General features: G+C 40.6%; 1 protein-coding gene and 2 long non-coding RNA genes across 18 annotated transcripts; 2 read left to right on the forward strand and 1 right to left on the reverse strand.

The window, feature by feature from the left end:
* Positions 1-8,351: 8,351 nt before the first annotated feature.
* On the reverse strand, positions 8,352-433,622 carry Klf12 (KLF transcription factor 12). Of its 14 annotated transcripts, none has more exons than XR_015638054.1 (9): positions 433,146-433,622; positions 366,128-366,263; positions 250,866-250,955; positions 167,918-168,464; positions 137,493-137,628; positions 88,235-88,297; positions 45,149-45,306; positions 17,318-17,665; positions 8,352-8,544 (listed from the first exon to the last, which is right to left on the reverse strand). XR_015638054.1 is itself a non-coding variant. In XM_087585851.1 (9 exons), the coding sequence occupies exons 3-9, from the start codon at positions 295,726-295,728 to the stop codon at positions 17,484-17,486; spliced, it is 1,209 nt and encodes a 402-aa protein (XP_087441977.1). In that variant the 5' UTR covers positions 295,729-295,759; positions 366,128-366,263; positions 433,146-433,622; the 3' UTR covers positions 8,770-17,483.
* LOC103693766 (uncharacterized) lies at positions 20,498-47,684 on the forward strand. Its single transcript, XR_015639017.1, has 7 exons — positions 20,498-20,532; positions 23,167-23,280; positions 28,897-28,982; positions 36,988-37,230; positions 40,881-40,997; positions 45,003-45,596; positions 47,273-47,684. It is a non-coding gene; the product is annotated as an uncharacterized LOC103693766 (long non-coding RNA).
* Positions 433,623-434,660: 1,038 nt separating the features above from the next.
* LOC134482159 (uncharacterized) lies at positions 434,661-470,586 on the forward strand. Of its 3 annotated transcripts, XR_015639020.1 has the most exons (4): positions 434,661-434,780; positions 439,461-439,604; positions 464,963-465,073; positions 470,009-470,586. It is a non-coding gene; the product is annotated as an uncharacterized LOC134482159 (long non-coding RNA). The 3 variants fall into 3 exon arrangements; XR_015639019.1 differs by lacking the exon at positions 464,963-465,073; XR_015639018.1 differs by lacking the exon at positions 464,963-465,073 and having other exon boundaries at positions 434,662-434,857.
* The last annotated feature ends 78,168 nt before the right edge of the window (positions 470,587-548,754 follow it).

Here is a 548,754-nt window from a genome sequence, read left to right on the forward strand (position 1 = left end):
CTTTAAGATTTATTTCATTTTCTATCTATGCATTGGTGTTTTGCCCCCACATGTGCATGGTGTTCCGGGAGGTAGGAAGTGGGCATCAGATCCCCCGGAACTGTAATTATTAATAGTAGGAAATTGCCATGTGGCTGCTGGGTATAGAACTTTGGCCCTCGGCAAGAACAAGTGCTTGGAACCGTGGAGCTATGTCTCTGTCCCTCCCATTTGGTCTTAAGGTGAGTGTTGACAGTTTATGCAGCAACCTTCTGCAACCAAGACTAGGACTATACAGCTACGGCCCCACCAGTATCCTTTATTATGTTTCTGTGTTGTTGTATATCTCAGGCACAGTGGTAATACCTTACCTGATGTATCTGGCCTCATGGAAAAGGATCTATTTCTAGGATGTGAGTTAATTTATCCTCTCTCAATATGAATTTAAAAAAATGTTACAATCACACTATCATCACCCAGATGACTGCATCCTGAATCTTCTTAACAGTGACCTTGAACATATCGTTTTGTGAACTGATACCAACTGGGCAGTGGTGTTTCCTTTACTCCAAGGCAGAGGGAGCTTGCAAACAGTAACACATTCTATGGAATGGGGATATGATGGCAGAGCCGCCGACTGAGTTGATAAGGAAGCTAAAAGGCAAAGCACAGTGTATGTATGCAGCTTTATGGAGCAGTTAACCTTGAGACTCACCTGTGTGTACAGATAAATCGGCAGCTTCAGGCCAGCTTGTTTATAGAGCTTTCCGAATCCTTGGGCTTCTCCATTTGTGCTTTTATCTCTTTCTGAACTTTATGCCCGGTTTCTGTCTGCTGATATCTTTACGCGCACAGACTGCCACAAGATTAAACAGGGAGAAGTCTAAAGGTTTCCTCTGTCATCTTTGATGTCTGAGAACCTTTAATAAAAAGTGCACAGCTCCCACCAGTTAGAGAGCTGCAGAGAATGCCGTGATTTGCACCGCATGAGTGACAAGCATTTGACAAATCACAGCCTCTAGATAAGAGACAAGAAACCATCAAAGGTTAGGGTGGAAAAATAACCAGCTCACAGTGAGACGTTCACTGCAAACTCAGAAGAAAATCTTGATACATCATAGGATGCAGTCAGCAAACTGGTGGATATATCGGTGTAGTTACACGTCATAAAACACCATTGTTACCGTTTTAGACAGAAATGAAGAAGAAAAAACAGGAAATGCAAACCTATTTTAGTCTCCATCTGGGATGAGGGATTTTAATACCACAGAACGCTTCACAAAAGGCAGGAAATGACGAGGCTATGTAAAATATATTCATCCTGAAAGAAGAAAGCAAACAGCTCACTGGTGTAAGTGATGGCTTGCTCCCACTTGCCCTAGCTGCTAGGACTCACCTTGGGAACTCAGGTATTCATGGTCCTGGGTGCTTAGTGGCACAGGAGCAAGCCACTGTGAATCCTCTGGGTCTAGAGAAGGCATTTCTGATGGAAACATTTACAGACTTAGCTATTCAGGAGGAGCTGTGTTCATAGATTTTATTTTTACTTGAAGAAGACTGTTTTCTGACTGCAGTAAATTCTGAATACCAGCTGTGATCCTAGCTAGCTCTGAAGGATTTTTCATCCAATAATCAGGTGATTATGTAAGATGTACATGATGTCGAGGTAGAAATTCTCAAATATGAGTTGCCATAAAGATACTTCTCCAGAAAGATGTCAAGGTGTTAAAAATTAAAAACAAAATGGAAAGAAGTATAGTTTCTTAATGAGCACAGTGATGTGTTGAACTAGCAATGGGAGAGTGACCTGATGCCCATTAGTGGTGGCCATTTGGAGAGGGAGCAAACTTTCAGGAAAAATGGCACCTTTGATTTTTTGGGGGTTTGGAAACTTCACATAGAGTACTTAGATATCTTGATAAAAAGCTTAGTTTCTAGTTCTCGATAAGGGAATTTTGAACTTTATCATAAATTATATAGGTAGAGAAATTCCAGGGGACGATTATTGGATGCATTTCAAACACTGGTAGTAATTTACTATTAGTATTGATATTAGTACTGAGAATCCAACCCATGTGCTAAATTCATGCTGTGACCACTGAGCTACATCCCCAGCACTGAATAAATTTATAAAGATCAATTATTTGACATACTCCTTCTTTAAGAAAATAATCTACTGGAAAGTGTGGAAATCTAAAATTTAAAAATCTAATCTGAACCTTTAAATTACTCGATCATTCTTTTTTAGCAATAACATCTTATTACTCTCTTCGTTACCTAGATAACAAAGTCCAGATTCTGACTTCTAGTCTTTTGGATGTCTATGATCTGTTTCAGAAGTATGCTTTTGACTTTTCTTTTTTCTCTCCATATTAAAACCGTATCTCTAAATTGGATCATTTGCATAGCGATGTGTTTTTATAGGAAATGAGTCCTCTCTGCACATCACGCCGGGCTCTCTGGAATGAGAAATGAAGGAGAGGCTCTTAGATCTCCAACAGCTCACAATCTAGCAAAGGAAAAGATACCGCAATGGCTCCTTAGAATCTTGCAGGTATAATACTTGCTGTGTGCTTACAGCCTAAGAGCAACCACCACTCGCCTCCTTGCAGGATGGGTAAACAGTTCTGGGAAGAACCCTGATAGGAGAAAACGAACAAGCTAGAATTCACCAAGCCAAACACACAGCAGGCAAGGGAGCAGTGAGTTTTGGACACGACAACTTGAAACAGAACTGTGGGCGTACCAGTGGGGTTCTCTAGAGGACCAGAACTGACATAATAAATACATACCGAAGTGGGATGCATTAGACTGGCTCACACGATGCATGCTGGGCAGTCCAAACATGGTTGTCTGCATTCTGGGAAAGATGAGCCCATGAGGCTGGATGTCTCAGAAGACCTAATCTGCTGCTGAAGGCTTGGAGGATTCCTCGACTGCCATTAGCCTCAAGTTCACATTGGAAGGCTGAGAGACTGGGTTCTTATGTCAGTGAAGAGCAGTTGCAGCAGCAGAATTAGATGCATTCACCACCAAAGAACAAAGATGGGCAGGCAAAAAACCAATAGCTTTTCCCTTGAAACTCTTTATATCTGGGCTACCCATGGCTGGTGGGGGTGTGTGTGTGTGTCACCTACACTGGGAGAGTATCTTATCCCCTGATTTAATCCTTCAAGGAAATACCCTTTAAAACCCACCAAGAGGCTTTTATCTTACTTAATTCTATTTCCAGTAAAGTTGGCAACAATGATTAAGCATCAGAGAGAGTCTGAGTCTGGTCATAGTTGGAAAAAGCATACTGCATCTGTCATTCTCTAAATATTCACCTATTGCTTCCTTTGATTATGATTTACTAGACATTTCTGCATCTCTAAGTACTGGATAGTGCTTGACTGTTGAAGAGGCTCAAATATTTTTAATATGACCTAGGCCTGGGTTCCTCATCCTTGACATTGTTGATAGAAGAGCTATTTAGGTTGGGGACTTTCTACAGCACTGAAGAAAGTTTAATTCCATTAGAGAGCTCTAGCTACTAGACTCTCCTAAGGAACATCCTACTGCCAGTTATGAGAAACAGGAATTTCTTCAGTCATTCCAAGCTATCTCATAGGAAAGGAAAGGAACTCAAACTAAAAACCAGTGTGATAGATATGTATGAACACCACCACTTATTGATAAGGACTATGCCTCTACTAGGCAGGGAGGATATTAAAGAAAAATTCCACCATATTCAAAAGTCTACAGGAACAGGAGGATATAATTTCGTATATTAACCAAATGCATGGAAATCCAATTAAAGAGAAGTACATTATCTGTATGTTGCTGTATAGACTTCCCCAAGGAGGTGGGGACATTAGGTCAACAAACAATAGCGACAAGAACTATAGAAACAACACCCCCAAATCCAAAGCCAACAGAACATGTAACTCAGGAATACAGATCATTGTGGCTGATTTCCTATTCTTTGTTCTAAAATGGGGCTTCTTGTTTCCAACTTTTTGAGTTTCCCATCTGTTTTGTGAATGGGATATTAGTGTCTCACATGAGAACTCCCATCTTCTACAACCTAAACCATCTGCGAAGGTAAGCTGCAATCTGGATGAGATTTCATAATTAGTTCCTTTGGATCCTACAACCATTTATAATTGAGTATAGGAGTACTTAAGAATCAAAACTGTAGGATGAATATTTGAACATAAGAAATTAGCACATATTTGGTGCTTTACTAACTTGGAATAACTTAAAGAAATTGGCCTTCAAGATGTCAATCTTGACTTAGATATGTAATTTTAGCAATTATGTAAAGTTCTAAAACTTTGAGATTATGGTTTACATAAAAGTCCACAGCCCTTGGGAGAATTTACAAATGCAGAAATTGATTTTGTTTTTAAGAGAAAGGAGCCCCCAGAGTTCCCAGGGACTAAGCCACCAACCAAAGAGTACACAGGTATGGGTCCATGACAACATATGTAGCAGAGAATTGCTTTATCTGACATCAATGGGAGGGGAGGCCCTTGGTACTATGGTGGCTTGATGCCCCAGCATAAGGGGGATGCTAGAGGGGCGAGGCTGGAGTGGGTAGGTGCATGGGGGAGATGGTGATCTTAGGGGTAAAAGGGAGGGGGGAATAGGATGGGGGCTTTACAGGAGGGAGACCAGGAACGGGGACAACATTTGAAATGTAAAGAAATAACAAAACCAATTAATAAAAAAAAGATAAGAAGGAAAAAAAAAGAAGCTGTTCATGGGAAGCCTTTTTGTGTGGAAGCACATACCACAAACAAGTCACCTAGTCCAAACCTCTGACTGAAGCCACCTATTATAGTCCTGATCACATCCCTCAGGAAGCTGCCCTTGGCACCTCTTTATTAAACTGCAGCTGGGACCAGAATTTTCTTGAGGATGGGAGATGTCTGTGTTAAGAAAACACATCTTTATTGGTCACACAAAAAAGGGTGAAAAAGATGGGCAGGAGCTTGAGGAAGGTAACATATGGATACTATTAGGGGTTTCCAGAAGAACAGAAACAACTAATATGTGTCCAGTTCAATACAGACATTGATTTTGAAAGAATTGGTTTATGGAGGGAAGGAGATAGTGTAGGTAATCACATACTGCTTTGTAAGCATGAGGACCCAACTCCAGTCCCTAGAACTTTGGTGTCGGGGTGCATGCGTGTAATCCCATGCTAAAGAGACAGAGACGAGGGGATTTCTGGGACTCACTGGCTGGTAACCTCATTGGCTAGTAAGACTGTCCCTAAGCAGGTAGTTTTTCTAAGGCTGAGATAGAGGTTGTTCTCTGGTGCCATGTATTTACTTGTGACTCCAATAGATTGTAGCCTATCTCAGGAGCTTAAGGATACTGTGTTTGTTGCACTATTACAAAACTCCAAATCAGTCATCAAATGTGGAGTCAGATCTGTGGACTCTAATTCAGCAATAGATGGTCCAGGCCAAATGAATATGAGATATCAGAGTTATGAGAATGATCCATAATGGTTAACCCTCTACGCCATCCACTGCATGGCCTGGTCTATGTCCATACTTAAGGACACAGCAGACTAAGAAAATAGCGAGGTTGCTATTGGGGTGTTATGCTGACCTGTAACTTAGCAACAAACTGGAGGATCTGAAACATGGGTACCACAGCAGCCCATGGCACAGACATTTAATATTTTGCCATTCTTTACAGGACAACGGACGGCAGTTTTATATATAAACCATAGCAACAGCAAGACAAAGGAGTAGTCGTATGCTTGTATCTATTTAAAGTTCTGTACCTTTCTTGAGTCAATCTGCTGTTATAATACTGGCCTGATGTTGTTGATGTCATCATGGCCTTGTATCTCTCTCTCTCTCTCTCTCTCTCTCTCTCTCTCTCTCTCTCTCTCTCACACACACACACACACACACATACACACACACACACACACACACACACACACACACACACACACACACACACACACACAGTATAGTGAAACCACAATCAGGAAAAGCCCAAGTAAAAGTTGTTCCTGAAAAAGAGAATGTGATTTATTTCAGAAATGCATAATCCCTCCTGTATGTTGTGTAGTTCACTGGTGGATTTAGACTAAACAGGAAGTAATGTAGATTATGTTTATTACACTGTTGGGAGACAAATATATTAAATCCAGACAGCATGGGGACAAGCACAAGCAATCCATTGTGTTGAAGGAAACTATGCAACTCTGGTGGGAAGACAAGAAACTATGTACTAGAAGCCTAGTGGCCACTGGGGACTGAAATAAGTTGTCAAGGATCTACTTCTTTCCAGCACCGAATACCTGAATATCTGAACACACACACACACACACACACACACACACACACACACACATACACACACACACACATATTTGTGTATATATTTTTGTATGTATGTATGTATGTATGTATGTATGTATGTATGTATGTATGTATGCATGTACATATTAAAGCCCAAGGCAATCTAACTGTAAGCACATTTTTAACTATTCCGTGAACTGTTTCCTAATCATCCAATTGGAACCCATAATGAACAACGAGACCATCAATATCGCAGTTAAAAACCACACTTATGTCCAGACACCCTGCATCGAGCTGAGGCCTGAAGAAGTTATTGAATTTTCCAGCTACCATGTAATTTTACGCATTGACATGTTCAGGAATCACCTGCCTGAAGTAATACCACATAAATCAGAACATTTCCTGATGTGTTCTGGGAGACTTGTTTCAGGAGCCTACTAGAAGTGAGGGTTACTGAAGTACAACAAATTAAAACAACAAAAGAAACAAACAAAAACCAAGCCAAAGATTTGGTTTGGTTGCTTGTATGGCCTAAAGAGCACTTTTTACTGGCTTAAATTTAAGCCAGTGATTGTATAAATCTAACGCTCAACTTCCTGTTTATTAAAGGCCACAGTCAACATAAAGTAAGGGATGGATTCAGCTCAGTCTTGCAAATGCCTCTACCCCAGACAACGAGTCTAGAAGACAAGGTTTGCTCATTACTGCTCTCTGCCTTAGAGAAGCATTTCTAAAAATGTTACCACTAAAAAAGTATTGCATTTTAAAAGCAAAATTGGACTGTTTGGAGGGCTGGAAAGACAATTCAGTGGTTAAGAGAACTGGACACTCTTGCAGAAGACCCATGCTTGTCTTTCCACATCCATATGGTGGCTCACAGCTACCTGTAACTACAGTTCCAGGGTATCTGATGCTTTCCTGTGAACTGCATGGGTACCAGGCATGCAGGTGGTGCACATACATCAATGTAGACAACACACACACACACACACACACACACACACACACACACACAATAAATAAATAAATAAATAAATAAATAAATAAATAAATAAATACATACATACATACATAATACTTTTTAAAATGTATTGGAACTGATTAAAACCATAGAGAAGGCTCAGCAGGCAAAGGTGTTTGAAGCGTATGCCTGGCAATATAAGTTCAATCACCAGAATTCACATGAAGGTAAATGGAGAGAACTGATGCCATAAGGCTGTCCTCTGTCCTCCATGTGTGTGCATGCATGCATGCTTGCACACACACACACACACACACACACACACACACACACCAATTTATAAAAATTGACTGCTTTGCTGCTATCAGATTTTAAGAACCACATACTCTTCATGAGTTGTTAAACTATTGTGTAGTTCTCAGGACACCACATAGAAGGCTTTTAGTGGTAGAGAAAGAGACTTTTCCGAGACCCCTCAGTGCTGTTTCAACAGAGTGGACTTGAGAAAGTAATGTTGACCCAACTTGTGCAAAGGTGAAAGGACTGGGCTTTGATGCTGGAGGGCTATGAGGTACAGCTTGCAGGCTCTGGCCAGTTCCTTGGTATGTAGTAGAACAATGTCGCAGAACTCACTATTCTTTTGAAACAGAATTTGAGGCAGTGGTGGAGTGATCTGACATCTCGTTGGCGCTCTGGTTTTTCTTTGCAGAGCATGAAGGACATGTTGATGGGCTTGTGTTTTTTGTAGGTGGATAATCAAAGGTATCTTTGTTGCCTGTTCACCATTATCCCTGATCATCTCATCTCCCACTCCCTACCTCCCATCTTTTTACCCCCCTGATGGCTAAGGGAACTGATCCTACAACCAAACTGACTGGACGTGTTGCCTAAATGGATTGCTTCACTTTCCATTGCCACTTCATATTCAATAGAATATGGCTGGATTATCACCTGAGCTTTTTGGAATGAACAAAAAACACAGAAGATGCTGTCAAGAATAATTTACAGCCATTTCTTTTATAGAAGATGTTCTAGATCTTTGAATAAAGCCTACTAGGTAGTAAGAAACATTCTTTTCATGCAGTTATTTTTAACGATAGTATATTTATTAATGCTCTTATTTTTCAGTCTGCAGTAATCTAGTTTTCTTAGAAACACAGCGAGAGCAGCCAGCCTTGCCATGCTCCATGGATTGTTCTGCGACACACAAAGTCTGACGAATTTGCAACTCATTGATTCAATTTTGAGCTGTGAGAGATGCATCTTCTGGATCATGCAGTATTTCTGGACCACCTTTGAATATGTAAAGCATTAAAACAACAGGAATCTCTTTTTAGATGATGGTTGTTGCAAAATAAAAACCTCCTTCTTTTTAAAACATGGATTCCATCTTCTCCTGGGTTTCAATATACTATATGCAAGCAGTAAACCATCCCCAACAAAGGTTTAATTAGAATTGTTAATAACTATGATTTCCAAAGCGACTGAGTCAGCTTTGGTAATAATTAGGGAGTCTTGTTCCATACAAAATGCTTTATTTAACCTTCATGCCTTCATTCAGATAATTATACAAATGCATACAGATAAAGGTTTAAACTCTATTTTAGTTCACAGCTCAATTCATAGGAAAGTTGAATACAGAAAAGCGATGCACCAACAGAATATGTCTGAGACACCATTGAAAACGATAACACTTGTTCATTTAAATCTCTGAGAATAGACTGGAATAACTGAGAGAATCTCATTAGGAGAGTCTCCCTGTTCATTATCATAGGGCAAAAAAAATCACCATTTTACAGTAAAAAGGAAAAGCTCTGAGTATATTTACAATACATACACTATACATAAATACAAGAACAACACTTACATAATATTAATAAACTTATAACAGGAGCTGCCTAAACACTACAGAGTATATAAATGTGGAGGAAACTATTAGGAAATTAGATCTTTAAGCTGAAGAAATAAATTCATTTGCAATTAAAACTCTGAACAGAAAAACCGAATAGAGATTTAAGAACTCAACACATTTGCTTGCCAGCATCCTTGGGGGACTTTATCTTTATGTGTAGGCTTTCCTCTGGGCACTCTAACTCTCTGGGTCATATGCCCAAGAGTCTTTCTGTAAGATTACATCCATAAATATGAACCAGAAGCAGCTCATCTATTTCCTTTGCTGTGCAGAGGTTTCCAGCCTAGAATAAGTAAACGACATTTTCATATTTTCACACAGAAGATCTTGTGATCCAATCACAATGTGTAATGAGCTTACTGTTGAGGAAAAGCAAAGAGATGACTGCTTGATTTGGCCAAAGATGATGTTTTTCTTTATTCTCATGTGTTTTTTTTTCAGATATGACTGGGAGATTTATTCAAAAGAATATGACGTCTGCACTGACCCCCACACACCAAGAGCAACGTCTAGACTACTACTAATTATAACTAAGTCATTTTAAGTGGCAGGTGGGTATATTAAAGGTGGTCTGTTCTCATAGTTTCACAACACAGACAATTCCTAGTACACCCTTCTATGGACAAACATGAATTTGCTGGTTTCTCTTTGTAAAAGGTGATCATGATACACATAATTGCATTATGAGGCAGGATGATGTAATACGTAAGACAATGTTTTCAAGCTGGTTTTGTTAGTCTTGATCTCACATCCATTTACAGTTGCTTTGCCATGTGATGCAATGTGTCCCACATAGACATGGACAAAACAATACAACTGCCATCCCTTGGCGGGAGACAGTGGGTTTCAAAGATGAACCTTCAAACACAACAAGTTGTACACACACAAGTTGATAGGAAAGAGCCTTGCATGCAGGCACCAGTGCCTGGTTCAATGATATCTACTGAATGTAATAATTTGAGGAACAAAATATATTCTATGATCTGGATACAATCACAAAATTCTGCCACAGGAAAGCTAGAAACATGGGTAGGGGAAAACACATCTGTAATGTTTTATTGTTGTATTTTTAGAGAACAAAATGAGTATAAAAGGAAGATGTCAAAATATTCCTAAAATAATATCTTAGTTTTTGATTGACTGGACACTTTTACTAGTAGAAATTGGAGAGGAATTCTCTCTTATAAACCCTCATTTCTCAACAAAGATTAATCTCTGTCAAGGACTTGGCTACACCTGCTTTTGAAAAAAGAATAATTCATAACAAGAGTCACTGAAACACTTCACATTTCTAGAGAAGAAATTCAGGGGGGGGGGGAACGGTTATTGATGTGACTCTTCCCCTTGTCAACTCACTTAGAGTGGTGGCATTGTCATCTGAGAAATAATTGTTGTCGAAACTCAATTAAGTGACAGGAGTCCCCGTCTCTAGGAGGCTGTGGACATAGACCCTTGCTTTCAGCATAGAAGAGAAGTTGTTTATATAGCTTTTATCTCTTCCCCCAGCCAACTAACAGGGAGAAGGATCATAATTCAGGAGATTCATTTTCACAAACTGAAACACTCCGGAGAAATGGCATTCTTAATGTTTTCAAAGTCCATTAGTGCTTCCATGAATCAATACTGTCAGAGACCTTCTGTGCAGACAGGGAGGGATTTCATTCCTCTGATGTCAGACAGCTCCTCACATAAAACTCAAACTAACAATACTATAAGCAAATTATTTATGAGACTATTTAAAAGATTCCAAGGCAGTGCTGTTAAGTGAGAGCCCTGGAAAGGCCCCGTGCACTGATCTAGATGCTGGCGTCACTACTCGTGAACACCTTTAAGTGTGGCCTCCGCAATAAGGAAGTAGCTCTTCTGAGGTGAGGGTTTCAGATGCCCTTTCCCAGATTAGAGCAGGACTGTGAGGGAGGGAAATGGAAATATGTAAACCGAGGAAAACTAACGGGGCTAAATTGTCGTAGGAAGTAAGAAAGGTTTTGAAGACCTTGGAGGCTCTGTGCAAACCTATGAAAGAAAGTGCCAAGTTTAGGGAGATCTCTGGTTTGATGTTTGTCTAGAACGACCATGGTTCTGAGTTAAAGTCCTCTCTACTATAGTCACATCATGTGCTAGGTGATGTCCTTCTATTTTACCCCTACAGGGTTCGCAGAACAAAACTGAACAAGAGACCGGGAACGTGGCAGCCAGGAATAAGGAAGAGAAATATGCCTACGAGAGAAAGAACGCAGGCTGCAGAGCCTTATCCCGTGCCCATGGACATCTCAGCCATTCTTGTTGTGCCTCAGTTTCTCATCTGTGAACTGGAGAATGGTTGTACAGATGGGAGGTAATTCTTAGTGTCGCCGTCGGCATGTGGCATTAATTAGGAGTTCCCGCTTTCCCCATGCACTGAGCTTTGAACCTGAAGGGATACTTTAGCACTTTCAGACCACATGGGGAAATAAGGAAGTCAGAGGTTTGGCTTCAGTGATGCGGTAGCTGTGCTTTGACATGGCAGCTGTTTGGTTTTCCTATCTACCTCCTGATACATTTGCTTTCTCCCTTCATCTTTGAAACAGAGTAGGGTAAGTAATGGATGGTTTTCTCGACCTAGCTATAAAATAATTTTAAAAAGGAGCGTGTGAACTTCTGATGGTACGTTGTGAGGTAACTGTCTGAAGGCCTTCACAAGTGTCCGGGGACTTTCTCGGGGAGGGGAGGGATAATTTGTCAATGTGCATCTCTAAATGTTCCTTGGCGATACAAGGATATAAGTCAGCTGAAAAGAGACCAAATACACAAAGACGGACTTGGGCACTGAGCTAAGTGGGTAAAATAAAGCAGGCAAGAATCTCTCACAGTTCTGCTCTGAGTACTTGGTGTTCTTAACTGAGCAAGCTGGTGGGAGCTATGGTCATGCTAGGTCATGAGTTTGAGGTCCATCACAGTCAAAATTTTTATCTAACTATTATAATTTTCGCATACAATAAAGATAACTTTAATCTCCATATATATATCACCTGCTTGTATTCAAGTAAAGAAAATGGAATAAAGAGAGAGTAAATTGCAAATAAGATTTGTTATGCTTCAAAGCGATGAAAGCCCTCTTCTGTGGGTTTTTGTGAATAGATTTAATTTACTATGTGCATTTCTTTCCTGTGTGTGGAGAGAGAGAGAGAGAGAGAGAGAGAGAGAGAGAGAGAGAGAGAGAGAGAGAGAGAGAGAGAGCTCCCTAACTGTGAAGGAAAAACCATGTAAGCATGTATAATAAGATAAATAATTATTGCTGTGTGAAAGTATAGGATCATCTCACTGGTCATATTCATTGACAGGCACTTTCAGCATTTAATTCATTTCCGAAAAATGGACATTACTTTTTTCCCATTGCCACTGTGGACTCTTTTAATACATGGTCATATCCATACACTTAACCTCATTGACCTACATCTACACCAGAAAGCAATCCCTCTGGAACTCCAACGAGAATAAACACCTGCATTTCATTTTACTTTCTAAATTGGGAACCATCTTGTTGAAGAAGAAGATAAAATGAGAGGGGAGAATGATTGCCAGATGATTCTTTCTAGAACAAGTAAGTTGTCATTTTTTCTGCTCCCAGAAAAGCCATGACAAGGGTGAAAATGTGACGTCATTGGAGTTTCAAATCATTCTGGCTAAACCATGACAAGTGGCCACTCAGCTCTAACCAAGCACCAAGAACATCAACAAGTGGGACCAGTTCCCATGACAACATTGCTAATTGCGTGTATCATCCATACACAAGGCATAGCTGAACAAGTGGTTTTTTTTTTTATTGTGATGAAAACTAGAAGCTTTTCCCCAACATACGTCATCAAACTATTTACAACCTCTGTAAAATTTGCATGTTTGAAAATACTTTTCCACTATCACATATGTTACGAATACAGTAAAATAGCGTTACTCTATTTTTAAAGATGCAGTATCCTTCTGATTTATTTTCTTATGAAAATCTGAATTTCTATTGCAATTGTTCAACATTTAGCATATTTAAAATACCAATGGGCATGGGTCGCTAAACAGACATTACTCTATAATGAAATTGTGAAAATAGAGCATTTTAATTTTTTTATATACATTTCTTAACTATAAAACGCAGGCAAAGTTACATAGTATTATAAGCTGATCCTCTAGTCAGGGAATAACTTACATCTCTACATAGGATGGATTATTACAAATTCTTTCTTTAAAAAAGTTCCTTGTTGATATTTACTTGCCTGCCGGCTGCTGCATATACACATGTGTGCACACAGGTGCATGTGTTGGGGTGTCTGTCCAGATAAGTGAAAGGCAGTGTGGGAATAAGTAGACACGGAATATGGAAGACATAACGGGCCAAACCTCTTTCCTCAACTGAGCCAAGTCAGTTTGAGAACACTTCTGTGGGATACACAACCTCAGGAAAAGGAAAGAGAGAGATCTGGCCGGTGGCCTACGTTTATGTGATAAACTTACAGGCAATGGAAAAGGACAAACTCTGAGAGTGGATCTTGAACTATGGGTATTAAGGCTTCCTGGGCCTGTGTGGTTCATCAGCATTAGCTCAGATTACATCCTTTGTATGAGAAGGTGCTGGTATTAACACTGCTTAAGTTCCACCTCGCTCTACAAGCGATCGGACAGCCTTGTAATAATGTCTCAGCTACGTTTCGAGGCAGTCATTAATTACATCAAGACAAAGGCATACGGATACAACTGAAGGCCTCACCTCACCAGATTTATTCAATTGCAGCTTTGGTACATATAATAAACAAAACACAGACTAAGGAATACTGCATCTTTATCCATATACATGTTATCATTCTAATGAGCTCATCTCAAAGTGCAGACTTCTCCATGTCCCTGTGAGCCTCGAATGGCAATCCGACATCAAACAAATTGTTTGAAAACAAACACAGTCTTCGCACGAGCTGTTCCAAGTTCCAACCATGATGAACATGGCTTTTCTAATCACTTACAACTTTTGTTTTGTGAACCCTGTAGCATGTTGAAAGCCCCTCCCCCAACTCATCACTTCCCTTTTCCATCTTTCAAGTGAGATTTAAAAGTGCTCATTTTACTCATGTAACCATAAGATTGGAATATGAGGGACTCTCTGAAAACCCCCTAACAGGCCAAGTCCCCTGTCACCAGTCTTTATATTGCAAGGAGACAATTGGTTCTCCCTGCTGTGCGCGCGTGGTGTTCCCGAACACGCACACTCTCCCTAAGCTGCAAGCTGAACCATTTCACGTCGGAAAGCAAAGCGTGCTCTGCTTAGGAAACCATTGAGAAGCGCTTTAGGATTCTCTTTTTTGATAGCTTCCCATACACTGTGCTTTTCAAGAAGCTAGACACACATGAAATGGGTGGAGGATTTTCTGTGCCTAAGGATGTCCCGTTTCCTTTAGTCTCCAACCACTTTCTGTTATACGGGAAACACACCCAGGAAACTTACTGAGGAGGATTGGTTACACCCCCCACCCCCTCATGGCAAGTTCCAAATAAGTTTCAGGTCTTGGGCCAGATCAAGATCTTGGGATGTGTTCCTTTGTGCTTGCATCTCTTTTAAAAATATCGCTATGTCAAAAAGAGGGAAACGCTGTAATGGTGGTGGGTTTTCTCCACTACCTTACCATCTCCATATGCTTTCCATTTATACAGGGAGTGAGGGGGAAGCGCTCACTTCCCCACGGCTTTCCCTATGCTGTTAGAGAGGTGCGACTCATTTAGCCCTGTGCTAAATTTAAATCAAGATGTCAGTCAGGAAGCTTCCCTTGCCTGTCAGTGCAGTGAATTTTTCCCTGTAAAACTTGCAAGATGCTTCTCAGTGGAAAAAGGACTGACTCTTAGGAGAGCAGACAGAGCTAAGCCAAGTCTATACTTCACTCCCTTACTACCTGCCAACTAGGCTCTGGGGCCAGCGCTTCGGGGATTATGCTCGCTCGCTACTGTCTGTGTGTTTTGCCCCGGCCAGTTAGTTACTAATGCTGGCATGCATCAGGAAACCTGGTTGTATTCTGGATGATTACAGGCAATGAGAAGTAGGAAGTGCATACAGTACAGATTAAAAAAATGTTCCAGTTGGTAGGTATATATATAAAAGAAGAAAACAAAGAAAAGCAAAAAAAACAAAAAACAAAAAAACCCTGCTGGCTGGTGGGCACCGACCTGTGCAGCTGAAGCAGTTTATCAATAGAACTGCAGCCCTTGTAGGAGGGAAATTGCCTGATGATGTTTTTTAGACCTGGCAGGAAATATAGAGCACATATTTCTGAAGCTGGGACTTGACCTGTACACCATGATACTTTTGCCTGAACATTTATTAAAATTCTTTTAAAAGCTACCCAACGCAAATGGTTCTCCTTGTAACCATGATAGTTCTTGCTTTGTCAGACTACAATTCTCCAAATTAGAAGCTGATACGAGAAAGGATAGCTGTCACCAGAAACCATTTTAGAAGGTGCAGACATTTAAAAACGAGCTAGGAACCTTACGAGGTTGATTTGTGCAATTCCCCAAATCGAGCGTGTCATTGAAATATATTGCAAAGGCCTTCACGGGAGACCTTTTATATTTAAGCTATAAAACGTCTTCACAAGGAAAATCTCACCAAACCCGATGGCCACATAAAGCTAGAAAAACAGCAGCTTTTAGTGGGGGACAAACTATTTTGGAAAGAGTGCTTGTTGGGCATGTATTGCTTTTCCTGTACATTTTGCTGGATACAAAAAGCTCTCCACTTTGAGAGGGAGGACGGGACCTAACTCTGCTCTCACCCTTCCCCTACGATAAGCAGGTTGTCTGTCCCTGCAGATGTTGATGTGGGAGCATGGGGATTCTGGGACAGTTTAAAAAGTGAAATGCGTAGAGTCAGACTCTTGGCTCTCCAAGTTGGAGAAGTAGCACCAGGGCAGGCTTTCCACGGGCACCCTCTTTCCACAGACTCATGCCCGAGCCGAGCAGAGCCGCTGGCTGAACAGTTAATCCGCAGCTCTGCGTCCCTTGCCTCTCTAATCACCCAATAACTGTTTCCAACCAAGCAAAGGGGAGCATAGTCTTTAATTGTGGTACTTAAGCAAGTAGGACAGCAAACAGAGGAAAGATTACCTCCGTGCTGTGGATGTAACTAAGACATCTGCAATGCTGGGGTGTTTTTTACAATCCCTTTCGTAAGTATGAAAATCGGTAACGTGAGTCCTCAGTGGAGTTATTGTAGGAAAGCCCTTCTAGTCAGTATTGCTTTTCTCCTCAAGAGGAGCATTATTTCCATCGCTGCTTTTGTCTCGTTTTCATGTTCACTGACTTTGCCTGAGCAGCTCCACCTCTTACCTTGGTGCCAGTGTGTCTAAGAAAGCCCCCCTCCCCTCCATTCCTTGTAATCAAACACTGAGGGCAGGAGGATATGGTGCCTAGGTGACAGAACACTGCAATTTGAAGTGGGGCAGTAGTTATTATTATTATTATTATTATCATTATCATCATTATTATTTTTAGACAGGCTCTTCCTATTCAACTACAGACACCTCTGCCAGTCCATGCCGGGGAAGAGCAGGACTAGCCTTTAAGAAACTGCTCTGCCCCTCTGCTGGAACAGATGCACAAAACAGAATAGGAACAGAACAAAAACAAGCAACAACAAACAAATGAAAAGACTCAATGTTGGTTCTTTTCAGGGATGGCATGAGGACAAGGTATGAGCGCTATCTAGGTCCGCCATCGCTAGCACAGAGGGCTACTTCTGTGTGCCTTTCTTTTTGGGTAACGGAGCGTCTCCAATAGCCCCTTCCTTTCTAGTTCATGCTGCTTGCTGGTAACAGACTGGATGTGTGTTCTAGCTTACTGAGATAGGAACCGAAACTGTTGTCAAAAGGGTTTGGGGTTGGGGTGAGAGTGGGGGTGCCATGGAAGAATCACCAAACTGAGAAGGTCTCCTCTAACCATCAATTTGCGGTAGATGACCTTTAAGGGACTGATAGCAGAGTGTCTGTCAGCTCGGAAAATGTACAAGCTACAAACATCTTTTCAATGGCATAGGACACGGCATGGAAAATAATGCCTGTCTCTTTAGGACCTGAGGCGCTGAACTCCCAGGCCAGCGTGAACACAGACGGCTCTCTCACGCGTGTGGTCATGATGGGGGGTTACCTTCAGGCCGAAGGGAGAAGGGTTCCTTCTTGTTCCTGCTCTGGTTTCAGGCACCGTGGGAATGGCGGTGCTCTTGACGTTAACACTGTAGAGGGAGCTCAGCCCTGCTGAGTTAGTTGCTCCTGAAGAGACCCAGCTCTTGCACATAGCTGGACCGGAGCCTTCCTCACACCAGCATGTGCCTCCTACGGTGCAGTGCCAGGTGGTCTGACCTGGAGAAGCTGCGGTCACAGTCCGCGCACTTGAATGGCTTCACTCCCGTGTGTTTGCGGTAATGCCTGGTCAGTTCATCTGAACGGGCAAACTTCCAGGTGCAGCCTTCCCACGTGCATTTGTAGGGCTTCTCTCCTGGAAGAAACAAAGACACACAAGCTTTGGGGCTCTATCCTCTTTTTTTTTTTTTTTTTTTTTTCCTGTAACAACCCAGCCAGCGCTGAATGCTGGGAAAGTGTTGTTGTCAATGGGTGTTCCATTGGGCAGGTCCCTGTGAGGAAACCTTAGCATCCCACCAGGGGCTTTGGGGACAGGGAGGTGGGTTTCAATTTCGGCTTTCCTGCTGTGACATCAGAGAAGTCGGTTAACATTCACCTGCGTAGCCAAGGAGTGATGCTATGGGGTTTGCTTGTCCTACGGGTGGGCTACAGAGGAAGAGTATTAACACTTCAAGTCTGATTTAGCTCTAGGGCTGAAAGTCACAGAGAACAGGAAAGGGTACTTACATTTTAATAGGTCCCCCTTCCCTGCAGGATATCCATCGCTCAGTGTTACAGGGCTTTAGAGGACATAATGTCTACTTTTCTATCTTTAAGATATCTGCATCACTTCATTATTACATAAAACAATCCAGATATTAGACATAAGTTATTCACAAACGTCTACATTTTCTTTGTCCCTTGGGGAGGAATCTTAGATAGCTTAGCTGTGCCAAAGCAAGTACGTTTTTCAAGACCCGAGAACCAAATGGAGCCTGAGGAATCCCTAAGTTGGACTGAATGCTGAAAGTCCCTGCAAAAAGGGAAGAAGGATGTAACCTGACCGGGCTCTCCTGTCTACTTGTAAGGACAGTAAAATATCCAGGGCCTGTGCTGGAAAAGATAGCCTATCCATTGTCTAATGAGCTCCCGGGGGAGCAGGACAATAGCTGACCCGGGTGTACTGTTTTCCTAGTCCTCTTCCAAATGGAAGCCCTGTCCCCAGGCAACCCCACAAAACTGATCTCTCCTGCCCCATCTGGCCAACGGACTACAATGAAGGGGCCTAGGATGACGACAGGGTAGGCGGCTGATGCTAATCCTGTGTGTGGAGCTGCGAAGCATCCCCTACCTCACAGGTCCGAAAACTGATACTCAGTGCGCTAGGTAAATTACCCAAGGCCTGGGGGAAGATGTGCCTGGCTCTGAATCCAGCACCTTTCACTCCGCTACAGAGGGGCAGATAATCCTGATTCTTACTAAACTATTGCATACATGCACAGGAAACCTCCAGTCCCTGTAAGTGAAATGTTTAGGTAAAGCCAACATGGTAAAATTCGAGCTAGTCTAGAATGAACATTTTTTTTTTCTCTAATTCAACTGTTAAGACAGTCCTGGGTCTTAGGATCAAGCGGCCCTTTGAGAAGAGAGTGAATAAGTGGTTCAGAGGCAGGGAATCTAGAACTGCTGACGCACTAATTGCGGCCACAGAAAGCACCACGATACTCTGAAAGGATCCATTCAAGTAAGGGCATCCTGATTGCACTGGCCAAAAACCTCAACTTCTAATTCATACCAGTTGTTCCGAGGAGACAAAATATGTATTTTTATTGCAACACAAACCAGGCAAGTGTCTAACTTAGGCTGAAGATCTAGAAGAGAATGTATTTCTGACAATGAGGAGTGTGTATTTACATGTTGAACGTTGCTGATGGTTTTTATTGTCTGTATGAGTTCTGGCACCTAGAATGTTTATATGTATAAACATTTCCAATGTTCTTCTTCCTTTGTGTGTCTGTGTCAATAGTTGTCACCAAGAGACATCTCCTAGCAGAGGCTTGTGTTATGGGATCACCCAGAAAGAAAGTGTCAAAACTAGGAAGGAAGGAGAAAGGATCATCTTTTACCACCCTTTTATTGAAAGCTGCTTCCTTTCTAACATAACATATCCCGATGACAGTCTCTTCTCCCTCTACTCTTCCCAATTCCTCCTCATCTCCCCTCTCATCCGGATACACTTCCTTTCTGTCTCTCATAAGAAAATAAACAGGCTTCTACAGGATTAACAATGCAATAAGGTAAAACAAAAACTAACACATTGGAATAGGACAAAACAAATGCACAGTGGGAAAAGAGCCAGAGAAAAGACACAAGAAACAGATATAATGCTGAGATTCTGTACAGATTACACACACCCAGGAATCCCATATAAACACTAAGGTGGAAGCCAGTTTATATATAGAGCACCTGTATGGTAAGATAAAAAAAATATAAATAAAATGAAATATATGTAAAAATTTAAAAAAAGAAAGGAAAAGAAAAAGAGGGAAGAAAGGAAGAAAGGAAGGGAGGAAGAAATGGAGAGAGGAAGAAAGGGAGGGAGGGAGAAAGGGAGGGAGAAAGGAAGAAGGAAGGGAGAAAAGGAGGAAGGGAGGAAGGAAGGAAGAAGAAAGGGAGAAAAGGAGGAAGGAAGGGAGGGAGGAAAAAAGGAAGGGAGGGAGGAAGGAAGGGTGGGAGGAAGAAAGGAAAAAAAGAGGAAGGGAGGAAAGGAGGAAGGGAAGAAGGAAGGAAGAAGGGAGGAGAGGAAGGAAGAAGAAAGGGAGGAAGGAAGTGAGGAAGGGAAGAGGGAGGGAGGAAGGAAAAGAGGAAGGGAGAAAGGAAGGCAGGAAGAGAGGGAGGGAGGGAGGAAGGAAGGGAGGAAGGAAAAACCCTGACACACCATTGTGTCATAAGGAGCTTCCAAAGATGATGCTGAGTTGATTTCCTCTTGGCCATCTGCTGGGCATTCAAGTTTGTTTCCCCAGTGAGACTCCCTTGGAGAAAACTACATTTTTATTGCACATGGTTACCACTTGGAGATAGCTTCTGCAGCAGGGGCCGTCTGCCCACATCTCCTTTCCCTTCTAAGACCCCCATCTGCTGCAGACCCTGCAGGCCCTGTGTTTGTTACCTCAGTCTCTCTCTGTGAGTTCACAGGCATGTAGGTTCTACTGTGTTAGAAGACTCTGTCTCCCCTGTTATCAGGTAACTTAGATGGCTTGCATATATGTAAAGATTTTATGTAACTTCTATTGTATTAGTTTTCACACTGGCCCTTAATTTTAGTTGCCACTCCCTCTTTCCCCTTCCCTTCCATGACCCACCAAATTTTACTGTTCTAGTCCCTCCCCGTACATTTCACTTCTCTTTCCTAGCTAAATCTAAGAGACCCATTAGGCCTGTGCTCTCCACCTAACCTCTGTGGTTCTGCAGATTGTAGCTTAGTTATCACTGTCCTCCCAGCTAATATTCATAAATTAGCAAGTATATATCATATTTGACTTTCTGGGTCTATTCCCTCGCTCAGTGATTTTTTTCTAGTTTTACTCCCTTCCTTGACAATGTCATAGTTACATATTTTAAGTGGATGAGTAATATTCTGCTGTGTAAATGTCCCACATTCTGTTTATCTATTCGTTTGTTGAGACTGTTTCCAATTTCTGGCTATTATGAATAGAGCAGCAATAAATGTATGAGAACAATCATCTCTCTGGCAGGATAAAGCATCCTTTGGGTATGTGCCCAATTGTGTATAGCTGGATCTTGAGGTAGATTGATTCTCATCTTTCTGAGGAACGGCCACACTGATTTCCATAGTGGCTACTTACACACCTAGGAGCAATGTCTGAAGCTTTCTTCTTACTCCCACCCTCATCACCATGGGCTGTCACGCGTTTGTTTACTGTAGCCATCCTAACGGATATAAGATGAAATCTCAAGTAGCTTTGATTGACATTGCCCTGATGTCTAAGGATACTGACCATTTCTCAGCCATTTGAGTTTCTGCTTTTGAGGCTTCTCTGTTCAGGTCTGTACCCCTATTTTAAAACTAGGTTGTTTTATTGTTATCTATTTTTTTTTTTAGTTCTTTATATACTTTTGGATATTAGGCCTCTATTGGGTGGATCACTGATAAAAATCTTTTCCTATTCTGTAGGCTGTCACTTTGTCCAAATGACAGTGTTCTTTGCTGTGTGGGAGCTTCTCACTTTTGGGAGGTCCATTTCTTGTTGATTTTTATCACCTATGCTCTCATTGTTGTATTCAGACAGCCTGAGAAAGGCTCTTTTTGCGGGTGAAAAGCATTGCTCAGTTGTGTGGTAGGACGTCGCGTATTTCTGTCTCAGTGAGGAAGTAGCACGTGAGATTAAAACGGGGTCAATGGACCCATTCCTACTGCAGGTGAAAGAGAGGATGCATAATGGTGAAGCTGATGGTATGAGGGTACGTGGGGGTAAGAAGATCGAGGTTCACCTCATGGGGCAAGAGGGAAAATGATGTGGCCCAGGGCACGGATGGGCTCTATGCCATCTGTGGACTAACTGGATTTGCTTGTCTAATTTAAGCACATATAGTCTTCAGGTTCCTTCTCATGGTTATTTTGTCAATTTAATAATGGTAATTATGGGGGCTGGAGAGATGGCTCAGCGGTTAAGAGCACTGACTGCTCTTCCAGAGGTCCTGAGTTCAATTCCCAGCAACCATATGGTGGCTCACAACCATCTGTAATCTGATCTGATGTCCTCTTCTGGTGTGTCTGAAGACAGCGACAGTGTACTTATAATAAATAAGTAAGTACGTAAATAAATAAATCTTTAAAAAAAATAATGGTACTTATGCCTTTTTTTTTACTTGAAAAACATATAGAAGGATTGATCCCCATTTTTAAAGGTTGAAGGAAAGACAGGAAGCAGGATAGTTTGTAATTGTGAACAGTGCATGAAAGTTAAACATTAGTGTCTGTAAATATGTTTTTGTTGGCACATGTCTACATTAACTTGTTTATACATTGTTTTGGTTGTTTACCTGTGAAGTCAACATGGATCACTTACAACATAAAACACATGGCCTTCTGTGTACTAAAGTGTGGAGCATCTGGCCTTCTATAGAGAGCCCACTAAATCAAGATCTAAAAGGACACTTCTGTTTATGGTTGAGATCTTGAATATATGCTAATTTATTCAACTATAGTACTATTACACATTGCTGGCTTGGTGTGGAGATGTTAGTAAATAATTTGGTTATGGTAGCCAAATTCTCAAAGTAAGAGCCTCAATTCAAATGTTAAAAGACCTCTCAGTCACATACATATATTTCTGGGTTTTTTTTTTACATCATTCTCCAACATAATTATTTATTTGAATATGTTCTTTTTGAACCATCAAGCCCCCTGGTTGTGTTATAATAAATTATTTTAGTAATCATATTTTAAATATAAATTTTATAATTACCATTACTGGGTATATATGATATGGACACATGTGTTCATGTGTCATGGTGCCAATACATGTGTGGGAGTCATAACAACTTTATGGAGTCAGTTCTCTCCCTCCATGCTTATGTGGATATTGGAGATTGAAGTCAGGCCACCAAACTTGGATGGCAAGGTACTTTATCCACTGAGCCATTCCACCTGAAAGATACTTAATATTTTGTGAATCTATCTATCTATCTATCTATCTATCTATCTATCTATCTATCTATCTATCTGCCTACCTACCTATCTATCTATGTATTTATTATCAGTGACTCGGAATGTGCTTGGAGGGTGCAGATGTGCAATTGCACACATGTGGATCTGAAAGGATAACTTGACATATTTGTTCTCTTCTTCCACAGTGGGGGATCCATGGATAAACCTCAGGTTGCCAGGCCCGGTGGCAAGCTCCTTCAATCAATGAGCTATCACACTTTCAGGCTCTTATGGAGCTAGCCACGTATTAGCGAGACCAGGTAGGCATTGTCTTTTAATGTCCGGATGCATGTTATGTCCTAACAGATAATTTAAATTGAGAGTTCTGAACAAGAGGAAATGAATGCCTCCTTATCAGATTCACACAACTCACAAGACTCTAAGAAGTATCTTCTGACACAGGAAAGTATAAAAGGTGAGGGTCAGATGTCATGTGGGTGGGGAACACCTCTCTGATGTTCACTAGTGTCCAGAGATGATAGCCCTGACTCACAGCCCTGTTCCACCTCCAGCTTCTTTACACACTCGGGAAAGGTGGCAACTATGAACAATGGTGAGTGGCTACTCTACTGGGTCTAGGAAGGGGTGCCAACATTGGGGAGATCTCTGTGTGTGTGTGTGTGTGTGTGTGTGCGTGTTTGTGTTTGTGTGCGTGTGTGTAACAATAGTAATTAAAGTCATTTGTGCTGTAAAAGTAAGTAAAATAGTAATTTTATAGTAATTAAAAGGTGATGAACTTGAGGGGAGCAAGGGAAGAGTTGGACAGGGTAGAAAACGATGCGGAAATGAAATAAAAGCAGTACTCATGTATAAAATTCTCAAAAATAAAGTAGAATTAAAAACAAAGAGTCAGTCTATTCTAATAAATGGTTGTTCATTGTTTTATTACTTGAGGAAGTTATGTTGCGTGGCATCGTGCTGTAAACTCCAACAGGTAACATGAAGTGGACTAAGGTCACGTCTTGTTTTCTGTTTCTGATAATGATGAATTTTCAAAACAAAAAATTCAATTCCTAGACACTCTCTTAGTACATTAGAACCACAAAAAAATCACTGGTACTATAAGTCACCACTTTGAGTTTCAGGGTTTGGTTTTTTTTTAAATCTACTTTGATTGTTTAAAGAGAGTATTAAGAAAGTCAACAGTACATGGACTGACCCTGGACTCTGACCTCATAGGTAGCAATGAATATCCTAGTAAGAGCACCAGTGGAAGGGGAAGCCCTGGGTCCTGCTAAGACTGAACCCCCAGTGAACTAGATTGTTGTGGGGAGGGCGGTAATGGGGGGAGGATGGGGAGGGGAACACCCATATAGAAGGGGAGGGGGAGGGGTTAGGGGCATGTTGGCCCGGAAACCGGGAAAGGGAACAACATTCGAAATGTAAATAAGAAATACTCAGGTTAATAGAAAAAGAAAAAAAAAGAAATATTCATGGTAGAGTGCTAAGGTTAAAAACTAAACTACTAAAACTATATAATGTCCAAAAATGCAAGGAAATTCATGTATTTGTATAAATTTCTGATTGATTATTCTAAATAATGGGATTACCATTACTGTTGGGGGGAGGGGGACAATGGGGGGAGGATGGGGAGGGGAACACCCATAAAGAAGGGGAGGGGAGGGATTAGGGGGATGTTTGCCCGGAAACTGGGGAAAGGGAATAACACTTGAAATGTAAATAAGAAATACTCAAGTTAATAAAAAAAAGATAAAATAAATGGTACATTTATTTGCCAGCAATTATGGTTCATATAATTGTAACTTTCAATGAAAAGAAGCAAGTTTCTCAGTGTGTTCAAATTCCTGGCAAGTTACTCTTTGAGATGCGGGGACAATAAATTAATATTCTCGGGAAAAAAAAGAAAGTCAACAGTAAATGGAAGAGATGTAAAGATCTTTTAAAAGTTGAGATGTTAAAAATATACATCCCAGTCAACAGACCCGTGTCATTGGCATATAATTTATAATGCACGAATCAAAATACTGGATCATGTGATATGTACTATGTCCTAGAATATTTTAAAAAGCCTATAAAACTATTCACATTGAATTATGTTACTATCAGCCATGTTTGCAACTGGGAGAGCTTCTAACGATTTTCTTGCAGCCCGTTTGTGAATATAAGACAGGAACAGAATGTGAAGTAAATTTTATACAGAATTGTTTCTGTGGAAGAGTTGCCTAAGATTTGGACCTAGTGACTCAAACCTGAAATATTGTCACTTGGGAGGCTGTAGCAAGATTTGCCCTAAATTTGATGTTGTTATGGGATATAAAGAGAGTTCCCTGATAGTTCTGCAACAGAATAAAACTATATTTAAAAAATAAAACACTGGAACTGGAAAATATCATCCTGAGTGAGCTAACCAAATCACAGAAAGACATACATGGTATGCACTCACTGATAAGTGGCTTTTAGCCCAAATGCTTGAATTACCCTAGATGCCTAGAACAAATGAAACTCAAGACAGATGATCAAAATGTGAATGCTTCACTCCTTCTCTAAAAGGGGAACAAGAATACCCTTGGCAGGGAAGAGAGAGGCAAAGATTAAAACAGAGACTGAAGGAACACCCATTCAGAGCCTGCCCCACATGTGGCCCATACATATACAGCCACCCAATTAGACAAGATGGATGAAGCAAAGAAGTGCAGACCGACAGGAGCCGGATGGAGATCGCTCCTGAGAGACACAGCCAGAATACAGCAAATACAGAGGCGAATGCCAGCAGCAAACCACTGAACTGAGAATAGGACCCCCATTGAAGGAATCAGAGAAAGAACTGGAAGAGCTTGAAGGGGCTCGAGACCCCAAAAGTACAACAATGCCAAGCAACCAGAGCTTCCAGGGACTAAGCCACTACCTAAAGACTATACATGGACTGACCCTGGACTCTGACCCCATAGGTAGCAATGAATATCCTAGTAAGAGCACCAGTGGAAGGGGAAGCCCTGGGTCCTGCTAAGACTGAACCCCCAGTGAACTAGACTGTTGGGGGGAGGGCGGCAATGGGGGGAGGGTTGGGAGGGGAACACCCATAAGGAAGGGGAGGGGGGAGGGGGATGTTTGCCCGGAAACCGGGAAAGGGAATAACACTCGAAATGTATATAAGAAATATTCAAGTTAATAAAAAAAAAAACACAACAGAAGAGGACAAAGACATAGGCTTGAACAATGTAAACAGAGCAATACCAAGGGTTGTCTGCTTCTCTCCTCACAGCTCTGTTCTTCACCAAGATAGACTGAGAACATATGACAGTGAGAACATTTCTGTTACTTTCTTCAGGAATAGCAAGTTTTCCTTGAAATTTCGTTTATTGGTAGCAGACTCATACACATATTTTATCCCAAACTGTTTTCCAAAGAAATATGCTGAAAAGAAATATATGCCTACCTCTTTCTTAATAAATTATTAACGTGGAGGGATTTTGTTTTTTACCATGTGTATTTCTGTATACCACTGGTATGTCTGGTACCCACAGAGGCCAAAGCATTGGATTCTCTGTGACTGTTGCTTCACATGGTTGTGAACCACAACGTGAGTGCTGGGAATCGAACCTGGGACCTCTGGAAGAGCAGCCAGGACTCTTAACCACTGAGCCATGTTTCCAGCCCCCATTGTACCTTGTAAATTCCATCTAGAAAAGAGAGTTAGGCAACAAACATAACCCTTCGAAGGCAAAATCTTTTAAAAACCTATTTAGAATATGTACAAGATTCCTGGTGATTGTGACTTTACTATCCATCCTTATTTCTTAGGTCAATTCTATGAAAGAGAATGGAATTATTGGCAACAGTTTGGTATAGTACTGTAGCAGTAAGTCTTGCTACATAACTTTGGTTTTGCAGCATAAAGTTAAAATGTAAAGTAAAACAAAGAATACAGAGGCAAAGATGGCTGGCTAGTTGGGTGACACTTTGTCACTCCTTTGGGGTACAGTTTGGCTTCCCGTTAAGCCATTTCTTTCATTGTTACATATCCTATTTTAATAAAGCACTTTCAGCATAATCTTAAGAAAGCAAATATACCAGGCAGGAGTGAGGGCACCTGGGAGCTGCTGAGATGGCTCAGTGGTTAGAGGAGATTACCAGACAACTGGTGACGTCACTGGAATGTAGGCAACAGTGGAAAGAACACATGAACTCCACAAGGGTGTCTTCTAACCTCCCCATGTGCACTGTGGCCAAGCCCCTCCCAAGACCACCTCCTCATCATCAATAACTTTTAAAAACTATCATTTTGTTGTTGTTCTAAAAGTTTTTGAAGGGCACACTTGGAGTTGATGTTGGACACAACTTTCTATGCACATACAGGCAGCATTTGTCCCTGTGCTAACCCGTGTTATTAATGAAGTGTCTGGCTAACAATAAGAAACCCAGATCAGATTTTTGTTTTTCTGTCTCAAAACAGTCAACACAAACTGATTTATTATGAGCTCCTTGTCTTTTCCATTCTGGTTAAAGAGAAGGATTAAGACTAGCTCGGCCTTTACCCAGGAGTAGGTACAATAAAGTCTAAAGAAAACATCAGGTATTGAATGGATTCCCAAAACCCACCAAACAAAAAAATCACGTTTTCAGGGCCTCCCATTTCACTACCTGAAATGCTAAAAGGTAAACGTGGGGTGAGACAAAGAGCAGGTGCCTTTCATCCGAAGGTGACGTGCAAGCCACATACATAGAGGAATGCACGATTTCAAAAGGCCCATGTTAAACAAAACCCCCGTGCTCTCCGTGGCTCCTCTGCTATTTTCTCAAGCAACTGAAAAGGAGCCCCTTTAGCAACAGGAAGTGCAGGCCATTTTTCTAAGTTCAGAAGTGCATTTTTGAAATATGTTTAACTTTTACAAAGTTACAGGGCCCAGACACTGACAAATGAGTTTCATTTCATTCAGGGCTCAACATATTTGCTGTGACAACCTATTTCACTTGAGGGATGGTATTTGCATATCAGGGAAGAGAAGGCGAGGGGGGAGTCAAGATTCCTATCTTGTCTTCTGGTTTCTGTTACATCAGTTCATGAAAGTTCACAGATATCTAGATCTGGAAGGAAATTAGGGACTTTCAAGACACAGAACTAGAAACCTGGAGATCAGGAAAGAACTGGTATTACAAGCCTCTACATTGCCCAAGGATGGGCTAGGCCACAGTCCCTCTTGGAGTAAACACAGTCCATGCTACTTGGGGCTTTAAAATCAGGCAAAATGGCCGAACATGGGCTTAGTTACCAACCTGGATCTGGGTTCTAGGCTGTAGAACTCAACTTGTGGACGCAGCACCCATCTCTAACACGTTGGCTTGTCATCTATTCCTACAAGCTGTGAAACTCCCAACTGCACACTACAGGACGTTTAATTTTATGCTCCTGAAACTAAAGGTAATCCAGTTTACTGTGAAAAAAATACAAATAAAATACATTTTTTCTGTTGTGTGGGATTTAAAGGTGTGAGCGTGCGTGCGTGTGTGAGTGCGTGTGTGTGTATTATGATTTTTTAAAAATGTATTTAGGTGTGCTCACCCACACAAGCCTATGTAGACCTCAGAGGCTGACACAGAATGTCTTCATTAAGTGCTTGTCAAGTCAATTTTGCTTTTTTTTTTTTTTTGGTTCTTTTTTTTCGGAGCTGGGGACCGAACCCAGGGCCTTGCGCTTCCTAAGCAAGCGCTTTACCACTGAGCTAAATCCCCAACCCCCCCATTTTGCTTTTTAATGTGTATTTTCTCCCTGAACCTACAACTTCCTGACTGAGATAGACTGGCTGGCCATTGAATTCCAAGGATCTTCCTGTCTTCCTCCCTGTTCCAGTGTTGTAATCATGTGCCTTTAAACATAGTATTATTTCTTTCTAATTTTCTCTCTCTTTTTTACCTAGGTCCTAAAGAATCAACACCCAGGTCCTCTCCACCATCTCTCCAAGCTCCTGTTTCCTGTTTTTAAGGAACAAATTAAATTGTTCAGGTAACTGGTTGTCCATGCCAACTTGTGCTTTTGAAAACATCTTAGGTACAGAACTGTCTGAGTCAAGTAGACCAATCTGCTGTATAATATGTCTGATCGATTTATTTGGTCTTGGAAATGTAATCAAATAATCGACTCTTCATTCCCCTGGACTGTCTGGACTAACTTCTTCATTGCATGTAACCATCACTAAGTGAGCCCCTGTGTCATTCTATAAAGGCAAACCTTGATAACAATAGTATTTTCTACTTTCCACACACCGTGCCTTTTTCTAAGTGACTTCGTGATTTTTAACATTTGACCTTGAGAGCTTGTTAATCTAGCAGTCGCAGTAGCTAACCCCACTTCAATCAGGCATCTAGTCTGTATGAGTCTTAACCACTTTTTATACTGCCACTCCAGACTTCTGCTTTAGTAGAAGATATCTGGTCAGAACTGGACTGGCAAACACAGCCCAAGTTATGACTTACTGGATAGACAGTATTGTTAACACAAAGTCTAGCTTTCTCACCCCGAAAGCAAACACTAATGAATGAAAATATTCTATAATAAAATCTCCTTTACAGAAAGCAAAAAGTTCAAGGTCAAAGGACATTGTTTTCTTTGGCTGTTCCAAGTCTGTGTTTCTAGGAGGTGTCAACACTCATTTGCCTACGTGTCTGGTTACCTTATGTTTCTTTTGCAGAGTCTTCTTTAACCTGCCACATAGATGTATGCTAAGACTTTAAGATTTTCTTCTCACTTACATAGTTCCCTTGTTCCCACAGTTCCTGCTGTAGCCTACCAGGGAAATCCCAAGTGTTAACTTCCCATCTCACTTTTAAGTACAGGAGACATTATAAGACAATCAGCTGTGGCCTTGAAAGTCATCTCAGGTGACCAAACTATATTCAGCACCTACCACCACAGCAACATTCTCCTTGTTCTGCCTTGTGGTAGAAAAGGGGTAACCTTAGCAACACTGGTTCCAAGTCTCAAGTCTCTTTGAGGGGAGATTTATTTGCAATGATTCTATAGAGAGGTAGGGCATGTAGTCTCAATCTGTCCCATCATGATTATCACAGCTCTGGCTTCTAACTGCCATCCAGCAAGTTCACAACATTCAGCCCCACAGGAGTGGTCTATTTTTCTTTACGTTTTGTTGCCTTTCACCGGGTGCAGTTTCAATAGTTGCATTACTGTGAACTGTGTCTGCCCTGTATTGAACCATTATGCATAGAACTTTCCAGCAACATGAAAGTTAGCCAGTAGCAATAAGGTAGGTATCAGCTTGATGTCTCCATGTTGTATGACTTAAGTATGGGGAGTCTTCGACAATAGGGTCTTATTATCAAGTTTTGGAAGGTTTTAAGAACAATAGCCATAGCCTGTAATGTTTGAGAGGGAGTCCTACAAGAACCCATGGAACAACAGCTCCAAAAGAAAGGTAGCCATACTTGGCACTGAATTTTTACTCTACAGTCTAAGGTGTCTAGAAGATGTATTGTGTCCCAATTCAAACTTCTATGGTATACGCATAGGAATATATTTCAGGAAGCTTCTACAGTAGGTTTCCATATGGCTTCAGTATAGCAGTTCTTCCTCAAGTTACCTCCTCTACCATATTCCCTTAGCCCTCACAGTATGTAACCCTTCCTGTTTCATTATTTTCTTTTATTCCTTTCTACTCCCTGCACTCCACATACACTCTCTTGAAATCTCCCACAAGGTCCCTTACTATTTTCCTGCCTTTGATGGGTAATCAAACTTAAACGCATGACTTTAAAGATTCAAAGCTGGCATATGAGAGAAAATATGGGGCATTTGATTTATGGGTCTGGATTACCTCACTCAGTATACTGCGCTCCAGCTCTATCCAGTTACTTGAGAACTCATTTGTATTTACAGCTAAATACATGTACCATAGTTTCATTTACATACTAACCCTCTGTCATATGTATAGTTAGTAACGATTTTTTTTTCTCATTCCACAAAGTGACCTGCTCCTCAAACGATGGTATGCTCTGCTATATAGAAGCTTTATAGTTTCATGAAACCCTACTCTTTGTTTATTTTAATGTCTATATTACCAGGTCCTGTTAAGAAAATCCTTTCTTTTGCCTATAATTTGAATTGCCTCCTCTGTAAGTTCAAGGTGCCAGGTCTTATGTGGATGCCTCAGATTGTATTTAGTACATATCAGAATCCCAGAAACATTGGCTCTGATGCCAGTGAAGGAATGGACTTGCTAGCGAGAGCAAGCAGGCAAAGAACAAAAGCTTCCCTTCTTCCCGTGTTCCAGATTAAATGGAGGTCTTTCCACCTCAAAATATCTGAATTAATTAGTGGTGTATTTTCTAACCTCAAAAGATTTGGTTTAAAAGTGGGTCTTCACACTCCAAATAATTTAATTAAGAAAAACATTCCTTACAGGTGAACCCAGCCAATGGATTTTTAGTTAATTTCAGGTGTAGTAAAGACGACAACCAAGAACAGCCATCACGAGTTCACTCTTTATCACCTTGACATACAATCAACCGTAGCTCCTTTTGTTGTTTAATTTCCAAATTGAAAAAAAAAAAGTCAGGCTGTAAGTATATCTACCACGATAGAACTATTTTACACATAATCACAAATGCATTGTATATAAGATCACAATTTTTCCTAACATTCTATAACTATCCTTTATACAACTGCAAACACATAAATTTTAGAATAGGAGGCAATGTCCCTTAAGGGATAGCCTTTTGGTATTTTAAAACTTAAATAAGATAACTACTGATATTCTTATGATAGATGTTACTTTATATGATAAAGAAATTGAGGAAAGAACTTGTTCTGAACACAATATGACTGAAAAACTCATGTTAACTATAATCTTTAATCCTACAACTGGTCATGGCCTCAGTTGGTATTAATAACTACTTTCCTCTACTCACCATTCTGCACTTTTTCACCCTTTACAAGCACCTCAGCAAGTCTTAGTTCTTTTCCTGGAGGAGTGAGCAACACTTTCTCCCCTGAAGGGTCTGTGTCTTTTGTCATCTTGCATGGATTAGGTTGTCGTAGCTTCCAATTGACTTAATCACAGGACATGGTAGTACCAAGAAAGTCTCAGTTGGATCTCTTGCACTTCAGACATGATCTTTTACAGGTTTTTGGAGAAGCAACCCAATTTTCCCTTCGTAATCTAGATCAAGCACCCTTCCTAACACTCTGATTCCTTTCTTAGCCTGTTGGTTTAAGGGCACCAGAAAGCCAAAGTGGTCAGGGGGAAGAAATTCTGAGCTTCTAGTTCAGTGGGATGCTTTGTGTGTCTCCTGGTAAAAGCACCCATGTCTCTGGAAACAAAATTTCTAGAACAGCAGAACTTCAGATCACAGAAACAGGAAACAGAAACTTTCCTAGTAGATCATAAGGAATGATAGCAAGGGAATTATTGCCTTTCTACCGCTTGATGCTGGACCCCTGGATCCTGGACATGGGAGAAACCATACTATATATTGAATGCTGATTGAAAATACACACTTCTGAAGAACCCTGCCCCAGTCCTCTAGGCGCTGGCATCTAATTAGCTCTGTAACGGTATCTCGAAAAGGCCAGTCCATCTTTCTATGAAGCGAGCTGCCTCAGGATTGTGAGGAACAAAGACCAATGGATTTCATAATCACGGACCCACTGTTGCACTTCTCTGGCTGTGAATGAGTCCCTTTGCTAAAAGAAATAAAATGTAGAGTACCATAACAGCAAATAAGGTGTTCTCTGAATACACCAATGGGAGTTTCGACAGAACCATTATGTGTAGGAAAGGCAAATCCATATCCAGAATAAGTATCTACTGTAGGACAGTCAATGTAGTTAACCTGACACCAGGTCACTGGATGATCCACCGTGGGGAATGGGGTCATATATGGAGCTTAGTATTAGTCTCCACTGCTGGAAGATCTGGCACTTAGTAGCAGTGATAGCCAGGTCAGACTATCACTACTGGTGAATGACAGTCCCTGTTGTCGTGTTTATGTGTCCATTGGGCAATGATAGGTATATCTGAAGGAAGAAGCTGTCTGTCCATAGCCTGAGTCATGCTATCTATTTGATTACTGAACTCCTCCTCAGGTGAGTCACCTTTTGATGAGCATGTACATGGGACACGAGTGCCTTCCAATTCCTTGCCCACTTGGAGAGATCTACCTGCATACTTCTTCTCCAGATGTCTTTCTCACCTATTTTCCAAGTCCCTGACCATCTAGGCTACTGCCCATGAGTCAGTGAAAAATTGCACATCTGGCAATTTCTCATTCTAAACAAAATGTATGTGCATGTATACTGCCAGATGTTTTGCCCACTGTGAAGATTTCCCTCCACTGTTTTATTTCAGGGTTGTCACAGAAAGCAGACGTAATGTTATAGCTATGCACTCTAGGTTGGTGCCCAAATAGCATGCAGAGTCACCAGTAAGCTGTGCCCCAGTCTTCTCTTCCTTAGTCAAATAATCATAGGGTACACCCCATGAGGCTATAGGTACATATGTGCCTGCAGATGGCATTGTAATAGGAGTAGAAACCATAGGCCTTTGGACAACATCTTTATGTAACTTGCTTGTGTTTTCAGGACCTGATTGGCTCAATCATGTATATACTGCACCTACTTGATAATAGATTGCTATTGTATACATCTTACTTTATGGCTTGGTGGGTTAAATAATACCTAGAGCTCATGGTGGACAGCTTAGATTGGCCCATTGTCAAACATGCAGTTTCCACCAAGGCCTGATAGCAGGCCAATAACTGTCTCTCAAAGGGAGAATAGTTGTTTGCAGATGATGGTAGAGCTCTGGTCCAAAATCACAATGTCTCTTCTGTGATTCACCTATAGGGGCCAACCAAAGGCTCTAAAAAGCATTCCTATCTGCCAATGCTACCGAGTACCATTGGGACCATCGAGTATCATATGGTCCAAGTAGTAGAGCCGCCTGGACCTGTTGAAGAACACTCAAAGCTAGCAGCTATCTGAGTCACTTAGAATATGGTCCAGAGTAACACAGTCGAGTGAGAAAGCGCTGTCTCCATAAGCCAAACAGTCCCACTAAACATTGTCCTTTCTTGTTGGTGGGAGAGGTCAGTTGCAATAACTCATTCTTTACCCCATACCACTGGACTCCTAAGAATTTTCACTGAGGAAGGAGGCCCTTGAATTTTGGCTGGATTTATTTCCTATCCTCATGTGCATGTGTACCAACAAGTCCAAGGTGTCCAAAGGTGGTACCCAGCGCCCGCTCACTAGTTCCAATTAGCATAATATCATCAACATGGTAGGCCACTGTTATATTTTGTGGAAAAGACAATCAATAAGTTATCACACAGGGCTGGAAAGTAAATATATTTTTAAGGCAAAACTATAAAAGCCTACTGCTGGCCTTCCTAACTGAAAGGACATATGCAGCTATACTTGTACCTATAGTCCCATGGGCCATGTCCTATAATTAGTTGACTAAGGAAGAGATGTGCTAATTTGCTTAAGTAAGGGCCACACATCTGGTACAGCAGCTGCAACTGGGGTCTTACCTGATTGACTTTTCGATAGTAAAGGTACTAGGTTTTATACTGAGGTCCTTTATCCACTGATGTCAGTTTCTTGCAGGTAAGAGATAAGGATCTAGAGTTATTCTTCTACATACACCTGTCCAATTTGGCCAGCACCATTTGTTGAAGAGGCTGTCTCTTCTTCAAGCTATATTTTTGGTCTCTGTCAAACATCGAGTGGCTATAGGAACATGGACTTATATCTGGTTCCTCAGCTTCATTTTATTGATTAATGTGTCTGTTTATATGCCAGTATCATACTGTTTTATTACAACGTTCTGCAGAATAACTTGAACTCGGGGTGTATTTGTTATTTAGAACTGCTTTGGCTCTCCTGGGTCTTTTGTATTTCCACATGCATGTGATGCATTTGGAGATTCTTTTTCTTTTCATTCTTTCATATTCTCTCCCTCTCCCTCTCACTTTCCCTCTCTTACTCTCTTGAGATATGGTCTTACCAGGCTGACTTTGACCTTGCATTCCCCTTACATTATAAGCAAGCACCACAATGCTCTTTTCTGTGAATGTTAGATTGTGTGAATGAAGTCTTTCTGGAAGACCATCACATCTTTGCCCACCTTGATTACGTCTCCTGTAGTTTCTTTTGTGGAAGTCTCGTCATTTACCTGCCCCATCAATACTTCCCAGGATTTTGATGTTTCCACTTTCTCATCTGCACCAATCTTCCCAGAACAATGTCTACATTAACACTATCTTAACTCTATGTTGTGATGGGAAGTTGTCCCATCTCTCCATTAGACTGAACTCTGTGATACTGAACATGGTTCTGGTGTCATCCCTTGGGCTTAATGCAGAGTGATCTGTTTTGGTGTGTGAATACATTGCTTGACGTTTTCTTCATTGTTCTCCACTTTACTTTTAAGAATATATTTATTATATTTAAATGTATCTGTGTGTGCCCATGTGCCACATGAATATAGGAGTGTACAGACACAAGAGGAGATCATCAGATCCCCTGAGACTGCAGTCAGAGGCAGTTGTGAGCTGCTTTGTGGGTGCTGAGAATTGAACCCAGATTCTCTGCAAGTGTAGCAAGCGCTCTGAACTGCCGGGCCACCTCTCCAGCCTCATTCTCACCTTAGTTTTGGAGACAGAGTCTCTCATTGAACTTGGAGCTCACACACTCAACTATACCAGCTGACCAGGGAACCACATGAATCCTCCAGTTTCTGCCTGTCCAGTGCTGGATAACGGGCCTGCTGCTGCACTTGGCTTTTACATGGGTTCTAAGGAGAGAACGTGGGACCTCATGCTTGTACACTGAGCACTTTCTAACTCAGCTATGTCCTTGGTTACTTAGCCTTGTGTGTTCTTACTCAGATACTCAAAATACTCAAAATACTCAAAATAATGAGTATTATTTTAATCATTATGGTAATAAGCTTATTCTTAGTTATGAGGAGCTAATAGGAACAAGTATCATAAAAAACCCTTTCTAAATTCTTTAATGATAAATATATATCTTCTATCAAAACACAGTTCTATATTACATTTGTAATAAGTACTGTGTTCAATAATTCTCTTTCTTTTCTTTTTCTTTCTTTTTTTTTTTCAGAGCTGGGACCGAACCCAGGGCCTTATCCCCAACCCTTCAATAATTCTCTTAAACACTGCAAAATCTATTTTAGTAACAAGTACTCCTACCATTCAGGACAAGGTGATGTTCGATTCTCAGATAGAACATGACCAAGCACAGAGGATGGGAATCACAGTTCCCAACACTCTTTTCTTCACAGCCCTCCGAGAAATGTAAAGATAACATGGAGCTCAAAATGAATGGATGTCCATAAATATCTCACAGCAATTTTAGTTTGATCATATAGGTGCTCACATAAATAAAATTCAGAAAGCAAAATTCACTTTGCAATGTATTGTTAAACAGAGATACTCATTAGCAGGTGGTTTTTACAGGCTTTTTTAAGTGTATGTCAAAGATCAACTTTTAAAACAGCAATTCAGTAAGATAAAGCTTTTAGGATAAAATTAAATCAAATATATACAGTACACTGAGAACACTATAGATCTTTTAAAAGACATTAACTCTCTGATAGGTCGAGAGAACTCTCTTCCCTTTAGTGAAGACAGTATAACATTTGCAACATTTTCTAAGCATATCAACAGAAATCTAGACTGAAAAGGTTTCCTCCTTTTAGGTAGGCAGGGGAAATGCTGGCTTGCAAAGGAAAATGGCCACAAGGATGGTTAAAGATGGTTGCTCTGTGCCACCAGGGCAACATACACAGACAAGCATCTTCTCCTCTTGCTATGATGCTCCCCATCGAAGGTATTTGCCAATATGGCAGTCTTGCCCACAGAATTTAGAACCACTTGTCCTCATTTTTATGTCTCATTCATTAGCATGCAAAGAGTTGTATGTTGAGTGTGGCCGAGCACTTACGTGTTGCCTGTCTTGTTTTATTTAGGGACAAGTGCTCCTGGTCTCTGTCTTCTCACCTAAAATTTTTCTGGACTGCAGAGAAAGCTTCCAAGACACAGAGCCAGTTACCTCTTGTGCCATCCACCTTGTTGCACTAACACTAAATGATTGTGTGCTGCGGTACAGGCAAGCGCGGGGTGGTGGCTCTCCTGAAGAGATCAGCCTGGAAGGCATGTGAACTTGTCAAAGACTGGGTGGAGTGACAAGAACACAGACCCTGAGCAGCCAGGTCCTTAATTTAAAATGTGCCTTTTCCTCCATACGTGACCCCTTGTGGCTCCTTTCCTGGGATTTACATAGTTGATGAAAATATATAGCATACTTCCAAAGTTATGCGTGATTTGGGGGTCAGAGAGATGTTTGTACTCTCCATGTGAGAGCTTCATGTGTACAAGTACTTTAAGCACCATCACAAGCACATGCATTGGATATTCTTAGCTTAGCCGTCCCCTCCTTCATCCTCACATGTGCTCAGCAGCCATGGATACTGTTCTACTTGCCTCCATTTTCCCCACATGACTTTCCTTCCCACCGTCACATCTTAATAGTATCAGGCAACACATACTGGAGGGCTCTGGAGGGTGAGGTGCCTACTTGGTGGCACAAGGTGTGTGTGTGTGTGTGTGTGTGTGTGTGTGTGTGTGTGTGTGTGTGTGGTGGGGGATGTCAAAGAACTTAATAGGCCAGGTGACACTGAGACATTTTGGAAAATGAATAGAAGTCATAAACTGATGATGTAGGAAGGTTAGAGTCAAGTAGGCAGGGCGTTTGAGGTTGGAGGAAAAGATCAGAATGAGCTGCACAGATCCTGGCTCCTCTGGAGAACTTAGCACTGTTCCAGCCAAGGATCCGGATGCCTGCATCCCTGCATGCTTTCTCTTCCATGGCTACCTTACGAATTATCTACTCTGCTATGGGCAAGCTCACCAAGGATGGTCCACGGTTTTTTTCCTGCCCTTCTGAAAGTCGATCTATAGGAATGCAGAAAATGGACAACTAATACTTGCTGAGTTCAATCCATGTTCAAACGGAAAACTGAAATATTTTAGTAAGGATGTAAATAACTGTTTATTTACAACAGTGACACACTATACTTACTAAATGGTAGTTAGCGTCACTCCCCAAACAACTACCGCTCATACATATGAGATCCATTAGAGTCCCAAGTAAAGTAATTTAATTATAGCCACGTGCTTACAGTGACATGTATCTATAGCTGGATCCACTTCAGCAAAGCACTGCTGAATGCCTATGGTGTGTTCCCACTGTATCTACTTGGGTTATACAACTAAGGCCCTGAGTCGTGCATTTGTAACGAGACTTACAACACCCAGGGATAAAGCTAACAGTGAAAAACCATGTGATTCCCACACCTTTGGTAGCTGCTCCAAGCTTACCAGTTATGGGATAAAAGGATGCAAACTTCAGCTTCATCACTTCAAATTTCATATTTCATTTTTAAATTTCTCAGCACAGTTCACTGTAGTTTGTGTGTGGTTTATACCCAGACTCACCCCATAAACCACCACCAAAAAAGGCAAAAAAAAACAAAAACAAAAAAACCCCAACAACAAACAAACAAAAACAAAAACAAAAAAAACCCCCAAAACCAAAAAACCAACCACCATCACTACTAACACCAACAACCAAAAACCCAAAACAAAAATCAAACAAACAAAAAAGCCCCAAATTCATGTTAAAATTTAATCCCTACCATGAGGTATAAAGGAGTAGGAATAAGTCTCTCAAACATTCCTGTCTGCTGTCCTGTAACAGCCACCTTGGGACTCCAATATCAAAGCCACTGTCTAACGTAGTCCTTCAATGTTGGCCCAAACCCAGAAATCATGATCAACCTCATTTCTTTAAATCTTGCCTAGTCTTTGATACAGTACTGTCAGCCCCAGAAACAGACTACGACAACCACACAGGTCAGATAACAGAAACTCTGGTCAGGACTTACAAGCTACTTACCTCAAGACGATTCTACCCTGAAAAGAATGAGTTCTTAGATGACACCTCAGTCCTATCTCTAGATCGTGTGCTTTTTCTTATAGTTGATAGAGGTGGGAGGGGGTCCTAAAGAGGGGAGGTCAGTGTACCATGAGCCATGGTTCATTAATGACACAAATATCGGAACAGTGGCACTGTACATATCTGAAGGTGAACCCAAAGGTCCCCAGGATGTACAGCTGTCAGAGAATCTCCCCAAGCCACTTTAGAATCTCATTCAGGAAAAAAAAAATAGAGACGTCAATTTAGAAGAAAGAAATACATGAATAGCAGTAAGAACTGATGAGTCAAGGGAAAAGTGAGCTGGTGGAATCTGCACCACTTAGGATCGCCGTGTGGGAGGGAGTGTAGGTGTAAGTGGGGCTTAAGCACATCACACATGGAATTTATAAATAACAATGATCCAGTTACAGCACATGCTCCTTTCATTAAAGGAGGCGTTATTAATTAGTGTACAGTTTCCTTTATTTTCAAAGGTAAATAAGAACAGATTTCAGAGACTGTTTAATCATCCCTGGCTCCTATTTTCAAGCCTCCACAAGTAACCTTTGGACGTCCAAAATTCTGATATGAGTTATTTTTACAAAGTCAGATACATGAGAAACGTATCTACCTCGAGTTCAGCTTTCATATACACGTCAATGAATGTTAAGCACAACTGCCCTATTAAGCCTCCCCCAGATTTGTGGCAGAGGCATGCGATCAATTTATAATATGAAATATTTCAAATGATTGTTGAAAAAGAAAAGAAAGAACGTGTTGGGATTATTTTTAGAGCCTGGATTTGAAATTCATCTCTGTCTTTCATTCATCACTAAGTTGAAATGTTCCGCGGAACATTTCACTCTGATTGCCGTGTGTGTTTCATTTCAGTATGTCCCACACAACAGGAGGACCGTCAAATTCCCCACCTACACTAGCTGCAACAGCTGAGTCTCGTGCTCCATCTAGTGGCTGTAGGAATTACCAACACCTGCGTGTTGAAACCCATTGAAACTGCTATGGGGCTTTGTGGTTCTCAACCTTCTTCCTAAGGCAGCGAGCGACCCTTTAATACACTTCCTCATGCTGCGGTGACACTCAACCATAAAATTATCTTTGCTGCTACTTCATAACTGTACTTTTTCTAATGTTATGAGTCATATTGTAAATATCTGTGCTTTTGAATGATCTCAGTTGACACCCGTAAAAGGGTACTTCGAGCCCCGGGTACTTCAAGCCCCCAAGGGGTTGTGACCCATAGGTTGAGAAGCATTGCTTTAGATAATAGCATTCTAAATGATATCATATTTTCTTTTAAAATGCACGCTTAGATAAATCTAATATACCCATACTATCTTTAAATGAAGAAAATCATCAGTAGTTATTCATTGTATGAATAAGACTCCATTGACTTAAATCTTCTATATTTTCACTTAAATAATCTGACACCTTACTGTGTGGAAGAAATATACAATGTAGACTAGAGAGAAGGAACAGTAGGCCTGCCAGCAAAATTGCCTTGACTCCTGAGCTACCTGTTTCTCCTCTGAAATGTTCCTGTAACAATGTAGCCTCCACGGGTGTTGTGATAATGACATTTCAAAATCCTCACTCACACATTCCCGCTACTACCTGAGCTCCACAGTAACAAAATGGAGTTGATTATTTTTAAATTTAACTTATTTAAATGTGCACTCACCAAGCTCTTCTTGAACTGTGCATCCATTGCTAATATCTAGAAAAGATCCCTTTCCTGGATCCCTAAAAATGTTTACAATGTTGCGTCCTAAGGAAACACCCAAGCGGTCAGACACTACTGAAGTGCAGAAAGTTAAAGCATTAATAGGATCTTTACAGTGTCTTTCTTATCCTTTCTTATTGCAGCCCGCTCCCCTCCCATAGCGTGCATGGATTTCGTAAGTCATCTGTTATAATCCCAAGCTCCACATTAAGTATTATTGGTCACACATAAGGATCTTACTCAACATGCCTGAAGCGAAGGTAAGGCTAAGAAATTGTTTATTAAAAGCATGCAAGCCAGCCTGAATTTCTATAGAACCAGTGTTGATTACATTTTACTCACTACGTTATGAAATCTTGTGTATAATTACAAATTATAAGCTAGCGCAGGATCATCTGACACCAGTTACAACAAGTTAACCAAATTTTATTCTTTTTATTTTTCTATTTGACAATAATGCCACTTGACTGTCGTTTTAAGAGGCTGTGCCTGCACAGCCTAGAGTGGTCTCTTGGGATCAGAGAACTGGTTTTTGCTCCATCCCCATTCTCTGTAGAGAAAAGAAAAATCCCACAGATACTCGAGGTATAAGATAGAAACCAGTGAAATATTTGCATTTAACCTCCACACATCTTTTTGTACAGCCCAGATAAGATCTGTCCGCTTACGATATCTGATACAATGACAATGCTTCCCACAACCGCTGAGGGATGCTGACAAAAAAAGGTCCACAGATGTTAAGTAAAACCCAAGGCTAGTGGAATGCACAGAGCAGGCCCTGTAGATACAGAGGGTTGGCTGTAAGTAATCCACTGCTAAAGGGATGAATGGATTTGTTACATTTGGAGTTTGGAGCCGGAGTTTAGCAAGTTGTTATTACTGCAGACTAGAGGTAGCATGTTTGAAAGGAGAGCCTGCCATATGGAGGTCCCTAGGATTACAACTCAGGACAATTTCTTTGCATTTGTCATGTTCAACTGGCAATCAACTGACTGACTGCTGTGCGCACAAGGACTATTCAGATCCTTTTTACTTACTGATTCCAACACAATATAATAAGTCATTATAGTGGTCTTATAATACTGGTTTTCTGGATCGGAAAAAGTACATATAAATCCCCAGGCTGCCAACATTACAAGATTTTCCTGGGTCCCCAGGTGTTACCTCAACCCTCCTCCCAAGGGAAGTCATCATTTTGGGGATAACTTGCACATTACAAGTCTAGGTCTAAAATACATCAGTCTCTATCTACTACAATGGATAAACTAGATCTACTTGGCTGCATTCCTTGATTTAGATGCCCCAACAGAGTTAACTCCAGAAGACTTAAATATATTTTGTACACATTGAAAGAATTCCATAAATATCTCTTTCCTTACTATATATTGAACACAAATTTTAAAAAGACAGCATAACAAGATAAACTTGAAACATGCCTAGAAAGGCTTGGCTGACAAAATTGGGAGTGTCTAATCTGGAGGTCAGGAGGTGCTTGACCATTGGACCCAATGACTGACAGTCAGTGACAGAAAAAGTATTATCATTTGAGGGATCCCCATTTATCTGGAAGCCCCAAACTGCACCATAATACTCGTCCGACTATCGCACGCTGTAAGAGGACAGGACTCTGTCCTCAACTTCTACCCAGTGTCTTGCTGAAAAGCAAGCTGCTGGCAGATGTTTCTAAGGAGAGGTAGAAAGTCTAGGGTTGGGGCAGCAGTGCTTGTGTGAAAAAGATCCAGGGCACTGAGCAGAGAGAACAACACAGAGGATGTGCAAGTGTGTGGAAAACAGCGGAGTAATGACTGCTTCTATGAGAGGTGGACAGGCAAGAGCTCTCTTTCATTAGGAAACATACTCTGTGTGGTGACGTATGGGGTCACTCTGACCTTCAAAATCTGTGGGGCCCTCTTGCTCATAACTCAAGCTTGTTAATTTAGCTTCAGCAGTCAAGGTTTATGTTGCTTTGAATCATGGAGAATAACTGACGTCTCTTCTACTTGCTTAGTACATGTTAAAACCTGAAAGATGAAATCCAATACTCCTGGGGAAAATACGTTCTTTAATCACACCTGATTTGAAACCCTCCTCTCTGATGTATCACTTGGATAAATAGAATAGGGGTGTGTCTGTGTGAAAATGAGGCTAATATGTATTCCAGAGAGCTCAAGGAGAATAGGAATAGCTCAACATATAATGATTCATGGAAGAAAATTCCTCCATGTGTATGGATAGAAAAATCGCCCGTTTATTAACAATTAGGGCATGGACTCACCACACTTCCTGCTTGTGGGCTTTCATGTCTTTACGCTCACTTATTTGTCTTAATGACTAAGAATGTGATTGAAAAACAGTCTAGGGGGCGGAGAGTGGACCTCGATGGTCTATCTGTTGGTAGCATGTGCATTGCTGTGAGTTTGATTCTCAGAACCATAGTAAATCAATATACCACAAAATTAACAGCAGTGCCCAAGAAAGATGAGGACTTCTCATGAGGAAGTGCACAATCAAAGGAGAAGGAAGAACACAGAATTAGGTAGAAAGCAGGGAAAAGCACAGAAGAAGAAACTAGAAACAGTAGAGCAGTGAACAACATCTTCTGTTCCAGGCTGGGGATATTGGTCAGGAGGGGCCAACAGAGCCCTAAATCAGTACAGGCTACTAACATTTCTTCTGGTTGTTTCATTAGAGTTGCTTCTCTCAGGACATGCTACTTCTCCCAAAAGTCATAGGCTGCCAAATATAAACTCCAGAGATGGGTATGGGACATTTCTCCCTAACTTATTGATTAGGGGTATCCCAGAGACACCCCCAAACAATAAAAGCTATTGTTCTTGGTTACTGAGTAATACTTGCCTGTAAGCCTCATTGCTCAAATCATCATATACTTTGGCCATAGGGGATGCAGAAAACAACTGGGTACTGACCAGAGAACTTACTTCTTGTTGACTAGCTCTCCCAGTACTAGAAGGTGTTGTTCAGGCTGCTGGGGTGGGGTGGAGTCACCAACAGTCTTACTCAGTTGTGAACCCTGTGAGCTATAATAGTGACCAGCATGACAAAATATGCTCATGGGTGAAACTGTGGAACAAATTAAATTCGTGAATTTATAGCATGTTGCACCCGTTTGCAGCCCCTGTAGATAGCGTGCATGATTAATGCTTCTGGCCCATGATTTTGCAAACAGAAGTAGTAACATGGGCTAAAGAAATGGCCAAGAAGGCCAGTTGAAATGATTTTACAATTTAATCTGGGAAGTGGTTTGCCTTGAGTGGTTATTTTGATATGATGGAGAACACATTTTACACAGTCACACAGGAATCTATTATGTTTGAAGTTTCTCATGAGAGAACCATGCTGGAGTCTGGTCTCTGTCAATGACAGGCACTTGACAGGACTTGTTGGTTTGTGGCCTGTTTCAGCAGAGAGGCTATGACTGTCTCCCTGTTTCATCTGCTTCTTCGAGTGTCACTGAATTTAGTCACCAGCCACTTAGTAGGAAAGGCAGTGCTGGTGGGTCTTCTCTTGTTTTTTGTCCCTTGCTAGTGGCTCCCACTGAGTCTACTCAGAGAAAGCCCAGGGTTGCCAGCTTAGGGTCACACAGCACAAGAAACACATTGTGGCCAATGGTTTCAATCAATGCTTTCTAGATGGGTGGGACATAGGTATACGGAAGGATGAATAGTTGAATCGTGGCAAAATTGTGAATTATTTAGGGATCAATTTCTTTTCTCTGTAAGTATTGAAAATCCCTTCCCTATGTGACAACAACTACCAAGGAAAATTACACAGGATTTCCTGGGTAATTTTGGATGTAACTGGTTTTAAAAATACCTTCAGAGCTGCTTTGCACATATACATTTTGAGTTTTAAGTTAATTTCTCTGCTATTTAAGAAAAAGAGTGTTGCCATGCAGTGGTGGTGCATGCCTTTAGTCCCAGCACTTGCAAGGCAGGGGCAGGTAGATCTCTGAGTTTGAGGCCAGCCTGGTCTACAGAGTGAATTCCAGGACAACCAGGGCTGTACAGAAAAGCCCCATCTTAAAAAACTAAAACTGAAATAAAATTAAGTGGAAGAATATTGAAAACAGAACACGTGTGGCCCAAGGATGGTGGTGAATTAGATGTAAGCTTGAAGGAAGGGAAGAATGTTGTTTGGCTTGCTGTTTGAAGTATCCTGCGGATATTTTAAAACCTAATAAATTACATAATTATTAAGTGGCTAAGCTGATCACCAGAAAGATGATTAGCTCATTCTGTCCACAGCGTTTTAAAAAATGCACACAAGACAGAAGGAATGAACCAAACTCAAAATGTTGAGAATGTCCGTCACACACTAATGAGCCCAGGGTGAGCTGTTGTCATTTCCCACATTCCCCACCCCCCTGGTAAGAAGCCCACGGGAGCCGTACCTGTATGTGTTCTCCGGTGTGCCTTCAGGTGAGAACTTTTTGTGTATACTTTGTTGCACCCCTCGAAGTCACATCTATGGATGCGCCTCTTCCTGGAATCTGGAGATTCTGATCGTCTCTGGCGTCTTGTGCTCTCAATGCTAAATGGTGAGATTGAACTGAAAAAAGAAGGAGTTGCATTACACGATGAGAAGCCCAGCCCTTGATCTAGGGCCTTAAGCAGGCTAACAAAATGGCGGTGGACTCGGTAGCCCCCATGGGCTCCATGATCATACCCACTGCTCTCATCTCCTGGATGTTTCTCAATAGCTAAAGAAAGAAGTGTGGCTGTTTTGGTTTAAAGAGTTCTGGAGAAAGAGAAACAATGTTTACAACAGCAAGCTAGGCGTGTAATCGCAGCATGTGAGCGGCTGAGGCAGGAGAAGCCAGAGCTGGACGCTAGTCTGGGGTACGTAATTAAACCTGTTTCTAAACACCCAAACCCAAGCCAGTCTGATGCAACCAATTCCAAAAGCAAGTGGCAGCAGAGGCAGGCGAGAAGATAGCCCTTGTCAGTGTTGAGGTAGAAGCTCATTTCCGCATGTCTGAATAGTCTTTCCAAAGAATGCCCTGGGAAGCCCCACTCTAGACAACGTCAATACGAACTTATTTAACGAGAGGGGTGACTGAACTGCACAGCGCACAGTTCAAAACAATCCAGGTCAGGGTAAAAGAATTGCTCTCGGTCCATCAACACGGTAACTCACGGCAAGCAATTTCTGTGCAGAGAAATTGATATTTAACTTTCCTTCTTGGTGGTTTTTTTTTTTTTCCTGGTGATGAATAAAGTCTTTAAAGATTAGCTGTACTACTATTACGAGAAGAAAAAAAAAAGACTTTAACTATGAAGTTTGGCCTGGACTTGCGTGTTGTTTCATTTTTAATGCCCAGTAGAAAAACAGGATTAGTTTGTAATGTCAGGTAATTCATTTACATGTACCTTTTCAAACCTTAATCTCTTCTGATTGAGACAGAAAGTGCATGACTCATCCTTTTATTAGTTACCCATGAAGTTCTCTGAAATTACAATGGAATATGACAAAGACACAGGCACCCCTGTTTCTACAAGACACATTTACCATGACCAACGTTTTGTCGTGTTTTTCGTTTGTTTTCCCTCCCGATTCAGGTTTTAACCTGTTTTGATGTTTTTGTTTTGAGGAGTCTTTATGTGTTTGCTATTAGCTAGTCTACATGTTTTTAAACATGAAAATTCATATTATTTGTGTGGGGGACGGCAAATGAGACAGTGCCTGCTACTGAATCTGCCAATCTGAGCTGGGAGCATACAGTCCACATGGCGGAAGGGGAGAACCCACTCATGCATGTTTCCCTCTAGCTTCCATGATCCTGCCATGGCACAGGCATGTACGCTCATACACCGACATCACTCCTACCCCCTGTACACAATAAAGGCAAACCAAAAAAGCCTTTTGAATGGTAACTCATCTCTTTTAAGGACTACACACAAAGATGTCCTTTCCCCTTGTCCTTTGCCATTGTTTCAGCCTTTCTCCTCCCCCCCAGGGAAAGCAGCTGCGGATTTCTTTAGATGTTTCTAATGAAAACTGTTTTGCTACTATGTATCCGTGACACTGTGGTTCCATAGGTTACATAGGTCTCCTTACACACAGGTATCTGCTGTGTGATGAGCCCATCTCCCTTATATCTGCCTCCTCTCATGCCTCACTCTCCTACACACCTACGTTCATGCCATGTATGCTTAAATATGTTACTGTATGTATAATCTGAAATCACAGGAATTTATAATATGACAGTGTGGTTTGAAACACTCTTAGTAATGCTATGCCAAGGTCATAGCGTTGCAAAGTCTTCTGTCTTCACCCCAAACCCACCACCTTCTAAGCATTAAGCATCTGAGTTCAATCTGCTATGTAATTGCTCAAGTATGGATTATGGAAGTGGTTCATCCTGCATGTTAAAATGCCATCACTTAAGTGACAAACAGGGGCTGTTTCTGATGCCACACTATTCTCTTACTTCAGCCAACTGTTTACAACATCTCCTTCTGGCCTATCCCTGTTTGTTTGTTTGTTTGTTTATTTATTTATTTATTTTTTGTAGTATATTTTCTTATCTACAAATAGCAGAACAAGCAGTCAAAGCTTCAGAGAAGGTAAGATCAAACGTAAATGCCATTCATCAAGCCCCTAGCAGTTTGATGTGAGATCTGCGTTGGAGTGAAAGAACGTAGGCCATGCTGCTGGCTGAGTCACGTTTTAAAGCCTTCGTTATCAATCATCATGGATCTGTGGTTTTCCATGTCACTGACTCAGTTGCTGGGACAGGAGTCTATTGTGAAAAGAGTCAAAACAACACGAAAGAACAGCTCGAGTTAGTCCTCAGAGTGATTCCAGCCCTGAGTGGGATTCCTGTGAACAACGAGACAGTGTGTGCCCGGACGCGGTGAGAGCGATTCATTTCTTGAGTGTGTGACCATGTAAATAAATATAGATTTTGGCCCAAGGAGCCTTATAAAAGCAAGTCCTTTATTGTGCTGTATGATGTTTGGCATCTTTCACAAATCAAGACAATGATGGTATTTGTTTCCATTAAGTTGAAATGTAAGGTCTATAACAAGAACACCATTTTGTACACTATTTTCTACACATTAACAGATGAATAGTAATGGCAACCCGTATAAACCCAGCCACAGCTTTTGCTTGTGGTTGACTTTAACCAGTTACCTCGCTAAGAATTTCTGAAACCGAACCAGCTTTCAGTGGTCTTGAAGGTTCCTGTGATAAAAATCCATCGACCAGTTAACTGACAAGCAGACGCTGTGGCAAGGGAAGAACCTGCTTTCCTGAGTACTGAATTGAGGCAAAACAAAGAAGTGTTATGTGGAAGTCCTTTACGTTCAGCCCTTAGTCTCTGTTCTTCCTCATTCTAAAGGATAATACTTTTGGATGTTACACAGAACAGCCATGTAAAAGAATCTGTACAACAAAAATGAATTGTAAAATGCCTCTAAACGGAATGTACCCGAGGACTGGAATGTAGTAAAGCTGGTTCTGAGGAGAGGCTTTCTTTTTTCCTCACTTCCCTGTTTTCAAGAGCACAGGCTCTGTCAGCAGCTACAGGGGCAGCACCGTTTAAGCTGACCCTTTTGGCGCTACTGACTGGGCGCTGTTTGTCTCTGTAGAAAGGAAGAGGGGGCTATGGCCAAGGAGGACCAAGCATGCAGGAAACTTTACAGAGTGCAGAAAGAAGCTAGGCCAACCTAGTGCTGTGCAGGATGGCTGCTGTCTGGAAGCCACTGTGTGCCATCATCTGCATTTAGCAGGCACTGTTGGTGGACTAAGGCAGGGAAAGGGTTTGTCTGAAGCAATTCCATGACCAAGTTCAGTACCGTTTGGTCGGTCAAGGTACTGGTACCAAGTTTCCATCTCACAGTCTGGGATGTTGTGAGCATTTACGACGTGTAACACAAGGGAGGCATTTCTGGTTCACTGCACATATAATTTTGAGTTGACTAAATAATCCTCATCGGATCGTTCCATTGTTGAGCCCTCAGATAACAGACACTCAGTCCTCACTCCTCTGCCTCCTTCCCCAGGCTTCATGTTTTAAATGGGACTAGATATTTGGGGTTCGGGGTTAAGTATCAAGCAATACATGCCTTTAAAGGTCACAGTCCTTGCAGCAGCTCAGGAGCATGGCTTTCTAAACACCACGTGACTGCTGTAATACCTGTATAGGAGGCTGGGATCTCTTGCAGGTACCGGGTAAGTAAGCAGGGGAACACCAGATCCCTGCCCCAACAGGGTCCCCACTCTGGGGCTTCTGTTGAGCATGAGTCTGTAACAGAAAGGCCAGCATCGTCCTCCCTATGTTTCTACTTTATCCTTAGTGTCCAATGCTTACACAGCAGCGTGCTCTCTGGCTAGACAACATTGAGGATCCAAGCTGACTTGGTACCTCAGAAGTTGGGCTTGTTCTAAAGAATGCCAATGTGCAATTGATGACTGTATTCCAGGTTCAGGATTACTTCAGTTGCATTTAGTAATGATCTTTGTGTTTTCAAAATGGCCTTGATAAGGCCGTTAATACTGTGTTCACAAAGTTGATACTAAATAGATCCTTGTAGTTCAAAAGACCAGTGAATGCTGTTGGCCAGATGCCTAATGGGTAAAGACAGTTTCTGTGCAATTTGACAGGCCTGAGTTCAATCCCTGAAACACCCTGAACGTCTGAAGGAAAGAACCAACTCTACAGTTGCCCTCTGACCTCCTTGTGTGTGCTGAGGCATATGAAAGAGCGCTCTCTCTCTCTATCTATCTATCTATCTATCTATCTATCTATCTATATATATATATATATATGTACATACATGCATGCACACACATACACATACACACACCAGCACCACGAACAACAAAAATAAATGAACAAATATTTTTAAAAGAAGTAACTTCATGCCCTCTCTATCTCCCAGAAGGCCAGCCTTCTCAGAGCAATTGATACATGCCCGAGGGGCTTCGAAAGCCCATGTGGTGATTTTAGATCCTGGGAGAACAAAAGAACAAACCATGACTTCAGCAGCAGCACAATCTGGCTTGGAGTGGCAAGTTAAATTAGAATTAAATCCAGAGAGTCTGGGAAAGTCACATGCAGAAATAGCTCCATTTACAAAACCCAAGGCACCGAATGGCTACCACGAAAGAGGAAATCAGGGTTAGCTGTAATCAGCAGGTAATAAAAGGCCGTTTGTCACGGGTGACCTCGGTGTGAAGAGATGCTCTCTGCTGAAACTGGAGTTCCTAAAAGAGTGAAGAGGGAAGGAGGGAGGAGGGAGGGAGGGAAGGAGGGAGGGAGGAAGGGAGGGAGAAAGGAAGAAAAAAAGGAATAAAAGGGTAGGACCTCCACTCAAGTTTAAGAAGACACACACACACACAATCAAAACATAAAAACTAGAAGCAGAAAATACAACAATTGACAGTATTTCAGCACACACACACACACACACACACACACACACACACACACACGGTTGTATTGTGGAGCATATTGCTGACTATGTACATTCATAGAACGTTTACAGTGCATCAGGCTCTTCTCTGTTATGTCTCAGAGTCATCCTAAGTTTAACACCGGTGGCATCCAGTCTTGCACAGGAAGAAGCCCAGGCACCTGGAGTCAAGAGTCCAAGTCAGGATGTGGAGCCAAGAGGCTGACCCTGAGCTCAAAGCTATTGCTTTCTACTTTGGGAGAAGATATAGAAGGCATCACACATGAATGTATGAGAAAATATAAAAAAGCAATGAAATAGCATGTGTCACTTAATGTTCTGCTCAAATCCAATTACGCAAAGCAACAACACATGGGCACACTCATGAGTGTTGCTTATCCCAAAGGCACATTGTTCAGCTGAGAATTATAAGGCAGATACTATCAGAGAGGCACGGGGTTGTTACCATTATTCTACAATTAAATATTTTCTTTAATTTTTTTACATTGATTTATTGCTTGATTGTGTATAGGGGTACATCCTCTGGTGTACTTGAGAAGGCCAGAGGACAGTTTGAGGAAGCTGGTTCTTTCCTTCAAATATGTGGGTCCCGAATATTGATCTCAGGTCATTGAACACAGCAGTGAGAGCCTTCACCAGCAGAGCCATCTCACTGGCCCCAGAATGTGCTTTCTTAACATTTCTGTGAAGTGTACATTTATTCCCAGGTACAGTTTTCTAAAGGGAGAGGCCCACGGAGGCATGAGTCAATGTGGACCGACGAGCCAAGTCCCTCCCTTTACTGTGGTTCACTTACAGTGCTACCAGAAGGAATTCAAAGTTGGACTGAACCAAGCAGTAACTACCTTAAGAAACTGGAGATATGTTTTAAAGAGTACATTTTCTACTACCTCTGAAGTTCAAAATTCTAAGGTTAGCAGTTGCACTGTTTCTAGAAGCTATGATTCAGACATCATCCCACTTCATGTTAGAATCGGAATTCAATATGCTCCCAGAATATACATACTGGGAATAATACCTAGTCTAAACAGAAAGCTCAGTCTTACAAATTTGAACTAAACCTGACACTTTTTCACGTGAACAGAATATGCCCCAAATGTATTTCTAATTATCATTTTATTCTAGTAAACAGACTCTTGTACAAACTTGACAGGAAGATAATGGCTTTAGAAGTGAGTCCCTTGAGAGGCTGAGGGACTGGGAGTAGAGTCACAGTGTTTCATGACTGACCTCATTGAAGCAGCTGATATGAAATGCTTCCCTGCACTGCTTACCAGACCATTAATAGATTAAAAACTTCCACAGGCTCAGCTTTCTGTTTTAGCCCCTTCATGTTTTAGCAAGCAAGACGAAGCCATGTTAAGGGAAATGGTATAAAGGTAATAAAAAACAATTCTAAAGAGCTGAATCAATTAAAGTACGAGATATGATTATTATATTCGTTTCTTCATCCAAGTTTTATGATGCGATTAGACTAGCAGTTGAAAGAATTGTTTCTGAACAAAGAAAGATCTCTTGTAGACAGATGACATCTCTTCAGCCAGCAACTTCTGTGAAAACGCTTTATGCACTGCAAACACTCTATGCCCCAAATCAATTCATAATACCAGGTGAACATCTCTGGACTTATGAACTTCTGAAGTGTGCAGGACACACCCACAGCATGAGAGACACATAAGCTGCTTAAATATTTAGGAGAACTTTTCTACAGAGACTCTTCAGAACATTGAAGTTTTCTGCCAGGAGTTGTAGCTAGGTAGATCATGAGAACTTGAAAAGAAACAAAACAAACCATTTAGGTCAAAGCAGGATTACAGGTAATTATTTTAATCCGAATGCCTTTAAGGCAAGCCCTACCCTCTTCGCTGAGGCCTATGTCCCACTGCCTTCTGCTGCCTTACTTATTCATGCTTATTTCTTTGTTGTGGTACTAGGGATTCCATCCAGGGCCTCCTGATTTGTAGACAGTTTATCACTGAGAAAGAGCCCAATAGAAAAGCAGGCCTTTATGTCTTTCTTATCTACATGGTTCTTGAACATATCTACTTTGAGATCTTCTAGAATCATGCTGATTTAGAAAATAACTTCTCTTGGGTTTGTGGAGATGGTTCAGTGTTTAAGAATGTATACTGCTCTCCATGAGAACTTGAGTTTGGTTTTTAGCTCCCACATTGGGCAGCTCAGAACCATCTATTAACTCTAGTCATCCGAGGGCTTCTTCTGGTCTCTGTTGGGCACACGTACTTACCTGATGCCCCCATCATTAAAAATTATATCTTTAAAAAAGAAATACTCTTTATTTAACTAAAGACAACAGCTTACTTAGTTTTAAACTGCTCAAACATGGATACATGATCTCAAACACATCTCTCTATTATGAACAGAAGTTTGAAAGGCTGAACAGAAAAAGGCAGGAAGGAGTTTGGGTATCATTCTTTCTGGCAACAGAGGATCAGAAAGAACACTGTTTATGCTCAGACATAACTGTATAGTGAACAGCTCATTTCCCCACACTGGAAAGATATTAGAAGGCAGATTCACTACTAAGGCAGTTCCGTGTATATATGCCAGGCAAGAACAGCATAGGATAGGACTCAACATTTTAAATACTAAGACAGAAATAGGATCATTCAAATAGGCAGTTCCAATGAGGTATTTTAACACAAGCATCAAATAAAACTTTTGACATGACCATCAAAACAAGTTTCCATCTATTTTATGCTGGTCATTAAGCAGGTCTATGTCACACCAGGGATTTGTTTTATTAAAGAGCACTGAAATTTTGTCAGCTAACTACCTTGTACTTAGGGTTGCATAAATTATCGAAAAGCTTTTATTGCTCACGTGGGGCTACATAAATAACAAGACCAAGTAGGACGCCTTGGTGGTTTCCCAAGTAAGTATTTTTTTGTCACCGACATCACTGTAGCGTGTTACAAATTCCTATCTTTCCTACCTCAAAACGGCTATATATTTGAATTTTGGAGAATATCAAAACTTTTCAAATCAGACAGAGAAGGATGTTTTCCTTGCTTTCTCCTCCCCAACAACACACTTCATAAAATCTTTGACCTTCCAATAATATGTCAAATTAATGGTGCTACAGTCAGATGATATATTATTAGGATCCGATTTCATACTTGGTAGACATTTAGAAAATAAAGAAACAGACTTTTCAAGATTAATCATTATTCCAAGGGCATATAGCTAACTGGTGGCTGACTCAAAGTCAGAGGCCTGTCTTCTTGACCATGTTCATAATGAAGACCTTACTTAGAAGCAAGAAAAATCTGTCTGGTAACACTAACATTCTTTATTCTCATAAGCTAGAACTTGGAATCTCACAATGTACGCTGTTATCACTTTGACTCCACGAAAACTCAGGCTAAACAGACGAGGGATTTTGATTGCTTATTTTCCATTCTGATTACACAATTTAGGAAAAAAAACTACAGGTTTTAATTTCATGTAGCATATTTTATTAAGGATTTATTTTTCTTGCATACACACTGTGTGTGTGTGTGTGCGTGCGTGCACATACACACATGAACTTATTCGAGCGTCTGTGTTTACATGCATAGGGATGCCCACAGAGGCCAGAAGAAGGTCTAAGATCCACTGGAGCCACAGTTCCAGGGTATTGTGAGTCTACAGATATAGGTGGTAGCAACGGAACTCAGTTTATCTGCAAACCTGCTTCAGCCTTTTATGTAGCAAATTTTAAACGCGTACTTCATGAAACCCTACTCTACCCAGCTGATCTATTAATACACAGGAAAACAAAAGCAAACCAAACAAACCAAACGTACTGCTTAAAATGGAGGGGATCAATCTCTGCCTGTTAGGCTCATCCACAAGCAGGCTTGCCTGCTGAGCCGGCCCCACCCCCACCCCCACCCGCCACTCAAACACCAATTTAAACAGCGCCTTGTGGTTTCTAATGTTCAACTTAAAACACTTCATTTATTAAATTTCTTGCTAGGTGTTTTCTTGTATTCCATGCTATTGTAGATGGAACTGTTTTCTTAATTTCATTTTCAGATAGCCCACGTTAGTGTACAGAGATACAATTGATTTTGGTGCACTGACCTTGTGTTCTGCTACTGTGCTGAACTTATCTGTCAGTTCCAGAAGTTTTCTGGAAATACCTTGAGGATTTTCTGTGAAGAAGATCTCACATCAACTGTGAATGGAGGTAATCTGAGTTTATTATTTATTTTTAATTGCCCTTGGCTAAACTATTGCGTGAAAGCTGTAAATACAGACATCTGTGTCTTGATCTTTTCAGTCTTTCATCTATGTGATCTTTCATCCTGTCTGCTAGATGTGAGTCTTTCATACCTGGTCCTCATGAGGATGGAGACATCCCCTTGGATTCCAACTGTGATGAGTGTTTTCATCATGAAAGGATGTTAGATATTACCAAATGCCCTTTCTGCATACAACCCTAGAGACAATCATGGGTTTTTGTCATTCTTTCTTCTAATATAATGCGTCCTGCAGGTTTTCATGTTATGAAAGCCTCACTTGTACATTAATCTCACTCATTATGGTATATAGTTGCTTATGTACTGTCAGATCTGTTTACTAGAATTCTGTTGCAGGCCTTTAAGTCTGTAGCCATAACATATACTGGTGTCTTTTATTATGATGTCTTTGGTTGTGATATTGAGGCAATGTTGTCCTCATAGGATGAGCTGAGAAGTGTTCTGGTCTCCTTTAAGTATGCGTTCCACATTTTGTTTGCATTTAGAACCATTACATACTAGGTTCATTGTCCTCCTTTATGAATATTTATCCCTTGTTTTCGAATACATTCCTCAATTAGACCCTTCTACAGAGGTGTTGTTTCTGATATGTCTTTGTTCACCTAGAACACTTCTTTTATTCAAGTCTTGGGGTCATGCTGCCTGCCAAATGCAGACCTGGCCCATCCTCTCCTCAGCCAGGAAGAAGGGACACATAAGCATTTTGTGAATTTCAAATGATGTCTGTATTATTCATTTTCTAAATTTCCTTCTCCTCTATTATTGGCACAAGACTGTCCATGGTCGTCAGCCCCGGAGTATTGTTGGATATTGTTTAACCCTCAGTATGTACTGAGCTGCTAACAGTGTATGCAGTGTACACTGTGAATTCACTTGGGCAATGAAACAATGGCTTATATACACACACACTGAGGAGTCTATCATGAAAATTATGTCAAGATTAGCAGTGCACATAATTCTTGTCAGCAATCTCAATAGGTAAGAAGGAGGTTCTTGGAATGGCTAAATGCTTGCCCAATGACATAACAGCTTGAGCCCATGTTGCTCTCCTACCTCATATCTTCCCTGTGGAAAAGATGTAAAATCTTTTCAATAGTAAAATGAAAACAGTAAGTACTGTATTTACTGGTGACTAAATGTTTTATACCCTGTTAATTTTTTTAACTTGACCTTTTCCTGCTAAGATAAACAGTAAGACTAGAGTAAAGTACTAGTTATTTATAAGTACTTTTCAATTTAACACGACTGACTCAACAAAATAGTTATTTCCTGTGAGTCCACCACAGAAAAGCAGGTGTCCATACGAAGCTTTGTCAGAGAGTTTATAATCCAATGACGTGTGGCATTTGGTTATTTATCTATCTTAAATATGTGAGATATGACTCAAACCTCTGCTAATACATGGCAGTTAGGCAGTGTGTACTTTTATGAAGTTTATATTCTCAGAGATATCTCTGTTTGCAGCATTAATTCTGATGTTAAAAGCATCATCTTCTTCAACTGGCATTTCACAGACAACCACTCAGCAGCCCCAAGAGTGTTTAAAGGCTACACTCCCCATGCCCAGCGGCTGAGAGTGTCTTGGAACTGCCTCCTCTTTGCCCTGGGGCTCCCTCTATTTATAAAATAATTTTGGCTCCTCTGTGCATCTGATGGTCCAGCTCAGCCTGTGGCTCCCTTCATTTTCTTGGGTGCTTTCCTTTTCATCACCTCTCTGGTTTCTCCCTCATCCCATGCCAAGTATATGTGAGAGGAAAACAACAAACTCCTTCCCTTGGCACAGACATCAGCTTTTGCTACCCATAGTCCTGGGAGAAAGGTTTCATCCAACGGCTGCAAAGCTTGTGCTGCCATCCAGGTCCAGATCTATCTAAGGGCACCATTTCCACATCAAGAGTTTTTCTGTGGAGGAATTTGGGGCCAGCTGTGAAGATAATAAAAATTTCTCCAATTTATTATGTATGTAAATCATAATTATATACATCATAAAAATGATATGTGATAAAAAAAGAGGCTCTATCACGTGTAATGGGCATCAAGAGAGGGAGGGTCTAGTTCTGAATGGGAAGAACAGGGCAAGCTTAATGGAGGACACCAAAGGATGGGTCTTGACTCACAGGGAGATGTGTCTGTGGTAAGTAGTCAGCAGAGGAGAGGAGAGCTGATAATTATGAAGGAAACTAACTTACATATTTAACCTTGAGACCAAATTGTCTCACATGCAGAAATCATATAGCATGAATGGGTAGGTGAGGGCCTAGCGTCTCTAAGATGGCCAAGCACAGGTCAAATAGACTCTGGATGCTTCCTTAAGAAGATCTAATTTTCCAAGGTCCAACAAAGTGTCATGATTTTGCTTTTAACTTTACTTGATGAGGTTCAGGAGGGAACTTTTGGTTTCTCAAAGCAGGATCTTCTGGCCAAGGGATGATTTAAGTCAAAGCTCTTATCAATTAGAGAGCTGCGTACTCTTACCATGGAAGGAAATGACTGAAGCAAAGTCATGTCCTGAAATCTGAACCAGAGGGGCCAGTTTCCCAGGTACCTCATAAGCTGGCTGTCGGTTGTTGGTGATTGACTGGATAATAGGGAATGAAACGTGACTCAGGTAGGTTAGCTCTGGTGACCAAGATAAAAGTAATGTGATTAACCTGAGCCACAGGGATAAGACACCATGCGAGACGCTAATGAGAAAAATTACCCTGTATGTAAACAGTAGATTTATGTCTCCAAGACAATAGGGCAGCACTTTCTTTTCATCTGCCTGACAAGTAATAATTTAAGAGAGTCATATAAACTAGGTAATAAAAAAGTATTTTCAGGGATAGCTTGAATGGGTTTTATCAAAGAAAGCTCATAAAATAAACTTAATGGTAATGGAATTTCATTAAACACCATCGAATGTATAATTCTAAAGGCCAGGTACTTTGTAAAGAAAATTAGAGAAAAAAAAACTGCATAGTTTTTGTTTATTCAGTCAATTAACGTTCATTAAATTCTTTCTGGGATGTTGCTGAGTTTATGGTTGGCAGTTTACATACTTGATGAACTAGGTGATTGCTTTTCTGATTGGTTTTAATTATAGGAGTTTGTTTTTCAGCACCTCAGAGAGATGCACTTCTGTGTAGTAAAGGACCAGCGGATGAAGGAAACTGGTTCCGAGAGTTTACCATGGCCTGAGGCAGAGGGCTGAGTGTTGTTTTCTGTGCCACTCCAGCCTGAGGTAGAGGATAGTCAGGATGGCAGAAGCTGAGAGCTACAGAACCAGGAATCTGGCTGACATGGTCTCAGGCATGTCTCAGAAAGCTGTTAGCTCCTCTATGCTTTGGTTGCTTTTCCTGTAAGACAACAACGCGTATGCCTTGCAGGGTCTTAGAAAGAATTAGGCTTCTGACAATCAAATCATTTAGGTCAGTACTGGGAAATGACTGATGTTCCTGTGTCATTTTGTGCCAATTATGAGCCTCACTTGAACAAGGTGAGCATTGGAATGAATCAAGCAATATGCCCAGGAGCACAGACGAGAGGAGGTCTTTTCAGTGTTCCTTTGCCCCGGCACTTAGGCCAGTGGCTTGTAGCTATCTGCTGAATTTTTAGGAGATGCACTTCATATGGATGTCACAGCCTGTTTCCTGACCTCTGTAGGTTGGCTGGTCCCCCAGCTCAGACCCAGTACCACTTTTCTTCTGTGCTTTATCCCCTTTCCCAAGTGAACTTGATTATCATTCCCATGTGCTGTACGGTAGGCTTCATAGTTCATCTTTTCAAAGCCACACTAGTGCATCTCATGACCTTTCTCTCCCAAATAAAAGATGCAGCATTTGACCTGCCATTCTTGTGTCAATTGTGAGATTCTCATATGCAATACATAGGGCCAGATGTAGTGGCATATATAGAGTCCCAGCACATGGTAGACAGAAGCAGGTGAATTTCAACTTTGAGGCCAGCCCGTGTTAACTATCAAGATATGTTTAAAACAAAAATCCAATTCTATTTCTTTTGGTTTCTACACCTCAGGAAATAACAGTTATTTTCCCAACACTTTGGAACCAAGAGTCATTTGTGGTTATTATTCTTTTCTACCACTTCCAATCTGTCCACAGTTCCTATTTGTTTAACTTTCAAAATGTATCTCAAGTGTGAGTACTTCTGATATAATCATTGTGTATCTAGATCCCTTCCACATACATCAACTGCAACCAAGTTTCAACCCCCAACTCCTGAGACGCTGAGCCTTTTTTGATGTGTTACTCTAAGATGTACATAGCATAAAATTGAGTTTGTAACTACTCTTAAGGGTGCAGTCCAGGGGGTACTTAGGATATTCATGTTGATGTTCAAGCATCACCCTTGTGTCTAAGACATTCTTCCCTCCCCAACAGACACTCCCATTGTACACTAGCTACTCCTCTTTTTCCTTACTATCTGGGATTTTCTCCTACCCTCCCCATATACCTCTCCGTCCTCTACCACATTTCACCTTCCTTTCCTCTCTTCCTCAGTCTTTCTCTCAATCTTGTCTCTCTTTTTCATAGTTTCCCTATGTAGCCCAGGCTGGACCTCATTCTCTTGGGTGCTAGCCACTAGTGCTACCACTCTACTGTGTTTTCTATCTTTATAACTTTACCTATCCCAGGTTTTTACTCATATAGATTTGTGGAACAGTTGTCCTTTCATTTGCCTATACACATTGGAGTACAGGTCAGAATTTCATTTCTTTTCCAGGTCAAATAATACCACCATTGCATTCAGGTTTTATTCACATGCCAAATTTTTATCCACCCGTTCATTCACTGATTGCCATGTGGACTGTATCTGCCATTTAGCTACTGGAAAAAAAAAACTCTGCCAGTATCACTGAGTCCCTGTTTGTAAATCTGTTGGGTAACTAACCAATTTGTTGGATTAAATGTCAACTATTTCAGTTTGGGAGGAACCACCAGACTTTCCCACAGAAATTACACAGTTTTATCTTCCTATAAACAAAACACAAGGGGTCTAATGCTTCAATACTCTGTTTAATATGTTTCATGTCATTTAAAAATGAGGCCATTCTAATAGTTGTGATATTGTCCTCCATCCTTAAAAAGTCCTATAGTCCTTAAGGAAACATGTCATATCTATCAAAACAGTACTTTTCAATCCCACTTAGAACCTGGCTTTACTATTGTTTATGAGTCCCGAAGGAATGCAAAACACCATTGTGAGTCCTACATATTCCTCGACTTAGAGCCTCCTCTCTTGATATTCTGCTTAGACTTCACACCATCAAATGGTTTCAATGTCACTTTACTCTGTTTCTGATCAAATATCAGTTCTTCAATGGGAACTTCCTCAGGACCCAACCTGAAGTTCTCTTGACATCTTACCGTCGATTGCTCTAGTTTTTCTCCTATCCCACATCACTCCTAAGGTAAAACTGGCATTATTTGTTGATCATTAGTCTCCCTCAGTAGCATGTCAATCCCATGTGGAGTAGGAACTTATATGCACTCACCATGGTGCATACTGTAAATACTACTGTTAAGAGAACACGGCTCAGTGCTGGAGAGATGGCGCAAAAGTTAAGAGCACTGCTTGCTTTTCAAGAGGTCCTGAGTACAATTATCATCAACCACATGGTGGCTCATAACCATCTACAATGAAATATGTTGTCTTTTCCTTGTGTACAGGCATATATGCATGCAGAGCACTGTATACTAAATAAATAAATAAATCTTTAAGAGAGAGAGGGAGTCAACATTGTATAGGGTTACATATGCTTAATAATATGGATTTATATCAAAAGAACTTCATTAATTTTGTAATTTTTCATAATAGATGTCCAAAGATTCATTGATGGCCAAATATAAAATAACTTGTGATCTTTCTTTGGGAAAAGGTAGTTTGCTATCGCTATTGACTGGTCCAACAAAGACCTCCTGCTGATATGCTGAATCATAACAATCATATCATGAAGTCTTCACCTGAACCTCAAAATGTGTTAGAAACTTAAAGCTAATCATGTCTAATTTTCACAAAATTCTATTGGGTATTTGGTCCCTTTTTCTTCTTCTCCTTCTTTTTCCTCCCCTCCTCCTCTTCTTCCTCTTCTTCATTTGCATTTTTAAGAGAGAAAAATAAAATCCAAGAATCCAGAACAAACTGGCCAAGATCACAAAGCAAGCAAGCAAGCAAGCAGTGAGGGGGGCCATTTTTGTGATGAATTGTCTGCACCCAAAGTTTATTGTTTATCTACATATGCCACAAAGATGTCATACTATTTATTCCATAGAGAAGTCAAACTGAGTAATTTAGAGGTCACAGACAGCCACTATCTCTTAACTTTGACCTTAAGAAATGTATTCTTTAGTTAGTATTATGGCTAGGCACGTTTCTGTGTGTCATTAAAAAGACATCAATGAACACAAGGTACCAAAAGAGTTAGTGTTACCATAGTTACTCAAGGCTATTAGACAAATGCAGAAGGATGAGCCACTTTTAGAAGTCTGAGAGGGTCAGAAAATAACATGCAGGAGGTTGAGACTTGAACAAGTCCTGACTACAGAAGAGAAGCTACATAAAGAAGGCATGGGAGAGAGAGGTGTCATCCCCAACTGTCTGAGCCACCCAAGCGATGGTCTTAGATGAAGGGGGCTGAAAGGCATTTGATCACTAGGGTAGAACAGTGCATTTAAAATTGAGAGTGTCCCTGGAGAAACTAATGAGGAGGATCATTTGCTGGTTTAGTGACCACTTAGCAAGTGATGTCAAGCCCTGGGCTCTCTGCCTTATCAAGACTGTTTTTTTTTTTTTTAGTTTTCAGAACAACTCTCTGTAATCAATACTGTTCTTCTCTACTGTTTATTTCTGTAGAAAATGAACCTTCTGCAGGGTAGGCAAGGGCTCCACCAGGCCCATCTTACTTTTTATTTGGAGACAGATTCTCACTAAATCGCCCAGGCTGACATTGAACTCTCTCTGTTGCTCAAGCAGCCCTTGAGCTTGACATCTTCCTGCCTGAGCTGTTCAAGTATCTGGGACTGTGGACCTGTTCTAACAAGTCCAGCTAAAGGCCAAGGGAGATGGAGAGATGTACAGTGACAGGTGTTTCAGCAAACTGGGTAAAGACTTTGAATGCTGTAACAAATGCTCGACTTTGTTCTGAACATGCTCCTGTCTTTTCTAACCAGAGTTGAAGTTATCACTGTAATTTTTTTTTGTCATTGCTGTTAGAGACGAGAACTCTCTATGTAGGCCTGGCTTAGATCTTACTATGTAGTCCACGCTGGCCTCACACACACAAGATCGACCTGCCTTTGCTTCCTTAGTGTTGTGTTACTGTACCTGAATGAGCTTTAGTGTCATCAGCTTAAGAAGGGACCAACATCACATCTTTAATCTCGTGCACATCACAATGAGTCTACAGCCATCAAACACTACTACTCATAAGGTGGCCACTGTTACCATAAGGCTGATGACGTAAATGCCTGTGGTAGACCGCCTCACTCTTCCATCGAAGGGCTTACCTTCCAGCCCTTAACACTCCACTGTAATCAAAGAGAAAACGATGGTGGCTGAGAGCTGTTCTACAGACCAGCGACACTAATTAAGGGGCCTAGAGCGTCTATAAATTACCTTCTATTCTCTAAACTCAGAGCTAATTGTCAACGTAATAAATTCTTGATTCTTACAGACGCAACTACAGCGCTTAAGAGGATCAGACTCTGAGACAACCTGTGCTCTAAGAATCTCCACATTTTAAAACACTCCAGTATACATTGGGAACTTTCAAGCTTTTGCTGTTTTATCCTTTTTTTTATTTAGAGCCAGAAAGGAAACATTTCCTTATTTGATTTGCAGTTCTTTTTATCACATAATAACTGAAAATATATCAACGGGCTAATTAAAAAGAAAGGTCCCAGCACCTGGGAAGCAGAGACAGGCAGATCTCTGTGTGTTCAAGGATAGAGTTCCAGGACAGCCAGGGCTACACAGAGTCCTGTCTCAAAAAACAAAACAAAACAATAACGTCAAAAAAACAAAAACAAAAACAAAACCAAAAACAAACAGACAAAAAGGAAGGAAGGAAGAAGAAAGGATTTAAGGATTTGTGATAATCCTTTCCCTATTTTCTGACCAACACAGGTTTTTGTTTTTGTTTTTGTTTTTGTCTTCTCTCCAGGGTACCTGAAGGGAGCTTCTGTGGTGCTTCAAGAGCTGTGTGCTCATAAAAGTAGCAAGACACCCGAGTGCTCAATGGAGCCCATGTATCATTGACAATGTGGAGAATCCTATTAAGTTTATATCTTCCCATTTCTCCAGCTATCACTGTAGCTGTCCTTTGAATCACAGACTGAAGAGGTTTCATCCACAGCCATATTTATTTATTCTCCAAACTGACTTTACGAGCTACTGTGACAGCCTGTTTATAACTTTCTCCCAGAGTCCTTCCCCAGGAGTGTCAACAAGGAGGGGAGCTATTTTTATTCAACCTTGGACAAAGCATTTAGGGTCTCATGATTAGAGTTTTTTCATATGTAAAAAAAAGAGAGTGAAGCAAACTCATCTTTCTTGCCCTTTAAACCCTATGAGTCTGTAATCCTACAATGCTTTAACTAACGCCAAATAACAATGTGACTGAGACATGGATAAAGTTCATACTAATTCCCAGCTTGCTTTTCCTTGTTTATAGGGCAATCAAAACACATTTTAATGTAGAGAAGCAAAGGGTTGATGCTTTCAAATTCAGTGTAAGAATACTATTTGTATATATAACGATATGTAAACACCTTATTTAGCTGGATCTCAAATTGTTACTAGGTGTTTTTTTCTTCTTTTTCAGCTAGAATATTGTAAATGTCAAGGAAAGATTGTTTCTTCTGTCTTTGCCACACAGATGCTGGAGTTCTGATGTAGCCACATGTGATCACACATGGCTGTCACATCTTTCCTTTTCTGCTTTACTGTTACATGAAACTCTCTGGACTAAACTCAGAGACTATTAGTAACTTCTGAATCATTTTGGCATTCACCAGGAGCTGAGGATAAATAGAAAAGTAGCTTTGCCAACGTCAAAACATTTATAAATTTATCTTACATTAGCACATTCTTGGATAATTTTGTTTTTTTCCCACAAATTGTCTTGTTTCCAACTCTAAGTTATAATTTTAGTAGACACATGTTATGCTCTAAGGTGCATCATTTAAAAACTGCAGATGTGTACAAGGACAGAGTCAACTGTCCCTCTGGAGCTGACTTGGTAGGGTCCACCAACACAGCAAATGGTGCAGTACTGAGTTTGGTGGATCCTGACCAAGGGTTTGAGACTTACTCTTATAGTTTTAAATGGCAACAAGGCCTTTTCAGTTACTAGACTGCCATGAGAATTACAGGCTTCTATGGGGTGATGTCTGTGTACTCCAAATTCATAAGTAGGCCTACCGGTGCTCAGGGTGAAAGGCTCAGTTAGTGTGATGTTTGTAGGTGATTAAGTCACTGGGTCATGTGAGTGACACCTGAGCCTGTGTACTAAGTCTCCAAAGAGCTTCTCTGTCCATCTACTGTGTAAAGACAACACAAGAGAGTGGTTCCAGAATTCCATAGCCAATCTTCCCCAGCACTGAACCTCCATGCATTTTGATCTTGGACTTTCCATCCCAAAGAACAAAAGATAAGCTACAGGTCTAGGCAACTTACAACAGCTTGAACAGACCAAGTCACTGCTTAAACATTATCACAGAGGGCGATTTAGGCTATACTTTAGTTTTAGTAAATGTGTTCAGAGTTTGATTTGTGATTTCAAAGCTACTATTTGAATTTCCTCTGCCAAATGCCCCTTCGAGTTGAGATTCAGGAATAGGGAAAGCATTGTAGAAATACCCTCTGAAAATCCTGAGGAATGCAGCCGTCAGCTTACAAATGCACCTGCATATTGGAGGCTCCTACACACAGAGGACTCTCAAGGAAAATGACAGGATAGCCTGAATTATGGAATGGAACACACATGTATACAATTCCTACCCAGTGACGAAAAGAGGAAAACGGGGCTTAAGAGTACACAGTATAAGGCATATGGGCATTATCTCTAAGTATCAAGGATGTCTGAACATACTCTTGTGTTGAATTTATACTAATTTCTATTTCTATTATAGAATCCCTCTGAGAAAGAAAGTACATGTTCTCCACAGATTTTTAAAAATTTGTTTTGAGTGTTAATTCACACCGTCAGTATTTCTAACAACAAAGGCAAGGTGTTTATTGTATGAAAGAAAACCTAAGGCCCAGGAGAGTGGGCAGGGACTCACACAAGCTTGGCTGTGGTACCACACAATATACTCCAATGTAAAGGCTGCCTGCGTGTCAAGGTTGCTTCATGATCCAGAATACTTTCAGACCCACAAAAGCTGCTTTGATCAAGTACAACTGTGGCTTCAAAGTCTTACAGGGTCATTTGCAGGCCAGAAACCTTGCTTTCAGATTCAGAAAGAAGAATGGCAAAGACTTCTGCAGTTCACTAAATTTAGCCTTTTTATGGCCTTTAGGGCAATACGGTCTTGTTTATGTCCATACCAACAGAGTTTATGTGCTGTCATGGAATCCCCAGAACATCAAGGCCACACTTTTGGATTACTTTCAAGTATGTAAGACTAACATACAAAGACTTGGCTGTCGTCTGTGAGCTCCCATTTTACGTGTGTGTTGAGCAGCAGCTCCACTGTGGAGGTCCAAGGTTGATGATGTAAATTATCTTTGACTGCTGGTCCACTGTACTCAATAAGGTTAAGTCTTTCAAATGGAGAGCTGCTGTATACAGCTAGTCCTGTTACCCAGCCTGCTTTGGGGAACTTGTCTCCAACCTCTATGGCTGGAGTAATGGGTAGACTACGATGGCCAATTGGCATTTATTTGCATGGATTCTGAGGATTGTAATCCTGCTTTTGACCTTTGCTCAACAAGTGCTTAACCACTGGGGCATGACCCTAGATGCCTCCTATCCCCCAGTGAAGGACATTTAAAAATATCCTTATAAACCAAAGGGAAGCTGCTGCTTACACTTCAGATTCTTGCATTAGAATTGGGGAAATGCTCTGGATACTTAAAGTGCTGTCTGAAACGTATGATTTCTTCCTTCCTTCCTTCCTTCCTTCCTTCCTTCCTTCCTTCCTTCCTTCTCTCTCTCTCTCTCTCTCTCTCTCTCTCTGGCGCTCTCTCTCTCTCTCTCTGGCTCTCTCTCTCTCTCTCTCTGGCGCTCTCTCTCTCTCTCTCTCTCTCTCTCTCTCTCTCTCTCTCTCTCTCTCTCTCTGTGTCTCTCTCTTTCTTTCTTTCTGGAAAAGCAGAAAATGCTAAGACCAGAACGAAGTCTGCAATTACTTACCAGATTTCCTTCTGTCAAACCTGAATGAAAGATAAACGTAAATGTATTTCAATCTCAATTGAGAGCACTGTAAATGGTTGTGTTCCTTTCATTGGAATGTTTTCATATTCAAAACCCATGAGCTAACAAGGGTTAACAGTTACATACCAATTTAACATTTGCTAGCTATGTTAAATATTTCACATGTATCATTTTATTATTCTCCCAATACTAAGAAGCTGACATTATTATCTCTGTGTTACAGATGAGAGAAATAAAGCTTGGGCAGATTAAGTACCTTAAAGAGAACGAGGCCAGGCAGCAGATATTAGTAGCATCAACCCTTACTGTGGGGGTGAATAGGAAATGAGAGAGCAGCTATTTTCAAATGAGATATAATTTTAAGAAAACACCACAGTGAGGGCCTGGATATAAGTCAGTGGAAGAGATTTGTCTTGTATGCTCACAGCTCTTGAATTAAGCCTAGTTCCAAGGAGAGAAAAAAGAAACATATTACAGCCAGAAGACATATTAATAAACTGCCCATGAAGGACTTGAAGCAGGCTACCCACAGGCCCTTAGCTAGTCATAACACTGCTTCCTAAGTTGGGAAAAACCACAGCTTCTTGTTCTGAGTAAAAAAGGGAAAAGTTAGTCTATCACCTCATTCCTCTGGTCCCTTTAAGAAAATCCTGGATGTTTCCAACTGTTTCTCAACACTAGGAAAACATTTCCAGAAGGGAGGGATCAGCCTCAGCCTGAGGATATGATTTCTTCACATAGAATTGCTCAGCTCTGGACAGCACTGTATTTCCACAAATCAAGACAAAATGGGAGTGAAGACTGTGGCCGACTCCTTTGTGAAGACTAAGAGCTATGTGTTATCCACCCAAATTACTGACAGAATATTGCTTCAAAATTGACTTTTCTGTTTTTTATTTTATTTAGCTGGTTCATATGTATGTGCACTCATGTAAAAAGTGTGTATGTTATATGTAAATGTGTAGTGTGGGTGAATGTGGAGGTCACAGGTTGACATTGTGATGTCTTTTCCAATTGCTTTTCAACCTTGTTTTTTGACACAGAGCCTTTCACTGAACCTTGAGATGACTGCTTCCACTAGCTCAATGAACAGCAAGTCATAGGGATCCACCTGTCTCCACTCTGTAGCAACACTCTGGGCAACAGACTTCTGTCAGTGGGCCTGGTGTTTTTGTGTTTGTTGGTAATTGGAACTCAGGCCTTATTCTTGAATAAGCATTTGACCATTGAACAACCTTAAGTTAAATAGAGCCTTTAATTCTGCTTCTGGGCCAGTGTCATCTTATATAAAACAGACTAAAATTTAAGATCCTGATATCACAGTAGTCTATACAAATTGGATGTATCTAGAAATCAGATGTAGAACACTAGAAAGAGCATTCTCTTCTTCAATTAGAATTACATGGAAACTTCTTTCCCAGTGGTTTCTACAAAAGCTGTTTATATTGTACTATACTCATAGCTCACAAGCTATGATATTATGTATATTTGGTAAAAGCTAATACAAAAACCAGATTTTAAAATTCTGTTTTAGTACCAGCATGATTCAGGCCCACCCATAACTACATAACAATCATTTTGTTTTTGATAAGTCTTGCTATGCTAATGAGGAAAAGGACCAGGCTTAAAGAAAGCTTTGACTTTCAATGAAAGGATGAAGTTGTAAGAGTAGAAGTACATTGAGAAGCTTTATAACTCACTAGTTCCCTGAAGCACGGTTGTATGCTAAGCATTCCATGTAAAAGACATTAATTTACAGCTCTAGGACAGGGTTGAAGTGACCTTTCAAGAAGCTTAGTAACTTTTCACATTAATCTAGAAATTTCTTTATGCATGTCAAGCCCTCTCTCTCTATTTTTCCATACTTCAATGAAACCCAAATGCTGACCTGTGACATTATTAAATAGAAATACAACAGCTGGCATATGATTTTAAATTTCCCAGGTACAGATAAGAATTGCACTGTGATTTTGGCAGCCTGGGTGGGGTTAGGAGAGCCAGTAATGCACTTGACAGTGATGTACTTGGATGGCTGTCCACTGCCTTTGCGATAGACCATTACTCTAGTTTGGATCCTCCCATTAATCACTGGCAACATATAGGTCAACGATACCTAATAAGAATGCTCCCAATATTAGTAGTGAATATCTCATGAGAAAATGTTAGACTTCAGGCCTAGGGGTGAGGTACAAAAACATTCTAAAGCTTGGTCAGCTGTGTGTGTCTAGTGTGGTATTGGGAAGACAGTGGTCAGAGACAGGTGGAAGGACAGAGAGAACAGCCTGAAGTCTCAGGGTGATGGAAGAGCATAGGAAGAAACTAACATTCACAAGCTAAGGACATCAGCACATGGTGCCTCATTTTTACAAGGATGAGGACCAGCAGCTCATCAATCTCAAAATGTAGGCTAGGAGAGAGATGAAAGGGTGGTAAATGAGTTTGTGTCTCTGTGAGAAGAGTTCATTCATTTCTAAGGCCTCCTCCTGGCTGCTTGTAAAAGGCAGTCTCGTTTTGGCACGCTGAGATCAAGATGTGGAACTACTGGTTACTCTAGCACCATGTCAGCCTGCAGGCTGCCATGCCTCCCACCATGTTGATAATGGACAGAGATAATGGACTATAACCCAGCCCCAAATAAATTTTTACCTTTGTAAGAGTTGCCTTGGTTATGGTGTCTCTTCACAACAATAAAATCCTAAGACAGAAGTTGATACCAGGAGTGAGGTATTGCTGATTTAGCCTTGAATATGCTTTTGCTTGGAGGAATGTAGATTTTGGGACTTTGGAAAGCAGTGTAATGCTTTAAGTGGGATTAATGAACTATACCAGTAGAAAGAAACATGAAAGACAGTAGAGCTCAGGGTGGTTTGAACTTTAGGAACATGATGTAAGAACTTTCAGAGGAGAAGAATTTTATGTGGCCTAGAGATTGTTCATATGGTATTTTGGTGAAGAATGTGGCTGCTTTTGGCCCTTGTCCTAAGAGTTTGCCTGAGGCTAAGGTGAAGAAATTTAGATTAATCAATTTGAAATGGAAATCTCAAAATAACTAGGGTTTAGACTTTGTCCTATGGTTCACTCTTATTAGGAGCATTTTGATCACACATAGCAAACTTACAAAGGAAAAAAACAAAATGTATGATTCAAAGGTTACAGGAGCACCAGAAAGTGGAATGGAGCTAAGTCCTGTGTTCAAGGATATTATATAGACTTAAGGGAATGGTGACTTCAGGGTAAGCTCCCACCCAGCTAAGCTTATTGTTTATGTGTTTGTAGTTGAATGAGGGATAATTATACCATGTTAGGTATTTTGACCTGGTTATTGTTTTTATTTGGACATAAAGGGATATGATTCTGTGTCAAATTGACAAGGGATAGATTGTGATGGCTATTCTCAGTTGTCAACTTGACTATATCTAGAATGAACTACAATCCAGAACTTATAAAGATCTTGTGAAAAGGTAAAGACACACTTAGGTCCAGGTATGATGATACACACCTTTAATCCCAGTACTCAGGATACAGGCATGCAGATCTGAGTTCAGTGTGCAATGCAAGTTCCAAGACAGCCAAGTTTAGGCCATAAAGGAAATCATTGAAAACAGAAAGGTGGTGAGGATGTAACAGTACAAGAGAGCCATGTTCCAGCCCCAGCAAGCAGCAAAACTTGGCAGTTTCAGCCATATGGCTCTGGCTTTAGAGTCAAGAGTAGAAGACAATTGCTGGCAGAAATAATGCTAGTTAGCTAGGTAAAAGATTGGTGGTGATTAAGAAGAAACCAATATTACTGAGTTGAAATCTTCTGGGAAGTGTTTTCTGAGAGCACAAAGAAGGTGTGTTCCAGAGGTAACCAAGGTTGTACCTCATGTTGCAGCTGGACTTGGTAATTGTGTAAGAGTCACCCAGATGGTACTGGTTTTGAAGACATAAAGGGGTCATGAAGAGGACCTGAGGCTTGGTACCATGAGAGGTCAGGAATGGCCATTAGTGAAGGTGCAGCCTCAGTTGTAGTTAATGGCCCAGGCATACAGTGATCAAGCAAAGAGTTGAGTCTTGGCACCAGGAAGAGAGCCAATGAGGGGTACTGGTGAAAGTGAAGCCTATTGGAGATGCCAGTACCATGGGATGATCACCGAGAACAACAGCTTCAGTGGAGTGGAGTTAGTGAAAGCCTAGAGTGCTAAGGAATGCAGAGCTGAAGAAGTGACCCAGACCCTTTGGAGGAGCCTAGAAGAACAACTGTGGATCCCAGACACTGGAACAAGAAGCTGAGAAGTTGAAGTTTCCTTGGAGACCTCAAGATATTAGAGATGCCAGAGCCATGGGATACCCGTCTAGGAAAGCTGCTAACAGGGAGTAGAACTATCCCAAGAGAAAGACTTGTATTTCAGTCAACAAAGCTAAAATGAGTTGGACATCAGACATGGAGATGCAGAGTTTAGAGTTTGCCCAGCTGGTTTTCTGTCTTGCTTCAGTCCAGTATTTCCTCATATTGATGTTATGGAATGGTAATGTATATCCTGTGATATTGGAAGTATGTGACCTGCTTTTTGATTTTGATTTTATAGGTGATTCCATACAATTAAGAGACTGCATGACTTTCAGAAGTGAGTTTGAACTTGGGACTTTTAAACATTGTTGAGACTGTGATAAACTATGAGGACTTTTACACATGATCTTAGCCAAAAGGCTGAGAAATGATATATGAGGACTTTTGAAGTTGGACTAAATGTATTTTGTATTATGCTGTGTATAGGTATGGTCCACATATACTCACGTGTTTGAACAAGACTATGGGGGCCAGGGAGTTGAATGTGATATTTTACTATGCTTGGCACATAGGAAATGGCACTATTAGAAGGTGTAGTCTTGTTGGAATAGGTAATGCCTTGTTGAAGGAAATGCATTGAGGTTTCCTAGTACTCAAGTTCCACCTAGTGCAAGACAGCCTCTTCCTGGATGCTTGTAGAAGACAATCTCATTCTGCCTGCCTTTGGAGCAAGGCGGTTCCTTTGCTCTTCCAGTACCAAGTCTGCCAGCTTGATGCCATGCTTCCTACCATGATGATAATGAAATGAACCTCTGAAACTGTAAGCCAGCTCCAACTAAGTGTTTACCTATGTATGAGTTGTCTTGGTCATGGTGTCTCATCACAGCAATAAAACCTTAACTAAGACTGTGTTCATGAGCTCCCATGCATCTCTTAGGGACATAAAAAAGGAATGTCACAAATTGATCTTCAACAGAATTATGTATCTTATGTAGAAAAGAGGTAACATTACTTTTTCCCAGACCTGACTGAAACCATTAAGGAACTCATGATAAAAGGGCAAGCAGTGTCTGCTGCCCTGATGCCAGCTCTGGTTTCATTGTATATAAAAATCACATAACATCAAAGCAACTGGGCTAAAGGACATGCTTTAACACATAAAATTATAATTATATATTTATAAATAGATGTCAGTATTATCCCTAACATGTATCTAACAGAAATTATGCTCTACCCAAATTGTGACATTGACAGGATTCATTTTCTGTGAGAGTGTCACATATACACCCTACTGTATTTTGCCTGTTAGGCCAATGTACTCAATGTTAAAAGTATAAAGGAAATGATTATCTACACTGAGATACTCTTTAGAGTCATAGGCCTTTCAGTCTAAGAAGGAGCAAAATCAGGGTTCCAGAGGACCTCCAGGCTCAGAGGGGCACTCTGTCTCCAACCAATACCCATCAGAACAATGAAGCTGATTTCACTTAAAACCGTCTTCTCTTGCTGAGTTCTCTGAGTCTTTGCTCTTCGTCTTCATTCATCCTAAGTCTGTTTGAAAGCTGGAAAGTCAAGGTTATGTACCTTGGGGACTGAATCAACAGTTGTGGAAAACATCAGTTAGTAGATGCATGATAAATCTTGTATGTTGTTTACATTTCAAGGATCCCAATGGCCTGTTGCCTGCTTACAGCACAAGCTGCAAGTGAATGTCTGATGCTTTCAATAGAGATCTCTCGATCTATACAGAAAGCTGCTTTCAAAGGACACTTCATAACTGACTGAAGCTGGTGTAGCATTGGACTGGTAAGAGACTTACAGATGAAACTAACAGATAGAGATACAACATGATCACAGCTGATAGTGTGTACCCTAGGGCAAGGGGTCATGGAACCATTAGCTCCACTCTTATCCTGTCATCATGCATGTGTAAGCTGTACTAGGATGAGAAGAATGAAGACGCACAGACAACTGTCACAGACACAGTTTCCTAAAAAGTAAATGAAAATTTAAAAATTTAAGTAACTTTGACCCTAACTTTATTTTAAATTGAACAAGGCTAGCTCTTATAGTCACATGGGACAAAGTATTTGAACACAGCAAGTATGAGTGGAACATAGAAAGTTCCACCTGAGATGATGTGGGACATTTTCCCTCTGACACAGATGAGTCAGCTGACTTCCTCCTCAGAGTTAGAACTCTTCATCCCAACCAAACACAGAAATGCCTTGAGGATGACCAGCATTAGCACAAAACCTGCATACAGAGTGTGCTCAAAATATGCAAACTCTCTAAATATCTAATTGTTTCAGCTGGGTAAACTTGAAAAGTCTTAAAACATTCTGTTTCCTTTAAGATTACCATTTTAAAAGTAAAGAGTGATTTAGATACATAATTTAGTAATGGACTTGCAAATTGGTTAGATAATTCTGGTTTCAAAAAATGCATTATTTGTTCTGTCTCCTTCAAGTATTTATGACCCACTGTGTGCCAGGTCTTATGCTAAGTACTAGAAACTTGACAGTCCAAGGGGAGCCTGCACCCACTCCGCTCATGCACAGCACACACTTACAAGATGTGGTGTGGACTCAGAGAAACAAATGACTCTAGATTTTCTTCAGCAGTGGGCTGTATACTTTACTTATGGAGAAGGGTTTTATCAGGGGAGACTATGTAAATGAGATAGAACTCGGGAGATCATGAATATTTAAATGGAAGAAGAGTTAATGAGAAAGAGGTTCAAAGAAATGTCAAGGCAGCTTAGTTATATGGGGACTGCATTAACTATGTCTTGGTTATGCACTGTACTAAATAGTTGTGTATCTTTTTATAATAATCATCAAAATTTACTGACCATACTAAACATGGTTCTAGGACATTTAGTGCTCATAAGAACCATGAGACAGATATTATTAGGAAGCCCCATTTTATAGATTAGGAAGCTGAGGAACAGATATATTAAATAACTTGCCTAAGACTATAGCTAAGCTATAAAAACTGAACTACAGAAATCAGTAGACTGACCCCCTAATCCTCATTCTGCCTCTTCTCATTTTAAAGAGTAAGGTAATACCATCTTTCAAGGCATCTCAGAGAATGGCTATCAGCAATAATGAAGGTATTTATGCAAGAAAAACTATGAAACATTAAAAAATTGAAATATTACTGAAAAGCTGTTCTAATAATACACACTGTTTGTTGCTGGCAAAATTGGACGTCATTGCTCTCTTTTGGTGTGATATGATAGAAATGAGGGGTGAGGACTGTGGGACCTTGCTTCTCCCTCCCTCTAGGGGATGAATTATTAACCAGCAATATAACCAGGCACACCTGGGAGTGAATTATTGATTCTAGGACCCGCATCCAATCCTGCAGTAGATTCTTCTGTCACAGAGAATGCAAAATCAGGCAAAAGCGATATTTTAATAATTGGGTTTTCAGTAAACTGATAATTAAGAATTGACATTTTATTAATAAGTAGAATAACAAGCGTGCACGGTCCTGGTCGCTTCACATCTTTAACGGAATTAAAATTGTTATAGGCTAAAATGCACAGAGAGAAGTCCTCTCCTTCCATGTGACGGTATTTGAAGATGGGACCTTCAGGAGACAATTAGAAGAGGTGTGGACTCATGCTTGGATCAGTGTCCTTGCAAGTAAAGGAAGAAAGACAGAAGTTCCCTTTTCCTCTCTTCACTATCAGTAGAACGTTGGCCCGCTACCAGCTAGGAAGGAACCCAAGCACTTATTGCCTTGATGTTGGACTCCCAGCCTCCTGACCTGGGAGAAGTAAATTCCTGTGGTTTAAGGTGTTCAGTCTATAAAATTTGGCTATGGCTGGTTGAATTTTAATCTGCTCAACTCCAGCAAAAAAAGATGTTCTTGTTATATTTCCCTGCAGTGGAAACGGTCGTAAAGAGAGTGCAGCTTTGTCTCAGATCAACAGCTGATGGGATTTGAACTGGCTTCCCTTGATTCCAAAGCCTGGTCTCTGACCACTGTGTCCCTCAGTTGTTCTTTGTAGACACTTAAAACCAGGCCAGTTTTCAAGGCATTAAAATAATTACTCTATGAATCTACGTTTAGTGCCTTCAGAGGCCACATCTCCCTCTGTGGCCAATTAAAACACTAGACTTTCTTGGGCAGCCACTTCCTGTAAACTGTCTTCCATGTCTTGGCATTGTAAAGACCTTTTCAGTGCTCCAGGGTCATGGGGACTCAGCTTGCTGTGATCTTGCATTCTAGCCTTTTAGTTCTTGGAGATATAAATGGTTTAACTCCTCACACCAACATAGACTGACATACCTCTCGGTGCTGTTTAAAATCCAGCACTTGTTGATAAGCCAATAGACTAAGGAGCAAAGCTCTAGTCTTTGTTCAAACTAAAATGGCACTCATTCATCCTGTGAAACCCTGGACCCAGCATTGAAGTTATAGTCCAAATCCTACACTCAAGAGTTGCAATGTCTGAGGGTATCAGTGCTTTGGAAGCCATAACAGTAACAGCTACCAGGTCAATTTTCAAATCCATTAATGTAAACCACAAACAAACCCAGTAGATTAATAGACTCAAAGGACACAGATTTTGCTTTGTTTTCTAAAGCTACACAACACTCATTCAGTAGGAGAACCTTCTTTGTCAGACTAATTACAATTAGGAGATAGAAAAGGCAAGCTTTTATTACTCAAGCCTGTTTCACTCTCCAAGAGGAACTGGTGGGCAGAGCAAAAGAAAAGAGACAGAGCTCTTGCCCATGCCCACTGCGGAAACCCAGGATCAAGTGGAGAAGGACGGTCTGCAAAGGCAAGTGGAGGCCAAGAGTGAGGTCAGAATCCCTTGAAATAGCATGTGGCTTGTGGAAACAAGGAACAAAGAGAAATGGGGCAAAGTTTTTCATTGTTAATTAAATTGTAATCAAAGAAGGTTATGCTTAAGAGAAACAATGAAAGAGACAAACAATACCACAGAGGTATGTTTTACAACCTGCCTTGTGTAGCTTATAAAGTCCTTTTCTACAAAGTCCCCTTCATTCACATAATATAAATAGGCAAGAGCAGAAAGAAGGACTCAATGTTGTCCCCACATCATAATTAGGGACAACAGAGCAGGTGTCACACATGAGCTTCAGAACTACACATCTGTTTCCCAACACACACACACACACACACACACACACACACACACACACACACACACACACACACACACACACTCTTCAAACATTTCGTCAAGCACAGTAGTTACAAACAGGCAAGGGATGGAAATTATGCACTTGATGTTTGGAGGTTGCTAACAGGCGGCAACCCCTTACTGCTTCCCGGATTTGAGCTCTTCTGCTCTTCCTGAAGTATGTTTTAAGAGAGAGGAAACGGTTGCACAAAAGTGAAAAGAAAAACTCCCCAAAGTTAGCAGACAGATGTGCTGAACCTAATTTTGATTTGTCTTGCACACTTGGACAGATCTTTTCAAACTTCGTGAGCTTCAACGTTCCACCAACAAAACTTAAGTACTAAAAGGGATGTTGTGGCTTCAGTGATCAATGTGGCCGGAGCCTGCTGTGGCGTGAGAGTTAGGGTCCAGGAAGATGAGAAAAGTCACGGGAAGAAACATGGGCAAGGACACGGAGTTGTGTGATGCCCCGGGCCTCAAACATCTGCGAAAGGACTCATGTGTTATGTTAAGGGCTCTGCAGTTTCAAATCATTGCATAGCACAAGTAAGGTAGACATCCAGGAATAATTCCTCCAGCCTTTGATGGTGATCACTAGGCATGGTGAAAGCAATTCCAGGGAGGAAGAAGGACTCTTCATTGAGAGATGCCAGTGAGGAGCTTGAGGAGTGCATTCAGTTGGGGATGGTGAGGGCATGCGGAAGGAGAGAGAGAGAGCCAACAAACATGTAGCAGGATTGCTAGCTCTGGGGTCAAATCCAGGCAAATTCTGGTAGAACAGGCACTGGAGGTTTCTAGTGTGGGAGATTTTGTAGATGGTGAGCAGAAGGCTTGAGGGACAAAAAGAACCAGTTCAACAGCTCTTTCAGGACTAAAGTCTTCTCAGAGAAGAAAAGGGGCAGGAGACCTGCACAGAGGCTCTCATGCATTAAGATTCATTTTTAGATGACATTGGGCTTCTGACCAAAGGTGCCTGGGCTGGCCACATACTGCAGGCAGAGAGGGGAGTGCATTGGTTGTGGAGAGTTTGTGGAGGGGCAAAGACACAGGAAGAAAGGCGTGAGTCTCAGTATCCTGAGAACATTTGCAGGCTGCCTCATGTGTACTAGAACAACCTCGGTGAGATTTACCTGCTGGTATTTGTGTCTTTGTCTCTGTACATTTTTAGATCCACCAGCTGATTTAAAAAAAAAAAAGTCTCCATTCCTTATCCTCAAGTGCAGGTACATAGGCACACAAAGCCCGGAAAATGCCATTTTGGTGTAAGGCTACCCATAGACTTTCTTCCTCTCCTCTAAGCTCTCAACCACCATATCAAGTTATTCCCATGAAGCGATAGCCGGGTGTGACCCTTGATTCTTCTCTTTCTGTCCTTCTCGGCAGCAGCGATTGCTGGCACTGCCTCCCGCACAAATCCCGACTTCACCCACCGTTCTCTCCACTGAAGACTCACCAGGAACAGCAACTCCACTCAGCCAGCCACAGCCAAAGCCTCTTGCTCACCCCCCTGCTTCCTACATATACATACTCTCTCCGAGAAACGCTACGCATCAACATGGCAATCCAATCACCTCGTGTTCAGGACCTGCCCATAGTCCCCACTGCCACTTGCCTCTCTGCCTGTTTTCACTACTTGAAACTTCTGAGTGCGTTCCCGTCCTGCTGCCCCTGTGCAAGCTGTCTCTCGCACCCAAAGTAACTTTCCCAGCTCCATGCACAGTCTCCTTTTTCTACCCCAGTTACCATGCACACCCACACTACATCCTTCAAGAACCCTGTTCCATGCCCCTCGTCACATTTTGTCACATTTTGATCGGGTTGCTTATTCCCACCAGGCGTGCCCAACTTACTCCTCCATGAGTGCAGGAGTCTACTTTTTTCCCCCTGGCTAACCACCTTGCACCTTTCACCCCAGTACAGACAAGCAGATGGCTCAGGCACATAACTTCTGAATGAGGGAGAAACGAGTAAGTCATTCGGAATGTATTGAGTCAAACACGAGCACAACAAAGAGAAATCAGAGCTTTTAAAAAGGATTTCAAAGTGATCAGGTTTTCTGGGTGACTTAGAATCAGAGAGCCCTTAGGTTATAGGTTAGAATTCAACACAGGTAGGTCAGAGTAAAGGAGACCATCAAGTTAAAGCCCCAGAGAGCCGCTCGGCAGGGAAGATACTCAGTGAAGACACTCTACACAAGAGAAGGGTCTAACAGAAAGAACAACAGGGTTGCTGTCCTTGCTTGCTAAAGGATACTGGGGGTGCCTTCTGGTCCTTTGGTAGGGCTCTACCCTGAAAACCATGAACCATGTTCAGTCAAGCCTCTTGTTAAGGGATGGAGAGACAAGATGTATGAACTCCTGCATATTTTCCTGTCAGCCCCGCTCCCCTCACTTTCTCATGCCAATGTTTCTCTTGTAGGGTTCACTCAGGCCCCTCCCTATAAACACAGCAGGAACTGTGTTCCTGAGGGTGTGCAACGTGCCAGTCTCATAAAGAAGGGGGCAGCATGCACAGTGGGACAGGACAAAGGTCCTGCCAGCCTCGGTGTCTTCATTTGGGAACATTTCCCATTAAAAAAAAAAAGTCCTAAAATCTCAATATCTCTTTCTCTCTCTCTCTCTCTCTCTCTCTCTCTCTCTCTCTCTCTCTCTCTCTCTCTCTCTCTCCCCCCTCCCCTCTCAAGTTGGAACTAAAATGGCAACGGCTCAATGGTCCAAACGTGTAGTTTTAGAGGGTGGTCCTGCATTTGGTTGTAGGGTTTTTCATTTATAGGGTTTGTTGTTGTGGTTTGTTTGTTTATTTATTTTTGGTGTTTGTTTTGTTTTTTTTTACTTTATATTTCTTTTTTTTTTTTTTTTTTAGATTTTTGAGACAGAGCCTCATGTCCTCAAATTCCTTCAGAATGCTAGGATCACAGGCATGTACCAGCCTATGCAACAACTTCATAGGTTTTCACACGACCCAGGTGAGGCTCACGGTCCTCTCCTCTTGCTCCTTTTCCCAGGACTCTTGCCTCCAACCGCACAGCTTGCCCCTGCCTCCTGCCCTGTTTTAGGAAAAAATAAAATTGCACGAGCCACACAATTTGATAAGAAGTGCGGCATCCCTAGTGGAAATTTTAGGGTAATATTTGAAAAAGATAGCCCATTGTGTGGAAAAGGCCTTGTCCACTAGCTTTCAAACAGCTCACGATGAGCAGTGGATGATGAAGACTTTCAGCGAGTTAGAGCTGCAGAACCAAAAAGAAACAAGGCTGCCAAGAACAAAAATGGAAAATACAGAAACAAAAACCCAGAGTCACTACAATCATATGGGGCATCCAGGCCCAGTTTTAATGGAGGCTAGAAGGGCAAATGAGTCCAGTCCTGCTTAGAGGTGGAGGCTCAGTTCCTAGATTGTATTTTTTCCCCCCGTTTTTCTGGTCTTCCCCCCCCCATCTTTATTAAATTGGGTATTTCTTATTTACATTTCAAATGTTATCCCCTTTCCCAGTTTCCATGCCAACATCCCCCAACCCCTGCCCCTCCCATTCTTTATGAGTGTTCCCCTCCCCATCCTCCCCCCATTACCGCCCTCCCCACAAGAATCCCGTTCACTGGGGGTCCAGCTGGTTTTAGGGATTGTATGACATCAATCTTTACAGCACTCTCAGCGATTCCCACTTTCACCTCTAGGTGGCAGCAACTCTCTTCCATTCTTAAAGTGGCTGTCTGCAGCCTTTGTTTCTGTTCTCCAAGGTAATTCCATACTTCCTGTCTTTCACAAATAAATACTATGCAGTTTGGGGAAGATTACTGTAAATCACTTCCACTGAAGGACATCAGTCCATTCTTTAGTTAAGCTACAGGGCTCTGCAAACTACACAAAGTAATTCAGCTCTAAAGTGAAAAATAACAGTAGTGTGTTTTCTTGTCTCTCTCCTACCAACAAAAAGTAGCATTTTTCTTTGGAGATGTTTAAGGAAATGATTAGAGGAACAGAAACCAAAGAGATTTCTGTAGAAATATCACTCTGTGGGTGATTAAAGTCGTTGCTCTTTTAGCGGCTGTAAGCTGATGTGCTGGTTTATAAATGTTCTCCATATTTTATAGCTCAGGAGAGCAGTTTCGCTGGTCACACAATGACGAGGACACAGAGGGCCGCTCTTCCCGGCAAACTGAAGCAAATACAGCATTTCTCCGTACAAGTTCCCTTCTGTTTAGCTGTGTGGCGCATGCCCTTTCTAGAACGCATATTTACTGATTGTATAGAACGATACCTGTTCTTAAATATACCTATAGGCCCAGGATTCTAAAGTGTTTGAATTAAGAATGGCCTGAGAGAACAGAAGTAAACTGTAGCCTCGTCAGAGTCTGGGATAAATACCCGGCATGCCATTGAATGACCAGGGCGGTAGGAAAGAGACTGCTTTTATACGGAGCCAAAATGTGACAGTGGCTAAGACCTAGGTTTATGAGGCATTTTCTTTGCGGATGCTCCAGTGAGGAGTTTGATCTCCTGAGCACCTTGCTAAGACTGCCATAGTTTGGGCCTGACATTCATCGACTGACATGATAGAAGTAGTGAGACGCAGGAGCTCAGAGGCAAAGGTTCCCCAGAACACAAGCCTCATGCATTTCCCAGGAGGCTCTGCTGTCCTCAGCCCAGTTTTAGCAACAACACATGTGTTTTCCATTTAGAGGGGCATCTTCGATTACGTGACTCAATGTCTGATGCTAGAGAAAGGTGATGAGAATGTAACAGTGCGCGCTCTGTGGGAAAGGCTCTTTGTGGATTCCGCCCGAGCATCCTTAAGTTCTGGCTACTCAATAACAGGGTATCTTAGCTACTGATGACAGAATATCTTGGTATCATTGGAAAGATGAGAGATGGCGGGCTCCCAGGAAGATCATTCCAGTTCCCAGTTCCTAACTCAGATAGCTTCTTTCCTTCCCGAGCAAAAGGGAGAACTAAAGGCAGCTGGCCTACGGCGAGTCTTCTCCATGGCTTGTCCCTAAAACCTCCTGTCCTGCATCCAAAACAACTCTTTTCACTTCCCTCTCCTCCTGAAATAGCCTTAGTCCTGTCGACACCCAGGCTTGTGCTTCCTTGGCCAAGGGCTGGATACAACCCAGTCTGAAATCCATCGTAATGATCTGTCTTCCATCATGCTGAGCTCGAGGGGCAATGGGGAGGAGTTGGGAGGGGTCCTCTGCCTCAGAGCTGCCCTACTAGATCCTTGGGCTGGACCTGGCCTGCTGCTCTGAGTCAGGGGCTCCTCTCTGCTTTCTTTCACTCTATCCTTTTGAGTGTCCCCAAATTCTCCTTGGTTTACGGCAGTCAGATTCACGAAGTTGCCTTTACTCCTAAGTGGAGACTCCCATTTGATAAAGGACGCTGAAGCGAATGGAGACTTAGAAAGAGATAAGGGCTACCTCAGAGTGCGCAGTGGGTTCCAGCAGAAGGGGCAGCCAATTAGCTGTGAGTTTATATAGCTAGGACCAAAGATACTGAGCTGTTGCAAACACATTTTGATAAACACATCTATTGCCCTTTTAAGATATTAAAAGATACCTGTTATCAGTATGGTGGCTATTATTAGTATAGTTTTAGTTAGTCATCAAGAAACTTTATAAAAACCAGTGGCCAGAAAACAGTCATAATATAGAAGTACGTCATATTGCAACGATTGATTACTTGGCTGTCTTGTGTCCACAGAGAACCTAGTGTGTATGAGAAAAGCGGAGCGCAGATCCGGGCAAACTTACACAGTCCATGGGACACCCCTACGTTAGGCCTTTTGGAGTTATTACTGTAAGGACCATTCCCGGTATCTTCATAGACACAGTGAGAGTTTTGATTGGCTTCCTATTTTAGCTGTTTTTCTATCAAATATTTATATGGAATGTAGCTCTCTCTCTCTCTCTCTCTCTCTCTCTCTCTCTCTCTTTCATTTGCAATAGGAAAAATCACTGTTGAATATTAGGATAAAAGAATAAGTCTCTCAGTCATCTGTACTGAGTCATGGGGCACACCTGTAATCCCAGGACCTGAGGGAGAAAGATATAGATTTCAATGTAGCCTTAACGACATGAGTTATAGGCTAGCCTGGGCTACACAAGACCCCTCCTCATACCCCTACGAAAAGAGCAGCCATTGGTACTATCATATGGAACAAATACGTATTTTCATATTGGAATACTCTTTTCTCCACTGCTCCAGATTGTTTTTCCACTTGTTCAGATTTCATTACAATATCGTTTATTGCAAACTTTACTATCTGAGCAAGTTTCCAAGGGAAAAGGGTCTGACAGGGGATAGCCACGTGATGTAATTCCAAATCCGGTAAGCGACAGCACTTTGGGTAGCTTTTCCAGAGCAAGTCGTGAGTGTGGGGAGTTTGAACACTAAGTGGTGTATAAAATGCACCCCACAAGGAACAATTATATGAAGAGTCACGGAGCACTAGAACTAAGCAAACCACCATCGAGCATAAGCTAATGTTCTTATAGTGTGAGAATGATGTATTATCCTGATAGTCTGAAACCTGCTGGTCATATACCTTGCTAGTCCTATACCTGTGCAAGCTACAGCGGGAAACAGAAGATACGAACCAACAGGGACTGTTGTTGTACATCTCCATGCAGCAGGTCTGCAGTGTAACATGGACATGTGGTTCTGAGCTGAAGGCTAAGGAGAGCAAAACATTCATACACTTGAAACAGAAGAAATAACATCTCCGACTGGGTGACCCTCGTGGTGCAGCATGATCTTACAGCCCCAATTCTCACACAGTTAAGAAAATAACTACAGAAAATAACCTAGCTTAATTTCTTCCCCACATCTCTTTATTGTGGCAAAAGAGATATTAGAGAATCAGCCGACGTCAGCAGGAACCAGAACCAACTTGCTATTTTCATCATGAAGGTCTCTTGCTGAAATTCTAGGTAATAAGAGAATTTAAGAAAATTAGGCTGAAATTGTTTTTTTTTTTTAAATAAAATCAATTTTGAAGATGAAACACGGAATGTTAGCACATGTAATTGTCACCAAGCTAAAAGGAGGTGGCTGAAGTTACGGAAGAATTAAGTCAGTCAGATGTGGTGCACATGCCCATAACTCTAGCACTAGGACAGCTGATGCGGAAGGATTAAGGATGGGAGGCCAGAGAGCTTGAAGTCAGCTTGTGCTCAGAGTGATTAAGTAAACATAAATAAATAAACAGAGATATATGAGCAGGTATTGAAATATTTATTTTAAATAGCTGTGGATTCAGAGGGATTTGAGACTTAGTTTCCCCTAGAGACATTTGTTTTATTGGAAATCAGGGTGAAAGTGCAAACAGGTTTGCTAATCACATCAACTGTGGCCCATTTATAGGAGAAAGCTTTCTTCCAAACCAAACCTGAAGGCTTATGGAGACGTATTTACCAACTCATGTGGGCTGAAAGAAAAAAAATAATCACAAATGGCCAGGTATTTATGCAACTGGAATTGTCACAGAATGAGCTCTACACAATCTCTGAAGCTTTCGTTCTCTAAGTCAAGGAATAATTAAAAGGCCACAATCACTATTGCCCATAAGTGTGGAATATGTAGGAATATCCAAGATGGTGGGTCAAAACGTTGGCAGGAGTACTTGGTACTTGCCTGTTGTGAGCAGCGATGGCTTCATCTTCCCTATTTTTCCTGTTAGCTTGACATTAGTGGGAATTTCCTAGGCAACGCCTTCTGCTTAGTTTGCAGTGAATGGATGGCACACAATGTTGAGGGGTTTTTCCCGTCTCCAAAGTGGCAGACAACTGCCACATGGTGGAAAGACTATTAGACAGGTGAGTAGGGACTTGGATTTCTGCCCAGGTTTGAAACATTCCTTCTCCATGATGTGGTCTCTTATTTCTATATGTGCAATGTGACAGGGTTGTCCTGAATTGGTGATGATTACAGCTCAGAAACTGGCAATTTGAAAATAGTCTGTCTCTCTTTAAACAGCTGAATCTACATGAAATTTCTGAGCGGTTTCTCACAGCAACAGCCCCAGCGTCTCCCTTTATTATGGGAAAAGGTGTAGACAAGAAAGAGTCATCCTACTTTTAAGGCAGAAAAGGAATGCAGTCTCGTCCCTCTTCGAGAGTCCATGAAGCCAGTGGTAACATTTGCAGTTGTACAGATATAAATATTTAAGTTTAATGTAGCACGTCTCCTACAGTAAAACATGTGCGAATAGGAACTTCCTGCCCTCTACAAAAACTTGTGACACACACATTCAGATGTTAAATGTGATTCAATCCAGAATGCATAATTTCGCTGGAACTGATTCAAATTAGGACTTTGCTGTGTCTATACAATCTCAGACATACTGGTAAGAGAGAAATCATAACTGAGACGGTGGTAGAAATATCCAATAGAGAAAATTACTTCTGCTTTCCTGAGGACGATTTCTTATTAATGAGAAGAAATGCTTCATTTTCTGTGTCAGCATAAAAATAACCACAGGGTCTCGATTGCGTGGCAGTAAGTACCAGTGCATGGAATGACTCTTGGCACATGTTCTATAGACTTTGTTCAATCACAACCACTACCGAACAATGACCAATACTGGGTCCTGGAAACTTTTAGGAAAAGGGAAAAGTGAAGGGGGAAAAGGAGACGAACTCATGAAAAGGTAAGCATGAACATATACAAAGATAATCATGTCCTTAAACACTCACATGTCTTACCAATATCTGCAGCCACAACCCAACGTCGGTGTCTGTTTGACAAAAGTCCCCACAGATCCCCTCCTACTACTATTCTACAATACACATCCACACAAACACACAGATCCCCAATTTGTATTGTCGCTTTGACAGCGTAATGGAGGCTATCAGAGTGGAAATGGCCACTTGTGTGGATTTGGTAGGAGAACAGCTTTTCTACAATGAGCAAAAATCTAACTTTACATTAAGTATTTTAATAGGGAGCTATCCCTGCTTGCCCGAAAGATGACAAACATGTTTTTCCTGCATGACTATGTCCAAGAAAGAAGAGAAAATGTCCTAAAAGAAGATTCATATACTGAAAAGTAGCAGAACAAGATGCCCTAATGTAGCAGTTTGGCCTAAGAATCCACGCTGCACAAGGCAAACGAAAAGAAGCAACGATAGGCTGGAGAGATGGCATTTACTGGTCTTCCTGAGGATCAGAGTTCGGATCCCAGCACCCATGTTGGGTGGCTCACAAGAGCCTGTAACTCCAAATCCAAGGATCAAATGATGTCATCTGTTCTCTGTGGGCATCTTCACAACCACCTGCTCCCCACACCGAGGAAAGCAAATCTTAAAAAGAAGCAGATATGAGAAAACCTCTCTTCCCAAAAGGATAGGATCATTCTTACCAGGAAAGACAACTTTATCAATCTAGGGATGACACTGGGGGACCTCACCTAAGCAGCTGTCCCCTCTCATTAGAGTCCCCCACGTATCTCCCATTCCATCACTTGCCATCCCTGGAAGCTCAAAGTTTGTCTCATCACCTCTTAAAACAAAACAAAACAAGCCCCTCTGGTAAGATGCTATCGATGGTACAGAAGCTTAGGTTCCAACTGTCACTCATTCTGAGCCACTCATTGGATTGATTTCCCCATCAATGAGCAGTGAATGCATTCATAATTCTGTCTTCGCTTTTCTTATGATAGCTTCTCTCTCATTAGTCAAATCGACAGTGTCTCAGCTGCAAGGACAATATCTTCCCCTCTTCTCTCTAATAGTTAATGGACTCCTCCTCAGAGGAGCCATAGTGAAAGACAGAGGAGAAGTTTGATGCATGACTCAGAGACGGACATTAACATGCCCAAAGCCCAAAGGGTCAACAATCAACTACTACTCTGCAGTGTAAGGAAGTGAGGGGGTGGGGCTTGTACCTGGACTGGCCCATTTTCTTCAGTTGGCTCTTTATTAAATGAATCATATAATAACCCAGGCTTCTTTAGTGCTGTGATGCTATCCCTTGTAGGAAGGTCTTCTTTTCAGTCCTTAATCCCTGGAATAGCTCAAACCAGGCTGCACCTTAATATCTGTCACCAGACCCCATAAGCTCTGGTGCCCTGATTCCATCACTGAACAATGTTAACATATTTCCTTTTGGTTTTGGCAGATGTTGTTTGCTTTGAAAAGAAATCTGTGCTCACATCCTTCTTTACCTCCAGAGTGCTGTTACCATGAAAGTGGCTAGTGGATGCTTCCCGGCATCAGCATATGCACAGGAAAATGCTGCTTACAAAATTTTAAACTCACTTTACTCAATAATAAATAATGGTTTAGGAACCACCAGGCATAGCCATTGCCTTCCAGAACGCACGGAGTGGACATCTAACCCCACAGTGGAAGTTCAAGCATTTCCATTATTTATGGATTTTTTAATTGCCCATTTGATGAATGGCTTGACCTGATTGGAGCACTGGCTAACCACCATGCACAGGGACACTACTCTTCGCTCTCATGCATACATACCCTTTAGAGTTCTAACGACAGCAAAACCAATCTAGTGATGAAGCTGACATCTAATTCTACAAATTATCCCCAACTTCTACTTCGAGGCAAACAAATGTCTCTCGCCTGTCCTCACTACTGCTGGATGAGTAGTTAAAGTTTCGGAATTTTTCACAGTCAATATTTCACAACCAAGTATCAACCATTTATCACTTCGCTAGGAGTAGATGCTGGATGATTCATGGGTTTCTTCCTTGCCGGGTGATTTATCCATACACCAGAGTCACAGTATTTACCTAAGGAAGATTCAAGGTAGTATAGATCATAGACATTTTACCTAGTGCCTGACCAAACAAGTTTATTTATTAAATCTATCTGTGCTCCTGTTAGAATCAATTTAGAAGTGTCTCCATCTTCTTCCGGGTCTGATTTCCTCTCTAACGCAGAGGAAACAATAATACCTCATCTCTCTGTTTTCCCTATTAACAATAGATTAGTACTGTTCTTCTCTGGGTTGGATTTTCCTTTCCTTTTCTTTTTTCCAGCACTGAGAATCAAATCTAGAACTTCTGAGTGTGCCAAGAAAGAACTCTAGCACTATGCTGTAGTCTCAGTTTTTGCAATTGGCTTCTCGGTCTCTTTCTTCCTACATATTTTCCCTTCAGTACTTCTACTCTCCAACTGGTCTTAAATAAAGGTGTTAATTGATCCCTCTGAATACTGCGCTACAAATGCCTGTCCACAGAGTATCATCCTTAGTGCATTAGAGAACCTAAGCTTATCAGACATGTAGGCGAGCATGCATGCGGTACCAGCGTGAATGCTCCAGGAGTATCAGGACTTAAGAGCATTCACAGGACTCTGTGTGTCACACAAACACCCCCCCCCCCAAGCCTTCTGAAGATAGAAACCATGTTTTATTTATCTTTCTAATCCAGTGCTTGTAACAGTGCCTAGGAGATAGATAAATAAATGTTGTTAAGTAAACATGAGGTGAACTTTCTCAGGGCTAGTGGTAAGATTCCTTTTGGTTATTTTCATGGGTCACTTACTTAGAGGTAAAACCTTTTAACCTTACCAGGCGACACGCTACAATTTTGTAGGAACAAATTATCTTTACCTCTTGTGTAGAGAGACAAAGGGGGAGAAAGAAAATATATTATCTACACAGTGTTTCCCATTCAGCTCTTCAGAGCAAAGAGGCAGAAACTTGATCTTGAGGTTGACAGTGTTCCCTGGAATCCTCAGCTCCTGCTGCTTGCCTGAGTATCTCAGGCTCTTTCTTCATGGAATAGTTTCTCTGTTATAATGAGCCCTCAACTTGACTGAATGCAGTCTATGCAGTCCGAACTGCACCTGGCCTCTTGCTTGCTTTCTCTCTGAATCTCCTGGTTTTCTTAGTTTCTCATCTTTTCAGGTCTGACACTGACAGGGGACAGTGTGCTTTAATGACCTAGAGTGACCACTGAGGATGCCCAGCCTCTGCACAGGCAAACAGAAAGCTTCATTGCCCGTGTTCTGCTTCGGTATAATATTTCATGAGAGCACTAGGCTATTATGAGGGCTAATTAGATTTAGTGGAGAAAAGCAAACTGATCAGGTAATATTTACAGTGCCATTTTTATTTCTAAAAGAAATAATAATACTGGTTTAGGAATATAATTAATGTGGAAGGGGAATCTTTTGACTTGTCTCCTAATATTAAACGAAAATCATGGTTTCTAATCAAAATCCTGTTCTAAGAATAATCAAAAAAGCAAGAGAGAGATCTATGAATTTCCACCCATTTTTTTGAAGTAACATAGTACACGGCTCAATTCTTTCATTTTCTTTCTTTAACCTTCTTTTTCATGACATGTTATAAATTGAAAGGCTAATTTTGTGCAGTAATATAAAGGAACAGATTTTCGAACCAATATTAATCTATTTTCTTGGTTTCACATAAAACATTTTTGAAATCCTTTTGTTGGCTCTTCAAAGAATCCTTTATCAAATGGCCAGTGGTTGAAACGACTTCATGCCATTTCTGCGAAGTTCCACTTAGACTTTTATTCAAGAAATTATTAATTAAAAATCTTTGCATTGCCTCCCCAAAAGTCACTAGATATTCATTCAATAGATATTCAATAGATATTCAAGGTCAAGGCCAAAGGGGATGGAGGTTGTCTGAAGAGTAATTGTGAAAATTAAGAAACAGATTAATTAACTAAACATTTTCATGAGAAGCTAAAGGTGAGACCTACTCAAATCCTGGGTTAACTAAGTCACCTTTTAAAAAGGAACCACTGTTTTCAATGGTGAAATGGGTGACCCCGAGAAGTCAGATTATTTCTGTTAGGAGAAAAATGTGGCCTGGCGTGACGATGGCGACGAAGTTTTTAACTGCAGAAGAACTCCATCAATGTTTGTTTGTTGGTTCCAGGCAAGTCTGGGATTCATAAGACACTGCCTCAATACATAAAACGAAACCGCCATGGCAATAAAAGAGTACAAATATTTATAAATTAACTCGCATACTCACCAAGCAAACTTCTGGTTATTCATTCGATTTCCTCGGACCCTGGATACTGGAGATGGATGGACCCTGTCAACAGACAAGAGTAAGTCAGTGATTGAGAAAGCATAATTCTCACTGCCAATGGAAAAGCACACAGCATTTGCTTTGTCAGTGAACTCTTTCTTAGCTTCACTTCCTTTGTTCTCCCTGTGAACTTGACCATCTCTTAATAAACAGGTGCAATTAATTAAACTCCTGTGCCTGAGAACCCGAAGGCTTTGTTCTTTATCTCTCCTGAGGTTACAAGGTGCCACACGGTAACTGGGAACCAAGAATTCATTGAACCGATGTAGTCCTCAGCAAAAGAAACAGTTCCTGAAGATGTAATTTTTGCATGGGGTAAGAGTGCATAAAATATATGTAGGGCGTGGTACCTGCCCTCAGGGAGCCCTCTTCTGTCCGTTCCCATGGAAACTGCACAAAGAGACAACAACCTGGCCATTCTTTAGGTCAGTTTCTAAATGTGGAAGTTATCAGAACATCAGGACTTCATCCAGGTGTCCAGGAACAGTGTATGTGTGAACAGGACAGGCCGGAAGGGTGGACAGTTATTTCCAGAAGACAGGCTTTCTGGAATTTATGTTTCTGTATTTGAGTTCAGGAAGATGCAGTGAATTCAAAGTGCTAGCCAGGGAAGAGAAGTCAATATAAAGCTTCCTGATCTTTGGGGGTTGGAGTCACGCAGGGCTTGAGTTCAAAGCATCCCAGAACTGCTGGTATTCCCCAATTAGAAGCCAGTGGCCTAACCTTCACTTCTTAGTTACCAGCTGGCAAAACACCGTGCCCTACCTCAGCGGCCAGCGGTCTGCGTGCTTGCCTAGGATGCTTGCCTAGGATGCTTGCCTAGGATGCTTGCCTAGGATGCTTGCCTAGGATTCCTGAGATCTAGCCATTCTTTCAGCTTGAGGAGGCCTCTTCACAAGCCTTCACACCCACACGTTACTTTTATTTACATGGAGGAAGGAAAATATGAGGGGAGGAAGTCAAGGAAGGGTGAAGGATAAAGACCAAAATTATCTTAATAAAACTCCATGAACACCAAAGCCTGGGGTCTATCTGAACCCCAGCCCCTCACTGCTGCTGGGTGAAAATCACATCAAAACGGACATGCCAGGCCGGCCTTTTCTGTGGGGCCAACCAGCACCTTTCCCAAACCTGGAGCTGTAATGCACTTCATATTTGTTTCCTCCAACATCCCTTATTAACATGCCTTTTCTTCTAGGTTTCCTGACGGTGGCTGCAGCTGAGCGGCTCAGCACAGATTTTCTGCTCCGCATGGGGGAAGGGGGTGATAATTATGCAGAAAGATGGAGGGAGGCCAGACAGCCCCCTCTGCTGAACTGCCTTATTCCAGCCCAGCCCACTTCCTGCTGCTCTGCAGCTACAAGGATCACCTGTTGGTCTTGGCAACGGTCCAAACTGGGGCCCGGGCGGAAATGACAGAGTCAGCTAGAAATGAAAGCCAGTTTATATTCCAGAGCCTCAAGATACGCACATGCTTATCTTTCTCACATACGGATACATGTGAGGAAGACATAAGGGTTCCGAAGAAGGTGGCGAAACTCATCCTGTCCTGCCTCCTTGAAATAGCATCCTCATAATGCACTTCCTCTAGACGCTCGCTGAGAGGTCTTGATCCCAAGGGTTAAGTACATTTTCAGAGGTCATTTGCTCCAAGGATTCAGCTCTCCACTACACGCTAAGTCCTTTAAACCTTTAACCCCTTTACTGCAACTCAGAAGCCTCAAAGTACACAGAAATCATGCCTTCCTCAGGGTCAACTCTAGCAGCTGAGGTTGAGTGGTCACAGTATCTGGTATCATGGCTGCCCACTTTACAGCTCATGTGAACATGAGGGAGGGAGACCTGGGTTCAGTACTTCCTAAGTACAAAGCATTCTAGACATTGGTAGCTTTGAGAAAAAAAAAAAAAAGAATCAGTGATCCCAGAACAAATACTATTCCTATCATGGTTTAGCAATTGTAAGGGGAAAAAACAAACCCAGAAAAAAAATGATTCTGATTCTCTGTGTGACCAAATAATTCTAACATTTCTTAAACTCAGATGAGGAATGGGGAAATATCTCCTTCCTCTGAGGGTGCCTACTTCATCCAAAAAGGCAGACCACAACTTTTGCATGCCGGCTATCACTTAAAATTTTATTCCTTCATAAGGACATGCGGAGTTGGGGTGAGTTCCCTTTTAAATTGCAGCCCCTTTGCTATCTGCTTTCCACATACAGCAGCCAGGCAGGTAGCAGAGTCAAAAACCCAGCAGCCCAAACTACCGTCTAATCTGCATGTCATGCATTATTCATGAGCCCCTGATTTCTGCACCTGCATCCAGGCAGGAAGCTTGCTGGGCGCCCTCTTTATTCTTCTTGGAGCCTCATAACGGCTCCATTACTCCTGAGCCCACTTTGTTCTGTAGCTAAGGGTTTCAGGCCTTAGTACTAACCGCTGGATATGAAAAGATAAGGACACTCCAGGCAGAAGCAAAGGATGATCTCGGTGTTGTGTAACACAGCGGATCTGACGACAGACTACAGATGCTGATTTCGACGTGGGCTATTACTGCGCACACGGGGTGATTTACATCACACAGGAGAGGCAGATGAACCACTAGGCCCTGTGCACCAGTTGTTCTATTTATATAGACTGACTCATCTGGGGCCCCAGGCATGTTTATGATTTCACTCGATTCTGAGCTTTTACTCCTTTTTATCTTTCTTGCTATGCTTGAACCTCTTTGATACTTAATGTAGAAATAATTCTCCGGTTGTTGGGTGCAAGAACTGAACTTGCTTCCTAGATCCTGTGTCATAATGACGGTTGGAGTTAAGAGACTCTGATGGCTCTGCCTTTCAATGTCTCCAGGAGGTGACACCAGTGATTGGTGGAGTCTGGGTCCTAGCCACAAGTTATGAATCACTGATGCAGTTCTGGGGTGGGACACTATTTCACCCATGTACCAGGCACTGAAAGAAAGCTGTGGCCACTTAGGACATCAAGTAGAACTAAGACAAAGCATCGTGGGGTGCGAACTATATAGCTGGCTCTCCTGGGATTAACCCGGTGTGGCCAGTTAGTGACATTCTACAACAAGTCACAATGTCTACCTAGGTCTCAATTTCCTCGTCTGTCCATGTGACATTGTACAGTTATAGGAAACAAACAGAGAACCACAGTCTTGAGAGTTTGTAAGAGGACTGAAATAATCCCATTGTCTAGTCACCTCACAGACACCATAGTGTCACACGTCCTAGGACGCTGGTGTAAGCAAAGCTACTGTGCTGCCAGTGGCGTCAATGTTTCTCACCACACACAATGCTTAACATAACATCTGATAGCAATGCTCAGTGTACAGCAAACGACATCAGATTGCCATTCCTGCTGACCACGTCACTGCTCTGTGCATTAATTATACTGCTAAAGTCACTTTAGAGTATACGACTACTACTCATCCTTAAAACGAACAGAAAATTAGAATGTTATCATCCATACGGGGATTGAATTCAGGATCTTACAGGAGCTACATGCGTTCTCTATTACTAAGATGGATACACAGTTCCACTCCAGTACATATCGCTGTGCAATGAAAGTCTCCTTTCCTCAGCCCCCTGGACGCAGACATCCATTATCATCCCTGTTTTCCAATCTGGTGTTAATTTCTTACCTCACACCCGCACTACCATATTTGTTGCTCTTCCCTTGGTAGCTCTCTGGTCTCAATGGTGAGGACCATCTTCTAAGCTTTTATGTTTCTCCTTTCCTCAGTCTTTCAGCCCCAAGTGTGTTTGGGGTCACTTTCCTATGCCATTTTCTCTCCCCTGTTGACACTGACTCTGTTCTTAGCTGAAAACATTTCGGACATGGCTACACTCACATAATAATAATCTTACTACCCATATAATAATAAGAGCATCTAGGCCTTGCCGGTTTTCCTTCTACCTATTTGCCATCTTTTGACTACACCATTTCACCCAATTGCATTTCCAAAGAGCTGTTCAAAGTGGCATGGACCCTAAGCATGAAGTAAGTTATTACCCTGGAGTTTCTCAACTTAACTTTCTGATGTCTCCCCTAGCCTAGAAGTCTTAGATGGAATCAGTGTGCCACATCTTTTTCTTGCCAGCTTATCTTTGACTGTATGAGTGCTGACCAGTCCACAATTCCTACTGACGTATAAAAAAGGGATTACCTACTTCCAACCCTCAGCATCCTCCTTTCAGGCCTCAATCAGACCAGGGTTTCTCAGACCTACTCTATCCCTTCCAGGGACAGGAAGGAAGGAGTCATCTCAAGAAATAGCACTAAGACACACAAGGCTGCCCCATGTAAGATAGACTGCTTTCTATTGACAAAGCAGGATGAACTTCACACAACAAGGTTATCTGAAAAACAGACAAGCCAACAGCAACAATAAAAACAAACCCACTGCCTCTCTACCTCTCATGTCCTGTGCCAGGGGTATTGCTCCTATTGAAAGAGTCAGAATAAACGACCTCACAGAACAAGGAAAGTTTCTGATAGGACATCACTCTTCTAGTGTCATTAGGATTTGATAACTCTTTTTTTTTTTTTCCGGAGTTGGGGACCGAACCCAGGGCCTTGCGCTTGCTAGGCAAGCGCTCTACCACCGAGCTAAATCCCCAACCCCGGATTTGATAACTCTTAAATTAGCACACATAAACACTTGGTATTCCATTGACTGATTCTTCTATTAGGTATAAGCCAACATTTCTATCTACTATGCAAATGGCCCCAGAGTCCTTTTTAGAATTCACTTTACTGCATTTGTCAAGGACTTAGAAATAAACCCACAGTTATTATTAAGTATCAGCATGTTCTTATGCAAAACATATGAAAGGTAATTTAGAAATAATCATTGGCTTTGCTTTTTTTCTTAGACTCAAAGCGTTGGGAACAAGTTCTCATGAGTATTCCGGCTAGTCCAGATGTTATGTTAATAGATACATGCTACACCTGGACAAATAAAGAGGATGCAAGCATTAAATGAAGTGGGCCCTTTTTATTCTTAGATTTTTAAATTATATCTGTGATTCATGAGCATTACAAATACCGTATATCAAAGTATATGAGTCATATTATAGGTAGGTGTTTCATGAGTTGGTGTGAGTCCCTGGTTTACACTAACAAACCTCTGAGCAAAAGCAAAAATTTTACACACACACACACACACACACACACACACACACACACACACACACACACCACTACCACCACCACCACCATCACCACCACCACCGCCGCCACCACATACTTTCTGTAGTTAGTATAAAGAACAGTTGATTTTGTTTTGACACTATTATCCATACATATATTGTCATTGTATCAACATATATTTTTTAATGTTTCTTTTAGGACCTTTTATGACACCCTCTCCTATGCAAAGGCATCAATATTTTAGAGGCATGGGGTGAAATTAAACAGCGTAATTTCATGGATATCATGTTGTGAACATTGTCTTCTACATTTATTGTACCACTTATCCAGATGCTGCAGATGCTTAAAAAATACAGTAAACTGTGTTAAAAAGAATAGCCTGGGATAGAGAGATAGAACACTCAACCTAGGACCTGCTGTAAAAGCATGGGGGCCTGAGTTCAGGTCTTTAGAACCCAGGAAAAACCTGGCTGAGGAAGCATGCTCAGAGAGAGAACCTCTGAGAGGGCACAGACAAGTGGATGCCAGCCTCAGCTAAGTCTACAGCTTCAGAGTCAGCGAGAGAGTTGGTCTCAAAATCAAGATGCGGCATGATAAAAGCACACGTTGGATATCGAATTCCAACCTCTACACACACACTCAAATACATGGATATGTATCATACAACATACAACATGCTACATATACATGAAACAACACAAAGGAAAATATCTTATGGAAAGGGATAATGGCATTCCATTCAGCTGCACATTTACAGAGGTTGCACTCTCCCAACATTTGCATTTGGTGCATTGTTTCAAGACATCAGTCCATCCTTGCCCCTTCCCTCACTACCCTCTTTTGTCCTCTCTAAGGCAGGGACACTGGCTATTCCTTTCCATACCTCCTTTGTTGCACGTAGTTGATGTTTGTTTCTCAGAGGCTACCCATGGCGTGTTTCTTGTAGTCATGCCTCGGGGTGCCCTGAAGATGCTGAATGAAGGGTTCATACTGGAGCACGTCTAATTCATATCAACTGTCTCTCCAACTCCACACTAATGTTTCTTCAAGAGGACATGTCTCTCTTTGTTTACAATCATATCTCCACTCCCTGTCACCAAAGAGAGACTCAACATAAAACAGTTGCATGGCAAGCCCTGTTTTCCTACTGAACTCTAGCCTCTTGAATGAAACACGAAGGCCATATTTGTACAAGTCGCCATTGCACCTTGGGACTTGGCAAATGCACTGTCCAAGTATGCATTAAGAGAGAAGACACCAAGCTTTACATTTTAAGTGTGATCTATTTCCAGACTGACCAAACATCTATCTTCCTACCTAAAACTTTAGTACACAAGTAATGAGTGCAGTCCAGTAGACAGTGCTCAATGGCTGCCATGAGGAGATGTGGCCATGGCGGAGCAGCGGTTGACAGTCTAGCTGAGACGAACAGGTATAGGAATTAGAAGGAGTTACAAACCCCTAAGTGCCAAACGAGGTTAGAATTAATTCAAAGTATAGAGTACCAAGGGTCCACAGAGGAAAGGACACAATGAATGGTAAGGACAATTTCCAGAGACAGCATGGGACAATGATAGGAGGACACTAAATGAACCACCTCAAGAAGAACGTGAATGGAAGCTGGGAGGCGAAGAATTTGGTTTTGTCAAAGGGTGAGGTTCTTAGAAACTTATGAGGGGAAAAACACTAGAATGTGAAGATGACATTGGAATGTAGATGCTCCGTAGATGCTAAGGAGACAGGAGAAGGGCAGGGAGCTTTGGGACAATATCAATGTTTCCTGTATTGTTTGTATCCCTTATCTCTTCTATTTAGCCAACATGAACAGGATGCCACTTAGTTATAGTTCAGTGTAAACTATGACTTGAACATTTCCCTGTACCAGGCACTGCCTTAGGTGTCAGAATGTACTGTCGATTCTTATATGCCATGGCAGTGTACTGGATGTAGGAGGTGCTCTTGATTTTGACAAAACTCCTTACTTTAGGCTGCCCATTGTACAAAGTAAGAAGAGAGACAAGGGCCCCGCAATGCCCTATGATGAGCAGTGACAGGTACAGTTCAACCACCATGGGTACATATGAATAAAGCTATGAAATAGACACAGAAATTTATAGATGAGGGAAGTTTAAAGGATACATTTTGCAGTTAATAAAAAGGAAAAAAGGAATTCTAGAGCCATAGAAATGCACTGGAGGGTAGAAATTGATAAACAAAACTATCTGTAAACTGGTGGAGTAAGGGGGCTGACAGGCCTAGAGGAGCAGGGGATTAAGGGTCTTATGCAGTATGCTAAATATTTGACTTAAAGGAATTAAAGGACAACTACCAAAGGATTTTGTGATTAGACATGGTACAATCACATTTATAAACTAGAAACTATCATCTTGGCTGTTGTGCAGAGGATGACCTGAGGGGAATGTGTGACTCATGGAGAGCATTTGGAAGCTGCAGTAATAATGTCCTAGGTGGCCCAGGGCAATGGTGGTGGGCAGAAGGAAATGAGAGGAGGATGGATTGATAATAAATTAGTATTAACACCAGGTGTGCTGGTTCACGCCTGTAACCACACAGTTCATGGCAGTGGAGGCAGGAGGATTGTATGCTTGACCCTGGGTGGATTACATAGTAAGTTTAAGAATAACCTGAACTATGGAGGGAGATATGGCTTAAAACTGCAAAACATGCAGATATGTTTAGCCAGCATATGCAAGACTCTGAGTTAGACCATCAATACACTATAAACAAGTAAATAAAATATACAAGAACACACACATTTGCATACCCACAGTCACCAAAACCAATGAAGAAGAAAGAGAAAGAAACCATGCTAAGTAACTGTATTTTCATTATAACTTGTTGTGTGGAAGGGTGGAATAGGATAGTGTGATGTAGTTTATCAGAATATGGGGCCAATGATTGTGAGCTTGTGGTGTTTGTAAAACTCTGAGGGCAGAGGCCCAGTGCAATGTTAGTACACAGTACTGAGATCCACGTGGCCACTCTGCTAACTCTGTTATAAACACCACCAAGCAGTGTGTATGTGTGGCTTAGTCAGGGTGTGCAAGGCATCAAAATGAGGACTGAACTGCTCGGGGCCTGTGTGGACTGGCTCTAAGTAGCCCCTGCATGATTTCATGAGTATGACAAAATATAAAAGAAGATCCTGTCTTCCTCCCCCAGTTGTGAATAGGAAGGGCAAAGTCAGAGATGCCTGCTGTGTCTGAACATTCTCTACAGCATCACATCACCAACTGGGCAGCTACAACTAGATTGAGATGCTGCTCCATAAAGGCTTTCCATAAAACCTGTGTAAACACTCCCCCCGCCCCCCAGAGCATTCTGTAGGATTTGATACAAGTTCAAATGAGTTCTGGTACAGTAAGAATATTAAGGTAAGAATAGCAGGAAAGACCTAAGAATCTGAGGTAAGGGATGAAAGAAGCTGATGCATACCAGAAAGAGTTCCAGACTTAACAGAATGGGCCTAGGGGTGGGGCAGGGTGCTGGTTGTGCAAGCATGAAGAGCTGAATCAGAATCCCCATTGCCTAGTCAAGATTACATGTTTCTGTAGTTCTGGTACTCCAACAGAGAGATGGGAAGCGGGGACAGGAGAATTCCTGGAAGTTCGTTGGCAGCTAGCATGGTCCATGCAGCAACCATCAAGTAAAAGAAACCCTGCCACAAAGAAGGTGGGAGGTAAGGACTGGAACTCAAGACACCTTGGAACGCAGGAGACTCTAGAAAGGTTGATGCTTCCGTACTCAACTCTGTTGTCCCACAGGACTTCAGGTCCAACAGCAAGAACATTAGGAGATGATATCCATATTGCCCTTATTAGACCCCATCCAAGCCAACCCAAGAAAGAACGCACTCTTGAGCATAAATTGAACCTACATCGGTTCTGTCAATGAATATAGAAAACCCGGAGAGATTTCCAGGGGAAGGGAACACCCGAAGGTTCCTGTATCCTTGTGAAACCTTTGTTCTCCTAACCCTCATTTTCATAGTTAACTCACGGTTTTAAGAAGCACTCCCTCCAAACCTCCTTGTCAACTCTATGAGCAGAATGATTTTAAAAACAGTTATATATTTTTTTGTATTTTGATATTATAATTATATCATTTCAGCCTTCCTTTTCCTCCCTTAAAATCCCCTCATATATATACATCCTCGCTCCCTTTTAAACTCATGGTCTCTTTATAAATTAATTGCTGTTCTACACATATACAACAGACATATATATTCCTAAATATATAAATACAATCTGCTCAGTCAGTGGATTGTGATGCATACGCATATGTTTTGGCGCTGACCATTTTGTGTAGAATAGGCAACTGGTGTGCTCTTGCCTGGGGAAGACTCCATCTCCTGCTCTCAGCCTTCCTAGTTCCTGTGTATGGTTGAGGTCTTGTGTGCTCTCCTCTTTGCCCATTGACTTGTCTCCTGGTCCAGCTCATGTCTAGGCAGTCGTGCTCTAAAGGCATTATAGGTGCATCCTCTGATATCACCAGAAGACACCGTCTCATAGCATCCTCTTTTCTATTTCTCTGGCTCTTAGGATCTTCCTGCCCTCTCTTTCACAGTGATTCCTTAGCCTTAGGTATAGGAATTATATTTTAGATCTATCAGTTGGGAACAGGACCTACAACTTTGCATTTTGATTGGCTGTGGTTTTCTACAAAGGTTTCTGTTGCAAAGAGAAGTTTCGTTGATGAGGGGTGAGGAGTGTACTTGCTTGTCTGTGGGACTTTCTTCTTCTTCTTCTTCTTCTTCTTCTTCTTTTTTTTCAATTAGTGACTTCTAGTCCTCTTGAAGCACACCCAAGTATCAACCTTGCCTAAATGTCTGTTCAGGCCCATCTCCATCTCTCCAGCTTTCTCTTCTGTAATATGCCCCCACCTTTTCTGATCCAGTCGCCCTGGCCATTCTTTTGCTTATCCTCACTGCAGTGCCTCAGCTCCTTGCTTTACCGTCTTTATTTGTCCCTCGCTTTCTGAGTCCATCAGTGCTGTTGACCACTCAGCTCTTCTGACCAACTATCCTTGTGTTTCACTAACTCTTCCCAGCAGATGTTATGGAAACATCACAGATCCCCACCAGCCTCATCCCTCCTGACATCCGTGCATGTGATCATCTGTAGGTGCAATTATTTGATGAGAAGAGGGGACGACTTTTCCTTTGCTCATTCTACTCTCTGTAGCACCGTGCCCAGTTCTAGCACAGAGTAGACTGATGCTAAGTATTGATCACCAAATGAAAATAAACATGATGACTTTTCCATTTTTCTATTTCTTGCAATAATCTTTAAAAAATAAGCCAACGTGTATGTGTATATGTATGTATATGTATGTGTACATATACATGTATATATGCGCGTATGTATATAAACATATGTAAATATATGGATATGTACATGGTATATAATAAACAGGCTGGCAGAGAAGAGGAATGAAAGTGATGCGACCCAAAGAAAAGGCTCAGACTCATGGGAAACGGTTTACTTAAACCTGACTTAGCTCATACCTGCACCTATGTCTGGGAGCTGCATCAATCCTGAAAGCCGGTGCAGACACATACATAGTTCCTCAGATGAGGAGACACCTGTAGGTATTGTGGAGATGCTAGTCAAACGCAGATGACGTCTGTAGTTAGTAAAATGCTGAAGCAGTAATTTCCTGTGTTAAATAACTAGGGTTATGCAGCATATTAAGTTTAAGGAAACTGAGTGACAGGAATATGCTGTTATATGTTTTGCTACTTTTCAGTTCTAAAGTTATCTTACCATAACACATTGGAAAGATCTTAAATAATATAAATCTTCTAGGAATGATTTCTTACCTGTTGATCTCAGTGATCTATTTTTTGCTTTTTCAATAGTTTGGTATTACAGCCAACATCCATTCTATGGATGCTGATAAATACATGGGATATATCCGAGAATATAACATTACATATATTCTTTAAGCAGAAACTAATCATCATGTTATTACATTCATGGCTTTATGCATAGTACAGAATCACTAACAAAAGGCATGCCACAGAGTGGTAGGTAAAATAGAGTACGTAAAAAGAGATGAAGCCATTTTTAAAGGTTAATGAAAGAAATGCTAAGGGTTGAGAGGAGTTTTAGATTATGTCCATAAAGTAACTCATCCTGCATTATGGAAGTGACCTTTATCCAGGTTTCACAGTTCCCAAATTCCTGCCCGGCCCTGTCACACTGATAAGTCCTTCAATTTTCTGCTTGGCTTTGCACGTATGTAATGTCTGACATTAACTTTGCAGTGTTCTGTATATGGTGCATTAAAATTTTTGGTTTTTATTCTGTGAGCTGAAATACTTTGATTTAGCCATTAGCGTAGATTGAGCTGAGACCGTTCATGAATTGGCAGAACCCTTGACTGGTACTTATTCTATTACCCATTGGCACCACCTTTTTTTTTGAGGGTTCTGTGGGTTAAAAAGATTAGCCAGTGGGAAACTATGCCAGGTGCATTTGCTGTCTGGCTGCATTAATTCTGAGAGGCCTCATTTAGGCTTAAAGAACAGCAAATCAAAAAGATAACCCAGGTATTTGGTTAGTCCAAATTGCAACCTATTCAAATTCAGCATTCTTTCAACAAGGTGTTGAAGTAATATTTTCTTTCCTCTGAGTAGGACATAATTTTATATTATTCAGCTCACAGATATAATAGAAATGCTATAAGCTGGATTTTAAAGATAAATCATCACCAATGGGGTAAAAACACAGTTTACATTTTGCTTGCAATAAAATCTCAACTGCTAGAAAGCCCCAATATGGCAATTAAATGTAATCATTATCTTTATGTGCTTACAAAAAGGGGTCTGCCTGTGTGTATGCCTGTGTGTATGCTGTGTGTGTTTAAGCATAGAGAAATCCTTACTTGTGGCTTGTTTTGAAGTGAATTCTAAGCAAACTAATAGGCAAAGTGTTGAGTTGACTTCAGTACTGAGTCATAGAGAGCTCTGAGACATAGGAGGTTCTGTGGTAGCCCTGCCCCTGTCGATCATGGCAGCCAGGATTTCTGGAGAACTTTCAGGTAAAGTACCTTACAAATACACTGAACCACAGAGACACCTTCGCTTCCAAGCTTTGCATCTGAGTTATGAGTGGCCAAACACCTCAGTCATGCCCCATAGGGCCCAAGGAACATGTGGAAACTGGTTGGGAATATACGTGGAACGACAGGTTATCCACCAACAGGACTGAATAAACCAGTGAACTCCATAAGTGTTTTCAAAATGGGACAGGACATTAGCCACCAGCATCATGAAGCAAATCACAGAGGAATTTGCTTCGCTGGCCTTCCCAGTCATTAGTACCCTCCCTACTGTACATGGTGCAGCATAAGCAAAAGAAGATCCAGCATTTATCTCTCAGAACAGCCTGGACTTTATTCTACTAACCAAGTTACTAATTCAGAGTATTTAACAATTAATACTTCTCACGGGTCACTACATCCTTGTTTTGGTTGACAATGAAGGACACTAACACTGATATAACTCAAAGAAAGATAAACAGGGAAAGAACTGATTAAAATGTATGCTATTTCTTTGTCAATATACTCATCAATCAAATTAGGTCATAGTAATCTAGGATATGAGTCTTGACGTTAGAAAGGACAATAATGCAGGTATGTGAATACATGATAACAGATAACAGGTTGAGAAAGGTTAGACAAAATGAAGTTCAGAACGTGTGGTCTTTTCAATAAAGACCTGTTTCCATGTAGTAAATAAGCCAACTGTCAAGAAATAGTGGAAGGATGGCTGGAAATAAGAGGATTAATAACTAGAGTGGTTTCCTAAAGGGTAGGTTGTGACCCCAAAGGGATTCAAGTAACAGAAGGAGAGGGATCGCAAAACACAGTAAACCGTGAAAGTCAACCCTGATTAACTTAGCAGGGTCAGGAGAGACAAGTGTCCCATCAAGTGGATGCTGTGAGCTTGGGTCTGGATGTCATAGCATAGAGTTCTGATTGCACATAGACAGCTAGGTGTTCTAGCGAAGAATGAGCCAAGGGGAGAAAAGATGGAGGAGGGAGGAGAAACACGTGACTACCATAGAAAGTCACTGTGAGAGTTGTAGCCCAGCAGTGGGGGTGCATCCCAGCAGTGGGGGTGCATCCCAGCAGTGGGGGTGCATCCCAGCAGTGGGCGTGCAGCCCAGCAGTGGAGTTATAGACCAGTTATGTGCCCAGCAATGGTGGTACAGCCCAATAGTAGGGGTCCAGTGGTGGGGAAGCAGCCCAGCAGTGGTAAAGACTCTGATGACAACAGAAGAGGGTTTGGGGTCTTCTCTCCAGAGCACACAGGGGAATAGGAGATTCTGTCCTATAAGGCAAGGATTTAGTTGCAAATGTCATGCAGATGATGGGGCAAATAAGATACGAGGCCAAGCATAATGCCACATAGGCTATCTAACAATGCAGGGGGCAAGAAAACTTTGGTCCTGGTGAAAAATTTCTGAATGTACTATGGCCAAAAAGTAGTTCAACCTCAAACATGTAATGAACACAATGCGTCTCTGGCAGCTTCCATCAGTGCTGCATCATGGGATCTCTCTGCAGCTCTGATTCTGGACCCACACAACATGCACCTTACATCTGCATATCACCATGCCCCATGACACCAATGAGAAGTGCCCAGGCTCAGAGATCACATAGACTACAGTTTGCTAGGAACTGCAGTGTTTGCACCACATCCAAAGCATTATAGTGTTACAGAAACAATGATTGGATTATGGGAAATAAAGGTTCTAAAAAAGATTTCATTCCTTGGATGTAAATATCAACTTTGTACTTTTTGATTGTACTGTGCTATAATTCTTCATTTTAAAAATTGCTGCGTGAGTCACTGGTTTGAGTCTCACATACTGTTGAGCAAATTTTGGTTTGGGATTAAGACAGAATTTTTAGCATTTCTGAAAAGGCCCCAAATATCCTTCTGACATTTTGTGTTCCATATTTATGTGAAGTAGTGTTCTCAGAATTGATGATAATAAAATCAAAACATGGATCAACTCTGAAAAATCTTAAAGATGCTCGACATCCTGCAGTATCAAATATTTGGCCAAGATTTAATTCTTTATGTAAAAATAAACATGCAAATCTCTCTTACTTAGCTTCAGCTGTCAAAGCTATACAGCCCAGAGTTATCAGAGGGAGTCTCCTTTTGGGGCTTGCCTGAGTCAGACTGGCCTGTAGTCTTGTCTATGGGGCATTTATTTGATTGCTGAGTGATGGGGGAGGACAAACCCACTATGGGCAAGGCAATCCCTGGGCAGGTGGTCTTGACTTTTATGAAAAAGCGGAACACTATCCTGAGGAGGGACAGTGGCAGCATTCCTTCATAGTTTCTGTGTCAACTCCTGCTCTGTGGATGGTAACCTAAAAAGATGAAATACACCCTCACCAAGTGGCTTTTTGTCATGGTGTTTACCTCCGTGACAGAGAGCAGACAGGACATTTATCACATTAGTATGAGAGTTTAAGAAACACTAAGTGGAATGCATATCAAGCAATTACTCAAAAGCATTTCCCTCTAATTTATTAGTAATTTTTATTTTATGTCTATTTTAAATATTCAAATTTTCCTTCCTGCAAGATGGCTGTGTAAAAAGTTTAAGGAATTGTTCTGGGGCTGAAGGGATGGTTTAATGGTTAAGAGTGCTTGCTGCTCTTATAGAGAATGAGAGTGTCATTCTCTACATCCACAGTGGGCTGCTTGCAGTCCCTTGTACACCTAGCTTCAGAGACTATGATGTCATCTTTAGCTTATACAGTGTCCACATACCCACCCCACCCCCACCCACTGCCACACACAGAAGTAAAAGTAATATGAATCTTCTATTTAAAGAGAGAAGCCCTGCTAGTTCTTGGCCTCATCATCAGTGCCAGGTGTGTATTCCATCTACTGAAGTAGGCCTTAAATGTAGTATGAAGTGGTTGTTGACTTTGATAACACTTATGCCACTACAGCACCAATATACTTTGCAGGGAATTCACTGTTAGAGTTAGCAGGGACTGGGGCTAGATGAGATTTCTGTTTACATGTATCCTCTGGTAGCACAAAGAGTAACTTCCAGGGTCAGGAATTGTAGTCCACGGGGGTAAAGTTTCTAGTTGAGCGCTAGCTTGACTTCTCCACACTCAATGTCGTAAGTGAGTGATGCCTTCAGCAATAGGGTCTTAGTGTCATGTTGTAGGGTGCATCCCATAGTGTTGCAATAACCTATACTTTTTATATATTTGGGAGTGGTTTATAATATCCTTTTGGCCAATGATGTGTAACCCATTTCCAGTATTGGAGATTTTATTCCCCAATTATCATAATTCCATTTAAATTTCTTTAACTTGCTAAGGAATTTTCTAGAGCAGTAGGATTCCATTCAGTTTCTCAAAAGGCCTTCTCATGTTCCCCCATCCCCCATCCCCCTGAACTAATCCTATTCTCCCAACCTATTCATTTCTTTATAATAGTGTAATTTTATTTCCTTTTTCTTGAGGCAATGCCTTTCCCCCATGGTCCTTATGATTTACCTAACCTTTGTAGATATCCTGAGCGAAGCACACATTATTATTATTTTTTTGGATGTAATAAGCAAAGGCGAGGTTTATTACAGAGATCTATTACGGGGATCTCCGGGCCGACACGTATCCCGCGCAGGAGACAGAGGTGTCGACCCCAAAACTCAAAAGTCAGGGGTTTATATAGGGAAAGCTAGGGGGTTTGGCGCAGTTACACACAATTGGCTAATTTCTGGCGCAACGAAGCACACATTTTTTTGTTTTTGTTTTTTATAGTGAAACCAAATGCAGTTTTTATGTCAAAAGCATCTATATTTCTTTTTTTTATTTTTTTTTACATTTTATTTTTTTTTATTAACTTGAGTATTTCTTATATACATTTCGAGTGTTATTCCCTTTCCCGGTATCCTGGCAAACATCCTCCTCCCCCCTCCCCTTTTAAAGAAGGAGTGATGCATTCACATTTTGATCATCCGTCTTGAGTTTCATTTGTTCTAGGCATCTAGGGTAATTCAAGCATTTGGGCTAATAGCCACTTATCAATGAGTGCATACCATGTATGCCTTTCTGTGATTGGGTTAGCTCACTCAGGATGATGTTTTCCAGTTCCAACCATTTGCCTACGAATTTCATAAAGTCATTGTTTTTGATAGCTGAGTAATATTCCATTGTGTAGATGTACCACATTCTCTGTATCCATTACTCTGTTGAAGGGCATCTGGGTTCTTTCCAGCTTCTGGCTATTATAAATAAGGCTGCAATGAACATAGTGGAGCACGTGTCTTTTTTATATGTTGGGGCATCTTTTGGGTATATGCCCAAGAGAGGTATAGCTGGATCCTCAGGCAGTTCAATGTCCAATTTTCTGAGGATCCTCCAGACTGATTTCCAGAATGGTTGTACCAGTTTGCAATCCCACCAACAATGGAGGAGTGTTCCTCTTTCTCCACATCCTCGCCAGCATCTGTTGTCCCCTGAGTTTTTGATCTTAGCCATTCTCACTGGTGCGAAGCACACATTTTTAAAGTTTAAACACTAACACCCACCTGTAGGAAAAAACATACAATATTTTTCTTTCTAGTCTGGGTTAACACACTCAGAATGATTGTTCCTAGCTCCATTCGTGTACTTGTAAATTTCATTTTTCTTAAAGGCTACATAATATTTCACTGTGTAAATTCTCATTATTGATTCATCTAGGTACTTTCCAATTTCTGGCTATGATAAATGGAACAGTAATGAACCTCAGTGAGCAAGTCTTTCTGTAGAAAGATGGAGAGACTTTTGGCCATGTGCCCAAAAGCAATACAGCTAGATTTTTATGTTTGATCTATTTTCATCTTTTTGAGGAATTGAAATGACTACTAATGATATATTTCTGTATGCACAAATGAATGCCTCACTTCAATCCTCATCAGAGAAGCTTTTTTTCTTGAAGTAGTTGTTAATTGACATAGAGACCCAGAACTCCACAATATGCAGACAGTAAGAGTCTCGGGGGTACACCAGATGCCTTCATCAAACTCTTCTCAAGACTTGGGGATCAATGTAGAAGACGAGGCAGGAAGGTTGTAAAGAGTCAAAGTTTAGGGACAATTCCACAGAAATAGCACTTTGCAGGCACAACAGGTGTGAGCACACATGAACTTACAGAGACTATAGTGTAAAAAGATAATGATAATAAACAAAGAGGCTCTGATCTATATGATGTCTCCCCTCCGCCTTCCCATCCTCCCCTTGGCCTCTTATCTTTAACCCTGCCCCCCACAACAAATGAAATGGAACCAGAAGCACTGAGGGTCTTTGTTTTATTTTACTTTCTCTTTGCTTGTTTTCTTTGGTAGGTGGCGATGGTCAGTGGAAACAGAGGATGCTCACAAGTGAGATTCTGAGTTCGGGAAGACAAAGGGGAACATGAGCTCTACGAGACTCTCAGCCGTTCCGGGCAGGTAGACAGTTGGTGAAAGAGGGATCTAGCTGTGATGGTTGCACTGTGTTGAGTTTGACCTGACAGTCTCAGGGGTTCCCTCAGCAGCCTGTAGTGTGGGTACCATCATCCTCACTCTTCACATGAGAAGAACACGCCATGAGAGGTCGCAGACGCAGCAGGTCACAGGGCTGACATTGAAGTGAAGACTCATATGGTTTCTGCCACACTCTTAAATGACAACTTTGTTGATTTTATAAGCAACAATTCCACTTTGCTATAATGGAGTGTGGAGATAAGATTCAATATATATTATATAGCAAAATTATGTGACGTAGTTTTATTCTTACAAAAAAATGATGTCACTTGCCAGTGGGAATAATGTCAGCACCATTAGGAACTCTTTAAATGATGGGTTGGTAGGTCATATCAAAACATTGCTCATAATATAGCTCATGTCTATAGTACAATAGAATATATATTTCTTCTTCGTCTGGGATTGAGGTTCTCTTACGACCCTTACAGTTTTCTAAGAGTTTAGAGTGAGTCTCTTCACTACTATCATATTTCATACTAGAAAACTGACCCATGGGAGGGCCCAAAAGTGGGTTTAGAAATAGGTGTTGGTCACCAGAAAGGCTTAACATTTTCAGTCATAAGATCAAAGTTGTGAGAAAGGGTAGGGAGTAGAGAGTCAATTCCAATAGCAGCGGCCAATACTTTAATGGAGTGAGAATATACAAGGAAATTCTAGTTATCTTATACTGCATCCCACAGAAAAGGTGTGCAGAGCTGAGGGGTGGTTGAACACACCTGGAGTAACCTTGGCAACCCAGGATCATCCTCTACTCTCTCTACTTTTGCTCCCCAGGTGCTTCCTGACTTTCATGCTTTAAAATAAACCTGTTACCAGACATGAACACTTCTTCAGCAACTCTGACTGTATCAGGCCACTGATAGAGTTCAGGGAGGATTAAGCACCCTCTCTGCACCCGTGCACACACCACCACACACATATCATAGTTGGATAGGTAGAAGTTTAGGCCAGATGATGGCCCAGCTGTGTCTAACATCTGCTTCCGTGAGGATTAAACACACACACACACACACACACACACAGATATACACAGATACACAGAGACACACAGACACACCCACACTCACACACACACACACACACACACACACACACACACAGAGAGAGAGAGAGAGAGAGAGAGAGAGAGAGAGAGAAAGGCACACAGCACACAGACACACAGACACACAGAGACATATTGACACACACACAGACAGACAGCATGCAGACACAGACATACACACACACACAGACACAGACACACAGGGGGGTGGTAGGGACGGAGGGAGGGAGGGGGGAGAGAGAGAGACAGAGACAGAGACAGAGAGACAGAGAGAGAGAGAGAGAGAGGCACACAGACACACAGACATATAGAGACACACAGACACATATAGCATGCAGACAGACATACACAGACACTCACACAGACAGACAGGCAGACACACACACATCATAGTTGGCAGAAATTCAGGTCAGTTGATTATGCAGCTGTCACAGCTACGTCTTTGAACACTGAGCCCTTGGCCTAGGCAAATCTGTGTGAAAACACTAGAAATGAGTCAATTTCTTGGATGCTCCCCTTGTCTCAGCACATTGGCAAATGATCACATGAGCTATTATTTAAGCTCCCATGTGCTAGATTTTCATGGGTTTCTTATGTCCTGTATGCAAACATGAGAATTATTGATAGGAAACCACTGCCAACACTAGAGATTTTAATTTTAAAGCACAGAAAATATAACTACATATTAAATTTCTACATTGTTTTAGTTGATACTATTTTCTCTCAAACACTGCTATTAGAAAATGTAGATAGATGGATAGTCATAAAGTACAATTAAGCAATATTAAATCTACCAGTCTTGATAGTTTCTTTTAAGTAATGAGAAAAAATAAATCCACGAAATATGATTAGTTTGTCTAAATGTGTAGTCTTTGATTAAATATAGATGGCTTGTAAAATAGACTAGTACTGGAAATTACCCATTAATGAATTCTTGTTTAGCTCTTTTTGCTTTAGATAAAAGAAACAAAATCTCTCATAGAGTCACGGAAATAGATAAAAATGTAAAAATAAGAACAATTTAGAATTGAACTGATTCAAGACTCTATGTATCTATCTATGTATCTATATATGTATGTATGTATGTATGTATGTATCTATCTATCTATCTATCTATCTATCTATCTAAAACACTTTAGATAACATGAATAAAATTGCACATTGGTAAACACTAAACAGATATAATTAAAAAGGAATGCTAAGAAACAGTTTCTCTCTTGCGTTTCTATCCTGGAAAATTAAGAGACTAAACAGTAAGTCTCAGCTAATGACAAAAGTGACAGAATTATAACTCGGTGCTCACAAATAAAACTATCTATTTGCTTTCCAGGCCCATAACTAGCATTTGGATAATATCATAGATGTCTAAGATATTATCCTTGCTTGAAGAAACTTCAAGGTAGAGAGTTTAAAGGTCAGGGCATTTCAGGGAAGAGCTATAGGGCATTTTAGTTGGAGCAGATACTTAGACAGACACTACAAGCTGGCAGAGGCAGGAGGCTAAAAAGCTAGCCTGGATTATACTTTGAGTTCTAGGCCGTCCAGTCATATAGAAGGACTGCGTCTCAAAAAAAAAAAAATCAAACAAATGAACTAACAAATAACAACAACAACAACCACAAAACACAAAGAAGACCAGGCAGCCTCAGTTCTACTTCCAGATTTCATGGGCTCTGAAATCTCCTTAGCTGTATCTCAGCTTTCCTTTTTTATAATGGATGAATTACTCCGTCATTTATAACAAGTCTTAGTTTGACACTTTTTTTGTTATTGGATATTTTATTTATTTACATTTCAAGTGTTATCCCATTTCCTGATTTCCTCCCTGGAAACCCCCTATCCCATCCTCCCTCCCCCTGCTTCTGTGAAGTGCTCCTCAACCCACCCACCAACTCCCACCTCCCTGCCCTGGCATTTCCCTACACCAGGGCATTGAGCCTTCCCAGGACCAAGGGCCTCTCTTCACATTCATGTCCAAAAAGGCCATCCTTGGCTACATATGCAGCTGGAACCATGGGTCCCTCCATGTATACTGTTTGGTTGGTAGTTTAATCCCTGGGAGCTCTGGTTGGTTGATATTGTTGTTCTTCCAATGGGTTGCAAACCTCTTCACTCCTTCAGTCCTTTCTCTAACTCCTCCTCTGGGATCCTCGTGCTCAGACCAATGGTTGGCTTCGAGCATCCACATATTGGTCAGACTTTCGCAAAGCCTCACAGGAGACAGCTATTTCAGTCTTCTATCAGCAAGCATTTCTTGGCATCAGCAATAGTGTCTGGGTTTGGTGTCTGTATATGGGCTGGATTCCCAGGTGGGGCAGTCTCTGGATACTCTTTCCTTCAGTCTCTGCTCCAAACTTTGTCTCTTCATTTCTTCCCTTGAGTATTTTGTTCTGGCTTCTAAGGACTGAAGCATCCATACTTTGGTCATCCTTCTTCTTGAGCTTCATGTGGTCTGTGGATTGTATCTTGGATATTTCAAGCTTTTGGGATAATATGCACTTACTATGCATACCATGTGTGTGTGTGTGTGTGTGTGTGTGTGTGTGTGTGTGTGTGTGTGTGTGTGTTGTGACTGGGTTACCTCACTCAGGATGATATTTTCTAGTTCCATCTATTTGCCTAAGAATTTCATGAAGTCACTGTTTTTAATAGCTGAGTAATATTCCATTGTGTAAATGTACCACATTTTCTGTATCCATTCCTCCATTGAAGAACATCTGGGTTCTTTCCAGCTTCTGGCTATTATAAGTAAGGCAGCTATTAACACAGTAGAGCATGTGTCCATGTTATATGTTGGAACATCTTTTGGGTATACGCCCAGGAGTAGTATAGCTGGGTCCTCAGGTAGTACTATGTCCAATTTTCTGAGGAACCTCCAGCAGAATTCCAGAGTGACTGTACCAGCTTGCAATCCCACCAACAGTGGAGGAGTGTTCCTCTTTCTCTACATCCTAGCCAGCATCTGCTGTCCTGAGTTTTTGTTCTTAGCCATTCTGACTGGTGTGAGGTGGAATTTCAGGGTTGTTTTGATTTGTGTTTTCGTCATGACTAAGGATGTTGAACATTTCTTTAGGTGTTTCTCTGACATTTGATACTAATCAGTTGAGAATTCATTGTTTAGCTCTGTACCCTGTTTTTAACAGGGTTATTTGACTCTCTGGAGTCTAACTTTTTTTTTTCTTCTTTTTTTTCGGAGGTGGGGACCGAACCCAGGGCCTTGTGCTTGCTAGGCAAGTGCTCTACCACTGAGCTAAATCCCCAACCCCCGAGTCTAACTTTTTGAGTTCTTTGTATATATTGGGTTTTAGCCCTCTATCAGATGTAAGATTGGTAAAGATCTTTCCCAATCTGTTGTTTGCCATTTTGTCCTAATGACAGTGTCCTTTGCCTTACAGAAGCTTTGCAATTTTATGAGGTCCCATTTGTCAATTCTTGATCTTAGAGCATAAGCCATTGGTGTTCTACTCAGGAAAATTTTCTCTATTCCCTTACTTTCTCTTCTATTACCTTCCGTGTATCTGGTTTTATGTGGAGGTCCCTTGATCCACTTGGACTTAACCTGTGTACAAGGGGATAAGAATGTTTCGATTTTTCTGCATGGTAACCTCCAGTCGATCCAGTACCGTTTTGTCTTGCCTATTAGAGTTTCCATGTTGTCATGGTGTCTTCTGCCCATTCTTACCCCATGAATCTGTACCTAGCTAGGACCAGTAACAGGTTTGACATCCTCTTCATCTAGGTATAAATATTGGTTAAACACTTCAGAGCCAACAGTGAAGACTGTTTCAACACAGCCCGTTCCCCAAATGTATATAACAGGGAAATTCATGAGGAAATGTTTTCATGCTTTGTTTTAGAAAAACTAACCAAGTGGTGCAACACTTTGTTAAGTCGCTAGACAAACGGAAATCTCTGTAGCAATTCCTTTTACCATTCTGCAGAAATACTGGACTCCATATACTTAACTGTCTGCTGATTGGGGGAACGACCTTGAGGCTGCACAGTGACTTTAGTCTTAAGTCTGTGTACATTTTCCCATTTGGTGTTGATTATGTATCAAATGAGTAACTGGCAGGAGGTCAGGAACATTTATTAACTTTCTGTCAGAAGCTTTAATTTGCTATCTTCTAATCAGAGCTTGTGTTGACAAATGCATCATCAGATTGTCCGGGGAAAAACAAGAGGGTCAGCTGGCCTGATTTACTGTATTCTGAATGCTGAGCAGTGCTGACGAGCAGAGACCTTGAAACTCCCCGCTGCTCACACATGAATCATTATGTTGAACCCCGGCCTCCTCCCTTGTTTGAAAATTCACACCAAGCCAAGCATATCATGGACATGTTACAGTCTAGATTCTTTAAGTAACAGCAACACTTCCAGGGTTGCTTGACACAGTCCTTCTCTTTTCCTAATATGAATTATTTTAGAGTAGCAGCTTTGTTTTATGAAACTCTGCGAGACTATTCCTTGCAATCTAGAACTGTAGCCGTACAGTATTATATTTAAGTGGTAGCAACATTTTAATGTCTTTATGAACTTGAGCATGCTGCATTGTTAGCTGGATACAGGTCCAGCGTAGATATATCCTATCATGTTAACCCTCAGTGGGTATATTTCTGCTAATTCTAATCCATCCCCAACATAACAGGCCTGCACCATACGGCCAACCATCTTGAATGTGTCACGATCAGTCTTTTTAGATGGCATCAACATTTTTATTTCTGATATTGTGTCTGATTTAACTAATTCTCTTGCTAAGTTTCTTTTCTTAGTCTTCAGAAACAGGAAGCAGAAGATCTCCTTGTCACAATAATGACAATGGCAATGACCTATGTTGTTTGCACCACTGACCTGCAGTGAATGGTTCATATGACTCCAGTTTTTCTCTGTTCTTATTTGTTTCTGTTTCCCTTTATTGCTATTTCAGTTACCCTTTCTCCCCACCCCCTTTTAAATCTCGTGATGTAAGTTCTATTTCACTACTGATTTTAACTTAATATAAGAATACCTCAATAAACTAGTTTTCTTTATTTGCCACTCAATAGACACCAGAGCTGAAACCAACTACTTGGCCTCCATGTCTCTGTTGTCCCACTCTTTCGCCCGCTGTCTAGCATCTAAGACACTTCCCATCTCTCTTTTTAGCTCCTGTATTTTCTCAGTTTACTCTCCACAGGCATTTCTTTGAGGTACATCATGCTGGTCTCCCCCAAAATTTTTCCTTTGGCTCAAACCTTGCACAAATTCTGATTTTTCTCTTCCAGCCTTTTACCCAGTTGGATATCTCACTCTTTGCTCAAACTTAGCATATCTAAGATCCAAATTGTCCTACGTCTACTTCCAGTCACATATCCATATTTCTATTCATAAGTTATCTGTTGAATAACTAGATTTCAGAGCCATACAACAACTATTGACTTCTCCTATCCATTTCAATCAGTAGCACCTGGTGAATCACTCCAGAACATCTTCATCTTCCAACAATTCCCTACTGTTCTCACAATCTTGCTTGCTGAAGGGGTTACTATATCACAGAGATTACCATCTACTGGGTGCCATGTGTCCACCTCCTTCTAGACAGTCCATCAGACTAACAAAAGGGGAGCCATCAGCAGACATTGACAGCAGCTCATTCAGTATCTGTCTCATGCCCACTCTGTTGTTTTCTGCTCCAAAAACCATGAGGCAAAACTTTTCCTTTCCTAGAGAGTATTGCAACTCCTGTTATACCCACATGTGAATGAGCTGCCATTAAGCTAACCCATGAGAAGTGTATGGCACATGAGATAGATCATGTGCAAAGAAGGGCTTCTAGCAAGAGCGATAGCAGAGACTATCTCTCTTGGGGCAGCTGGGAAAAGTTAAGGGTATCTACTTCTGTCTAGAATTTCAAATGCTGGATGGGGAATGGAGAAAGCATTTTGCCAGGCTTCTCTGGCTGGCATGACAATATTTCATAATTTATTTATATTATAAATTTTAAGAGAAGTTTCCATTATCAATCAAGTATGAACCCTAAAACATTTTGTTAAACTACTTCCTTAATTTAATTTCTCCTATTCTGTTCCTGACCCATGAGTGCAATTGCACACCACTTTTCTGTAAGAATCTTTCTTTACAGTCATGTGTTTTCCTCTATAGGGTTTTAGTTTGCCTCACTTTGCCAAGGGAAACACTATTCTGGCTGGTTGTCTGACAACAGCACAGGAGTAGCTCCAGGTCTGCCATAAACACATCCTTTTCTACCTCAGGAAGTAGTTGCTTTTTTCTCACCCATCTCTCCTAAACAGACAGTGTAGAGTACACTACCAGAGAAAGTATTTTCACTTACAGCTTTATGTTCTGGATCATTTATTCACTCATTCACAGACACACACACTAACACACATACAAATATACACACATTCACACATACAAACATGCACCAAATCTCTGGAATTTTCATTTTTGAAGACTCTCAACTTTAATATTCACCTGTACCAAGAAGTATATGTTAACTTACTGAGCATCTAATATTTAATCTAGAAACTACCAGGTACTGTTCCTAACTCAGAACAAACACATGGTTGGACTAAAAACAACCAAATACATAGATCTCCAAGGTCATGTGGCTGAGAAGAGAAGCAAGATTCATTCTCAGATCAAAGGGGGATACTTGTCCTAGGGTTATCATAGCTGAGAGGAGACAACATGACAGGAGCAACTTAGTGATGAAATGATTTATTTGGCTTATGTATCCATATCATTGTTCATCACTGAAGGAAATCCAGACAGGAACTCAAGCAGGGCAGGTATTTGGAAGCAGGAAGCTGATAGAGAGGCCATGGAAGGGTGCAGATAACTAGCTTACTCTGTATAGTTTGCACAGCCTGCTTTCTTAAAGAGCACAGGACCATCAGCCTCATCAACCCTCCATTTTGGGTTGGTTCCTCCCACAATCCACTGGGCCTTCCCATATCAAACACTAATTAGAAACTTTTCTGCAGGCTTGCCAATATCCTGATCTTATGGAGGCGTTTTCTGAACTGAGGCTTCCTTCTCTCAGTTATGTCATGTTTAATTGCCAAGGACAACACTTGGCATGGAAAAGGGGAGTCTGGGGATGGCAAAACAAACAACTTGAGATCAAATAGTGAGTTACAAGCTGATGGACTATGTTGTGCTTGAGACAGCTTTCCAGATTGCATAGTTTCTCTGTGTTCTGCAGGAGAGAGTTTTCTCTTGCTATTCTAAAAGTTCTCTGGACAGCTCATCTCTTGCAGATCAAAAGCTCAATTTTTATTTACATATCAATTCAGTCACTACCCGGGTTTCCTTTTGATTATCTCAAGAATCTGCATCCCATGACCTCAGCCCTTTGATTCTTAGAAAGAGACAGCAAGCACAAGCACAGACAGTAAGCTATCTGGGCGGGATGCCACCTAAAATTACCTTTCCTATCACACTGGGCCTGGACTCAAAGTCCCTTGTCCCAGGACTTTGAACTTTGAACTCAGGAATTTATCTGCCTTTGTAAGCATAAACAAACAAACAAACAAACAAAAACCTTAGCTGGATGGGAACTTGTTCTGCGATCACCACTCCTTAAATCATTTACCTCCTCCGGTGGTATCTGATAAAAAGGTTCACAGTGTTGCTGCCTCTGTTCCTTTAGATCTGTGAAGCTCCTTATACAATTCATCTTGCATCCTTATAGTTTGCATAGCTGAGAAATTACACATTTTTCAACTCATGTGTTCAGCATTATTTCCCGTAGCCTTAAGGGCTGTCCTGAAGGTCACAGAGGGCTACCGTTTTTTTGCTGAGACTTTATACAAACCCTCACTTCCTAGATCTCTCCTAGACTCTGATTCTTATGGAATCATTAACCTTGGCAGGGAGGACATTCCTCAAAGGAGAACATAAGAATACTTACGGTACTGTACAAACAAGCCTTCTTCTCACACCTTCTGACTCTGTCCCAGAGGCAGAAACCGTGCCACACTGTCCCTTATATGGCCAGACCCCTCATCATTCACAAACGCTAGCCAGTATACTATTGAGCCATATTATTACTAGGGTAAATTATAGTCCCTTTACAAAATCAGTGATAGACATACATACATACAGACAGACACTTTCTGCAACTACTGATTAAGTACTCAGCATATTAATAATTCAATTGCTCCTTTCTGGAGTACTTATTAGCTACCATGTTCTCTCCTAAATATTTTATGGTTACTGCTTTACTTAATCTACTCAAGCACTGCTGATTTAAATTCTTCTCGCTTTAAAGATGGAAAGCAAGGAAAGAGATATCAGCATAGGAAAACGGTGTAACTTGTCATGATCAGAGTTAGGAGGTACTTCAGGACAGTTGGAAATTTATTTGTGTGTGTGTGTGTGTGTGTGTGTGTGTGTGTGTGTGTGTGTGTGTGTGTGTAATTCATGTACGGATGAATTTTTAAAGATAGAATCTCACGCTTTCAGTCTTGGTTAGCATTGAACTCAACTATGTAGCTCAGCATGGTTTTGAACACACAGCAGTCTTCTTGCCTCAAGCTGTGCATAGCTGGGATGTCAAACACAAGCCACCATGCCCAGAGGTTAAACTCATGCACACAGCTCTTGTGCTTGTATACTGGGCCCCTGTGTTCTCAAATATACAATATTTTGGTTAGGAAACCAGACAATGAAACTGGTTAGTAGAAGTTTACTCTTTTTAATTATTTTATTCTTAGGGAAAAGGGAGAGGAAAGAGAGGTGATTTTAAAAAAATTAACCATCACATAACATTTCCTTATGGGACCCATCAAGATATGGCTACAATGACCAGTTAAGAATTCCTAGCTCTCTGGAGATAGAAATATTCAGTATCTTAAATCTAGAAGGAAATCAGAGGACAGATAGAGACAGGTGAGCAGAAGAACCTTGAAACCATCTTACTGAGAAGGAGACCTCGCCTGGCATCTCAGCCCTCTCTATACCAGCCCGCATGCATTTGATTTAACGAACTAGCTGGCTAACTCCCTTATTTAGCAAAATAGCTGGTTCAATCGCTCAGCACTTTCTTAGACCTCCTTCTATAAATCACTCTTGTCTAGTTATTTCCCTATTTAACTTGAAATCTGCAAAATTATAGTTTGCTACATATCTATTGGCTCCTCTAACACATTTTTCCCCCCTGCTGAAAATGATCACTAGAGCAAATCTGGCAGGTGCAGACAATTATATGTCTTTTGGGGCTGCGTTCGATTGAACCGGTTTTGAATCTTGAATTTCAGAATAACTGACGTAGAAGCGTGGGGAAGAGGACTTGTTCAACCCAAATGCATAGGTCCTTTATGAGGGTGGCTTTGTCCCTTGCCTTATTCTTTGAGTCATTATGGAGCTCAATGAAGAGACAAAATGAGGGTCTGTAGGAAACAACCAATATATGCACATTTCAAATGCACATGCAGGCAGATGTGCGTTCGGACAACTAGGCTCTGTAATGACTATTTAACTCGGCTCTGCAGTGGGTGGATCCACACTGGGTACAAAGAAAGCCACCCTGTGCTCTTACATCAAATACACAGATTCCTTTGTCCATACAATCTTTCTAACTTTCTTCAAGTGTAGTTTTGTTCCTTCTGGTAAAATGTGTTCATCTTGGTTTGTATTTGGTTTGTAGAGCATTTCAAGTAGCTTCAACTGGAGGCGGACTACAGTTGGAGTGCAGTGACACTCTGCATGTGTGAGGAGGTGAGGCCCAGACTTCCCATACATTGTCAGTTCCTCACAGAAATCCCCAGCGAGATTAGAGGTCCTATGACAACATTTGCAATTTGAATCTGAGAGTCTTGATAGACAAACATGAGAATTCAGTGAACATTAGGTTTGTATTTCTATCTCTGACCCTGTGCAAGTTGCCTAATCCTGCACGACTTCAGGCTTCTCATGGCTGAAGTGGGACATTATGATCTCATCTCTCCTATGAGATTTCTGGGATCACATGAAAGGCAGGATATGGTACACCTGGCACAGAAGAGCTGCATAGCATCTTTCTCACTTAGTTCATATAAAGGAACTACCAAAAGTCCATGTCCCAGCATGGACCTATGGGGCAGCAGTGGGATTTTAAGAAATGGAGCCCAGTGAAAGGCCTTCGGGTCAATGGGAGCATGCCCAGAGCCAGCAGGCTACTCCAACACATGGTCCACTATAATGTGGTGCCACATGCCCCCAAGACTGATGCCAGTCTTGCAAACCTTCTTATGTGGGTCAAGAGAACACTCTTCATAAGCTGATTATCTTAGAGCTTTGTTTAAATTATAAAAAGTCAATATAAGTACTTCCTTTCAGGCCTTATCACAAACAAAACAATTCTGCAATCCACTATATCTTAGAGATGTACATTTTAAATGTCCTTGTTCCTTTTAGAGGTAGTCCTTAATTTACTTTAAACTAATAATTCAGTTTCCATTACATACAACCATTTTAATTATAATACTAAGCCACATAGCAAACTTTATTATTGCCTTTATAGTTTAGGGTTTAAAAAACTACATTATAATAAGAGCTATTACTTATTATCTATGAAATTAAAGCATTTTCATATAAATGAGTGATATTGTGAATTTCGATGCAATCTGCAAAGTTTTTTTTCTTGGAATTATAATTTGCCCACCACATTAGCTCTGCCCTTCTAAACATACTGCCAGGAGAGAAGGGTTTGTTGTCTTTTTAATAGGAGACTTGTAGGTATTCTCCTAGGTCAAATTCTAAGAGATGTATCTTTCAAGTATATATGAATGACACCTCCAGTTTCTATTTAGTATACAGGCTTATATGCCTTATTGATCTAGGAAATAACATATCTCTAAGTTTATTCAAGGTATTTAATTGGGGGATGATTTTAGTTTTATGGGTGAGTACATCATGGCAGGAAGCACGGTAGCAGAAACAGAGAGGGGGAGGAGGGAGGGAGGGGGAAGGAGGGAGAGGGAGGGAGGGGGAGAGAGAGAATATCAGAGGCAGAGGCAGACAGACAGACAGACAGACAGACAGACAGACAGGGCCTAGCCTGGGCCTTGAAAGATCAAAACCTCCCAGTGACACACATCCTCCAACATGGCCACACCCCTTAATCCCTCCTAAACAATTCATCAACTGGGAACCAAACATTCAAAGCTTTTGGAGGCCATTCTCATGGAGATCATCACAACTTGCTTGATATCTTTCAGTTACGTTATATTACGTAGATTTAGGTAAACCACCCTAAATTTATTTGACATAGCAAAGGGGAGAAGTAAAAAGAAGTACAATATTTCCTCCAATTGTCAGGCCAAATGCCATGGCTACTGGTCTGGAATTATGGGCTTTGTGGGTCTGAGGGCACAGCAGCCACACAGAACTGGAGCTGGAACAGTCTCAGAAATCTACAGCATGCCTTCTGGTTTGGCAGAATGTACCAAACATGGTAAAGCAGACTACTGACTTACACCACACATGTTCAACTGCTTCCCTTTATGTTCATGGTTATGCCATGATTTCTTCCATTCATACACACAGGATACTCATGTCGTGGAGGAAACCTGCTAAATCTAGGACCTTTTAAAAGTAGCATGATGTTCTATGCAGAACTTCGGAATCCCAAAGTACTAAAAGATAAAGGCAATACTTAGTTATAGTAAAGTTATTTTTGTGAATGAAAATGAATTCTATGAATATATTAAAATCATTAATAGACAACAGTTTCATGACAACATTCCACTTTTCTCACATTTTGTTTTAATTAAGGAGTATAAATGATTCAGAATCCACCACGACTCACTGCTCAGTGGGAACAGAGTGGCACTCTGAAAAGCCCAAGCCTGTAAGACTAATACAGATTGTCACTAGGTGGGGAACTACTAAAAGAATCATTACTAGGGAGAAGCGCTAAAGACTAACTTGGAACTCTCAACATATTCTACACATTAGTCCATATGAGGGTCAACTCAGTGGCGTATATGAAAATTAATTAATATGCTCATTTAAGATCTATAGTCCAAACATGGAAATGTATCCGTGGGACATTAGGGTCCAGAGCAGATTTGGGGTTCAAAGTAATCAATATCTAACAATATACACTGTTATTCATTATTATAGACATCGGAAAATAAAAACAGATGATTTGTCACATAATATTTTAGCTGCACATGCCAGACCTTTACTGGCTGTTATCCATGTGACCGCAGGCCCACACCTCGGGCACGCGCTGAACACGTATGCCTCACTCTGCTTGATGTGTAATTCGGTCTGGCACATGGATGCTCTAGTAAGGTACTCAGCTATGCAGTTTTATGTGAGTGGACATCTGCACGCACACATCTGAGAAGACCTAGCACAAAGTGACAACCTTCTTAGCCAATGGTATGCAATAACAACAGTAGTACCAGAGAGCCCGTGTTTGATGTGTTCCAAGCACCATGCTGAATCCTCACATTCACCACCTCAGGAAACTCATTTATGGGGATATTAAACACATGCGTTAGACGAAGAGATCTGCTGTGATCTAATTTCAGGAAAGAAAACATGAAAGTGCAAATCAGTGTGCTTCCGGGCTGGGGATTTGTAAAAACGTAGGAAGCGTGCCTGCCTGCATTTGTGCTACAAGTGCAATTTTAAAAATAATTAAAACCCCAAATGTTTCCGCAGAGTATGGTTATCTTCAGTACTAAAAAGCATTTTAAAAATTCCTTTGCTGACATCACATGAATCTTCTCATTCCAAGAGTTTTCTTTTGTTTGTCTATAATAAGAATAGTGTGTGGCTATAAAAGACTTTCCAGGTCAGTGTTCACTCCCTGGACATTTTGCCCATTGTTAGCATGGTTTTTACACCATGGCGGTCAGAGGACAACTCATAGAGTTGGTTCTTTTCCATAACAAGTTCCAGGGATCAAACTCAGGTCATTGGGTGTGTACCTAGGGCTTTTACCCAATAAACTATCTTGCCTGACATTTATTAATATTTTTCACGTTTATTTTTTTATTTTCTTTACTGCCTTACTTATAAACCACCATTAATATTAAGTATTATGCATTGCTATATTTTGTCACTAAATAAAACATTATGTGTTACTTTTAGACACTAGCCTCTAAACTTCTTTATTTAAATTCGGATATTCAAGATTATTAAGGAACAAATGTACAGTTGTCCAAGTGTGAGGAAAGCTGAGCCCTAATATCCACTTCCTGCTTAAAAGCAGCCATTACTTAAGAAAGCCACTGCACCTCCCGTGAACAGACCAGGACATACCCGGACCACAGAGCAGACTGCAAAGAATGCAGGCAGTTCTAAGAAGTTAGATCTACCAAGACTGGTTCTGGTCTCTCATGTATGCTCACATTACATCACTGACTGGGATGGGATCTCAGAGCTCATTTAGTGCAAACGCTACACTTTCTCTAATGGAGGGATCAGAGAAATGAGGTAACATTTCTCCTTGAGTGTGATGGAACAGAATCCTCCGGCACCTTTGGAAACGATGCTCCACCATACACTGGATAAGCAGTTTCAAGAGTTATAAGTACAAAATTATTCATATTTAAAGTTATACTTTAGAACAGTGAACTGGGCTGGAGAGATGGCCCAGTGGCTAAGAATACCTTTTGCTCTTCCATGGGACCCAGTTATAGTTCCCAGCATCCCATCATCTGGCTCACCACCTACACCTCCCTTTTCTGGACTCAGTGGATCCTGCACACACACGGTAACCATACAGACAAACAGACCCAAATAATCAAAAATCAATTTAATTAAAAAATCAATATATAAACACACACATATATAATCATTTTTGCATGCATATCCTAGTTGAACCACAGGTTAGCTAGTCTATTGTTCAGTCAACATACTTAAATGCAATTGCAACTTTAAAATGTCCCATGTTGCCCTTAAGAAATAACTTCAAAACCTGGAATTCAAAGAACTAACTTGCTCCTCTGACCTTTTAAGAGATTATTTAATTTTTACATTGTGTGTGTGTGTGTGTGTGTGTGTGTGTGTGTGTGTGTGTGTGTGTGTTGCATGCACAGCAATCCTGGGTGCCTGTCAAGCACAGACAAAAGGAGGACACAGGGTTGTCCTGCTCTATTTCCATCCTATTCCCCTGAGAGAGAATCTCTTATCAAACCCAGAGCCAAGTAGGCAGCCGGCAATCTGGAACTCGTATCCACAGGCTCTGAGGCTTTTCGGACGGCCATGCTCAGTTTTTATATCACGTCTGGGGATTGATCTCAGACCCTTATGCTCCCTTACTGACTCTACCTCTAGCCCTTCCCTCTGATCTCTGCCTTAGACTCAATTCCCCTTAGGCTTCTCTTCAAAGGGCAGGGTATCTCGACATTCCTAGTGCAGGGGACCCTTATATAGTCCCCATGTTGTGGTAACCTCCAACTATAAAATTATTTTCATTGCTTCCTCATAGCTATAATTTAGCTCCTGTAATGAATCATAATGTAAATATCTGAAATGCAGATGGTCTTAGGTGACAAGAGTTGTTCAAACCCAAAGGTGTGAAGCCCAGATTTGAAAACTCTTGTGTAAAATGCTACGTTTAGATTTAACCTATCCATGTTCAGAGTTCACTTTCTCTTGAGCAAGCCAACAAAAGGAAGAACCCATTACAAAAATAACCCCATTAGACTGTGAAAACATTCCATGCTCTGCTCCTGGACATGGTGACCCTAAGCTCACAATGACCCAAGAGAAATTTCCATCTTTGATTCCCTCTGCCTCCTGGGAAGAACCAGATCTTACAATTCTGTTGCTCACAAAATTCATTTCAAAGTTACCTTAGAATGGTCAGATCTTTTAAAAACAAATGGGTTCATTTCAAAATTACCTTAGAATGATCAGCTCTTTTTAAAAACAAAAGTTCTGATTTTCCCCCCAAACTGCTTAGACATTGAAGATAAACTTGACTCTCAAGGCAAGACCTATGATGATGAGGACTGATGCTGGCCTTCTGCACTGGTAATTTCTTCACATACCCTGGCTAAATAGGTTTGCTTTAGGAAAGCAAAACTTATTATAATGGGAAGAAAGAGCTGAGGTTGTCAGAACTTTGCTTTAATTGTATACATCGGAGTTATCATGGAGAGCAACAGAGAAAACATTTCCAGCTTGCTAAATGATGTCCTCCACTTGTCTCCATCACAGCCTGGGCCTAGGGTCTCATTTATGGCAGGTGTTCTGTAAGCATGATGTGGGTTAAGGGTAACATTGGGATGATTTCTTTCTGCACTTAGTCATAGAACAAAGAATCTCTCAGAGCAATATTTTATATCGCTATCTTTATCCACAAAAGAATATGTTTTGCTATTTATATCCATAGACAAATATATTCTGTATAGAGAAAAAATGTATATTGCTAATTCTATGCACTATCAACTGCCATGTGTACCTGTCCATGCTAGAAGCACAGGAATCTGAGTGTTGTTTGAGACACTCATTCCTCCAAGCAATAAATGGGCAGATTGTGGCACTGAAGGTGTGGTAAAGAAGGGAAATGAAGGCTTGGGTAAAGAAAGGCTATTCTCCTCAGGAGAAAGCAACATTGGGTTTATAGCTTACAAATATTTATTCACATTATAGGTTAAAAGATCAAAGGAAGAAAAGAAGCTTTCAGAGTCTGTGTGAATCTGAAGACAAAGACATTGCTAGAGCAAAAATCAAACAGAGAAGAAGAGACAAAAATGACTCTGGTGAATGTCAGTACTCTACAATCTTGATGTTTGACATTTTGAAGGAATAAACATCACAATTTCCTTCTATAATAATGTATCAAGGAAAGAACTAGACAAATACATTTATTCTTTATAGATAAAAGAATTTTAAAAATATCCTTTCAGAAACTATTATTTCAAGACTGCCTCACACTTTGTTCTCACTGTAGATGTTTCTGCCCTACATGAATAACTGACACGACACTGGCTGCCCTTTATTCTGTCCTATCGTCACCGCCACAGCCATATTTCTGGACATGCTCTCAGACAACTTTAGGCTCCTACTAAATCACCACTCACAATTCCTTCCTCTTGATCTGTGGCATCCTGGTTTGCAAGTAAATAGCTTGTAAGTAAATCCATAGGACGCCTCACTACTCTTTCTTGCTAAGTGGGGCAGATCTCTCTTTTGTACTCCCTGAACCTCAGAGGGATAAGGGTCATTTTGATCTTCTCTAAGCCTCTTTTGTCCTTTGATTAGATATTCTTTCTTTACCTGTCTTCCTCCTGCACAGTTTTAATCCAAGCAGACAACTTGGCATCCATTACTTTGACTCGAACAGACCCTTGGTGAGAGATACCTTAAATAAAGACTATCAATACCAAAAGCTGCCAAAGATGTGGCACTAAAGGATGCTGCTGGGGAGAATACAGGGGAGAGCAACACCTTTGTAATGACCTGGTTCTTGCCAAAATTACACATGGATATATCTTTAATGCACTAATTCCTCTTTGTGATATTGACCTAAGTGAAATGAAAGCATGTGTCCCTGGATGGCTGTACACCATTGTCCACACTATCTTACTTAGGGTTCCAAATGGAAAGCAGCCAAATGTCCATCAGAATGTAAAGGGACCAGCAGGCTACAGAAGAAGGGTCATGAGTCCCAGCCAGCTAGACCCATGAGGCAAATTTTGTCTCAAAACAAAACCAGGGCAATGTGATGGCTCAGGGGGGTAAACTGCTTGCTGCCCAGATTGATCTGAGTTTGAAGACTGGGATCAATAGAGTGGAAGTAGACCATGTGTGTCAATGATTTGTCTTCTGACCTACACACACACACACACTCTCACACACGCACACACACAGGGATGCACGCATGCATGCACACATGTACGCTCACACATACAAAGATTTTTTAAAAAACACACAAAATAAAATCGTACAAAAATAAGTAACTGGACATGTAAATTATGCAACATCTACGCCTAGCACTAACTATTTAGAAATACATGACATGCAGAGATCACAGAAATGTTGCACTTAGTGACAGAAGACAAAACAAGAGATCAAACATGATTCCACAAAGACCTAGAACTAATTCACCACTGACATAAGTGAGTAGGAAAAGAATTTACTAGAAAGGGTCCCAATGCAGCTCAGGGTGACACAGATGGTCTGGTTATATGAAGGCAGTAGGATTGTTAAGCTTTGTGAAGTGTACCATTAATTTTTTTATTGCACATAGGGAACATCTGTTAAAAAACTCCTATCTATTGTTTTGCCGCTGACTAGCTTTCTATATTTATCATCCTTCCTGCTCAGTTCTGTCTCTGTATGTCCAAGTATCAACAGGAGAGCTCCACACGAGTGTTTCATGATCAGGCAACCCCATCAGCCACTGCTCTCTACCATAACCACGCAATGATCTCCTATGGGATGGGTTCCAGAATCCCTGCCATGGATACCAAAATCCACAACAGCTCATGCTGACAATACACAATGGTCTAGCATGTACACAGGGCACATGCCTCTCCTCTGGCACATTCACACATTATATTTATTACCTACAATGCAGCGCATGATGGACATGTACCGTAAATAGATTCCACACTGTATTGCCAGACCATAATCTCAATACTACAAATCTATACGTGCTCAATACAAACATGACTGGTTCTCATACATATTTCACTTCCAATGGGTTGATGTGCAGGAAAAAACAAGTAGATACAGGCAGCTGACCACTTGTGTTAGGTCAAGGTATGTCTATTTCCTTTCTCTCACTGCGTCTGGTAGAGTCCAGTTATCATGAAAAGTATCAATTTCTTCTCCGAATGATAATCATAATCGTTCCCCTTCCAGAAAGTGGGCAAGAAAACACAGTGGGTTCCCCCAGCAGAAAGGGCATTTCATGTTGAATGAATAGTGTCCTTAGTTACAACACACGAATTAAATCACCTCACTTCTGTGGGTTTGTTAAAATGATACCACTCGTTTGAAGAACTGTTTAGAAACACCAGGGAAATCACAAATCAAAACAAATTGGTAATTATAACGCACTGCTCCTTTTAACCCATCATTTGTGGTTATTGCCACTGTCACTAAGAAGCCAGCATGGGAGACCAGACCAATGCCAAGGAGGCTCAATCTACTGCAGCATCTTTCAACTGCTTTTCCTGTCTTTGGGGGCGCATGCTCACGCTGTCATTCAATCCCATGACTAAGAAGTTACTACATATACCTTTAAAAACATGAGTACAATTTAAGACTGTTGAAGAGAGAGTTGGCGAGATTTTAGAAACCTCACATTTGTTTCAAAGTAGCTGCTGACTTGAAATCTGAGTAAAAATGAAGACATAAAAGCCAAAGTTCAGGTTTTTACTAAATAAATATATTTTCAAAACGCAGGGTAGTGTTTAGACTCACAAGGATTGCACACTTTCAACTTAATGATTTTGTTTCCCCTTGAAAGATTTCTAATTTTTCTGGGTCCTCTTCCCATTACAAAACCTTTACTGGCTTGCTGATATTACTTAGATGATAAGCCCGTTATATGTTTTTTTTTAAACATTTTAACCATACAATAAAATATATCCAGAAAAAAAAACCTCAAAACGTTTTGATCTCCTACTTTTATTTTCTTTACTATATTTTATTAGATGCAAGCAGAAAGTTCTCTATATTTAAACTTTATAAAATTAGTTTAATGTGTGCCGTGATGGCTCAGCTGATGATCTGAGTTCCGTCCCCAGGAAGTACATGGTGGAAGAGAGAGTCAGTTCTGTATACGGTCCTTTGATCCCCAAATATAGGACATGACAACCATGCACAAATACACCACACACACACTCTCTCTCTCTCTCTCTCTCTCTTTTTCTCTCTCTCTCTCTCACTCTCTCATACACACACACACACACTCTCTCTCTCTCTCTCTCTCTCTCTCTCTCTCTCTCTCTCACACACACACACACACACACACACACACACACACACACACCATAACCACCAAAACAACTAAATGTTTTAACATAGCTTTTGTTTTTGCAAGTGACAGTGAATTCTTTGACTATAAGACAAAACAGAAAATGGCTACACTCTCCTACTGGAAGGAGAAGAGACAAGGTCCAGAATATCTGGATACTGTGGCAATGTGCCTTAGAGACTTCATCTTCAAGGGTCTGGATAACAGGTTCAGTCTCATTTTTATTCATATTTGTTACTGTTACAGCCCATAGCAACAAAAATCTTGAAGTCAGTGGGGGGAAGCCAGTGGTACTTTCGTTGGTCTGCGTACCAGGAGAGGTTAGTCAGGCGAGTTTGCATTTACGGATAGAAGGTACCTATATTTCCCAGACTTTGCTAAGGCAGCTGGAATGGGTCTCTTGTCAAGCTGTTCATTGTCATAATTTCACTGTTTATATTTAATGGAACATTTTCAAGAGTCAGGATTTACAAGATGAAATCGATAGCTGATAAAGAGACCAGTTATTCCTAAACTTTGAAATATTTATGCAACTAAAGAATCTCCAAAGTGTTGTGACAAACACTGGGACATTGGTAAGAGAGTTACTAGAATTTTCCAGAATTCAAGAATCTAAGTAAAAGGGACAAGACTGATTACTGGGGTTTCTGCTCTTGTCTTCCAAACATATTGGGATCTTTGTCCCTCTTCTTCCGAGTTCTCTATGTACCTAAGAGGAGAGAATTCTGTTCTCGTTGGCCTAGGTCATGAGATTTTACTCACACAAGAGAGGCCAGAATTTTTATACGAAATATTTGACTTACTCTAATATTAAAAAATCAGGTTGATAAGAACCATTGTAGTTTAGAAAATTTAATTGCACTCAAGCTAATTTAAAGCACAACACATGAGTTTAATGTGTTACCTCCACAATTTTCACTTGCATGAATGGAAATTAAAATAATATAAATGACACATTGGGTACTTTCAAAATAAAACACTGGCAGCATTTTATTTTAGTTCAAGTCAATGTTTGACGTTCTTTTCCTCATACTAGTAATTTTAAGTGCTATTTATTAGAAATATTTTCAAAAATTTACAGACATTTTTACTATGATAAACCATGTTTTGCAATCTAGTTTCTAGGATAAGTCAAAATGGTTTTTACGTCCAGGTAGATGAAGACCTGTGGCTATGAAACTGCAAAACTAGATGAAGTAAAAACCAAGTGAAAGGCCAGTCTCATAAGTTCACTCTTGTTAAGCCTTAAGTTTTACAGGAAAGCATTTACACACGTATGTATGCACCCATGTGGGTGCACCTATTTTGTACAAAGTATTAGACCCTTCATGGAAACATATTCTTAGATCCTTTGCTCACATCTGATACATGAAAGTAAATGTGTTCAATGATTTTAAAGTCTGGGTCAAGGTGTACAAAAATAAGATAAAACGCGGTGCACTGGCTGTACCTCATGGGAAGGAGAAGAGACAGCATCCAGAACATCTGGATACTGTAACCTGGTGAACTGTGGCAATTCCGGCCATGTTGCTTTTTGGATTTGGTCATGTGTACCTTTGCTGAGTATATTGATAAATAGCAATCAAAGGTTTTGGGTACTTTTAATTGGGTTTATTAATGTTTCAATACTATCACTGAATACTTGTGTCAACACATATAAAATGTATGAAAGACATTTACCTACACTCAGTGCAGACATTAATTAAGAGTACACATGTATGTATAAGATAAATGTTTTAAGTAAACACGTGATGGGATTATAGATACAATATATAGAAATAGTAAAACATGAAGTGTTTGCACGCACTGTGTGACCACATGAAGTACCAATATATTTTAACTTATTAATTCTTAGAAGTTGGCAACACTAAAATAAATTGTAAATCATTTAAAACAAGTAACTACTTACAGATAAGTAAAAATTTACTTCTCAATTTTGTCTGAGATATAGTCCAGATCTTGTAATTAACAAAAATAAAGTGGAGGGCTGGAGAGACTATTCTTGTAGAGGACCTGGGTTCACTTCCCAGGACTCACATCGCAGCTCACAACCATATGAAACTCCATTCCCAGAGGATCTAAAACCTCTGTTCTGGCCTCCAAGTGTACCAGACACAATTTGACAAACGTACATGCACTTAAAAATGTATGAAGTAAAGTCAGAAATGATATATACATGCACATATACATTCATCTATCTTTTCATGCCTTCATTATTATTTTAATTCCAGGTTCTTACTCAGGGCCTGGCCCAAGCTTCTCTCAAACTATAGGCAATCCTTTTAGTCTCAGTCTTTTTCCCTGCCAAGTGCGGGGATGATTGGCACTAAGCATGTCACTCGGCCAAATTCTCTCTTTAAAACCATTGATTTCTGTTACCCTTGTGGGCATATACTTTTAATTCTAGGACTTGGGAGAGGCAGAGGCGGGCAGATCTCTGTGATTTTAAGGTCAGCCTCATCTATGTAACGAGTTCCAGGCTAGGCTAGTTTAAACAGTGAGACATTGTCTTGTGAAAACAAGAGTGAAAGAGTCCTATTCTTAATTTTAAATCAATCACTGAGGAGTAATTAATTCACAGAGAAAAAAGAAAAGACACTGAACGTAATTCACCACTAGACGAAGCAAGGAAGGTTAACCAAGACAGAGTAGCTTAGCATTTTGCAGAGTGTAGAAAATGCCAGTCCCGGAGTAAAGGTTTACAAATCCCCTCTCAAAACAAAAACATCTCTGTGGCAGCTTTGGGGAAAGTTTTTAATCATTGCAAAGATTCACAGCAGCAACTTCTGAAGATAAGCTGCCCATTGGCACTAACGGAGCATCTTTCTAGGGATAAAAGTACACAATGGTGACTTGACGATAAATGATATATGAACAATTCTGGAGGACAGAAGACAGCTTTGGCTCATGGGGGAAACCTTCTGCACTGAAGAAAACAGAAGATAACTGGATCCTTTGAAAGAGTTCCCTGAGACAAATATGTGGTATTATTGCAATGATTAATATTCATAGCAATGAATATTAATTTTAATCTTAATAAAATAAAATAAAATAAATAAATAAAAATAAATAAATTAATTAAAATAAGCAATTTTCCTTCCATATATGTGGGTTTTTTCAAACAACTTGTAAGTCATTTAAGAAATGCCTACATTTGTATATAACTAGATTGCAAGACTCTAACCCATAGAGCAGCACAAAGACAAGAAACATTTGAAGGAAATGTTTTGCATGGTCTTAGATAGGAGTTTATTTATTTTTAAAGATTTATTTATTTTATATGTGTGTGTGACATCAGATCCCATTATAGATGGTTGTGAGCCACCATGTGGTTGTTGGGAATTGAACTCAGGACCTCTGGAAGAATAGCCAGTGCTCTTAACCACTGAGCCATCTCTCCAGTTCCTTAAATGGGAATTTAACAACTGTTTATAAATTCCCTCTAAAAAGACAGACACCAAGGAGAGGGAGATGGAGGGATAGGGAATAATGATAAAATGACATAGAAAGCGAGACACCGTGAGTCTGTCCTGATACTTCTACTGGAATTTAGAACAGTCAGCAGGCCTCTGTACAACTCCACTTCTTTATGATGTCAAGAAATCAGAAGCAAGTTCTTCATTTGGTCACCAAGATTGACAGCTCATCGTTCCTGAATACATCTGCCTTAGAGGCTCTGCACTTATTTCCTCTTTCCCTCCTCCCTCTCTCTGGACATACTCTTCCTTTAGCTACCCAGGACTTCATCTTACCCTCCTTCTTTTCTGTCTTTCTGTCTTTACTCTTTCTTTTCCTTTCTTCCTTTTTTTTGGGGGGGGGGACTTCACACATGCCAGAGTCATTTGAGAAGAGGGAACCTGGGTGGAAAAAATGCCCCCCTCCTCACAATTGGCCCATTCGCAAGCTCTCTGTGGGCTCTCTGTCATGGGCGTTACAAGAAAACCAGCTGAGCAAGCCATGAAGAGCAAGCCAGTAAAGCAGCATTCTTTAATGGTCTCTGCTTCAGTTTCTGCTCCAGGTCCGGGCTGTGAGTTCCTGCCTCTGACTTCACTCAGTGTGAGATTCTAACCACAGAGTTGTATGTACTAAAATTTACCCTTCCATTCCCATTCCTGTGTGTGTGTGTGTGTGTGTGTGTGTGTGTGTGTGTGTTAGTGTTTTATAATAGCAGTAGAAACTCTGAGATACAGCTCCCCCTGGAAACTGAGCATAACCTTATCAGAGATAATTCTCTTTAATTCCTACGAGAAGCAATTCCATTGCCTCCTACTTCCTCACTGTCCAGGAGCAGATTCTCTCTCCTCCATCTGTATAAGTCTTGGTGAGTTCAGAAATGTCTCTTTGTACCTTCTCTACTCAAAAGCAAGTGCAACAAGATCTGTGTGACCAAGAAAGATCACAAGACCACAAAACACCATTAGTGCACTGGGTGCTTTTCTGGTGTTCAAAAGAGGATCTGACTGTATTAATTTTGTGTATACTAAGGAAACTAAGATATATTATCTGTTCACTAAGAACAGAGCATATTGAAAAGTGTGTATGTATTTATGTGTGTATGTATGTATCTCATATTATGAGACCCACTGTCCATCTTGGGAGATTGTAGGCCTCAAGGCTGTTCTGCTCATATCCAAGGTGATATCCCTGGGTCTTTGGTGGTGTAAAGTGCTTGACCTGTGCAATCACACCCAGATTTCTTGAGACTGATATCTATAAAACACAATAGTGATCATGCTTCTGTTGCAAAAACAAACAAACAAACAAACAAACACCATCAGGGGCTCCCCCTGTGGAAAGAATGAGTTCATCCTTTCTAATCAAGATTCTGACTTTCTCCAAGCAGCCCCATTGTCCTTCCTCTTCACTCAGTTTTGCATCAGTCATGAAGAATTTCTGCCTGACACCACATGACGAAGCTCTGCCCTGCTCGATGTAACACGGGTGGACTTACATTCTCTTGTAGCAATGTCTCAGACTTTTACTAGACTTTAACTAATCTCACCTATGTCTGCTATGAGTTCCACATAGTCAAGGGCTAAGAGTCATTCTATGTCCCCACTATGTCCTCCATAGTGAGTGAGTGAATGAGTGAGTGTTTTGCCTAATAAATACATGGCTTAATCGGGTAACTCATTAAACTCTTCAAATAGTAATTAGCCAAACTTCATTGCACTTTTTATACTTAAAGAGAAACCAAGGCTGTTTATGCAGAGCTGATAAAAGGGGCTTCAAGTGGACATATGGTCTCCATCTTGCTTTTAAATATTCAGGGACTCAGTTGTGAAGTTACCACTATTTTCTTTTTCTCATTCTTAACAGACTGCTCAGTTGAGGCTGGCCACACATGTACTTTAGTTCGAAACCATTCACAATAAATCAGGGCTTATTTGTTGGTTGATTTATTTAACTTTCTTTAAGAAGAAGAGCCATCAAAATCATTTCTTTCACTGGGCGACTGTGATTGGTTGGTTTCCTTATTTACCCATCAGCACTAGCAAGCTAGACAAGATGTGCCTTCCTCGGCTACTGACAACTAGCCTATTCTCCAAATGGCTCAGCCTAAGTCTTCTTAGTAGTGGATTGAAAGTATATGATCTTACTAGGATTACAAAATGAAAGCATAGTTTCATCAAATATAGCCTGGATACGGGAGGATTCTGAGAGCAGAACCTGAATAATTCAGCCGTTAGAAAGCTGGAAGCAAATGGAAGTTGGCGCTAGCTTTTCCTCAGTGCCCAGTCAACCCACTCTTAGCAGTTCAGAAGAGATATAAACATTCTGGCACCTTGTAGTTGGAAAGACAGTGGAAGGTGGTACCCTTTCAGCCTGCACATACCTCCCATCGGTGCTGGGCAGAAGCAATCCTAAAAGAACATGACTTGGGAGTCTCAGACATCTCCGAATATATGCTATACTAAAACGTACCTTCAATCACACTTTTTCCCAGCAGTAGCTTTGCAAATAAAATATAATGATACTGTTTCCTTAAAAAGCACTTTAACATCTCACACACTTTATTTCTTCATCTTTCAACATAATGCATGGGGCTATAGATGATAAATCCTCTTATTGTATATCTGAGAATATACCTGACAGAATTCTTTCTCCCTTAATGATATCATGCTTAAAAGTGACTTTGAAGACTAGAAAGTATACAGTTAGCTCACATATGCTGATGCTGACTGGGGTTCAGCGCTCAAATGCAGAGCTTCAGCACTGACTTTACATCCACAGCTACAGAAAAGTAGGGGCTGCATCTGCCTCCTTCCTCAAGTGTTGCAGATGTCATGACTATGAACTCTGCAAAGGACTGTCTGTAGTATCGTTAGGGAGAACGTAATCTTCTCCGTGCCTGTTTTGTGTCTCCACATGGTAAAGGCAGTACCACAGGGCAGACGAAATAAAAACTCTAAAGAGTTCTCAGAGAATCTGCCATCTGTAAACCCCCGACATAGTTTTTGGCTTTTTTTCCCTTTCTCATCTCTATTACTGTTCTCTGGTGTGATTTAAAGGACATCAACAGAACCATCAGGGGGAAATTAAGGAGAGCAAGGGCGTGTGAACTGTTCAACAAGTTTGCCGTGACCAAAATGCAGATGATAAGATAAGAACACCTGACATTTACTCAGTGACTGTGTTGGGTCATTAAATGCAGTTTTCTAAAGAAGGTTTCATGATATATGGACTAGCTGCGGGGGAATGCTTGCAGGGAGCATGAGGTATGGAACTGGCCACGGTACTTTCTTTCAAAGTTCCCTTATGCAAAAGAAGTGTAATCACTTACCAGACCTAAGTGTAATCATTTTCTGACATTTAGCAGTTGGTTTCTCCCTGAGGAGTGGTGTTTCACATAAGTCACAGAATGAAGTGGGACAAAGGGGACATTCAAATGATGAGAGTAGCCTCAAACCCTGACTTTGTTGCCTGCCTGTGGATCCTGCTCTCCAAACTGGACTGTCTTGTCTGGGCTCAGTGGGAGGGGATTGCCTAGCCCTGCAGTGACTTGATGTGCTAGGGTGGGTTGGTGACTGAGGTGAGAGTGGGAGAGTGGGGGTTTGTGGGTATAGCTCCCCATTGTAACAGGTGAAGGGAGGGACACAAGGGGAGGGGCCATATGAGAGGGGTACTGGGAGAAGGGGGCTGTGATCAGGATATAAAGTAAATAAATAAATTAATTAATGAAATCAACAGCAACAGATGTCAGGATGCTAGTCAAAACATCTTCATCTGCTTCTTTAAAGCATCACCCTTCCCTCCTCAGCTTCAGTCTAATCCTGCCCTATCATCTTGATCCTGGGACCGGACAAATTCCTTTAGGGAGAGCCCCACTTACATTTTAGCTTATGGAATGGGCCTAGTCTGTATATGTTGAAAGGATCAAGAATGTTCAGGATTTAGAGAAAGAAGGAAGAAAAGAAATGAGAGGTTCTAGGTAAACAAATCTTAAACTCAAAAGTTTGCTTATTTCAAAAACTTCAGTATATGTCTAGCAATAGAGTTAATTATAACAATTTTCTCTAACCAAGTGTCTTTACCTTTCCTTCTCTTCACACCTTTCATAATTATGTTTGCCAAGGTGTCAAGAGGGAAATGACTGTATTTTAGCATTGTGCAGGGTCTGGGGGTTTGTAACAGAGACAAAACAGATGTTCTATGAATGTTGAAAAATGTCTCTCAGAATCACTGAATACATGGTGGCCAACACAACCAGTGTCTACAAGATTAAACTAAGAAAGGGTCCATCTGTGCACCATTCTCTGGCTGTTGTTTGCAACTCAGTTAAATTCCGTGACTGAGCTGACGAGGGGTTAGGGATCAGATTAGTTAATGAGCATGGTTGAGGTGTTCCTTTTAAGAATACTGATCAGCGGTCTCTCTATGTAAATCCATATAAATGGAGGTGGCCTTGCGGTGGTCATTTGTATTTGAACACAGATCTGAGTTTCTGGGGAGAAAAATACATGCTGGCTAGCAGCTTCTAGACATCGAATCAAAAGAAACTATTTATTTTAAACCCAAAATTCACTTTAAAAAATCCTCTTTAAAAACCAATAAAATGAGTTTACTACTAGGAAGAGAACTATTAGCACAGGAAGACTTATTTGATACATTCCAATGCTAATACAACAAGACATTACATTAAGGCTCAAGCTATGGTACCTCGGACTAATGCTCCCTGGAAGAACCACACCTTAGACGAAACTACCTGTGAGGTTGACTAACTGGTTGGGCTTGAGGGACAGTGAACAGTCCAGAATGCTGTAAGTCCAAAGACAGGTTGTTCACAGTCAAGCTTTAGAGTCTCACTTATTGCCCTCTCCTGTATGTTCACTACCATTTTTGTGACTATTAGGTACGTTGTTTTTGAATTGTAGAATCAGAACCCACGTTTCCATCAAGCAAAAGCCTAAGAACGCTGTCTCATACTGAGGCCAGCAGCTGACGGTTCCCCACTTCGCTTTACCCTACCTAGCGATAACCTTTTAACGCATCTGGATTCATGAATCACTTCATTCTCTTACAATAAAAGTTTAATCCAACTATTATCAAATGGAATGTGGGGGAACCCGAGTCTGTGCCTCGGCTGATGTCTCTCATAATTGGTTAGAGAATAAACTGTCTTATCTTTTTTGAGATGAGAGAGGGCTGTGTTCTTCATGCCAGCGTGGCTGCACATGAGGCAGTGTTGCACCTACATGACTATAGACACAGTCCTAGTTTTATTTCTAGGAAAAACACCATGACCCAAAGCAACTTGGCCAGGAAAGGGTTCATTTGAGTTTATAGCTTATAATCCACCATCCAGAGAAATCACAGAGAACACATTGCAGGACCCCAGAGGCAGAAACAGAAGCAGAGGCCACGGACAAATGTTGCTTACTGGCTTGCTCCCTGTGGCTTTCTCAGGCTTCTTTCTTATAGCACTGTGGATCATAGGAGGCAGTTCCCTCAGTAAGTCAGGCCCTCTCAAAAAAAAAAAAGTCATTTATCAAGAAAATACTTCCCCCCAACCCAGACTTCTCTACAGGCATTTCTCATTTGTGGTTTCTCTACAATAATTCAAGTTTGTGTCAAGTTGACAAGCAAAGAAGCGGTACAGGGACAAAGAGCTTCAGCTGGAGATATCTGCTCTGTGGAGATATCCTCTGGCTCTCACCAAAGGGTGACTCAGAGCCAGGCCATTTCATCCCTTCCAATGTGAATCTTCCTGAACGCGCTCCCATTTACACAGCTCGAATTCTCACGGCAGACTGTATGACTGCTCAAAGGAACAGGCGGGCAAACCTTTGGGTGTATCTTAGACCAGGGCTCCATTGCTCTCTAACTGGAGAGAGAAAACATAACTTCATCCCCCGGGTTTGAAAACTCATCAGTCTGTTCCACAGCCAACTCTGATTTTGTCATTTTTCTCCCCGGCTCCTTCCCTATCCAATAGTCTCAAGGAAATGTCTACAGATACAGAAAATGGACACACCCTCAGGAGTCCTTTGAAATCATCTCATTTTATACATGCTACCCTGATGTTTCCAATAGTTTGAATTAACACTGGGTAATCATGATGAAAAAGGAAGAATGGGATGAAGGAGGAGTTAATGGTGGCACGATTATGAGTATTAAAATTTCAAGAGAAACTCAAAGCAAGAAGTCGAAGTCACAACTGAATTTTCAAAGTTAAGGCTGGGTAAACCAATGTCCAGACCTTTCTATAATTTAACATGGATTATATATTGGTGTTACATTAAAATTTCAATATATTACTAGAAGTTTGGAAATATATCTATCTTTAACATGCTCTTTTGGGACATCTCAGTTGTTTCTTTTGAAAGCATCTCCGTTCTTCTAAAGGTTTGCACACAGACCGGAAGGACGGTGAATTAAGCACCTATGGATCCGGGCATTCTGCAGCTTTTCAGGTGATGGGAGCCCAAAGAGTGCTACCAGCCTTTTAATGAAAACATCAGCATGAATAATAAATCTAGCGCCCATTAATGTGCATACACGTTTTTCAGAATAGTTTCAACAACTTTATATTTTTATATAAAGTATTGGAGCATGAAACTGTATCTGCATAGCTTATCAAAGAGCACCCACTAATGTGTGGAGTTAATCCAGACGAACATACAAAAAGAGAGTAGGGTGGCAGGTTGCAAGAGCTGGGATGTGGAAAGACTGCCATGTAAAATTTAGCTCTTGGACTGGAAAGGTGCTCAATGATTAAGAGTGTTTGCTGGTCTTACAGAGGACCGGGGTCCAATTCCAATCAATTACGTGGTGGCTCACAACTAGCTATCCTACTCCAGAGAATCAAATATTGATTCCATCCTCTACAGGTATAAGAAATGCATGTGGTTTATGGATATACATGCATATATACATTCATACATGAAAAGTACCCATACCCATGTAAAATAAATAAAATAAAATAAAATAAATAGTCCATATTAAGGATTCTCAACTGAAACAAAGAAAAAGGCATCTAGAGCTATGGCAAGCGTGGAATTAACTGGACTATGGCAATCATCCCGCAGAATGGAGGTACATCACGTCAGTGAATCATACATATGAAATATACACTGTTGTGTGAGTTCTATCTTGACAGGGTCAAAAGTAAAAGTCTACAGGAAAATACGCATGGAGTAGCACAGGTTCTGTTCTACAGAGTTGACAATACAAACGCAGTGGATTTCTACAAGCGGAAGTTGATTCCTAATCCCATGGTCTGACTCAAAGAAAACAAAGGAGAAAAAAAAAATCCCCTGGAAAGGTATTCATGATTCCTATTTTCCAAAGGAATAACACTGTATCCTCCAAATTTAAACCTTCCATAAAGCTGTTCTGTAGTTTCCTATCAAAGTAAGAGGAAGACGGGCTAGAGAGACGGACCAGTGGTTAAAAGCACATAGTGCTCTTGCAGTATACGCAAGTGCCCACACAGTGCTCAGTACCCAGGGCTGGCAGCTCATACAGAACTTTCTCTCATTCCCCCTCCAGGGGATCTGATGACCTCTTCTGTCCTCTACAAGTACCACAATCATGATCATACACACAAATAATTCAAACTTAAAATTTTTAAAAATTGTTTTAAAAATCATAATAAAAACCAAATTAAGGACATTTGTACCATTCTATTGCTACTACATTTGTAGACACGTGATTATGGTGATAATTAGACACAGGTATTTTTTTTTTCTTGAAGAAAAAAGTTTCCTTTTCCAGAAAGGAAGGGTGCAAGGGGTGTTGGAAAAGATGCAGAGAGGTGATATCCAGCAGAACAGAACCTCCCCACTCTTTTGAGACATTTCATTCTTCACCCTAAACTGCTCCTGAGGCATGCAGGCCAAGTGGACAGACACAGTCATGTGCGCCAGTTCAGAGCTAAACCCACATGCCTGAGGAACCAGAGATGCTTCGCTTTCATCATCCATTGACCAATCACCTCGCGATGCTTGTTCCGTCCTGAGAATGTGGTACTTACTCTTGTACTGCTCTGGCTATGGAAAGGGCCGTGGATCCAGTTTCATTAACGCTATCTAAGGTCACATTTGGCAGGTCATCATCATCACTGTCACTTTTACTCTGTCTGGGAGACAGGCCTCGGGGCTCCATTTGTGCTGGGAAGAAAAGGCATATATAATAAATTACAATTAGCGTGCAGAACTGAACTTCTTGCTGGACCATTGTTGAGCACTGAATAAGTTTCTTGTGCATTTCCCCCAGGTAGACATTTCCCCCAGACACTACAGGAATTAGTGTTTTGTGTACTGAGCACTCACAAACACCTTTCTTTTGTACGTAATACCCAGGGTAGATTGCAAGAGTTCCAGATAAGCTCCTAGAAAAGAAACCATCAATACCAGTAAATTTTGATACTGTCAACTCAGTGCGGTCACAGCTATTTGTGTGGCTTTGAGCAAGCATTTCACCTGCTGCCTTCACTTTCTGCTTTCTTCTGCTGCCACACTTCTGGTCATGTCGCTTTTCATTAGCGCTCTCCCTGGACGAGAGCGAGCATGAGGTAGAGGAGGTATTGTTTGCTTCATGTTCTCTTAAGAGGTTAAAAAAAGAATGAAGTTGATATGACTAAAATAAAGTTTCAGGCTTTTTCTTTTTTCTTCTTTTTTAGTAAATGGGTACCTCACAGTTTATCACTGTTTCCAGAGGGGCGGGAACGTGACTATGTAAAGCGGCAGAGCTGAGAACGTCACACATTTCTCCTATCTGCTTATGTGTGTTGGAAAGTGTGCTCCCACCTCTATCCTGACTGTGGCTTTTAAAAAGACATTTCCAAATCTGATTCTGCTCCGACCATGAACTTCTCAAAGTGACAAGCTGATGTTCTGACCCTTGGACTGGGGCCATGGGAGCATTTCAGTGAGGAATTTAGTGTAAGGCAACTGTTTAAAATTAGAGTTTTCTACCCTTTCCTCCCCTCTATGAGTAGCTTTAACAATCATTGCCCAAAATTGCCTCCCGTCCTCTCCTCTCTCAGAAAACACGTACCTCTTCTCAATGAAAAATGCCCTCACTTGAGGGTTAAAATACATGACTAGAAGCCACTCAGCTCTAATTGGAATCATTACTGCACAAAGGTACCTAAGAAAGGCTTCCCAAAATCACCACCGCTTTCAGAGGAACGCAAAATGTACTTCATATCAGGGTTACAATGACATTTGGGTACGACCAAATTTCAAATCAAGATTTCCATTGCAGTTGGGTAGAAACGTATTTAAAATTATGGTTAGCATGACATTTGGATACAATTGAGCAAAAAGATACCTTTTATTTTTTCAAATAATTTATCCTTTACCTGTGCATCATGGACTACCAAGGAAATGCTGATATTTTACCATGTTTCAGCCAGGAAAAGGCAATTCGTGGTTGTACACAGTATTTCCAATGTGGCTACAAAAACGAACCCATCTGAAGGATCTGGTATTTGCTGCGTTTGGAGAATGCTAGTGTGGCTCACACACCTTTTGCTTCTGTGTTCATGGAAGTACAAATGTTCTTTGTGAAATGGGATTTCTGGGTAAATATTATAGAAGTTCAACCAAATACTCTACAATCACAGTCTTTTAATGTGGATAAATTCTTCATTGCTCTCCTCCCAGAGATTCTGGACACTTTGTCAAGACTTGAGAGGTGGAGTACTATTTGGTACATAAGAATGTTATGGTCATACTGTAGATAAGAAGTCAAGGACATTGTTAAATATCCTGCAGTACTACTGAGAGTCAGTCATCCATAATAAAAAGTTTATCAGTCTAAAAGGTCAACTGTGCAAAGGTTTAAAATTTTACCCAGAGAGTTAAGATTTTAGACAAAGGGGGTGTTCCATGATATGGCGTTCAGCTGAATAAAAATGTCCTAGTTTCAAAGTCACTGACAGTGAAACACAGATACACATTGGATCACCTATATTCCCTAACCTTGTCTTCAAATAAAGTAATTCACTGTCCTGTGAGTTCAAGCGAAGGATGTTCACTTGCCCAGATGCCATGGTTTACAGCAATAACCAAGCAGAACATACAGCACTGGACCCAGAACAGTGACCAATCAGAATATAGTGCAGTACCAAACACATGAACAGAGACGACAACAAAGTACTTTTGCATCTGGTCAGGAGAAAAGATGCAACAAAAGGGGGATGGTGGAGAATTTGAGTGTGAAGCATGGGGCTCTATCTTGATCTAATAACACACAACTTGACTATTCAGTTAATCTAATCTAATTATGAAGATTCATTTGGCTCTATTCAATAAGCTGGCTCAATGAAATTTACATTACAAACAATATCTGCCACATGTCACTTAGTGGAACAGAGTCTAGTTCAAGTGCTGTTAAGTGAGCCCATCCTTTGCATACACTATAGAATATGCTATGCAAACTAACATGGTTACCAAGGCACATAAGATCCAATTTTGTGGGACTACTACTGTATATGCTATCTGTTGTTGATAGAAACATTGTTTAGCAGCACATGGCTCTCCTGGGAAGGCATAGGATTTATGGAAGATATAAGCATTTTGGCTAGGAACTCATAGATTGTTTCCTTTTGGGTAATTCTGTTCTAGTGTGATTCATTTAATGACTGTTTATAACTATTCAAAGCCAGAAGAAAATTAATAGCAGAGCCATCTAGGCTTCCAACTCCTATTGTGTGCTTCTATATGCACCTGTAATGTCAACAGTAGACCACTGAAAGTTGCTGACACATTATGTACAATGAGATCTTTGCTAAGGTATCAACGGATAAGCTAGCCAGAGAACAGAGACTACTCTTAATCATAGTGAAATTTCCTCAAAAACATATACAAACACAAGACACACACACACACACACACACACACACACACACACACACACACACGCACGCACGCACGCACACACAAACCTGGAGTCCTCAAACCCAATCATACAGCTTGAGGAGGCTAGAAGTGGTTATGTAAGAGGCTGAAGGTCAAGTCTAGCTGTATGAAACATAATAGAAAATGTGGAGATATATTACAAGATCATGTAAATTGTGTGATATTTATAGCTAATCTTAAGTACAAAATATGCTAAATGAGTTATCTGTTTAGATGTACTTTTCAGGAGGATTGTGCTTAAGGACTTCTTTCCAATATTTTCAATAAATATTATGAAATACATCTGCTTTCACCATGCTGGGAAATTCTTCATACTCATACACTGAGCCAAGCCGAGAAAATAATCAGAAAGGCTTCCTAAAATTTGCATTGCTGATTAGGTCAGATGATTAGCTTATCTACATACTTGCATAATTCCACTCTATTTTTATTAACTGTGGAATAGGGACATCTCATCCAGTTAACCTCCATTAGTCTTTGCACATCTAAGCCCACAGTAGAAAGGTCTAATTTTCTTGGCACTCATTTAGGACAATGCACAAATGTCTTGGGCAACCAGAACATACATTACCTCCTATACTCCCAACCTTTCTTTCTCCTTCCTTCCACCTTTACAAGTTCACATATACACATATACAAAGTTCTCTAAGTTAAAAGACCAAGACATGACCTATAGTTGAAAAGAATTTATCTTTGGCATGGCAGTATATATCTTTTTCTAGCACTTAAGATGTAGAAATACAAGTATATCTCTGAGTTCAAGGCTAATCTGGTCAGCAAAAATTACATTATAAGAGCCAATCTTTCCATAAGTATATACATGCATATACGCGTGTGCATGCACGCACACACACACCCTCATATTTAAGATTTTACACATTTGAAACCTGGGGAAATGGATTGGGATGTTTGGAGAAACTCAGTTCCATGGAGTCAGACTTATTCTGGACAAATCCTAGGAAAAAAATTCCCAACACTTGAAGTTGAGCACACTGAATTTCAATTACTATTTGTGATATACAGATTGTTCTGCTCCACACCCTTATATGGCCACTTCTAACAGTGAACCTGCTGGACTCTATGGATTGTAACTAATGCACATCAGTAAATGCAATACAAGCTGGCGCTTGACAAGACCCTGCTGCTTGGGATCCTATTCTGAGAAGCAAGGCACCATGGAAAGGAGCTTGGACAGACTTACAAGAGATAACCCGCTTATTAGGCCACCAGTCTCAGCAGGCAAGTTGGCCATGTCTCATTAGCTTTTCATATTCCAACCAGCAGAAGATTGCATCTGTACCAGGCTCCTCAGATGGGGTCAGTGTGAAAAGTCTGTCTAAACTCATTACAAATATTGACCCACAGAAATAGGACCACATAAGACCATTATCATTTTCATCTACTTAATTTAGAGGTGAACAACAGCAAGCATCCCCAGTCCTATGCTTTCTTTTTGTCAATGGCCATCTTGTGTTCAGAGACAAAAGCCAGAGGGGAACTTGAAACTACACCCAATCCTCTGTACTTTCTGCTTTTCAATTAAAAACCTTCTCATGTATTTCCAGGTGTTTCCTTGTGGGAAGCACCATCTCAGAGCTTCAGCATCGCTCAGGAACTATTCCCTCATTCTATTGGGCACAGGGTAGACCCTACTGCCAAATCAAACATTCCACAGCTTCTCTTCCCAGCTGTCTTCTTGACAGCAAGTTCATTTCATGCCTCTTTTGAGGCATGCAGTCACCCAAAGCCCTATACCCTTTTCAACACACTTGAACTTCTTTCTCTCCTGTGTAACAATGGGCTGACACTGACACATTTCACAGGGTACATGTTCCTTCAACCGCCTATTCTCACAGCCTGAGCACTATCAATAAATTATATACTTCAGTTGAAGATAACCTGCCCATTTGTGCCTTTGCTCATAAAATTTTCCATAAATGACCTTACTAAATGTATATAATAAATCAATCTTTGAACATACCTTAAAACATAAGGACTAACATGTCCTTAAAACGACAGCAAAAATGAGTGTCAGAAGGGTGGAGTTCATCGGTAAAGCTTTTTCCTACTGTGCATATGCTTGGTTTCCTTGTGAGCATCCCATCAAAAGAATAGATATCAGAGAAGATGCAGAATTCCCTTCCTAACTATTGGAGGAGACTAGAGAAGGCACCCATAGCTGGCAAGCATATGAGGCAGCTGGCTGGGCAGTGATCACAATACCACTGGGTGTATTTTCTCTCTTTCAGTCACTTACACTGCTTGTCCTACAAACTCCATCACCTTGTCAAGGACAAAAGTTAGGGAAAAGCTGGCTTCCAGGAGAGCTGCTTCTTAAGTTAGAGTGAAGGGCAAGAAAGGGACGTGAATGGCTTGTGAGGATTATGTTTTAGAAATGTTCAATCTCTTGGGGTAGCAGGTCCTATCTTAACATAGTCTAAGCAGTAGTTATTCCAAAAATGACTTGTAGAGATCTAGCATGGAAACTCAGCTCTGGCTTGAGAAAATAGGCGACCTCTGGCCACATCACTTGCAACCAGTCTACCTTAGGCAATTGATTTCACGTCATTCATCCTCAATTCCCCAATCTGCTATTGCCTTGTGGCAGTTAAGGAGGTAAGTAATACAAGCAACCTGGTTAGTGGTCCCTAGCCTGGTGGTGAGCAGTCAATTATCACACTGTTAACCGTGGCAGTACTTAACTGATTCTTCAACCCCAGTGTGAAACACTATTTCTGAACCCTCACCATCTCCAAGAATATGACACTGAAGCAAATTTTACTTCCTTCAGTTTAGACAAAACTTAATAGAGGCACAACAGGCATAAGAAAACTTACCAAGGCTGTTACTTTTCCTGGTACAAACACCCATTTGTGTACTGAGTTAAGAGGTGCTTTGCCGGACAGTCACAGGTACCAGACACCCTTCTGAGGGTTAGGGAAAGGTCAGTGACTCAGGTAGACTAATACCCAACTTCACACTGGCAGCGATTACAGTAGCGGTGACAAGATGGATAGTAAGTAAATCACATACAAGTGAGAAAAGAAGCAATGGAGGCGAGGAAAGCAATCCTGGAAATGACTGTATATGAACGGGAACCTGGAGGAGTCAAAAGATGCTTGGACACGAGCTGGCTTGTTTTCATTTGGGGGTGAGGGTCATCACAAGGACAGCAAACAACAGACACAAAGGCTCTGAGCTGGCTGTGTGAGCTATGTGCCCAGGGTTCCCATCAGTGGCAAAACATAGCTGGAGCTGACACAGGGACAAAGAAAGAAATGGACCAGAGAAGAGGGAAGTGTTTGTTGGGCAGAAGATAGTTCTGGCTAAGAAGGGAAGTCACTGGAAGGTACCGAGTGGAATTCATGCACTGAACTATGGTCTCTACTAAGGATCCCAGCTTGGTGTGCCTGGGTGTCAAGGTGGAGACCCACCCTTGGGAATCATCAGGGCCAATATTAATGCTCTTCAAAAACTTCACTGACCACTCCACCTTTGGTCACTAGTTCATGCTGGCTACCCAGTGTACCCAGCTATACTCAGGACATCCATGTGTTGTGAAGTGTGGCCTTGACGCTGCTTTTATACAACTGAATTCCTTTGCTTTCAAATTCTGAGTTGCCCAAATAGATGCACTTTTCTGGTGCATCAGGACATGAAAAGAGAAACACCCAGAAATAAAGAGCTTGGATCACAATAATGGCCAGCTCCCAGATCAGAACCTGCCCTCCGGGGTCCCAGTCTCCTCACCAGGATCCTATGGATTCACGCCTCTCACTCATTTCTACTGAGTCTCTGCCTCTACAGACAAGGGGCTGTGTGTGAGCCTGGATCCCCACACAAAGACTTAAAAGTCCCACCAGTTTCTTACATCCTGAGATGTGGCTACTATCTAGCTATAATATGCAATTTTATTAATTTTCCCTATTCCCATCTCTATACTTGTTAGCATAACACCTTCCACTAAGATTGCCTTAAAAGTAATCTCATAATGTCTGTAAAGTTCCCCGTGCGGGGTCCAGTTCTCCATGACAGCACTGTAGTCCTGTGTGGGACACTCAGCACTGCAGCCTGGCTTCCTGTGTTTCTTCTTACAACCTTCTCTCTCCTATGGCTCAAGGGATGGGCAAATTAAGGCATGGGGGGGGGGCTACCACTTGTATTGTGAATAAAATGTTATTGATCTATTCTCGTTTACTTCTTTCAATTTGGTCAGTTTAGTACCATGATCTAAGGAGAAACTGCCAAAAACTTCATGTGGTTTTCCATTTTTAAAAAAAGGCTCTTTGGAGACAGTTTTGCTGATTTTGTCATGGATTACTAAGCATTTGTATTCTTGGATCCTAGGTTTATCTGTCTTTACAGTTTCCAGAGCCTTTTTTTTTTTTTTTTTGCATAACCCCTGTAGAACACTGGCTTGGCCTTTAGGCTTTAATTACCTGTTCCTTGTATCTTCTATCTCTTTGCTGATGAGTTTCCCTACAGTGTCTCACAATTTCACGATGAAGAATAAATTTAACAGGAGTGCTTATCCTACTCTGTTGATAATGTGCTTGTGCAGATACAAACGTATTTTCTTCCTTCACTTGAGATGGAAAGACCCACCTGCCAGGAACAGTCTATATAAAGGACATACAGAAAAGGAACTCTTGCTTTTTGCCTGCTTGTTCTTTCAATGGCAAATTCATTCCTTCAGTAGTATTAGAGTCCACTTCTTCAGGTTTCTGAGGTCCACTTGAAGACCTCTGGGATATCTAGCCCTATGGACTGAAGAAATACTGGATTCTTGGTCTTCCTGCTCAGGGACAGACACTGCTGGGCTAGCCAGACCACAGCCTGTAAGCCATTCGAATAAGCCCAATTCCATTTCATTCAATGGTTTTTCTACAGAAAGCTGACTTATAAAGACTTCTGTGTATGTGACTGGTTGTACTGTGTTCGCGTCAGGACTGGCCAGGTCAATCAACAAGCACTCTGAGAACACTGCTCTATTATGTCCTATGCTAGGCTAGAGTAGCACATGGCAAGAGAAGGACACACCAGGTTTTCCTTCTATATTTGCATTAGTTTCTGAGTAAAACTCATTGAGTTGGTGTGAAGATTTTTCTCTTTCTTTCTCTCTTTCTCTCTCTCTTCCTTCCTTCCTTCCTTCCTTCCTCCCTCCCTCCCTCCCTCCCTCCCTCCCTCCCTCCCTCCTTCCCTCCCTCTCTCTCTCTCTCTCTCTCTCTCTCTCTCTTTCTTTCTTTCTTTCTTTCTGGAAGAAGGCAGGATAACAGGAGAAAATGTGGTCTTAGCCTCTCCCAGGCAATTGCCTGGTACATTGAGTGCTGCTGTATTTGGATGGAAACAAGCACAGAACTTGGATTCTGTTTTTTGTTTGTTTGCTTGTTTGTTTTCTGCAGTGATGAAGAAACACAGAATTTTCCTTGATAAAGAACAGTGACATTCACATGTGGCTGACTTTCGGGATACATACGACTCTATATTCTTAACATCATCCAGTTATGTTTCACATGTGGCTGACCTTGGGATACATTTGACTCTATATTCTTAACATCATCCAGCTATGTTTTTCACACCAAGTGCTGCCAAGTTACCTCAGCGCTAAGCACTGGCTGTTCCTGAGGCTAAACAGAAAAGATCTGAGAGCTTAGATGTCTCATTATAATCCAAGGGGCTTTGCCTGCCGTCAGGGGTGTAGATATGCTTTCTGTGCTCTGTGTAGTAAACCCATCACATCCAAGGCCCCCTGGCTGTATTGATTCTGTACTATCTCCATGATGCCTCTTTATTCAGTTAAACAGTGAATCCAAACTGAAAATAGCATTTCTTTTCCATTGCTCTCACATCCATTTATCTAACCTTGATACACAAACAATACACAGTGAAACATTTAACACGGGTGCCAGTCCTTAAACACGGTTGCATATCTTTCATGTGTACAAAACAAAGAGCATGTATGTCATTTTTTCCCTAAGTGTGATGAATTCTTTATTTTTTATTGGATATTTTAAGTATTTACATTTCAAATGTATCCCCTTTCCCGGTTCCCCTCTCTCCCGGTTCCCCTCTCTCCTGGTTCCCCTCTCTCCCGTTCCTCTTCCCTTACTTCTATGAGGATGCTCTCCTTCCCACTCCCCCACTCCCACTTCACCACCCTGGCATTCCCCTACACTGGGGCATTCAGCCTTCAGAACACCAAGGCCTTCTCCTCCCACTGATGCCAGGCAATGCCATCCTCTGCTATATATGTGGCTGGAGCCATGGGTCCCTCCATGTGTATTCTTTGGTTGGTGGTTTAGTCCCTGGGAGCTCTGGTTGGTTGCTATTGTTGTTCTTCCTATGGGGTTGCAAACTCCTTTAGCTCCTTCAGTCCTTTCTCTAACTCCTCCATTGGGGTCCCTGTACTCAATCTGATGGTTGGCTGCAAGCATCTTCATTTGTATCAATAAGGCTCTCACAGACCCTCTCAGGAGACATCTATATCAGGCTCCTGTGAGCAAGCACTTCTTGGCATCAGCAATAGTGACTGGGTTTGGAGGCCGCATATGGGATAGATTCAGTCTCTGCTCCACTCTTTGTCCCTATATTTCCTTTAGACAGGAGCAATTCTAGGTTACAATTTTGACTGTGGGTGGACCCATCCCCCAACTGGGGGTCTTGCCTACGCTCTGGATATGGACTCTACAGGTTCTCCCTTCTCTTTGTTGGACATTTCAGTTAATCTTATTCCTGTTGGATCCTGGGAGCCTCTTGCTTTCCTGTCATCTGGAACTTGCTGGTGGCTATCCCCACGTCCTCATCACCCATTGCTACACACCTCTGTTCAAATTCCTGTCCCTCTGTGTATTATCCCCATCTCCTCTCATACCTGATCTGGCCCTCTTTTTTTCCCTTCCCCTTCCTCTCTTCCTCCCAAGTCCTTCCCACCCTCTACCTCCCATGAGCATTTTGTCCCCACTTCTAAGAAGAACTGAAGCATCCACATGTTGGTCTTCCTTTTGCTTAAGCTTCATGTGGTCTGTGAATTGTATCTTAGGTATTCCCAGCTTTTGGCCTAATATCCACCTATCAGTGAGTGCATACCACGTGTGTTCTTTTGTTACTGGGTTACCTCACTCAGGATAATATTTTCTAGTTCCATCCATTTGCCTAAGAACTTCATGACGTCATTGTTTTTGATAACTGAGTAGCACTCCATTGTGTAGATGGACCGCATTTTCTGTATCCATTCCTCTGTTGAAGGGTATATGACAATATCATATTCTAATTTGCTTTATTTAGCTCAACATGGCATGTGAGATTTATTTACACTTTTTCATTTTGTTGGTCCACTCTCTTGCAGTCTAACAGACTGTACTCTTTCGCAATAAAAAAATTGGCAATGTTTTGAATGGATCTCTATCATTTATCTATTCTAGTAATGAAAATCAGGTTTTCAAAATATTCACTGTTAGCAAGACTGTCACAAGCTGCTTCCCAGTATATATCTGAAAAATTCAGACGTAGTTTAATTCATGTACACTGCCAAATTTTTCTCCAAAGCGGCTGAGCCCACTTATATTCCCAGGGATATGTGTACATGCTGTAGCCACATAAAAGATTAAGGTCATCTGATTAAAACATCAGTCTAATGTCTAAAGCCATTCCAGCCAGAAGATTTAGTTTGCTTGGTTTCTTGGGAAGCTGTGGGAAGAATGATCTCAAGTCCGAGGTCATAGGAGGAAGAAGAGAAAGCATATTCTTCATTACTAGGTTCATCAAATTTGTATGAGTTATAAGTAGAGGCTACATTTTTCTGAAAATTTTTAATTTAATATTTATTGAAGTTCATTTTAAGGAAAAAAAAACCCCACCCCTTTGTCTTCCTGCATGAATTGTTGCTGAAAGTCTAGGCTGTTCTTAAACCCTTGCAGAGAGCATCTTACGAGGTGTTCCTCATGCCTCCTGCTTGACAATTTCTCTTCTCTGTTGTCAGCCTTTGGATTTATGGTAGCCTGTCACACGCAGACACACTTTCACAGATTTCGAGATATCTCTCTTGAGTTCTGCAATGTCATCTGTTCTTGTCTGAGAGTGGATATTGGTATTTTTTCTAATCCTTCCATTCCTGTCTGGTTTTCTTTTTTTCCTCACTTTGTCTCCTTTTCTATGCATTGCTGCTTCCTGGCCAAAGTTCTCAATGTGATCATTCGATCTAAGTATTTTTCCATTCAACATGTCCAACAGGTTGTCATTTCCCAAACAAGAACTTCAGAAATAGTCTAGATCCACTTTTTCTCTCAGCCTTAAAATCCATTTGTTTTATTGAAGGCACTGCTGACCAGGTGTTCAGATGTTCTCAGGCGGTTTCCACAAATGGTCCTCTGAGGCTTCTGTCTCCACCACCTCACTGCATCCATCCCTTCCCAGACAGACAGCAAAGCTGTCACGTTAGCTGCTACCTTCTGTAGCGTTCTGCAACTGTATTCTCCTGGAGACTGCAGTACATGTAAACCACCTCGCTTCTTTCCATTCGTAGTTTCATTAAAATATATTCCGGTCCTACCCACACGCATAGTGTACAAACAGTACCACAGCAAGTTCACACTGAAGTGGATAAAATACACCAAAGAAAACAAGCAAGTGAGCAAGCAAGCAAGAAAACGTAGCCAAACAAGTCTATGTGACAAACAAGCATGGGCTTATAAAACCCACATCTGTGAATATGCGTCACATCAACTTCTGTGTCCTTCATCTGATCATATCGACTTATCCTTCTGTATACTGTACTTTCCCACTAAGGATGCACTGTGCTCTCTCATAGCTCAGTGGTTTGTACCCTTCACATTGCTTTCGTCGATGTAGATATTGTCAACTAACGCTTTTGTCAGACGCAGATTTCTTCTGACATCACGATCACTGCCATCCACCTCCAGACTTTGTGGCTTCTTTCTCTGGACACCACATTTGTGTGTCTGCTTGGCTTCTTACAGACTTGTGTCTTTGTGTACTTAGGTGTGATTTATCATTTCAGCGTGGGCTTGCTGTGGGTACTATTGTAAACTGTGTACGTATTTTAAAAAGGAATGTGTAACAGTGGCAATACTAATTGAAGGGAATGGAAAAGAATGTGACGATTAGATGCAAAAGTTAAGGGGGAAAAAAGAAATGAAATGAAGCCAGGGATTGGGGTGCATGCCGGAAATCCCAGCATTCACAAGGCTAAGCAAGGGTACTGTTACAAGCTTGAGACTAGCCTGGGCTACAGAGAAAGTACTAACCAGGTAGCTAGGATTATAGAGCCAGCGCCTATCTCAGGGGAAGGAAAGGAAACTAAAGACTTCTGAGTCTCCGTTTCAAATTCTGTTTAGTTTAGAGAAATGAATCCGTCAACAACCAAAACAAGCCGGTACCGTAGTGTTCATATTTCCTTCAGTAACAGACATAAAGATCATTTAGCTTTCGGCAGAACCTCATTTAGCACAGAGCAATTGGGAGCTCCTGCAGTTTAGGGTAGCCCTGAACTCTTGCTCTCTTTGCTTCCACAACCAGCACTTGGATTCCAGGTGTGAACCACTACCAAGCTTTCCTATTCTCACTTAAATGGCACAGTACAAGGCCTAAGATTTAAGACGTTTATAATAAGTCACCTAACTCTCTAGTTTATGAATTGTGACAGTTTCTTTAAACCATTTTTGTACGGTCATATATACATGTCAAACATATGGCTTTATGTATGTGAGGGTCTTTACATTAATATGTACATGCTTAAAGAAAGGACAATACGAAGTCCCAGTATAAGTATAATCTAGCATGTCCTGGAACTTGGTGAGTACTGCATTATGGAATTTCCAAATATGAAAGGCCCCTCTAAGGAAACTGAGTGATTGGACACTTACGACTAACAGTTCAGATACACAACTGAGGCATATTTTTCTTGTATCTTTTTTAGAATAAGGTTTTATCTAATACCTGGAATATACAACAGTGTTCTCTTGCTTCTGCTAAGAACCACTGCATTTCCAGTGCTTATAATGCAGATCGCAGAGTGGGAAAGTAAATTCTGTGGCTCGCTTCGATTTACAAGTGGAAAAAGGTACAACCTTCCATTGATATCAGACCTGACGATATTAGACAGCCAAAACTTGTTTTAAGGTATTATTGAAATGGGGTTTGCTTTTAAATACCAAAGGCTTGTTATGATGGTGATTTGCATTAAAAATGATCACAGTTGGCCAAGAAAGAAAAAAGAAATAGAACTGCTAATAGTTGTACTGGTTTCAAGGTGGATAATGAGACAATAAAACACATTACTGGAGGTTATACTGCCTTGATTACTGCAGAATGCACACAATAATGCCAGCAAAGGGTACAGCAGCAACCACCACACATTTGTTAGATGATAATGTCCCATGAAAAGTTGGACTTGATGTGCTCCTGTACAGTGTGACGCCCAGGATCTCTGGACAGCAGATGAAGTCTCATACACTTTGATAAATTTAACGAATAAGAAAAGAAGGACACACGTCTAGAAATGACCTTGAAATCAGAGCTGGAAGATGTCAGTTCCTAGGAAGCTAGCTCGTCTTCATATCCAAGCCCATGTGTTTGCAGATGCATTTTCCAATCGGAAGAAAGCATTTCTAAACATCTGCTACAAGAGCTCGGGCGATTCTGAAAGTCTAACACTCTAATGATGATTAGCTCTTGGCCACCGCTCAAGACTTTATTGAACTCATTAATCTAAGAAAAATAAATATTATTGTGAAAGTAACATTAAATGTTGGCTGTGTCTTTGTGGGTTTTTTATCCCCTTGTGGTCTTTTTGGAAAATAACCACTATCAGGATGAGGCAAGACACAACAGGCGTGTCTGTGTTATAATGTAGGTCTTTGTATCCATTTTCCTCCTCCAAAGAGCTCCAGGCAGGGACCAGATATGTCTAAAAATGACACAGATGTCGGTATCTGAAACTCAGTGAACCACACTTTGACAAAATGTCCCTACACCTAGAAATGTTAACCTACAGCTTGGGGCTATTATTCTCATGCATCACATAGGAGAAAGTGCAGCACAGAATGTCACACTCTAATGTCAATATTAGCCATGTGGGATTGCATCATACGGTTCATACATGTATACACGCACTTGCTGCTCCAGATGCATATCTCCGTACCTTATAAATTTTAAACCTTAACCGAAATTAAAAGAGATCTGTAAATCACAGTATTTCATATTCAGTCAAACAGCACCTCGTTTCAGGAAATAGACTTGGGATATTAACATTGACAAATTCATTAAATACTCCAAGCTTAGTCAGTCAAGCAATGAGGAAAATGGCTTTGAAGTATTTTAAAAATAGGATTTAATGCAAGGTGCTACCCCTTCTAAACTGAATCTTTAAGGGGTGGATCCGCAAACATCTCTATTTCCTTATGCAATGTGTGTTTTAGAGATAAAATATGCAACTCACAAACAACACAGTCAACGAAAGTTGTTGTTTAAATAATTTTAACAAATGCATTTATAAAATTTGTTACATACTTCGCTAACTTCTTCAAATAGACTGACAGCAATTTATCACTCCCTTGTTACTAATGGTCGTTACTTCACAAGCAGTTAAGATACTCTTATAAAGTAATAACTTCAAGGACAATAGCCTGTGTAACCCACTTCCTCCCATCCAGAAATTCCCTGGTTTGGTGAATCAAGTAGTTCCTTTGATAATAATGTTGACATCTCTTCTAACACCATCTTTTGCCCTTAGTGTCCCCACAGCTAAAAGTCACTTTCCTCATCTGTGCACTAGCTTCAAACAAAATAATAAGAATTGAACTTGAGTAGGCTGGTAATTCAAAATATATATATATCTCCTTATTGTAAGAAAGCCTACAAAAAGTGAAGCGCTATAATTTCTTGTGCCTATTGGGAAAAGCGAAAAAATCTATTGAGGAAATGTTTTAGAGAGCACAGGTCATAAAAATAAGGGTGGAAAAATATACCTTTCACTTACTCTCCTTCGCCATTTTTATTTATTATGTTCAATGTAGGTGCAGCCAAGACTTATAGTCACACAGAGTACAAGAAATAAATCTAAGAGTCTGGTTAAAAGCCTTTGGAGTGGTGGTGAGCTCAGGTCTTTGCTGAGGGTAGAGACAGCACATATGATATGTGAATGCTTTTATCTTATGCAGCCTATAATAGGAAAACACATCAGAACCAACACCGCGGCAACATTAAACGGTGCAAACACTTCGTTCCCCATCTCCCGCCACTCTTCTCCCAGTCTGACCTGTTCCTACCTACTGTGATACTGGAGTTTAATGCTTCTTCAACTTTCACCTCAACTGTCCCCTCTTCTACCCACATTAGCACATTATGACTTCCTCCACAGTAATGTCCTTTGAGGATTTACGAGAGAGGGCCCTAGAAGGTTTCCTCTGTCTGAAAGGTCCCGGTATTTATAGAGGATTGATTTAAAGCATTTATTCCTGACAAAGACTACAGCAGAGATGATTAGGGGAGCCTTTAGATTAGCAAAGAGAAGACAAAAAAACGTAATGAAAGAATTGACAATGCCTTCTAAACACAGAAAGGTTCAAGACAATTCCCACAATGCTCTCTAAGATTTGAGCTTTCTTTAGTTTAATACACCTTCAAGGCCAGGGAGCTGAAACAGGAAACCAAATCTTCCTTTTATGGCTGCAACAAATGAACCAGCCTCGGTAAATACATCATTGATTCTTTCCCACAAAGAGATACTTAAATGCGGGGTGCATGTAAGAGGAGCATTTTTCCTTCGACTTAAGGTTTGTTAAAGGAAATTTATGTTTTCAACATGCACTGCAAACATGGAAAAGCGGATTGTACCTTCATCAGCCTTTAAATCAAAACAGCTTGCTATCTGGTAAAGACAGGCATAGCGGTCGATTTATTTCATAAAACTTTATGTACAAAGAGACAGTGTCTATGAACTTAATGGAGGGAATATTGAGTCTGGAAGGGTAATTTTTATTACAGTTTATGGTGGGATTATCCGTACTCCACAGTTTCCAGATTTTATGGCAGCACAGTGTTGATGAGGTTAACCGCATTGTACGGAGTTGGGGGAGAGGCACGCATAATTTCTTTTACTGGGAAATACAATTGGCTTAACTATTTAACATATTATATAAGAAACATTGCTGATTCTAATTATCCAGGTCCAATTAATGTCATGTTTATCATACAGCCACAGGTAAATATTTTACAATATATTACAAAAGAATAAGGAAGGACTGACTATAATGTCCATACAGAACAGTTTTTTCATTATGACCCTTTGAAAACATTTTTTCCGTTTATTTCTTTTTTTATATATTTATTTTTTATGGGATATTTTCTTTACTTACATTTCAAATGTTATCCTCTTACTCCTCTGGAATCCCCCTATCCCCTCCCCCCTCCTCCTGCCTCTATGAGAGTGCTCTCCCACTCACCCACCCATTCCCTCCCCCCTTTGAAAACCTTAAGAATGCTTCTTGCTCACTGGAGTTCAACTCCAAAAACCATTAAAACCCACATTATATTAATTATCTAAAATGTAATACCAAACACTATTTCTTAAGAGTAAGTACTGTGGAATAAAAGAAACTCAAGGATAGTGCAGAAACGATACATATGTATATATATATATATTTTTTTTTCCAAGAACCCAGAGACTCCAGATGGTTCATTGGCATAAGCAGTACTAGCCTTGGGGAAGGTAGGCATATACTCTGCCAATACTCAGAAGCTGTGTCCCAGACACTGGGTAAGGCAGCAAGACACCCAGAGAAGAAGTTATGGACAGATAAGAGAGTTGAGGAGGCTTTCCAAGTTGGTTGGTACCTCCACAGAAAAGGAATCACTAAACCAATGCCTTTTCCCCAGAGACATTTTCTACATGCAGGAAAGCACTGTAGCTTCATGAAAAACCATGGTATGTGGCTGGGATATGAGGCATTTAAGTGGAAGGGCCTCAGATTGGATTGGAAGAAGCTGGCATATACGTTGAGTTTTCTTCTGTTCATAATACAAGGAAAGATTTCTTTTCCATTCGGGGTTTGAGACTACACGTTGGTCCTAGCCACAGAATTCCTACACATCTTATCCACACCATCACATAGCGTTGGACACTGATTTTTTTCTTCTTCATTCTCATGCTCACACTCTCTTCTATAAATATTTCCTGAACGTTTGCTGGTATCGCACACAGCGTTTGAGGAATAGGAACAAGTACAGCTTAAATTGTACATCCCACAACCCTTAATTTTCTGCGAAGAATTCTGCTACACCTCCAATGTCTTAATCATAAGGAATAGACAAATTATAATTTATAGTCTATATAATCGTCATCACAAGAACTTATTCTTACTAGAAGTCACACTACTGGGTCCTTTTACTTTCTTATTAGGAAAGTGGGGAACCTGTATCCACCATATAATTAGCTTAAAACCCTATCCAGTTTCTACGCGACTGCTCATTCCTTAGCTGTCGAAGAGCTTTTCTGATGTATTCACTGAAGGCAAGCCCTGCTTTTTCTGACCTTATCAAACTTTCAAGCTATCCTCCTAAAGAGACAACTCTTTATTTTCATTTAATCTTCTCTCTGATAATGATTTCTTTGCTCAGGAGTGTGAAACTTGCTAATAGCATACAACTTGGCACCCATGTGCTTTGATTTAGTGGAAAAAAATTAAGCTATTACTTTAAAACGTGAAGAGATACAACAAAGATCATTTAAATTTTACTAAGCAGAGTAGAAATTACAATGTATAGGACAGAAAAATGGGGGAGACGTGCAGAAGTCTTTTCTCTTTGAACCCAATTAAATAATGTCTTTCACATAGAACTCCACACATGATATATACATATAAGATATATCTTATACTTTGTGTGTGTTTGTGTGTGTGTGTGTGTGTGTGTGTGTTATATTTAGTATCATTTTTTAGTTTCTCTCTTTTTATTCTTTTAAATTTAGTGGAGGGGTAGTTTAGATAGGGTCTCAGATAGCTCGGGGTTGGTTTCTAACTCTGTATATAACTGAAGACGACCTTTGACTCCTGCCTCCACTTCCCTAAGTCCCATTTCTAGAATTACAGGCATGCACCATCAAACTAAGATGATTTTCTCAGAATAGATTCAGTGCCACTTTTTGCAGATTCTGAGTGAGCTGGCAAACTCCAGGGACCAGCCTTGGGAAAAGGATCTGATACACAATAGACTCGAAATCTCCCTGTGTACGATTTCTACAATTCTGCCACTAGGTGGCAACACAAAAACTGATGCTCAAAGGTAAGTCTCAATTCTGTAAGACTTCTGGGGACAAACGATTTGCTGAGATATGAAACAGAAAGAAAAATCAAGCCTTGGGTGTGTGTGGGAGTACGGTGGGGGTGGAGGGATACTGTTGTGGCCAGGCATGATGGGCCAAGCCTGCAATCTCAATACTTAGAGTGTGGAGGCATGAGGTTCAGGAGTTCGGGGCCTGCCTCTGCTTCATGAAGTATATATATATATCTCCAGTGGTGTACCACAGATACTTGCTGTTTCTCCTGGCCATGTGCTCACTGTTCCTCTCCACTCATTGTGTAACCACAGAAGTAGCTGAAGTCACGTGGTGTAATTGCCTTCTTGCCCAGGCAGAGCAGCAGACAAGAAGGGGCATCAAAGGCTGTGGCAGAGGGGATGATACTTGAGGAATTTGGATGGTGTTTGATAAGTGTCATCAACTCTGCAGGAAAAGCAAAATGTGACCCCTGTGCTGTACACAGCTAACTCTTTCATAAAAGACTGAATGGAACTGTGTATTTCAGTTGCTGGACACTTGATTTCACAGAAGATAGTTTAACAATTATTGTATTGTAATTCAGGCCTTGTTTTAAGACATCCGAAACTATTATATTGAAAGAGAAAATTTAAATGCAGAAGTGAGTACATTTTAAATCTTAGTTGATTCTGCTTGTGTCTCTTCTAAATTCTTTTTTTTAAAATTTTTTTCCTTTTATTGTTTCATATGTTTTTAATTTGCTTGGATGTCTTAAGAGTTAGATGTTCTTTCCTTCTGATTCTATTGACAAAGAACATGCATAAATTATTGTATATCATTTATAATGTATGGTGTTCTATGACTTTAGTAGAAAAGGCCTAAGTACCATGAGTATTACCCATTCTTTGGCTACAGAGCCAGAATATTCACAAGTGGAATATCCAAGAAATCAGATTCTTAATGAAACATATTAAAAAAGCATTTTGTTAACAAAAAGACCATCCATTAAAAGAAATTTTTAACGAATTAAATAAAAAGCTGATTGCTTTCTAGGGTGGATTCTGGAATGATATCTACCTCTCTTTGGGAATGATAGAAGTGGAAATAATCACCATGACACTTTTCAGATATAAACATCGCATTTTCTGTAAAGAAAACAAAGTATTAAGAGACAGTCATTTTGAGAGGAAGGGCAGTAAGTCCCGGATGAGAAACGGCTAGTGTGGCCTGGGGTGTCTTCATTTTCTTTGAAGGAAGTTTCTCTGACTTGGGATAGAGAGGACTGCCAGGAGGGAAAGAGGAGGGGATGTCACCATGGAATAGGAGAACAGTCAGGAGAGGGGAAAGGAGAAGACACCATGGATTAGCTGAGGTATAAAAACGTGGTCCTGAGGACTGCCCAACTGAAGCGAAGAGCTACCTGGGTGGAACACAGAAAACTCGTAAGTAATAACCGGGTTACTGATAGGAAAGTAGAGTCTACCAGCATGGCGGGGTGGGAGTGGGGCAGGCAGCTGCCAGTTCCTGTGCCGCTTAAGACACATTGTAATATAAAGGCTGTGCGTCTTTCTGGGAACTCTATAACCAAGCCATGGGCCAGAATTTTTAATAATTTCCACAATACTCCCACTCCCACACTCAATGCCAAATGGATACAATAGCAAAGGACATAAGGAGGTAAAGAAAATGAAGAGGAAGAGAGCTTAGAGAACACTTCCAAAGGAGTCTCTTTCAAACCCTGGTACTACAGTAAGAGACCCACCATCGCAACATTTCAGCCCGACTCAGCATGTGCACATGTGCGCACACTGAGGTCTCAATATGGCATACATATGCATGTAAATAGGTTCATCAATGCATTTTCACGAATAAATATTTATTTGGGTGATGTTCTCAGATTTACTTTTAACCTATTCCATTCTCTTTTACTTCTTTAAGATTTTTAATTTTCAGTTTATTTTAAGTTTCCCCAACAGGAAATGCTCATAATGCTCACAATAGCATTGTGACATCTTGTAAAGTGGCATTTTAGAAGTTTGTTTCTTTTTACATGAACTTTCCTTGCTGGTAGTGGAGGATGTTGCTGCCATGAGCGGCATGTAAAATATTTGTTTAAAAAATGATCTAATATTTGGGAGATTAAACGATGAAGCCATCTGATTACAAAAATAATAATTGGTCATTGATCAAAAATAATATTTACCCCACATACAGGTGCCTAGAGAAAGAATCAAGTGTGTAGTCATTGCTTAGTAAATTAGTACCATTTCCTTCACTAATAGATAGACTTGTATCAATTACAATGTTTTTTTAAAAGAATACAGTTAAAATATCACTCAATTCCCTATTGAGAATAGAAAACATAATGGAAGAGCTTAGAAAATAGGAATATAGCTTGGAAAAGACAAAGAATTATTAAGGGAAAGAGAAAAGGAGAGGAGCAGAATGCACAGCCTGAGAGTTGTAAATTATTAAAAGGCCAATTTAAAGCATTGTTTCTGGGATGCTCAGAGCAAGTTCATCCCTTGAATAGTATAGTCTCCCTTCTCAAATTTATTCATACAAGGCCTTATATGTTCACTGGGTAAATTCCTTGCTAAAATATGTCTATTTGCCCGATAAGACTATATTTTTTGCACTGAGTGGAGATGCCCAAATAGCAAAATAGTTCTCTATATAACTAGATCAGATGTGGAGATGGGATTCTTCTAGTGCACAGCACCACCAGTACTATGTTAAATCAGAAGGTTATATTGAGAAATATTATCTTAAGTGGGAGAAAATAAAAAAATTGAGTGACTCCTAGTCTATATTCTATCAGATAAAAAATCAGGTCAGAATAAAGTAAAGAGTCCATCTGAGTACTGTATTACTGTAATGAAACATTCTAGGCAGAAATCTATTTAAACATGAATTAAATCCCTTTGTCACAAGAGAAAATTGTCCTGGGCCAAGGAATGTGGCATGTGAGGCTCTTATAGTCAACAGCGCTTAATAACATGCTATAACAGAATGAATCCAAAGTCTATTTTGACAACCTCCAGTTTGAGCTACTTACCCTAAAAAATACATTTGTATCCCTCTTCAGTCCCTTAGTAACATTTACCGCTTCGAGCAGAGGCCCCTGGAACTGCTGGTTATCGCCCCCCCAGAACTGCTGGTTACTTCCTATCTTGTCTTTGTTTCTGTGCTTGGATTGTTCAATTAACTCAGAAAATGGAGAAGCCAATCAGAGTCTGCACTGGCCTTATAGAACATGCGCACTATTTACCTGGAGGTTTCTCTCTTCTGCTAATCTCTAAAAATCACACAGACAGCATGTGTGTTCTTTCTGAGGCACTTATCATTGACTCCTAGACCTAAGCCAGCCTGGGCAAGAGGAAGCAGGGCACCTGACAGATTGGAGAGGCTTCAGATAAATAAGAACACGAAATGCCAACTTTTCGATGGGATCTATTCAACCTTATAGTTAAAGAATAGGTAACTTTCTACTCAGGGTTGAGATACAGGTTAAAAAGAGCAATGCACCAGCAACTTATCCAGAGAAAATAAATAAAGTATTCCAAACTCCCAGTTAAAATTTTCATGGACACGGGACACCCTGACTTCCTCTCAGAGCTTAGTAAGTCCTCTCTTTGTTTGACACTGGTGATGGTGTAACAATCCAACCTCCTCAAAGTCTCTATTTAAGAAGAGTAAACCAAAGGACAGCAAGACTCCAGTCACATTTTCCAACTAAGAACATTAAAACGTAAGCCAGCAGACAGAACCACTAGGTCTATTCACATACATCCTGTTCACAATTTGCATATAAGCTTGTCACCCATTAGCGGCTCTGTATAAATAGGATAAGTAGAAGACATTTACCAAATGGAGAGGCTGTAGCCGTCACTCAGAAGCCAAGACAACTGTGCACGTAAGTACTGGTCAGCTGTCTCGGACTATTCTGGTCCTACGGACAGATGACACCAGGATTCCACTAAACAGTGAACTGAAAGACCACAGTTTGGGTGAGGTGGACAGGAGAAGCAAGCGAATGACAAGAACTATGACCTGAAACAAGGAATTGGTGTCAACAGGTGGCTGGCTGACAACAGGCAAACAAAATATAACTGAACCATGAAAGTGAAATGAGGAGAACGCAATGTGCTTGTGCCGGCAGCGAGCGTCAGCTCTTCCAACAAGCTTCATAACCATCGCGTGGATGACCATATTTCCTTTCACAAATACAAACAGCAAAAGACTAAAAATATACTTGTAGATTCTTCCTGTAGGTTACAGAGAAAAGCAAAAGCCTGAAGGAAGAAAACCGGGGCAGGGGGATCACAAATTCACTTGTGGCCATGAGCCTCTGAAAGTCCTGAATGAGTTCAATGAACATAAGGAGTATTTTGGGGTGGTAGAAGTTTCTTCAGTGTCTCCCCATCTAACTAATGACCAAAGAAATTATGTATCCAAAACTGGCTTAGTTTCCTACTAGCAGAATTGACTTGTTTTCCTTAGGTATTTTAGGAAAATATATTTTGTTCTCAAGGATCTGATTGCTTTTTCGAAATCATGAATGATATACTTATGATCCAGAGCAAGTTATATTTTTAAATATCACAGCAGTTTAACAAAAAGCTTTAATGAAATAAAACAATGTTTTGTATAATTCTCGTATAAATTCTGATGTTGGTTTTTATGGGCTGTAGAGAAACGGGGCTAGAATCCTTCCCCCTAGATAAGCTACTTCATCATTCTCATATAGACTACTAAGTCGTGGGAGGGGTTAGAGGGGAAAAGACAATCTATGTCAGATAAGAAGGAATTTGGAAGGGAAAGTACTTGGGAAAGAAAAGTGTAACAGTGACACATAGCCCAGCCCAGCCCCCACCGAATCAAGTCATACCCTGTCAGTGCCAAAGTCACTGGTCAAACTGCACTGTTGTCTTATTCCTGAGCATTACGGTGACCTGTTCCTGTTCCAGGAGAAAGGACCCACTGAGGTATTGGATGCAGGAGAAGCATCTGTACTCCTTAGAGCCTTCACTCAATTTCTGAAACTGGCAGCGGTATTGCCCTTTAATTATCTTGAATTCTAAAATGAAGTATCTCTTAATATTAAAATGCTAAACATATCTTAGGAAAGCAGAATAAGTATTTTCAGGGTTTGTTTATTATCTGCTTTGACACACTATGTGCACTCCAAAAGGTAGTGATGAAAACATTTTATTTTTATTTATATTGGTCCTAGTAACATTTTCATAATTCTCAATGGAGCTCATAGTTTATTTAACGTGTGTCTGCTTTGTGTTGACAGCCCCAGGCCACTGTTTTGGGTCTTCATAGTGACAGTTCTCAGTGGAGCCTGTATTTTCCTTAACGTTTATTGTTATACTTTTACTTGTCAATCATAGATCATTACTGTCTGCTTTTATATTTCCTCTCATTTTTCTTTATGCTCTCTGTCCTAACCATTCTTCCAATAAAAGAAATCAATGCTAGAATACAAATTAATTACTATAAAATGCAGGTTACTCCACAAAATAATAGAAGCGTTCACATGCAACTGAAGGTTTGGTTCTTAGAATTCTCCCTTCTGCATACTTAACCACAGTTGTCTGTTTTCAACTCTCCACTGGATTCTTCTTGAAGCAGACAGATAATGCTATTCTCTGTCCACTCTGTAAGTCCCCTCATAGAGAATGAAATGTCTCCCTAAGTAACACTGCCCATTGCCACATCTCTTCAGGAAAACACTGCCTGGATTGAGTCTTGCTTTCCTTGCTCCCCATGTGATCAAGAACCTAGTCCAGCTCTTTGTTGTCCCACTGCATGGACATACTTCTCAGTGTCAGTTAGGAATGCTAACCACCATAACCCACATCTCTCAGCTTTCCTTTCACTGAGTCCTTGAGCAACTTTTATTAGCAACTGGAAAGCCACCCCTTTAAAGATCCTCTTTTGTCATACTGTCCTTTGTGTCCTTATGTTCTTGCACAAAGCTCTCTAGCAGATCAACAGTGCTGGATCTCTCTTCCCCTCTGGACTCCTCAGGTGTCTCTTTCTAACCTTGAAGTGTGTCTAGCTTACACACCAACACATTTGTAGATCACCATGTCATATTATAATGTCAAGAGGTTGGATAAGAACTGGCTGATGGCTCCGTGGAAAAGGGTGAAGAGCAGAGTTTGGATCTTCAGAAGCCATCCACATAAAAGCCAATAGGCATGGTTGAGAGGCAAAGACAGAGGACCCCATGGGGTGACCTGGCTGTTCAGACTAGTTAGAACCTGTTAGCTCTGTGCTTAATGCAGAGCCTTAAGAAATAGATCAAAGAATGATCAAGAAAGATATTTCACATCAATTTTGGGTCTCCCCACACACACATGCATACACATGACATGTAGGCACTCATAATACACATACATACAATGTGTCGAAAACAAACGTTTGGTGGAAGCTCTGTTGGTCTTTCCTGCCTGTCTTCTGCTCATCCAAGGTGATTCAGGGCAGTCACTATTAAGTAACAAATACCTCCTCTACCCCAAGGAATCCCAAGTGCATTTTTCCAAACTGCCTCCTCTCTTACTGCTCCAGTCTCAGTTGTACAAGTACCATGTTAAACTCTAGTTAAACACAGAGCAGGCATGTGATATTGAATATGACACACCCCAAAGGAATTCCCTCCAGAACCACACTCCTCCCATCATGGGAAAGATAGCATCATTGGCTCAGTCGCTGGGGCACAGGAGTGGAGGCTGCCCCCATTTCTCATCTTTCCTCATAGCAGCTTCCAATCCACATGACTATCATCTACAGCCAATCCCACATTTTCACCCCTGTACCTTATTCTTTTCTTATGCAGTGGATGCATGATTCTTGCATAACAATGAACAGCATGATTTCTGCACAAGTGTCCACTTTGTTTTTTTCTTTTCTTTCTTTTCTTTACTTATCTTTTTTCTTTTCTTTTCCTTCCTTCCCTCCTTCCTTCCTTTCTTTCTTTCTTATTGGATATTTTACGTATTTATATTTCAAATGTTCTCTCCTCTCTCCCATTCCCCTCCCCCTCCCCCTGCTTCTATGAGGATGCTCCCACTCATCCACCCACTTCCACCTCAACACTCTTGGCATTCCCCTACACTGGGGAAAGCAGCCTTCCCATGACTAAGGGCTTCTCCTCCTATTGATGTCCACTTCCGATGGCTTCTCATCCCATTTAGAACAAAAGCCAGGCCAGGATTTAAGGTCCTAACAACCTTCCCTCTGACCCCGATGTTCTGTGCTCCTATGGACCAGTGTCCACTGCTTGTCCATGACAAGCAAGAGTCCTCTCTGTTCCTCATCCCACAGGTGGCTCTCATGTGAGCCTTCCAATCTTTTCATAGCCTGGACTGAAATTCCTGGAGTTATTTCTTAGGGGCAAGACAAGCCCTTGAGGGTTATGGTTTCTACAGAAACAAACCATTCTTTCACATGGGCGAGTTGTATACCCTTCAGCCTCACGTTGGGAGGTCCATGCTGTGTGGCCTCACAGGCCTCACATATCTTTGCTTACACAGCTCTATTCTATATCATGTTCATTTTCTGTGGCTCTCAGAATGTTCCCTAGCTTTCTCCCTATGACACAGCGCATTCTATGTCCCACTGTTATGCCTGCATCCTCAGGGCTAGGTAACACCTTCCACTCCTCAAGGTCAACATCCTTTCCACATGGAGGATCTGAGACTCTCGCTCCCTCCCCCTGAAAAAAATTATTTTCAGGTCATTTTGTGGTTATTGAAGCATTCTTGGTGAGAAGTTCATCTCATTCTTTCCTCAACTTCTGACCTCCATCCTTTTATGGAGAATTACAGTATAGACATTTCTTCTTTCCATATATAACCATCCTATACAACAATACTTTTTGTTAAATACAATTTTATTTACTCCTAATTCTCTTCTTACAGGACAAGTCACTTGATGACATTTTGTAAACTTTAGTCTAAGTCTAACCAAAGTTAACAAGTACTTCTTTCTTTAATTTCATATCATCCATCAGAGTCGCAGGTTCATCCAGCCTTTTGACACTGCAGTGTGATGATGCCTGCTATAAAATCCATGCACAAGAATGTGCAATGCAGTTACAAAGAAAGTGCAGACATTAAATTCTTAATGGTTTACGTATGTTTCCAATGTTGTGTTAGGTTGCACTGCTAGCGGCCTTCAGCTGAATGTGGCCAATGGGCTTCAGGATGGATGTAGAGCAGGAAGCAGTGTGAGACTGAAACAGTACCAGCTTGGTTTAACACTGGATACCCAGTGGCAATAATGTTTGCTGGTGATAGATGCTTAGCAGACACTCGGATGAACAAACGACTCGATCAACGTGATAGGAGAGTTTACATGTAGGCATGTGTACTCTCAGTACTCTTATGTCATATCATTTGTCACCTGCTTCTCTGTCACGGAGCACATAGGTTCTACCAATGTCAAACGTCATTACCTAGTAAGTCTATCTAGTTTAAATGAATGGTGTCTTGCTCCTTCCATCAATTTGGAAAACCAACTCCTTTCCCTCACTCATCAATACCACATATGCAAGTCTGAAGTGAGAAGGTAAAGAGGAAGCCCTTTGTTATCCAGCCATTTCAGGGCTGGCTCATATGGGCAAAATAAAGATTTGAAGAATTACCTAAATGCCCTTGCCTTTGCTCATTCTGAGGTAGGCAAACCTTTCCACTAGCCACTTTTACTGTGCTCTAGTTAATCAGCTAAACAATAAAAGGTTATAAAATGCTAGAGCAATATTTGTAGAATATGGTGATTATAAAAACTTAATATGAAGTAATAAAAATTTAAAAATGGGATGTTTCCAGACAATTTCTCATACTAATTTCTCATCCCTTATCGTCGCTGCATTAGCAGCTTTGAGAAGTACCACAGCAACTTCTTGGGCTGACTTTTATTTCGACATTGGGTGGTACCAGTCACTCTGTACCACCGTCACGATCAACTCTGTTGTATGAGAGGAGACAGAGGAAGCGTTGATTATCGTTCATAATATTTAGGAGAAAAGTAAGAATGCTAAAAAATGTTTAGTGACACTTGGTCACTGCCAGGCATCTGCACTGGGTCTTCTATCCTAGGATAGATCATGTTACCACCCCCATTTGTTTCACAGATGAAAACTAGGATTAGGAAGATGCCTTTCTGAAGTGATAAGTGACAGAAGCAGGCTTTTACCTCATATATTTATGATCTTAAAAACAGGACAGTTTATTAGGCTTATGATTAAGTAATTTTTATTCATAACATAAAAATTATGAAATAAAACATACTACATGAAACAAACAAAAAACTCACATACAGAACAAATGACAGTGCAGGACTTAAAGGGATGCTGAAATATACATTTTGCAGAACTTTAATTTTAGCAACACAGACAGAGACACACACACACACACACATACACACACACAGAGCTGATCAACATTAAAATGTTTGCTGATCGTTTTCACAAAGAAAAGTGATGTTTCCCTTAACTGGCACTGCAGACTTGGGCCCATATATAAAATTATGATACTGCAGAGACTCTGGAGTCCACCAAAGTCATAGAGACACATCTATAGACACATGTACAATATATAGGGATGTGCTTTACTACCTGCTAGATGCTAATTCTTAAACATGCAAAACTACACATTTGGATGGTAAGTAAAACAAATGTCTGACTTAGCTCCCAGTTTCGTAACTGTTATTCAAAGAGCCTGTTCCTTTATCCAGAGGTATGAGCAACACTAGGAGGTACAGCATGGGGAACAGCCATGAAAATGCACCTTAATCCTATTTCTTTCAAGGTTTTCCATCCTGTGTTGTTCAGACCAGTTTCCTGTCCCACGGCAGCAGATAACTCACAGTGTAGGAGCAGAGGAAACCCCCTGAGCTGGTGAATGTATATTTTGACATAGGCATGTCCATGTCACAGACATGAAGGCCAATTGACTCATGGGAAATTCGCTAAGCTGTTACTTATATGGGTGTGACGCAAGATGAATGGCAAAGCTTTTCTCAGGGAGTCTGAGTGTTTGTGAATGATTGATCAGGGTGTACAGATGGACAGACAACTGTGTCTTCCTCCTCCCCGGTGGCTATAAACTGAACCTGCCCACTCACAGAGATTACTGACCCTAGCTCACCTCAGCCCCTGGATTGTACCTAATAAATATGCTGAGGGCTAGGTTGGTAGCAGTATGAAAGCCCAACCTGATCCCTGTTCCAATATGTGTGTATCCGTGCCTTTAGTTTCTTCTTGCATCATTCTCTCCATATCCCTAGGCTAGGTGTTGGAATGTAAGCCATGTGGGCCAAGGCCACAGGGATTGTTAGAAGAAGCAGCGAATGTCTGTCTACTTGTCAACCTTGAAAACTAAAACTCCCGAGTCAGGAGATTTTTAACTTTGTTAAAGAGTGAAGGTGAAACTTATTTGAGTGCTAGGAAGAAATTTAATATTGATAAAATAATAACTTCCAGTGGTAAACACACAGCTCTATATAGATGTTTATAAACATTCTGCCAAGTTTTCAATAATATATCATCTCTCGATATTGAATCCTACCTTTTACCAGAAGCAAAACAACCATGTTTCCTTGTATTTTATGAGCAGACAGCGGTTTATGCATTCATTGATCATGTTTTAATCATGGACCTCAGTAGGAACACAGTGTCAAAGCAGAAAAAGCAATATTGGGCAAAGCTGATGCTAGCATTGTGTCTGGCCTCTGAGGACAAAATACACAAATATGCACTCAGTTTCACAGGGAATAAGTGAGTAATACAGGATTTTATATTTTCAGGGAAGGGTGGTCTAACATTTAGGTTTGTATGTAGGAAGAAGAAAAGATGCAGGCTAATGGGATTTAGAATTTCTTCTATTAAAGCTCTGCAAAAAGCAATTGCTTATATGTAGAAGATAATTCCATATACAGCTATGTAACTACTGCAATGAATGAAATAACTAGATATTGTAGCATGAGCCTTTCACAAAGTATCTTCTTATGTCCTAAAACTTAGAGGGAACGTTAGTATTGTATGTTGAAATATTCCCATTATAAACAATCATGCTATTTAATACTAGTAACTGAAATAGACGGTTATTCAAAACCAAAGCTATATGCAAACTTACAGATAAACATCTATCTTTGTGCCAGGTTGCGCTGATCTGAAAGAGAATGGTCCCATAGGCTCCTCTATCTGACTGCTTATTCACCAGGGAGCAGAACTCTGAGCAGAAGGAGAAGGACTAGGAGGCGTGGCTTTGCTGCAATAGGTGTGGCTTATTGGAGGAGGAGCGTTGCTGGGCTGGGCTTTGAGGTTTCAAAAGTGGGTGTTAGGCCTCCCACGTCTCTGCCATGGATCAGAATATGAAGCTGTCAGCTACTTCTGCATGCTTCCTGCTATTCCGTTCAGGAATTAACCCTCTGCAGCTGAGAGCAAGTCCCCAACTCAATGGCTTTCTTTGTAAGTTGCCTTGGTCGTGATGCATCTTTGTCATGAATAGAGTAGTAAATAAACACAGGTTCTCATTACATATACCTTGGCTGATGTGGAACTCTCTATAGAGACCAGACTGTCCTCAAACGCTTAGAGATCCACCTGCCTCTGCCTCCCATGTGCTGTGATTAAAGGAAGATTCCACCATGCCTGGCTGGATCATTTTAATATCAAATTGTTTTAAAATGCACTCAGAAATAGATGTATAAATCCCAGGTAGTCCGTCATCACAGGATTTTATATTCCTGCTACCTCAAGAGTTCAAGTTTGAACAACAACAACAAAAAACAAAACAAACAAACAAACAAACAAAAAACCCCACCTTATTTACCCAGAAGCACTCACCTTGACCCATGTTTATAAGGAATTTACTTTCATTTTGCATATAATTCTGCTGTACACAGGTTGCCCATCCCACTTTACCATTCAAAGGAAAAATAATTCTGTGAATTAACATATCAAAACTCTGGTACAAAATGACTTAATAAGTATATGGACTTAGCCTAGCTGAGGGCACTGTTTATACGAATGTGGGAGTGTTCTATTCAGCGTGACCCAACCATATGATCTGCAATGTTCTATACAGAACTTTGAACATAGTGTCTGCACACAATCTAGGTCCCAGTCATATAAATAAATAAATAAATAATAAATAAATAAATAAATAAATAAATAAATAAATAAATAAATAAAAGCATGGTTTTCTCTAGTGCTGAAAATCATCAAGGTTTCAGGTCTCTTACCTTTGCCATGGCTCCTCCCGTCCTCCAGGAGCGGTACAACAATAGTGTTGTTCACATTTCCCGGTGACCGTACAGCTGTGTAGACAACCGGCACTGACTGTACCACCACGGGGATCCGATGAACATGACTGAGTTTGTTAGACTGTAAGTTCATGGGACTGGAAGGTGGGACAGGATGGATGATGTGCAAAAACTGCTGGCCGCCCATGCCGGACGCGGAGGCAACGAGGGGTCCTGGAGATAACACTGTTGATGAAGACGATGCTGAAGATACTGACGTTATAACGGTGGGGGATGAGGCTGGGCGACTAGAAGATGATGAAGAGGTCGAAGTTGAAGACGGTGAGGAGGCAGACGCTGTCATGGAGACTGGGGAGGATGAAGCTGCGGTAGGGGAGGTCCTGGCTTTGTTGATTGACAAGTCCACTGGCTCAGTTTGTGTCTGGAAGTGATCTACAGGCAATGAGTCCTCTGGGGGCTCCCCTTTCACATTATTTAGCAAGAGGGGAATAGCTTCCATATCGGGGTAGTTGTGGACGTTTGGAGACTGCAAGGAGAAAATGGAACAGATTTACCATTATAGCTGATATAGTTCAATAGATGCATAACTTACTTGAAAGTGTATTAGTTCTTTCACTCAAATATTCATGGAATTTTCCTTAAGCGGTCAAAATGATGCAAAATAATTGCAAAAATTCATCAAAGAAAGGAGTCATTTAACATGAATATGGTCTCATTCCAGTGGAAGGGCAACACACAACTTAAGGTGAATTCACTAGTTCAAACAAGAGGTTGAAGGAATTTAAAAATAATCACTAAATTCCTGTAGAATCTTTCAAAAGACAGGCTCGATATGTAAAACATTGTCTTAGAGCTGTGTAAGCAGGACTTATTGAATCACAGCATTCCTTCTGATGTTCTTAGCTGTTCCTGCACTAGCAGTCTGTCTTGGCGTTCCGTTATGAAGGAACGAGAGCTTTCATTAGCTGAACTGAAATACCCTCTCTTGCTCTGGAGTTCTACAATGTGGTGAAGGATTTTACCCTTGTGCAACACGATCCTGATCTAGAAAGGAAATATCATCCAGCAGCAATCTTGGGAAACTCGCTATGACCTTTCTATACCCATGTTCAGCACAAGAACTACTGGGACACACTCATTTAGAGTAGTCAGAAGGCACACCACGTTCTCCAGTCCCTCAGGTCTGGTCCTCAGGTTACCGAAGTTAAATCACTTGGAATTGCTGGATTTTAGCCAACAATTAGGTATTTCTGACACATTTTATTTCTTAAGGTATTGCACACAGTTATGATACCTAAACTAGAGGAAACAGGTTTTAGAAAATCCTATATGAGAAATTTTAAATCGTCCATGAACATTTTGTTTAACTTAAAACGATAATGTTGTTTAAGTTCATTTGTATTCTTGTAAGTTTTATTTAAAAGCTGTTTAATAATAAACAGTGTACAGTTTAATACACTAATATTCTCAGAATATTATTAATGGGCGTGAACACACCTACTAATTCCTAAGTTGAACAAGTATCTATGAAATGCATGCTTCTGGGACCACGTGGCTCATGTTCTATTTCAGTGTGTCAGTAGAGCCTTGACAGAGAGAACCAGACCACAGCAGACTGTTTTGTTACACCTAATTTAACCAGGTCAACACTCACATTAGTATTATTCTTTCAGATGAAAACCCCAAATCATTATTTTCTGCTTTCTTATGGTATCAGAACAACAATTATGTGAAGTTGGTCATTTCATGAGAGATTTCCGTTTGCTATTCTTCCTGAAAACATGAAAATGCACTTAAAGGTTTCAAAAGAAACATTGTTCTTAAAAACTTTCATTATAGAATATAAATTATAGTTCTATTCAAAGCATATAATAGGTGCTGGTGCGCGGGTGTTTTATTCAGCCACAGTGAAAAGAAAAAGAAAACAAATCAGCTGTGGCAGGGGATCAAATGGAAGGGGAACGGGCTGATGTTTAAATGCTTTTTCCCCTCTTCTTCCCTAAAAGGACAGCCTGCAAAAACGCATGAATTAGTGCTCTAAAAGCTGGGTAATCTGCAACGCCTCCTGCACGGAATTCTAACTAGGATTTGCACTTTAGGCATTAAAGGTGAGAAACAAATTTATAAACCACCCCAAACATATTAAGAAACAAACAGCCAAACACCCAAACACTGTAAATTTCACTAGCTTTGTGCAAAATCTGTAGACATTATCACTCCTCCCATTAGGAAGTCGACTCTCAGCAGCATCCTTCGGGTTCTGTTTTTATAGAGTACTGTGAGTTGTTTTTTATCCATATATTACACATACACAGAAAGCTCTGGATAGAAACTGGTTCAAAATCCAAAATGTAAATCAGTAAACATATTATTAAACAGTACCCATCTCTTGGACTTCGCAGACCCTGGATTCATGACACATTAGACGAATTCAAGACTCTTAATTTAGAAATGATGGTTATTTCTATCCTATGTAGAATCAGATCTTTACAGATAAAGAGGAGAGGAGTATTGCATCTCTGTTGAAATGGCTCCTAATAGAAAGGAAAATGTTCAGTGGTACATGATGTCAGGAGAACTGGGGCATATGGAACTTATAAAGAGGTGGCTTCCAAGGCTTGAGGCATCCTTGAGCTTTAAGAGGTGTCTCAGCCTCTCTGTGTTGTCACTGAGAATCCACCATTTGTACGGCATTATTTCATCCCCAACAGAGGAAAATACTTCCTCCGAAAGCCTTTGTACAGCATCCAGATAAAGACATCCTCTCAGCCCCACTGGATAGACTAGAAGTCTATGAAGACAAAACTCAGAGAACACCTAGCTTTTCCCAGATGCCCGAGAACCACACTGCTCTCTTCTGTGCTCAGACTGAAGTAACTAGGAAGCAGACGCCAAACCTTTAGATACACGCTAGGGGCCTTGAGAACTTATGTATGAATTCATGAAACAAACATGACAGAGACATATGGCGGCTCCTCTCTAATACACAGCAGTTCAAAACGAAGCCTTATATTAAATAATTATGCTCTATCATATCAAGACAATAAAATCTTTATTGGGCCTTTCATCTGCTTTCAGTGTTGACAGGGCATCATATCCCCAAAGCCATTACTAATCTCCTGGGACCCATAACAATGTTGCAGGTAGAAGTGTGTGTATTTCAGCTTTGGGCTGCACAGACCTATCTGTGAAGTCAGCGAGGTTAGAGGATAAGGCCTTTAAACAGCTATGGCCAGCCCTCCTTCCTCCTTTTAAGAAATGGAAAATACCTACAAGGCTGAACCCTGGACTCAACATTAGGCATTTATCTCTTTGCTTCCTGAAAGTGGAGGATTGAAATGCATTCATTCTGAGGCTTGGTCCCCTACATGGGAAGCCAGAGTGAGGTGCTGGGAACACAGTTGTCCACCAAGAGGGAGAAGACGCTGAAGGGAAACAGAGAAGATGGAGAGCGAGCGTGCTGAGGATTCTGGAGAGCAAAGGGAAAAGTGGGAGCGCATGACAAGTGAGGAGAGGGCTGGCCTCAACGGGAAGGGAAATCGAAGAGCCAACAAGATTGAAAGACTATTTTCCAGAAGATACGTCCAGCAAAAAAAAGGAAGGGTCATGTAGTGAAATTTCACCCTTCATCGGCAACTTCTAAATACTGGACACATCCGTGGACATCTTATAGCAGTACCGACTAAGTGATGTTTGTGATTTTTCCAATGGACACTGATTTCTGTTCAGGAAGCTGTCTCAGAAGCTGAATTTCACTGTTGATTCTCCTGGTATGGAAGACGGAACCCTCACTACGTTCTCACTGCCAAGCAAAACCAATCCACTTTCTAATGCTATAAGGGAACACACAGGGGTGCCAGATTCTTGTCAAAGAGGAGTGACATTTCATATCCTGAAAGGTTCTATCATCCCACTTGGAAGGGTCTGCCATAAAATTTCAACTGCTAAATGATATTTTATGAAATAACAGTGTAAATGCATCCAGAAAGCCCAGCAAGTCTGACAATACGCTTCATACACCCCAGAAAATATGTGTGCGAGCCTAAACAAAAGCAGGGTTCCCTACCACACTCTTACTTTCCTCTCGAGTCAGAAAGTTGGTTCTGTATACAGGAATCCCTACGGGAAAATGTTACACACAGCGTCGTAGTGACATGTTCGCTTAAGCAGTTTCAGGGTCGCAGCTGAGACTTCCTAAGCAAGAACTTTCTTCTGGAATAAACAGTTTAAAATGAAACTAGGCATTTTGTTGAAGGAGTATACAATGGAACTCCAGGCCTCCCACGGGTTATTTCCTGGAGAGTCCTAGAGAGGTTTCCCTCAGCCAACAATTACCAACAGCTGAATCTTATTATGGTCTGCCAAGGACCATAAGGCATCTTTAACTGAGATCATGTATTTTAATCATCTGCAAACCTTCAGAGTAATGACTATGGATGGACACTCTGGAAATCTCTCCGGCAGCATTTAGGAATCTTCTGGTTGGGTAGGATTTGAAGAACAGTCTATTAAATATCATCCAAGACGTCCATGGTGCCTGTTACACCTTTAATAGGACCGGAGAATTTTGGGGATGTCTCACACACAAATAGTGTGGTAACAGCCATCTATCAGTCATTTACACAAGTTATACATTACTTCACTTTTTAAAAAGTTTGAGCAATAATTTCAAGCTAATGTTTTAGGGAATCTTCTAAAACGATTTCCCCAATATCATGTCTCTTTCCCAGACTGCTCTGGATTGTTATTATGAAAAAGGAAATGAGACTTGGAAAAAAAATTCCAAAGATTTGAAACCATGACCTAACCCAGTTTACTTTTTATTACCAATGTCATCTTGAATTAGCTCAGGTTTTAGGTTTCAGAATAAAAAGTGTAACATTAGTTCCAGACTTGTAAAAATTGCTCTGAAGACTGAACTGACGTCACCGCGTTCCTGTACCAGTAAAAAGATAAGGAGATGAGCAGAATTCTTTGTTCTTGGAAGGAAAAACAGCAAAGAAAGTCAGACCTATTGCCAAAAGTGTCCGAGAGCTTAGTGACGCAATGCATTCTGGTACAAGAGTCTCTGCTGACATACCTGCCTTGCAAAACAAGCAGATACAAATAGATACAAGCAGATACAAATTCCAAAATAGAATACATTGTCCTTACAGATATCACATGGTTAAAAAAATCCTGAGTATTTGAATTCTTTTTTTTTTTTAATTACTCAGATTGATCCACAAGAAAACCATGTCATAGCTGCTGGAACCCATGTGAGGTGATTAATTTGACTTCTTGATGCTACAATATAAACACCCCCCAGAGCATAGTTGGTCTTCTATCACATCCGTGATTTAGTTTTATGAAGTTCAGAATCTGGCTGAATGTCCCGATTGTGACTGTAAATGTGTATTGTGGGGCGAGAGGGCCGGCTCGGCAGGGAAGGATGTGTGCTGTTCTGAACTTCAACTCTGGACATCGGATGGTTCACAGGCACCTGTAGCTTCAGAACCAGAGACTCCAAAGCCCTCTTGTTGTCTCCATGGACACCTTTGGTCAAGTGAACCTTTACTGCATGATCTTAAATAAGGCTATATTTTAATTAAAGGAGCATTTTAAAAATATGACATTCTTGACTGCTCCGTACCTAAGGCTCTTCCCCCCCCAGCCACCCTGCAACTCTGCTCAGTTCCTCTGCTCCCAGTGAAGGCCAGTTCTCCATCTGTTGCTAGAGCACACACTTCAATTTTCTCTCCGGACTTTTGCTTTACTGAAGACAGTACCTCTTATTGACCTTTTTTATGGTGTATGTCGTGATACTAATTAGTCTTGTTTCCAGAGATTCTTCTTATCCCCATGTTCAAGGGTAGGATGGTAAAACGAAAATGTCATAAAAACCTAAGTTTATAAAAGTGGGAAGACATAAAGCTATACTAAAGGAAGATAAATGATCACTTCGCATATATCATTCCTGAGTAAGAGGAAGTGACTCCCACTGTCCTACCCTGGTAACCGATACTAAAATTTTTGAAAAAGTTATTGACAGTGTGAAAGGAGGCCATGTTTGAGTGAATATTTAAGTAAACAGCTTCAAATCAACGTCTCAGTTGAAAACACAAGAAGTGATTCTTCAAGGAAATACAGGACCTGGTTGGCAAGATGGCTCAGCAGGTGAAGGGAGGCTTGGTGCTTTTACCTCAGGAATGGACTTGGTGGAAGGAGATTCCATTCCCTCAACCTGGGTTCCAATTCCTCTGATTGGTATGCATGCCTTCTCTCTCTCTGTCTCTCTGTCTCTGTCTCTGTCTGTCTCTGTCTCTCTCTCTCTCTCACATTCTCTCCCTCCCTCCCTCTTTTTCTCTCTCTCTCACACATTCATGCACACACACACTTTATCAATAATGCAAAAGAGAGGCCATAAGCTAAGTATAGCACTGATCCCGTGCCTTTGTTTATGTTTATGTATATGGCTTAACTCCCTCACTGAGAACGTGAGCCTTCACAAAGCTTTTAGGACACCGATTCCAACTGTGCCCAACTGTGCCCTTATTTCGTGGTTGTTACATTTCCTATGATTTTCATCACAGGGCTTTCCTAAGTTACACCGTTTATCCACATCAATCAGAATCAACATTAAGAGTTGACTGAACTGTCGGAGTCTGGAGCTGCCATGCGTGCTGTGAGGCTGGTGGAAAGCAGGGACAGAGAGGGAATTTTGTGTGTCTGATTTTCAAATTAACAACAGACATCTCTAAGTACCAAAAGGATGGACAACCATGTCCAGACATGAATGTGAACATTATATGTAAAGACAAGTCCCAAACAAGTTACTCTGTGTCTTAAGCCACTTAAATTCTTTTCATCTGGTCAAGTTAGAAAATTGTTTACAGTTAGCCAATGGTCATCCTGACACACCTGGGGAAAAGGCTCTGAGCTGAGGAACTATCTACTTCCGCTGGCCTGTAAGTATGGCTGTGTAGCATCGTGATGGCTAACTGATGTGATGCTGTTTAAAATGTAAAAGTTGTTCTTTCTTCTTTCTTTTTTCTTAAGTGTTCGAGTGTTTGCATGCTTCTGTGTGTATGTGCATGTGCATATGTTTGCGCATGCAAAATATGTGCCTCTGTGTGTGTGTGTGTGTGTGTGTGTGTGTGTGTGTGTGTGCGCACGCACACGCACAATTGTGTTGGATAACCTCAAATGACAACTTGAGGAAGCGAGGACACTCTGTCTATTTTGTAGGTTCCAATGATCAAACTCTGATTGTCTGGTGGCAAGTCCGTTCACATCACTTGCTGAACCATCATCTCACCAACCCTTTGCCTTCTGTAGCCACGAAGCTCACACAAGTGCACGTGATCAATACTTTCACATAGAATGATTTCTACAAATGAATGCTCTGCTCCCTGTGTCCATCAAGACAGCCATGTATACAGAGGAGACAGGGCTGCAGCTCAGGAAAGAACAAAGCCACAGAAATGCAGTAAGAAAGTACAGCTGTTCCCCAAAGGGAAGAGTTTGGCTAATCAGGTGTAACTTAAAATGATGGAGGCAACCTCGGCTGCGTGCTGCTCTTGGCTGAACACTTAATAGAATAAGGGCTGGAAAAGTGGCGACAGCAGCAGCATCTAGGTGGATATCTGTCAGTAAAGGACCTGATGATCAAGCAGGGAGTGATGCTACTCACTTATGATCTTACCACTGTGGGGAAGAAGCAGAGACAGGTGGATCCCTGGGGCAACCAGCCCAAGTACTCATTGGGTCCCAGACAAATGAGAAAATCAGTCACAACAAAGGGCATGGGTTGGACAGTGCTATAGGAACTAAGGTTACCTTTGGCCTCAAAGTACACTAGTATATATGTGTGCGAGCATACGAGTACCAGCATGTGTGTGTGAATGAGTACATGTGCATGCACACGGGTGCGTGCACACACACACACACACACACACACACACACACACACACACACACACACATGGAGTAACATTGATGTTGACAAGCAGGCAGTAAAGCTGACATATTGGTGTGTTTGAGGATGGGAATGTAATGGAGACAAGCATGCTGTAAAATTAGCTTGGAAATGTCTTACAACACTTGTGCATATTCTGAAGCATCAAGCCAGCACCATTCTCCTCTCTGTTCCATTTCCTATCCTCTGCAGCAAAGAGGAAGTAGCCTTATTATATCCAGAGGCCATTCCAAGTAAATGGACACCCTTCAACAAATGACTTTCAAGGCTCACCAGTGAGAATATGTATTTTAAAACTAACTATAGCTGCACAAAACAAAACAGCCAAAGAGTCAAGGTCAAGGGAAGACGGCAGATTTAGCTAGGAAGCTTTTGGAATTAGCACAAGGCGTGAGGTGCCACCACGGTGAAGACGCTTTCTAAAGTTAGCCGTTGTGTTTGGAAGAAAACACACACAACCTTTTTTTCCAGTTTCATACATATAAGTTTTTAGATTGAGAAAAAAAAGTCCCAATGCTACAATGCCCAGTGACCTCAACAGAACCCGTATCTCGAGCAAAATAGACAAGAATCTAGATGGTGCCTTCCTGCAATGTTGGCTGGACGGTTTACAAAGTAGCCCTGTGAAGAGGCCAGCACTTACATTGAAGTTGTGCATTAAAGCAGATGAGGAAAGACTGGAGAGAGGGCTTAGAGGTTAAGAGCACTGCCTGCCTTTCCAGAGGAGCCTGGTTCAATTCCCAGCACAGCTTTGACACCTAACAGCTGTTTCTAAATTCAGTTCCAAGGGGATATGATGCCCTCTTCTGGCCACAATGGGTACTGCATGCTCATGAAGGCAAAATACTCATTCACAAAATAAAAATACATAATGTTAAGAAATTAAAACTGAGTAGAATATAGAAAAATAACAATTTAACATTTGTGTGCAATTTTCATAGAATATTATTTCTTATTTTTAGTGACAAATACTATAAATATTACGTTAAAATATTGAATAATTTCTATATTAATTTTGCCTATAAATCTTTCATCCTGGGAAAATAGAGGGCAAGGCAAATTACCCCCAAAGAATAATATTTGGACATTTGTGTCAATCTGAGATTTTTGATAACAATAGATTGCCTTATTTATAGTGGTAAAAGTACATCAAAAAACTGGGTGTAGAAACAGGAGAGAGCAAAGAATGATGGTTTCAATGTAGCTATGAGAAAGATAAGAGGAAAGCCAACAAGAGCCACACTGTGGCAGTCAGGTATGGCCTGGATCTCTGTGTTAGGTATTAAGGCACCATTTGCTATCCCAGAGATTGGGGACATCTGAGGTATAACATCTAATGTGACTAGAGAATGTTTTAGACAATGCTAAGTGAGGAGAACCATGAGTGTACAAAAGTGAATCCGGAGAACGAGTCTTGTCCCCAGACAACATTTCATTTTTGGTTTACACATGAAAACAAGAAAAGGAGCCAAACAAAATCCTAACTTAATGGTTTCTCCATTAAGAGGAGATGTGGGTGGATAACATTTCATTTGAAACTATTTCACTATATTATCTGAAGTGAATCTACGTCAGTTTATGAAATAATGTTCTGTTTTTCTGAAAACATTGAAGATAATTTATAGGAAATGCATTTGCATCGACTCCTAATGAACATTTTGAAATCTAAATCCTAATCTCAATCCTTTTTTATTAACATAAAATATATTTTAAGGGAAAAAATATCTAAATTGATGAGAGAGTCCCATTTAATTTCTACTGTTTTTGATGATGATGACAATGATGATGATGATGATGATGACGTGTGTGTGTGTGTGTGTGTGTGTGTGTGTGTGTGTGTGTGTGTGCGCACGCGCACGCTTCCATGCCATCACAGGAGGAAAGAAAACACATTATATTATGATGAGAGAAATCATGAACCTCATTGAACCTCAATTTGCCATGGAAGCCACTACCATCAGATTATTATTGGTGGCATGAATATTCTACAGACATTAATGTGTACATTCATCTATCATCTGAAACTAGGCTAAACATGTGCACTCAGTGTAATTTATCACAGAAGGCATGCAATTTCAGGAACTACCCTGCGTTAAACCATGGTTCTCAATAAACTTGTGCTTCCAGGAGTCCGTCACCGGTCACAACCAGGCGATGCATCAGGACTGCAAAGCTCTGTCTGTTTTGATGAAAGTGTTTACAATGAATTCATGAGAGTTCAGTGAACATTATAAACAGAATGCCAACTATATTATCTAATGTCCACTGCTATCCATCTATGGACATTGCAAAAGGACTTTTAACCCGCATCCTGAAAGAAATCTTTCTCATCCCCCAAGAGTATGTAGCATGTAGCACAACCTGCATTCATTGACAATGAAATGTATGAAACAGAGAGAGCTGCACCTGTACATTTTATAAAGATAGGTGGGCTTTCCTGGCATGTTGCTCACGCCTGCTATCCCATGACTCAGGGAGCAGCAGGCAAACTGTTTCAAGTTCAAGGGCAGCTTGGTCTACATGGTGAGCTCTAGGCCAGCCAAGGCTACATGATGTGAACTTGTTTAAAAAGAAACAAAACAAAAGACCAAGGGAAGGCAGGAGTGTTGAGATGACACAGCCCGATGTCATCCATTGCCAAGCCTGAAGACCTGACTTCATTCCTGGGACCAGACACTGAAACGTGTGTTCATGTAAGAACAAGAACCAAAACTCCTTGGAATTATGACCTGCCAGTGTACACTCTACACAAATGTATCTGTGAGTCCATATGCTTTCATTTCTTGCTTACTTTTCAGGCTTTGTGCTTTAAGTGCAGGGGTGTAGTGTGTGTGTGTGTGTGTGTGTGTGTGTGTGTGTGTGTGTGTGTGTGTGTTATGCTGTGTTACTCAAGCACATTTGGAACTGAAAAGGACCTAAGTCATATGTCCTCTGAGTACTTTTCAAGACCACATAGAATCTGCCCATGCAGTAAACATCCTAAACATAAAACCATAAAATGTCTGGTCTTACTTAATTCCAAGTCAGATCCACGGACTGCTTTTACAAATACATGTACAACAATGTATTGTTTACTCCTAATAGTACCTTAATGTGGAAAATGGGATAGACATGCTTTATGAATAAAAACACACATGAGAAGATTAAAAAACAAAAACACGTCGAAGGTTCTATAGGCGGAGACTACTCAATCAAGCTTCAATGAACTCTGACCATGGAATCCACAGCTTCAATGTGAATGCAATGATGACTCCCATGTCTGATTTATAACGTGTGACTTCCCATCAAGATGCTTCTGTCATCACGTTTGCAAGATGTTTCCCAGTTGCTGCATGTAAGTCAATGACCATGGCGTCATTTAATAGAGAGGAAGGGCATAGGTCAAGTAAAAGCTCTCACAGGCATCACAATCATATCTTAGTGTGGTTATTTTTCTATTAATAGTTTTCCTTATATCTCTCAAACAACACGTGCCTGCTCCTTGATTGTTTATTAGTGAATAAACAGAAGAAGAGGCAGACACATTAGTCATCCCTCTCATCCAAATAAAAAGGGCACAGCTCCCCTGAGATGAAGTTACTCTGTGTTATCGTTTTAAATGATTCCTGTGATAAAATCTCAAATTAATTACTGTGTAAATAAGCAAACTCTTATTTACATGCTTCATTTTCTCCTTAACATCAGAACTTCCAGTTGCAGTAAAATGGCCAACATTCAATTATCTACAGTCATAGAGGAGATCATGGCATAAGTAATCCCAAGTGGCAGGTAATCCAAAAAGCATTTATGTAGGGTTTCCAATTCATTATATGATTCCTGCAGATTTATCACCATAATTGTATTTTTTTCCCGCAGGCTCATATTAAAATCCATTTGTAGTTCTTGAACACAGGCCAACTGACAGTGGGAAGGAGCACCCCAGACACGTGCTGGATGGCAAAGGAAAGCTGATTTGTTAATGGTGTTGCTTTTCTCCTGGAGAATCAGCACGAAGAGAAGCAGGAGTTAATAGTGAAAATGTGGTTCATATTTATTAAGCACTGAGAGATCTAACCAAAGTGAGAGTGGACAGGCCCACAGAGGAAGGATTAAGGACACAAGCTTTATAAGATATAGGTCTGTGTGATGGCTTTGCCTTCATTTCTGTGCCCTGAGAAATTTTCTTAAGTTTCTACATTACAAATCCCCATACTTATGAAAATCATGCTCTCAGAGCACCTGTGTTGAAAACATTTTCAATGAAACTATTCAATGAAAAGTGCCTAAGTCAGTGCTAGAGGTTGGTAATGGCTTTTTAAAAATAAAATTACTATTACTATTATCTCTTTCAGTCTGGAACTAATACTAGAAAAACTGTTAAGTCTGATAATTTCTATCAATTTGGTTTCCAAAAAGTGGGATGACCTCTCACTACTGCATAAATTGCAATGTTCACCAAAATGTCAAATGTTAGACTACACCCAACATCTGGTCTAACAACTGGTTACTATCGAAAGTAAATGCTCAAAGACATGGCTGGCTGACTTAAACTGACGATGCCCTTTGTCTCAGAATTCTGAGGACTCATTGCTGGGTTGGGAGTGGCGGGAGGCTAGGATTGAAAGAGACAAACAGAAAGATGGTTGCAGAAAGACAGGGAAGGTTGTCCATGAGCAGTCAGTGTCAAGGTCAACCACTTGTTTATTAGTTCATTCATCCTAATGAGCTACAGCTAAGCCAACACTCTAGAAGTCTAAGGATTTCAGAATTACTGACATATCATGGAAATGAAGTCCTGGGCACATTACCACTCATGCAGATTTCATAATCTTCATCCACGCTGTAAACACATCACACCAGTATAAGATAATCAAGGAAGTGAAATCCTTCTTTGTTCTAAAATGGGCCTGGGTCATGTTTTGTCACTCTAACTCTGAAGAGTAACTCAAGCTCAAGTAATTATTCCTCAGTCCTAAAGAGAGTGACGATGTCTTGATTTATAAAATGGTGGCATGATCCTTAACCACCACTTTTTGTTCAGGAAGTCTCTTCTTTTATACCCATGCTTTAGTCGGGAGTTGGATTATATTGTATGCTGGTTGCGATAACCTATGAAATCCTCAAGGCTTTTACTGGTCAACAGCAGTGTGATAAAAAAGAGGAACTGATTCTTTGGAAAAAATCATTGATATATTAAAAATACACACAAGGGGTTGGGGATTTAGCTCAGTGGTAGAGCGCTTGCCTAGCAACCGCAAGGCCCTGCGTTCGGTCCCCAGCTCCAAAAAAAAGAAAAAAGAAAAAAAATACACACAAATTATACCACACTATGGGAAGTAGCTCCCAATGACATCAGACAGGGTAGCATACACCTTTAATTCCAGCTCTCAGGAAGCAGAGGAAGGTGGGTCTCTGTGAGTTTGAGGCCACCCTGATCTAAAAAGCAAGTTCTAGAATGGACAAGTTACATAGAGAGAGCCATCCTTAAAATACATGCATACACACACACACACACACACACACACACACACACACACACACAAGAATAAATGAAAGAAAGAAAGAAAGAAAGAAAGAAAGAAACAAAGAAAGAAACAAAGAAAGAAAGAAAGAAAGAAAGAAAGAGAGAAAGAAAGGAAGGAAGAAAAATATTGCCCCCAGTGAAGTAGAGGTCAGAACAGAGATGTTTATTTATAAAAGACTGACATATAAGATTTCTACACTCACTAAACACAGGTAAAGGAAACATGGGTGACATACTACTGTGTCCCATTTGAAGGGTTTGAAATCACAACAGAGTTCAGAAGTTAGTCTGGTGACCAGACTGGGATCAGCTAAAAATTCTGTTTATCAGAAGCAATTGATCATTGAGAAGTTTGTCACTCAGTTACGGGGCTGGGAGGTGAGGACAGGTACATCCCTAGGATCCCCCTGCTCAAGTTGGAGGAGGGAGAGAAATTTGTATACACATAAACTACAAATGTTTATCACTCAGGCTATGCCAAAGTTGGCACTACAATCACAGTACAAACTTGGTAACCACAAAGGAGTCTTGAATAAAAACCATGAAAATAAAGATTTTAAAAGGAACTTAGTGTTGTCTACTTGGAATAATACTTTCTAATCTGACTTAAAGTTTAGGAAAACTAGTTTTTTAAGCTGCATTTTCTTAGCATAGGACTAAGGATGAACCGATTGAGGATGTTTGACGACAATGTATACAATCATGTAACTCCAATCCTGTAAAGAGTGAAGAGCTCCCTCCAAACAGGGAGGAGTGACCACAAATGGAGGTTGAATGTGAAGGCCTCATTGATTGTTTACACTGAAACCTGAACTCACACAGTTCTTGCTAGTCATGGCCAAAAACTAGTATCTAAAAAGTTCTACAGAGCAGACGACTACAACTGTGGTACACACAGTATTTTTAACCATTGTTTTAAAGCATTCATTAAACTGGGTAGTTTTCTCATGATAGTCTTCATGGGAGGGACTCAAGGTAATGAAATGGAAAATAATCTGAATTAAAAAAAAGCAGCAGGTGAAATGTGTAAGAAGAGGAAAGACTAAGATTCAACTCAACATTGAAATGCGGGATCATCCCAACATTTCAAGGAATTTGGAGACTGTTTATTTCAGGAACTACCACTGGGTCATGTAAAGAAAAACGAGCAAATAAAATACACCTGTTGAGATTAAAAATTACTGAAATTAAAACTAAAATGAATGCAATAGTCTGTCATAGAAAAGTAAAATGATTGACCTAAGTATAGGGATAAGATAGATAACTCATTGGATGAAAACACTCACTAGTCTAATAAGACTAGAGGACAAGGTTGGTTCTCAGGACCTACATGGTAGTTTACGGTTATCTCTAACTCTCAAGTTACAGGGCATCCTATACCATCTTCTGCTTTTGTGGTCACTAAGCCCACATGTACATATAAGTGCAAACATTCAGAAAAAAATACACACAGATATAAAAAAATTAAGATTATATATACATATATACACACACATACATGAACTGATGAGCCTGTTTTGTTAGTGGTTATCAGTTTTTCTAAGGCTAATGGGATTGCTTTCTTTCTTCACTTACTACGTTGTTGGCTTGGGATTGTACCACGTAATGTTTAATACATTAAAGTATTTCCTTCTGTCCTACTTTCTCCTAAAAAAAAAAAGAAATTCGGGATCATGTGGTAAGATACTGTACAGTATTGTCATAAATGCTTGACATGATGGCTGTGCCTCAAGGAAGATCACAGTGCACGGTGACACTGATGTGCTTGTGCCACTTGCTTTATTTAATCTTGGCTGTTCGAGGCCTGGTTGTTCTACTTGATCCTAACAAAAGAGTGGGAGGCAAAAGAAGACAGGGCCACTTCCTTGGTGTGGCAACTGCTACAACATTCAGCACCCCGAGGCTGAGCTAACAAGCCCTGAGGGTGGTTGTAGCAATGAGGTGAGAGCAATGGATTCCCCATTTCTGCTTCCTCACTGTGGTGCTCTTAGGAAGGGACAGACAAACTCAACTGCCATTCCTACCGATTCAATAGATTTAAAGAAGAATTTAATTTGACATAAAATTCCTGACTGCTCAGAATCCCTGGAGTGGTCAGTGTTTCAGAATTGCTTGCTGATTTACATAACTGTGAGGAGAAACAGTAGATAGATGAAAAGAACTGTAAATAAGGGAACCCACAGTTAAGAGATCACTCAGCAACCAGGAAGGCTTCTAGGCAGAATGTAGACTACATTCCCCAGGCCCAAACTGCCCCTCTCTCCATCTTCCACATCAATGGCAATGAAGAGGTTTTCTCCTTACTTTCCTGACACTTCAGAGTTTTTCACACCTTGTTAGCTCTACATATAACCCCCTCTCAACTCTTTCCTCCTCAGTACTCAAACATTTCCCTAATGCATCTTTGAGTTGTGGCTTAGACAGTCTCTCTGACATGATACTCATTTTACTCAGATACTCATTTTAGCCCAATTAGGAATTTTCCTCTGGAATCCCATAATACACTATATATCTCACCAACGTTTCCACTTGTCCTGATATATTAAAGTTATCTGCCTCTGTGTGTACATATACATCTCTTGGAACACTGTGAGCATAGTTAGCACGACATAGTTTGGTAAGACATGCACTGAGCATTAATCCAATGAATAGTCAGAATAATTCTAGATTTTTCCCACAGTCCACCTGCCTACAGTGACTAATTACATATGCCAAAAAGAATAAATGCCTGTCTTTGATATGGTAGAATTTGAGAATCACATTAGGCCTTGAATAAAAAATTTTCTTAGTCTTAATGTAAGCCCTATGTTTTAGTACTGAAGAAGTCTGCTTTCTTAGCCCTGTACCCTGTATAATTAATTATGAGTCACGGGACAGTTAGTCTAAATTTTCCCATATGGTGTTTGGCTATTCCAGTGTAAATAGATTCCAAAATTTAATCTATACGTCTATCTGTCTCAATTGAGGGACTGTGTAAATGAGATTGGACTATGGTGATGACTTACGTTGTCTTGGTTGTAATTGGGATAGGAGGGCCCAACTCATGGTGGCCAGCACTATTTCCTAGACCTGAGCCTATAGAGGAGAGCAAGCAGCATGCCTTGCTTTATGCTTCAACTTCCTGTCCTGGCTTCTCTTTGTGACGAACTGTGATAGAGAAATGTAAGCCACAGAGGCCGCTCTTCTCCTAGGTTGTCTGGGGTCATGTTATTCATCAAAGCCACAGAAAGGGAATGAGAACGCATAGGTAAAGAAACATAGAAATAAAACACATAGTTCCATGTGGTATTGTGAACACTCGGTGTTTGGAATATGCGCAGACAGTTTTTAGACTGCCAAAATCCTGCGTGCATAGAACAGGAATGGGGAGGGCATTGACAGAAAGCTGGCAGGAGAGTTCAGTCCTTGCCTGGGAGAGAAGAGGGGGCATTGTTCACACTGGTCAGATGGTGCATCCATATTAGTAGAAGTACAGTAGCTCAGAAGAAAAGGCCACTAGTTACAGTGCGTCAGTGGTATTGAGTAGTATAGAATCCAGCTCTTTAAGGCTGGAACCCACTGTGGCAGGCTTTTTACTCATCTGCATTTACGTACTTTCATAATCCACTTTGCTAACATGTCTTCCCAACTAGGTGTGGAAATGGCAAGTAGTGCAAACCATGGAGTGAGCTGAGACGTACAGCCTGACAAGAAGGAAACAAAGAACTTCGGAAACACAAGGGCTTCCATTGTAAAAGTGAAGGGCCCTTGCTCAGCTAGGGGAAGTGAGCTGTCCAACGCAAGGGAACCTAATGGATCTTCATGAGAACAGACGTTTGATTTTTATCTCTTGCTACATTCCAAACACCTGACATTTCTGTGGAAATAAATGAATGGAGGCGACTATTGATTTTCTCCATGCATGTGTGCAGGCAAGCATGCTGGTTTGCACACATATTTAAACAGACAAGGATGCATGCGTGTGCTCTCCAGACTAAGACGGCAGCTCTTCTCATTTATGGCATCTCCTTGTTTTATCAATCAATGATTCTGGATTTTGCAGTTTGGGGTAGAGGCCAGCCAGCAAGCTCTGGGGATCCTCCATTTCTTCATCCCTAGCACTGGGGTGAAAGGTATTCTCTGCCCCCTACTTTTCAGTTGGGTGCTAGGAATCAGAGCCTGGCTCTTTGTGCTTACTCAGCACTTTCTCCACTGAACCATTTCCTTAGCTCTGGATGCTTCTTCTCTGCCTGCCCACTCCTCTCTGAAGCATGCTTTTGATCACTCGCCTGTCCATTCTGTCTGCTATCTATACGGTTACAGTTTTAAGCCTGGAGGAAGAATCTTTATTATGTCAAGTAAGTATGCACAACAGCGAATGGTAAAGAGAATCACATTAAAAACTTAGAGTGAGAACTAATTACATCATTTTATCCTAGAATGTTCTAATGGCTTCAGCAACGGATCGCAATGACTATTTTTATTACCTTGGCCATTTGTTAATGGCCTGTTAAAACAAGCTAATCAATGATCAATTTACCAATTCCGTCCTCACCTCTGCCCTTCTTCTAAATGAGAATTCGGTAAGTTGTAAAGAAATCACTTTAGCAGATGCAACTTCTGAAAATAAGCAGGAGAGAGAAAAGCAGACACAGGAGGAATCTTTGGGAATCTCCTGCCTGGCCACTGAGAGAGAATTTCTTCCCAAAGCTTTATTACATGTGAATAAGATTTTTATCACTTAATCATTAGTCAGATTTAAACAGTTTGTTATTCTCAAAATTCTATTTTCTAATGAAAAATGGTAGGTATAGCATGGCTCTTGTGTTTCTAACAGTAAGGACTCATATGCATCTCAAATAAACAACCAAAATCAATTTAGCTAGCAGATCCTAACTGGTCATGTCACAAAGGTCCTGGGAATGAGTTTCTACAGCCCCATGTTATTGTTTCACATATTCATATTGTTATATGTACTCATAGTTATTTTGTGGGTTTTTCTGAAATCTACATAAAACTTTGCTTACTAGAAATAGTTATCAATTATTTAGTCTAAAACTAAGTGGACCGGGGTTCCGTTTATATTTCAGGACAAGTATTTACAGTATGAAAATCTTCAATAAACTGTTCTCAGAGGAAAGAAAATGTTGAGTTTGAACTATCAGCAAATTAAATGGCTTTAAAATATCTAAAATTAATGGGTGTTTGTGATGGATTCAAAAGCCCAACTCTGGTGTTTAAGAAGGCCCTGGGCATTCCTCATTCGAACAGTAGACATATGGTGCCACTCCAAAAAAAAAGCACTGAAGCAAATAATTCTCTAAATATGCAAATGAATACAAGTGAACTTGCTTGGAAAAAGCAAGTCAGGAAACCAAAGGGTAGCCTTGCAGTGAAGGGGTAAGGCTGAGGGCTGTTCACAGGGGAGCATAAAGATGAGGTCAAGAGCAGCCCGAGGAGCTGTGGGCTCCTTATTATTGAAGTGGTGGTTCTGAATTTTTATTGCTGAGTTTTAGCACACACTACGATGATTTTTTTCAGATAAGGTATTTATGGAATGCCTGAATCTTTGACCTTGGTACTTTATGTATTACTTTTTATGGAGACAGTAGGCAATTCTATGTGGGTATAATATTCATATTTTCAGAAAAGAAGGAAAGCATGGATGAGAATGGGGGAAGGGAAAATGGAGTGTTCTCTTATGAAGCATTCTGTGGATACTCAATAAGTTTAAGCAATTATGCACTGAAAGAACTAGAACAGATTGTAAATCAATTAGCGAATCTTTCTAGAAAGCCATGTACTCCTATAAAAGAAATCACATGATGTTCTTTTTACAATATAGTTCAACCTTGGTAAACCCAGTTATTTAGAAAACTGTCACTAAATTGATGTTAGCCTATTTTGAATTAAAATAGGAGAGAAACAAGAATTTTATTATCTTTGAGAGAGAGCAAATGTGTTTGCTAAGAAGAAAAAGAAAAAGGAAAAAGGAAAAAGAAAACAAAACAAAAAAAGACTTTTAAACTGAAGATCAGTCAAACATGTCCTATTATAATGTACCACTTGCCATCCTAGCATGTGGCCTACCTTGACTGACAGCATTAAGCACTGTTAGTTCATGTACTAGTTCATGCCACCAAAACCAAGCTATAACAGAGAATGAATATCACCTTCATAATTTTATCCTTTATTAGTAGAGTGATAGTTCTAAATTTTTCAGTGACTGTCTTAAAACCTCAGTAAAAATGTTTCCAGAAGTTAAATTAAGATATTGAAGATTAAAACTCATTAATCTGGACCTGCAACTGGGGAGGCTGCGTTATCATATGAGCCTAAGAGTGAGAGATGAATTTAGAAAATAGAGTGAGACTCAGAGAACAAATGAAGAATTAATTTAGCTCTTGATTTTAATAAAGTTTATATATATATGTATATATTCATATAATACTAAATACTCAAATGACTAGATCAACATTAAAAATTATCAATAATAATTTCAATATTATTTACTTCTCAATTTTAATCTTGTACATTGAAAGAATACTTAAATAAGCAAGATCACTGCCAAAATTAGAAAGATCACTAACCACTGGATATTTTTAAGAGAATGTGATAGACATACATTCATAGTACTTGATACATACAAATGTTATGATTAACAAGGATATATAACACAGATATACAAATAACTATACTTAGTGTTGTCAAGAATCTATTATTTTCCTTTTGTTGAAACTATCTTTATAGCACCAAACCAACTTTGATACATAATATTTTATTTTGTTCTTTATCTTCAAATTTTCCATTATAATTTTTATCTGTCTTAGAAGCAATTTCTAAAGTTGTTAAATTTCAGTGTAAGGTTCTTAATGGTATTATCTTCTTGTTAAATGAAGTAGTAAAAACATGTGCTGTGACAGGAAATCTTAGAAGGCAGATGGCCTTTTCTTTCTGGCATATATTTTATCCCAGTTTTACAACAATTGCACATCTTTAAAAGGCCATGTTTTCTAAGTTACGTGATTCCGGGTTCTGTACATGTTGATTCTATTTATTGCCATTAATATTTACTAGTTTTTCATGCTGAACTCAGGAAGAAAGAGTGAAGAGTATGAAATGAAATCTGCTCTCATGTAGAAGGAATTTCAAGTGGTAAGGTTCATTCAATCTTGCTCTATGTTTTCTTTGTATGACTCTTAGCTGTTTGTGAATTTACAATCATTATCTTGTCCTAATGCATGACTGTGAAATATTTCTTTCTCTGTAATTGTGCTTTTTGTACTAAAATATAAATGCTATAAAACAAACAGTTGTGAGCAAGGCTAGGATGGTCATTGATGTTCTACTTTCAACCTTTGTTCTTATAGTTAGATACTTTCCTTGAAAACTATGTATAATTAAATTTAAATTAAAATTTAAATATCTGACCTTTGTCTTTTGGGATTAATTTTGTATTACTGAGAGACAAATTGTAACACTCCTATTGGCTTAACCAAATAACAAACAAAAAAAATCCATTTCATCTTCCAGGAAAGGAATGTTGGCCCATACTTTAGCCTAGCTGGTCCCTGTCTGCTCTTAGGGTTGCTCCAAGCTCATTGCACTCTAATGGTCTGAGATTATACATTCTCAGATTTGACTTTTTACAACTTTTTCCTTCTAACACATTCCTTATGACTAGCAAGGGAAATCTCGTGTCTTTTAGAAGGCATACTCTGGCTTTTCTTGAAGTCAACTGTGCTTTTGAACATAAAGTACCCAGAGGTATAACATCCAGCAGATTTACACTTTCAGTGATTATTCATGGCAAGTGCCCTGGGCTCAAGCAGATAAGACTCTTAGGAGTCGACCAGAATTCTCCTTACTGCATTCATTTACCTCCATTAACCATCAGTGATGTTTGAGTTCATTTTTGCTATCTTTGTGCATTCTATTTGTGCTTCTCTCTATTCTCACTCATTTTTAAATTAAGAAATGAAAAATAAAGAGAACTACTTTTGTCTTTTATTTTTTTCTTTATATGAGCTTTGGCACTTATATGTTTTACCCTCTAGTGGTTGATTCCCACTATGAAGTTTAGTATTTTAGTGCTATCCCTCGAAACAAACAAATGAATCAAATGTTAGCCAAACAAGAAATAGTATTTTTAGAAAGAAATGACATATGTAACTTTATGAAACACATACCAACTATTTGGCATCATTCTTCTGATTTTTCAGATTGCCCTTAGGGATAATTCTTTTTCTTCATAAGGCATTAATATTTTAGAAGTGTGTATGTAGTGCATGTGTGTGTGTGTGTGTGTATGTAGTGTGTGTGTGTGTGTGTGTGTGTGTGTGTGTGTGTGTGTGTAAGCACACATGCCCTTGTTTATAAGGGCATGTGAGTTTGTGGGTACCATAACACTCACCCTTGATTTAGAAGCCAAAGTTTGACATTGGGTATTCTGAAGTCATCTGTCTTAATTTTTAATATGGGGTCTCCTATTGAATCTGAAGCTCACTATCTGGTTTCAAAATGCTTAATAACACCTCAAAATCCACTCGTCTCCATGCTACCTCTAGCACTAGACTTACAGACATGTACAATTCACTATCATATTACATCCTTTGATATAGAGGGTGAATGTCTCAGCCTTTTGAGTGCTAGAATTATAGGTACACACAACTAAAGATAAAATAAAAAAAATGCTAAGAGTTCATGGAACAATAACGAAGAACATGTTTGTGCTTGTTTATTAGTTTAGCTTCTCCTGAACTTCATCTAGTGACTCCCACACCTTACTCTCTGCCACAGTGGGAGCCAGATCATGCAGAATAAATGCTGGACGCAAACAGCTATCAAGAGCTTTCTCTCTCACCGAAAGATGCTTACATGGTTACTACAGCTGTATTACATGCTATGATACTTGCTACTTCTCTAACTATTTCAGCTGTCACAAAGAACCTCACTATAAAATAGTACTAACTCCACTGGCATTTACCATTGACCTTCAAATCCAGGACAGTGTTAATGGGTAGCTCTCACGAATCTTAGAGTCTTAATGGGTCATCAACATGATATGGACTTTATGCCTGGTTTTGGAAAAGCATGAACTTAAAGTAAATTGAACTAAATGGCCTATTCCACAGCCTCTATTCACAATAGAAAATGCATTCTATGTGGATGATCACATAAAATTATAAAGAGGATAATAAAGAAGGGGAAAATCTTTTTTCCCTCCTATAGGAGTCATATAGACATAAAATTTAACCTTAAAAATTTAGTATTTCTTCCATAAAAAGTACTTTTGCATTTGGACATGATGTGGAACTATTTTATGTCGGTAAAATAAAAAAGAATGCAGAAAGAAGAGCAAAAGTTATTCTAAAATGTTTTGTCAGATCTAAATTATAAAGAAAGTGTTTGTTCTGTATACTGTTGATAGTTTTCCTTGGTATAGTTAATTTGTGAGTTGGTCCTTGGTTCTCAAGGATATTAGACTCTTTCCTCTATGATCACATCAGATTTCCCTGTGTGTGTGTGTGTGTGTGTGTGTGTGTGTGTGTGTTCATATGTACATGTGTGAATATATGAAGACATTTGTGGTGGTCAGAAGTTAATTTCTGTTGTGTTCCGTGACCATTCTCCACTTCTTTTCATTTTATTTCTTCTCATTGGGTTCTCCCTGAACCTCAAAAGTAACATTTTACCTCAATTGGCTACCCAGTGAGCCCCCCACAGATTCTCAGTTTCCTCATTTCCAGAGCTCAGGTTACAGGTATGCACCTCCAAGCTGGGCTTTTGCTTCTTTAACCATAGCTGCTAGGGATTAAACTCTGGTCCTCCTTTCTTATGCCTGATTTCAAGGAAAGTACTTTACTGATCTAAGCATCTTCCAAGCTTCCAGATTCATTACTCTATAAATAAATTATATAGGAGGCAAGGATCCCAGAGTGTCATGCAATGTAGCTATTTGGATGGGGGTATTCATGGAAGATCTATTGATGAAGACAGATTTGGTGTGAAACCTAAATAAAGCAAGCTTGGTATTCTTGCAGAGAGCAGAACTCTGACATCTTGGTGTGGGTATTCATGAGCAATTCCAAAGAGATCCACACAGAGGTGGGAAGTACTTTGCACATTTATAGCTTCACTACCTAATAAATATAAGATTCCTAGAAACAGAAATGCTTTGTGGACTTAGCATTTATTTACCAAATGCAGAAATATTAAACTTTTCAACATGTTCATTCAGACTTACATGTAGACTCAGACTGAATTAAGAGTTTAAAAGGATTTTTTTCTTTTGTTTATGGTCTCATACATTGAACAAGCATGGTGACATGATCAAGGATCAAGATCATTAGGGTTAACAAAAGATTTTTTTTTCCGGAGCTGGGGACCGAACCCAGGGCCTTGCGCTTCCTAGGTAAGTGCTCTACCACTGAGCTAAATCCCCAGCCCCTAGCAAAAGATTTTTATAAAATATTATTCCAGTGACTGAGCTGTTGGTCACTACCAAGATGTGCATGCCATTATTGGCTCAACCTAACTAAACTACTAATGGCTGCTGTGGTTCCAAGAAACCATATCTGGGTAGGACTCTTGGTTGCGTTCCTCATGTGGAAGATTTCATAATCCTTCTGATAATTATAATTTCAAATATTAAAATATTATTAAAGGAATTATTACTGGGGCCAGAAAAAATGGCTCAGTGAATAGGAGTATCCACTGAACAAGAATGAGGATCTGAGTTTGAATCACTGACCCCTCTCCACACACACCAAAGAGCCAGATATAAGAAGTGCATGCGTCTGGAACAGCAACAATGGTGGACATAGGCAGACAGATCTTGGGAACTCATTTGACAGTCGGACTAGACAAAATGTCAAGGTTTCTATTTAGTATGAAACCTTATGGCATGGGAATGAAGTGGACAGTTGCAGAGCAGGGCACCGAGTATTATAAATGGTAGGTTTGGAGAAAAGATGCCGATGTGTGCCTTTCAGAACAACATTTTTAGGAGAATTACAGCACTATGGACCCGGGCAGCCGTGAAGGACACTGTAGAGGGAAAGCAGTTGGAGAGGGACCCACCATGGATAGACTGTGAGGTTCCTGAAGAAAAAGACTTTGTTCCAAAGAAACAAGGTGGAATTTCTTGGACTTAAAGGTTTCCAGAGTAGATGCTAAAAGGCTTGTCCCATGCCATTGGATCTAGCCTCTAGTCCAGGAGCCACCAGGAAGAAAGGTACTACATATGACTCAAGGCTGTTCCTCACATCAGAGGACACTGGGCCTGCTCATAGCTTCAAGGGGAAGGACAAAGCACAACCCTTTCTGAGAGTTCTAAGGGCACAGCATGTTTGCTTATCGATTCTGTATCCAGGAAGGAAAACTACAAAGGTGTGGCTTGTTGCTGGGAGAGGCAGTAGCTGAAGGATCTGTGATCTCACAACAAAGTCATGTCCCTTGCATCCGCAGGCAATTGCACACACATGTGAATTAACACACACACACACACACACACACACACACACAAAGGCACACATGTACATACACTTGTACATACACATCATGTATCTTTGCTGGGTCTTCATTTCTTATGCAGAGAAGTCCCCAACCAGAGATGCATGTTTCATGACTGCCTGCTCCTTCCAGACCCTGACACACCCCATTACTTCTGAAGTTGCTGTTGGGGATTATCTAAGAGATTGGAAAGTATAACAAGTACATGGTAACAGGTACCTAAAATGAGATGGGAGCTACACTGAGGGTTCATGGGGCTGCTCTCCCAATGATAATTTACTCAAGGTCCAGACAATTGGCTGTTCTAAAGGGATAAAGACTTTCTCATTTTGGGTTTGGTTTTCATTAAAATGTCCATAAAGCTTAAATCAGCAAAATAATTATTTTATCTCGTTAGCCGAACAATTAGTGAGAATTGCTGAAACCAGTTTTAACCAATTTTCTCCACAACAGATTCTAGCCAAAGACATCCATCCAGTCACAAAAACCACTGATATTGTAATTTGTCAATATGTTTGTAAAGTTCGTGCCAACAAGGCTAACAATATTCCATATGGCCTCTGCATCCAATCCACTGCACTGCAGAAATCGGGTTCTGATGCTAAGATCAGGAGTGCTCTCTCAATCTTTACTTAGAACCAATAATGGGGAGTAGGAAACAATCCAGCAACACCTTCTTACCACCAGAGAAAGAAACATGGAACTGCACTGTTTCATTGACACGGCCTGAAATAAACACGTTGATTTTTCTGGAGAAGGAAGGAAGCCTGAAGATCAGGGTTTGCTGCGCTTCGTGCAGCTTCTCTGTGGTACTTGCAAGGTGCAGCAGGTGAGTTCGGAACCAATATGGGTTACAGAATGAGTCAGTGCCTTAGAAAACAGCACAAGAGAAGCCAGACAAACCTGAATAGAAACTAAGGACCTGACAGAATTTCATTTTTGCCTTTGTGACACTTTCAAGGAATAGGTTCTGTGTGTGTGTGTGTGTGTGTGTGTGTGTGTGGCGGGGGACGTTCTGGGTTAGTGCACAATAGCTCAGGTCCCCCTTGCCTTACCTGGCTCACTTCTCAGATTTAGTCTACCTATCTGCTGGTCAGTGACCTCAAATAAATTCTGAAGACACGTCCCTAAGTTAATAGTATACTGACATTTTAAAGAGACTTTTTGTTGTTTTTGAGTTTTCAGAACTTGGTCTCCTTAAATCACTCGCCTTTTCATTGTATTTTACTTTCATGTTTTTGACATTTCAGACAAATTATGGCCACACAGAATATAGTGACACAAAGTCTGGAAGGAAATTACAAATAAAGCAACCATGTGTATAAACTTAGATCACAGCAATAAGTTTATAATAAAAAATGTGCTTGGGTTGAAGGAATTGAAGCTAAATTTCAAAGCACCCACCATTTCTTTAAAGTGAATTTAATAAATTATACAAAATGTGTTTCAAACTATACGGTGAGATTTTTGCTCTCGATGTCTGTTTGAAATAGATCACATAGAGAGCTTGATTTTTATAGTCTAGGATATTTAATTGATATTTAATTGATGGAAGGACACATAAGTAACTTTATATCATCACAGACTGTTGTGAAAATAGAACTTTTACATCAAAATTTAGATTTTTGAAGGCCCAATGATTAAAATTAAAAAAAAATCACTATTTTGAATGTTGATGTTTTACCTTGTATGTATGTTAGTAAAATTTTAACCAGAAGTGAAAGTGTCCACATTTATAACACTTATCATTTCCATAGTTAAAGCAGGACACCAAGGCCACTCCCCATGTGCTCCAGGAACCACCCACAGGACTTTCTTCAGGAGTCTCAACAACTCTTCTGTGTTCTCACCCCTAGACTGGAGTAGTAGGGACACTGCAAACTGCCCTCAATGAACTGAGAGCTGTCCAAGTTGAGTGTCAACATTTCCAAGCCATCCTTGTGGGAGGCCAGCTGACCTATGAATGTCTTCTCCAAGAAAGACCATAGGTAACTAACACTGAATCACTCTCGCTGTTTAACTCATGCCAAAGTTGGCAGGTGGCTATCAGCTAAAAAGGTTTGCTTCATTGTGCATTGCTTTTATTAATAAGCTACTTCAATAAGAGTGCCAGTTAATTCACTAAAAACTGAAAGTCCTTTGCATGAGGAATAAACATACGTGAGTCTACCAAACCCTTAAAAGACTCTCTTCCTATTCAATCATATTTTGTGTGGTCTTTCAATTTATAAGATGTTGTGGCCAACAGTTTTCTTTAATATTTATTTTATTTGTCATTATCTGTGTGTACACGGGTCTATGTATATTTGTGCACGTGATGATGATGGTACAAGGCAGAAGAGGTTGCCAGACACTGTATGGAGGGAGCTCCACGTGACTTGGGGGATATGAGTGCTGAGAATTGAGACTGGGTCTTTTGGCAGGGCAGTGTGTGCTCTTAACTGCTGAACCACTTTCCCAGCTCCCAAGCCTTCTCTCTCTCTCTCTCTCTCTCTCTCTCTCTCTCTCTCTCTCTCTCTCTCTCTCTCGTTCTCTCTCTTTTATTAGATATATTTCTTTACTTACATTTCAAATGTTATTCCCTTTCCTGGTTTCCTGTCCATAAGCCCCCATTCCCTCTCCCCCTCCCCATACGAGTATCCCCCCATCCATCCCCCTTATTGTCCCCCCATATTCCCCTGCACTGGGGGTCCAACCTTGGCAGGACCAAGGGCTTCCCCTTCTACAGGTGCCCCAACAAGGCTATTCTCTGCTACATATGCAGTTGGAGCCCTGGGTCAGTCCATGTATAGTCTTTCGGTGGTGGTTTAGTCCCTGGAAGCTCTGGTTGCTTGGCATTTTTTTAAAGCACTGGTTCTTATTCTGTGAACTCTCAGAATGGGTGGAACAGCACTAAAAATTCTAAACAACATCACGCAATTACTGCCTTGCCTAACATACGTAAGCAGGATGACGTTTACTTGGGAAGACTGTAAAGGAGTATAGTTAAGACTTTATTAATTTATATTTGTGCACTGGAGAGATATGACAGGGAAGACCATTATAATATCAAACATGCAAAGAACACAGACCCAGGAATCGGCTGGCTGGGATACGATGCTGTAGCAATCCCATAGGATTTAATTCAACCCAACCTGGACCTACTTGGTACAGAATAACTTGTAAAACTGGGCAGGGCACTACAGAGCAAAGCAAAGGTGATTTCTTGAATGACCTGATAGCCCAGGGTAAAAACAGCCAGGAATGTGATTCAACTATAAGAAGAACATGATGAAAGGAAGTTGTTTGCCTGCAGTTAATGAAATTATCAACTCATTTCAACATGCCATTTGGAAACCATTTTTATTGAATGTAAAATTTAGGCATGTGCTCTGTGGTAATGTCTAAGATAAACCACTCTTACTCTACAGCAAACTGCTATTTGACTATAGCTGGCAAATGCTGCCACAGTAGTGGCGAATGCTGACTGGAATACAGGTTGAGTATGTGATTTTTTTTTTTTTTACTGGTTGCTATGATAAAACATTAGCCTTCCTGTTTGGTTTGTACACCTGCCAGTCTGTTTTCTCAAGTGGACTTTTTCTCAAAAGAGAAAATGAGGATAGGAACTCCAGTGACCTGCTTACAGTATTCTAAGGGTTCAATATATTGTACCAAAACATACTGTCTCACTATTTCCCTCCTCCTCAGCGGAAGGATACACCAATAACCCCTAGGGTCCGAGTCATACTCATTGTCCCAATACAGACATAGTGCTTGCAAAGGAAAACCTTGCTATACTACACAAGGTTTTACCATCCTGGTCTTTGATTGTCCACAGGAGCCACTGCAGAAAGCAACTGAACATGATGCTCAATAATTAACATCAGTAAGATCTCGTGATTGACACTCTCTTTGCTCACAGAGCCGTAGTTCTCTACAACCCCTTTCCACTTATCAGCTCTGAAACCATGTTGCACTTCCCCTCCTCCTAGAAAGGATAACATCATATTAGCATACTGTGTCATTGCCAAGGAAGATCCCAAGTTCACATTTTCTGATTATGCCCTTTCGTTGGAAAAAGAATTGTGACAGGGCAAGGGATGATGGAGCCACACAGAGCCTGCACCCGTCTTATGCAGGTGCAGTAGTTCACAGGCCATTGTGCAAAATAGGATGTAATGTTCACTTTTCTGCATCATTCAACATGCTAGACACTCGCCCGTGAGGCCAACCGTATCCTTGAAATAGGATGGGTATGATGGAGAGATTTTAATCAATACATTTGAATCGGTGTAAATTAACTTGAACAGACACATGTGGCTAACGGTCACCACAGTGACCACAGAGCATTCTCTTGTTAATGCCTCTTGAGACCTCTTGGTTGTCAATGTTTCATCTTTCCTAAGGCTTTAGTAATTTCTAACACTGCTGAAGAATCACTTCCTCCTTAAATATCTTCCTTTTAGTCATGGAGCCATCATTTCTTGAAATTTCATTTTAATCACAAAACCATCATTTCTTGGTTTTCTGGCAAAATCTCTGACTATCCACTTTGAATTGATGGTCTCTACCTGTTGTGTTCATACTCTCAGATCCAAAATGCCCCAGGGATCTTCCCACCTCACTATATAAGGAAATCTTTTGTCTCTGAGTCAATTACAATGACATGCCTCCAAACATAGATTCCCAGAGCTGCAGGGGCAGCCAAGGTCTTCACTCAGTATCCAAGAAGCCAAGGCACCAAATTTGACTTGTCTGTAGAAATCCATCTCTTCTTCCTCATCAGTGGCATCTATATCCACATACCCTCATCACAAAATTAAGCACTGTCCTTCAATCCGTCCACCTTCTCTCTGATCTTTTACTCTAGGTTGGTAGACAGGCAAGAGTGAAAAGTAATGTTTATTGTAAGAGAAGTAGAGAGAGGCTGAGAAAGTGTAGGTTTAGGGAAAGATCTGCTATGGAGAAAGTCTTTTGAAAGAGGTACTATTAGAATAAAGAGAGGCAGTTGGACATATACCTGAGCATTGCTCAGTGAGTGATTCTGGAGGTGGGAATCAGGAGAAGGATTTAGAGCATGACACAGTGTTGGGATGGAGGATAATACCTACGATCTGACCTTAAGAAACTACATGAAGGGGGCTGGGGATTTAGCTCAGTGGTAGAGCGCTTACCTAGGAAGCGCAAGGCCCTGGGTTCGGTCCCCAGCTCCAAAAAAAAGAACCAAAAAGAAGAAGAAAAAAAAAAAAGAAACTACATGAAAGTTAGTCCACCTACAGAGATGAGTCAGGCACTCCATGAAGCAGTCCTGCTTCTGATGGATGCTGCTGCTGTTGCCAGTAGATACCATCAACATCTCTGTCCTATGTGTGCATCATGAGAGTAAGTTTGACCTAGGGACAAAACTCATTAAGTCCCTGTCTACCCAGTCATACTAAACATGAAAGTGTACCTCTAGTTGCCACTTACTCTCAATATGCCGGGACTATTCTAGAAAAAAGTTTCATTCTGAATAAGGAGTCAAGTAGAGAAACCTAAAAGCTGCAGATTTGAACAGGAAGACAAGCTGACCAATTCTTCCACATTGCCTTCCAGGATGTTATTAACTTTCCCCACTATACTACCCCTTAGTGGTAGGAAATCTGTGTTTAGGAAGAAACAGAATAACAATTAATCAGTAGCAGTAGGGGACAATCTTTTTCTGGAAGGTTTCTGTTGTATCAGCAGCAAAGTGAAACACAAAATTAAAAAGAATATTGTTTGCTATTTGTTTCCATGTAAAATCTACTCAGTAGGGTTGAGAAGTGTAGCCGATAAACTAAGCGCTCATTTATCCCTGTTTTCCCCTGAGTTTATTTCCCCAGTAAGGCATGAAAAACAAGCAAACCATTCATATGATCCTTCATATCATGCACACGTAGAGGATTAACCATCAACACCCCCCCCAAAAAAAAACATGCCTCACCAATGACACAGTATGTATATGTATGCAGCAAAAGTGCCCAGTTTGAATCTAGACAAAATATTTAAAGTCAGAGACAGCACTAAAGCCAAGGCAAGAAATTAAACTTAACAGCAATTTTTAAAAAGTATCTTTATGAGTTTAAAGGGTTAATTTTCATCATTGTGTTTCAAGGAAATTATTATTTATCTATTCCTCTAAAAGTCCTTTAAACTACTCATTATGCTCCAGAAAATATACTTATTTGCAGATATCTCAATTTTCTTCCAATGAATAAGAGACTGATTTCCGACATAGCTCTCTCACAGCATGACAGGAAATGGCAGTCTCTAACACTGACCTTCATGAGCCAATTTCACTGATATGTAAGAAACACTTAGGGCTGATGTGTCCTTATTTGTCTCACGAAAAATACTATATAATTTTTAAAGAAGAGTAATTTAGATTAAGATGACTTTAGGATACCTTTGTTACTTTCATGAATACAATGGTTTTGTTAAGTCATTACGACAGTATTGTAATTACAAAAGCATTTAGAGAAATAGAATCTCCCTGTCATTCAAAGCACTAAAGAAAGACATTTCTCACATTAAACATAATTCTTTCCTTTATTGTTTCATACACAATTTGATCAGTAGAACAATTCATTTCTTCTTCTACATTTGCTAAAAAAGAGATGATTATATTTCAGTGTCTTACAAACAATGAGGACTAGAGGAAAGATATAAGTATGTCTCCTGTAGGTGCGATTATGAAAAAACGATTCTGCAGAAAACAAATGTTTTTTGGCCTTGTGAACCTAAGCTTTGGCTCAATTCAAAAAGTAAGAAATCTCATCAGATTGCTGGGGACTGGAAACTTATTCTTTGCTGTGTTTCGTCGAGATTTGTGCTTTTCATATATGTCCACAAATTAACTATATAAGCTCCCCCGTTTCAAAAGGTAACCTAGGAAATACGGTCAACATGAAATAAATACTAAAAATACTGAAACAGTTCACAGTACTCTCCTGCAAGATAGAAAACACATCAAACCTGACTTTATAGGTTGTTTGAGAACGAGACAGATTTGTTTACATGCGCCATTGTCTTTTGACACGTTTAGCTTCCAGTGTCAATGTCACGATATTTATCTAGTTATATTTTTTGTTTGTGCGGTGAATCATATAGCACCGAGATATCTAAATTTCAAAATGGAACAGGAGCAATGACAGTCCCTGGACAATTGGTCTGGCAGTCGTAGTGTACTATTTATTAATGCCCCCACACAAATAGGATTCTCACTTCACATATTAAAAATCTAGAAGGGCAAATTTCTTGTAACAATCATACCACAAAAACTGAGAATTTGAGGGGCAGTTCTCTGTTTATCTCAATAACACACTAATGAGACCTTAATCTTGGTATGCTAAAACATGCCTTTATAGAATCCAATGGTAAATGAGTTAGGAAATTAAAACATTCAAATTTGGAGGACTGCATTTTAGCCAAAAGGAACTAAGAATATCATGAAATTTTTGAGGCATTTTATTTATTTTTAAACTATCGACAAATTATTATAAGGTTAACAAGTTAAAAATTAATTTTAGAAGTCAGATCAAAAGCAAAATGAGCTTTTAAATAATCATGAAATCAATGAAGTCCACATTTGCAGAATAAAAGACATTAAGTATAAGTAGTTGTTATTTTTAATAATAACAGGCATTAAGTATAACTTTCCAACAGCTTGTAAAGGTATCTTTGCAAATAAGTTTGGCCATTTTATTCACATGACAAAAAGCATGACTTTCCAGATGCCTCCTTTATGAGACGTCTTCTAAATAAATAAGTTAAAAAGTAATTGCCATTTGATTTATGAGGCATATACTAATGTTAAATGTATCTGCAGCCAAGAACACACAAGAACATGATCTTTGGCCATGACCGTCACTGGAGTGTATCTATTCATACTTCTAGTTCATTATCATCAGATAAACAATGATTAATTTTCTTTGAATCATTTCTACGCACCAAACTGTCTTCTTTATCTTCTGCTCCAGTTAATCCAAGGTCGTGGATTTTACAAGCTTCTCCTTGGGCAGTTTTTCAAAAATATTCCAAGCAAAAATAACTCTAACACCAAGCAATGAAAGGCCAATCTTAGAAAGTTGATTAAGGTTTCTCACTAGAAATCTTAAATATTTTCCATAAAAGCAGGAAGGGAATTCATTTATTAACTCAATTTTCCTTTAATTAAAGAGCCCTCTTGTCTCATCATTCTTTGAAATTACTTTAGATATTTATAAGTGGTGTTGAGATATATATATATATATATATATATATACACACATATATGTCATAAACATCTCAAAAAGTGAACCTTTAGCATCTTATTCGATGTACTAAATTATAGAATGAATTTTGCTGGTGTATTCCAATATCTCTTATAATAATATAACAAAATTAAAACCACAGGATTAAAAGCAAAAGTACAGGATATTTTCAACAGGAAGCTGACAGCCAATCCTCTCTAGGAACATCCTAACATTTCAGATTTCACTGCGCACACAGGCATACGTCCATGAGAACAAGCTGCTGTGGTAACTAGTTTTAAAGGCCAACTTGTCACAACCTCAAAAACCTTGGAAGAGGGTATCAATTGAGGAGATGTCCCACAGCTGGCTAGCCTGTGGGTGTGTCCATATTAAATGTTAATTGATATAGAAAGATCAAGTCCATCAATGAGTGTCATTTCAGGGGCTGGGCTCAGGGCTGTATATGAAAGCTGGCTAAATCCTAAGCAGGGACAAACAAGGAAGCATGCATTTACTCTTTCTGCTACTGAGTGTGCTTATCTGATGTGACTAGATCCTTGGTTCCTGCTCTGAAGTCCCTCAAATGGTGGCCTGCATTCCGGATTATAAGAGAAAATTGAGCAGCGTTCCTTTAACCTATTTTCAGTGAAGGCATTTTATCATAGCAACGGAACCAAAACTAAAGCAGTGGCTTAGGAAACAGCATAGTTAAATAGTAAGCACCGATCAAAAGACATTTTAAAGTTGCACATTAAGTGCCACGTAAGACACAGTTCTGGATGTCTTAGAATGTAAGAATGCCTCTCAAAATATCTCCGTGCAAAGCAAGTTGCCTTCCTCATCTAAAATGACCTAGAGCAAGAGTCCTCTGGGCTTCTCTCCTGTGACACATGAATACATTAGCACTGGGGCAAATGAAGGCCATTTCAGCGTCTTTTTATATTCATACATTCAATAACTGAACTACTTCTGCCTCAAAAATCAAACTTAGCAACGGACTGAAGAGGTGTGATTTGTAAGAGTTTGTGGAATGATGAGTTGTGGGAAAACGAACCTTTTAAATAACTTTAATGAAAGAGCATCTGAAGAACGCACTCGGCGGCCATTTTAACCAGAATGAAGGTCTAAGGAAAGTGTTTTCCCTCCTCAGTCTCCTCAGCTGGAGAGCAACTGTAAACTGCAAGAGAAAAACTGATGGTTGCCCTACAACTTTTACGTCTAAAGAAGTTTCTGTGGGCACTGAAGAGATGGCTCAGTGTTTGAAAGCGTTTATTACTCTTGCAGAGGACCTGGATTCAGTTCCTAGCGCCCACATGGCAGGTCACTACTATCTGTAGTGACAAGTTCCAAGATGGGTACATCCTCTTCTGCTCCCGACAGGCACTGCATGCATATAGAACACAGACCCACCTGCTAGCAAAAATAGCCAGATACCTAACAAATAAAGACACATCTGGAAAGCAAAGGATGCATGCAAATCATATGACAGCCACAGAAGCCAGACTTGGAGACTTGGAAAACATGTCTGAGGATCGCACATCCTCAGATGAACTCTGGAGCCTCAGAGCAGTATCTGATATTTCTGCTCTCAAGTCGCAGAATAAGTTTTATTAAAGATGTTAAGATACCAGAATCAATATCGGCATAAACATTCTGGTAGCTGAATGAAACAAAAATATTCTGACACTGTAGGGCAATAAAATAAATAAGTAAATAAAAATAAACGAACAAAGCCTTAAACTCTACTCGGTTTGCATAGGGTGATTGATTTCTGCTTGGGTGGAAGCCAGTATCAGCTCAAGTTTCCTTGACAAGGGATACAATTAAGTGTGTCCCTATGCCTCCTGCTAAAAACAGACAATAACCAGGCATAGTTTTAGGGACAGCTAGAGGATGAAGTCCAAGTAACTCTCTTTAACAAGAAACTTCAGTAAAATACAGCTTTAGTAGCAGCACACCATTGTCCTATTCTCAATACACACCTCAGACCCTGGACTCAGTTACAGTGAGGCATCACCTTGGTGACAGTTGTGAGACAGAGGTGGGCTGACTAACTCTACTATTAGCCACAACCTACTTTGAATTTTTCTCATCCCATGAACATATTGGGTTTTTTGTGCTATCAGTACCAGAAATCGCTAGTAGAAATTCACACTTCTATTGGCAAGGCAAGTCTGTGCGGGCAGTGTTCCTTGTTGAGAGCTTTGAAAGTCAGCATTGTGATTACTTCTGCTTGTCTCCCCAACCCCCAGATCTTATTTGGAATCGGCAGTCTTCTTCCCATCCCTGACCCACACCTCTCCATGCTTCTCCAATTAGCGTGGGGTCAGAGAAAGGAGCACATCTGAGTCTCTTCTCTAATGACAAGATAAACAAAATCCAGGGGAGCTAATTTAATTATGTAGAGTGTGTGGATCTCCTCATTAGCTGGAGTTGACTGAGTATCTGCAAGTCATCCGATCCGTTTATTCTTTCCCCCTAGCCTCATAGTTCTAGAAGACATTCGATCAGCAGTATTGAGCGAGTATTTACTATGTGCCAGCCATTGTCCTGTATAGATTTTTTCAGATAAAGAAAAACACAATAATATGCTGTGTAATTCCATGCTGAAAGGCAGGTGCTGAGTATTTGGGGAAAAAAAATTAATGAAGCTGGTAAAGGGTTCGAGAGCCCAAACAGGCATGGAAGCCAGGCTGACAAGTAGAAAGGCCTAAAAAACTACTTCAAGTGTTCTTTATTTTTTAGTTTCATAATTCATATAAGGGGTTTAGTTGTTTATAAAACTTGTTCTCCTTCCTACTTCCTCCTTCTCTTGCTGGAAGTCTTCTACCAAGACCCTCTCCTATTTGCATGCCTTAGTATATGTCCTGCAAGTAAGAGTTTCTTGCTTCAGTGAGAACCTATTTAGTGCAGAGAGGGCAACATATCAGTGGCTACACCACTGAGAAAAAGACACCCTTTCCCCCAACAACTGTGATCTCCCACAGTCCTCCAGACAGGGACAGACTACAGGGGCAGCGTTCCCTAATCGTGAATACTGCAGTGTTGAATGCACGGTCTTGTGGAACTCTTGTGTGAACACGCTCACTAGAATGAGATCTCCATGGCATGGACGGAATAAAGCTTGTTGATGCTCTTCTTCTTATCCTGTGGCTCTAATAGTCTTTCTGCATTCTCCTACAGTGTTCCTTGAATCCCCTGTATTGGCTGGTTTCATGTGTCAACTCGATACAAGCTGGAGTTATCACAGAGAAAGGAGCCTCCGTTGAGGAAATGCCTCCATGAGACCCAGCTGTAAGGCATTTTCTCAACTAGTGATCAAGGAGGGAAGGACCCCATTCATTGTGGGTGGTGCCATCCCTGGGCTTTTAGTCCTGGGTTCTATAAGAGAGCAAGCCAGGGGAAGCAAACCAGTAAGTAACATCCCTCCATGGCCTCTGCATCAGCTCCTGCTTCCTGACCTGCTTGAGTTCCAGTCCTGACTCCCTTTGGTGATGAACAGCAACGTTGGAAGTGTAAGCTGAATAATATCTTTCCTCCCCAACTTGCTTCTTGGTCATGATGTTTGTGCAGGAATGGAAACCCTGACTAAGACAGCCCCAGAGAGGGTGATAGTGTCCCATTCAGGGACACGGCCTCCTTCCATTCTGTTCAGCCTATACCAAAAGGCTAGTTTCCTCCTCAGAAGTGGAGGAAGAAATGCCATTACAGAATTCTGTCCCCATTTTATAGAACCCAGAGACTTTTTATATGTCTCCAAACCAAGTATGCACATGTGCCCACAGAGCAGCACACATGTTCATATACTCGGAAGGTCACATTTGCAAGGCAATGATGTGTGGAAAGGAGTATACAGAGAGCCCAATCCCTACAGCCTACCATGATCTAAGAGTCTCAGACAATTCAATAATAACAACTGTTTTATTCCTTGAAAATTTATCTTAGGTCTCACAAAATGGTTTGCCACCACATTGTAATTTCAATTACAATGAAATTCAATTTTAGTTATTCATAAAGCATATCCTATTTTCTTTAGCATTCTGGTCTTACATAGGTATTTTAACCTTGTTCCCAGTCTGAGGTACTAAAAAATTCAAACTAGAATTTGTATTTAATTTTACTGTGTGTTCTCTCTCTCTCTCTCTCTCTCTCTCTCTCTCTCTCTCTCTCTCTCCCTCTCCCTCTCCCTCTCTCCCTCTCCCTCTCCCTCTCCCTCTGTGTGTGTGTGTATGAGTATGTGTGTTTGTTCGATGGTAGGTGTTAAGTGTCTTCTATCATGATTTATCTGTTTAATACATGCAATATATATATAAACAATTACTCACAAAGATATATTATTATTGTTTTTGTTGTTGTTGTTATTTTGTTTCTCACTGAACCCACAGCTCAGCCTATGGTATTGTTTTTCTCTGCCTAATCACAAGATTATGGACAGGTGATCAATTTTCTATGTGAATGCAAGGATATGAACTCATAAACTTGTACTTGTGCAGCAAGCACAACAGAGCCATACCACAGTCCCCACGCTCTCTAGTACTTATATCCCCATGTGCCCATCAAGAAAATCATTTAAAAATAAAATTATAATAAGTCATATTTGTAAGTTGTTTATTTTTTCTTTAATTCAATTGTTTAGGTATATGTCCTTTACTTTTGACCATGTATACTGATTACTAAAAATATCCATTCTGATAATAGTAAGTTTTTGTAAATATTTTATAAGAATGGCTATTAAGGTCTATCATGTTTATTTAGATGGTTAGCAATAAATTCTTTTCATTCATTCACCTATTTCCTTTCCTTCTTAAAGCATCTGCATGAACACAAATTCATATTACAGTCGCCAACACAAGTCTGTCTTTGTTCTGTAGAGAGACAAGTGCTATTTCCACTGTCCTTTATGAACCACACAATTGCTACCAGGGTTCAATCCGAGGCTCCTCATATCTCTTGCATGGTTCAGTCACACTGAGGAGTGATGAACAGTTGCTTCCTGTGGTGGCAAGTCCTTGCTTTTGCTCAGGTTCCACAGTCATACAGCTGTTCTTGGTGTCTCACGTAACTCAAAGTCTCAAATCTACATAATAAGACAATGTAAGACGTTTGTCTTACAGCTTCATGAGACCCTAGAGCGCTGAGAAGATGAGACAATATTTGTTCTTGTTACACACAGAATACCAATCACCAAAACCCAGAGAGCTGAGTGATTCTTTTTCCAGTACTGTGCTGGAAAGTATGAGGCAGCCTGGAGACCAGAGCTAATTCTCGTCGCCGGGTGATATTCTTCACATATCGAAACGCTCATCTTACACATTGGTTTATAGAATGGGACTTCTCACTTGGGAGCTTTTATTTAAACTGTGAAACATTAGAAAAGGAAAGTCGGGGCTTTGATCTCTGCCAGCTGTCGGGGTGACTTCAGTGTGGGTGGTAAGATGGCCGACATTGAGGAGAAAGGTCACAGCATGAATTACGAGGCATGTGTTACATCTGGTGTGGATGGCAGTGGATGTAGCCCATGGTGCCAGGCACACACCAGGGAGGAATGAGTGACAGGGATCAATGGAAGTCTGACTGGAGGGAATGGGATGGGGGTAAGTTGATATTGGGTTACCCAGGTCTGCAGTCCTAGGTAAGAGTTTCAACCCAGACGAGACAGTTGATGAGAAAAAGCTATGTCCTTGTAGTTTATCAATGGAAAGAAGCTGCCTCACAAGCATAGTAGGTAGGGTTTCAGTCTCGGAAGTGGAAGGAATGCGAAGCAGACAGCAGAAGATACGCTTCTGAAGAATCAGGTCCTGAGCTCACTTGACAAGTGTGCTTTGTAGTCCCAGGAAGGAGTGAATCCTACTTATTTGCTATAAGACAAGTCATCTCCTTTAAGCTCACTATCACACAAACTTCAAGTTCCATTGACAACTGGTTTCCAAGTCAGCAATGGTAACTCTTCCTGTGAGAAACTATTTCTGAGAAAATCAATTTATTATTCTGAGAACTGCATGATTTCTTCCCCCAAAGCAATATAAATGTGAAGGGAGAAAATTGGTGCCTTTTAAAAGTCTCACAACAAAAAGTGAGACAACACACTAAGAATGACTGGTGGATCCCTCACACCAAATGGGGCAACCTCCAGATCTTCTCAAAACATCATGAAAAGCTGCCTGTGAAACTGAGACAATTTGAGCTCACCCTATGTGTAGGAAACATGTTTATATGCACTGTGTGAAGATGTGTCTCTTTCCTTCCTTGCCTGGCTAAGGCACCTTATGATTGGTTAAAATAATAAATAGCCCACAGAAGGCGGGACATCTGGCAGAGAGAAAGGAACTCTGGGAGAGTAACTCTCAGGAAGAATCACCACTCAGACTTGGGGAAAGTCGGACTATGAAACTGAAGAGAGGTAGCAACATGGCTGAAGTTAGATTCTTATACACAGGATAATTGAGGTAGGAGCTAGGAGGAAACAATGCCTAGCTAGAAGACCAACAGCATGTACTAATAAATATAGTCTCTCTGTCATTATTTGGGAACAAAGATTGAACTAGGAAAGCACAAACGGTTACATCTATGCACCAGGCTTAATGTAAATGTCACTGGATGTCACTGTGGCTGGGACTGAGAAGAGACTTCATTTTCACCTAAGCCACCTCTTCCTGGAGGCAGTACGATGTATGGGTGTCTAGAAGAAGCAATCTGAACTCCAGCGCTCATCCTAACAGTTAGCAATACTTTACGCACTGTACACACTGCTAACTTCCTTTAAAACTTTGTTTTTTGACTGATAGCCATTTAATTTATACCCGTGGATGCTAAATGATCGCCCCTTCCTCCATGCTGAGATACAATGGCTCATTGTAATTTTCCCTCAGGAAACTATCTGAACTATTGAAAACTCAGTTTCTATGTTTTATTATTTCAAAATTCAAAATTCATATTAGTTATTCTATTTTTTCATATCACATATCTGTTCTCAAAAAGCAATGGTAGCACCCTGAATATTACCCAAATACATTGAAATCTATGTTGGCTACATTTCTATTCATTCAAACTTACACTCTCAATTTGATTCCCAGGGCAAACATGACCTTTGACCTTCTGAGAGATGGTGAAAAGAGGGAACACACCAAGATCATTCAAGTACTTATGGTGGGAAAAGGACGGGTATCAAATGAAGACTGTTGATTTTGCTGATTCAAAGGCCACATCACATCAATGTGTCCAGGGTCCCCTTACTTTTATTCAAATGAGCTACCCAACCACATTTCAGTAAATTCAGCTTTCTAAGCACAATACGCCTTTGAAGGCCATATATTTAAAATGCTTACTTAGCATCCCTTGGTTTATATCCCCACGTACCTGAAACTGTCCAGCATTTGCATCATCCACAAGTTTCCAAAACCCTCTGTGCTAATATACACCATCAACAAACTACCTGGCACCGCTGGTCATACTTACCTCATACTTAGCCTCTTCCTGACCTACAACCTATCAGCCCTCAAATGCTAGTGATCTCACCTCCCAAACCGCTCTTCAGTTTACCCATTTTCTCTTTGAACACACCGCACCTCTTTATTCTACATCACCCTGTTGTCCCCCGAGATTTCTGCAAATGAAGTAATTTCCCATGCCCCTCTCTCTGGCTACTTCATTCTGCAATCTCCCAACATAATAGCAGTCTTCGAGTCTCAGTAGCTCTAGAATTCAATATAGAAAAGGGTCTAGATTTTCCCTGGGTTTGGTTTCTGTGTATTGTTATCAAATTGGGCAAGACTGTGCCTATGAGTTCCTATCTTGTTCTGCTCTAGACACACTGGACTTTTCAGTTTGTGCAGGTTCCTTGTTATCTCTTCATTTTAATTCTTTGTCAGAACAAATGTCCCTTCCAGAGAATATGCAGCATCCTTATTCCCTTTGACTGGCCAGCTCTTTTTCTCCCCCACACATTTACAGAGACCTCACTTTTCCCTACAAGAGACAACCTGTTCTCTGTAAGCTGGGTTTTTTTTAATATGTTCCTACCATGAAAGCATTTACCTTCCTCACAGTAAACTGAGTTCTAGTTGTAAAATCAAATGATAAATCTGAATCATAGGATTTGTGCTTGAAAACACTCCAGTGACAGCCTGAGCTAATCTTTCTCCCCTCTTCTGTTATCTATGCCTGGCAAACAAAAAGAAACTAACAGTGTAGTCAGAGAGTAAATTATCATATGTGCAAAAAGGAGCCATGAGCTTAATATTTATATTCTTTCTCCCTCCCCTCCCACCTTGCTCTTTTCCGCCTTCTACTCCTGGCTTCATTATCTCTCCTCCAGAGAAAACCTCATCGGAAGGTTCTTAGACAAGGTTTTCCATTGTGTTAGAGATGGTCACTATCTTAGTTGTGGTTCCAATTGCTGTAGCAAAACACCATCACCAAAAGAAACTTGGGGAGGAAAATTTTTATTTCATCTTGCACTCAAACATCACAGTTTATCATCAAAGGAAGTTAGGTCAGCAACACAAGGCAGGAACCTGGAGGCGGAAGTGATACTAGCTTTTTTTTTTTTTTTGTACTGTTTGTGGACACAAGACCAAAAGTGGCCTTACCCTCAAGGGGATGGGCCCTTCCACATGAATGATTTATCGAGAATGTATTCCATAGCCTTGTCCAATAGCTGATCTTCAGAGGCATCTGCATAGTTAAGGTTTCCTCCTCCAAGATGACCCTACATTTTGTGAAATTGATATAAAAAGTAGCTAAAACAGCTACTAACCCGAAGTGAAGACAGAAATATGGTACCTCTATGTGATAACAACTGTAAATATAGAGGAGCAGGCCATTGGTTCAGGACTCAAAATGGGAGAGAAAAGGCTTTGCTCCCCATTAACAATTGTGTGGCTCAAACTCTCTTTTAGACCTGTAACAAACACATTGAGGCAGCAAAAGAAATCATAGTGTAGGTCACCTGCCTGAGGGAGGCAGAGCCAATCAGGTGTTTATTCTAAGCAGGTAAACGAGATGGCTGTCACTAGACACTGTCACAAACATAACGAGACAAAAAGAAAGAAAGAAAGAAAGAAAGAAAGAAAGAAAGAAAGAAAGGAAGGAAGGAAGGAAGGAAGGAAGGAAGGAAGGAAGGAAGGGGAAAAGAAAAGAAAGGACTGTCTCTCAGTCCTCAGTAAAACATGCATTAGTAGTTGATTATTCTTCCATCATCTAAAGGGTAACAAGAGAAGTTAGAGACCCACAAAAAGAGGGGTTAAGAGTGTGGCATAGCCGCTCTCCCCTGACATTATGAAGACTTGACAATGTGTGAATTAGGGCTGATACAGAACGAAGATTGACTTGTCCTTTACAAGGCAAATGCAGTAGAAAGAGGACCCTGATGGGATCTGACAGAAACATTCCAGGGAGATGCATGGACAAAGGGCACCCCAGCATGGACTTTGCCAAAGAAGTCTACTGTGTAGGGACATGCTGTGCAGAGAGGGACACGGAGACGGGGGCCATGGCTGACTAAAAGGAAGCACAGCTCCCAGGCTGTGATAGGTTCTTTAAGAAAGTAGACTAAGAGGTGGTGACATCATTGATATGGAAGTGACGTCACTAGGCAAAGATTAGAACAAGACAACCAATCAATCAGAATGGGATGCCCATTTTGCCTTTTCTCTGTCTCTATATGTCCAAACATTAAAAAGAGGGAAACAGCCCCAAGGCCTCCCTCCCACAGCCTCTACAGTGTAGGCAGAAACTCTAGGAAGTGCATTTTTCCCGAGAGCCAAGAGCCGTGTGGGAAGCTAAGAGAGCTTACACTTGGCCTGAATGCAATGAGGCTGAAACTCGAAACCAATCCTAAAACTTCATTTTTCCTGTTAATAATCAGAAATCACTAATAAGTCACAGACATTATTTGAGAAGTTATAGATAGGAATGGGAGTTTAGTGAAGTCAAAAATTTATAAAATCATAACTGTAACTAATTGACATTGTCTAATAAATTGATTAGGGATGGTGAGTGTGAGATGTTTGGGCCATATATGAAAATAAAACTATCCTAGCAACACAACAGCTTCCTAAGTAGAGCTGGCGCACACTTAGGTCCTCACATATAAAGAGAAAAATTCATTCATGTAACTCTGCAGCGCTCAGTGGGAAACCATTCTGCTCACCACTCCTGTTTCAGTGAAGTATGATTAATTGGTGGCTATAATAACTACCCGAACAAGTGGCCGCAAAGAACACATCCCCAACCTTTAAGGTTTTTCAATCTAATGGATGACAGGCCAATTCTAAACTCCAGTGGAACCCATTCATCCTACATTGCTTGTGTTAATGGAATGATTACATGGTTCCCAAATAAGGAGTTTTGCATTACAGTATCGCTTGTGAGAAATCACACTATGTGCACAGGACACTGAGTGTGAAACATAGTTTCCAAGTGCTGGGAAAAATTAATTATACAGTAAAAAAAATTAGGTTTGTTCAACATAGCAATTAAGTCATATATTTTTAAAAGGGAGATGGAACGATATTGCTTCCCAAATCATTCAGATGTCTACATGTTCTTCCTTTAGTGATGAGACTACACTGGCTTATTAGATGTGTTGCTCAGGACTGGTAATTTAAGGAACAAAATACCCATAAACATTTCAATCAGGATGAGATTGCTGTTGGCCCATTCACCTTAAATTTGATGCCAAGAGTAAGGGGAAAAAAAATCTTGGAAGTTCTAGGTTCTCGCTGTAAAAGGAAAGATAAATCTGAATCACTGGCTTTGTGCTTGGAAAACCCTCCAGCAGTGACAAACTGATGCGTTCACAGGCTGTCTGGATTGAAGTGCCCTTTCCCCTAAAGGAAATCACAGAGGTCTCTAACAGTGTATCTGAATATACAATAAAATCACACAGCAAACCTTGACTCTCAGTGCGTTTCTTTGTTGTTGTTTATGTTACGAGATTAGTGCCATCTACAATCAAGAAACACCCGGTACTTAGCTACAGCTTCACATATGGAGACAAGAAGAGGGCTGAGGCTCTTAATATTCTTTGGGAATTTATTTCAGGGCTGTGCTAAAGAAATTAGTCAGAAAGCACCAGGCAGGCAGTCCACCCACATTCGACCACCTTTCCCTACCTAATGATAATTATAGGCTGTGGAACAGGCAGCCTCTAATAAATACCATCACCCTTGGAAGACAAAGATCTGTAGGGGCCTCTCTGTTGCCATGGAAATATCTTCAGGCCACCTTGTCCTCAATACTAAGCATCACCTTCGTGTTAACATGCTGAGAGAGATGGGGGAGGGGGCATATGTTAGCCCAAATCACAGGATAACTCACTCTGGCCTTCCAGTTATAAATGCGATGTTGCCCATAGTTCTACAACAGTCCCCCACAATGGAAAACATGAGTCTCAAGGACAGTGGCTTCTCACTTATGGGATCCTGCTTCTCTGGCTTTTATGTGACACCTTACCCACTTCATCCCCTGCCAATGATGTAGAGAAATAAAGAACAGCAGACAAGTGGCCTTATTCACTTTCTTCCTTCCAAGCTCTGGGATCTATGGCTTAATAAGGTGTGGTTCACAGAGGGAAGAAAGGCAGACAAGTCTCCTTCTTTCAACTCAACATGGACGACGTTTTCACAGTCATTCATTGAGAGCAGTGGGTAAAGGGCTTATGACAGTGTGAAAGGAATTTCCCCAAGGCATTTAGTGATTAATAGTCCCCCTTCAGAACTCACAGACTGTGACGTGACAGTATGCACAAAGATCCGTATAGGCTTAAGCCACACAAAATCCCAGCATGCAGGATGGGAGGCAAGCATGGATACCACCCTTGGCCACGGAGCTCCTGGCACTGGATTGCTTCTGGGAAAGGGAAAGTCAGGTTTCTTCAATGGACTGGCACATGATATTCCCGAAGTTTGTGGAAGAGAGGGACAAGGAGACAAGGAAGTTGGGTGAGGAGGGAGGTGGGGAGAATCTGAAGGAGCTGGCGGAGGGAAAATGAATTTGATCAAACTATATTGTATGGAATCCTCAAAGCATAAATAAAAGGACGGTATTTTAAAATATAGAAGTTCATTTAATATAGTCACAAATACTGTCAAGTAGACGTCCAATAGAGTTTGGGACTGCAGGCACCAAGTACAACTTGGCCCCATAGAAAATACTGACAATTTATATGTAACTTACACTTTACCTATGTTTCCTCTAAAGGCTACTCAAACATAAAACCGACTAGCCGTAAACGATAATTTAAAAAGTAGAATAATGGAAGGATAGCTACGTGGACCTTCATGATCCCAAATTGCTTATGGCTGGCAGAGAGCACACAGAGTGGAGCAGAACAGAGAGAATGTGAGAGAAGTCTTCTGAAGGTGGCTAGGAACCCAGAAGGTGTGTAGTGCACTCCTCTTCAAGGGAGGCCCCAGGTTTCAGGCTACCTTACCTACCCACTGTGTTTCACTCAAACTCCCAGGTTTTTCCGTCAGGCACTTCAGATAGAGTGTCCCAATTACTTCCCAAATGCTACCTTGGGAGGAGGTACCATTTGCTGCCTATTTCACAGCTGACACCAAGCTTAGGAAGATGAAGTGACTTCGTGAGCTTCACAGATGTGCTCTTTCGGGAGTCCATGACAGCCTTACTTCAGGTCTTCATTAGAGCACCAGTGTAGGTATTCATTAGAGCATTACTCGGGGCTTTCATTAGTATAATGGGCACACTCACAGAGAACACTCTAAAGTGTCCTCTGCACTAACAGTGAGTCAACTTCCCACCACAGAGGAATCAATCATTGTTAAACGAGTAATCTAAAACATCGCTTCCTTCTACTTTCTCGATGCTGCTCTTAAACATACTTCTTAAGGCACAAGTGCTAAAGCTCCCTCTTTGAATGAGGTGCTTATAAATACCGAGATGACGTTCACTGATGTGAGGTAGTCCGTATTACCTTCCATGGAGTAAAGAAAAATGGAGAAATCTAAAGATAGGTCTTGTCTCACAACATGACCCTGTTTTATGTTTCCACACCACTTCTTTGGGGGAAATGCATGCAATTTGGGCTTCTTTGGGGAAATGTACTTCCTCCATTTGTTTATCCTGACAGGAAAAGCAGCAGCTCGGTACTGATCAGCTCCTTTAAATGTACCCCTATCAAATGCTAAGGTTTTATTTTTTTATAACCTGCAAATCAAGACATACTTTTTCAGCTGTGCTAACATGGGTTTTTAAGTAGCAGAGTCTAAAAGAAGTTATCCTCTTATTTGGCTGATGTCTGATTGACACATCGGTGTATTTTTTTTAAATGCTATAATTTTAAGAGCCACTGTCTGGGTGTGGTATCTGTGTATGCTGCCAGCACACGCTGAGGTATGAAGAAGAATCTACACATCAGAAGATGAGGCATAAACACTAAAGTTATCTACATAGTCTAATCTCTTATTAATTATGACATTCCACAAATATACGACCCAGTAAAAGGAATGGTATACAAATTATAAAAGAAAGAAAAAAATATCTGGTACGGTATTTAAAAACTGGACAGCAATCTAGCCTGCCTTGAAAATATACATTAGCATTCAGTGTAAGAGGGCTGCCTCCTGAAGCCAATTTGAAAGTTCATTCCAATATTAAGTCATAAATTTCTCAAATGGATCAAGTCTAACACTGGGATGTGGGAAAAGTTAATGCCCCAGAAGCTTGAAACTTTACCACCATTCTTGGGCTTAATGTAGAGGAGGGAAAATCTACTTGTGAATACAGTAGTAGCAGCTACCATGGTCAAACATTTTCCATGACAATTACAACATGGGCAATGTATAAGTAAGAAACAAACAAACAAACAAAATACTACTAGAAAAACAGATGAATTCGATAAAAGTAACCAATCAGAACCATCAAGCATAGCCATCAGACAAAATGTGACAAATATTTAAAGAGGTAGAATGTGAATTATTGTTATGAAGGTTCACTGGCAGAATCTTGTACCACATACCTCAATAAATTGTTTTCTGGAATTATAGGCTGATTTACAGAAAATCATATCCCCCAGATTGCTGAATTTCATTTTACTTGGATGTTTTTAATCTATAATAAATGGAATATTCACTGTTGAAGTCAGGATAATGCATATATATACCAGAGAATATAAAATCAGAAATCCTAGCTCTCTCTAGAAAAGTATTTGTTATTCACTTCAGTGAATATGTATGCATATATGCATACATTATACATATACATATACATATACATATACATATACATATACATATACATATACATATACATATACATATACATATACATATACGATCTGGATAATTTTCCCAGGGAAAGTCACCAGGTGCTTTCACTCTGTGGGTTTGTTATGGTGTTAGCAACCACATGTATTGGTCTAGTTGCTGTGACAAAATACATAAAAGTATAACTAAGGGTCAGGAGAACTTGGTTTGGCTCACAAAGGTCCCAGAGCATTCTAGCCACCCTGGCGGAAAGGTACGGTGCTGAAAGCAGGAGGTACCAATCCCCCAGCATTCTCAGGTAGCTACCTCCGCCCTTGTTTTTCTTTATTCCTGGATTCCAGCCCATGTGATAGTACTGCCCACATTTACAGGCCAAATTTTCACCTCAGCTCTCTCCACAAAAACCTGAAACACTCCCCATTTAAGGCCACATGGCTAGTCACCCAATCAAGCTGAAACTGAAGATTAGCCATAATCCAAATGGATTAACCACTGTTTAAAATATACTTTAACATCTTGGGCTGATTTAGGAGGAAACAATGGGCACACACTCTTACTGAACACACACACACACACACACACACACACACACACACACACACACACTCTGGTTATGTCTATCTAGCATGATCATGCAGAACTCAGTAGACAAGGATTGCCATTCAAAAGCCTATAATTTGGCCAACACTAGTATTAGCAGGAATTTATATTCAACAAAAGTATCATTACCTACCAGGCATAAAGAAGCATGCCTCTCTTCCTTGTACTTAGGAAGCTAAGATAGAAAGATATCTATGAAGTAAAGGCTAGCCTGAGCTACAGTGAGTTCTAAGGTAGCCTGAGCTTCAAGGAGATCTGTCTGAAAAATAAAATCAAACCAACCAAACAAACGAAAACCTCACAAATATTCTCCATCACCAATGTGATATTATTTTGAATTTTATAATTCTCTAAAATTTGATATTAGTTAATTTACATATTTTATGGATATCTTAGCTCTCCCCCACATACAAACTTAAAGCCTATGTTTAATGCATGCTTGTTAATATGCAGTATTACAAACCAAAAATCTAAACATAGTTTTAGAGGTATTGAGTATTTTCTCCTTCAAAGTGATTTGTTCATTTCTCATGTTCGACCTACAGGGTGCCACTGTTGTTCCATGACTCCATGACCTCTCGAGAGCACTGTTTCACTTAGACAAGTGAAAGTCTTCTGTTCCTTTCTGCCTAGCCTCAGTCTGAGGGAACACCAACTTGATTTTATTCAGTAATGTCCTAGTGACATGTGATATTTTCATAGTTCCACTCTTAAGTTGAGTTGTGTCAGTACTATATCATCACAAGTACACAGTGTAAAATCAACAGATGTGACCCAGTTTCAAAAATTTCTACAAAGATTACATCCCGTACTCTTGTCATTGCTAACCATGTAAATCAGAAAATTCTAGACAGATTGCTTCCAATCATTATAGTACTGGGATTTATGCTCCGATAGTATACAAGACATAGCTTACATGATGAAATGCCTCACTTAAAATCAACCCTTATAATTCAGAATAAATGATAAAATAGATGTTAAAATTAGATTTTTCTCTACAAACATCCATTAGAAAATAATTAAGATTCATAATGTGTTTTGCCTTTGAAAGGGTCACATCATCGTATTAGCATCACGCTGACGCTATTAGTCTATCTGAAGTCAGCCACTTTTCTTTTCCTTACAAATTACTTTATCTCAATTTCCCCTATTTACTCAATGTACATAGGCCATTATAAAATCTAGATGGCCTTTAAATTCATCTTTTCCTTATTCTTTTGATTTTTCACCACATAGTTCATTTCTTGACACTGGGTTTTAGTTCAAACATATATTGATTGTATCTTGTGGTCACTACCAGTCTTATTCCATCAAACCACATTCATGTAACATAATTATGGCAACCACACACATAGCCTGTTGACCAACTCCATTTCTTTGAGAATTTCATGCAGAAGTAAAATGCATTTTGAGCATATCAATTCCTCCATTACTTCCCTCTCTCTTCTCATGGCCCCCACTAAGTAGTACAATAATGTGCCAGTGTCTTGGTGGTAGCAACAGAGATCTGACTGGACTTCAGCTGCGCTCAATGGAGAGGACCTTGTTCCTTAGACTGTAAACCTAGTTAGGGTTGGAAAAGTCACAGACCTTAGAAGAAAACTTACTACTACCATTTAGCTGCATTGATACAGTATCAACCTGCTTTCCAAATACCTTGACAGCCACAGGTTAGTGCAGTCCTCAGGCTTCCTCAAGGAAACTAGCCAGGGCAAAGAAACTGACTATGGAGTACCTATTCCCAAATGGAACATCTATCTACAATACAAGCCCTACCTTTACCCAAGGCTCAGGGAACATTGTGGTAGAAGGAATAGAAAAATTATTAGAAACAGAAGACAGAGGTAACTTAAGAAAACACACTTAAAGCCTATTTTTAAGGACCTCTAAGAAGAAATAAAATATGATTTCCTTGATACACAAATAAATTTTCATTTTATCCTACTTGGGAAACTTTGTGTGCTCTAAACCCTTGAATTCATGTATTCCATCACTTTTTAATTTCAATTATCAGCCAATATGTCTGCTAATATTATCACTGTCTTTCATTTTGTCAGTGTATGCCATATGCCTTTCACCCCTGAGCCATTTCTCCAGCCTCATCTATTTTTTCCCTCTTCTCTGTTATCTAGTAATTAGTTCACTATGTATGTGCTGACTAGTTTCATGTCAACCCGGCACAAGAGAGAGTTATATGAGAAGAAACACAATGGAGGCTGTGCCTCCGTTAGGCTGGCCTGTAATAAAATCTGTAGAGGAATTATATTGATGAATGACTGATGTTGGAGGATCTCCCCCACAGGAGTTGGTGGTGCATACTGTGCAAACCTTGGATGGGAAGCCTCTAAGTCTAAGTTGCTCTTCCATGGCCTCCGCATCAGTTCCTGCAGTGACTCCCTGGAGAATGAACTCTAAGATGAAATGAACTCTTTGCTCCCAAGATGCTTTTGGTCATGGTGCTTTATCATAGCAATAGGAAGCTGAACTAAGACAATGCATTTTCCAGTTTACCAGTTTTCTCATTAGCAGCATCGTATCTGCTTTATAATCTTAGGATTCTGTGTTTATTTCTCTTGCATTGATCTCCAGTTTAGAGTAACAGGGGCTGTGTGGTTTCTGTTGTGGTTTCAAATTTTCCTGGTCATTTCACTACTTGTTCATTTTTGTGGGTCATCTTTTAGTGTTTTAAATATGTGTGCATATTCCATTTTTGTACCCTTGGGGACTCTAGCATTGGGAGTCTGTTCTAGCAAACTTCCCTGTTGCTGTGATTAAAACAAACAACAGAATTAACCACAGTGACTTAGGAGAGGAAAAGGTTTGCATGGCTTACAGGTTCTAGTCCATCACAGAGGGAAGGCAGGACCAGAGTTCAAAGCAGAAGAAACTTGGAGCAGAAACCATGGAGGTACAAGGCTTCCAGGCCTCCTCCATTTGACTAGCTTAGTTTGCTCACAGGGCTCAGACTCAAATGCCTAGGGATGGCTCTGCTCGACGTGGCCTGGGCCTTCCTATATCAGTCATCAATTGAGACAATGTGTCATGGACAGGCCCATCTGATGGGGTTCTTCAGGTGAGGCTCCCCCTTCTCAGGAGGATCAGGTTGACAACTAAAGTTGACACTTTATGAGTCACACTGGAAGTCTATTCTGAGTTTTTGAGTTTTACGTAGTTGGTGATTAAGTGACTGCTGCTTGCTTCTCCTCGGTTTGCTAAATCCTGAAAAATCTCCTGAGTGGTGCTTCACAGTCAAGGTCTGCCTGCTTCTGCCCCTGTACTGAGAACAGCAGCCCATTTCAGTGGCTCTGAGTTAATGATGACATCAGAAGTTCATCAACACCTTCCTTAGGACATGCCCAGGTCTTGGTATCTACCCAGCAGGGTTTGTACATAGGACAGTCACTATTTCACTTCCTGAGTCCATCTGGTCCATCTGTTCTATTTAGTGAGAGAGACGGGGAAGACTCATTTCCAGGGATTTCCTGCAGGATAACACTAAATGTGTTTATCAAAGAGGTTGTATAAGATGATCTGCAACTTGCTACCTGGGGACCCAACTATACCTCTCCTGGGCATATCCCAAAAAGATGTTTCAACATACAACAAAGACACATGCTCCACTATGTTCATAGCAGCCTTATTATAATAGCCAGAAGCTGGAAAGAACCCAGATGCCCTTCAACAGACGAATGGATACAGAAAATGTGGTACATCTACACAATGGAGTATACTCAGCTATCAAAAACAATGACTTTATGAAATTCATAGGCAAATGGATTCAACTAGAAAATATCCTGAGTGAAGTAACACACAATCACAGAGAAATATATATGGAATGCACTCACTGATAAGTGGATATTAGCCCAATAGCTTGAATTACCCAAGATGCAATCCACAAAGACCACAGGAAGCTCAAGAAGAAGGATGACCAAAATGCAGATGTTTCACTCCTTCTTAAAAGGGGGAACAAAAATATCCATAGGCGGGGATATGGAGGCAAAGTTTAGAGCAGAGACTAAAGGAACAGCCATTCAGCGCCTGCCCCACATGTGGCCCATGTGTGTGTGTATATATATATATATATCCACCAAAACTAGCTAAGATTGATGAAGCTAAGAAGTACATACTGACAGGAATCGGATACAGATCTCCCCTGAGAGACACAGCTAAGGCAAATGCTAGCAGCAAACCACTGAGCTGAGAATGGAATCCCCATTGTAGGAATTAGAGAAAGGATTGAAAGATCTGAACAGGCTTGCAACCCCATAAAAACAACAATGCCAACCAACCAGAGCTCCCAGGGACTAAACCACTACCCAAAGAGTAGTGGACTGACCAATGGCTCCAACTGCATATGTACCAGAGGATGGCCTTGATGGATACCAATGGAAGAAGAAGCCCTTGGTCCTGCCAAGGTTGGACTCCCAGTGTAGGGGATTGTTATTGTGTGTGGGGGCACTACGGGGGGGGTGGATGGGGAGGGGAACACCCTTATAGAAGAAGGTGAGAGGAAGGGGATGGGGGCTTATGGACAGGAAACCGGGAAAGGGGATAACATTTGAAATGTAAATAAATATTTAAGAAAAAATAAATAAAAGGGGAAAAAAAAGATGATCTGTCACTAGAAGTCAAGTCTGCATTCTCCTCTTAAGCAGGGCATGACATTCTGCTCAGAAATACAACAGCTGATTGCTTAAGGAGCAATTCCTCTCCCTTGCCTGTTGTTCAATTGTGAGTTTTTATCTTATAACTACCTGTAATTCTTCCTTCCAACCACGCTGCAATGGCTCTTTAAAGTTCCTCATCCACAGGGCATATTTTAGGCATCAGTTGCCCAGTAATCCCCATGTCCTAGGCTCATACACCTGACCTCTTATTGCCACCAATCTAAGTTCCTTGTACTTTTAAACGGAGGTTGTTCTACTGTTATTTTGGAAATGTCCTCACTTCAACCTTCACTTCTGCATTCTTAACATCAAGAAATCAAACCTCCCCACAAAACAATATGCAAAATCTCATGCAAGCTTCGAAAATAAGAAGGTCACTGGTTTTGATCCTAAAATTAAAGCCCAAGGTGGTGGAAAGAAATATGCAGGACCCCTAGGTTCTGCTTGGCAAAGGCCATACAGCCCATGGGCTCCTTGTCTATAGCCCAGCACTCTCTTCCCTCTGCAATGTGTTCATCATGGATCATTTCTAATCTCCTCTCTCAATAAAATCCCTAGTCACCGAAAATCAGAACCGTCCTGATGACTCAATCAATGTGTTCTCTCATGGCCTTCTCCCAGCTATCTCCCCCAGCTAAGTGACCTCACCATTACTTGGTATATACTAATAGTGCAACTATGTTCTGTAGCTGATATAAACTATTACAGTAAATGAGTTCATGGCCATTACCTATTAGAATCAACACCCCCTGAAAATGACTGGCGAAGGGGGCAGAAACACTAGAAAATACTCCTTGAACGATCAAACGCCAACATTACTTGCAGTTAAACATTGGGTCATTGCTAACAGTCTAAAGACCATTTGGGACCGATCCATCTTTACCACTGTGAATGCTGGGGGAAAATGGACCCACCAGGAACACTTGCTGATGGCCAATTACAAGATTGACAAGTGGCTTCTTTCACACAGTGACAAATCTTTGGAGGGTACACTGAAATAGTGTCCCCCTTTGGCCCTTCCCATTCAAAGAGTTCCAAATGAAATTCTGCAAAGTAGCAAGCGAGCTGTCTCTACACTATTAGTGGTCAGAAAGGAGATCTTTTCAAACAATCTCAGTAGGTAGGAGGCTCTTGCTAACTCATAAACTTGTATATATGCCAACACGCCTTTCCCCATCTAAAGTTCATATTGAATCTGAACTATATATAAAAGATAGTATGGACAAAACTATCACAAAAAAATGTTTGAAGATCTGGTTTCTCATCAGATAAGTTCTGTAAGACTGAATACTGGCTACTCCAGAAGATTCTCTACATTTTCAAAGTGAAGCTGTTCAGGGTCTTACCTGGCAATGGTTACTAAGCTGTAGCTAACATTGACCTTGACTTTAAGATTGCCTACTGAAGGCAGAGATAACAGGCAGACATTGGCACATCCACCTTTCTGTAGCAGTAGTGAACCAAATCCATAGCCCCATGCATTCTAGGCAAGTTCTTTACCAACTGAGCTATATCCCCAGCCCTCTTTTCAATTCTCTTAAATGGCTTAACTTATTAACTTTACTTCCTTTTTAAAACAACAACAACAACAACAACAACAACAATTCCTCATTTCCCCCCTTTGGTTTTTTCCTTAATCACACAGAAAATTTCCCTCAGTTTTAAAAATGAAATTATCTCATATTTGTAAAATTAAGTATCAATACATAGTCCTAAGATTTCAACTTTTAAAATGTTCTTCCTTGGATGCCTCCAACAATTTAGCCCCATGAGTAGAAATTATTGCCTCATGTTGGCAGTGCACACCTTTAATCCCAGCACTTGGGAAACAAGTGGGTAGATCTCTGAGTTCGAGACCAGCTTGGTCTACAGAATAATTTTCAGGACAACCAGATCTACACTGAGTAAACCTGTCTTGACAAAAACAAGGAAGCCATCAAATAACCAGAAGAAATTATTAGCCCCTCTTATAAATGAGTAAGCAGGGGACACAGAGATTGTAGGAAATAGTGCCTGTAGCTAGAGTGAAACTCTAAGGCGGCAAGCATCTATCTCTTCTTCAAGTACTGCTCCTCTCACCTGGCCAACATTCCCAACATGCTTCACTTCGGGCTGTATCTATCTGCCCTGAAAATTAACCCAGCCTACTTCAGATTATTCTCCATATTCTTTATTAACAATAATACCCTTTAGTATTAAACATCCACATTGTAGCCCCAGAGGCAGGTTCAACATTTTATAGAACTAAGAGCAGACTTCATCCTGCTTTTTGACAAATGCCTAAATATACCAGAGAAAAATCTGTCATCAAAACCAAATGTAAAATTAGATAATCATAAACAACTAAAGGGTCTTCTGCTGTTCATTTTTATTAAATTAATTGAATCTTACCAACCAATATTTTATCAACTGGGCATATTGAATTAAATATTAATTTAAGCTCTTGGTGCTTCAAAAATAGAAGACTTCATCAAATAGTTATGGTGCTTGGGTGAGGAGATGGGGAGTTGTTATCAAATGTTTAAGATAAAATTACAAATATGTGACTATAATCAATGAAAATGCTTTATACATTTCATATTAACTAGGAAAATAAATTTCAAATGTTTCACTATGAAGACAGGCAAATACCATGACTGGTTTAGTCATTAAACTTTATTATTTTATGTTTTAAGTACATAAGACACATTGTTTTACTCAATGTATACAGCTGTAATTTGTCAAACAACCACAGAGTGAGTTATAAGTCTTAAAAACAGAATAATAGGAGGCAAGAGTATAAGACAAGGGCTCTATTGAATGGAAGAGAATGTTCTTTTAAATCTCATAGCTTACTCGAACAAAAAAGCCACTCTACAAATCTGTTCTAAGTTATGTCCTGAAGAGGGACAAATTAAAGCTTTGTCCTGGCAAATGGCTTAAACTGACTGAAACTGCTGGGCAACTCCAGAATGTTCTGCAATTCCTGTCTTCAGCACTGTGTTCCAGCAGCTCGACATAGCTCTACTTACACTCAGAGGCAGAAACAGTGAAGTGTGGCTTCTAAAGTCACAGCCATGTCCCTGAATAAGTAAATATACATATAGTACATTTCTGTGAATAGAAGATGCACGAAAACCATTGACATTGAAGAAGTCTGTGTATATTTTAATGCACGTTCAGTACATAATACACTGCATTAGGAATTACAGAAATGCAAAACGAAGACAACAGGTGATCCAAAGCTTGCATTTTCTGTGTCAATCATAGAAATTCCCGGAGTGGATTTGTGCTTTATTTCTAGATCTCTATTTCTTAGCAAATACAACCTTTTAAATAAAGCTCTGAATCGTAGGCAGGATGTCCTGCCACTTGCCCTGGTTTTGCTCTATTATGCTTCGATGAGGTATAATGAGTTAGCAGAAGGTGTGTTCACTCTTGCCATAAAGACCGGCTGAAGGCCTACCTACTTACTTCCCTCTCACAAAAACTCCAGAACAGTACTTTCTAATGAGCTTTTCATAGCACTGCAGACAAATGCTACTGATTGTTCTTGAATGAGGGCTGCTAAAGTGATTCCTGTTTACTGTTCATTGTATTCTTGCTTGCATTTTTTCCTTCCACAGGCCAGTTAAAAAAAATTACCTCGGTGTTTCAGCCCACAGTTTAAGTTCCCACTGGGTGACCTTCCTTGAAGCAACTTGAGACAAAAATAGATGTGTTAATTCTCCTTCATAGATGCTGCTGTGGGTTGAACTGCATCCCTAGAAGTCATCAGCTAAAGTCTCAGTGCCTCAGAAAACCTTATGTGGAAATGGTCATTGCAAGTGTAATTAGTGAAGATGAATTCATACTGAACTACAAAGGGCACTTAATCTGACATGACCAGTGTCCTTAAGCAAGAACAAGAGAACGCCCAGTCTAAAGTAATGTATTTGCAAGCAAAAAAGACACCATCCGCCCTTTGGCAAATCCTGGAAAGCCAGGTCCTGTCAACATCTTCATGTGAGAGATACATTTCAGTTCTTCTAAAATAAGAAAATATAGTTTGCCTGAGTCTAGCTAGATAAATGAAGATCCCACCCCTCATTATGGGAACTTCTCTTTGCAATATACAGAGACCATTATAGCACACCACAACCAATCAAAATGCTGCGTTGTGGAGTCTAGTCTTTACATATATATATATATATATATATATATATATATATATATATATATATATATACACATTTCTAGATGCTCTTACACCTAAGGCTCACAGAACATTGAGAAAGAGCAGGAAAGAGAACAAAGAGTCAGAGGAACAAGAAGCTTTGTATGAGATTGAATCTCCTAGAAACGTCAGAAGTCATACCCATAAAGTCCTACCAATATGGCTGCCTAAACATAAGCAATACCCTTAGAATGTACTGAGGTACAAGAAGGGGAGCACATGAGGCCTCAACCTTACACAAAGAACAACAGGCAATTACAGAATGCTGAGAGCAGGAAACAGTCTTCCCTAGGGAAGGGGAAACCAATTAGTCATCCAATAACAAATAGTTAACCCTGAAAACATACATAAAAGTAACATTACATGAACTAAGCAAGTTGTATTTATATAGTTAGGGATATACACATATTTAGAAATACACATGCGCGCGCGCACACACACACACACACACACACACACACACACACACACACCAACAACAACAACAATTAAAGAAAAAAGCTCATGAATTTGAAAAGAGCAAGGTAAGAAATATAGAACAGTGTTTGGAAGGGGAAAAGGTAAAAGGAAATGATGTAACTATATTATAATCTCAAAAAGTAAAAACTATAATTAAAATAAAATACCAGTTTTGTGGCAACTAGTTAATGTAGTTTTAGGGACCAATATGCATCAAATTCAAGCTTCACTAAGGTTTCTTTCTCTTCACCTTTTTTTTCCTTCCCATTTTGAGAAAGGGTTTACTCTATAGCTAAGACTGGCCTTGAACTTGGTAACCCCCTTGTATCAGTATAGCCCATGGTGGGATTGTAGAGATGATTTACCATGCAGCTTATAATTCTTTTCTTTTTTTCATGAATATATATGTGAGGTTCATGTCCAGAATCTTCTACCTTAATCTTTGAAGCAGAGCTTATCATCCTAGTCGGTGGCTTGCTCTTAGGATCCCGAGTCTCTGCCTTCTAAGGCTGGGGTTCTGGGAACATTGCCATGCTCCTTGGCATTTACATGAGTCCTGGGGAGCCTAAGATAACCCCTGTCCTCTTCTAACACGGCAAGTGCATAAATGCTGAACTATATTCCTCAGTCTAACAATTCTATTTTAATCTTGGAATCAGCTCTCCCACTATTACCTTCTTCCTCTAAGGTCAAGTGACTTATTCAACTTTTGCTACACCTTCACTCTCTCAGATCCTTTCCCTCCTTCTCATGTCTGTATCTTAACTTGTTCAGCAAGTCCTGAATCCTTCCTGAAGCCAGGTCTCCTGGCCTGGTAGCTTTGTGCAAGCTTCAGTTTTCTGGATCACAGCATGCACCACTGTGACACATGCCCATCCATCTATTGAGCTTGGATGCTCTTCCGGTACAGTTCCTTTCCCTCCTCACTACATCCTTGGGACTAAATGTTACACCAAAAACCACAGTGCTGGTAGCAAGGCCGAATTATTCCTATTTCGCATTTTCCTTTTGTTATCAATCGGTCTGCGTTTTTTCTCTTTCCACACATCATTTTTCATTCATTCATTTAGGAGGTAGCAGACAATTTTTGAATTTCCAACCCTTGTGAAAACTTTTGAAAAACCAACCTGCACCAGCTCTGGAGAGACACAACCACCTGTGTGAGTTCAGGCTGTTCCCTCAGATTTGCTCTATTTCTGTCATCAAGTGAAAGTGATGCTCCACACTGCGTTCAGCTCCATGTCCTGCCCAGTTGGTCAGCAGCCAGTCAGCAGGAGCAGCACTCTGAGGACTAGACTGAGAAAGACAATCCATTCCTTCTGACTGTGTAAGTGACCAATAGGAGACAAGCTATCCCTCCCAAGCTCTCCCAGAGAATAGAGTGGGAAACAGAGCAATGAACATGGGTGCAGTTGGCAAAGGAAAAAAGGAAGGCATTTATTTATGTTGGCAATGACCATGGGAACTGATCTGAACTTGGCAGAAAGAATATGCTTTTTATACAATTTAAAAAACAAACAGTTTTTACATCTTAATTATATTTGGAGAGCAGCTTTCTTCATCAATATTACCTCAATTGGGTTTTCTGCTATTACCTTGTGAAGTGCACGGCTTTACGACTGTATATTTGAAGCTGCATATGCCAGATTTGTAACCATGGTCCTATGAACATACACTAGCTATGTTCAACACTGTGTTATAAATATTTCTGTTAAAATACAAAGCAGCATTGGGTGTGGTGGTACATGCTTGCAATCCCAGAACTAGAAAGGTGGGAGAAAAAGGACTAGAAGTTCAAAACCATCCTCAGTTACAGAGAATGTTTGAGACCTGTCTTAAAAACCAAATTAAAAAAAAAACGAGAAGAAAATATAAAAGAAGACAGTCAAAGTTTTGTAATAAATCTTTTATACTTGGTGCATATCTGTGTTTTGAATGAAATAAATTCTAGTCTCAACTCTTCTGTCTTGAATGCCTCATTGATTCTCAAAGCCAACTGGTCTACCTCTGACTCCTTGATGCCCAAATCAAGACAAGGACTCAACTTTTCACCTTCATTTATACACTAGGACTCCACTCATACAGTCAGCTGTCTTTTCAAATTCATATTTCAGAGTATAACATCTTAGGTGTTCACTACTAACATGTTGACAAAAACAACCCAGTGTGCTCTCACTTGACAAAACTCATTCAGGTTAGGCCCTCCAGATGGACAGCTGGGTGCTTAAGTCCTGAGCTTAGGAATCCTCTGAACTGGTTTTGTGGTTGTTGTGGTTGTTTGTTTTTGTTTGTTTGTCTTTAATAGCTTTGATATTTCATGAATACCTTGGTTGGTTATAAAATCCTTGCTTCAAATATTTATTTGTAGAGGTTTGTATTGTAGCTGTTTTTGCAAGTGTCTTCTCAGATATCCAATATCAACCTAATTACAGAGCCTTATACAGTTTTCTTCTTGTTTGGTCTAAGGGATCTGCATGTTCTTTATTCTGATGTTTCAGATAGCAAATGTTTTAGATATTACATGCCACATGTGTTCTCTGTTATGGATTCTTCATTTTATAACTATCTTTCTAAGAAAGTAAAAAACAGAGACAAGAGAGATGGTTCGGTGGTTAAGATCACTTGTAGCTCTTGCAAAGGACCTAGGAACATTTCCCACCACCACAACATGGCAGCTACCAACTGTTTGTTCCAGGACTTTCATCCACATGTCCAAGGCACGCACTGCCCTCTTCTGGCCTACAGAGGTACTACATATACATGGTACAGGGACTTACATGCAGGTAAAATGCTCACACACATAAAATACAAAGAAATAAATCTTTAAAAAAATAAAGAAACCAACCTTTTAGTTGCTAAATATATAGGTTGACATGTTCAGCTGCAAACCATGGAATAGTTTTATATCTTTAAATTTCTTAAATCTTGCTAGGTCCTGCCTAAAAGCTGATCACTCTTTGAAGTATATTATATACATAGATTTAAAGAGTCAATGAAATTTGATATCTGGTTACATATAATATATGGTTTTGATAATTTTTTAAAAGTTGGAAAAAAGTTGAACGTTGTCCATCTTTCAAATATTTGGAAATATACACACTGAAATCTTTAAATTCAACCAAAATTTTCTTAATATTAATTAAATATATTAGAGTTCACTGATTATTTTTGCCCAGTAGTTCCAAATATGTGCACACTAGATAATTTCTCTGCCTTTCATCTCTATAACATGTTAGATCATCTTAACTTTTCACTGTTGGATTTCAGAATCTTGATTAGTTACCTGAATTTCAATGATTGTCTTTATTAAGGTTTCCTTCTAAGGAGTTTCTCCCAAATAGCTTATAATTTTAGTCTTGATTGCTAGCAATTCTTCCTATTTTGTCATTTTCCCTTAAGATCAAATAAATCTTCCTTATTTCTTTCTCTTTTTAGTCATTTCTGCTCCTAGATTTCAAACTTAAAAGTCTCCCAGCTCCACCCCCAGTAATCCCAGATCACCTAATATCAGGATTGACTTTTCCTTCCAGGGGATTTGAACTCAATGAGACTTTCTCTTTTCTATGATTACCACCCCATCACCACCACCACCACCATCACCACCACCAAATCTAGCTTTCTCTAAGGACTTGAGAAATAACCTTGAGAAATCTTTGATCTGGCTATTAGCATTTACCTTCCCCATGCTACTAACTTGAGGATTACAGAGTTCTCCACTCCCATTTTGCCTGGGTTTGATATTTTTCTTACTGATATGCATATATTTTATGGCACCTGTTTTCATAATTAGGAAACATATGTGCTACAGGAAACGGGCAAATAAGTAGTATTTCGGGATGGAGAAGAAAGGATTCATACACATACAAACATCATACAATGGTTTGGAAGTTAATCTAAAATAATGATTTGAATTGTTTACCTATTATGGTTGGAGCTTTATAGGTAGAGAATAGGAAGCAAATGAATATTTGAATATTTGTAGCTGATGCAAAGCCATACAGTGATGGAATCTAAGAACTAGCTAGATCAAAGAACCACACATGCTAACGTCTAGTGGCTAACGTCTTATCCAGTTATTCATAGAAATAATACATCATTAAGAGTAAACATTTATTGAGCAAAACTGACTGGAGCTCAAAGCCCCAGAGATGAGAGGCATCTGAGAAGCCTGTGTCTGCCTGTAGCAGAAGACCCACCCATGTCACTTCCTTTGCTCACACCTAGCCTTCAGCAGCCTTAAGTGTGACAATATAAAACCATTGTGGGTGAGTTAATGCAACTGTGTTGAATGCAATATTCTGCAGCTGCTAATTCCGTTGCTTCCTTTCTTCTACCTATAAAACTACAACCCCAACATTTAAACAAGAGCCCTCCAAAGAAGGCTGTGAAGAATTAGAGACCATAAGCTATTTCACAGATGAAGGCTTAACTAGTATGATTTAACTTTGATGGGTGGGGCTTTTGTGGCAAGCGGTGGCCATATAAATTAATATATTAATATTTAACAAAGAAATGGGAGAAGAGGAATCAAAAGGCCCTCACCCTGACATTAGTATTCCAGGCTATAAGTGGATGAATTGTTCTAAGCTCCCATGATACTGCTGTCATTTATCTGACCTACAATGAGTATAAGTGATACTCTGATATTCAACATAGATTATTTTCACAATGAAATCTATACATAGTATACCTCTAAATCTTCACCCTATTCCTGGAGAATATTTTTAAAATGAAATCAACACATATCATACTGATAATTCTTCACGCTGTTCCTTGACCTGCATTCCTAACCATGATGATATCTTTCAACCTCATCTTCAAGGTCAAGGTGAGTGGTCACTGCCCTGATAGTTCCTAGATCATCTAAGCCAGACATAAGCCCACGCACAGACCCATTATTGGGAAAGTTCTTCGTTTTTGGCTTCACCTCTACTGCGTGTATTATATGTATTAGGGCAACATTTGAGCACCTGATTAAAAGCCAGGCTTTTGGTGCATGTTCAGGCCCAAACAGTGCTCTCTCATCTATCTGCAGGTGTTACCCTATTGGATTCTTTCTATGGACTGAGTGTTTTTAAGGAAGCAGAGGGCAGCCATAGCTCACAAGAGGTGATCAGAAATGGAATGAAAAGTCTGTAAATAGTGCTGAATCAAGTAAATAAACCATAAATATTCAATAATGTACGTTCTTGGTTTATTTTTTTTCTACAAACCAAACCCATCCACGTTTTCTGGTATAAATTCCCCTCGTGTCAGAGACAATTGTCTTATTTTGTTATTTGGGGCCTCTAGCACCCAATCCCTTGGACACTAATATCCACAAGACAATTACAAAGGACAACAAAGGGAAGATGGAGTGGTGTACAGCAGAACTTACCTAGCACATACAGGACCTGGGTATGAGTTTTGTCCAAACAACAAGTGTCAATTAATAAAGGTAAAACTGAATAAAACTTATTTGTCAAGGAACATCTGTGGAATCCCTTTTTCACTGAAGGAAATAAAAGCAACATCATTTCTAGCCCTTAGGCAGATAGGTGTTTAGTTTAGATAGATAGGTTAGTCTGCTAACAAAGTAGCTGATGACTAAGTGCTTGGTCCGGCTAAATCTATTCACATTATATGCAGTTTACTCACAACAATGAGTACAGAGGAGTCATAGGGTAGTTTCCAAGTAAATGGTGACTTGGGGTACAAAAGTATAAATAACCAAAACTTAACACTAATATAGTTCCCCTTCCATCATTTTTCCCTAAAAAAAAATTCCATTTGCAAATTTTCTTCCTCCTACACAAACCCTTGTTTCCATAGCATTCTCCCCTCCTCCCCCACAAAAAAAGCTGCTACTAGAAAAGTCCAACTATCCAGCTGATGACGTAGATAAGCTACATAAATACTTCCCTCCTTTAAGGCATATTGTGAGCCGTTTCACCCCTGCTCCAGTACGCTGAACAAGTCGCTACACAGATCTATTTTAGGTACATTTAAAAATACTTCATAATGAAGGACAGACTCACAAAGACAATCAGAGCCTGAGATGAGAATGAGACATGATTCCAGGGCAATGGGATAGAAGCTCAGAATACAAGCCCAACTTTGAAAGAGCTGCTTGCTGTGGAAAGAAAAGAATGCCCGGCTACCCAGGAAGAAATTCTTTTCTAGTCCCTGGGTTTGAATTTGCCCCCATGCTCAATTGCCTGGAAGGGCTACAAGAACCCTAGCTGCAGCTGACAAGTTTAGACTGAGGTCTTCTCAACCCTGCTCCCCCTTGGCTCTTTAATTCTGCCTCATTTGCTCCCACTTCCTGTTTTGAGTCAGGCTGACAAACTCCTGAGGATCCAAAAGACAGCAAATACCTGTGAAGTAACTGCTTCAGAAAACATTCCAATTCTGGAGAAATGCTGACAAACGTCACCATCTGACAGGTGCCAACATGTAAGCCCTGTGTTCAGAATGGACGCTCATGTGTCAGGAGGTGCCCACGTCATTCACTGCAAAAGTCAAAACTAGAAAGCACATTCAGAAGTTGAGTTCTGGTGTTTCTCCACCAAATCCTAAGGATACACCCAAGTATTAGCATGGATCATTCTAGAATGATTACTATCACTTTGCGGGCAACAAAACACCAGAGTCTTAATGTCCCTAGAAAGGCACTACCTTCAAAACATCTTAGTGTAATTTTCTTGATCTTTAAAGATTCCATTCAAGTACCCTGTATCTCCTTTGCTGATTCATCTTGATATAACAAAGGAACTCACCTGTCTTTAAATTCCAAACCCAGAATGCAAAAAAAGTAAAAAACTAATAAAATAAAATAAAATAAAATAAAATAAAATCCAAGTTGATTGGCGCCCCTGCATCATTTCACACTTTGCCCTCACAGATACTATTTAATTTTTGGTGCAGTTTTTTCATTTGCAATTTTTAAGTATATTATTAACAGAGTATAATACTCCATAATACCATACTGGTCATAAATTAATTCTTCACATTTCCTTCAACTTCATCCAGAAACGTGGATGTTGTAACAAGTACCCTGAAAAGCAAAGTACCTTCCAGTGGGTAGGAAAGTTGGAAAGCATTGTTATTCATCAAGTTAAGTGCATCAAGGTAAATGTGGAGCAGCATCCAAACGTCTTTGCTAAATCCTTAGACTCTGATGCTTACAGAATTGATGTGCAAGCAGCTCGCTCTACAACTGACTTCTCTTTTGATGCCCTCAACTTCATCAGTTTAGGAAAAGTCCGTCACCCAGAAGCAGTAGTTGCTACAGTTTCTACTGAAGATCTGTCTTCACTCAACATCAGTGTTGGCTTCTTTCTCATGGTCCATTTTTGCCCTGCTATTAGTTTCAAATTTAGAAAAACACAAAGTCTTTTGCTGTTCGCATGTGCAGAATTATTTGTGGACAAATATAAACATGTATCTGAATTATCTGATATATATGTATACACTTACAAGACTACATGCATAGGTATTCAAGGTATGTATATAAAATATGCACAAAGAACAAATATACTTATTTACATAGATCTGTAATTACACACAGGTATTCAAATCCATATGTATGTGAAGTCTGCATTGGTTTGTACAATTATCTTTATATATATGTGTATATAGACATATACATATATAAACATATATATGTATATAAACATATATTTATATATATATGTATATATATATATGCATGCTATAAACTGAGTGTGAGCAAGCAACCTTCTGGATGAAACACAGTTGTCCTTTGTTCAAAAAAAAGGCCAGTCCGGCATTTTAACAGTGACTTCAGTATATGGTCAGGAACTAAGTTGTAGCCGTAATGAGTAATGATTGAAATCTCCTTTTCTTTTATTTCCCAATCCACAGCTTTTGGCATGTTCGTCTGTCTCTGTCTACTCAACTTTTTTAGTTCTCTATCCATAGTTGTTCTGATGTTTAATGAATCATAAGATCGATTCCCCCATGGCTGTCTTCTTATTTGCTCTCAAAGTTAAAAATTCCCCCCACTAGGAAGAATTCTACATCTTTACCAAAATAAATGTTGGCAAGTAGACTTTTCTGATGATGAGGGCTAGCTGCTCACTCCAAGCCATCTGTCCCCCCTGGACACATTGAACATAACAGGAAGACCCCAAATAAACTGAGAGCATTTAAAGGCTAAGAACACTCTCTCACTAATATGACCAATAATGTGTCCTATCTTTATGTCTGGTAAAAAAAATGAATCCCAACTACCATTTTTCTATTATGTGTATACACTAGAAAAGAACTTACAAAGCTTTGTTTCAGACAGAAACTTATACAATTGAAGACTGAATTTTTCTGCGAGAAATACAGCTACAATAAGACTCAAATGCAGTGGTCCGTGTTAAGAGTCCTCAACAAGCCTTGGTCATAAACACTGGTGTCTGTTATCCTGCTGCTTTCAAAAGCAAGCCCTACCACCATCTTATTTATTTATTTATTTATTTATTTATTCATTCATTCATTCATTCATTCATTCATTCATTTATTGGTATAAATTTTAAAGCGATTCAAGTACTTTAAAATTGTACTCTGCAGGGACCTAATGCAATTCATGCCATCTTCTGGAAAACACTGATTCATTTATTTACTTATTTCATGTGTTTATTTACTTCAGTTGTGTCCTATCCCTTGCCCTCAGAAAGGAGGAAATATACTCTTTAATTTTTAAAGATCAAACAAGCTAAATGTTATTAGAAACAGTTCCCTCTAGGATCGCACCTAAAGGTTATATAATAAGGAACAGCCTAAGGATTAGTAAACTTTCTATTTATGTGTTTGGGTTACCAAGAAATAGTGATTTTAATTGCATACAATTACACACCTCCTTCTGACCAATCACATACATTCCTATCCCAGCTCTGATCTTGGGTGTGGACATTCTCAGGAAATCATGCTTATTGAGCAATGCAAAGTCTGAGGATTTTCTACTCCTAATAGACTTGATTCCGCATCATGTCCCCTCAACTGAATCAATGTATGGCCTACTTCTTGGAGAATTGTTTTCTATTTATACTGTTATCTTTTTCAAAGAGTCAAACCATTACATCTTTCGTAAACTGATCTCTTGTAAACTGATTCTGGCCCTTCTTTGCCGGAAGTATTCTGAATGGGAACTGCAAACAAAGTCATGTGTGTTGCCATTTAGCCCTTTCCCTCAATAGCACAAGTTCAAAATCCTACAGAGGTTGTGGCTTCATACATTTAAACTTAGGACTGAACTTCACCTGTCAGTGAGAAACACTGGCAAAGCCAGGACTGCGTGGTGCTGAAGCAGATTGGTCTGGAGAAAGGAAAAGCAGCCTAGGAGAAAGCGATATGACTGGGGCTCCTATAAAGGATCCTATAGTCTTCTCCTTGCTTTTGTTTTGCTGGCAGTGGAGAACGGATTCCAACTGTTCTTACAGAGGAAGTAGACTCTAACCATTCCTGTCAGAGGAGACAGACATGGTGACTCTCAACTGTAACCCGCAGATTCTGTATCACAAAACCACAAGTTTAGATGTCAAGGCAGAATAAACAAACAAAGGCTGAGAACTCAAACGTTTGTTCTAGATGCCACTTAAGATATCAGGCGGGGTTGGGGATTTAGCTCAGTGGTGGAGCGCTTGCCTAGCGAGCGCAAGGCCCTGGGTTCGGTCCCCAGCTCCGAAAAAAAAAGAACCAAAAAAAAAAAAAAAAAAAAAAGACACCAGGAACCCAAAGGCCCCCTCTCCTTTTAAGCTTTTTTTGAAAAATCAAAAATGAGACATCTTTTCTTAACAATAATTAAAAAGAAGTACTCCAGAAAATTCTTACACTAACTTTCTGATTAGCCAGGCAACATAGGCTGCATATTAACCTCCAACCTTGCCAAAAAAAAAATCCCTTTCCACAGGGTAGCTATGATTCAGAAGCCACAGCTCTGTGGAGAGGCTTTAAGAGGTGACTTCCAATTCAGACTGGCTCCCTTCAACAGCTGCTCTGCCACTATACAAAAGATGTGGCCTCATTGCAGACATCATTTAAATGCCAATTTTCATGCCTCCTCTTCCAAGTTATGGCACTTAGAACATCAATATTTTAAGCAGTGCAAGTATTTTTTTAACTTCTAAATGAGTCATTCACTCTCTCAGCAGAAAAGAGGTAAAATAAAATGTCAATGACTAAAATTTTTTATTTTAAATAGGAGCTACTGCTTCCAAGACAGAGATGAGCACAGAGCCCCTGATCCACCAGTCATTTCATTGACACTTGGAACACAATGCTAGTGGGGACAATGGGGCTTCCGTGACTCTGCCAGAACGCTAAGGCTGCTGTACAAAGTGGCATAGTCCTCTCCCTGTCCCACTGAACAGCCGCATAGGGTGGCAATTTCTTCACAACTCTCACAGAGATTTAAGGAATCATGGGTGACATTTAGGAGTTTATATATAACTATTAAACAATTTCAGATATGAGGGGAAACCGTCCCTATGGCATCTCCGGACTGCTTTGCTCACTGTACTCTGCTGTAGCAGGGCCAGATCTTAGGCCAGGAATGATTTCCCTAGGAATCACAGGCACGATGCCCAGCCTTTCACTGCTCCTTTACGAAAGAGGTCTTATGATTGGCTACTACTACCCTGGAAGTCAAAGGCAGCAGGAAGCCCAAGCGCCAGGGCTCAGTCTCTCATTCTATACCAAGACCTGCTGGAGAGCTCAAGTATACCTGCCATCTTTTACTGAGTCTTCCTTTCCTTTCGGCCATGCAAAGTGGAGATCACCTCAACGAGAATAAAAATACCGTCACTCTAAAACCAACTGTGAGTGACATGGTTCAGGGAGCTCCACATACCAAGTTCCAGTGTCATAACACTTATATAATAATATTATGCAGAAAACGGAACTCGTAAGTAAAACTTGATCGAAAATACACCCATGGGAGCATTGGGCCCGCAGTTTGTAGGGAGACGTGAAGTCTCTGATTCATCTGATGACATTCTTGGCCTGTGGATTGGTGGAGCCCACTAGTTATTACATTTCAAAGTTATTTTACTGAACAGTCACAAGTATCTAGGTCAAACAGAAAGGTAGAAAACAAACAGCTACCATGTGGTGGGAGACAGAATCTGAGACAATTTGCTTCTGGAGCTGTAACATTGCCACTCTCCACGGTCACTGAAGGGTGACCTAAGTTTACCCGTGTTTGTTCCTCTTTCTCCTTCTCTTCACTACCCACCCTTATTCCATTTGCTCCCCTATGCATTCAATTATCGTCATTCTCCTACCTTTATGTGTCTCTTTTTAATGGCATAATATATCTCATTACAGTTGCACGTTCACACATGGATGGAATCCTGCTTGGAGGCACATGAACTCTTTAACCATGGTTAAACCACTGAAGAGAATGTCTCCCTCCCTCATCATCTGCTAACTGACTACAGTACCTCAGGGAGGGGTGAGGTGGAACACCCAACTCTTTAAACAAGGAAGTCTATAATGAACTATAACAGCCCAAGCCTTAACTATGTACGCAATTGCCAGGGATTTCAGGGGTTTCCTCTGTATTTTTGCTTCAATTTTCCTTTAATGTGTTTTAATAAATATATAACAGAGAAGCCAAGTCAGAAGATACAACAATAACGTACTGTGCAGAGCGAGTGGAACTCCGTGCCTCAAACACATGATCCATAGACACAGGGGACTTAAGCACATGTGGTTTCTGCACTTGAATTAGGCAAACAACTGTAGTTATAGGGAATCAGACAAAATTCAGGGCCCAGTTCTATCCCTGAGGATTTGGGTTAAACAGGGAGTCTGTAGAATCATTCTCCCAGTTCTGGAAGTCAATTGGCAACATCAAGTGCAGCATCGGACTCTGGCTCCATGAGATCCATGGTCCCAAGAACGCCCCTGGCCTCTTCCCAAACCATTTTTCCAGAATCGTAATGAAGCACTTTGAGACAAATAGAACGGCATATGGAATCTGAAAGGGAACGAAGCATGAAGTCCAAATGTCTAACCACTTAGCTATCGCACAGCTTTTGTGTGAACAAATACCAGTAATTTCAATTTCCTCTAAATGAATGTTAAAACTCCAAAATTCATAGTAGTTGAACGGGCTTGAGAATTTAGAAGAGTCACACAAGAAAGAATATGGGGAAGAGAAAGGGGGGGTCACATTACCAGCCTTCTTGGGGGCCTTCCTGGAGGTGTAGATAATGACTATTCTCACAGCAACCACTCAAAATCAGTATTTGGCCAACATTCTTCTTCTTCATTATAAATAACAGAATTCTATAGTCAAAGCAAAGAATAAAGGCTGAAGAGATAGCTCAGTGTTTAAGAGGACTGGTTGTTCTTCCAGGGTCTAGATTCAATTCCTACCACACACTGGGCAGTTTGCAACCATCTGTAACTCTACTGCCAGAGGATACACTGTCCTCCTCTAGCCTTCAGGAAGACTGCATGCATGTGATACATATACATGACCCCAAAACTCTGGTTGTCTGCTCAATGAATTGACGCAAATATGAGAAATTTCACACACTAAGAAGCAGTCTGAGTTCCATGAGGGTCACCAAACCAAAAGGCAGTCTGTGGTGTTAAATTTTCTTTAGACTACAAAATCAGAAGAAGTACTTGGTTCAGCACCAAAGAAACTAAACTAAAAGCATTGTCAGTAAGTCAATCAACAGACACCATGATGTCAACAGGCATTTCTAGGAAATAAAATAAAGGGAATGATTCCAGGTGGTCTTACAAAAATCATTCTGTGATTTTTTTCTCGCCTGGCTTCTGCATCACAGAAAAGTATCATTTTAAGATAGAACAGAGCTGGTTCTGTCACAGAGTACCATGTGACCCTGAGCTTACATGACCATCACTAATAACAGATGCCATCACAATTAAAGTGTGATTATAGCAAGAAGATTAAGGGTGCTGAATGAAATTGTTATAAATGGCCAAGCAAACAGAAGCTAGCACACATGGCATCCTTCATTCACCTTCTAATATGCTTACTGAGCAGTTCATATAAAGACGGTCCTCAGGTAAACCATAGACCCAATTCAAGTCAGACTCATGCCTAACATGTTCCACTTCTGAGACTCAGCTCATAAATTAAACTGAAACCAAGCTTAGAAGAGTTAATGGGGACAAGACAGAATTGAGCCCTTTTAACTGTTAAATTACTGGGTCCTGCCTATACATAAAACTCAATAAAAGTGCAGGCAAGAAGGAGATCAATAGAAATTATTTGTGGAAGAGGGTGTTTGTGTTGGAACTTGCAATCTAAAAGACTGCAATAAAAGAACAGAGAAGAGACAGGACCCTGCAGGCTGAAATGGTAGGCAGCATCTGTTGCAGTTACTTACATAAACTCTTTACACATTCAAACTTCCCCTCTACAAACTCTACGAACTGGGTACTATTATAAGCCCCATTTTACAGTAGAAGAAATTGAGGCTGAAAGATTAAGTAGCTTGCTCTGGACATAAATATGGCCTTAGCTTCTCCATATTAGCAAACTTATAGTAGTGTGTAACATGGCCCAATTTTCAGAAAAGTGAAGATATTTAGGTACAGATATATTACATACACATTTTAATGAAGAGAAATATTATTTGTGTGTGATATTCTCTCTCTCTCTCTCTCTCCCTCTCTCGTGTAGAAATCAGTGGCCACGGTAGAAAATAAAGTTTACAGAGTGAAATTCAAACAGCTAGAATGATTCAATGCAGAGGAATGATTCCTCTGTGTCTGTGTCATGACTACTAAGATAATAGACATTAAGGATTTGATAACAATGTCTATGAAAATCAAATTCTTTTGCAAAAGAGTTTATGGCAAAAGACTGATAATGTTCTTAGTAATGGAAGCATTTAATTTTTAACAGATGCAATATTGGCTATGGGTATATGACTCTCAAAGAACACGAGGAGGTTCTTTGAATAAATATAATATCCATATATCCAGATCTCTAAACTGTGCCAGGGACAAATGCATCATTCACAGCAAACATTCATCTTAAGGTCTCGTCTTCATCTTTAGCAAATACAAAAGCATCATGATGTTGCATTATAAAGGGGCCAAGCATCCATCATTTATATAAAATTGACAACAGAACTTGACCCATCATCCTGGAGACTTGTCCTGCCATTTTGTCATGGCTGACTCGGACAACGGAGGCTAAGGATTTAAGTCCATAGTTTGATTAATTCCACTCAATTAAAAATTATGTTAAGTTTTTAAGAGAGACCAGTAAAATGATATGTTCTTTAAAATTAAAAAACAAGATGGTTCTTATAAATGGACAATAGGCTTTAATAAACTACTCTAGTCAGTATCCTCTGAGATTCATTTTAATGTATTGTGAAGAAGATGGGGCCCAGCAAAAATGAATCCGTAGGTAAAGGTAAGCTGCTAAAACCCTGGGAACCCATGTTTGGTTCCCAGAGCCACATCATAGGAGACAACTGTCTTCTACAAGGTGGCCTCTAAATTTCACACATGAGCAATGGCTGGCATACACACACACACACACACACACACACACACACACACACACACACAGAGAGAGAGAGAGAGAGAGAGAGAGAGAGAAAGAGAGAGAGAGAGAGACAGAGAGAGAGACAGAAAGAGAGAGACAGAGACAGAGAGAGACAGAGACAGAGAGAGACAGAGACAGAGAGAGACAGAGACAGACACAGAGACACAGACAGAGACAGAGAGAAACAGAGACAGAGATAAACAGAGAGAGAGAGAAACAGAGAGAGAGAGAAACAGAGAGAGAGACAGAGAGACACAGAGACACAGAGACAGAGAATGCAGATTTTTCCTAAAGGAAAATGGAAATAATATATTTGAAAAAAATCCATAATAAAAATAACAAGTGGGGCAAATCAGAGCATATTCACTGTAGACTACAGTATCCTGACCTCTGTGAGTAAGTCTGCATTTAAAATTTTTATGTAATCCTCTTTTCACTATTTCTTATACATCAGTATAATATTGGAAATTATTTATTATCTAATCAATGTGATTACTAGTTACATTAACTGTAGAAATTTAGCTACAAAGACAATTTGCAATAATGAAAAGATTTCAACTGGGGAGACATGGGCATGTCCCTTCCAGTCTGTGGCCACTCCTGGTTCTCTGATCTTAGAAACACAGCTATCTCGGCGATCTTGTTATAGATGGAGAACTTGAAGAACTCGGTTCCTAAGTGCTATTCAAGACTGTGATGATCAGCTACGGAACTCACCCCTTCACTGTGCAGAGATTTCATCTCTGCTCAAGTCCTTGGTCTCACAGTAACACAAGCACCTCTTTTATTGTTGTTTAGTGTGTGGATTCTCGAACTTTTTCTACCTTAAAACTTTTCTTCTTCTAGTAAAAAATTATTATTGAAATAGTATGCTTGGAGAAGAATACATTCCAAACTATTAACAGTTTTTATTTCAAGACAATGTGAACTCACCTTTTACTTTCTTCTTGCTAGGTTTTAAAATGAGGTTACACTTGCCTTCAAGGGAGAAAAGATGCTATCAGAATAAGAAATACAGAGTCTTGTCTGAGGCTAGACCATAAGCACAGGCTGTCAACTGGATCTTCAAGGCCAACTGGGAAGAGCTCTCTTCTCTGGATACCTCTTCCAGAAGAAGAATGACAATGAAGGGAAAGCCAGCCTTGAGCTGAGGCTTGCCCACCTATATACAAGGCTATCTGCTCGCAAGTGGTTGTGGCCCTTAACAACAGACTACAGAAAGTCAGTTTGCCTTTGAACTATCTCAAGCATTTCTACTCAAACTCTCTGTTAGCCAGTGGGGCTTACATCAGCTCTATCACATAGCTGTACATCCTAAGCCCCTACGTTTATTTTGTTTTTAATTTCTAAAAACACTTAATTTCGATGAAGAACATAAAATGTACCCTGTGAATCATCCTTCAGTGTACTGAACACACAGTAGTAATCTTAACCATGTTCACGATATTGGGAATTAGATCACTGAAATTCTATTCACATTGCAGAAATGAACGTCTACCCACAAAACAACTATTCTTCATCTCTCATACCTTCTACAAACCCCCAAAGCACTACTTATCTTGACTGTCTTTTGCTTTTAAATCATCTGTGCATTTATAGCTGAATATTTCTTTGAATAGAATGCTGCCAGGCCTCACTTCCATCGGGCATCCTGCTCTGATCCTCTGTGGGGACGTCACCGTTCTGGATCTGATGTAATCACAACTGTATTTAGGTTATCTGCCATTTCACTCTAGCCCTCGTTTCCCATCCATTCCTTGTGGGTTTTGTTGTTTGTCTTTCTTTCTGAGACATTGCATAGTTTCTCAGTGTTTCTAAGTGCATCTTCATTACCGTTTGACTGTCTTACTTTTTCTATTAACCGTGAGCAAATTCCCAAGCAAAAGCAACTTATGAGAAGAAAGAATCCTTTGGCTCATAGGGTTTGAGGGGGGGGGGATTCCATCAAGGCAGTAAACACGTGGCAGAGATGCCACGGATGAATTTGTGACAGTGAGAGCACCTGGCTTGTACTCCTCAAATCTCAGTGGACCAAGAAACAGCATAAAATCAAGGAGAGAGGGTTTTTTTTCTTTATATTCTTCCGGGGACTCCACCAGAAGGTGCCCCCAGAGGTGAAGGGGGCCTTTCCCACCTCACTTCTACCTTTCTGGAAACTCCCTCAGAGTTTCTACTGTGTGTCTCTAAGTAATTCCCAATTCAGTGACAGTGACCATGATGATTAACTGTCACACTATCTCCTATCTGATCGTTAATCTTTGTGTGCGCATAGCTGTCGGATTTACAAGATACACTTTTGTTAATCACACAGGGACTCCAAATACCATACTCTTTGATACCATGGGGGAAACCTACAGACATACACTGTATTCAATCCCCCCCTCTCTCTGTTGTCACTCAGCCACTCTCACACAGGCCACAGCCCCTCATCGTTGTACACATTTAAAGAGGCCAAATGTTACCTTTATTAAAAAAATTTAATTGCACATCTACTGTAGAGGTAGAGGTGTGTGCACAGTGAACATGGGGCCCAGATAAGGGCTCCAAATCCCCTGGAACTGGAGTTATGGCTGGATATAAGCTCACATAAAGGGTGCTGGGAAGTCGGGACTTCTGGGAGAACATCATATGCTCTTCACTACTGAACAATCTCCCTGACCTCTAAAGACTTTGAAACGTTTCTTTTTTTTCCCCCATTTTTATTAAATTGGATATTTCTTACTTACATTTCAATTGTTATTCCCTTTCCAGGTTTCCAGGCCAACATCCCCCTAACCCCTCCCCCTCCTCTTCTTTATGGGTGTTCCCCTCCCCATCCTCCCCCCATTATCGCCCTCCCCCCAACAATCTAGTTCACTGGGGGTTCAGTCTTGGCAGGACCAAGGGCTTCCCCTTCCACTGGTGCTCTTACTAGGATATTCATTGCTACCTATGAGGTCAGAGTCCAGGGTCAGTCCATGTATAGTCTTTGGGTAGTGGCTTAGTCCCTGGAAGCTCTGGTTGGTTGGCATTGTTGTACATATGGGGTCTCGAGCCCCTTCAAGCTCTTTCAGTCCTTTCTCTGATTCCTTCAACGGGGGTCCTGATCTCAGTTCAGTGGTTTGCTGCCAGCATTCGCCTATGTATTTGCTGTGTTCTGGCTGTGTCTCTCAAGAGAGCTCTACATCCGGTTCCTGCCAGCCTGCTTTTTAAATTTACCTAAACGTACCATTGTGGGTGTACATTTGCTTCTCCAGATCCATATTTCCTGTCTTTCAAACTATATGTCTACGTGCATGTCTGCCAGTAAGGGCACAGACTTGAGTGCTGCAGAGGCCACATGGGCCAGCAAATGGCATTGGATGCCCAAAGTGGAGAACATGGAGTTGTCAGCCTCTCCACCTGGGTAGCGGAAACTGCACTTCAGTGGTCAGTAAGAGCAGCATGCACCCTCAATCTCTGGACACCTCTGCAGGCCCCTAATTCCATTCTTTTCCCTTCCTTTCCCATCTGCCTGAAGACATTCATTCAAAATGATGAGTAGTATGATTTTTATTCTTTCATATAAATGCGGCATGTTTTCCACTCTGCTTGCTTTTTTTGATCTCTTCCTTTGTTCTGTTTCATTGCAGTTGTGAAAGAGGCTCTCTTCAAACTCTCTGCACAGCAGGAGACCCCCCTGACACTCCTTACCCTCCTGTCCCCACTTCCCTCTGCTGGGATTAGAGGCCTTCATAGTCATACTCAACCTCTGTGTGCTTGTAAGACTCCCACTGACTGGTTGGAGCAATTGGGTATGTCTGCCATGGTTTCTACTGCTTGGGGTGCTCTTAACATCTTAAGGTTGGGGTTTTGTTATTTCCACTGCATTTGAACAATGTTTTAGGGCTTTTGTTTGTTTTCTGCCAACCCCCCTCCCCCGAAAGAGCAACTGAACCTTTGTTAGACAACAAATGTGTTTTGTTTTCAAGCTTTAGTCCTCTCTAGGCATCATTTCAGATAGCTTCTTTGGCTGTGGGTTTGTAGCCAAGATTCTCTTTCTTCTGCACTGGGCTATGTGTAAAAATTCAGATTTTTTCCACTTTCGAAATTTTAAATTATTTTTGTAGCTTTAGTTTTTTAAAATATTCATTTTTCCCTCAATTCCTTGAGCATATTTATGACATGATACAGATATGGTAAGATCCTGGGCTGTTACGGTCACTACTGTCATGTTTAGATATGTCTTCATCCATGTTCTCATTTTGTGTGCATATCTGGGTTTCCTACCTCGCTGTCTGTGTACCAGTTTTGGCTAGATGCTAGACATTGCCATTTTCAATTTATTTAATGATCCACTTTACTGACTTCCTCTGGGGTTTTGTTCTGGAACAGAGCAAAGCTACACACAGTTGATTCCAGATTCCAGACTGATCATGGCAGACACAAGTCTGCTGGTTCTAGGACTAACAGGCCCCCAAACAGCATCAAGCTGGGGTCTCTCTAGGCTCTTCCGGGACCCATTGCACTTTGGTTTGTATAGACATGTGTGCTGCAAGCATCACTGAGCTTCTGACCCTCTCGATGGGAGATCTGTGCCTTCCCTCTTTGGCAGAGAGCTAACCAGCCAGCCAAAGGCTTTGATGACCTCTGTGTAGGTCTCCAGCACACTGTGTAACAACTCCATCTTCTCTTACATTGTTGTCACCTATCACAACCTCTCCGAGTTCCATTTTCTGCTTAAGGCGGAGGCACTGCAGGCCTTGATGGGTAATTTCCCCTGGCTTTGCAGCTCTAATGCTACCTCTAGGTCACAGGGAGGGGACCTCTGGTTTTGCTCTTTTCCTGAGGGTCATTGCCTCCTGGACAATGGGTGAAAAAACGGGATGGCTGTTTTGTTTGGTTTTCCAGGTATTCATGTTAGGAAGTGGAGTCCCACAACTGTTAACCCTTCCTGATCAAAAGTGAAATTCTTCCATAAGCAGGAAGTTAGGTACTTCATACACTGCATCGGCATGCAAATGTCAGCACAAGAAAGCAAACCTGGTCAGAGAGAAATGCATGCTTCAAGCTATAAATATGTGTACTCCTGTGGCAAGGACGAGAAAAGCAGAGCACGGTCTGGGGCAAGCTCAAAATTCTGGGAAGGTTACTTTGCTTCTACTCAAAATCCTTCAATTCCTCAGAGCATCTGATTTCTTTTAACAAATATGCCTTTTTATATAACACACTGACCCTATAAAAATGCAAATGTCTCTCAGAAAGGATCACACGTTCTGTTCTCCCCATTTAACGATGCTGCAGTGACAACTGGTCATCTGTGGAAACCTTGAACCATTGTAGCATGGGAGGGTGGGGGCTCGGGACTGTGGGCCACAAATGAATAAAGCTGAAGGGGAAAGATTCCAGCTAAAGGGAAGGAGGAAGGACAGAATTACCAACTTCCTCTGGTGCCCATGGCGGGCCCTGCGGGAGACAATTTGTGTTCCAGTTATATTTCCCTTGGGTACTATCTGTAATTACTGTCACAGCTCATTGATTTTCAATTCTTTCTATTAATACATTTATTGGCCAATCTGACATTATTAAATTCAGACCAACGCTGCATCTTTAGTAGAGGATGTCTCTTCCCTAAAAACATGAACTCTGTGAGTATAAAATCTTTTTTTCCTATGCTTAAAAAAAAATTCCCACATTAGCATGATCACAGTGTCTGTGTATGCTTTGCTTTGAAGTCATGTTACTAACACGCCAAGATTTCGCTACCGATCAAAAGATCTCCACTGTGGGTCATCAGAGAGTATGGAATGGTAAGCAAATTCATATCTCTGAGATACTTCAACTAATTTCCTAGCAATGCCAGTCCTTGTTCCACAGTGGGAGGGGAAATAATGAGACCCTGTTAAAGGGCAAACACCAGTGGCATTTTTAATAAACGCCTCCTCCTTACTTCTGACAAAATCATTAAAGTAACTGTATCTAAGTAAGCCTCCACACACAGACATACATTAAAGATTTAATGCAAAATTAAACAAAGACATAACCAAGGGGAAAGCGAGCCTTGTTGGATTTTTTTTTTGTCCCCTAATGTTGCTGAATTGTAACACAATTGCCTGCCTTAAACAAACGTTCCATAGCTTATCTCCAGGGTTGGATCCAGTCCTTGCATCTGTCTCTATTTCTTTAGGAAGTGTAAGAATTGAGGTCTCTTTCAACACAGCACCAGTCTCCAAATCCTCTCCCTTGTGCAGCATGGTAAACAGGCTCGCTCTTCCAATAAACAGTGTCTGAATGAATCACTGTTTATCGAGCCCTGCCTATTCATGAGCTCTCGAGCTGAGATGATGAGGAATAATGAGGACCATAAAGCAAGAGGTCTCATCCACTACAGCTGCTTCACGGAGCTCATCAGGTCGCCATGATACAGAAATACCTTCAGCCCTGGGCTAGGAGTGGCCTGCAGAATGTTTTGGAAAAGTTCCCGCAAGCTCTCTCAAAGGAAATCAGCAGACTCTGTTGTCCTCCCAACCCCCACACCCCTGTGTCTAGAATACTCATGGTCATAAGGACTTCTGCTCTGGGCAAATCGAGGGGTACAGGTCTGCAATCCTAGTTCTCCTGAAGGTTGAAAGGTCACGACCTATCTGAGCTAGAGTGAGATCCAGGCCAGTTTGGACAATTTAGGGTGACCTTGTCCCAACAGAAAGTCAAAAGAGGATTGGAGGTCCAGCTTCCTGGGAGAGCCCTTGCTTAGAATGAGCAATACTTTAGGGTCCAGGGTAGGAAGGAGACCTGCAATTTGCCTTAAAGGTATTTGTTAAATTACGGAATAACTTAGATGTTAAAATCTCTACTAAAACTAAACAAAAACTCAGTAAAATTGTAGCAAGTATACTGGAGCCAATAGGGTTTTTTTTTCTTCAAGAGGGAGAGTGTTCATCAACTCCCTCCCAAAGGCAGGTAAGCTACTGTGAGGCTAAGTGGTTTAACTACTTACACTAAGTGCATATATGCTTCCCTGCTAAGGACAACTGTCCTGAGGGAGGCTTAGCATGAGGGACAGGACTGGTACCTGGTGCAACAGGCACCTGAACTCTCATAGCACTCACTTCAAAGTCTTGGCATTTTCCCTTCCACACACAAGTAGCTTCATTTGGAGGATGACAGTTAAATCTACCATCAGAAACGCTCTCCCCCAAACCTTGACTTTCTCAGATCAGAAGATGTAGAGGAAGCCTGGGAAGTAGGATCTCCCCCGCAACACCCCCACTGCACAGATGAGGACAGAGAAGTCCAGAGATGAGAAGAAACTGCTTAATGTCACTCGAGCTGCTAAACTGCGAGGCCAGGAATAAAGTAATATTTTATGTCTTTGAGGGATCCCCTTTTTCTATATTTGGCCTCCTCTCTAGTTCTAGAACTCTCTTTCTGCTGTCTTCCTTTGCTTAATAACACGTTGGAACATCCAAGGGCTAGCAGCATTTGGGAAGCTCTTATAGCAGCAGGGTATACACACCAGAGGTCACGGACAAAGTCATTCCCTCGTTCCTTGCTGTGCCCCTGAAGTACATCATAAGAGCACATTCCCTTACTGCGAGGCTGCGAGGCTGCATGCCCTACCTCAGGACAAACTTGAAGAAAACTGAAGGAATGGGACAGTGTACTCATCTTCAACACCACTGAAAGCATGAGCCTTGGAACTCTGCACAGAGGGAGCTAGTGCCTATGTGTGGCTATTCCTACTCAAGTTCACACGGCTACAAGACAAGGAGCTCTGTCCTTAGTGAGAATTTGAGTGTTCGCTGTGTGTAATTCACTGCTTAAGTTCACAGTTACCATATGAGGTACAAAAATCAAGCTGACAACGAGCTGATTGTGGTTACATACACGCCAGGATGGGTAGAATGGATAGACATTGGATTAATCACGTACATATTGAGGATGTGGCATGTACTGGGAACCAGAAGGAATACAAAGAAGAAGTCAAAGAAATATGCTTTGCTGTCTAAGAGCTTGCATTCTGACCCAAGAAATGGAACCAAAACACACACATATAATTTTTCTTAAGTGAAGTGGTAGACAGAACTCCCCAGGAATGATTTAGCCATGGCCGAATTTGTTATTTATTTGATATACTGTGATCTGAAGTCAGGGGATAAGGGAAAGCATCTCTAATGGTAGGAGTAGCGGTCAAATGTCAGAGAAACTATTTGTGTGTCCATGTAACACCCGAAGGCATCAAGGTGAGTCAGATGTGAGCTCAAGGGCTTATTCAGTCAGCTTCTCATTCTATCAGTCATGTCCAGTCCCCCTCATCCCAGTCAACCTCCACTTCTTCCTTCAAGACCTTGAAATGTGCTCACTGAGTCCTGAAGTCCTGGGAGAAACTGAGATAGGCAGAGAGGAAACCTGAGGGATTATTTACCACAAGCAGGAAGGAAGATAGTCTGGCATGGAAATGAAACAGAGAGTATGTAAATTCTTGAATATGTTGCATAGAGAAAAAAAAAAAAAACAGAGCACCAACCCACATCCTTCAAACCCTTTCTCAAAACACCTAAGGTTGATGTGTGTATGTTAAAGGCAGTGTTGTGAGACAGGGCTGTTACAGTGGGTGAAGGTGGCAACTCCAGGCTTCTTTATCCACTGCTGTCGCATAGAAAGGTATCCTCAATGCCCTGCAACTAACATAGGTCACCATTTTCAAGACCCCATAATGTTATTCCCCGTGAGCATTTGCTTAAATATTTCTAATGTATTTATGTTTTATGACAAATTCATCTTCAATCAGCTTTTCCATGGGAAAAGTGGTAGAACAATCTTTAAAATTCTAGCTGTCTTTCTCTAAAGATGCGTCTGAAATGCAGAATTCATAGAGTTTAAGCAGCATTCATCCCATGATGTCTGGCGGAAAGTCCAGTGAAGTGGCCTAAAATGGAAATTACTAAAATTTTAGATTTTTATCTATTTTTAAGGAGACTTAAAATCTTAGAGAACATAAGTTATTATAGTCTATAAAGAGTTGAGGTAATAATCATGTCACCAAACTCTACAGGGAGTTTCTAGTAAAGCTTGCCCACAGGAGACGAAGAGAGGATTAGACCAGTAGTGGAGCTAAGAAATATATACAAAGCTGAAATAAAAATAAAGTTTTTATTTACTTTCACCCCACTCAAGCTGCTTACTGTTGCAGAGTACCAACATTCATGCCATTCATTAAAAAAAAAAAAAGACATTGATTTTAATGAATGGGAGTTAACTCACAATTAGGAGGCCACAGTATTTTTCTATCCATATTTAAGGACAAACAGAACTTCCCATACATCATGTGATGTCCAATTCCTACTCACTATAAAACTCTGTGCATATTGGTCTTTATTTCCTGAAAAGCCTGAGTCTTTCCTACAAACCTTACTTTGAAACTGAAAAATGACTAAAAAGTAGAAAGAATTCCCTACATATTGTCACAGCTCAGAAGGCTGGAGACAGTGACCTCTGGTTTTGACCCCTGGTTTACACCAGAGCTTATGCGTTTCCATAGTTTTTGCCTTTCTCTGTATGGTTTCAATAGATTTATTGTTGTTCATGTTGAAGGAAATAGAATGAGATGAAAAGAATGCCGGGAACGCAGACTGCCTTTTTCCTTTTCTCCCTATCAGTAAGAAAGGGCTCTCTTACCTATATTATAATACAGAGAGAAATGAATGGAGATTATAGAACATTGAAGAAATATACAAGTCCTTCTTGTTGTTAGGTTAAATATTCAAAGTTAGAGCCAACTGCAGTTTGGAGGATAGAGAAGGTTAACCTGATGAGTCTAACTGCAAACTACAGAGGAACACAGAACTTTTCCAAAAAGCTTATCTGTGAAGGGGTAACGTTGGTCCCGTGTGCTCTTTTCTTTCATGATACTCTATTCTCCGAGCATTGAATGGTCCTTATCCCAGCACGGAGCTCAAGGATTGTTAGTGACGAGCAGTCTCTACACATCTTATTTCTGTGTTAGTAAAACCAGTGCCACATACACAGATGAAGTGAATCCTTGGCCATTATAGAGACCTGGCTCACAAGGAGAAGAAAGGGTGTCGCACAGGGCTACTTAGCGCAGAGGCATGTGGGAGTTATTGAAAGAACCAAAGGGCTGCTACAGGTCTGTAACCGCAGCAGCCATTATGACGATCATGGCGCACTAAGACACTAGGCCTAATGGTGGTCCCAGATACTCATATCCACCCTGGTTGTCATCCTGATGTTTGTGAGGTGCTAGTAACATTTAAAATTCTTTACAAAAATTTGTTTGCAAAATTACCGATGTTTAGTTTTGAGGTTAAAAACGATGAATTTATTTATGTTCTCTGTCAGCTTTTAGTGCTAAGAGGTGGCAATGTCACAAGGTGTGTGGACAGTGTATACCCAGGAGTATAGTGATTTCTCCTTTAAATGACATGGTCAGATACTAACGTAATCATTTATACTGGCTTTACAGTTTTCATTAGAGAGGCTTTAAATGTTACTAATAATAAAATTGCCAGTGTGGTTTCCTATGAAATCTATGTTCCTAGATACTCTGTATCCATACATTAGCTCATGAGCTTAGCTATGCACATCTAAATAGTATTCTTCCTTTGCTTTTGGGTACTTTTCACATTAACTGTCCCAATTCTATCAACCATGTAGAACTGGTAAAGTTTTGAAAAGGAGGAGGAGAACTAGATACAAACATAACCAAGAAATCCATTTAGCCAATGATAATATTCCCATGCCTGTTCTCCATCATTTCCTAATGTAGAACTTCGCACCCAGGAGTTACATTCCCATCCTATGTTAAATACTTTCTCATTACTCTGGATTTGGTAGCTTTTCATGCAGCATCTTTCCTTCAGTCATGAGGGTCTCCTAAGGTCAACAGGAAGTCCTAAGTTTCAGAACAGTATCCACTCCGAAGGGGATGCTGATGGTTAAGGTTGCAAGAAGTTGAGAATTGATCACAAGCTCAGGTGATTCCTGAGGCAGGGGACAAAAAAGACAAGGAGACTCTGGAAGTGAATGGACCAATCATGAAAGGAGGGGGCATCTGTGGAGGTTTCTGCTTACCCCTTGTTCAGATTCCAAAAGTTCTGTTTTGACTCTGACTGCCGGCATCCCATCAAACATTAGCATTCTGTTCTCAAGGGTGGTGAGATTCTGAGAATAGAAGAAAGAGTGAGATTCAGTTCTGAAGCGCCAGACCAGGACATCCCTGGGAGTCTTCCTTCACTGCCAACCCTTCAGTCCTGCTGACCTAATTCTTCAAGAACAGAGCATAATTAAATGGGAATATCAGCAGGACCAGTTATCCTCATATCTGAACTTTCATTTGAAATAATGACTCGGATGTTGACTAATCAATATGACCCTCTGATCCCTGGGTTGGAGGTCAGGCTATAATAAACTGGAGTGTGGAAGCGTTGCATTAATTTATATGGGGTGGGAAAATTTATCACACCTTCTCAACAGTGGGAGGAAATACATGGCAAGGTCCTTTCTCTTGTCCTTAGTTCTGCAAGCTGTATTATGTACAGAGCCATAAATGAAAAGTCAGATTTAAAAAAAAAACTTATACTGTTGAAGTCTGAATAATCTGAAGACAAAGTAATATAATCCTAGATTTGCTGAAATTCTATCCTATGCCAATTCTGAGCAAATGGAAATTTCTCCATATTCACCCCCAAGAAACTATTTTAAAACAACCAACATGAGTTTTAATTTGAAAGCGAACAGGTAAATGTCATCAATAAGAAACAAGGGCTATTCTTGCACAAGTTTGACTCAGTTTACCACCCCTAAAGGAAAGTCACATTGAACCTGTGGATCGACAGAGTTCAGGGGCCGAGGAGAAGATGAAATCCAGGTCGTGTTTCCCCAATTATCTCTGCTTTAGGTACAGACATCTACACAGGCAATCAGAAAGTCACACAGGAGGGGCACGGATTAGACTCATAAAACACATTTCAAATATGGCAACTTCAATTCAACGAGCCGAATCAACTCAGAAGGTGACGTGGCTGAACCTGAGGTTTCAGAGAAGTCACTGTGCTCAGTGACCTTAAGACAGGTGACATGACACTGAAGAGATCTTACAAAGTAGGTAGACATATATGTATATGTATGTATAATAAAAGCATTATACATATCCATGTATAAATGAGTTTTATACACATATAAATATATATACTCCCACATATATATAACTTGTTTCTTATGGGTTAATTTTATCAATGTATTAAAAATGCACCTCAACATTTGTTAATTGGTTAGTACAACAAGTGTGTGTGTGTGTGTGTGTGTGTGTGTGTGTGTGTTCCTAAAGACTTGGTTACAGGGTGATAAAGTTTAGTATAATTTCCAGAGTTTGGTGTTTTCACTTTTCAGGCAGCTGGCTTTCATGAAAAAGTTCAATAAATATTCCAGCCCAACAAATCATAGGCAGAGATTTCATTACCAAATTCTACCAACAGGGTGCAGTACAGTGAAGGGCTCCCTATGCGAATATTCTAAGAAGTACAACTCCAAGGGCCTCTCAAGGCAAATATTTTCTCTGAGAAAACCAACAAGAAGAAAATGACAAACTGCACTAATTCTTAGTTGCAAGGATCATTCAAAAAAGAAAATATCATATCTCCTAGGGCATTAAGACTTCCTGTCAGTTTTTCCTGGAGGTGCACAACATTGTCTATGTTTTGGGGATATTTCATATCCTAACAGATCCAGGCAAAAAAGCTACAATATTGCTAGATATTGCTGGTGTGACCAGTTAATGTCTTCCAAACTTAAAAACCTCTCTTCAAGGCGTGTGTTGTGTGTGTGTGTGTGTGTGTGTGTGTGTGTGTGTGTGTGTGTGTTGGGAGGGTACCTTTTACACACGAAGGGGCATTCTCAGTCTAGAACTTATAGCTTGTTTCCTCCAGTTTGCAGAAGCATGACTCCATCACTCAGCTCAGCTCACAGCTCCACAGTGGTGGGGGACCACTCAGCTGGCTTCCCTCTGCCTCTCTGGGAATCTCCCTTCACAAAGCCTCACAAGGCTGTTTGCTTTGTAGTCAGTGAAGGATGAGTTTCTTACCCTGGAGCAGCCTTGCCCAGCTAAGGAGGGGAAAAGATACCTTATAAGGGAAGGCTGGGTCAAGTTGTAGAGTAGACAGAGTGGGGGATGGGAGGCTGCTGGAAAGGAAGGCTTAATGAACTGTTAGAGTCAGATTAGGGGCTCATGTACCTTTTCGTGTTCTAACCACTGTCCCCATTTGCTAGGATAATCTCAGGAGTTTAAAAATTGCAAGCTAGCCAGGACTTTGAAGTTAAAAACTGATAGGTCTTTAAATCCTGAGTCCATTTAGCCAGGGTGTGTGTGTGTGTGTGTGTGTGTGTGTGTGTGTGTGTGTGTGTGTGTGTGTGTGTGCATGTGCGTGTGTGTGTGTGCATGTGTGTGTGCGTGTGTGTGTGTGTGTGTGCATGTGTGTGTGCATGTGTGCGCGTGTGTGTGTGTGTGTGTGTGTGTGTGTGTGTGTGAATGAAGTCCAATTTTCCTTGGGAATAATCCCACTTCTATACTTTTCCAGAAGCATGGGAAAAGTCCAGCCACAACCATAACAGACAACATAGGCAGCAATGTTCACAGCTGGGTAACAGAGCCTCCATAGCTAAGCTCTTTCAGCCAGTGCTGTAATTGATATTTAGTGCAGACAATACTGCCACATTCATAAACAAAGCATATTAATCTCTAGAGCCAGGATTCTAACCCCACTTAACAGACTGAGAGCCCCAACATGTTCAACCATCAGGAAGGCTCTGGGGGAGGTGATACAACATCCAGTAATCAGACAGCATTGGAGACACCGCCCTTCTAAAACACTGGTAGATACATTTTAGTAAACAAGATCAGACACATAGGATGTCAGATGACTGTATATTTTAAATATATAATGGGTTCTGACAATTGGAAGTTGCTGTCCAACATATCGTGCTACGATCTCAATTAAAATGTATTGGCTATGGAATCAATGGTTCCACTGATCCCAAGAGGTAATCAAAATGATATCACCATCAGTCTTGTTGACCTGGAGCTATTTGTATATTATGTTGTAGCCATATTTTGATAGTCTATGTTCCTCAGATTTATGATTTATACCATATATAAATATGTACTTACATGCAGCGTGCATAACTTGTTTCTGATGAGTGAATTTTATCAATGATGGCAAAAATACTACAAAATATATTACTTGGCTATTATATAAATCCACATGGAGTTAATGACAATGTCACTTTGGATTTATCTACCTGCCAAGTAAGCCTTCCGCCATAGTCCTCCAACAGATGTAGTTTCCTTGGTCAAACATGCTATGAGTACAAGGATGACTGGTCCAAGCACCTCAACACTGGTGTGCAGCAAGAAGGATTGAACTGCAGTGACAGTGACACAGGCATCCATGGAATGGGGGTGACTCCTGGGTCAGCCTCTCCAATTTGTTCTCCTATCCCACTGTGAGGGTCTTTCTTCTCCCTCCTCCTGACTGGGAGTCAACTAGAATAAGAAAGACCTGGACAGACAGTACTGAGCTGTTCAAATTTCATAGTCAATTGTACTTCCTATCCAGAAAGTTTCTAATGGTATTTGTTTTATTCTCTGATAGTATAGGACATATTTGGTTAAATATACATATCTTCTTCATGACATGTATCGGGAGGGGGTGGTGAAGAGACCTCAGTTGTAGCCATCTCATGTTGAGAAGGTGTCAGAGACTGACAAATGGCTCAAAATGCACTGCACTAAATAGTTACCATAACTTTATGGGAAATTCTTACAAGTTTCCAGGCAAGCATGCTAGATGCTCAGAGTACCGCTTGGTGAGTATGCTAACCATCAGGAAAAGCAACAGAATCAGATTACAGGGAACTTGAGCTTCTACATAATAGAATACCTCAGAGGACAGTCTCATTGTCTCATTTCTACCACACTATAAAACATTAAGAAAAATAACAATAGTATTTGCTTTCTCAACCCTACCATGGATGTGGTGATCGAACTAATAGGTAGATAACAATTCCAAAACCTGTGCAGAAACTCGAGAGAATCCACTAGGTGGTCTCTTTTGTTCTAGGTGAAGTACTCACACACCTACTGGGTTAGAATAGTGCCTGTACTTAGGTACCAATTTCAATTGCTATGTAGCACACCACATAGAAGGAGAATTCTCATCCTTCTCTTAGCAACTATATGACTACCATTTGCACATTTTCTATGGACTGGGCTAAGAGTTGGCATTATGATGTTCATTTAATGCCCATACCAACACAAGGGCTACCGCTAGCTAAGGTACTGATGCCACCTAAGGTTGACGCATCCCAGAGGCAAAGGATTAAAAGTTCCTGAGATCTCCCAATTAGTCAGTGGCATCTTGCTGGAAATTCAGTGTGTAACCCCAAGCTTCACCCTTCTTAATGACACTCTATTTAACCACCCGTTCACACTCCCCTGCCTCTTCATCCTCCTTATCAATACATACAACCTACTAAATGCAAAAATATGAGCGACTTATTGAAGTTCCAGGGAAAGGAGTTTTGAATTCTCAGTCACCGTTTCTCCCACGGCTCAGCTGGCTCAATCATGTGAAACTTTTGGTAACTCGTAGTATCTATATTTTAGGCAATAATAATATTAAGTCAAACCAGCATTTCGCTTCAAAGCTATTTCACGTTTCTTCATATTAAATTGAATATATTTTTATCTGACCGAGGTTATGTCTCTATCTATAAATGTCTCATACTTTATTTAGCCAGTCAGTCCCATCCTGGTTTCAGCATCTAGGAACTCTGTATAATTTCATCTGCATTAAAAAAAAAAGAGACATTCTTGGTGGCTTGCTCACTATTTTGATAATATGGAATATATTTGGAAAATAGGGTTATATCATATTACATATTTTATATGTGGGCCATATGCCCATTGAAATTATATTTTACTTATAATTGCTTAGATTAAAAGAAGGCCTGTTTTTTGACTATGCTCCCATATCTTTTGGTAAGTCAACTTTATAAGGGATGTATGAATACCCAACGTACCTGAATGAACACAAAACAAACTATTTAAACTGAAACTTTGCCCTTTTAGTTTCTACCTCAGTCTTCCATATTCATTACTTTACAGTCTGGAGAAGGGTATATTAATAAACACACACAGAGAAAGAGAGAGAGAGAGAGAGAGAGAGAGAGAGAGAGAGAGAGAGAGAGAGAACGCGCACCAAGGCTGGCCTAGAACACAAGTCGCAAACTTTAACCTCCCAAGTCATAGACGTGTGAGTGTATGCCAACATGCCTGGCTTATGATTACATTTCATTTACTATAGCTCACAGATTGAGCTTTCTATGAGAACACTTAATTTAAAACCTATTGGTGATTTCTATAACCTATGAGTACATTCCTCTGAAAAACCTGTCTTCGGACTCAAAGTCAAAATACTTCTACACAAATCCCATACTTTCCTGAGGACCGACACAACTATATGTTGTTCAACTACAGCAAGGATCAGTCTGCAGCCTGCTTTAGTCAAGAGCCATCAACATACAGTTTACACAAATATTTAGAAGTGTTTCCTATAAGTAACAGTTGCTAAACCAGCTGTGAAAAATAAGCTCTTATTTGAGTTGCAAATGGATGCCTTTTAAAAGGGGAGCCAATCCAACTTGAGCTGGAATCCTAAATTTAATCTTCAGAAGGTCTCAATAATGTCATAGGCTGTAAAGCATCTTGTAGCTCATATATGTAACACACTGTTGCTCCCAAAGGTTACAATTACAGTACTTAGTGAGACTTTAGCCATCCTTGAACAAGAACACATACTATAAAGTTCACACATCACAAAACCATCTCACAATATGCATCTCAGGATACAAACCTATCACTAGGACACACATGGCTATACACACAACAAGTACATGCCTTCCTCTCTTTGGTTCATATGCAGAAGTTGGGTAAAATGGCATCTGAGCCTCCAAGTAGCACTGCCCACTTCAGCCTTAGTACAAATCTTATCAAAAAGCCATTTCTGCCCCTCACATGCTAAAGAACACAAGGAGAGGGTCAGGTCAAGCAGATCTTGCCTTGAAGGCCGCAGTGAGGGCATCCACCCTGCTCTAATCACCTCATCCCCTTTCTATCTTATTAATAAATCACAGAACACCTATAACAGATAAGAGTGAGTCCTGGACTAAAGGGAAGGAATCAGGACAGACTAGGAAAACACATGGCATAGTGGTGTCGAGCCAGCAGCAGCCAGAGTGCAGAGAAGGGAAGCAGTGCTCCTATGTGAGCTTGAATATTCCAAGCAGATGTCCAGTGTGGGAGTCCAAGTGTCAGGGTGGTAGGAAACACTCACAAATGGCCTTGAAATTGAGTAAAGAGGACAGAAAATGATTTGAGGTCTAGAAAGTAGGTCAAAAGCAAGATTCATTCAAGGAACAACGCTGGGATGGCTATTGCTCAAGGACTATTCCCAGCAGAGTCCAGATAAAGGAACTGGGAGGGGGTAAGAGTCACAAAGCTACCCTTGTAATGGGGCTCACGCTCCAAGCCTCTTTCTCAGGTAAAATGGATACCAACCCCAGAACCTGAGCCATGAATTACAAGTGTAAGAAAAGGGGCCAGTGCAGCGGAGATAGCCCACTCTCGATAATTAGAGAGGACATTTACAACACAACCAAATATGAGGATGCTATTTCCTAGTTAAAAGCATTTATTGTTCATTGCGTACTAGGTAGTGCTCCATCTGCTGTATGTTCACTGCCTCATTCCTGCATTCCTGCTGACTCACTCAAAACATAACGAGTGTCAGTCACTAGGTCATTTATTTAAGAGGTACCAAAATGCAAAACAGAGGATGTTTTGTACAGTTGTTCTAGTCTCTTAATCTCCAAATAACTTATTTTAACATAACCAAATTTAGAAGATAAAACTATTTTGAATGTTCAGAGAGGTTATATGACCTCACCTGATACCCTGAAAATGATAGGCAGTCTAACATTGAAGGGACATCACTGTTACCAGAAAGACAGAGAGACAGACAAACACAAACACAAAGAGAGAGGGAGACAGCCAGACACAGACACAGACACACACACACACACACACACACACACAGACACACACACACACACATACACACACACACACACAGAGAGAGAGAGACAGAGAGACAGAGAGACAGAGAGACACAGAGAAAGAGGAGGGGTGTGGGGAGACAGACAGTCAGACATATGGACAGACAGACATCCTCTAGATGTGGCCACAAAGTCAAGCTCTGGAAGTCAACACTATTCTCCTCACGCACCTGCACATGATGCATGCAGCACTGAGCCAGAAGCTTCAAAGCAAACACAGGATGCCATGTACATATAGCGAGTCAAAGACAAAAGGCTGCAATCTCATTTTGCAGAGTCCTCACCCTGCCCTGCAGAAGGTGTCTTTCATAACTTGTCTAATCCTTTCGCCATCACTCTGCTCTGGTTCTCTGCTAAGAATGCTTCTGTCTCCAGGTTTGCTGACTATTCTATGCCACCATAGCTTCTGTACCTGACGAGTGCTCTAATTGATCTCACACTACATTCAGAATCTAGGTAAAAGGACAGCATGTGTTTGTGTTTGGGGTGATAACATATTTCTGCACTAGGCTTTAAAAGAAATCAAAGCCACAGTAAGTTCTCAGTAAATAATTATTAAACTAATAAAAGAAAAATATAAATAAAAGCGTAAGAGCAACCAATTCTCCCACTCAGTGGTTTCAACCTTGCTAATGCTGCAACTCTTTGATACAGTTCTTCATGTTGTGGTGACCCTCAACCGTAAAAGTGCTTCATTGCTACTTCATAAATGTAATCTTGCTACTATTGTGAATTATAATGTACACATCTGATATACAGGACATCTGATACACAACCCCCAAAGGGCTCACAAACTACACGTTGACAACCATTGTGTTATAGATCCAGAGTGATAATTCATTGCTCTTGGGTAGGGAAAGCATAATAAAAATCTTGCAGTTCCAAAATTCTTTGCATTTATGAAGAACAAAAATAACTTCATAACAACAAAAGGCTAGCAAGGATGCAGGCAAAAAGGAGCTTTTATTGGTGAAGAAATTGCATATCTATTTTCACTTTGTCACGATATCAACCTCAATAACAACACTTTTACATTTTGAATGCTTTTATAAAGAATTCGGTCATGTGTATACACACACACACACACACACACACACTATTGTGCACATTCTTTTAAACATTTTCTTTTCCAATTATGTAGGTATTCACATGTATGTGTGTGTGTGTGTGTGTGTGCATGTATATATGCCCCCATCTCTCTCCCTCTCCCCCTCTCAATTTACACATGTTTTGGGTACCTAGAGTCTTTAAGAGTTCAGGAGCTCCCATGGAGCCTAGAGTTATAGGCTGTGATCCTGCAGGCAAGGGGCTGGGAACTGAACTCAGTCCTCTAGAAGGATGGAAGTGTTCCTAACGGGTAAACGACCTCCTCATTCCTAAGTCTTAATTTTATACAAACTCATATCCATCAATAGAAAGTATGAAAGGTACCTCAATATTAAAAGACAATAATATTCCATAGAAAGAATATTTGTGGCCAACTTCAAAACACATCTGCTGTTAATTTCGAACATTTCCCTCCACCCTTTATGCATATCCACGTTTTCCCATGAAGCAAGTTCAAAGATTCCAGAAAGGGGCAGTCATGCACATTAGTTCAAGCCATGAGAAATGGAAGGGTTGTGTAAGGATTCAGGATTAATGAAGACAACTAGGAGATCCTAGTCTTAGACCTGGCTGAAGAGAATTCCTTAGTGAGCCTCAGATCAAAGCAAAACAAAGAAAAATACTCCAAAGGCAATAACTCCATTTAATGTAATTTAAATATTAGGTAATTTAATTTAAATACATAAGTGAGAATAAGTTGGAATCCACTAGAATTGCTTGATAAAATAGCTTTTGCCCAAAGACACAGAATATAGTGTATGTAATCATGCACTGTATTTGAATATTTAAATTTGAATTCAAAGTATTTTTTAAAAAAAAATCAAACTTTTAAATTAAATTACCCAATTCAATAAGGCAATTACACTCGCAACACAGTTCCAGCCAAAGGAGATCTCATTCTGGCCCTCCCTCAGATTTGCTATGTAACACTTTGACACTGTGTGCTTCTTTTTCACAACCAAGGCCAGCTTCTAATTTAAGACAAACCTATTTATATTTTAATGTTTTAGTTAGAAATACCTGTTAGGAAAAACCTATGAATTCCTTGCGCATTTCTTTATGGTCTCTCTGAATCACAGACTTGGACATTAGGCTAAACATGACCTGAAAATAGAAGACAGCTATTGGTCACTGGAACTAGAACCTACCAAACCAATATGTTCAATATGCAAAATGCACACTGGATTTTAAATATGTAGTATAAGAATTACAAATGCCTTTAATTTTAAGTTAGCTACATGATATATTATTCTGGATATATTATTAAAAAGTAGAGCATTATTTACCTTTTCTGTCTACTAAAAAGCATAAACACGACTTGTAATATGGTGTTAAACCTTGTAATTGCATAGACCCAGTTTTATCCTGGGTAAAGCTGCTCTACCAGACAACTCTAGTAGTTTTCAACTAATCCCCAGGATGATATTTACTCTGGAAACATGCAATGGTTTTAAGAATTTGTTCAGAGTGTCATAAAACTGGGAAGATGACACTGATCCTAAAGGACCAGGGATATCACTGTCGTCAATACACTAATCAAACACCCCAAAATAAGAATTATCCTCTGAAAGACAGAAAGGATAACTCAGTTAGCAATGACACTCCGGCACTGAACTTGGTGTCTTCAACTATAAATTCTTCTGTTGTCAGCTGGACATCCCATGGGTGTAGCTCAATTAACGATCTCACAGGGCATTCACTTACTGACCCTGAACTCCATATCCCCTTCATACTTTTCAATTAAAAAGTAAAAATAAAACAATTTAAATCTTGCTCTACCCCACAAAATTCCTTTATAACAGTTACTGCACCATCATCATCTCTCAGGTCAACAGGCTTTCGTTCTTTCTCTTGCTAACGCACATGGAATCTGCTATGTTGATGTATGACAGTAAGTCCATCTGCGCTGTTGTAATCAAGCCTTGATATGTCCGTGACGGACAGATCCTGTCACCATTTATTTTTGCAGACCATGTAGTCTAAAGCAGTGGGTCAGATAATTGTCCTGTTGCATATATGCCTTAGCTAATTAAAATGTCAGAAGATGGGGTTTTACTGCCAGAAAAGCATCCAGTCACAACAAAAGTAATGGAAAGTCTTCATTTTGTACAAGATTTTACCATGTCCCCTACAATTACTGGAAAAACACTTCAATGTTAGAGGAGGAGAGAAGAAACAGGGAGGACCTGCTAACTCATATGTTTAAAAGTAGAGCAGACAGAATGTAGACTTAACATAATTTCTCAGTTTATTTTTGTTGCTGTTTATAAAAATTAGTTTCTATGCAATTAAAAGAAATGTGTGATTGCTTAAAATTTGAGGTATAGAAAGAATTGAGCACACTAAGGGTTCTTTTGGGGGGACAAGTAAAAACAAATGATGGGGACAGAAACCCATTTTTCCATCCTCCCTGACATTCAGAACTTGTGGAAGAGTCAACTTTGTTCCTTAGCCAAAAGAATGAGCAATGCCACAAACTGTCCCTGGCAGGGATACATGTTACTATAAAATGTAAGGAAGACAAGTCTAGAAGCCCTGCAGGGAATGCTCCAGGGAGCTTACAGTCTATGTTTGTGTTAGACTTATAACTGATAAAATGAATTTGCTAGACTGCTTCAAGTAGGTTCTCAAAAGACGTTTTCAGTTATCACAGTGATGCAGAGAGACATATAATGATGTCTAATCTGGGCATGACATAAGCATTCCCTGTTCTATAACACTCTATGGAAATCTATACTAAATATTTAGCATTATAATAGAAAAGAAAGCAAGGACCAAATGCATGTCCCTCTACTGCAAAGTAGCCAAGGGTGGCATTTACAACATTTTATTAGGGAAAAATCAATCTTTGCCATTCTTCTCTGGGGAACTGTATATTGATATATTGCATATTTGCATATGAGTGACACCTGTCAGATTGCTTTTAAATGACATTTTCTGATAATGACTATATTCAGAGCCTTTGCTTTTATGCATCACTTTCACCACCCAGCACCTCTGATGGCTAAGTCACATTCTAAGAAATATATGAATATCAAAGACTCTAAATTAGAAAATTCATGGAGAGTTACTAAAGGAAAAAACTAGGTTCTCACCAATGGTCATTTTTGGAAGAACTAAAAATATCCTATGAGACTTCTCATTTCCTAACCAGCATGCATGAAGCTTAGAGGTCACCACGGTTCCTAAAAAAATGAATTCAACTGAAAAGCCAACTCTTGTCTTAGATTCACCAGAACAGCAAAATCATAAGGCAAGGCCTGTCCCTGATATAGAATGATGGGGAACCACGGTCCTCTCCATCTCCTACCCAGACAGGAAGGCCATTGATCAATTTATAGATATTACACAGTTAAAGAATCCACAGAGACTAAGACATAAGCGATTCCCCAACTTATATACTAAGATTGACATTTTATGAGCTAAGTGTTCAGGTTTAGAACAATGAATGTTTGTTACTTATATTTAAGGAAAAAAATCAGAACAGACACTTTATTCAAGATGACAAATCTTAAATAAGGGGGGGATGCTTATCACTTTATGATGTTAGAGAAGTAGAAATTAAAACAGTAAGATACAATTATGAGACTGGTCAACATCTAAAGCCATCATGCTGACAAATACCACATTATGCAAACAAGTAGCCATGGCATTATGATATTATAGTGGTGTGAATGAATGCACTTTGGAAGACAGGTTTGCTGCTTCAGACAAAACTAAAGAATACGATCACCAGATTCTGCTGTCACACTCTTATTAATTACCTACACAACATTTCCAGCATGTGGTCTGTATCAGCCAAAATCAGAACTGGAAAGCAATCAAGACTGCCTTCCATCTGGAAATGGACAAACTGTGATACTTCTAGCCAGAAGAAGAGCTTTCTACATTACAAGTAGGTTGGGGAGATGGTCCAATGGGTAATGGCATTTGTCTCCAAGCCTAACAATTTGAGTTCCATCCCCAAAGCCCACATGGTGGAAAGACAGAACTCCAAAAAGTTGTCTCCTGCTGGTGGCATGTGCATCAGAGCACACGCACATATACACACATACACACACACACACACACGCACACACACACACACACACACGCACACGTGTGCATCACATCATAAAACACATACACAAAAAAATACAAAATGTTTTAATATATTAATTCAAAGGACCCTCCCACACCCACCATAGAGTGAATGCGCATGCTCTGAAAAGACTGTACAGGGCTCTTGCCTACATAGCTTCTTGCAAGAAGCAAAACCATGGTAATGATGAGACCATCATTGTCACCAGGAGTTAACAAGTAAGGAGTGGAGGGCAGGCAGAACACAGGACTTGAGGGCAGTTATATGTCAAAACTCATAAATCTCTTGGATGTACATGAAGAATGACATCTGACACAAACTACAGACTCGGCATACTGATCTGCCAATCCAGGGTCATCAGCTCTAACAAATGCTACCCACGCGCACATATATCACTGAGGAGGATTGCAGGGAGAAGAGGAAAATGGGTATACAGGATACTGTAACTCTCTGCTCTGCTTCGCCTTGAATCTCAGTCTCTGAAAACAAGGCTTATTAATTTAAAAACACCTTCTCTTAAAATTGAATTTGACATTCCACTTAAAGGAATTTAAAAGAATATATTCTGCACACTTATCTGCAAAAGCACAATTTAAAAACTAGATAGATATCTCAGTATTATAATTCATACTGCACTCAAACAGAAATAAAATGTGAGAGTACAATTTCCTAAAAATAGGTACCACTGCCAAGTCTGTAAAATTAATCCAAAGTAGTAGACATTGTCACAGAGCTCTGAATTCACCTCTCTTAGACTCTTTCACATCATATGTTTTACATTTATCTGTAGCAGAAAACAATATGAAATTTTATTACTCCACACTAAGTTTAAGCCTTCGGTTAAAACCGATACACAGGGTTAGTTAATAATTTGAGTATTTGTTTATGTAACTTTGTATGCATGCATAAGTGTCTACATGTGTGCCATGGGTATATGCATAAGTGTCTACATGTGTGCCATGGGTATATGAGGAAGCCAGAGGACAACTCAGGTCTTCGTCTGGCATCCATGTTAGTTGAGACAGAATCTCTTTTTTGAAGCTTCATGTGCCAGGCAAGCAAACTTTGGGACTTACTCTGATTCTTCCTGTCTCTGCCATCTATCGCATCTGTCTCTGGAGTAACAATTGTCATTATCATTCTTAGCTTTGGGGATCCAAACTCATCCTCCTGATTGTCCAGCAATTACTTAACCAATCAGTCATCACCCCAGCTTGGGTTTTCAATTATCTTTTAAACTAACAAGTGATGAGAAAAATAATCCCTTGCTTGGTGATGCCCAGGGATCTAAACATGTAGCCAAACTGGCTTTGAACTTACATCTGTCTGTCTCACGCACATGGGCTATCATCACGTTTAGCTCCAGCCTTCCTCCAATGGACAAAACAAAACAAACAAAAAAAAACAAAAAAAAAAGGATAGGAAAGGAACAGAAGAAAGAAGGGAAGGAAAAAGAAAATGAAAGTAAAGGACAGGAGGAAGAAAGAAAGAAAAGAAAATGAAAGGAAAGGAAGGAAAAAGAAAAGAAACTGAGTAGTTGTAGGTCACTGAGAGTGTCAATCAATCACTTTTTTTCATCTTACGTATTCAGTCAGACAGCCCTTAATAAACAGAAAATAAGTTTTCAACAAGCAGAAGTGTTAACACATGCCTACCCTCAGTCACTTTTTGAAACATTCTATTTATATTTCTCCAAGCAATTTATTCTAAAATAAGGAGCACTGGACAGCTTAGAAGCTTACATCTACTCAAGGGTTCATAAATGTGAACAAACAAAATAATTAGGAGAAACAAAACCACACTTTCACGACAAATGGAACCAATACATCGACTTGAGACTATGGAAGACTATGTATGCAGATAGGGCCAGAAGGTGAACCTGTGTGCCTGGTTTGACAATAAACTCAGCAAGCAGATAAAGCTCTCCTAGGTCCTTTAAAGATACTGTGATGAATATTTACTTGCAAACAATTCATAATCTCCGATCGCAATGGTAGATGATGACAAGGTGATAATGTGTAATTTGTGAGAAGGCGAAAATGAGTCTTGAGTGCCTGGTTCTTTCCCACATCTCCACAAACTGCAACCAGTGACATAAGCAATCTGACCCAGGGACAAGCAGATGGTTCATAGCTAAAGGCACCTGCCACCAAGCATGAAAACCAGAGAAGACTCCCACGAATCCAGGAACACACACACACACACACACACACACACACACACACACACACACACACACACTAGAAGAGAGAACTGTCATCTAAAATTTGTCCACTGAGCTCTTCATATGTGTCATGGTGTGTGTGCACTCACACATAAATACACAAAACAAAGAAATAGACATAATATTTTTAAAAGTTCTGTTCCCAGACTTCACAATTAATAAGCAAGTCTAGGCACCCAGAAACTCCTCAAAAACTTTGGGCCAAGTCAGAGGACAGTGAATATACAAAAAATACAACATAACTTCAGAAACACTCCGAGAAGCTTGAGTAATCTTAGTATCAGTGACCATTTGCAAACGTTGTGTAATATCGTTTGTGAAATAGTGTAAGTATAATATTGTTGGGATCTAAAATCACAATCACATAGGAAACAAGCCCCATGTGAATATCTTTGTGTGGCTGTGTAGACAAGGGAAGCTGCTAGCCATGCCTGTGAGTGGTTATCTTGAACTGAACAAAGACGCCCCCATCAGGATATGGGCAGCATCATTTCATAGGATTAGGTCCTAGACTCCATAAGAATGACAAAGGTAGTTTTCGAAGCCACCCACCTTGCTCTGCTTCCTGGATCTAGATATGATATGACCACCTACCTCAAGGTCTTGCTACCAGAACTTCCCTGTTGTGATGCACTATAACCTCAAACTGTAAACACACACACACACACACACACACACACACACACACACACACACACACACACACACACACAGAGTGCGTGACTCAAGATACCACATTTTAAGTATTACATATTTTAATAGATAAATACTGACACCAATAAAAGTACATTTCTCTGAGACAACTAAGACTGTCAAATATTAATGACCTTTGGGAAAAATTGTTTTTCAGTCAAGACATTTTATTTTGAAGGTATCCCTTCTTTTTGGTGGCATATTTCTTCATTGGTCCATAGAAACTGGATTAATCTCATCTTTCTAAAATATGCAGGAATTCCGATCTCTGGTTACTCCATTACAGGCCTAGGTCAAACAAGTGCTGGAAACTCTCCTCTATCCAGAAACTTTGTACTTCGTGTCCATGTCCCTTAAGACCCTTCAGACTATAGACGGTCTTTGAAAGAACAGTGTGGAGAAGGCAGACTACTCCCAAGGCAGGAGATACATTTGATGCATATTCCTACAGAGCTCCTGTTTTCTCTTTCACCATTTCTATTCCTTCAAAGGTAAACATCTTTAAAGTTTTCAACAATCGTAAAAGGCCTCGGGTGGCTAGGATGCCATCAGCGGTCATCAACCCCATGTTCCAGCACGATTTTAAACTGGAAAATGATGACCTCGCACCAGTGAGCTACCTCTCTGAACCATGCTGTAGCTGCAATGTAATTAGAGCGCGCTGCTCTCCTTCCCTACTGGGCGAAGCTGTTGAGTGCAGACCATTTGGCAGAATCTATCAAAAACCATGAAAAAGAAATATGCCTTTTGTCCTAAAGAATTCACCTCTTGGAACTTATCCTAGAGGATAAGTAAGGATGCACAGAATCATATTGATATCTTTACTACTCATAATTAGTAAATAAATAATGGAAGCAACCTAAATATTACCAAACAGAACAACGATTAAATAAATTACTGTGAGGCCATATAGTTAAAAATGTCATAGATGCTCACTTCAAATGATATAAAATGTGCACACTAACATATAACAATGCCTAGTTTAAGCAAGCACACAGCATTTTCTTAAATACTGTATATAAAGATCTGTAATATACTATAGGCTCTTAAATATAAAATTATAAATACAGAGAGACTATAAGTAGTTATCTATCATCCTGCGTGCAGTCATATGGTAGTAGTCATGCTTTCTTTGCCTCACATTTCTGTAACAAGTATATAATGAACATTTATCACTTCCACAAAAAGATACAAGTGAAAAAAAAGTATTTTTTTTCAAAGAAACCATCTGAAAAAAGGAGGATTAGAAATGGGTTTGAGAGGCGTGCTTTCCATGGTGAGGCTCTGAAATGCACAGTCCACAGAGGTCACGGAATCCGTTTGCCTGGGAGATTATAAGAAAGGGTAGTGACCTCTCCTTTAAGCACAGCTTGAATGCAGTTCTTGACCTCCATGGCCTCCTGCAGCTCCAGTGCAAAAAGACTAAGCCAAAATACAATTTTCACTCAACAGCACAGAAAGTAGTCAGTTCCTTAGACTGCCCTGATCCTCGGCACTCCTTTCCCCTACACAAGGAAAAGTAACCCGTTCATCTTCCACACAGTCCTACAAGCCAATGACCTTGAAGACATGAGCCCAGCAACTTGCTTGAGCATTAAACACAAACACCTCTGAGAATCAGTTCCTATAGAGCAATGCGCCGACTCCCACTTTATCCAACTGACTTTTTCATATATATAAAAAAAAACTTAGACGCTCTGAAGAGATAGCTGCGTGGACTATGTGCTTACTGTGCATGTATGGACATATGAGTTCAGATGCCCAGAATTCACCTGAAAATGATATTGGCATGGTGGAGCACCTTCAATCCTTACACTGGAGAAATAAAGAGAAGGGATGCCCATGGCAATCTGGCTAGCTGGACTAGCCAAATCTTAATGCCAGGTTCATCAAGAGACCCCAGCACAGTAAGTAAAGTTGAAAGCTACTGAGGAAAACATCAGACATTGACCTTTGGCCTCCACACACACACACACACATTCTCAGGTAACTGCACTCACACAAACAAATATACACATGAATGGAGAAAAAAAGAAAAATTATAGTTAATTTCAGCCACTTAAATGACACACTGTAGGTCAAAGAAAATGGTGGCACCTATTAAAATCTTACATGTGTTTACCTGTATGTTTTACAATGACATGGTGACCAAAGTTATTGGTGGAATATGTTAAAGACAAGTGAAAATGTCCAATTACTTTGCTATGAAAAGGTCTCTAAAACTTATTTTCTGCTCCCCCTATGAACACATACAGAATATTGTGCAAGAGCATAATTAAATGAATTTTTGATTGGGAATAATGTCCTTACCTTACCCAAAGGAAGAGAAAACAAAGGGACGGTGTGACAGCAGACCAGTTGTGCCAAGATTGGTAAGTAACATTACCTTTCTTGCTACCCAAACTGAGCAACTGAGCTAAGAAGAAAACCACAGAAATGCTAAGAAGATTCAGCTAGGCCTGCAGATTATGACCAAGAAGTAAAAATAATGCATGATGGTATTTAAAGCTGGAGAGGCTGGGGTGGGGTGATCGGATGTGTGCAATGGGTACTTTAGAGACCATGTTCCAAGGCATAGTTTCTGTGTTTCTGTTTTGGGTTGTCTGGGGTGTGTGTGTGTGTGTGTGTGTGTGTGTGTGTGTGTGTAGGCAGAGGTGGACACTAAAAGTCTTCCTCAACTGCTCTCCATCTTAGCTTTTTAAAACAGGTGTCTAACACTGATTCACCTAAATTGGCTGGTCAATAAGCCCAATGGGCCCTCCCCACTTCTCTTCATAGCAGTAGAATTAAAAATGCACTCCACTCTGCTCCACTATTTGCCTGGGTGCCAGAGTCAACTCAGGCCACGTTTGCACAGCAAACATTTTACCAAGCAAGCATTTTCTCCACCCTCTACCAAAATGGAGTTTAAATGACACAGGCTTCACTTCATAACAGCCAGTTTTCTAAGATAGAAAAACCATGGCCATGAGCTCCAAAAGCAAGGCATCTAACACAGAAGGGCAATATTTAAAGTACATTTCCCTCACCAAATATTGAAGTCTCGTCATTTCGATGAACCAGTAACCAGGCCACAAAAGACATCTTTCCCTCCATCAGAAGAAGGTCATGCTTAAATAGTACTCTTATTTTCCAGTTGGCTTTCCTGGGTGGGTGAGGGGTTTATTCTTTTCATTATACATTTAAAGTGGAATAAGAATAATTTGAATGAAAATATCCCTGCTCCATTTTATCTAATAGGTAAGGACATAAGTTGACGTTTCCTCGATGATTCCGACTACTCATTAGGATCGTGGGTGATCAGGCAATGCTGCACACAGAGATAAGTTCAGGAGCCACTGAAGTGTGTCTATACTAAATGACCTGAAACTATTGGACTTTGTGTAGGCATGAGCATATTAGAGTATGTCAAGCTGTGACTTCTCAATCTGCTCCCTTCTTTTTATAGATGTTGCTCTGCCCTAAGGTAGACTAGATGTCCGACTATGATGCATGCAGATTTTGGTAATCAGTCCTAGCTGAATGAACTTGGATATGTCATTTAACATCCTTGGATATAAAATGAAGGATTTCAACAAGGTCCCTCCAGGGTCTCTTTTCATCATGTTGTTCCTCATATGTTGTGTAACCTGGAAACCAGGAGAACAAGCTGCCTACACTTGCATTGAAAGTAACATCTAAAGAAACATGCAACATATTCTTTTGTTAAGTGACAAATCATGCCCCAGACATCTTTGTGCCTTTGCTGGAGGCCATATTTGGGCCATTATTTGTTGATTTGTGTTTGTTTTTGTTGTTTTTTGTAGCTCAGAAATAGTAATATGATTGCTAGACACCAAAGGTTCTACTAGTGAGGTGTCAGTCAGTATTCTCATACCTTGATCTTATCTAAGTATTCTGTGTTAGGTCCCCAAAGAATGTATGCACACTGAGCAAACAGAAGGCAAATTGAAGACTGTAATGGGACACCTTTCTTCACTTCAGTGGATACTATTTAGAGGGTAGGATTTATTAAAAGGTGTTCTACAAGCCAGGTGTGGTGACATACACCTTTAATCTCAGCACTCCGATGTCAAAGGCAGGTAGATTTCTGTAGGTTCAAGGCCAGCTTGTTCTATAATGGGAGTCTGAGGCCAGGCAGGACTACACAGAAAGATTCTGTCTCAAAAACAAATAAAGAAAGAAAGAACGGAATTCTATAGTATGATGCTTTGGAAAACATGAGGCAGAGTGCAAGCATAGAGAATTAGTTCTACAAGTCTTAGGAGAAGGACATGTATTCAGTTTTTACTTTCTGGAATTGTAAACACATGATTTCCCACTCTTAGGTACTCGGTGCCATCATCGAGAGGAATCTGGAATCTAGCAGGTAGAGGAAGTTCAGTGGTTAACAGTGCATATTACTCTTGCAGAGAACCTGAGTTTGAGTCTCAGCACCCATGTTAGAAAGTCCACATGAAGTCATAACCCCAGTTACAGGGGAATCTGAGAATCTCTGTCCTCCATGGGTACCTGCACATACATGTGCCCAGAAACACACACACACACACACACACACACACACACACACACACACACACACATAATTAAAAGAAATATATCCTATTTTTTTAATATATATAGTCTTTTAAAAGGAGCTTGAAATCTGGGCTGATGGCTCAATTGGGGTAAAGGCAATAAATCATCATGACACAGAATGACATACAGTTAATGCAGTAGTAGGGTGTGGTGGGGATGTGCACTTGTAATCCTAGTTCTGGGGAGCCAGCCAACCTAGTCTACCTGGTAAGCAACAAAGGAAAATAATATCTGAAAATCAAGGAGGCAGCATTTGAGGAGCGATGCCTGAGGCTGACATCTGACATACATACACACATACACACACACACACACACACACACACACACACACACACACACACACACGCACACACACACGCACGCACACACGGATGCATGCACGCACACACGCACATATGTACATGTGCACAATCAGCTGAATACAAGCATCCACCTACAAACATATGAGCATGTGCACATGCACAAACATACATAAAAAAGGAAGCTGAGACACTCCCCTCCACTGGCAATCTGCATCTCATTCCTTTAGAGTAGTGGCTCTCAACCTTACTAAAGCCATGACCCTTTCATACAGTTCCTCATGCTGTGGCGACCCCAGTCCATAAAATCATCGCACTGCTACTTTGTAACTGTAACGTTGCTTCTGTTATTAATTGTGATGTTAATTGTCTGATATGCAGGATATCTGCCACGCAATTGTCAAAGGCGCTGTGCGACCCACAGGTTCTTATGTTCATGAAATCGCCCTATTGCCATGACATGTGTCTCCTTCCACATATTTCATTTCTAGGTTCCTCTCATCACATGAGCCCTGGATGCCTACTTCCTATCTTCACCTCTCCTCTGAATTCTCATCCATGTAAATGTGTAAAGAAAAACAAAAGAAGAAAAATTTTTTTAAAAATCAAAAAGGGAAAAGAAAACCAATAAAATGAAAAGTATTCGAGAACATTCGCATAAACTCTTCATGTCTCAGATTTCTCTCGCTACACACACCACAATCTCTAAAATTTAGGGCAGTAATTCTCAATGGGTTCCACTGTGTAGTTTGGGAAGACATTGATAGGAAGCAGTTACAATACTGCTCCTGGACCAGGACTGCTAGTGTGTACAAGGGAAGGGGGGTCCACAAAATAACAATCCACGTTGGTGAAGGCCCAGATTGCAAAACCACCTCCTGAGAGACTAAAACACATTGTAGTCAACTACAGAGTAACCCAAATCTACAACGACTGAGTTGAGTTGAATATATGAAGCTACAGGAGAAAAAACATTATAAACAATAGACACAGTATTGCACAGAATTCCCTTCCACTTCTCCTAAAGCCAGGAGAACTGGCGGCAAACAGGCCTCAGAAGTAGATTCCCCTCCATTGTACCCAGTAACAGGTCAGCACTTATATTTCTACCTCCTCTACACCTCAGGACACGGCCGTGTGTATTTTGTCTTGGAAGGGTTCTCCCTTCCCATTTCAAAGCAGAATTCCTACTCATCATTCAAGCCATGATTCAAACGTGGTTCTGTAAAGATTTCTCTGCCTTCGCGATGCAAAAGAAGTCACTTCTGAGGATAGAAGAGAGAAATACAAAAAGAACTTTAGTGATAGAGAACACAACTCACGGTCTGGGCAATAAGATGAGTCCTTGGTCCCGTCTTAGACGGAGGACAGACAGGACAGCTGTGTTTTGGGGCTCGGGTTCTTGGTCTGTTTCTTAAATGGTTTTTAGGCTGACGTCTTCACTGGGAGAAATGTTTTATTAAAGAATAGCTATTGCCTCCTAGTCCCCACAAATAGAGTCTCTAAGTGGAGACATGTCACTGTCTTCTCGTTTCCTAGCTAACTCAGTTGAGCTAGGTGATCACCTGACCAAGGGACCAGACTCTCACAAAGGCAGGTTCCCTTTATGCCAAGTAAAAGAGATAGGAGGCATAATTTGCTATTTAATGAGATAATGTATCTTTCCTTCTCAGAATTCCTGTTCTTAGCATAATCCCTAAGAGATTCTTTTGGGCTTGACTGCTTTTGTGAGTCAGAACTTCTCATTTCTCTTCTCTTCTGTTTTCTGTCTTTTCCTTTCTGATGCTGCCCAGAATCGAAATGCTTTCTCTGATAGTGACTTAGTACAGTATTCCTTCATCTTTAAAAAGCCCCTCTATATATTCAGGCTGCTCTTCCACCCTGTGGCTGACCTCTACGCTAGCACAACTCAACTAGCCTGGCTTTCCCTCTTGCTTTTCTGGGTAGCTACTGAGATTTATTGCTGGCCTAGCCTGAATTTTTTTCATTTGAATGCTAATAGGTATAATAATAATAACAATAGAAAGAACAGGGAGAAGGAGAACAACAGCAAAGAGTAGGAGAAGGAAGGGGTGGCAGCCATTGTGTTTAGGTTCTTCCTGTGATCCAACAGTCTTTAGGGTAAAGACACCCATGTTATTTACATTCGTATCTTCCAACCTCAGCACAGTGACTGGCATCTATGGGACCTCATTATAACAATGTCATTTTCGCTGTCTTCCTCACTGTCATCTCTTCCTTTGAATGCATTCTATACAAAGGCATGAAAGATGCCTCGGTCATGCCCATGTGTTAGAGATGCACAAATATGTGCCTACCTTCTTCCGCTTTCTGTCCTTACCATTTAGGACCTTTATGCAGATCTCCTTTAATGGGAACTTTTCAAATCCTATGGTGTTAAGTGGGTGACACTGAATGTGTGTTGCTAATTGACCCCCTACTGCTAGCAGCATGGCCAGAGTTCTTCAGTCCTTCATTTGCTATAGATTTGGTGTCATTTTGTAGGACACTGGGAGAGACCATTTTCCACACACCAAGCTGATTTTGGGTGCTGAACAAAGAGAACAAAGAAGGCAGAGTGTGAGGAGGAGGATTTGAGTGACAGTCACAATGCTTCTCCTAGTCTGACTGATTCCTTACCAGTGAAGTAGACCCAGCATTTGCTTCACAGGTACTTTTGAAGTTAATCAAGTGAGCAAATGTGGCAGTATGCTTTCTACAACAAGAAGCATTCATTAATTTGGTTTCGATCTGTCTCTATGCACAAATGTCTGACTTCTGGGCTAGGAACCAAACTCAGGACAATCAGCAAGTGCTCTTCATCAATGACCCATCCTTCCAGCCCCGATCATAGTATATCTTTGTACAGTGACATATTTAGCAATGCTGACTATCTCCTAACCAGCCTAAGTTCAGAATTCCATGGGCCATTCATTGTTGCAAGAGATCTGCAGCCACTTCCTCAAGTCTTTCTCAAGTCATTAAGGACAGATGGAAGAAACTCATTGCTAACTATATAGATTAGGCCCAAGCAGGTTGGACCAACTTCTGCCAGCTCTAACATACATTAATAGCTGTACACCAGAAGATTCTAGTGCTATCAACTCCTAGTACACATGCCCACTTCTACCCCCACGAGCTACCAGACTGTCGGACAACTTGGCTGCTAGCCTATGAAAATGTGGAAACACTGGAGAAACATTAGCCAAGGGAACACACACTGGCAGCTGAGTCAAATGTTTAGGCTCTGAGATGTACCCAAATAAATCGTTTGTGTGTTCGAACAAATGTTTTCTTTGGAAAGCATTTCCCAGTGCAGATGCTGTCACAAGTACCCAGTTTTCATGGGTCAAAATCAAGGGCTGAAAAGAGTTAGGGGCTGAGAGGTACATTCTAAGCAGAATTGCATATGCTACAAAAAAAATTCAATATTGATGGAAGGAAGGTGGTCTTAAAAAATGGAGAAAGTGTTGATGGCTTTGGAAGCTAAATTTTTACAAACAGCTGATTTTTTTAAACCATAAATTTGTGAATCATATTATACCACAGGTAGATCTGAAAAACTGGAGAGAAGACAGAATGAAGGACTAAGAGATCATAAATCAAATCCTCCAGTAGTCAGAGGCTTTTAATATGTCATCAATCACAAACATATTCAAAAGGGCTTTTGAAGAGGGTGATAATTTGACAGAAGAGTCACAATGCTATTCAAATACATGAATCTCCTCATCAAAATAAACTCTGCAGCCAAGCCCTATAGAGAGCAGCTGATGCCCAACCAGCACTTGTGGGTCTCTAATGCTCTCCAGAAAAGCTACTGATCCCCCTCTCAGTGCTATGAGGTGTGATCATCCTCCCTGAATTAGTTACTCTTCCTTGACAGTATTTTTCAAGACAGGAAAAACTATTCATCTGTAAACCACAAGTCTAATTCCTCGGAGGCTCCGGTTAACAGTCATCTGGCGAATATTTCTCCTGAGGCTCTAAATGAGGAAACTTCGTCATAATAGCAGGCAGTTTCTGCACAACCAATATAGTTTATGTATGACTATGGTTAACGATGAAAATACACACTACATTCAGGAGGTAATACGAACTATGAATAAAGAGAGCTAACAGAATCTTAACTGAACATACCAAATGACTCAAAGAGGGGGAACAGGGAGGGATTGTTTTTGAATGATTTTGTTTCCTTGGGCTTTTTTCTGACTCACAGACTGCCTAGGAGTATAATAAGTCAATGGAATAAACCAACTGTAAATGTTTGCTAAATCAGACAAAAAGAACCAAATTAAAGGAAGAAAAAAGGAAACATATAAATGTTTCATTAAAGACTCCTGTGAGGTCTTTAAAAATATGGGGTCATGATTCATTTTTTAATAATTAATCCAATCAATGACATTATTGGTGGGGGGTGGGACCCACAGTCAGACTCAGGCAATCTGAATACACACTATAAACAAAAATTTCCTTCTACGTCCTCTCAGAAGGGTTGAGGATTACATCAATAGCGGGAAAAGTACACATCACCAGCCCACACCAAAGATGATGGTGCCCACACCAAGGCTGAAGTCCAGTTCCTTGTACAATTCTAAATTTCCATCTCTTGTTCTCGTCTCATGGGTTCCTGATAGAGCTCACAGTAATCATAGCTGCAGTGGATCAACTTCAGACATAAATGAAACAAATCACTGGTAAATCGATAGGAGGTGACACACTCCAGGCTGAATTCTTGCCCTAGCATGAACCCCCAGCCCACCCTCGCTGCCCTTCTGCCCTCTGAAGACTTAATGAATCACCGAGAGCACAGTACAGACTTGTATATTTACCCAAGTGAGAGGCAGATTTATCTCCGTCAGCGACTATCCCATCACCAGGAGAGAAGGCAGGGAGCATGGCAAGGCTGAGGCTCCACAAGGCACTGACCAAGGGGGTTCCTGCAGTTCTGTACCTCAGGGATAAATGTCATTTCAAATGCAGAGAAAGTCAGAAAGCCCGAGGGGAGATAATTCAAGGCAGAGGTCCTTTATGGTTACTTGTTTCTGGGTGGACTGTGCAATTACCTGTTCACAGAGGAGAATAGAAAGCTGCTTTTGCTTTCTGAATGACTTTACTCACAGGAACTGTGTAAAACAATACTGAAGGTGTGCCTATGGGCCACATGGTGATGTTAAAGACTTAATTCCTCTGTGAGAAAAATTTTGGTTCATGTAAAGAAATCTAAGCAAGGAGGTTCATAGTGGTAACAAGGCAAGCCAGAGGATGAAATGAAATAGGACCAAGCAAAAACGCGCAACGTTAGGATGCTCAGGTGAATGGTACAGGACAGTGTCCAGTCCTTAGAAGTAGTGTTTCTGTCTGAGAGCTCTATTCTATGGGAGCTACACTTGGCCAGTTTATAGGAGCCAAGGGAAAGAGGTCTAAACTGCAACCTGAAAAAAGAAAAGGAAGGTTAAGTAACCTGTATCAAAGCAAAGAGAGGAGCTGTCCACCCCAGGATAGGACATGAGGCTAAACCATGTCCACAGGACATCATGGATGGAAGAGAGCCACAGAGGAAAACAAAACAGTCACACCAATGCTGTGTCCAAGTACGAAGGTTCATTTAATGGAAGAATTAAAACATCAACCACAAAATACCATAAAGCCAAGGACAGGACTTAGCTGGTGAGAGTGCAGAAGAATCTAGCTCTGTTGGTGGGACAACTGGAAATCCATCCCTAGAAAATAAATGACACACCTTTGCTCTTTAACGCTGAAAGCAGAAAACCTTTCACTTTTTGGAAATGTCGCTCCCGTTGGAAAGGTCTGACCGAGAACCCTAGTAAGGGTCCATTTGGATTATTTCTTTTAATATATTCCTTGGTCTTCTAGATTTCACTTCAAAGGACCTTTCAAAAAAGTCACATACAGGTAGATAGGGAGAGGTGACTTCCAAAAGATACCCAATGACCTTCATTCACTAATAATATTGATAAATAAAAAATTAAATTTAAAGAACAGAAGGTTAGTGAACATGGACTCAAATATAGCATAAGTCAATTTAACATATTACCCAAATATGTCAATTTAGTAGTGATGAATAAAATTAAAAGAGTCAGAAAATGGGAAGATATGATTGAATCACAGAGAAATGGTTAAAACTCTAGGTTTTAAGTGTGTGTGTGTGTGTGTGTGTGTGTGTGTGTGTGTGAGAGAGAGAGAGAGAGAGAGAGAGAGAGAGAGAGAGAGGAAGAGAGAGAGAGAGACAGACAAAGAGGGGAATGAGTATGAAAAAGGAGTGGAGGAAAGGTCAGTAATGCTTAAAAACTGAATTGTTAAGGAGGAATAAGCGCATAATTCAGAACAAATGCAAAGGAGAAAGACGAAAACACTCTCTTTTGTGGAGAAACATTTAAGGACATAAACAAAGCCAGGAAAGTTGAGATGTGGAAGAGAAGAAATCCAAAAGCTGGATAGGAAACTATATTTGAAATGATAATAGCATGAACTTTTCTCTAACACAAAGAACGATGGAAATAACAGACTGTGCTCCAAGAAAAACGAATGAGGGGTGTGATTCCTAGGTAGTCGTACACCCTTCCTTTACTAAACGCCGAGGCAGATGAAAAATCCTGCAGGCGTTCACAGAAGCAGTTTCCTTCCACGAGGGGGGAGTCAGAATGGCTCCACACTTTTGTGAGTAACACCCAGGGTTTTAAATAAGAGGGAAAATGCAAGGAGAATCCCAAGCAGGACCCAAGAATCTTGAAGCAAGGCAAAATACCTCCATAAATAAATAAAAATTTAAACATGCAAGGTGTCAGGGGATACGGAAGCATAAGGCCTTCATAAGATGAGAGATTTAATACTGAAAACTGAACAAAGCATTGCTAACATGAAAACTGTCGCCAGCAGAATCTAAACTGAAACTACATTTCTGGAAAGTTCTTAAGGAAGATGTAATCGAGTTCCTTTATTATTAAGTCAGTGTGATCTGAGAACATGAAGTACTTGAAGATCCACAAAAAAACAAAAAAATATCTCAGAGAATTGAGATTTTTAGTGATTTCTCTGAAAGGTGAATTCAGAGTGAAATGTAGCAGGCCAAGAAAAACATTGAAAGAAATACTAATGGAGAAAATACAGGGGTGTGCAACCAAACTGTGTTAAATATAAATATCATTTGCTATAAAATAGTATCAAATCAGCGAATCATGACTTTTTCTCAGGGTCAATTTACATATTCTGTGCTAGTACTTAACTACTCTCTCTACAAATCATTTAAAAGCAACCTTAAAATTTAAGAACTGAACTGCCATTAACATTAATGTTTTATTACTATATGTTCCTGTTTCAACAAGAAAGATAATGCGTCCATTTCTGAGGCAAATATCTACATCTTAACATATAAAGCTCCAATCAACTGCATATTAAACATGTCATAGTACCTTTTTGTGCATAGAATGATGCTCAGTTGGGGTTAGGGTCTACAGTGTCTGAGGACCTGGGTTCCATTTTCTGACCATCAAAGCGAGTCATTTTAGAATTCTAGAAGCTTTGTTGAGTGAAAATTTTAAGAATTGCGTTATACGTTGCAAACCTGATTGCACAGATATCCGACTCTACCTCATAAACCTTTTTAAGATTTTTAATCTTTCTCCAGGTCATCTAACCTTTTCTCTGATTTACTTCTACTAATCGTTAAATCTCAGCTAGGTTTCCTTTTCATGAGAATGTCTTCATAATGTTTGAAGGTTAATAGCTCAAGTCTGTGTCATCCCAGAAGCAGGTGCACTGTGACCCAGTGACCCTTGAGGTGAAGTTCTGAGATATGGGCTATCAGGTGATTTCACTATTGCATAAACATGGAACAAACATACACACATCTAGATGGCACTGTTTCTTACACGCACAGAGACTATATTTCAGCTACAAATTCTACAGCCTATTGCTCCTAGTACCACAAGGAACGAAACATCACAAGAGTAATTGAAGCACAAGAGACAGTGATGCAATCATGAGTCTTGTGAGCACCAAAGGATGTATGAGAGAGAAGCCATACCTTATATCATTACTCCCTAAAGTCATGATAAGGTTCAAAGGTCACTAAGTACATGAACAAGCACTATGTCACTTACCGTCACTATCAAACACACGCCCTACGTAAGTCAGTGTGTATGAAGTGACTGGCACCACTGGGCTGATTTACACTGGTCTCACCAGATATACATGGCAATGCACTGAGAAGTGACATTGACACAGCCTCAAAATCCCTGCACTACACGGACGCTTTGCTCTACTGTAACCTTGTACGATCACATCTTGTAGTTGGGGTAGGATGGCGTGTAGCATCCACCTGAACTTCGCTCACCAAAGCTCTTCCCATGCTGTGGGAAGAAGTAGTTGTGCATTCATCAGTGACCACCCCTAAACTCAGTGCAAAGATACAGAAAAGGAAAATGCACATTTAGGCTTGGAAGCCAAGCAATGTTATTTTCTGATTTACTGGATGGGCTAGGATAGTAGTTGTCCCAAATATATATAAAACCTAAAAATGACAACTGAATTTAAAAGGATCATGGAGTTCTGGCTAATAAAATGGATCAGCAACTAAAGCATCTACCTCCAAGTATACTAACCTGTTTGATAATAGAAAGAGAAGCCAACTCTCGTTTGTTTATCTGTATATTGTATATCTGTATATCATGTATGTATATGATTATATAACATCATATCATATGAATCATATAATAATATATCTTATACATTATACATCATATATAATTGCATTTATAACTTTTATCTTGTTGTCTAAGAGGATTATTTTAATCCTCTCTAAAGTAAAAACAATTAAAGCTATTCTTCAGGCAATGACATAATTCTGGAATCCTATTACTGGGAGGCTGAGGCAGGAGGACTGGCCATTCAAAGACAGCCAGCTATAGAGGAAAATCAAGAAGGATCAGCCTTGACACTGTCTCATGAAAAAAATAAAATAAAACTTCAGAGACATTCTGAAAACTGAAGGCAATGGATACAAAATAAACCTCAGCACCCAGGACTTCAAATGTGACAAACGACCGTTCTACACTGAAGACAAGCACTGAAAAGTCATCCTATTAGCCAGTCCCCTTTATGCCACCATCGACACTATCACCACAGCTCACACTGCACAGACTTCCATGAGATACAAAAATAAAGACGGAATTACGTAAATAATGGTAAAAAGAAATATCATCAGACCTGGCAGGTAAGATGGCTCAGTAGTGGTTTCCTCTTTCATGTCTAATAACCTTTGTTTGATCCCCAGGACACACAAGGTGGAAGGAGAGAATGACTTCCTACCAATTCTTCTGATTTTCATACATATGCCATGATTGGCAGCCAAGAGCCAACTGCTTGCATGCACAAAGTAAATAAATTTAATAAAAAAAATAAAAATCATAGGATTCCATCAAGTTATTTGGTAGACAGCATCAGAGTTTATATGGAAAGGCAGAAGAGACCAGAAGAATTAACACAAAATTAAAAAGCAGTAAACTGTTGGATGGCTGAAATCCTTACTTCATGAGTTACTTGCCATAAAGCCACAGACTGTATTATTTGCTAAAAGACAAAGACACAGACGAAGGGCACATAACAGAGCTTCTAGGGACGGGCCCATATAATACAGGCAAATTAACTTTGAGAAAAGGACAGAGGAAACAAACTAAAACTGAGGCAGAAACAGCCTCGTGCTGGCTATCACTCACAGTGGGGGAGGGTGATGTGAGGGCTGGTTGGGAAGAAAATTCATCACAATTACACCCAAGCAAAGGGCCCACAGTATTTAAATACCTGGTAAGAGACCTTCTGGTACAATAGTGGTATGAATATTCTAGAAGTAGCCAACTGCTCCAGACTGAATTTAAGGCACAAACACAGGAGAGATTATGTACCTGACACTATAGAAATGATCAATAGCCCATGGTTATGGAAATTGAAGTCCCTGCGGAGAAATCTACTGCTGATGTTTTTCCAAATAGACATGTAATTAAACTGTTTTCTATATAGTTCTGTTTATGCAAACAGACCAGTATAGAGCCCAGCCTAGGTCAGAGAAGCCTCTTTTGCACAGTTGCTGATGGTAAAAGCAGGGACTCATAACTGGTCAAAGTGTTGATAATACATGGATGGGCCCAAACAGGAGAGGTGTGTGACCCCCTTCCCAAGCCTGGGGAACATAGTGACAGAGATGGCAGGAGAACTGTGAGAACAAAAGGGTAGGGAAGAGCAGGTAGGGCTCTGTCTTCTAGATATAGCAGGGCCACGGCAATCATGAACATACAGGAGCCGTGAGTACCTCCAAAGGGTGAAGAAGGGAGATGGGGTAGGGAAGAGATAGAAGAAAGGAATGGGAGGACGCAGGGAAGGATAAGGAGGAGGAAGAAGAAAGAACAGGAGGGGGACAAATCAGGGGCAAGCATAGGAAGCAGGTATGAGGGAGTGAGGGATGTATGAGCTCAGACAATGTTCTACACAGTACTGTAAATTGCTTTGAAAAATTAAAGTAAATTTTAAAAATTTAAAGACAATGCAATAAAACAAAGACGATCATTTCAACAAATAATGCTTCAAAACATGGGTAGCCACGTGGCAATGAAGAAAGAGGAAGGAAGGAAGGGAGGGAGGGAAAGAGGGAGATATGCAAGGGAAAGGAAAGAAAGAGAAGGGAAAAAGGAAAGGGCAGGGAGAGAAGAAATGGAAGGAAGGAGGAAGAGGGTGGAGGAGGGAGGAAGAGGGTGGAGAAGGGAGGCAGAGAGGCCAGAGAGGGAGGGGGAGGAAAAAAAGAAGAGAGTAAATGGAGGCAGAATGTACACCTTTCACAAAGGTGAACTCAATGTGGATCACAGACCCTGATACGAATGCAAAACCCCTCATGACTCCAAAAATAACAAATCAAAACAAAAACATACACACAGACAAAAAACCAACCTCGAGACTTCTTTTCTAATCCTGGAAGTAACAACCCTTCCATTTTCTTTGTTATTGTCCTTCTAACCCTACCTGCAACCTTCCACGGCTATCAAATCAGTACACAAAGCACTTACGCCTGCTTTTTCAACTACAAAGATTTATTTCTCTGACTGGCAAAAGAAGGATTTTCAAAATTATTGATCTTGGAAAACATGACTTAACTTGGCTAGGATGAAGCCTATAGTCATCAAACAACACAGGTAATTATTTTATTCTTAAGGCAAAAATCAAAAGTTAATTTACAATAAGAGAACCTATGCAAAAAGGGAAGTGAGAAAAATCCAGGGACTGGTCACCTTAGGAAACAAAGGTTCTATGTAAAAGGAATGTCACATTAGCCAGAAAAGAGAATTGTCAACAACCACATCCTGTACTTTAAAGAGATAAACTTCAGGGTTCCAACCAGTGCTTTCTACTGAGGCTTTTATACCATTCTACCTTAGTCCCATAGACAGGAAGCCATGCTGGAAGCCAGTTTCTCATCAAAAAACACGAGGGACTTTTGTCCTATAATTACCACCCATTGCCTTCATCAGAATGAGAAAAAAGCTGTTCTTGAATACTATGCAGTTCAAGCAAGAGAAGAGAAGAGATCAAGTCTCACTTGTAGATCCAAAGCAGAAATCCTGAAGTCTTTTCTTTCTTTATCTATGACTAGACTTTGCTGGACGACTGAATGATCCAATTGCAGGTCAGGTGAACCTGTCGTCATTAGCTATTTGAGCTGTCTTTAGCGTCCATGACAGCTGAGAGGCAAGATGGGGCTGTATTAATCACCAAGGGCAAGTTAGGATTTCAGAGGTATTAAAGTCTTTACCCTAGACCCAAGAGACCTACAAACATAAAGCTACCATTGAGTTCCTCTGAGAAAATAAAATGTGCTCACCACCTCCCTACCCATTGTCACTGAACTCCACCCCTCCCACACATTTTTGAGCCAATGACCTCCACCTTAACTTCTGTCAGCGGTTTTTCAATCCCAAAAGAACGTTCAGAAATAATGTACAAATAATGTTATAAAATAGAGATTAGATACGCGCCTTTTACTTGTAACTCTCATGCAACCTTGTGCAAGTTCCACAGTATTCCAGAGACTGATAAAGCCACTTACAGGTGGAAATAACAAATCTGGACAGCAGCCAGAGCCTTTGAACTCCTCCCTTTCAGAATGAATGCATTACAGCATAGAAAGGAAGTCATCAGCAAGAAAGCAGAAACACTCCAAACTCTACACGTAACAAGTTTCCTTCTTTCTATGTGCAGTGTGATAATGTCAATCTTCAGAAGTGTTCTGAACTTGAAAGAATTAAATTTATAGTAAGAATTACCATATAAAGTAACTTAGTTTAGGGATTCTAGTGTAGAAAATATGAATCATACATGAATTCAGTTTAAAATTAACATAATAATTATAGAAAATGAAACAGGGAAACCTAAGAAGTACGTACCCACAAACTACATGTCTCCACTCACCCACATACATTTACTAAGTTATTAAATGAAAAAATAAATAAATATAACCTGGTATTTTTAATTCCATCTAAATCACAGGTTAGATCAAATCTTTTGTGGGAAAACAGGTGGGATGCTGTGTTTTTAATGCTGTGTGCTTATCTTTCTTGTTGGGGGTAATATTGAGAAAGGGGTCTTTGGGGTCTCTATGTAGCCCAGACTTGTCTCAAACTCATTAGGAAGCCCAAGATGGCCCTTATCACTCGATGATACTACACTCATGTTCTAGAGCTAGGATTACAGGTATACCACTGTTCCCAATAGGCAAGCTGTGTTCAACAACACCCTTTCCTGCATATATGTTGAATACAGAGTAAGAATGCATCACCGCTGTATACCACTCCAGTCTTCTTCAAATGCCCCCCTGTACCTATGTACAAAGTTACTAGTCCTATCCCATGGCGCAACCCGAACTCCCAGGAAACCTCCCCAAGATATAGGAGTTGTTGTGTGAAGTAAGAAGGCCCTTTTAGCCCAACAGCTTCAGAAGTGTTCCTGAGGTGACCCTATGCCCTACCCATTGACTTGGCCTTCTAGCATTCGTGCCGCATGGTTCAAGGACTTGCAGTCAGAACGTCCCCAGCATATGCCATCATCCAGCTACTTCCTGATGACCTTGAGGTCACTGCAGGGGCTCTGATAGTCACTCATCCTCTCAGCAGCAAACTTCTAATACCGTTGCTGCTCACAATGTGGCTTGAAACTTCCCATGCTTATAAGTACGTAATGTTGCGATTACCATCATATTTCCGTTCTGTAGATACTCAGTCTGCCTCTCCTCGTTATGCATTATGTTGTTTTATCCTCTCAGGCGCAACTCCCTGCATCCCCACTGCATCTATAGAGTCTGCAGCAGTGGTTCTCAACCTGTGGGTTGCAAAGCCTCATGGGTCAAACAACCCTTTCACAGGATCACATATAAGATATCCTGCATATAGCTTCCCACTATGATTCGTAATAGCAAAATTCCAGTTAGGAGTAGCAACAAAAATAATTTTATGGTTGATGTCATCGCGGTACGAGTAATTGTACTAAAGTATCCCAGCATTAGGAAAACTGAGGTTCATGGTCTATAGCATCATAGGATAGAGGAGCAAGGCCCAAAGTCCAAGGGACAGAGTAATCTCCCCCACAAGGGATGGTAATATCTGATACAAGTACCAAATAACTGAAAAAGAAGAGACCTCTAGGATCTTTGCTCTTGGGATGAATCGGGAACATTGTTGAACTAGGACTAGGAAGACGGTAGTCCAAAGCCAAGTAGTCATGGTCATGAAAAGATGTTCATTCAAGTGGCAGCCAAGTACTTTTTGCTGCAAGCTGGAACAAGGGTCAGGGCTCCAAGTCTTCAAGTAGGAATCAGCGGATCAGTGATCATTCACAGTGGAGCAAAGACCAGTGGAAAACAGCCAGGATCAAATGGTGTCTAATATCTCCAATCTTCAGATTGGAGAAAAGAGTGTAGAGAGGGACCACTCAACCAATAGAGAGAAAAGGAATGAAGAGATGAAATAGACCATTCAAGCAGACATCAATGATTGTTGTAGAGCTAAGCTGTATCTGTACTCCCTTGGGTTCTTTTACTGGACAGTTCCATAGCTCCTGGGTTTAAAGAGCCTTTCTGCTGAAAGCAGGTAGAAGGGGAGCAGCAGCCCTGTGTGCTCCCTTTGGAAAGATCAACCCAAGACCTTGGGTGTGACTCACACATCTTGTCATTAAAATGTGACTCTGCAAGCTGAGACAGGGAAGGCTCCATGTACAGTGCCTAAAGCCCTATGGAGTCTTGGTCATCAGCTTCTCAGGTCCTTAGTCTAAGATGTGTTTAAGGATTCGAAGAGCACTTGCTTATCTCTTGGCTCCCAGTTAATACCACAGTTATAAGACGGCATCCTCCATTTCCATGATGGGTACTCATGTGGACACTGCTGACTCCAGTCTGCCCTCAATACATACAACCGACAGTCATTTACATTTTAAATAGCCACTATTATGATAGAAAGATAAACCTTAGCCAGGCAGCGGTGGCACATGCCTTTAACCCCAGCACTTGGTAGGCAGAGGTAGATAAAACTCTCCGTGAGTTTAAGGGCAGCCTGGTCTACAGGTGAGTTTCAGGATAATCAGGGTTGTTACACAGAGAAACGAAGTTTTGAAAAGAAAAGAAAAGAAAACAAACAAACAAAAAAAACCAACCAACAAACAGATAAATCTTACAGTAAGTCCCAAATTCTACTTATTGTGATGTTTGACTCTCTCTCATGGATCCCTGACTAACACTGATGTTGGTACCACAACTGACTCCATGTGAAATGATTGTGAAGATCTCCATAGTTTAAAGAGGAAAGGGCTGCCAGTATTTTCTAGAAATCTTCATGACAATACTCCGAGTTTCAGGTACTATTCCAAACGTCACTAACTACCCAAGACTGCATCTCCTTCCTTCTAAAAATTAAGGGTCAAGACTATATATGACCACTCAAATAACAGAATAGAGAACAAAATAGCCTGACTCCTAGAGGCAACATGACTTCTGTTCAATGTTTCCTGAACTCCAGCTACTTTTGGAGCACTCAGGGACCATGAAAGGGATGTAGCCTGTGGACGCAGATGAGGCCACTGAAGATAACCCATATCTACTGGCAATGAATCCATGGACCGTCACATAGGCTTGCAACCATCAACCTTTGAGGCTCCCACAGTATCTGCTTAGTGGACTGAGAGAAGTTGTCTCCACCCAGGCCTGCTGAAGTAGCAACCATAAGAACACAGCAAGCATTTTTCTTCAGATGCTGAGGCAGGGATGATGTACAGAACTAGAGGATGAAATGATGGTTTGTCATGAGGTATCTGGATGGTAAATGGGTGAAAGAGAAGACTCCAAGCAACCCCTGGAATTCCCATTCTTGAATCTGAGTGCACAATGGCCACAATGGCCAGTGGACAAATAAACTGGCTTGCAGCAAGAGCATTCGGAGTGTCCATCAGTGGTTCTCAAAGTATACAGCACGAGCTTTCAACAAGACTTGAGCACCAAACTCCCGACACTGCCCTTATAACTACTGCCTTTTTATTTATTTATCAGAATCTCTACACTGTTATCTTAACGAATTGATTTTCCAAAAGTAAGGGTTTGAATGTGACCCAAACTCCTTCTCTCAGACTGTCTGCTCTGAGGCGACAATTTTTAAAGCTCCAGAGAATCTCCTTCCTACTTTTATAATGCTTTCTTTTATATCACCCTTAGGGAAAAAAATCTTTGCAATCTGAAGTCTCTCACTAATCTGGATGAGGCCCCAGCCCTCAAATACCTGTTATCTCTCAGGGACAGCTGCTGAGGCAAGGGTTAATGGAACTTCACTCACGGGTCCTGAGTGATTTATAGGTTGTCTCAGGATAGATAACTGTTGTATCGCCAAGAAACTTATAGTAGCAGTCATTCACGAAACCAGAATTTGAATCTATCCAATATGCCACAGCATAAGGAGACAAACAGCACTGCCAGGCTAAAAGGTCTGAGGAATCCTACAAAAAGCTCATTGCTATGTAGACACAGAAACTAGAGTTATGGCTACCAAGACTGGAAGGCAATTGGGACATAAAAGGTTTTTTTTTTTGACTGCATATTCTTTCAGATTTCACAAAACCACAAAATGAGGTATATTTTTATAATGTGAAATGTGAAGAGTATCAGTAACTTCATTAAGATGAGTCAAAATTATTTAAATGAAATTTTCCTCCAGTTTAAGAGAATCCTCTCTCCGTTTTTCACTCCAAATCTGTTACAACTGACACAAACCACTCTAAGTTTGTGAACATTAGCACAAAGACTAAGTGGAATTTTCCCCAAAATTTCAAGCACACACAGATATGGTGACATGTGATCTAGATACAGTGGCCCATGCCTCTAAGTTCAGGCATGGGTAAGAAAAAGACATCAGGTCCATCCCCACTATAAGATCTTGTCTCCAAAATAAACATGATCTACACCTGCAGTCTCAATCACGGATGTCCTTTATGACCTGTTGTTGGAAGGACAAAGGTCTCTAAGAAATGAAGGTCCCAGATTTGAATGTTCTACTGTTTGGGGGTACATGCTAGTGGGGAATGACAATGTAGACAGAAACAGACCGCTAACATTTGGATTGTAAAAGAAGTTTGCCGTGCATCACTTCAGTGAGTTCAGTCATCCCAGTGACCATTTCGGTGGAGGAAAGATAGAGAAAGAGAGCCATAAGGATAGCACAAGTGAGACAGAGTCCAGGACAGCTAGCTGAGAAAATGAAGAACAAGGCTCAAGAAATGTGGGCTCTCTCAGAAGCTGTAAAAGACATGAATTCCACTGTGCACTTCCAGAAAGAAACTTTGCCAGTGTCATAATATAGCCCCGTGAGACCATTTGGAGCTCTTTTGAGACCAGCCTATGGTAATACCATGCTGTAGAAAACAACTCTTAGAGCAAATTGCTTTGGCATTCACTTCGTTGCTCACGCAGGTGAGGCAGCATGGTGAAGGTTAGTAATTAACTGGCTCTTAGGGAATGTGTATAAGGCTGACTTCTACTAGATTAGAAAGCAACCTGAAGGGGTTGGGGATTTGGCTCAATGGTAGAGCGCTTACCTAGGAAGCGCAAGGTCCTGGGTTCGGTCCCCAGCCCCGGAAAAAAAAGAAAAAAAAAAAAAAAAGAAAGAAAGAAAGCAACCTGAAACTCTGAATTAACATACAAGTTGAAGGATTGGACCCAAGGCTTGAGTTCACTGTTATCTGTGTTTTGTTAAGGAAATGCTCTTTAAGGGAATGATAACATTCTTTGCTGGCATCAGCATGTATGAAGAAACTATTTAGGTTACCATCACCCTAGGGCTCAGAAGACAGAGGGAGAAAGAGCCAAATTTGAAGCCTGCTTGGGCTGTATAGTGAGATTCTATCTAAAAACTAATGCAACAATAATAATGTGTACGTGTGAATCACATCAAACAAATTCGACACAAACGTCAGGCAGGACACCAATTACCTATAGGATCACTCAGATCCACGGTCTGTCTGAGTAACACGGTGGATCCCAATTTCAATACCCACCAAAGAAATGCTCATCAAAAGACATTAAGCTTTTATATATATATAAACACACACACACACACACACACACACACACACATATTTTTTTCATAATATTTTGCTCAACAACTATAACAGGCTTCTTAAACTAAAACTAATCAAAATGCTAGACGTAACCAAAGGTCCATATAAATTTTATAATTGCTCTTCAAATCCTCTGGCACTACATATACACTATATTGGTGAAGTACTCTACCCATGATGACATGAAGACTATGAACCTCCATAATCAAGTGCAAAGAAACAAACCTATGAATGGGAGAGGCAGAAAGAAGAAGTGAGGGAGAAATTTTCTTTGAAAGATGCAAACTGCTCTACCGAATGCCATCTCTAAAGAAGATGTGTGCCCTTAATTCGAAGAGACAAAACTGCAGCACAAATGACAGTGTCAAGGTACTACACAACACAAGCACTACTCTTAGCCCCAACTATAAAAGCCTCTCTTTGCAGGGAAAAGTGGTTATCGTAGACACATGCCGGCCTAAGAAGCAGCAGTTAGTGACTGCTTAGCTCTAAACAGGGGGCGGGGGGTGTGTTATATCACTCCTCTACAGCTCAGGGAACATTTTAGAATACAAGGTACAGAAAGAAGGTATTGGCAGAAACATGGGGAGAAGGGCTGCGAAATGTCATCTCCATGGCAAAATATAGCTGTGGCAGTCATGAATTCATAGGCCCTGTAATGGTTTGAATGAAAATGACCCCTATAAGCTCATAGGGAGTGGGACAATTAGGAAGTATGGCCCTGTTGGAGTTGAGGTGCTCTTGTCCATATATATACATATATTATGTATATGATTGCCAAGTAAAAAAAATCCAATGAAAAGGTTGTCTCTATGACTGAAAAAAAGTGGATAACATGTGTTCACTATTATTGCACCATCTCCAAGAACATGATTTCCTCCCAGAGAAACCCAAGTGGATGTGCTCCTTTTCAACAGAGCATACCATGTCTTCCTTGTCAGAACCTAACAAAAGCAGGGTACCTGACTCACCCCCTCCCAGCATGCTCCTTAGTAAATCAGAAGACAAAATGGAAATACTGACCTGAAGAGCTAATTTTTCTAAAGCCAAACTGAGTACAAAATAAAACAGCAGACACCCATAACTTAGAGCAATCATTCTATAATTTATTGTCTTTAGAGAACTTGAGATATGAGCACTGTATTTAAAATGACCATTTTCTCAAGTATTAGTAACTGTCAGGAAGTCTGCATGGTTTTCAATTCCAAATGTTGTTTCATTTTGTTTGATTATTTTTCAACAAAGGAATTTCCTGGGCTGGTCTTGAACTCCTGTTTTAATGTTCTTCTTGTTTTACACCCTCAACAGCTAGGATTCCCAATTTTTGTTCATTTAACTTTCAAGACAACTTGAATGGTAGGCACTATTATAATAATTGGCCTCACATCACAACAACTAATTGAGAGAAAGAGCCCAAATTAAAACTGGGTCAAGTGGCACATGCCTTTAATCTCGGGATTAAGGAGGCAGACTCAGGGGCATCTCTATGAGTTACAGGCCAGCATGGCGCACACAGTAAGTACCAAGACAGCCAAAACTACATGGTGAGACTCTCTCTATAAATATAGAAATGAATACAAGGAAGAAAGAAGGAAAGAAAGAAAGAAAGAAAGAAAGAAAGAAAGAAAGAAAGAAAGAAAGAGGAAAAATAAGTAAGTAAAGAAAGAAAGGAAGGAAGGAAGAAAGAAAGAACAAATGAACAATGACTGAAGGTTAAACTAGGGCAAAACCAGGATTGAAACAGCAGTTGGATTCAAAACCATATTTTTAACGCCTACATTTTAAGGTCAATACTCTCACTTAGAATACTGAGTGATTATGGTCATGGAAAGACAGTTACAACTTCCTCTAAAACCCATAAAAAATTTACAATACAAGTTCAAGAAGAAAAAAAAAACAACAGAAAAAAAAAGGAATTAGGGAGATAGCTCAGGAGCTGAGATTGATCCCCAGTATCCGTGTGAATAAGTGGCACATAGAGACATATACAGGCAATTCCAGCATTGGCAGGGATGGGGGGAGAGGGGAAATGGGGATTCCTAGGACTTGCTGTGCAGTCCCTATACCTGAAATTAAACAGCCTCAGGTTCAGTGAGAGACCCTGCCTCCAATTAATTAATTAATTAATTGGAAAGCAATTGGAAAATACATCTCCCATCAATATCTAGCTTTTACATGTACAAACATACACATGCATACATATTCTCCTACAACATATGTGCATGCTCATATACAAAAGAAAGAAAAAAATTCTACTTTTCCTAAAGTACAGAAAGGTACGAACTGATTGTCTAGCTATAACTGTCAAATTGTTGCCAATCGGAAACGCCCCTGAGAGCCAGCACACACCTCCTCAGGCCTTGAGAAAGACACAAACTCCTAAAAACACCAGTCAGAACTATGAAAGGGCTATACAGTGACTCTGCAATGAGAAGAAACATCGTCATGATGAGATAAACACAGAACAGGATCTTGGAAATCAGTGAAAGCGGTGTGAAAACCGTAAACACACAAATCAACATTTCAGAGGGTCCTGACAAGAGGGTCCTAACAATCCACCAAGAGGATGTCCTAGGAACTCCAGTGGAAGCCTTATCTCAAGAGCTTCACTGTACAGAGACTTTGGAAATGACATATTCACTTAGATGACACTTACTATAACAAACTGAACTCAATGATATGAATGGTTCAGTCTCAGCACCAGCCACCACTACCCTTTCTCTCTCTGTACATTGACCAATATTGGCTTTTGTACCAAAGTGTGATAATTATAAGATAAGCAACATCTATAAATCAGTAATATCAAAATCAAGAGAGTCAGAGAGGAAAGGTCAGGGATCGAACAAGTGTCGCAGGGGGAAATTGTCCACGCAGATGATGAGAAATGTAGACAAAGAACTCTTCCTTTAGTATAGACTTACATGCACACGAGACAAAGGATCTTCTTAAAAGCTTAAGGAATTAGTTGATGTGTAGACTCAGGAAGAAGTACATAGGTTCAAACAAAAGAGAAGAGAATTCAAAGATATGAACCCAATCTGACAAAGCCAGGAAACAGTACAGAATGGGAAAAGTCATTTAGGTAGTAAAAACCACCAAGGAAAGTACCTGAGTAAAAACAGAGAATAAAGTATGCTTACTGGGCAAGTACATAATTGGAATTTAGGGAAGAATGGGGCAAGGCCAGCGTAACATCATGGAGAGACGCTAGACAGTCTCATGCAGCAAAGGACAGGGGTTGGAGAAATGGTATCTATAAATAAAACTACCTCTTGAAAGACAAACTGACTACTTCTGAGAGGTCCCAAGAAAGGCCAAAGGTGTTACATGTAACACCATACATGTAAGAAGTAATGCATAAAGTTATTGAGTTCCTAAGTTAGGAACAGTTCTCAGAACATCCTGGCCAGGAAATAAACAAAAAAGAAAAAACAGTCATGGTGGTGAGGCAAGCTTCTTCTATATTTCAGCCTCCACAAATGCACTGTCCTGCAAGATACAAGACAATTGAGACAATTTCAGCCCTGAGAGTGTTTGGTACTAAGAAGTTACGAGTCTCTGACTGGTGATACAAAGGGTACCACCATTCAATAGTAATTCAGGGCTCTATTGGTTCATAGCTTCATCTTCAATGGCCTTTCTATTTTTATTTTTGTTTTCTTTCTTTCATAATATTTTATGGGATCATATATGTCCCACGCTACCCTCAAAGTTGCTTTATTGCTTTGAATTTCTGATTTTTTTTTTTAAAAAAATACATAGATCAACTGGTACAAATTCCACTTCACAGGAAAGATCCTGGAAATTCACAAAGGAGAAATCCAAGATCAAGTGAAAGAATGGTAGAGTCAAGATCTGCCTGTTTCTGATTCTACATAAAGAGAACAGGTAGCTACCCTGAAGGGAGTTAGCACAGCCCAGCCTCAGGGGACTCGTTCACCCGCACCCCCTGTGTGAGCATCTAGAACTACTAAATTCACGATGCAAGAATATCTGGATTCCACCATCCTCTGTCATGTTTGAAGATCAAGTCTGGGACACGATGAAAAGGATGTTAGCCGCACTCTACATTTCCGTCCTGGGAAGCAAACTCTTTGGTATGCACTGAGAGAAGAACGACTAGCTAAGGTTGTCTTGATATCCGCATGCTATGAGTCCATAGCACCCAGTGCCAATGCTGGGTAATTTAAACAGCTGTGGATCACGTGAAGCCATTTAAACGTCAACTCCAATAAGCTAGAATAACATAAATGCAAGTCTGTGATTTGAACATCTGCTCTAAGCCAGCTGCTGAGAAGCACCAAGTAAACATGGCATCCTGAGAAATCAAAGAGACTAGGAGTCGCATCCACAGAAGCCACCAGGCTCACTGTGGGAGCAACTACGGAACCACATTCATGAGTAAACACTATATCATGAGTACCAGTATTTGTGACCAGGACACAGTGGATGATTGGAAGCTTTTGAGATTTTATTTGATGTTTTCTAATGACTCATAGTAGAAGGAAGACCTCAAGTGCAATGATGTTGCATATAGAGAAGGATTTAATGGGGATGTATTTTTTCGTGAGGAGGCAGATGTAAAACGGTCCTGAAAACGTGATTCCTAGACCCAGAGGACTCTGTACGAATCCCAGGCGGACTATTTGCATTGTAGAACTGAAGCCAAGAGGCGCAGCAGGATACTCTATGGCTCCCAGCAAGGCTTTAGCACCATTGACAAGCTGGAAGTGTACAAAAGAACTAGAAGAGTCGTATTCAAACCCTGTTTCAATTATGCAGAGGGCAGAAATGCTTCAAGGGATATTTTATAAAATATTAGTCTTAACATTGGCCTCCTCGTCAATACATTTAAAATACAACAAAATAAGATAAAATTCCAAACTCCTCGATTATCTCTATGAATCAAATGTTGGTAAAGTGGTTGTGGCTTTCAAATGAGAGAAAAAGTGTCAATGTGCTCTCTATCCCCAGGATACAGTGACTCAATATATGGTTGAAAATCACTATTAAAAATACACCGAAAAATACAGCTGAGGATGACTTTGATCTCTGATCTTCATACCTCCCTATCCTGACTTCTGGGTCACAGTGGTGTGTCACGCCACCCAGTTTCTGGAGGACTAGGTCAGACTCAGAGCCTCATGCATAGGAACTGAGCACTCTACCAACAGAGCTTTATGCCCAAACTAAAAAAGGAAAAATGGAAAAATAAAAAATTGTAATAATAACTCACTGCTCCTTCCCTCCACAAAGACTTTGGGACTCATGACGAGTGAGTAACAAGGTGTGGCCGTTTGCACATTACAGCCACTCCTCCTCATTTCACCCTCAGGGCTAGCACTGACAGCGTGCTTGGCTCTGTCATCATCCACAGTTGACGACATAAATCAGAAACAGAACAATGACACTGCCAAAAATTACAAATCCCAAAGCTAACTCTGATCCATTCAAAACACACACACAAAAATGAAGAACAGGAGGAGGGGGAGGGGGAGAGGGGAGGAGAGGAGGAAGAAAAAGGGGAAGGGGAGGAAGGGGAGTAGGAATAGGAGTAGTCAAGGAGATAGCCATGTAGGTAACAACACAAAAATTTACTAGCTTAATCCCACTAGCTTACAGAATAATTTCTAACATGAGCATGGAAAAGTATTATTAATGATGTGCTTGACTCAACTCATCATCAGCTCATAAAAGGCAATTGTTAAGTTTTAAGGACTCTTGTAACCCAGCTGGTAATCTACTCAGGCCAACCATATTAGGAGGATTCACACTATGAAAATTGGGGGATAAAAAGAAAGAAGGAAAGAAAAAAGAAAACTGAGGCCACCCTTCTTCCCTTCCACAGAAAGCAGGTTGACTAGAATGTCAGAAGGCACATGGGCACTGGTATTCGCCAGCAAGCAAGTGGGCCCACAGCAGTGACGGTGAGGACATGAAGGAGAATATGGTCAATTCTCCCCATAAAGTTCCTCACTACCATCACTGACTCCTTAACCCCTCTCTGAAACCTTTGCAGACACAATAGTAAAAAGGAAGAAAAAAAATAACAGTGAGGAAAGAAGAAGGCCAACTTAAAGAGGAATATCTAACATAAAATTGTTCCCACAAACCTGGGAGACAGGGTTGCCAGAGGAAGACTCCCTGTGCATTAAATTCCACTTAAAGAATAAACACACTGGAAGGAGGAGAGCAATGAATTGTGGGTATTACATGGCCACATTAAGAGCTATGAGCCATAAAGCTTTGTGCTGGCTCGGCAGATTCTTTAAAACTGTAGGAAATGAAGATTATTTAATATACTCTAATTTTCCTCTTATTATCTAGAGTTTTTATAAGTAGTAGGAAGTACCAGAAAAGCTCATATAACAACCACAAACAAAATAATGCTAAGTGTTAGACTACCATTGAAACTCACAGATTTTGACCTTCTTCCAATTAGGTTGCATCTGTATGAGAAATAAAAGACATCTCTGTCTTCGTCCACACTCATGGACTAGATTTATAGTATGCGTATAGGAACTTCTGCATATTAAATAAAAATTGGCTCTTTTTTTCTTAGTGATCTGTCGTTATCAAATGTCTTTCATTTTTGATGTTCATCTAAAATTTGATACTTAAAATGCAAGCTTAACAGCTGGAGATCTAGATCAGTCACTGTGTAGTTGGCCTACATGCATGAAGCTTTGAGTTTAAACCCCAGCACCAAATGAACTCTATACAGTGGCACATTCCTGCAACTTCAGCACCAGGGAGATGGAGGATGTCAAGTTGAAGTTCATACTCAGTACACATCAAGTGTGACGCCAGCCTAGGACACATGAGGCATAGCACAAACAAAAGAGCAAAAAAAAAAAAAAAAAAGTCTGGAAAATGAAAGTACACTTATATAAAGAGCAAAGGACATACCCTCTTTTTAAATATCTGTAAATACCTATATGTTTAAAAGAAACAGAAAGAACAAGTATTCTTTACATAGAGAGACTGTTAGGCTGAATGAGTGCTGTTTCATTCAGGTAAAGAAATGCTCTAGTGACTGCCCAGTGTCCTACTCAGCAGAGTAGTGACACTTCCGGTACAGTCACAATGAGTAACCGACCTTTATGATTTTCCTCTTCGTATGGATATTCATTCATCCATTTGTTTCTAGAGTCACATTGATCCTGCAATGGAAACATACCAAAAGCTACTGTGAGAGGAAGTTCTATAAGACGATATTCCTTATTGGGAAAAGGAGGGGAAAATCCACCTGAAGAAGGAGGCAACAGGAGAAGCCACGTCAGCTGTGACACTCTGACAATCCCCTGGGCAAGAAATGATAAAACTCTCAATGAAGATGAAGGAGGGTATCACAAAGGGATCCAGCACAGGGAGGGTGTGGGCTGAGGAGAAAAGAGCCAAGGTTGGGTTAGGTGTGAATTCACTATACCTGAAGAATTCATGGATACTTAAGCTAGGTCCTCAAGTCCAATGTTCACAGTAACTTAAGACATTTTAAAGAAATGGTCTAAATTAATTATTGGGGGGGGGGATGATCACTTTCCTTTTCTAAGTGACACAAAAACAGAATAATTAATATGGCAGAATGGGGAATCTATCAATTAGCCAATAATAAAATCACTTTTAAACATTAAATTGAAGAATGTCTCTTCTTAAAAATCATAGAAACAAAAAAAATCATAGAAACAAAACTTTTACATTAATTTAGTTGACATAACATCATAAATCCCCAGGCCACCTAGACTTCTAGAAATACAGGAAGTGTCCCTGGCTTGGAGAATGCTGAGCACAACTGGCCCTCTAGCACACTTACTTAGACCTCTTTCTATTTCTCATCACGATCACATAACCTACATCAGAGTTTCCACTTCATGAGACAAATGTTCTTTGGCACTCAGTGGAGCCAGCTTATTAGCCACAGCCTTTCTGGGCTGGGAATTACACCCAAGAGGGGACACATCTCGGGACTGACAGTCCCCAGTCTATGCCAATGATTCTGAACTGTGGCAATGGCCTGGCTTTCCATGTGTGTTCTTGTACATCCACAGAACGCTAAAGCCCCTGGTGAAGTGCTCTACAGCCTATGTTGGCCTTGGGATGTGCAGCCACCTGGCTTGCATTTCCCCACCTCATCTCTTACCTTGTCTCAAGACACACCCCCAACATCCCCTGCAATTTACTATGCTACTAGAAAGACCACCAAAAAAAGTAATATAATATGTTAATATTAATGAAAAACTAGAAATATTCTCATGCAATTTAGAAGTAATTGCTATTTTACCTTACAAAAGCATACAACATTATCCCTTAAAATACAGAGAAAGTCATCAATTGCATGATGTTATCAAGCTCATCTTGTCCATTGTAGTCTCCAAAGTGTACTTTTTTGCAATCAGTTCTAACTTCTTAGGAGAATGGGCAAGATTTTTCAACACTGATAACAATCCTGTACATTGCAAGACATGACTATACCATTTTCATATTTAATATATGTTCATATCTATACACTTCCAGGTCCAAACATGGACTCAATCAACCATTGATCAAAAATATTCAGGAAAGAAACCTATATCTGTACTGAGTGTGCACATATGCTTTTTATCCTGTTACTTCCCTTAACAATGTAGTATATAACATATCCACAGAATAGTGATATTGTATTAGGAATGATAGGTGACCTATTAGCTGTTACAAATGACCGATTGGGTGACGCAGAGTACAGAGGAAGACGATCACACAGGTTATATCTAAATACAGTTTTATGACAGGAACTTGGGCATCCTTTAACACTGGTATATATAGTGAGATCTAGAAGTAAACTCTCTGGATATCACAAGGCAGCTATACCATAACAATTTTTTGCGTGATTTTAAACATATTAGTGTTTCATGTAAAATAGTTAATACTTCATTAGAGCAGTACCTCCACCATTTCTGCTAATCAATAACACTAAAACATCCTTACATGTAGGCCTTCTCTGAACCAAGACTTCTGGTAACCTGTATAAGAGATAAAGATGCACCCCTGACCCTCACCCTGACCCAGGACTGGCATGGGACTTTAGCAAGTAAGTGAAACTGTCAAGAGAATCTCAACCACCATGCTGTTCTCATCCTGAACCACTGATTTCATCCCTTTCTGCAGAAAGAAGAAGGTAGGACTGCCATAGGGCCCCCATTGATCCCAGGGTTCCATAGAGGACCTAGAGGACTTCAGATCAGTGAATGCTTATAAAAGGAAGGAAGGAAGGAAGGAAGGAAGGAAGGGAGGGAGGGAGGGAGGGAGGGAGGGAGGGAGGGAGGGAGGGAGGGAGGGAGGGAGGAAGGAAGGAAGGAAGGAGGGAAGGAGGGAAGGAGGGAAGGAGGGAAAGACGTTAACACTAAACACTAAAAGAAAAATCATATAAATGACCTTTCTGTCTGTTTATTATGCTACTTGAGTAATTTAGTCCTAATGACATAATCTATACAATCTGTAGACTTAAACATTAAACTGTATTAAGTATACACCACATAATACCATACATTTTATGAATTTGGGGATTCAACAAAGAATCCTGATAGTTGAGTTGAGCACACAACCTACTTTTAGATCCACTTGCCCATGATGAAACTGACTGAACTTCTATTTTGTATCCAACCAAACAATTTAGATGATCCCGGGGTTCCTCGAAATCTGACACTTTTGTCCCAAGTTGCAGAGTGCAATTCTTTATGGTCTACAATCTTACCACCTACCCTCACAGACACTGCAATTTATATGTGAACCCTCAGATGCTATAAAGCTGGTGAGAACCTTGTTTTAAGACAATTTTGCTTTTCCCCATTTCAGACACATAAGAGACTGTTCAAGATCCAGCTGTGCCTGGGAGCCTCCATGATGAACTTTAAATAGCACATGTGAATGTAAGAAAATGAAGTCTCACGTGGGGCTCTGAAGGTGGCTCTGTAATCTAAGAGCCAGCATCTACTGGCAGCATGCCCTTCAAAACTCATCCAGGATCATGGAGGTCCAATTTGCTTTTCCATCGAGAGAGGAAGGATGATAATGATTTTTGCTCTGTCTCCCGTGCTGACCCTAACTGAAAAAATGTTTACCTAGCGATCCATAAAACCTTAAGTGCCATACACATAAGGACTAGCACTCTCTAATCAGTGACTGGAATATTTAACAGAAAAATTGGGAAAGATTCTGCTCAGTGGAGACCATGTGACAGAACAGATGAATTTCAGATTTTATTCATGCTAAGGGAACTTTATGTGGTTTTTCAACTTCCCTTAAAAATCAAAGCATGATAGGAAATGGGGGGGGGTACATTTCCAGCAACTGTTACTCTCTTGTCAATTTCTGAATTTTATCTCTGCCAAATAAATTTCTGAAATTATGTAGTAAGTTTTCTCAAAGCAGAGACATTTTGAGTACCAGTGGTCACAACAGAAAAAGAAACAAACACACACACACACCCCCAAGAAAAACCAAACCAAACCAAACAAAACAAGACAAAAACCCCAACTTGTGAGAGAGATCTCATATCCCTCGTTGGATATCACTACCATCTATGTCTCAGAAGTTTTACTATAGCCAACCTTTAAAGTGCAAATCTTGTGCTAGACAATGGTCTGCTGATAATTTATAATGTACTATTCATCAATGTTTATATCTAGGACATAGGCCTTTGATTTGTGTTTCTTTGGCAGTAAGTGACAGAGTCCATTCACACTAAGCATCGTTAGCTGACTGATATGAGATCTATTAGTACACATGGAGGTCTGTGGTATTTTGCTCTGTAGAAGCTTAAAGAAACCCGTGAGAACATTCTTGCACTATAGTACTGAATAAACTATTAAGTAGAATGACCACTGAGCATAGAATACATCACATACACATACACATACACATACACATCATACACATACACATACACACACACCATATACACACATACCCATACCCATACCCATACCCATACCCATACACATACACATACACACACAAATACACATCATACACATACACACACGCACATGTACACACATACACACACATACACATACATACACATACACATACACACACACAGGCTACTGGGAATCACATAAATCCTCCACAGAATCTTCTCTTTGGTTCTCAGTAACTGACCAGGAATGGTAATAATCCCAAGCTGAAAATGAAGTCAAGTGGCAGAAACAGCCATTTAGAATTCATCAACTTAAACCAGCCCTCTCTCGAGTGGTTCTCTACGTTACTGGATGAACTAAGTGTTCGATGGGTGCAAGTTTCAAAACTGTTCCATATCCACGTGTGACTAACTCACTTCCTTCTGGATTTATTTTAAAAATAAAGGTAAATTTAAAAGAAAAAAAGTAAACAAATATACAAGAAAAACAAAAAACAGACAACCAACCAAAGGGGGAAAAAATCAAAGCAAAAAAATCCTTGGGCTACAGAGATGGCTCAGTGCTTAAAAGAGCTTGCTGCTCTTTGTGGAGGACCCAAGTTCAGTCCCCAACACTGAAGTTGGATAGCTCAAACCAATTGTGCCACTAGCTCCAGAAGGATCTGATGCCTCTGGACTCCCTGGGACACCTAGACACATGTGGGCACACTCCTCACAGTTGTGTGTGTCCTTTAAGGTGGTGATAATAAACCCTTAGAGAAATCTTTAGAGCCTCGTCATAGACTGCTGTGGTACTCACTTGCCTGGCTTCTATTGCCTGTTCTGTATTGTCATTAGACAAAAGGACAGCAAAGGATGTTTTAACATAGTAAGAAATACAATCATGAGGAAGTAGAAAGGTCATGGAAAGAATTCTAGATTTGTTCTCAACCAAAATGGTGCTGCCTGGAACCAGAAGTAAAACGCATTTTAAGAGCAGGAGAAGCAGAACAAAGTACAGCTGTGTCTACTTGTCTGTAGTAGTTACCAGAAACAGAGAAGCCTCTGGGTCATGTATTTTCCTCAGTCAGTCAGTCAGTCAGTCAGTCAGTCAGTCAGTCAATCAATCAATCTCTCTCCCTCTCTCCCCCTCTCTCCCTCCCCCTCTCCATCCCCTCCCCCTCCTCCTTGTCCTCTCTCTCTGAATTTCTACACACGATCATACGACTTCCATTACCATTTATACCTTGGCCTACAGAAATAACCTTGGCTATAACAAAAAGGGATCATTTCCACAAATAAAGAGTGAGTTTGGAATACCTTCCAGGGTCCAGACATGATGTTTCTCTACACTTCCCAATTGTTCCCTCTCCATCACAGCTCAACCCTCTATTAGGTTCTCAACCTTTAAAAGTTACAGTTTCGCACATTTAAGCACTTCAGGACTGCCTGTCCACTTGTTGTTATGTCTCCTGGAAGTCCTTTTATGTCTGTTCAAACTGAGACAGAGAAACACATTTTAGAAGTGTTTATAGACATCTGACGACTCAGGGCACTTCACTCTCTGCTCAAAGGTAATTTAGTTGTTCTGTTTCAGGCAAATTGAATTCTGGTGCTGTTACAGCAAGCCCATTTGGAATTTAGTTTTCAAGACAGCAGTTTATAAATGACTGTTTCATTTCTTGTGGTTCTGCGTTTCCCGGTACTGATGAAAAGAAATCAAGTAATAAAGATTTATATACATATTCCATTCAGTTACCATAAGTCTAACAGCTGACGAGGGAACCTGACAGGTGGGTTTTGTGCATGTAAATCTGAGAAACTGTATTACAGGCACCAGCATGTATTTTAAGTATTAAAGTTTCTACCGTGTAAGTTGAGCTTTTATTATTTAAATTTATTTCTGTTTCATCTGTCACAGTGAATATCCTGGAAATGAAAAATATTAGAAGCTTAATCTAAATATTTCTGGAGAGAAATGCAAATCTAAGTGGTAGGTTTTAGAGCTATTTTGACTTAAAGGAATGCTTGATAAGAAGTAGGATCCTTGTTGCTAAGTGACAAGTGACACCTACTGTTTCTCCTCTGAACTCGTGAACATCAGAACACAGTACCACATACTACCAAAAGAGACAAGCAAATTTCCAAGGGAAAAGTGCTGTTCTCTGCAGAGGAGGAAATGAGTGCTCTAGTATTGTGAAGTCCAGGTCACAGGTAACCACAAATCCACCCCTGTGAAGAAAGATGTCTTCAAAATAGGAAGAAACAGGCCTTGAGCTCCATGTGGAGTATATGTGCTAACACTCAAAGAGAAATAAAAATAAAAGTCAGGGGGACATTTTCTAATTACTCACCTACTTCATATTCTTTTACACACACACACACACACACACACACACACACACACACACACACACACACACACACACATGCCCAAAGTTCCAACTCCTCTCCTGCTCATAGCACAATCCAATTGCTATGTAGAAATTGTAAGACCTCTATTAGATAGAGTTTCAGATTCCCACAGGCATACTCGTTGTGAAAAGAGCTACACTGCATCATGGGAAGGGTCCAGGTATGAGAGCAGAGCACAAAGTACCATCGTAAAGTACGTCTGAGGAATATGATGAGCTGTTGACCTTTTATATGCCCCCCTTTTCTTGCTCTTGAATTGGTATCTTAGGCTTGCACCCCAACCCCTACTCCCTGTAACACACACTGCATTTCGCTTTAGTTTATTTTAAACTGAAAAACAGCATGTGTATAATGTGTAGAGAGGGTAGAAAAGTCCATATTTAATATTCTATAAATGCAAGTTGCACCTTTATTGTCAATATTTATTAGGAAGTACACAAAATCCACCTCCACTTCGACTTTCCTAAGACCTAGTTTTTGAGCCATCTTACGGAAAGTTCCTGAATGTGACTTTCAACCATGACTGTGGTGGTTCCTACAGACACACCCTGGGGATGATGAGGAAGAAGGTTGCCACCCTACAGGCTTCTGTGGTGTTCATAATTCAATCGCTAATGCAATTCAGACATTCGATAGCTAATAGCATTAGGCGAGATGGGATTCAAAGGTCATTAATAACCCATATTCAATAATGATCCCCTTGGAATTGCAATTGCATATATATTGATCAAGAAGTCTGTGTTTGTAAACTCCTGTTTGCTATTTCCAGTTCTATTTCCCAAAAGGTATCCTTCCACATAAGAAGACTTTGCCATTTAAAAACAAATATGATGAAGCTAATACAGAAAGACAAACACATTTTAAGAAGTGAGATGCCTCCAAGAAGGTAGCTGGAGCAGTTGTTAGGAGCAAGGTTGACTTGTGAAGGACCTACTTTCAAATGGCAGAGCTGAAGCCAGAGCACAGGGACACAGCCTGCTGTTTCCAACTCCCTTCTACTGCACTACATCTTTCCATGAGCCCTGAGAACAAACAGACCCCTAAAAGAAAGTAACCATAGCCAATGAATTAGCCACTTCCTTTGACATATGCTGCACTCGATACAAACGGTCTGAAAAGTAACGAGGCCACGGTTATATCCAAGGATAATTGCCATTTTATCAGTGAACTGCACAATCCAAAGTCTGATTTGTGTTGCAAAGGCCTGACAGGATGATTATATTTGGCCCTTGTGTGTCTAATTCATGTGATGTAGGTTAGGACAAAATGAAAGCATGTGGCACTTGTCCTGGCAGAGAAGAGCATGAGTGCTACCACATCCGTGAATACATTTTGCCCCACCCCTGCTGCAGCCAAACTGAACAATACAAATGAGTGGCCACACACAGGCCTGCCCTGAAGGGGTAAGGATACTGGCACTACTCTCCTAATCCCCTGCTCCCCTCAGGATGTACTACAGGTATAACGCAGAAGGTGTTAAAACCCTTGGAGCCTTGAGGAGGCTGGTGGAGGTAAGGAAAGAATAGGGCTCCCAGCCATGACTGCAATCTCTATTGGTACCTTCCCACACATATATCATTAAAATATGGTGGTAAGACTTTGCTATCACTGAAAAGCAAAATTATGAAAGTTAATTAAAAGACTCATAAACACATAATTCACGCCTATTACAAAATGCTTAGCTCCTAAGAATTAGAGCATCAGGTTTACATACTAATGCACGTCAGTCGGGGGTGTCAGAACTCAGCTACAAAGAGAAGCAGGTGGAAACTCAACTTTAATAGACTGAGCATCTATGGCGTACAGAGCAAATACGTCTCCTTACTCAGTATGCAGCATGCAAACTTGGGCTTCCCGTTGAGTCCTGCCTCATAGGCTTTATCTGTGACACTAAACAAGATAAAGTCCATGCAAATGCATAGTAAACAGTTTGCTTACAGAATAAAAATTTTCCGGCCCGTCACAGTGGCTGATTAAAATATGTTGCTCTTATCCACTTTAGAATTAATTCGTGTGAAATTAAACAAATATTTATCAAATTGTGGGGAAACATTCCACCAAACGGAAAGACCCGAGTAGAAAAACACAAAGGGCACATGCTTATTACGGTTGATGTTTAAACAGAATTGGCATTCTTAAATTGTTTAACAATAATTTGAAATTATCAGGTGCAATATTATTTTTAAATGTGTGTATATTTAACCTCTGAACCCAAGGAAGTCTAAACAAAGCGGATTTTAAGAAACGATTTGGGAGATGAGTGAAAAGGCTGAATAATATGTTCCAGTACAATTTTGACACAGTGATACAGAAATGGGAGGATTCGATGTTTGCCGTAAATTTCTCTTGGGATGCTCATGGCTTAGAGGCTGAAAACATCATTGCAGTGTGTGCAAAGAGACACCATCAACTCTGTCCTCTGTAGCTCATAATCTTGTCCTCAACAGAAAGCTATCGTAATAGAAAACAGCCAATTAATACTTCTCAATGATGAGCAAATTAATACACTGTCAAATGCATTGCTTCACTCTGTGCTTCTCTCCAGGCAACATATACCACAAAATCAAAAGAGATTTGTTGAGGAGACGAAACGGTTTTACTTTAGTTCATTCTTGCTTATAAGGACCAAAAAGGACCCCCATACAAGCTGGAAAGTACTGAAATTAGAGTGTGCACTCAATTATGTCCGAGCAGCTTACACAAAGCAGGAGATGAATGACGCTCTAACAGTCATCTAAATTGGATGGTAAGTGCACTGCTATTCAGTCATTCATGGATCACCTATAGGGCAGGAATGGTCCTAGTTTATTTTTTGACTGTGATAAAATACCCTGACAAAGAACAACTTAGGAATGAAAGGCTTTAACGAACCTATAGAGTCCCCAGTTGCAGTCCATCAGGGTAGAGAGTTGAGGCAGAAACTAAAAGCTAGCCAGTCATATAACCTCCACAGAGAAAAATAAATGCATTCATGCTGCTTCCTTGCTTCCTTGCTTGTTCGCTCCTTTTAGTTCTGAAATTTCTGCCTAGAAAATGGTGCCACCCATAGTGTACTGGGTAACCAATATCAAATTCAAGGCAATCCTCTACTTGAACTTCCATGGGGCAATTTGATCTAGACAATATTCAGTTAATATGCTCTTTCAGGTAATTCTAGGCTGTGCCAAGTTAATAGTTAGAACTAGCCACCACAGAAATACAGGACATGAAGAGTGACCTCTTATAACACCTAGCTAAAAGAAGCTTATTATCAATGAGCCAAACACAGATAAGTGGAAGCTACTATATTTACAATTTTTGAATGAGCTACTATATTTACAATTTTTGAATTACTGTCATATATTTAATATTGGCTAGATTGATTCACATGTGTCCTTTAATTTAGTGGTGCACACAGCATACCTATTCTGTTGAATTAAAATGCATATCCATATTTTACAGGGGAAATAACTGATCAGAGATAAAAATCCAAAAATGTACAAGCTACTGAAGTTTATCTTAAAAGTTCTCTAGAATACAATAAAGTAATTTTGAAAATTAACAGTGCCAGGCAGGGCACATCAAAAGCATCTTTAAAAGCAATCTCAAATATTGCACAAAAAGCCTCCCTCAGACCTGGAGTGGGTGTTTCCATTTCCCCATTATCTGAGGCAATGTGCATGGAGCTTTTAGACACTGATGAAGCTGGGATAAGGCAGGCACAGAGAGGCACGTCTCCCATGCTCTCACTTACCTGTGTAAAACGAGAAGCTTGATCTGAGGTAGGGAACGAACCAGTGATGAGTGAGTTAGGAAATGGGACAAGGTGGAGATCTTCACTGGTTTTAAGACACAAAAACACTAGTTCTAGGTTTTGTTTTTTTTTTTTTTAAACAGCTATATAAATAAAGCCTGTAACTTTTTTGTTTCAAATAACTACAGAAATTCAAAGTTTTCTGCTGAGCTTGGTTAGATTGTGTTTGCCTATGCTGCAATGTCAGAAGCGTGGCCCTTGGTGTAGTGATGTTGGGAAGCAGGGAAATCTTTAAGAGATGGATTGAGGCTTCCTGCACAATGAGTGAGTCATGGAAAGCTGCTGTTGGACGAGATTAGTTTCCTAAAGAGAAAGTGTTACAAATGAGCTGGATTGTCTATTTCTGCTCTGACATTTCCAGCTGTGCTTTTGATATTACCATTCCATTCCTTGTGATGTAGCCAAGGGCACTCCACCACAGGTAAGTAGATGACAAAAGCAGTCCTTAACCTCCTAAATCGATTGGCATGGGATTCTTTCCTACAAATTAGCTAGCCCCGGATGTTCTTTTGCAGCAAGAGAAAACTGAGACATATTCTCACAGCAAAGATGTGATAAAGTATTAAGGAGATAGAAATGACAATTCTCCCAAATAGAATCGTTGTGCAGATGTCATCAACTTATCAATATGTAACAAACATTGTGTTGATCTGAAAGAAAACATATGCACTGTCCAACTGTGAGTTTAAAACTCTATTTAAACATAAACATAACTGAAACCCTAAAGCCCAAGTTTAGACTTAAGACAAGATACGTAGCATGTAGATTATTTTTTTACCCTAATCTTTAAGAAATTATCAGAACTGAAATAACCTGCTAGAAATGTCCCCTTTTAAGTACAGGATCATAGAAAAAAAAAAACTGGGCTTGTCAAGAATCCTTTAAACACAGCTAAATACAATATCTGGAAACACTAGACAGGAAAGCTGTTAGCTACAGATCTCAATCCAAACTGTTTGCTGATAGAAAGGTCCTCAAATCTAGGCACTAGAAGCAAGAGCAATAGAGTATCCAGCATCAGCATTCAGTGAGCATCCACCAGGTGCCAGAACATTCTACAAATTCAGGTGCAAAATAACTCCCATTATTCCTTGCAGTGTGGAAATTTATAGATGTGGAAGCATGGAGAAACAATTGCCTTAATAAATGACAGGACCTAACAATTGTAAATACAAACCTGCGACAATTCTGATGGATACATTCAGAATAATATATTCACAGGACATACAACACTAAGACATCTTTATTTATGAAAAATATCCGTAAAGCAAGCCAATCTCAGTATAGTATATGCTTTCCTTTCAATAAGCCTGAAGAAAGTATTTCTGAGTTAAAATTTCCAGTAAAAATAAAACCATATTGAAAATATGAGATCATTGGAATTTCATTCAAAAGTAGGTAAGGTTAACTCCTTGAAAGCTACTTCTTTTGTTTTAAGGAGCTAATGATTTCTTTACATCACTGGGTATCTGTTTACAGATCTTCCTGATATTTTAGAATTTTTTGTGTGTAGCTTCCCATGCAAAACACAAGACTTATGAATTTAATCAAAATCTCCCTCTACCTGGCATCAGAGGCATTGGATATGTCCAGACACACACCCAGACGCAAATGGCAAATGGCATTTAACTTTTCACATCACACACACACACACACACACACACACACACACACACACACACACACACAGGCTGACTTTATACAGGGCTGAAAAAATGTTTCCAAGAAGTATTTCTGCCCTGTATTTGAATCACTGCCATGGGAAGCTAATTTTAAGGACATCCTTTCAAAAAGTAACTCATAATAATTATTGCAACATGCTTCCCTCAGCTTAGAGTATATATAGACAACGAAACGATGTTCAGTCCTTTCCTGATTCTTAAATTACATGAATATAATTTTAACTGTTTCAGTAAAATAATGAGTGTGCGTGTCATCAGAAAACTAAGCAGAAAGAGTTCGTGCTTTTCAAGATCAACATACAAAAAGAAATTTTAAAAAATTAACAGAGAACTATGAAAGAACTATAAAATCCGCAGTGGGGTATACTCAATAACCCTGCACATAGCACAGCCCTGGACCCATCATTGGAATTCAAAATATCACAAGGAGCACTTGAAGTGCTGGTGACTGTGCTTTGGGAAACCACTGTGATATCAGGAGATGGCAGGGACCAGGTATATGGGCTGTCAAATATCTTTATGTCTTCATAGAAGCTAAACATGGAGGAAAGACATTGCACTTCAAGAAAACCAAATAGATGACAATTCTTTTTCTTGTGTTGTTTGGCTCAGGGACTTTACCATATCAAGATTCTTACCTCATACTTATTACCAACACAGAAGACTGTTCTTCTGCCTTGGTAACATTCAGAAAAATCCCTCTATCTGCATTAATGTTGGGCTGACACTGCTTATATGTACATGCAGATCAACTTCTGTTCTTCCGTGGGCACGTTTACCCAGTTCCTTAAGTCTACTGCGACGACACCCACACAGCAATTGGGAATGGAGCTGCTGTCATAGTTGGGGTTACTATCACTGCGATGAAACACCATGACAAAAGAAAACGTGAGAAGGAAAGGATTTATTCAGCTTACACTTTCCCATCACAATTCATCATCAAAGGAAATCAGGACAGGAACTGAAACAGGGAATGCAACCCGGAAGCAGCAGCTGATGCAGAGCCACAGAGGGGTGCTGCTTACTTGCTTGCTCCTTATGGTTTGCTGCGTGGTGCTTGGCTTTGCATGGAACCCACAACCATCAGTCCAGGGTGGCATCACCCAAAATTGGCATGGCTTCCCCCATCAATCATTGTTTAAGACAGTATAAAATGCAATTCCATATGTAGTGTTTGGTATCCCTGGGAGGCCTGCTCTTTTCTGAAGGGAAATGGAGGAGGAGTAGATCTAGGGGAGAGGGGAAGTGGCAGGGATAGTTGGGAGGAGAAGAGGGAGAGGAAACTGTTGTCTGGATGAGACTGAATATATGAGAGAAGAAAAATTAAAGAGGAAGAAAGGAAGTAAGAGAGGGATGGAAGGAGGGAGGGAGAAAGAAGGAAGAAAAGAAAGAAAGAAACAAGGAAACAAAGAAACAAAGATGTCCGAGTCAACAGCCCAATCTTATAAAGGCATTTTCTCATTTGAGGCTCCCTCCTATCTAATGACTCTAGTCTAGATTATGTGAAGTTGACATGAAACTAACCAGTGTAGCTCTAAACTATGCACATGAACCCGTTGCCTAACTTTAAAAGATGATCCAGTCAACTTGCAAACGGACCCACACACACACAAGTACAGGGCATATGTTATTTAAAATAGCTCTTTGGTGGCATCAAATTTTATTTTAAAAAAAAAATTCATTTCCTTCAGTGGAGAAGTGCTGATTGCCAAACCCTATGAAGACATTTCTCTTTTATCTTACTCATGAGTTACTCCAACATCCTTTGACCTTTGAGTTCATAAACAGGTCTTTGTGGGATAGGAAGACGGTGACGAAGGCCGAGGGCGGCTATTCTTTTTCTTGTGTTGTTTGGCTCAGGGACTTTACCATATCAAGATTCTTACCTCATACTTATTACCAACACAGAAGACTGTTCTTCTGCCTTGGTAACATTCAGAAAAATCCCTCTATCTGCATTAACGTTGGGCTGACACTACTTATATGTACATGCAGATCAACTTCTGTTCTTCCGTGGGCACGTTTACCCAGTTCCTTAAGTCTACTGCGACGACACCCACACAGCTCACACAGCTGGGGAGTCCCTGACACTGCAGATGCCACCACCAGGAGCTGTTCCATCCCATGTTAGTAACTGCTTAGATGCTTATCTCCTTTTGCTATCTCTCACCATTATCTTTTGAAAGTTATCCCTCTCTACACAGTGATGTCTTTAAAGTCACTACTTTACTTTGGAAACTCAGCGAGCAGAGCTTGAGATGATAACCCCTGGATAACTCCCTAAGGGACTTACCTAAAATACACACAATTCTTCTCATATTCAGAGAGGGCGGATCAGTCTAACATACTGTCATGACCTTACCAGGCCTGGAACTAGCACCACCAAGACTGATCCCTAGAGTTTCTCACCTAGTGCTGGGGACAGTGGCATGTGCAAAACTTTTCCCTTGAGGAAACTCCCTTTTCCAAATCCCCATTTCAATCTGCGACACCACCAACATCAAATTGATAGGGACATCCTGACTACTCAGCTTGATCATTTTTCAGTACCATGTAATAAAATTCACAGTGCACACTATTCCAAAAGCCTCTTCTGCTCTTGCCCCTCCCCCAGCTGCTCTCCAAGCAGTCTCCTTTAGCTGCCTGGACAATTGTCAGCCTCCCTACTTGACTTGATTCTAGCCACTGCACATGAGAAACAAGGCTGAGGTATGAAATGGTGCACAGTGTTCCATTCCGTCAAGGATTTATAATTACCATCCTTCTCCAATTCACCTCAACTGTTTTCAGCAGTCCCAGAAATTTTGAAATCTTCTCTCCTTCCACTGGGAGAGGTTTCATCTCTGCCTCTTGTCAAATTATCTGCCATTACCTCCTCTTCACCAATCCAAAAACACAGCACTAAAAGAGAGAACTAAATCCAAATTATACATGGTGGCTCATGGCCTGGAATCTCAGTTCTTAGGAGGAAGCTAGAACAAGAAGATAAAAAAACCAAAGGTCAACCTGTTATGTCTTCATTTTAGTTCATGACGTCTGGGTTCTATTTAGAAGAGAACATCTCAAAAACCAGCCCCGCAAACAATCGAGAAACACATACAACAATCCACCTTGAAAAGCAGAAACAGAACGGGCTTTAAAATTTATCACCAGAGGGACAATGAAGTGCGATGAACAGCGACTATACTGGCCAGCATACCACACATATCCGCATCGTGTTTGATGACGATATAATGAAAGCTTTCCCCAAGGAAATTAAAAGAAACAAAGACAAAAATAATTATTGTCATTATCCCAATTTGGCTCATGTGGAAGGAATACCCAGTGTTGTAAAGTCTAAATCATAAAAGAGATTATAGAAAAATGAATTCATCTTAGGAAATGCGGTGAAGACGATTATATACTCAAAAGCATGCAGCCTCTAAAGTAGTAATATTAGTTAGCAGATACATTTAGCAAAGTCACTTAATGCAAATTAAAAATAAAAAAAATCGATGTTCCGGACAATAAAAACAATTTTACAAATTTAAAAAGCCTAAAAAGTAGAACTAGAGAATTAAATTAAAAAAAATCAAACCTAATAAAAATATGTGTAAAACATCTATACCAAAAAACCAAAACACTTGTCGAAAGAAATTAAATACATGTTATAGCATGTTTAAGAGGGAAAACACTGCATTAAAATGCAAATTCTCCTCAGGTTGATTCGCAGGTTCCATATAAACTCAACTAAAAATCCCAGAAGGGTGGAGGAGATAAGGGAACGAGGTGTTGGAAACCTTTCTCAACCTTAAAATAGAAATAGGGGAAACTGAGAATGGCCAAGCTTTCTTCCAGAAAAGGAACAATGATGGGGTCCACCAGCTCTGTATCATACCCCCATCTATCATAGACTTCTCATGACTATGAGCTGGAAATTGATACACAAATCTGGAAATATAATCAATACATCTACACGTAATTACAATTACAACCACCTGATTCTAATAAAGCAGACACAGCCATGCAACTGAATAGCCCACGGGATGGCGGGAGCGATTAACCTACTTCTCATAGTATCATAGCGCACAAAGGTCTAATCCATATGGACCTAGATAGATTGTGAAGGATCCATCAGTCAACTAGGAAAAAAATAGAGAACACCCTGTCATGATTTGTGTCAAGGTTTCATAAAATTAGATACCAAGAAAACACCTAGTCAATATCAAACGGAGAACGGGGGCAGGGGCTGGGGCTCAGTGAGGCAGCATATGCTCACACTGGCTCACAAATAAGGCCCTGGATTCCATTTCCAGACTACAAGGGAGAATGACAGTTTTTGTTCTTTTAGTTGTGAATGAGTTGATGTACTTACAAAGTCGGCGCATGTAAGAATATGATCGTTAACGTTATATGAATAAGTGAAGGAGTGCAAACATTCCAGTACCTGCTGGTAGGTACGAGAGTCATGCTATGCTAATGAAATGCTATAAAGCAGGGAGAAGCACCTAATATCACACAGTGAGAAAACAGAGAAGAAAATGTACAAGCACACTGGGGAGGAAAAGAAAACCTGTTAGAGAGCAGGAAAGGTGGCTCAGTGGGTAAGGTCCTTGTATATAGACTCAAAACCAGCTAAAGCTAATAGGAGTCAAGGTTAGTGACAGGACCAGGATATATATAGGACTCTCAGGATGAGAGTATGCTGATCTCTTTGTGTTAATCTGGATGGTGAGTATGTGGATGCATCTAATTGTGACACTTTTAGCACACATCTTAGCTATTTTGCATATATATACAGGGAAATTATACACAATATGTATAATATATGTGTAATATGTTTATATAATTATAATGTATTATAATTGATAACTCATATATGAATAACTAAGGAGGATTGGCTGCATTTTTCCCAGCTGATTTGATATCAGTTCACTAGTCAAATTATATATATATATATATATTATATATATGAAACAAAATCCCCAAGTAATATATAATATATACATATATATCACATATAATTATAAATATAATTATATATAAAACATAATTTCTATATATATGCAAAATGACTAAAAGTTATGCTGTTTGATAAGTTTCACTCTGTAATTAATTTATGTATATTTATATATAATTTTACATATGTATATATAATTTATATATTTTAATATATTTCCTATATGTTATTATATTATATAATATATATTTATAGATATCTAACTTACATACAATGAATGTATGGATGATTATACAGTATATATATGTATATATATATATTAAAATATGTATATAATTTCAGACAAACTAAAAAGTTTTCCTGAAAGATAATTTGAACAAATTGAGAATTTAAATCAAATTTCCCAAATTAAAGCTTGTTATCTAGAATCAGGAGTCACTCCAAAGCTACATATACTCTGCCACAGTCCAGTAAAGCCTACCATTGCAACAGCGACCCATTACCTTGGGACAAGTATTTAACCATAAGGAGCTAAGAGTCACAATTAGTCACAAAAGAGCTAGTGCCCTGAAAGCTATCATGCATTCCAGCTCTTTCCAAAAATCCTTTTTACTCCACGGCAACGATTACAGCAGACAAGTCTGGGGTTTTTGTTTCAACCATATTGTATAGCTATATACATACATGATTAGTGAAGCTCATGTCAAATTGGCTGGGAAAGAAATATAGTTATTTCTTAGTCATTCATGTACATGTTGTCAAGTTAAGCATTCTGGATCTCAATTTCAGAAATAAAGGGGTGTGAGGCCCTCTCTCCCTCCATTATAAAGTATGGACTCTGGTGCCACATTCTTTTTAAATGCCCAAATCTATAAGGATCATACAATGGGCTGAAATAAATTAATAATGGTCAGCAGAGTGTTCAGATTCTAATTCTACATGGTTGAATTCATGAAATCTAACACATCATTCTCAGTAGGTCCCGGCCAGCTCTGGAGAGAGATATCATGTGTAACTATTGAGCCAACAGAAAACTATCATGTCTCCTTAACTTCTCCATATTGGCACTATGGGGACATAAAAATGGGGACCATGGAGGAACGCGTCATCCCAGAAAGGCCTGAGAATACAGCAGTGATTGAACTATTTAAAGCAGTACAAGAGGCACCAGTGGTCTTGGAGAATTCAGAGGGTAGGGATTCCTGGCCTACACAGTTCAATAAAGCACGCCATTAGAGCAGAGTTTATTTCGAACTGTAAATAATTCCATTCCCTACAGTTTTACCACAGCCGCTTGAAGCAGCTCAAGAAATGTATGTCACGTTGTCTCGTGTGATTTAGAGGGGTTTATTGTTTACAACAGTAACTCAGCAGTAAAAATGCAATCCATAAATCAGGCACTTGCCAGGCAGAGTGGTGAGTGCTTTGTGCGAATTATCTTAAGTAATCCTCATGGTAACCTTGTGAAGAAGGGATATTAACCTCCACTTCACGGGTGAAGAAATAGAACTTGACAGCTCTCAAACCTCAGAGCACACATTCTAACTTGCTTGGTTTTCTGTCTGATCCCCAAGTGCATTCTCTCTTCCCTCTTCCAACCCTGCTTCTCGGTGGAAGCCGAAGGCTGTGAGCTGCCTGCGATGTGCCTGACAGCTAGGGCACTGGCCAGGATAGGTAAGGAAGGAGAACAGAACTAAAGAAACAAATCAAAACCCACACTTTGATCTTCAGAAGCGGTGTGTTTCTGAATAACTGGAGCGGCAGATGATTGGTTGGTTGGTGGACTGATTGACAGTCCTGGATATTAAACCCAAAGCCTTGTGTGCTAAATTTGTGCACGCTACTTGCGAGCCACATTCAGATCCCAACTAGATGTCACCGATGTGTACAGGACTGTTAGCATGAGTAACAAATGAATATGCTGTTATATATAACATACCGATCGCACGAATAACAAATGATTATAGTTATCTATATAGTTATATAGTTATAGCAAGTGTGGCACATCTCGTGGTTGCTATAGGGAATCCTTACCTGAACCAAGGACTAGACTTCTGCTGAGGAGCCCATTCTGAAGACCAGGAGCCAGTGACTGGTCTAATTTTGTTTCTGTCTGTGCAGCGTGTCTCTGTGTACAGAGCGAAGGGTATTTGAAAGTGTAAGGGGGCTGTAGTATTTATTGTTTGCAATGGGGCTCTCCTCAGAGAACTACTGAAGAACCCCCGAGGACATGGGAACACCTCCACTGAACAACTCCCAGAAGTGCACAGATTCACACAGTGCTGTAGAGTGATGCCTTGATTTTCAGAGCAGAGCTCATCAGAGGCAACGCCATTTGCTTACCCTTTGTTGGTATCTGGATATGGAGTCAGATCTGGCCTCCTTACATACTGAATTAAATTCTGTCGACTGCCAAGTTCCATGGCCCTGGTCACGGTCTAGGTAAATTTTAATTGTTCCCCATCCACAAAGTGGATAGATTAGTACTTGCTCCACAGTGAGGCTGCCATCTGGAGAATGTAAGCAATGGAACATGCCAGAAGCATTTAGTAGAGCTCCTCTTATTTCATCCTGTGGGACTAAGAATACTACTAGGCCACAGGCACTACCAATGTCGGAGGTCAGAAAAAATAAAATAAAAAAATCAACCGAGTCTGTCCCCAGCTTAAGTCGTGCTCCATATAGAAAGGAAAATGATAATACTATTTCTAGAAAATTCAGACTTAACTTGCCACATTTCCACATCTCCAGAAACAGAAATTACGGGAGATTGGTTCACGTGTTTGCACATCCATGTGGTGGCAATCAATTAAACACACAAGGGTAAAGGTCCCTCTGGAAGGCCACCTACCAGGGCACCTGCTCATGAAAAGCTTTAGCTTGTTTCAACTAATTTAAAGTATCCCAGAATTAGCCTTGATCTTCCGTGACTTCTCTACTCTGTCTCATGGCCTCCTGGAGACAATCATTTGGCTTCCTTAACAAGCGAATCATGCCTTGATTACTTTAGCTACAAACTTCAAGCTTTCTTTCACTGAATCAGACAGACACTTCAATTCCTTCCTTCCCTTTCCACTTAAATCCAGTCTACTTTTTTTTTTTAATTGCCATATTTCAGAGAGTACATCAGCGGATTTTTGTTCAAATGCTAGAAATATCTGAATCACAGCACTGGAAAGTTTGATGAGAGCTGTAAAGACAGGATGATTTACTACCAGTGGCTACTTCGGTAGCCAATGAGTCTACAGAGCACTGGTAATGTGTCCAGTTCCATGACATTGCTCTGCAAAAATTCCCATTTCAAGAATCTTGTCCAAAATATAAATTCTAGTGTTTCATTTCTGCTAGTAACATGTAGAGACTAGAATCTGTATATACTAGAATAAATGTACTATGGCATTAAAATGAGCTTCCATTTTCTTTGGCGTTTTTAATGAGGCAATTAAAGACTTATGTAACCTGTTTGACTTACATTTTTATTAGGCAGTTTTGATCAAGGACTCACATTTCAACTCACTGTACCACACATTAGGAATCTCCCCAGCCTCCTCTTGCAGTTTGTGTAGTAGCCCTTAATGACACGTCTGCTCTGTCCACTGATGTCTCAAAAGGCATGTTTTCTTGTTTAATCTAGCATTTAATGTATCTGGATACAAACATATCATAACATGTACTGTTAGTTTAATGTAGTCTTCTGCCCCCTTGGAGAGCTATAATTGTACAGACTGTATTTGATCCTTGCTGGTACCTGATTTTTATCTCGCTAGATTATCAATCATTAGTTCTTCGAAAACTCTTTACAAAGTGATCTCAGAAGTGGTACATGTGTCTTCCAAGTCAGGCTCATTCATGCACAGCCATGCCTGGATAGAAGTGTCAAGGACTTTCCATAATCCTCATAGCTTATTAAAACCAAATGAGTCCCCGAGGGCCCAAAATAGAACCGAGCATCCACTCCTAGGTTCACTGTTAAATCCTGCGGCATAGCTGGGCTTCAATTGATAACATAAAATGTGGCCAATTCTGCATCACACAGCCACTTCCCCACTAATGGGGAAGGCACTGGGTAGTGTACATCATTAACCTGAACACAGCCAGGAATATTATATTACAGTCCTGTTCAGAAACTCCAGCCAGACAATCCTACTAATTTCAAAATGTCAAACCTACTGATGATAACATTTCCTCCCCTCCATCAACTTCTTGGTATTGCTCCCTCTAACTCCTTGGACTGTCCTTGGCTGTTCTTCTAAGGAAATGGATTGATTGACACAGCACATAATGTCTATAATGCATGAAAGGGGGCAGAGCATGTATTGTGTGCTTAAGGAAGGTTGCAACTTTCCATACGTTTCTTAGAAAATAACATACCTCAAAAATTAACCCCACATCACATCGCAACATGCCTCCTATGCTTTCCATAGAGAACAACTTGTCACTGATGCCATCAAACATACAAGCTCTTACTATTATCCTCCCTACTTGGATAAGACACTTAATAAGCAGGCGGCTGTCACCCCGACCATCCTCAGCAGACAAGGGAAATGGAGCTGTGCAACCATTCGAGTTGCAGAAGTGAGCGACTTACTGATGTGCACAAATCCACAAGGTCAGAACGAGGACCACTACAATAAAGCACATTCAGATTTTCTTTCCATGACTGCCAGAAAGGTCTTTCAAATGTCACTGGTCTCCAGACCCAAGAGATGGCTTGTTGAGTAAGAGCACTGGCTGCTCTTTCAGAGGACACAAATCCAACCCTCAGCACCAAACAATAGCTCACAACTGCCTCTGACTGACTTTTGAGGAGACTGGATGCCTTTTTTTTTTTTTTTGGTTCTTTTTTTTTGGAGCCGGGGACCGAACCCAGGCCCTTGCTCTTGCTAGGAAAGCGCTCTACCACTGAGCCAAATCCCCAACCCCGACTGGATGCCTTTTTATGGCCTCTTCAGGCAACAGGCATGTGCCTGGTGAGCACACAAACAAATACACAGGCAAAATAACCCCCTGCATTAAAAATAAAATAAAGGAGAGACCTCACCGCCTGATCAGGTGGGCACTCCTGAGGCTGCAGAGCAGAAGAGACCACCAACACTGCCCACCACTGCCCACATCCCTGGCCCAAGAGGAAACTGTATAAGGCCTCTGGGTTCCCGTAGGGGAGGGCCCAGGAGCGGCAGGACCCCTGCGCCTGAGACACCACCGGAACCTGAAGGAAACAGACCGGATAAACAGTTCTCTGCACCCAAATCCCGTGGGAGGGAGAGCTAAACCTTCAGAGAGGCAGACACACCTGGGAAACCAGAAGAGACTGCACTCTGCACATCCAGACGCCAGAGGAAAACACCAAACGTCATCTGGAACCCTGGTGCACGGAGGCTCCTAGAAAGAGCGGCGCAGATCTTCCCGGTTGCTGCCGCCACGGAGAGGACTTAGGTAGTACCCCACGAGCAATCTTGAGCCTTGGAACCACAGGTAGGACCAACTTTTCCCCTGCAAGAAACCTGCCTGGTGAACGCAAGACACAGGCCCACAGGAACAGCTGAAGACCTGTAGAGAGGAAAAACTACACGCCCGAAAGCAGAACACTCTGTCCCCATAACTGGCTGAAAGAAAACAGGAAAACAGGTCTACAGCACTCCTGACACACAGGCTTATAGGACAGTCTAGCCACGGTGAGAAATAGCAGAACAAAGTAACACTAGAGATAATCTGATGGCGAGAGGCAAGCGCAGGAACCCAAGCAACAGAAACCAAGACTACATGGCATCATCGGAGCCCAATTCTCCCACCAAAGCAAACATGGAATATCCAAACACACCAGAAAAGCAAGATCTAGTTTCAAAATCATATTTGATCATGATGCTGGAGGACTTCAAGAAAGACATAAAGAACTCCCTTAGAGAACAAGTAGAAGCCTACAGAGAGGAATCGCAAAAATCCCTGAAGAATTCCAGGAAAACACAATCAAACAGTTGAAGGAATTAAAAATGGAAATAGAAGCAATCAAGAAAGAACACATGGAAACAACCCTGGACATAGAAAATCAAAAGAAAAGACAAGGAGCTGTAGATACAAGCTTCACCAACAGAATACAAGAGATGGAAGAGAGAATCTCAGGAGCAGAAGATTCCATAGAAATCATTGACTCAACTGTCAAAGATAATGTAAAGCAGAAAAAGCTACTGGTCCAAAACATACAGGAAATCCAGGACTCAATGAGAAGATCAAACCTAAGGATAATAGGTATAGAAGAGAGTGAAGACTCCCAGCTCAAAGGACCAGTAAATATCTTCAACAAAAGCATAGAAGAAAATTTCCCTAACCTAAAAAAAGAGATACCTATAGGCATACAAGAAGCCTACAGAACTCCAAATAGATTGGACCAGAAAAGAAACACCTCCCGTCACATAATTGTCAAAACACCAAAAGCACAAAATAAAGAAAGAATATTAAAAGCAGTAAGGGAAAAAGGTCAAGTAACATATAAAGGCAGACCTATCAGAATCACACCAGACTTCTCGCCAGAAACTATGAAGGCCAGAAGATCCTGGACTGATGTCATACAGACCCTAAGAGAACACAAATGCCAGCCCAGGTTACTGTATCCTGCAAAACTCTCAATTAACATAGATGGAGAAACCAAGATATTCCATGACAAAACCAAATTTACACAATATCTTTCTACAAATCCAGCACTACAAAGGATAATAAAGGGTAAAGCCCAACATAAGGAGGCAAGCTATACCCTAGAAGAAGCAAGAAACTAATCATCTTGGCAACAAAACAAAGAGAAGAAAAGCACACAAACATAACCTCACATCCAAATATGAATATAACAGGAAGCAATAATCACTATTCCTTAATATCTCTCAACATCAATGGCCTCAACTCCCCAATAAAAAGACATAGATTAACAAACTGGATACGCAATGAGGACCCTGCATTCTGCTGCCTACAGGAAACACACCTCAGAGACAAAGACAGACACTACCTCAGAGTGAAAGGCTGGAAAACAACTTTCCAAGCAAATGGTCAGAAGAAGCAAGCTGGAGTAGCCATTCTAATATCAAATAAAATCAATTTTCAATTAAAAGTCATCAAAAAAGATAAGGAAGGACACTTCATATTCATCAAAGGAAAAAATCCACCAAGATGAACTCTCAATCCTCATCTTCAGTTGGTTTATATACAAGTGTGCAATTTCTAGGCTTGAAAGTAAAATGATGCTATCTGGTGCTGGATAGAGGAGCCTTATTTTTTATTATGGCAGCTTGCTATTTTTGTAACATGGTGATTTGGTTGAACACAATAAAGTACAGTAGTAACTGATCTCCCCTTCTTCCTGGATGAGTGAGGAGATGATTAAATGTTGATGTCAGCATCCATGAGCATATTGAGATGAGCTTCTGCTTCTGTTGAAAAGGATGCTGTGTTTGATTGTGGTCCGAAGCTTTGAAGCACTACTTGGCATCTCCTTACTTGGAGGTCGCACTGTTTAAACATAACAGATTTGATAGCTTGTTGGTAAGGTGAGGTCCAGCTTGTCTCCACTAGGTCATCTTCATGTGAATCCGGTGGTTATACGGTTTTGTTCTAGGGATATTTCATTTTTTTAATAACGGTTTTAGCTGACATTCATGGAGAGAATGAATCCTTAGAACTGTGCCACTAGTGAAAGGAAATCCTGTCTAGAGTATGTTTCTTTACAAAGCTGTGTCACACCATCCTTTGGGCCCTCTGCTGGAAAAGTAGAATCAAGTCTCAAATAATGCCTTTTAAATTGTATCCTCTAGTATTATAGATGTAGGACAGTACTGTATCATACCTCTGTGGATGTAAAATAGCTTGTACCTGCTTTATGATACGTAGTAGTGACCGTGCTTTATCAGAGCTGTTATTAATGATGTTGCTCAGAATGTTTTCTTTCCAGATGATGATTGAGAAGCTAATTTTAAAAAAAAAATGGTGCCAGGTACCACAAGAGTAACAGAACTGTGCTGTTTTCTCAGGTTTTGTTTTGTTTTTTTATATTATTTTTTTTTTATTAACTTGAGTATTTCTTATATACATTTCGAGTGTTATTCCCTTTCCCGGTTTCCGGGCAAACATCCCCCTCCCCCCTCCCCTTCCTTATGGGTGTTCCCCTCCCAACCCTCCCCCCATTGCCGCCCTCCCCCCATAGACTAGTTCACTGGGGGTTCAGTCTTAGCAGGACCCAGGGCTTCCCCTTCCACTGGTGCTCTTACTAGGATATTCATTGCTACCTAAGGGGTCAGAGTCCAGGGTCAGTCCATGTATAGTCTTTAGGTAGTGGCTTAGTCCCTGGAAGCTCTGGTTGCTTGGCATTGTTGTACTTTTGGGGTCTCGAGCCCCTTCAAGCTCTTCCAGTTCTTTCTCTGATTCCTTCAATAGGGGACATATTCTCAGTTCAGTGGTTTGCTGCTGGCATTCGCCTCTATATTTGCTGTATTCTGGCTGTGTCTCTCAGGAGCGATCTACATCCGGCTCCTGTCGGTCTGCACTTCTTTGCTTCATCCATCTTGTCTAATTGGGTGGCTGTATATGTATGGGCCACATGTGGGGCAGGCTCTGAATGGGTGTTCCTTCAGTCTCTGTTTTAATCTTTGCCTCTCCCTTCCCTGCCAAGGGTATTCTTTTTCCTCATTTAAAGAAGGAGTGAAGCATTCACATTTTGATCATCCGTCTTGAGTTTCGTTTGTTCTAGGGATCTAGGGTAATTCAAGCATTTGGGCTAATAGCCACTTATCAATGAGTGCATACCATGTATGTCTTTCTGTGATTGGGTTAGCTCACTCAGGATGATATTTTCCAGTTCCAACCATTCGCCTACGAATTTCATAAACTCGTTGTTTTTGATAGCTGAGTAATATTCCATTGTGTAGATGTACCACATTTTCTGTATCCATTCCTCTGTTGAAGGGCATCTGGGTTCTTTCCAGTTTCTGGCTATTATAAATAAGGCTGCGATGAACATAGTGGAGCACGTGTCTCTTTTATATGTTGAGGCATCTTTTGGGTATATGCCCAAGAGAGGTATAGCTGGATCCTCAGGCAGTTCAATGTCCAATTCTCTGAGGATCCTCCAGACTGATTTCCAGAATGGTTTTACCAGTCTGCAATCCCACCAACAATGGAGGAGTGTTCCTCTTTCTCCACATCCTCGCCAGCATCTGCTGTCACCTGAGTTTTTGATCTTAGCCAATCGCACTGGTGTGAGGTGAAATCTCAGGGTTGTTTTGATTTGCATTTCCCTTATGACTAAAGATGTTGAACATTTCTTTAGGTGTTTCTCAGCCATTCGGCATTCCTCAGCTGTGAATTCTTTGTTTAGCTCTGAACCCCATTTTTTAATAGGGTTATTTGTTTCCCTGCGGTCTAACTTCTTGAGTTCTTTGTATATTTTGGATATAAGGCCTCTATCTGTTGTAGGATTGGTAAAGATCTTTTCCCAATCTGTTGGTTGCCGTTTTGTCCTAACCACAGTGTCCTTTGCCTTACAGAAGCTTTGCAGTTTTATGAGATCCCATTTGTCGATTCTTGATCTTAGAGCATAAGCCATTGGTGTTTTGTTCAGGAAATTTTTTCCAGTGCCCATGTGTTCCAGATGCTTCCCTAGTTTTTCTTCTATTAGTTTGAGTGTGTCTGCTTTGATGTGGAGGTCCTTGATCCACTTGGACTTAAGCTTTGTACAGGGTGATAAGCATGGATCGATCTGCATTCTTCTACATGTTGCCCTCCAGTTGAACCAGCACCATTTGCTGAAAATGCTATCTTTTTTCCATTGGATGGTTTTGGCTCCTTTGTCAAAAATCAAGTGATCATAGGTGTGTGGGTTCATTTCTGGGTCTTCAATTCTATTCCATTGGTCTATCTGTCTGTCTCTGTACCAATACCATGCAGTTTTTATCACTATTGCTCTGTAATACTGCTTGAGTTCAGGGATTGTGATTCCCCCTGAAGTCCTTTTATTGTTGAGGATAGCTTTAGCTATCCTGGGTTTTTTGTTATTCCAGATGAATTTGCAAATTGTTCTATCTAACTCTTTGAAGAATTGGATTGGTATTTTGATGGGGATTGCATTGAATCTGTAGATTGCTTTTGGTAAAATGGCCATTTTTACTCTATTAATCCTGCCAATCCATGAGCATGGGAGATCTTTCCATCTTCTGAGGTCTTCTTCAATTTCTTTCCTCAGTGTCTTGAAGTTCTTATTGTACAGATCTTTTACTTGCTTGGTTAAAGTCACACCGAGGTACTTTATATTATTTGGGTCTATTATGAAGGGTGTCGTTTTCCTAATTTCTTTCTCGGCTTGTTTCTCTTTTGTATAGAGGAAGGCAACTGATTTATTTGAGTTAATTTTATACCCAGCCACTTTGCTGAAGTTGTTTATCAGCTTTAGTAGTTCTCTGGTGGAACTTTTGGGATCACTTAAATATACTATCATGTCATCTGCAAATAGTGATATTTTGACCTCTTCTTTTCCGATCTGTATCCCTTTGATCTCCTTTTGTTGTCTGATTGGTCTGGCTAGAACTTCAAGAACTATATTGAATAAGTAGGGAGAGAGTGGGCAGCCTTGTCTAGTCCCTGATTTTAGTGGGATTGCTTCAAGTTTCTCTCCATTTAGTTTAATGTTAGCAACTGGTTTGCTGTATATGGCTTTTACTATGTTTAGGTATGGGCCTTGAATTCCTATTCTTTCCAGGACTTTTATCATGAAGGGGTGTTGAATTTTGTCAAATGCTTTCTCAGCATCTAATGAAATGATCATGTGGTTCAGTTCTTTCAGTTTGTTTATATAATGGATCACGTTGATGGTTTTCCGTATATTAAACCATCACTGCATGCCTGGGATGAAGCCTACTTGATCATGGTGGATGATTGTTTTGATGTGCTCTTGAATTCGGTTTGCCAGAATTTTATTGAGTATTTTTGCGTCGATATTCATAAGGGAAATTGGTCAGAAGTTCTCTTTCTTTGTTGTGTCTTTGCGTGGTTTAGGTATAAGAGTAATTGTGGCTTCGTAGAAGGAATTCGGTAGGGCTCCATCTGTTTCAATTTTGTGGAATAGTTTGGATAATATTGGTATGAGGTCTTCTATGAAGGTTTGATAGAATTCTGCACTAAACCCGTCTGGACCTGGGCTCTTTTTGGTTGGGAGACCTTTAATGACTGCTTCTATTTCCTTAGGCGTTATGGGGTTGTTTAACTGGTTTATCTGTTCCTGATTTAACTTCGATACCTGGTATCTGTCTAGGAAATTGTCCATTTCCTGAAGATTTTCAAATTTTGTTGAATATAGGTTTTTATAGTAAGATCTGATGATTTTTTGAATTTCCTCCGAATCTGTAGTTATGTCTCCCTTTTCATTTCTGATTTTGTTAATTTGGACACAGTCTCTGTGTCCTCTCGTTAGTCTGGCTAAGGGTTTATCTATCTTGTTGATTTTCTCAAAGAACCAACTTTTGGTTCTGTTGATTCTTTCTATGGTCCTTTTTGTTTCTACTTGGTTGATTTCAGCTCTGAGTTTGATTATTTCCTGCCTTCTACTCCTCCTGGCTGTATTTGCTTCTTTTTGTTCTAGAGCTTTTAGGTGTGCTGTCAAGCTGCTGACATATGCTCTTTCCTGTTTCTTTCTGCAGGCACTCAGCGCTATGAGTTTTCCTCTTAGCACAGATTTCATTGTGTCCCATAAGTTTGAGTATGTTGTATCTTCATTTTCATTAAATTCTAAAAAGTTTTTAATTTCTTTCTTTATTTCTTCCTTGACCAGGTTATCATTGAGTAGAGCATTGTTCAATTTCCACATATATGTGGGCATTCTTCCCTTATTGTTATTGAAGACCAGTTTTAGGCCGTGGTGGTCCGATAGCACGCATGGGATTATTTCTATCTTCCTGTACCTGTTGAGGCCCGTTTTTTGACCAATTATATGGTCAATTTTGGAGAAAGTACCATGAGGAGCTGAGAAGAAGGTATATCCTTTTGCTTTAGGATAGAATGTTCTATAAATATCCGTTAAGTCCATTTGGCTCATGACTTCTCTTAGTCTGTCGACATCACTGTTTAATTTCTGTTTCCATGATCTGTCCATTGATGAGAGTGGGGTGTTGAAATCTCCCACTATTATTGTGTGAGGTGCAATGTGTGTTTTGAGCTTTAGTAAGGTTTCTTTTACGTATGTAGGTGCCCTTGTATTTGGGGCATAGATATTTAGGATTGAGAGTTCATCTTGGTTGATTTTTCCTTTGATGAATATGAAGTGTCCTTCCTTATCTTTTTTGATGACTTTTAGTTGGAAATTGATTTTATTTGATATTAGAATGGCTACTCCAGCTTGCTTCTTCTGACCATTTGCTTGGAAAATTGTTTTCCAGCCTTTCACTCTGAGGTAGTGTCTGTCTTTGTCTCTGAGGTGTGTTTCCTGTAGGCAGCAGAATGCAGGGTCCTCGTTGCATATCCAGTTTGTTAATCTATGTCTTTTTATTGGGGAGTTGAGGCCATTGATATTGAGAGATATTAAGGAATAGTGATTATTGCTTCCCGTTATATTCATATTTGGATGTGAGGTTATGTTTGTGTGCTTTCATTCTCTTTGTTTTGTTGCCAAGACGATTAGTTTCTTGCTTCTTCTAGGGTATAGCTTGCCTCCTTATGTTGGGCTTTACCATTTATTATCCTTTGTAGTGCTGGATTTGTAGAAAGATATTGTGTAAATTTGGTTTTGTCATGGAATATCTTGTTTTCTCCATCAATGTTAATTGAGAGTTTTGCTGGATACAGTAACCTGGGCTGGCATTTGTGTTCTCTTAGGGTCTGTATGACATCAGTCCAAGATCTTCTGGCCTTCATAGTTTCTGGTGAGAAGTCTGGTGTGATTCTGATAGGTCTCCCTTTATATGTTACTTGACCTTTTTCCCTTACTGCTTTTAATATTCTTTCTTTATTTTGTGCGTTTGGTGTTTTGACTATTATGTGATGGGAAGTGTTACTTTTCTGGTCCAATCTATTTGGAGTTCTGTAGGCTTCTTGTATGTCTATGGGTATCTCTTTTTTTAGGTTAGGGAAGTTTTCTTCTATGATTTTGTTGAAGATATTTACTGGTCCTTTGAGCTGGGAGTCTTCACTCTCTTCTATACCTATTATCCTTAGGTTTGATCTTCTCATTGAGTCCTGGATTTCCTGTATGTTTTGGACCAGTAGCTTTTTCTGCTTTACATTATCTTTGACAGTTGAGTCAATGATTTCTATGGAATCTTCTGCTCCTGAGATTCTCTCTTCCATCTCTTGTATTCTGTTGGTGAAGCTTGTATCTACAGCTCCTTGTCTCTTCTTTTGGTTTTCTATATCCAGGGTTGTTTCCATGTGTTCTTTCTTGATTGCTTCTATTTCCATTTTTAATTCCTTCAACTGTTTGATTGTGTTTTCCTGGAATTCTTTCAGGGATTTTTGCGATTCCTCTCTGTAGGCTTTTACTTGTTTATTAATGTTTTCCTGTGCTTCCCTAAGTGTGTTCATGTCTTTCTTGAAGTCCTCCAGCATCATGATCAAATATGATTTTGAAACTAGATCTTGCTTTTCTGGTGTGTTTGGATATTCCATGTTTGTTTTGGTGGGAGAATTGGGCTCCGATGATGGCATGTAGTCTTGGTTTCTGTTGCTTGGGTTCCTGCGCTTGCCTCTCGCCATCAGATTATCTCTAGTGTTACTTTGTTCTGCTATTTCTGACAGTGGCTAGATTGTCCTATAAGCCTGTGTGTCAGGAGTGCTGTAGACCTGTTTTCCTGTTTTCTTTCAGTCAGTTATGGGGACAGAGTGTTCTGCTTTCGGGCGTGTAGTTTTTCCTCTCTACAGGTCTTCAGCTGTTCCTGTGGGCCTGTGTCTTGAGTTCACCAGGCAGCTTTCTTGCAGCAGAAAATTTGGTCTTACCTGTGGTCCCGAGGCTCAGGTTCGCTCGTGGGGTGCTGCCCAGGGGCTCTCTGCAGTGGCAGCAACCAGGAAGACCTGTGCCGCCCCTTCCGGGAGCTTCAGTGCACCAGGGTTCCAGATGGTCTTTGGCTTTTTCCTCTGGCGTCCGAGATGTGTGCGCAGAGAGCAGTCTCTTCTGGTTTCCCAGGCGTGTCTGCCTCTCTGAAGGTTTAGCTCTCCCTCCCACGGGATTTGGGTGCAGAGAACTGTTTATCCGGTCTGTTTCCTTCAGGGTCCGGCGGTGTCTCTGGCAGGTGTCCTGCTGCTCCTGGGCCCTCCCCCACGGGAGCCCAGAGGCCTTATACAGTTTCCTCTTGGGCCAGGGATGTGGGCAGGGGTGAGCAGTGTTGGTGGTCTCTTCCGCTCTGCAGCCTCAGGAGTGCCCACCTGACCAGGCGGTTGGGTCTCTCTCTCACCGGGTCTGGGAGCAGAGAGCTGCTGCGGGCCGGGATCCGCAGGTGTCACTTTTTTTTTTTTTTTTTTTTTTAATGGAGTGTGCTGGATGTCTCTACAGTTTTGTTCAGATGACTGCAGAACCTGGAAAAGCTGTTGCTGCTGTTGATGCATAACACACTGCTATTATTGGTCTTTTTATATAAATATAAATATATATATACAGATATATAATTTGAATTTTTTGAAACTTTAGCTGTGCTGTCAACTTTGGAAAAAAGTATCCCCGTTTACTGTGTTGAGTTGGCACTGTACAGAAATTAACAGCCATATTGGTCTAGAAATGTTGAACTTAAGTTTTTTCCATTTGTACAGGGGTAACGCACTGTATTAAATATGTAAGGTCTTAAAAAAAATAAAATAAAGCTGAAGAAAAGTTTCTGAACTCTGGACTGTTCTCCCTGGCTTCTCTTTAAAATGATTCTCTGAACCCTCCCATCTGGGACTCCCTTGGGTACCAAGCCAGGCATGAATTTACTTGATGACTAGCCCAATACTCTCCCATTTTTCACATCATTCCCGATTGCCTGAGGAAGTCAGCAATCTGCACACCTGTAATGAGCCCACAGTATCCTAATTTGAATGCTGTAGCTGATTGACTGAGAAAGCTCTGAATCTAAGTGCTCGCAGGGGGTGGAAAGTGGCATCCAACGAGAAGAGGGGCTCAAGTGGGACTCAAGGGAGGCTGGAACAGGCAAGGACAATGCATGTCCCTTGGAGGAAGCCACTGCCCCTGGCAATCTCTTGCTCCAGAGTTCCATCCAAATAAGATGAAGACTCTATTCCCATTTATGAAATCTCCAATTTTTATTATAAACAGCCATGCATACAAAACACGCCATAGGTTACACATCAGCAAATTCATTACATGGACTGTATGCTTCTGACCTTCTGGGGACAAAGAAACTGCACGCTGTAAACTCCAGATTTACCAGCCTCTGTGCATTGCTGTGCCAAGAGCAACATAAATTTGTACGATGAAACCTGGTGTTTCTTCCTGAAGTATCAGTTGTCCCTCTAGATCCTTTTGAGGATTTATATTGAAATAAATAATATATCAAAACACCTTGAAGTCATAGGACTTTAAAACAGGATATTCAGAATAAATCCTCCTTACAGTAGTTTGTTCCCAACTACACCAGCAAAATAATTTTCTTTTTCTAAGAAAAAGGGGAAGAAGTAGGTTGCAGAGGAGACTAGAACCTTTTAAGTTAGTTTAGTTCTAAAAATAAATAAATAAATAAATAATTTACAAAGCTCCTTCACCATGTAGAGTTCTTGTCAGCTGTGGGCCATTTAGATGACTATTCAAGTATTACATGTACTTTCAGAATGTTCTAGAAGGGTATGGAACATTATATCCTAGCAGCTCAGGCATGCCATCCCAGTGGAAGGAAGACACAGCACAAACACAGCCAGAGATCTGTCCAGTTCCTACTCATGAATGCTTTTCTCTGAGTGTCCTGTATTTGTTTACTGGCAATGAATAAAACATTAAAATTGCCATTTAGAATATAAAGTACCTTAGTTGTTGCAAAGGGTAAAGTTATTCCTCCTTTAATGTAAGCTTCCAAGGCTGTTATTTATAGAATAAAACCCATTATCACTACTCAAATATTGAACAAGAATAGTTTGTATTCAAAGATAAAATTGCCGCAGGGGACTATTGATACAGGAAATGTGGCTGGAGAGATATGGAATGCATATTAAAATTTATATAGCGAAGAGGGGAAATGTAGTTAACAGGTATGTTTAATATTCAGGCCACATTGACTGCAATTGTTAAAAGTTATATTTGCTGACATTTCAATTATAACCTTCTATTTTCAGGCCCTTAGTACAATCCAGAACTTTCCTACAGGTCCAAAATTATGTGCCTTGCAAGGTCTTGGTGCAAATAATTTTTGTTGTTGTGGCTGTTAATGTTTGTCAGATAGAAACTTCCAGGAAAAAGCCATAGACAAATGTGCATTTGCTTCTCTCTCTTAGAGCCACCAAATTCTGAGGGAGGACAAGAAGGGATAAGACTGTTTTTCCCAGGGGTTGGGGATTTAGCTCAGCAGTAGAGCGCTTGCCTAGCAAATGCGAGGCCCTGGGTTCGGTCCCCAGCTCCGAAAAAAAAAAAAAAAAAAAAAAAAGACTGTTTTTCCCAAGTAGAGTCAGGAGGTTGAGTTGTTGTCACTATAGAAATGGACAACAGTTAAAACCATAATTTTGAGCACAAAGTTTATGACCATAACTTTGATGGTTGATTGTCTAGAAGTGAACAGAAGTTTAAATGGATAGAAGTATTTAGATATGATAATATATATTGCATAAAGAGGGTAGAAAAATATTCTTAGCATTGCTTGCAACTTGACTGGCACTGTGCAGAAGTCAATATACCTAATTTACTGCTATAATAACTCTCAATACATTCTGTATCTGCAATTCTTTGTGAGGTATGTAAAGTCCCCAGATTCTAAATTCAAAACATAAAGCTACTATAAGCCTTATTGAAATTTCCTGGCTACTATATAGACCAATCTGAGAAGTCAAGCTCTGCCAATGAGCTATACCCTCAACCTCTCTCGTCTTTCCTTGTTTTGTTTTGTTTGAGACAGGACCTTATTATGCATTCTGCTTGCCTGAATCTACTATGCAGTCCAGAGCTTACCTCAGTTTACCATGATTCTCCTACCACTGAGCATTGGAATAACAGGTATGCACTACCACACCCACACCTAGTTTATAAACTGCGTCAGAGGGGCTGTAAACACTCTTAAGACACTAGGAAATCTGTCCCATTCCCTTCTCTCCGCTTCTGCTCTTGCTGCCAGTGGTGGTCTGTGACTTGTAAACACATCACTCCAACCTCTGCCTCAACACATGATACCGTCCCTGAGAATCAGGGAGAAGACGGCCATATTGGATTCAAAGCCCATATTCCAGTATGGCTTTATCTCAATTCATTACACTGGCAACAACCCTACATTTCTAAGTCAGTTCACACTCAGAGATTCTAAAACAGACATGAGTTTGGTGGGATTCCTACTGAAGCAAGGGGAGCAGGAAAGGTGGAGACAGCTATCAATTGCAGTCAGAAACAAATCTGTTGATTCTCAAGGGGTACATTGGGCAGATTTTTCCAGACCTCAGGGAAAAAAAAGGGCTAATGTCCCAAAGGTTCCCAGGATAACTCATGACCATGAATGTACTAAGTTCCATTCCAGCCCTCAGACTCTGATATACAAAGAAATTTAAAGCCTGCAAACCTAGACTTATATCGTCAGAGCTATGGCAATCTCCTTAAAGATCCAAAGGTTCAAATAATATCTCAAACATTCCCCTACATGTAGGTTACATGTAAACTAACATATAATGGGAACATCAATCTTGATTTCCAGTCTCACATCCCAACCTGTAAGCAGGACAACATTCACTGTACCACAGTTCTGCAGCTTGGATCCCCACTCAGGCGATGAGGTCTACATACTTGCTCTACACAATAGATATAATTAGTGAAAACCTTCTGTTTCCAGAAATCAGAAAGAATTGATCAGGATACAGGTATTTGTGTTATGCTCAAAAATTTATTTCTGATACCCAGCAAAGCAGCTACCAGATCCGAAGCCCGTACTTCACGAAAGCACTGGATGTGAAACATTTTTATCGAAATTGATAAATGCATGGGCACATGTTACATGAGTTCTGCTGATTGGTTTCATCTTCTCCGGTATTGACAATCCTAATTACTATAAATGCCAATACACTGATGGTATACAGACAATATTTTTAGGACAGGCCAAGTCATGGGGTTTCGTCAAACCTGTACTGATAAATACAAATACACCAAGGAAAGTTAGACTGGCTAAAATAGGTGACAAGGAAATCCTCCTCATCAGATTAATTTTTATTAGTTCTTCCAGCTTCAAAAGGAGTTCAGATGTTTGAGACTCCAGAAAATCATGCTTCCTACCTCTCTGACACTTCTCAGCCTTCAATAACTCACTGTTTGTTCTAACCACGGTAACTTCTAAACATAAATAAATCTCTATAACACAGCTCAAAATATTTCTTCTATTTACAAGATGACACTTTCGTGGATCTCTTGCAAACCCATTCAGGTAACGATTTATATATAATAGGGTTGAAAGTAAACAGACGCCTCTGGGAATTTAAAACACCGGAGAAGTCATGAACTGAGGCAAACATCCTGAAAACAGAAGGGAGCTCCATCTCTCTCGCCTGCCTGCCTTTGCCTACTTGTTTGACAGCAATGTTTTAAAGCCAGGTGAGGAATAAATCCTCCAATTTGGCTCTGATCTTTGGAAAGAAGCTTAAAGCAGTTTAATAAGAGGGTAAGATTAACCTGTACTTCTTAAAAAAAAAAAAAAAACTCCATGATTTGTGGCAAAGGAAGTGCTTTATGCAAATGGCATTGCTTGTTAATTACTTCTATTCTCCAAAAAACAGGGGCTTCTTCTCTAATCTTCTCAGATGAAGGGTCCAAATGCCCCCCTCCAATGCCTATCTCCTGCCACAGCTTTAAGGTCATCTGGAATATACTTCATTGTATATTATGAATTATGAATACACGTTGCTAAGTTCTCACATGTTGGATGCCTGGGATCTTTCAGAGTTATTTTTTGAGAAAAAAAATCAATAAACACTCCAATTAGATGCAAAGTTTTTGTCACTTTGTGGCCACAGAACTGCTCAGTACAAAATCACCATTTACTAACATATACCAGGCATGTAAGGACTCACAGGAATTCAGACTAATCCCCATCATTATCCTGAAACAGAGGGACTGGGGGAGAGAGAGAGAGAGAGAGAGAGAGAGAGAGAGAGAGAGAGAGAGAGAGAATATAAATGGACTTAATTCATAAGTATGTGATTCAACAGATGACATGGTTCAGTGCCTTCAGCTACAGCTATATTATGAACACAGGTATATAGAAAAGGCATCTATTTTCCAAAGACATTATAATTATCATTGGACAATCATTAGTAGAGGCCCCATAATTGGGCTGAAAAATACTATTTGGTGAAATGCAGTAGTATTTCCTTAAATAATTTCATGTTGCTAAGATTCTTCACGAGTTGAGATTTTAATGCTTTGAACCCAGAAACTTTGATTAGCTTTTGACAACCATAATTTGGTCAGTTTAGTACCCACAATTATCAATTCCCTGCCAGTTCACTGGGAATGAGTGTACTTGGATTGCAAACTAATTTTATGAGGGAAAATAAAATGGCTTTCCTTTATGACCTTGAGGGGGTAGGAGAAAGTTCTAGGGATGAGAGCAAAAAGCAAACTTGTAGCATCTAGCATTATCCTGATAATAAAAGATTAGTATAACAAACACAGAAGGGCTGAAGACTTGGGGGATGTGGGGAGCGGGTGTGGCAGCAGTCCCAAGATGGTGCCCAGGACTGCAGCTAAGTCTCATGACTAGCACCTGACTTCCTCACACACCTGAAATTAGCCATGTCCATTGTGAGAACTGCACAGGTGCACCATGACGCAAGATCAGGCCATGTGACGTGGACCTATGAACTGAGATTACGAAGTCTGGACTGAGGAGGCGGAGTTGAGGGAGGATATAAGGGAGTGTGCTGGGGGTGGGGGGCACTGGGAGGGAGAGAGAAGAAAAAAATAGAAAGATTCCTGTTTGTGTGTTTTAAGGTTCCTGAATAAACCACTTTGAGAAAACGTAGTGGTGTCGCTCCTTTCTGCAGGACAGAGACAGAAGCAACAGGTGGAGAAGTGGGGATCTGTCATTCTCAGTCTCCAAGGGAGCAAAAGTTCTGTAGGCAGCTCCATGATTCTCTAATGAAGTTTTACTAAAGTTCCCTCAAGTCTTGCAACACATTAAAAAAAAAAAAAAAAAAAGACTAAAAGTTGCCTTTCACTGAACACAGCAAATGTTAAAATTTTCAATTCCACATAATGTTTCACCAAAATTAAAAAAAACAAAAATACAGTGATAGAGGAACCTCACTCAGGGAGAAAGTTTCCTTCATTATAATTTACTTAAGTGTGTGCATATTTGCTAGCTGGATACAGCTATATAAAATATAAACACTTAACTACATTTCACTTTTGGAATACCAAAACCAAGCCTTACTCATCATGAAGTTCCACAGATTAGAAATCTTTCCACTCTCAAAACTAAGACCTGCTAAATTTTGTTTGAAAATATAACAACATATATATATATATATATATATATATATATATATATATATATATATGGAGGTTTCAAGCCTCCTTCAGAACCACAGCTGTCCCAAAGGAACCAAAATGGTGCAGGCTTCCAGCAGTGCACCAGTCCGGCAGCCATTGCCACAGGGCAGTGCAGCCATGTGTCCCATGTGGGTTCGCTAGAGCTTTCGTGTGTGAAGACTCAAGGGTTTGCAACAGTAAGGGATACCCCCAAAAGCATCTTCACACTGCGGGGAAGGAAGGTTCCGGTTGAGAACACAGCACCAGCCGGGTAGGAAGAGCCAAGGAGAAGCAGGTTATTGTTCTTAAAACTGCAAGAACAAGAAGGGGAATAGAAAAGGAACACAGAAAAACGATGCAGGGTTAACGTGGAAAAAGCAGTCAATCATAGGATGAACGGCATATCAGTAGACCTAATGAGAACAACGTGTCCCACACATCTTACAAAAGACCTCATGCAGACAACAGTGAACTCAGAATTCCCTACCACATTTCTGCCTTCCTCCTTAATCTCCTCTTGCCTGTCTTCCCTTGAGCTCTCACAGAACCCCCGTTCAACTATATTCACATCTCCTTTCCCATCTGCTAATGTTGCATCTCAAAGATATGCCTCCAGCTGCGTGTCTGTTTACCAGACAGCCCCACAGTTTGTCTCAGAGGGAGAAGTCAGGTACACCTTGCATAGATAGTCGTTTTCAAAACGTTCTACAGCTGAGGTAAATGAGAGGGAAGACTGTGAAGGAAAGCCTGTGTAGTTGGTTTTATAAAACTTAAGTTAGCATTGGGGGTGTGGCTTAGTGGGTAGAATGCTCAGACCTGGAGCACCCATTATAAAGCAAGGCATGTTGGTAAGATCCTGCAATCCTAGCACTGGTGAGTTGGAGACCAATGGATTGAAGATGTTGCCCTCCTACCAACCTAGACCAACCAGCATGCTAAACACTCAGTGAGAGTCTGAAAATATTAAGAGGAGAGCAATAAAGAAAGATACTAGACTCACTGATATCTGACCTCTCTGTCTACCAGAATGCACATGCGCACACACTCAGAAGCATGTGCATACTCATAGACATGTGCACACTCATAAACACATTCACATGTACTCATAAACATGCACATGCACACAGCACACAAGCAAACAAACAAAAAGACCTTAAGGAACATATTTTTGTTAAAGCTAGTTTTAAGTGCTAATCACAAAATAAAACAGTAGCTTCTGATACTGCCTTGGAGAAATAGGTTTCAAATAGCATGAGATTAAAATATGTATCATGTTAAGTCATGGATGATTGTACCTCAAATATGGAAATATATTTTTAAAGATATTTGCCCTTTAAATGTTTACTTCAAAGATATCAGCATCACTGACCGCCCTTTCAATAGTGAGCATCTAGCAGGGCAACTGGGAAGTGGCCCATTGATGGTTTGTTTAGCATATGCTGAACCCTGAATTCAATCCTCAATGCCAGAAAGTAACTCAGTTGGTTGCATTAATGAGCTTTTCTCTAAGGCAATTCTAATGTGCAGCTATTTCAACTCTATTAATAGCTCAAGACTATTCTAAGACATAACATCTACTTGCTTCAGCCCTATACTGATATACTACTATCTGAAGGCTATTTCTCTCATGTTTTCTATTTAGTATTTATTTTAGTATTTATTTACTTATTTGTGTGTGTGTGTGTGTGTGCACACGCGCGCGCGTGCCACAAGTGTGTAGAGGTGCCCATGGAAGACAGAATAGAGTATCAGATCTCCTGAAAGAGAAGTTACAGGCTCTTATGAGTCACCAGACAAAGGTGTTGGGAATGGACTTTTGGGTTCTCTGCAAGAACAGTAATCCCTCAACTTCTGAGCCATCTCTCCAGCCTTTCTTCTCTTTTAAAGAAAGATATATACAAAAGAAAAAAAGAAAGAAACACTGCAATGTTAACTCAACTCACTACTTACGTTTAATACTATTCCTGCCACTGCAACAAAGTGACAAAAAGATCCTTCCTCATCTAGTATTATCAGGGATCAGTCCTGTCTTGAAAGGGTAAAGACATAAATAAATAAATAAAAACCACTGATAATCCTTGATTACATTCATGAATTAATTGTACAACAAACAGAAAAACAGAAGAGTAAGGAGCTCACTTATGGACCAACCATCTGTGAGATAAAAACTGTTAATAATCCATTGCAAAAATATATGATTTAATTATGGTTTTTAAAAAGGCAATGTACTATCATAATGTAACTATGATAAACTCATTTAAGAAAAATGAGGGAATCTGATTATCATGCGGTCGTAAATAAAAGTCCTGTGCATCTAAACGAAGGAACAAGGTACATGAAAACATCTGCTACCTGAGGCACCATAATAGCTTGAGTAGGGTTGTTTTAATCATCTCAATTGTACACACACACACACACACACACACACACACACACACACACACACACACTATATGTGTATATATATATTTTTTTCTCTAATACTTTAAAACAAGATAGACTCCAAATAGCCATATTGCAAAAACTTACAACAATAAGTAAGGTCAGCGCTAGAACCTATCCTATGTTTTCACAGCTTTTCTGAGCAGCTTGCTAAGTGCTTCATTGTCCCAAGTCACATCACTTTCTAAGCTTACATTAGTAAGAGAGGAAAGAAAGAAGAAAGCATTTTCATGTTGTAAAAAGGGAACATCACATTGCATGACTAATTACAAAGCTCCAGAGAAATGAGCAGCAGGAACACATCACATATTAAAGGGACTTGCCATCATCGCTAATATGCCCAACAGTCAACAGTCATAGAATGCAAACTTCCAACACACTGCCTCATGCTTTCCACAAATCTCATGTCCATAGTGCTCAGTGCAACGTGGATAAGCAGGTACTTTAAAACCACAGCTTATGAATGAGGACATTGAAGACCAGGCAGGAATCATACAAAGTCAAGGTCACATGGGAGATACTTGACTGACAATCAATGACTCAGGTAACACTAGCACTTCAGGAAAACCCTGCTTCTGTATAGACAAGGTACTCCAAATACCACTCTGTCCTTGAAAGAAAAATTTCTATCATCCCAGCATTTTTATTATATTTCTTTATGGAATCACAGGATTGTCTTTCTCCATTATCTTTTATCCGTCCTCAAACAGAAAGAACTTGAGACAAAATATAGGTGAATGGATGTATCATTTCTCTTTTTATCTTTGGACTCAATGTCACTCATGATTCCTGAAATGAGCAAGTAGATTAGCTAGCAATGGGAGGGGAGGGAGGGAGACACACACACACACACACACACACACACACAGAGGGGGGGGGCAGAGGCAGAGACAGAGACAGGTCCCATTCCTGGATTTCCTGGATTATTACAAGAAATGAGAAGCCAAGTTAATAGCTATGGTACCAAGCTAGGGGTGGGAATCAAGGCTAAATGACTTTGAAAGCCCCATTAAACTTTCCATTTTAATATATTAAAAAGGAGTGTGGTGCACCTAGAAAACAGAGAATAACTTATGTGTCTCACCTTCCATTATATTATCTCTGGGATTCATCTCTGATCCAAAGGGAATCATGCATGAGCTGCTGGGTCATCTTGCTTTCAACACACATTTTTGTGATTCAGAACTTTTCATGTGCTAGAGCTGTGGTTCTCTATGCTACACATAGACCCATCAATATAGTTCCTCATGATACGGTGACCCCTAACTGTAAAATTATTTTTTTGCTACTTCATAACTATAATTTTCTACTGTTAAAGAATCCTAATGTAAATATCTGATATGCAGAATGTCTGACATGCAACCCCTATGAAAGGGCCTGTCAAACCCAAAGGGATTGCAACCCACAGGTTGAGAACCACTGTGCTAGGGAGATGGTCCAGGTAGGAGAGCGTTGGCAACATAGCTTAGAGACCTGAATTTAGATTCCCGCCATCCACATAAAGAGCCAGGCAGGGCAGTGTTCCTGCCTGCAATCCCAGTACTGGGGATCCAGAGAAGGATCCCTGAAGTTTTCAGCCCAGTGGGTCTCTGGTCTATCAGGGCACTCCGGATTCTGTGAGATTACTTTTCTCAAACGATAACGAGGAGAGTAGTGAGTTGGCCCAGGGGGCAAAAACACCAGCACCAAAGCCTGATGACCAGAGTTCCATCCCTGGGACTTGGAATTCTGGAGTACTAGTAAGTTGTTTCCATGAAACACACACACACACACACACACACACACACACACACACACACAGACACAGAGAGAGAGAGAGAGAGAGAGAGAGAGAGAGAGAGAGAGAGAGACTTCAACTCCTTGCCAATTGAAGATTTATAAAACAGCTTAGTCCTGCTGATTCTAAGGATGGACTTTGTAATGCTGGAAACTGAATCCTAGATACAGTGCACGTTAAGAAGCTGTCTACCACTGAGCTGCATCCCAACCTAGATCTGGGTTTCCTAGGGCATAGTATCACCAACATGTGCTCAATAGCTTAAGAGCAACGCTCTCTTCAGCTTGACAAATGGTAGACGAGCAGAATTAAGGCAATATAGAAGAAGCTTTAGTTTCCCAGTTGTAGAACACCCTAAAAAGACTCATTATGGAATCCAATGTGACAGTCCCTGCTTCAACACTTAATTCTTCTCATAATTCATACACTTTTGTTTAAATTTCTGGGTGTGTTTATCCTATAGCTTACTTCACATTTGCATGTGAACACTCCTTCAGGTAGGCATCCTCCCTGGTCCCTGTATTGAAGCTCCTGGTTATTTTCTCCTTTCTTCAGCAGCAAATGTCAGTTCAAAGTGATGCACACAGATACTCTCTGGTTTAGGATAGGATTAAAGCTAATGACATAATAAGTAGACAGCATTGCACATTTAAAACATGTGTATTTAAGCCCGTTCTCTTCAGTGTGATTGCTGCCTGGGAGCTGATGGCCACAACCACGATTCAGCATGGTAAGAACGCATAGCATTACGTACATAAGGCTGGGCCAGGAAAAGACCAAACCTCCTTTGGTTTCTACAGTGTCCTCACCACACAATTATAGAGTTGAAAAACTCTGTGTCCAACTAAAGCTGAGAGTACACACACATTGTGCTACTGTGATTAACCTGACACTTAGTGAGGATGATTCTTTCATATCCCCACTGCAGAAGGCATCATCTAAGAGTTGCTCAAGAAAGATGTTAGGAGGGAGACAAGGGCGTGGTGGCTCAAGGTACAGGATTGGTCTTTGTTCTCAGTTGTTTTTCAAGAACAGTCTACCTACAGCCAAATGAAAGCAATCCATCCTAAGTTTTAAAAAGTTACACGTTCATTCCCACTCTGATGAATGGAGAATGTATCTGTCACCCTAAATAATTTGCTACACTCGTTTTAAGGAAATTTCAAAGGCAACTGAAGAGAGGGCTGAGTGGTTAATTTTGTGAGCTACTCTTCCAAGAGACCTGGGCTGAGTCCCAGCACCCACACTGTAACAGCTCACAACAGTAGGTAACACCAGTTCCAGGGTGCCCAGGCCTCTCTCTTCTACCACCCTCAGGTAGCAGGCATGCGCATGGTACATAACATACAGGCAGAAGAGTCATGCAGATGGACATATTTTAAACTTGTGCATTTAAGGGGTGCCTGCGGATACTGTGGTGCTCCTGTGAAGATTAGAGCAAGAAAAACGTGGAGTTCTCGGTTCTCAACAGTGGGTCTCTGAACTGAACTCAGTTCACCAGATTCAGTGGCAAGCGTCTTTACCACCTACACCATCAAACCATCTCAGCAACCTTGGCACTTTATTTCCTCCTTCTCCTCCTCCCTCCCTCCTGCCTCCCTGCTCCTTTCTATTACTCCATTTCCCTTCTCTTTCCTCGTGTGTGTGTGTGTGTGTGTGTGTGTGTGTGTGTGTGTGTGTGTGTGTGTGTGTGTGTGTACCTTTGAAAAATGAAGGGGAAGCCCTCTTGTTGAGCTAAAGCTTACCAATTATGTTGGATAGTTAGCATAATCTCAGGGATCCTCCCGTCTCTACCTCCCCCGGGGTGGGGGGTTGCAAATGCATGCTGCCACACCCAGCCAAGGCCAGGCAATCACTCTCCCAACCACCATTTTACATTCTGAAAAAATGCCTAAGATCAACATCTTTACAGATGCTTTTTCGTTTTTGAAATGTATACACAAGGAAATTTTAACATTCTAAATTTAAACTTCTGAGTCTGGCAGTCAAAGAATAAAAATTCCAGCCAGTACAGGGTCTTGCAATTTGGAAGCATTTTAACAATTATTACTTTCAAAAACAAAACAAAAACCAAAAAACTATACCTGGTCTCCAATGTCAGACAGGAGTCCGTGCCTCAGGGAGGAACTTAACTTGAAGTAGCAAATAAAAGAAGGAAGCAAACCCCGTATTCTGACTCCGTCCAGCATATAAGTGGTACCCAGGTTCCATCACAAGACTCTCCTCTGAATGTGCTTACCTGCAATTCCTGTCAGCATCTCCAACCAGACTAAGTCCCTGCATGACCTCATCTGTATGCTTTGTCCCAAGGACTCACTTGAATTCATATATTGTACTTTTACCCTGGCCTTTTATTTGGCTGGTAAATCTTTTTTCTCCTACTAGATAAATCCTCTAAAAAGATTGTTCATTCCAGGAAGATGAAGACTTTTAAACACGTCCCATGGCACCTAATATAAGAGTTAAAAATTGATTGTTAACAAAATGGAACAGGGAGGTTATGTTCCCAAAATGAAAAACAAGCTATTTTTAAAGGCCAGGCCTGACACTTACCCAGACTCGTGGTCCCCACGCCCACCCGCAGACTCCCAGATCCACTCTTTGCACACAGCACACAGGAGCGGGACCACAGGGACAGAGACCAGTTGGGCTGAAGGATTTAAACCGGAGGAGCTGACAAACTTTTCCTATCCAGAGGATGGGTGCGTGTGTCTGAAAGCTTTTCCCAGTAAAACAGGTTTTTCTTGTTCCTTTGCTTTAAAAACAGCTCAGTGGTGGGAGTGAAGAAGGCAGGGTAGGAAAACAGGATAGCTGAGTCAGCGGGAGAGGACAGTCCTTTCACAACCGGAGCCAAGACTTTCCAAGACCTTCCGCCCCTGATCCCCATTACTGGGAAATACCAGAAGGAGCTCGTGAGAGAAAGGAAGTAGAGAAGGTGACTTCTCTTCCCCACCAACCCGTGAAGCCTCCCCTTGATGCATTTGTAACCTGTGTAAACTGGCGTGTCTATTTTTATCTGTGCCACACAGACGAGCTTCATTTTTAAAAGCTTAACAATTTCCTACAGGAAAAGCTAAAGCACCTGTTTTTCTCTTCAGTGTCGAGTTCTTACTGTGTTTATCTGTGTATCTGCAACTCAAGATGCTATCTTCACCCCAAAGGATGGTTTTTCTTTCTGAGAGCATGGTCACATATTCAGATGCCCCTAGCTTACAGCATGCTTTCCCCTCAGCACCACAATTAAGTACATGAAATCGCCAACTATACCAACTCCGGGAACACTCTAACCCATAACCCACTTTTACTTATAAGATCCTTTTTCTAAAATGCACTTCTTTTAACACTCTACTGATGTTCAGTAATGCCATGCATCTCCTCCTTAATAAATGCAACAGGGGGCATGAGCTGTGATTCATGAGGATGGTTCCTTAGGATAGTATCAGCAATCCAAAGGCCAGGAAACAAAGCTCTAAGAATCTTGTTTCTTCTTTTATTTTTAAATTTTTCATTTTACATATTCATCATACACAGCACTGTGCTACATGGGACACTGACAGACAAGTACTCATGTACACTGAGCGAGCACATTTCCTCTCACTCAGACAATTAGCCTGGATCAGAGATGCTCAACACACCAGGAAATGGTCAACAGATGCCTTCCTTGTTGGTTTTCTTTTTCTCAGCATAAACATCTTTTGCTTGTCACAGTTAAAATGCAAAGTGCAAAGTTAAGACTGCACTTTGGAACTTGATTTAAGGATAGGGAAAGAAGGGAAGTCCAAAAAAGCCTTGAACGAAGGGAAGCTGTATACATAAACCTCATATGTCTATTCTGGCATTCATACAAATGTATACATGGGATAAAATTGTGGTGAACGACATGTACTGGCACAAAAATATGGATGAATGTAAAAACTAGTTAGATCTGCATAAACTGTATGGAAGCCCCAATGCCAAGGCCTTGGGTTTGATTCTGTACTCTGTTCTTATAATATATAAATGATGGGGGCAGCTAGTAAGGAAATAAAGATAAAGATGGGTCTCCCTGAATTTGGGAGGAACAAGTCCAAGTGACTTCTGTAAGCATGAATTTCAAAGTTCCTTACAAAAATAATAAAACAACAACAACAACAAATACACTATCGAATGCAAACACTGTTGCCTAAAAGTGTGGATGTACTTAGCTCTCCATGCCTTCAGAATATAGGAAGCCCACACTCTCTCCTGGCATTCACCCATGCACTTGGATGACAAACACACACTGGCATCCTCATAGTCCAACTATCCAACACCCAAGACATACAGGACGGAAAGGAGTTACAGGCATATTCTATGTGGAAAAACAATGACAGCATCCTCAGCAGGTCCACGTGTCATGGTCAAACTCTGAAGACACGTTGGCCAATCACACCTCATTCACAGCTCACAAAACAAATGATCATACATGATTATTATAAAGTAGGAACATTGGACTGGAGAGATGGCTCAGCAGTTAAGAGCACTGACGGTTCTTCCAGAGGTCCTGAATTCAAATCCCAGCAACCACATGGTGGCTCACAACCATCTGTAATGGGATTCAGTGCTCTCTTCTGGTGTGTCTGAAAAGAGCTACAGTGTACTCATGTAAATAAAATAAGTAAGTCTTTAAAAAGTAAAAATAAAATAGCAATATTAACCTAAGGTTCACATCATTACAATATCTGCTCTGGGGAGAAAATTTTTTGCTCAAGTTGTTCTGACACAATGGGAAAGAAGAGCAATCGGCAATTGACTCTTCGTAGAAAATGAAGATGTATGTGACCACAGCTGCTCAATGTTTCTATATATATCCTTAGAAACATTAAATCTCCAAACTGAAATTACCACACAGTTCAAACTCTGTATATATTAGGAGTGAAAACAGCCTAGGAGGACAAGGGGCTTTACTAACAAATATTTTCACTAATTAACCTACTAACCTGGATCAGAAGTTGTCTTTCAAAACTACATCTATGGATTTACTTTGCACAATCTGTGCTTTCCTGGGAAGACATTTAATAAATAAATAATTTAATTTCAAATCAGTATGAGCTCCTACCCAAAAGATACTTCACCTTGATTTCTGATTAATTTATAATTCGCCCTACCAGGTTACTTCAATTTTCTGTCACTGTCAGTCATTTGGTATTTTTATTTCTAACATAATGTGAAAGTATTATAAAAATAACTAATATAAAAATTTCTGCTGGGTGCTGGTGGCGAATGCTTTTAATCCCAGCAATTGGGAGGCAGAGACAAGGACTCTGGAGTTCTAGGCCAGTCTGGTGTACAAAGGGAATTTCAGGAGAGCCAGGGATACACAGAGAAACCCTGTGTCAAAAAGCCACAAAAGAAAAAGAAAATAAAGTTATTGTGCTTTAAACTCATAAGAGGCTCATTAATCAACGAATTATATTTTGAACAGGAAGGGGGAGATAATTAAGGCACTATGTTTCAAAAGAATAAACTAAGAGGAAGATAGTATTTCTACATACATCTTTATCCTTAGCTCTAGTATTAATGGTACTGAAGGTGAGAGAGGCAAAAGGAAGAAACTGCCTCCACAAAATGATTGGAGAACATGCAGGAGCACATTATAATGTCCATAAGTTTGCATGTGTACACTCTGATGCTCCAAACACATCATGTGAAACAGTACCTTCCACCAGTGTGTGTACACACGTGACTTATTCAAACAACCTTATGACTTTTGACGGGTAAATAGCCTGTAAAGAGACATTCTCACAAAAAGGATTCACCCGCACGTGTCTGATTTGAATAATAAATGGGTTATTCGATGGGACACTAGACCTCAGTGTTCCCAAATAAAATAAGTCATTAAAATATCCCTCAAGAGTTGAATTACTTAGGTCAAAAGTTACCAAGGACCAATATGTATGAAAAATCTAATAACCACAGACTACATTCACTGCCATCACTTAACAATTCATATTTTTTCAAGTCAAGTAAGTACCACCTCAGAACCAAACAGTAGGGCAAAGATCATCCAAGGCAGACAAAATTCATGCTCTCTTATGCAGAGCATCTCCAAGACACACACTCTCTGTAGATGATACCCAGAACCATGCAATACAGCCAATCACCATTCCTGAAAAGCACTGAAGAAAGGTAGATTATCTAGGATCCTGGCCCAAAGGCTTCAGCCCTCAGCCCCAATGAGAGCCTCCATCAAGCCAAGAAATAGATTTCCAGTACAAGAGGCTGGATGCCAATATCAGCACACACACACACACACACACACACACACACACACACACACACTGCACCCTCTACTTTAAAACATCCAAAGACCCACAAGTGCTCTCAGTAGGCATCATTTAGTACAACGAATGAACAAGAAACAGGAAATTCTGCTACAAATTCTTCAGAGGGTGTCCACGGGTTTTTCAATACACAACTAGGCACAACATTAAGTCGTACCTGCCAGGTTTCCAATAACTGACTGAGGTCATTAAAAATGCCCGCATCATGTTCCACAAGAAAGCAGGCCAGAAGAAAAAATAGCTCTCTTAACTTCCACCCATCCTCTCAGTCCCCTCCATTCAAAGCTTTCCATTGACCTTGACCTCTTCTTCATTCAGATCAGTCCCGTTCTTACCAGGTCACATAAATTTTAACTGAGAATGACTCTCTTCCTTCTGTATCTCCTCAACTGTTGTCCAGAGTGGCATGAAATAAGATCCCCACTAAAACTTCATGGATGCAACTAAAATTATATCCCCCAACATGCTAGCATATATCTTTCTAAACAGTCACCGTCAAACACTGCAGCCTGCTTTTCCTCCACTCCACCTGTGCTCACCTCAGTCCTCTGAATGCTTTGCACAGAGACCTTCCCTGTTTATAGCAGGCCTAACGCAGCTTTCCCGGAGAAGACATGTCATGTCCTTCTCTGCGATCTCTAAGCACCCATGGTATTGTGCATGCTTTGTAGTGTGTATAATCTTGGGATATAATTACTGAGGAAAGGCTGTAACATACTACCATCCATGGAAAAGAAAGTGCATTTTATTCGCCTTTATGTCATATCTGGGCCTCAGACAGAAACTGATACATCAATTCAAGAAATGGGTCAATACATATGTATTCAAAGGCATTGACATTCAATACTTTTAAGGTGCTGATTTATTATCAAAGGAAAACTGTATAAAAGGCTGCCTTTAATAGTTAACTTATTTACAGTAATCACTCTTCTTAATATTTATTGTTAAAAATCACCAGTACTTCAAACTAATAAAAGAAGAATTATAAACCACAGCATTGTGACTCAACTCCTCTGGTCATACTGAAGTAGATACATACATTACACACATTACACACATACACACAGTACACACATTACACACATATTCACATTACACATGTTACACACATTACACACACACACACACATTACATACATTCACACACACTCGCAGATTCCCAGAGAAGAAGGAAATCCACAGAGCACAGCAGCAGAGGTGGTAAAGAGAGATTTCTGAGTCAGGATGCCATGGTCCAATTTTACCTTCACCACCCACTGTGTGAATGTGTGCAAATACATTTTCAATTTCATTTGAAAAATGGCAGTATTAATTTTATCTTCAGAATATAAAACATGCTATATTAAAGATAAGTGGTTGAAGTGCCTGTCATGTTTTGTAACATTTATGATTTTAATCACAACTTAAGTATTAAGTATGATGTTATCTACTGGCTTAAGTCTTAACAGCTAGGGTTGGAAGGGCTATTTGCATGAAGACTCAATCCTGAAAACATACATCTGACCTGGTAGTCTGACTCCCCTCTCTTCCTGCTGTTATCATAATAATGATGCAAAGTGGCCAAACTCCCCCTGACATTACTAAAAAGAAGGAAAGCAAGGGGAACACCTTTCCAACTATCTTGAACATTTTACGAGTTTGGGCTCTGAGAATCTGAGTTCTGCCACAGTCTGAGAGGACAGAAAGATTTAATGGTTTCTTGAGTATGAACGTCAATTAAGTAAGACCTGATAAATAAGTCTATGGTAATACAGTAATTCAGAAGGTGGTTCTAAATAAATAATGGTAAATATTTACAATGTGCTGTTCACTCAAACAGGCGAGACCAATGCCTCATAGAACAAGAGTTCATAAAGCAGTTAAATGAATATGAAGAAAGCAGAAGGGAAGCACACGTTAAAAGTGAGACAGCACAATGAGTCCTGGTGAGTAGGAAGCCTGGCTAGGGTGTGCACAGGCCTCAGAATAGAGAAGTAGCCAGCAAATAAAAGGTTTGACGGTGTTCCAGATCTTTTGCATGATTATCTAACCCCTGCCCCCAAAAAGGAAGGAAGAAGGGAGAAAAGGGGGGGAAGGAGGAGGAGGGAAAAGAGGAGAAGAAGGGGGAGGAGGAGGAGGAGGAGCTAGGGGGTGGACCAAAAAGGAATCCAGGCTGAGTGTGAAGGCACATTCTTTCCATCCTAACATGCAAAAGTTTGACTGAGAAATATCAGGTGTTTAAAGCGGCCTGAACTAAAGGCTGGAGGTAGGGAGAGGGGAGTGGGGGGGCAGGGAATAAGAGACTTGCATTTTAAAGGCTCTGCACGTGGTAACGTCTGTCTAATTGACTGGAAACCCTCTTCACAAGGTTGAACTGAGAATCCATTCATAAGATATTAGTTTTCATTAAGCCTGTAAACTTGAAAGATTGGATAAAATGAGGGTCTCGGTCTGCTCCAGCTTTTCTAATTACCCCACAAATGGCCACAAGGAAAATAAAATTAAGACCTTCATCCTTTGACAGATTGAATTGTTTCAAACATCAAAAATTAATGTGTTCAATTGCTTCAAAGGAGTAGAATGCAGTGGTGCTGATTAATACCAGGAGTTAGGGAGGAGGAAAAGGATAACTCCCCCTGGTGTGAGATGTTGGTGATAATACAGAGAAGCAAAAAAAGAGAAAACGGAGCGGAGGGTAGTTTGAATGAGAAATGTGCCCCCAGTCTCAAGCATTTGAAAACATGGTCCCAGTTGGTTTTGGAGGACTTGAAGGTGTGCTTCCGGAAATAAGTCACCGGGGTGGAGCTCTAAGAACTTGAAGACTTGAGCCACTAGTGGTTCACTCAGTCATGCTTGCAGCTCAATATGTGATCTCTTGGCATCCTGTTCCAGCCATCCTATCTACCCCAATGGCAAAATGGATGGAAATTTGCCTATATAAGGAAGAAATATACACAGAGACAAAGACAGAGAAGCAGAGGCAGAGGCAGAGGCAGGGGCAGGGGCAGGGGCAGGGGCAGGGGCAGGGGCAGGGGCAGGGGCAGGGGCAGGGGCAGGGGCAGGGGCAGGGGCAGGGGCAGGGGCAGGGGCAGGGGCAGGGGCAGAGGCAGAGGCAGAGGCAGAGGCAGAGGCAGAGGCAGAGGCAGAGGCAGAGGCAGAGGCAGAGGCAGAGGCAGAGGCAGAGGCAGAGGCAGAGGCAGAGGCAGAGGCAGAGGCAGAGGCAGAGGCAGAAAGAGTCAGAGAAGCTGGGATGGAGAGACTGAGAAAGGAGAAAGAGGAAACATGGGAGCATGAATTCCTATGCTCCATTAATTACTTCATAGGGCTAAAATCAGTCCACTCCACAATTGAGAGGAAGTCCTTCCCTTAGAGAGAGCTCCAGGAAGGAGGTGTATATTTCTCTATTCAAGGTAATATTTATGCTTTCTAGAAAGATTTAATTCATAAAACATTGGGCAATGGGTCTAGTTTGAACACATTAGGCCGGGGCCCCACAGTAAATTGCTGTGTGGGTTGGAAGGCATGCTAGAGAGTAGTGAACACATTAAACAGAAAGCACACTATCTTTACTTAAAGGGCAATTCTGTGGCAGAGTCTGCATTTATTCTTACTGCCAACAACAATATACAGCATACTTTAACTCACCATTTTTAACTGCTAAGTCTCTTGGACAAAACTGAGAGAGAAAGAGAGAAAAGATGACGCGGGCAATCAATAAAAAACTTCTCCAGTCAGAGTTAACAAATCTTCCCTCATATTTTTGCTCTTAAGTGAGTAGCTCATCAGAGTGGCCAGAAAAATCAACCACTTTGCAAACCTCCCAGGGAGAGAAGGAAAAGGGTCCCTGGCTACAGAGACATGATGAGAGGGGGGAGCTACATGATCCCCAAGTATGGGTGGCCCTTATCCCACACACTGATGGGTGACACCTGGAAGAGAAATGTCATGAAAGAACGTTTCATTCTGTATCTGAGAAGCAGCAGGATACAATCACGTCCCCTGTGACACACAGCCTTAATAAGCACATCCAGCAGTCAGATCTTGGGTTCTAATGCCATTCTCAAATAAGAGGAGCCATAGCTGCTTGGAGAAGCTGCTCGTGTCAGGGCTGAGGCAAGAGATGAGTATGTAGGATTTTCAAGTGCCCAAAAGGACAATACTACTATGTCTTTAAAAATACTTTTTTTAAGAAGCACACAACAGTGGCAGTAAATCAATATAAGAGTACTAGTTTACAGTCTACGGATAAACTAAATACACAAGTTCATATTGACATACAAAAGAGGGTTGGAAAGCAACGAAGTGGAAAAATCCAGAGTCCAATTTCAGCAGGCAAAGGAGCCAAGGCATCCTCCGATTAAAATGTGGCCCTCTTCCCAAAACCTAAAGCCCCAGAAGCAATCATGGGAAACCCATCAAGCCCATTCCAGCTGAGATCCACTCTGCAGAGATCCTGATCAGAAGTCCTCACACTGACACGGTCATCAAACACAGGACAGTCAGATACACTTTTCCAGCCAAAAGGCATGAAGGAGATGTGTCTACGGGTATTATTATGTGATGCACCAAATGAGGGTATCTAACAGAAAAGGAACTGAGGTAAAAGCTGAAGGGAGCTGAATGAAGGAGGAAGTATAATTAAAGGATTTACAGCCTAGAACAAACATGCCATCTCCATGGAAGATTCCAATGACAGAGAAAATTGACTGAGAGATCAGGGGAACTCTGGATTACTGTGCATTTTTTTCCCACAATTCGATGAAGGGGTGAGACTTATTTCTACAGAAAAGTCCACCTGTGGTGAATTAAAAATAAAGAGGTATACTCTGGGGGAAAAAAGCATATTCCATATCAGTTTGTGAAGTAATTAGAGATACATTTTGCCATTAAAAAAGGAGGGGGAGGGGGTTGGGGATTTAGCTCAGTGGTAGAGCGCTTGCCTAGCAAGCGCAAGGCCCTGGGTTCGGTCCCCAGCTCCGAAAAAAAGAAAAGAAAAAAAAAGGAGGAGGAGAAGGGAGGGAGGAGGAAAAGGAGGAGTAAAGCTATGGCAGATCACAGCTTTAATCTCAGCACTTAGTAGGCAGAGGCAGGAGGATCTTATTGATGTAGACTAGACTACAGATTGAGTTCCAAGACAGGCAAGGCTACACAGAGAAACTTTGTGTTAAAAGAAAAGAGAAGAGAAGAGAAGAGAGGAGAGGAGAGGATAAGAGAGGAGAGGAGAGGAGAGGAGAGGATTAGAAAAGAAAAAAGAAAGCAAAACTGGTAACAATTCTGACAGTCTTTGAGACTATTAGAGGAAAAGTGCTTTTCTGAAGGTGGTTTAAAAACTAGAAACACAGATTGGGAAATGGTATATAGATAATAGTATATGTTGTGCAAGTATGAGGACCTGAGTTCAAATCCTGTGCACCCATGTAAAAAGATTGGTATGGACGTATGTGGTTATAGTCCTAGAATTGGGAGATGAAGAAAAAACAGATCTTGGTAGCTCCCTGGTCAGGTATCATAGCTGAAATAATGAACTTACAGTTCAGTGAGAGATTGAACTGCAAAGGAGTAAACTGGATAGGAACAGAGGAACACGCACACACACACACACACACACACACACACACACACCACAAATTACACATCAATTAGAATGGACATTTGTTCGGATACACTATACTTTCTTCAGCATTTATCAACTCAGTTACCACTGCCCAAAATATGCTCTATTAGAACCCATGATTTTTTTTAGAATGGTGTTTTTACTTGGTCTTTTAATTACCCACCTTTCCAAGATGATTCACTTACAGTTACCATTTCACTCTGCCCACTGTATCCCTATGGCTTACTTGTCATTTACTTCCTTGTGATTATTGACTCACAGAAATTATTCATTTTAACATTAATTGCTTTGTATACAAACTACTAAAACAAGGGAAAATGTATCCAAAAGTTAGCATGTATATTTTCTTTCAAATGCATTAAGATGAAATACAATAATTGCCAAGTACACAACACAATCCTCCTCCATTCCACGGAAACCTTGCTTAACCAATGTTGGGGTTAACAGGTCTCTCTACGCCAGCAATGGCCACAGCAGCATGTCTATCCTCGCCATCACCCTGACAGGATTAGGGAAAGAGTTAGCAAGCCCATTACTAGTCATCAGAAAGTAGTTGTTAGTTTCCTGAGAGTAGAGTCTTTGCTGTGGAAATTGGAGGCAGCTGGCGGCAGTACTGTTCCCACATTTTGCTATCTCAGAAGAAGCAAACAAGAACAGCAAAGCTGGAAGAAGGCAGAGCGGGAAACAGACCCACGATGCTACTTACATTACAGAACGGAGAATACTTAGGAACAGATCCATTTCTTGGATACCCCGGTTTTACAAAACCATAAACCACAAAGCAACATTTGAACTTCAGCCAGTCTGAACTGACTTTAAAGACCAGGGTTAGCTGGATGGATCCACAAACTGAAAGGGACAGTGCCTAAGGAGGGGCTGAAGTAGTTATCTGCCAGAGTGCATAGTGAGGTAGTTAGTCTATGGTCCACTGAGGTAGGTGGCCATGGAAGTTGGACTCTCCCATCTTGAAGAAGCCAAGGATAGCCCAGTTCACAGCTCCACTATCCTTAGGCATGGGCATGGTCCTCATGAGTCAATACATTAGCTTGATCTCCAGCCACTGCTTCTCCATTACATACAATAGAAACAAAGGAAGGAAACAAAGAAACAAAGGGGTCAGAAGGAATGCAATGGATTAGTTTTTAAAATCCAATTCCATTATTTGTGGGCAAAACAGTGCACCACTCATGAGATATGAAAAACTCATCAGATAAGAAGTATGTTATATCTACTTTCACTAGGAAATATTGCACTCTATTAAGCAACAGAGGCAGGGAGAAACCTGAAAAATAAAATAAAACAAACAAAAATTAAAACCTTTGCATAGCAAGGGCACCAGTGACACTGTAGGTTAGTACATGGTTCTTATATGTACCAGGTTACCTAAAAGATATGTTCACATGCACGCAACATCCAGTTTTTATCCCACTTGCTAGAACCTACTTGTCCACATGTAAGGAAGAGCTTCACCATGACATCTATTTAGACTCTATATCCATGTAGAGTCTAACAAGTAGAAACTCTATAATAGATAAGAAACGTCAGAACTGAGTGGCAACAACCAGCCTGAAACCGTTGGTTTTTTTTTTTTTCCAACCAAAAGAACAAATACAAATCAAATGTTCCACTATAACCATCATTCAATAACTGGCTTTTTAACACCAGAAACACAAGGCATTAAAATGATTTAATTATGACATTCATATTCTGGAAAGCCCTTGTAATAATGACACTTATGTAGAAACACTTATATAGAAAAACTTAATATGGTAACACCCTGCAGTGCCTGGAAACCTTTGAGAACAGAGCTTTATCACACAGTCCAATGTTGCAATCATGATGATATAAAGCAAAGAATGGACTAAAAATCTAGACTAGATCAGGAAACTCAATTGGGGGTGGAAGGACAAACAAGAAATCCAACAGGAAAACATACGGATAAATAATTGACAGAAAGGCAAACTCGGAAAGTCAACAGGAAGATCGCTGACTCCTGAGTGGAGAGCGTGCTGAGCACCCTGAGCGAGCTGACTTTCACCCTCACCAACGTTCAAATACGACGGCAGGTCACAGGCTTCTACTCAGGTAGAGAATGAGAAATGAGTCAATAACATCAAAATTATTTTTGGAAAGGAATAAAATGAAACAGATGGCTGAAAAGTAAAGAAATGATTTGGGAACCCTGGAAAGCTGAATGTGGCTAAGACACTCAAGGGAGAAACAGAAAATAAATTAACTTATTCCACAAATAAAAGTCCCAGAATCTGGGAAACTGACAGCCATATCTAACTCTAAAACTGGAGGAAAGGATCAGCTAAAAAAAATAAAAATAAAAATAACCGGGGAGACTTACTGACAAACCATCTAAGGATGAATAAGGCCCCCACTGTAACAAACTCACCTAGAGGACTGCTTTCTCAGATCCCAGAGGACCAGAGCTCATTTGGGGAATAGAATGAAATGTACAGGCTTCCACTGAGAGATCATCCACCCAGGGAAGGGGAGGGACTCGGACAGAGAAGGGCATGAAAGAAATGGCTGGCGTGCGAATCCAGGTACCGAGCATACAGGCTACCCACTGCTCTCTAGTTCTAGAAGTTTAAAGTTCTTAAGTTTAGAAAGTGATCCTACAGAGAAGTGCAATCAGCCATGGAATAAATCCTCAAAGATGGCTCCTGCCTGGATAAATAGTTCCCCTGTCCAGGGGCCCTGAGAGAAGCCCAAAGACAAGCTCAAACAAAAACAAAAAGCTGATTGGTGGTCCAAGCAGAGACAGCAGACTTCCTTAAAGCACTCCACAAGTGGACACTGAAAGGACAGGATTCTTATCAGAACAAGTGTTCCCGGCAATTAAAGATGACAGTGATAGACAAAACAAGGAGCACATAGATAAGAAGGGAAGGTGTGGGTTTTGCTTTGATTTGTTTTTGTTTTTGTTGTTTTTATATATATTTTAGAAAGGAAGCAACAGAAGCTAAAAGGAGGCGGGCAGTGATAATAAGAATGAAAATTGAAATCTTGGCCTAAGATATCCAACATCTGAGTAGGAAAGTTAGAAGAAAGCATGGGCATAGTAGGAAACCAGACTCAGACAGGACCCCCATATCCCCTATGCTCATTTTATCAAACTCAGGATGCTGTGATAAATGTCTGCAAAGATATCTTTAAAAGAACTGTATTCTAATCCTAGCACATCCCAGAATCATCAGCTCTAGCTCAATTTGGGTCAAAGAGATTTCTATATTTGAAGTTAAAACTCCTTAAAAGGAAGGCTTTAAGGTTACTGATGACAGAGGCCACTTAGTTGCTTAAAACTAAGGCACAGGGCAAACAAGCACATGAAGGTGTGTCATTGAGACACACAGAAGGTCAGGGGTATGGCATGTTGCTAAGACCCTGAAGAAGACGAGCTGAAGAGAAGTGAATTAACGAAAGAATGGTGCTAACAGCATCCAAGTGGAGACTATGGTGAAAGAATGCTTCCAAAGGCCAAAAGAAAATTATCTCCTGTCCTGAACAGTACATTCAGACACACTGTGCAACATGTGTGAACAGAGTGTGCTGAAGACACTAGATTCCAGTGAACTTTTCTTGTATACATTATGTATCAACTTCACATGGTTAGCAAAGAGGAGAATAGACAAAGAACAGATCAACCACAAGCTAAGGAGACAGAGAACCTGGGAGAAGAAGGCTTGGTAAGGAGATTCCTGAGAGAGATAGGCACATAGCCGAACTGACACAGCATCCTGAAGAAGGAGGGTAGAAGAGAATTCTTCTTGCCTCTGAAAACACTGGAAGAAGTAGGTCATGATGGATCTGTGGTAGCAGGATGAACACTGGAACCGAAATCAGGAACGAGCTCCAAGACATGGAACTGTGGATACAAGCCCCAAAGCCAAAACACCGAAGGCAAAAATAGAGAGGGGGAATACATGGAACTCAAGAGCTCCTATACAGCCAAGGGAACTGTCAAGAGATCAAAGGGATAACCTCGAAAATGGGGAAATGTGTTTGTAAAGCAAGTACTGGAAATGTGATAAAAAATGGAAGGCACAGCAATGGGAGCTGAAGGCATCTGAGGACCGTGGTCGCCAATGAGGAAGGTTAATGGTTATGTACTACCTGAGAGAATTAGTCCCCTGAAGCAAATCTTCGCTGCACTTTTCCAAGTTTTCAACTCAGTGCTCTAGGGCAGCAACACTTCTGTGCAATCATCTGAGCACAGATTCAGTAGAATCAAGGACTGCAGTTTCTAGACAAGGTCACCTCCTCCCAACATCTGTCCTTCTCCCTTTCTATAGCCAAGCAAAAAGGACAAGGACTCATGGCTTTGTCCTTCATGCCTAGAATTCTTCACTGTTAAGCCACACAACCCACCTTCCTGGCTACTAGCTCATTCTTAACTCCAGGTCTCTGCCAGGCAGTAGATTTGTTTCTTCCTAAGACTTCCAGATGTTTCCCTCACTGCTCCTATTGTGTAGCCAGAACTGCTAACCCCTGAGTCTATTACAAATGCCCATGGCAGATTAAATGTCTGCCAACCCTGGAGAAAGGCGATGTATCAAACCTTAAACATTACCATCTTCATTCTAATGTCAAGTTTACCATATGCTGGTAATGATCATCTCCAAATAATTGCTGTAATAAACTAAATAGCTAAAAAAATTAAGAGGAACTTATTTTTCCCCTTTTAACTTTCATATTCAGATGTCGAATATTTGGGAACAAGATTTCTGTTTTCATTCACATTATCCCCACCTCCTTTGGCATTTTAACCCTTAAAATATCATCTAAGTAAACCCAGATAAAATGTTCATAGCAATTAATAAATATTCACTTGTTATTTATAATGAAAAACTGTCTGTATTCAAAATATATTTTGCACGTATGCAGTAACATTGAAGTAAGATAGATCTATTTCTCTGTCATTAACCATAGCAACCTTAATAGGGAGAAACACCATTTTTTTTTTGTCTTTTCTACTACCACTACTAATGACAACCACAGGGTTATTCTGTGCCAGGCACTGTCTGTAATAAGTCTTTCCAATGTATTAAAGAGTTGAATGGTCCTAGTAAGCCCTGAGCTCAAGTTTACTTCATTACTTCATAGATGAGGAAATAGAGAATACAGAGAAGTTACAAGACTGTTGGAGCCAGACAATGAGGAAGCAGTGGGCCAGAAGGGAAAGCTGAGTCTTGGGGTAAGCATTACACGCTCTGCTCCCACAGCCCACCCCATGGTTCTCCTAACGTGTAGAACAGTTTGTGAAGGGTGGAGACTGTGTACCCGGAACATTGAACTTAGCACCCTCAGACACTTTAACCAGTATAGTACGAATGCTTGCAAGTCTGAATTAGCAAATGAATGTATTTAGAGCAGAAGGTGTTTAAAAGGCTGGAGATGGAGCTCAAGAGTACTTGCTATCCAAGGACCTGAGTTGAAACTCTAGCACCCATATTGAAGGCTGGGAGTGGGGGATACATGGTGCAGCAAAGTGCTTGTAAGGGTGTGGGGAGGCAAAAGGACTTTAAGGGCTAACCACCAGGTTAGCTTCAGGATCAGTGAGAGGATCTGTCTCAAGGGAATAAAATAGAGATAGAGAGGGACACCTACCTTCTCCCTTGGCCTCCATAAGCACACACACACACACACACACACACACACACACACACACGCTCGAGTACATACCACCCATGCGCATACAACACTGACATAAACACTACAACGCCCATTTCATGATCTGATCTACTTCAATTACTTCTGATTTTTACCTTCTCTGGGGAATCTTGGACCCAGCAAACACTTGCTCACACTCGTCAAATTAAATAGGCTTAGGGCATGTTACATTTGAAATGGCTCCAGGGTATCCTCCATGGTTATTTCATGCTAGTCATAGTTTCAAAATTCTTATTACAGAGCGACAGTAAACAAAATAGAAAAAATCCATTGTTATCTCCAAAGACCGACAGCCAACAGGCCAGTCAGAATAGCTGAAGAAGTGCAGAGAACTCAATTACTCAGCTTCAGAGAGAGTGGAAAGCTAAACAAGGGCTGGATGAAGCAGACATACTTTCTGCACAGCATTAAAACTCCCAGATCAAGCCCCTTCAGCTTGGCCTACATCAATTAGCATGTTCCAGGCCACTAAATCCTGGCTAGAGAGAGCATGAAACACATATCTGTTTTAGATGAATGAAAACAGTGTGTGTGTATGGGGTGGGGGTGGCACTTTAGAATCAATTACAACTGTCTCATCTTAGAAATTAAAACACGTTCAGAACTTCCACAGGGGAGAACACAATTTTGAAAATAAGGACCCAGGTGTCTAGTGATAGTCCTCTACTAACAGTGTTTTGAGGTTGTTAAATTAGGGTTTCCTGCCCATTTCCCTACAACCATTAACACCAGCAGCTTCCATTTGTGGAAAAATGACTTACTTTTTGATCAAACTACTTATATCTCGCCTCCTAATAAAAGTAAAGGATGTTACTCTTACTTCTTTTCTAAAAATCACACATGAGGTCTAACCAGATGGCTCATCAGGTAGAAAGCTCTTGGCACTGCACAATGCAAGCCTGAAAGTCTAAGTTAGATTCCAGGAAACCACAGTAAAGGTGGAAGGAGAGAAGTGTCTCCAAAGTCACACAGTGTGGCAAATGCTCACCCATACAAAAACAACATGCACACATACGCATCTGTACACACAGATACACACAAAGACACTTCAAGATCTAACTTTAAAATCATACATGAGCTTAACTGTCTTCAATACACATCTAGTCCCCTATTTCAAATTACTGAACACTTCGGTGTCAAAGCAACACAAGGTTTAGCATACTGCACTCTGGGATGATGACACATACACACTGGGCTAAAAACATCACTGCAGAGCATTACACACACCAGCCTCTCCATGAACGTAAAAGGGGGTTGGTAGTTCACATGCAGTAGGGAGTGAAAGCAAAACAGACAAGGCACATGTCCTCTTCAAGAGCATCTAGCATCCAACACAGGAGAAAGCTCCTCAAGTCTCAAGGCATCAGCCCCTGACAACACTGCTAAGTAACCTTGGAGAGAATCGAAAACAAAGCCACCAAAAGAAAAACCACTTCAAGTTTTAATATGTCAAGTTCTGCCCTTTGTGTGCTCACGGAAATGACTCGTAGCCTTAACATCAAGTAAATTAGCAATTTAGAGTTCTATTTCTCAAATAGACCCGTGAATTATAGTCCCTTGAAGGAAAAGGGAAACTCTCATGGCAGATCATTAAAAGGAAAAAAAAATGACGGGTTATAGTAAGAAATAAATATGAGAACTTTACTTAACCAGGCACTATGGAGACTGAGACAGAAGGATGACTGAGAATCAGAGGCCAGGAGTTTTGGAATGATTTCTTAGCCCCAACATGGGCTACACAGTGAAGGGTTGGGTTCCATAGTGAAATCTTGCTTCAAAAGATGAAAATATATGTATATATATATATGGGAAACCGAGACAGCCATGGTCGCCTTGGCTCCGAGTATCTGACAATACTACTCAACACACTTTCATGCTTCTCTTTGAGATGGGGCAGAAAGCAGCCAAGCTCCAACACCATGTCTGACTTCTCTGCCATTGTACATATAAAACACACGTCATTCATAGAGAGAGAAAACAAGCTGTAGGTACAGCCGAACACCCTTTAACCTACTTTCTGTGGTGTTTTTCAGGGCACTCTGCCTTGGGGCTAGTCTGAGCCTCTCTGAAGCCAAAAATCACAGTGGCTCAGATCAGCAAAGGCCAAGATGTATTTCTATATTCCCTTTGGTTACAGGAAAGGACAGGTAAGCACTGGTGGGAAGCAGGGAGTTCAATCAGTATCATTTTAGCCTAAAACTGGAGTTGTTCCAGAGAACATGTGGTTAGTAAGCAGTGGCTATCAATCGGGGAGCCCCAGGGAACAGACATACAAGATGAGTTAGGAAGGACTCAGAGAAGGTACGGAGGATGCCAATCAAACACTGCACTGGATGCATGCAGGTGGGCAACAAATGCAGACAGGAAAAATCGTGAAGGGCCCAACTTAGAGCATCTACAACCCAAATAACCTGAGGTACAGGGCAAAATGAGATGGTCTGAGACAGGGGATATACCTGCAGACACCTACTTAAAAGGGGAAAGAAGCTAGAAGCAAACAGCTCCCGATCATGGGTAACTTTATGAGGATGTAGATGTACGGAACGAGGAGGGTGAAAGAAAAAGTGGAGGAAGGACAGAAGAAGGAGGAGGAGACAGGTCAACAAGTAGAGTGAAGGAGAGGGAGATGGTAAGCCTAGTAAAAGAAGACAGACACCCCAAGGATCAGGCACAGCAGGAGTCCATACATACATATAACCCAAAGTCCACCAAGCCGGCCGCCATTTTTTTCTGAAGCATCTGTTAGATTTGGTGCAGAGTGCTTGTGGAAGATTCATAAGACCTGTTCTTCACTGTTCACTTATCGTTCTTTTTACAGCAGAGACTAATAACACTGCACATGGTGTCTGATGAATTAAGAATTGAACTTCCACCCCACAAGCTGTAAATATCATGCAATAGGCTGCCTTGTGTGTGTAAGAATTCGATTGAACACAAAGAGCTCCAGGCACAGAGAAGAGATGTGAAATCTCCCTATTTCCCAGGCACTGGTCTATAAGGGCTTAGAAAAATAATGTGTGAAGATGAAAATTGTGTTACCAATGATGCTGTCAAGCTAAAATAATGTTTTTTCAAAAACTCCAACAAACCCCAGCTCGCCTAAAATCCACTGGACTGAAACACTGCATTTACCATAATTGGCTCTGGCTTCGATCCTACGTGTAAAAGAAGAATGGAAAAATATTCAGAATCCATGTCTGTCTTCCTCAGGAGGAAGGAGGGTGAAATGCACGTCACTAGAAAAATAAATCTGCATCCTTGCACCTCCCTGCTGAGGCCTGGAAAAGGAGGAGAAGAGCAGACCTGGGGAAAATATTAATATTAAGTCTTTAGATGAGCCAGAGAGGCCCAGAGCTGGGGTCTGAGCACAGGGCCAGAGAAAGCCAGAGGGTGGTGCAAAGCCACGAACAAAGACTTTTTGAGAGAGAGAGAGAGAGAGAGAGAGAGAGAGAGAGAGAGAGAGAGAGAGAGAGAGAGAGAAAGACTCACTGATCACAGTGACCTGCCAGGCACAGGCTTCTGGACCTTTCCAAAAACATGCACTAATATTTGATTGCAGGCAATTTTGTTTCTGAACTTATGAACTTTTCACTTTTCCTTGTTATCATAAAGTTTACTCAACAGAGCCTTAATAAATAAAAAGAGAAGAGACAAAGCAAAAAAAGAGAAAAGATAAGAGAAGTCTAATGGAGCTGTGTTAGTGTTATGTTGGCAGGAAGGTGCAATGTTCAATCCAACCAGTCAGGTCAAGGTCAAAGCAGGACAGATCCAGTTGCCTGCAACCTTCAACCCATTCCTCATTTGCATGTCCCCCAAAGAAACTTGCCCTGCATAAAATAAGCTCAGTTATGTGTTCCTAGCCAGTACTAAGCCCTGAGTTTTAACCCCAGCACCACACAAAGCTGGGTATGGTGACACACATCTATAATACCAGTGAGCAAGAGACTGTGGGTTTCAAAGTGTTCTTCCAATATAGCACACTGAAGGCCAGCCTTAGTTATCTGAGGCCCTGTCTCCAAAATAAAGACGGGGAAGAGGACAAAAGGAATGAAAGGAAAGATGGGAGGAAAGGGAAAGACAGGAAGGGAAGGGGGGTGGAAGGGAAGTAAGGAGGAAATGGGAGGGGAGGGGAAGGGAGAGGAAGGAAAGGGGAAAGAAGGAGCAAAGAAAAGCAGTCCAAGGATAAAGCTCAGTGGGGAGTGATGCTTGGCACAGGACAAGCCAGAGGTGGGAACGGCAGGAGGATTAGAAGTCCAGCAGTATATAAAAGGGTCCAAAGGAATTTCCCTAATGATCAGACGCCTGAAATAGTCCCCAGACGACCTCCCCCTCACAGAAACAGAGTACGGGGCCTGAGAGGAAAAGACCAGCAAGCTGCAACTTTGAGCCGAGATCCCCGCCCCCACACTCTGCTCTTTGCAGTGGCACTGCCCTCTCGGCAGCTTTTACTCCTTGAACTTTCCTGCCATACTGCTGCCTCTGAGAAGGGGAATTATTGAGGGAACAGTACCATACATGAGCTGATTATATGCCTTGGTTCTCCCAGGTTCCCTGCAATGTTCAGAACAAAAGAAAACGCCTATTGTTAAAGTAGGGCCTCAGACTGCCAATAAAATAAAATTCTTCTTGGGCCTAGAGAGCAGGTGCAGCAGTTAAGAGCTACTGGTCCTGGATTGGATTCCCAGCAAACACGTGGCAGCACACAACTACATGTAAGTGCAGTTTCAGGTGACATGACATTGTCTTCTGGTCTTCATGGGCACCAGGCATACATGTGGTACACACAGATATATGCAGAAACAACAACAATGACAACAGCAACAACACTGAATCCCATGAGATAAAAGCAATAGCCCTACTCCTCAGAGCAACAGTTCACACTGAGTTACTTCTTGTCATGTACCCTGAACCATATCAGGCATCTCAGACCTCTTCCAACCTCTCAAGGATGCTTTCAGGTAAGTGCTATCATTACATCCATTCTGCAAATAAGGGGCCGAGGCCCTGATATGCTAAGCAACTTGTCCCATTCCCATAGCAATGAGAGTGGAGATGGGGTTGATCGATTCATGGTTCTAGATCCTGGCTTTTAACTACTTCAGCAAGAACCAGGATCTACAAGAATCTTATAAACACCAGGAACCAAAGAAACCAGGTCTAGGAAAGCTTCAAGATAAACACATTAGGCTTCTTCCAAATCTACCCCCAACACAGGGACAAGGAAAGTGAGTTACTAAGCAGCCTTCATTAGAATATACTGAATTAAATTCCCAGGATGCTTGGATTCAGGACAAAAAGATACAGAGATGCCTTGGGGGCTCTCGGTTTCTTCATCTGCAATTGTAAATGCCCCAAATGCTACCTTGGCTTCAGTCATAAAATATATTACTGCAGAATCAGAGAAAACCCCAAACTTTCCTGATTTCTTTCTGTCCAGAACCAACTGGTGATCTTTGAATAAATGTCTTGTGGGCTAGCTCGAGGGAAACTATAAAGATTACACTACCATGAATCTACCGTGCTGTCCATTGGTACAATATCTACCAGGCTAATTCAAAGGAAGTTAAACAAAGATTACATTACTGTGAATATACTTTACTGTACACAGGCACCACATCTACCAAGACCATATGCCCATTCACACCTTGACTTTATATTATAGGGTTAAGATGGTCACCATTATTTTGAATAAAAAATGGAAAGGTCCTGTCTTTCTAAGTATAGATTTTTAATCAGCAAACAGAAAACTATACAGGCTTTCATAGGAAATATACTGTTCTGAATTTGGGGGTTTGGTTTTGTTTCTCTGGCCCTAGGGCTTGCTACTCAAAATGAAAGTGCCTTTGGAATCATGACCGAGATGCTGGCTACCCTGTTTCCAACATGCAAGGTAGCTTCTTATCCCTGGATTCATTGCAAAATAAGGGCAGAGACCTAGCAGCTGGATGTGATGCTGCTAAAGGACTTCATGTTTCATGAAATGTCTCGGGAGAGGGCACCCCCTGCTTCTACAACAGAAACATTTCCCTCTGCGGGGTTGAAAAGGAGATAATTTCTTACACTCAGAACTCGATCTCATTATCTCTAAATTTATCTCTATTTGGTTGATGTTTCTAAACTTTTTCCCCCCGAGTCTCAAAAGGGATGAAGAAGCTGTACCTACAGTTTTAGATCATGTCACCAGTAGTTAAAACAGCATCGGGCAGAGGAATCTGTACTCCATCAAATATTCACTTACACTTTTGTTTTTCTTAAAGATCGGTAATGACAAAGCCTACAGGCAGAGCGCATAGAAAATTAAAATGCATTTCAGGTCATTACCAAACACTTTTTCTGAAAAACAGATTATTTTTATAAGAATTTAAAACACAAGTTTCCAATATTTCTTCCTACTATTGGTTTTTTGGGGAAGAGACTCACTGTCCATGTTGAGTGTGTGTGTGTGTGTGTGTGTGTGTGTGTGTGTGTATTTGTGTGTATGCATGTAGATGTGTGTGCATGTATTTCTATTAGTTCATTATCTCCTAAAGCATTAGGTCAGCAAAGTACAGCCCTTGCCCTTCTGACCTATAGTGGTTAATAAAGCAGTAAGACAAAGAAAGGAAAAATTCAAAACATTTTATGTCTCAGGGTGTGGTTCCTTTGGCAATGTGCTTGTCAGGCATGGACAAGGTACAATGACCAGTGCTGTGAAAGCCAAGTACAGTGGTTTGTGGTTGCCGTCCTTGCACTTACGAGGCAGAAGCAGGAACATTAGAAGTTAAAGGACATTTTCAGCTATATTGTAAGTAAGGTCAGGCCAGCATAGGACACCATAGACCCTGTCTCAAATCCTAACAACAACAATTTGTCTTCTGCTTTGTGCCAGTACCATGTTTACAACCCGTGTATCTTATCATGGTGGACGGGGATGGTCACAATGGGGGAGAAATGGGAGGTCTCCTTAAGGGGCTGGGTATAGATCCAATCTACACCATCCCAGCCTGGGCCATTACACAAGCCCTCCGGTTTCTCAGAGGTGCCAGAGGCACTAGGTGGGAAACAGGGATGCTGTCAGTCAGCAGGGAAATTTTCTGCCTCTGAAAATGTCTCTGCGCTTCCTCTGTACAGCACCTCCAGCTGCCTCTGCGCACCCGCCGTGTCAGGATTAAAATAGCTGTGGCTTGATGACTTCACTAGTTCTCACAAGCGGGCCAGTTGGCAGAAGGCAACTGCTGCCTGCTCCTGAAGGGAGGATTTGGTCTTTCTTATTTGTTTCTTTCCTTATACCCCCTAATATGAATACTTGGTTTCATTTTGACTCTGAAAGATATTTCCTTTCTGAGGTTCCATTCGGCCCGAACTTCATGCAGATTTCTCCAAATCCCTTTAAAAGGCTCGAGCTAAAAAGAGGTCACTGGAAGCCAACACTGAACATTCAGACTGTATTATAATTTCTGAGGTGAAACTTCAAGGACATGAAAACTACTGGGCTAGCTAACCTTACGTAACCCAACAGTGTTTCGTTTATTAGTGAGCAAACACCTCACCCAAAATTTTAGTGAGACTTGATAATCAGCCACCATTTTTAACCTGTCATTTCTTGTGTTTACTCTGGTACCACAAGTGATGATGTCAACACAGAGTACCAAAGTAAAAAATGACCAATTCCAATCACAGTAAGAGGACAGAGGGCTTTAGAAGATGATTTTTCCCCACCAGAGCTAACTTAAATAAACTGTGAAATTAAAGAGGAAATCTGCAAAAAGCATTCACGAAACAGAAACAGTGTGTTTCTCAACCAAATACCCAAACCTTATTCGAGCATTTTGAATTTTCCCTTGGAGTTTTTCACTTCCTTTTATAATTTACCATGCATTAGGAAGAAAATCTTCTTCTAAAAAAAAAAAGAAAGAAAGAAAGAAAAGAAAAGCGGGTCTCTCTTCTGCTCCAGGATCATAACTCACTGCTGCACTTTGAGTCCAAGAGAGCATTTAGATTAACTGCTTCAGTGCCCTATGGACACAAGATTTATATTCAGAAAAGACTCCCATATGACTCTGGGGATATGGAGCTAATGAAATAATGTGGCTCACTGGTTAAAGATGGCTGCTCTGAAAGGTACAATCACTGCCCCGAGGAGTGGAAGAAAGTCACTCACCCTCTTTTCCTGGCCCACCCACCTCCATCCCTCTCCACTATCCTGGGTGCCTCGGCATCTGCAGTGATGACATCTTACGACCACTCCTTCAGCCTATACATCACAGAGAACACCCCAGTGAACAGGAAAGTACCTACAGGACAGGGAGTTTTAAGATGTCCTCCAATGGTGTGCTCATTGCACAAGCATCTGCTGACTATCTCATGTGCCGCGAAAATGATGATGTGCTGTCTACAAGGACAAAATAGATACCAATGTAGTCTTTAAGAACTTCACCCAGGAGCTGAAAAGAAAAGGCCGAGCCAGTAAGATGCAGTTTGCCCAAGCATGGAGATCTGAGCTCAATGGTCAGAACTCACATAAAAATCCCGAGCATGGATCCCTAATACTAATGCTGGAAGGCCAGTAAGAGACCCTGGCTCAAGAAACAGGAAGGATGGCTCCTCTTACAACAGAGGTTCACCTTTGGCCTTCGCACACTTGCACATACAAGTATACCCAGACACAAAGAAATTCACTCAGTCCTTTCTTTAGGTAAGTACTGTACAACTACATGGCTTTAACACCAGGACAGCTACCATCACAGTATATGTGTGAGCCAAAGGTCAATGCTGGGCATTTCCTCGATCCCTCTACATCTTATTTGCAAAGGTTTTCTCTCTGAGTCTAGAGCTAGCCAATTGGCTACACTGCTGTCCGTCAAGCTCTGGAGATCTGTCTCTGTCTGCTGCCCTGCTCCTTGCTATCTTAGGCTTACAAAAGCATCCACCACACCCATCTCTTTCTGCTGGTGCTGGAGATCACAGCTACAGGGAACATGCTTGCTTGGCAGTCATTCTATTGAATGCGTGGTTCCCAGCCCTTGAAATCTTTTTATATTAATCTATTGTGATGCTTGGCTTTCATGATCCTTTATTCTAGATTTAGAATCACCCTGGAAACGGGTTTCTGGGTGTGTCTATGAGAATTTCCAGACTGAGCAAGGAAGACCCACCCTGAGAGTGGGTGTCGCCATTCCACTTTCAGAAGGAAGAGAAAGCAAGCTGAGCACCCAGCAGTCATTTCCCACTGCTTCCTGACTTTGGAGCCACTCTGACCAATCAACATCCATTCCCATCTCCATGTCTTGCCTGCTCTGCTGGGCTGAATCCTTTTTTCAAATATAAACTGAATATCCTTCTTTGCACAAGTTGCTTCTTGTAAGAAATTTGGTCAAAGCAAAGAGAAAAGTAAACCAGTACACTGATGAAAATAATCTGGAAGACGTTGCTATAGTTTGGAGGGAAAGCTCATGAGATTTAGAGTCATCCTTGAAGATAAGTTGTCAGCTCCAGAAGCTGACAAAGGGACATGGTAAATGTGAGCTCTAAAAGCCAATAATAAAATATTATTATAAATAAAGACATTCACACAGTGACTAAACAAACTGAATGATCAGTGATGGTATCTTCAATCAACATCAAATTTTAGAGCCATAAAAGGTCCTCTGTGAACTTAAAACTCTCACCTTTTACTAATAAAACCTAGAACAGTTGAGTGGCTGTTGCCCAGTGACAAAGTCACATAGATATTAAGTTACCATCTTAGATCCAACACTAAGCATTATTTATCCTGCCTTTTCCCCACAATTATACCCTAAGTTGGATGCACACACACATATAAGTATGCTAGTCTGCATCTGACTTATATTCTAACACACTTATACGGGCATACATATGATACTTGTCTGCATAACACAGACACAGCAAATATTACATTAATGTCTATTTTATATATGTGCAATTAATCATCCTACCACAACATATTATATACATCCACTCCTACATTAGTATCTGTTACATATATGTGTAATTTACCATCCTAAGCCCACATATTATGCACACCTAATATTGCATTAGTGGTGGAATCATATGCATATACCAGTATACACATCCAACTGCTGGACACAATCACTACTCACATACATGTTCCATATTATCCTGTATCTGATTTCTCCAGGTATAAGTGTTCCTCGTGGCCATTCAGAGCCTATGCCACCTGGGGATCCAGTCCATATATATACAGCCACCAAACTCAGTCAATATTAATGAAGCCAAGAGGTGCATGCTGACAGGAGCCTGATACAGCTGTCTCCTGAGAGGCTCAGCCAGAGCATGACAAATACAGAGGCACATGCTAGCAACAAATCACTGAACTGAGAACGGGTCCCCATTGGAAGAGTTAGAGAAAGGACTGAAGTAGCTGAAGGGGCTTGCAACCCCATAAGAACAACAATACCAACCAAACAGAGCTCCCAGGAACTAAACCAGTACCCAAAGAGTACACATGGACAGACCCATGGCTCCAGCTGCATATATAGCAGAGGAAGGCCTTGTTGGACACCAGCGAGAGGAGATGTCCTTGGTCATGCCAAGGCTGGGCCCCCAGTGTAGGAGAATGTCAGGGCGGGGAGGCAGGAAGGGGGATTGTTAGGAAGTAGAACACCCTCAGAGAAGAAGGGGGATGGTGATGGGATAAGGGGCTTATGGACGGGAAACTGGGAAAGGGAATATTATTTGACATATAAATTGGTTTTTTTTTAATCCATTTTAAAAAAAATGTTTTTTTAAAGATTTATTTATTATATATGAGTACACTGTAGTTGTCTTCAGACATACCGGAAGAGGGCATCAGATCTTATTACAGATGGTTGTGAGCCACCATGTGGTTGCTGGGATTTGAACTCAGGACCTCTGGAAGAGCAGTTGGTGCTCTTAACCACTGAGCCATCTCTCCAGCCCCTAAAAAAAATTTTAAAGTGTTCCTCATTTGTATGCACACTTCTGTTGACATGGACACACATAAAGAAGCTTTGTATCTGTTTGTAAAGTTAGAAATGCAAATGCAAGCAAATAACCCAGGGAACTATATAAGAATTAAAGCCAGGTAATTCACCTGGACTTATTTACATTCATGGCCTCCCAGAGACCGGCGTGTAAAACCAATGAGGAATGTAAGATGAGAAGAGAACACGCGTATCCAAGGGCAACAACTTCTGGTTTCTAGTTCATGCCGAGGAGGACACTGGTGCTTCTATTGTACCATTTTCACACTGTGGGGCAGGTAATGGACAAAAACAGAAACTATGCTTCGATTCCAGGTCTGCATCCTAAGATAATTTCCAGTTTCTGAGCGTATATGGTGCAGGGTGTGAATGAGCAACACGATTTGGGATTCCAGCTAGAGTGTTACCTGAAGGATATTTTTCCACCTACACCAGAGCTGACAATCCACGAGCCCTTGATGACCTCTTTTGACATACAAAACTGGGATTCTCACAGCATTTACAAGGAGCGGGGATAAGATGCTCTGGGGGTTTCTTGAAGGCCTGTGTATGAGAAATTGAGAGAAAAAAAAAACAATCAAATTCTTCTTGGCAACTAGCTAATACAGTCTGTCACAAGCACCTAAAATATCCCTAAAACTGATGGAGAAGTACCCAGGGAGACCTAAATGGGGTCTAGAGGCCCTGCAGGAACATGGAAGGGCAAAAACAGAGATTACAGTGTGTGTTCAGTAAGGCCTGTGGTCCTGGAGACAAGACTAAATGTAAATACAAAAAAAAAAAAAAAATGGAAATTCTAAACCCAGTGGCTGAGGGCTCACACTGTACAATGTAAATTTTCAGAGTCTAGTGAACCACAGAGGGGGTACTATGACCTTTTGCTTTCTTCTTGAAGCTATATGTACTATGAGATTACCCTACTTTTTACTTAACCATAAATTAGTCCCTTTTGTCAGTAAGTATGAGCATTTCCAATGCATGTGTGCATTATATGGAACGGTCTTCTCCATAGCCGAACCATGAGGCATCACTTTTATCATCCTCTGGGTAATATTCTCACTGTTTCAATGAGGATATAGAAACACAAAGACTAATCAGAAATACCATACTGAGTTTGCACATCTCTGGGTTTCTTAGGTAAAACTCAGTGACAGAGTTACTGGCTGGAAAAGAGGCCTTTGACTTGGAACATGCTAATCTCTCCAGCCTTGGAGGACTGCTATAAAGGTCACAAGTCAACTCTTTAAAAAGAGGCATTATTTTTCAAAGAGAAATGTACGGCTTTAAGCAAATAAACCACAGGTACTTTGCAGTCCATTTTAAGGAGATTATTCACTGCCTAAGATAAGGATCAAAAAGAGCAGGCTCTGGGCAGATACTTGGGGGATAGACTAGGGAAGGGCACAGACAGCAAACTGATGTGCAAAAACTGCAATTCCAGTATGGGGTGCCACACTTCAGAGGGGGAAACAGGAAGAATATGAACTCAAAGCTATCTTTGGCTACATAAGACCTAGCCTGAGCTACATCAGATCCAGTCTTATCAACCACACTAAGAAAATAAAGAGAGCCCTTCTGTCAAGGAATACAGACAGACACACATGCACACATGCACACACACACACACACACACTCACGCTTTCACACACATAAAACACCAACGCACATACACACACATACACTCACACACACTCACATACATTCTCACACACATATACACACACTCACACACATACACTCACACACACATTCACACATTCTCACACACATACACACAGTCTCATACACAGTCTCACACACACACTCATACACACTCACATGCGCTCGCTCTCTGTCTCTCTCTCTCTCTCTCTCACACACACACACACACACACACACACACACACACACACACAAATCTTCAAAGTTTAGTGGGCTAACTACAAACTAATAATCTGCCTGCCAAGAAAGAATTTAAGTAAGCTTGTGAAGGGTTCCAAAGTCAATTAAAAAACAAAAACTAAAATGTTGCCTCACTAGATAAAGGCCGAAGAAAATAAAGTAAGTTTTTGCAAGATGAAAACGAATATGTGTATAAAAGGATGATTTTCTTGACCTATATTAAAAAGTATTGTAAATATGAAACAAGTTACAGAAACTCAAATGGTGATCATCTTAAGGATGAGTCTAAACCTAATTATTAAACCAGATTGTCTATCAGAGCTAAGGACTCATGGTAGAGTCAACTGACAGTTTGGCAAATATAAATTGTGTACACTGCATTCTACAAAAAGGAAAGCAACTAGTGGGTGTCTGTCCATTCAATTCTCAAAACAATAGGTATTAATTACATAGTATAACTGAGCCCACGCACTGTCTGATGGTTGACAAACTGTCCACTACCTAATACATTTACAATATGTAGCTGGATGGGAGGTGACCCCCCCCCCCAACACAATGACCATGTCAAAGAGTGCGAGGAGACAGACTCTGGGCTAACAGGGAAGAGATAGAACCTTTAAGGAGTGGGGCCTAACAGAGGGAAGCCGGGACACTGGGCTAAGCCTTTGAAGGGTTTATTTTTGACCTAGCCCCTTCCTTGTTTGCTTTCCTCTGCCATGAAGTAAATAGACTCCTAGCTCTCTCCACCATGTGCTCTCTCATTCACACCTATAAGACCAAGTACTGAGGCACTAAACCCTCTCAAGCCATGACCCCAGATAAAACTTCATCCTCACAACTTGACTCTCTAGGGTATCGGGTCATAACAGCAGAATGCCAACTACAGCACTACACACTAAAACCAAAGAGTAGCTCTAGGGATCACACTTTGCTGTGGTTACAGCGTGAGGTAAAGGACAGGGGATGAGCTCTATAAGCTTCCCAGTGTCTGGGAGACAGGTGCTAAACATCTTCATGAATGATGTTCGGGAAGAATGCACAGGAAGATGGGAGGTCTGTTCTGAGCTCTCTGGTTATCGGAATGCCAAGTCACAGAGATTTGCATCCTCCATAGAGTCGGTCTAACAATACGATAGGATCCTTCCAGGCAGCCTTCACTTAGCCAGCTCTCTAGATGAACCAGTGATCTCGAGGTCCTTTGTGAATCGCACTGAAGGATGTACCTGGAGTGTCGCCAAACAGGTGGCTCCTTTGAGCAGACTGAAATCCTCTGCTCCCATCAGCAGAGGCAGACCATAATTAAAGTAGTTTGAAATCATCGTAAACCTGTTTATTCGCTAATACCATATTGTAATGATTGGATTTAATTGAAGGATGACTAAAAACTGTGAAATAATATGAAAAGTAGCGGAATACCCATAGAAAAACAAGTTGATTGCTGTGAAAATGTTCCAAGATGAGCCCACTGTAAAACAGTATTTTCCCTGCTATTGAATAAGGTGTGGGTATTTGCAAAACAATAGGAAAAAAACAAATCACCAAGAGCTTCAAACCTTGACTTCATTTTTAAGAAGGGAACTGAAGGACAATCCAGAGGAGACCAGTTTTGTGAAGAATGATAACACATGACCTAATTTGCTTTTGTGTTACTGTGGTAAACACAAGAAGGGTAGGAGTTCAAGACAGGAACATGGAGGCAGAAACTGAAACAGTGATCACAGAGGAATACTGCTTACTGGCTTGCTTAGACTGGTTTCTTATACAACCCAGAACTTAGCTTGCCTAGAATGGCCGATCTACTATGTCCTTGACATTATGCCCAGGTCTACAGATTTAAAAAAAAAAAAAAGGCAAATTAATCAATTCACTCTCCAAGCACAGTGAGTACTATAAATAAGGGAACGTACCATCCCTGGTATGCAGAGGGTAGGATGCCAGGACGGTAGTAGTGGTGATTTGGGTGGAAACCATAAAGAGGGAATTTTTGTGTTTCTGAAAGCTGTTCAGAAAAAAAGCAGAATGATATAACACCAATATTACAAAATGTAAAATCAACAGGACTTAGTGACTGAGGGGAGATAAAAGCATATGGAATAAAAAATCCCAAAGAGACCATCAACAGGTTTAGGGATTTTTATATACGAGGAAACAAAGACAAAGAATGCAGATGGGAACATTAGTTTGAGATGTTGGACATTATATCCAGGAGGAAATGCTAATTAACAGTTGACTACATTCAAGGCTCAAGAAAAGTGAAGGTGACAATTTAAGACAGAACGTGAACTGGTGGCACAAATGGGCCTACTCATGGAATACAGAAAGAATGGTGGTGGTGGTAGTGGTGGTGGTAGTGGTGGTGGTGGTGGTGGTGGTGGTGGTGTGTGTGTACGTTCATGTGTGTGTGAGAGAAAAACTCTTTGAAACACCAGCTTTTGAGGCAGGAAATGAGAGTCCACTCCCTCTAGGACATGAATTGGTTTGTGACAGACGGAAAACAAGCAAGGGATTGTGGACAAAAGCTTCTATGGAAAGAGTCACCCAGACATCATCATGGTGGTCAACCTCACCTGATGTCTATCTGGAGTGGTCTTTTTCCAAATTTCCTATAGCAAGCCTAAGACATTGATGGTCATGGTTCTGTTCTGTCTGCTTTCTACACTAGAGGCAAGAGTTTTCTCCCCAAATTCCTAGATCTTCACCGTGATAACAGATGAGGCATTCACAAAGGGACAATGTAATTTAGGATTAGTGCCCTCATGAAGGAAAGCCCACAGCCAGGGTTGTAGCTGCATAGTACACCCCCAAGCAAGGTCCGTAGTCAATCCCAAGTATCCTAGAGACACAGTGGGAGTCAGAGCAAAAGTGAGAGGCAGAGACTGATGGACCCACAGCAACCCCTTTGTTCACCTTTTGCTCTATGAGAGGACAGGAAGACTTTGGTCATCTATACCAGGACCTGGCTATGATGGTCTTCTGATCTTAGGTTTCCTGCTAGAAAAATGTGAGCAGAAAAGTTCTCGTAGCACAATGGGAGGGATGAAAGGAGAGAATGGGCAGGAAAAATGGAAGGAGAGAGGAAGCAGGGTCAGGGGAAAGGTGTGCCACTAAGGGAAGAAAACTGAAGAGACAAGCAGTAAGGTAAATCAAACGAAAGCAAGGTCAGGTCTGGCATGATGAAAACACAGCATGTAGCGGTTTGGGAAGCCATGAGCTGAAGGTGTTCACATTAAGTGCTTGGGTCAGGGAGTAAATGGAGATCAAGGAAGCCACTTCAAGCTCTGTTACGGAGCTATCCTACAGCTGGGGAGAAGTTTGTTTCCAAGAGAAAGAAACAGAGTACAGTAATTCTCTTTAAAATATGTACCATGAGCCAACAGCTGGCCTGGCCTACCCAACAAAAACTCACAACAGAGAGCAAGCGAACAGAAATTCTGACATTTTCATCTGGAGGGAAGGTGGCAGATCATAAGCAAAGCTGTCAGCAACAGCCTCAGGCCCAGAGAACTGGCCCCCAACAGGATGTGAGGAAAGGAGGGAGCCTGTTCCAGGCAAGGGGAGGACAGACTGACTGAGGAAGTACCTGAGGTGGTTCTTGGTTTCCAGATAGATGCCTATGATGCTACACCATTCCTCCCTAGGGGAGGGACCTTGTAGCTGCAGAAGGACTGTGGAATGCTCACAAGGGGCCCCTCCTGAGGCTTTACAACAAGTCTGTGACATTTCCTTCATCACTGAGTGAAGGATGCTAGTTTCAGCTTAGTCTCCCAGGGCAGCATAGCTTAAGAGATAAGCTTTACACAGTAAGTTTAGGAGAGGCTGAGGAAACAACTCTGGAGGAAGAGCACTTCCTTTGCAAGTGTAAAGACCTGAGTTTGCGTCCCAGCGTCCACATAAAAAGCTGAATGCAGCCACATCTGTTCTTAACTCCAGAGCTGTGGGAGACAAGGAGGTGGCTGGGACTTGATGACTGCCAGCCTAGCTCCAGGTTCAGTGAGAAAACCTATCTCAAAGAAAGAAACAGCGAAATATGATAGAATAGGCCACCTGATATCCTCCTCAGGCCTCTACACATATGCCACGTAAGTGCTTGTACCCAAATCACACCTACACATAAACCATACGCATGTACTACACACACATGTATACAACATAAGGAAACAGCAACCACCAGCAGCAGAAGACCAAGAGTCACTAGAAGCAACTCATACAGGTTATTAATCTTAATATATTCTTTTTTAAAGATCTATTTAATTTATACGTGAGTACACTGCAGGTGTCTTCAGACACTTCAGAAGAGAACATTCTATTGCAGAGGGTTGTGAGCCACCATGTCGTTGCTGGGAATCGAACTCAGGACCTCTGGAAAAGCAATCAGTGCTCTTAACCACCGAGCCATCTCTCCAGCCCTCTTAATATATTCTTATACACGCACGCTCACACACACTATGCATATATACACAGTATCAAAAACAGGGATCACCAAATAGAACTAGAAGCAAAGCATACAGCAATACCCTTATGGGGCTAAGGGGCTGATGATGATATTGAACTTTACTGAGCTAAAGATTACAATTGCTAACCCAGGCAAGGTGGGTTCCCCGTATGAAAATGGCACAGGATTTGTCAGTCTAAAATATGCCAAGTCATAAGCAGACTCTTAATTGCAATTTGACCGTTACCTCAGGAGCATCTCACTAAACCTGGGGAAAATATAAATAAAAGAAAGGGAATTAATCATTATGTCACATGGCTTGTAGGGAATACTGAAGGCAACGGCCTCAGGCTGTAATCTGTAAGGCTTTACAGATTTTTCAAATTTGTTACAGCTCTTAGAGTTTTAACAAGTGAATAAACGATGAACTAAAATAGATCCGACAACAAATAGTTAAAAGATATCAAGACCCAAGACCCCTCCTGGTGCTACAAGACTGGCCACAGTGCAATGCTACACAGTGATTGCTACTATGTTAAATTGATGCTGATAGGAAAGAATGAACAACTCTCTGAATATTGACAGAAAAGCATAAAACATCATGTAATGAATGAGCAGTGTCTCTTACATTTTCTTTCCTCCCGGAATGATCAGATATTCTGCCATAGGAACTTAGTACCCAGGGTGGAAGGCAGGGGTGGGGCTAGGTCCCCATGACAACCTCACCGCAACTCCCATCAATTTTTCCTCACAGAAGATACCTAAGTAGAAATGTAAGTTTACCTGGAAGCAAAGTCAATGACTGCAGACTCACCTTTACCCCGGATTATATTCCTCTTTTCTAATGATTCAAGTCAATGGTTCTCAACTTTCCTGATGCTGGAGCCATTTAATTATAACTCCTCGTGTTGTAGTGACCTCCAACCATAAAATGATTCTGTTCCTGCTCATGACTGCAATTTTGTTACTGATATAAATTGCGATGTTAATATCTGATATGCAGAATATTTGATATGCAATCGTTGTCAAACCACAGGTTAAGAACCACTGATCCAAGCACATGCCTTCTTCACATGCCTCGTGATTTTTGACAGTTTCAGACATATATAGAATGCATTGTAATCATACTCAACATCTCATTACCCCTGGCAGGCTTCTCTGAACCCCTCTTCTGCCCACCTTGTCCCCCAGTGATTACACCATTAGAGAGAAAAATGTCTCCTCCAGTATGATCAAAGCCATTAGGATCTCACTTTTTTGTCTGTCACAGGAAGTCAGAGTGCCCAGTGTCATGCAGGTACCCACAGCTCTGTATGTTCCTGACTACTGCAACAACAGTGTTGGGTCTGGATGGGAATATGTCATGACGCTCTTGTTCACCTTCTGACTCTGAAAATTATTTCTGCCCTCCATTCTGTGACTCTTGGTCTGGTGGACCATATTCCAGTGCGGGACTGACACCCAAGAATATTTGAGCCAAACAAGCTAAACTTGATTAAAGAAAAAAGAGGAGCTGGCACCCAAACCTCGCCGATCCTGGCCCACAGCTACCTGCCCCTAAACCCCATGAGAGACACAGCTCATCACCCAGAGGTGTGGGCAGTCCTGACACTGCAGGGCAGGAGAGACCGCCACTTCTGCCCACCTTTGCCAACATTCCTGGCGCAAGAGGAAACTGTATAGGGCCTCTCCACAAAGAAAGATAGGGGCAGTCAAGCTGCAGGAGCCCTGCAGTCCAGACTGCACCTTGAACTGAACTGACCCAATCAAACAGGTGCCTGTACCCAAATGCTTTGGGAGGGAGAGCTAGACCTTCAGAGGGGCAAAAACGCCTGGGAAACAAGAGGAGACTACTGTCTGCCCACATTTCTGACTCTAGAAGAAAACGCCTAGCGCCATCAGGGCCCTTTGCACACAGGGACCCAGTAGAAGGGTCAGGACTTTCTGGTTTCAGGAAAACACAATCAAACAGGTAAAGAATTAAAAATGGAAATAGAAGCAATAAAGAAAGCACAAAGGAAGACAACCCCGGATATAGAAAACCAAAGGAAGAGACAAGGAGCTGTAGATACAAGCATCACCAACAGAATACAAGAGATAGAAGAGAGAGTCTCAGGAGCAGAAGATTCCATAGAAATCAATGACAGAATGGTCAAAAATAATGTAAGACGGAAAAAGCTACTGGCCCAAAACAGGAAATTTAGGACTGAATGAGAAGATCAAACGTAACAATAATAGGTATAGAAGAGAGTGAAGACTCCCAACTCAAAGGACCAGTAAATATCTTCAACAAAATCATAGAAGAAAGCTTCCCTAACCTAAAGAAAGAGATGTCCATAAACATACAAGAAGTCTACAGAACACCACATAGATTGGACCAGAAAAGAAACTCCTCCCGTCACATAACAGTCAAAACACCAAATGCACAAAACAAAGAAAGGATATTAAAAGCAGTAAGGGAAAAAGGTCAAGTAACATATAAAGGCAGAACTATCAGAATTACATCAGACTTCACACCAGAGACTGTGGAAGCCAAAAGATCCTGGACAGATGTCATACAGACCCTAAGAGAACACAAAGGCCAGCCCAGGTTACCGTATCCAGCAAAACTCTCAATTAATATAGATGGAGAAACCATGATATTCCATGACAAAACCAAATTTACACAGTATCTTTCTACAAATCCAGTGCTACAAAGGAAAATAAATGGTAAAGCCCAACATAAGGAGGCAAGGTACACCCTAGAAAAAGCAAGAAACTAACCGTTTTACAACAAAACAAAGAGAAGACAAGCACACAAACATAATCTCACCTCCAAATAAAAAAGGAACAGGAAGCAACAATCACTATTCCTTAATATCTCTCAACATCACTAGACTCAAATCTGCAATAAAAAGACACAGATTAACAAACTGGATACGTAATGAGGACCCAGCATTATGTTGCCTACAGGAAACACACCTCAGAGACAAAAACAGAAACTACCTCAGAGTAAAAGGCTGGAAAACAACTTTCTAGGCATATGGTCTGAAGAAGCAAGCTGGAGTAACAATTCTAATAGCGAATAAAATCGACTTTGAACCAAAAGTCATCAAAAAAGATAAGAAAGGACACTTCATATTCATCAAAGGAAAAATCCATCAAGATGAACTCTCAATCCTAAATGTCTATGCTCCAAATACAAGGGCACCTACATACATAAAAGAAACCTTACTAAAGCTCAAAGCACACATTGCACCTCACACAATAATAGTAGGAGATTTCAACACCCGACTCTCATCAATGGACAGATCATGGAAACAGAAATTAAACAAAGACATAGACAGACTAACAGAAGTTATTGACCAAATGGACTTATCAGATATTTATAGAACATTCTATCCTAAAACAAAAGGATATACCTTCTTCTCAGCACCTCATGGTACTTCTCCAAAATTGACCATATAATCTTGCACGAAACAGATATAAAAAGACAAAAATAATCCCATGTGTACTATCAGACCACCATGGGCTAAAGCTGGTCTTCAATAACAATAAGGGAAGAACGCCCACATATACATGGAAGTTGAACAATGCTCTACTCAATGATAACCTGGGCAAGGAAGAAATAAAGAAAGAAATTAAAGACTTCTTAGAATTTATTAAAAATGAACGTACAATAAACTTATGGAACACAATGAAAGCTGTGTTTAGAGGAAAACTCATAGCTCTGAGTGCCTGCAGAAAGAAACAGCAGAGAGCATATGTCAGGAGCTTGACAGCACACCTAAGAGCTCTAGAACAAAAAGAAGGAAATACACGCAGTAGGAGGAGAAGGCAGGAAATAATCAAACTCAGAACTAAAATCAACCAAGTACAAACAAAAAGGACTATACAAAGAATCAACAGAACCAAAAGTTGGTTCTTTGAGAAAATTAACAAGATAGATAAACTCTTAGCCAGACTAATGAGAGGACACAGAGAGTGTATCCAAATTAACATAATCAGAAATGAAAAGGGAGACATAACTACAGATTCAGAGGAAATTCAAAAAATAATCAGTTCCTACTACAAAAACATATATTCAACAAAACGTGAAAATTTGGAGGAAATGGACAATTTCCTAGACAGATACCAGGTACCTAAGTTAAATCAGGAACAGATAAACCAGTTAGTCTGTCTACATCTCTGTTTATCCACCACACAAAGACCCAACAAAGAAAGAGAACTTCAGACCAATTTCCCTTATGAATATCGACGCAAAAATACTCAATAAAATTCTGGCAAACCGAATCCAAGAGCACATCAAAACAATCATCCACCATGATCAAGTAGGCTTCATCCGAGGCATGCAGGGATGGTTTAATATATGGAAAACCATCAACGTGATCCATTATATAAACAAACTGAAAGTACAAAACCACATGATCATTTCATTAGATGCTGAGGAAGCATTTGACAAAATTCAACACCCCTTCATGATAAAAGTCCTGGAAAGAACAGGAATTCAAGGCCCATACCTAAACATAGCAAAAGTCATATAAAGCAAACCAGTAGCTAACATTAAACTAAATGGAGAGAAACTTGAAGGACTACCATTAAAATCAGGGGCTAGACAAGGCTGCCCACTCTCTCCCTACTTATTCAACATAGCTCTCGAAGTCGTAGCCACAGCATTCAGAAAACAAAAAGAGATCAAAGGGATACATATTGGTAAAGAAGAAGTCAAAATATCACTACTTGCAGATGATATGATAGAAGATTTACGTGATCCCAAATTTCCACCAGAGAACTACTAAACCTGATAAACAACTTCAGCAAAGTGGCTGGGTATAAAATTAACTCAAATAAATCAGTATCCCTCCTCTACACAAAAGAGAAACAAGCTGAGAAAGAAATTAGGGAAACGACAACCTTCATAATAGTTCTAAATAATATAAAATAACTCAGTGTGACTTTAACAAAGCAAGTGAAAGATCTGTATGACAAGAACTTCAAGCCTCTGAAGAAAGAAATTGAAGAAGATCTAGGAAGATGGAAAGATCTCCCATGCTCATGGATTGACAGGATTAATATAGTAAAAATGGCCATTTTACCAAAAGCGATCTACAGAGTCAATGCAATCCCCATCAAAATACCAATCCAATTCTTCAGAGAGTTAGACAGAAAAATTTGCAAATTCAACTGGAATAACAAAAAGCCCAGGATAGCTAAAACTATCCTCAACAATAAAAGAACTTCCGGGAGAATCACTATCCCTGAACTCAAGCAGTATTACAGAGCAATAGTGATAAAAAGTGTATGGTATTGGTACAAAGACACACAGATAGACCAGTGGAATAGAATTGAAGACCCAGAAATGCACCCACACATTTATGGTCACTTGATTTTTGACAACGGAGCCAAAACCATCCAATGGAAAAAAGATAGCATTTTCAACAAATGGTGTTGGTTCAACTGAAGGTCAGCATGTTGAAGAATGCAGATTGATCCATGCTTATCACCCTGTACAAAGCTTAAGTCTAAGTGGATCAAGGTCCTCCACATAAAACCAGATACACTCAAACTAATAGAAGAAAAAGTGGTGAAGCATCTCAAACACATGGGCACTGGAGAAAATTTCCTGAGCAAAACACCAATGGCTTGTGCTCTAAGATCAAGATCTAAGACAAATGGAATCTCATAAAGCTACAAAGGCAAAGGACACTGTTGTTAGGACAAAAAGACAACCAACAGATTGGGAAAAGATTTTTACCAATCCTACAACTTATAGAGGCCTTATATCCAAAATATACAAAGAACTCACGAAGTTAGACTGCAGGGAGACAAATAACCCTATTTTAAAATGGTGTTCAGAGCTAAACAAAGAATTCACATCTGAGGAATGTCAAATGGCTGAGAAGCACCTAAAGAAATGTTCAACATCTTTAGTCATAAGGGAAATGCAAATCAAAACAACCCTGAAATTCCACCTCACACCAGTCAGAATGGCTAAGATCAAACACTCTGGTGGCAGCAGATGCTGGTGAGGATGTGGAGAAAGAGGAACACTCCTCCATTGTTGGTGGGATTGCAGACTGGTACAACCATTCTGGAAATCAGTCTGGAGGTTCCTCAGAAAATTGGACATTGAACTACCTGAGGATCCAGCTATACCTCTCTTGGGCATATACCCAAAAGATGCTCCAACATATAACAAAGACACGTGCTCCACTATTTTTATAGCAGTCTTATTTATAATAGCAAGAAGCTGGAAAGAACCCAGATGCCCTTCAACAGAGGAATGGATACAGAAAATGTGATACATCTCCACAATGGAATACTACTCAGTTATAAAAAACAATGACTTCATGAAATTCATAGGCAAATGGATGGAACTGAAAAATATAATCCTGAGTGAGCTAACCCAATCACAGAAAGACATACATGGTATGCACTCACTGATGAGTGGCTATTAGCCCAAATGCTTGAATTACCCTAGATGCCTAGAACAAATGAAACTCAAGACGGATGATCAAAATGTGAATGCTTCACTCCTTCTCTAAAAGGGGAACAAGAATACCCTTGGCAGGGAAGGGAGAGGCAAAGATTAAAACAGAGACTGAAGGAACACCCATTCAGAGCCTGCCCCACATGTGGCCCATACATATACAGCCACCCAATTAGACAAGATGGATGAAGCAAAGAAGTGCAGGCCGACAGGAGCCGGATGTAGATCGCTCCTGAGAGACACAGCCAGAATACAGCAAATACAGAGGCGAATGCCAGCAGCAAACCACTGAACTGAGAATAGGTCCCCCGTTGAAGGAATCAGAGAAAGAACTAGAAGAGCTTGAAGGGGCTCGAGACCCCATATGTACAACAATGTCAAGCAACCAGAGCTTCCAGGGACTAAGCCACTACCCAAAGACTATACATGGACTGACCCTGGACTCTGACCTCATAGGTAGCAATGAATATCCTAGTAAGAGCACCAGTGGAAGGGGAAGCCCTTGGTTCTCTGCCAAGGCTGGACCCCCAGTGAACGGGATTCTTGGCGGGAGGGTGGTAATGGGGGGAGGATGGGGAGGGGAACACGCATATGGAAGGGGAGGGGAAGGGGTTAGGGGGGTGTTGGTCTGGAAACCGGGAAAGGGAATAACATTTGAAATGTAAATAAGAAATACCCAGTTTAATAAAGATGGAAAAAAATTAAAATTAAAATTAAAAAAAAAAAAGAAAAAAGAGACCAGCAAGTTATAAGGGTAGAGAAGTAGGATAGCTCTGGGAGGAACTGAGGGGAACTGCAGGGATGATTATGATTAAAATAGATACTGTATGATTTTCAAAGGATTAAAAATATTTCCTTGAAAAAGGATTCTTTCAAAGAGCCTGTTGTTGTGATCAGGGGAGGGGTTGGTACTCTCAGACAGCAGTGCTGACCTTTGCACTTCCCTAAGACTCAGATTTATTTGAGACATGGGAAGTTACAAATCCTGCTACCTCCTGCTTAAGGAAACACTCTGTCAACAGTCACTGGGCTCTGCTGATTCTCTGAATTGAGCTGGCCAAGCTGCTGAGTTAGAGACAGGAATTTAGGAAGTTGTGTTGTGTTTTAATGGTGGTCACAGGGATGCTACTCCCTTGGGCCACTTAAAAGGTTCCCAAACAAACACGAGTCTTAAAAGGAGCATGTACACATGTCCATAGAACAAATTATTCGCAAACTAGAAAAACCAACTCCAATCGGTCCTACAACTAATGCAAGGCCTAAAATGGAAATATAGCCAGAGAAGTCCCATGGCTCCATTTACCTGGTGGAAATATCTTCCGACAATTGAGTTAATTCTATTTACCTCTACATATATTAATCTACTCATGCTGACTGTGCCAATGATGTCTCAAAGGAAAGTAACACCCAGTTAACAAACCTTACTTATCCCCCACAAACCTTATCCCCCACTCTGCTCCCAATAACATCGTTACCACAACAAACATAATCCAGACCTGTTTATGACTAGTTAAATGATATTATCTTCTAGGAGTTAGTTGAGAGTCTAGAAAAGGTGAAGAAATCTTGGAAAATAATTGCCTTAAAAGTAAACCTCACCCTTTGCTAATGGCTCATTCTTTAAAGTGGGATATACACATGAACATTGTGCCATAGCCTTCCTAATTTGCCATCTCTAAAACATGGCAGCACAGAGAGCAGATCCCACCCAGGGAGAGCCACAGAATTGCCTTCCTTCCTCTGGGCAGCCTCCCCTGAGGAAAAGGTTTCAGGATCAAATATGAGTTAGGATTCCAAACACAGCAGATGGTTTGAGGCTGACTTCATTAACCTAAAACCCACTAGATTCTTTTTCCCCTTTGTTATCTAACTTAACCTTACTAGGAGTCAAAGTTCTGTAGTTGGTGGACTTCAAGTAGGCCACTGAGTTATGACCAAAGTTATGACTTTTAACCAACTTGCCCTGATGGCTCAGGCCTGGTCAAATTTGCCATCTCCTTGAATATGAAAGGGGAACGAGACAAAGAAGTGAGGAATTGACACAGGATGCTTGGAATGTTGCTAGATACCAAAAAGACTGCTATTCTACAAAGGATCCCAGGCGCACAGCTCAGCAGTTTGCCAAGAGACTCAGCTGCAACGCCAATCGATTCAACAAATATTTACCAGGCACCTTTTGCCAACTCAAATGTAAGAAAGATTCCAAACTACATTTATACTCTTCAGATATGAACCAGTGCTGGAACAAGCAAAAAAAAAAAAAAAAAGAGCTTAATAAATGATAAGAAAGAAGACAAGAAGGAAGGGACCCCTACAGGACTTAGCTTAAGTACCAAGAACAGAAAGATAACTGGACAGCAAGTGAGTTTCAGCGGTGTTGGCTAGTGATTTCATCTGGACTCATTCCTCATTTCTTAGGCTAGCTTTTGATTTAATCAGTCACTATTCTTGACAGGTGGAATCACGCAAAGGATAAACCAGCTTAAAGAGAAGCTTCAGGTTTCCATTACAACTTCTTTTTTTTTTAATCTTTTTGAGACAAGGTATTTTGTATCCAAGACTGCACTCAGATTTAGTATGCACCTAACGACGGTCTTGGCTTTCTGATCTGCCATCCTCCAGCTCTAGAATGTGGGGGTTGTAGGCATTTACCACTGCACGTTTATGTAGTGCTGGGGACAGAACCCAGGGTTGCATGAATGCTGCGCAAGCACTCTTCTTTCAGAGTTATATCCTCAGTCTCAAAGCTAACGTCAGTGAAAACTCTAAGTTACCATTTTCTGCTCATTATGTTTTGCGGATTTGATAATGGAAAGCAGACATCTAACCTACATTTAAGAGTCACCTGCACATTTAACTTCTCTCTGCACTATATGAACCTCATACAACGTCAGCTTCTTCCTGACAAAACTCACAAGCTCAAGAAGAGAAAAAGGAGGATGCTGACCTAACAACCTGAGAAGAGCCACATGTCCACACAGGGACTCTGTACAGGAAGCTTGCCTGGCCCAGCAGAAACTGTCTCTAAAGGTCTGAGAAATAATCACAACCTAATGAAAGGTTTGCAAGTGCTCTGACACTAATTGAAAGACTTTGTTATAATTAGCTATAGTTTTAAACTCTTCTCTTTGTAGCTCGAAACTGAAAACAAGCCAGATGTCCCTTGAATACCCCCGTATACCTTTTAAAGGAAGATTTTTCTAATGTCTTAAAATTCATTATGCTGTCGCCCAGTTTTGTGACTACTGAAAGTGACAAGACTATGGGTTTGGGATAGGTGACCTGCATATAGTTATGAATGCTCTCTCACTTTATTCACTATATACTTTTTAAGATTTCAAGCTTTCTTGTTTGACCAATTTAAGATATAAGTGTTCTACTTTGCTTCTCTGTTGTTGTGACAAAACTCTGACTAAAAGCAATTGGGGGAGGGAAGGGTTTATTAGGCTTATAGGTTATAAAATAACTTCAAGATAAGACAGAGCAGAAACCAAAGGCAGGAATCTAGAGTCCGGGACTAAACTACAGACTACAGAGGTAGCCACTATTTACCACCTCACATTCCGTGACTTGTTCATCCAGCCCAGGACCACCTACCCACACACATCAGTCATTCACAAGAGAATGTCCCACAGACATGATTATTGACCTATGTGATCAAAGCAATTCTTCAGTTGCAATCTCCTCTTCTTAAATGACTCTAGTTTTTGCCAAGGTGACAAAAATAAACTAGCACAGCAAGTGTATTCATACTTGCATGTCTGAGGCTAGGCAACTAAAACTAAACTAGCATAAAAAACTAGCAGACTCTGGGCAGTTTATGAAGACCGGAAATGTAATTGCTTCGTTGTAAAGGCTGCAGGTCCATGATCAAGGCACTGGTAGATTCAGTCAGCCAACAGACCATGATCTCTGCTTTGGAGATGGTCGCAGGTGGATGAAACCTTTCAGGAGACCAATGCTGTCTTCAGGAGGCAAGAGAATGGAACAGGAAGTTAGCAGCACATTGCTAGCAGCCTCTAGACTGGCCCTTAATTCCATCTCATGAGGGGCAGCCCTTAAAATGTAACCATTTGAACAGAGCGCCATGTCTTAATTCAATCAATACTATTTCAACAGCAGACTTTAGGAGCAGACATATCCAGACATGGAGTAGAAGTATTCTACAAAACAGTAATACAAAACAGCTTTAATTTCCTCGCTTTTTTTTTTCTTTTTTTTCGGAGCTGGGGACCGAACCCAGGGCCTTGCAGTTGCTAGGCAAGTGCTCTACCACTGAGCTAAATCCCCAACCCTCGCTTTGAATACTTCTAAGGTCAAGAGTGTATTGTATACGGAGAGAATTCTGGTTTCAGCCACTTTTCAACACCACTGTCTACATACAGAAATGCGAGCGTATGAAAATAAGAATTGTCTTTATTAATTCCATCACTGGTAACAGAGGCAGAAATGTGACTAAGACAACTAACTTATCACAGAACGTTATACTCTATACTTATTTCTGAGTACCAGTTCCCTCCACTTCATTTGTGAGATGAGTATGCCTGGCTAAGTTACTCAAAATAGCTTTAAAGGCTGCACGTGACAACCTCATTATGAAAAGAACTCAAAGGGATGCAGAAGAAACAACGTTGAAACTGTGCAGTGGCTTAAAAACTAACAACATCAGAAGAAAGTTCCGGAGATTAACTTCTCTAACAATCTCAAAAACTCCGTTAGTCACCCACTTTTGCTTATAGCATTAAACGGCTTAACGTTTCTCAACTGGGTGTTCTCTCCTACACAAAGTGCCTATTTGTCTTTTACTAATTATTAAACTCCGAAATAAAGACTGGTGGCCTTATCTCTTTCACCTGCCCTTTAGACTAAAGGAGAAACAAGTTATTTTGTAACCCTACAACAAACACCAACACCAGAGGATTCCGGTCTTTATTTTGGAAAATGGTTTGGTGGAGTTCAGTATTGCCTTGAACTCTTCATATAGCCAAGGATCGCCTTAAATGTCCCAGACTCCCACTGCTCCCAGAACTGGCATTTTATGAGCCACCAAGCCTAGCTCAACATCTGATTTTGCCTGTTCTATGCTATTTGAGGTGGAAGTCTGAGTTACCCAGGGCAAACGAGAAGGGAACAGGTACAGAGAAGTCCACGAGGTCTAGCACCCAGGAAAACAGTGCGCTGGGTGCTTCTTATCTGGAACCACTGGGAGTTGTTGGGTCGTTTGTTTTTTTGTTTTTTTTTCTTCCATTTTTTTTAGCATACCACTGCGTACCATTTCCATATATACGTATAAGAGTCTCTGATTATACTCCCCCGCTGTTACCATTGGTGGGGCCCTTCTACTTTCCCCGCCCACCCTTCTCATACCTGCTTATGGTCTCCTTTTGATATCTTTGCTCACTACCTGCCACATATGAGAGAAAACATGCGGCACTGTCTTTCTGAGACAGTTTTTGCACTTAACATGGTGATCTCCAGTTCCATTACTTTTCTCCCAATGACAATTCCCTTCTTGTTCACCTAAAACATGATTGTATTAATTCATCTTCTGACAGGAACCTATGCTGTTTACAGGTCTTGGCTATTTTAAATAATGCTGCAGTAAACACACGTTTGGTGTTTTCCCTAATATGTTGACTTGGATACTTCGGTTGTATATACCAACAACTGACATACAGAACAATCATATGAGAGGTCAAATTTTAATTTTTTCATGAACATCCATTTCATGAACATTCATTGCGTGAACTAATTCACATTCCTGTCAAAAGTGGACACATCTCTTTTCTTCACATCTTTACATACATTTGCAGATTCTTGGTTTGGTTCACCATAGCCATTCTCATTGAGACGTGACAGGATCTCAATGTAGCTTCTATTTGCATTTCCCTACTAGTTAGAGAGGTTGAATGTTTTAGTTAGAGAGGTTGAGCGTTCTTCATATATTTATTGGCCATTTTACTAGATAAGTGTCTGCTGCTAATTTTGTCATTTATGCATTGGCTTGTTTGTTCATTTGGTGTGCAATTTTAATTACTTTTTAAATTTTTTTATGTATATGACTACTTTGTTTATATGTATATAAGCGTGTGCAGTGCTAAAAGAGGCCAGAAAAGGTCACAGGGTCCCCTGGAACTGAAGTTGTAGAAAACTATGAATCGCAATGTGGGTGATAAGACCTGAACTCAGGATTCCTGCAAGAGCGGGCAGTGCTTTTAGCTGGTGAGTAGCTCACTAGGCCCCTAATGCTGATCTTTATGCATTCGACATATTACCCCTCTGTTGGATAAGTAGTCCTACTCTCAAGGCTGTCTCTTGACTCTCTTCTGTTGTGACAGTCTTTTAAATCTTATGCAGCCCTATTTATCAATCTTTGCTACTATTTCCTAAGCCTTTAAGGCCCTGTTCTGAGAAATCGTCAAGTGTTCCCATGTGTTTTCCTCTAACAGTTTCAAAGTTTCAGGTCTTATGCTAAGGACTGCTCCACTTAGAGTCAAATCGTGTACAGAGTGAGGGATGGGACTGCATATGGTTTTACTGTCTCCCAGTGCCCCTTCATAGAGAGTCTTTTCTCCTCTGTATGCTTTTAGTCCTGTTGTCAAAATTCAGATGGCTATCGCTAGACAGCTTCTCTCTGGATGAAGTGTTTCCTGGTGTACTCATATAGTGTTTGAAGTCAGGTACGATGATAACTATATTATGGCTAAATTTGCTCAGGACAGCTTTGCTATCTAAGGCTGTTTTTGTGGCTCTACATTGAATTTAGGTATTTATTTTTCTACTTCCATGAAAACCAGAAATTCTGAAAGAGATTATGTTGACCATTTTACTTATATAGCCATTTTGATAATATTAATCCTCCTAATTCATCAATATGTGGTGTTTTATTTTCTACCCTTCTCCATTTTTTTAAAAGACATTTTGTTACTTTTTCCACAGTACTGGCTTTTAATATATCTGGCTTTTAATATAACTTAAGTGTATAGTGTTTTGGGATTTGGGGGTCTTTTTTATGCAACTATTAATGGATTATTTTCCTGACTGTTCCTACCAAGTTGATTATTGGTATCTAGAAAAGCTGCCAATTTCTATATACTGACTCTGTATCTTGATACCTTACTGAATGTGTCTGTCGAATCTGAGAAGGGTGTACGTGAGATTCTCTCTCTTCACAAGAACGCCTACCATCACAAAATCCATTCTAGTGCTCATCTGCCCTGTTTCAGAACGTCTTCACTCTTCCTTAAAACACAGCAACCACTAACCCCTAAGACGCAAACACACTACTCCGATGTTGAGAAGGAAGATGTCGGCGAGGGTACTGTATCAAGAAACTTGCTTAACTATTACTTAAAACTGTTAGAAGATGTGATTGTAAATCACAGTGAGTTTAATACTATGGTTTAGTTAAATCATCTCTTTTGTAAAGATCGTTACGTTAAATTCCCCTCATTGTTTGACAATGGAAACACACACAGACTCACATGTGTGAGCCTCTCAGCTGAAATTAATGATGCACTTTTATTCTCTATTATTGTGTGGCAAACATTCTGACACTGACTAAATGAAGCAGAATCATTCAGAGCGATGATTCCAATGCATTGATTAATGATGCCAAACAGCCCTGCATACCTCAGGTAAATTACAACACTTACAGTATGGAAATTAGGAGGGTACCCTGAAATTAATGTTTTCCCACTAATCACCTTTCCTTCACAATCTACCCTCCATGGAAATAAGTTTCCTGAGAGTAGACATCCCTCCCCCCTTTCTTTAAAGCAATATCTAGATATGTAGCGCAGACTAGCCTCTAACATGTTATCCTCTTCCTCCTTCTTTAGCCCCTGGGTGTAGTTGCTACCATGCCCAGTTGTCCCTGAGTGTTAAGCTATCAGACAATGCTAAACTCCCTTCAAAGGTAGAGAGGGAAGGCAAAGAAAACATCCTCTGTAAATGTTTATCAAAGACAAGTTTTTAGAGATAGGGACATGGCCCAGTAGTTGTGCACGCTGGCTGCTCTTGCACAGGGCCCAAGTTTACTTCCCTGGCACCCACAGGGCAGCTAACAACTGGCTCTAATGTCCATCAGAGGAATCGAAGGCCTCTTTTGCTCTCTGTAGGCTTCTGCAAACATGGGGCACACATAAAATCACACAGGGTCCAAACTCATATGCATCGTAAAAGACACCATTTTCTAAGAAACCTATTAGAGTGCTGCACAAGCTATTTTCTATTGCAATTTAAATAAACCGAACACAAAACTACTACACTGTTTTACTAATGAAATTCATAGCAACAGGAAGTAGAGAGGTGATTAAGAGGAGGTGTAGGGGAGATGGAATTTCTGTGGTTGGTTGCAGAGCTTCTGTTTTGCAAAGTGGAATAGAGTTAGGAGGCGAGCAATGGCAATGGCTGCTCAACACGGGAATAAGAACATGAGAGGCCTCCCTGAGTCTCTTCACAGTAACCTGTTCCTCTCCTCTGCTCCTGCCACAGGGTGCCATAAAGCGCCATCTTACTTATTAAGATACCCAACTTCAACTGGATAACCACGCCATCTCCATCCCAGCACCCGCAGTGCGTCAGTCTGCAAACTCAGAGTGTCCAGACATGCCTGAAGGCTTGCGGAGGAGTTATACTGGGAAAGCAACACCTGTTCAGCAAGTACTGGGTTGTCAGTATGTCCCTTCGAAAGCAAATTCACACAGGCAAATGCATCGGCACGCAGTTGTAGTAACATGCATACATTCATTCACATATTCATTTGTCCTCTTTGCAAAGTAAACTGATTTTCAACTTGGTCAAACATATTAAGTGAGCTAAAAACTGAATCTTAAGACCATAATGGGAAAGAGACGGAGAGAGAGAGGAGAAGCCATGGCAGGTGATGTTAAGATTCTGCTCTGTGTATTTACAGGTTGTTATCAATGTTCTTAAGGGATGGATGGTACCAGGCTTTGTATGTTTAAGTAGGCAATTATATCATACCAATTGGGTCAAAGAAAAAAAAAAGACCATAATGGTATTATTATCAGTATATAAGTAATATTTTTACATACTAATTTAAACAGTTTGCCAATAAAGGGAAAATACAATTTGATCTATTCATCTAGCACATTTCCTTCCTTCTGAAACTCTTTCTGCTTCCAACCCTAGGGACAGCCTAATCCTCCACCCTGCAGACCCCACACTGTGAGCTGGATTTTGCTAAGGAAGAGTGACCAAGTACAAGATCTTTTGAGTGACTATGAATGCGTACATGTTTCAGTCCAAGATGAGTATCTGGTTTGCTATTTCTGGCAAAAGGGCAGGGAACATCCAAGGTTGTCAGTATAACTTTTATCTCTTGTGATTTAACTGGCCCTTTTGCAAGCACACAATCCAACTTCAAAAGAAGGAAAGGAGTTTTCCTTTTCCATGATTAATCAAACAAAGCCTGGGGTGGAGGGGTGGAAACAGATTAACAGACCTTCAGGCGACAGTCAAGTTGGTGCTTAAAGAAAGAAACAAATTTTAACAGTACAATAGAATTATTATTTTTTAAATAAAGCAAGGCAAAATATGACAAGCGCCTTCAAGGAAAGAAAAATTATTACAACAATGTGACCCAGTGTAAAACTATACCACGAAGACCAGTAACTTAAAGAGAAAAGGTTTATCATTGGTTACCTAAAGCGAAGTATACGAGTATACACAGATCATTCAAATACCCCAGCACGAAAAGGCATGGCTGCCAGATTCAAATGGCTGCTCATAAGGAATATGATAGAAATTTGCATAAACCTGCTTGAGTTATTTCAAGAAGAATCAACTGGACTCATTTTTATATGCAGAAGTCTCTAAGTGTTAGTGGAACTAACACTTAAGAGTAATGTGTAGGGACATGGTTGGAACTAATTAATGGGGGATTGGGAATGGAGAAAACTGTAAATATAAGCAAAGATTCTAAAGTCTAGAACAACTGCTATGCCCAACTTAGTACCTTCATATGCAACAAATATGTTTAGTTCATTAATCATGTAGAATCAACTCCATAACTGATAGTGTGTCTTAGAACCCAGCAAATATTGAGGATACTGAGAATTCTAGTTTTCATTCTGTTAATAATAATAAAAAAAAACATGCTTACAAAAAAAATTTAGGAGCAGAAATGGTTTATTTGGCTTCTACATCAGGTCACAGTCCATCACTGAGAGAAGATACTGACACACAAATGGGAACGTATTGTAAAAATCGCAGCGAAAAGCTGTTTGTTTAGCTTTCTTACATAGCCTAAAGCCACTTTGCCCAGGGAATGGGGCCACCCATAGTGGGCTGGGACCTTCTATATCAATCAAGAATCAAAACTCCACAGACCTCCACAAGCCAGTCTGATCTGATCAACGTCTCAATTGTGACTCTCTCCTCAGATTGTGACTACCTTGACAGTCAAAGCTAACTAGGACATGAGCAAATATTAAATACTTTCTGATAATCTAGAAAAGGAAAATAAAACAAGAGCATCAAATCGTCTCTTCCTTGCAAAGGGGCTATACTTTCTACATTAGTCTCAGTATTACATACTCCTTCTATCAGAGGCAAGAGGAGCAGCTACTCTGTGGCTCTCCCACTTGTGTCCTGATGGCCATTTAGCCACCCTTTAGAAAGATCCCAATTAAATTTTAATGTCTGGCGTGGGGTATATAGATCAGTTAGCTAAGCCCTTGCCGAGCACACACAAAGCCCTGGTTTCTGTCACCAATACAGCATGAAACTAAGGGCATCTATACCCTGCATTTAGAAGGTAGCAGTCAGATAATCATCTTTGGCTAAAACAGTACGTTCACAGATCAAGGCCAACTCTGGATACATGACACCGTTTCAAAAATAATCCGACTCAAAGTCAAGTTCTTCCCATCACTTTTTTAAAGCAGATGATGAGAAAGTTGCCACTATACAAATGTCAAGATTTAAGTCACTGGAACTTACTGAATGGCTTATGGGAACACTGTTCTGTGCCTGGTTATAAAAATGCCAATGAACTCCAACCGGCTGCTCGCCCGCACACATTATTCTTAGACACAATCGCAGTGTTACATGTAAGCTTTAGGGCAGCATTTAAATGGATGGTCTAGGAAACAATAAAGCCACCCCAAAACACTCTAGTTATATTCCAAATTTAGACTAAGTAGGAAATACCAGAGGAATTTTATCTATTCTATCAAACAATAAAATTCCCTCAGACAAAGAACCAGAGAAACGGGTATGAGAACTTTGTTCTCTTGCTGGGCAGCCAATGAGCTAATAAAAACATCCAGCAAAGGACTATCAAGTCTTTCCAGTATTGTTCTCGGCAAGTTTTTGTTTTTGTTTTTTTTAACATGGAACGTTAAGCAATGTGGTAGGTATTGGTCCAAAGTAATAGACGACACTTACATACCACTAATTAAACCATCAAGACAAGGGGATGAGTAAAGCTAGAAACCAAGGCAAAGGCTACCGGCTCCCAGAAAAAAGATCCAACACCAGAGACAAAAGAAGTTAGGTAAAGAAAGCAGAATAGAGAAAGACAGAAGCCAGTGAGGTAAACACAGTGGGGGAGGAGGGCAGAGACTAGCATTCTGACAGTTCTTCAAAGCATTTTTACCAAAGAATGCTCTAGACCTGGAGTTACCACGATTTTTCCCAAGGGTCACATAAAAATGCGTTTAGAGTCGAACATAAAATGCTTGGTCTGGGAGAAAGGAAGATGGCTCAGTGGGTAAGAGGGCTTGCTGTATAAGCATGAAGACCTGAGTTCACGTCCCTAGCATATCAGAGATCAGGCATGGCCACCAGCGTCTATAGCCCCAGTGCTGTGGAGGGAACACTGGCGCTTGCTAGCACGACAGACTAGTTAAAAAACATTGTGAGCTCCAGATTGGTAGGGAGTGGGGAGGGAAGGGGGATAACCATGCCTCAAAAGAATAAGATAGAGAGTGATATAGCAGGGTACCCGATGTCTTCCCTCTGGCTTCCACACTCACAGGTAGACATGCGATTGTGTAGGTATGCAAACACACACACACACACACACACACATACACACACACACACACACACACACACACACACACACACACACACACACCAAACAAACCAACCACCAAATAGACGATGCAGAGTGTCTTCCCCAGGTGACTCCCACAGCAGTGCAAAGGACCAGCACTCCAACAGACACTGTCACAGTGCCCTGCTCACACCAGCTCAGGACACCACTTGCTGCACACCACATGTGTGTGACACTAACTGTCACACAGAGCAGCCGCTGAATTCCCACACCTCCTTGGAGCTGCTACTGTTAGCATCATCCCCATTTCCAGAGAGGGCTTAGAAATGACAGCAGGGCCTCAGGCCAGACCTTCAGAGTTACGGGCGAGCCCACAGTCAGTGCATTTCTGACACTGAATTAATTTCTACCCAAATTGAAAGGCTAACTTGATAAAATGGCATATCCTGGCACCATCTTCAGAGATTTTGACTTAGTTCTCTGGGATTTTACCACCTATTTTAAGCAATTCCAAAGTATATTGTCAGCATAACACTAAAAAAATCTATAATACAATGTGCCTTCTAAGCAAAAGTGTAATTATTGTATTAGAAATTCTTTAATCCTTAACTCCAGCATATGATTATCTCCAAAGAGTAGAAACTGCGAGAAATTATTAATATTTTACTTTTAGGCTGTTTTATATATTGAATGATTACAAAAGAAAGGCTTTAAAAAATTTCACAGAAATAAAAATGGCTTAATATTTTGGAAAACAATTTTTGTCTGAAAGCTTCTTTCGCTTTCACTAATCTTTTCATTTTGATGGGGGTTTATGACAGTTGGTGAGCATGTTGGTTTGGAAGTCTTAGTCTGGCCCTCTGTACCTTCTAACCATGTACTCTCTGGAAACACTTCAGTGATGTGTCACTTAGAATCAGGAGCCTTGTAACAGGATTGTGAGAATTCCCAGAATTCACTCTGACAATACATCCTTCTGAAGAGAGGAAAGCAAGCACAACCTAAGTATCAGATAAGCTGCACCAACTACATGAGGTCTGGCATCAGCACCTCATGGACACGAACCTCAGGCACTATTAAGAGAATGCGAGCCCGTCAATCCTGGGTCTCTGTCAGAAGCTGTGTAGGTCAGAGACAAGAATGGTTTTCAAACATACAATCTTGAGGACTCTCTGATCCATGAAAGCAACTGATGCCCACAAGGCACAATAAGACTGAAGTAGACTGTCAAAGTATAGAGTCTTCTTTTTAAGGAGAGGTGGCTATGGCAGCATGCTTTGCACCAAAGACTCATCATAATACCTGGGCTCCAATTACATGCTAATATATGTGCCTGATACCAGAGTAACACAAACTGAGGTGTGATCAGAATAACCATAGAAACAACTAAATTGATTGTAAAAAAAAAAAAAGTGACTGCCGTCCTTCAACTTGGACATAACAAACAGTAAGAGAACAAAAGGATAATTTGGAAATCATATGGGCTCAGTAGGCACTTCAGTGTTCAGAACTGATTTGCAAAAGAGCACAGGGTTGCCATTCTAAAGGCCAGCAATGTTTTCTGTCATCAGACAGATCTGCAAATGAGATTTTTCAATACCCAGATATGTTTTCTGGCCCATGATGATGGCAACATTACTTCTACATGCTCTATTTCACAGAGCTTTAGTGATGAGGAGAGCAGATCATGGATGCTAGAACTTGAAGAAATGTTCAAATTCCTTATGAGGAATCTTGGTGGTTCTCACTTGCTTCTCAATTGCTGGGTGACAACCCTGTCCAAAAGCAAGAAGCAGAAAAAACAGGTGATCTCATCTCCTGCTTCCAAGTGACAGTCCCTCATTAAGGAGTGTCAGAGGAGAAACCAAGAGACAGGAAGTGAAGCCCAGACCCTGGGGGAGTGCTGCTTACTCCCTTGCTCCAAAGCTCACATTCAGCTACCACTCTTAACCAGAGAGGACAAGGACATCCCTGTGTTCCCATGCACTGGGCCCTGCTGCATCAATTAGCCATCAATGAAATGCCCCACCGACAGGCTCACAGCCAATCCAATCGAGTTTCCTTCTTCCTAGAGAGCATAATAGGACAAAGCCGTCACCAGAAAACCATTACTCGTATGAATGTGGATTAAAAAGTATTCCAAAATCATAAACCAGACTAACCTACACACTGAATCCAACAGCATACAAAAAAAAATTGTAAGCTGTGATCAATTGAGACTTATCCTAACAATGCAAGGTTGGTTTAACGTATGAAAAATAGTCACGTATCACCTTTTCATAACAAGAGATGTGAAAGGAACATTTGGTAAGATTCGAATCTTTCTTGATCAAGCCAGTCTCTTTATGGTAGGAGTGGGCAAGAAAATTTTTGACAGGATTTAAAAATCTCCAAACATACCTACTATCACAGGTAGTTGCCTACGGGACAAGCTCCTAAGAAGGGGAAGATAGAAAGGAATGGGGAGTAAGAGAGAGGGAGAGATGGGGAACTGATCCTCAAATCATACGACATCACGGAGAATCCAGGAAAGCCACAATTATCTTCAAAAATAAGAACAAAAGAAGATCTAGTTTCAAAACTTCTGAGAAATCAGTGTAGGGGCACAGTCTGGACAGTGAGCAGAAAGGTGGTAACCTCATGATCTGACTTCAGAAATTCAGGCTAGTTTGGGATCCTACCTTTAAAACATAAATATGTTACAGGGAAGAATTGACAAATAAGACGATGTGGTGCTAGCATGATGTACACACCAGTGGACCAGACAAAAAGTCTAGAAATAATATCAAGTGTTGACAGTAAACAGAGTTTTGAACAAAATATCAAGCTAATCAGATAAAAAAAATACATTGGGATTCCTTTAGCATTATCTCATGTTTTACTGTTGAAGGTTGAATCCAGGGCCTCCAAGCTGTGACCTAGAGGCCAAGAAAAGTCTTTTTAATCAATGGTGTGGGGGAAGATGGATATTCAGAAGCAAAGACAAGATTGCAGGTAATTACCTTAAGTCACTTCTACAGAGTCCATTCAAACAGATCAAAGGCTTAAATGCTAAAACTAAGACAAAATTCTTAGCCAAAAATATAGGGAATACATTTTTATGACTTCAGATCTGGCAATGGTTTGTAAATTTGACATTCAATCCACAACTGTCTTCAAATAAAACCACGACATGATCGTTGCCCTGTGTCTGCACTGTTGCTTTTGCAGAGGACCACACAGCGAGCCATACCGCCATTTCCACCAAGAAACATGGATGCAAGTTTCCTCCCTGTCTTTCCAGGTTGACAGGCACCTTTTTGCACTGGTATTTCGTTATCTACCTGTTCGCATACTTATGTATGCATTCATGTAGCACAGGAGGCTTGGGTTGTTTCCAAGTTCTGGCAGTGAAGAATACAAATATAAATGGCTGGACAGCTCCCAGAGAGCCAGTGAGGAAGAAATGGGCAGAGATAACTCCAAGTCTTCTTGGGACACTGAAAAGGTTCTGTATGACACTAACCGTGGATGTACCTTAACATAAATCTGTCCAAAGTCATGAGAAAAACACCACCAAATATTTACTTTGTGTGATAAGGCTATGTTGATGTATGCTCACGGATCACAGCAAATACACAGTTCCGGTGGAGTATGACGACAGCAGGAAAGGCTATGCATGTATGTGGACAGGAAATACAAGGTCTCTCTCCATTTATTTCCTTTTCTTTTCCAGTGAGTCAGAAGCTTCTCTAAAACAAATCAGGTCGTTGGAAATAAAGATGAGTTAAGCTTCATCAAAATTAATGTCTGCAAAGACTACCATGCTACCAGGTAACCTATAGAATAAAGGAAAGTAGGGCTTACTACTGAAAATACATAAAGAACTTTCCACCTCAGCAACAACAGGCAAACAGCCTAAGAAAAAGCAAAGGAGTTGTGTAAACACTTGCTCCTAGAAGATACTCACAGAGCTAACAACACAGGAAGAAAAGGTTGAACATGAGTGGTTATTAGGAAAATGCAAATCAAAACCAACGAGATGTTACCTATAGCTGCTAGAATGGCTATAATCAGAAAAGACATGGGCCAACGAAGAAATGGCATTGACAAGACAATGAGAAAGCTAGAACCTTCCACAGGCTGCTGATGAAAATTAAAATGGCGGAACCTCTCTGGAAACCAGGATGACAGCTACTCAATGGCATGAACACAGAATTTATCACATGAGACAGCTCTTTTCTGGCCCAGGATAGACCCGAAGTAATTGAAAAGAGGTGTTCACACAAAACTTGCATACACCCATTCACAGCTGCAAAATTCACAATACGCAAAAGATGGAAACAATCCAAATATCTATCAACACATGAATGGAAACAAAGTATTAGTGGGTAAATGGAGCAGAAAAATAATCTTAGAGGCAGCAGTGCTGAAACTGCTCTTTCTGAAGAATGGAAAACTATATTGTCCCCAAGTGTGTTGAACGGTGTCTCAGAGTTCTACCCAGACATTTATGTGCACTTTTTTTTTTCAAGCTCAAATATTTTACCTAAACTTTAGCTCTCTGAATCTGACAGTCTGAGCATATTACTCAAAATGAAGTATAAACAAATGAAATATCAAATTCATACATGAGACCACCTAGGGTTATAGTTGATAGAAAATTATTCTATAAATTTTAAGCAACCACAACAACTATATGTTGTGAATAACTAAACTAATTTGCCTATATGAAGCTGTAAAAATATTTTCGTGCTTATTTGGTTTTTAGAAACATTTAGAAAAGAAAAGTAGAATTAAGACTGACTACAAGTTCTGTAACTATATTTTGGGTATGTATAGGTGTGTGTGTGTGTGTGTGTGTGTGTGTGTGTGTGTGTGTATACCTATACATATACATATATACATATGAAGAAAACATACATAAGACTATAATCCATATAACAAACTAATATAGGGGTTGGGGATTTAGCTCAGTGGTAGAGCGCTTGCCTAGCAAGCGCAAGGCCCTGGGTTCGGTCCCCAGCTCCGAAAAAAAAGAAAAAAAAACAAAACAAACTAATATAAACTAAATGAGCGCTACTTTTATTTAAATATCAATCTGCCATTCTGATTTTAACCTGTTATTTATTAAGAAGTCACTTACTCCGGAGAAAATGGCTGCTTTCCCCAAAGATTTCAGCGCTTCTTTGGCACACTAGTCTACAACAATGAAAAAATAGCTAGATGATAACTGGAAGATATTGTATTTAAGTTATTCCAATATGCATTTAAATATCAAATCAATATATAGCAATTCTGAGTGTGTGATTTTTTTTTAATGCTGTACACATCTATCTTAGGGATATGCATTCTATACTCATAAGCATCTATCTCTCACATGCCTATGCACACACAAAGAAAAACATAGATAGATGGGAGGAAAAGTTTATAACCTTGTTCATGAACCCACATTAGCTATACCTTAATGTTATTTCTGGGAAACTGAGAAAGTAGCAGGGGGGCAGTGGTTTTATTGAAAGTAGAGGGAAATGTTTCAAGGTGGAGGTTTTTAAAGATGGTGCTGTTTGATTTTATGTGCATGTGTGCAAAAGAAATGACGGGTGGTATTTTCATAAGTGGTGTTCCATTTCACTCTGCATTTCCCCCCCACGAGTCACAATATGCACCCATGTATCTGTCATCCCACTTCATGTAGCTGTGTAGCAGGGAGAGGACTGGGCAGAGAAGCAATGTCTGACACCCAGGAATTTCTTAGTCACTGTTTGCTCCCCATGACCATGCACTCTAGACCCATCATTTACTATTAATGGCTGTGTGGAGTTAGGTATTTTCCAAGTCACTCGGTTCCCAGAAGTAGCCCGCTCCATTCTGCTCCAACTTGTCATTTCTCCCTCTCTCTTTTAACAGTGGCTTTCAATTTCCATGGGCAAACTCGATTCCAATATAGATTTCTGAGCTTTGATAATAAAGTCTGCACTTTGTGGACTCTAATCATATATCCTCTCAACTGCAAAGTTCACAGTCTTCAAATCTCTGAGAGGAACGGGAAAAATCAGGTCATTTCCTTCTTTACAGAAAGATCCCGGTCTTTCTTGAGATAGGATTTAAAACCCCACGTGGGACTCCAGAATAGAAATTCATCAGGTATGTTACAATAAATCTGTACCTGGTAAATCGTACCATTCTGTCATCTGAGAGGAGGCAAGTTTTGGCTTTAGAGAAAATTTTCAGTGCTGTATAATTTTAAAGGGAAATATTAATAAGTCACATATCATATTTCTGGATACTTACATGAAAACTGCACTCGCCATATTTTTGACACTGTGCATTATGCATCACAGCCTCTGGTGTGATTCCAGAATGATCCTGGGAATGCCGGGCTGTATTCAGGAGGCTGTTGTCCTCATACTGTCAAGGGCATCCTGTTCCACACACTAACAGGTGCCCAGTAACTGTCACCCCTTCAAGGAATCCTCTCACTGTCCCAATTCCCCACCCCCTTCCATTATGTCAGGCACTGTTCTTGCCCTGGTGAAACCCAGCTATATACACATCCTCTTAACCTTTCTGCCATGTTGGTTTCCTGCCTCATGATCGGAGCCTATTTCTGAAGGTTTTCTTTCGTTTTCCTTTTAAGTTACAAAGACTCGGCTTCTGTGTAAATCGATGGCTGTGAAAGGTACCGTGTTTGGACAAGTCCAAAAGTTGCACTCTGTGAAATGGACAAGAAGAGGCCATCACCAAACGCTAAGCTACATTTCCATGATCTTTGTCATTCTTTTTAAGCAGTGGCCCTTTTTTTGGTGCTGGGCACAGTACTCACAAAATCCGAGTGGCCAGTTAGATCACCCATAGACAGAAAACCCCAAGTTGCCTCTTTCCCCAATGCAGAGAAGTAAAGACAAGGGCTATGGTGCAGCCCAAGTGGTAAGGCTGTTGAAATGTGCAGGCCTTTGGGTCTATCCAATGCAATATAAAGAGAATGAGGAGGGGAGGAAACAGTGGTGGTAGAGGGTGGTGGAAGGACAAAGAGAAGAAGAGGGATGATGAGGAGAAGGAAGTACGTTGGAAGAGGAGAGATGCCAATGACAAGTCAGAAAGGTTACAATCCTGACCAGCCTGCAGCCAGCCCCCACAGGTTGCAACTTAACAGGTTGTTATGAGAGATTATTCCAAATAGAATATAGTCATTCAAGATTCAATTCTTTAACTTGATCTGTTCAGAGAAATTATTTTAGTGGCTGAAACAAGGGCTAAGGTTTCCTTTCAGCTTTTAAAAAAATCAATATTTGTAAATCTTGTTTCTGTTTGAGAGAAAAGTGGGTAAATACTTGTGGCAGAAAACCATCCCCTGTCCTTCACCATTCTTGACAAACTCTCACAAACGGTTGATGTTTATTAGCATAAAAAGTTTACCTTCTGGTATCAATGAAGTCACAACAAAATAAGAACAGGGACAGATGTCAATACCTCTGCCTGCCTCTTATCCTAACAGCAGAGCAAATAAAAACTTGCATCAAGCCCTAGACAGGTAAAATGTGGTTTTGGGCGTGGTAAGTGGCTGAACACAGTCCATGGCCATTCTGAGGCAAAAAGAGTTTAACGCTTAGATTTGTTGGTTTCTGTGTTCAAATTCCACATCTTTCCCCCTTTGGTAAGCTGGTTGAGCTCTCTGAACCATGGTTCACAACTTTTACAATTCGTATTTTTGGAGCCTCTTGCATTCAAGTTTCTTGGGAGTGATCGAAGCTTTGCAGGAACTTGTGGAAATATAAACACAAATGCATGTAAAATATTGAGTTCTAACCTAATATTTTAGTTTTAGTTTTCTAAAACTAATTGAGTTTTGTCCTGTTCAACAGTTTCTGTAGATTTGAATGAGTTTTTGATGAGTATCAGGTAAGTTTTTATTTTGAACCTTCATCTGCAAGGCTTTGTGTGAACACACAGCACTCTGCGAAGCTCAGCTGAGTGTCCCTTCTCCAAGCTCTGCATGCGACTGTTGAACCTTGAGATACCACAGATTCCTGTATTTCACCTTTGCTGCAACAGCATCGCCAGCACATGCTACTAGAAAACGTAGGACGGCAGAATCACTCACCACTCACAGCACATGAGTGAACTGTATGCACAGAGCTTGTTTAAAGAATGTTCACTCTTTTATAATCCATTACTGTAGAACATCTGTACATCTGTAACCTGTAGTCCACCCTAATCCTCAGTCACAGGTCCAGAAACTTCAAACACACGCTGTTGAGGTTTGCTTGTTAGACTGACCCAAACACTGTATCCGTGTGTGTGTATGAGAGAGAGAGTGTGTGTGTGAGAGAGAGAATGTGTATGTGTATGTGTATGTATGAGTGTGTGTTTATGAGTGTGTGTGTGAGAGAGAGTGTGTGTGTGTTTGTGTATATGAGTGTATGTGTGTGTGAGAGAGAGTGTGTGTGTTTGTGTATATGAGTGTATGTGTGTGTGAGAGAGTGTGTGTTTGTGTTTGTGTGTATGAGTGTATGTGTGTGTGTGAGAGAGAATGTGTATGTGTATGTATGAGTGTGTATATGAGTGTGTGTATGTGAGAGAGAGTGTGTGTGTGTGTGAGTGTATTGTGTTTTCGTGTGTGTGTGTGTGAGAGAGAGAGAGAGAGTGTGTGTGAGAGAGAGAGTGTGTGTGAGAGAGAGAATGTGTATGTGTGTGTATGTAGAGTGTGTGTGTGTGTATGAGTGTATTGTGTTTTCATGTGGGTATGTGCATGCTTGTGCAAATGTGTGCTTGCACATGTGCAGAGACTGACAGGAGGTTCTCCCTTGGGCAGTCTTCACCTTATATTTTGAGGCAGGGTTTCTCATTGAACTCAGAATTGGTCAATTCAGTTGGGCTGGCTAGCTAATGAGGTTCATGGATCTTCCTACACTTGCAGTACCCCTAGTAAAATGTAGCCCCAACAGTACATTTTAAACATGTGCTATTACCGTACATAAATAGTACATGCTATTACCTTTTACATGAATAGTGGAGATCTGAGCTGAGGGGCCCATGTTTGTACAACAGACACTTTATGGACTGAGTCAGCAAGATTTTTAACACATTTTAAAGTTCCAGGATTTTCCCAAACTTCGTGACTCCACAGTATGCTTTAAAGTACACAGACATTAAACGTGTATTCACGAGCTCTTACCATTCAAGTGTCTTCCACTGCAAAGCAACTTTTTTAAAGCAGCAACTCATTCCTTTCCATAGTACAGATTTTCACCTCAACACATTTGAGTTTCTTTTGACTCACAGGCACATCTAGTGCCCTAGCACACAGATAATCAGAATCCAACTTTCTATTCTCTCCAAATAATGCATTTAACAGAGAGACAGACAGAGAGACAGAGACAGAGAGATTTTAAAAAACTGTCAAAAATGTCTCTTACAGGTTACAGTTAGTTTCTATCGCCAAGGAGACACTGAGACGTGACAGCACTGTTCCTCTAAGTGACCCTTCTGTAGCCTTCACCTCCCCATATAAAACCCAGGAACACTGATGCCAGGAATCTTACCACCCCAGCCAGAAAACTGAAAATAATTTATATTTCCATTTGTCATACATTACAATAGAACTCAAATCTCATAAATTACAGGGAAGGTGATCATGCCCACCTCATCATCATCATCATCATCATCATCATCATCATCATCATCATCATTATTATTATTAAAGGCTGACAAAGGTCAACACCATTATTAAGCACTGACACTGCTTCTGCGAAAAACCTCGTACTGTACACGGCTAGATTGAGTACCAGCAGTGATAAAAATCATCGAGATGACAGAACCACTAAGCTGGTTCTGTCTCTACTGGATCTAAGCTCTAGGAACTTATGCAAGTGACTTCAAACTCATCCATAAAAGAAAGGGGAAAGAAGTCGCTGTCCCCTCAACCTTCCATTCCTCTTTTTGTTTAGTGCTCTAGAGATCTGCATATTGAATAATAAACGGTTGCACCAAATCTCAAGTGTGTATTTTAATCCAGGCGAGAAAGCACTTCTCAGATATTTGGCCAACACACCAAGAAAGAATCATTGTATAAATGAATCATTATATAAAAGAGGACACTAATAGTCTGTGTTTTCAGGTTTTATGTAGATTCTTCATGATCCACTTAGCAGGTGTTAGAATTTGGGAAGCTCATTTGTACAGCATTAACTTGTTTCACAGCAATCACAGATTGAATGAAAACATGTCTAGGCAAACAGGTAAACATGTTTGCATGTGATAGTGAATTCAGTCTTAAAGTCCTGATATGCTGGTTGTCATAGGTCTCTGTTTAAAAAGTCATTTTTTACAGCTATATTAGTCATATGAATATCAGGAAGAGCTATTTTTAGAACACATTTTGCTAATGGACTTAAGTGCATAGTTTCAGTTACTTTTCAAAAAGTTAGTTCGTTATTCTTTGATGGTTTCATACAGGTATGAAACTAAATTTTTTGTTATTTTCATGAACACCCACATTACTTTCTCTTTCCTGCCCACTGCTGGAGCTGTCCTTCCAATCAGTGTCCCCACCAGTGTGATGTCTTTTATTTTTTGACTCTCTGAGTTCTACTACAGCAGCCAGCATAAGTGGGGGGGGGTAGGGGGGATGGGGAGGGATTACTTATCCATAACTCCACCACTACAAGAAATGTTCCAACGATTTTCAAAACTCACTTTACCCTGCTACCAATTCCCCTAGGTATACAAAGCCTTTACAATGCAAACATCTCTCAACTCAAAAAGAAAGAGAAGAGCTAGTACTCCCAACCAAAAGAAGACATCTTACTGAATTGATGGATATATATACACAGATCCCCAACCCTCTGAACATTCATTGAGCTACACTTATGCCTAGCCTCACTCAGGAAGACAGCCGGTAGCTGGATGGGTGTATGAGCATAGGAATCCTGTGCTGCTCTCACTAAAGCAGACTCACTCTCATCTTCAGGGAAGACTGACATAATGTCTACAGGCCACTCACCAATGTTCCAATGAGAGTCATAATTGAAACAGAAGGGAACGTAACAGTACGAACGATGAAATGCTAATAACTTGGGCACTCTAGCAATTAATTTGATATCAACTTAAAATTATTTCTCAGTAAGAGATTTGGAAATTTATTTCACAGTTTTTATTTCAAGACTACAGGATATGTTATAATTTCATCCAGCTGTTAAGAAGCAATCCGAAAATCTTTTTTTTTCTAATTAATTAAATGGTTGTAGCATTTGAGCAAATCACTAAGGTTTTTTCCCCCCACAGTGGCCACTTAGAACAACAAATTGATCTAAAAAGCTGTGTGGTCAAAGATGTTATCTAGGGGCTAAGAAATAGTACAGCTGGAAAACACATATGCCAGGGTTTTGTACTTGCACACAGAGAAAAATGGATTGGGAGAAGATGAACACTGGTTAAGGAGTTGGTAATAGACAACCTTCCAAGTAGCCCAAGGATGGCCCACAGGGAATTCTCCAGAACAAAGTACAGACCTTCAGGGGGGCAATGTAACTGCATAAAACTACCAAATAACACGCTATCTCTATGATTTTGCAGATATTTTCTTGAGAAAAACATAAATAAATAAAATTATTTCAAACTAAACAGACAACCTCAACCTATAATTCCAGCACTCAAACAGGGGTGGAGGTGGGGTTGAGGGAGTTAAGAGTTTAAGGCCAGCCTGGGCTACATAGGAGCTTAAAGGCCAGTTGATCTTAATTACAGCATTTGACTCTCTAAAAGTCAGGTAACATGGTGGCACGCACCTGTAATACCACCAGCAGTTATGACAAAGGAAAGAGAATGGTGGTTATCCTTGGCTACATGATGTTATAGGCTACCCTGAGCCACTAGAAACCCTAGCTCAAAATCAACTCCAAGTTAATTACAAATATATACTGAGGAGTCAAAGTGTAATTGTGCCTAATTTTGAAGGCTTCCTCCAGTAAATGCCATAAAAGAACTTTCAGAAATGACATATAATTCACTACCACAGCACACATCGTCTCGGTTTACATAATGACTCAGAAATAAATGGAAGCTCATTAGAAGCCCATGAGGTTGGGTGCAGTCCAATCGGGTGCAGAGATTGTAAGAGTACAGTTAATATTAGAAAGGGAAGGACAGTTTTCCAAGTGGTTCCAATTATCTTTCCAAAATGGACTAAAACATTTTTCTTTTTTTACTAAACTACAAATACACATCTCATACAGGAAAACAAAACAGAAAGGTACATGGAAATTTACCAGACAAGGTCCTCTGAGGGCCTCTGAGTCACTGCACTCAAACACATTTTTAGTACATCATTTCAGTGATTTGTACATTTTGTTTCTAGACAGTGTCAAGTGGGGCACCATTATTTCTCTGAGGACAGGTAGACTATTAGGTGAGTGATTAAGCTCCTACCCTACAAGGCCTAATGTTTATTCAGCCATAACTTCACATTGATATTTCTATATATTTGCATAAATTGAGATTCATGAAGATGCTTAAGACACTGAATTTCCACAATCCTGCCCTCTTAACCATTCTAATGCCAAGGGTATTTAATGGACAGCACAGGTAAATGATCTCACCACAAGTTTTTCAATGGGCAGGCCCAAAGTTTCTAGGGTAGTCTGATGACATGCTTCATATACATATATATATATGTATATATATATGAATGAATATATGTATATATAAAATCACCAATATCCCCATATTTCTCTGCTTTCCTACTAAACAGCACCCAGCACCAGCACAAATATACATCAAGGATCCGAAAATTTCTATCAAGAAAACTCTTTTTTAATCCGGGTGTTACAATGCATACCTAGAATCCCGCTGCATCGCTTGGGAGGTGGACACTTGAGGAGCAGAACTGTAAAGCAGTGTCAGTTACACAAGTTTAAAGACACCCTAGGCCACATGAGCCTTCTCTTCAAAAACGCAAAACAAAACAAGTTTTTCCTTAGAATTTAAGTTTATAAATATGCATGTGTCCACACACACATATTGCTCATACTTAAATCTGACAACTTCTAAGTCTGTTAGATTTATTTTGGGAAGCAAAAGAGCAGCAGCAATTACAAAAAAAAAATGATGTTTTTTTAAATCAGGAGGCAAGTAATAAGACAAAATATGTAATGTACATGTGTATGTTCTCCTATTTTAGGATCATTTAGAAGTGGCCTATGTTCCCCGTTTTATTTTATTCTTTCCTTACGCAATGACAGTATGTGCCCACTCATCTAAGTTTTCAACCTCCTCACATCAACTTTTTTCTTTAAATTCCTGATGTCTGTCTTTGTTGCGTGTATAGGCTGCACATTAGTCTACACTGGGTTGTGCCATCATTATGCTGGGGCTAACATCCAGGACCAGGTAGAGCAAAACCTAATGATTGTTCCATTGCTAATAGGAGAGATCTGCTCTTTCTCTAAATACAACCAGGGCATCTGGAGGGATGATGACCCTTGCACTCAATCAGGGGGAGGTGGAGTATGCCCTAATTTTCCTGGGCAGCACAGTGACATTCAGGCCTGACTGAGCTGCATAGAGAAATGCTACCTTAGATAAGTGAGAAAATAAATAAATAAATAAATAAATAAATAAATAAATAAATAAAGTTTAAGTGTGTATATATATAAATATATAATATGTATATATAAATGTGTATATATAAATATATGTATATATAAATAAATAAACATATACACACAGATATATATATATGTATATATATAAAGAGAGAGATACACACACAAAACATAAATAGTTTGACATACTACATCCCTTTTTTACAGAGTATATTCAAAGACTCTGGTGCATGCCTGAACCCATGGGAAGGATAAGGCCTTATGTAGCCTGTGTTTGGTTTTCTTTTCCCCAATACATTCCTATCATTTTAAATTTATCAATGGTTAAAGTTAAACATAACAATAGCAACTAATAAAATAGAGCATAGCAGTATTCCCAAATTAAAATTGCCAATCCATCGCTATTCTCCTCCTGTTGGTCAACAAGTAAACTAAGGTTACATGCACAGTCAATGTCCCTCTGAGCCAATGTGACAAGAGCTGATGATGGAGCAGCCTACACCACGAGGCCCATATGAAGCATGTGTGGCAGGTGTACAATTGAGTCACATCCCAGGAAGGATGGAGCTGGGCAACTCCAGATTTCACCAAAGGACTTCCAACAGTGTGTACCACTTAAAACATCACTTCTGGAATTTTCCATTTATGGAGATTTTCCACTCCAGTTTTAGTTAAAACTACATTACCCAGAATGTAAGGGAGAAAGGGGAGAGAGGGTAGAAAGCGGGGGAGAGAGGGTAGAAAGCGAGGGAGAGAGAGGGAGAGAGAGGGGGAAAGAGGAGGAAAGAGAGGGAGGGAGAAGGGGGAAGAGAGACAGAGACAGACAAAGAGAGAATTCGACTCAATAGATATCAGAAGCTTGATCCAGTCCCTACTGCACAGGTCCTACAATGTACCTGAGGAGTCAAAACTATTTATAAAACATGGGCTTGGTACCCACAATCAACTTTATCTCACAGTGAATTTTATTTCATCATAATATCTGATGCATGATAGCTTTTTAAACCTACATGTGTACTTTGCCTGTCCTTATGAAATGCCTGTGTAGCCTTAGACAGTGCTATTCACAATCAGCTACAATACACTCATTCTTGGCACCAGCTTGCATTCATTTTAAACTGGACACATAAACAGTAAAAGTGAATGAAAATATTTAATTTTTAGAAACACTTCTTTTAAATACATGTGAAATTATGATTGAAATACTTTTAGAAAATTAATATTGTTTAACATAATGAAATCATGATCCACTTAGAATGCTTTAGAGATGTAATTCCACTTCATTAGACTGAACACTATGTTTCAAGTTTTAAATTTTTAAATATTATGCAGAGTCTGGATCAAGAGTTCAAGATCATCACTGCCCAAGATCCTTTCTCAACACTAACAACTATAAAAATAAATGAAGCTCTTTAAAATGTCCATTTTCTTGACAGGTAATAATGACATCTTCTGAATGCCTAAAGCAAACATTAACTATGTACACTAGAATTCTGCACTTCATTGGTCATCATGACCATGGACTAGCCATGCACTGGGGCCATCCTTGTCATCCATGTCCTCATACACTCAAGTCCAAGGATCACAGGTTCGAGCCTGCCTAGGAGACAAGGCCGGACCTTGTTTAGAACAATGAAACACATCACAGCACAACAAAAGAAAACATGAATAATATTCAACAGCTGAATATGAAACTAAGCATTTTCATTAGACACCGATTCAAGACAAGCACAGCAGCAATATTACTTCATGAAATGATATGCAACATCTCAAATCCATTTCTCCAGTGGCCACAGAACGCATCCAAAACCAAATGATTCAGGAAATCCCCCTACTCTTCCTCTGTATTATGAAACTAAAAATCTTCCCAAATGAGTTAGTTCTAATTCAAAATTATCTTAGGCGGAGGTCAGGGGTTGGGGGTCGGGGGATGGGGATGAGTGTCAGATGATGAATTAGTCTGTTTGGGCTATTTACTATGAGAGCCATTTAGCTTCATAGCTTTAAATAACAGAAACCTGTTTCTCCAAGTCTGAGGTTTAGGCATGCAAGTTTCCAACAGATTTGGTATCCGGTGAGAACCCATTCCTCATCTGGAACTTGGCATATCCTCTTTTAATAGAAGAAGGTTCAAGGGCCAGGGCAGACCCTTCAGGCTCTTTTAGGATCACATTAATTCCCAGCAAACTTGCAGCTCTCATGGTAATTACCACCCAAATGAGCTACATCTTAATGATGACGCTACAAAGAGAAATATGTTCCAACACGTTAAGTGGGAGCCTGGGACTCGCCATCACTCACCACAGCAGGTCCTTCCAACCTTCTGTCTGTTGCCCATCTAAATATTCTGAGCAGGGACCCAATGTTAATCAAAGTCTTCTCGAAGATTCCAACCAAAAATTACAATGGCAAATCATTCCCGTGGATGGAACTAGAAGGCAGGGTGCAGAAACTCTCTCCAAGGAAAAACTCACTTTTATACAGGGATTAGTGAGCACAGGTTGAAACCGTAATCCTTCTGATCTAAACATTGGTAGTGACTGTAGACAGGGGTGGGGGTGGGGGTGGGGGGTGGGGGTGGGGTGTCGCTTATGGAATGAGTTCTTACTGTTGTGCTTGTTATTATTATAAAGGGAGAATCAAATGGAAGACTCTGAATTGAAATTACTTCATTAGATCCCAGCTTGTGAGAAATGTAGTATCTTAAAGGTCCCTAAAGGCTAAAATACTGTCAAACTGCTCTGTAAAAAAAAATAACTAAAGAGAACTGTTGGGTTTTTTTTTTTTAAATCCCTCTTCATGCTATAAACTAAAAGGCTGAACAGAAATTTATCAACTATTTAAAATAATTAAAACTAAGCCAATGGCATTGCCCAGTGGATAAAGGCCCTTGCCACCAAGCCTGATATCTGAGCTCAGTCCCCAGAACCTCCATGGAAGGATGACAGAAGCAGCTCTCAAATGTCGTCCTCTTATCCTCACCTGAGTACCATGACATGTTCATTCACACAAACGTAACAACTTATCCATGTCTTCTCCATGAGATCAAGGATAAGAGTTTCTTATAAACATTAGATGTAGTACGTTAAAATTCGTGCTATGAAGATTAAAACAGAGACAGAAGGAACACCCATTCAGAGCCTGCCCCACATGTGGCCCATACATATACAGCCACCCAATTAGACAAGATGGATGAAGCAAAGAAGTGCAGGCTGACAGGAGCCGGATGTAGATCTCTCCTGAGAGACACAGCCAGAATACAGCAAATACAGAGGCGAATGCCAGCAGCAAACCACTGAACTGAGAATAGGACCCCCGTTGAAGGAATCAGAGAAAGGACTGGAAGAGCTTGAAGGGGCTCGAGACTCCATATGTACAACAATGCCAAGCAACCAGAGCTTCCAGGGACTAAGCCACTACCCAAAGACTATACATGGACTGTCCCTGGACTCTGACCTCATAGGTAGCAATGAATAGCCTAGTAAGAGCACCAGTGGAAGGGGAAGCCCTGGGTCCTGCCAAGACTGAACCCCCAGTGAACATGATTGTTGGGGGGAGGGCGGCAATGGGGGGGAGGATGGGGAGGGGAACACCCATAAAGAAGGGGAAGTGGAGGGGTCAGGGGGATGTTGGCCCGGAAACCGGGAAAGGGAATAACACTCGAAATGTAAATAAGAAATACTCAAGTTAATAAAAAAAAAAATTAAAAAAAAATACGTGCTATGAAATTTAAGAACTAGCCCAAAAAAGAATCCTGAAAGTTACTATAAATGCCAATATTGAATTAAATGGAACAAAAAAAAAAACCTGATAAGGTCAAATCCCTGAAAAAGATTTGTGTAAAATCAGCAGAAAAGATCAAGGAATTACTTTTTAAAACTAAATGGTAACAGATATAAAATTTTTCAAGACTAAAGAATGAGTAGCATGTATTACAATAGTTTTCAAGAGAGCAGATCACCCGGAGAAGTGAGAAGTAGTCTACAACATGGAAAGGATCCAGGAAACTTCCTGGATTTGGAGAGAAGGCGCAGTAGTCAGAAACACTTGTTTCTTTTCCAGAAGACCCAAGTTCAGTTCCTAGCACCCACAAAGAGGTTCAAAACCATCTGTAATTCTAGTTCTATGGAACCAGCACCATCTTCTGACCTCTAAGAGTACCAGGCACAGATGAAATGCACATCCATACATGACACTCATCACATAAGGTGACATAAATACATCTTTTTCAAAGAGCAGACTTCTAAATCTATTGTTTCAAAAGCAAAGCGCTATGCTGTCAAAGTATAAATATTTCAGAGGAAATTAATAATATAATAGGTTCAAAAATTGGTAAGACTCCAAATGTATTCTTGCTATTTATTCTCAGTTTAGGGGAAAAATGATGAAGTAACATATTTAATACCACAAACATGTCAGGCACATCAATGCAGATTGGGTACAGGAGTATCTCCCAGTGAGCATGCAAGGAACACACACAGAGTCTTTGGGTACCCTGATAGGAATAATTGCAAATATAAAAATATAGAGAGCTTTAAATCATGGAAAATGCCAAATTTTACTAAAACCAATAAAGATGGAAGAGAAATGGAAGTACAGAGGCTGTTTCTAGAGAAACGGGATATATTCATAAATATATGGATACATACATATATGCATATACATATATATACATATATATATACATATATATACATATATATTGCCATGTGAAAAATTAATGACAATACCTGAAGAAGTTTTCAAAGAGACCTGAGGAAAAATCGGGAGGGTGAGGTATTCAAGGTCATTGTCAGCTAAATATCAAGTTTAGGCCTGACTGGGCAGCATGAGACTATGTCTCTAAAATAATAAACAAACAAATGAACGAAAAAAGAGCCTCACAATACTTAAAAAGCTTTAGACAGTGGCAATTAAAGTGACTAAGGACTAAGTCGGCGTCGTAATCTTCAGACTATCATTATAATATGAGCCATAAAATTTTCAAGAGAAATTGTAAATCAAGGTTTTAAAAGGGAAATGTCCCATGGTTCTCTGGAGGCTTAAATCTTTGAAAGCGCTGCGTGTTTCCGATGTAAGCATTTCTGTGGGTTAAACTAGCCTGAGTAGACCTCTGCTGGCTCACAACCAACACTTCCTGCCTCACCCTCAGCTCAAGTTGCTTCCTGTGTCTGGACAGCCCTTTCCTCCCCTCCACCCAGGCAAGTGGAACCCACCCTTCACAGGGCGGCTCCTTGGCCAAACCTCTAGGGAGGACCCATGGAATCTCTGGTAGGGATTTCTAAAGTTGTCTCTGCTACTCAGGGCTAAAGTTCCTACCTTAGCCTGACTTGAGAAGTGAACATGTGCCCTATCCCATGGCTCTGGGATGGAGAGTAGAACAGTCCACTAATAACACCAGCTCTTGACTTGCACTGTGCCAAGCACTGAAGTGCTCCTACGAGCCTCTGTAACTGCTCAGAAAAATACAAAATTGATGTCATCTCCACTTTACAGTTGAGGAGGTGCCCAGGGATTAAATAACCAACTAAACTGATCCTAGAAGAATAAGATTCTAAATTCTTCCCCCCCCCCCCCCCCGCCTCACCAAGAATGCTGCAATCTGTTGGTCTCAACTTAATTGAATGAACAGGGATCTTGCTGGAGAGGCCTGGGGGGGTGAGAGACATGGCTAAAATAAGACTGAGCCTCGGGGTATAGAGGCAAGGATTTGAAATCTACAAATAGAATATGAGAGAACCACAGGAAGACACTGGCTGCTAAGGACTCCAACTCTGCATTTCAGAGAGATTTCAACGACCTAACTTCCCTCCAAAACCACTTTTCGCTTTAGCAATTCTTATAGATTCTCTATAACTTGGTGCAGAATACCAGGAGAGGGCACAGATGGGAATAGTTCTGTACTTTGAAGAGAGAAGTCTAAAGATGTCTTTTGAAAGACTCTTAATATTCCCTACTGTGAAACTCTAGCATACAGTTTTTCATAACAGATGACTTATATTTATTTTATAGGAATTAAATCATCCTAGAACATCTTTTGCTTGAAAAAAAAATTAAAGGAATGAGCTCCTTTTCAGATCTATACACGAACTCATCTGGAAAGAATTTTAAATAATCCTAATAGAACTTACTGGCACCATCTATGTTAAAGTGAAGTAGCCCATGATCCCCTGCAGGATTTTAGAAGTTTCAAAAACAGGATTGGAAAAGACAAGAATCTATCCTGGTTAGGCATCTATTCCTATGATAAAACACCATGACCAAAAGCAACCTGGGAAAGAATGGACTTATCTCCCTTAGATCTCTCAAGTCACACTCCGTCACTGAAGGGAGTTGGGCAAGAACTTGGAGAAAAGAACTGAAGAGGAAATCATAAAGGAGTGTTGCTGTCCAGTTTGCTTTGGTGGTTCACTAGCCTGTTTTCTCCTGCAAGCCACATAGGCTACCTGTCCAGGAGTGGCACCACCCATAGTGATTGGGCACTCCCACATCAATTATGTATCAAGACATTACCCCACAGATTTGCCAATAGGCCAATCTCATGAAGGCATTTTCTCAATTAAGATTCCCTCTGCCCAGATATGTCTACGTTTGTGTCGAGTTGGTAAAAACTAACCAGCACATCATCTAATAGCCAAGCTCTCTCTGATGATGGTCTGGAAATGCTCAATTAGCTATTCATCCCAATGAACGCAATTTTCTTGAAGTGTTTCTAAATACTCAATGAAATGTGTCACACAGAAAGAGAACACAGACTTTCCAAAGTGCTTGGAGTAACTGAATTAGCAATAGAGTCTCTTGCAGAGGCTGGAGAAGCCCTGTGCCCTTTCTTCTTTTTACTAGAACTCTGAAATATGCCTCTAAACGTCCCTCCTAAGCGGAAGGCAGAGATGCTTTATTGAAAAGCTAAGCATTTGTCTAGTTCTAACCTGTTCAGTACTCAAGACTAGAAAGCTATACACTTTGATCAAGCATCCTGGGCATGAGATTTTAAATTATTAACGAGTAATACTTGTTCTTTTCAGCAAGTGGCTTTCTGAAAAATGAAAAGCAGCCCCTAATTTAATACACTGCATTGGGGGTTGGGGATTTAGCTCAGTGGTAGAGCGCTTGCCTAGAAAGCGCAGGGCCCTGGGTTCGATCCCCAGCTCCGAAAAAAAGAACCAAAAAAAAAAACAAAAAAAAAAAAAAAAACAAACAAAAAACAAAAACAAAAAAAAAAACCCACTGCATTGAACATGGCCGCGAACTTCAGCTCGTGGACCATATAAACCTCGTAACCCCTTATGTAAAGCCTGAGTCCTAAGAAACAGTGTTTTGTTTTGTTACATTTTAAAGGATTTTTTAAAATGAGAAAGACAGAGAGACAGAGAGAGGGGAGGGAGGAAGGGAGGGAGGGAGGGAGGGAGGGAGGGAGGGAGGGAGGGAGGGAGGGAGGGAATTCATCTTCTCTATCTGTGGTCTCTGCATCCTAGAATCCAACCATTCATGTATTGAAACTAGCATGGACTGATGCTAAGCCTGTAGAATTTTTATTGTCATCTCATGAAGAGCATTGAAGCTATTACCATGCAACATCTGCACTGTACTACGGATCATATGAGACCATAGATGATATAAGGAGCACAGGCAGATGTATTATGTATGATGCAGAGATGTCCCCAGGATCCGACTCAAAGATTCCGAGAGACAACTGCGCACATTATAAATCTGCAGAATCCTTATGTGGCTGGCAAACCCTAAAACATCACTATGCACCCCCCCCCAATGTCTGATACCATCATCACAGAAAACAAAGCTGTTTCTTAACACTGCGGTCTCTGAGGTCACACTGAATTCAAAGTGGCCAAAAGGACTCAAAGAGAGCAAAGAGCAAATGGACAGAATTAAAACTTCTTGAGTGGTATTCGCTGTGGAGCAGAACAGTCATCTGAGAAGTCAGTACCTGATCACCTGTCTGAAGAAACTGATCTACTCTCAGAAGGTAAAAACACTGGGATTCAGGTAGGCTGCTGCTCATGTCACCCCAGGGTGAGGGACTGGTCATTTCTTCACCTTGACCCTCTCTGTTCAGGAAACTCATCCCCACTCAGCCTATACCAAGCACTTGGCAGCTCCTCGTGTTTTTCCCTTGAACAAGGTTGAGCACACACATCCTACCCTACTGTGCCTTTGGAACAGTCTACACAATATTTTCCTGCCCAAATTACTGTCCAGGTCTATGACATTTTTGATAACTTTTCAAAAATTAGAATTTCTAGATCTTCCACCCTGGATAGCCATGACCCCATCTCTAGAGAATACTAGCAAGGCCATGATCTTTCTGGAAGCTCCATGACAAATATACATGTGTCTCTGCTGGCTTCTGTTGGCCATGCATACTCCTTGGCAGTTCATGGCCTGTGGCAGCGTTCCTCTAAATCGTGCTTCTGCGGACAGTTTAGTGGCTTTTGCCTTCTGACTATTAAAAGATGCTTGACTTTGAACTTTTCCTGAACTGAAAAGTCCAGAACATTCTTATCTCAAGATTCTTCATTATATCTAATTATTTTCCCCCAAATAAATCTACATTTAATGTTTCAGAAATTTAGGCATGGACATATCTTTGCAAGGGTCTTATGAGTATTCAGTGAATGTTTCTAATAAACTCACATTATGGGAAAACCCAAAAGTCAAAAAATGTGAAAGTCAAGAAAGAAAATCCCACTTTGTTTCCTTCAAAATTGTTTCCAAAGGAACCACTCAGGCACTTCCATAGCACTTCCCTGCTGTGGGCTTGGAATGATTTTAGCAGTGCCTTACAACTGCCCAATGGAGACTGTCCCCCCTTGACCCTAGAGGGGAAAGTCTTGAGGTTTTTATGTTCTTGCTCACAAAGGAACTCTCTCATCCACACACAGTTATTGGGCAAAGATTTGTTCTGAGTGAGTTTTCAATCTCTTTAAATTCTTTATACACGGTCATGAATGTTTTACAGCTTGTGAGCTTCTACTTCAGAGGTAGAAAGTCAAACTATTAAGAACTCACTCTTACAGGAAAGTAAGCCAAATGTTAAAGCCATTTTTCTAAAGACGTCAGGCTTTAAGCGAAACAAAAATATTCTGCACAGTGTAAACATTCTAAGAGAATTAATTAGTTCCCAGTCTGTGTTGTTCCCCCTATGGAGTCAGAGTTGTCATCATAGGACTTCACAAAGCTCTTTACATCAGGCCGCTATGATGCTCCAGTGTTTGAAACTAAGACAGCAATCCAAAAGCTTCACCAAACTATAAATAGAGATGACATATTTTTTTCTGTTCAAAGCTTACAGTAACTACGAAACTAACGAACTCTTAATATCAAAGTATCCATTAAATTACAAAATAGTACTAGCAATACTATGTATCTAGAGATTGAACTTAGACTAAAACAGCCTTCATTGCAAACCATATCAAGGCACCAAGATAACAACATCTGACAAAGGAATAATACAGGGACAATGGCAGACACCAGCAAAACTCTACATTTCTGACTGTCGCTATAGCATGCTATCTTATGAACCATCTCTGTAACTAATTGAAGTGGGGTTTTAGTGCAATGAGAATTCTTGGTATTTCCTTTAATTATCAGTTCATCATAGATAGATACGCAGATAGGTAGGTCAGACAGACAGACAGACAAATGAATAAACAAACAAAAGAGCTGGCTGGTTTTGACCAACTTCAATCAACAATAAAGACAGCATCCAATCCAGTAGGCAGCCAGAACACCATCACCCAGATCCGGAGCTCTCAATATCATTATCCAACAAAATGAACCTGTAAAATAACGACGGCTGATCTGCTTGCAGGGCGACACAGGATGTGCCCAGAGAATCATGTGATGCAAGTAGGAATGTGCTCATTAGAAAAAAGATATAGAGAAATAAACCTGAGAAGCCTCTACAATCCAAACTGGAAAAATCAGAGGAAGAAAACAAATTGTATGTCAAATGACAAATCCACTCGTAAATAATCATAAACATGTCCGTACTACCACAGATTTTAAGATAAATAATATGGAAGAGAAAAGCCTATAGAATTCCAAATATTCTATGTTGTGGCTACCTAACCCCAGCCAGCGTCTTTTAAGTGGGTCAAGTGTGAAGGGCAACTTTACAATGAGGAAACCTGGCAGGCTAAGTAAGCAAGGTTAAAATCACAACAGGTGGGGTTGGGAATTTAGCTCAGTGGTAGAGCGCTTGCCTAGCAAGCGCAAGGCCCTGGGTTCGGTCCCCAGCTCCGAAAAAAAAAGAAAGGAAAAAAAAATCACAACAGGTTATCTTGATGGTGTAATCTTAGGATGCTGGCGTGTTGGTGACCCTGTAAGGATTCACTGAAAACGGTCCTTCCCTTTTAGGACATGATTTCTAAAACTCCATAATCCAGTATAATCAGGAGGAAAAACATTAGAGAAACTTAAATCAAAGAGCAAATATCTTCCAAAAACCACCACTGAGCTCTTCAAAATGGTTATGGTCTTGGAAGTTAAAAACTAATTCTAAAGGGGCTGGAGAGATGGCTCAGCGGTTAAGAGCACTGACTAATCTTCCAGAGGTCTTGAGTTCAAATCCCAGCAACCACATGGTGGCCCACAGCCATCGGTAATGGGATTCAGTGCCCTCTTCTGGTGTGTCTGAAGATAGCTAGAGTGTACTCATATACATAAAATAAAGAAATCCTAAAAAAAAAAAAATCACCTATCACAGACAGACATACAGAGAGGGGAAAGCTGAGAGGGGAGAGGGGAGAGGGGAGAGGGGAGAGGGGAGAGGGGAGAGGGGAGAGGGGAGAGGGGAGAGGGGAGAGGGGAGAGGGGAGAGGAGAGAGGGGAGAGGGGAGAGGGGAGAGGGGAGAGGGGAGAGGGGAGAGAGGCAAACAAGACAGTTCCATGCAATAGAGAATTTGATTTATATCCTAAGAAATAAAAGAACTGTAAAAAGCAGAGTAACAGAAATTTACCAGTGTTAGATTCTGGGCCTTGACATGCATACCTTTTAGTTCTACAAGGTGGATTCCTTGTTGTCTTTTTTTAAAAGTCCTTATCCACAAAAAAAATGATATAATGAGATTTCTGTGCATAAAAGGAAATGTCTGGAATTAGGTTTCTTGCTAAAATTACAAAATGTATGAAAAAAGTGAAGAATGAGAAAAGCAGAAGATGTATCAAGATAAGGGTTTATTAATATAGCTGCTGTACAAGTAAGCATGTGCACACATATGTGCACACACATGTGCATATATATGTGCACCGGCACTTTTACAGGCATGGGCACATCCAGAAAAGGGAAGGAAACAGGAGGATGCAGTACCTGGAAGCCAGAACTAGAAGGTCAAATACACTATAAGAGAGACGAATCAGAATGAGAAAAAACTTGAGACGAAAGATTGTAATGTTTCCATTGCCTGCTGGACTGGAGATGTGGCTGAGTGTAGAGCACTTACTCTCCTGAGCCAGGTCCAGGTTACCACCACCAGAAAACAAAGTGTTCTATCTGAAGACAAGTTTTTGAAGATTTAGAGTCACTGAGAAGTAAGTTAGATCAGTGAGAAACATACATAAATTTATATCCCAGCAAAATTACCACAAAAGAAGCTTTCCAGATGAAAACTATCATTACTGCCATTAGAAATGAATCAACTACATATGAAAAACAATTTACCATCAAGGTCTTGAATAGGGATTTATCTGTGGGCTCAGCTAGCCAGATGGTTTGGCTGCTCAAGGCTACCATTGAACCATTTCGTGTTTATATTGTACTGAGACCACCTTCCTTCAGCTGCTCGTTCCTGAACTCAACCTTGCAAGGAACAATATCATTTTCAAGTATCTGTCCACACTGTGAAGAAACTAGATGAAAACTTCCCAAAATCCTCCAGCAGACCTTCATCTGCAGCTCCCTGCCTTTCTTTGGGTGAAAAGAGGCAGGACAGCTCACACAGCAGTGTCACTGCAAAGGCCTGCAAAGGACAGGTTGGTAGGAAGGAGCAAGGAAGAAACAGAGGAATAGGTATGTCTACAAAATACAAAGAAAACAAATGGAACAGCATCAAATTTATTTCCACGAGTGAACGGTCCGGAGAGAGACCCTAACAACACTCTAGAGTGGCCTGGCGAAACCAGAAATTGAACCACAGTACAACTTGCTGATCTGGGAAATCTTTGAGACCACTTGAGGATAAGCAAGGATTCCATGATAATTATACAAGCTGAGTCGTCCTAATATAAATACTGAATCATTCTAACTAAATAACAAGTGAATCAGAGCAGCAGTGACACCTCCGTGAGGGACAGGGAAGCGGAAGCAAGGGGAAACAAGCCATTATGGAAATAGTCACCGCAAAGATAGATTGCCTAGTACGCGTTGGGTGAGCTCTAAAGGTACAAAAAGTGACTAAAATGTCATCAAAAGTGAATCAACACAAATAAAGAGAGTGATAAAGAGCCAAGATTACATTAAAAGACCCGGTGGTTAAAAGGGAAGAAAAAAGGAAGCAGCACATCCTGCATTCTCACTGGATTAACTCTTCCCCCACAAAAAAAGAGTTTATTTCTCTTCACTCACATCCCTATCACAGCCCCCTTCCTCTTCTCTTCCAAGTCCCACTGCTACGAATCCTTTCCCTTCATGGGCCCCCTCCCCTTCTCTTTAGGACTAGGTATATCCTCTCCCACTGAGGCCCAACAGGTACACCAATGACAGGGAAGAGAGACAGAGACAGCCCTTGCTCTGCTTCTTAGAGGACCCAGATGAAAATCAAGCTGCACATCTACTACAAATGTATATGGTGTCTAGGTCCAGCTCCTGGATGCCTCCTGGTTGGTAACCCAGGCTCTGTGAGGCCCCATGAGCCCAGGTTAGCTGACTCTGCAGGTCCTCTTGTGTCCTTGACCTCACTTATGTCTATCCCCGACTCTTCCACAAAAATTAGAAGTTTGTGTCTAAACAGAAGCAGACAGGCATACACTGGGCCATGTAAGATACACATGAGCAAGAAGATCTGAATCCTATGGGAGACCAACATCTGGGAACATCTATGAGGCTGTGTCCAGGGAGGTTAAGTGAACAGGGAGAATCCACACTGTTGCAATCAACACTCTCGTGGGCTGTGGCCCTGACTAAATAAACTCTGAAGAACTGACACTTCCTCACACAGTCATACAGCATAGTTCGCATTGCCTTCCAGATAGATGAAAGTCCTGTAAAACATAACTGGTTGCTTTCGGATAGCTTTGGAAAAGTTAGAGAACTAAGGGACTTTTTAGAAAACTCACCATTAGAAAAGCAAAGAGACATGACTATGTTCAAACTCTTCATGGCTTTGATGCTTACTCTCTTTAAGGTGATTTACATTTGAAGGAAAATCAGTAGCTGGACAACATGTATTCACTTTGTGCATACATGTATGCGTGCGTGCACGACCGTATATCCTCCATTTTTCATCTTAATTTTTGAGATGAGGTATGTCACTGAATGCAGGATTCAGTCATTCCGAAAACTGGCCAGCAAGACACAGGACCCATTGGTGCTTTTCCTCCAGAGGTAGGATTACAGGAATGTGCTACTTATGGGCTCTTACATGGATGATAGGCATGGGACTCACGTCTTCATGCTTGTATGCAAGCACTTTACTAATGAAGCCATCTTCCCAACCACAAAACATGACAGGGAAAAATGGCAGCGTTCTATAATAAGATGCTGACATCATATAAGAAGTAAATAGAGAAGTTGGGTGATGTATATTAAAAACCCTTCTGTAGCTACTATTTAAATATTACTATATGAGGATAACATCTCTAATAATCCAGTGGCAGCAATAAGAACACAAACAACAAACAAAACCTCTCAGCTGAAGAAGGCAAGAAAAGTGATGAAATAAAAGTGAGACAAACAGAGAACAGCTTAAAATTATACACTTAATCACATAAAAATGCACTAAATATAACAGCCAAAGCACTCTATAAAAAGCACAGATATTGTGTTGGTAATGGCTCAATGGTAAAGTTCTTGCTTAGCTTACATCTGGTGTCTGGGTTCAATCCCCAGAATCAACATTTTTTTTTAAAGGATGGAGCTGTTAAAGGTAGATTTTTTTAAAGTTATAAACCCATAGTAAAGTTTTTAACAAGGAAAAATAGTTACAGGAATAATTATAGGAAACGTAACAATTCTTTAATCTATGAACGAATGACAGGTTTGAAGTGCATGAAGCAAAAACTGGTGGGATTTAAAGCAGAAGCCTGCAAAGTCACAACGCTTAAACGTTCCCTTCCCAACAACTGAAAGAAGAACCAAACATTGCCCGCTGTAGAACAACGGTTCTCAAACTGTGGAGTGAGACCCCTTTAGGGATTGCATATCAGGCATCCTGCATATCAGATATTTATACTACAATTCATAACAGCAGCAAAGTTACACTTACGAAGCAGTAACAGAATAATGTTGTGGTTTAGGGTCACCACACTGTGAGGAACTGTCTTAAATTGTCAGAGCTTTAGGTAAGTTGAGAGCAACTGCTGTCGAGCATAGAATACATGCTAACCAAAGCGACCTAGCCTTTATATCACCACCGCCCAACAAGGAGTATACGCTCTTTTTAATATGTGTAATGTTTACCAAAATAGACCACACTGCGACGCATGAACAAACCCCAGCAACATGTTTAAAGGATTACAGCTATATAAAGTATACCTTCTTTTAAAAGAAAAAAAATTAAGAAAACCACCGGAAATCAAAGCAATACAGAAATATGTAAGAAACAAAGATCCTCAAATATCTGACTACTGACAGGATCTCAGATGTAATCACGATAGAAATTAGCAGATATAGCGAATGAAATTTTAAAATTACCATGCTCAGGGTAGTTTTTTTTTTTTTTACATTAAATGGTCACACAAGTTCTCTAATCAATATTCGTATTCATTCTAAGAAGCTATAAAAATAAATTAAACCTGTAAGAAAAGAAGGAAGAAAATAATAAACGGAAGGTATCAAGGTCGTAGAAAATAGAAAAATAAATTTAAAATAAATCAGTGAAGCCAAAAGACTGGTCACTTTGCAATTTCAATATAACCAACACACTTTAGCCCGATCAGTCAAGATGGGAGTAGGGCGAGACCAACAATAACAATAAAAACAACAACTACTGCTGCTACTACTACTACTACTACTACTACTACTACTACTACTACTACTACTACTACTGCTGCTAGAGAGACGGTGGGTTGGGGAGGAGTTATTGCTGGCCCCTACAGAAAGATTAGGAGATATTAACAGAAAAATAAGGCGATATGGACATGTATTAATACCTCCTATAACTTCAATGGAAAAGTTATTTCCTTCTGAGCTACAAGATAAGAAAGTTCAGTCAAGATATAATTCCTATGAACTATACAAACTGAATTTCTCATGTAAAGTGTTCTGTTGATTATACAAACTGAATTTATAGTTTAAAATTGTGGGTATATCAATCACTCAAAGCAGTTTATAGTTTTCCTTATGGTTTTAAACATGTCTGTGCACGAATGTCTGTGTGTGGGTGTGGGTGTGAATGCAGGGGCCTGTGGAGGCCTGGAGAGGAGATTAAGGCCCAGGGACTCAGAGTTACAGTTGGTCAAGCACTGTTGATGTTGGGTCTGAGAGGTAAACTCGGGTCCTCTATGAGGGCAGCTGCAGAGACATCTCTCAGTTCCAAATACAGAGTTTTAATTTGAAAAGAAAAAGAAATGCAACCTCAGATGGTTTCACTGATGAATTTTTCCCATATTTTAATAAGAAAGTATCAATTTTACAAAAGTATATTCCTCAAACTAGCAGATAGCTAGCTAGACGTAATTTAGTAAATTAACCAGCTAAAAAGGAAACGTATATCTCAATTGGTACATAATATTCAGAAACCTGAATGGTTTTATAAATAAATTTAATTAAAGGAGAAATGGCTATCACAAATGAAATATTGAAATATTTCTGAACTCTAAAAAAGACATGAGAAGACAGAAGCATTAGCATTTGTGAATCAAGGTAACACAATGCACAATGAATAACATTAAAATGTTTACTATCTCTCGGGTTATATGAATTAAGTAAAATTTATTCAGAATCATAAGGGGTAAGTTTTGTTGTCTGGTTTGGGGGATTTCTTGCCAAAGAAGGTAAGAAGGGTTATATCCTCCTTTACATTTAAGTACATGTCTGAAAAAAGCTAAGTTAAGTTCTTAACAGAAGAACTACACCACAAGAGGATACAGGAGAACAGGCTGTGAAGATGTAGAATTTAGATGCTCTAAGAGAATGACACATTTCAAAAACAATGACACAAAAGTACAGATCTGTATCTAGAAATGAAACAAGATCTCTGCTTTTAGATCATATTCAAAGTTCAAAGAGCATATTCGAATCAACAGTTGGAATCTAGCTATGTCTATGTTACCAATGAGAAGACTCTGAGATTGACAAAGTCAGAAACTATTTACATAAAAATATTAAATGTTTTATTAAAAACTAGGAGACAAAAGATTAATTATTGAAGAGTTATCTGCAATACAAGTGTATCAGACAGATATACTAAAAAACAAATTTCCACAAAAGAAAACTTACTAAAGAGAAGGAAAATGGACAAAGCCTATGAAAAGCCAATTCTTAGGATAATTCCAAATGCCCTACAATGGAAAGATGTTCAACATCATTAGTTATCAGGAAATGCTAATTGATGTTCAAAGCACATAGCACTAAACAAGTGACTAGAATAGTGTCTACTTCTGCTAAAAAGGTTTCAATGCAAGGGTACTTGACTATACTGTTGGTGAGATGGGAACCCTTAGATCCTTTTCAAAGCAATGTCATAACTTTCATGAGAACCAACATCACATGCAGATTTTGAGTCTCAGTGATGGTTAAGTCTTAACTGTCAATGTGATGAGTCCTACAGTTATTTGGGGACTGACTTCTGAGTATGACTATGGGGAGTTGAGAATTATCTTTAGGTTACTTGAGGTAGGAAGTCTCACCCACTGTGAGTAGCACCATTCCCTAGGCTGGCAGGCTACACTGTATAGAAAGAGAAAGTTAGCTAAGCACTAGCACTCACCTCCCTTTCCTTTCTAACCGTGGATCGGATGTGACCAGCTGCCCCCACTACTTGCCATGATGATTTGTAGTCTGCAACCCTGAGGCCAAAGGAACCTTTCTCCCTTAAGTTGCTTTTGTAGGGGTATTTTATCCAGCAATAGAAAAGGAAGTGAATATACCCATAGGGATATGAGGGTTCAACACCAAAGGCATTTCAACATGGGCTTTTGTGGCAAGAACTAGATACAAAATATCATCAATTAGTAAATGAATATCCGAGGAGACTGTGGACTAACCCATACACCAATACCATACCATATTGGTTTTAATGGGTTAGCTCTATAGCCGCTGCATTAAAAAATTTCCCTTAGGCAGTGCTGAATGAAAAGTTATGAAAGAGTTAGAAAAAAAAAATCTCGGTGTTGTAAGCAGTGACCAAAACCACCTTGCATTTCTACGTGTTACTAATACCTACAGACTTGATGGAAACTATAGAGGGACATATAATGTTCTTGAGGCCCAATTTACAGACAAAATACTACTGTTGACTAGAGAGGAAAGGAATGTGAAACAGAAAAGAGCTCAGAAAGAAATAAGTGCTTTAAAGTGTCCAAACTGAAACATACATTTTAATGTGTATATATGTGTATCTGTGTGCATGTACATGGATGCTAGAAGAAGCCAGAAGAAGACACTGGTTCCCCTGGACCCAGAGGTACATGTCCAGTCATGAGCCATATGATATAGACACTGTGGTCATTTGCAAGAGAAGCAAACATCCTAACCACAGAAATATCTCTCCTAAGAGCTGTTATTGCCCTAAGAACACACACAGAGGGAGGAGATATATTCGTGAGTATACTCCCCATGAAGATGAATTTCTACAAAACCAAGCTTACTTTCAATAGATCCTGAGTTATGATTATTTTAAGTGCTGGTTAGTCTTAGAGGAATGAAGCCCCATTTGAAGGCCAGAGAAACCACCAGTGTGGAGGTTACATCAAGCCATTAAAGTTGTAGCATCTGTATCCACAGTGCATACAAACCATACTCAAAAGAAAACCCCCAAGTCTGATAAAAGTACTTTTAAACGGCTGAAACATGAATCTTCATATATCTGCATTATGTTTTAGGCACACGGACCATCTAAAGAAAGAAGGCGATCTGCCTTCAAATATGCTAACGTGGCCTTTCCTGTGGACTTAGTCACACGGCTGTTTTCCAGATCATCCGTCCTTCAGGGATGACTGCTCGAGTTCTGTGGACCTTCACAGAGTCAGCACCTGGCAGTAGCCCTGGTAGGGGGACGATCATGAGCCACATCAGTCCAGTCCTCCAGAAGACAGATACCCTAACTGCACACTGCCTCCCAGATAAACTTGGGGTGACCTCCTGAATTCCTATGTGGAGTTTTCGTAGGTTGTATTTCAAAAGGGGGATCAGAATTCATCCTGAGCTGATGGAACTTCTCCCAACACACGGAAGGAGGGAATACCTCTTATGTGCAAGGTGGTCTTTCAAAGGCCTGGCTTATTGAGGCCAAGGAAATGTAGAGATAGTGTTGGAATATAATAAAAAATATTCCATTAAAACCACATGGTTACTATTGTTGGGAACCACAGCTCCCATTCTGGCCTTGCCATCTTCTGGTTTAGCTTACTCCTCTCTTCCGATAAAAGCTACATCAATGAAATGGATAACATATGGCCACCTCATAGGATTATCAAGGACAAACTAATATCACTCTGTAAAACACCAGGCATTAACCATACTTCTGAACCCCCTTAACTTTCAGCCCACCTATAACTACAAGACTGTCAGTCACTCACTCCCTCAGCTTAAAGATTTAGCATGTTGTCGAAGGCCACACTAAGTCCACCAAACTAAGCAGAGCGCTCAGTATTTAAAAAGGAGAAGCTCACTGAGGCCCCGCAAAGGTTCATCAAAAGCTCATTCATCTCGTGGTATGCGGCCTCGAAATGAAAACCTTGATGACTATGTTAGCAGAAGAGCTAATGTGCACGCTCAGAATGTGACCTTTGAACTAGTTTATACATGTAATGATGCCTCCGCCAGCCTACGAGAGTTTCATACAGGAGATAGGTTTGGATAAAGAACGGTTCTGAAATTTTTATTAGTCATCATTATTCTTGTAACCCAAATAAACCTTCCATAAACTCATTAGAACAGCATATATCCTACGGGCTAAGCACATGCTAGGAGATTCTAATTTTGGAAATGAAAAAAATTTCTGGTGAGATTGCAAAGCAAAGACATTTGCCAAAACACAATAAAGCCATCAGTTCCCGAAGATAAGAGAGAAAGCACCACAGCTGCCAAACATATTTTTGGGTCGCATTCATCATGAGCATATTTACTTTTTCTATGAAAAAAAGAAAAAACAAAAAACAACATGGACTTAGGTTGAGGAGTTGGCTCACGGGAAAAGGAACTTGTCACCAAGCCTGATGGCCTGAGCTTGATTCAGGACTCTCACGGAACAGGGAGAAAGTTGACTCCTCCATGTTGCCGTCTGACCTCTACATGTTGCCCTCTAACCTACATGTGCAAGTAGGGCATGCGCCTTCCAATACACACATACACCCAAAATGTACACATTAATCAATGTTATTTTTAATTAAATAAGTAAATAAATAAACTCCTTATATACATGAGTTTCTCAGTAAGGTACCCACTAAAACCCTGAAATCTTTGAATTTCCTGCAAGCAACAGCTTTCTCCCTGTGTACTTCATGCAAGCAACTTACAGCACCTCGCAGATTTTCTTCTGCAGCTCTCTACACAAACTTCGCTTCCCCAGTTGGATCGTCAGTTCAGACATGCTAATATCAAACTCATTTTGCTGCGTGCCTATATATACAAGGGAGGTTAGAAACGAGAGTGAAGACCAACTGAGCATGCGCAAAACTGCTTATAAAAATGATGATGGGTTTTGTTCACTGTCCCTCCAGCTTTAATAGCCTTAGCTACTAGCAGAACGGGCATTAGGCAGAATCTATTGCTCTTTCATTATCACTGCCATGCATCGGCCTGAAGGAGTCTCTCCTAAAGAACTGTGGGTTGGGCCTCTCAATTTGTTTTAGTGTGTGTGTCAGCACGCCACTGGCTTCTCTGTTGGAGAAAACACTGTAGCAAAGGTAGTAAACCAAAATGACCTATAGCCGAATAAAATGACACAGTCCATAAACACTATTTATTTATTATTACCATTGCTTATGGGAGGCGAGAGGAACCAGAGCAAAGTTCAGGGGCTTTCTCAGGTTCAAATCTCCACTCGACCGCTTACTAGGTATTGACTATGAATACATTACTTCACTCTAATCATAGCCCCATAAAGTAAAATCACAGTGTAGAACTTAGCCCCAGCTCCTTGGGAGGCTGAGGCAGGAGGATTGTTTGAGGCCAGAGTCTATGGGTTACAGGAAGCTGGTTGAGCTGATCTGGGGACAGCATTAAATCCAGCATCGATATGGTGAGTGCACAGGAGCAGGGGGCCACCAGGTTTTGTAATGAGGGGTGAAACCAATCCCTTTGGAAGCCGAGTAGCTCATGGCATCAAAATAAAGCAAGATAGAAATTACTGTACAACTTCTACAGCAAAAGAGAAACAATATGGTAAATATAGTTTATACACTTATCTCGCACAAACACAGATGAAATTATCAATGAATGTTCACTGAAGGAAGATTTAGAATCCAGACTCTCTTTAAAAACTTGAATGTGTCAAAGTCCAGAGAACAAATTAATATTTTAATGATTTACGCCTGAACACAACAGAAAAATTACAAAACCTAAAATGTGTACATTCAGCTAAGAACAATAGTTAAAAGGCAGAAACACTCCATCGTGACCACCATCTTTTTGACATTCACCGGTTGCTTCCATTATCCCCATTCATTAATACATCACCCTCAGCATTCAATGGCTGCCGTGCCCACTGCCTATCAAAACAGCAAGCCCTTTGCTCACAGCGAGAGGCGACATCTTTACTTTCCCCTTTCCATTCAGTTTGTTAAAATAAAATTTTCAAAGTTTGAAACTATTGCCCAAAGTGGCCAAGTCAGTAGGAGAAGGGCTATTACTGGGGAAAGTAAAAGCGCCATCCCGCCCAAAAGATGCATCCGTTAAATGTTAGTAAGTCAAAGCCAATGGGTTAAAGGTAACTTTACAGATCACCACATCCATGGGCTGATTACTTGGGCAGCGACCTTAAGTAGTATCTGTTTGCCAAAAGAATACATTACGTACGCTGCCATATGTAAAGCCTCCTGTCTGTGCAGTACAGAGGAGGAACGAAGGAGAACCTCACTCTCTAATCCTCTTCGTTCTTAGTTAACGTTTCTATTGCTGCGATCAAACACCATGACCAAAAGCAAGTCGGCGAGGAAGGGGTTTACTTGACTTACACCTTCCACATTATAGTCCATCACAGAAACCAGGACAGAAACTCAACCTGGCAGGAACCAGAGGCAGGAGCTGAATCAGAAGCCTAGAAAGAGAGCCACTTGCTCTTCAAGGCCCAGTCAGTCAGCCTGCTTTCTTACAGAACCCAGGACCACCAGCCCAGGGATAGCAACGCCTCCAATGGGATGGGCCCTCCCCTCCCCATCAATCACTAATTAAGAAAATACCTTACAGCTGGATTTAATGGAGGCATTTCCTCAGTTGAGTTTCCCTCCTTTCCACGGTGTCAAGCTGGCATAAAGCTAGCCAGCACGGCTAGTAGGTTAGAATTCACCTATAAGAAAGGCATCTACACACCGGAGCACAAGCATCTCCTGAACACTGAAACCGGGCAAAATTTCCCACTTGATACCTTTGGCGTGTTTTGATCCTCAAGCTCACTCTGCTGAGGTCATTCGTTTGGGGGTTTTGTTCGCCAGTGAGTAAACTGGAAGGAAAGACTTAATTTTATCGATTCAAAAGTTAAAAACTAATCGCTTCTCAGCCTTTTGGCTAAGATCAAGTGTAAAAGTTAAAAACTAGACGGTCTGATGTTTTACATTCTATCCTGTTTAATCCCTGACACATCACAGGGCTTCCTTTTACACTAAGAATTGTTCGGTTAAGGTCAGGCAGATGCGCTGACTGGAGAACCAGCTGACAGAGAGGAATGCATGCAGCTGGAGAGGATCAGGTAGGGCTGGGAGGAAGACTATGGCAGGGATGTTTGCCTACTGGACCCGGGTATGGATGATGTATGTAGGGGCTACCCTCAAAACAGTTCTCTTAATGAGTATTTCGACATTTCCACGGTGGTCATCATTTTAGACTCTATGTGGCAATGCAAGTAAAGTACCCATGAAGAGGGTGTTCCTTCTCTCCTCTCTAAGCTCTTCTTAGTGGAAGAAAACCAGGCAAAGAAACTTCCAGAAGCACCATAGGCAGGGCCGGAGGACAGAGACAAGAATCTGGGAAATTCTATAACAGCAAACAGTAAAATAAAACGGAATTTCACAGAACGTGACAGTGATACTCACAGCTATACTTTCGCACAAACAGGAATGAGCCTAAAGGAGTTAAACTGGTGAGGTCCTTTGAGAGGGAATTCTTCGCCCTTGTAAGATGACAGTGTTCAGGCGGACAATAATTCACCTTTGTTGCTCTTTCCTTGACTTGATCAACTATAGCTGGGGAGAGCGAACGGTCTTCACGCTCTCAAATTTGTATATGTAATGAAGCATACATGGTGGGAAAATGTGACTATAAATAAAACATATTCAATATATCTTCAGATAACCACTCCACCGCTACCTGTTTCTCTACTGTGCACTCCGAACCATGTATGAGACATGGCTTAGTCACTAGAAGAGACAGGCGTTCTGTTCTTCATTCTGCAATGAATCACAAATTTAATAAGACTTTCCCCAAATGGGTTGTTGGATCAACTAACAAAAACTCCAGGGAACTTCCTTTAAAACTCTAAAGGTTTTCTTTTTTTATTTTATTTTCATAATCTGTGCATATTTGAATGTGTGTAGTACGTGTGTATATTCATGTGTCTATGTGCACCTGTATTTGCAACTGCACAGGCACATATATTCATGTGTGTGAAAGCCAGAGATTGACTCCAGGTAAGTTCTTCTATCCCTGACTGAACCAAGAGCTCACTGATCGGCTAGACTGGCCAGTATGTTCCAAAGATCCCCCAGCATTCTTTCCCTGTAACTTTGGAGTTACGGATATGCTAGTGCTAAGGGTCTGAACCCAGGTCCTCATGTTTGTACAGCAGGCACTTTACAAACTCAGCCATCTTTTCAGGTGCAAGGAATCTGTTCGACAAATAATAATCCTTGTGGATTATTGCCCAGTTTTCTCTAAACGCTCGTTCAAATGCGTTTTACATATTTTTGTTTTGAAAAGGTCAGATAGGTCGCCCGCATTACACACATGCTAACAGTTACTTTCATTCATACATTCTTACAGTCCAGAGCAACTTCCTTTTTAAGACTTGACTTTCTCAGGGTCCCACAGCAAATCTCAGGTAGGAGAAATTTTTTTGTCTGCTACAAAAAAAAAAACCAAAAAACCATGCTCTCCTTCCAGGGTGCTCACTTTTAGAGGGGACCTGACAAAAATGAGTGCTTTCCTTTTTATTTCAGGGCCTTACACTAATCTATCCTTCCTGTCTTCAGGCAAAAGCACACATAGTATAATTTTACAGTAATTTATCTTGGTACATATTCTTATGAACTACTTTATATTCTCTTCTGAATTAGCGCATTAATCTCAAAGTGAGAATGGCGTTTTACTCGATGCAGAATCCGTCTGTTCTCTATATTTCTCCTGTTTCCCATATGCATGGTCACATTTTTACTGTGACTATTGTTTATAATGTCTGTGATGGGGAGGACAAGATACCAATGCAGACAGAGAATATGCTTAGATATAAATAACACATGCTTAAATACAACTTATAAATATATTTATGCACAAGTAGCAAACTGATATACAAATGTAATACTTACATATGCATCATCACAAAAAATTATAAGAGGTTATATTCTCTGAAAATCATAGTAACTACTGTACCTTGAACACAATCTCTGTCAAAACCAGTGGGCAGTAATCATGGCTTTCAGTAGGGAACAAAAGTGTCTTTGAACAGTCCAAATGTTTGTTTTTACACATTCCCTGTAGCAAGACCACCCCAAAGGCTCTCTGCTACTCTCTCCATTTGGCGACAGCAATACTGTTTGAACCAGTTTAGTAAGTATAAAATGAATATGCAAAAATGTGTACTACAAGACTAGTAAGGAAGTGCAGAGAAGGACTGACTGTTGAATGCTCAGTCCTAACTGTAACATCTGTATTACTGCCTGACTAGCCATGCTTCCTCCCCTCCCCCGACACCAGGCAAAAAAACACCGAGGAAGAGAGGGTGGAAAGAAGGTAAGAGTATTATGAAATGCAGTCACTTGGACAGGACATGGTTGTTGCCCTGACCAACACATTGCAGCTATGTTTACCTGCACAAGATCTGCACAAGGACAAGCCAACCAGACCAGTCAACATTCCAACAGGCAGAACTAGGAAGAATCACACACACACACACACACACACACACACACACACACACACACAATATGACAACATGATGGCTATATTAGGGGGTGTTCATGAGGAGAAAGAGCTGGTAGAGATAGAAATACTCAAGATACATTGTATACATGTATGAAACAGTGATAAACTAAAAGCTCTTCTAAAATAACAGGAAACTAAATAAGCTATGTTTATCTGTAAGTCGGTAACTAATATTTTTAAAAAAGCTTTAAGTTGAACAAAAGGAAGTGGGAATGAGAGCACAATTCTTTCACTGGATAGCCTATAATCTGCTGGCAGACCAAAGCAAATTTTTATACAGCAGTATAATTACTCAAGTAGCCACTCTGTGGGGTGGAGGGAAAAACTTTTGTAACCTAATTACTGAGAATATATGGAGAAAGCAATCATTTATTTCAGATCAGGTGTCAATGGCTGACTGGGTGTGGTTTGTGTGGACCCTCAAGAAGGAATTCTGGTGGACTGAAGTCTCACAGAGTTAGAACCCAAGCAGGTATGTCAGAGCCTCTAGCTGCTGACCTTCCAGGCACAGGACGAGGCCTATCTGTCAGTTCCTATTCTGCTTCTGGGAGTGGAGAGGGTGTGGTAGATGAGGTAAGGCTGTGGTTAAAGGGTGTTGCTGGTGACTTAATTTTAATATTTTTACCCTTACACTTTATACACTCTTACAGCCAAAAGCTGAGCATAATTCACAAGCTGAAAAATGAAAACATTTTAGGTTTTTTTTTTTAATAAGGAAAATAATCTGGGTGTGGGGGCACATGACTATCCTGTACCCAGAAAGTGGAGGCAGGAGGATCAGATGTTCAAGGGCAGCTACAGAGTGAGTAAAGTCCTGCCAGGATTACATTTAAAATGTTAAGTATTTCTAGTCTGCCATTGTACTTATTTTTAAAATGTAAATAGGACAGAAGCTGCAATCCATATCGGAACTTAGAAAAAAATGAAAGTTACTTTGTAAACAAAAAAGACAACAGTGGTATTAATTTGGGGATTCATAGCTCTTGTTCCTTAATCACATGCAAGCACAATGGCTAAAATATCAATAATAATAATAACAATAATAACAACAACAATAATAATAATAATAATAATAATAATAATAATAATAATAATAATAATAATAATGTTTGTACCATTACAGCTTTTTGTAGAATGACATCATATTCACACACATAAACTGCAACTACACTTATGAATGCAAAACACTTAAGAATACTTCTTCCAAATATAAGCAAACACATTATCTAGCATCTCAGTTTTATAGAATTATTTTAATGTTATTTAATTGATAAAATATGAAATTCCATAATTTTCACTTTGTATTAACTGGGAAAAATGGCCAGGACAATTTTATATCATCAGCTATTAAAGTACCACCTCCCTGGATAAGATTTCTCACAACTACAAATGAATCAACACTTCCCATTTGAAACACCTCAGTACAGGTTCTGGAGGACAAAGTAGTTAAATCGCTTTCGCTAAGATAAAACTGGCCTGGGTTTAAAATAAGTAATTTCATTATGTTGGTAACAGAGTGCTTCGTGCCTTAAGATCTGACTCTCAGAGAGACTTTGAAAATGTGTTTCCCCTTCACAAGAAGCCAGAGTGACATATATGTCTATGCGTAGTCACAACATTATAGACTCTAGGCTGTGCACTGCTCTGGAGACTGACCATGAAGCACCCTAGGGGAAAGGGTACTTGTACCACCTACACTTTTAGAGCACACACAGGCAGCAGCTGGAGTAAACAACCAGCCAAGAGTTGCTGAGGTCAAGGTCTCAACTGGTAGACCAGGACCGTTTCCTCCCAGAGGACATGGTTTCTTGAAAAGTATTTCCTAGGGGGTGGGGGTGGAGAGTGGGGAACAACAATTTTCATTCAATAAACAGTTATAAAAAAATTCCCCAAAGAGTTGAGCTGACCAACGTTTCTTTGAAATATGACTTACTGAGTAGTAGACAAATAACTGAAGGACTTCAGTAACCAACAGAAATCCCCAAGAATGTTTTATTTACCCTGACACAGCTATGTTAGTTAAACAGATGCATTCACAAATTAAATTTTCATGTGAAAATATTTTAACTTGGCTGGTTTAAGTATATTTCATATTAATTAAGAGTAGCAGAATAAACCTTTTTTTTCTAAACCCATTAAACGTTTTTTGCCAATATTTAAACACTCAAATTGCTCTCTCTCTCAAACCCAAATTAGCTTCCTGAACTCAGTCTAGTATCAAGATTGACCAGGTAAGAATAATACAATTGAAATGTCTGTCTTCCAGCATCCTGTACAGAACAACAGGCTACAGTTAAATTTTTGAAACCTAAAAATATACTCTTTACGTAACCAATTTCCACCTGGTTTTTCGTTTGTTGTTTATCTGTTTGTTTTTGTTTAATGTAAGGAACATCAAATAAGGACTGGCCAGCAGACAGGCTTTTTTCTTAGGAAGAAGGGGGGGCGTCCCCCTGTGTTAATTAAATGCCAGTTTTAAGTGTCTAGGATGATGGTTTATTTTCTCCCTGAAGTGACCACTCCTCTTCCCATCAGAAGCTGCGGCTTCCTAAAAGCCACCAAATGTCTTTCAAAGCATTCACTTATCTAAACATCTCTTTCCACCACTAAGAAAGAGGCATGAAGGTTTTGAGGTGGATTTGCAGACTGACGCGTATTTGATTGGCAGATGTCTAAGAAGCACCTAGACATTCACTAAATGTAAATAGAGCCTCTGCCTGTCTCTCCCGCGTTACAGGGAAACAGAATGTTAATGCCAAGTTAAAATATCTTACTGCTCGGTCGAGAATTCTATTAGACAGTAGAATTATTTAAAACAATCCATACAAAACAGAGATTTAAGCCATCTGTACAGTTAAATTAGAGAGCCGACAATACTAAACACAGAAACTGTTTATCCAGATTATACATTCCATTGTACTAATACTCTTTAACTCAACATTTCAGCTTTTATCAGCTGAATTAGGGCAATTACTAGTAAAGTATGCAAAACTAAAGGAGAAGGGGGAGGGGCTGGGAAGCTACAGGATATATAACAAAGGAATTGATACTTTTTCCAAGTATTTGCCTCAAATGCACCAAGAAACAAAACTGTTGAGTGCACCCCACCCTTATCCCCAAAGATAAAAGTTTGCAAAGTTCTGAGAGGCAGTTCTCTACCCAACAAAAGCAGAATTGATTCTTCTCGGTGGAAGAGCATCTAATACGAACACCAACTAATGTCGCGGAGGTCAAGTCCTAGCCCTCTTAACTGAGCGGCCAAGGCTAGAAGTGGCTCCTAGGCCAGCTCCGCGGGGCTTCTCGGCCCAGGTGGCCTTACAAAGTTGTCCCTTGTCAACTCCAGCCAGGTCCTTCGTAATTGAAAATAACAGCCACAGGCCAGCCCCTGGCTACTCCCATGGACCAGGCACAGTAGCAAGTGACAGTTCCACATCATTACGACCAGAGACAATAATAAATGTAGCGCCAGGACTACTATTCATGCCAGCAATCTTATCTCCTCCTTAACCCCTTCCCCTCCACTCTACGGAGCTCACACACTGCCCGCACGGCTCGGCCCCAGTGTGGCTATTCATTCAGCCCATCCATTCCTAGGGACCAACTACTTCCACGACACCCCCTCCCCGCACCCCTCCCTCCCCGATTCACCCCTGGGGATTTATTTCTCATCCTTGGCAACTGTCAGGCAAACACTGCAACCAACAATTCCAGTCCGGGGAGCAAAGCATTTGCTTAATTCACGTTACTTGCTAAGTTCTTTTTAAAATGTTTAGGGAGTGGGACAAGTAACCTCCCTCTTTCTTCTCCGCGAATCCGACCGCCGCTCCTGGCTCGGCAATAGCATCGCCCTTCCCCGACCCCCTCCCGCTTCCCAACACTTTCGCCCCCCCCCCCCTTTAAGAACACAGACCAACCAAAATGATTTAACTTGAGCAGATGACAGAAGGAAAATAAAACATGTTAAGAGAATACGATCTGATTTGGGATGGCAAAAAAAAAAAAAAAGGGAGGGGGTTGTTTATTTTGATTAAAAAAAAAAAAACGGAATAGGCACAGACCTGAACAGAAGCTGCAGAGCAGGAGAAATTGTTTTCTTTCCCTCACACAGAGTCCCCCTCTCTCTCGCCCTTTCTCTCCCTCACACGCGCGCGCGCACACACTCGCACACACTCGCGCGCACACACACACGCACACACACACACTCACACACACACTCACACGGCGTCACCCGCGCACACTCACACGCACACGCACAAGCAGAGCCTCTCAGCTGCTCTCTGCAGTTCTCAGGAAATGAATGGGGGGCAACCCAGGGAACTGTTGTACTTGCAAATGACTTACCCGGATCACATGATGCGCTAAATGTAGGGTGGGCCGGTGGGTGGAGGCTGCCGAGACGCGAGCCCGGGTCTAACGTGGGGAGCCACGCCAGGCCCGCATCGAATTACCCCGGGGCCCAGCCGAGGGGGTTGCAAGAAGCCGCTTCTCCTCCCTTTGCAGCCCGCAGCTCAGGAAATCGGAGAGGCGCGGGGGGTGGGGCGGGGCGGGGTGGGGTGAGGTTGGGGTGTGTGTGGGGTGGGGGGTGAAAACAGCAAACCCCCAAACAAAAGAGCTCCGGGTCCTCCTCCCCCAGAAACAAAGCCCCGCCGCTGCGGGCGAGCCCCGGGGTGGGGCCGAGGGCGGGGGCGGCGGCGGGGAGGGGCTCGCTCAGCAGGCGCTAAGTCGCTTTATTGCCATAAAATGGGGCCCCGAGCCGCTCTGCCGGAGGATTAGGAGGCGGGCTCTGAGTGTGATGGTTGAAATCCCCTGTGGGAAACTAACCCCTCCCCGATCACAGAGGTAGAATGCAACACCCACTGCCCAGCCCTCATTTCGCCAGCCTGGCCAGCGGCAGGGGGTGGGTCCGTGGAGCCACCACCCCGCCCCACCCGGCCCCACCCCTGCCCCCGCCCCTGGCCCTGGGCCTTCTCCGCTCCACCCTGTCACCTGCACCACCTCTCTGCGGCACCCTAAATAACCCGTACATGGCCCCTGCCGTTCCGATAGCCGCAGCCTGGGGAGAATTCTAGGGGTCTCGGAGAGAGGAACCTCCGGATGACAACTCTCACTGGAGAGACTCTTGCTGAGCTGCCACCAAGTCCCCCTCTTTTGTGTCAACACGCGCCTAGGCAGCCTTGGGGAGAGAATTAGGAGACAAATAAAGAGGCTAGCCCGCGTGGCCCTCGCCCACTCCCCACAGCAACCAGGGTGGGTGGGGGCGAGCGAGAAAGGGGCCCGCGCCCAAGCTCTCCCCGCGGCTCAACCGCCGCTAAGTTGGAAAGGTGTGGGCGGAGCCGGCGGAGTCTGCGGGGTCCGCCCCCGGGCGCCCGGCGGCTTGGGCAACAATGGGGTCCCGGCGGGGGCTGCCCCGCGGGTGGTGCGGGCAGAGAGACTCTACTAGAGATGAGGGGGATCATTGTCTGGGTTCGAGTGAGTCGCACGTTGCAGGAGAAGCTGGGGTGCCCCACTCGCAAAGATTCACCTTGGCGGGATAAATGGGGGCGAGGTTCGGGCGTGTGCCTCGCTCGGGAACGCGGGCACACCGGGGCGCCTGACCAAGCTGGTTATTTAGGAAAGCAGTGAAAGAGGAAAGGAGGCTCGAGCTGAGCCGGGACCCCAGCCAGGACGGCGGGGACAGGAACAGGGACAGATCGGTGCTCGGTCCTCGGAGGGGAGCCGGGTGCTGGACGCCATCCCTGCAGCCCCGCCTGCGCGCACGGAGCAGTGGATTCGCGGGATTCTGGGCGGGGAGAGGGAGGAGGAAGCTCTGCTGTTCCCTCCGCGGCTGAGAGGACTCGGGGTCAAGCCTCCCGGGAGGGTTGGCGGGGGCGGGAAGCGGAGGAAGCGGAAAGGGCACGGCGGGGTGCTGGGACAGAGCTGGCCCCGGGCGGTCGTTGAGGGTCCGGGGACTGTGGGTACCACTTTCTTGAAACGGAGGTGAGCTCCTTGGGCCTGACCTGACCACCTTTACCCGGTGCCTCCGAGCCCACCCTGCGTGGGAAACCGCCCTGAAGGTGGGAGCTCAAAGGGGAAGTTTGTGTTCGAGAAAAATTTGCAGTTCTGCGGAGTGGAATGGGGTGGGAAGAGAAACCGTGGGGAGGCCGAGAAACAGGAAATGAGAGCGAAGGAGCAAATTGGAGCCAGGAAAAGCCAGCTTCTACATCTGTGTGGCAGCGTGGCATTTGCTGAGCACTTAAGGCCCAGGTGCGCAGTTAATGAAAACAAAGGCGGGGCACCGGCTGGCCCAGCTCTGCCCTTGCCACGTTTTGGAAAGGAAGCAAATGGGAAAGGTGGTCCAGCCAGGAGAGTACTGTCGTGGCCCTGTCCTGGTCAGGACAGGATGAATCAGCGGCCGGAATCCTCTTCTCAGTGAAACAGGATTGACGGAGACAGTGTGTCCCCGAGTTAAGGTTTCGAAGAAGAACAAATGAGATAAGTGTGAAACTGTCTGAAATGTGTGCGGCACGCTCTTCCAGAGAAGTAGCTCTAAATGAGACAACAGTGGGAGCAGGGAGGTGTGGAACTCAGGCCCCCAGGAAGGAAATGGGACCCAGAGGCTGAAGGGTTCACTGATAGAATGGGGGGAGGCGGGGTGTCTCTGTTCCAAGAATTGGCAGCCGCAAACCTCAACCTGATCTGATCTTGGGAAGAAACCCCTCTCCACTCCGGTGCACCCAGACAGAAAGAACGTTGCAAACTCAAGTTTGAAATATTGCAGAGTATCAGCAAATGTGCATTATTTAAAGGAAAATCCTCCACTGGAATCACTAAAATTTCCCCGCAGGTGGGGCTAGGATAGGCAGGGAGTGAATTTAACTAAGGATGGGAGGATGCTCTGAGAAATTATGTCATCCTGGCAGTTCTTGTGCTAACAGCTTTCTCAGCTTGAGGGCCGAAGCGGATCATCAATACATGGTGAATACTTCAATGCGCGGGAAAACAAAATGCCTCCTCCCTGTAGCAACAGCCATGGGCGTGCTAGGCAAATGATGACGTTCGAAACTAATCTGCAAGAATTCATTCCAGAGGGAGAAGGAAATTAAGGGCAGGTCAAGGTTAATATCTAGAGTCTGAATAAAGCATGTGGTTGAAAAAGGGAAATACATCAAGTATTAGGGCAAAGAAGTGCTAGCAGCATTTTGAAAAAAAAAAACCGAATACTTTTAAATGGGGATTAGAAATGTTAAAATATGGCGACTCCCTTGCCATAAAAGAAGTTGGTGAAAAGAAAAACACAGGTTTGGAAGGGAGAATACTGCAAACCAGGGGAGGGAATGGAAAAGTAAACACAAAGAATTTTAAAGGGATGAATATTAGTGAGATTTACACGTCTGCAGTGTACATGATGTGTGTGTGAGTGATATGTGTGCGTGGGAGTGTGTGTGCATGTCATGTGTGTGTTTTGTGGGTGCGAGTGTGTCGTATGTATGTGCATGTTGGGGGCTGGGGGCGCTAGCATTTGTTTCTACTGGAGTTTATCATTCTGGCTCTGAACCAAAGTTAAACTGTGGAGAGAAGGAAGTAAGGCAAGGAAAGATGGCCTCCCTTAGAAGAATGAGTGTAGTTTTTTGCTGTTTAGACTTTTCTACTCCACTCCATGTGTGTTCGGGGATAACGGAAAATCAGATCGAGTAAAAAGAGGAAAGTTATTTTTATCGGGCATGTAGAGTTCTAATAATGTAAAAGAATAATAAGAGAGGAATTACTGAATCTTAGAACTTCAGGACTGAAAGTATTTATGAAATTTTATTCATATTTCAATACTATTTAAACATAAATGCCTTGGGACACGGATGTGGTTCCTGCTTACTTCTTAGTTGGACTTTAACCTGAAGAAAAACAAATTGTCTAAAAGGATAAAAGGTGTTATTTTGGTCTACACATGGCATACACACTGAATTAATTTTACATAGCATAATGTCCAGAAAAGAAGAGGAAGCAGATAATGTGACTCAATTCCAGCTACACAGCAAAACTAGCAAGTGTTTTATTTAATAATTCGAAAGCACGTTCCAACTCACAAGCCCTGCCCCCCCTTTCAGATTTCATACTTAACTAGTGGTAATTTAATGAAAAATTAATATCACTGTGAGAAATCTTTTATGCTATAAAAAAAGGTTTAAATGTGCACCACACCCCAATTCCTATATGGTAAAAATTCTCTCCAATGTGTATTAAAAGTAGTTAAACCTTTGGATTAAAGAGGGCAAAATCGTATGGGTGATTTGACATTAATTCTGTGTGGAACTTGGGGAATTGAGTCCATTTCAGAAATTAAGGCATCATAGAAAGATTAGAATGAACTGGAAGTGAAAATAAAATGATTCGCCCAGCTCTAAATAAAGTTTAAAACAAAAAACAAAAAACAATGTACTCTTCCCCAGGGCTCAACACGCAGAAGAACAGAGAGAAATTCGCTGCCTATATTTTTCACATGTCATATTTTGGCACTAATGTGCAGCAAAGGCGAATTCTGTTTAAGCACGAGAAAGGCACGTTTAGAATCTTCAGTACAAATGGAAACAGCTGGTGATATTATGTGACGCTGTACTAAACAGAATGTTTTGATTTGGATGGTGAGCTGAGAATTGGGAGGGAAACGCTATTTGATAATTTTGTCACAGTCCCCACAGGTTTGGGGTTTTCTAGTTTCAATATCACATATTAGACACCCACGTTTCCATGTCCCTCTCAAGCTTTCTTCAGACCCCTCATCCTTTGTACCACTAACACCGGACCCTGTCTACCTTCCCAGCTCTGGACTTCTGTTTGATCCATCCTTCCCTTCCCTAGACAAATCCTGGGTTATGTTTATATACCTGTATACACAAAGCCAAATTGGAGTTGCCACAATGGTTTCAGTGTACCACCTTAGCATTAAAAACACTGTCTGGACTTGTCTTATAGTCTCTCTTACAACCCAAGGAGTTTGGGCACCACCGTCCAGCCCATTAGAGGCCATTACCAAGTGGTTTTTTTCTTTTCTCCTATTGAATCCTCCCAACAAGGTTGCATGACACCTCACATATATGTGGGTATAGCCAATCTAGACATCAAAAACATTCTTTACTCCTCAGAACTTTTTGGGTGGGGGTATAGTGCAAAGATTATCTCATTCACTAGTGTGTAAGCCCCTCCCCATGTCTGTCTGCCATGTCTGTCTGTCTGTTTCTCTTTCTCTCTCTCCCTCTGTGTGTGTGTGTGTGTGTGTGTGCGCGCGCGCGTGCGTGCGCGCGCACGTGCACGCGCGTGTTTAGGGGAAACAGTTTTTCACTTCCTTAAGTTTGCAACCAATGCGAGGCATACTAGGTCAGACAGACACAATAGCTGTTAATTTCTTACTGTATTCTGTTACAGGAGCATGGCTGTTTCCACAAACTCTAGTGTTTTGTCACTATCACATAAAATACATTGAGAATAAGACCCATGACTTAACTCTCAACCACTAATTTGACTTCGTTTTTACTCCTACACTGATACGCAAATAGTAAGTGATTAATGAATGTTTGTGGAATGGAAGAAATTACAGCCAATAAAATTTTAATTGTGTGCCTTAAAATACAATTTCACAGAAAGCTTCCATTTCTGTTCATGTGTGTACTAAAAGTAACAAGAACAACAAAGAAACTTCTGGACTGTGTTAGCAAGAACCTTTGAACATTAATCCTCACAGTGTTTTTCAGGTAACATTAAGTTCAATGTTTTTACATTAAGATATACTAACGTATCTATTTTTACTTAATTTTGCTGTCCCTTTCACATTTAGTTCTTTGAAAAGCACTTACCAAATCATACTACTTTTCATTCTTTTTACTAGAATTACATGACATTATTCTGTATTAGGTAAAAGTTCAGTTTTTCAATTCCAAAGAGAAATTCTTAGTAAATTTGATTTTTTTGTAACCCTTTTCAGCCTGTTGGGTTGTAAACATTGGAGCTCTTCTATCCTAGAGATAAACATTATTTTTAAATATAATCAATTGGGGCATACGGTATTGAAAGAGTCACCCTCACTTAAAAACAATTCCGTGTAAACAATGTACAAACAGCGGAATTTCACATTTTAAGACTCTTCAGAAGATAGGTATTTTTTTCTTAACATGACATTTGTCATGCGTGTAAAATAATGTTCGTTATATTGTTTTATGGTCTGCCTGTCTAGATACTATTTAGCTTGAGGTACAGAATTGCTTCCAACCTTCTTTAAGATAGTTTCTTGTATCCATCTCCTGTCTCTACAATAATTACCATCCATTCTATGTCTATACAACTTTTATTAATGTTTGGATCTTGCCTCCAAGTCTTTATTGTCCTTTCTAATACTAATGTATCTCTACAACATCAGAATGTTTTCCCAAATGTTCGCAGTTACATTTACATATAGGGAGCATTTTAGCTTCTCTGGTGAAAGGGGAGAAAATAAAGCTGGTGAATGGTTTTCCCTGTTATATTGTGGAAGTTGTTTTTAATTTTATTCTTACTAATTAAATTTTGACAATTTCACACATTTGTATAATGCAGACTGGCCACCGTCACCTCCCACCTTCTGCTACCCACCCTGCTACACCTGGCTATGCCCTGTCTTGTAAATCTCTTCCTCTGTAATGTCTGTTCCAGGGCCTTCCAAATTTAAGCAGAGCCATCTCTGTGACCATGGGTTGGAGTTATCCATTAGAGTCTGATGGGCTCATTAGAGGGTACAAAACTGAAGACATCTAGGCACTATTTTATTAGTCAAGAATGGAGTCTCTCCCCACTTTGGTGAGTAATGAGACTGAAATGTTTTTTAACTGTTGTGGAAACATGCGGCAAATTATTTTTCAGAACTGTCTTACTGTTTTGTACCATCAGACCTACAGGGTCATTTTTCTTTTATTCTTGCTGATGGTGAGGTACTTAAAAACAAAAACAAACAAACCCTTAGGCCAGTAAAGAAGGGTGTCCTGAGGTGAGAGTCTTTGAACTCTGGGAATATGAAGGAGAAGTTCTTGAACTTGGGCTGTAGGGAAATGTTACTGCTTCAGCCTGTTGAGTAGATCACGAAGCTTTGAGCAAGAATGGTTCTGACAATAAAATGAAGACGAAGGTTGCAACAGACTGAAAGATCTCACAGATCCATGCCTAATACTCAAAAACTCAATTGGGGGAAGGAGAGCTTGGACAAGGGAACAGGGAAGGATCGCTCATACTTCAACCCTTAATTTGGGAAGTTTTACTTGGTTTTAGTTTCAATACAGTCAAAAAGATCTAAATAGATCTACCACAGCTGAAGCTAAAATTACTTAAATAACTGATGGGGAGAATGGAGAGGAATAATGACACAAACCTTAGCTAAAACCCGAGAAGAAAGTAACATGAAATAAAAACAGGAAGTAAGGGAAAGAGGACAGGGTAGGGGCGGGGACTGTATTGATTAGTATTGATTAGTATCCCTTTTATCTGCAGAAAACAACCAATCTGACAAATACAACCTGGGACACATATTTTCTCCAACCCCTTGAAATGATAAAATGCAAAGCTAGGCTCCTACTGCTCCAGACGAAGCCGCTGTTCATTTAATACTTGGAAAACATACACTCGTTTTTGTTTTCTGCTCTAAGTATCAAAGTGTGGCTCTCTGTACAGCAAGGAGGAGGGAACACGAAGCTGAAGGCAGTCTCTTACCAACTGCTTCCTTTCACTATTCAGAGATGGAACATGAATATTCAAAGCTAGAATAATGAAATAGAAGTAAATAACAGAGTTGGAGTCACAGGTCTTCTCCAGTCATAACAATCACAAAGTAGCAGGCATGCTTGAAGGGCCTCTTGGGTGGAATTGGAGATTACCAGTGGTGTCTGTATTTTGTAATATAATTTACATAATGTTTTTGTCTTAAATTAGAAACCATTATATGATTACAGTCCTCTACTGAATTTTTGATAGCAGACAATAAAAAGGAAAAAAAATTAAAAGTTATTTCCCGTTACCATTTTAAGGACATTAATTTATACCTATATTTTAAAATATTTTGTGATGCTTATTAATATACATCTTTCACACGATGGGTTCAATAAATTATTAGAGTCTCTGCACCATGATGTAGTCAATTTTGAATTAATTCATGTGTGATTTACCAAAGGCAAAATATGAATAGTGTTTTGCTTCATCAATTTTACACAGTCTGGTTTTGGTTCGTCTTTCCACACCATTGATTTACATGTCTTTGAAAGAGCAAACATTAGTTTTTAAAAGGCGAATGAGCAAATCATAATTAGGAAGGTAAATCTGTGTCTTCTAAAATATTAACTACATTTTCATTTCCGATTCAGACATTAGTAAGGCAAGGGTGTATGGACTAGTCTCCAAGAGCCAAAAGTATCAAACTAAGTCCAGACTTCAGAGCTTCACCTTTGACCCAGTTCTTATTAATTTCAGTTGACCCTCAGTTATAACTGGGTTATACCTTCTCTGCAAGGACACAGAAATCTTATGCCTTCAGCTATAAGACTAAGCTGTGAGCGTCCAGCACACGAGGTTTCAAAATCTGAGAGCCAAGTAAAAATAATTTTCCAAAGACCCAGCATGTTGTGCATACCCCTAAAACTTTTTCCTTTTGTTTTGTTTCTTTGTTGTAGAGCTTCTTTTGTTTCACAGGGTAAGCTATGAAACCAAATTTGCATTGTTCCTGCCTCTTCCTGCAAGCATACACTTCCTTGCCCGACTGCTTTTCTCTTTGCGTATTGGAAACTTTAGTGTCTTTCAATATGAAAAACTGTTTCTTGTTCACTATTAAACTATATCTTTGCCCAATCCTTTAATAAAATGGTAGAAATCATTGTTGAAAAATAATCCAAAGAAATGTATGTTTCTATACTTTAGATCTCAAAAATATTTAGAGTCAGTTAGTTAAATTTACAAAGATTTGACAAACATCTGGCTTTAATTGCTGCAAATTCCAATTAGAGTACTCGTAGACTTAAATGAGCATCTATGACATAAGACAGCTTTATGCTTAAAACAGACTTCTTTTCTTCTCTTTTCCTTCTAATTCTACTTGTTCGTATTTTTTCTCTATTTCTGTCCTCCTCCCAGTCCTGTTCCCAAACCTTTTTCCTTTCTTTCTTAAGACAGGGATGGATAATTCTCATGTGATGGTTTTGATATGCCAGTTATTAACCCAGTTCATACATAATCTCTGATTAAACATAGAATTAATTTTAATTCCAGAGGTAAATAGTCATGGAAAATAAAGGAAGGCCACTGTAGAGTAAATAAATAGATATATGGATAGATAGATGGAGGATGGATGGATAAGGATGGACAGATATGGATTAATAGATGATAGGTGATAGAATGATAGAGAGAGAGATACATAGATAGGTAGATAGGTAGACAGAGAAATAGATTTTAAAAAGACTTCTCTGAAATAGCCTTTGATTCCACTTCCTTCTCTATTTTAAACTAATATTTGTTAGCATTTACAATGTGCCATGTGCTATGCTAAGCGCTTGGCAGTTCATCTTCTCTAGATGAGTCTCACTAAGCAATTGCAACTCCCCAAATCCACAATCTTCCCTGTTCTTTAGTTCCTTTCTCTTCCTGTCTGCAGCATTTATCACCACCTAATATACCACATTATTATTGCCATATACAATCTTCCTGTCTCTCTGCAGTTCACTGCCAGTGTGAGGATCCCCAGAAGGACAATTTTTCTGTCACGTTCCCTACTGCAACTCACTGTGCAGAAATCCACCTAAAGTGAAGTAGGCACTCAATAAATATTTGTAAATAAACAAGTTTGAATTGTGTATGTATAGAAACTGAAGTCCTTGATCTTGTCCTGCCGATTGGTTTCTAAAATAATGATTATGAAAGTCATTTCTAGCAACCTCAGTGCTAGAAGGAGGGAGACAGCAGGTTCCTTGGAACTCACTAGCCACTGGGCTAGCTTAATCAGTGAGTCCCAAGCCAGAGAAAGATAAAAAAAAAACACCATGGTGAATGACTGCTAGTGTACAACATCTGAGATTGATTCCTGGCCTTACATGTACACACATGTATATGCACACACTGCTGTGCAGGTAAGCATACAAGTAGACACACTGCATATGCACATATGCACATGTATTCACACACAGTCCCATTATAAGGATTTTGTCCAGTACAATTGTAAGGATTTCCCACACTTTATTTTTTGTTATAAACCATTTTCAAGTGACACTTGTCAGTATAAGTTTAATAACCTTAGTAACTGGCAACTACAAGGTGGTGACAGAAATGAAAATGTCTCCCCAAAGGAGACTGAAATCAAGACACTAACATTCAAACACGGGGCCATCAATCAACACCATTAGATCTACACACTTTGTATGTAATGATTACGGTGTGTTTGTAGCCCATATGACATTAAGCCCTTGAAAGTTAACGAGGAAATGTAACAGAGTAACATGGGAGAAATGCATTCATGGCTGAGCACTGTATTTTAACTCACCAAGAGACAAATTACAGAGAATCATAATATTTTCATTCTCATACTATACCTGGTGCTTTTATGCCTCAATATGAAGATGATTGGTGCTAAAGAAAGTATAAATAAATACAGCAGAGGGAGTCTACTCAGGACTTTAAAGCTGTTTTATTGAAATACTGTCTTGTTTACAATTCTCAACTCCACAAATCCTCATCAATTATTCAATATTTTTTTCTTGTTGAATTAAACTGGGTAACTATTTTCTTAGGAGAAAATGTCTGGTGAAATGTAAAGCTTACTTTTAACCTATATAAATTTTTCTATTCGAGCACAGTTCTCCAGTTTCTTTATACTTAAGCCAAGCCCACACTAGAGAAAAGGTACACACTCTATTTACTAAATACCAAGAAGGTAAATTCAAACCCTCTTTCTTCTTTCTTCTTCTTCTCCTTCTTCTTCTTCTTCTTCTTATTATTATTATTATTATTATTATTATTATTATTATTATTATTTTTACTCTTACTCTTATTTTTATTCTTATTTGGATGCTGTGAGTAGTTCATTTTTTTTTGTTGGAATAAAAAGAAGCCAACAGAGCATTTCACAAATTTAATATGTTGTCTATTAGACAGTGTTAGGTTTGGGCCTGCCATATCGTCTACAAAGAAGTTCCCAAAAATGTAGGTAGAAAGAGCCAAAGAGTGGAGATGGCTCTCTCTTCTTATGTGATATATACAGTCTTTCTCAATGGATTATATGAACATATGGTGTGTTTACTTATTTAAATTACTCATTAAAAAGTGTGATGTTCTTCATTAGAGTGACATAGTTGGCTATTAGTTTAACTCTTTGTTCCCTTATGAGCTATGCTTATTGTTCATATGCCTTCTGCTGGAACTGTCACACACATGCATGAGTTCACGGGACAGCCACAGAGACAAGAAACACATGGCCATGTCTGCTATGAAAATCTAGACACAAGCTCCCTGCACCCAAGAGAGCTGAACACTCAGAAGTGAAGACCATCCTGAGACTGCAGGACTGACTGCCACTTCTGCCCACCTTTGCTCGCATCCCTGGCCCAAGAAGAAACTGGACAGTGCTTCTGGACACAGAAATATAGAAATAGTCAGCTGCCGGTACCCACGGTTCTGGTCTGCACCCAGAACTGAACTGAACTGGTTAAACAACTCCCTACAACCCAAATCCCATGGGGGAGACAGCTGGACCTTCAGAAGTGCACACACTCCTGAGAAATCAGAGGAGACTACCCTCTGTCCACATTCTCTACCCAAGAGGGAATTGCCTAGTGCCAACTGTGTCCCCAGGGTTCAAGGACTTAGGAAAAATCAGTGGCAGGACCCTTCTGACTCCTGTCTGTGCCTAGAGCTGAAAGACAGTCTCCACGAGGGCCTACACACCTGAAATCAGAGCACCTGATCTCAGAAATGGATGAAAGAAAACAAGAAAACAGGTCTGCAGGAGTGCTGACACAGAGACCTACAGCAGGGTCAAGCCACTGTCAGAAAAAGCAAGACAAGCTAACACCAGAGACAACCTGATGGTGAAAGGCAAATGCAGGAACCTAAACAACAGAAACCAAGGCTACTTGGCATCATCAGAGCCCAGTTCTCCCACCAAAGAAAACACTGGATATACAAACACACTAGAAAAGCAAGATTTAGGTTTAAAATCACGGTTTATGATGATGATGGAGGACTTTAAGAAAGACAAAATAACTCCCTTAAAGAAACTCAAATAAACAAGTAGAAACCCTTAAAGAGGAAACACAAAAATCACTGAAAGAACTACAGGAATACACAACCAAACAGGTGAAGGAATTGAAGAAAACTGTCCAGGATTATAAAATGGAAATAGAAACAATAAAGAAAGCACAAAGGGAGACAACCCTGGAGATAGAAAACCTAAGGAAGAGATCAGGAGTCATAGATTCAAGCATCACCAACAGAATGCAAGAGATAAAAGAGAGAAGCTCAGGAGCAGATGATACCATAGAAAACAGTGACACAACCGTCAAAGATAATGTAAAATGCAGAAGGTTCCTAGCCCAAAACATCCAGGAAATCCAGGACACAATGAGAAGATCAAACCTAAGAATAATAGGTATAGAAGAGAGTGAAGACTCCCAAGAGCCAGTAAATATATTCAAAAAAATTATAGAAGAAAACTTTCCTAACCTAAGGAAAGAGATGCCCATAAACATACAAGAAGCTTACAGAACTCCAAAGAGATTGAACCAGAAGAGAAATTCCTCCTGTCACATAATAGTCAAAACTCCAAATGCACAAAACAAACGAAGACTATTAAAAGCAGTAAGGGGAAAAGGTCAAGTGACATATAAAGGCAGACCTATAAGAATTACATCAGACTTCTCACCAGAGACTATGAAAGCCAGAAGATCCTGACAGATGTCATACAAACCCTAAAAGAATACAAATGCTAGCCCAGACTACTATATCCAGCAAAACTATCAACTAACATAGATGGAGAAACCAAGAAATTTCATGAGAAAACCAAATTTACACAATATCTTTCTACAAATCCAGCCCTACAAAGGATAATAGATGGAAAACTCCAACACAAGGAGAGAAAGTACACTGTACAAAAAGCAAGAATGCAATCTCCTTGCAATGAAACCAAAAGAAGAGAGACACACAAACATAATTCCACCTCTAACAACAAAAATAGCAGGAAGCGACAATCACTATTCCTTAATAGCTCTCAACATCGACGGACTCAATTCCTCAATAAAAAGACATAGACTAACAGACTGGATATGTAAAGGGGACCAACATTTTGTTGCATACAGGAAACACACCTCAGAGACAAAGACAAACACTACCTCAGAGGAAAAGTCTGGAAAACAATTTTCCAAGCAAATGGTCTCAAGAAACAAGCTGGAGTAGCCATTCAAATATCAAATAAAATTGACAGTCAACCAAAAGTCATCAAAAAAAAATAAGGAAGGACACTTCATATTCATCAAAGGAAAAAATCTACCAAGATAAATACTCAATCCTAAATATCTATGCTCCAAAAGCAAGGACATGTACATTCATAAAAGAAACCTTACTAAACCTCAAAGCACACATTGCACCTCATACAATAATAGTAGGAGATTTCAACACCCCACTCTCATCAATGGACAGATCATGGAAACAAATTAAACAGAGACATAGAGAAACTAATGGAAGTTATGAGCCAAATGGATTTATAGAACATTCCACCCAAAACAAAAGAATATACCTTCTTCTCAACACCTCATGGTACCTTTTCCAAAATTGACCATATAATCAGTCACAAAACAGGCCTCAACAGATACAGAACGATAGAAATAATCTCATGCATCCTATCAGATCACCATGCACTAAGACTGGTCTTCAATAACAACAATAATGACAGAAAGCCCACATATACGTGGAAGTTGAACAATGCTCTACTCAGTCACAAGGAAGAAATAAAGAAAAAGACTTCTTATAATTTAATGAAAATGAAGATACAACATACGCAACCTTATGGGACACAATGAAAGCAGTACTAAGAGGAAAACTTACAGCTCTCAGTGCCTGCAAAAAGAAACAGGAGAGAGCATATGTCTTCAGCTTGACCGCACACCTAAAAGCTCTAGAAAAAAAAAGAAGCAAATATACCCAGGAGGAGTAGAAGGCAGGAAATAATCAAACTCAAGGCTGAAATCAACCAAGTAGAAATGAAAAGGACTATACAAAGAATCAACAAAACCAGGAACTGGTTCTTTGAGAAAATCAATAAGGTAGATAAACCCTTAGCCAGACTAACTAGAAGAAACAGAGTGTATCCAAATTTAAAAAAAAATCAGAAATGAAAAGGGAGACATAACAACAGAATCTGAGGACATTCAAAAAATCATCAGTTCCTATACAAAAGCCTATATTCAACAAAACTGGAAAATCTGGAGGAAATGGACAATTTTCTAGACAGATACCAGGTACCAAAGTTAAATCAGGAAGAGATAAACAATCTAAACAACGCCATAACTCCTAAAGAAATAGAAGCAGTTATTAAAAGTCTCCCAACCAAAAAGAGCCCAGGTCCAGATGGGTTCAGTGCAGAATTCTATCAGACCTTCATAGAAGACCTCATACCAATACTGTCCAAACTATTTCACAAAATTGAAACAGATGGAGCACTACCGAATTCCTTCTATGAAGCCAAAATTACTCTTATACCTAAACCACACAAAGACCCAACAAAGAAAGAGAACTTCAGACCAATTTCCCTTATGAACATCGACGCAAAAATACTCAATAAAGTTCTTGCAAACCGAATCTAAGAATACATCAAAATGATCATCCATCATGATCAAGTAGGCTTCATCCCAGGTATGCAGGGATGGTTCAATATATGGAAATCCATCAACATAATCCACTATATAAACAAACTCGAAGATTAAAAAAAAACCTAATTATTCCATTAGATGCTGAGAAAGCATTTGACAAAATTCAACACACCTTCATGATAAAAGTCCCAGAAAGATCCGGAATTCAAGGTTTATACCTAAACATAGTAAAAGTCATATAAGCAAACCAATAGCTAACATCGAACTAAATGGAGAGAAACTTGAAGCAATCCCACTAAAATTAGGAAGTAGACAAGGCTGCCCACACTCTCCCTACTTATTCAGTATAGTTCTTGAAGTTCTAGCCAGAGCAATCAGACAACAAAAGGAGATCAAGGGGATACAGATTGGAGGGGAAGAAGTCAAAATATCACTATTTGCAGATGATATGATAGTATACTTAAGTGACCCCAAAAGTTCCACCAAAGAACTACTAAACCTGATAAACAACTTCAGCAAAGTTTGTACGTATAAAATTAACTCAAACAAATCAGTAGCCTTCCTCTACTCAAAGGATAAACAGGCTGAAAAAGAAATTAGGGAAATGACACCCTTCACAATAGTCCCAAATAATATAAAATATCTTGGTGCAACTTTAACCAAGCAAGTGAAAGATCTGTATGACAAGAACTTCAGGTCTCTGAAGAAAGAAACTGAAGAAGATCTCAGAAGATGGAAAGACCTCCCATACTCTTGGATTGGCAGGATTAATATAGTAAAGATGGCCATTTTGCCAAAAGCAATTTACACATTCAATGCCACCCCCATCAAAATTCCTACTCAATTCTTTATAGAGATAGAAAGAGCAATTTGCAAATTCATTTGGAATAACAAAACAACCAGGATAGCAAAATCTATCCTCAACAATAAAAGAACTTCTGAGGGAATCACCATTCCCTGACTTCAAGCAGTATTACAGAGCAATAGTCATAAAAACTATTGTATGTTATTGGTACAGAGACAGACAGATAGACCAATGGAATAGAATTGAAGACCCAGAAATGAACCCACACACCTATGGTCACTTGATCTTTGACAAAGGAGCCAAAACCATCCAATGGAAAAAGGATATCATTTTCAACAAATGGTGCTGGTTCAACTGGAGGTCAGCATGTAGAAGAATGCAGATCGATCCATGCTTATCACCCTGTACAAAGCTTAAGTCCAAGTGGATCAAGGACCTCCACATCAAACCAGATACACTCAAACTAATAGAAGAAGAAGTGGGGAAGCATCTCGAACACATGGGCACTGGAGAAAATTTCCTGAACAAAACACCAATGGCTTATGCTCTAAGATCAAGAATCAACAAATCAGACCTCATAAAACTGCAAAGCTTCTGTAATGCAAAGGACACTGTGGTTAGGACAAAACGACAACCAATAGATTGGGAAAGTCTTTACCAGGCCTATATTTGATAGAGGGCTAATAGCTAAAATACCCAAAGAATACACGAAGTTAGACTCCAGAGAGCCAAATAACCCTATTAAAAATGGGGTACAGAGCTAAACAAAAAATTCACAGCTGAGGAATATCAAGTGGCTGAGAAGCACCTAAAGAAATGTTCCAGGTCCTTAGTCATCAGCGAAATGCAAATCAAAACAACCCTGAGATTTCACCTTACACCAGTCACAATGGCTAAGATAAAACTCAGGTGAGGATGTGAAGAGAGAGGAACACTCCTCCATTGTTGGTGGGATTGCAAACTGGTACACCACTCTGGAAATCAGTCTGGAGGTTCCTCAGAAAATTGAACACTACAATGTCTGAGGACCCAGCTATACCTCTCCTAGGCATATACCCCAAAATTTCTCCAGCATAAAACAAAGACACATTCTCCACTATGTTCATAGCAGCCTTATTTATAATAGCCAGAAGCTGGAAAGAACCCAGATGCCCTTCAACAGAGGAATGGATACAGAAAAATGTGGGACATCTACACAATGGAATATTACTCAGCTATCAAAAACAATGACTTCATGAAATTCATAGGCAAGTGGATTGAACTAGAAAATATCATTCTGAGTGAAGTAACCCAATTACAGAAAATACACTATTACACTAATTGATAAGTGGATATTAGTCCAAAAGCTCGAATTAACCAAGATGCAATCCACAGACCACAGGAAGCTCAAGAAGAAGGACGACCAAAATGTGGATGCTCCCACTCCTTCTTAAAAGTGGGAACAAAAATATCCATAGGAGGGGATATGGAGGCAAAGTTTAGAGCAGAGACTGAAGGAACAGCCACTCAGAGCCTGCCCCACATGTGACCCATATATATACAACCACCAAAACTAGATAAGATTGATGAAGCTAAGAAATGCATGCTGAAACGGACCGGATATAGATCTCTTCTGAAAGACACAACCAGGGTATGCCAAATATAGAGGTCAATGCTAGCAGCAAACCACTGAACTGAGAACAGGACCCCCTTTGGGGGAATTAGAGGAAGGATTGAAAGAGCTGAAGGGGCTTGCAACCCCATAAGAACAACAATGCCAACCAACCATAGCTTCCAGGGACTAAACCACTACCCAAGACTATACATGGACTGACCCTGGGCTCCAACTGCATATGTAGCAGAGGATGACCTTGTTGGGGCACCAGTAGAAGGGGAAGCCCTTGGTCCTGCCAAGGTTGGACCCCCAGTGCAGGGAAATGTCGGGGGGGCGCATTTTGGTGGTAAGGGGGGTGTATGGGGATAACATCATTGTGGGGGAGGGGGAGGGAATGGTGGCTTATGGATAGGAAACCGGGAAAGGGAATAACATTTGAAATGTAAATAAAGAAATATATCCGATAATAAATGTATGAGAGAGAGAGAGAGGGAGAGAGGAGGGAGGGAGGGAGGGAGGAAGAAATAAAGAAAGGCACTTCGTTGCTGCAAAAACGGGCGTGTAGGAGTGGGGTGGGTAGACTCTGCCCTACCTGGGTCAAATAGGGCAGAAAAAAAACGCACAGGGTTATGCGGCTGTTCTCGGAGCTTCCAGGGAGTCAGTTAACGGCTACCTCTATAACAGACCCTGAGGACCCTGAGCGTCAGAGCTGTGTTGGCATTGACCACTCCTATGGCTTTGCCTCACAACCCTGGGCATTAAGGAGGAGTGAGACCAGAGCTTCCACCTGGATGACTCCCGGCCAACGGCCCTAAAGCCACACCAGGTCTGCCAGACGAATCACTTGCCTGAGATTTCTAAAGTTTTTGAAGTATCCAACTGAGATTTATTATCCTCTGGGAATAGTTGATTTTGAAAATCATAAAAGAAACAAGGAAAAACAACGGCCGAGGCTGTCACCAGACTAGGTATGCAAGGTGATTTTTCCCAGAAGAGAGTTCTAAGAGTGGGAAAAGGTCGGTGAGAGGCGCTCTATGATGGTAGAGGAGCAAGGAATGCTTGAATCCGCAACCCTTAAGTCTCCTCCTTGACAGGGACAGTTCTTTTAATTTTTTTTTTTAATTTTTATTTTTTGATAGTCTGATTCACCCTTTCAGCTTTTCTTGAGGACTGCAGATACAAGGTTAATTTCCACAAGAAGCCAGACTTCTCTTACTGTCTTACACAGACCTCAAGGATGTTCGCTCATGGGCTTTTATAAAGGAGGTTTTGGTGCTATTGTGAACAATCACAGGACTCTGGAACTAGATTCCCGGTATCCCGGCTAGCACAGGCAGTGCTGAGGGTCCTAAAGCGAAAAAAAATGTCCTCTGCTACTCTAACTAAAGCTGCGTACCCTTCACTTTATCCTGCGGGGTTTCCTGGACATGTATCGATGCTCTGGGGTTAATCGGTCTTCCTCCATAAAAACACAGAAATGACCTACAAAGCCTAATTGCAGAAGAGAATGCAGGGCCATTTTATCTTTAAGGAATGCTTGACTTTCTGGAAAACTATAGAGCTGGAGGGGTGGTGGTGGGGGACCTCGTTCTCCTGTAATAGGCCTGAGGGGCACAGGCTGAAACTGTGCCTCCTCAACTCTTCCTTCCCCTCTCTGTGTCCCAGGGAGGAGTAGTGACTGCTCCGAGGCCCCGCCCTGTGGCTTTTACCGCAGCACCAATGCTGCTGCCCCCATAGTCACCTTCCTGACTTGGAGGCAAGTTAGCGACAGTATCTCTCTCACCTGTCCACTGGATGCTGGGCAGTGAACCCAGACTGGTGGCATCCCGTCTGCCTTCTCACCCTCGCTTTGGACCAGGACTAATCCGGAGAGAAGTTTTGGGCGCTGCCTTGGATCCCAAGGATAGAGGCAGAACTTTTCCCCCCGGCTTCCTGCACGGGCTCACCCTATCCCCAGAATCACTTATGAGAGTCTCCAACACCACCAGATTCCTCCTATCCCAGCTCGATACCCAAACTCAGACTGGAACTTCATGAGCACATGAACCAAGAGACTGCTGCTATTCACTACAGTCAAAGGCTTGGGGGCCGGAGTAGAAGGGGTAGTCGAGGAAAGACAGCGTCAAGTAACAAAGCACAATTGGAGAGCCGGTCATTGCAGTTCACAGGGCACTGCCATGAAGACAAGAAAACCAAAGCACAGACCTTCCTGTCCTCAGGCTCCCAGGCAGGAGAGGCATCCTGACTGCTGGGACCGAATGCTGTGCCGGCAGCCTCTCTGCAGAATCTTCATCGCTCTTCAGACTCTCTCTTCACCCACGTCATAGAGGAGAAAACAGTAGACAGAACTGCTCCCCCATCCCTGCGTACCACGTGAAGCCACCGGGGCTCGCAGGAAGCCAACTCATCTGTCCTCTGGTTTATGGACCTTTCTGAGAGCTTCCATGGTCTATACTCTATCCTTCATTACTTCCCACCCTTCCTTCCCAGCGGAAGCAGAGAATCTGGATTCACTAGCCTAAGGCCAATGAGCAATTTCCTCAGAAAGCATATCACTCCCTCAGCATGGCGGAAGATGCCTCTCAAGTTCACTTAGATTCTCAAGTACATGGGGCTTAATTCAAGGGGTGGGGGATGCCCGAGTCATGCAGTTTATTTTTAAAGACTTGTGTGTGTGAGTGTGTGTGTGTGTGTACATCCATGCATAGGAAGTTATGCATGTGTAAGTAGTTGGCACACATTTGTGCATAGGCAGAGAGGCTGGAAGAGGGTGCTGGGTGTCCTCCTCCACCATTTTCTGCCTGTTCCTCTGAGGCAGAGCAAGTCACAGTGATCCTCCTGTCTCCGGCACACTCCAAGTGGGGTTTCAAACCTGCAGGGCTACACAGCTTCTTAATGCAGATTAAAAAAAAATGCTAGTCCTTGTGACTGGCATTGAGTGTTCTTAGCTGCAGAGGTCTCTCTCCAGCCTATTGTTTTCCTATCTGAAGAGAGGGGTTCATGTCTAGCCTCAGGCTAGCTGAGGATGAGCCTCCTGTTCTCTCCTTCCAAGGGCTCAAGTGACAGGTTTGTGTCACCACATTCAGTTTTTTACAGTACTGGGTACTGACCCAAGGGCTCTGTGCATGTTACTGAGTTACACACCAAGCCTCACCGTATGGTTTATACTGGCTGTGTGGGCCTTGCCGAGAAGGCCAAATACCATGTAGCAGAAGTTTCCTACTCAACCCTAACCAACCAATGAAATAATATATTTTGCAAATAACCTATGTGGTCAGATTTTTCTTAAATGTTGAGGTTTTGTCTTCATTTCTCAGTAAGACACAGGAAAATGTCACAGTTAACATGATACACCAAAATCACCTAGGAAAAGGCGACCTCAACTGAAGAATTGCCTTGATTGGACTAGCCTGTGGCCATGTCTGTGAGAGGATCCAGCCCACTGTGGGTGGCTCCATCCCTTAGAAAGCGGTCCAAGACGGTGGTCCTGAGCTGTATAAGAGAGCCAAGCAGAAGGGGAGGGGGGTCCTGCTTTGAGTTCCTTGACTTGTTGTCAACTGCACTCTGTAAAGGTAAATCAAACCTTTCCTACAAAAAAAAAAAAAAAGGAAGAAAGAAAAAAAAGAAAAGAAAATCTAGACACGTGCACCAGGAGTAACCCTATCTCTCTGTGTACCTGCGTGTGGACTCATATATACACTCACACATTTATTCTGAGGATCTGTACCTCTTACAATCACTGGCTAATAAAAGTATTTCTATTACCTAATCCTCAATATTGCTTACAAATATCTTTTGATTTAATAGCGTATAACTAAACAGTCAAAATGTATTTGGCTATTCTATCTAGCAGCATTAAAACTAAAGAGGAAATACATAATTCTCTACATATTTGGCAATCAAACCTGAACTTTTTCTTCCTATTTCTGAGCTTTGTCTTGAATCAGGGTCAAAGGTTAATAACAGACATCCCCAAACACATTTTAAACCTATGTGAAAACATAATGTAATTCTTTTCCTTAACACACATGTGTCTATGAACTGTGTGTCTTACAGCAAGTAAGCAAAGAAAATCCCTTGAAATTTCAAATCTAAAAGTAAGGCTTTTAACTGGAACATGCCCCCCCACCCCATTTTTAAAAAGCAATTGCTATAATTATCTTGGAATTTTTTCAAAGAACGACTCCTTGAAAATTGTTAGGTCCAGATTGTAACATGAGTATAAAGAAGGTACTTAAAAGGCATTAGTAGCCTGCAAAGCATGTCTAAGTTAAAAGGAGAGAGGTTGAAATGGCCAGAGACCTTTAAATTAAAAAGAGCATTAAGTAGACGTCTTAACCACAGAGTTATAAATATGTCAGAAGGACAGACTTTCCCATTGCCCGACAGGCACAATGATTGGGTCATGATGTGGACCTCCACTGAAGTCAGTTAACCTATGTGTAACCCTGCAGTTCCTGTCAGGAGTCATACCTGCTCACAAAGGGTACGCTAGGTCTCAGATCTACAGCAGCATGCGGCCAGCATTGTCACCCCCATCTGAGGAGTCATTCTTGGCTGCAGCGATGTAACAAGTTTGATAGCCCTATAGTGGGGATGCCTGTCAAACTAGGAGGAGAAAAACAGACCAGCAACAGTGAGATTTAAAGACTTAAGGAGCACTAAATTAGAATCTAGTTTTCATTTCTGGGCTATGAATGAAGATCTCATGCTTTTTTTTTTTTAGTTTCATGTAGGTTTTCATTTAAAAATACTATTTCCTCTTAGTTGTCACATTCTCTTGTTACAGTGTATGTGTAAAAATCAATACACTAAACCTTTGCTGTGTCTTATTTGATCCCCACAACAGCCAGGAAACTCATTCCATGTTACTTCCTTTCCTAGTTTCTAAGGAAGAAAGCTGAGAGCTACAGAGGTTGCCTTGTTTTCAAGGTGACTGACAACCTGACTAGCTTTCACACACCATAGGAACACATGTCTGTGTCTATGACTGTTTCTAGAACGACTGCGCAGGAACAACAGCCTTCCCTGGACTGAGGCTGAATAAACAAGGGATTCGGGATGCTCATCCACATCCATGGTTCTCTGCACCCTAAGCTGATGTCCTTTGACCATACACACCTTCGCTTCTGCCATTATGCCTTGCCAACTGCCTTAGTCTCCAAGGTGGACTCCATCCTCCAATCAGGAACTAACATAAGCTCTTTTAATCACAACCAAGAGCACAGTAACTAATAGAGTAACGCAGTAACTGCTATGCATTGGTTAGCATTTTGACAACTAGACACAGATTAGAGACATCTGAAGAGGGGTCTTCAGTTGAGAAAACAGAGCATCAGGTTGGCCAGTAGGTAAGACGGTGGAATAGTTTCTAGGTGGAAGAAACTAGGCCACTGCTGGCAATATTACCCAGAGGTAAGTGGTCCTGGGTTAAATAAGAAAGCAAAGTAAGTCAGGCATGGGAGCAAGGCAGTAAGCAGTGCTCCTCCTCGCGCTGTCTGCTTATGTTCCTGCCTTCGGGTTCCTTCCCAGCTTGTGTTCCTGTCTGGATTGCCTCAGTGATGACACATGACTAGGATGTGTGAGGCAAATAAGCCCTTTTCTCTCCTAGCTGCTTTTCACCCTGTGCTTTGTCATGGTAATAGAAAGCTAATGAGGACACTGTCTATAAGAAATGAAACACCAATCAATTTGCTGTCAGCTGACCAACTCCAAGGAGCATTCTTATCACGGTGACTCCTCTGTTGACAGACGGTGTAGGTAACTTGCTCTTAAGTGTTGGAGATTTACCAAGGCCACAGACTTTGTGCATATTGAAGTGTGTGTTTCTGCATCTTGACACATTCTTTCCATTAGACTAAATTGTCAACAAGGGTTTCTCTATTTCCCCATGACGGTTCCTGAGTAGTTTCAGGGAAAAAACGATTACTTAGTTTCCCCCCTTTTCCTTTAACTAGAACCCTTAACTTTGGTCTTTTTTATCTGTTTTAGACATTGTGCCCTATAAATGGAATAGCAATGTTATTCATGTAATACGTTATGGGTTCTGGAAGGCAGGGCCACGTGGTACATAATCATTCTCTAAACATGTGAAACTAGTCCCCACTTCAACTGTACTTTTTAATATTCTTGGAGTCTTTATCCCAGGCTGTTAAACTGTAAAATATTCCTTGGGAGAGTAAGCACTGCCCAGAAAACCTGCCCCATTCCTCTGGCCCGCTGACTGTCACACCTGCAGTCTCACCTTGGGTTTCCAATACGTCTTTCCCAACCACGTGTTCTACTGACAGCCTTTTCTCTTGTGTCCTGAGAAGATAGTGGAAGTCCTCGGAAGCCAGTTGCCCTGCCTCAGACAGCTCACTCTTCCCTGGGCTCCCATGATAACCTGTTAGTGCTCCTTTCTGAGATCAAGTCCTCTACTCTCTGCATTAAAAAGAGTCCTCATTTTCTCACCGGCTCGCAGGTTGTAATTGTTTCCTGGCTTCTGCACCAGCAGTTTCTTCTTCTCCACTGAATCACTCCCATCAGCATGCAGTGAGCTATAATTTATCCAGCTCTAGAAGCTAATGCAGAAACCATTCTCCTGACCACGGGAATTCTTCCAGCTCCCACCCCATTTCTGTGTGATTCATATTAATAAAAATGTGCCCGAATAGAAGTTTCTTACCTGTACTACCCAAACTCTTGAACCAAATTCACAGTGACTTTCATCCCTGCCTATATGCTAACTCTACACTGGTTCAGATCATAAAGAAACCCAAAGCATGACTTAACCTAAACAAAATGTTCACTCTGCAATATCGTGTCCCTATGCAGCAGTTAGTCAGGTCAACAAGGCAAGGCTAAAACTCACTAACTTGTAATAAACGGAATTTAATATTTTCTTTCTTGGTTTCCAGAACACTCATTTGTTCTATTCTGCCCCTTCCCCCTTTCTTCCTCTCTTTCTCTTTTTTGAGCATGCTGATTAGGCTGGCCCTGAACTCTTCAATTTAAGCCATCCCCTGCCTCAGCTTCCAGGCCACTGAAATGACAGGTGTACCTTCGTATCTAGATCTCTGCTTACATCAGTGTTGGAGTGCATGTGATCATCTCTGCCACACCTCTCAGTATAGGTAAAGTGCTCTCCAATGGTCCAGTCATAACCAAACGGCTCCCTGGAGTGTTTGCAATCCTATTCCTACTGCTATATCACACTCACACTGCCTTCTACCCACCACTGTCTCTATGAATTTCTTGAACAATCAGGGCTCCTACCTTGTTCTTTCAGCTTGTTGTTTGCTGCCACTCCACACACGCCTATCACACACCCTCCCCTTCTAGGATCTGCTTCTCTCATCAGCAAGGCTTTGGTGGACAATCACGTGTAAGGAGGAAGCTCTTCTTCACTTCATTCCGTGTCGTAGTTGGCCTTCTGCTGCTATGACAGAACACCTGAGACTTGGGGATGGGTAAAGAAAAAAAAGAGCCATGTTTGGCCTTCCACTTCTGGAGCAGAACACCATCACTTGCTTGGCTTCCAATGAGGCCTCCATGGTGTTTCATCGCCCACTTCCCATGGGAGGGAGCACAAGAGAAAAAATGATGGGTAGTCTCACTTTTTGATAACCTGTTCTCAAGGTATTAATCTGACCCAATGAAAAATAGCCCTAGCCCTCAAGAAATGCATTGGCTTCTAATAGGTTGTTGGATTATCAAAAGATTATCCCTGCTCATGTGGCAATGAAATATGAGCCTGAGTGTCTGAAGGAACAAATTCAGAGCAGAGCATATTACCTTTGCTTTCTCCAAGTTCGCCCCATGAACAATAAACATAATCTGTTTACACTTTGCTAGGTCGTGATCTAGTAAGACAAATATTTTTTGGCTTATATTTGCTCCACGATCCATTCACATAATCCAGAGGAGTTCCTGGGATATCTAAGGACACATTTATTCTTTCTTTCTGTTTGTGTGTGTGTGTGTGTGTGTGTGTGTGTGTGTGTGTGTGTGTGTGCACATGTGTGCTTCCTCCCATGTTGTTTATTGATCAGGAACCACCCTCTTTAATTTTTGAGATACAGTCCTTGTCACCGAACAAGGGCTGGCCAAGTAACCTAGGCTGCCTGCCAGGCTAGTGATCCCCAGGGATCTGCCTATTTTTGCCTCCCAGTGCTAGATTACAAGCACAGACCACACAAGGCCTTTTTCATGGGTTCTGATCGTGCTTAGGTTCTCGTGTTTACCTTGCAATTACTGTAGTGAGAATCTTGGTTTCTTTAAAAACCCAGCTATGCTATGTAATTACGGGTTTTGTCTTAATCCCAGCCATGGGATGTGAGGCTGCTTCAGCTTGTGCACAGCCACTAACTGTGATGGTCTCATGTTCTAGTGGGGGTGTGACTTTTGCCCAGCTGCAGATAGTTTATGTTCGGAGTTCTGGGGACTCTGGAGCAGGTATAAACGAGAGAACCTTGAGAGGGTCTATGGTAGCTGCTGGTTCGTACTGCTGTGTAGGCTATTGCTAAAGTTCTGGATTGCTGGATTGCTGGATTGCTGGATTGCTGGATTGCTGGATTGCTGGATTGCTGGATTGCTGGATTGCTGGATTGCTGGATTGCTGGATTGCTGGATTGCTGGATTGCTGGATTGCTGCATTGCTGGATTGCTGCATTGTTGTTTTGCTGGATTGCTATTTTGCTGTTTTGCTGGTTTGCTGGTTTGCTGGTTTGCTGGTTTGCTGGTTGGAGATATTCTGAGGACAAAGATTGGACTTGCTCTAGGGAACTAGAAACCCTAGTTAGCAAGAAGTAGTCTAAGGAGGTCTATACCCCCATTTCCCTCTAACCTTCTTGCTCTCCTATCTAGTGTTGGGAGTTGGAAAGGATTATAGTAGAATAATAGTTGGAAAGGTGGTAGATATAAGAAGCCAATAAAGTAACCCAAAAGGTACACCTACACTTTACTAACCACACTAGTTCCCCAACCTCCCTCTCCCCAATCCACAGACAAGACTTTGACTTGCATCCCCTCTAATTCAGCTTCCTTGGTGCTAGGATAATATCTATGTATTGTTATGCCTGGAATGAATTAATTCTTGAATGGATGAGTAAACAGACACCTACTATATGCTCAAAGAATACTCCCAGTTCATAAAATCTCATATGCTCATCCAAAGAACATTAGTATTTCAGTATGAGGAACTTCTCTCCACAAATATGATTAAATATTTAGGAAGGAGAGACAGTCCTGTAATGTTCAAATGGAGAAGTCTCTCTACACCTAGGTGATGTCAAAGGAAACACTAAGACATTTTAGGTATGAAATAGTTGAGTCTATGAGTACTCCAGTCAGAAAACCCATTTGACAGGAACTACCCTCCGACGACATAACTCACACCTCATACAGCAATACCAAGAAGAATGCTGCAAGTAACATTTGGGATAAAACTGGCTCTAACAAATCAAAAACACATAAAGAATGCCTGTGGAAGACAGTGATGAGGTAGATTATTACGAAGTAAAGATCAGTGTATTCTAGGAGACTGGAGGGGCTCACTGATAATGTAGATGATTCGTGTTTGCCAGTACGCTTCAAGCAATTGGTCGGCGGCCTGGCTTTAGAGTATAAATTGATGACCTCAACAGCCCATCCCTTAACAGAGAAAAGCAACACAACCAGGCTCTTACTGGGATGAAAATAATCTGAAAACTGACACTGACACTGACAACTGGCCCTTGTCTTCCAGAGCTACGTGGAAAAATGTGATTTCTCAAAACAGGTTGCTTGACACAAAGATTAAGAAAACTTTCACATTATTTACTTGCCAATGTTGCAAATAATTTATGCACATCTCAGAGCTCAGATGAGATTGTTTTTCTTTTAAGCAAAATCACAACCCAAATACATGTTTTCAAGAGTGTTCGCTACCAAGATATTAGTCTAGACCTTCAGAATTTTACCCACCTACAGTCCCACAGTTGCATTGTTAAGACAAAGGCATTTTAGTGGTGCTTTTTGTGCTACTGGATTACATGCTAACACATTTAAAAACGTCTGCTCTTTACAGGAATTTCAAATACCTTTATGTAGATACAATACAAGACATAAGATCAAATACAAGGAGAAAGACATATTAGTAATAGTAATATGTAGTAATAATAAGCAGAAATATATAACGTATTATTAATAACTAACAGCTATCATTAATTAAATTCTTATTTGATGCCTGGTAGCCTTTCCACAGCATTGGTTTCTCCATCTGTCTGTCTGTCCTTCTCCTTCTCCCTGCTCTCTCACCCTTTCTCTTTCTCTAGTCAGTTCTCATGAACCTAAATATAACCTTCTCTGCCTCCTCCTTTCTTTCCTATGCTGTCTGTTAACATCTGTTCAATGCTCTTAACATCACGGCTTGGAGTTCCAAACATCACTCTCAGGAGATCATGGTTCTGACTTGCTCCAAGTCTTGTCTGTGGTTTGAATTAGTTCATGGCTCAAGTATGCTTTGTGGGAATGGAATCCTAAACATGCCTCCACAAGTCATGGTCTAAAATTTACAGTCCCTAACCTAGGTGGTCAAGATTCTAACACTGCTTATTTCTCTACATGCAAAATAAAGTCAGTTGTACAGTTCACATTTTTAAGTATTCGTGCAGTAGTTACTGTTCTTGTTGCAATTGTTGCAATGTAAAGCAACTTATGGAAAGAAGAGGGTTCGATTTTAATTTTATATATATGTATAAAATTATATACATTAGCAATATATATGTATGTATATGAGTACACCTATGCACATACAGAAGCCAGAGAAAGATACCAAGTGGCCTGTTCTCACACCCTTTCCTTATTCCTTTGTAATAAGGTCTCTGCCTAGACCCGAAGCTTATGTTTATTGGGCTGGGGTAGCAGATAGCAAGTCACAGTGATCCTCTTCCCATGAGTGCCCAAGATGTCAGGGTTACAAGCCTATATGGGCACACCTAGATTTTTATGAAATCAAAACTCAAGTCCAGATGCTGTAAAGCAAGCCCACTGAGAAATTTCTCCAGCCTCAGGAAGCATTTGTTTTGGCTCATAATTGGGGGGAACACTCAGTCATTGTGGCGGAAGACATGGCTGCAAGGTCAGGCAGCTGGTCAGTCATATTGCATCACAGTCAGGGGTCACAGCAATGCATGCTAACTGGCTTTCTTGTTTTTTATGCATCCCAAAACCCCAGCCTATAGAATGGAGCCACCCACTATTAGGGTTGTTATCTTAATTAACATTATCTAGACAATCACTTCCTGGTATGCCTAGGGGCTTATCTCTTTAGAAACTCTCTATTCTCTCAAAATGACAATATTAGCCACCAGCACAGTTCCCTTCCTTCTTTCTCTGCTGGAATAATCTGTTTGGAGGACAGTACAGTTGCTATTGTATTATCCTTATTTTGGTTCAGGACTGGGGCCTGAAGACTTTCTCCTGTAGGTGCTGGTCTCCAGGAAGACTAGGTTCACCTTTGGTAGGTAGTGCTTGTAGTAGAGCCAAGAGTTCTGCTGCTGATTCTACAGTTCCTCTGGGACCTCTGGGACACACACTTCTTTTTGTTGCACTTCTGTGCTCATGGAAGTTGTTTTTTTTTTTTAATTGTAGTTTGAATCAACATTTTCCTCAACTCATCTTCTTCTTCTTCTTCTTCTTCTTCTTCTTCTTCTTCTTCTTCTTCTTCTTCTTCTTCTTCTTCTTCTTCTTCTTCTTCTTCTTCTTCTTCTTCTTCTCTTCTTCTTCTCCTCCTCCTCCTCATCCTTCTCCTTCTCCTCCTTCTCCTCCCTCTCCCTCTCCCTTTCCTCCTCCTCCTTCTCCTTCTCCCCCCCTCCCCCCTCCCCCTCCTCCTTCTCCTCCTCTTCCTCCTTTTTACCTCTTTGGGTGCTGCACTGGAAACTTACTCTAAACACATCTCCCCAAGATCTATCTTGGGAAAAAGATGTATGTTACTCTAAGAAGCTCCCTAAAATGAAAGCTCTATGCTGCTTCACATTCTTCTTTGGAATGTGCACTGCAAATTAATGCAAACATCTGGGCACCTATATGATTTAGACATAATTTCTCTAGATCAGTTCATTCTGATATATAATTTTCCCCTTATCACTGGGAGAAGAAACCTGGCCTATAATCATTCTATAGAGGGTTCTATAAGACAGTTATTGCATGAAAATATGACCTGGCTCAGGCATGTTCTGAAATTTTTATTAACCTGCATGTTTTTTTTCTCATGAGATCTACCAGTTTTTATGAAGTAAATAAGCTTTGCAATATTTAACACAAAAAGCTTTGTATAAGTCTGTTTTTAAGTCTTATAACCTCCTTTTTCTAGAAACTAGTATTTATTCATAATCCATTGCTGAAAGCCTCACAAGAATGGGAGATACCAGAGGAGGAAGTAGAGAGCAGTCCAAAGTACTGCCCAGTTCAGATTTAGTACCACCTTAGAGAGTCAACACTATATCACTTGTTAGAAGGCCAGGCCAGGCCAGGCAGGACTATCTCAGAACTCCTCTAGGCCCAGTTGGCTCAGCTAAGGAGAGGAGATCTGCAGTTTAGTTTTTCTGCATTGTTTTTCACAGCTTGATGCATCCTTGTCTCACCTGGGTTACTCAGATTAGATTGTCCTGTAGGGACATCTATAAGGCATGGTCTTAAATCCTGATTGATAACAGAGATGATTGGCCCATCTTGGGAAATAGCATTCCTAGGCAGGTAGTCCTGGGCTGTAAAAGAAAGAGAGCTAAGAGCCAGCTCAAAGGTGTGAGAAAGGGAGAACTGGCCCCACCTCTACCCTGGGCAGTGCAGGAGAGCTGGCCCCTGTGGTGTGGGGTAGGGAGAGCTGTCAGCCTGACCAACTCAGCTACCTCCCAGGCCCAGATTCAGGGCTTTCATGTGATTCACTCCAGCATCTACCCAATCTAGGAACTGCTGGAGCACACGAAGGGGCTGGTCCTTCAGAATCAAAGTTGCAAGATCTCCATGACATGAGATAACAACAGGATATGGGAGAAAAATCCCTCTTGAGGACACAGAATTGATAGCATAGCAGAAGACAGAGGCCTCAAACCAGACCAATGACTCACTGCAATGAACAGATACAAGAAAAGCTATTTAGGCAAAAGGGTGTACTGTATGACACACTGTGACACATTGCAGCATCCACAGTGAGATATTTTGGGGAGGGAGGTTGCAAGGGTGAAGGGCAGATGTGGAAAGACAGGAAGATGAATGGGTTTGGAGTGCATGATGTGAAATTCACAAAGAATCAGCAGAGAGTTTAAAAAAATAAAAAATAAAAAAGCTAAGTATGAACCAATGAGTGAGTCAGAGTGCGAACCAATAAGCAGCATCCTTTCATGGATTATGCATCAGTTCTTGCTGAAGTTTCTGTTTTGACTTCCCTTAATGAGGGACTATGACCTGGAGGTGTAAGCCAAATAAATCCTTCCCTTCTCAAGTTGCTTTTGGTTGGTGTTTTATGAGAATAACAGAAAAACAAAACTAGGAAGCAAAGCATGGCTAAATTAAAACTGTATAGATTCCCCTCCCTGTGGGAAAACACCACCTCTGCGCCAGCTCATAATGAGAGGGCTGGTGGACTCCTAGACTTCATGACTTTTAACAACATCACCACTGAAGAACTGGCACGCTCTGACTAAAAGGGCAAAGAAGTAATAATATGTAAAAGAATAGTAAAATCCTCTCCCAAAAGAACATATTTTGTAATATTTCCTAATATTCCTGGAAGAAAGCACGAACCAAAGATTAAGAGCCAGTCCAACTGTCTTTCAGATGTAATGGAGCCCTCGGTTCAGGCCTGTAATGGTCCGAGTGAGAATGTCCCCCATAGGCACAGATATTTGAATTCTTGGGTGCCCAGTGGTCATGCTGTTTAGCGAGGGTTAGAAGGGGTGATCTTGTTGGAGGAAGCATGTAGATGTAGAGAGTCTAAAGATGTCCAGCCACTCCCAGTATCACATTTCCGGCTTTTTGTGGTTGCAATTTGAGGGGTGATTTCCTGTCTCCACTTCCTGCCACTGTATCAGCCTCTTCCTGCCGCACCCACCTGTGTATCAATATGAAGTTTTATTCTTTTAGAACTGTAGGTTGCCTTGGTCGTCATGGCATCATAACACAGTGACAGTGAATGACACGCAAACACAAGGCACTTCTTTTGTTTTTCATTTTTTAACAGGGTCTTGCTATACATTTCAGGCTGATTTTGAGTTTAGATCTTCTCACCTCACCCCTGAGTCCAGATACCACAAACACATGCAGTTGAGGAACTTTTGCCTTAGGAAAACACCAGGACTATTGTTTCCATTGTCTGCAGGAAATTCCTAGAGACAGCTCAGAACTCTTTGGCTGAGGCATTCTCAAGGCATTGAATCTTTTCAAGAGGATGGGAAAAGTAATTCAAACATGACGGTACAGAGACAGAGTAGATGTATATGGTGTGTCTCCATATTAGTAAAGCATAGGCTGATAAAAATTTAGACAGAAGCGGGACAGGAGAGTGGATTTGTTGATATTTCTTCTGCACTATTGAGTTTAGAGATCGCTCTGAAATCTGAAGGACCAAGTGAAGGACTATTAGGGCATATAACCATACTTTCAATCACTAAAAAGGATAATATAAAAGAGGGAAGCAAGGGAAGGGGGGGAACAGGAAGCACACTAATTTTATTATTACTTATTATAAAAAGCTAATAGACACTACCTAGATAAATGGAAAGCTAGGGTATTATATTGTTATAATTATAAAGATTCCCCGGCTGCTATACAGAAATACAACATTCCTAAATAGTAAGAGAACCGAACAAACACACAGACACAAGTAAAACAAGCCCTAGACTTAATGGCTTAAATTACCAATAAAACGAAAAGGACAGTATTGTATTTAGTGCCTCTGTTTCCCCATTAGGTTATAAGCTACAGAGAAATGAAAACAAAAGAGTGCTTAGCCATGAAAATACATTTCCATCTACCATAGAGGGCGAAACGGAAGTGATAAATGCCTAGAACCACAGACACAGTAAGTAGAAACTAGCTGAGCAAATGGTAGCATTAAGCTCTCTGTCATCTAAGAAAGAGACCATTGTGTTTCACTCTGAATTGAAAGACAAAGATCTCTGATTGTTGTTGTTTCTGCTGTTTGGTTTGTTTGGTTTTGATTTATTTTGTTTTTGGGGGGTATTTGTTTATTTTTTGTTTTTTTGTCTTTTTTTTTTTGAGTCAGAATTTTTCTGTAACGTTCTATGTAGCTGCATTTCCATTTTTCAAGACTATGGGAACATTCTTAACTGACTGTCCAGGAACTCACTCTGTAGACCAGGCTATCCTCACACTCTGAGACCCACATGCCTTTATCTCCCAAGTAGTAGGATGGAAGGTGTGTGAAACCACTCCTGGCTAGACACAACACACACACACACACACACACACACACACACACACACATACACACACATACACACACACATATACACACACACATACACACACATACACATACACACACACACATACACACACATACACACACACACACACACATACACACACATACACACACATACACACACATACACACACATACACACACATACACACATACACACACATACACACACACATACACACACATACACACACATACACACACATACACACACATACACACACATACACACACATACACACACATACACACACATACACACACACATACACACACACATACACACACATACACACACATACACACACATACACACACACATACACACACATACACACACATACACACACACATACACACACACATACACACACATACACACACACACACACGTATGTACATAATACATGTGAGACAAACAAAAAATTACTCAAAGGTAAATAAAAGATTGGCTCCAAATGTTTAATTACAGGAGCCAATGGGCGACATTCTCTACCCAAACCATCATTAAAAAAAATAAAAAGTAGAGAAAGTTGGGTCATAGTATCAGAGAGAATGGGTTTCAATTCAATCAATATTAAGTAAAATTAAGATAGTTCACAATTCACAGCAGAGCTAACAAAGTGTGGATTATTATGCACCCTACCCCAACCCCTAAAGGAACAAAATAGGAATAAAGGGCAAACTTCAAAAAGATATAAGAAGCCATAGGCAGGAGAATGATTGGGTACATCAGACTTTTGTCTTCCCGTATTAATGCACTTTACATGTCAGTACAGCAGGCAATGGGTGCCTACATTAAGCGTTGCTTTGAAATGTGTCTGCGAAGATATTTCTAGGCTAGAGTGACTGTTGCATGTGTGGACGCAGGGTATAGTGCCCTGGCATAGCGGTGATGGGCATTAGCCAATCCTTGAGGGCCAGCATGGAACAATAGACTATGGAAGGAAGAAAGCCTGCTTCCCACTGCCTCCTAGCGGAAGCTGCTGCGTCTATGGCCTCCTGCCCTAGGACAAGAACTGTCAGCCCAGGCTCCTGCATTTCTCAGGCTCAAGGGAATATTCCCCCAGTTTCCCAGAGTTCATCTTGCAAATGGCAGATGGTGTTTTTTTTTTTTTTTTTTTTTTTTATTAACTTGAGTATTTCTTATATACATTTCGAGTGTTATTCCCTTTCCCGGTTTCCGGGCAAACATCCCCCTCCCCCCTCCCCTTCCTTATGGGTGTTCCCCTCCCAACCCTCCCACCATTGCCGCCCTCCCCCCATAGACTAGTTCACTGGGGGTTCAGTCTTAGCAGGACCCAGGGCTTCCCCTTCCACTGGTGCTCTTACTAGGATATTCATTGCTACCTATGGGGTCAGAGTCCAGGGTCAGTCCATGTATAGTCTTTAGGTAGTGGCTTAGTCCCTGGAAGCTCTGGTTGCTTGGCATTGTTGTACTTTTGGGGTCTCGAGCCCCTTCAAGCTCTTCCAGTTCTTTCTCTGATTCCTTCAATAGGGGACCTATTCTCAGTTCAGTAGTTTGCTGCTGGCATTCGCCTCTGTATTTGCTGTATTCTGGCTGTGTCTCTCAGGAGCGATCTACATCCGGCTCCTGTCGGTCTGCACTTCTTTGCTTCATCCATCTAGTCCAATTGGGTGGCTGTATATGTATGGGCCAAATGTGGGACAGGCTCTGAATGGGTGTTCCTTCAGTCTCTGTTTTAATCTTTGCCTCTCCCTTCCCTGCCAAGGGTATTCTTTTTCCTCATTCAAAGAATTCACAGCTGAGGAATGCCGAATGGCTGAGAAACACCTAAAGAAATGTTCAACATCTTTAGTCATAAGGGAAATGCAAATCAAAACAACCCTGAGATTTCACCTCACACCAGTGCGATTGGCTAAGATCAAAAACTCAGGTGACAGCAGATGCTGGCGAGGTTGTGGAGAAAGAGGAACACTCCTCCATTGTTGGTGGGATTGCAGACTGGTAAAACCATTCTGGAAATCAGTCTGGAGGTTCCTCAGAAAATTGGACATTGAACTGCCTGAGGATCCAGCTATACCTCTCTTGGGCATATACCCAAAAGATGCCTCAACATATAAAAGAGACACGTGCTCCACTATGTTCATCGCAGCCTTATTTATAATAGCCAGAAAATGGAAAGAACCCAGATGCCCTTCAACAGAGGAATGGATACAGAAAATGTGGTACATCTACACAATGGAATACTACTCAGCTATCAAAAACAACGAGTTTATGAAATTCGTAGGCAAATGGTTGGAACTGGAAAATATCATCCTGAGTGAACTAACCCAATCACAGATGGTGTTTTTGTTTGTTTGTTTGCTTGTGTTTTTCACACTGTAGTGGTGTTTTGACTGCATGCATCGCTCTGTGAGGGTGTCAGATCCCCTTGAACTGGAGTTACAGACAGTGGTCAGCATCCGTGTAGGTGCTGGGAGTCAAACTTCTAGAATAACAGCCAGTGCTCTCTCTTAACTGCCACCTCTCAAGACCCAGAAAATGAATTTTGACAAACAGAAATTAAAGAAATATTCTTTGATCCCAAATAACTAAAAATCTAGATGTAGTTTCTTTCTACAGTCATTTACTGGGGGCAGCATAGATTGACCCCAGACACTTACATTTAGTATCACTGAACAACAACACTCCTGGTCTTCTTTGATTATTTTTTTAATTATTAACTTTTTAGTTTTGATAATTTTGCACATGTATTCAATACATTGGTCATCGTATTTAAGCACATTACCTTCGTATGCTTTTTTAAGTAAAATTTTGTTTTTCTGGTTTATATTTATTAGCACCATAAAATTATTTCAGAAGCTATAACTTCTCGAATGTGCTTCTTATTTACTTATTTACTTGGTATTAGCCTCTACTAGCTATCCCTCTGACACACATAACTTGTATCTTGATGTCTTAACATAGCCACTGTCATTTATGGTGGATTGACATACAATGACACAGCTTATTATACCACTGTCAGGAACCTAGGAGAAGCCTGGCTTGGCAGTTATGGCTTCAGGCCTCTGATGCGTGTGGACCCTGATGGCTAGTAATCCCCTCTAGATGTCTTCAGTCACACAATGACAGACCAGCAAGAGAACTGCCTGGAACTGGATCAAGTAGAGCCCCTTTGCACTGTTCTGTTGCTATGTTATCAGGGCCAAAAGCAACTTGAAAAAGAAAGGGTTATTTTGTATAACATTCCAAAGTCTATAATGTGAGAACAGCGTAAAATGGTCAGTGGAGCAGGAATCAGAGGGATCACATTTTATCCACACACAAGAAAGACAACAGGATATGGGTCTGGGCTCAAATCCTATTCTCAATGATGTACTTCTTCCACAAGGCTATGCTTCCTAGAGGGCCCACAACGACTTAAAATAGTGTCACCAAATGAGCATGAGGGTTCATATACAGGAGCCTATGGGTGACAATTCGTACTCAACCCTCCCCCTCCCCAGCATTTCTTTCCTAGATCTGAGTCTTTTTCCTGTTGTGTGTTTCCAGTTTGTGAGCTTTGGGATACTGGACTCTGTACAAAGCAAATTAGGGCTCCAAAGCCCAGCTCAATTTGGAATCAACTGGGATCAGCTCACTTTTGTCATCTAATCGTAGAAGCCACAGTAGCATCTGTCCTAGGACCCAATCAGCTGTAAAGCCCCATCTAAAGCCAAAGGCAGGGACAGTGACTCCAATTTTTGATAGGGTAATGGAGGTAAACGTAGAGCTCTGGAAAAGCATTGCGATCAGAAATATTATTCCAATCATCTGTCAAACATTTTCCATGATGTTCTATGTAGCTGCATTTCCATTTTTCAACACTATGGGAAAATTCTTAAATTTGTTAGTCCATTCTTTTGTTCATGTTACTAATGTGACAGATAGCCTTGTTTAAATCTCTGGATATATGTGGAGAAGTTATGCCTCTTAGGAATAGACACAGGAACTCCTGTATCATGGCATCTCCAGGTGTTCACCATCGAGCCACCGCATCAAATTGTCTTCCACCAGAATGAAATCAACTGTGCCTCATTAAGGAGCAACGTATCCGTGTTGGTTGCTTGACAATTATCCTGCTATCTGTGACTGACTTATACAACATATTCTCCAATGGAAACAGCAGCCTTTAAAATGAAACAAATTTTTCTTTCTCCCTCACTCTGCACTCACGTGTCCAGAGGCGTGGGGGTGGGGGTGAAGAATCACTTTTTCACTGATATTTTGTCGCATGACAGAGGGTTCGTCTTGGTTGTAGACATCTGGAATTTGAGATTAACCCTTCTTAAAACCTAAGTGGCTTTCATTTTAAGGTTAATGCTTCCATTACGAAAATGCGTAATGAGCAGAAAGCAAACATTTGAAGGTGGCATTCAGTTTTTTTTCAAATCTGTTGTCTCTTTTACAAATAGTTATTATTTCAGAATGAAAATATATAAATGTAAGTATCCATCCCTGTAACCTTTCTTCCTTATAAGATTCCATCTTTTCTTTCCCCTCAGTTTTTCATCCTAGCAGCCCTGGTTAGTTCTTCATTGGAAGAAAACTACTGCCTACAGAAGGGATGAAAAAAAGGAACGAGACATTAGCTAAGAGCTTGGAAACGTCAACAACGTTCTCCAGCAGTATCCTCAAGCAAGTCTTGTGTTGTTTGAAGGGAATACAAGCGTGATGTTTGCAGGTCTAGGATAGTGATGAGACCTGCTCTGAGAGTAAGAATTTGAATGGACACCTGTCTGACTACAGCCCCTGCAAGGTTTTTTTATCCTAAAACTAAAAACAGTGAATTAAGGTTCTCCCTTAATTCCTAAAAAAATGTTCAACATACAGTTGAAAACTCAAAAAAAAGATACAGAAAGAATTCTCTGGAAATGTCACTCTGGAGATTGATAGAATGTTCAATATTTCTATTAAAGTTGTTATCTGCATGTGTGTACAGGGCAGTGTGTCATATAAACCTATTTTTAATGAGACTATATGTACAGTTTTTTATATCCTTTTTCACTTTGCCATGAATCACTTTAGTGATTTAGAGAACGTTCCAAATCAATGAATAAAGATAAATACTTTTAAGGGCCTACTACTATTATCTGACTTTATTCAATGGCTATTTGGTTTATTAGAAAATCTGAAAGATATGTAAGATGATGTAATCAATACTCTTGTATGTGTTCTGTTTCTTGTCTCCTAAATTATTGTTCACTGACAGATTTTTAAGATGAAAATTCTTGGACTTAAATGCTTAACCAGTGGCTTGCTTACAGCTTAAAAATCCCTAGAGCAAGGGTGAAGTGACTTGCACAATCAAACTGCTCTATGGATTAGAAGATGATTATGTGGACAACAACTGTTATATTTAAATCATGTGTCTTCTGGACCTTTGACTTAATTTATAGGGAGGAGTGCAGGGGTGGGGATGTTCAGTCCTATCTTTTGACCACATAAGGTTAACAGGCCACATATAGGGACAGACATAGGCTATGATCTCAGCAGGGGCTCATGACATGGGAGACTCAGATACTAGGACATGGCAAGAAAGGAGAAACTCCAGGTTGTGACAGGACATGGTAAATTTATGGTCCTGATTAGCATCATCATTTTGGTTTCCCATGGATCCATACCAAAACAAAACAAAACAAGCAAGCCCCGGCCCAAATGAAGCTGTACTTCAGCCCTTTCAATTTCTGAACAGAGGAGCTGAGGATGGATGGAACTCGGTTGATTCAGTGTTTGCTTAACGTGTTCAATTGTGTGGGTTCGAGACCCAGCACTGCAGAAAGAAAGCTAGGGTGGTCTTATAACCTAGGGAGGTCAGAACAGGAGGATCAGATGTTCACATGTATCCCCAGCTGTGTAATGAATATGAAATATGCTGGGGCTATTTGAGACTTTGTTTCTTTGTGTGTGTGTGTGTGTGTGTGTGTGTGTGTGTGTGCATGTGTTATGAGTAGAGAATGTCAACCTGCTTGGACAGTTTGAGCCATGGATTTTTTGATCACCTTGGATCTTGTATGAGAGAGAAAGTTTCTGGCTATTCTGTATTGAGGGCTAGTGTGTGTGTGTGTGTGTGTGTGTGTGTGTGTGTGTGTGTGTGTGTTGGGGGACACTGTCTCTTCTGCTGCACTTTTTTAGCTTATTATTATTCTATTTAAACTGTTATAACTTTTAAATCTATGTTTCTCATTAACATTTCCTTCATTGTGGTCCCGGTAGAATTAATAAGGTACAGCTTGAGCATGGGTAGAAGAGGGCGAGGAAGACATGTTGGGGAATTCAGGAAGGGCCCTGTGGGAGGTCTGGGACCTTGGCATCTAGAGGTCAGTGTGAGGGTAGTGACTTGTGAAGTCTGTGGCTGCTGAGTGAATGAAGATGGGTGTGGCCAAAGGATGTTCAGCTGGATTCCTTCTCAGCCACTCTGTGAGGATGGAGGTCTGGGTTTGTACGATGTGTGGACACAAGGATCTAGAAATTAGGGCCAGTGCTGCAAATGTGGGCAACAGGAGTTCAGGTGAACCGAGGCTCATGGGATCTCTTCCTCATCTCCTGGCCTTCCTCAGGAACTCCTGAACTTGGAGAGCAGAAGGAGGAGGAAGGTTTGATCTTTGAGGAGAAAAACCGCAAAATAAATTGAGTTCCACACAAATCAATCTTGGGGCACTCGCAAGAAGAGAGAACGTGAAAAGCACTGGTTTCAACCCCGTTACAACAACATAGGTTGGCCTGACACCCAGTTCTCCCAGAGCCTAGACCACCAACCAAGGAGTGTACCTGAAGGGATCCATGACTCCAGATACCTATGTATCTGGACATATCTGACAGCAACTGGAGGAGAGGCTTTTGGTCCTGGGGAGTTTTGATGACCTCACACAAGCTAGGCATAAGTTCTGCTCCTAAAAATGTTCCTAGTTCACCCAGTTCAGTTTCAACTCATGAAGATGTTGTTTAAGAATTAGAATTAAAAGAGCTCCTGGAGTCGATTTACTGGTTCAACACATGCAGGAACCTCCCAGGTCTGGTAAGAAGAATCAGGAAGTAAAGAGAGCCCAGGTTCTGATTACCTTAATCTCAAAGAAACAGGCATGGCTTCCCACACTTCAGTTTCCCAGAGCAGAGCTCAGACCTCAGCTCGATTTCTCAACAGTGTCAGTAAGAGCTGTGGAGTGCCGATTCTATGGTCTGCTCAGTACATTCTAGGGTGATATGAGAAGTGTTTGGCTCTACATGATGAGGGAAATCCCACGATAAAAAAGCTGCTTTGGTGATTTTATGATTTTTAAAAAAAAATGCTTTATTTACCTGTATGGGTATTTTTGTCTGCTTGTAAGTCTGTGCATGTTTGCTGCCTGGGGAGGCCAGCACAGGGGTCTGGATCCTCTGGGACTAAAGGTACACTTGGGACCAGCCATATGGATACTGAAAATGGAACTGATCAGGTGTTCTCTGCTAGAGTCAGTGCTTTTAACTGCTGAACCATCTGTCTGTCCATCTTGTATGAGTTTACTGTACACATGGGTGCAGGAATGCCACAGGGTGCCAGATCCCTTGGAGCTGGAGTTACAGGTGGTTGGAACCCTCCATGTGGGTGCTGGGAAATAAACCCAGGTTCTCTATCACGGTACCGAACACTCTTAACCTCCAAGCCATCTCTCAACAGCACTCTGGTTGGGAACCTCATTAAGACGACTTTTACTGAAATTGTATTTATCAGATAAGGATCTGTGTTTGGAAGGAAAAATTTAAGGCTTTAAAATAAACCATCTTAGATTTAGGGTAGGCTCCAAATTTAAAGAAAAACTCTATAGAGATGAATGAGTAATATATCACCTTTGTCGTCGTCATCATCATCATCATCATCATCATCATCAGCATCATCATCATCATCATAAGCAGCAGCAGCAGCATTGTAGAGGAACATATAAGCACACAGTGACATACGAAGAAGACTATGTTGAGATGGAGTCAGGCTGGCATGTTGCTAGTACAAGTCCCGGAAGGCCAGCAGTGCCATGAGGCACAAAAGCCTGGAAAGGGTGGCTCACCCTTGCCCTTCCTGGATGCAGAAGGAGCCCAAATTCTGACACTGTTCTAATCAGGGTCGCTATGGCTGTGATGAAACACCATGACCAAAGCAGCTTGGGGACGAAGGGGTTTATTTGGCTCACACGAACATATCACTGTTTACCACCCACGCAAGTCAGGGCAGGAACTCACAGAGGGCAGGAACCTAGAGGCAGCAACTGCTGCGGACTTTAAGGAAGAGTGTTGCTTACTGGCTTGTTCCTCATGACCTGCTCCTATAGAACCCAGAACCATCAACTTAGGGATGGCACCACCCACAGTGGGCTTTGCTGTCCACCATCGATCACTAATAAAGAAAATGTTCTACATGCCTGCCAACAGCATGATCTTATGGAGGCTCCCTCCTCTCCGATGACTCTAGCTTATGTCAATTTGACATAAAATTTGCCAGCACACACGCCTTCATTTTGGACTTCTGACCCACACATGGAGAAAAAAATATATAATTTTTTTTGTTGTTCTAGCTTGCCAAGGTTGTGATAATAATTTATTATACAGCACAGAGGAGAAAAATATATAACTCATCTTCCTCAATATTTGGTCTAGCCTAGAGTAGCCCATATAAATACAGAGTTCGTATTTTTACTTAATCTATTCAATTGAGATTTTGCTCATTTACTTATTTATCTGTTATTATGTGCATGTCACAGCATGCATGCATCTGTGCACGTGTGTGTGTGTGTGTGTGTGTGTGTGTGTGTGTGTGTGTGTGTGTGGTGTCACGGCAGGTCAGAAGGAAACATTTCTTCCACCCTGTGGTTGAGGAACAGATCTCACACAGAGCTGGTAGCCAGCTCCTTTATCTGCTAAGTCACATTGCAAGCCCTGTTTTGTCCTGACATAGGGTATCACAGTGTAGTTCATGCAAGCCTCAGTCCCTCAGCCCTCCTGCCTGCACCTCCTGGGTGCTGGGACTAGGGATGTGCAGGAGCCAATGAACATCGGAGCTGACATTACTTTACACTCTGCCTCGTCTCTTTTCCTCTCTACTCCATATGCATAAGCAGGTCATGTGCCTATAAATGCTTACAGGGAAAGAGTCAAAAGTTAGGGGAAGCCATAATTATTTGAAAATAAGTATTCGAAACAGTTATTTTCTTTTCATGATTAACTCAGAGACAGTATGTCTAAATCATTTTATTTAAAGCATAAGGATGTGTGTATATAAGCGTGCGTGCACACACACATGCACACAAGTATATGTATATTTACAACTAAGAATCTCTCTCTATATATATACATACATACATATATATATATATACATACATACATACATACATATATATATATATATATATATATATATATTCTTAGTTAGGATTTCTATTGCTGTGATGAAAATACTACGACCAAAAAGCAAGTTCGGGAGGAGAGGGTTTATTTTGGCTTCCACTCCCACATTGCTGTTCATCACTAAAGGAAATCAGAACAGGAATTCCAAAAGGGCAGGAACCTGGAGGCAGAAGCTCATCCGAAGTCTCTGGAAGGGTGTGGTTTACTTGCTTCACATGGCTTGCTCAGCCCACTCTCTTATGAAAGCCAGGACCACCAGCCCAGCACTGGGCCCTCCCCATTCATCACAGCTGGACTCATAGAGGCATTTCCTCAACTGTGGCTCCTTTCTCTCTGGTCATCCTAGCTTATACAAGTTGATACACAAAACCCGTCAGTACATCTATATAGCAGTAATACACACACACACACACACACACACACACACACACTAAAATTTCTATCATCTCAACTTCCTTTTTAAGTTTTCATTTATTTTTAATGCATGTTTTCTGTGTGAGTGCATGTGAGCTTGATCTCTATATAGGGGCACGCATACCCAGTGTGCATGTTCTGCTCAGAGAACGACATGGTGGAGTTTGTTCTCTCTATTCACCTTTACCTAGGGTCAGAGGATGAAGCTCAGGTCTCCAGGCTTGCACACCAAGCCCGAGTCCTCTTTACCCACTGAGCCTTCTCAGCACTCCCCTTCTTGGTTTTAGGCACGGTCACATGTAACTCATGCTGGCATTGAACTCACACTGGAGCCAAGGTTGGCTTTGAACTCCTGATCTTCTGCTCCCGTGTTTACCGTATGAGGATGACAGACATGGACCATACCACACTTACGTTTCAACAACTTCTTTTAAAGACAATATTCTAACCCATAGAGTTCACTGTACACAAATGCTAAGGAACGATGGAACACTGGTAGAGTTGGCAGCAAGGACTCCCATCCCCCTTCACCTAGAAAGCAAACTTGAAGAGTCCACTTCTGTTTCTAAAAGAAATTGGGTTTGACTACTTAATCATCAGTTAAGACTAGGACTGCGAAACAAAACTAAGACACCTTTGTGTCGATGCAGCTATCCTTCCTACCAAAGCAGTATTGTCCTATTCCTGGTCCCTTGGCTTGGTCCCTTCCTCCTCAAGCATCCTGAGTGAACAACACCATGGAATGACCCTCTTGCTCGGCAACACAGATCATTCACCTGGAGCCACCTTGACCAGCGTCTCTGTGCCTTTAACTTTTAGGCTCTTTCAATTCTCTCACTGGTCTCCTCAGGTTTGATTGATCACTACATGAGGAGACATGGGATGCCCCGTGTCCACCCGCAACGGCATCCTAATAGTCAGCAAAGCTGGTTACTCTCTGATCGTGAAATGACACAGCTGCAATGACACAAGCCCCCTCCCTTCCCTTTCTCTCCATCTCATCTCATTTACCTCTTGAAATTCTGCTTGCTTCTTCTCTTCGGCATGGGCAGAGTCTTTATTTCCCTTCGATCATTGATGTCTACAGGTCTCACTATGGAGTTTAGGGGAATTGATGAAAGGGAGCCAAACCCAGGCCTATAGTGATATTTATTACTCCGCTAAATTCAGAAATCGTCAACAGGCAGAGTAGGCATTAGATAAGAGGAATTGTCAGAAAAGAGATTAAGTAAGAAAATGAGCTATATGTTGTTAATGCAAATAACAATGAACAAAAAAAGTAAATTGTAAAATCGGTAAAGTCTTGAGTGCTTTGCTAATAGACTGGAGATAAGAGACAGCATATCAATAAATTCAGACGTGGTAATCAGAAGAGGAAAATCAAGAGGGGTAAATACAGAAAGAGATAAAGAGAAGAAAAATAAAAAGTAGAATATTAAAAAAAGTAAGAATAAGAAATAAAAAGAATGTAAAATTGCAGGGAATTAAATTCTAGGAAAAGTCACAACTATCCATTGCTTTCTAGTTAAAAAGTTACAAAACCGTGAAATATTTTCAGTCACCAGTTGGAATTTAATGTAACCTGGGGAGAAAAACTTTGGTCCAACATGATTATGTTCTAGTATGCTGGTCGACATATAAGAAAATGATCACTGACAGATGGCTGAAGTCTTGTGTTATTTTTGTTAAGTTGTAATGTAAACATACTTATGACTTTTTCTTAACTCCACAAAAGCCAATGCTTTCTGGATTTCTTAAAAATATCTTAGTCAAAGTGATTAATCAAGAGCCAGTATGTAAATGGTATTTTAATTTTTAAAATATTTATTCACTTAGTTATTGAGTGTGGAAGGTCTAGGCCAAACGTTGTACATGTGGAGCTTGGAGGAGAAGCTTTTTTTTTTTTTTTGGTTCTTTTTTTTTGCGGAGCTGGGAACCGAACCCAGGGCCTTGCGCTTCCTAGGCAAGCGCTCTACCACTGAGCTAAATCCCCAACCCCTCGGAGGAGAAGCTTTAATAGTGGGTTCTCTCCTTCCATCTTCTGTCACCTTTTAGATTAGCTAATGGATCACCTGTCTCTGCCTCCTACCTGTATGTAGGAATGCTGGTCTTACAGATGTGGGCCACAGCACTTAGGCGTTTATGTGGTGTTCTGGTTTGAGGGAGAAGTTTCCCCACAGGCTCACATGTTTGAACATTGTTCCCTGTTTGTGGTACTGTCTGGGGAGGTGGAGCTTTGCTGGAGGAAGTACATCCTTAGGGTCAGGCTTTGAGAGCTCCTGTAGGCTCTGTGCTTTGTGTTTGTGGTTGAAGAGATGATTTCTCAGCTCCTAGTATATCATATGGACTCTACCCTTGAAACCATAAGCCTAAGTAAAACGTTTGTTCATGAAGCTGCCTTTTGGCATAGCGTTTTACCACAGCAATAGAGAAGTGAGCAAAATGTGCATTTGAGGGACAGAATTCGGGTCATTAGGCCTGTGTTACCAGTAGTTTTATTTCACTAAGACATCTCTGTGGCATGGACTTAATATTTCTAAATTCTGTGTTTATTCCCATTTTTCATTTCCTTATATATTCATTTCATTTATTATTCTAGTAGAACATGTTAACACGTAAAAGGAGGTAGGACAACTTTGTTATGTTTGAACTATCTGGATCTATGACAATAAGATACTGTACCTAACCTAATTCTTATTGCTTCTTGGATTACTAAAGATGTAATATTTTTGAAGCCTCAAAACCACAGTGAAGGTTATACATTCATTGCCAGTTCCAAATATAATCCGGACACTAAATGCATTTGAGTTTAATTAGGAGATATTCCACCTTAATCATGATCTTCACATGTTATATGTCTGCAAGTTTCTAGCAGCTGAACTGGCCTGAGCTCTAAGGAGCTTGATGTTCCAAGCCTGACCTTTGCTATGCTCAGTGGGCTTGTGTCTCCTGTGCTCAAGACAGCTGCTGCCTCTCCAGGCATCGTGTCTTCAGATACATCTCGAAAACAGGAAGGGACCAGCTCTAGCATTTTGCTTTTTGAGATGGGAAGAGAAATGTCAGGTTTCTCTCTGATGTTTCATAGACCAGAACTGGCTCCCAGGACACATTTTGTCTACTCATTTGCAAAAAGAGAATGAAATTATTAGACTACTGTAGATTAATGGTGGCTCATCCCCTGTGTCTGAGATTTCAGGCATGACAAAATCATGTTTCCATTGAACATAAAGGAAGGTTTAAGGACCGTCAGGTTAGCAAGTCACAGATATCTAAGGATATGAATATAAAGAATGTGAATAGCACATTAGTTCTGCATAATAAATAAGTTGCTCAGGGTTTGGAACTAATCAATAAACTATTTCTTAAATGATGATCATATTTGTTTAACTTATTAAGTAATTTGGGGATGAAATATTGACCAAGTATAAATTATATAGACTTGGAAGTTCTCACAATACCCAGTAATAGGTACCCGTGTTCAGTCAGATTGTTGTAGGATGATGTCACAGGTGAGGCAGGTACAGGATAGAAGGAGGCCTGTCATTGGAGGAGAAGGAAGGATGGGCGGGAGGGAAGTTTGAAGGAAGAGGAGGAGACTAGAACAGAAAGGAGGAGAGAGGAAAGAGGAGAGGGTGAAAAGCCATGGCAGGTGATGTTAAGATTCTGCTGTGTATTTACAGGTTGTTATTAATGTTCCTAAGGGATGGATGGTACCGGGCTTTGTATGTTTAAGTGGGCAATTATATCTTATCATTTGGGTCAAAGGTTATCGTGTTGTGTGTTCTTTTATGTGACGGTTTGAGTGTAGGAAAGTGTGTGGCAGCAGGAGACAATGGGCCGCCGAGGAGTTAGGATGTGATTCTGACAAGATATCTAGCAGATATCCTGGGGCCCCGTGGTGCAGGACCAAGCGAGGTAAAAGACAAATACATTTTTTATTTTTTATATTTTTACAACAACAGGTTGTCACAGAAATCGTGACCAGTATGAACTCTTTCATCAGGTACAGCTTGGTTATGTTGCAAATATTTTTCCTGTATCATTAGATGACACCAGGCTGGGAGTGAGTTAAGAGTCACAGCACAGATTACTGAGAGCATTTTCGTGGATCTACTTCCACGTTTAGGGTTTTTGTTTCTCTTCATGGCTTCCCAGAAGGAGGTTTCACACTTGCATGTGTATACTGTGGTGCTCACCTGGTACCTAGCATTTGCTCCACCTGCCTGCTATAGCTTCTTCTTTCTTTCTTTTTTTTTTTTTTTTGTTAGTAATGTGCTATAGGGTTTTATTTAATATTCAAATGACAATATGAATATATATTCTTTTTTTTTTAAGTCTATAAATAATTTAATTTTTTTTTTTATTAACTTGAGTATTTCTTATATACATTTCGAGTGTTATTCCCTTTCCCGGTTTCCGGGCAAACATCCCCCTCCCCCCTCCCCTTCCTTATGGGTGTTCCCCTCCCAACCCTCTCCCCATTGCCGCCCTCCCTCCATAGACTAGTTCACTGTGGGTTCAGTCTTAGCAGGACCCAGGGCTTCCCCTTCCACTGGTGCTCTTACTAGGATATTCATTGCTACCTATGGGGTCAGAGTCCAGGGTCAGTCCATGTATAGTCTTTAGGTAGTGGCTTAGTCCCTGGAAGCTCTGGTTGCTTGGCATTGTTGTACTTTTGGGGTCTCGAGCCCCTTCAAGCTCTTCCAGTTCTTTCTCTGATTCCTTCAATAGGGGACCTATTCTCAGTTCAGTGGTTTGCTGCTGGCATTCGCCTCTATATTTGCTGTATTCTGGCTGTGTCTCTCAGGAGCGATCTACATCCGGCTCCTGTCGGTCTGCACTTCTTTGCTTCATCCATCTTGTCTAATTGGGTGGCTGTATATGTATGGGCCACATGTGGGGCAGGCTCTGAATGGGTGTTCCTTCAGTCTCTGTTTTAATCTTTGCCTCTCCCTTCCCTGCCAAGGGTATTCTTTTTCCTCATTTAAAGAAGGAGTGAAGCATTCACATTTTGATCATCCGTCTTGAGTTTCGTTTGTTCTAGGGATCTAGGGTAATTCAACCATTTGGGCTAATAGCCACTTATCAATGAGTGCATACCATGTATGTCTTTCTGTGATTGGGTTAGCTCACTCAGGATGATATTTTCCAGTTCCAACCATTTGCCTACGAATTTCATAAACTCGTTGTTTTTGATAGCTGAGTAATATTCCATTGTGTAGATGTACCACATTTTCTGTATCCATTCCTCTGTTGAAGGGCATCTGGGTTCTTTCCACCTTCTGGCTATTATAAATAAGGCTGCGATGAACATAGTGGAGCACGTGTCTCTTTTATATGTTGAGGCATCTTTTGGGTATATGCCCAAGAGAGGTATAGCTGGATCATCAGGCAGTTCAATGTCCAATTTTCTGAGGAACCTCCAGACTGATTTCCAGAATGGTTTTACCAGTCTGCAATCCCACCAACAATGGAGGAGTGTTCCTCTTTCTCCACATCCTCGCCAGCATCTGCTGTCACCTGAGTTTTTGATCTTAGCCAATCGCACTGGTGTGAGGTGAAATCTCAGGGTTGTTTTGATTTGCATTTCCCTTATGACTAAAGATGTTGAACATTTCTTTAGGTGTTTCTCAGCCATTCGGCATTCCTCAGCTGTGAATTCTTTGTTTAGCTCTGAACCCCATTTTTTAATAGGGTTATTTGTTTCCCTGCGGTCTAACTTCTTGAGTTCTTTGTATATTTTGGAAATAAGGCCTCTATCTGTTGTAGGATTGGTAAAGATCTTTTCCCAATCTGTTGGTTGCCGTTTTGTCCTAACCACAGTGTCCTTTGCCTTACAGAAGCTTTGCAGTTTTATGAGATCCCATTTGTCGATTCTTGATCTTAGAGCATAAGCCATTGGTGTTTTGTTCAGGAAATTTTTTCCAGTGCCCATGTGTTCCAGATGCTTCCCTAGTTTTTCTTCTATTAGTTTGAGTGTGTCTGGTTTGATGTGGAGGTCCTTGATCCACTTGGACTTAAGCTTTGTACAGGGTGATAAGGATGGATCGATCTGCATTCTTCTACATGTTGCCCTCCAGTTGAACCAGCACCATTTGCTGAAAATACTATCTTTTTTCCATTGGATGGTTTTGGCTCCTTTGTCAAAAATCAAGTGACCATAGGTGTGTGGGTTCATTTCTGTGTCTTCAATTCTATTCCATTGGTCTATCTGTCTGTCTCTGTACCAATACCATGCAGTTTTTATCACTATTGCTCTGTAATACTGCTTGAGTTCAGGGATAGTGATTCCCCCTGAAGTCCTTTTATTGTTGAGGATAGCTTTAGCTATCCTGGGTTTTTTGTTATTCCAGATGAATTTGCAAATTGTTCTGTCTAACTCTTTGAAGAATTGGATTGGTATTTTGATGGGGATTGCATTGAATCTGTAGATTGCTTTTGGTAAGATGGCCATTTTTACCATATTAATCCTGCCAATCCATGAGCATGGGAGATCTTTCCATCTTCTGAGGTCTTCTTCAATTTCTTTCCTCAGTGTCTTGAAGTTCTTATTGTACAGATCTTTTACTTGCTTGGTTAAAGTCACACCGAGGTACTTTATATTATTTGGGTCTATTATGAAGGGTGTCGTTTCCCTAATTTCTTTCTCGGCTTGTTTCTCTTTTGTATAGAGGAAGGCAACTGATTTATTTGAGTTAATTTTATACCCAGCCACTTTGCTGAAGTTGTTTATCAGCTTTAGTAGTTCTCTGGTGGAACTTTTGGGATCACTTAAATATACTATCATGTCATCTGCAAATAGTGATATTTTGACCTCTTCTTTTCCGATCTGTATACCTTTGATCTCCTTTTGTTGTCTGATTGCTCTGGCTAGAACTTCAAGAACTATATTGAATAAGTAGGGAGAGAGTGGGCAGCCTTGTCTAGTCCCTGATTTTAGTGGGATTGCTTCAAGTTTCTCTCCATTTAGTTTAATGTTAGCAACTGGTTTGCTGTATATGGCTTTTACTATGTTTAGGTATGGGCCTTGAATTCCTATTCTTTCCAGGACTTTTATCATGAAGGGGTGTTGAATTTTGTCAAATGCTTTCTCAGCATCTAATGAAATGATCATGTGGTTCTGTTCTTTCAGTTTGTTTATATGATGGATCACGTTGATGGTTTTCCGTATATTAAACCATCCCTGCATGCCTGGGATGAAGCCTACTTGATCATGGTGGATGATTGTTTTGATGTGCTCTTGAATTCGGTTTGCCAGAATTTTATTGAGTATTTTTGCGTCGATATTCATAAGGGAAATTGGTCTGAAGTTCTCTTTCTTTGTTGTGTCTTTGTGTGGTTTAGGTATAAGAGTAATTGTGGCTTCATAGAAGGAATTCGGTAGGGCTCCATCTGTTTCAATTTTGTGGAATAGTTTGGATAATATTGGTATGAGGTCTTCTATGAAGGTTTGATAGAATTCTGCACTAAACCCGTCTGGACCTGGGCTCTTTTTGGTTGGGAGACCTTTAATGACTGCTTCTATTTCCTTAGGAGTTATGGGGTTGTTTAACTGCTTTATCTGTTCCTGATTTAACTTCGATACCTGGTATCTGTCTAGGAAATTGTCCATTTCCTGAAGATTTTCAAATTTTGTTGAATATAGGTTTTTATAGTAAGATCTGATGATTTTTTGAATTTCCTCCGAATCTGTAGTTATGTCTCCCTTTTCATTTCTGATTTTGTTAATTTGGACACACTCTCTGTGTCCTCTCGTTAGTCTGGCTAAGGGTTTATCTATCTTGTTGATTTTCTCAAAGAACCAACTTTTGGTTCTGTTGATTCTTTCTATGGTCCTTTTTGTTTCTACTTGGTTGATTTCAGCTCTGAGTTTGATTATTTCCTGCCTTCTACTCCTCCTGGGTGTATTTGCTTCTTTTTGTTCTAGAGCTTTTAGGTGTGCTGTCAAGCTGCTGACATATGCTCTTTCCTGTTTCTTTCTGCAGGCACTCAGCGCTATGAGTTTTCCTCTTAGCACAGCTTTCATTGTGTCCCATAAGTTTGAGTATGTTGTATCTTCATTTTCATTAAATTCTAAAAAGTTTTTAATTTCTTTCTTTATTTCTTCCTTGACCAGGTTATCATTGAGTAGAGCATTGTTCAATTTCCACGTATATGTGGGCATTCTTCCCTTATTGTTATTGAAGACCAGTTTTAGGCCGTGGTGGTCCGATAGCACGCATGGGATTATTTCTATCTTTCTGTACCTGTTGAGGCCCGTTTTTTGACCAATTATATGGTCAATTTTGGAGAAAGTACCATGAGGAGCTGAGAAGAAGGTATATCCTTTTGCTTTAGGATAGAATGTTCTATAAATATCCGTTAAGTCCATTTGGCTCATGACTTCTCTTAGTCTGTCTACATCACTGTTTAATTTCTGTTTCCATGATCTGTCCATTGATGAGAGTGGGGTGTTGAAATCTCCCACTATTATTGTGTGAGGTGCAATGTGTGTTTTGAGCTTTAGTAAGGTTTCTTTTACATATGTAGGTGCCCTTGTATTTGGGGCATAGATATTTAGGATTGAGAGTTCATCTTGGTTGATTTTTCCTTTGATGAATATGAAGTGTCCTTCCTTATCTTTTTTGATGACTTTTAGTTGTAAATTGATTTTATTTGATATTAGAATGGCTACTCCAGCTTGCTTCTTCTGACCATTTGCTTGGAAAGTTGTTTTCCAGCCTTTCACTCTGAGGTAGTGTCTGTCTTTGTCTCTGAGGTGTGTTTCCTGTAGGCAGCAGAATGCAGGGTCCTCGTTGCGTATCCAGTTTGTTAATCTATGTCTTTTTATTGGGGAGTTGAGGCCATTGATATTGAGAGATATTAAGGAATAGTGATTATTGCTTCCCGTTATATTCATATTTGATGTGAGGTTATGTTTGTGTGCTTTCATTCTCTTTGTTTTGTTGCCAAGACGATTAGTTTCTTGCTTCTTCTAGGGTATAGCTTGCCTCCTTATGTTGGGCTTTACCATTTATTATCCTTTGTAGTGCTGGATTTGTAGAAAGATATTGTGTAAATTTGGTTTTGTCATGGAATATCTTGGTTTCTCCATCAATGTTAATTGAGAGTTTTGCTGGATACAGTAATCTGGGCTGGCATTTGTGTTCTCTTAGGGTCTGTATAACATCAGTCCAGGATCTTCTGGCCTTCATAGTTTCTGGCGAGAAGTCTGGTGTGATTCTGATAGGTCTCCCTTTATATGTTACTTGACCTTTTTCCCTTACTGCTTTTAATATTCTTTCTTTATTTTGTGCGTTTGGTGTTTTGACAATTATGTGACGGGAGGTGTTTCTTTTCTGGTCCAATCTATTTGGAGTTCTGTAGGCTTCCTGTATGTCTATGGGTATCTCTTTTTTTAGGTTAGGGAAGTTTTCTTCTATGATTTTGTTGAAGATATTTACTGGTCCTTTGAGCTGGGAGTCTTCACTCTCTTCTATACCTATTATCCTTAGGTTTCATCTTCTCATTGAGTCCTGGATTTCCTGTATGTTTTGGACCAGTAGCTTTTTCCGCTTTACATTATCTTTGACAGTTGAGTCAATGATTTCTATGGAATCTTCTGCTCCTGAGATTCTCTCTTCCATCTCTTGTATTCTGTTGGTGAAGTTTGTATCTACAGCTCCTTGTCTCTTCTTTTGGTTTTCTATATCCAGGGTTGTTTCCATGTGTTCTTTCTTGATTGCTTCTATTTCCATTTTTAATTCCTTCAACTGTTTGATTGTGTTTTCCTGGAATTCTTTCAGGGATTTTTGCGATTCCTCTCTGTAGGCTTTTACTTGTTTATTAATGTTTTCCTGTGCTTCCCTAAGTGTGTTCAGGTCTTTCCTGAAGTCCTCCAGCATCATGATCAAATATGATTTTGAAACTAGATCTTGCTTTTCTGGTGTGTTTGGATATTCCATGTTTGTTTTGGTGGGAGAATTGGGCTCCGATGATGGCATGTAGTCTTGGTTTCTGTTGCTTGGGTTCCTGCGCTTGCCTCTCGCCATCAGATTATCTCTAGTGTTACTTTGTTCTGCTATTTCTGACAGTGGCTAGACTGTCCTATAAGCCTGTGTGTCAGGAGTGCTGTAGACCTGTTTTCCTCTCTTTCAGTCAGTTATGGGGACAGAGTGTTCTGCTTTCGGGCGTGTAGTTTTTCCTCTCTACAGGTCTTCAGCTGTTCCTGTGGGCCTGTGTCTTGAGTTCACCAGGCAGCTTTCTTACAGCAGAAAATTTGGTCTTACCTGTGGTCCCGAGGCTCAGGTTTGCTCGTGGGGTGCTGTCCAGGGGCTCTCTGCAGCGGCAGCAACCAGGAAGACCTGTGCCGCCCCTTCCGGGAGCTTCAGTGCACCAGGGTTCCAGATGGTCTTTGGCTTTTTCCTCTGGCGTCCGAGATGTGTGTGCAGGGAGCAGTCTCTTCTGGTTTCCCAGGCTTGTCTGCCTCTCTGAAGGTTTAGCTCTCCCTCCCACGGGATTTGGGTGCAGAGAACTGTTTATCCGGTCTGTTTCCTTCAGGGTCCGGCGGTGTCTTCGGAAGGGGTCCTGCCGCTCCTGGGCCCTCCCCCACGGGAGCCCAGAGGCCTTATACAGTTTCCTCTTGGGCCAGGGATGTGGGCAGGGGTGAGCAGTGTTGGTGGTCTCTTCCGCTCTGCAGCCTCAGGAGTGCCCACCTGACCAGGCGGTTGGGTCTCTCTCCAGCTTCTTCTTTCTTTTAATGATTTATTTCTTTTTCAATTGTGTACTCTGAGGTTTTGCCTGTATTTATGTCTGTGGAAGATGTCAGATTGCCTGGAACTGGAGTTACAGTTGTGAGCTGATTCGAGGTTGTTGGGTATTGAGCCTGCTCCTCTAGAAGGGCAGCCAGAACTCTTAACCACCGAGCTATCTCTCCATCCCTTACTCAAGCTTCTCTCTGTGATCTGATGCCAAGTTCTTATGTTTCCAAGTCTACCACTTAGGAAATACGGCTTCAGGTGGCTTTGCCAGTACCCTCTGAAAATCATTTCCATTTCTCCCGTGGCTAGCTCCACTCCTCCAGCCATTGGCCACTTTTGGCCTACAAAATGAGAATGGGATGGCCACTCTGATGTGTCAACTGGTGTCAGGGCTCTAAAAGAACAAATTGTAGGCAGCGTTTCAGGAGGATTGGGGAGATGAGAGTTCTCTGCAAATTATGCAGACAAAGATTTGATAGACGGGGATTATTTCTAGAATGGAGTGATTACTCTCATTAGAATACCAATTCTTAGGCCAAGAGGCATGCAAATATAGTATGAGTTACTGGGGAAGCAGAAATGGGAGAAACATATGAGTCTAGCAGTTGAAAGACTCCGGGTGATATAGCAAGACCAAATATGAGCACTGTCACCAGCAACATCAACCAAATATTTTTCTTAATTCTATGTCAGTATGTTTTCTGGCCTATACATTTTCATTAAACATGTATCTTTAAAATTATTTTTTCCAATTCCCTTTTATGCACCTATTTTGGTCCACACGTTAGTTTTCAGTCTTGTTTAATTATTTATATTTTTGATTTATTGTAATATTTAATATACAGAATGATGAGTATGTGCACAAATGAATCTAAGCATATAAGAATCTATGTACATCCATGTTTCTTATGGCATCATTCAGAATAATGAGGAAATAGAGTCAGCCAGGCTACCTATCCACAGATGAATGGGTAAATAAAATACTTAATTTTATCCTAAAGTAGAATTTAATCATGTCATCTTTCTTTCAGGAAATGAATGAAAATAGATTATTATGTTAAGTGAAATAAATCAAACTCAGAGAAAGAAATACCACATGTTTTCTCTTACAAGAGGAATCTATGTAAAATAAAAAATTACCATTGACAACAACCATACACACACACACATTATACACACACACACACACATTATACACACACACACACACACACACACACACACACACACACACACACACACATATATATATGAGGGGGACTATTTGGGGAGAGAAAGGAGATTAAAATAAGAGAACAAGGGAAAAAGGATAATGGGGTATAAATATGACAACTGTGAAAATGTCAAAATGCAGATAAGTGGTTATGAGTTGCAGAACTGCAGTTGATACATCCACAATGTCCCCTACACCTAGAGCTCAGGGATCACTGTGAAAGATTAGGTAGAATGATTATAAGAGCTGCATGACCAAAACAGCTCCTGCTAGGTGGTATCTGCTAGACAGTACACGGAAGCCACACTCAAAAATATCTCTAAAATACAATTACCTAAACAAGACCTACACAGTGACAACACTCATTGACATGCTCACTCAATAAGGGAAGTTTTACAAGACTCCAACCCCTGATGAAGAACTGTGGACAATCAACGACTCTTGAGAGAGAAAGAATCTGTGTTCCTTAGAAATAGGCCTCCTGATACAGAAGAAGTCATGAACTTGAAAGGGAGAGGGGGACACTAGAGGAGTTTGGGAGGGAGACAGAGGAGTGGAAATGGTGTAAATGCATTACTAATGTATGAATTTATCAAAAAATATTTAAATAAAAATGAAATGTTATACTAAAACCCATTATTGTGTTGGATAAATTTTTAAAATTAATTAAAAATAAAATGCAATTAAAACGAAGAAATGAACAAACGCACACTATAATAAGATATTTAAAGAATGCACTGATAGTTTTGGATAACTTCTGTCTAAACTCCCTCAGTCTATGTGCATTGTCTTTTTTCTCCCTTCACTTGTCCAAAGTTATTATCTTGTTGATATTACATCCTGGGATAGCATCTTATTTTTCCTGTTTAGCATAAACACTTCCATTTTTCCAATCGCCCTCTTTAGAGATATTTGTGGCTAATGTTGTGCCTTTGTAATTAAACTGAAGTGAGTTCACACAACCAAAACCATCTTTTTTCATCAAAACAGCCCATATTGATTCCTATCTCTGCTCTCCTTGGACCTTTGTTTTATCTTGTTATAAATTCCAATCTCTACTTCCACATTCCGATGTTCTCACTCTGAACATTTATTCTTTTCCCTTTGTTTCCTTTTTCATTTGGCCTCTGACTTCACATACAGGTTCTCCAGCAAAGAATGCTCCTGACTGTGGCTGACTGTGTCTCTGTACCCACAATATGTCCCATGAGGATGAGGCAATCCTGGGAACATCTGGTATACCTTATTTACAAAGTGTCGGTAGAAGGAGCAGTGCTTCTCAATCTGTGGGTTGCCACCCCTGTAAGGGTCACCTATCAGACATCCTGTATGTCAGGTATTTACATTATGATTCATAACAGTAGCAAAGTTACAGTTATGAAGTAGCAATAAAATAATTTTCTGGTTGGGGGGGTCAGCAAACATGAGGAACTGTAATAAATTGTCTCACTATAAGGAAAGTTGAAAACCACTGGACTCGATATTTGGTGTTAGGTGCATGCGAACTAGCCTAAGGATGAGAGGAAAACCTTCCCTTTTCCAGGGGTTGTTTGTAACTAGAGTTATGACAATAAAGAAAATATATTAGAACATCTCATTTTGTAAAATGGCATATGTCTTGATCTCTAATCTGTCCCTTCTCTCTAAGGTTAATGGGATGCAAAGTGAAAGTTAGAAAATTTGGTGAGTATGAGACATATGAAGTGGCAAAGTCCACCTGTCAACAACATAGTTCTCAAAAAAAATTAATCAAATTAGCTAAACTATTCCAGTTACTATGACTTTATTATTAATCCCATTTGTAATTTAATCCTTGGTTGAATTTTGCTTCATTGCTTCTGGCATTTGTAACAAAAGGGTCTAATAGATCTGTCCTTATTGTAAGCAAAATGTCAATGCCATTTAAAATGGGTACAAACAGGGTATTTGCCCATTTACACTTCATTTTTGGAAGCATAAAAGAATTCAAGATACTCGATAAGGGATGCATTTTGTGTTTTATTTCCAGAGGTATCATAACCATGTTTTAAACCAAAAGAGTGAAAATAGAGTACTTTAGGCACGAAGGCTGTGCATCCTTCTAAGATGATTGGCAAGTGAATGTCAGGTCCCAAGGATGCTAGGCAAGTCATATCCCCAGTTGCCCAAGTCTATTTTAAAAAACTAGTGAAATCAAACAAATTCTAAAATTGCGGAGATTATACCAAAAGCAAACTGCATCCCTGTGTAAATTGGGTAAATTTTCTTTTTTCTTAAGTGAACTGGCTTTCAGCCTGTGAGCTTTTCCATGTCTTTATAGGATAAACTATCTAGATCAGAATAGTAGCTGGATCGTCTCTGGCCGTACTAAGTGATGGCTGGAAGTCACTGTATATTGCTCTTCCTGCAGGTGGTCCAACACGAGCAGCTTTAGTATAGGCCAGCATTTCAGCTGCTGTGTTTCTGTCATGTCCTCTCTTGGTCTGGACTGAGCTTCCCTTTTGAGTTTATCATCTGCCTGGCTTACGCCTTTCTTTTGGCACAGGCTGTAGGGGTGGTTGGTCCTGGGCGGCACTTCTGTCCGAGTTCTGTAGAGTTTTACCTTCTACCTGGTCTTCCTACTGACCTGCACGCAACACCTTGTGAAATAGTTCAATGGTGACCTAGTTCAACGCAGAGACCACATATTTGCCAGGGAAAAGATCAAAGCTCTCCTCATATCTGACCTAGCTCGGGCTGAAAAGACTGGGTTATGTTACCAAATGGTGTCTACAAGATGTGAGTTTTCCCAAAGCCATCGCTGGCAGTTTAAAGTGTGGTAGCAATTACTGTAGCTCCTGATAAAAAATCAGCAAATTAAGAGGCAGGCAGCGTGCTTGGTTTTTGAGACAATCACCTGGAAATGGTTTACCCACCTGGAGAAGCAGGGCTACTTTGGCAGTCGTAATCCAAAAGAAACCTAGAGGATAATCAGAGGCCTCTGAGATGTATCAAAGAAAAGGCTCCATGCATTTACAGTAGAGCTTCTGATGGGAAAGTGTTAGGGGTTGAAACTAACAGTCCTGCAGTAGGATCCTGCTGTGCATTTACTGGCCAAAACCTATACAGACGAATCACTGCTAAAAACAGCCATGCCTTTGAGTGATTTAGTCATCTTTTGATAGTTCTGTAGAATAAGTTCTGGAAGGCTTTATGGATTATTCTGGGGAAACGGCTGGTATTGGAGACCGCATAATAAAACCAATGCTATCCACTAACTCAAATTATGACCCAATGTGTTACTAAGGAAAAACAAAAATTGAAGAAAATATTTTAATAGATACAAATTGTGACTTTCAATGGCACTATAGCATCTGAATGTGAAGTTTATAATATTGGTGGCTGTAGGAATCCTCTTCAGATAATATAATTGTCATGTCTGATGTTGCCAAAGGCACTTTGCATAAGTCATTCAGTTCATGAAGAGACCTGGTTATGGTTCTATAGGTGAACTCATTAGTTCATATAGATATTATAATTTGGTCCATGGGTGGTGATGTATGACTGTGATCCCAGCATGACAAGTTGAAAAACAGACAGACCGTTTGAGAGAGACAGAAGTCTTTACCTTTTCCATGTCATCTAGGCTACATATGAGATACGCCTCTGGAAAACAACACTAACATTAAATAAATTATCTAAGCAGTCATGGCTAATTTAAGGCAGGACTAGAATTCTAATCTAGATTTATCTTTTTTTTAATTTAAAGGTAAGAATGAGCACACAGCAGTTGTATCATAGGAAACGACAAATATGAAAATCCTCTATCCTTAAAAGTGATGCCATTATGTGGTTGGCAGGCCGCATGGTAAGCTACCAGCCTTTGCCCTTAGACAGAGTCTTAGAGTATTGAAGTGCATTCTTCACACACATTATTATTATTGGATGGTGAAAATGATGGAAAAGACAAGGAGAAGCTGACAGGAATATGCCTGTGGACCAGAGTGAGCTGCAATGTCAAAACAAAAGATGGTGTTGAACTGTGCCAAGGAGGAAGGGACACAGTGAATCTGACGTCTGTCTGGAGGGTAAGGAAGTCACTTGGGTAAAGTCAGCTCACTTCAACTCCAGGTTTGCTAATTATTTTTACAGAGAACCAGATGTGCCATACTGCCTAAGGGGTCAACAGCTGTACATTCTTCATCCCACCTTTATGAGACTTAAATTGTTTAAAAGAAAACATATTTTGGTAGTTTTGTTTTTTCTAGAAAGCAATTGTCAGATCCATTTTTGCAGAGCTTTCTATCCATCCTCACAGGCTACATAACTTTTTTACATGCAAATTTTATCGCTAAAACACAGCAGAGCCCTTGATGTGAACGATGATCTCCCAAATCCCTTCTAAAAATGAAATTACGTTCTATATGATCTTCCCCAAAGGACAGCAAAGCAAATAGTGTGTTACAGAGAGGCTTTCCACTGAAGATGTTAAAATATTAAATCTATCTGGTTTCAACCAGAGTGTCTGAAAATATATGCAATTAGATGTATATGTTAGCTTTTAGCCAGTAAGAGTTTTCTCCTGTTTATAATTTCGACTGAAGCTATTAAAAACAATAGTTTAGAATGAACAAAGCTTTTAATAGATTTAATATATGAGCCTACGAGTTGTGTGTTGTAAGCTTAGAGGATCTGGATTTCTTTAGATGTTCAGAAATTATATGTAACCCAAATTCACCACTGTGTACACACAACCCCACTTTACTCTTCATGCTCTAGCTCCAAAACTTCAAGTTCTAAAGTATTGAAGAATTTGTCCAATGTTCTTGTTTGCTTTCCGTTACTGCAATCAACACCACGACCCCAAGGAATTTGTAGGGAAGAGAGCATTTATTTACTTATATTTCTATGTCACAGCCCATAGTGAGGGAAGTCAGGACAGGAAGTTCAGCTGAGTTGTGGAATGGGGGTCTGAACCATGGAAGAGGGCTAATTATCAGCTTGCTTTCCTGCTTCTGCCCAGATTCCTTTCTTATATGGCCAGGGTCCCCCTACCTCCCTGGTGATGGCACCACCCACAAATGAAAGAGAGGCTCCTACACCAACAGCAATGAAGAAAAAGCCCCAGAGACATGGAGGTAATTCCTCAGTTGAGGCCCCTTCTTCGCAGGTGTGATGAGTTGTTAAGAAAGAATGACTATCGCAACCATTCCATGAAACAGTACAGTTGACCCTCTTTCTTCTTTGCTTCATTCTGATTTTTCTATTTTTGTCTCGTAGGCCTTTTCTTAGTGCCCATATTATTTTATATGTAAATATACATATGCATATATATGTTATGTATATATATATTTAATAATATACTGCATATATTATTTTCCCAGTCTGCTCAAATGTTCAAAAACAGATACTATGAGAAAATAAATAAATAAATGAAGTATTTGGCTGTGCTCACTTTAATTTTAGAAACAAATGGAGCTATATGAACTCACTGCCATCTGCCCTTAATCTCAATTACTAGGGAGGCTGAGGCAGGAAGAGTACGAGCGCTATGCAAGTCCAGGCCATTTGGTGAGATGCTGTCTTAAGACAAGTTTAAGAAGATACAGTGATGGGGTGGGTGGGAGAGGTATATGAGTGGTTCTGGGATAAATCCTTAGAACCAGAGACGGAAGAGTTCTTAAGTAATCGGCCTGAAGCTTCAATTCAAGTCTTGATTGTAAAACTCATGTCGTTTCTAGAACATTCCATATCTTGAGAATAAAGTGAGCAAAGAGTTTATCCTATTAATATCTTACCTTAGGAGTGGTAACTTTCACAGCTCAGGCAAATCTATGCCATTGCCCCTACTGTCTCTTATGGTCCTTAAAGGAGAAGCAATGCAGAACTTCTTGGCATTCCCAGATGCCCCAAAACATCTATCCAGGAGATTGGCCTTGGGAAGGGAGATGTGCTACTCAGGTTGAGTGATAGAAGGGACCTTGAAACATGAAGGAGTCTGCTGTACCAATCGCCTCCTATGCTTTCCATATGAGAGAGAAAAAAATTGCTTCTTTCCCAATAGTCCATGCGTCTTAGCCTGTGAAGACACTGCAGCAGCTGCCACCCGGTTCTCCCTGCAGCTCAGCATGAATTTTTCTCTTTGTTGGGAACATGATATAAAAAGTCAATGCATTATTTATAGTAGTTATTTTCATCATTACATATTCACAATAATTGAAAGGTGGAGGCAGAGTATAAAAGAAGAGAGAGGGAGGAAAATGATCTTCAATGACTTCGGAGACATTCAGAGGAAATGTTCAGTTGCTAAAAAAAATATCCAACAAACAAATAAAAAACCAAGCCCCCAAACACTCACTGGTTCTAAAATACTGTGTAAGCCACCCACATCTGTGAGCCTCTATTTCTGCAACTATTTATCCATCCAAAGCACTAGCTGTTGTTTAATAGAACATGAAGGTAAATTCTCAATCCCTTCTATGTTTCAGGTTTGCGCTTAGAATGAGTCTACCATCATGGTTAGCCTGCCATCCTATGGAGGTCCAAATAGTGGTTTCTCTGCCATGATCATTGTCCACATCATAACCAAGCGTATGTTACTAACTCTAGTTACGAAATATGTCGTCTCAGTTGCACACAGAATTGACTGACACAATGTATATGGATTATTCTAAACATAATACCTTCATGGAACAGACTCACACGAACATTTTATCTAATGACATGAGTTCTTAATGCTATGTTTAACTACACATATAGCAACTATATATAATACATACTATACACACATATATCAGATATTAAAAGCACTCCTTATTTTCTAAGAAAAGATACTAACCATTAGTTTGCCTGTGTATAATATCTTGTATTTAGGTTGGAAAACACCAAGCATCTTTCTTTTTTTTTTTTTTTTTTTGGTTCTTTTTTTTCGGAGCTGGGGACCGAACCCGGGGCCTTGCGCTTCCTAGGTAAGCGCTCTACCACTGAGCTAAATCCCCAGCCCCTCAAGCATCTTTCTTAATATTAGTCAAGAGGGTGTGGAGTGACCCCGCTGCTTAAGGTCGAAGTCTACCTTTGTCCTGATAGCCTTCTGAGCTTGGTGCAAAATGGGAGACTACCTCTCACAGCAGGGTTTCTACTCCTTTGACCTTTTCCAGGGAGCTGGAAACCCTGACACACACACCTCTACCTGTGGAATGTCACATAGCCTTGGTTAGAATACAGGTTCGACTTCCTTCCTCCTGATAAGAACTTGTTTAGCAAGTGCCTGCGATCCCTGGAGTGCCTCCTCATGCAAGTGAGGTATCTCAGAACCTTAGCCTTCAGCCAGTGACCTTTGCCTACCCTGGATATTGCTACCTGCTTCCCCAAAATTGCGTAACCCCTCATTTACCCCAGGTAAAGTTTATCTGTCTCTATGAAGCTGATCCCGGAATGTGTTGTCAGTTTTGTTCATACTTGTGGGCTGTTGTAAACCTTGTTAGTAGACTCTGCTCTCTTTGAACTCCTGGGCCAGTGGCCAACAACCCCAGGGAGAAGGGAGATAAGAGAGCACAATGGTTTGAATGTGCTCCCCAAATTTGATATATTGGAAACTCAATTTCTTAATCCATCCTTTCTTTCTTTCTTTCTTTCTTTCTTTCTTTCTTTCTTTCTTTCTTTCTCTCTCTCTCTCCCTTCCTTCCTTCCTTTCTCTCTCTCTCTCTCTCTCTCTCTCTCCCTTTCTTTCTTTCTTTCTTTCTTTCTTTCTTTCTTTCTTTCTTTCTTTCTGTGTGGACTACAGGGAAGATAAAAAGAACAAATGTTTTTCTCTATTGCACAATGCCATGAGACAAGATGTCTAACCAAGTAGGAAGCTCTCCATTAGATCATGATGGCTTCCAAATCTTCAAAAATATAAAAAAAATTATATATTACTTAGTCTGTAGTATTGTGTTATAGTAATTCAAAATAGATTATGACAGAGACTTTCAATTAAAAGTAATAGACCACATGACTCAAAAACCCAGTATTTAAAATAAACCATTGTCCTTAGTAAGAAAGAAATCTAGAGGTTCTTATTAGGCGACTCTAAGGCAGTTAGCTAATGCCTTAAAGTTATGCTGCAACCCGATTTCTCTCTCTCTCTCTCTCTCTCTCTCTCTCTCTCTCTCTCTCTCTCTCTCATTCCTCCATGTTCCCTGTCCCTTCTCAGCTCTGTATTCTCCTACTGATTACACCCCAATCCAGATTTCTAGGAATCATTTTTATTCATAGGAAATCCTTTGCTAAAGACATCCTATTGATTGTCCCTGCTTTGCATGACTAGAATTTCATGGAATGCTTTTCCCCCCTTTATCACAGGCAAAGGGAGGGAGATCACTAGTTCTGATTAAGCATTATTACGAAGAATTTAATAGGTTACCTGGACAAAATGTTAATGTGCCTAAAAGGCAGAAGCAGGACATTGATGTCGGACTAGCAATCAAGAGTATCCCTTTAGGGTCACCCCTCAAGCAACAAACATCTAAATGTATGTGCAGTTAGTTCTTTTTAGATTTGATCAAATATGCTTCCATCTACATGAAACGTTGTCGCATCTCCTTAGCAGTCTCATCAGTTGACATTTAATCTCACATCGACATTCCTTATTCTTTATTTTTTATTTCTGCCACCACAGTCTGAGAATGTGTAGCTCAGATCCTTGCTTGTCCCTCCAGTATGCACTGGATCAGCTGGCCCAACAACTGAGATTTGAAATGGGACACCTAGAAGCAATGGACAGAACCAAGGCTTCTCAGCACATGTGTCCTGTTGGGTGAGAGGAAGGCTTTCTGTCTTGGCATTAATGAGAGGACTGGGAACACCACACTGGACAGTCTTAGTTCCTACCCAGAGTAGGTGTACTTTTCTCCTCACAGGCCAGAAATAGTTATCTGCTTTTTAATTTTTTTCCTTCTTTCTCCCTGGAGCCCAGGGAAGCCACTTTTCAGACCTCCTTCCAATTGGTTTTAGCTGTAGAAGCTGAGTTCTGCCTCCTAGAACATTAGTGGAAATGTTATATATCACTTTCTGGCTGGGCCCATAAAACCACCAACATATACTTGTGTCTCCCTTCCTCCTCCTTCTAGCTCTCTGGTAAGATACTACTAGTTGGGTTAAAATATGTGAATTCAGTATAGTACGACCTTTTTAAGCCTAGGTACTTGAATTGCTACATGGGTGAGAAACCACCTAACTTTATACTTCCTCAGTTCTGTTATGCAATTGAGAATTAAATTCCTATTATATTTTAGGAGTTTAAATACTGGATCTATTGGTTATGGCAGCTACCCTATCCAGAACAACATGTAAACAATTGGAGATGAACACAGGAGAAAATGAGTTTTCCAGACTTATGCAGCTTTAGTTGTTTACAATCTGTTGGTGAAAATTTAGGAGTTGAGGGAATTTCTAATATCCAAGTGGACACAGGTCATTGTTCTTTTTAACCTTGGGTTTTCTTTGGTAATACAATTCCTGTAAGAACTCAGTACGCTTCAGGTGTTTCCAGTCAATTCCATGGTTAATAACACAGCCAACAATCTTCTCTAGAAATAGCCTATGAGTCTGAGAATTCCTTACTCCATGCCAGGGGCTTCCACACCATGCTGGTCCTCCTAGACCTCAGATTAATGACCTATGCCCCAAGGCAATTTAAAACAATAACCTTCGGTGGGAAAGCAATACCCATAATCCAATCTTTTCCAGCTGGGTTTTCTCTCTTTTTCAGGCAGAAACAACTTTATAAAAGTTGTTTAAGACAGGCCTGGAAGATTAAGCTTGTCTCTTGGCTCACATTTATCTGTTGTTGCTAATCTCCTGCTTTCCTTCTTCCTTACTTTTCCTAACGTTATTACTCATCATTCACTTACTTGTGTGTGTATTTGTGTGGCAATGCAGGCTACCTTAAGAGTACAACTTGCAGAAATCAGATTTCTCCTTCTATCATATTGTTTCCAGACATCTAATTCATAGTTCGATGGGAGGTATGTCTGTTTTTCAAGTTAAGTCCTTTTAGGTAGCCCTCCTCGAATGGCCAACCCAGGTTCAATGACTGGCCCAACTTGAGACCCATGCAATGATCAAGAACCAATCCCCAACACCACTAATGATACTCTGTTATGCTCATAGACAGGATTGTAGCTTAATGATACTCTGAGAGGTTCTACCCAGCAGCTGAACAAACAGATGCAGAGACCCACAGGCAAACATTAGATGGAGCTTGGGGAATCTTGTAGAAGAGTTGTAGGAATGATTGAGGGGTCTGAAGTGGATAGGGATGCCACAAGAAGACAAACAAAGTTGGTTAACCTGGACCCTGGGGGCTCCCAAAAACTAAACCATTGACAAAAGAGCAAACATGGGCTGAACCTGGGCTACCATACATATGTAGCAGATTTGCAGCTTGGTCTTATTGTTGGATCCCAACAATCTGAGCAGGGGCCCTCCTTGAATCTGCTGCCTGCCCATGGTTCCTGTTCAACTAACTGAGATATCAGTGGGAGAGGATGAGCCTAGTCCTGCAGGGACTTGATATGCCAGTGTAGAGTGATACACAGGGAGTAGACTCCCTCTTCTCCTAGAAGAAGAGGAAGAGCGAGCCGATTCATGATGAGGGTAATGAGAAGAGGGAGTCTGCTATTGGGATTTAAAGTAAATAAATTAATGAATGAAACAAAGATAGCTCTTCTCTTTCCCATGAAATCTCACTATAAGGTATCAAATGATATTTCTGCCATCAGAACTAAGACTAATGCTGCCTAGAGCCTAAGTTCTCTGCTCAAAAGCTACAGAGTATTTAATCAATTGCTTTCTTCTTTCCCATGCTCCAAGGATCACTTTGAGCTTCTTATCCTCCTACCCATTGCTAAGCATGCATCACCACACCCAATTTGCAGTAACACAGGGCTTCCAGCAGATTAGGTAAGTCCTTGACCAACCGAGCTACACATCCAACCCATGGTCTGTATGCATTTTAACTCCAGTAGGTAAAGTAGGAACTCTCTGGGTTAGTCACACAGTAAAAGGACAGCCAGAAAGAACAATGGCAATCCCTTACTGTCCTTTGCAGCGGTTTGAAAATATACTTTCAAAACTACTACTATCTAACCTAAATGTAAAAGCTGGAATTCCTCATTAATGAGTAATTTTCTCTTCTCTTTTTACTGGCTATCATCTCTGACTGGAGCGACCAGGAACATCCTCAAGGCACAACAGTCTCCTTGAAGGTTTCCAGAGAGAGGTAGAACTCTGACAGCAATGGAAATCTCACTTGAATCCACCTGGGTTTGAGATGCTGTAAAAACTGCTCAGGAGGGTTTACATGGAAGCTCAGAGCAAAGGCCACAGACGAATAAACCATTTTTCTTAAGACACACCTGTAGCTCGGCTTGAGCCAGCCTCCCCAGCTCTTACCCATGGTGTTTCCTTAAAGCCCTCATGCCAGCTAATTCCCTAGTGCCTCACAAGCTGTCATCTGTGCCCGAAAGAAAACTCCTCTGGCTATCAGTTCTCTCCATATTTTTCTGCCAAGGATTTTCTGTACTTGTTCCTGGCCAGACTCCTACTGCTCCACTCTCTTCCAATATTTTACATCTTCATGAAATCTCACTTAATAATGAAGGGAAAAAAATCCCACCATCTTCATAGAAGACTCATTACAGATGTTAAATGTTTTATTCATTCCTTTAGAATTCCATACAGTGCATTTTGGTCATAGTTATCCCTTTCATCAAATCCTCCTTTATCTGCCCAGCTTCACTGCAATAGTCTGAATGGGAATGGCCCCCGTAGGCTCACAAGGATAAGGATGTAAGTCCTAGTGTCATGTCTGCCTATCTGCCTGCTCCCACACTCCCTGACATGATGGTCATGGGCCTACCTTCAGAAACTACAAACCCCAATAAACTTTTCCCTTTATAAGTCTCCTTGATCATGGTGTCATACTGCAGCAATAAAAAGGTCACTGAAGGCAATCTCCTGTCTCTACCTACTCAACTTTGTTTCCTTCATTTTTCCCTTTTATGCCTGTCAAGTCCAGTTTGTGCTGCCCATATATTGCTGGATGTGTGAGCTTCCACTGGAGCATGGCTGACTTACTGGAACTATGGTCTTAAGGAAACCTTATTCTCCCACTCCCAATAGCTATAAATTGCAAATAGCAACACAAAAAGGCTAGGGCTTCCCGTCCTCCTCATCATTACAGTTTCTCGAAAGCCATTTAAGTCTCGCCATTTCTCAAGAATACAATTTCCTTGACCATTTCAGTGAAAACAAACTCTTTGTTTTACATTAGACTTTGGTACATGTATTTGAGTGGAATGGAAGGGAAGAGAACAAACATCCAGTGTTGCTTCCAAAACATTGCTTCCCCATCACAATGTAAGTACCTATATTTTACGATCAGCTATTCTTTCTGACGTATCGTAGACAATATTCTATAAACACATGGAAGTTTTCATTCTGTGTTTCCTGATGTTGCAATAAAGTACCAAAAAGAGCCGTTTAAGGGAGATGGAGTTGATTTTGGCTTATAGTTCAAAGCTACTATCTCCAGTGTCAGGAAGATCCTGACAGCAAAGGTTCATTGCATACAGAGTCAAGAGGCAGCGGCTGATAAATGCAGGTAGCAATCAGCTCACTTTCTACTTTATTCATAGTTCAACCATGGGGCAATGCTTCCTAAATTAAGGTGCATCCTCCAACTTCAGTTCATCCAATCTAGGTAATTCCTCATAAATGTGACCAGAGATGAACCGAACCTAAATAACCCCTTACAGCTATTACAAGAAGCTAACCAAATCTAGATAATGTTTCACATGTGTGCCCAAAGCCTGTCTTCTTGGTAGTATCAAGTTGAAAATTAATAGTAACCATCATACTTTGATTCTTTCTACTTACCTCAAATCTAGTCATTTCTGTGGAATACTTGTCTATCTAGTGGGGAAATGACTTGCATTCTAACCTCTTGGTACCTTGTCTCCCTCTCCTCCAGTAACTCTTAGGCCTTAACAGTGCTCTGAACCCATAGCTACTCAGTGAACGTTCTCTCTCCCCAAATGCCTTAGACATTCATCAAACCCTTCAACTCACATTTCCCATTTTGAACCATGACCTGTGGTCTGTCTTTCATTTTCACACACTACATTCACAATACTTATCAGTCGGTATTCAGACATTATGTTCTTTTCTCTTGTTTTTATCCCAGTTTTGTTAGGATGGGGTGGTGCTCATTTCCTTTCTGTCTAGTCTAAATTCTGGAATCTGATGATTTATTTTCCTATCTTTAGTCTTAAGTCTCTTGCTTATCAAATGTATCCCATATTGTGTCTCCCAAGTCTCTAAAAAAATGGTAACTTTGTATTTGTGTATTTTGTTAACAACACATACATGTTAGGTCCATAACAAATATGAGGTTAAACTACTTGCAGTCTGCATTGGGTAATACCATTGTCTCTGAACATGGTATAGCTGAACAGTCATGTTAGTATGATTCTGCTCCCATCAACTGCCGACTACAGCCTACTCTGAAGGAACTTCATTGCCCTTTGACTGTGTGCAGTATGAGTATAGGTAGGAATAATTCTCCTCAGCGATTTGGTAACTTTTCTGTTCTAGCATGAGTGCTAGACACAACGTAGAAAATCTGTTGTCCATGTCACGGAGACACAGCCAGAGCTCACACCATGGGAGTTGGGAAGAACTCTGAACAGAGGGTCTGTTAGGAGGAAAGGTGGGAAGAAGCCTCAGGCAAAATGATACACAAAGCAAGAGTGCTTGAAAGAGTGTGATATGTTTGAGCTACGTTTTAAGAAAGATTGCTTTGCTTGGCTCTGCGAGTATGAGACACTCTATATACATTACTGAGTTAACAGTCCAGTGAACTTGAAAATAGGCAACACATGGCAAGAGAGTGATGGAAGTTGGAACTACAAGGCAGGAGAGCTGGAGAGATGAGTCTCCTAAAGACTCGGAATGAAACTTAAAGAGTTTAGTTTTACTTCAAAATTATCAGAGGCACTTTAGGTGTCTACATGAAGCATGATGTGGTCCTATGTAAATACACTTTCAGAAGATCCCTGGTAGCATTAAATAGGAAAGCTCCAAGTGGATGATGAACTTGTTTATGTTGTCTCTACTCCCCACCTAGAACCTTCTCGTGGTTAACGTTCAATAGCGAGTAGATGGGCGTAGAAATTGATGTGTGAGACTGAAAGAAGAAGAGGACCTCTGTAACAATGCAGGTAAGGACCACTTGCTCTAGGCCACAATGGGGCAAATGGAGAAAAAGATATTAGAAAAACCGGGTTTGTGTGGTGTAATACACAGACAGAAATTTCAAACAACTACATAATTTCATGGTAGTCAGTTCCTCTAGATCTCTTACTGATGATTCACAGTTCAGAAAATTTTACATCACAAAATGTTAATTGTATATTATATACAATTATACATAAGATATACACACATTATATATATCTGTATATCTATCTATCTATCTATCTATCTATCTATCTATCTATCTATCTATCTATCTATCTATCTCCTGTTATGTTAATGGATGGAATACATTTGGGTATCACAAATTAGTAACGGAAACTTCTGAAACTGAGTTTTAAACATTTTAGGGGTTGTGTTATCTCACGTTAGAAAAAACTTGGAGTTTCCTGACTTTGGATAAAATATGACTAGCCAGCCTCCTTAGGGTGGTTTGAATGAGCAGGGCCTCCATAAACTCACTTATTTGAATGCTGGGTCTGAAGTTGATGGAACTGTTTGGGAAGGATTAGGAGTTGTGGCCTTGTTGGAAGAGATGTGTCACCAACATTAGGCTTGGAGGCTTCAAACATCCCATGCTATTCCCAGTTTGCTCTCTCTGCTTCGTTCTTTGTGCCTCCTGGTTGTTGTGTTGCCATGTACGCTCTCATCTACTGTTCTAGTGCCATGCCTGAGTGCCTGTTGTCACACACTCACTGCCACGATAATCATAGACTAGCCTTCTGAAGCTTTAAGTAAGCCCCAATAAAATACTTCATCTTATAAGTTGTTAGGGTTACAGGGCATCTTCACAGCAATAGAGCAGTGAATATGATACTATTGCTCCTGCTTTGTCTTTCTCTCTTTCTTCCTTTCTTCCTTTCTTTCTTTCTTTCTTTCTTTCTTTCTTTCTTTCTTTCTTTCTTTCCTTCTTTCTTTCTTTCTGTCTTTCTTTCTTTCTTTCTTTTTTATTTTATTAACTTGAGTATTTCTTATATACATTTCGAGTGTTATGCCCTTTGTCTTTCTTGAGTGTTGCCCTGTTCTTCCAGCCATTCTGAACAACCCTTTCAAACAGGATGCCAGAAAAAAAAATACTTTCTCATTAAAAACTTTTGCTGTCAGGTGATGCCTAACTAGTTAACAGGATTCTACAACAGTGCTGAGAAGTCAGGTCCTTCTGCCCTCAGCTTCATTATTTTGATCAATGTATGGTATTGACCACTGGCCAGTGACCATGTTGGAAATGTCCTGTATGAATGATGGAATGGAGGCCTGAAGGACAAAGAAGCTGCAATGGCTGATTCTGTTCCTTGTGAAGTGTTTCTAAAAGTGGACCCAGGCTTCCTGGCAACATCCTCTGGTGCTAATATGGCTGATGAGATTTTTGCTTTTATGTTTTTTCTCCATTATATCCTCAGAATCCAGAAAAAGAAATTTGAGACTCTCATAACACACAAAAGAGACTGGAATGGCATCATTCAGCAGTGCATGCTACAACACAATGGGATATGTAAATGAGGGTGCACCTTAATAATTTGGACATTTTCTATTTTGGAAACATGGGAGATTTCCCTTGTTTTCTTTGTGGTGCTCCTGAAGTAGAGGCCTTCTGAGGAGAGTTACCTTGCTTCTTGAAGACACAATTTCCCCATTTCTTGCTGTGCCTCAGTCTATTGGCTGAGGTTGAGCATGTTAGGGAGATAATTCTGCTAATCTTTCTCAGGTTGAGTATCTGTGTTATATCTTCTTCACTAGTAACTCAGTAAAAGAACCAGGATCCCTTTGGTTTATTAATAGTTAATAACCTCATACTTTTCATTTTTACAGTTTTGTTTTGGTTTTTAAAGTACAAATATGTCTTTTTCCAAGATTTATTTTTATTTATGTGTACGTGTCAGCAGCATGAGAATGAATGTTTATCACAGGATGCCAGAAGAGGACAGCAAATCCCCTGTAGCTGGAGTTAAGGATGTTGTGTGCCCCTTGACCTCGGTGCTGAGACTGAAACTCGGGACTTTTATAAGAGTAGTAAATGCTCTTAAGTGCTTAGCCATCTCTCCTGTCCTGCTAACTTCTGAATTAGAGTAAGTTTACAGTGACTATGCACAGCCAGTTGCTTGCCATTGTCACCATGTCTTCTCTGTCTACTTTGCATATAGTAAATGTCTCTAGACCTTGATTTTTCTTTCCTGTTGACATAGTAAAAATCTACACTTGAACCATCAAATCTGTCCCCCCGATCCTTTCCTTTCAAAGGCTCTAGATTCTATGACCCACAACTTATCGTGAAACAAGAGAGAGGCAAAGAAGTCTCATGACCATTGCAAGAGCCCATTGAACAGCTGCAGGGGCTGAGAAAAGCCTCTTAACAGAGACGAGTAAAAGCATGTGGTCTGTGAGTCATAGACTCAATATGGTCGGTTGACTTGTTCCTTAGGAAAGACGGTTGCTTTTCTGACATGTCTAGTATGACAAGGAATGCATTGTTCCTGACTGACTACTGCCAATGTAGAACAGCAGCATTGTATCTCACTTGTGTTCCTTTAAGTGTGAAACATGATGCAGAAATGAAACGATTAAAATAAATGGTGGCATCATTTCCCTGAAAGATGAGGTTACCTGTCTAGGGAAAGAATTTTTTATCCATTTAGTCAGTAATATAAGGTCTCCCTGACCTCCATTTTTAAGACATATTGATGTTAGGGCTCTTGTACCGGCTGGTTAAATCCTAGTTTTTCAGTGGCTCACAGGTTAAGGTTACTTTATCGGCATCAACACAGGAAAACAGCATATTCCACAGAGCTGGAAAATTGACAGTTTTTCCCCCTCTTGATGCCATAAGTGAATGGAGATTAACTCAAAATTATGTGAACAGGCTCTAAGAAGTGAGACTGTAGGTGTATAAACTGTTCCTTCCAAACTGTCCCTCAAAGCATCATCTGGTAGTGTTGAATGACTGCCTAAATTACTTGTATGTAAAGGGAAGAAATTTCCTTCCCTCCTATTGGAAAGAATCACTTCTAGTTCAGAGTATGAGGGGGCAACATGGTTGTAGCAAATCTGGAAGACAGAGCTAAAGCTGTATTTGCGTGCGTATCATTTTCAGACTCATCTGAGACTTTCCAGGAATCTCTTGGCTTCAGTAGTTAGGCCCTTGATTAGCTGGACTGTGGAGTTATACATTGTACAGTATCCTGTACAAAAGACAATTCCAGCATACAAATCAAACCTGACCCACCACCAGTTGGTGTTTAGCATTCTTTGTTGAGTTGGTGCACTGAGGGCAGGCAAATGCTTGCCCGGACAGTTAATCAATTGAATACCTGTAATTGAAAGATTGTGTTATGAATTCTCCTTAGAGTTTATCTTTCCTTTCTCATCATTTTGAAACAAAGGCTCAGAAACCACTGTCCTTGCCAATAGAGTGACCCATGCAGCTTTTCCAAAACAAGGGTGGCTAATGTGAACCCTTTGTGAAGGTCTGATCCTGTTGGAAAAGCTATCAAGCGTTATCTCCTTTGGTTTCTTTGGTATTGTGACATGTGAAAGATAGAAACACACACGGGTACTGGATTTGCAAGGTCACATGACTATCTATTAATATTTTATATTTTATGTATCAGTTAAAAGCCAATTTAGCTAACAATAGAAATTAAAAATATCAGAAATCTAGATACACATGTTGAGCATCTTAAAACATGTCAGCTCAACATGCTTATGCTTCTTGTTCATTAAATCAAGTTTGAGACTTGTATGGAATCTGTGAATATTGGTACAACATGTATCATTCTATTTAAGTGCTTCAATTGAGATTCACAACAAAGAATTCCCAGTTAAAATGGCATAGCATTTTCAGCTTTATCTAAACCAGTGCTTCCTAATTCTATGACCTTTCATGAAGTTCCTCATATGTGCTGACCCCCCAACCATAAAATTATTTTTGCTGCTACTGTTGTAACTCTTTGGAGATCGAGGTTTGCCACAGGCCTTGTGACCCAAAGGTTGAGGACCACTGGTCTAAAGTGGGATAGAAAACAAGCCACCCAATATATACAGCCACCCAATTAGACAAGATGGATGAAGCAAAGAAGTGCAGGCCGACAGGAGCCGGATGTAGATCGCTCCTGAGAGACACAGCCACAATACAGCAAACACAGAGGCGAATGCCAGCAGCAAACCACTGAACTGAGAACAGGACCCCCGTTGAAGGAATCAGAGAAAGAACTGGAAGAGCTTGAAGGGGCTCGAGACCCCATATGTACAACAATGCCAACCAACCAGAGCTTCTAGGGACTAAGCCACTACCTAAAGACTATACATGGACTGACCCTGGACTCTGACCTCATAGGTAGCAATGAATATCCTAGTAAGAGCACCAGTGGAAGGGGAAGCCCTGGGTCCTGCCAAGACTGAACCCCCAGTGAACTAGATTGTCGGGGGGGGGGGAGGGCGGCAATGGGGGGGGGAGGATGGGGATGGGAACACCGATAAGAAAGGGGAGGGGGGAGGGGGAGGGGGATGTTTGCCCAGAAACCGGGAAAGGGAATAACACTCGAAATGTATATAAGAAATACTCAAGTTAATAAAAAAAAAAAAAAGAAAACAAGCGAACTGGTGAAGGATGTACGTGCAAACACAGCAGTGTCATCACTAATGGCTGACATATTGAAAGATGTTTTCACGTGTTTGTTCCTGCTTGTGTCTGTACTTTAAAAGTGTCTTCAATGAAAGCGCTCTCAGTTCAATACTTCGGAAAGAATCAAACACATAGAAAATGACTTCATTTTCTTTTCTTTTTTTTTTTTTGGCATCCCTAACAAGGAATTTTTCATAGAGCTACAAGCTTAAAACTAGAGTCATTTTTGTCCAAGGATGTCCTTTGTTATGCTGCCTGAGTTATCGGGGAGGAGGGCAAGCTGGCCTCAACAATGTAGACTGGGTTCAGATTCATTCTTTGTTCAAAATTTACGAATGACTAGAACGGGCCAAATGCTAAAATGTTCTTAAACTGAACACTTTGCTCATGCATTCATATTGCTTAGTAGAATGTTATATTCTTATAAATCCAATCTTGTCAGAAAAAAATTGTCAAATTTTAGTACTAATAAATAATTGTTTCTGCAGGCAATCATGACATATCCATTTAATACCTGTTGTGGTAAAAATTAAAAACAGTAGAACAGTTTCCGCTTGTACCCTGGCAGTTTCGCTTCCTTGCAAGGTCTGGCTTCAGCAAGCCATTGGAACTATGGCTAATTCAACTCAGATTAGTATCGCTCCAGGTGGCTCTCTGCTAGCCGTGGACTCTCTGGTTTCAGCCACCCAGTAAAATCAAGACTCAACAAACCCAACAATCAGATTTACATGTTAAATTCTCAATCCACACAACACTCACATAATAAACCTACAACCAACTAAGGATACAAACTACCCATCTAGATAAGATATAATTTGCCCATCTAGACATGAAAAATTCCATACACATCCATCCCTTAAAAATAGTCATAATCTGTAAATGTGTAGAGAGGAATCTTAACATCCACTGCCACATTTTCCTCCTCTCTCCTTCTCTCTCTGGCCTCCTCTGCTTCTCTAAAACTTTTCTCCTGCCCGTCTTTCCTTTTCCAATAACAGACCTCCTTCTATCCTGTGCCTGCTTTCACCTGCATAATGACATTAACCTACAAATACCCAAATTCGGGAGCCTGAAACAGGTGGATCTCTGAGTTCAAGGCCAGTGTGGTTTACATAGTGAGTCCCAGAACAACCAAGACCACAGAGAGAGATTCTGTCTCAAACAAAGCAAAACAACCCAAAATATTTGTTAATATTTCTAAGTGACATCCTATACTAATATCACCTTCCTTATGATGATAAAATAAAATTTATCAGATGATCTGTATATGAGGTAGACAAGTAATGAGAGTTATTGAATTCTATTAGAGCACACCAGCATTTAATATAAATTTTCACCTGATGTAACAACTGGATTACCAAACAACTTAAGGGATTTGACCTTGCAACTAAAACATAGTGAAAGTGCTAAAAGGACCAGCCTTTCTCTGAACAGAGAAATCTGTCTCAGATTTTTTTATTTGTCATGGATTTGCTATTGATAGAAATCTCACTCTTCCTGTGTCTTGGTCTTAAACCGGATTTGCATTTGTACCTCTGTGGAGATAAAATGCTCCTTTTCTCTAAATGTCTCATTCAGGAGCAACTTCAACTTTTAAAGGAAGTAACTTCTTTGATTTTGTTCCATGCTGACTAAACTAGCCAATCTATGTTCTTACATCGAAAATACTTTTTTCTGCTTATAGAAATATTATCATGTACATCAAAATATGCACTAATTTATCACTTCAGAGTAGTTAAGAAAAAAAAAAAGGAGGACCTGGAGGGCAGGCTTCATGGGGACTCACAGCATTCTGTAGCTCCAGTTCCAAAGGATTAGATATCCTGCTCTGTAATCTGTGGGCATGGCACATTCATGATGTGCTTACATATATACATATATACATATATAGATGGAACGCTCATAGACATAATATAAAAATAAGACATATCTTAAATAATAAAGGGAATTCTGCCCACACATACATTTGAGAAAACTATAAAAATTTCAAAAGCCTTTATAAGCATTCTAATGAGTCTTTATCTGCAGAATAAGGATAAGCCATGCTGCTTAAGGGTGACCCATGTACTGTCAGTCTTAGCAACACTAAGGAAGTTAATTGCAATGCCGATTCCCACACTATACCTTAGCCTTCCTCAACGAGAGTGACCATTTGGTGATTCCATGTTGACTCTCAGATGACTTACAGCTATAATAACGTTCAAGAAACACTAAATGGCATTTTTAAGCTATATATAATTTTTTATGTGTATATGTGTGCTTGCATGAGTTTATGTATGCCATGTGGACTCAGGACCCCCCAGAACTTAGAAGAGGGCATCAGGTCACCTGGCATTGGAGAACAGGTTGGTCGTGAGCTACCATGTGAACCTGGGAACTGAACCCAGGTCATCTGCAAGAAAAATGAGCACACTTAACAGAGGAGCCATGTCTCTAGCTCCAAGTACCAGTGTTTAAGGATAAAAATGTTTTTAGTAGTATTGCTTGTAGTTTTTTTTTTCCTTTATGATGTGTTTTCAAAGATCTGCCATGGAAATCCATCATAAATATTTTCCCCAAAATTAGTTGAAATGTAGTGTCAATCAGTCCAGAGCCTACTGACTGGTAAGAATAAGAGCCTTTATGAGAACTTACAAATGGGTGTGGCTAACTGAATACGGTAAACCAGGATTTTGATTATCCAAGGCCATACAGGATAGGTGGGATATCATATTTCCACTTGACCAATTCCCAGAGAGCTCGGTACATTCAACACTGTTATTTATGAAACACAGTACCATGCGCTGAGAAATGACTGTGTAATCAGTGCCCTTGAAATTCATGTTTTGATGCGAACGTCCTCCAGCAAATATTTTTCCTATTATGAAACATTCAGAAGCTTGCTTAGATACACCAGGGTTACTGGAGGCCTCACAATCCTGCATTTAAGCTTAGTGCGAGGCTCAGCTGCCTCTGTGCTACATTCATAGAAGAATTCAACACAGTCCTGAGGCTGAGAGGCCCAACACTCACTAATGTCAAAAACAATAGAATTCTACTGACCAGAAGGCCCAAAGAGAAACAATTTTAATTAGTTCTTAATTTTAGCTAATTTAAATTTGTTAATTATCTTTTTATATAGAGAAACTGCAATACTTATCAGAATGCAGAAAAATTTGTTATGTTAGTAACTTTTTTGTCCTAGTGAGATATAAAGTGGAGACTCATTTTGCATCACTGTTGATGTGAGTACTCCACTTCATAAAATGTGCATGTAAGTGTCTCTCTATACTAGGTACTGGTGATGGCAGTGGAGACAGCCCTACTAACTAGGAATTTGATTGCTCCATAATGTTTTTCTTTACTTATTCTAGTTTGGTTCACATAAGAGAGAACCAAGGACCCAGTAGAATTTGTATAGAGTATCCTTGAGGTGTGTTGAGAACCATATCGTAACAGATGAATACCTATTCTTGGTATAGTAACGCTAAATCAAGACACTCTTCCCTTAAAGCCTTATCCCTCATTTCCAAGTGCTTTTAAGCACTGTGGAATCTGTGAAAAGCATTGGACACCATGGAGGCCTTTGAGAAAATAGGGATGGTACGAGACTGCTATGTAGAACAACCTGTTGGACAGTAAGTAGAGGAGTGAGTAAACTATCATTTCCAATGTGGTCAGCAGCAATTGGGCACTGTTGCCTTCTACAGCAGGTTTAACGCTTTAAGGCTACAGGCTCAGTGTGCTTTAGGTGTAGAAACCTGGGTGTCTGCACAGATGAGCAGGGAAAGGCAGAAGTGTCCAAGTAATCATCATGACACTTTTAACTCAGAATGGGAATGGTGCTAACACTGGTCAGATAATGACTATGACCTTTTAAGTTCCCTGTAGGTCACTCTGAGTGTTCTAATAAGCACGAAGATGGGCCGAGTTGTTACAGTGGCCGGTGATTAAGAAAGCCTTTTAGAGTACAGCAGGTTTTATACATAGTCACTGATAATGGATCCTTTCGAAAGTAATCATAAGGCAGTTACAAAGGCTTCCAGAAAAAGAACATAACAAATCACCCTCAGAACTATTTTCTTCTAAGGTTGCTCTAACAGTTGTTCCCACTCCTGACTCCTGCCTTAGGAGACTGGAAACAACTTCTCTTACATCTGTAGTCTCATTTGAATCTGTGCCAATTGTAACAAGTTCCACTGAAAATTTATGAAGCTCTAATTCTCTTACTTTGCCCCTGGCCCTTACTGAGATGTATATGTATTAGGAACCACGAAGACAAAGAAGTTTGGTTTTCAGATGAAGGAGTATAGATACGGAGGCCTGGGCCAGAGAACTGCTTGTCTAGAGAAGAACTCACAACAACCCCAGAAAGCTACAGCAGCTTGGTACCAAGTGTCTGCAAATTCTCCAAAGGGTGATGCGTTAATGAAGACTGAAAGTCTGAAGATTCAGAGGCTATGATTCAGGGACTATAGAGAGCTGTTATTATCAAATGCATAGCACCCCAAGATATGGCCTGGGGCTTCAGCTCTTCTCTAACCCTTCTATTTCTCTCCACATCTTTTTTTTTCTAAAATGCCTTTTGCTTTTAGTTTACCTACATTGAACTTAAATTAAAAACAATAGTTAAAACACACAATGTAACTCTGTCCCAGTTATGGCCCAGGTCTTGTGTTCATACAAGTCATTGAATAACTCGGACTGTGTAAGGTAAGTACTTCCTTCATTTTTGGGGAAAGAGCAGGAGGCATAGAGAAGTAAACACATTAACTCAGGGTTAACATTAGGAAATGGCTGAGTTGGAATTTAACCATGGCTTTAGCTAAGAAAACCTGTGCTCTTAACTTTTACTCTTTCCCCACTGATAAACCATATAAAAAATAAAATTTATGGGCTTCTCAAAGAAGATGCTCCCCAAACTTCACCCTCTCTTGGTAAGAATATTGATGTAATCTTTAGTCATAAGGGAAATGCAAATCAAAACAACCCTGAGATTTCACCTCACACCAGTGCGATTGGCTAAGATCAAAAACTCAGGTGACAGCAGATGCTGGCGAGGATGTGGAGGAAGAGGAACACTCCTCCATTGTTGGTGGGATTGCAGACTGGTAAAACCATTCTGGAAATCAGTCTGGAGGTTCCTCAGAAAATTGGACATTGAACTGCCTGAGGATCCAGCTATACCTCTCTTGGGCATATACCCAAAAGATGCCTCAACATATAAAAGAGACACGTGCTCCACTATGTTCATCGCAGCCTTATTTATAATTGCCAGAAAATGGAAAGAACCCAGATGCCCTTCAACAGAGGAATGGATACAGAAAATGTGGTACATCTACACAATGGAATATTACTCAGCTATCAAAAACAACGAGTTTATGAAATTCGTAGGCAAATGGTTGGAACTGGAAAATATCATCCTGAGTGAGCTAACCCAATCACAGAAAGACATACATGGTATGCACTCATTGATAAGTGGCTATTAGCCCAAATGCTTGAATTACCCTAGATCCCTAGAACAAACGAAACTCAAGACGGATGATCAAAATGTGAATGCTTCACTCCTTCTTTAAATGAGGAAAAAGAATACCCTTGGCAGGGAAGGGAGAGGCAAAGATTAAAACAGAGACTGAAGGAACACCCATTCAGAGCCTGCCCCACATGTGGCCCATACATATACAGCCACCCAATTAGACAAGATGGATGAAGCAAAGAAGTGCAGACCGACAGGAGCCGGATGTAGATCGCTCCTGAGAGACACAGCCAGAATACAGCAAATACAGAGGCGAATGCCAGCAGCAAACCACTGAACTGAAAATAGGTCCCCTATTGAAGGAATCAGAGAAAGAACTGGAAGAGCTTGAAGGGGCTCGAGACCCCAAAAGTACAACAATGCCAAGCAACCAGAGCTTCCAGGGAGTAAGCCATTACCTAAAGACTATACATGGACTGACCCTGGACTCTGACCCCATAGGTAGCAATGAATATCCTAGTAAGAGCACCAGTGGAAGGGGAAGCCCTGGGTCCTGCTAAGACTGAACCCCCAGTGAACTAGTCTATGGGGGGAGGGCGGCAATGGGGGGAGGGTTGGGAGGGGAACACCCATAAGGAAGGGGAGGGGGGAGGGGGATGTTTGCCCGGAAACCGGGAAAGGGAATAACACTCGAAATGTATATAAGAAATACTCAAGTAAATAAAAAAAAAAAGAAAAAAGAAAAAAAAAGAATATTGATGTAAATGATCTCCTTTAGGAAGGCAGAGGCCCTTACTGCTCAAGGATAAAGGCTGTTTGCTTAGGACTTACCTAACCTGCATCCAATATCTTGCCATCTATATACCCAAAAGATTCTAGATCCTGTCGCAGAAATACTGGACTTTTGCCCATGTCCATGTTTATTGCTGCTCTTTTTACAGAAGATCTAGAAGTCAAAGCAGCTTGACTGTCTATCCAGATTAATTGGTAATGACAAATGATATCTAGGGGGTGGAAGTCGGGGAACCAGAAAGGGAACTAAGAGCATAGAAAATGGGGCATGAAAGATGGGAATAGGCATAGTATAACACATGAGAAGTGCCTACAGAAAGAAGATACTGGAGTCCTGGGGACAGATTGCACAAGCAGGTTGTGGGTGAATGGAGAGGCACAGGGGAGGAGGTGCCACCAAAATAAAGCATTCAAGAAAATGCCACAATTAAACTCTTTGCCTTGTACGCTTATTAAAAAAATGAAAGAAATCCTATTCTCTCTCACTAGCAATGTGGCAGGGAGCGAGCTACAATCCCTCATTGGCCATTGTTTCCTGGACTGCAACATGTGAAACTGAGAGTGGTCTTCAGAAGGTTCCTTACAATTGGATGAGATGTCATGTAAAGGTTCTTTTTAGTTCTCTATACATGGGAACACTCAACTTCATTTTATCATTGGTATTTGGGAGCCTATATGGAATGGTTTAATACCCAGAATTCCATGGGAGAACATAGTAGGCGTTTAGTAAACGTTTAACAAATGACTTAATTAATTTGCACAGGTTGGATTTGCCTCGGGGATGACTTGGGGGCCAGAGCTACTGTATAATGTTTTCCTGTCCTCTGAAAGATGCCAGGATGACTCAGCAAGCCCTTGGTCTGGCATCTGACAGTGACATGCTAAGCTGCTTGGGCACTGTCTGACTTTGACATCATTCCAAGTCTGACACATTTTATGATTTTTGGATACAGACAAACCTAAGCCAGGACAGTCTCAAGGTGCTGAGAGTCGTTGCAAAACACCATAACTGCAAGAAAATGTGGTTATTAAGACTACTCATAAAGCGTAACGTGTGACAATCTAATGAGCCGAATTTGCTAAATGACAGCTCCTACTTAAAAACAAAATGTGTCTCTAACAAACCAGGTTTTGCAGTGTTGCTCTGTCGACATGTCGGAGCATCTGGGCGTGCATTTGGAATTAGAAAAAGAAAAAGTGGTCTGTTTTGAGTACCTGACTTTTAGATGTTATTAAATATATTAGTATATTCTATTCATTCTCTCTGTCATCTAACAACTGTTATCACCTACATATTATGCACTAGGTAGTGCTCCAGAAGGTGCAAAAACATCGATACAGAACATGTCAAAGTCACAGCAGTTAGACAGAGTACACCATAGATTATAATGTTATATCAGAATAACATTACTTTGACATAATAGTAGTTTCCTGAAAATACAAGGAATTAGTCAGGTTTCTATCACTCTAGTGAAATGCCTGCCACTGGCTAACTTTGCAGATAAAAACATCCTGCTTGGGTCACTATCTAGTTACCTTTATTCTGCTATGATAAGACAGCATGATCAAGGCAACTCATAGACAGAAGACTTTATTGGGGTTTGTAGTTTCTGAAGGTGGGCCCATGACCGTCATGTCAGGGAGCATGAGAGCAGGCAGATAGGCAGACATGAACTGGGGCTCACATCCTTATCCTTGTGAGCCTATGGGTACCACTCCCATTCAGACTACTGCAGTGAATCTGGATACATCTAGGAGGAGTCGGCAAAAGGGATAAATATGATCAAAATACATTGTATGAAATTCTAAAGGAACTAATAAAATGGCTAAGGAACTATGATGAGTTATTTCTGATGATGGTACAGTATTTTTTCATTATAAGATGAGATTTTGTTGTTGTTGTTGTTGTTGTTGAAGCTGTAAAATATCGAAGAGAGTTGAGTATTTGGAGTTTGACCGGTAACAAAGAAGTACACCTGATTTCAGAAGGTGAGTCTGGCCAACTGTTTGTGTGTGGTGGGGGAAATTATTGAAAATATTACCTTAGAGGAACTAGCTCTCTTTAGTGGGGCCAGGTTTCAGGGTTGTGTTTCTCAAGGTATGATGATGGAGCCATGCCTTGATTGCTTTTTAAATGACAGAATGGGACGTTTTAATTTTGTTCTTAGCTAAGTGGAGGATCTCGAATCAGAGAACTTTGGATTCTTGAATTTGAATATCAACTTCACTGTAGGCTATGGGTTAAATACAATTTGGACTGCGTCAGAGAGATTTGTGTGCTAAACCTGGGTCCCAGCAGTGGGAACATGAAGAGGTGAAGGAGACTTTGGACAGCTGTGGATCACGCTCTTCCTAAAGAGAGGTGAAAGTAGCCTGTGGGTAACCTCTGTAGCTCTCTCAAGTCTGAGAGTGGCTGTAAAAAGGTACATATCTGCCCTTCTCTTGTCAACCCTTTCTGGTACACCATGTGTGGCGTCTCCCATAGGCACTGCCTCCTGCCATGGTACACTCCTTACAGCCTTCAGGATTAAGTCTGTATGCAGAGCATACAAAACCAAGGGTGTGGTGGTTTGAAAGAGAACGCCACCCATAGGCTAAGATATTTAAATACTTGGTCCTCAGTTGTTGAAACTGTTTTGAAGTCTCAAAAGCCCATACCATTTCCAGTTAGGTCTTTGCTTGTAGATGAGAGGCAAGCTCTCAGTTACAACTCTGGCATACATTCATGTTTTCCATTTAAAAAAAAAACAAAATGACTTCCTTAAAAAAAACAAACCACACTCTCTGCCTCATGAATATTTAAGTGTGTGAATGATATTTAGGGTTTGCAAACCTTAAATTTTGGAACTCCCTCACAGGACTTCCGTGGGATTATTGGTTCCATCAAACACATTTTGTAGTAAAATGTTTGCCAAGCTGGTTCTATAATTTATTTAGCATGCACCAAAGAATTACAGTCAGTGGCAGGCCCCTAAGAAAAGCATGAAAAACAAATGTGTCACGTGTTTCTGTAAGATCAACAACACGATCCCCCAATGTGTCTTAGAATACCAACTCCCCTCCACAGTGTGGAGATCTGCCATACAAGAACATAAAGATGTCTTCTGCTTTCAACTGATGGTGATGCCACATGTCCCTAGTATTCCCCTTTCAACTATGTGTACCCACCTAACCTTGTCTCTCTGGTTGTAGACCCAGACCCTCTCTTTACTCAATATCCCCATTCATTCAGGGACCCCCATGGTCACCCCTCTTCCACATCTAGCCTTTGTTCAGAACTCTGACTTGATGAGCAGAGAGCTTGCTTTGATTTTGGAATAGGGAATATAGTCACAGGCTTCCAACTTCCGCAGGTACAAATGACGAAAAACCTGCCCTTCCCTTTGTTTCTACAGCCACACAGTTCAACCAGTGCTGCTAACATCTGTGTATCCTTTCATATTGTTTTTATTCTATGTAAATAACATACACACATGTAGGCTGATCCACTTGCTCATATATATATATATCATATATATTATATATCATATATATAATATATTTTCACACTGCTTTATTTTGTTGCACCATTTTTATATAGCAACATTTTTACAGTTGCTAAAAACTTCAATATTCTTTTCTATTCTTTCCTTCTTCCTTTCTCCCTTTCATCCTTTTTGTCCCTTCTTTCTTTGTTTGCTCCTTTCCTGCTGTCCTTTTCCACCTTTGCTCTCTCCTCCCTCTTTCTCTCAAGTTGTTGTTGTTGTTCTGGGATCAAACTTAGAAAGCCAAGCACACAGTAGGTACAATCTGCTGACATAACACTTCTTCGTTCCCAGGGTGTATAAGCCATCCCAGTAAATGGATGGTATATAACTTATTTAATGACCACAATATTAACTGGGAATACTGTTTTCAATATTTTGCTATCACAAAGACTACCCCAGAGAAAAATCGTGTCACGTATATCAATTTTTGTGCTTGAGTCATACTTTTACTGTGAATTTCTGAAATGGACTTAATGAGCTTAAAAGTATGTAGATTTTTTTCATAGAAATTGCAAAATTACCCTTTAGAGGGGTAGTCAAAATACATCTCTACCAACAACATATACAAGTGCCACTTTTAGCCCTATCCAAGACAGCATTGATGCTTACGAATGTAATATGTGTACAACAGTGTCTTAATATAGTTCCAATCTGAAGTTTATCTCTTGAACAAGCATTACATTTATTATTATTATTTTTCAAAGTTAGAACAGAATGTTTTCTTTTATTTTTGGTGTGTGTATAAGGATTGACACCCAAGGCCCTCAGTATTCTCAGCATGGGCTCTACCACTGAACCACACTTCTAGCTTTTTATTTTTACAAAATAAAACTTTTACAAAAATTACTTAAGAATAGGTTGCCCATTTCCCTTGCCTTCTATGGCTTACATGAAAATGACATCTTCCTTTTCTTGTCATCTTTGCAATGGCAGATATTAACTTTGTATTGGAGTACCTGAAACCTTCCAGGAATAAAAGGGAATGGCCGAGCCTGTTTACAGACAGAGCTGGTTCCAGGACAGCCAGAGCTACACAGTGGGACTATGTACTATACTTTGTGCTTGTGTCCTGATATTTCTCCAATCTGAAGATCTCTTGGTGCCACAATTACTTCAATTCTGATCCTTTTCTATCCCATTAAAATATAAAGCAAAAAAAATGTGAATGGCAGGCTTGTGCCAGGAGTGATGTGACATTCTGAAATTGCCTGGGTTGTTCTTCTGGCTAATTTCTTTAATTTCTTTTTGCCAGTACTTCTTATGCATGCAGCCTCTCCTTACCTTATAACCTGCTTCCTTATTAATGTATTAAAAGGAGACATGAAAGTTGTTGTAGCGTCTTTATTGTCAACACAATAGCTCCCTTTGATAAGGAGACTTTCATGTTTCAGGTAGATGCACATATATGCTAGTGATTAAGTCTTCAGAGGCTGTGAATACTATAGATGTTTACATTTTCCTTATGAATTAACCAGAGTGACTGATAGTTTTGAAAGAGAAGGGGTAGAGTTCAATGTTCCAAGGTCCATGTTAACTTTCCTTCCTTTAGACGAAAGGTCTTTGTGGTGACCTGGTCTTGTGACAGTTGTTTGCTTAACTGTCCAAAGGCCATTTCCTCTGGGTTTGTTTGGCTTTCCAGATGTGTGGTGGGCTCAGGGGTTATGCCACTGTGACCTCTGGAAGCACAAAGCACCACTCGGATCACTTTGCACTCATTATGCTTCTGAAGTCAGAAACTCAGGCTATCTTAATGTGAGCCTAGGTAACTGAAATGCCAGGTCAGCAGTCATTTGAGCAATAAATGTCTGCTTCATTATGGTGTGAACTCTGTCTCTAATGAATTCTTTTCTCAGAGGGTTTTATGGGAAGCATGTGACAGGCAGTATATTCTGTTTTGGAGTGAGCTAGGGGATTTCAAAGGCTCGGCATCTGTGGTACAGCACTCAGGTGGCCGCTTTATCATTTCCTATTTGGCTAAGCCAGGTCTGAGGTTTCTGTATTGTTGCTCCTTCGGAAGCCAGGGTTTTCTTTCTGGACCACTTTTAGTGTCCTAAGCATGCCAATGTCGAGGTCTGAAATGTCTTTGTGTTTTGCTGAGCTAAATCAGTTTTCTTTCCATCTCTGTTTAACAAACAAACAGGCTTCAGTGTAGTCTAACATAATCAATTTTCCCTCTTGTATGGTAGTATCAAGTGATGTTAATGAAAGCCATATGCTTTCTCATGCAAGATTCAGCTCTTATTCTCTTTCTTCCTTCCTTCCTTCCTTCCTTCCTTCCTTCCTTCCTTCCTTCCTTCCTTCCTTCCTTTCTCTCTCTCTTTCTTTCTTTCTTTCTTTCTTTCCTTTCTCTCTCTCTCTCTTTCTCTCTCTTTGTGTGTGTGTACGTGTGCACGTGTGTGTGCATGCATGTATGTGTGTGTGCATGTGTGTATGCATGTGAGTGTATACATGCACACATGTGCAGGGGAGGTGTGCACATGCACGTGCATGTAGCCTTTCTGATGCTATGTACCACTAGCAAGAGTTGGTTTTCTCCGTTTGCCATGTGTGCTCTACCGGCTGAGCTTAGGTCATCAGTCGAGCAAATGCCTTCATCCATTGACACCTCTTAGAGGTCCCATTTTATTTTTCAAGATAGAGTCTCTCGTTGAGCCTGGACCTTACCATTTTGATTAGATTGACTGGCCAGATAGCCTCAGGCATGCCCCTGCCTTCATTCCCCTGGACTAGGCTTATAGCAGATGCCACAAGCACCTTTTGATTTTGGAGCTGGAGATCTAAATGCAAGTCCTTGTGCTTACGCAGCGAGCAGGCCACCTTCTAAGCATCAGTCTTGTTCAAGGGTTTTGTTTCTTTTATGCTAAAGAGATGAGGGATTTAGGAATTTTCCTGGCATCTTCCTGCAGCAATCTTCACTGGAAGGCTGGACAGCTCTTGTGTCTATAGAAAGTGTTATGAGGTATGAAGTCCTTGACTCACAAAACAGGTCATTTCGTAAAACCCTTAAAAAGCATACTTAGAGCATCAAAAAGGCTAATTTAGTGGGAGGAGCTAGTTCAAATATGTTGGAAAATTTTATGACGTATTCCCTCTCATTCTATTTTTTTTCTCATCAGCAGTTTCATTTTAAGACCACAAATGATCTAAGTGTTCTCTTAAAATGTTATAATGCTCGTTTTTAAGAGGGATGCTGATGGATCAAGAATTTTCTCTTATCAATTCAAATCACCTACGCTGGCATGGACTTTAGCTTGATGGGCCATTTTAAATCCTCAACAGACATTGAAATATATGATAGCCAAGCCTTATAAACAAAAGGCGGCAAGCTGGGGGGTTCTGGGGGCGATTTCTTTGCCCAAAGAGCCAACCAAATCAAGAATATGCGTTTGAATGTAGCCTACACTTCTTTCCTTCCTTTCCTCTTTCGCTCCTTCTCCCCCAACTCCATCTCTGAAAGCAGCAGGAAATGGCCAGTACTGGACTAACAGAGGATAACAGGGCAAACAGCCTGTGAGTTAGAATGCCCAGACGACAGTCTCTCCCTGATTATCCCAGCACAACTCCTTTGGCAAACTACATTGTCTGGCTACTTAATGTAAAAAGCCACAGTTAGTTAAAGTCTTAGAAAACAGTTTAAGATAGCCTAGATTTCCCAATTTTCCCTTACGAAAAATCACCACAGCCCTTGGCTTTACTTTGAAAACAGCAAAACAAAACGCTTTCATGGTATGTAAAGCCGCCCATTATTGACTCTGTTACAACGATATTAGGAATTTGAAAGGTACTATGGCTCTGCAATATGATTTATGAATGTTTAGTATGATGTGGTTTCCCATCGCGCGAGATGTGATTACAAGGTAATGAAATGGGTTCATGTATGCAGCATGAGAAATCAGGTTCATTGCTTTGGATTTAGATCATTCGACATGCATGTTTCCGAAAAAACGAGCAAGTTACCCATTCGGTGACACAGCTACGGTCTGAATTTAGATGGTTTATATAAAGGAGGAGGCACTAATAGTAATTATTTTGGGTATATTTGGGGCAGTCATATGAGAAATATAAATTGATTAGAATAGATTTTTGATCTCTTAAAATATATTGATTTTCAAGAGAACCCACTATGTTGACTTAAGACTTATTTGTGCCATCCCCCCACACATTATATTACCTCTCAAAATGGCTCCGCACACCACCCGACACGGGAAGCAGGTTGTAAGGGTTGTCCTTTGTTTTTAAGGGGTACTAAAAGGTAACTCATGTTCTGGCTACTCTAAGAGGTCATATCTCACAGTTTGAAGAAATGGGGCCATGCACTGATGTGTTCTCTCTCTCTCTCTCTCTCTCTCTCTCTCTCTCTCTCTCTCTCTCTCTCTCTCCCTCCCTCCCTCTCTCCTTCTCTGTCTCTATGTTTTTCTCTCTGTTGCTCTTTCTCTGTCTCCCTCTTTCTCTCTTCCTGTCTGTCTGTCTGTCTGTCTGTCTGTCTGTCTGTCTCTCTCTCTCTCTCTCTCTCTCTCTCTCTCTCTGTCTCTTGATCTCTCTTGCTCTCTCTCGCTCTCTCTCAGAGTTTAGAACCTGTTCTGTGCTGTGGCCTTTCCAGTTTCCAGTTTATGTTCCTACACCATGTCTCCTCCATACTCTTTTTCCACATCAGATCTTTTGAACTAAATGTTACAGGATACAACTGCCCCTACCTCTGAAAGGATATGAACCTCAGACATTTCCCTGTGTTTGGGAGATTTCCCTGAAGACTCCTTCTCTTTGTTTCTCCATTACCCTCTCCATGCTAATAGCTTCCTTGCCTATTTTACTTTAAGTAAGTCATCTTACTGAAGCTCCTCTCTAGACTTCAGGGGGAGTCATTTCCCTTGATGACCCCCATATTGTTTTTGATGTAATTTGCTGTGCCTTCTAATACTTTCCCACCTCAACCATCAATAATGGTTCCAATGATCTTGAAGCACGTTCAGGAAGACTAAGTTTGTATCAGCCCCTTTTCTGAACCATCTCTCTTTCTATCTGTCCTTTAACAGTAATGCTGTGGAAGGACAGAATGCCATGTCTACCTCTTGCTTCCTCTCCCAGCTCCCATCCCTTTCCCAACAGACTCTCAGAGAGTCTATTCTTACTCTTTACTCTTTCCCAGCTCTCTGGGACAGAGTGCTGACGAGCATGAGTTCATCTTCAGTTCATCCTTCAATAGACATGGATGTTTGTGCTTGTTAACTTGATTTCCTCTCTCCCTTTCATGGTGTCCTTTAGAGATAGTGACTTGAAGTGGACAGTGACCCTCTGCCTGCCTCTGCATTCATTGATGGGTAGGCATACACCAATACCTCTCTGCTTGCTATGGATAACGTCTTCTATGTTGCATTAGATATCCCCTACAATTCTTTTTTTTTTAAAGATTTATTTATTTATAAGTACACTGTAGCTGTCTTCAGACACACCAGAAGAGGGCATCGGATCCCATTACAGATGGTCGTGAGCCAACATATGGTTGCTGGGATTTGAACTCAGGACCTCTAGAAGAGCGATCAGTGCTCTTAACCGCTGAGCCATCTCTCCAGTCCTCCCCTACCATTCTTGAAGAGCATTTCTCAGCCTGCTCTACCTTAATGAACACCTACACTGGCCTATATTAGTTCTGCAAAAATCATTTAGTAGAAAGCTATGCTATAAAAAGTCAAGTATTAAGTAATGTATTGAATGTGGTACGGGAAGTGAAAAACAGTGGTTCATTAGATTATTTTTTTTGCACTATTTTAAAGTTAAAACAAACTCTCTCTCTCTCTCTCTCTCTCTCTCTCTCTCTCTCTCTCTCTCTCTCTTTCTCTTTCCGGAGCTGAGGATGGAACCCAGGGCCTTGCGCTTGCTAGGCAAGCGCTCTGCCACTGAGCTAAATCCCCAACCCCAAGTTAAAATTCTCTAAGTATGGGTTCGGTCCCCAGCTCCGAAAAAAAAGAACCAAAAAAAAATCTCTAAGTAATCATCCTATGTTGGGGAGTGTCTATGTATGTACATGGGTGTGTGTATGTATGTTCATATGCTGTAAGGGAAATACTCCATTTTTGTTTCCTTCAGGTATCATAACTGATATGGTAGGGACAACCTGGGGAAGGAAGAAACAGGGGTAAAGGATGAGGAGCTGTAGGGAAAGTTTGGGTGCTATCACACCCCATTGTACCCACACAGCACTAATAAAACTGTTTTGAGAGCTGGGCATGGGAAAATTACAGGCAAGTTTTGCTTGTAGCAAGGAATACTCATGACTCAGGAATTGTAGTGAAGTGAATATATCTGAAATTCACTGCAAAGGTCTCCGTTATCTCCTGATTTGTTAATGGATACTCTCTTAATCAGCTAATACTGATATTTCTGAATGCTTGAGACTGATAAAATTATGAGGACATAAATATACTTGTTCACAGTTCTAGAGACTTGGAAGTCAAAGATCAAGATACTGGCAGGTTCAGTTGTATGGCATGGCAAGGGCTGCATCCTCCCATGGGAGGTAAGGCTGTGAGAGTGGAAATGAGAATGCCATGACCACAAGAGGCATAGGTCACAAGAACAAGCTAGGTACACTTCCTTGTTAAACCCTTTCACTAGGTCACCTGATCTCATTCCCAAAAACTGCAACGTCGGGACCTACTTTCCTTTTATAAATCTCACAGGCTAATATTAATATAACTTGGTGTTGTATTTTAAGGATATTTTTATGCAGAATTAGCAAGGCCAGCCACTAAGGTCACAAAGGCAAATCTTATTTGTGAATACTGACTAGCCCTGCAAATAATGACTTTGGGCGAATTTCCGTGTTTGACGTCTAAACTTGTAGACCATCTAAAAGCTGAATATTGAAAAAAATATAAAAATATATGGAACTTAATTTCCCTCTCATTCCTTCATTTTGTTTCCTTTAAAATATTTTATAATCATCTTTGTATTACTGAGATATTTTTAGTAAGTTTAGGGTTTTCAAACAGAATATATTAATTAAACAAGTGAACTGTTGTAGACATGTACGATTCGGTATCTAAAAACAATCTGTCCAAAAGCTAGGTTTCTAAGACACATAGTTAAACTGCAGTAGACACCAAGTCTGTTATACCCCAAGGACAATGGAAGCCTACTTGATATCTGAGTTTCAGCTTGAAAGGTGCTTAAAGATGAGAAAAAGCAAAAATAAAAAAATTTGAGTTTTCCATGTATCATATTCACAATCATACTTTGACTTCTAGCCCTTTTTTTTGCTTATATTGCTAACAATTCCAGTCCCTTTATGGTTTTTATGTAGTTTCAGTTCCTTTGAAAACAACTCCTCAGCTAAAAGTCTTCTTTTCTTCATCTTCTCCAAAGCCTAATTTTCAGGACTTATTTCTTTGAAGAATTTGTTGTCTATTAAGTATATAGAAAGGAGACAGAGTGAAGAGGTCACTTTGGAACTGTGACATGGGCGGGCTTTGGCGCCACAGCAATGTGTCCACTCTTGACATTTTCGCCTGGTGGGTCATGTATATACATTTCACTGTTTCATTCTCTTTATCAGTGAGAATAGCAAGATTGTACTAAAATATTATCTTAAAATGTTTATCACAGAGATATATAAAACAAACAACAGGACTTAATTTTGCTACTTTTAATAGAAAGTAAGTTATTTAGAATGACTTGGAGAATTTGCGAAATGACCTGAAGATCAGACAAGCAGGCCTCTCATCCAGAGACACATTTTGACTTCAGAGCCTGGCTGGACATGAGCATGGGAGTCCACAGAGAGGGTTGAGCCCAGAAACTGTTCTTCTGTGAACTCTGTCTAGAGTGACAGGATCCTATTTTATGCTTCAGATACTGTCTGGGAAAAGAAAGCTCACACAAAATTTTCTTCTTCCGTGCTTGCTTCCAAAGCCAGTCTTATTTGTTAAGTGGGATTGGTTTACTCCAAGTTACGTGCCTGAGCTTGGTAATCTCAATCTTGGCTTGTATTTTAGGAATCAAGAATCAGAAGAAAGGGAAAACTTTATAAACCAGAAGAGGGATTTATAACTGACAACCTCAAATATGATGTCAATTTAACACAACTAATGTTGTTGAGCTGTACTTATAGGTAATGAAACTGTGAAAAACAGTGTTTACTATTATCTTAGTGATGTTCCCAATGCTCGCATAAAACATCATGATCAAGAGAAACTTGGGAAGGAGAGTGTTTACTTCATTTTTACAACTTTTGAGTCACACTCCCTCAGAGAGGGCATGGATATCAGGAACTCAAGGAAGGAACTTGGAGGCAGGAAGTGAAACACAGGCTGTAGAGGAATGCTGTTCACTGGCTTGCTCTACGAGTTTCACCTAGCTTTCTTATATAACTTAAAACTATCTGGTCAAGGATGGCAACACACTCCATGATCTGGGCCTTCTCATGTCAATCATTAATCAAGAATGTGCCTGACAGACTAGCTTGCAGGGCAATCTTTTTAAAAAAGTTATGAAACAGTGTTCTTATCTTTGATATTATAATTTAGTTACATTTCTTTCTTTTTCCTTCCTCAAAACCGTCCCCCATATGCCTCTCCTCACTCTACTTCGATTTCATGCCCCCTCTTTTCCATTCATTGTTATTGGGTACATATATTTACTCAAAATATAACCTGTTTATTCCATGAATATTTATTGTATGTATGTTTTCACTTGGTGCTGGTGAGTCAGTTGTATACTCGTCCCAAGGACAAACCACCTCTCCCTTTTTGAGCCTTTCTTAGTTGCTTGACATAGGCCAACGTGAGGATGACATCTTCTTACTTAGAGTCACTCTTCTCAAGAGACAAGTCAAGATAACTATTGTTACTATGACACAGCTACTTCTATGATTATTATTTAAAAAATAATTACTTTAATTATTTAATTATTTTAATCAGCTTTATTATGCTTTAAAAGCAAATGTCTATTTCAAAGAGCATATATGTTATCATGTATACTCTAAGAGCACACGCTGTAGGAAGACATGTTGCTTACATGAGAGGCCTTACTCTTCTAGATTTTCTCTTACATTCCCATCGTCCTCTGGAAACTAGGACTCTGACCTACATCTAAATAGGCTTCTTTAGCCACTGACTGGAGGTGGAATCTGCCAACAGGAAACACCAGCTGGAGACCAGAGAGAGAAAAGAGAGAAGGCAGACTGTTTATTCTCCAGGCCCTTCCCCTGCAGGGTAGTGGCCTTTAGCTTGGCAGCATCCTTGACCCAAAGTCACAGGAGCCTGTCAGTAGGGACAGGGCAGTAAGCAGTGAGAAAGAACAGTATACTTGTCATTTAAAATGCTTTATGCACTTTAACAGAAATGTGAATTTTTAAGCATAATTTCTTCATTCGAAGTTTTCCTCCCCTTGTGATACTACCTCAGTGGCCTCTCTCTCTCTCTCTCTCTCTCTCTCTCTCTCTCTCTCTCTCTGTGTGTGTGTGTGTGTGTGTGTGTGTGTGTGTGTGTGTGTATAAGGTGCAAACAGTTCTACTCTGGTCAAAGCACCCTGCTCTGCAAGGCTTTCACAGTTCCACAAGTAATCCATTCATTAAATTCCATGTAACCCCATTCAATAAATTTCTCCAAGCTCTGGAGTATCCATGGGCCATTGTCTTGTGTGGCTTTGGGGACTATATTCCAGGAGTGGATTTTTAAAAGATATTATACGGTACAGAAATATTGGTTTAGCATTAAAAATTATATGCCTTCAATATTCTTAAAAGTAATTTAGTTTAATTTTTAAAATGTATGTACTTGGAGAGGCAATATGCACGATAGAAGTTTCAGAACGTAGAGGCCTCCCTCCCAATAATTAGCTAATTTTGCATCATCAACATCCTTGCCTGTCAGCAAAACTTTAAGATGTAAGGTGAACACGACTACTTGTGTTCAGCTTTAGCTTTAAGGGGCAAAATTTCAGAAAACTAAAATTTATGGCCTTTACAGCAAATTCCAGCTATATAATAGCTATTGAAAGGGAAATAATGACAAAACTAATTATATGGTTATAATAAACCAAAGGAAAACGTATACAAAAGCTATGTATATTTTGTAGCTTTGGGGGTAGCTATTTTGAATTACATAATACAATTTTTTGACATTAATAAAAATTTGTCATTTTTTGAAATATAAGAATACTGAGGATTTTCTCCTGGCAACTCAGTTTTCATGAAAATAAAGCAAAAGTTAATTGCTATTGATATTGAAATGCCAAGAATAAAATAAGGATCATTCACTTAAAAACTAAGGCCCCCTCTAGATATTTACATGTACATGGTGGGAGCGGGGAGCAAGAGAAGATGGGGCTTCCGGGACCCTTACAATTTTAGCTCTTTAATTTTATTTCACACTGCTGATATTATTTTTGACTCTCCCCATAAAGAAATGCAACAGGCACAGTTTTCCTGTCTCATGATGGAGATCGTGCACAGTAAAGGAATAGTAACCGGTTTCCACCCATATTATCATTTTACGGAATTATCAAGCAAGCATAGTGTAATACTGATGCAAAGCCATAAAAATCCTTCCTAATTATTCTATTTCTATTACCTAGATTGTAGTGGAATAAGCGTTTTATGAAATATTTTCATATCGTGTAACTTCTTTTTGCCTCTGAGGTTCTCCACCCATTTTGTCAATGGCTCTTCTCCCTCTGGGAGGAGGCGAATACAAGGGAAACAAAGAAGGCATTGATCAACCCTGGCTTTGAAAGCCAACTTAGAAAAAAAAATATTCCTAGCAGGAGCTAAGCTTTTTCCAGAGTGAGATTTTTTAAAGTGTTGGTGAGGGACAGATGAAAGAAAGAAAGGAGAGAGAGAGAGAGAGAGAGAGAGAGAGAGAGAGAGAGAGAGAGAGAGAGAGAGACAGAGACAGAGACAGAGACAGAGACAGAGACAGAGAAACTGACTTCATGTCCAAATATGAAAAGAACAGACCAGAAATTGGTCCTAAAATTTTAAAGAGGCCCAGAGTGACAGAGGCCAAGCAGCTAAATGTGGTGTGTGTGTGTGTGTGTGTGTGTGTGTGTGTGTGTGTGTGTGTGTGTGTGTGTCCCTGTGTCCTGGTTTTACCTCAAGGCTAAAGCCTTGGGGTGTGGCAGCAAACACAACTGGGTGTGGCAGTCAAAGGCTATTAGAAAAACTTTAAGGCGGAAACATCAGATATCTATAACAGTAATACTTGTTCTTGCCTGCTCTGGGCACCATCAAGTAGAAGTCTTCAGTCCAACAGGGCACCTGCTAGGCTAGTGCTTTTCACAGGCACAGGCTTGGCACTGTCCTGTCTTTTTTTTTTTAAGATCTTTCATACACCAAGAGAGCAGTTCTGAAATGGAGACTAGGCATCTAGAGTCTCTTAGGTCAATGTGTTAGACAGGTCATACTCTTTAAAATCACTGTTTTTAGAAAGTGGAATTTGTATGCTGTGTTGGTTTTCCTAGTAATTGACTTTTATTGCATTTTATACAAATATTGGTGTGATGGATTTGTAGGAGAGGAAACTCAATATGAACTGTTTGAAAAATGATAATCTAGGGAGTGTTACAAATAACGTGATGAGGGCTCAGAAAAGGGGGACAAATGGCTAACTGAGGTACCTAGGAACATATCAAAGCAGAGGCTGGCCAGCTCTCCTAGTATCCCTCAGTACCTGTGGCTCTTTCCAGCACTCCTCAACACCCTCGTCCCCCAAACCTCTCCCTTCTAAGGGCTTCTTCCCTTCAGCCAGCCAGATCTTTATATAACTCACTCATTTTGGCTATACCAGTCTCTTAGCTTCTCTTGGTAAGGCAGCTACTGTCTTGCTCTGCCTACTCTTCACTCACTCTCCAGCTTAATCTGCCAACTGCATTCAACCAGGGCTCTTCTAGCCGCTTGCTTTCTTCCTTCTATCTAGAATATGAATCTTCTACATACTTTAGGAGAGTCTTCCTTATGATTTTGGGAGTCTCCATCTCCTCCTTTTATTTTGTTTTCTTCATTCAAGACTTAGGAGCTATCTTCCTGCCAACTACATTTGCATCTTTCTACGTACTTTTTTTACAATGGGAGGGATCCAAAGTCATATGTGTATGACAAGCAGGAAACACAGAAAGTCTTAAGAAGGATTATCCATGAGCCAGCCATTTGCCCAAGACACAGTAACCTCTTTTGTAGTCTGGAAAACCGAAGCCACTGCTGGAGGAAAGACTTAGTGGTTGAAAGGAGTTGGCTGACACTCAGGCCTACAGCTCTAAGGACAATCAAGGTGTGGTGGAACTGGTGCACTAGTCAATAAAACTGCTGGACCCTGACTTCAACTGCAAAGGCTTCTAGGATGCTCTTGTCTGCCAGCCTTACATTTTACTAGAGGCCAATGAGGACCTGGGCAGGACCCCGAGATGCCTTTTTCTTTGCAGCTCATCTGATGAAAGTCTTCCATAGATCTAAGAATAAAAGTGGGAATACAAATGGAAATTCCAAACCAAAGAGATTGTATAATTCATTCACTAGTCATGTTATCACCCATCACCCAGGAGTGTGGGAGCTTGAGAACAAAATTAGATTAAATATTAAATGTACAAACTCAAGAAACTACATTTTCTTTTACTATTGCCAGGTAGGGCAGACAATGTTGACCCTGCCACACTCTCAATAAATTGTGACAATGAAAATCATGCCTGGCATGTAGAATGCTTGTAGATAAGGCTTGCTGTAGTTTTGAAGGGAACTTTTCCAAATGTTATATTTCTAAGAGGGTACTCAAGCAGAATTTGCTTGTGATAGGTGACACAGAGACTCTCTCTACCAAAGCCACTACAGCTTAACAGGAGAGCTAGTTTCAAATTCCCTGTCCTGCTGACTGATGACAGAATCCTGAGTAAGTGGACAACGGTAGTGTATGCTGAGTGTACAGGTATCCATATGTGTATACAAGTGCATGTGTGTGACTGTATGAAGTCAAATTGATCCATTGACAAAATCTGATAGTCTTCCAAAAGGACTGTGCGACATTCGGTGATATCCATCAACCGATGATCACTAACTATTTTGTCAACTAATATTACAGCCGCTGGATGCTGGAGACTTTGAGATAATTAAAGGTGAAATTTCAGAGTTAAAAGGATTCTTCCCACTTGTAAGGAGATGGTATTGAAGTGGGGGAAACAGAAGTGTCATTCAAGAGACCACACCATGGTTATTACCATAAGGAAGAAAGAAGGAAGCCATAGGACACAGCAGAGAGGGAACTATTTCTACCAATTCTAGGCCTACTAGATGGAGGACTTCCTGAGAAGGGAGTGATGTTTCGGGTTTAGACTTTCATTGCTGCCCTTCACTACTGGTGGTTGCTAGTGGATTCAGGCAGACGAGAGAAAGACAGCAAGTTAGGGAGGCGACGCCTTCTAGCTAACACAGTTGCTAGGCTTGTGAGACAGATCAGTGACTGAGGGGTGGGTGCTAAGCATGGTGGGGTGTAACTGCTTTTATCAAAGGGAAACATTCCCTCTTAGAGAGAAAAAGGAGGTTCATAAAAGCAAGGAAGCTCATGAGATGTGTAAGACTCGGGGAACTGAGAAAATTACCAGATTCACAAGGATTCTCCGTAAGATCATACAATCAGTAAATAATTGCACAGAACTCCTGACCCCTTGGTGGAGATCCCTATGTGTTCCATGGGGTGCTTCAGGGACACACGTCCATGAGTGGTCACCCAGAGTGGAGTGGGCTTGGCAGTACCTCTGTGTCATTTAATGTTCTTGTAATAACCCTTAGCACAGGCGCCTGCGAGCAACTGTAGTAAGCTCAGTAGCTCACTAAACTGTTTCTTTGGTCTGTGCTTCATCCCCTATCTAGGGAAAATAGGTATTTCTTTTCTTATCTCCTCAGAAAAAAGGCATGCTTATTAAGTGCCATGAGACAGATTGAAGGGCAAATAAATGGACTGATTTCTGGACTACATATACTGTTTTTACAGTTCTATGGTAGAATGAAGGAAGGAAGGGTAGGGAGCTAGTAGGTAAATGAATGTAAGATCTAGTTACAAAAGGCTGGATAAAAGAGCTACTAGTTAAAAGACTCTGATGCCCAGATCAGATTCACTAAAGTCTCTTTTAAAAAAAAGAATAATTACTCATGATCACTAGACATCAGAATAACCAAGACTGGTCAATCTCATGTATACAATACACATTTACTGTCAGAGACACCATCATGCTCTCCCTGGAGTAATGGCTTTCTTCCTTTCCCTTTTTGTAGATCAGCTGTAGTTGTGCCTTCGTTACTCCAAATTGGAGAAAGTGTTTCCTTTATTATTACTGTCCTCATCAAGCTGGTTTCTCCTTGACTTCTGTGCTTTCACTACAGTTCAGGAGAGTAGTGGTTCATGGGTTTTAGGTTTCATTTGCTATCACTAAAAACATTGCAGTGACAGATACGCTCCCGTTTTATAAGGATAAGATAGATTTACATGGCCCACTTGTTTCTGAAGAGACGTCCTCTCTTGTATTCACATCCTGGTCAAGAAGAACGTGGCATTGCTGAGATGCCATTTTGAATTAGATCAGTTTTAATGATGCTGGCATGGTTTATCAGTCCAATCAAGGATCCCATTAGCGTAGCTGAATAGGAGAGGTGGATGGTAAGATACTATATATGATGCTAGGAGATATGGTGTCTTTTGCTTCATCTCTCAATCCTATTTCACACTGGCCATTGGTTACCTGATGCTTCACTAGTGATCACTGAATCATAGCTGAACCACATAAATCTTTGGACCCACACAACCAGAGTTCTCAGTAGGGAGCTGGTTGGAGAGAATCGACAGAGAAGTCACTGTATACAGTTTCCATATTCCAACTAATTATTTGGGAAGGGTTGTCTAGTTGGTGCCGCCATCTTCCACAGTCCTATAACCAATTCACATTTCATTTACAGGTATGCTATCGGCGAGCCTAACCTGGCTACATGTATTAGTCACAACTTTGGTTTGTCAGTGTCTTAGGACTCAGGATGTGTCTTTCTAGACTAAGTCAGCCCTCCCCTCCCTCCCTTCTCCTTTCTCACTCCAAGCTTGGAATAAATCTGGTTAGATTTTCTCAAATCAACTCATTGGTTAAGCGAATGGAAAATTCATGTCTGCATATTCTTGTGATGCCCTCCGCATTCTCCTAAAACAACCCTTCTAATTTCTTCTTGACATACTCCTTTTTAAAAACCCATGCTCTTATTTTACATATCCCTGGATCAAATGGTGCATTTGAATTCTTGTGACTGGTTTGTGCCCCACTTCACTCGTCGGGGAGGCAGATGAATGCAGAAATGTAATTCAGAGGGACCCAGGAGTGGAGAGAGCCAGGCTCCTCTGGCTCCCCTCAGATGGCTCCAATTGCTCGTGTGACAGCCTTTGCCAAACACAGTATTAATTTTAACTGTAGAAACTTGGCAAGTCAGACGATTCAGCTTGACGTTGCAATTCAGCAGTGGGAACTATTAGTTTTGGATCTGATTTTAAGTGGTCTCAGAATACTGGTTACAAACAGAAAGGGCTTCCTGAAGCCAAGTCATATGGCGGCCCTGTGCTTCCTTATCTGTTTCGGCCAGGCTACCTGGGACCAGAGCATGTGCTTCTCCACTGTAGCCTGTCTCATTGTAATGGAGGCAGATTGCCAGTGCTGGTGTGTGTGAATTTCATTGGCTGTCACTCCCTATCCTTCTTACTGCCCTTCTCCCTTCTCCTCTCTTTCTTCTTTTTCCCTCCTCTTTCTCTTCATCTTTTCTTTTAATTTTTCATTCTTTCTTTAAAATCCCCAAACCAGTATATGAATATTATTGGAAAAAAATTGAAAGAGGAGGAGTAAAAGGATGAGAGTGAAGAGGTAAGGGAGGAGAGAAGCAGTAGAAGAAAATGTACAAGTAATACGAGGGATCATAAAAGTCTCCCATGTTTCTACTGTGCAAATATAACCCCTTAATAATGGGAAGCCTTTTTTTTTCAAACATGTATGCACTATAAGTCCATGTGTATGTGCTGTGCTATGCTGTCTGTGCATACACGTGTATCTAGGCATATGCATGTGCCTGTGTGTGTATGTGCGTGCCTGTAAACATGTGTTAGGAGCTGTTTGAGTTTGTGTCATTGCTGTGACAAAAGACTGGGACAACAGCAATTTAAGGGAGGAAGGACTTGTTTTAGTTCGCAGGCACCGTCTGTCAACCTGGCAATTCTGAAAAATGCTTCATTGTGGGAGGCTGGAACTTTGCTCTACCTCACAACCACAGTTAATAATCCACCTCAGGACACTTACTACTTAAGATGTCGAGCCCACTGTGCATTCAGACTGTTTGTTTAACCTTCTTTTAAGGGAACAATGTGAAAAAAAATCAACCTTACGTGCCGTGTTGATCTCCCATGTAATCACCCTTACCACCTGAGTTAATGCATAACTGCAGCCTTAAATTATGTATATTTCTATGTCCCCGACACAGATAATGCATGTGTCATTTGCTGAAAACAGCAAATACAGAATTTGAAAGCAACTCCCTAACATCTACCATAAAGGTTAAAAGCAACCATTTCTAGCTATTGGTTCATAAACAATGATGACGGTTATCTGGGTCAGTTGGGATCATTTGGAGCCAGCGATTTAATTCCTTGTAAAACTCTGTACATTTTTTTGTAAAGCATTGCACTCCTCCCTTCTTGTGATGCTTTTTATGCTGTTCAATATATGCCCGGCAAGTACATTGTTCTGTCTATACAGACACACAGACATGTATAGACATACTTACATTCAGTTCCTACAATGACCAAACACACAAAGACTCAGGGACAAACATTTATAAAACAGCCTTTGGGCTGGCACGGATCATACAGGGAGATACAGGGAGAACACAGTGCAGAACTTCAATCTGAATTCACTCTTGGTTAAGTGGCTCCCAGATTTCTTTCCTTCATGCGACACCAATGCATTATTGGTGACTAACAGTTAATCACTAACATATATAAGCCACACACATCACAACACTGCAAGAAGAGCTTGAAGCAGCTGGTCACATTTCATCAACAGGCAAGAAGCTAAGGAAGGGAAAACTGTTCTCAACTCACTTCCTCCTTCCTAGGTAGTACAGAGGCATTGTGCCCCTCACAGTGGGTGGGTCTTCCCACCTCCGTTTCCCTAAATAAGGCAATACCCTACAGGCTTGCACGGAAGACCACCTGCTCATCTCTGTTGTGATTCTAGATTTCATCAAGTTGACAATTGAATTAAGGATCACAGAGGCATGCATTTTCTATTTCCTGAGAATTGCTCCAAAGTACAACATTAAAGGTATGCATGGCAGAATAGGATCCACCCTATCTATGTGGTATACTATTGTTTCCTATTCCATCATGGGAGGAGTTACTTAACTTTCCATAATGTGATAAATTCATACTTCATCTAAGGCACTGGGTGTTCAAGACTACCCTCATCCTCTGTGTCTTCGCTAGCCACACCTTTCTAGTTGTAACATATATAAACCAACATTAATAAAAGTATCTCCATTATTGTACACTTATGGAGTGCATTTGCTGTCATTAGCTTGCCTGTGCTCGAACACCCATAAAAGCCCAGTTTTCTATTATTCTTACACAAAATTCTTGGCTCCACTCAATAAGCCCTCTCTGCTCTCCACTTTCTAAGTCCAGATCACTCTCCCCAACCTCTTCTGTCCATCTAAGGCAGAGAAGCACATACGAGGCTGCTCCATCAATCATACACTAGACTTTTATAGCCTGTGCTTGCTCTAACCTATTTATAATGCATTGTAACAAATAGCATTTCAGCCAAAGAAATGGGAAGAGAGGGAATAAAAGAATTTGAGCGATAGAGATAACAGGTCAGTGGTCAAGTGTTTGTCTAGCATGTACAATATCCGAGAAGTTTGAAGAAAAGTTATTTTTTCAGGTAAAAATAAGAGTATATAGTATTGTGCTTGACTCTTAAATTCCTACATTTCTCGTTTGGATGAATGGCGTAGGTGGGGCTCTACTAAGAATATCAAAGAAGTGGTGACTCATTATGCATTTTTCCCCCTGAGCTTATTTAGTTTGAAGACTGTTGGGGCATCTATGAGATAATACCTCTTTGTAAATACTAACACAAATTTAGAGACAAGGGTAGCAGTCCGTCAACAGATAGGTGATTTGTGAACCTCTCATTATATTTCTAGGTGAGTAAGACCGACACTGAAAATCAAGCATCAGTGCCCCAGAGTGCTTTAGTAAGATCAACTTGATCCACTGTGATTATCACTGGGATGGAAACGAACCACAAGAGTAGCATGGGATGACTCAAAGCAATGTCAGTGGATTGCAGCTGCCACCAGAATATGAAAAGTTCAAATGCAGGTAGTGTTATAATTTTACACTCGTGTACATCTTGAGTAACTAACTGTTCTTGGCAAAGAAAGTTGAAAATGCAGTGATCTCCAGCAGAAACCCAGAGCTGACAAGGAAAGAAAGCAGAGTGCTCAAGTTACAAAGGCAAGGAACTAACTACCTAACGAGCCAGCCTTTCCCAGGATCCCATATCAGACAAATTCCCAATACGTAAATGAGACTTATGAATATGTGGTCCTCAAAGGCTATTGTGAATCTTGCCTCAAGAGCCTCAGATGGCCTGCACAGTTATTATCTTTTCTTAAAAGCACGGGGGCAGGAGGAGCTGGAGAAGAGCATGGGACCATCCAATGAGTGACAGGAGATTTTTTTTCAGGTCTGGTTTCCTGGTCGCTGGTACCTTCCAGCATCACTGTTACGGAATGGATTCGGAAATGACAGTCAGGCTCTAAATCCTAGTTAATTACTTTAGGCAAGCTCAACGTCATCTATAGAATAGGGATGCTGCTTAGCATTGTTTTAAAAATGGATGCGTTGGTCGCAGAACACTTGGCACAGAAAAACCGTTGAAATGTTTGTGATGCTTGGGTCAAAAATGTTTTCTTTGTAAATGCAACCTCTTTCCTCAAAGAAACCTGTAAGGCTTCTTTTCATTTACCTTATTTACGTTTCAATGCATCTCCCCTTTAGTTTGTTAATTACAAAATTTTCCCACTTTGACTTTTAAATTTACTTTAGTGGTTGAGAAAAATTCTAATTTTAAGGCACCATCAGATATGAAACCATGCTGGAGACTCTATTTTGTGTTTGAATCGGGTTGTGACTTGCATGAGTCAGAGACCCAGGTTTCTGGGTAAGACTCTGGGAGTCTGAGGTTGGTTAGACGATTGTACACTGTTGCATGCCGTGGTGTTTGGGGACCACTCAGAGAGCTGTAGCATGTTGCTAGTAACTGGTCTCTGTTTTACTGCCCTCACTGGAAATTGCAGTCTTTTGTATAAAAGTTTTCTGCAAAGCCAGGGTAAATCATTATGAAAATCCCAATGTAAATCATAATGCGTGCACAGATTCAGAGAGTGACCTCAGAGTTATCTTTCCACTTACTTTTTTTTCTGTGTTGTATTTGCAAAATGAACTTCTCATAATATTGACAGGTTTGTGTGTTTGTATTTGTGTGTATGTGTTGAAAGAGAACACACCCTTAGAGGCTCCTGTGTTTGAATGCTTGGTCTCTAGTTGGTGGAACTGTTCCGGAAGAATTAAGAGGTGTGGCCATGTTGGAGGAGGTGTGTCACTAGGGGTGGGCTTTGAGATTTCAGTCCAGTCAGCTCTCTTTCTGCCTTAGGCTTTTGTATTAAGATTTAAGCTCTCCTCTCTTGCCTCAGCACCATGTCTGCCTGCCGTCATGTTTCCCACCAAGATGGTCATGGACTCACACTCTGAAGTCTCACTATTTCTTCTGTAAGTTGGTCATGGTGTCTTATCAGAGCAATTCAAAAGCAGCTAAAATAACGTGTCATTCATTTTTATTCTGTCTATATTCTAAGTGGGTTTTGTTTGTTTGTTTGTTTGTTTGTTTGTTTTTGACCAGTGATCACCTTCACTAGTTGGAGGGTAAATTCCCTAAAAATGCAGACTAACAGCAAATCCACTACACTTCTCTAACTATACTTTGATGAATTAAACCAACCACATTCTAATAAGAATAACTAGCCAACCCCTACAGCAGCAAACATGGGCTTAGGTGGAGGTTCCTTGTAAATAATCTTGGGACAACATGAGAAAGAGTCTATTCTCCCAACTTTACTTTACTGTCTACTCTTTCCCTGTACTGTCTGAAGAAGCAGACAGAATGAAGAAGAATAGTGAGATATGCAGCCAGTAATATGGGCACTTCAATGTCTTACCTTTTTTGTTACTCAAGTGTTTAAAAAGAAAACAGTATATATTACAATGATGATATTTAGCTCAAACAATGACCATAGGAGACTTGGTGACCACATAAAGCTGAATAAGGAATTCCTTTTTCTGACTCTTGCTGCCCTGTGGATACAGAGAAAGGACGGAGCTCTTTTTTTTGCATTAGTTATTAAAAAATAAGCAAAGCAAACAAAACAAAACAAAAACCTAGAGTCAGAGGAAATAAAGCACATGATCACTAGAGATCTTTCCTGGGTAGAAAAGCTGAGGAAAGGCTTAGTTGAATTTTAAGGCTGCAGGGAGTTCTGAGAAGATCCTAAAGAGAGAACTCTTGACCAGATTGTGGGGAACTTGTGATTATAATAAGGAAGGAAACATGATAAGTACCAACTCGGTTGCTGGTAATTCATAGCTTGCCAATGAGGTAAATTCAGTCTTCAGCTGTCTCCCTTGGTAATCTTTGATACTGTGATACAATTATGGATAGGACAGTTAAATCAAACTCCTTCTCTTTTGTTCTCTCCTTACTACTTTATGTGTGCACGTGTGTATATTGTGTGTGCATATGAATGTGGGCTGCATATGCTTGCATGTGTTGGCTGGAGGACAACCTCAGATGTTGTCCTCAGGAAAGCTGTTCACCTACTCTGAGACAGGTTTTATCATTAGCCCGGAGCTCCAAGTTAAGCCGGACTGTCAGACTAAAAATCAACAGGGATTCCTCTGTGGCCACTTCCCTAGTGCTGGAATTAGAAGCATGTGCTGCTGTATCTGGCACATTTTATAAGAATATATTTTCTGTGCATGCTTGCACATGTGTGCATGCATATGTGCATGCGTGTCTGTATTCAGTGTATGCACCCTTGTGCATGTATGGACCTTTGCACCCTCAAAGACCAGGAGTCTTGGATCCTTTGGAGTTTAACTCACAAACAGTTATAAGTAACTCTGTATTAGGTGCTGGGAACTAAACTCAGTGTCCTCTGAAATTGCAAATGCCTTTAATTTTGAGCCATCTCTATAACATTATAACCAGCATTTTCAGAGATCTCCGGGGATCAAACTCAGGTCTTCATTCTTGTAAAATAAACATTTTAGTAAGTGATTCATCTTGGCCTTGCTTTCTGTCTCTGATCACAATATATTTCATTAATGTGGACTACAATTTTTACCATTTTACCCAAGGGAAATTCAATCTAGGGATGGATTTTTTTCAAGAAAACAAACAAGCAAGCAAACAAACATTTTAATTACTTATTTATTATAGGCCCTTTCATATTTTAGCATCCATTTAAATTTTTTCAATACCTGGTTCATAGAATGTTCTTTGTAACACTGACTGCAATAATCATTTCTTATGCACCCTTTAAAGGCAGCATTGTGTAACTTTGGCTAGGTTCCTTAAAGAAACATTGACTTTTTCTAGAGGCTTTGGACTTCTTGAATATGTTTAAAAATTATTAAACAATAAACTCCTTCAGTTTCAAACAATGACCTCGGGCTCTCATTCTGCACGTTCCAGACAACGGATTGTGAGGGGCTCATTTGTCTCTGGCTACTCTGGTCTTTTCCTTCTTCTCATTTCTTTGTGTTCCCATTCACTCCCAGGAAGTGGGTAATCTGTACAAATTATCCCTTCCATTCACTGATCCCAGGGATATGCACTGCATTGCTAATTCTCTCCCAAGCAAAATGAAAAGGGTTGACTCTAGAATGAGAATGAATGAGGCTCCAGTGAGACTTGGCAGTGTGAACCACACTGCGCTTTTCTTGCAGACAGCCTCCTCACCACGCACGGGATTATGGACAACAAAACAAAACACTGCCCAGCACACTGACAATTTATTTAATCCTCAGCATGAGAACAAAACCCAGAACAGTTATGAGTTACAAGCCAGTCTGCAAGTTTCGAAACGTTTGGCATCTGCCTTCTCTCCAGTAATATACTAATTAGCACTTTCGCTCTGCTTCACTTGCCTTATCTAAGCCATGCACAGCATGGCACATGCGACAGAGAAACATAATAGTCCTCATTCCTTCAGGACAGAAATCGGAGGTCACATACGTAGCAGAAGGAGGAGTCCATCCATCCTCAGATCAAGTGACAGCCCATTCATTTTTCAAATCACTAGGGCATATGCTGATTCCACTCTTCCCTCTTTGTTTTACCATTGTCTCCTAAACCAGCACAAAGCACTTACCACCTGTAAGGATGGGGGCAGATAGAGAATAAAAGTCCTAGGAGGCTACTCTCCTGCTCCCGAAGAGGCAAAATGTAAACATTCTTCAAATGTAAAAGTGACCCCTATGCATCTTTTTAAAAGGTTTTAGTTACACACTAAATTAAGAGGTGTGACTCTCTCTCTCTCTCTCTCTCTCTCTCTCTCTCTCTCTCTCTCTGTGTGTGTGTGTGTGTGTGTGTGTGTGTGTGTGTGTGTTTCTAAGGACTGAATCCAAGGCTTTATGTATTCTAGGCTAGCGCTGAGCAAAAATTCTGCCTGGGAATTGGTGTTTTCTTTTAGAAACACATTCTCCTTATACATTTCAGACTGTTTTGAGCCCATTAGCCTGGATTACCTGCCCAGATATTTTTGAAGTTTTATTGTTGTGTTCGAAATATTTGGGATAAGATGAAGAAGAAGGAGGATGAAGAAGAGAAGAAGAAGAAGAAGAAGAAGAAGAAGAAGAAGAAGAAGAAGAAGAAGAAGAAGAAGAAGAGATTATAGCTACGTTCATAGAAGTTAATTTTATTTTTGGTAACATGAATGTTTGCAAATTCAAGATCATCATTTATTAGTTCAAAAGGTGTGCAACACTGGGATAATATTTTTTACATTAATCATGTGAATGTTTAAAATTCATTTATTAGAATCAAACACATTGAAGAGATTATCTCTTTTCTATGAATCCTGTCTAAACTCTGCTTTTGAAATCCTGAGACAGAACTGACCCCCAAAACTTTTTAACATGACCTTAACCGTAGGCAGTTCAGCATGTTACAATTTGACGTCTTAGGGATTTGAACTTTGATGGCCAATCTATTACTAATTATATGTAATTAAAGAAAGGAAAACAGAATACCATAAAATTGAAAGCATATGTTTTTTTAGGAACATACACATAATTTTGTTTGATAATATTGCTAATATTAATGTTTCAGAGTGTTATTTCAATGTGAAAGAAATTGTGTATTACTGTGTTGAAAGGCAGATTCAAACTCCTTAAACCCAGGAGATAATATTTCCTGCCTCCACTTTCGTATTATGTTGTGTAATCAGAACATCTCTTGAATTCTTAAATGATACATTTCAATGTAATATGAACATCTATTAGAATTCAGGAAACAGATGGCATTAAAAAGCTACAGAAATTGGGCATTGTGGCACACACTTGGAAACCCAACACTTAGAAAGCTGAGGCAGCAGGGTCATGGGTTTGAAGTCAGCCTGTGCTAAACAACAAGTTGACAGTTAGCAAGGCTATACACAGCAAGACTCTGTCTCAAAACAAACACAAAATAAAACCAGACAGATACATGTTCGAACAGCAGGATTGAGTTACTCAGTGGTACCATATTCTTGTGTGCCATGTTCAAGCTCTGGGCATGATGTGAAGTGGAAACCTAAGTGTTCTTTGGAAAGTCGGTGGGATGGTGTTTTGCTGGTGCAAACATGTGGAGGAGTGTTTTGTTAAAGTAGACACAGGTGAAAGACTACGGCAGACTGGTGAGGCAACACGGGAGAGAGGATGTTCTACAGGGGCAAGCACATGAAAGGACACGTATAAAGGATTCTTGGCTAACAACACCTATGTATTGGCCAGCCTTACATCATGTAGTTCGGCTGCATTTGTTGGGACCTCATAGAGAGAAACGCACCAAAAAATTTCTAATGGTGTGCTACACTTTGTTGCTGCTTCTACGGATTCAGGCTGACTGGATGCACATGCTGAGGCAAGAGCTCTGCTGAGGCAAGGCAATGGGGTCATGTGATGTTTGGAGGGTATAAATAGGGCTTCATGGAGTGGTGGAGACATAGCTCGGCTTGCTGGTGCAGCTAGCTGTGCAACACTTGTGGGTCTCAAGTCTTTGCTGATCTTTGTTTCCTTGAGAGAGGCACAGTGGAGAACTTTTGCTGGTGTTCCTCCTGATCCCTCCTGCTGACGTGAGTTAAGGCTGAGGCCTGGCTGTCTCTGCTAGGTTGTGTCACCTCTGTTATTAACCCAACTCTACCAAACTGGACTGCTGGTGTATCTGTGAAGTGTTTGCGAGTGGATCAAGCTGCTGCTGCCTGTTAACCTGTGAACTGAACTGCTAGTTTCCAGACAACAGAAATGGGAGTTGCTCCAAAGAACCTTTCTAAACGGGTCCACTTGCCCCATATCCTTTCTTTCCTACTACCTCTGGAGGGTGGTAGGCTACAAGGGAGATTAAAGCATTTAAGAACCATCATTAAAAATGGGATTTGAAAACAATTAAAGTTACAGATGTTTATGATTGAAAGTGAATAAAAACATACATGTAATGCTTAGAGAAAGGGAGCAGAGCTCTGTTGGGAATGAGAGTAGTCAACACACTGTTGATCTTTTCAGTGGCCTGAGGGCTGTGAGAAAGGAGAAATAGTCCAAAGATTTGAAGAATGAGGGCTAAATATGGGGAAAAAAGATTATATCTCCATTCAATTAAACACAATTGAGTGACTTAGTAATACACGGGTTTTGTGTCAATTAGAAATATTTATGAAATAATCTCCATACCAAGGAACCTAAAATCTTATCAGTCAGGCAAACATATTAAAACTCTTTTCCGGTCAGTGATAATAACACAAAGCCCGTTGGTATTCCACAGATGCCAGCCAGAACCTGCTCTTTCCGGTGTCAACTCCCATCTGTAAACCACAGTCAGAGACACTTAATTTCTTTCCTATGACATGTGAATTTCCTAGGTTAACCCTGGAGGCCAGATACCCAATCCTCTTTACTTTTTCAATTAAAAAGTTGTCATTTCAGTTAATGAGCTTAACAATGTCTTGTCTTACTATGATTGTTAGAACAGCTGCCTAGCAACTCCAGGTTTCAGATTTTCCCTTACTACCAATCATAGCAGCAAATTAGGGGAGCACCAAATGAGTAGTAACACAGAGGGAGTTGGGGTGCGGGGAATGAATATGATCGTATTTCATTATGTATGTGTTTTCTCAATAATAAGGAACAATTTAAAAAACTAAAAGGGTTGTCACTTCCATTATAAAATATTCAATATATAAATATGGAATTTGAATATAAAATATTCAATTACAATATATGCATGTGAATCAAAGCTTTCAACATTGGGGAAGCTCCTCAGCCATCCTTAGTCAAGTGTGTCCTTTATATGGATATACGCTAATGTTTAATGAATATTTTGCATGAGAAATGAGAGAATTAAAAATCTTAAATCTTTTACACATTTTAGGGGATAAATGTGCAACTTCAAATTTTCAGCCCTGGTTTGGGAACCTCAGGTTCATTTTTTTTTTAACTAACTGTGTGAGGTGGACAATTTACATCAAAACCAGGATTTTCTTCGGTTGCAAAACTCTAAATCGTAAGTATAGACACTTAATGGGATTTTGTGTAGATTAGTCTCCTCCATTTTCAAGTGCCAACTATAAGCTCTTAGTGGTGTTAACGATCGTCAGATTTTGTACTGCTGTGAGGGAAACCCCAGATCCAAAAGCAACATGGGGAGAAGAGGGCTCCTTTAGTCTTACAGTCTGTAAGTATGTTGCTGAATAAAGTCAGCACAGAACTATAGGCAGGAACTGACACAGAGGCCATAGCGCAGTGCTTCTCACTGGCTTCTTGCTCAAGGCTTTCTCAGATTACTGTGTTATACCTCGATCTACTCAGAGGTAGCCTTATTCACAGTAGGGTAGGCCCTCTAATTACCACCATTAATCTGGAAACCCCTCCCAGACTTGCCCTAGGTCACTCTAGTTGGGGTGTTTTCTCCGCTCAGGCTCTTTCTTCTCAAGTGACTCTGTCTTCTATCAAGGTAACAACAAGTTAACCAGGATATCTATCTTATTATATATACCTTCCTATGTTTCCAAAGACTTGAAACAATGATATAGACAAACAGCTATAATACAGTGAAAAGCAGCAGGACAAGAATCTGGCTACAATGTTGATGTGCAGTTTTTTCATTCTTTAATCAAATATGCAAAACTGAATTGGACCTTTGAAAGATGCTCTGGACTGGGAAGTACTTTAGCTAAAACCTTGTACTCAAGCTTAGCATTTTTATCATCACTTGAAGAATTTGACAGTAGTCTAAAACAGAACCAAGCAAGAAAGGCAGGAAAAAAAATCAAACAAATACATCATCACCACTGAATCTAGGTCCTGAACTAATTGCAAATGCACCTGGGTGGTGGTTGCCTTATGTTCGGTAAAGCCAAAGAAGGGTACATCCCCAGGAATTCTCTGTGTGGCCCCAAAATATACCGACTCTGTATCTGACACATTTTTCCTTAATAATGATTCGTTAGGACCCTTGTTAGAAGTCCTCAACTATGCAGGAAACCACTGAAATACTGCTCAAAGTCTCTAAAACCTGCCAGATTTAAAAATCTGCTTTTAGTGAATGGTCTAAAAGTGTCCTGGCTAGCTCTAGTCTGAAATCTCAACATAGGGATGATCTCTTGTACACTGTGTGGAAGCATTGCCAATCAATTGAAAGCTAATGGCTTGTTAGCAAATGGTAGGAAGTAGCAGGTGGTGGTGGTAAGGAGAGAGAGAGAGAGAGAGAGAGAGAGAGAGAGAGAGAGAGAGAGAGAGAGAGAGAGAGAGAGAGAGACTGACTCTGGGAGATAGGCAGGGAAGATTCACCCAGTCTCTAAGGAAGTAGGATGTATGAAACTAGGAGAGGTGGCAGACATAGCATAGAATAAATGGGTTAAATAAATTACAAGCTAGTTGGGGAACAAACCCAAGCTTATGATCTAGGCATTTATTCATATATAAATAGCCTCCTATTATTGGGGAACTGGTGCGTGGGTGGAAAAGTCTGTGGTTACATTATCAGCCCACTTTCTAAGTTAAACTGTCACCATCCTGTTTCCCTCGTCTATGTCTCCCCTGACACCATAAAGTCTGGCTGAGTTGCTATCTCAGCACAAGATTTCCTGAGCTCTTTCTAAAGTTGGAAGCATCCACAGCTTCAGTGGGTCTGTTTTGGTTCCTTATTCTTCGAGGTACAAAATTAATTCACCATATGAGGCATGGAACCCTGTGACCCATTTGCTTTTTAAGACTCCTATAAAAAGTTATTTCTGTTGTGATCTAGCTTTCACCAGTGCTTTCTACTACGCGACTGTTGTCTCCACAACTTAGCTATCTAATAATTGACTCGTTTTTTTTTTAAAGCTTACTTTGATCTGACCTTGTTTGTTTATTCAGAGTCAAGGTCAAATGTAGACCAGGCTGGCCTTAAAGTCACCATTCATCAAAAGGAAACCTTCTACTTCCACATATTCGGTGTAGGGATTACAAGTGTGCACAGTAATGCCCAGTTTTGGTCTGACTGTTGTAGTTCAGACAGATATGCCAACAAAGTCAAGATGGAAAAGAGGACCCCCTTGGTGCCCCAGGCTGTAGTGTATCTGTATTTATTGTTACACCCCACCCTCTGCCCTGTAGTAGAAGAACATGCTTTCTATGACATTTCACTATTAAAGATATACATGCATCCCGGGTTCCCTGATTTAAGAGTGAGAAAAACACACACATGTAAAGTTTAGATAAATAAAAAATGGTATAATCATACCCAAATACTATTTATAGTAAAAACTTTTGTTGTTTATATGATGTTTAAACTTAACTGGACAGCCTGTACTTTAAGTAGAAATCACAATACATGCACACACACTAAGGCCATTTTTCCTATTTGTTCCTTGGTAAACTGTTCACCCCAATATAGTTAAGTACTGTGTAACACTTCATTTAAAAATGCTTACATAAATAACAGTATCTAGTAAGATTGGGTCACATAGTGACTTCATAGCCATGTTAGACTTAACACAATGGCAAAATTATCAATTAACACATTTCTTACATCAGAATATAGTACTTTCATTAGGTAGTGCCTAACAGTGCTGTTTGAAAATAAAAAAAAATACCCTTTTATTTAAACATTTATTTTTATATAATAAATTTTGATTGTTTCCTCCTCCCTTAACTTCTTCCAGATTCTTCCTGGTTTTCTTTTCTTTTTTTTTTTTTTTCTTCTTCCTGGTTTTCTACCCACTCAACTTCATGTTCTTTCATTCTCTCTCTCTCTCTCCCTCCCTCTCTCCTTCCCTCCTTCTCTTCCCCCTCTCTTTTTCTCAAAAAAGCAAAATAGCAAACAAAAACAACAACCAAAATGAAAATCAAAACAAACAAAAAAGCTAGAGTAAAAAGAAAAAAGCTAAAATGGTGAATAAATAAATAAATAAATAGCTAAAAATGAAACACCTGCTGAAGAAAAAGGAGAGCTCTTTTTGTGTTGGCCAAGTACTCCTGGTCACAGAGTGTGGCTGCTATACCCAGTGGCACCCCACTTTAGTGGAAACCCTCATTCTGCCTTTGCCAGCAAGTATTGGTTAGGGATGGGTCATGGTATCCAGTTCTCTTCACTGAATTTGGGATTTTGTCTTGCAACTGTGCAGGTCCTGTGCAAGCTCCCACAGTCTCTGTGACAAAAATTGTAATTCACATTTTGATTGTCATTTTAATATTATGGTGATGGTCCTAGGCCTCTGGAAGCTTTTATTATTTTTCTTTGAATAGAAATTATCTTTTCCTTTTGGTAGTACTTTTCTTACCTTTATTTCACTTATAATCAATGAGAATAAAACTGTTGTAACAGATATTTTGTACCAAATTGTAAAAGGTTGATACACATCCTATAACTGCAAGATTGAATAAGATACATGGATGGAAGTTTCTCTCTTACCTCCTTCTGTCCTGCTTTCTCCTTTATTTCCTCTCAATTTAATTAATTTCTGGTCCATTGGATGTACCATTATTTCTCTGTGTGTGTGGATGCGTGCGTGTGTGTACCTGTGTGTACATTGTGCATATGTATACATGGCTATGGAGGACAGGTGATGTCCATCCTCCTTCGTAGCATGTGCCACCCTGTTTTTGATGGAATTTTCCATTGGTCTGTGGTCACTTGCATACACTAGACTTGCTGGCACAAGAATCCTCCTGTCTCTCCTCTCTGCCCTCGTAACATTGGGATTACATGTGTGTGCCACCAGGTCATAAATGATTTTATAAAGAAAATAAAATGATTTCTTTATAAAATGATTTCTGGGGATCAAACTTGTTTTCCACCTTGCATGCAAGCATGTTACTGACTGAGCCATTGCCCAAGGCCTGATGTATTCTATATAGTATGTGTACATTGTATCAACATCAAAAAATATCTTACAAAGCAGATAGAAAAATAGTTCTCCAGATTGCTAGTTACAGCCTTCTCCTTTTCCAGTGTCTCTATTGGTTAAATTTTGGGGTGTTTATTTTCTCATATTCCATGTTATGGTTTCTTAACTTGCCCATTTCTTTTAGTTATTATACATTTCTTTCTTATGAGAATTAGTAGTCTTGTCTTATCACCTATTTTCTCCTCTCTTAAATTACGTTTTATAATATTTTTGCTGAGTTGATAATTGGCATTTATGTTATTATGCCCAAAGCAATATATTATAATTTCTGTCTTGCAAGATACTTTATTTTGTCTAGAATAACTGCAATTCCTTTATTATTATTACTGCTTTTCTGGGTTGACAAGCTATGATAGTTATGTCATTTTCTTTAATAAGGATAAGTAAGTCTTCTTTGAGGTTTTTTGTTCTCATTAATTTATTTATTCATCTTAAATCATGACCACCGCCCTCCCCCCTCTTCCCTCCTCTTCTGTCAGTCCCACCCTCTCACCTCCTTATTCCATTCCCCCTACCCTTCAGGGAATACTCCCCCAACTGGGTACCAACGTACCCTAACAATCAAGTCATATAAAGTCCTCTTTGAATTTTACTTTGTATTTAGTTAACAGTATCTAATGACTCTCCATTCCCTATGGTCCCTTGGAATCGCACCTTCTGGAGTCTGCCATTTTTCTGCTCCTGTATACACTAGTTTTACTTCAGAGCTATTGATGGCTACCCTGGACTTTCCCTCCTCTATTCTGGTTCCTGTTCTCAAGATCATGTATCTTCTTGTATAGGACATGACTTCATGGTCCAAGAACTTCTTGGGATAATATAGATGGGTGGTGATATTTTTATTGTTTGTATGCATGAAATTATCTCTATATGCTACTGTACTTGATTGCTTTTCAATAACAATTGTTTCATGGTTTAGTTGGGTGCAGAATTTGTTTAAATATACATTTGCTTAGTGAATTTGAAGACATCACTTCATTATCTCTCAGCCTCAGACTTGGTTGTAGAATTGTCCAGTGATAGCCCCTTTTCAAATTATTTTATTCACAATCTATTTCTCTTTGAAAGCATTGCTTTTATCCACTTTTCCCCAGTGCTCTGAAATTTCATAGAGTTTTGCTTTAGGACTGGTATTTCCTCAGTTACTGTCCAAAGATCTTCGCAGATGGTGGAGTTACAGCCACCAGACTTCTTTATATTTTTCCTCTTGAACTCAGATCCCTTGTGTATTTTGTCATTGAATTGGTTTAACTACCTTAAATAACATTTTTGTGTTCCAGGGTTCCATAATTTAATCCCTTTATTGTGCTTTTCCGTATTTTCTTTTCTCTATCTCTTTACATTGACATTTTAACTTTAGACATTTTTTTGTTTTTATTTCTCAATAAAAATGAAATTATTCTCAGAATATTCTTTTTATTGTGGTCTGTAATAATTTTATCCCATGATAAGTTCTTTTAAGTCTCCACAGATAATATTTTTAACTGTTTTATTTGGCCACTGCTTCCTGAGTCCCTTTTTATTTGTATTTCCCAGGAAATGTTAGCTGAGTTATTTGTGTGCTTGGTTCTCTCCCTTTTTTGAGATTGAATGCTTTCCTCGAACTTTGACCCTTTTAATCTAAGAAGAGTTCCCGGGATTGCTGGCATATCTTTTGTGTGTGTAAAAACCTACCTGGATATTCTTTGAGGACTTGACTACTTAGCTGTGGAACTCTCCCTTTCTTTCTATGTCACCCACTTCCTATATGTAATTTCTCTGGATGAGACAGTCTTATGGAAAACAATTTCCCTCTCCAAGTCTCCTCCTGGGAGATACATACCTGGCCTCGTATAAATGATGAAACTCAAAAAGACCGAGAGGAAAAGGGCCTCATACATTGAACTTGTAGTTCCCCCTTTATCATTTTGCCAGCGGGTTGCCTCTCCATCTTGCATTTCTGGTGCTCATGTATCTAGAGGATTTTTGCTGGGCCAGCATCAGAAGCTGTCAGGTGTTCCAGCACATAAGACGGACACTGGCACCCAATGACTCCTCATACTCATTCACAGGAAGTTTCACCTTCCAATTCCCCTGTGGTAATACATACTTCCCCCTCAGAAATCTGCCCGATTGTCTGTAGTTTCTGGTAGCACTGGCAATCAATATTCCAGCAACTCCTTCAAATCCTACATCTTCCTCAAGACTGAAATCTCTTTTTCACCTTGAGTTATTGGCATTCTTCTTTTGTTTGTATGTAGTTATATTTTTTAAAGCCCAATTAACTTTGTTTTAGGGGCTCTAGGTACTAAAAAGGTGTTCCATTTGTCATGTCTAAATGGAAATTGAAAATATAGATTTGGTGAAACAGATTAACCTTTTATTTTATGTTCTTCTTTTCTTACTCTGGATGTGTGTGTATTTGATATGTTTATGATATGTAATTTGTACTATTAATAAATACCATTAGAATAGGGAAATATAACTGATGCATTTTACTAATTTTTACTAAAAGTGAGGAGAAAAGACACTGGATTTTTAACATGACACTAGATTCTATAAGTACTATAAAATTTGAAAAGCCCCTTTCATTTGGAAGACAATCTCAGTTAGAAACTTCTGCTGATGCCTATTCCTGTGAGGTAAAGCAGGATTGGGCATAGCCTCACATACAGGAGAAGTAAGCAGAATAGACAGTTGTTGAATGCATCTGACTCCACGTGTTTTCCATGTCTGGGTCAAATCTAAGGACAGGAGTGAGGATACTGACAGTGCAGATCAGGTGAATAAAATCATCCCTGGGACCTGGGTGGTGTGCAAACCCAGCTGAGCCTGGGAGGCTGCTGCTTCTTCACTCTTCATTTGACTTTGATTTCTAATGGAAATGTATCCTGAGACACAGTGAAGAGAAGACAGAAAGGAAGCTTCACGCGTCATTGTTTTGCCTCATACAGACCATTTCTAGCTCAGAATGAGTGCAAACCATTACTCTCTTGCCTCAGCCTTCTTAGTGCTGAGGTAGAGACATGCACCACAAGACCCAGCCTTCAACCTTTAGAGCGACTGTATACTTTTTAGGTTTCCAAAAATGAAGAGGAATAATACCAAAAA

Source organism: Rattus norvegicus, chromosome 15 (assembly GCF_021556685.1).
Source record: "Rattus norvegicus strain SHRSP/BbbUtx chromosome 15, alternate assembly SHRSP_T2T, whole genome shotgun sequence".
Classification (NCBI taxonomy): Eukaryota; Metazoa; Chordata; class Mammalia; order Rodentia; family Muridae; genus Rattus; species Rattus norvegicus.

Bases quoted from the DNA above. Each gene is read 5' to 3' on its own strand.
- Klf12 (XM_087585854.1), bottom strand. From the start codon at position 295,728: ATGAATATCCATACGAAGAGGAAAATCATAAAG. The intron at 250,956-295,695 runs GTCGGTTACTCA...TTCTATTCTCAG, and splicing joins CGAAGAGGAAAATCATAAAG to AATCTCACCACCCTTGAGAA. The intron at 137,629-167,917 runs GTAAGAGACCTG...TTTTCTTCCCAG, and splicing joins CGGGAGGAGCCATGGCAAAG to CACAAATGGAGCCCCGAGGC.